The 570,090-nt window shown below is 38.9% G+C and overlaps 6 protein-coding genes and 4 pseudogenes across 14 annotated transcripts; 3 read left to right on the top strand and 7 right to left on the bottom strand.

Moving 5' to 3' along the window:
- The first annotated feature begins 8,954 nt into the window (after positions 1–8,954).
- On the top strand, positions 8,955–39,022 carry CUNH10orf53 (chromosome unknown C10orf53 homolog). Its single transcript, XM_045841801.1, has 3 exons — positions 8,955–9,051; positions 38,184–38,303; positions 38,958–39,022. The coding sequence occupies exons 1-3, from the start codon at positions 8,955–8,957 to the stop codon at positions 39,020–39,022; spliced, it is 282 nt and encodes a 93-aa protein (XP_045697757.1).
- A 34,769-nt stretch (positions 39,023–73,791) lies between these two features.
- On the top strand, positions 73,792–81,887 carry LOC123821127 (annotated as a pseudogene).
- Positions 81,888–98,296: 16,409 nt separating this feature from the next.
- On the bottom strand, positions 98,297–121,819 carry OGDHL (oxoglutarate dehydrogenase L). The gene is given in 24 exon segments (XM_045842161.1): positions 98,297–98,421; positions 98,861–98,941; positions 98,944–99,011; positions 99,154–99,325; positions 100,678–100,750; positions 100,845–100,970; positions 101,081–101,149; positions 102,656–102,834; positions 103,807–103,934; positions 105,014–105,164; positions 106,167–106,295; positions 106,834–106,936; positions 107,516–107,668; positions 107,969–108,148; positions 108,976–109,104; positions 109,234–109,413; positions 111,856–111,946; positions 113,664–113,810; positions 114,651–114,802; positions 114,951–115,039; positions 115,042–115,065; positions 115,469–115,571; positions 119,451–119,621; positions 121,616–121,819. Coding segments are annotated over 24 exon segments (3,027 nt in total).
- A 42,361-nt stretch (positions 121,820–164,180) lies between these two features.
- On the bottom strand, positions 164,181–167,775 carry LOC123821062 (annotated as a pseudogene).
- A 22,431-nt stretch (positions 167,776–190,206) lies between these two features.
- Positions 190,207–406,486, bottom strand: PARG (poly(ADP-ribose) glycohydrolase). Of its 6 annotated transcripts, XM_045841861.1 has the most exons (20): positions 406,015–406,449; positions 400,199–400,265; positions 398,461–399,438; positions 397,384–397,567; positions 390,243–390,365; positions 390,041–390,124; positions 387,499–387,573; positions 302,506–302,598; positions 297,682–297,839; positions 284,671–284,750; positions 281,270–281,330; positions 276,002–276,077; positions 261,795–261,942; positions 236,214–236,292; positions 230,230–230,338; positions 218,214–218,319; positions 196,370–196,498; positions 195,427–195,589; positions 193,180–193,190; positions 190,220–191,595 (listed from the first exon to the last, which is right to left on the bottom strand). In XM_045841861.1, the coding sequence occupies exons 1-18, from the start codon at positions 406,232–406,234 to the stop codon at positions 195,435–195,437; spliced, it is 2,925 nt and encodes a 974-aa protein (XP_045697817.1). In that variant the 5' UTR covers positions 406,235–406,449; the 3' UTR covers positions 190,220–191,595; positions 193,180–193,190; positions 195,427–195,434. The 6 variants fall into 6 exon arrangements, with proteins under 6 accessions (XP_045697816.1, XP_045697817.1, XP_045697819.1 ...); XM_045841860.1 differs by having other exon boundaries at positions 190,207–193,190; XM_045841863.1 differs by lacking the exons at positions 190,220–191,595; positions 193,180–193,190 and having other exon boundaries at positions 194,437–195,589; positions 406,015–406,162; positions 406,295–406,429.
- Positions 255,470–258,884, bottom strand: LOC123821093 (annotated as a pseudogene).
- Positions 381,852–382,449, bottom strand: LOC123820864 (annotated as a pseudogene).
- Positions 406,487–406,562: 76 nt separating the features above from the next.
- LOC123820863 (mitochondrial import inner membrane translocase subunit Tim23) lies at positions 406,563–436,460 on the top strand. The gene is made up of 7 exons (XM_045841870.1): positions 406,563–406,804; positions 409,148–409,206; positions 422,427–422,520; positions 422,724–422,808; positions 425,383–425,441; positions 427,676–427,786; positions 435,973–436,460. The coding sequence occupies exons 1-7, from the start codon at positions 406,699–406,701 to the stop codon at positions 436,086–436,088; spliced, it is 630 nt and encodes a 209-aa protein (XP_045697826.1). The 5' UTR covers positions 406,563–406,698; the 3' UTR covers positions 436,089–436,460.
- Positions 436,461–437,203: 743 nt separating this feature from the next.
- Positions 437,204–458,611, bottom strand: NCOA4 (nuclear receptor coactivator 4). 4 transcript variants are annotated; one of them, XM_045841866.1, is made up of 10 exons: positions 458,478–458,611; positions 445,895–446,046; positions 443,693–443,833; positions 443,422–443,510; positions 443,012–443,120; positions 442,367–442,456; positions 441,676–441,819; positions 439,632–440,642; positions 439,079–439,219; positions 437,204–438,717 (listed from the first exon to the last, which is right to left on the bottom strand). In XM_045841866.1, exons 2-10 carry the CDS (start codon positions 446,030–446,032, stop codon positions 438,712–438,714), a joined length of 1,869 nt encoding a protein of 622 aa, XP_045697822.1. In that variant the 5' UTR covers positions 446,033–446,046; positions 458,478–458,611; the 3' UTR covers positions 437,204–438,711. The 4 variants fall into 4 exon arrangements, with proteins under 4 accessions (XP_045697822.1, XP_045697823.1, XP_045697821.1 ...); XM_045841867.1 differs by lacking the exon at positions 458,478–458,611 and adding an exon at positions 452,336–452,479; XM_045841865.1 differs by lacking the exon at positions 458,478–458,611 and adding an exon at positions 452,098–452,251.
- A 6,309-nt stretch (positions 458,612–464,920) lies between these two features.
- On the bottom strand, positions 464,921–469,814 carry MSMB (microseminoprotein beta). The gene is made up of 3 exons (XM_045841871.1): positions 469,712–469,814; positions 468,542–468,647; positions 464,921–465,120 (listed from the first exon to the last, which is right to left on the bottom strand). Exons 1-3 carry the CDS (start codon positions 469,746–469,748, stop codon positions 464,991–464,993), a joined length of 273 nt encoding a protein of 90 aa, XP_045697827.1. The 5' UTR covers positions 469,749–469,814; the 3' UTR covers positions 464,921–464,990.
- Positions 469,815–570,090: the final 100,276 nt, after the last annotated feature.

Raw genomic sequence — 570,090 nt, 5'->3', positions numbered from 1 at the left:
TTTGGTGCCCTGCAACTTCTGGCTTTTCCCAAAACTGAAATCACCTTTGAAAGGGAAGAGATTTTAGACCATTGATGAGATTCAGGAAAATATGATGGAGCAGCTGGTGGAAATTCCAAAAAGGATTTTGTTAGAGTGTTTTGAACAGTGGAAGAGATACTAGGAGAACTGTGTGAGGTCCCAACATGCTTGATTTCAAGGGGACTGAGGTGTCATTGTCCTATGTACAATGTTTCTTATATCTTTTTCAATATATGTCTCTATTTTTCATATTCCATGGTTGGATACTTTCTGGACAGGTCAAATCATTCTTGGCCCTGAAATGAGCAGATGTAGATAACAGAGAAGAGTATGAACAGGCCACATACAAAATAATGCCATCCACTCCTTGTTGTCTCTGAAGATCCTGTGGGGTGGATGTTGGAACATTCAGGTAAAATTCAGGAAAGAGTCCCTCTCAGCTTCATAGAAACAACCAGAAATTTCTAAATTACTCCTAAGCAGTTTTCCTTGAGGGAGGGGTGAGAATCAGTGCCTTGGATTTCCTTTATAAATTTATCCAATTTCACTGATTTTGTTTCTCTAAGTTGTCCTTCTAAAGAAACCTCTTGAGTCTGCAGGATGAAGAATATGTCACCTTTGGGAAAAGCTGGCCTCACATCATGTAAGAGAACATTTCTAAAAACTCTGTCCTTCCATGTTTCCTAAGCACCAGCTCTCTTCTTTTCTTCCCCTATTGCTTCTTCATCTTCTTGTGGGATTCCACTTTCTATTTCTGTACCTTAGCTGGTCTCTAATTTCATATATTAAAGGAGCAGAAAAATGACAGGTTGAGCTGCTGCAGATGGATCCACTCTACCTATAAAAGACATACACACAGAGAGAGCATTTTTTGTAATTTTATTTAAATTGTTGTTGCAGTATAATTTTCTATCTTTTAATTTCATCCCAACCCACCCAACCAACCCTCCCCTCCTCCCTCCCATTTCCACCCACCCCTAGTTTTTACCCATGTGTCCTTGTACTCGTTCCTGTAAACCCTTCTCCTTTTCCCTGAAATTCCCCAGAAATTCCCTCTCCTCTCCCCTCTGAACTCTGTCAGTCTGTTCTTTATTTAAGTGTCTTTGGTTATATTTTGCTTGTTTCTTTGTTTTGTTGTTTAGGTTCCTGTCAAAGGTGAGATCATATGGTATTTGACTTTCACTGCCTGGCTTATTTCACTTAGCATAATACTTTCCAGTTCTATTCATGCTGTTGCAAAGGGTAGGAGATCCTTCTTTCTTTCTGCTGTGTAATATTTCATTGTGTAAATGTACCATAGTTTTTTGATCCATTCATTTACTGATGGCCATCTAGGTTGCTTCCAACACTTGGTTATGGTAAATTGTGCTGCTATAAACACTGGGGTGCATAGGTTCTTTTGGAGTGCTGTTTCAGGGTTCTTAGGATATAACCCCAGCAGTGGAATTGCTGGGTCAAAAGGCAGATGCATTTTTAGTTTTCTGAGAAAATTCCATGCTTTTTTCCATAGTGGTTGTACCAGTCTATAATCCCACCAACAGTGTACTAGGGTCCCTTTTCACCACAACCTCTCCAGCACTTGTTGTTTGTTGCTTTATGATGGCCATTCTGACCAGTGTGAAGTGGTATTTCATTGTGGTTTTAATTTGCATCTCTCTGATTGCTAGTGATATTGAGCATCTTTTCACGTGTTTCTGTATTCTCTGTATGTCCTCCTTGGAGAAGGGTCTGTTCAAGTCCTTTGCCCATTTTTTAATTGGGTTGCTTGTCTTCTTAGAGTGGAGTTGTGTAAGTTCTTTTATATTTTGAAGATTAAACCCTTGTCTGAGGTATCATTGGCAAATATGTTTTCCCATACAGTTGGTTCTCTTTTGATTTTAATACTGTTTTCTTTAGCTGTGCAGAAGCTTTTTATGTTGATGAGATCCCATTTGTTTATTCTTTCCTTTATGTCCCTTGCTCTGGGGGATGTATCAGTAAAAATGTTGCTGCATGAAATATCTGAGATTTTCCTGCCTATGTTTTCCTCTAGCACTTTATTGGTGACATGGCTTATATTTAAGTCTTTTATCCACCTTGAATTTATTTTTGTGTATGGTGTAAGTTGGTGCTCGAGTTTTATTTTTTTGCATGTAGCTGTCCAGTTTTCCCAACACCATTTGTTGAAGAGACTGTTTTTACTTCATTTTATGTTGCTGCCCCCTTTGTCAAATATTAATTGACCATAGAGACTTGATTTATTTGTAGGCTCTCTGTTCTGTTCCATTGGTCCATGTGCCTGTTTTTATGCCAGTACCAGGCTGTTTTCATTACAGTGGCCTTGTAATACAGTTTGGTATTAGGAATTGTGATCCCTCCTACTTTGCTCTTCTTTCTCAAAATTGCAGCAGATATTTGGGGTCGTTTATGGTTCCATATAAATTTTTGAAGTGTTTGTTCTATGTCTGTGAAATATGCCATTGGTACTTTAATACGTATTGTATTTAACTGTAAATTGCTTTGGGTAGTGTGGACATTTTGGTGATGTTAATTCTTCCAATACATGAACATGGTATATATTTCCATTTGTTTGTGTCCTCCTTAATTTCCGTCTTCAGTGTTGTGTAGTTTTCTTTACACAGGTCTTTTACTTCCTTGGTTAGATTTATTCCTAGGTATTTTATTTATTTATTTATTTATTTATTTTGCTATGTCAGATGGGATTTTTTTTCCTGATTTCTGTTTCTGCTGTTTCATTGTTGGTATACAAAAATGCCTTTGATTTCTGGATATTGACTTTGTATCCCACTGTTTTGCCAAATTCATTTATTAGGTCAAGCAGTTTTTTAGCAGAGTCTATAGGATTTTCTAGGTACATTATCATGTCATCTGCAAACAGTGACAGTTTTGTTTCCTCCTTTCCAATTTGGATGCCTTTTATTTCCTTTCCTTGTCTGATCGCTGTGGCTAAAACTTCCAATACTATATTGAAGAGAAGTGGTGAAAGTGGACAGCCTTGTCTTGTTCCTGATCTTAGTGGAAAAGATTTTAGTTTTTGCCCATTTAGTATGATGTTGGCTGTAGGTCTCTCATATATGTTCTTTATTATGTTGAGGAATGCTCCCTCTATTCCCACTTTGCTGAGTGTTTTTATCAAAAATGGGTGCTGTACCTTATCAAATGATTTTTCTGCATCTATTGATATGATCATGTGATTTTTGTCTTTGCTTTTGTTTATGTGATGTATTACATTTACTGATTTCCGAATATTGAACCATCCTTGCATCCCTGGGATGAATCCCACTTGGTCATGGTGTATGATCTTTTTAATGTATTGTTGGATGCAGTTTGCCAGTATTTTGTTGAAGATTTTAGCGGCAATGTTCATCAGTGATATTGGCCTGAAGTTTCCTTTCTTTGTTGTGTCTTTATCTGGTTTTGGGATTAGGATGATGCTGGCTTCATAAAAAGAGTTTGGGAGTCTTCCATCATTCTGGATTTTTTGGAATAGTCTGTGAAGGATAGGGATTAGCTCTTCCTTAAATGCTTTGTAGAATTCTCCTGTGAAACCATCTGGACCTGGACTTTTGTGTGTCGGGAGTTTTTTGATTACTACTTCAATTTCATTTGCTGTTATTGGTCTGTTCAGGCTTTCTGCTTCTTTTTTATTGAGTTTTGGGAGATTATAGTTTTCTAGAAATTTGTCCATTTTACCTAGGTTTTCAAACTTCTTGGCATACAGTTCTTCATAGTAATTCTTACAATCCTTTGTATTTCTGTGGTATCTGTTGTAATCTCTCCTCTTTCATTTTTTATTGTGTTTATTTGGATCCTTTCTCTTTTTTTCTTGAGAAGCCTGCTTAAAGGCTTGTCGATTTTATTTATCTTTTCAAAGAACCAGATCCTGGAGTCATTGACCCTTAGAATTGTGCTTTTAGTCCCTATGTCATTTAATTCTGCTCTGATCTTGGTTATTTCCTTCCTTCTGCTTGCTCTGGGCTGTCTTTGTTGTTTTTCCTTGAGTTCTTGTAGACATAGAGTTAGGTTGTTTATTTGAAATGTTTCTATCTTTTCTAGGTAGGCCTGTATCACTATGAACTTCCTTCTCAGGACTGCCTTGGCTGTGTCCCATAAATTTTGGGTTGTTGTGAGTTCATTTTCATTTGTTTCCAGAAACTTTTTTATTTCTTCCCTTATTTCATTCTTGACCCATTCATTGTTTAATAGCATGCTATTCAATCTCCATTATTGTTAGTGTTTGGGTTTTTTTTCCTTCAGGTTGGTTTCTAGTTTCAGTCCCTTGAGGTCAGAGAAAAATGCTTGGTATAATTTCAATATTCTTAAATTTGTTGAAGCTTGCTTTATGTCCTATCATGTGGTCTATCTTTGAAAATGTTCCATGTGCATTTGAAAAGAATGTGTATTTTGCTTCTTTGGGATGAAGAGTTTTATATAAATCAGTTAAGTCCATTTCCTCTAGGGCACTGTTAAATGCCACAATATTTTTGTTGATATTTTGTTTGGAAGATCTGTCCATTTTTGACAGTGAGGTGTTAAAATCCCCTAGTATAATTGAGTTGCTGTCAATATCCTTCTTAAGGTCCTTTAAGATTTTCTTTATGTATTTGGGTGCTCCTATGTTGGGTGCATATATATTTACAATGTTTATGTCTTCTTGGTGGATTCTTCCCTTGAGTATTATGAAGTGACCTTCTGGTTCTCTTCTTCTGGCCCTTTTTTGGAAGTCTATTTTGTCTGATATGAGTATTGCTGCCCTGGCTTTTTTTTTTACTGTCCATTTGCTTGGAAAAATTGTTTCCAGCCCTTCACTTTTAGTCTGTGTAGATCTTTTGTCTTCAGGTGGGTCTCTTGTAAGCAACGTATGTGTGGGTCATGCTTTCTTACTCATTCAGCTATTCCATGTCTTTTGATTGGAGCATTTAATCCATTTACGTTTAAGGTTATTACTGATAGGTACTTATGCATTGCCATTTTCGTACTTGTGTTTCTCTCTCTCTCTCTCTCTCTCTCTCTTCCTTCTTTTCCTTAAAGCAGGTCCTTTAGCATCTCTTGCAGCACTGGTTTGGTGGAGATGTATTCTTTTAGACTTCTTTTGTCTGTGAAGCTTCTTATTTGACCTTCTGAGAACATTCTTTTAAACCTATAGCTAAATTCAAGAAAAAATTCTCACACTCCAGAAAAAAAAAAATGATGTCCAAAACAGAGTAGTGAAGAGGAGCTAAAGGTATATCCAACTTGACTAGTGGCTGACACTCCTGAAAGTTAAAAAAGACATGATTGCAGTCCATAATAGGTGGAAAAGGCAGCTAAATATCTCACACAAAACCAGAACCTCATAGAGGTGTCCCAACCCTGTAAAAAGGACTAGAAAACTTCTTCCCATCAACCCAGGGGAACATTAAGAGACCAAGTAATTCATTGGGAGCTGTAGATAATGGGGGCAGGGGGAGACATCAGTGGGAAATTAAATTATACAGTTGTATCATATGTGGATGTGGAATGTGAATGAATACCACTTAATATAAAGCAGGAACTCCAAGACAATAATTTTTTTAATTGCCTAGGTCAATAAGACCCAAAGGGTCTCAGAAGAAGCAAATGTAAAACCACTTTCCACAACCCCAACCATAGACACACCAGACACCCCAGAGGGAAAATACTCCATTAAAGATGAAATCACAGTAAAAAAATTAAAATGGCATAAGAAATGGCTCACAGGAGGAAAAGTAGCACTACCAAAAAGGAGAATTAACATCATAAACACTGGAGAGAATAGATGACTAAAAAAAGCTATAAAATAGATATGCTTAACATTAAAAATAAATAAAAATACAGAGAAGATACCTGTAGGAGTTAAGAAAGGAAAGGTTAGAGAAAATGGTGGGAGGGAGCACTATTCCAGTGGAGAATGGCTAAGAATAGTCCACATTCAGAAGAAATATGTCTTTCTAAAACTCATGACTCAAAGAAGAAAAAATAATAAAAATTAAAATTTAGAGCAAAATGGTAACAAAGATACCACATATCAAAACCTCTGGGATACAACTAAAGTAAGGCCTTTAGGGAAATTTATAGCTTACGATACTTACATCAGGAAAAAAGACTGAAAACTGATGAGCTAACTGTAACTTAATTTTTTTTAAAAAAAAGAAAAGAACCAAACAGTAAACTCAAAGAAAGCAGAAGGAACAGCAAACTCAAATAAGATAACAAAGATAAAAATCAGACAATAATGCATAACTGAAACAAATATTCCAAAAATTTATACAGAATCCAAAAAGAATCTTAAGAGCCTCAGAGATCTTGAGAGAAAAAAAGGACAAAGTTGCCAAAAACATGCTACCTGATATCACACTATACTATAAGGCCATAGTAATCAAAACAGCATGGAATTGACACTTCTCCAAGGAGGACATTCAGAGGGCCCAGTGACATATGAAAGGATGCTCAGCATCACTAGCCATCAGAGAGATGCAAATTAAAACCACAATGAGATACCACTTCAGACAAGTCAGAATGGCCATCATAAACAAATCAACAAACAAGGGCTGGTGAGGTTGTGGAGAAAAGGGAACCCTAGTACACTGTGGGTGGGAATACAGACTGGTGCAGCCACTGTGGAAAACAGTATGAATTTTCCTCAGAAAACTAAAAGTGAAACTGCTGTTTGGCCCGGCAATACGACTGCTGGGATTATACCCTAAGAACCCTGAAACACCATTCCATAGAACCTATGCACCCCAATGTTCATAGCCACACAATTTACAATACCCAAGTGCTGGAAGCAACCTAAAGGCCCATTAGTAAATAAATGGATCAAAAAAACAATGTACATTTACACAATGAAATATTACACAGCAGAAAGAAAGAAGGATCTCCTATCCTTGCAACAGCATGGAGGGAACTGGAGAGCATTAAGCTAAGTGAAATAAACCAGGCAGTGAAAGACAAATACCATATGATCTCACCTTTAAGTAGAACCTAATCAACAAAACAAACAAGCAAGCAAAATATAACCAAAGGCAGTGAAATTAAGAACAAATGGACAGTAACCAGAGGGGAGATGGGAGGGAATAATGAGGTGAAAAGCATGAAGGGTTTTCAGGAACAGCTATAAATGACAGATGGACAAACCAAGGTGGGGTGGAATCAGTGGAGGGAAGTGGAGATGTCTGGGGTGGGCTGGAGAGGTGGGGGGAAAGGGCAGACAACTGTACTTGCACAACAATAAAATTTAAAAACATGTAAAAAATATAAATTCCATGTTCCAAAAAATAAATACATAAAAATAATAAGAATAAAATTTTTAAAAGACTAACAAAATTAACAAGTCTCTAGTAAAACAAATGTTAAAAAACCAAAGTCAGAAATAAATATTATGAATAAAATGTTGACATAAGTACAATAAAGTAGACATTTAAAATAAGAGAATATCAACTGCCATATGCCAATAAATTTGAAAACTTAGATTAAAAAAAACTCTTAGAAAAGTGTAATTTGCCAAAACTGATGCAAAAATAAAATTTCCAAATATTCCTATAAATATCAAATAAATTAAAGAAGTAGTTAAAAACCTTCCCACTCAGTGAAAAAGAGTGTGGGGAGAAACATAAAATTTTATAGACATGTTCTACCAAACATTCAAAGAAGTTATCATTTTAATTGTATATAAAATTAATAAGGGGGGTATTCCCTCTTCTTCTATAGTCTCTAGTTTATTCTAGGAAGCTAGTATAACTTAATGTCCAAACCAGAGTAGGATACACAATAAAGAAAAACCATATGCCTATTTCACTTATGCATATTTATTCAGAAATCCTAAGCAAAATATTAGCAAAATCTAACAGTATATAAAAAAAGATAATACACCAATGACTAAGTCATTAGGTTTATCCAAGAATGCAAAGTATTTTAATATTAGAAGATACTTAAGGTTATTTACTCATCAATAGCTTAAAGAATAAAAATAATAGTATCATTCTAATTTATTATACAAAGTGGTACAGAAGATTTAAAAAGGCACCAAAATAAAATTCTAGAGTTGAAAACTAAACTGAAATAAATAATCTGATGGCTTTAACAGCCAGTAATACATAGCTGCTGGAGAAATTAGTAAACTGGATTACAGTTAAAAATAAATGAATACTCATTTATGTACATACATACAACCCCAAAAGAAGCATGAAAGGAAAATCACAGAAGAGAGGAGACATAAAGAATACATTGAGAAGGTCTAACATACATTTAACTAGAGCCCTTGAAAAGTGAGAAAATGGAACTGAAACAATATGTGACAAGATAATGGCCCCAATTGTTCTGAAACCAAATGAAGGGCTTAAATTCAGTTTCAAAATCTCAACAAATCCCAGGCAAGATAAAAAGAAATCTATACATAGGCATCTAAAAGCATTTCCAATCCATGCTATACTCCTGATTTGCCTGGGAAGGCTACGTGACCTGTCTGCACCTCAGTTTTGTTGATACACAATCATAACAAAATACAACCTATTTTATAGAGATGGTAAAATGATTAAATGAGATAACATGTGGAAAGTGCTTAATATGTTGCCTGATATGTACTTTTCTGTAATTGGCTGTAAATATTGGCTACTGTCATTTATCAACACTTTCCATACCAGGTTGAAATCCTGTTTACCTGGTTGTTAAGGTCGCTAAAGCAAGTTGTCTCCAACCACCACGACACCCTTTTGCACCCCAGCAGTGGGTGCACATTAGGAGATTCAGACATCTAGAAAGAGAAATTCCTCACCCTCTCCCATTACACCAGGCGCTGGGCTGGGAGTGGGGTGGAGGATCTTCAAGCTCCACCCTCACCCTCCCTGACCACGCCCAGTCACACCCACTCCTAAGGGCCTGAAGAGCAGTTGCCTAGCAGTGTGTGTTGCGCTGTAGCCCAGGCAGGTGGCCCAGCCATGCCCAAGAATGCGGTGGTCATCTTGCGCTATGGCCCATACAGCGCAGTTGGCCTGTCTGTGGAGCACCGCACGTTCCGCCTGGAGGGCCTGCAAGGTGGGCAGCCAAGCGCCAGAGGGCCACCAACACCAACCTGCGTGTGCCCAGGTATACCCTAGCTTCTGAGCATCTGTACAGGGTGTGCCTTCTGTCTAGATCTCCTTCCTTCCTCAGGCCCAGACCACATGCCACCTCTTTTGGAAAGTCTTCTCTAAGCCCTCAGCACCCTGGGATGATTGAGCATCTTCTTCTAGCTTCCCCTGTTTCAATATAGGAGTGGGAACAAAGCAAACATGTGAGCCCACTGGGTGCTGGAAAGTTTATGCAAGTCATCTGGATAGAAAGGATTACACACTCTGCTTTACACAGTGGGAAACTGAGGATCAGGAATAGTAAGTGAATTTTCAAGGTCATATTGCTGGCTGGAAAGTGGTGGGGTGTCTGTCCCCTGATCATTAATTCATGCAACATCCTTTTTTTGAGCAGCTAATATGTGTCAAACACTCCCCCAGTTACCTGGGACATACTAGTGAACAAAGATGTATGTACTTGAAGTGACTTTCTCATTGTTGACTACTAATTGACAGTATTGCTAAGACTCTGATAGAGAAACATAGTCATAGTGAGTCCCACGACTGGCCATAATTGGAGGGGAAGGGGAAAGATCTGGAAAGGTTTCTTATATTTGAGTTCAACTTTTAAAGAGTAAGCAGTAACTAACCAGGTAAAGAGAAGAAAGAGCATTCTAACTGAAGGGACTGATATCTGCAAAGGCAGCAAGCATGAATGAATGACGTGTTTGTTGAACTGATGGGAAGATGAGATTGGAGAGGTAGACAGGAACCAGATCCTGTAGGGCCATACGAAAGTTTTGCTGTTGTTTTTTTAAGATTCTTATTTATTTATTTTTACAGAAGAGAAGGGAGGGAGAAAGAAGGAGAGAAACTTCAATGTGTGGTTGCCTCTCAAGGACCCCTTACTGGGGACCTGGCTTACAACTCAGATGTGTGCCCTGACTGGGAATTGAACCAGTGACCCTTTGGTTCCCAGGCCTGTGCTCAATCCACTGAACCACATCAGCCAGAGAAGCCATATAAAAGTTTTAAGCAGGGGTATAAAACTGTGGCTGCTGTGAGAATAGATTAGAAGTGGTCAAGAATGGAAGCATGGAGACAAGTCAGGGAGCTATTGTAGTGGTCCATGGGAAAGATAATAGTAGCTTGTACCAGGACAGCCATAAAAGGGTGGTAGATGAAAGTAAAATAATGGTACTCTCACCCTGACTGGTGTGGCTCAATGGACTGAGCACCAGCCTGCAAACCAAAGGGTCCCCAGTTTGGTTCCCAGTCAGGGCATGTGCCTGGGTTGCAGTCCAGGTCCCCAGCATGGGGCATGCGAGAGGCAACCACACATTTATGTTTTTCTCCCTCTCTTTTTCCCTCCCTTACTGTATCTCTAAAAATAAGAAAATAAAATATTTTTTAAATGGTACTTCCTAAAAAAATATAGAGTGGAGGCAAGGGTCAAGAGGCTGCTCTCTGCATCCAGTCAGCTCTGGCTTGATCCAAATGTTGATGGATGAAAGTGCTCTGCACTAAAATTGAGAACACCAAAGGTGTTCAATTGGAGGAACATGCTCCATTCTGGACATTACTAAACTTCAAGTGCTTTCAGTTATGCAGGTGGAGGTTCTTAGCTCTATTGTTCTGGAGTTCAGAGAAAAAAATTTGTCCTGGAGGTAGGAAGGTATGAGTCATTGACTTGGGGAGAACGTATAGAATAAGAAGAGAGCCTGAGACTGAGTCTTCATGAACTTCATTATCTGACCCAAACCCAGAATTTTCCAGGCAAAATGCCTTAGGAGTGCAGAAGACACAAAATCAACAATCAGGGAAGCCTTCCCAGAGGAGATATTTTAGTTCTATTTAGTTTAGAGTGTGGGGATGATTTTCAATCATCAGAAAAATCTGCTTTCTCTGAGAGAAGAATTGATTGAGAAATTTCTGTTGTAAATAGCTCAGTATTATTTGGTAATGCTTAAAATGTTTTGTAGTCTTGGCTAAAGACACTAAATAACTGAATTTTTACTTCTTCACCATCTGATGAACTAGGCCTATCCACAAAACCTTGATCTCATAACCCATTTTTAGTAAAACGGTGAGACTAAGCAACTGCAGCATTTTCTTTAAAAATATAGTAGATCTAGCTTCCAGTCAAGGTGGTGGTGTAGGTAAACACAGTACTCAGAAACTTCCACAACTACATCAAAATTACAACTAACTACAGAAGAACCATTATTTAGAACTACCTGAAATATAGATGAACAGAAGTCCTATAACTAAGGTATAAAGAATAAACCACATCAAAACTGGTAAGAGAGACAGAGATGCAGAACAGGCTGGTCCCACACATATATGTGACGGTTAAAAATCATGAGGACTATCTCAGATGCCGAGGTCCTCCCATGGATCCAGCCCCACACCAGAACCCCTAGCCCAGGGTTCCAATGCCAGGAAGAGACATCCCAAAAACTTCTGGCTGTAAGAACCAGCTGGGATTGTAGCTCAGTGAGATAGAGGGCATCTGGAGTCCCAACCTCTTAAAGGGTCTGCACATGGACCTACTCAGTCTCCATTGCTCTGAGTTCCAGCACTGGGGCAGCAGCTTGAAAGGCACCAGGGACATAAGGGAGAAACTGAATTGTCTAGCTTCAGGTCGAAGACTGGGGTGGCAGCTTTCTCCCAAACATAAGTGCTAGCAGAGGCCATCGTTCTTTTGCTAAATATTCCACTCACAAAACTGTCAGGCAGTGCTATATTTGAGTCTCCAACAATCTGGCTAACACTGTACACCCCACCATGGTGATTTCCTGAGACCCTGCCCTACCCAACTTGTGGCCCAACTAAGACCTTTCCAGGGGCTTTCCATACAAACAACCTGTCTTGGCTCATGCTGCTGACTTTCCTAAAAGCTCTCAAACAAGCAACACCTGACCTCTGTGTACCCTGTACTTCTTGATAAGTGGCCTCAGGCCCAGCACTAACAGCAGTTGGCCATGGTTCACAGCTTGGCCTGTCCTGCACAAGTAGCAGCCATCTGCAGGTTGCTTTGTAGCTCATGCTGGGTCGACCCAGACAGAACACAGGTGGCAACTGATCTTGGCCTACATCTCCCAGAAGGTCCCAGAGCCTGTGCACCTGATGAGCAGCTTTGGACTATGTCAAAGTACCACCCAACCACCTCAATGAACAACACACTCCAGGGTACACTCAAGGTACCTGAGTGCTGGTAAAGTGAGTTCTGTTTGATGGGGTAGATCCTGCACTGCTAATTCTCCGCACTGGTTACAGCCAGTTCTCACAGGCCTGGTGGTAAATCTATCCCACTGACATGCCAACAGCAATCAAGGCTCAACTACAATAGCAGAGTATACATAGCCCACGTTGGGGGCTCACCTGGAGCACCCAGATCAGGTGACTGGATAAGCTGCATGATACCTACCACATAAGGCCACTCTTCCAAGCCTAGGAGACATAGCAGCTCAATTTAATACAGACAAACAAACACAGGGATGCTGCCAAAATGAGCAGGCAAAAAAAATGTCCCAAATGAAAGAACAGAACAAAACTCCAGAAAAAGAACTAAACAAAACAGAGGCAAGCAATCTACCAGATGCAGAGTTCAAAACACTGGTTATAAGGATGCTCACCTTAGGGAAAGAATAGAAGGACTTAGTGAGAACTTTAACAAAAGAAACTAGAAAACAAGGAACAAACAACATCCAAAGTGTGTAGAAGGAAGGAAATAATAAAGAACAGAGTGTAAATTAAAGAGTCTTAAAAATACAATAGAAAAAAAATCAATGAAACCAAGAGCTGGTTCTTTTAAAAAAAATAAAGAAATTGAGAACCTTTAGCCAGATTTGTCAAGAAAAAATAGAAAGGGCCAAAATAAATAAAATCAGAAATGAAAGAGGATAAGTGAAAACTGACCCACAGAAATACAAAAGATTATGAGGAAATGCTATGAATGATTGTATTCCAACAAATTGGACAGCCTGGAAAAAATGGATAATTTTCTAGAAACACACCAACTTCCAAGACTGAATTAAGAAGAAAAAGAAAATCTGAAGAGACTGATAAATACTAGCAAAATTAAATCAGTAAGTAATCAGAAAAGTCCCAACAAACGAAAGTCCTGGACCAGATAGCTTCAATGGCAAATTTTACAAAAGCACTCTAAAAAATTGAAGAGGAGGGAAAGCACCCAAACTCATTTTACAAGGTCAGCATTACACTGATACCAAAACCATACAAAGACACTACAAAAAAAAGAAAAAGAAAACTATAGGCCATTATCCCTTATGAACACAGAGGTAGAAATCCTCAACAAAATATTAGCAAACTAAATTCAGCAAAACATTAAAAAGATCACACATTATGATCAAGTAGGATTTATTTCTGGGATGCAAGATTGGTTCCATATTTATGAATCAAGTAACACAAACAAAATGAAGACTAAAAACCATATGATCATATCAATAGATGCAGGGAAAGCATTTGACAAAATCCAATATCAATTTATGCTAAAAAAAACTCTTATCAAAATCAGAATACAGGGAACATTCCTCAACATAGTAAAGGCCATATATACAAACCTACAGCTAACATCATACTCAACAGTGAAATTTTGAAAGATTTCCGTTAAGACCGGGAACAAGACAAAGGTGGTAAAAGACCAAACTATAAGACATTGAAGTAAGAAGTTAAAGAAGATACAAATACATGGAAGAATATATTATGCTCATGAATAGGAAGAATAAACATTGTTAAAATGTCCGTACTACCCAAAGCAATCTACAGATTCAATCCTTATCAAAATACCAGTGGTACTTTTTTACAGAACTAGAACAAGTCATGAATATGGAACTACAAAAGACCTAGAACAGATAAAGCAATGTCAAGATAAAAGAACAAAATTGGAGGTGTAACACTACCTGATATCTAACTATACTATGAAGCTATAGTAATCAAAGCAGCATAATACTGGGGCACCGACAAATAGATCAACAGAACAAAATAGAAAGCCCAGAAATAAACTCACATCTATCTGGCACACTATTCTATGACAAAAGCAACAAAAATGTACAACAGGATAAGACAGTCTCTTTATTAAATGATGTTGGGGAAACTGGACAGATGTATGCCAAAAAGGAACTAAAGTACTTTCTTACACCATATACCAAAATAAACTCAAAAGGGATTAAAGACTTAAATGTAAGTTCTGGAACCATAAATCTCCTAGAAGAAAACAAGGGCAATAACACTTTGACATGTTTTTAGCAATATTTTTTGAATATTTTTCATCAGGCAAGGAAAACAAAAGAAAAAATAAACAAATGGGAGTACATCAAACTAAAAAGCTTTTGTATAGCAAAAGAAATCCAAGTGATACATCTGATAAAAAGCTAATCTCTAAAATATATAAGGAAGTCATGACTTCACACACACATGTACAAAAAAAATTTAAAAATGGGAAGAGTATCTGAATAGGCATTTCTCCAAAGAGGACATGCAGATGGCCAATAGACATAAGAAAAGATATTTAACATGACTAATCATAGAGAACTTCAAATTAAAACCACAATAATATATCATCTTACACCTGTCAGAATGGCTATTGTCACTAATCAACAAACTGCTAGTGTTAGTGAGATTGTAAACTGGTGCAGCTACTATGCGGGTTCCTCAAAAAATTGAAAGTAGAACTACTATATTACCCAGGAATTCCACTTGAGTACTTATCCAAAGAAATACAAAGCACTAATTCTAAAAGATACTTGCACCTGTATGTTCATTGCAGCATTATAAACAATAACCAAGATATGGAGACAACCTAAGTGTCTATCATAAGGCAAATTAATAAAGATGTAGTACATATATTCAATGGAATATTACTCAACTATAAAAAGAATGAAATCTTGACATTTGTGACAGCATGGGTAAACATAGAGGATATTGTGCTAGGTGAAATAAGTCAGATAAAGAAAGACAAGTACCATATTATTTTACATATGGAATCTAAAAAATAAAATAAACAAACAAAACAGAAATGATCTCTAAGATACAGAAAATAAATTGATAGTTGCCAGATAGGAGGTGGTTTAGGGGGATGGGTGAAAAGGGTGAAGATTAAGAAGTACAAACTGGCAATTATAAAAATAGTCACAGGGATGTAAAGCACAACATAGGGAATATAGTTAATCATATTATAAGAACTATACATGGTGCCAGGTAGGTACTAGACTTATCTGGGAGATCATGTTGTAAGTTATATAATTGTCTAACCTCTATACTATAATACTAATAATAATAATACTAATATAAAATAATATTTAATGTAAACTTTAATTGAAAAATAAAATTTTAAAAAATATATTCTTATGAATATCCAGTTTTTTTTCAGTACCCTTTGTTAAAGAGACTGTTCTTTATCCATTGAATTGTCCTGGCACTCATGTCAAAAATCAATTGGTCATAGATGTGATGGTTTATTTCTGGACTGTCAATTCTATTCCATTGGTCTATATGTTTATCCTATGATGGTTCCACATTCTTTTGATTATGTATCTTTTAGTAAGTTTTGAAATGAGGAAGTGTAAGTTCTCCAACTTTGTTCTTTCTTCTGGTCCCTTGTAATTCCATGTAATTCTTAGGAATTTTTCCATTGCTTAAAAATACAGCATTGGAATTCTGAGAGAAATTTCATTAAATCTATATAATGCTTTGAGAAGTACAGTTGACCCTCGAACAATGCAAGGGTTAGTGGTACTGATGCACCACACTGTCAAAAATGCAAGTATAAATTTTTAATCCTACAAAATTTAGTCATCCCTCAGTATCTGTGAGGGGTTTTTCCCAGAACACACCCCAACCCTGGCATGAATACCAAAATTGCAGATGTTCACATTTCTTATAAAATGTCATGGAATAATGCATACAGACTGCCCTCCACATCTTCCAACTTCCAACCACATATAGAAAATACTCATTTTGATCCTCAGTTGGTTGAATCAGGAGATGCTATAGAGGGCTGACAATATTTATTGAAAAAAACAACAATGTACAAGTGGGTCCCTGCACTTCACCTTGTGTTGTTTAAGGATCAAATGTATAGTCCCTTAACAATGTTGTCTTTCAATCCATGCACATGGGCTATCTTTTCATTTATTTAGGTCTTTAACTTTTTTAGCAATTTTCATAGTCTTCAGTGTACAAGATTTGCAATTTGTTAAGTCTTTTACTAAGTGTTTTGTTTTTAGATGCTACTGTAATTGAACTCATTTTCTCAATTACCTTTTCAGATTGTTTATTGTTAGCATATAGAAATACAACCGACTTGTGTGTTCATTTTGTATCCTTAAACTTTGCTGTTTTGTTTATTAGCTCAAACAGTGTTCTGTAGACTATAAGATTTGTAAAACCTTTCCATCTGCAAATAGAGTAATTTTACTTCTTTCTTTCCATTTTAGATGCCTTTTATTTATTTTTTTTTGCCCAATTTCTCTAGCTAGAGCTAATACTGTGTTGAGTAGAAGTGGCAAAAGCAGGCCACTTTTTCCTGCTTTTTTCCTGAAAATCTTGTCTTCTTCCAGATTTTAGGTTAAAAACTTTTGGCCGTTCTCCATTGAATGTGATGTCAGCTGTGATGTTTCATATGTGGTCTTTATCATAGTGAGAAAGTTTTCTACTATTCTCAGTTTGTTAAGTGTTTTTATTATGAAAACATATAGTTTTCAAGTGCTTTTTCTGAGTCAACTGAGATAAATATGGGGTTTTGTATCCTTCATTCTATTAATGAAGTATATAATATTTATTGATTTTCTATGTTGAACCAACCTTGCACCACTTGGTTATTATGGTGCATATACTTTTATTATGCTACTGAATTCAATCCTCTAGTTTTCTGTTGGGGATTTTGCATCAATATTCATGAAGAATATTGGTCAGTAGTTTTCTTATAATGCCATTGTCTGGCTTTTTTAAAAGTATATTTTATTGATTATGCTATTACAGTTTTCCCAATTTTTTTCTCCACTTTACCCCCCTCCTCACCCCTGTACACCTTCCACCCTCCAGTATTCCCCCTGCCCCTGCTTAGTTCATGTCCAGGGCTTGTACATATAAGCTCTTTGGTTTCTCTGTTTCCTATACTCTTCTTAACCTACCCTTTCTATTTTATGCCTACCAATTATGCTTCTTATTCCTTATAACTTTCCTCCCCTTCTTCCCTTCCCCTTCCACACTAAAAACCCTCCATTCGATCTCCATTTCTCTGGTTCTGTTCCTATTCTAGTTGTTTTTTGGGTTCATATTTGTTTTTGTTTTAGGTTCAGTTGTTGATAGCTGTGAATTTGTTGTCATTTTACTGTTCATAGTTTTTTATCTTTTTCTTTTCCTTAGATAAGTCCCTTTAACACTTCATATAATAAGGGCTTGGTGATGATGAACTCCTTTAACTTGACCTTTTCTGGGAAGTACTTTACTTGCCCTTCGATTCTAAATGATAGCTTTGCTGGATAGAGTAATCTTGGATGTAGGTCCTTGTCTTTCATGACTTGGAATACTTCTTTACAGCCCCTTTTTTTCCTGCAGGGTTTCTTTTGAGAAATTATCTGAGAGTCTTATAGGAACTACTTTGTAGGTAACTCTCTTGTTTCCTCTTGCTGCTTTTAAAATTCTCTCTTTATCTTTATTCTTGATTAACTTAATGATGATGCCTTGGTGTGTTCCTCCTTGAATCCAATTTCTTTGAGACTCTCTGGGCTTCTTGGATTTCCTGGAAGCCTATTTCCTTTGCCAGATTGGGAAAGTTTTTCTTCATTATTTTTTCAAATAAGTTTTTAATTTATTGCTCTTCCTCTTCTTCTGGCACCCCTATGATTCAGATATTAGAGTATTTAAAGTTGTTCCATAGGTTCCTAGGCCTCTCCTCATTTTTTTGAATTCTTGTTTCTTCATTCTGTTCTGGCTGAATGTTTCTTTCTTTTGTTCCAAATCATTGATTTGAGCCCCAATTTTCTTCCCTTCACTGTTGGTTCTCTGAATATTTTGCTTTATTTCACTTTGGGTAGCCTTCATTTCTTCCTTCATTTTGTGACCAACTCAATCCTGATTACCAGTGTTTTGAACTCTGCGTCACATAGGTTGTCTATCTCTTCATCACTTATCTATTTTTCTGGAGTTTTGATCTGTTCTTTCATTTGGGCCATATTTTTTTTTTGGTCTCAGTGCACCTGTTTTATTGTAAGGGGGCAGAGACTTAGGTATTTTCCAGGGTGGGGCAACTCTCTTTGCTGCCCTGTGGCACGGCCTATGCCGTGGCCGTGTGGCACGGGAGGGGTCAGAGAGGGAACAATGCTGCTGGCTCGCTCTTCTCTAGCCCCACTTTCCAAGTAACTCTCCTGTGAGATTGGGAGTTTCTCCCATCATTGCACCCCCCCCACCCTGCAGTATTTTACGGCTAGTTTTGATTCTTTACTTTCCCATTCATCCAGCCCTGCCTCGCCCTTGCATTCTGCAACCTTGCCACCCACCATCTCTGCTCAGCTGTCTATCTCCTGTCTCCCATCTCTACCTCTCCTACTGGTCTGGGTGAATGATTTTTTAACTCCTTTGTTGTTGGAATTCCCTGCAGTTTGATTTTTTAGCATTTTTTGGTTGTCTATTGTTTTTAAATTGGTTGTTATCCTTCTTTTGGTTGTGTGAGGAATTGAAGCATTTCTACCTACACCCCCATCTTGGCTGAAACCCATTGTCTGGCTTTGAGATCAGCATAATGCTGGCCTCATAGAATGAGTTTGAAAATGTTCCCCTCTCTTCAATTTCTGGAAGAGTTTCAGAAAGGTTGGCATTAATTCTTCTTTAAGTGTTTGGTAGAATTCACAAGTAAAGCCATCTGGTCCTGGGCTTTTCTTTGTTGGAAGGTTTGAATCCCCTTACTAGTTATTGGTCTGTTCAGATTTTTTATTTCTTCTTAACTGTGTTTTGGTAGTTCTGTGTTTCTAAGAATGTGTCCATTTTATATAGGTTAGCCAATTTGTTGATGTATAGGAGTTAATACCATTCTCTTACAATCCTTTTTATATATGTATTTTTAAATACTATCTATTTCTGTAAAGTTAGTTGTAATGTACCCTTTTTCATTTATTATTTTAGTAATTTTAAACCTTCTCTCTTTTCTCCTTAGGCAATATAGCTTAAGGTTTGTCAATCTGTTGATCCTTTTAAAGAACGAACTTTTGGTTTTGTTGGTTTTTTTCCCCATTTTTCTATTTTCTATTATTTTGTATTCGGGTCTAAGTTTTATTGTTTTGTTCCCTCTGTTAGTTTTGGGTTTGGTTTTCTCTTGTTTTTATAGTTCCTTAGCTGTTCAATAAGATCATTGATTTGAGACCCTTTTTAGTATAGGCCTTTACAGCTATAAATTTCCCTCAGAGCACTTTTACTGCACCCTGTATTTTAATATGTTGTGTTTTAATTTTCATTTTCTCAAGATATTTTCCAATTTCCCTTATGATTTCTTCTTTGACTCATTGGTTGCTTAAGAGTGTGTTAATTTCTAAACATTTGTAATTTTTCCAGATTTCCTTCTGCTATTGCTATACAGTTGCACTTTTTTATGAAAAGTGATAGTCTGTACATATTATTTTAAAATTTATTTAGACTTGTTTTGTCATGTAAAATATGACCATTTCTATAAAATGTATCATAAGCACTTGAGTAGAATATATACTCTGCTTTTGGTGGAATGTTCTATTTATGTATGTTAGGTCTAGTTGGTTTAAAATGCTATTTAAGTCTATTATTATTATTATTATTATTATTATTATTACATTTTTAGGAGGGGGAGAAAGGGAGAGAAACATCAATGTGAGAGAGAGACATTGATTAGTTGCCTCTCATACATTCCCAGACTGGGACTGAACCCACAATCTAGGCATGTACCCTGATGGTAATCAAACTAGTGACCTTCTGCTTTGCAGAATGACATCTAACCAACAGAGCAAAGCTGGTTGTGGCAAGTCCTCCATTTTATTTTTATTGCTTGTATTTTTTTATTGTTGTTCAAGTACAGTAGTCTGCATTTCCTTCCCACTACTTCCCTCTGTCCTACCCATCCCCGCCTCCCACCCTCTATCCTGCCCCCTTTGGGCTTCGTCTATGTTTCCTCTATACATGTTCCTTGATGACCCTTTCCCTATTTTCCCCCGTTATCCCTCTCCTCTAGTTATTGTCAGTTTATTCTTTATTTCAATGTATCTGGTTATATTTTGCTTGTTTGTTTGTTTTGTTGATTAGGTTCCACTTATAGGCAGATCATATGGTATTTGTCTTTCACTACCTGGCTTATTTCACTTAGCATAATGCTGTCCAATTCCATCCATGCTGTTGCAAGGACTGGAGCTCCTTCTTTATTTCTGCTGTGTAGTATAGTATTTCATTGTGTAAATGTACCATAGTTTTTGATCTACTCATTTACTGATGGGCACCTAAGTTGCTCTATTTTCTTATTGATAGTCTGTCTAGAGGTTGTACCCATTATTGAAAATAATGTATCAAAGTCTCCAGCTATTATTATAAAACTATTTACTCTTCAATCCTGCCAGTTTTTGCTTTATATATTTTAGGGTTCTGACAGTTGTATACAGATATATAATTGTTAATATCCTTCATAGAGCACAGCTTTTATTAATATATAATACCCTTTTTTGATTCTTGTAAACTTTTGACCTAAAATCTAATTTTTCTGAAATAATATAGACAATCTGTCTCTATTTTGACTGTTATTTGCATAAAATATTTTTCCATTCTTTCAATTTAAACTATTTAGTGTCTTCATATCTACAGTGAGTCTTTGGTAGACAGTATATAAATAAATTCTGCTTTTTAATTCATTATGTCAATCTCTGCCTGTAATTAAAGAGGATAATCTATTTACTACTAAGTAATTACTACTAAGGAGATACCAACTTCTGCCATTTAGCTATATGTTATCTGTATTTCATATCTCATTTTGTTCCTCAATTTCTCCATTACTGTCTTTTAAAATAATTTAGTTAATTTTTTGTAATTACTATTTTTTATTTCCTTCTCCTTTCCTTTTCAGTATATTTCTATTTTTTAATTTATTTTATTTTATTTTTTACATTTTCTTATTATTATTTAAGTACAGTTGCCTGGTTTACCCCCCACCATTTCTCCCACTCCAACAATCCCCACATCTCATCCTCCATCTTTCCCCCTTTGGCTTTCTCCATGTGTCCTTTATACATGTTCCCAAAAACCTCTTCCCCTTTTCCCACCTATATCTCTTTCCTCCTCCCCTCTGGTTACTGTCAGTTTGTTCTTAATTTCACTGTCTCTGGTTATATTTTGTTTGCTTGTTTTGTTGATTAGGTTCCAATTATGGGTGAGATCATATGGTATTTGTGCCTCACCACCTGGCTTATTTTACTTACCGTAATGCTCTCCAGTTCCATCCATGCTGTAGCAAAGGGTAGGAGCTCCTTCTTTCTTTCCTTCTGCTGCATAGTATTCCATCATGTAAATGTACCATAGTTTTTTGACCCACTCATTTACTGAGGGGCACTTAGGTTGCTTCCAGCACTTGGCTATTGTAAATTGTGCTGCTATAAACATTGGGGTGCCTTGGTTCTTTTGGATTGGTGTATCAGGGTTCTTAGGATACAATCCCAGCAGTGGAAATGCTGGGTCAAAAGGCAGTTCCATTTTTAGTTTTATGAGGAAATTCTATACTGTTTTCCACAGTGGCTGCACCAGTATGCATTCCCACCAATTGTGCACTAGGGTTCCCTTTTCTCCACATCCTCTCCAACACTTGTTTGTTGCTTTGCTTATGGTGACCATTCTGACCAGTGTGAAGTGGTATCTCATTGTATTTTTAATTTGCGTCTCTATGATGGCTAGTAATGCTGAGCATCTTTTCATGTGTCTTTGGGCCCTTTGTATGTCCTCCTTGAAGAAGTGTCTGTTCAAGTCTTTTGACCATTTCTTAATTGGGTTGTTTGTCTTCTTGGAGTGGAGTTGTGTGAGTTCTTTATACATTTTGGAGATCAAATCCTTGTCCGAGTTGTCATTGGCAAATATGTTTTCCCATATATTTGGTTCTCTTTTCATTTTAATGCTATTTTCTTTAGTCACACAGAAGCTTTATAATTTAATGAAGTCCAATTTGTTTATTCCTTCCTTTGTGTCCCTTGCTCTAGGGGATATGTCAGTGAAAATATTGCTGTATGGAATATCTGAGATTTTCCTCCCTATGTTTTCCTTCAGGACTTTTATGGTGTCACAACTATATTTAAGTCTTTTCTCTACCTTGAATTTATTTTTCTGTAGAGTGAGTTGGTGATCAAGTTTCTTTTTTTTTTCTTTTTGCATGTAGCTGTCCAGCTCTCCCAACACCATTTGTTGAAGAGGCTATTTTTACTCCATTTTATGCTGCTGCCCCCTTTGTCAAGTATTAACTGACCATACAGACTTGAGTTTATTTCTGGGCTCTCTGTTCTGTCCCACTGGTCTATGTGTCTGTTCCTATGCCAGTACCAGGCTGTTTTGATTACAGTGGCCTTGTAGTACAGTTTGGCATCAGGTATTGTGATCCTTCCTACTTTGTTCTTCTTTCTCAAAATTGCAGCAGCTATTCAGGGTTGTTTATGGTTCCATACACATTTTTGAAATGTTCGTTCTATATCTGTGAAATATGTCATTGGTACTCTAATAGGGATTGCATTGAATCTATAACTTGCTTAGGGTAGTATGGACATTTTGATGATGTTAATTCTCCAATCCATGAACATGATATATGCTTCCATTTGTTTGTGCCTTCCTTAATTTCTTTCTTCAGTGTTGTGTAGTTTTCTGAGTACAGGTCTTTTACCTACTTGGTTAGGTTTATTCCTAGGTACTTTATTTTTCTTGTTGCTATATCAAATGGGATTTTTTCCTGGTATCTGTTTCTGATATTTTTCTGTGGTTACTTGGGAATAGCAATAAACAATCTAAACTTACAGAAACCTACTTTAAATAATACCAAGTTAGTTTGCATTTGTATACAAAAATCTGTTCTTATACATATTCATCCTTGTCTCTTCAATATGTTATCACTATCTTCATTGTGTGCCCACTAACACAGATTCATAATTATTATATTATTCTTTTGCCTTTTACATACATAGGGAAAAAAGGGGGTTTATAAATCAAAAGTGCAAAAGTGGTTGATTTTATGTTTGTCACTGTAGGTTTATCACTGTCACTGTACCTTTATCAATGTCCTTCAGTTCTTTTTATGGCTTCACAATTCTCTCTAGTGCCCTTTCATTTTAGCTTGAATGACTTCTTTAGCCTTTCTTGTAAGGCAGGACTATTAGCAACAAATTATATCAGCTTTTATTTATCTGGAAATGTCTTATTTTCCCTTCACTCTTGAAGGATAGTTTTGACAATCTTAGAATTCTTTGACAGTTTTGATGGTTAGTTTTTTTTCTGTCACCTCTTGGCTAGGCTATAGTGCCCAGTTGTTGGATCAAACACAAGTCTAGATGTTGCTATGAAGGTATTTTTAGGTGTGCTTAGCATTTACAGTCAGTAGAGTACATAAAACAGATTACCTTCCATGTGAGTGGGACTTTAATAAGTCAAGTCCCACTCACATGGCCTTAATAGAAGGTCTTAGTAGAAAAAAACTAAGGATACCCAAAGAAGAAGGAATTTTACTTAAGACAGCAACATAAACCTCCTACTTGTGTATCTAGCCTGCCTGACCTATGGATATCATAATTGAATTCTGCAACATTAACTTCACCTACATGGCCATTGTTTCAGACTTCAGATTCAACAGCCCTCACAAATATATGAGCCAAGTCCTCAAAATAAATATCTCCATTCCCTCATAACCCCTCTCTTCCCTCTTTCTCTTATATAACCTATTGATTCTATTTCTCTGGAAAACTCTAATCAGTACAAGTTTGTTTTTGCAGTACTTTAAATATGTCATTACACTGCCTTCTGGCCTTCATAGTTTCTGATGAGAAATCATTTGGCTGTTAATCTTATTGAGGAGCCCTTGTACACGACAAATCATTTTTTTCTCCTTTCAAGATTCTTTCTTGGTCTTTGTCTGTTGACAATTTGACTATAATATGTCTCAGTGTGGATTTCTTTGAATTGATCTTTTTTTGGGCTTAGTTTAGCTTCTTGAATATGTATTTTTACATCTTTCACCAAATTTTGGGAGTTTTCAACCATTACTCCTTCAAATACTCTTTCTTCCCCTTCCTCTTTTTTCCTTCTGAGATTCCCATTGCATATATGGTGGTACATTCACTTTTAAAAAATTCTTTGTTCTTCATGTTCTTTAGACTCAATAATTTTAATTGTCCTGTTCTCAAGTTTATTGATTCTTTCTTTTTTTGTAATTTTAAGCTAAAAGTTATATTTTAAATAAAAATTTATAGTAACAGATGTTTACAAAATCATCACTCAGGAATACATCTTAAAATAATGTTACACGCTTTATTTACTTAGAAGAAGTTACAGACATAGACAAAACAAATAAATAGCTGTCATTTATAAATGCAAATTTCTTTCTTTGAGCAAAAGAAAGCTCATGTAGATGTCAAACTGAAAACCAGTGAGACACAATGATGCAGTGACAGCTCATCACCTCCCTGAATGAGGAAGCTTGGAACTCAGTCCCCTGGCCTGGGAATTGTTCTGCTTCTCCTCTCTGTGTTTCTCTGAGCACCAAGGGAATACTGGGTGATTTCTAAAGTCCTACGTGTCATGGTCCTTTCATTTCAGAGAACAGTACATAAGTATCACTGTATCATTTTCCTTTATCATAAAGCTCAACAGAAAATAAGGTCCTCCAAAATTTTACTACAAAGGGTACTATGATTTTTATTGCAACTCTCACTATTTTTGGAAAGTTTCCATCTCAGAAATTTCTGATTTGGTTCACTTGGCAATTCCTGCCTTGGAAACATCCTCCATGCACACTAGTATATAGGAAGAAACAAGTAGTCTTTTTTGTGAAACCATTATCTATGCTCCTGCTTTTACCATATAAGACTGGGCGGTGTCTATGCTCAGGCCCAGATCATTTGTAATTACAGAGTGCCCAGCTGATTGATTTACTGTTTCTTTCTTACATTTCACTGTTTACCATATAAGTTGTATTTTAGTATGTTCCTACAGAATTTCTTCAATCCATGTTGCTCTAAGTTTGATCAATACTTTGAGGTTTTACTTAACAGCTCTTCAGATATGTTGCTGGTATGTGAGGCTCAGATTGCAGAGACAACAGGAAGCTACATCTGCTGGTGGACAAGCTGCCTTTCAGCACATTATAAGATGTCTGACTTCTCCCTCTATTAATGTTGCACTTCACCTTAAAAGAGTCAACTGCTTAGTTTGCTCACACTCTCAAGTAAAATATTTAGTTTCTTTGTCAATATTAAACATGATTTTCTTTACAACAAAGACATGCTAAGGACAAATACCACAAAACCATGCACTTAAACAAATGATGAAAAAAAAAACAGTTGATTTATCTCCAAATACCAATTCTAAAATCAAGGTCTTCAAGCCTTTCACAATGCACACAGATCTCTAAATTTTAGGATACATTATTCCACATCATTATTTTTATAGTTTGACAAAAACTAAAATGCATTCTCTTAAATGACAGCATATCAATACCATTGAAATTTATTACTGTGTCAACCGATGGTATTGGTGAAAATTCAACACCAAGAGGAATCCCTGGTTTGGGTGTGGTGAAAAAGAAAACTTTATTTAGTCCAAAACGGCTCAATTGTGATACAGTATGGCTGTGAAGACAGCACAGCTGTGAGGTGGCCCTAAGGTGAGGCTCCTCTGGACTAGGCAGCGCTGCTCTGGTTTTTCTGCTCTGCTCTGCTCCATGTTGGCCTGCTCTGCCCTGTGCTGGTCTGCTTTGCTTTGCTCTGGAAAGCCCATCTTAATAGGTATCTTCTTTCTGAGGGTCCACAACTTGCAATGTTTAACTTTCTCCATAATTATTTGAAAATTCATACCATTGATAAAACTTGCTAATTTTGAAACCTTACCATCTGCAACAACATGGATGAATCTAGAGGGTATTATGCTAGATGAAATAAGTGAGACAAAAACAAAGTTACCTTTTTCTTTATTCAGCATTCATTTGTTTGTCACTTTTTACTATTCTCCAAAATTCTGAGAAAGTTGGTTCTGACAATTTTGGTGTTTATTTGGGTTTTTGGGTTGTTAGTTAGTTTGTTTGTTTGTTTGTTTGTTTTATGTTTCTGTGGGTGAACAGGAGTTTGGATCTGCCAGCTCCACTGTTTTGCTGACACTTTTTAGTTGTTTCTTACTACTGCTATAATCAACATGATTGTATAGCATTCAATTAGATCACTTACATACCAAGAATTACATTAAAGCAGAATGTATAAATGAACATTTTGTTATAATATACAATTTACAAGTATTAAAGGGGAAAGACTTCCCATTTAGTTTTACACAAATCCTGTTGGCTCTGCTGGCCACCTCTTCCTGGTCAACTGTCTTCTGCTTACATTCTTGGCATTGTTGGCAGAGACATGTCATGAGCAGAGACTAAACACAAGGCTCTGAAGTCCAATCGATCTAGTTTTAAATATTGGTGTCCATCCTGTAATAGCTGTGTGACCAAAGTCAAGATTAAGTTATTTTACCTTTCTGAGTCTCTATTTACTTATGGTAAAATGGGACAAAATCCCTACTTCACTAACATAAAATTCCAATGAGAAAATGCATGTAGAATTATGAACACCATACCTGCACACAGTAAGTGCCCAGTGAGCATTGGTTCTTATAGTTCTAGGGGAGGAGAGTCACTAGAAAGGGGAAATGAGAGTAGTTTGAGACATGTGGGCGGGCAGAAAGCAATTGGTTCTACCTGGAGGAAGGTGTGCAACGAGAGAGTCAGACCATTTTACTTTTGGCAAAAGGGATCCAGAAAATTTTCTTGAGCTAAAGAATGATGAGATCAAGGATATGCTTTAAGGGGCCAATTCTGAAGAAAGAGTTTTTGGGAAGAGAAGTGGGAGGAAATAAATTACTAAGAAATATTAAGAGGTTAGAAATTAGGTTTTGATGCACTTCCCGTCAAGATGGCAGCATAGGTAAACACAGCTCACTTCCTCTCATGACCACATCAAAATTACAACTAAACTATAGAACAACCATCACTCAGAACTTTCAGAAATTTAGCTGAATGGAAGCAACTACAGAATAAAAGAAGAAACCACATCAAGATTGGTAAGAGGGGTGGAAACACTGAACAGGCTGATCCCACACCCACATGTAGCAGATAAAAATCAGCAGGGCTATCTCAAGAGTGAAGGGTCCCAGCCCCACACAAGGCCCCTCAGCCCAGGGTTCCAGTGCCAGTAAGATGAGTCTCCATAACTTCTGGCTTTAGAAACCAACAGGGATTGAGGCTGTGGAAGACAGAAACTGCTGGAATCCTAGGCAGTTCCTCTTAAAGGACCCACACACAGACTTCCTCAGACTTACTCCTTCTGATGGGGCAGCAAATTGAAAGGCATCAGAGATATTTGGGGAGGAAATGAATTTTCCAGCTCCAGGGTGAGAGCTGGGGGATAGCTTTCTCCCAGGCAGAAGTGCTGGCAGAGGCCATTGTTCCTTTTCTAAGCCCTCCTTCTACAAAGCCAGCAAGCGGATGCCATTTCTGAGCCTCCAACAACCTGCTTCACACTGTTTGCCCCACTTTGGAATTATCTGCCCCTGCCCCACCCAACTTTCAGGCATACCCAAGCTGTTTCCTTTGGCTTTTCCATATGAATGGCTTGTCTTGGCCCATGCTTCAGATTTTCCTAAATTCTCTCAAACAAACAGCATGTGGTTTCAGCAAGCTCTGTCCCTCCCACTAAGTTGCCCCAGGCCCAACACTAGCAGCATCCAGGCTTTGTTCACAGCTTGGCCTCTCCCAGGCAACTCCAAGCACAGCACAAGTAGCAGCCATCTGCCAATTACTTTGTAACTAGTGCTATGTGACCCAAGACAGAACACAAACAGTGGCTGACTTTGGACAGGCCACCAGCTATCAAGGCTCAACTATAAGAGGAGTGTGTACTCAGCCCACATGAAGGGCTACCCAGCCCTTCGAGTACCCAGCTTGGGTAATAGGGGAGGCTATGCCACTGGACCCTATAAGACATCTATTACATTAGGCCACTCTACCAAGCCTGGGTGACATAGTAGCTCTACCACATACATAAAAACAAATACAAAGAAGATGCCGAAGTGAGGAGACAAAGAAACATAGCAAGTGAAAAAAAAAAACAACAGAACAAGACTCCAGAAAAAGAGCTAAACAAAATGTAGATAAACAATCTATCAGAGGTAGAATTCAAAACACTGGTTATAAGGATGCTCAGGGACCTTAGTGAAGGTCATGACAGCATAAAAAAGATTGAGTCAAAAACAAAGGATACACTAATTGAAATAAGTAACAATTTATAGGAATCAACAATAGAATGGATGAAGCCAAGAATCAAATCAACAATTTGGAATATTAAGAAGCAAAAAACATCCAATCAGAACAGCAAAAAGAAAAAAATTTTAAAAAATGAGGATAGTGTAAGAAAAATCTGGGATAACTTCAGGTGTTATCTCATCTGCATCATGGGGATGCCAGGAGGAGAAGAGAAAGAGCAAGAAATCAGAAACCTACATGAAAAACTAATGAAAAAAACTTCCCTAACTTGGTGAAGGAAATAGACATAAAATCCAGGAACCACAGAGAATCCCAAACAAGATGGATGCAAAGAGGCTCACTCCAAGACACATCATAATTAAAATGCCAAAGCTTAAATACAAAGGATCTTAAAAGCAGCAATTAGGAGTGGCTTAGGAACCTATGGGACAAATTAAAACATTTCAATATCCAAATCATAGGGGTGCCAGAAGGAGAACAAGAGCAAGACATTGAAAAATTATTTGAAAACATAATGAAGAAGAACTCCTCCAATCTGTTAGAGGAAATAGACTTCCAGGAAGTCCAGGAAGCTCAGAGTCCCAAAGAAATTGGACCTGAGGAGGAACACACCAAGGCATATCATAATTACATTACCCAAGATTAAAGATAAGGAGAGAATCTTAAAAGCAGCAAGAGAAAAGGAGACAGTTACCTACAAAGGAGTGCCCATTAGACTATCAGCTGTTTTCTCAAAAGAAATCTTGCAGGTGAGAAGGGGCTGCAAAGAAGTATTCCAAGTCATGAAAGGCAAGGACCGACACACAAGATTATTCTATCCAGCAAAGCTATCATTTAGAATGGAAGGGCAGATAAAGTGCTTCCCAGATAAGGTCAAGTTAAAGGAGTTCATCATCACCAAGCCCTTATTATTTGAAATGTTAAAGGGACTTATCTAAGAAAAAGAAGAAAATCAAAATATGAACAGTAAAATGACAATAAACTCATAACTATCAACAACCTAGCCTAAAAAAAAAAAAAACAACTAAGCAAACAACTAGATCAGGAACAGAATCACAGAAATGGAGATCACATGGAGGGTTATCAGTGGGGGTCGGGGGAGAACTGGGGAAAAGGTACAGAGAATAAGAAGCATAAATGGTAGGTACAAAATAGACAGGAGGATGTTAAGAATAGTATGGGAAATGGAGAAGCCAAAGAACTTATATGTATGACAAATGGACATAAACTAAGGTAGGGGAATGCTGGTGGGAGGGTGGATGTAGGACAGAAGGGGAAAAGGGGGAGAATATATGGGAAAACTGTAAGAGCATAATCAATAAAATATATTTAAAAAAGAAAAAACAATGCAGCAGAAAGAAAGGAGGAGATCCTACCCTTTGCAACAGCATGGATGGAACTGGAAAGCATTATGTTAAGTGAAATAAGCCAGGTGGTGAAAGGCAAATACCACATAATCTCACCTTTAACAGGAACCTAATCAACAAAACAGACAAACAAAGAAGCAAAATATAACCAAAGACACTGAAATTGAGAACAGGCTGACAGTGACCAGAGGGGAGAGGGAAGGGAACTTTGGAGGATGGGGGGAATGGTTTGAAGGAACTAGTATAAAGGACACATGGACAATAACAGGGGAAGGTGGGGAGGGCTGGGGGAATGGGCTGGGATAGGGGTAAAGGGCAGAAAACTGTACTTGAATAACAATTAAAATAAAGAAAGAAGAAATAAAAGAATAAAAATAAATAAATAAAATAAATGCAACTGATTTCTGAATATTAATTTTGTATCCTTCTTTACTGAATTTATCAGTTCTAGTAGTTATTTGGTGTTCTTAAGGTTCTCTGTATACTGTACTATGTCATCTGTAAATAGTTTTATTTCTTCCTTTCCAATTTGGATGCCTTTTATTTCTTCCTCTTGTCTGATTGCTGTGGATAAAACTTCCAGTACTATCTTGAATAAGAGTGATGAAAGCAAACATTCCTGTCTTTTTCCTGATCCTAAGGGAACTGATTTTAGATTTTTCCCTTTGAGTATAATGTTAGCTGTGAGTTTGTCATATGTGGCCTTTATTATGTTGAGTTATGTTCCCTCTATTCCCACTTTGCTAAGAGTTTTTATCATAAATGCATGCTGGATTTAACCAAATACTATTTCTGCATCTATTGATATGATGATGTGGTTTTTACCATTTCTTTTGTTTATGTGGTATATCATGTTAATTGATTTGCACATATTGTACAAACCTTGCATCCCAAGAAAAATCCCACTTGATGGTAGCGCATGATCTTCTTAATATATTGCTGTATTTAGTTTGCTAATATTTTGTTGAGGATTTTTTCAACTATGTTTATCACGAATGTTGGCTTATAATGTTCTTTCTTTGTAGTACTTTTGTGTGGTTTTGGAATTAGGATAATGCTGTCCTTGTAAAATGAGTTTGGGAGTCTTTCTCCTCTTGAATTTTTTTAAATAGTTTGAGAAGGATAGGTGTTAGTTCTTGGAGTGTTTGATAAAAATTCACCTGTGAAGCTATCCAGGCCAAGACTTTGTTTGCTGGCAGTTTTTTGATTACCACTTTGATTTCATCCATTACAATCAAGCTGCTTAGATTTTCTGATTCCTCTTGATTCAGTATTGGAAGATTTTATGTTTGTTGTAATTTGTCCATTTGATCCAGGTTGTCCATTTGTTAGCATATAATTGTTTATAATATTTTCTTACAACCCTTGTATTTCTTTGATATCAGTTGTTACTTCTCCTTTTTAATTTCTGATTTTATTTACCTGGTTCCTCTCTTTTTTTCTTGATGAGTGTGGTTAAATGTTTGTTGGTCTTATTTATGTTTTCAAAGAACCAGATCTTGGTTGCATTGAATTTTTGTATTTTTTAGACTTTATTTTTGCTCTGATCTTAGTTATTCCCTTTCTCCTATTCACTTTGGGATTTGTGTGTTTTTCTTTTTCTATTTCCTTGAGATTAGATTCACTTGAGATTTTCTAGTTTCTTGGGATAGGCCTATAATGCTATGAATTTCCCTATGAGGGTTGCTTTCACTGTGTCCTTGTCCTATAGATTTGGGGTTGTTGTGTTCTCAATTTCATTTGTTTCAAGGTATCTTTTGATTTCTTCCTTGATCTCATTGGTAACTCATTCATTGTTTAGCAACATGTTACATAGCATCCATGTGTTTGTGTGTTTTTCAGTTTTTTTCTTGTAATTGATTTCTAGTTTCTTACCATTATGGTCAAAGAAGATGCTTGATATGTCAATCCTCTCAAATTTACTGTGACATTTTTTGTGTCCTAACATGTGGTCTATCCTAAAAAATGTTCCATGTGCATTTGAAAAGAATGTATATTCTGCTGCTTTGGGATAAAATGCTCTGAAGATATAAATTAAATCCATTTGATTTGTTATGTCATTTAAGGTTATTGTTTCCTTGTTGATTTCATGCCTGGAATATCTCTCCATTGATCTCATTCTTAACTGTTTTGTTCTCTGCTGTGTTCCAGTGTCTGGAACTGTGCCTGGTATATCTTAGGGACCAATAAATATTTATTAAAATGGACCTACATGGGGCCAAATGCCAGAACCTCAGGAGGTGAGACTGCAGAGAAGGAAGAAAAATAGAACCAGGTAGACAGCAGGACATTGGCAATGGTCCCTCAGAGGGGTGCATAGATAAGAGAGAATCTGAAGGAACAGGCAGCAAATGAAATGAGAATTTCAATAAGAAAATAGGCACCAAACCATTAAGTAAGAGCTATCTCTAGAAAAAGATGAATTTATTGTTGATAAAGGACCTAGTAAAAAAGTATTCTCAAAGGCTTATGATGGGAGGGTAAACTGGCACAGTAACTTTGGAGGGCAACTTGTCAGTGTCTTAAAATTTAATTATATGTTGTAGAATCCAGCTATGCCATTTCTCAATTGTACACATACACACACACACACACAAACTTGGACATGTACATGGAGGGTCTCCCTCCACATTTCTTGGTGACACTGAAAAACTAGAAACAACCAGAAAAAGAAAATGGTTGAGTAAATTACAGTACCTCTGTCACATGAAATGCAATGCAGCAGCACTATGTATATTGATAGGGCTGGATTATCATGACATGGTGTTAAGAAAATAAAGTATGTTCCTGAATTTTATGTGCACTGTGATCCCACTTACAGTGAAAATGACAAAGGGAAAGGAGGAGGAAGAATTATGGGTGATTTAAAATTTTTTGTTCATTTCTATAATTTTTAAGAATTTTTTATAAGTGGAAACTAATCAACAAAACAAACAAGCAAGCAAAATATAACCAGAGATATTGAAATAAAGAACAAACTGACAGTAACCAGAGGGGCCAGGGGGCTTCTCTGGCCACATTATCTTGTGGGAAATAAGGGGAGCAGTCATCAAGGAATATGTATAAAGGACACATAGACAAAGCCAAAGGCAGGTAGAATCAAGGGTGGGAGGCAGAGATGGGCCGTGAGGGGGGGAGTGGTGGAGGGAATATGGAGATAACTGTGCTTAAACAACAATAAAAATTTTAATTAAAAATATCATGGGCCTACATTGCATTTATTATCTGATAAAATTTTAGAGTAAAATTATTTTAAATGAATAAAGGAAATGGGTCAGAGCATCCATCTCCTGAGGTATAAGGGAGAACTGGGTGAGTCCTCTACTGTGCTGATGGTTCTTCACCTCTGAGCACACAGGTTCAGGAAAAGGTAGGCTGAAGGCTGCTAGTGCAGGAGGTAAAGGAGTGGGTAGAGGAAGCAAAGAGCATAGGCAGCTCCTCCCATCGTAGGGGAGGAGAGGAGTATTTTGAGATCAAGGGGAGAATTTTTATGGTTGAAGGAGTCTTGAGTAATCAGTAGGTGGCTGATTTTTAAAGTTAGGTTTGTATATTCCTGAATAATAATTCATATTATACTGGCAGCCAACATTTACTGAGGGTTTGTGACAAATGCCTGAGTGTTAAAAGAAGCAAAGCAGGGAACATATGCTCTACCCTCTCTGTTCCACACTCCCATACCACTGTAGACCAAACACTATCATCACACCAAGCAGAGAGTGGTGCATTTTCAGATACATCTCATCTTTAAAAACCTGCGTCTAAATTCTGTGGGTTTTTTTTCAGTCATAGCTCTTTATCATTTCCTGAAGCCATGCTGGTTTTGGAAATATGTTTAATCTTTCCTGAATTTACTATGCCTCAAGCAATCTGAACATTTTTGTTCTTTCTTCATTACCCATGAATTATAGTTGTCCAGCAAAAATGTCTCTACTATGGCTTCAATACTGATTAAACTAAACTAACTAATGCTTAACAAAATGTTCTGAATAATTCCCCTGGCCATGTTGCTCCTGGCCTGCTGTAACTTAAGTCTGCCAAATGACCCACAAAAGGGAATTAGAAGGAATGGAAACTGACCCATAAGAATAAAATCTGCCTTATTTTGTTAGGATGCTCTGTTCGACAGCCTCTCATATCTAGCTGTGCATTAGCTACACACATTAATGGTCACCGCCTTGCATCTGTGCAAAGCAGAAAAGGAGATGCTTGCCTGTCTGTCTGCTTTGACTTCCTAACCAGCAGCATTTAAGTCATTCACAGATGGTGCACAATTCTCCTAGCACTGAGAAGAGGGAGGCTTTCCTATGTCTCTTCAGTTTACCCAAATCCCACTTGAAAAATGAGGTGCCACTTCAAAGAAGCAGGCATTCTGTGGGTGGCCTTATAGCTTCTGGTTGATTTATGCTGGAGTTTAGCCACTGCCTTTGCAAAGACTTTGCTGTATAGAGTATATTTATCTGACCTTTCTTTGAAGAGACAATCCTATGGCAGCTCATAGGAACAAATGGGTCCTCCATGTAGAGAAGTTGGCATTTGGATGAGCTGCAGGAATTCTGATGTTCCTTCCAATTTGGTCCCTTAACCCTGTACTGGCCACCCTACTGCTGGGCTCAACACATCCTCAGCTGATGAGAAGGAATGGGCATCCTGAGGGTGACATACAATCTAGAATTTGAGGTGGCTTATCACTTTAATAAGAATCAGACTTAGGCCACTCAGGGTCTGAAAGTGTCATTGGAGGTGCCCAATGATGTTATGAGCTTGTTTATTTAATGAGCTTTATTAACACCAGGTACCTAGAGAGGTAAGGGAGTGTGTTGTGGTTGATGAGGGAGACAGATACACTTAAAAGCCCCAAGAGCCCCTGTTTTGCAAAGGCAAAGTGAGGAGTTATTTGTTCCCCTAAGAGGATTTCATCTTTTTGGATTTCAATGGCTCAGGCAGACCCCCATTATTTGGCACCCCTACTTCCATAGGGCGAGTTGACTATTTGATGGATCTAACCTAGTTTTTTAGGTATACCTTGCTATGAAAGAGTTCTGCTATTCTCATAAAACAAATCCCAAACTCACATGCTGCATGAGGCTTTGTTATATGGGGCCCTGAAGGAAAGGGTCAGGGCAGCTACAGGGCACACACCTTCCCACACAGAGCCCTGCCTCACTTACACTGCATTCACTGTGACCAGCCCCAGACAGTACCTGCACCCTCCTCTCCAGAAATCCCAGGCCTCACCACCTAGCTCCCAGAGATGGGGTTATAAAGGGAGAGTGGAGAAGCTGTTTAGGTCATGATTTTTTCCCTATTATATTAAACTACATTTCCCAGGAACATCTTCAGACAAGGATATCCAAGATCATGGAGGCTGAATTGCCTCCTCTCTACCCACCTGGAGCTTTTCCCCTTCTAGCTACACCTCCCCTCCCTTGAGAGGGTGCTGTTTGGGGATTAAATGGTTCCTGGATATCTCTGCCTGTAGAGATTTATGCTTCCTAGGTGAACCATTGGCCCCCCAAACTGGGTGGTCTGCTTCATTTAAACAAGTCATCTGTCCATGCCCAGTACTTTCCTCCAGAGATATCTAAGAACAAGACATTTAAATGGGATACAATAACATAAATTTGTCAAAGGAAAAGATGTGGGTATTTTGTAGAGATTGGCATTAGCTGACGTAAGTAAAGTCAATTAGGGCCACCACTGGGTGCCCAAGGAGTGCTATCTTGTTAATGGAGATCCTCGCTGAGTTACTTTCTGAAGTTCCTTTCCAGAAGTGAAGTTAAAATCATGCAATTAAAATGTTCACAGTTGGGGTTTGATGCTCTTGAACTGATTGAAAGATGAAGTGGACATGCCAACATTTTGGAAAAGCAATTGTCTCTGTAATTAAATGCAATTAATGAATAACTGTTTGCTTTTTTCCACATAGGACTGATTGAAATGCCAAAAATTAAAAAAAAAATGTCCCCATCTGATTTCTCTTTCCATCCTAACCAAAAAGTTTACCAATACATGAAAACTGCCAAGGGAGGTGATTTATTACATCAACTCTACAACCAATATTAGAGGTTAGAACACATCAAGAAAATTGGAGAGAAAGAAGTTGGAAAAAATAGAGCTCCAGACTGCTCAATGCACATAATTTCTCCTGAGCCCATATACTCTTCATTTTTTCCAGTAGAAAATAAACCTAACAATTTTTCTGTACCTGATGTCTAAGAGAGGAGCCATGGAATGTGATAAACAAAATGCAGTTTCCAAATGTGAGAATAAAAGTTGAGCTCACTCTAAGAAGACAAGCAACCCAATTTAAAAATGGGCAAAGGACTTCAACAGACACTTCTCCAAGGAGTACATATAGAGGGTCCAGGGACATATGAAAAGATGCTCAGTATCACCAGCTATCAGAGAGATGCAAATTAAAACTACAATGAGATACCACTTCACACCAGTCAGAATGGCCATCAGAAACAAAGCAGCAAACAACAAGGGTTGGAGAAGTTGTGGAGAAAGAGAACCCTAGTGCACTGTTGGTGGGATTGCAGACTAGTCCAGACACTGTGGAAAATAGTATGGAATTTCCTCAGAAAACTAAAAATGCATCTGCATTTTGACCCAGCAATTCCACTGCTAGAAATATATCTTAAGAACCCTGAAACATCAGTCCAAAAGAACATATGCACCCCAATGTTCATAGCAGCACAATTTATAATAGCCAAGTGCTGGGAGCAACCTAGGTGCCCATCAGTAAATGAATGGATCAAAAAACTATGGTACATTTACACAATGAAATTCTATGCAGCAGAAAGAAAGAAGGAGCTCCTTCCTTTTGCAACAGCATGGATGGAACTGGAAAGCATTATGCTAAGTGAAATAAGCCAGGCAGTGAAAGACAAATATCATATGATCTCACCTTTAACAGGAACCTAATCAACAAAACAAACAAATAAGCAAAATATAACCAAAGACACTGAAATTGAGAACAGGTTGACAGTGACCAGAGGGGAGGTCAGAGGGAATAATGGGGGGAGAGTTTTCAGGGACAAGTATAAAGGACACATGGACAAAACCAAGGGGGTTGGTAGAAGCAAGGGAGGGAGGTGGGTTTGGCTGGGGTGGGGTTGGAGAAGTGGGGGGTAAATACAGACAACTGTAATTGAACAAAAATAAAATAAATTTTTTAAAAATGAATTCATTATCTTTCTTAAAAACATTTTTTCTAATTATTATAGAAAAGTCTGGGAAATGATGAAAGAATAAAGAAGAAGAACTTTCTCATAATTTCACCACAGAGAGATAATCACTGAGCATTTTCTTTTTTCTATTACACAAACATATTTTAAATAATATTGAATATATATTTATCTGTAGTCTGATTTTTGCTTATTATGATTTTTCTTACTATTAAAAATTCATAAATGCTTTTTGAAATATTCAAATAAAATCTCATCATATGGACTTACTACTATTTACTTGATCATCCTCTTGTTATTGGGCATATAAGTTATTCACAGTATTTTTCTATTATAAAACTACAGAATGAAATATTGTAAAAAAAACCTGCCTATATTTTGGATTTTTTTCCTTAGGAAGCTTTCTAAAAGTGCAATTTCCTGGGCCAGATATTAGAATCATTTTTAATTCTAATTTTTTGAGGCTTCTAAGAGTATTTTCATGTACTGTCAAATTGCCCTTCAGAAAGGTGACCAATTTATATTTTCATCAGCAGGGTAAGAAGTTACCCCATTTCACAAATTCCCTACAATATTGAATATTGTCTCTACAAGAAAAACTTAAAACTCTTCTCAAAGAAAGCTCACATTTTCACAGATCATATGAGTCTAGAACAAATTTAAACCAATCTTGAAATTCTAGGTCTCTGGTTATGCTTCCCAGCAAGAGTAAGGGCACATTGAGGCCAGCACCAGGTCAGTGCCCACCAGGGCAGTTGAATTACTGTCATGAGCAACTGGAGAGCAGTACAGCTGCTGTCATCCATAAAAACATCTGCATATCATATTAATATAGAGCCTTTAAAAGTTATAGCAGGAAGACTCTATATAAGTTGCTATAACTTTTAAAGCCATACAAACAAGAGTGCTAAAGTATGAACTTAAAAATAGGTGTGTAAATATTTTTAATCTGTATTACTTGGAAAATAAAATAACCACATAAAATAAAATTTAAAAAATATATAGAGTCTGCTCCACTGTCACTCATATCCCTTTCTATCTTTTCCAGCTGTGCTGGCTGAAGATGGACATGAGGTCATTCTAGAGAAGATCGAAGACTGGAATGTGGTAGAGCTCAAGGTGAATGAAGAAGTTATCTTCCACTGCAACATCAAAGACTTGGAATTTGGTAGAGCCTTCCTATCTGGATTTTGCTTTCTCTCAAGTGTCTTCAGTTTCTAGTTGAAGGGGTCAGTCATTGTGTCATGCCCAGATTCAAATTGGGTCTCTTTCTGAGTCAAAGTCCTGTGCTTTACAACATGTGAGTGGGCATATCCTAAAACACACACAGTAAAGAACTTAATGCTCTAGGCTTCTTCCCAAAACACTAAGAACAGAAAAGGGACAAAAAGAAAATGAAGTTTGAGTTCTAGATTTCAAATGATATGACAGGAACTTAGGGATAATAGGTTTTCGGTGGTTTTGCATTTTAATGTGTTTTATTATTGGCTGCCTTCAAAACAGTTTTTGTTTCATTTGATTACTCCATCTAGCTTCATAAGACAGAGTTGGCATTCCAGTAGTATATGGTGCCATCTGCAACATTCTAAGGATTTCTTTGCCCTGGTGAGTTGCTGGCCTAGCAGGCTGGCACCAGGCATGCCTCACTCTGCTCAGAAGTAAAGCTTTTGCAATCCACTAATACTCTATTAAAGGCTAGTTAACCATTAACATGCTTGTGCACTTTGAAAACACTCTCCCAAGTGGAAGCTACATGTGTGTCTTATTTGGTATTACATTCTATGTAAAGCTGGCCACAAGAAAAATTTTTTTATTTCCCTAGGAGGTGATGGTAAACTAGACCCTCTGTGCCAACAGGCCAGAGTAGCTGTGCTAAATGCCTACTGATCTCTTCGTTGGAACAGGCATCTCAAGTCAAAAGAACAGCAACTGCCTCCGTGGTTCAGTGATACAAACAAAGCAGGCTGCACAGTCAGAACAAGGCAACACCAGTCTGTCCTTCAGCTTACACAGGATAGGATTTCTCACCCAAGAGCAAGGAAATGGGACCTGCAGAAACAATGCAACCTCATCATTTGCAGTTGCTTTCCATCTAAATCCATAGAGAGAGCCCTCCAATATCAGGTACATGTTGAGCTGAAGGAAATAATAAAGTGCAACCTAATAACAAAGCTCCATCTCTTATTAATAACACATAGTTGCCAGAAGCATCTGAGATTCCATTTTATTGTTAGAAAAGAGATATGAACAGGTAAAATTGAAGATGAGCAGGAAGGGATGGGTGGAAGGGAAAATAGTGGCCTTTGAAAAACTGAACCAAAGTTAATGTTAGTATTTGGAAATTTGGCTAATCTACAGATTTATTTCTTGTTCCCAATGGAATACTATTTAAAATACTAATAGACAATTACCTGAAATCAAATTATCAGGTATCCTTTTTGAAAACAAGAAAATTATCTGCCTTATTTTGCATTGGCCAGTTCAACAAGCTGTTCTGAAAGGGGCCCAAAAGAGGCCAGGGCAGAAGGGTAAAGTGTCTCTCCTGTCCCTCTGAAGGCAATAACACGGAGTTAAAGAAGGGTTTTAGTTATGGTCAGTGTAAAACCCAGCCATGTCAAAATGATGCTCTTTTTACTTTCAGGTCTATGTACCACACTGCAGCATATATTCTTAGCTCTACAGTAAAAAGAGAGGAGAAATGCAGATATTAATGTAATGACATTAAATGTGAGGTTGTGGTAAGAAAGCATCACACTTTTGAGAAGAAAGATGCATGGAAGACTCTGGGCTAGTGTTAAAAGAAGGGCTTTCAGAGCTCCACAAGGTGGCTGCTGGCTCTGAGCTTGTGCCCCTCAGGGGAGTGACAACTCTAATTCCTGTGGCTTTCTAGAACCTGGGGAACTATCCTTTCCATTGTTGCAGGCAGCCTCAGACCCCCTGCCCCCTCTCCAAAGTTGAAACGCATCTAGAACTTGATGAAAACACTTGTACAAGTTCTTTCTCACACTTGTACATAGTATCAAATAGGGATATAATTTTCATTTTCAACACAAACTTCACATCGGATTTCACTGAGAGATGATGAATCACATAGGACAGTTGGGAACCTGAGGCTAAAAAAAACCTTCTCCCTGGTGTCTGGGAGAAGGTTTTCACACATCTTGAGCAACCCTAGAATTAATCTTTTATTCTCAAAGGCCAGTAAGTTATCAATGTAGCCTTCTATCTTTGTTTTCATATAAACATTTTACTACAAGTAAATGCATGTTTATTACAGTAAGTTGAAAAAATAAGGTAAGAATAAAGTACAAATTTGATAATATTTTGCTATATTTCAATTTTGGTTTTTCTATTTACTATATGTTTAAATATATATAAAGAGATAAACATGTAGAAGTTGATATCACCAATTTGGGATCATGTTGTATATACCCAATTATCTTTTTTTTAACTTAAAATTTTTATGTTGAGCTTCTTACTGTGACTGTCTAAGAATTCTATCTTATATCAGGAAATTTGTTCCTGTTTTAACAGTGATTTCTACTTTTACTGCCAAAACTTTTTCTGCTGAGAGATGAAATTGCAAGCTTTCCCATCTGCACTTGGTACTGTAACTTCAGCTCCAAAGACAGTGAACCCTCCTTAGACTCTGGGACATGAATGTTGAACTGGCAAAAACACTCCCCATGGCAGCAGCTCTGCCCTCCTTCTGCACAGACCCCCTCGGCCTGTATTTGTGCTCTCAGAGCAGCTTCCCACTTCCACCAGGGCCTACTCTTCTTCCCTCCATGAACAGAGCAGGACAGATGAGATTGTACATGGATTCTAAGAAAGACCAGAGTGCATAATGCTTCTGGCGGATGCTGTATTCAGGACATGGTGTTCCAGTTTAAATCAAAGTTAAACAGTGTATGAATATAAACATTTTTAATTATATTTTATTGATTATGCTATTACAGTTGTCCCATTTCCCCTCTTCTCTCCGCTCCACCCTGTACCCCCTCTCCCACCCATGTTTCCCCTCTTTAGTTCATGTCCATGTGTCATACTTATGAGTTCTTTAGCTTCTACATTTCCTGTACTATTCTTGCCCTCCCCCTATCTATTTTCAACCTACATTCTATGCTACTTATTCTCTATACCTTTTCCCCCTCTCTCCTCCTCCCACCCCCCCTGCTGCTAACCCTCCATGTTCCCTCCATTTCTGTGGTTCTGTTCCTGTTCTACTTGTTTACTTAGTTTCTTTTGGTTTTGCTTTAGGTGTGGTTGTTAATAATTGTGAGTTTGCTGACCTTTTACTATACATGTCTTTTCTATATCTTCTTTTCTTAGATAAGTCCCTTTAGCATTTCATAAAATAAGGGCTTGGTGATCACGAACTCCTTTAACTTGACCTTATCTGAAAAGCACTTTATCTGCCCTTCCATTCTAAATGAGAGCTTTGCTGGATAGAACAATCTGGGATGTAGGTCCTTGTCTTTCATGACTTGGAATATTTCTTTCTAGCCCCTTCTTGCCTGTAAGGTCTCTTTGGAGAAATCAGCTGACAGTCTGATGGGAACTCCTTTGTAGGTTACTGTCCCCTTATCTCTTGCTGCTTCTAGGATTCTCTCCTTCGTTTTTACCTTGGCTAATGTAATTATGATGTGCCTTGGTGTGTTTCTTCTTGGGTCCAACTTCTTTGGGGCTCTCTGAGCTTCCTGGATTTCCTGGAAGTCTATTTCCTTTGCCAGAATGGGGAAGTTCTCCTTTATTATTTGTTCAAATACGTGCTCAATTTGTTGTTTTTCCCCTTCCCATTCTGGTACCCCTATAATTTGGATGCTGGAACATTTAAAGGTGTCCTGGATGCTCTTAAGCTTTTCCTCGATTTTTTGAATTCTTATTTCATCATGCTTTCCTGCTTGGTTGATTCTATCTTCCTTCTGGTCCACTGTATTGTTTTGAGACTCAGATTTCTTCCTTTCACTATTGGCTCTCCTCTGTGTATCTTCCTGCATCTCTTTTATGGTAACCTGCATCCTTTCATCTAAATTGCACCCAAAATCAACCAGTTCTGTGAGCTTCCTGATCACCAGTGTTTTGAACTGCGCATCTGATAGATTGGCTATTTCTTGGTCGCTCAAAAGGATGAGTTCTGGGGCACTGATTTGTTCTTCTATTTGAGCCATCTCTCTCTCTCTCTCTCTCTTTTTTTGTCTGGTCACTCCTGTTATGGTGGGGGGCAGAGCCTTAGGTGTTCACCGGGGCTGGGCACCCCAGATGCTAGATTGTGACGTTATATGTGGAGGCAGGGGCGGGAGCGGGGACGGGAGGGAACAATGGTGGTAGTTCCGTTCTCCTGGGCTCAGACCCTTCTCTGGGATCCTGGGCTGCGAACTCGGCCCTAGTCCACAATTGCTGCCTCACTGGGTCCGCCAGCCGCAGCTTGCGTACTCAGGGATCACCGCTGCGTTCTTGAGCCCCAGATGGCTGTTGCGCCAATTTCGCGCCAGATTTTCCCCGACCTCCGCGTGCCGCCAACCCGCACCAGCCCCGCGCCCGCCTGGCTCGTCTTCTCCTACCAGTCTGGATGTACGGGTCTACTTCAACTTCTTGGCTGTCCGACTTCCATTCAGATAAATCCTCTATCAGTTCTGAGTGTTATTCTATCTGTAAATTATTGTTGTTCTAATCTTGGTTGTGCGGGGAGGTACGGTGCGTCCACCTATTCCTCCATCTTGCCGGAAGTCCCTGAATATAAATCTTTATTACTTGAAAAAGTTACAGGGTTACCTCAGGGTGGTGGCTTAGAGAGGTGGGTGGGGTGGGTAAAGGGAGGAGGCCTGCAGGACTCTCATTTCTTCCATACTGTATGTGTTTTCAGTAGTGGAATTAATTTTTACTTGCATGGAGGTGGTATTTTTCAAATAAACATTTAAAATAAAATCAATTAAGCCAAAAATAAAACTGGAATTTGACTTTGAGGTCATCTGTCTATATGACTTAACCCTTCTCTGTCATAGAGTAGGAAGAGCTTTCTCCTTGAAAATGCAAAATATATCCAGAGACATTGAAATAAAGACAGAGTGATAGTAACCAGAGAGGAGTGGGGAGGGGATAATGGGAAAAAAGGAAAGGGTCATCAAGGAACATGGATAAAAGACACATGGACAAAACCAAAGAGGGTAGGATAGAGGGTAGCAGGTGTGAGTGGGTGGGGCAGGGGAGGGGTGGGGGGAAATGGAAACAACTGTTCTTAGAACAACTGTTCTCTATAACAACTGTTCTTGTATATACGCTGTTCTTGTAACACAACTGTTATAAGGACAACTGTTCTTATAACAATTGTTCTTTGACAACAAGTTAAAAAAAAGAAATTTGTAAATAAGGTAATAATTTCTGAGTCTAAAGAAATGTACCACTTCTAGTCAAGAGGGTGGTGTAGGCAGACATGGCTCACCTTCTCACACAACCACATCAAAATTACAACTGAGATATAGAACAACCACCATTCAGCACCATCAGAAACTAAGGTGAATGGAAGTCTGACAACTACGGAATTAAAGAAACCACATCCATACAGACTGGTAGGAGAGGCACAGATGTGGAATGGGCTGGTTCCACACCTGCATGTGATGGATAAATATTTGGGATGGATATCTCAGGAGCAAGAAGTCCCAGCCACACACCAGTCCCCTCAGGCCAGGGTTTCAGTGCCAGGAAGATAAGTCTCCATGACTTCTGGCTGCAAAACCAGCAGGGAATGAGTCAGTGGAAGAAATTTCTGGAGCCCCAAGCAGTTCCTCTTAAAGAACCCTCATATAGACTTGTCTACTCAGACTCACTCCTTCTGAGCTCCAGCACCAGAGTAGCAGCTTGAAAGGCACCAGTAACATACTGGGAGAAACCAAAGTGTTTGGCATCAAGGCAACCAGAGGCCATTGACTCTTTTCTAAACCCTCCCCCACAGAGCAAAAGAGCCAGCAAGCTGATGCCATATCTAAGTTTCCATCAACCTGGCTACTACTGTTTGACCTGCCCTGGAGATCCCAGAGACTGTACCCCACCCAACTTAACAATGACACAAACTGCATTTTCATATGAATGGCTGGTCTTGGCTCATAGAGCACAACTTCCTAAATCCTATCAAAAAAGTAACAGCTGGCCTCAGGAAGCCTCAGGCCCAGAACTAGCAGCACCAGCCCACATTCACAATTTGTCTTTGCTTGGAAATCTCCAAGCCCAGCCCAAGTAGCAGCCATCTCAGATTGCTTTATAGCTCAGGCAGGATAGCTCTGGGAAAAACACAGATGGGGGCTGACCTTGGCCTGCACCACCCAGGAAATGCCAGGGCCAGCGCACCCAGTGGACAGCTACAGACCACATCCTAGCACCACCACCTTGACCATGGAGGGTAGAGGTTGTTGGTAAGTGGTCACAGCCAATTCTTGCAGCTAACTGGCCTAGATAGATCTCTCCCATTGATCAGTCAACAGCACTGAAGTCTCAACTATAAGAGGAGGGTATACTCAGCCCACACGAAGGTCATACCTCAAGTACCCAGCTTGGGTGATAGGAGAGGCTGTGCCACTAGACCCTACAGGACACCTACTATATTAGGCCACACTACCAAGACACAGAGTCAAAGCAGCTCTACCTAATACATAGAAACAAACACAGGGAGGCTACTAAAATGAAGAGACAAAGAACATGGCCCAAATGAAGGAATAGATCAAAACTCCAGAAAAAGAACTAAACAAAATGGAGCTCAGCAATCTATTAGATGCAGAGTTCAAAACACTGTTTATAAGGATGGTCGAGGAACTTAGTGAGGACCACAGCAGCATAAAAAAGACCCAGTTAGAAATGAAGGATACACTAATTGAAATAAAGAACAATTTACCAGGAAACAACAGTAGAGTGGATGAAGCTGAGAATCAAATCAATAATTTGGAACATAAGGAAGCAAAAAATGACCAATCAGAACAACAACAAGAAAAGAGAATACAAAAAACTGAGGCTAGTATAAGCAGCCTCTGGGACAACTTTAAGAGGTCCATCCAATAGTTGCGTCATAGGAGTGCCAGAAGGAGAAGAGAAAGAGCAAGAATTTGGAAGTCTATTTGAAAAAAAAAATGAAAGAAAACATGCTGATTTGATGAAGGAAAGAGATATGCAAATTCGGGAAGCACAGACAGTCCCAAACAAAATGGATGAAAAGAGGCCCACTCCATGACATATCATAATTAAAATGGCAAAGGTTAAAAATAAAGAGAGAATCTTAAAAGCAGCAAGAGAAAAGAAGTTAATTACCTACATGGGAGTGCCCATAAGACTGTCAGCTTATTCCTCAAAAGAAACTTTGCAGGCTAGAAGGAATTGGAAAGAAATATTGAAAGTCATGAAAAGCAGGGACCTACAGCCAAGATTGCTCTACCCAGCACAGCTATCATTCAGAGTCAAAGGACAGATAAAGAGCTTCCCAGACAAGAAAAAACTAAAGGAGTTTATCATCACCAAAGCATTTTATATGAAATGTTAAAGGGACTTATTTGACAAAAAGAATATAAAAAATATGAACAATAAAATGATGAAAATACTTATCTATCAACAATTGAGTCTAAAAAAAAAAAAAGAAAACCTAACCAAATAAGAACAGAGACAGAATCATGGATATAGAGAGCATTTTTAAAAAAACATATTTTATTGATTATGCTATTACAGTCATCCCATTTCCTCCCTTTATTCCCCTCCACCCTGCACACCCCCTCCCACCTGCATTCACCTCCTTTAGTTCATGTCCATGGGTTGTACATATAAGTTTTTTGGCCTCTACATTTCCTATACTATTCTTATCACCCCCCGTCTATTTTCTACCTACCATTTATGCTACTTACTCTCTGTACCTTTTCCCCCTCTGTCCCCTTCTCTCTCCCCCACTGATAACCCTCCATGTAATCTCCATTTCTGTGTTTCCATTCCTGTTCTAGTTGTTTGCTTACTTTGTTTTGTTTTGTTTTGTTTTTAGGTTCAGTTATTAATAGCTGTAAGTTGTTGTCATTTTACTGTTCACATTTTTATCTTCTTTTTCTTGTATAAGTCCCTTTAACATTTCATATAATAAGGACTGGGTGATGATGAACTCCTATAACTTGACCTTATCTGGGAAGTACTTTATATGCCCTTCTATTATAAATGATAGCTTTGCTGGATAGAGTCATCTTGGATATAGGTCCTTGCCTTTCATGACTTGGAATACTTCTTTCTAGCCCCTGCTTGCCTACAAGATTTCTCTTGAGAAATCAGCTCACAGTCTTATGGGAATGCCTTTATAGGTAATTGTCTCCTTTTCTCTTCCTGCTTTTAAGATTCTCTCCTTATCTTTAATCTTGGGTAATGTAATTATGATGTGTCTTGGTGTGTTCTTCCTTGAGTCCAATTTCTTTGGGACTCTGAGCTTCCTGGACTTCCTAAAAGTTTATTTCCTTTTCCAGATTGGGGAAGTTCTCCCTCATTATGTTTCCAAATAAGTTTTCAATTTCTTGGTCTTCCTCTTCTCTTTCTGGTACCCCAAGACTTGGGTGTTGGAACATTTAAAGATGTCCTGGAGGTTCCTAAGCCTCCCCTCAGTTTTTTGAAGTTTCATTGTTGTCTCTTCATTCTTTTCTGGTTGAATGTTTCTTTCTTCTTTCTGCTCCAAATTGTTGATTTGAGTCCTGGTTTTCTCCCCATCACTGTTGGTTTCCTGTAGACTTTTCTTTATTTCACATAATGTGACCTTCATTGCTGCCTGGGTCCTTTTTATGATGTTGAAGTACCCACTGAGTTCCTGGAGTATCATGATAACCAGTGTTTTGAACTGTGTATCTGATAGGTTGCTATCTCTTTGTTGCTTAGTTGTATTTTTTCTGGAGCTTTGAACTGTTATTTCATTTGGGTCATATTTTTGTCTCACTGTGCCTGTTACATAGTAAGGGGAAGAGCCTTAGGTGTTCATCAGGGCAGGGCAACCCACTTTGCTGCACTGTGATGCTATGTGTGGGCAAGGGGTCTGAGAAGGAACAGTGCTGCTTGTTCTACTCTCTGCTGGCTTTCAGTCAGTTCCCCAGCTACCCACAATCAAATTGAACCCTTCTGGTGCTGATTCCCATGTGGGTGGGTTTGTGTACATTCTAGGACCCTGTGGGTCTCTCCAACGAACTCTCCTGTGAGGCTGTGAGTTTCTCTTGCTGCCACCTCAACCCGCACAGGTGTTTTCAGCCAGAGGCTTTGAGGTTTTATTTCCTGGTTCTGGAACCTTGGAGTCTGTCTCGCTCCCTTGTTGTTCCTCCCAGTTTACCTGCACGCAAATATGGGACTGCCCAGTCTGCAAGCCATCACCTTGCCCGGTCGACCAGCAACTGCCTAGTCTCACCCCCTCCTCCATATGCTGCCTTGCTGGGACTCCTCTCTACCTGGCTGCATGTGTCTGTTTTTCCTACTGGTCTGGTTGAATGTTTCTTCTTTAACTCCTCAGTTGTCAGACTTCCATACAGTTCGATTTTGTCAGTTCTGGTTGTTTTCTGTTTTTAAATTTGTTGTTGTCCTTCTTTCGGTTGTGCAAGGAGGCACAGTGTGTCTACCTACACCTCCACCTTGGCTGAAAGTCCCAGAGAACATTTCTGATGGTTGCCAAATGGGAGGGGGATGTGGGGGAATGATTGAAGAGGTGAGGGCATTAAGAAGTACAAATAGGTAGTTACAGAATAGCCATGGGGATGTAAAGTACAGTATAGGAAATGGAGTCACCAAGGAGCATACGCATTACCCATGGACATGAACAATGATGAAGGGATTGCCCGAAGGAGTCGGGGGTGCTAGCTGGAGGGAGATAAAGGGAGGAAAATCAAGACAACTGTAATAGCATAATCAATAAAATATAATTTTAAAAAACTAAAAAGAAAGAAGAAAGGAAGGGAGAGAAAAGAAATGTGCCCTCAACCTTCCTCTCTACCTCCCTCTGTCTTATGTATTATTGCACAAGTCTTCCTGCAGAGAAAGAGAAAATACAGCTTGCTCTCAATTGAAGACAAAAGATAGACATTCAAATACCTTTTAACCCTCTTAAAAATGCCACTTAATTAAATCAAATTTTAACTTTTATAAGATGCCAATTTTATTGTTATTGGAACATGTAAAGCCCATGTCTTTTTAGAATAACTCATTAGTTTTAAAATGAAATTTTCAACCCCTAAGTTTTTTTTTTCATCTAGTTTTTAAATTTTTAAACAATGGAAATTTTTAGGGGCCTTTCTGGGCTTGCTGCCTGAGGCCTCACTGGCTATACCTGCTCTCTTGGTGGGTTCACCTTAAAAACATTAAAAAACAATATTTGTGACAAGCCCATATATATATATGAAAACTATATTTAAAAATCAGTTTACAGTGTAAGCTGTTGGAACATTTGAATACTGGGGGAATGGAGAGGACCTCAAAGGATACTACATACCCTTGGAAGCAAAAGCTACACCCATGGACGCATATCCCAAGAAAAATAATACTGGGAATTTGTACTCAGATGCACCTGCATGAGACAATCAGCCCTAGCTTGTGGGTTTTGTGGACACCATGAGGGAGAACAGCTCAGGTACATCTGACAACAGATATATACCCTGTGGTGCCAAGCTTCCAGGAAAAACACAAAGTTGTCCAAATCCAGATGCAAGACAAGAAAATGTTAGCCCAGGTTGCTGGCATAGGCATGAAAAAATTTTCTTCCCAAATGGCATGAACATTTCATGGAAAAGAGTCTATTTTTGGTTATTTGGATAGCAGTGTAATCAGGTGTTCCAGTTTAGTTGTGAGTTGAGCTCTGACTAAGGAAAAGGGACCTGATTCTCTTCTCTGTGGGCCAGAAGTCCTTTCCTCATCCCTGAGGTCACAGACTCAGGAAAGGGCAGGCTGAATGGTACTATACTGATGAAAGGAAAGAGCATAATGACACTGGTGTGAGGGGGACACCAGGGGAGTAGGATGGGATGGCCTTGCAAAGCAGGTATCCAGCTGCTGCTGTGCAGGAAGAGGCAGGACTGGTAATATTAGTCTTCTGAATTTTTCCAGAAAAGCTAGATATCTGGATTTTTATTTGAAACTTTTGATTTTATAATGCTGGCTCAAATTTTTGAAAAATACAATGTCAACCACAAAACAAAAAGCAAAACAAAAACACCACATCTGGCCCATTAGCCAATCATCTGTTCCTGTTTGCCCAGGATCACTCTTGCTTACTCCATTGGTCAGGATGTGATTATCCCCATAAATGACAAAGCCATCCTTTCATGAGGCCCGTAGCCCTCTTGTCTACAGTGCTGATGTGTATTGGCTACTCTTTGTCCTAGTGAAACCACTTGACCCAACCATTTAGTTATGCAAATAATAAGCAAAAACTATTTGCAGACTTGTGACATGAAGACTTTTGAGAACCCAAGCCGTAACCAGGCTTACTGTTCTGTGACAAAATATGAGGGGGCCTAGCTCTAGACAGAGCTGTGTCCCCAAGATCACGCCTCCTGATAGGAATGGTCCTTCTCTAAGTGAGGCTTTGGACTGCCTTTACCCACACAGTTATAGACCTTTTCAAAAATGTATGTTCCTGTTTGAGTGGCTCTTCAGAAGAGGCCAAGCTAAGACCCAGAAGACTAAAGAAGAATGGTAAGCCCCAATGCCCTCTTCACACAGGAGTAACAAGATGGGAGAAGCTGAGGAAAGTCTGTGTTACTGACGTCCCCAATATATGACATTTAAGACCAAAAATGTCTAACTCTGAGGAATGCTCTGATGTTGCAGTTTCTTGTAGATAGATTCTGGGACCCATTCACATGCTCTTATTTAATGAGTCTGAGATGGGATTCAGGAATCTGCATTTCAATATGTGCTTCAGTTTATTCCAATCATGTAGGCCATGTCACTCAGAGAAAAGTGGTGTTGGGGTGTTAGGGCAAGACCACATTGCTAGAGGGAGAGGTGGGGATTTCCCTGTGAAGGTGATGGAGGTATTCTCCCTCAGTCATCCTGGGCAGGACTAGGAAGATTAATTCTAGATAAGTGAGATAGAATGTTTCTCCCCTCTGGACCCCATGTTCTTGGGTCTGGATTCCAAAGAGCCTAGGAGGGTTTGGAAACCCTCTTAGGATACCAGAGATCTCCAAAGCATGGAGGTTGGGGGTTAGGCGGGAAAGTGTTCTGTGGCTGGTATCCAATGAGTGTGACCAGCGATCCCAGAGGTTCCAGCAAGCTCTTGATATCTAAACTGTGATGTGGAGACATAAGGGACTTTTCTTTAAGGTATACATCTACTCCTGAGCTGGAGGGAACAACAAGGGGGAAGGCAAAATACCCATAAGGTGAGCACAGCAGCAGCAGAGGCCTTAGAAGACAATGACCCTGGAACCTGCTGGAGGTGACTCCAGGAAATGTAGACAAAAACTTCCCAGAGGCCCAGAGCAGTGTGGAAGACCATAGAGGAACACCTACCCCCATACTCCTGTCCATAGAAGGGGGCACATAGAAGGGTATGGACTTGTCCTTAACTGTGCAGGAGGACATATCTGAACAAACTTGGACTTTTGTTGCTAATCTTTCATATGTACCCATGAACCCAGAACAGTCAGGTAGCATTTGGGTTATATATGTGAAAATTATTTTCCTTTCTATAAATATCTATAAAAATGTACTCTTAACAATAGTAGGTCTTTTACTTTGGATAAAAATCAATATTCCTCACTTAGAAGAATAGCCCAACTGCCAAAGCAGTGATTCTCAAGAGCAGAAGATGGCTGAGAAGGAGGACACAACTCCCCAAGGATGGATCTGATTTTGGCCTTGTTTGACAAGCAGACACCTTCTGTGTAGACTAAGGAGATGTACTCCTCCTCCCCAGAGGGTGAGCCTGCAGCTAAGTGAACTGATGTGAGCATATTTTGAATGAGGAAAACCAAGCTGAGGATTATAGCTATAATTTTTTTATGAAGTGCTTCTATATACCTTAACTTATTTTAAACTTAAGAGTATATTTATGATCTACTGTAACTACTGTGCTACAAGTTGGTCCCCACATTTATTATGGTTTTACATTTCTTTTAAGTCCTACCACTGACCTAGACCTTATTCCACACACAAAACCTAGTTACCCCAAATTTTCACTGTCCTCAACATAAGTTACACCTTTCTTTTTTCTGCCTTTCTCATGCTGCTTTCTCATCCTGGGATTTCTGTGCTGTGTCCTCTGGCTGACAAAATCTTACTTAGCCTTCGTTTCCCCAGCCACTTATCAGGCCCTCTTCACAGTGGTTGAAACTAGTTAGAAATGGGAAGTTGTAATTGTCAATGTTATGCATCAGCTTGACTGAGACATGTGCTACTCAGATGTTTGCTTAAACATTATATTGGGTGTGTCTATGAGGGTGTTTGTGGAAGCGACTAACACTTGAATCTGTAAACTAAGGGAATCAAGATTGCTCTCTCCAGTGTGGCTGAGCCTCACGCAACTGGTCCAGGGCTGCAAGAGAACAAAAGGCAGGGTGAGGGAGAATTTGCTCTCTCTGTCTGACTCTTTTTGAGCTGGGACCGTGGTCATCCCTGCACTCACACTGGAACTTACACCATTGATCAATTCTCCTGGTTCTCAGGCCTTCACATCTGGACCAAAAACAACACCACTGGCTGTCCTGAGTCTCCAGCTTGTAGACGGCAGATTGTGGGACTTCTTATCCTCCATAATCATATAAGCCAATTTTTAATAATAAAGTTATATATATGTATATAATCACACAAATATAATAAATATGTAATATATGTATGTGTACATAAATATAAATGCACATATATTTGTAATATTTGTGTATTTAGTGTGTGTATATATCTATATATAGATAAATAAATAAATAAATTTATTGTAAGGAACTGGCTCCTGTTATTATGCAAACTAAGAAGTCCCACAATCCACCATCACAAGCTGGAGAGAGATATATATGTGGTCTGTCCAAAAGGTATCCAGCCATGTACTATAAAAATAGAGACATTTATTGAAGAATATACAGGATATGAGAAACCTTGCACATAGGACAATGATGCCTCAGTCCCCTTCAAAGTAGGCACCTTGGGACCTCACAGTTTTACCAATTGCCATTAGCTGCCCCATTGTATTTTCCTGAATCTCATCAATGGTTTGAAATCTTTTTTAGTTTGGGGAAAATCCAGAAGTCACAGGGCACCCAATTTTGGTTGCGGCAGGGCTGAGTCACCTGGATGATTTAATGTTTCACCAAAAAACTCTCTGTATGAGATGTGATGCATGAGTAGGTGCATTGTCATGATGAAGCTGCCAGTCACCAGCTGCCCATACCTGGGGACTTCTGAATCATCTGAATAGTTTATGCAGAGGGATGTTCAAGCTCCACACAAATTTTGATGCAGATTTGTTGCTCTATTCACTCAGTCATTTTGAATGCAATGGCCACACAGTACAAATACTCAATAACATCTACTGCTCCCACTGACTAGTACAGTGAAGTCATTATTGTTCACACATGCACATTCTATTCCACTCTCCTTGGCTGCCAATTACATTGATGTTATACAAACTGTTTTTGGTATGTTAACAATGACTGGACTTTTTCCAGACAGACTGCATATGTCCTGTTATTCTGCTTCTCTGGAGAACCCTGACTAACACAAAAATCTAGACTGTGTGCTCTTCAGTCACCAGCAACCCTGACTCCATTTACCTTACTGGCCCATCGTCTTAGCATGGAGCTTCCTGGTCCATATGACTACTAAGTTACAGCCATCAGGTTTGTGTTGCAAGCAGCCATAAAGAGGAAGAGGCAAAAAGGTGAGGGGGTCCCATTTTCTTTAAGAAGATTTTTAAGAAACCCCACATGATCCTCCATTTACATGGCTAAATATAGCTACAACAAGGATTGGGAAATGAAGATGTTTGGTCAAGTAGCCATGTACAGTAAAACACCTTATTTCTAAAAATCATGGGAAGAGTAACTAATGGGAGGTGATTAGAAGCCTTAGACACAGGCTAGCAAAAAGTAGCTGCTCACAGGATGTCTGATAGATGTGTGTACTAAACGGGACTCAGTCATCACCAAAGGCTTATGGTGGCTGGTATTGTGACATGCTGAATGTTGTAGATCTGGAAACATTTCTAGGCAGTTCAAAGTCCCTGTCATTGTACCTCCTTCTCTCCAAGATACTACAGGGAGGCTTGTGATGAAATATCAAGTTCCCTTAATTAATCCATAAATGTAAAGTTAGCCCAAGTAAACTGTTGCTAATTTTTTTAAAAGAAGAAAAACTGATGATAAAGTTTATGTTGAAATATAAATGAACAATAGTAGTAAAAAATAATAGAAATCAGCAATCAACAGGTATGTAGGGTATGATAAAGGGCTTTTCATATCCATGGGGAAGAGTCCTTCCTCTAAAAACACCATTAGACAACTGGATTGCCATCTGGAAGAAAGCTGGATTTCTAGTTAGAAATTCCAGACGGATCAAATATTTAAACATAGTAAATAAAATCACAAACTTGAAATCTTTTTTAAATTTGGAGTGGAAAAGGCCTTTCTAAGTATGACTCACAACTCAAAGACATAGTAGAACAAATGGATATATTCAACTCCATAGGAATAAAAATGATTTTGTGTTTTAAAAACTGTAAATAACATCAAAAGTTAAAATACATTTAAGGAAAAGTATTTTCAACTCATGTCTTTAATCTATACAGAGCTCCCAAATCAATAAGAAAAGAACTAACAACCCAACAGAAAAAAGGCAAAGGACATGAAGAGACAATTTACAAAAAAGGAAATATAAATGATCCTTTAACATAGGAACAGGTGTTTAACCTCACTCATAATAAAATCAATGCAAATTGAAACTGAGATACTAAATCAAATAATGAGATAGCATTCTATGTTGGTAAGGATGTGGGGAATGGCATTCATGCATGGCTGGTGGCAATATAAATTGATAACATGTCTGCAGAGCAATTTGGCAATATTTGTTAAATATTGAAAGCATATATCTTTTGACTCAATAAATTCTTATCATAAAGATTTATATCAACACATATAAATTTATTTATGTACAAAAATTCTGTACTGAATGGCTTTTATTAAAAGATTGTAAAGTGCCCCATATATACTAACAGAGGATTGGTTAAATAAACTCCAGTTCATTTGTGCAATGGAGTCCTGTAAAAAGACAGAGATCTTTGGAGTGCTATTCTGAAACTATCGCCAAGATATATAGCTTAGTAAAAACAAACAAACAAACAAACAAACAAGCAAACAAACAAACACATGGTACAGAAAAGTGTATATACTATGTTACAATTTGTCAAAAAAAAGGAGAAAGCACATATGTATATAAATTGAATAAAATACATAAAAACAGGAAGTAGCTACCCCTAGATAGGGAGTCCCAGGTGAACAGCAGGACAGTGGTAAGAAGACCTTTTCACTATGCAACCTTTTTATCTTTTAAAGAGCATAGCAGGGGGTCATTGAAGACATAAAAAAAAAACAAAAACAGGAATTAACTGAAAGACTGTATCAAAGAGAAATTCCAGTATGTGGAGAAAGATACAAACGTCAGATCCCTCAAGAAAAGGTACTGGCTGAAGTTTGATCCTTACCTCATACCATATACAAAAACTAATTCCAAAATGGATGAAAGGACTTCCAACCAAGATGGAGGTGTAGGTAGACACACTGTGCCTCCTCGCACAACCAAAAGGACAACAATGAATTTAAAAACAAAAACCAACCAGAACTGACAGAAAATCAAACTGTTTGGAAGTCTGACAGCCAAGGAGTTAAAGAAGAAACATTTGTCCAGACCAGTAGGAGGGGCAGAGACCAGCAGCCAGGAGGAGAGGACTAGCAGCAAGGCAGTGGCTGGAGGACCAGGGCAGGCAAAGCTGCACCTGACAGGCAAGGCAGCAGATTGGGGACTGGGTGGTCCCACATTCATGTGCAGATAAACTGGGAGGAACTGCTGGGGAATGAGACAGACTGCACAACCCAGAGTTTCAGTGCAGGGAAATAAAGCCTCAAACCTCTCATTGAAAACACCTGTGGGGGTTGAGGTGGCAGCAAGAGAAACTCACAGCCTCACAGGAGAGTTCGTTGGAGAGACCCACAGGGTCCTAGAATGTACACAAACCCACCCACATGGGTATCAGCACCAGAAGGGTTCAATTTGATTGTGGGTAGCAGAGGAAGTGACTAAATTTAGCAGAGAGTTGAGCAAGTGGCACTGTTTCCTCGTATACCGAGTCACAATGCAGCAAAGTGGGTTGCCCTGCCCTGGTGAACACCTAAAACTCCGTCCCTTACTATATAACAGGTGCGTAGACACAAAAAAAATAATGGCCCAAATGAGAGAACAGATCAAAGCTCCACAAATAATACAACTAAGGGATGAAGAGATAGCCAACCTATCAGATGCACAGTTCAAAACCCTGGTAATCAGAATGCTCACAGAATTGGTTGAAAATGGTTGCAAATTAGATGAAAAAATGAAGTCTATGCTAAGTGAAATCAAGGAAAATATACAGGGAAATAAAAGTGACAGGAAGGAAACCAGGACTCAAATCAACAATTTGGAGCAGAAAGAAAAAAGAAACATTCAACCAGAAAAGAATGAAGAGACAACAATGAAACTTCAAAAAACTGAGGGGAGGCTTAGGAACCTCCAGGACATCTTTAAATGTTCCAACATCCAAGTCTTGGGGCACCAGAAAGAGAAGAGGAAGACCAAGAAATTGAAAACTTATTTGGAAACATAATGAGGGAGAACCTACCCAATCTGGAAAAGGAAATAGACTTTTAGGAAGTCCAGGAAGCTCAGAGTCCCAAAGAAATTGGACTCAAGGAAGAACACACCAAAACACATCATAATTACATTACCCAAGATTAAAAATAAGGAGAGAATCTTAAAAGCAGCAAGAGAAAAGGAGACAATTACCTATAAAGGCATTCCCATAAGACTGTGAGCTGATTTCTCAAGAGAAATCTTTTAGGCAAGCAGGGGCTAGAAAGAAGTATTCCAAGTCATGAAAGGCAAGGACCTACATGCAAGATGACTCTCCAGCAAAGCTATCATTTATAATAGAAGGGCATATAAAGTACTTCCCAGATAAGGTCAAGTTATAGGAGTTCATCATCACCCAGTCCTTATTATATGAAATGTTAAAGGGACTTATACAAGAAAAAGAAGATAAAAATGTGAACAGTAAAATGACAACAAACTCATTTATTAACAATCACACCTAAAACAAAAACTAAACTAAGCAAACAACTAGAACAGGAATGGAAACACAGAAATGGAGATTACATGGAGGGTTATCAGTGGGGGAGATGGAGGGGGAAAGAGAAGGGAAAGGTATAGAGAATAAGTAGCATAGATTGTAGGTAGAAAATAGATGGAGGGTGGGGTAAGAATAGTATAGGAAATGTAGAAGCCAAAGAACTTATATGTACAACCCATGGACATGAACTAAAGGAGGTGAATGCAGGTGAGGGGGGAGTGCAGGGCAGAGGGGTATAAAGGGGAGAAATGGGACAACTGTAATAGCATAACCAATAAAATGTATTTTAAAAAATGATGAAAGACCTATATGTAAGAGCCCAAACTATCAATATTTTAGAAGAAAACATAGGGGTAAATCTTCATGGACCTGGATATGGTAATGGTTTCTTAGATTTGACATCAGAACTATTGGGTTGCTTGTGCGACTAAAGAAAAAAATATAGGAAAAAGATGGCAGTGAGATGGGTGAGAGTGGAGCTCACTTCTCCCTGCACCCAGCTGGAACATCTAATCAATCTTCTGAGGAACAGAGTGAACAGCCAATGGAATCTCAACGTATATGAAATTTGGAGGCCAAAAACTGTACAGAACATTGAAAAAAGATGGTAAGGAGATTGAATTGGGACAGTAAGGTCCCTGGGGACAAGGGACCAAGTCTTCTATGGCCCCCAGCCCAGGGCCTGCTGCAAATTCCTTGGAGGAGACTCAGATCACCAGCTCCCTCCCCCACCAGATCAGGGAAGGCAGTGTGGCACCAGGAGGGACCTGGATGTTTGAAGTCACTGGGGGGAATAAAGACCAAGTAGGAGACACACAGAGGCCATGTTCGCCTGCTGGGACTGTGGACACCACCTAGGTCATTACCAGACAAATTGGGAAGCCAAGGAACTCCTGGAGAGGGGAGACAAGTAGGGCTGTGTCAGACCCTAACCCAGATACTCTCCAGTTGGGTTAGAAGGTTGGGCTGTGTGAAAAGCCAGGTGCTTGTTAAGAACTGTGGGCTTCAACAAGAGGATTTTAGTCAAAAAAAGGCTCTTGGCCACTGTTTAAGGATCTCTCATGCACCTCAGCTGGCTTGTGCTGTTCGACCAGCAGCTGATTTGCATCACTTGCCCAGAGGCTGAAGGGCACCACTTGCTCAGTGGCAGGCTCTGGCTTCCATCAGCTCTTAAAGAACAAGGAGGGGGCCTGCAAAGACCAAGGCACAACTGGTGGGTAAAAGGTGCTGGCCTGGCTCAGATAGACAGTAGGGTCCCAGCAGCTCATGGAGGACCTGGCCTGGAGTCTGGGCAATTGTGAATATTGCGGCCCAGACTTGGTCTCCATCCTTGCAAAACAGAAATGGAAAAAAAGCAAAGCTCAGCCCCCTCTGCCTGTGGCATTCAGGAAGACCAGCAGAATTCGCTTGGGTTTAAAGTCACAGGAGGGTTTTTTTTCCCCCCTGTTTTTTTCCTTCTGCCAAGTGAGGCAATAAGACCTGGAGCAATAAAAGGTCCAGAGACAGATCCAAAGAGGGAGCACAAGGCTAACCTCAACAACTGAGAAACAGACAAATTTCACTTTGCTATCCTACAGAGCTTGCATTTTATTGTTTATTTGTATTATTATTACTTTTTCATAGTTTTTACTTCTTCTATGTTAAAGGTATGTTTTTATTTCTCTTCTTTGTGTTTAGTTTCCCCCATTTTATTTCTTTGTTTGATTGCATTGTTTGACTCGTTTTCCTTATTCTCTCTTTCATATTGTATTTTAATCTTCCTTCTTTCACTTCACTCATGTTCCATTAACACATGACTCTTGATTGTGTACTTTCTATTCTTGCTATCCAAATCATATATTTCTTGTCATATTATTGTTGTTCCAGTACTATTGCAAATAATTGTTGTTCCATACAATTGCAAATACTACACAGCAACCCTCCCTGATCTTAACCCACTTTGCTTTATTCTTGAGCACTATTATTGTTGTGGTTAACTCTACTCTTTCACCCACTATGCCTACTTTCTATCCTTTACTCTCACTATATCTCATCACCTAACCTTATGCAAGCACTCTAGTTTCTAGATTCAGCTCACAATCCTCCTCTCCTCTAACAAAGGTCTTATCTCTTTTTCACCTTTTATAAAAATTGGGTAATTGGGTGAATTATCACAGTTAATACTATACTTATCCAAAGAATCTCCTACCTCTTCTCTACTTCCTGGTACTTTAATTCCCATAGAATACTCTCCCACTGTCTTAATCCATTTTGCCTACCACCTGCCACTGATCACATACAAGATTAGGTGGGAGCTATGAACATCAGTATACCCACTGGTAAAGAGAACCCACCAACAAAGGAAACACCAAAAGCTAAAAACCCAAGTACAACAACAGAGCCCACACAAACAGAAGAAAGGGCAAACCTACACCGTCCAGACAAGGAGATCAAAGAGACCACACCATTGAACCCCACATAATTTCTACCATATAAATTCACCATGCAAAGACAGCTAGCAAAGCAAAACATCAGGAAGCACAGAAACAAACAAAAAGAGTCACCTAAAGTGGGGGGACAAAAAAAGAACCTGCCATCAAAAGGAATGGAAGACTCCCCACTAAAAGAGCTAAATGAAATGGAGGCAAGCAAACTATCAGATATAGAATTCAAAATAATGGTTATAAGGATGCTGAAGGAACTCTCAGACAACTACAAGGAACTGAATGAGAACTACAACAGTATGAAAAAGGAATTGAAACTATAAACCATAACCAGGAAGAAATGAACAATAAAATTTTGGAAATAAAAACACACTAGAAGGAATTACAAGCAGGTTAGGTGAAGCAGAGGACTGGATTAGTGAGCTGGAGGACAAGGTGGAAAGAAACAGCTAGAGCAGCTACATGAAAAAAGACAGCTTAAGAGAACTCCAAGATAATGTGAAAGGCAACAACATTCAAATCATAGGAATTCCAGAAGGAGAAGAAATGGAACAAGGGTTAGAAACACTGTTTGCAAAAATAAACACAGAAAACTTTCCAAACCTGGTGAGCAAAAAAACCATGCAAGTTCAGGAAGCACAGAGAGTCCCAATCAAGATGAATCCAAAGAAGCCAACCCCAAGAAATATAATTAAAACACCAACTTTTGAAGACAAAGAGAGAATCTTAAAAGCAACAAGGGAGAAACAAGAAGTAACATATAAAGGGGCTATGATAAGGCTAGCAGCTGATTTTTCAATGGAAACACTCCAACACAGGAGAGAATGGCAAGAGATATTCAAAGTAATGAAAAACAAAGGTCTGAAACCAAGATTACGCTACCCAGTGAGGCTCTCAATTAAAATGCAAGGTGAAATAAGGAGTTTCCCAGACAAAAGAATGCTGAAAGAATACATTTCCACCAAACCAGAACTACAGGATATGCTAAAGGGATTACTATAAGAAGAGAAAGGAAAAGAGTGAGAGGGAGAGGAACACAGGTACAAAGGGGGGAAATGAATAAATATTCATCAATAATAATCTTAAATGTTAATGGATTAAATTCTCCAATCAAAAGACACAGAGTAGCTGAATGGATAAGAAAACATGACCCATACATATGCTACCTACAAGAGAACCACCTCAGAACAAAAGACCTACACAAATTGAAAGTGAAGGGTTGGAAAAAAAATATTCCAAGTAAATGGACATGGAAAAAAAGCCAAGGTAGCAATACTGTTATCAGACAAAACAGATTTCAAAACAGGGACCATAAAAAAAGCCAGAAAGGCACTTCATAATGCTCAAGGGAAAAATCCATCAAGAAAACATAAACATGACAAACATATATGTACCCAACATAGGAATACCCAAATACATAAAGAAAATCTTAGAGAACTTCAAGAAAGTTGTAGACAGCAACACTATTACACTAGCGTATTTTATCACCCCACTGTCAAAAATGGACAGATCTTCCAAACAAAATATCAACAAAGATATTGTAGTATTGAACAATGCCCTAGGCCAAATGGATTTAACTGATATATATAGAGAAACTTTCATCCCATAGAAGCCAAAAACACATTCTTTTCAAATGCACATGGAACATTTTCAAAGATAGACCACATAATAGGACACAAAACAAGCCTCAACATAATTCAAGGAAATTGAAATTATATCAAGCATTTTCTCCAACCATAAGGGACTGAAACTAGAAACCAACCGAAAGGAAAAAAACTCAAAACACTCAAATTCATGGAGATTGAATAACATGCTATTAAACAATGAATGGGTCAAGAATGAGATCAAGGAAGGAATCAAAAAGTTTCTGGAAACAAACAAAAATGAACTCACAACAACCCAAATCTTATGAGACACAGTGAAGGCAGTCCTGAGAGGGAAGTTCATAGCAATACAAGCCTACCTAAAAAGAATAGAAACATTTCAAATAAACAACCTAACCCTACACCTACAAGAACTCAAAGCACAAAAACATAGACATCCCAGAGCAAGTAGAAGGAAATAAATAACCCAGATCAGAGCAGAATTAAACAACATAGAGACTAAAAGCAGAATTCTAGGGATCAATAAAGCCAGGAACTGGTTCTTTGAAAAGATAAACAAATTGACAAGCCTTTAAGCAGACTCGTCAGGAAAAAAGAGAGGACTCAAAATAACACAGTTAGAAATGAAAGAGGAAAGATTATAACTCATACCACAGAAATACAAAGGATTGCAAAAAAATTACTATGAAGAACTATATGTCAAGAAATTTGAAAACCTAGGTGAAATGGTCAAATTACTAGAAAAATAGAATCTTCCAAAACTGAATGAAGAAGCAGAAAGCCTGAACAGATCAATAACAGCAGATGAAATTGAATCAGTAATCAAAAAACTCTTGATACACAAAAGCCCTGGACTGGATGGTTTCACAGCAGAATTCTATAAAGCATTTAAGAAAGAGATAATTCCTATCATTCACAGATTATTCCAAAAAATCCAAGAAGATGGAAGACTCCCAAACTCTTTATGAAGCCAGCATAATCCTAATCCTAAAACCAGATAAAGACACAACAAACAAGGAAAACTTCAGGCCAATATTGCTAATGAACATAGATGCTAAAATCCTCAACAAAATATTGGCAAACCTCATCCAGCAATACATTAAAAAGATCATACACCATGACCAAGTGGGATTCATCACAGGGATGCAAGGATGGTACAACATTACAAAATCAATAAATGTAATATATCACATAAACAAAATGAAAGACAAAAATCACATGATCATAGCAATAGATGGGGAAAAAGCATTTGATAAGTTACAGCACCCATTTATAATAAAAACACTCAGCAAAGTGGGAATAGAGGGAGCATTCCCCAACATAATAAGGCCATATATATATGAGAGACCGACAGCCAACATCATACTCAATGGGCAGAAACTAAAAAATTTCCCATTAAGATCAGGAACAAGACAAGGATGTCCACTTTCACCACTTCTATTCAACACAGTATTGGAAGTCATAGCCACAGCAATCAGTAAAATTAAAAAAAAAAAAGGTATCCAAATGGAAAAGGAGGAAGTAAAACTGTCATTGTTTGCAGGTGACATAATAGTGTGCATAAAAAATCCTATAGATTCCACCAAAAACTACTCAACCTAATAAGTGAATTTGGCAAAACAGTGTGATACATGGTCAATATTCAGAAATCAAAGGCATTTTTGTACACCAACAATAAAATATCAGAAACAGAAATCAGTATAAAAATCCCATTCAATACAAGAAGAAGAAAAATAAAGTACCTAGGAATAAACCTAACCAAGGAGGTAAGAGACCTGTACTCAGAAAACTACACACCACTGAAGAAAGAAATTAGGGAAGACACAAACAAATGGAAGCATACCATGCTCATGGATTGGAAGAATTAACATCGTCAAAATGTCCATATTACCCAAAGCAATTTATAGATTCAACTCAATCACTACTAAAGTACCAATGACATAATTCACAGATATAGAAAAAAATTTCAAAAATTTATATGGAAACCATAAATGAGCCTGAATAGCTGCAGCAATTTTGAGGAAGACAAAGTAGGAGGGATCACAATACCTGATATCAAACTATATTACAAGGCCACTGTAATCAAAACAGCCTGGTACTGGCTTAAAAACAAACACATGGACCAATGGTACAGAATACAGAGCCCAGAAATAAACCCAAGTCTCTATTGTCAATTAATATTTGACAAAGGGGGATGAAACATAAAATGGAGTAACAATAGCCTCTTGAGCAAATGGTTTTGGGCAATCTGGACAGCTACATGCAAACAAATGAAACTCAATCACCAACTTACACCATATGCAAAAATAAATTCAAGGTGGATAAAATGCTTAAATATAAGTTATGACACCATAAAAGTCCTTTAGGAGAACATAGGCAGGAAAATCTCAGATATTCCACACAGCAATATTTTCACCAATATTTCCCCTAGAGCAAGGGACATAAAGGAAAGAATAAACGAATGGGATCTCAGCAAAATAAAAAGCTCTGCATAGCTAAAGAAAACAGCATTAAAACAAAAAGAAAACCAACTATATGGGAAAACATATCTGTCAATGATACCTCACACAAGGGTTTGATCTACAAAATATATAAAGAACTCATATAACTCAACATCAGAAAATCAAACATCCAATTAAAAAATGGGCAAAGGACTTGGACAGACACTTCTCGAAGGAATACATAGAGATCACCCGTAGACATCACTAGCCATCAAAGAGATGCAAATTGAAACCAAAATGAGAAATCACCTCTCACCAGTCAGAATGGCCATCATTAATAAATCAACAAACAAGTACTGGTGAGAATGTGGAGAAAAGGGAGCCCTAATTCACTGCTGGTGGGAATGCAGCTGGTGCAGCCCCTGTGGAAAAGAGTGTGGAATTTCCTCAAGTAACCAAAAATGGAACTGCCTTTGGGCCCAGTGATTCCAGTGCTGGGAATATACTCTAAGAATCCCAAAACACCAATTCGAAAGAACTTATGTCCCCCTAGGTTCATAGCAGTACTTTTTATAATTACCAAGTGCTGGAAACAGCCTAAATGCCCATCATGAAATGAGTGAATCAAAAAACTGTGGTACATTTACATAATGGAATACTACACAGCAGAAGGAAAGAACTCCTATCATTTATGACATCATGGATAAAACTAGAGAATATTATGCTAAATGAAATAAGCCAGTTGGTGAAAGACAAATACCATATACTCTCTCCTATAAGAGGAACCTAATGAACAAAATAAACTAATGAGCAAAATAGAACCAGAAGCATGGAAACAAGAACAGACCAACAGCAACCAGAGGGGAGGTTGGTGGGGAAAAAGTGTGGAAAGAACAGGAAGGGACTAGTCAAACATCATGTATGAATGACCCATGGGCATGGACAAGAGGGTGAGGAATGACTGTGGGAGCAGGGGATGGGCTGGGCAGAGGAGGGCGATTGGGGGAAAAATTGGAACAACTGTAATAGAATAACAATAAAATGTTTTAAAAATAAAATGTTCTGGTCATTTAAATACTCATTAAGGATTCAATCATTGAAGCAATGAGTTAAATGAGTTAAATGTGCTGAATACCATAATTTATGATGAAAAATATCTGGAATAACTTGTTGGCTACTGTACTTTCTGAAGCAAGCAATGGAACAGCACCAAAACCAGGCATCAAATAGCACATGCCTTCTTACAAACTGTTCTGAAAGAGACATTTATTTTCCCTTGTTTTGAAAAATGCTTTCAAAACATCTAATATCATCTCTGGTTTTCTGTAGAAATGAAAGAGTAAATCAGCCACTGAGAGCAGCTGGGTGGATGGGTGGGTGGGCAGGTGGTGGGGTGGGGGGCACTGGCCCACCTCTCAAACAGGAGCTGAGGCAGCTCCCTGCAGCTCCCAGGATACGTGCTCCAGGCTGGACCTTGAATCACCCACTCAGTCCTGCAGAAGCTGACTCTTGTAGCTGAACTCATCTTCCCCTTAGGGTATCTACAAATAAACACACTCACGCAGAGGCAGCCTTTCAGAAAGAAAGATTTATGGAAACTTTGCTAGAAGAGAAGAGAGGGCTTCTATTACATACTCCACAGCAAAGGCTTTGAAAGTCCTCCTCACATTGTCTTTTTCCCAAGTCTCTTCTCTGTCTCATCTGGCCTAGCATAATCCTTCCTCCGCCTCCTCATTCCCCCAGAAGCTCAGCCTCCTCCCCTGCTCCCCTTGCAAAAGTAAACTCCTATTTTCTCAGGTAGCAAACTTATCCCCCTTGTCTCGATTCCAGGCAAAAATGGACCACAGTCTTCAAGGCTTCACTGTGTTATCTATTTTGAACAAGGTCATATTATGTCACACTCTTCATGTATGTTGAATTTTCTACAATGTGTGAGCTAACAAACCTCAATAGTTAGATTTTTTAAGTGGTTTTATCTGATAAGGCATTAAATTTCCAAAATATATAAAGAACTTATACTATTCTACACCAACAAGACAAACAACTAAAAATGGGCAAAGGACCAGTATAGATATTTCTCCAAAGAGGACATACAGCTGGCCAACAAACATGTAAAACAAATGCTCAATGTTATTAATCGTCACAGAAATACAAATTAAAACCACAATTAACATCTCATACCTGTCGGAATGGCTATCATCAATAAATTAACAAAGGAGTGCTATGAAAATGTGGAGAAAAGGGAGCCCTCATGCACCGTTGGTGGGAATGCAGACTGGTACAGCCACTGTGGCAAGCGGTATGGAGTTTCCTCAAAAATTAAAAATAGGACAGTCTTTTGACCCAGCAAACTCACTTCTGGGAATATATCCAAAAAACACATGACACAACAACTCAAAAGAATATATGCATCCCTGTGTTGATAGCAGCATTACTTACAATAGCCAAGATCTGGAAGCAGCCCCAGTGCCCATCAGTAGATGAGTGGATCAAAAAAAGCTGTGGTACATTTACACAATGGAATACTAGGCAGCTATAAAGGAAGGAAGGTAGGCAGGAAGGAAGGGAGGAAGGAAGGAAGGAAGGAAGGAAGGAAGGAAGGAAGGAAGGAAGGAAGGAAGGAAGGAAGGAAGGAAGGAAGGAAGGAAGGAAGGAAGGAAGGGAGGGAGGGAGGGAGGGAGGAAGGGAGGAAGGAAGGGAGGGAGGAAGGAAGAGAGGAGGGAAGGAAGAAAATCCTACCTTTTGAGACAGCATGGATGGACCTGAGGATTATTATCCTAAGTGAAATAAGCCAGTCAGAGAAAGACAAATACCATATGATCTCACTTATAAGTAGAATCTAATGAACAAAATAACATGAAGTACAAAATAGAAACAGAGGCATGGATACATGGAACAGACTGACAGCTTTCAGAGGGGAGGTGTTTGAGGGACCAAATGAAAAAAGATAAAGGGATTAAGCGATACACACACACACACACACACAGAAAACAGTGTGGTGATAGCCAGAGGGATTGGGGGTGAGGGAGGTAGAGGTGGGCAAAGGGTGGGAAAATGGGTACAGAAAGAGACTTTGCTCGGGGTGATGGGCACACAATGCACTATGCAGATGATGTTTGCTGAGTTGTTCACTTGAAAACTTAATGGTTTTGTGAACCAATGTCACTCCAATAAATTCAATTTAAAAATTAATTAACTAATTAAAAACAAAAGAAAAAATTGCTTTTAAAATTTATTTTTATTTAAGTATAGTTGTATACAATTTTACATTAGTTATATTAGTTTCAGGTGTGCAAGAGTGATTCAACATTTTTATACCTTACAATATGATCACTGCACTTATTCTAGTAATCATCTGTCACTGTGCAAAGTTACCACAATATTGACTATATTCCCCTTCTCCTTACACCATGGGTAGCAAACACAAGGCCCACAGGCCAAATCCAGCCCTCCACCTTGTTTTATCTGGTCTGGCACCTTGTTTCTACCTGGAGGCACTGCCAAGCTCTCACTTAACTGTTAAGGAGTAGTTACATTTATACAGTCCTAAAATTACATTCAGCCCTTTGAAAGCAACCACAAGGATGATGTGGCTCCCCATGAAAATGAGTTTGACACCCCTGCCTTACACCCATGGTTCTACCCCTCCCTTCAGGTAATCATCACTTTGGTCTCTGTTTCTGAGTTTGTTTTGGTTTTGTTTGTTTCTGAGAGTGAAGCAACTTGCCCTTGGCCAAAGGCAGCTGGGGAATAGTCAGACTCAAACCCAGTCTGCTTTCCAACCCAAATTAAGTGAAGAACCAGTGAGGACAAGTCTTGTGTTGACAGGTAAGGGCTGTGGAGGTGGCCAAGAACACTCAGATGCACTTCATTAGACATAGGGAAGGTGTCAGAACATGTTAGGACTTTTGACAAAAGGCCAGAAATATATGCTGTAGAGGTTTTCCTGAGAAAAATTATTGTAACCATGACATATTTGGGAAAATTGCCCCAGTTTCCAATCTGTTGTTCAGTTGTCACCATGGTTGTACTGTTTTCCAGACAGCTTACTTGCTCGAAACATGAGTTATGCCTATCCCAGTATGCACAGTCACAGTGTGGATGAAGGTTTTGACGTTCAAAGCACATGTTTCAACAGGCTGTAAGATCCCAGCTAACATGCACCCTTTCCTGTACAAGACAACATTGCACACACATATGTATGAGAAAATGCTTTAAAGGTTGTTCAAGCAGAAGCATGTGTCATTTCATGGACAGGCCATAACAAGAGAGGGGGGAAAGGGGGAGGGAGGGGGAAGGAAAGGAGAAAGAAAAGATAGAGGTTTTCTTTGTCAGCAATGCAATATGCAGTTCAAGGTGGAGATTTGGAGCCAGGGTATAAATGCTAAGCACCCTGTCCCGACTACAACCTATATGTCTGAAAAATTATTCAACCTCCCAATTCTCAGATATCTCATCTATAAAGTGGGGATAGTAATAAGACCTTACTCACGGCACTGTTATTTTCATCAGACATGGGGCCTGGCCCTGAGTGGGTATGCCTAGGGCCAGCTTGTAGTGGATGAGTTCTTGACTTTCATAGCAAAGATTTGACAAAACAAGTCCAGGTGACTATGGTGGTACATTTATTTTTTTTAATTTATTTTATTTTTTATTGAATTTATTGGGGTGACATTGGTCAACAAAACTACATAGGTAACAGGTGTACAATTCTATAATACATCATCTGTATTTTGTATTGTGTGTTCACCACCCAAAGTCAAGTATCCTTCCATCACCATTTATCCCCTCCTGTGTCCTCTTCTACCTCCCCTAACACCTCTTTCACCTCTAATAATCACCATACTGTTGTCTGTGTTTATGAGGGTTTTTTAAAGTATACTTTATTGATTATGCTATTACAGTTGTCCCAAATTTTTCTCGCATTTATCCCCCCTCCACTTTGCATTCTCCACCCTCTGGCACTCCTCCTCCCTTTAGTTCATGTCCATGGGCTGTACATAGAACTTCTTTGGCTTCTCTATTTCCTATACTATTCTTAACCTCCCCCCACCCCCCGGTCTATTTTACACCTACCAATTATGATTCTTATTCCCTGTATCTTTTCCTCCCCATTCTCCCTCTAATGCCCCTCCACTGATAACACTCCATGTGATCCGCATTTCTGTGATTCTGTTCCTGTTCTATGTTTGTTCAATTCGTTTTTGTTTTTGTTTCCTTTTTTAGGTTAAGTTGTTGATAGTTATGAGTTTGTTGTCATTTTACTGTTCATAGATTTTTATCTTTTTCTATTTCTTAGATAAGTCCCTTTAACATTTCATATAATAAGGGCTTGGTGGTGATGAACTCCTTTAACTTGACCTTTTCTGGGAAGCACCTTCCATTCTAAATGATAGCTTTGCTGGATAGAGTCATCTTGGATGTAAGTTCTTGCCTTTCGTGACTTGGAATACTTCTTTCCAGCCCCTTCTTGCCAGCAGGATTTCTTTTGAGAAATGAGCTGAGAGTTTTATGGGAATTCCTTTTAGGTAACTCTCTCCTTTCCTCTTGCTGCTTTTAAGATTCTATCCTTATCTTTAACCTTGGGTAACTTAATGATGATGTGCCTTGGTGTGTCCCTCCCTGGGTCCAATTTCTTTGAAACTCTCTGGGCTTCCCAGACTTCCTGGAAGTCTATTTCCTTTGCCAAATTGGGGAAGTTTTCTTCATTATTTTTTCAAATAAGTTTTTAATTTCTTGCTCTTCCCCTTCTTCTGGCACCCCTATGATTCAGATATTAGAGCACTTAAAGTTGTCCAGGAGGTTCCTAAGCCTCTCCTCATTTTTTTGAATTCTTGTTTCTTCATTCTATTCCAGCTGGATGTTTATTTCTTCCTTTTGTTCCAAATCATTGATTTGAGTTCTGGTTTACTTCTCTTCTGTTAGTTGGTTTCCTTTCCTTCACAACTGTTGGTTCCCTGTATATTTTGCTTTATTCCACTTTGGATAGCCTTCATTTATTTCTTCATTTTGTGACCAAGCTCAATCCTAATTACCAGTGTTTTGAATTCCTCATCACTTATCTATTTTTCTGGAGTTTTGATCTGTTCTTTCATTTGGGCCATATTTTTTTAAAGATTTTATTTATCCATTTTTAGAGAGGGAAGGGAGGGGGAAAGAGAGAGAGAGACATCAATGTATCGTTGCTGGGGGTCATGGCCTGCAACCCAGGCATGTGCCCTGGCTGGGAATAGAACCTGCGACACTTTGGTTCACAGCCTGAGCTTAATCCACTGAGCTACGCTAGCCAAGTGGGCCATATTTCTTTGTCTCAGTGAACCTGTTATGTTTTAAGGGGGCAGAGCCTTAGGTATTCACCATGGCAGGGCAACCCTCTTTGCCTCCCAGTAGCCCTGTCTGTGGGGGTGGGGTCAGAGAGGGAACAATGCTACTTGCTCCTGCACTCTAGTTCCAATAATCTCTCTTGTGAGACTTGGAGTTTCTCCCACTTTTTCAACCCCCAAGGTATTTTATTGCTAGAGGTTTTGAGTATTTAGTTTCTTGGTCAGCCATCCCTGCCTTGCCCTCATGGTCCACTGCCTTGCTGTGGGTCATCTCAGCCCAGCTGCCTGTCTCTGCCCCTGCTACCAGATGGCTGAAAGTTTCTTTAACTTCTTGGTTGTCAGAGATCCATGCAGTTTTATTTTCTGGCAGTTCTGGTTGTTTATTTTTTTTTTAATTGGTTGTTATCCTTCTTTTGGTTGTGCAAGGAGGCAAAGCATTTCTACCTATGCCTCTGTCTTGGCTGGAACTTCCTGATGGTATATTTATTAAAGATACGACACTAAAACAAAGAAAGGCTTAGCATAGAAGAAGCAACAGGAGAGCCTAGGCTGGGCTGCCTTAGCTCACTGGGAAGTGAGAGAAAGGGGGTCCTTGGGGACAGGTTCAGGTGATTAGCCTGGGGTAAGCTGCCACTGCCCATTGATCCCCTGATTGCAAGTCTCAGGGACCCTTAGAGTTTAGGAGGTGCTCACCTGTGGGGAGGAAGTAAAGGAAGAGGGGGAGAAGGGGATGATGTAGGCTGCTCTCCAGGGAGAGAGTGCTGTGCACTGGGTCATTTGTCATGAGGCTTTTATGTATCTCTTGCAGGCAAGAGTCTTATGGGAGGTCTCAGGGGGAGGGTTTCAGCGGAATAGTCTTTAGTTTTCCAGATGTGCTCTTTCAGGGTTGTGGTCTTCACTGATTGGTCAGTGCCAGGGCAGGGGGTCTTTAGCTATTGCAGTTGGTCCTGGTGGCACCACCTGGTTTTCTGTTTTTCTGGGCTTGGAACTGAAATGCAACTGAGGCCTAGATATTGTCTCTAGGGAGGTGACCTTCTGTATCTGGCTGTAAATTGTTCTACCATTGTATTCAAGTATCTGTCTCATTCCTCTTGCCAAAGAATTTTCCTAGCTTCTTACTATCGTGTCTCATTATGAGAATAAAAATTAAGCAATACAATAAGTGGAGCCCAGATCCTGGCACACTGTTAAGCCATCAATAGTTGGTGATTGTTATGCTTTATTATTACCCGGAGTGTCTTCATTTTTGCTAAAGGACATATATTACATTTACCATCCAGGAAAATGTAAAGTTTGGTTTTCATGCTCCTTTACAATAAGCAGCAGCATGTGTTTTCTTTGGCCTTACCTTGAGTCCAGCAGTTCTGAGAAGGAAATGACCACAGGGTACTTCCATTTTGACTTCAGCTGAAAGAAGAGGTGACAAATAGCTCGGGGAGTCAGATAATTTGCAACACAGCTCAACTCTGGCCTCTAATTGTTGAGAACCCCCTCTTGTTATGAGAGTTTCCTTGGATAGTCAAAGAAAAAAATAGCTCACATTGTCTCCTCTCATTCCCCATGTATGGAGAAAACCCAATTATCCCCAATTGAATTCATATTGAACAATCTGCTCAGACACTGAATGATGACCATGAACTGAGTACTGTGCCAGGCACTGTCCCTGCACTGTGTCACTTACTTCTCAGTCAACCTGGTAAAGAAGCCCTTGCATCCAGAGGCAGTGTGGTTCAATGGCTCAGGAGAAGGACTCCAACCAACAGGATGTGAATCCCAGTTATGTGACCTTATAAAAGTTACTCAACCATTCTAAGCCTCGGCATTTTAATCAGTAGCATGAAAGTAATATATATCTCATGGGATGTGGTAAGGATTTGGAGGTCTTGAAGAGACCAAGAACAGTGACTGATACATAGTAAGTACTTGAAAGTACTTGATAAATATTATTAGTGTTCTCACAACTACTTAGTGGCAGAGCATATAGAATGGGCATATATAGTTTGTGTTTTTTTGCCCAACATGTATATTCCCATATTTTGAAAACAATACCCCAATTTTATTTTGGAGTTCTTTCTCCATGCATTCCATACAGTGTTGGATAGGCTGTAAATTAAATTATTCCAGAAAATATGAATGGCTCAAGAAATGCCAGATATCCTTTCCGGGAATTTGACTCTTAAAGATACTGACAAGCCCTGGCCAATGTGGCTCAGTTGGTTGGAGTGTCATACCATACACCAAAAGTTTAGGGGTTCAATTCCCTGTCAGGGCACATACTTAGCTTGTGGGTTCAATTCCTGGTCAGGGTGTGTACAAGAGGCAATCAAGCAATGTTTCTCTTTTGCATTAATCTCCTTTTTCTCTGTTCCTTCCTCTCTCTCTAAAATCAATAAACATATTTTTAAAATTTTTAATTAAAAAGAAGATAGTGACAAAATTACTGAACCTGATTTGAAATCTAGGAATTAGATCCAGGAACAGCATGAACCAGGCTCTCCATTAGTTTCCACTGCCCAGATCCCCACACCTATTTTGGTCACATCCCTCCACACTATGAGACCCCTCCCAGGCTCCCTATGTGCATATTCCAGAGGTCATTCTGTGGCTTTCAATGAAAGAACTCTAAGACATCCTTCAAGAAATCTTTCTACTTCTGAATAGCCCTTTGATCCAAATACCTAACAATGACAGAAAAAAAAATTTAAAAGAGGAGCACTCTAAGATATAGTCAGCTCAAAAAAGGAAAAAAAAAGATAAATATGTTTGGATCCAGAAACCAGATAGCAACACAACATGTTAGATGGCACAGAAAGCACAAGCCTGCTAAACACTGTAGCCCCAAACAGGCACTATTCCTGGGGACCTGGCTTTTTTACAGGTAAGAGGACTAAAAATTTTCCATGTGATGTGGAGAAAGGGCTCCAGTTCTCTGATTTGAGTCAGGTGTTGGGATTTGAATGCCCTGGTAGGGAAATAAGACTAAAATAAACTCTAACCCACTGCCTGAAGCACCAGTTCACTTAAAGTTCTGGATCACAAAAGAATTAAGGCTGCCTGCTGGCTTCTTGTCTGAGCTTAGGATTTCTCTATTACCAAATAATAGGATCTGTAAAACTCCATTATAATGCTTAGTCCTATGTGGAAATAGATGTGGCTTACAGAAAGACAACTGTAAAATGAGAAACTGATGGACAAGGCAGGAAAGAGGAGAGAAAAAAAAAACAAAATAAAACAAACAAAATCCCTAAAATATCCTACTCAAAACAAGCCAGCAAATTAATATTGCAAAAAATAAGGGAGATCCCAGAAAAGAAAAAAACTGAAGGAGTTTGTCATTACCAAACCAGTATTACATGACATATTAGAGGGACTTCTCTATGAAGAAGAAAAATAAAATATATGAATAATAAAATTGCAATAACTATGTATCTATCAAAAATCACTTTAAATGTCAATGGATTAACTATTCCAATCAAAAGATATAGAGTGCTAAATAATAAAACAAGAGTCATACATATGCTTCCTATGAGACTCCACTTTAAATTTAAAGACACACAAAATAAAAGTAAAGGAATGGAAAAATGTATTTCATGCATTAAATAAAAATAAAAAAAATGCTGAGGTAGCAATACTTACAGCACATAAAATAGACTTTAAAACAGAAGTTATAACAGGGTACAAAGAAAGACATTTCATACAATAGCCAAGGTATGGAAACAGCTTAATAAGTCAATTGACAATTAGAAAAAAAAAGCTGCGAGAACTTGGAAGATGGTGGCAAGATAGGTGGGAGCAGAGTCCACTTTCCCCTGTGCACAGGTGGAACACCTAGCTGATCTTCTGAGGAACAGAGTGAACAGCCAATGGTATCCTAGCATATATGAAGATTGGTGGCCAAAACTGTAGAGGACATTGAAAAATCAAATGGTAAGGAGATTGCTTTGGGACATTAAGGTCCCTGGGACCAGCACGGGGACCAGGGTGGCCTCAGCCCCAGGCCCAGCACCGCTGGGTGTGCCACAGAATTCTTGGGAGAGAGCCAGGTCAATGGCTCCCTCCCTTGCCAAAGAGAGGTTTGAGCAGCACCAGGATGGACCTGGATTCTTGAAATTGTTGGGGAAATATATATGAAGTAGCAAACACACAGAAGCGATGTGTGCCCACTGAGACTATCAAGGACAGCTGAGAAGAGTTGGGCCAAGATGGAGCCTAACCCAGATAGTCTCCTGTCTGGTTGGAGAGTTGGGCTGTGTGAGAGGCCAGGCATTTGTATGGAGTGGCAGGGTTGAATATGAGGAATTTTTTTCAAAAAGGAAAAAAAAAAGAGGTATTTGGTGGCTGTTCAGGGAATCCTCCCTCAGCAGCCACCCCCACTGCTTCCCGGCTGTGCACCCGAAGCCTCTGCTGCCAGGACCACGCCTGTGCCCCTATCCTACCCCCAGCCACAGGGGCAGAGGGCACCCAACTGTGTCCCTGACCCTAGTGGTGCACCACTGACCCAGCAGCCCCATATCCCCATGGCTGCCCCCAAAGCAACGGAGGCCTGTACCTGCCCATCACCGCCACACTGTGACTGCACTCCCACTGCACCAGCAGAGGCTGAGCACTTATGCCTGCAGCTCTGGGAATGGAGCATGCCCAACCCCAAAGCCCAGAGGCACTGCGTGCCCAACCCTACTGCCCCTGCTGCAGCAGCAGAGGAGGTGTGAGCCTGGGTTCACAGCTGCACAGCGTGCCCCCACCCAATGGCGCAACTGGTGGTAAGAGAAAGGTGGAGATACCCCCTGAAGAGGAAAGCAGCAGGGCTCAATGAGTCAGCAGTCCCCAAAAAGACAACTCAGTGGGGGAGCCAAAATACTCTGAAGAGACTTAGGGAGTCCGTAGCATCTAGGACAGCAAATAGAGAGAAGGTGATATGTGAGTTGCCCCTAATTGGTGCACCTCAAAAATTGCACAACTGGTGGACAACTGGGTGCAGAAGGGCACTTGGGGCCTGGCAGTGAACTGAGGAACTGGGTTGGAGGCTGGGTAACTGCAAAGAGTGTGGCTCACACCTGGCCCCATCCCCAAAAAAATACAAGAAGGGAGAAAAGCAAAACCAATCTCCCCTCAGCCTGCTTCAGCCAGGAAGACCAGCAGAACTGGCTTGGCCAGTTTAAAGACAGCAGGAGGCTTTTTTCCTTCCTTCCTGCCTTCCTTCCTTCCTTCCTTCCTTCCTTCCTTCCTTCCTCCCTTCCTCCCTTCCTCCCTCCCTTCCTTCCTTTTTAATTCCCACAAGTGAGACAATAAAACCTGGAGCTGTAAAAGGACCAGAGTTGGACCCATAGAGGGGTCATCCCAACAACTGAGACAATGACACAAATTTCACTTTGCTATTCCAGAGAACTTGCAAGTTATTGTATATTTGTATTATTATTATCTTTCATTATTTTTACATCTTTTATTTTATTAGTATTTTTTTATTTCTCTTCTTTCTGTTTAGTCTTCTCTCCTTGGTTTGTTAAATTGCATTGTTTGACTGGTTTCCCTTGTCCTCTCTTTCATGGTGTACTTTTAATTTTCCTTCTTTCACTTCATTTGAGTTCCTAGAGCACACTACTCTAGGTCCAGTACTTCCTATTCCTGTTATTCAGGTCACATAGATTCTGTCATATGATTGTTGCTCCATTACTATTCTATATAACTGCAGTTCCATACAGTTGTAAATACTACACAGCACCCCTCCCAGACCTTAGCTCACTTGACTGTTTCTGGAACTTTATTAGTGTTGTGGTTAACTCTATTCTCTCACATACTCCATCTATTTTCTATACTTTACTCTCACTTTACCTCATAATCTCACCTCCCACAAGCTCACTGCTTTCTAGATCCAACTTACAACCCTCCCCTTGCCCCACTAACAAGAGTCTTATCTTTTTTCCACTCTTTCTAAAAAGTGGATAGTTGAGTAAAATATCAGTTAACACTATACATATCCAAAGAATTTCCTATCCCTTGTCTACAGATTGGTACTTTAAACACCATAGAATACACTCCCTCTGTTTTAATCAATTTTGCCTTCCCCCTCCAACTGATCACAAAAAAAACAGTAGGTGGGAGCTGTGAACACCAGGATACCTGCTGGAAGAGGAAACCCACCAACAAAGGGACCACCAACAGATAACAACTGAAGAAGGTGAAGAAGGGAGTGGAAGCCACACTAACCTCCACCTAGGACTGATCAGGAAATACAACTAAATGGTGGAGAAATTACCCAGAACAAATAACTGAACAAGAGTGAGAGAGAAGCCTCAAAACCTCATACAGACAAAAGATCCAACTTCAACACAACCTATCCACACATGCACAACAGACTATGAGACATGGTGGATGGAGGGACCCTCAGTTAACCAGCTTGAGGGAAGGATCCACCAAAGAAAGATCCAACAACAATCAAAACCCAAAGACATACAGAGTGCCAACATAAATGACAGCCCAAGACCAGTGAGCTCAGGAGATAAAGGAAACTACACCACTGAATCTCACAGGTCTTCTACCATAGAAGTTCACACCATAAACCAAGGGAGTCAGACAGAACAATTTAAGAAGCAGAGGCTAATAAAAAGAGTCTCGAAAACAATGGGAAGAAAAAGAAATAATCCACAAATGAAAGGAAATGAAATGAAGCCTCAGAAAGAATGCTAAATGAAATAGGGCAAAGTCAACTATCACATATTGAGTTCAAAGCAATGGTTATCAGGAAGCTCAGTGAGCTCACAGAGAATTACCAAAAACTACAGGAAAACAACAATGAACTCACTGCAAACTAATCAACATGAAAAAGGAAATAGAAACTGTCAACAAGGACCAAGAGGAAATGAAGAATACAATTTCTGAATTGAAAGACACAGTAAATGGAATCAAAAGTAGGCTTGATGAAGCAGAGGATCAAACCAGCAAGCTGGAGGACATGGTAGGAAAAAATACACAAAAAGAGCAAAAAAGAAAAAGAGGCTCAAAGAATGCAGGAAATGCAAGACAACATGAAACGGGATAATATCCATATAATAGGGACACCAGAAGGAGAAGAAGATCACAGGATACAAAACATGTTTGAAGGTAATGATGGAAAACTTCCCTAATTTGATGAGAGAAAAAGTCACACAGATCCAAGAAACACAGAGAGTCCCAATCAAGAGGAACCAAAAGAGGCCCACTTCACAACACATCATAATTAAAATGGCAAAATTTCAAGACAAGGAGAGAATCTTGAACATAGCAAGGGAGGAACAGGAAGTATCATACAAGGGAGCTCTGATAAGACTAGCAGCTGACTTCTCAGTGGAAATATTCCAGGCCAGAAGGGACTGGCAAGCAATATTCCAAGTAATGAAAAGAAAAAAAAAGACCTGCAACCAAGACTACTCTACCCAGCAAGGCTCTCAATTAAAATGGAAGGCCAAATAAGGAGTTTCCCAACAAAAGAAGACTCAAAGAATATAATTCCTCCAAACCAGCTCTGAATGAGGTGATAAAGGGTCTGCATTAACAACAGGAAAAAAAAAAACGAGAGAAAGAGGAACACAAGTACAAAAAACTGACAATGAATAAGTATCTATCAAAAAACCCCCTAAATGTTAATGGATTAAATGCTCCAATCAAAAGACATAGAATAGCTGAATGGATAAGAAAGCATGACCCACACATATGTTGCCTACAAGAGACCCACCTCAGACAAAAGACCTAAACAAACTGAGAGTGAAGGGCTGGAAACAAAAATTCCAAGCAAACAGACAGGAAAAAAAAAGCCAAGGTAGCAATAGTCATATCAGACAAAATAGACTTCAAAAAACAAGCCATAAAAAGAGACCCAGAAGGTCACTTCATAATACTCAAGGGAAGAATCCATCAAGAAGACAAACATTACAAACACATATGCACCCAACACAGGAGTACCCAAATACATAAGGAAAATCTTGGGTGACTTCAAGAAAGTTATTAACAGCAACACAATTATAGTAGGGGATTTCAACACCCCACTGTCAAAAATGGACAGATCATCCTAACAAAATATCGACAAAGATATTGTGGCATTGAACAATGCCCTAGACCAAATGGATTTAACTGATATATATAGAGAAACTTTCATCCCATAGAGGCCAAAAACACATTCTTTTCAAATGCACATGGAACATTTTCAAAGATAGACCACATAATAGGACACAAAACAAGCCTCAATAAAATTCTAGGAAATTGAAATCATATCAAGCATTTTCTCTGACCACAAGGGACTGAAGCTAGAAACCAACCTCAAGGAAAAAAATCCCAAACACTCAAACTCATGGAGATTGAATAACATGCTATTAAACAATGAATGGGTCAAGAATGAGATTAAGGAAAAAATCAAAAAGTTTCTGGAAACAAACAAAAATGAACTCACAACAAGCCAAAACTTATGGGACACAGTGAAGGCAGTCATGAGAGGGAAGTTCATAGTGACACAGGTTACCTGAAAAGGTAGAAACATTTCAAGGAAACAACCTAACCCTTCATGTACAAGAACTGGAGGACCAACAACAAAGACACCCCAGAGAAAATAGAAGGAAGGATAAAACCGAGATAAGAGAAGAATTAAACAACATAGAGACTAAAAGCAGAATTCTAAGGCTCCTGGCCTTATTGATGTAAGGATCAATAAGGCCAGGATCTGGTTCTTTGAAAAGGTAAACAAAATTGACAAGCCTTTAAGCAGACTCATCAAGAAAAAAGAGAGGACTCAAATAAACACCATCAGAAATGAAAGAGGAGAGATTAGAACAGATACCACAGAAATACAAAGGATTGCAGGAAATTACTATGAAGAACTATATGTCAAGAAATTTGAAAACCTAGGTGAAATGGACAAATTTCTAGAAAAATAGAATCTTCCAAAACTTAATGAAGAAGCAGCAGAAAGCCTGAACAGACCAATAACAGAAAATGAAATTGAAGCAGTAATCAAAAAGTTCCTGACACACAAAAGCCCTGGACCAGATGGTCTCACAGGAGAATTCTACAAAGCATTTCAGGATGAGCTAACCCCTATCCTTCACAGATTATTCCAAAAAAAATCCAAGAAGATGGAAGACTCCCAAATTCTTTTTATGAAGCCAGCATAATCCTAATCCTTAAACCACACAAAGACACAACAAACAAAGAAAACTTTAGGCCAATATTGCTAATGAACATAGATGCTAAAATCCTGAACAAAATATTGGCAAACCACATCCAGCAATACATTAAAAAGATCATACATCTTGATCAATTTGCATTCATCACAGGGATGCAAGGATGGTACAATATTCACAAATCAATAAATGTAATACATCACATAAACAAAATGAAAGACAAAAATCACACGATCATATCAATAGATGCGAGGAAAGCATTTGATAAGGCACAGCATCCACTTATGATAAAAACACTCAGCAAAGTGAGAATAGAGGGAGCATTCCTCAACATAATAAAGGCCATATACAAGAGACCTACAGCCAACATCATACTCAATGGGCAAAAATTAAAACGTTCCCACTAAGATCAAGAACAAGACAAGGATGTTCACTTGCCCCACTCCTATTCAACATAGTGTTGAAAGTCCTAGCCACAGCAATCAGACAATAAATGAAAATAAACATCATTCCAATTGGAAAGGAGGAACTCAAACTGTCATTGTTTGCAGATGATATGATAGTGTACATAAAAAATCCTATAGACTCCCCCCAAAACTACTCAACCTAATAAGTGAATTTGGCAAAACAGTGTGATACAAAGTCAATATTCAGAAATCAAATGCATTTTTGTGCACCAACAATGAAATATCAGAAACAGAAATCAGGAAAAAATCCATTTAATACAGCAACAAGAAAAATAAAGTACCTAGAAAAAAATGTAACCAAAGACCCAAAAGACCTGTATTCAGAAAACTACACAACACTGAAGAAATTAAGGAACACACAAACAAATGGAAGCATGTACCTTCATGCATTGGAAGGATTAACATAATCAGAATATCCATACTACCCAAAGCAATTTATAGATTCAATGCAATCCCTATTAAAATATGAATACATAATTCACAGATCGGAACAAATATTTGAAAAATTTATATGGAACCATATATGACCCCGAATAGCTGCAGCAATTTTGAAAAGTAAGAACAAAGTAGGAAGGATCACAATACTTGATGTCAAAATGTATTAGAAGGCCACTGTTATCCAAACAGCCTGGTACTGGCATAAAAACAGACACATAGATCAATGAAACAGAATAGAGAGCCCAGAAATAAACCCATGTTTCTATGGTCAATTGATATTTGACAAAGGGGAAAGAAGCATAAAAGGGAGTAAAAATAGCCTCTTCAACAAATGTTTTTGGGAGATCTGGGCAGCTACATGCAAAGACATGAAACTTGATCACCAACTTATGCCATATGCAAAAATAAATTCAAGGTGGATAAAAGACTTAAATATAAGTCATGACACCATAAAAGTCCTAGAGGAAAACATCAGCAGGGAAATCTCAGACATTCCACACAGCAACATCTTCACTGATATGTCCTCTAAAGCAAGAGGCATAAAGGAAAGAATAAACAAATGGAACTTCATTAAATTCTAAAGCTGCTGTGTGGCTAAAGAAAACAGCATTAAAATGAAAAGAGAACCAACCATATGGGAAAACATATTTGGCAATGATACCTCAGACAAGGTTTGGTCTCCAAAATATATCAAGAACTCTCACTACTCCACTCCAAGAAGACAAACAACCCAATTAAGAAATGGGCAAGACTAGAATAGACACTTCTCCAAGGAGGACATACAGAGATCCCAAAGACACATGTAAAGATGGTCAGCATCACTAGCTATCAGAGAGATGCAAATTAAAACCACAATGACTTACCACTTTACAGAATGGCCATCATAAACAATTTCAACAAGTGTTGGAGAGGATGTGGAGAAAAGGGAACCCTGATGCACTATTGGTAGAAATGCAGACTGGTCCAGCTACTGTGGAAAACAGTATGGAATTTCCTCAGAAAACTAAAAATGGAACTGTCTTTTGACCCAACAATTCCACTGCTGGTATTATATCCTAAGAAACCTGAAACACCAATCCAAAGGAACTTATGCACCCCAATATTCATAGCAGCACAGTTTACAATAGCCAAGTGCTGGAAGCAATCTAAGTGCCCCTTGGTAAATAAGTGGATCAAAAAACTATGATACATTTACACAATGGAATATTATGCAGCAGGAAGAAAGAAGGAGCTCCTACCTTTTCGACAGCATGGATGGAACTGGAGAACATCATGCTAAGTGAAATAAGCCAGGAGGTAAGAGACAAATACCATATGATCTCACCTTTAAGTGGAACATAATCAACAAAACAAACAATCAAGCAAAATATAACCAGAGACATTGAAATTAAGAACAATCTGACAGTAACCAGAGGGGAGTTGGGAGGGGATAATTGGGGGAAGTGTTTTAAGGAACTATAAAAGACACATGGACAAAACCAAAGGGGTTGGTGGCAAGGGAGGCAGGTGCATTTGGCTGGGGTGGTGGCGTGGTTCCAGGAAAGTGCAGTTAACTGTAATTGTACAAGAATGAAATAATTAATTTTAAAAAATATGTATTTAGTAAAATCTGTTTAAAAAAGCTGTCTACATATATACAATGGAATATTACTTGGCCATGAAAAAAGAATGAATCTTACCATTTGCAACAACATGGATGAACCTAAAAGGTATTATGCTAAATGAAATAATTCAGACAGAGAAATACAAATACCATATGATTTCACTCATAAATCTAAAAAACAAAATAAGTGAATAATCCATATAGAAACAAACTGATAGAAAGCAGAGAACAAACTGATGGTTGCCAAATGGAAGAGAAGTTGAAAGGATAGATTAAAAAGATAAAGGGATTAAGAACTACAATTTGGCAGTTATAAAATAGTCACAGGGACATAAAGTACAGCACAGGGAATAGAGTCAATATGGTAATAACTATGTGGTAGGTTGGTACTAAACTTATATGGGGGTCTCACTTTATCAGTTATAGAAATGTCTAACCACCATGCTATACACCAAAAACTAATATAATATTGAATGTCAACTATAACTGAAAAATAAAATATAAAAAACTTAAAAAAAATTATTTATCTTTCTTTCCAGCTTGAATCAGGCATAATCGCTGTTGCTAAGGGTGGTGAGAGGAAGAAGGGCCATTGTGCCATAATTGAGGTAGTGACTAGAGAATACACCATCAACATTCACAAACACATCCATGGAGTGGGATTCAAGAAGTGTGACCCTCTGGCATTCAAAGAGGTCCAGAAATTTGCCATGAAGGAAATGGGAACTCCAGATGTGCCCATTGACTCCAAGGTCAACAAAGCTATCTGGGCCAAAGGAATAAGTAATGGCCTATACCATATCTGGGTGTGGTTGTCCAGAAAACATAATGAAGATAAGAATTCACCAAACAAGTTCTATACATTCATCACCTATGTACCAGTCATCACTTTAAAAAATGTATAAACAGTTAATGTGGATGAGAACAAACTGCTAACTTTCAGTTATAGAACTACCTAAAAAAGAGTTTAAGGGTGCATGCAAATACTGAAAAATGATAGCCTAGAACATAAATAATTAAAACATGAATTTGGGGCAAGATGGAGATGTAGGTAGACACACTGTGCCTCCTCACACAACCAAAATAAAGACAACAAAGATTTACAAACAAACAAACAAAAAAACACCCCAGTACTGACAGAAAATTGAACTGTATGGCAGTCCAACAACCAAGGAGTTAAAGTAGACACATTTATCCAGATTGGTAGGAGGGGCAGAATTGAGCAGCCAGGTGGAGAGGGGTCAAGGCAACAAAAGCTACAGCTTGCAGACCTGGGGTACGCAAGGCAGCAGCAGGTGGACCCAGCAAGGCAGCAGACTGTGGAGAGGCACTGGAGCACAAGGTGGATGGCGGACCAAGCGGTCCCACATTTGTACACAGATAAACTAGGTGAAACTGGGGAGAAAGATCTCGCAACCCAGGATTCTAGCATAGGGAAATAAAGCCTCAAAACACCAATTGAAAACACCTGTGGGGGTTGACCTGCCAGGAGCAACTCCCAGCCTGAAAGGAGAGTTCATTGGAGAGACCCACAGGGTCCTAGAATGTACACAAACCCACTTACATGGGAATCAGCAACAGAAGGGCCCAATTTGCTTGGGGGAAGCAGCGGAAGGGACTGAAATCTGGCAGAGAGTGGAGCAAGAAGCACTGCTCCCTCTCAGACCCCTGCCTCACGTACAACATCACAGCACAGCCACTGGGTTGACCTGCCTGGGAGAACACCTAAGACTCTGCCCCTCACTATGTAACAGGCATGTCAAAATAAAAAAAAAAATGGCCCAAATGAAACAACAGATCAAAGCTCCAGAAAAAATACAACTAAGTGATGAATAGATAGCCACCCTATCAGATGCACAGTTCAAAAGCACTGGTGATCAGGATGCTCACAGAATTGATTGAATTTAGTCACAAATTAGATGAAAAAATGAAGGCTATGCTGAGTGAAATAAAGGAAAATGTACAGGGAACCAATAGTGATGGGAAGAAAACTGGGACTCAAATCAATGGAGTGGGCCACAAGGAAGAAAGAAACAACCAAACAGAAAAGAATGAAGAAACAAGAATTCAAAAAATGAAGAGAGGCTTAGGAACCTCCAGGACATCTTTAAACATTCCAACATCTGAGTTATAGGGGTACCAGAAGGAGAAGAAGAAGAGCAACAAGTGGGAAAGTTATTTGAACAAATACTAAAGGAGAACTTCCCCAATCTGGTAAAGGAAATAAACTTCCAGGCAGTCCAGGGAGCTCAGAGAGTCCCAAAAAAGTTGGACCCAAGGAGGAACAACCAAGGCACTTCATAATTACATTACCCAAGATTAAAATGAAGTAGAGAATCCTAGAAGCAGCAAGAGATAAGGAGACAATTACCTACAAAGGAGTTCCATCAGACTGTCAGCTGATTTCTCAAAAGAGACCTTACAGGCAAGAAGGGCTGGAAAGAAGTATTCCAAGTCATGAAAGGCAAGGACCTACATCCAAGATTTCTCTATCCAGAAAAGCTTTCATTTAGAATAGAAGGGCAGATAAAGTGCTTCTCAGATAAGGTCAAGTTAAAGGAGTTCATCACCTCCAAGTCCTTATCATATAAAATGTTAAAGGGACTTATCTAAGAAAAAGAAGATAAAAAACATGTATGGTAAAATGACAGCAAATTCACAATTATTAACAACCACACCTAAAACAAAAACAAAAACAAACTAAGCAAACAACTAGAACAGGAACAGAACCACAGAAATGGAGATCATTTGGAGGGTTATCAACAGGAGAGTGGGAGGAGGAGAGAGGGGGAAAAGGTACAGAGAATAAGTAGCATAGACAGTAGGTAGAAAATAGACAGAGGGAGGGTAAAAATAGTATGAGAAATGTAGAAGCTAAAGAACTTATGACACATAGACATGAACTAAAGGGGGGGAATGTGGGTGGGAGAGGGTGTGCAGGGTGGAGGGGAATAAAGGGGAGGAAATGGGACAACTGTAATAGCATAATCAATAAAATATATTTTAAAAAATACTTGGGCTGTATACCAGCTTCTTTCTGTAGTAAGTTTAAGTGTTTTTTTTCCAAAAAAATGCAAAACAAAACCTGCACATAAATGTTTATTGAAACTTTATTTATTTGCTGAAACTTAGAAGCAACTAAGACGTCCTTCAAGGGTGAATGGGTAAGTAAATTTTGGCATATCGAGACAATAGACTATTATTCAGCATTAAAAAGAAATGAACTATCAAGCCATGAAAAAACATGAGGAACTGTAAATGCATATTACAAAGTGAAAGAAGCCAATATGAAAACACTATATACTGTGTGACTCCAACTACATGAAATCTAGAAAAGGCAAAACTACAGAGGCAGCAAAAAAAATCAGTGATAGCTAGGGATTATGGCAGAGGATGGTGGAGAGGGAAAAACAGGCAGAGCATGAAGAATTTTTAGAGTACTAAAAATATTCTGTATGCTACCATAATCATGGACCATGTCATTATACATTTGTCCAAACCCACAGAATGTACCATACCAAAAGTGAACTCTAAGGTAAACTATGGACTTTGGGTGATTATGTGCATCATATAAATTGCATTTATCAATTGGAACAAATGTAGGTTTATCAACTGGAATAAATGTACCACTCTGGTGGGGGAATCTTGATAAAGAGGCTATGCATGTGTGGGAGAAGGTTAAGTATGGGAAATCTCTGTACTTTCTCTGCAATTTTGCTGTGAACCTAAACTGCTCTTTTAAAAAATACTTAATTTAAAACAAACTTCACTGGGCAGAATAAATTTTAGATAGAAACTAGTTGAGAACATTAATGCATTGGAAGATAATACTGAGGAATTCACCCATTACACAGGACACAGTTAAAAATAAGATATAACTAAAAGATATATTTGAAAAAGAAGTTATAAGACTGAAGGCTACTTTTAGATGTTCTAACAATTATCTAATAGTGGTTAGAGAGCAGAGAATGAAGAAAATAGCAGAGTACATATTTAAAGATATATAAAATACCTGAGACATTTCCAGAATTAAAGAAAGGGTTCTCAGAGGGCACTATTAGTACCAGTCAGCATTAAGAAAGACAAATCTATGCCTAAATAAGTTGTAACAAAACTGCAGAACATTAAGGGCAAAAAGCTTCCAGAGAGAAAACAAAAATTGCTAATAGAACAATTAGACTGATGGCAGACATTCCATCAGTAACAATGAGAGCCAAAGACAATGGAGTAATATCATCTAAAAGGCTGAGAGTAATGAACTCAATTTAGAATTTTATGCCAGATAAACTATCATTTATAAATGGTAATAAAAGAGTGTCATACATACAAAGACTAAGGATTTAGTACCTATAGACTTTCACTAAAGTATTAAAGGTCTGTTTTAAGGGTATGAGGATTTGTTTTACTCAGGTGTGGTTGAGACACAAAAACATGCAAATAAATGTCAAGAAAGAAGTTTTTATACTCTAGATCCCTGGAAATGGGAGGCATAGAACACCACATAAGAGGCCAGATAGGGAAATACCAGAGTCAGTCAGAAGACATAGAGAGTAGCGAAAACATGGGCAAGAGACTTTATTGTGGTTTCTTTAAGAAAGAATGGGCAAGACAGATGAATAGGCTTAGGACTAGCTACTTTGAATAATATTGGTGGGCTCTGAGGCAGAGGAGTTGTCCTTAGTTTTCTGGTACCTGGTGCTTGGGTGATTAGGACAGGTGGATAGTAGTCTGGAGCAGAATACTCCAATGAAGGATACAGTGTATGCATGGATTCTAAAATGGTTGGTTTGCATATTAAAGTCATGTTCTAGGGAGAGTCACTTCGTACCTCTAGAAACTGGCTAGCTCTGTGAGAGGCAGTCCTTCCAGGGTAATCAAGAACCCAGATGTCAAAACATCAGAAAATACAGAAAGTAAGACTTCCAGCCAAGATGAAGTTCTAGATAGACATACCATGCCTCCTCGCACAACCAAAAGAAGGACAACAACAACTTTAGAAACAAAAAACAACCAGAACTGACAGAAAATTGAACTGTAAGGAAGTCAGACAATGAAGGAGTTAAAGAAGAAATATTCATCCAGACCAGTAGGAGGGGCGGAGATGGGAAGCCAGGTGAAGAAGACTTGCAGCAAGGCAGCGGCTGGAGGACCCGGGGAAGGCAAGGCAGCAGCTTGCAGACTGGGCAGTCTCACATTCACATTACAGATAAACCAAGATGAACAACTGGGGAGCAACACAAGCTGTGCAACCCAGGGTTGCAGTACAGGAAAACAGAGACTCAAAGCCTCTGACTGAAAACTCCTATGGGGTTGAGGTGGCAGCAGGAGAAACCCCCAGCCTCACAGGAGAGTCTATTAGAGGTACCCACAGGGCCCTCCTAGAATGTACACAGACCAACCCACCCAGGAATCAGCACCAGAAGGGCCCAATTTGATTATGGGTAGCTGGGGAAGTGACTGAAAGCTGGCAGAGAGCAGAGCAAGTGGCACTTTTTCCTCTTAGACCCATCTCCCACACACAGCATCACAGTGCTTCAAAGTGGGTTGCCCTGCCCTGGTGAACACCTAAGGCTCTGCCCCTTACTACATGACAAGCGCACCAAGACAAAAAAAAAAAAAGGACCCAATTGAAAGAACAGATCAAAGCTCCAGAAAAAATACAACTAAGAGACATAGAGATAGCCAACCTTCAGATGCAGAGTTCAAACCACTGGTAATCAGGATGCTCATAGAAATAGTTGAGTATAGTCACAAAATAGAGTAAAAAGTGAAGGCTATGCAAAGTGAAATAAAGGAAAATATACAGGGAACCAACACTGTCGGGAAGGAAACCAGAACTCAAATCAATGGTCTGGAGCAGAAGGAAGAAAGAAACATTCAATCAGAACAGAATGAAGAAACAAGAATTCAAAAAAAAATGAGGAGAGGCCTAGGAATCTCCAGAACATCTTTAAACATTCCAATATGTGAATCATAGGGGTGCCACAGGAGAAGAGGAAGAGGAAGAAATTGAGAACTTATTTGAAAACATAATGAAGGAGAACTTCCCCAATCTAGAAAAGGAAATACATTTTTAGAAAGTCCAGGAAGCTCAGAAAGTCCCAAAGAAGTTGGACCCAAGGAGGAACACACCAAGGCATATCATAATTACATTACCCAAGATTAAAGAGAGAATATTAAAAGCAGCAAGAGAAAAGGAGGCAGTTACCTACAAAGGAGTTCCCATAAGACTGACAGCTGACTTCTCAAAAGAAACCTTGCAGGCAAGAAGGGCTGGAAAGAAGTAATCCAAGTCATGAAAGGCAAGGACCTATCCCAAGATTACTCTATCCAGCAAAGCTATCATTCAGAATGGAAAGGCAGATAAAGTGCTTCCCAGCTAAGGTCAGGTTAAAGGAGTTCATCATCACCCAGCCCTTATTATATGAAATGTTAAAGGGACTTATCTAAGAAAATGAAGATAAAAAATATGAACAGTAAAATGACATCAAATTCACAGCTATTAACCACCAAACCTAAACAAACAAACAAAAAAACTAAGCAAACAACTAGACAGGAAGAGCACAGAAATGGAGATCACATGGAGGGTTATTGGAGGGGAGAGGGAAGGAGAGAGGGGAAAAAGGTACAGAGAGTAAGTAGCATAAATGGTAGGTAGAAAATAGACAGGGGGAGGTTAAGAATAGTATAGGAAATATAGAAGCCAAAGAACTTACATGTATGACCCATGGACATGAACTAAAGAGGGGAATGAGGATGGAAGGGGGTGTGCAGAGCAGAGGGGAATAAAGAGTGAAAAATGGGACAACTGTAATAGCATAATCAATCAAATATATTTTTTTAAAATTAAAAAATATAAAAAGTAAAAAATATGATTAATACAAGGTTGTATTTAGCCCAGGGTAAAATGAACCCAGAGGAAAGTTATAGGGTACAAAATACAACACTGAATATAAGGATGGATACATCATTAAATTTAACTAATAAAAATGATAATATAGTTTGTTAAAATAATGTAATTTCTGTGTTTAACAATATTGTTTTTAGATAAAAAGACCAAAATGGTAGTTATTCAATGGATAGTTAATTTTTTTAAAGTTCCTTCGTTGATGAGGTTACAAATACTAAATAACTCAAGTTTGTTTTGTTTATATAAAAGCATACCCTGAAGAATGCATAATAAAATGAATAAATACATCTATGGCTTCTAAACAAGAGGAAGATGAATTGGATTTTAAAAGTGTTTAATGTTTGTTCAACAAAAGATAGGATAAGAAGACAGAAAGGTAAGCTATAATTTAGAAAAGGATATTTATAACTGTCAAGATTGGATTCCATAATTTATAAACTCCTAAAACTCAATAGCAAAACAACAGAGTTTCAATTGTATTGGTTAAGTTTTGTTTTAAAAATATATAAAACATTATTGTAAGACATTAGTATTTAATCAAGGTAAGTGGTTGATGGGCACACTGGTGTTTGTACTCATATTCTTTATTTTTCTGTGTATTTTAAATATTCATAATTTTTAAGAATGACAAACAACCATAAACATTATAGCAGGATCAAATATACACCCATTTGATCCCCAAGTCTTTACTTTAACCACCATACAAGAAAGCAAGAAAGCTGAGACCAGAAGGTGGGGTTAGTGGAGGAAAGGAGCTACATTACAGGGCTCTGCCAAGCAGCAGAGATTTTTGCATCCCTGCTGGATAAAGTCCTTTTCTTCTGCTGTTCTGAAGAAGTTGAAGATTCCACATGGGTGGCAGATGTAGTTCTCCAGCTGGCCTTGCTCTGAAAAATCCAGTCTCTTTTAGTGTGGTTTCCCACTGAGCCTTCCCATAGGGTATTTAGCAACAGGGAACCACTGGCTGCTCCATATGGTTCACAGAGGATGCAAGGGACACTGCTATCATTTTTGCTGCAGGCTCCCCATTTCCACTGACTCTTTAGGACTACTCACTCCCCAGCATTTCAGGACCTTTGGGATAGGGATTTCAATATAAGACAATCCAGTTCAGCAGTTAACTGGAGAAAAATAGGTAAACTTGAGTACCTTTCAGACCATGGAATGTTTAAGATGCCACATCCCACACATTTTCCAGAGAAGCTTTAAAGATACAAACTTTATATAAGTTGTCCCTGAAATAATAACTTCGGGGTCCCAGGTAAGGCAGAAACTCCAATTTAAAGCCAAAAAGCATGTCAATACAACCAGTTTTCAAACCATAGTTGCCCAGCTTTCATTGATTACAAAGAATTTACCTCTTGGAGAGATCTCAAGGGCATTCTGCTGAATGAAAAAAAGCCAATCTTGAAAGGTGCCATACTGTGTGATTCCATTTATATAACTTTCTTAAAATGACAGAATTATAGATATGTAAAAGAGGTTAATGGTTGCCAGGGATTGCTAGGAGATTAATGGTGGTGGAGGGGGTGGAAATTGTACTATAAATTAATAGCATGAAAGAGATCTTTGTGATGGTAGAATAGCTCTGTATCTTGAAGGCAGTGGTAGTTACGTAAGTCTACACCTGTGATAAAATAGCATAAAACTATACACACATATTATACCAAGGTCAATTTCCTGGATTTAATATTGTAATAAAGTTATGTACAATGTAACCACTGCAGGAACTGGGTGAAGTATACACAAGATCTCTACTATCTTTACAAATCTACAACTAATTTTAAAAAGAACTTACTTGTATGTAAATGGTTAAATCTAAAGACAAAGAGTCAGCAATCTATGAACCATAGGCCAAATCAGGCTTACCAACTATTTCTATATGAAGAATCTATGTACACAGGTAGGCATATCTCTAGGATAGGAAGAAAGAAATGGAGGCATTTAACTTTTTAATAGATACTGCAAATTGTCCTAAGGAACAGTTTCTGGTAATGTGAAGAATTTATATAAGATTAACTTGTCTGCAGATATTTACAAATGCTGGACAAAATGTAAAAAGTACACTGGAGATCAACAAAAAGCGGGCAGAAATTGATGGGGTATGACTCTTATAAGAACAGAAGTATATAAGTGAGAGATACATTCAAACAACTTTTCCTCTGAGGACACTCCCTTAGAAAACAATGGAGAATAGAGCCCAAGTAGACAGTATTTTATAGAGCTGAGGAGTCAGAAAGGTAAAAAGCAGAGATTTTAACAACTGCCAGATGTTGGGGAATTGGGAGTTTAAGTTCTGCAATTTAGAGAAATGTGGTAAACCCACTGTGGCTTGTGTAACTCAATGGAGTGAGCATCTGTCTGCAAACTGGAAGGGGGCAGGTTTGCCTTCTAGTCAGGGCACATGCCTGGGTTGTGAGCCAGGTCCCCAGTAGGGGCACATGAAAGGCAACAACACAGTAATGTATCTCTCTCTGTCTGTCTCCATTTTTCTCCAATATTTGTTATTTTCTTTTTTTATTTTTTGATAGTAGTCATTCTAAGGATTGTTGGGTAGGATGTTACTTCCAATAAAATTTTATGCTACAAAATTCAACAACTTGGCATAATGGACAAATTCTTCAACAAACTCTGTATTACTTTACTAGAGCTGCTGTAACAAAGTACGGAATACTACAAACTAGGTAGCTTAATCAATAGAAATTTTTTTTTCTCACAATTCTGGAAGCTACAGTTCAAGACCAAGGTGTCGACGGGGTTGGTTTCACAAGCCTGTAGATGACCATCTTATCTTTGTGTCTTTATATGGTCATTCCTTTGTGCATGTCTATACCCTAATCTTACCTCTTTTTATGTGGACATCGGTCATACAGGACCCATCCTAATGTCTTCATTTTGACTTAATTACCTGTTTAAAAGTCCTACCTCTGAACTCAGTCACATTACATAGAACTGAAGGTTAGCCCTGGATGAGTAGCTCAGTTGGTTGGAGCACTGTCTCATACACCAAAAGGTTGTGGGTTTGATCCCTGTTCAGGGCACATTCATACTTAGGCCAGGGTGTGTACATGAGGCAACCAATCAATGTTTCTTTCTTGCACTGATGTCTCTCTCTCTCTCTCCCCCCCCACCTCAAATTAATAAACATATCCTCAGGTGAGGACTAAAAATAAAAGTTTGCTCTGCCTTTCCCACTTTCTAAAAAAAAAAAGAACTGAGACTGAGACAAAAGGACTTCAACATTAGAATGTGGGGGGACAGTATTCAGCTCATAACAGATACAAACTATCAAAGCTCACTCAAGAGAAAGTAATATGACTAACCCTGAATTTATTACAGAAGTTGAATTCACAGTTGAAAATCTTTCAATTAAGAAAACTCCAAACCCAGGTATCTTCACTGGTTAACTCTACCAAACATTTAAAGAAGAATTAATACTCTTTGCGACAGCATGGATGGAACTGGAGAGCATTATGCTAAGTGAAATAAGCCAGGCAGTGAAAGAGAAATACCATATAATCTCACCTATAAGTGAAACCTAATCCACAAAACAAACAAGCAAGCAAAATATAACCAGACATAGAAATAAAGAGCAAACTGACAGTAACCAGAGAGGAGGGTGGGAAGGAATAATAGGGGAAGGGTCAGCAAGGAACATGTATAAAGGACACATGAACAAAGCCAAAGGTGGTGGGTTTGAGGGTGGAAGGCAGGGATGGATGGGGTGGGGAGGCATGGTGGGGTGGAAATGGAGACAACTGTACTTGAACAACAATAAACAAATAAATAAATAAAATAAAAATGATACATTGTATTTTGCCATGTATAATGTGCACACTTTTGCCCAAAGTTTTTAGGGAAAAATAAGGATGCGCATTATAGATGGGTAGTATTTGAAATACCTTGTATCTGTTCTTGTATTTTGTAATTATTTGTTACATAAAATTTCTTGTACCACAATATGTTCAAAAATAAATATGAAAATTCCTTTATAATACAAAAAAACAAGTATCTAAATATAAATAAAAGTGAATTAAAAAATTAAAAAGAAAAATAAAGAATACCACGTCTAGTCAAATTCTTCATAAAATAAAAGATGAAGAAATACTTCTTAAGTGATATCAAAACCTGACAAAGACATTATAAGGAAAAAACTACAGAACAATATCCCTCACACACAAATGCAAAAATCTTAACAGAAATTTTAACAAATCAAGTCCATCAATATATAAATTGATAACACATCATGACCAAGTTGGTTTATCCCAGGAATACAGAGTTGTTTTAGTATTCAAAAGTCAAGCAATATTATCTACCATATTAATAAAATAAGAAAGAAAAACTATGATCATATTAATAGAGGGAGCAAATATTGTGGAAATCCTATTAAAAACCCTATTAAAAACTCTCAAAAAATCGGAATAGAAAAACATTTGCTCAACTCAACAAATAGTGCCCAGAAAAAAACTTTGGTTGACATTATGTTTAATGAAGAAAGACTAAATGCTTTCTCCCTAAGAACAGAAACAAGACAACTTCTTACAACATCTATTCAACATATTATAGCAGGTTCTAGCCAGTATGATAATGCAAGAAGAATAAAATGTATAAGTAGTATAAAAGAAAGTATAAAATTATTTGGAGATATGAGTGTTTTATAGAAAATTCAAAGGGATCTATTCTTTAAGAGTCATTAGAACTAGTAAACCTGGTCACATGATATAAAAATAAATCACATTCTGCCCTGGCTGGGTAGCTCACTTAGTTGAAGTATCAACCCATACACCAAAAGGTTGTGGATTTGATCCCCAGTCAGAACACATACGTAGGTTGTGGTTTTGATTCCCAGTCAAGGGGCACATAAGCAATTGACTGATGTTTCTGTCTTACATTGATGTTGGTCTCTCTAAAATGTTAAATATATATATATATACTCAGGTGAGGATTAAAAATAAATAAATAAGTAAATAATATTCCAATATATCTAATGAAAAATAGAAATTAAAAATTTAAAAATAAATCAGACAAGAAAAAGAAATAAAGGCATCCAAATTGGAAAGGAGGAAGTAAAACTGTCATTGTTTGCAGATGACATGATAGTGTACATAGAAAATCCTACAGACTCCACCAAAAAACTATTCAACCTAATAAATGAATTTGGCAAAACAGCGGGACACAAAGTCAATATCCAGGAATCAAAGGCATTTTTGTATACCAGCAATGAAATATCAGGATCAGAAATCAGGATAGAAATCCCATTTGATATAGCAACAAGAAAAATAAAATACCTAGGAATAAATCCAATCAAGGAGGTAAGAGATCTGTATTCAGAAAACTATGCAACACTGAAGAAAGAAATTAAGAAAAACACAAAATAATGGAAGCATGTACCATGCTCATGGATTGGAAGAATTAACATAATCAAAATGTCCATACTACCCAAAGCAATTTATAGATTCAATGCAATACCTATTAAAGTATCAATGACATATTTCACAGATATAGAACAAACATTTCAAAAATTTATATGGAACCACAAATGACTAGCTGCAGCAATTTTGAGGAAGAAGATGAAGGAAGAAGGGATCACAATACCTGATATCAAACTGTATTACAAGGCCACTGTCATCAAAACAGCCTAGTGCACATAAAAACTGACACATAGACCAATGGAGCAGAGTAGAGAGCCCAGAAATAAACCCAAGTCTCTATGGTCAATTGATATTTGACAAAGGGGAAAGAAGCATAAAAGGGAGTAAAAATAGCCTCTTCAACAAATGTTTTTGGGAGATCTGGGCAGCTACATGCAAAGACATGAAACTTGATCACCAACTTACACTATACACAAAAGTAAATTCAAGATGGATAAAAGACGTAAATATAAGTCGTGACATCATAAAAGTCCTAGAGGAAAACATCAGCAGGAAAATCTCAGACACTCCACACAGCAACATCTTCACTGATATGTCCCCTAAAGCAAGAGGCATGAAGGAAAGAATAAACAAATGGAACTTCATTAAATTCTAAAGCTGCTGTGTGGCTAAAGAAAACAGCATTAAAATGAAAAGAGAACCAACCCTATGGGAAAACATATTTGGCAGTGATACCTCAGACAAGGGTTTGATCAAAATATGCACAGAACTCACATGACTCCACTCCAGGAAGACAAAGAACCCAATTAAGAAATGGTCAAAAGACTTGAACAGACACTTCTCCAAGGAGGACAACAGAGATCCCAGAGACACATGAAAAGATGGTCAGCATCACTAGCTATCAGAGAGATGCAAATTAAAACCACAATGAGAGACCACCTCACACCGGTCACAATTGGCATCATAAACAACTCAACAAACAAGTGTTGGAGAGGATGTGGAGAAAAGGGAACCCTAGTGCACAATTGGTGGGAATGCAGACTGGTGCAGCCACTGTGGAAAACAGTATAGAATTTCCTCAGAAAACTAAAAATGGAACTGCCTTTTGACCAGCAATTCCACTGCTGGGATTGTACCCTAAGAATCCTGACACACCAATCCAAAAGAACCTAGGCACCCCAATGTTTATAGCAGCACAATTTACAATAGCCAAGTACTGGAAGCAACCTAAGTGCCCCTCAGTAAATGAGTGGATCAAAAAACTATGGTACATTTACACAATGGAATTCTACACAGAAGAGAGAAAGAAGGAGCCCCTACCCTTTACGACAGCACAGATGGAACTGGAGAGCAATATGCTAAGTGAAATAAGCCAGGTGGTGAGGGACAAATACCATATGATCTCACTTTTAAGTGGAACATAATCAACAAAACAAACAAGGAAGCAAAATATAACCAGAGACATTGAAATTAAGAACAATCCAGCAATAGCCAAAGGGGAGGGGGGAAGGGTCAGTGGGGAGAAGGGTTTTCAGGAACTACTATAAAGGACACATGGACAAAACCAAGGGGGAGGGTGGAAGCAAGGGAGGGAGGTGGGTTTGGCTGGGGTTGGGGTGTGGTGGGGACAAAATGCAGATAACTGTAACTGAACAACAATAAAGTAATTTTAAAAATAAGTAAAATAATAAAAATTTTAAAATAGCATTTATAATGGCTAAAAAAGTACAGATCAATTTAACTAATTATGTGTTATAATTACACCTCCTAAAAACTATAAAATATTGTGCAGTGTAATTTAAAAGATATAAGTCAATGGAGATACAGAACATATTCAAGGATTGGAAAGTATTTCTCATGAAATTGATATATAGATTCAACACAATCCCAATAAAATCCCAGCAGGCCTTTATTGTGGTTTTTATAATAAATCTTGAAATTAGGTAGTGTACATCCTTTAAATTATTCCCTTTCAAAGTTGTTTTGAATCTAAATATTTACCTATAAATTTTAGAATCAAATTGTCAATTTCTACAAAACAGTTCAATATAGTTTGGATAGGGATTGTGTAGAATATAAATCAATATGTGGAGAAGTGATTCTTAACATTAAGCTTTCTAATCTATGAACAGAGTATAATGCTCTATTTTTTAGATATTATTTATCTCAGTAATATTTTATATATTCAGTGTATAGGTCTTATATGTCTTTTCATATTTTTGATGCTATATAATTTACTATGCATACAAAAGGTGCCAAGTTAATTCAATGAATTGAGAACAGTTCTTTTTTAACAAATGGAATGGAATCAATTTGGTATCATATAGAAAATACTAGGTTTTCACCCTCACCTCATACCACATACAAAATAACTAAAAATGTGTTTAACAGTCATAACCTCAAGAGTTAGAACTACAAACTAACACAGAGAAGACAATATAGGAGAAAGTTTTTGTGACATCAGGTTAAGCAACAATATTTTTACTTAGGATACAAAAACTGCAAACTTATAAGAATAAAAGTCTTTTAATCTTGAACAACAATAAAAATAAAACAACAAAAAATAAAAGTATTTTTAATTGCAAAATAAATAAATAAAATAATTAAATTCTTTAAAAATTTTTAAAAATCATTTAATCTTAGAAAAAATTAAAATACAAGCCACAAACTGACAATATTTACAAAACATATATCTGTTGAAAGATTTGTACCCAGATTATATAAGGAGCTCTTACAACTCAGTAACAACTTATTTTTAATTAAACTTCTGTATTTGACTTAATTGTACATTTACATGCAGTTGTAAGAAGTATATCTTTGTAGCCTTTATCCCATTTCCCCCAATGAAAACATCTTGCAAAACTATAGAACAATGTCACAATCAGGATACTGACATGATACAGTCAAAACACAAAACATTTCCATCACTATAAGAATTCCTCATCTTTTCTCCTCTTGGGACTCTTGTTAAGATGCATGGCAGGAGCTACAGGATCTATATGTACTCCGTGTCTCTTTAAAAAATTTTTAAAATACATCTTTGTCCTTTGTCTTATTTTCTTAGGAGAATTCCTAAGCCTCGTGTCCAAATTTATTATTTTAGATTTTAGCTATGTCCACTCTGCTATTCAGCCCTTTTTTGAGGGTTTTTTTTTTGCAATATTTCAGTATTTCTAAATATGATTTTTTAACTTTGTTATTGTTTCATAGTAGCAATATTCTCCTTGCCCTCTTAAAGTTTTTAGTTTCAAGTCTTTGTTCCATGAGCTCCATTTTACTTCGGTGTTAGTTCTGATTATGAGTTTGCAGCTCTCTTTTCATGCAATTGGTTTTCCTCAATTTAGTGACTTTGGCAGTTGGCCTCCCCCAGCGTGTCTACAGCCATCCTCCATAAGAGTGAGGAAAAGGCAGTGTGTGCTATGGACAGGATGTGCCCCACCACCCAACTGCTGAGCATGAGGGTGCCCATACAGCACAGGCACCTGTGTCCCACATACTGCTGCAACCCAATACAGTGAGAGCCCAGACTGCTGGATCTCAACAAGGCCAGTGGTACATGATATGGGAAAAGCTTATTTCCTAAGGGAAGCAGTGTGGTCTAGGGACAGAGGTCACTTCCATTTGGCAAATGACCCTAGACAAATAACTTCATGTGAACCTTGATTTCCTCATCTAAAAAATAAGTATATTCCCAGCATGCAAAGCTACAGTGAACGTTAAATAGTATTTAGTAATACATGCAATATGCTTAGCAATAGACCCACACACAATGGACACACTATAAAGGCAGCTGTAATTATTTTTACTTTATGTCACTGGGAACACTCCTGTAGTGTGACCCAGAGTGAACTCTAAAAAGCTGTATTTGAGACTGATGGAACTTGTTTTCTCCAACTTTAGGCTGATTTTTTTCTTTAGGTTGTCCCACCCCAACCCCATAGTCAGTATTTCTGGTCTGCTCCATGGAAAGCTCACATCTCCCATATTCTCCTGTAAGACTCTTCTTTCTTCAGACATTACCCCCTCCAGGGCACCTTCCCATACTCCCACACAACCTTCTGCACTTACCTCCAACACAACTCGTAACTCAGTGAATGAAACTATTTATGTGTCTCCCTAGCTGGACAACTGAACTCAAAGAGATAGAGCACAGACCCATGCCTCTTTCTCCCCAGGCCCCAGCATCTAACATGGAGGAAGTGCTCTGAGAAGGCAATAAATGAACAAATGATTTGCAGAAAGCAAAACATCCCTCCTGTGCCATAGCGTCCCCAACATCTTTTCAGGGAAGCAAAACCAACAAAAGGCTGAAGAGTGGAGATACCAACAGATTTGCAAACACTGCCTGGTGCTCAAAAGAAAACATGTTTAATGGAGGCAGATATCTTATCCCCTACATGTTTAGTTTTTTCTTTTTCCCATTTCATACCCTCTCTAAACCATCTGCCTTTTCCCCCACAACAGGAAATGAAAACAGAAAATCTCCCTTATGTATTTTTTATTTCTCTGTCATCTGGTTTTCTAGTTTGGTGCACATGAGCTGTGGCTATATTTCACACTCATTATGACATATCCCATAAAATAGAGCATACATAAATCACCTGGCATGGTTTTGTTTCACCTGGTTGTTATTGCTGAAATCTCTATTTCTAAGACCATAAAAGGTAACATTCCTTGAATCTACAGATGAACAAGGACAGGGTGAGTGGCAGCCAGATGTGCCAGGAGGAGAGAGACCAAAGACACAGACTTCTGTGTAGCTGTCTGCAGAGACATAGATGGGAAAAGTCACACAAAAATTCCAGAAAAACCAGGACAGGTAGGAAAACACTCCAGAACTACATCCCATCTATCACCTCCTTTGGCTTTCTCAGTCCTAACAGATTCTGAAATAAACACAAAGGCCCAAGGTGACATAACACGAAAGCCAGTGGTGCCTACTCTAGGACCTCAATTGCTAAGTGAGTATGTTTTACCCTGGGGCCTTTGACAGATGTCTCTGGTGCACAAGCATTGGCCCTCCTCTCACCAGCCCTCTATAGCCCCAGCCAATTCCATGGAAGACCCAGGCAAGCCCTGCCCAGCTCTAAAATGTCTTGCCCTGAAAGGCCTGGAGATTGAAGGCAGTATCCAAAAACTTCTTCAGAGACACCAAGTGTGTGTTCCTGTTTCCTGTGGCTGGTGCAGCTGCTGGGTCACAGCCAACATACCTATGGGAAGAGAGACAAGATAAAGGGAGGGCTCGGCCTGGCCTAGCCACAACCCTAGGACTGCATCAAGTCTAATCCTTATCTTTGCCCTGCTGTAGAGAAGAGCCTGAGGTACCGTGAGGCAAGGTAATTGGTCTAAGATCAGAGGTAGGAGATTTGAGACATGCAGGAGGTTCTCTAGTTCCAGCTATAGAACAAAAGCAAAGGTTTTTCTCTGAAAGTGGTACTCAGAGGGGTCCCTGATGGGGAAGCTGTCACAGAGCCAGTAGATACTATGGTTCCCAATGTGGCCCAGAAAAGGGCAGTGGCCATTCCAGATTACACCACAAACTGGGCAGGCAAAGCCAGGACAGGGCCTCGAGCCCACGTCGCCCCTCAGGCCTCACACCGGAGAAGAGAAGTGGAAGTGGCTGGCATCCCCCAGAACCCAGCCTCGTATCATATGGGCCGTGCCCAGCTCACGATGGTCATGAAGCATGGACTGATGTAGTCATAGTAGCCCATGTTCTTGTGCTCCTCCGGCACCACACCAGCTCTGCACCTGGGTACTTCTCCACCTCTCGCTTGATCAGGTCAAAGGGAAACAGAGATCTGGGGCAGAGAGAGGAAAGGGCAGCACAGCCTGTGAGGGAAGGCAGCAACACAGTTTCCTCACAGGCCCCAGATTTGACCCTGCCAGGCATAATGCCCAGAGCTGGGGGCTGGCTATTTGACCTTGTCCATTACTCTGAGCAGGCATACCAGCTCCAGGTGCATGATGGCCACTTGCTCCTCCAGGCCCTGGCTGCTCCACTTCTTCATCAGGTCATAGTGCACTTTTCCCATGCAGAAGATGAGCCACTGTACCTGCTCAGGAGCCTGAGCTGAGGCTCCATCCTCAGGAATCACCTGCTGGAAGCTGGTCCCTGGAAGACCAACAGGGTATGGTAGAAGCATCAGCTCTAGAGGGGATGGAGTAGCTTTGGAACCAGGCCCACATCCCTGGGACCTATGGGCTCTCCCTGGCCACTAAGACTAGTCCCAGGTTTAGATATGAGGCTGCAATGGGTACCTCTTGAGCCAAACAATGGAAAAGAGGACAGATGAAGACTGAGGTATCATAGGGAAAGAAGAGGAGACAGGGGCTGGAGCCAAGGGCAAAGCACTGGGAGCATCAATGTTCAAGGTGATGGGGATGATGATGGGAACATCCCCTGGCAGGGACAGAGGAGTTGATGTCATGTCTCTGAGAGCTCATTATCTGGACCAGAGCTGTTCCCCATCTAGCCCTGGCCATGTGCTGTGTGCATTCTACCCAGAATGCACCCAGTCACCAAGCTTCAAGGTGAACAGCTGTCTCCAGAGATCACTACACGTTCCCCCTCCCTCAGTCCCACAATCAAACCCCTATCTCTTAAGTTCTGTCCATTTTTCCTTCCTGAGCTCACATCATACGCCAGGCACAAGGCCAGCATGCTGCAAAAACCTCTGAGAAAGCTACTATAGGGTCCCTGCATTTCAGATGAGGACAGTGAGCAGAGAGGGTAACAGGTTGCCAGGCCCCACCAGAGAAAAGCCAGCACCAGGTGTCCAGCCCCAATGCCAGAGCTCTGAAATGCTAGCCCACTGATCTGCCCACACCAGAAGGACACCTAAACACACACAGGTAATAAAACACCTGTCTATGTTGCTTAGACCTTCCTGGACAGACTTGCCTCTCCTCTTACTACCCAGGACTGTTTTCTAGGACAGCCCTACTCTGCCAAGCCTCAGGGCCCCACTCCTGCCACTCCCTGTTCCTCAGCTGGCTCACATCTCAATTCTAATACCTGGTCCTTAAGGTGTTTTATTTGACTGACCACCAGGGAAATGAGGCTGAGAGCTCCTAGAGGGAGGCACTCTGGCCCCAGGGACAGTAAAGTCTGTTTGGCTCATGAGTGAAAAAAAATGTGTGAATGAATACATGATATTCAGTTTCCTACAAACGAGGCAGACCTCTTGCAGGCCTCCCACTTCTAAGCTCCCCCAGCATAGCCAGACCATCTCTGCCTGGGCCAGTGCACTCCTCTGGCCCTGTGCTCAGCCCAAGTGACCCAACCTGGCCTCATCCGGCTGGCTGCCTTGCCAACCTCCCCATCCAACCACTGGTGGGGACCAAGTGGGAGCTGCTACAGAGCCACAGGCAGAGGTGAGAATGGAAGAGTTCTGGGAGCAGAGGCCATACCATGGGTCACCAGGCCTCACATCCACTGCCTCCCCAACATGCCCAGGCACATACCAGACACCATTTAGTCAAAGCTGGACTTCGCCTCTGGGTACCTCAGCAAGGATTTGGATGTGAAGATGATCAGCTGGAAGGGAAACGTGCCCAGCTGCCAGCTGCCCACTGAATCAGGGTATTTGGTCCTTGCACTACTATGGTAACAGCTAGTACAGGGAGCTCACCGGCTTACGGAAGGGCAGTAGGACCTGCCTGCGTAGTACATGGAAGTAGCTGGCTGGCGTGGAGCAATTGACCACGATCCAGTTGCAGTCATGGAGCTGCCTCACCTTGAAGTCCTCAGAGAATGCCTATGAGGACATGGTGTGGCTGAAGGTGGCCCACCTGTGGCACCCAGGCCCTGGCTTTACCTGACACAGGATGTGGGTCAAGGTCCTAGGGGAGGGCAGGCAGCACTCACAGGATAGGCATCTGAGTCATTGCTCATCTGCAGGAATCTCTAGGGCCTCACTAAAGAGTGCTCTGGTCCCTAAAAGCAAATACCACATGGTTCAGGTGGGCTAAAGGGAAGTGGGGTATCGCATAGGACAGATACCTGGCCTACAGGGACCCTGGGCTAGGAAAAAGTGTGATGTCTTTTTAGAGAAGCTGCCTTCACTCTGAAGCCTAGGCCATAGGCAAGAACCAGGAATGTGGGAGGAGAGCAGGAAAGGTGTCCTCAAGGGGGTTTGACCAGAGCCAATACATGTAAAGATGTGGGATGGGAGGAAAAGGCAAAAAGGCCCAGCAGAGGCTTTTTCTCCAGAAGGTTCTGACCTTCAGCAGCTGCTGTTCACTGAGTACCTGTGTGCCCAGGCACAGGTCTATGACCCCATACACATCCTTGAAGCAGTCTTGAAAGGAGCCCAGAGATGTAGACACTCATTTCCTCACTTTATAGATAAAGAAGGTGAGGAGCAAAGAGATTAAGAAATAGCAAGGTCAGTCAGCCAGAAAGAACAGACTGATGCCCAGAACTGCCTCCTCCTCCCACCCTGCTAACCTCCAAATTTGCTCACTGTGCAGCAAGGGTGACCTATCCCACTGCCACCTGACCTTCCCTTACTGGGGACTCACCAAGGACCCAGTGCCACAGGCATCAACCCAGCCACCCTAGCCCTCCCCTCCCAGCCTGGCTCAGGGTCCACCAGTGAAAAGCCTTTAATAGTTCCTGACCTTGGACAGGTCACACCCCTTTCCTCCTCAGGTATGAAATGGGAACAGGACTAACCCAGTCCTGTTGTTAGGATTCTACATGTTTTTACAAGGCATGTAAAGTGCCCAGCACACAAGTCCTGGCTCTAGACAGCTATGTGGTGATGACAGTAGTGAGAGGTCCCTTACTAGGTGACTGGCCCAAGTTGAATGGGCCCTCAGGGACATCCACTGCAGCTCAACCACCCATGGTGGGGAAAGCCCTGGCCACATGGCTGAGCCCACCCTGATCAGAGCTGCCCCTGCAGCTGGAACAGCCCTGCCCACCTGGTCAGGCTACATGAGCACTGGGATGGCATCTCACAGCACTCTGCTTCTCCCCTGCCCTCCCCTGTTGTCCTGAATATCTCCCCTCTTCCCTCAGGAGGGGACCAGAAGATAAGCTTACTGCCCAGATCAGGTTCAAATCCAAGCTCCTAGCTGAATAACCTTGGACAAGCCAGTCATATCTTTGTGTTTCAGTTTCAACTAGAAAATGGAAACAGGACTGACTTCATTAAGTTGTTGTAAGGACTGGAGGAGTTAATACATAGAAAGGGTTTTAAACACACCCTGGCACAAAGTAACCTCTCAGACATCTCTGCTACTTCTGCTAGGAATGAATAGTATCATCATCATCCTCAGCAGCAGCAACACAGACCTGTGTAGGCCCCACCCTAAGCAGATCCATGTGTTCCAGGGGCCCAGGAGGTGCACATGCTCCAACCCTGCATGTGGCCAAGGGTCTACCCACCCTCTCCCAGGCCAGGTAGAGTCCCAGGCCTGAGCCACCAGTCCTCACCATGCCCTCCACGCCGTGGGGCAGCAGCAGCACAATGCCATTGTGTTGAACCCACTTAGCCTGGCCAGTGCTGATGAACTGGTCAATGATGCACTGGGCCGTGTTGTGAAAGTCACCAAACTGAGCCTCCCAGAGGACAAGGGCATTGGGGCTGGCCATGGCATAGTCCAGCTCAAAGCCTAAACAGAAGAAACTGAAAAAGAGCCTGCCACACACTGTCACCAAATACCAGTGAATCTAGTCAAACCAGCCCTTCCTCATACACCCTCCCTACCCTACCATCCTTCCCAACAGGCCAGGAGGAGCCTGGGGACTCCTTGGGGCCCAAAAGCCAGGATCTCCCTTTCTGGGAACTTACAATATGCCAGAGAAGCCACCCTCAGCCCTAACTGCATGTATGGCCAGTTTTAGCCTCATCTAGACCAGAAGCCAAGTTCAAAGATACCCTGGGGAGGCAGCAGGGGCCTTCTACCAAAAGGATCTCCCAAAATATGTACAGGACTGCTGAGAGGAAGGGGCAAGAACAGGTCTCTGGGATGGGGGTGGGGTGCCCTGCCTCTAGAATGAGGCAGGGAGGGAGGATGCAGGCCAATTAAAGCTCAAGTCAAGGGAGAGAGAATGAAGGGTACACAGTCTGGGGAGCCCTGCACCTGGGGAGGGGACCTTGACACAGAGCTGCTGGGTGCAGTGCAGGGGAGTGAGACAATGGTCAGAGAAGTAGCCTAGTCCAGTCCAGGCTCAGGGCCAGTTGCTGGCTATGTCCACATTGGACTCTATTTGGTTTCCTGGGCCCACTGTGGCTGATACCCAGAAACAGGGCTTTGGTATCCAAAGAGCCCCCTCCCATGCAAGCAGAACCCTCCAACTTGTTTCTCTGAGGGACCACACAGGACAGGGCTTCATCTCTCATGTGGCCTCAGGAAGAAAAAGCCCAACCATCATCCCTTTGGGCTGTTCCAGGACCCAGGTCCACCCCAGGGGTCTCTGACTCTTTCAGCCTCTCCCAGACCCTGACCCTGCCTGGCCCTCTCCAAGTCCCAGGCCAAGTCCATTGTCAAAATGACAAAGATAGGACACATTAGGATGCAAGTCCCTCTTTGGTTTCAAGGCATCCCAGGGCCTACCTGACCTGCCTGCAGAGTCTGACCCACCCAAGACTCCATACTCCAAGAGGGAGCTGTTGCACACAGTGTACAGGGCCTGATCAGGCCAAAGGTGGTTCATGGGGACACATGTTCTCTGGTCAATTTCCTGGTCATGGAGAATGTGATGCCGATGGCTGGAGAGAAACAAACCAGGAAGGGATGGGGGCAGGTGGACTAGCACTTGTTCACCCACAGCAGGTGGGCTAGGCAGCAGGAAGCAGGAGAGACTTCATCACTGCACCAGAAAACCATGACTGAGTTCCTCAGGATGGGGACAAGAAGGCCCTGGAAAGCCAGAGCAAACTGTTCTCTCCTCCAGGCAGCCTCCCTCCCAGCAGTGCCCGCACACCACACAGACATGAGAGTCTCAGTGTCTCACCTCACAAAGGCGGAGACTGAGACCTTGAGAGGCCATACCCCTGGAGTACTTCCCACCCCTGCTCATCCTGCTACCACCTCCACCATCTTGCCTGTTCTGCCAGGTTCACAGGAGGAAGGAACTACACAATAAGGGGAACCACCTGGATGAACCCCACACTCAATGAGACTGACATGCAGCTCACAGTGCAAGGGAGAAACCCTTGTGCCCCTGGCTGGATAGGGGCCAGCAGTGATGAGCAACTGAGACACAAGGAAAACAGCTTGTCAAATCTTGAATGCCTCAGCAATATGACTTACTAACAGGGCAGTAATCAAATCAGGACCCATAAACATCTGGAGCCCCAAAGAGTAAACATGATGGGGAGAACTTATAAGTGTAAAGTCCTTTACCTGAACTAAAAAAAAATCAATGAAAACAAGCAAATAGGGGAGGCTGGCTTGAAAGAACTTCTCACACATACATGCACACACATGAACCACAGATGATCACAAGGCTTGATATCAAGCAACTGCTTGATCCAAGCAGTCAGTGCTGCACGCTTGACCCATTGGGATCAGAGAGGTGGTCCAGTGTCCCTCTGATGACTTGGCCCAAGGGCATAGGCTGAGGGATGCTGATGGGGTTACCTGTAATCACCTCAGCCAGATAAGGGCCCTCCTTGGGCTCCTCAGGAAAGGTCTAGGAAGAGGAGAAAGGGCTAGCTCTACTCCAGAGCTCCTGGGATGACTCTGGGACACCCCAAGCATAGCTGATCCCTCAGCTTCCCCATGGGCTCAATGGTGACAATGCATATGTGCATGGGGCCTGGGACCCAGAGACCCCTACCCTCACCTGAATGTGCCTCTCTCCACATCCTGTCCACTGAGCCGCACATGGATGCCTTCCTTGAGCAAGGAGCCAAAGGCCATGTACTCTGCCAGAGCCCAGTCTACCATCCATTTCTTGGTCATGTCCGTATGGCCCCACAAGATTCGAGAAAGGCCTATGGGAGAGAAGGGCCAGCCTGAGGTACCCAAATTCTTGGCTACCCTACCAAGGACAACCATATGCCCAGAGAGCAGGGTCAGGTGTGCATGAACTCAGTGTATATCCCTCCCTCTGAGCAGAGCCCTGGCAAGTCATCTCTCCTCCAGCACTGCTACTCCAGCCTATACAATGATCTGGTCTGAGCCCACAATCCCCACTGGCCTTACTCCCTGTGAGAAGGAGCAGTTACCACATGCATGCACTAAGTTCGGTACATTCCTCACAACCCTATGGAGTGTACTGTCCTGTTTAGATGAGGAGACTGAGCCTTAGTAGAAGGAAATAATTTACTCACAATCACATAGCTATTAAGATGCTTGAATTGGAGCCCAGGCATCTGGGCCATGCTGGGCTCCCATCAGCCCTACACTCACACAGACCCCATGATGTGTGCACAAAGCAGGAGCCTTAAGATATATGGGCCCCCATGCATACTGTAGAATTGCCTCAGGACACCCACAAGCCAGTCAGAAGGGATATAGGTGCCCCGCTGCAACTGTGGGGGCCCTCCAGGGTGCCTAAGCAGAAGCCACCACCAAGATTTGCAGCTAGTGATCACCTACTAGCACAGACTCACCCAGGAACAGCAGGGTCACCTCTGTCATCCATCCAGGCTGCTGGCAAGCCAACCATTCCTGCCCCCATATTCCAGGCCCACCACCCTTCCATGAGGAGCTCTTGCTCCCTTGCTTTCCTTTTGTCTGAGCAGGGAGGCAACATAAGCCTGGTCCTCAGAGCCCAACTAGCAGGGAGGCATCCACACAAACCTGCTCTGACAGGAGCTACTATCAAGGGCAACTCACAGGGCACAAACAAGGCTCCAAGAGTTCAGCCAACCCACCAATACCCAATTGGGGATGCAGGCCAGGCCTCCCTGACCCCTGATGCCACCTCTCTTAGGGCATAATGTCAGGTCTAGGGCAAGTGGCCCATGCTGGAGCCTGCATGGCAACCTCACCCAAGTGGATTTTAAAGTCCTCCAGGGGCACAGAGCTCACCACGTTGCCAATGTGGGTAAGCACGTCCTCAGGAATGCCAGTAGTTGAGCATGTCATGCTTTTAGGCTCCCCATCCACCTTGAAGAAGTCTGAGAAGGCAGAAAGTCTGTGCATTTTTGGGTGGTGGTGAGGCCTCAGATATCCTGTCAGCCTGTCTCCACAGCCCTCCTCTCCCTTGACCCTATGTGGCACTTGAAGTCAAATGAGCCTATCCTCAGGACCATGAGAACTGACAGTCACAGCTCCAGCTCCTACACCTACTTAATGTCTTCCTTTGGGACTTTGCGAGAGCCACTCCCTGAGCCAGGGTCACAGCCATCTAGCTTTATTTCTGGGAGACCCTTTGAGCAACCCCCTTCTCCCAGGGAAGCCTTCTGAGCATCCCTCCCCACCCCCGGCTCTCTTCCTTTTGTTGTCCACTGGCCCTGGCTCAGCCCTTTCTTTCCAGATAGCAGCTCATCACAAGTATTTTGAGGGTGACACTAGACCAACTTTTAGGAATCAGCCTCACATAGCCTCAGAGGTCTCAGGGACAGAACTGTAGCCTCTGGCATAGCTGCTCCAGTCCTGGGCCCAGTGCACCCAAGGTCCAGGGAAATCACTTTCAGCCACACAACTCTCACTCACTGGGCCAGGGGGAATCCAGTCAGTGCTTTATATGCAGGATCTTTTTATCTCTGGACCTGCCATATGCCTCTTCACAGAGACGGGCATATTTGGCGATTTCTTCCTAAAATAAGGGTAAAGGCATGGATGGAGGCAACAAAACTCTCAGCAGCCAGAGGCTGGGTCAACCTGGACTCATAAGTCTGGTCCCCCTCACCACATTGTAGAGCTCTCTGTCTGATGGCCTGCAGGGACCTTGTGGCCAGAGGCCAAAGTCTCAGAGTTCAGGGAGATCCCATTCAGCAAGGGACTTGGAAACTCAGGAAAGATTGATATTGCTTGCTCTCAGAGCTCTATTAAGGAAGGAGAACCTACATATCCACATATAACTAAGGGGACAAATCTGATCTCAGGGCCAACTCCTATAGGAAGCCTTCCCAAATTCCTGCCTGAGGCTAGGCTTCCCCATTGCAGCATTTGCTGCAGCCCATCAAACTGCATATGTCTTTGTTCCTCTGTCCCCCTTGATAATTAAAGGCTGTTGATAATTGAATGGTCATATTGACTATTTCTTTAAATCACCAGTTCCTAGCACTGGGCTGGTAATATCAGCAACTACCCCAGGGTCATGGCTCTGTAGAGGCTTATCCCAGGTGTTCATGAGGCCCACCCATCCACCTAACCACCCCCCCCACACACACACCTCAAACTCCTGCAGGGTCACTGTGTCCTCAGCAATGAGCTTGTCTGCATACTTCTTCAGCACAGGCACCTGTCTGTGGATCTGCTTGTACATGAGTGGCTGCATGAACATGGGCTCATCCATCTCATTGTGGCCATGCCGGCAGTAACAGACCTTCAGGGACATCAGGGGAGGGGGCTCAGTCCCTGTCCCCAAGCAATGCAGGCATAGTCACTGCATAACCGGGCACATCTGGCAGGGCATACCCTTCAAAGAATCTGAAAGCCCTTGCCACCACCTCTCACTGAATGTCCCACCCTCAAGCCTTTGAACATTTTGTTCTTGGTAGCACTAAACCTTCTGTATCCCAGAACTCCCAGCCCCAACTGTCACAGGTGCTGCAAACCTGGGGCACTCAGCACAGCCAGGACAGGCTGCACACCCCCTGCCCTGGCCTCAGCCCCTGAGACCCACCAGGTCCACAACAACATCTTTATTGAAGGTGTTCCTCCACTGGGCTGCCACACTGCACACGTATATCACAGCCTTGGGGTCATCTGCATTCACATGGAAGATGGGCACATTGACCACACGGGCCACATCAGTGGGGTATGGTGAGGAACGCGCCATTTGGGGGTCTGTGGTGAAGCCAATCTGCAGAAGCAGGAAGAACTAAAAGTGCCTGGTTATTTAGAGCTAGACTGTTGGTCAAGGAGCTGGAGAGGTCTTTGCCTCAAGGTCCATCAGGTGTGCCCAGGAGGTATATGGGACATGAAGGGATAATGGGTGAGTGGTCCCAAAATCAGACTCAGCAGCAGGTCCCATGGGGATGGCAGCAACACCCGGGGAAGTGTACCTGCTCTTTTTTCTGCAATCACATTTTACAGTGGTAGGGAGGAATGCAGAACTGGGTAAACCCCAGTCTCACCAGTTACTAACTGTACAATCTTGGACAAGGCATTTAAATTCCCAAAGCCTCAGTTTTCTCACTATTGAAAGATTTCATTAAATTCCTATTTCACAGGGTTATTCTGTGAAAATTTGATGACTTAATGCAAATGAGGCAGTTAACTCAGGGCTCCATAAGCTCAGAAGAACTTTTATTAACCACAGGTGCCTGAAATGCAAATGCCTGTGAAAGTTGTGTTCTAAGACTGACTAATTTACATGAAGCTAAAGGCAGCATCTAGCCACATGTCCAGCCACTGTACTTGTTTCACCTGTACTCCTTTGTCCTTCTACTTTTCATCATGATGACTGATAGGTAGGTAGACAGACAGATAGATGTATATATCTCCCAATTTCACAGACCAGGAAACTGAGGCAGGAGAGAATAGGCATCCTACCTGAGGTCACACACAGGGACATGGCAGAGCAGTGGGATTAGAACCAGGATGGTCTCACTCTTCCCCTCAAAGTGCTGCCTGGATTTAGGGATGGGCAACACCGGCAAGGCCTGTTATGCAGCCAGGCCCATTCACCTGGTTGTTGACAACAACATGCACGGTGCCATTGGTGGTATAAGAGGGTATGTCACTCAGGTGAAAGGTCTCATAGACCATATCCTAACCAGCGAAGGCAGCATCCCCATGAACCAGGATGAATATGACCTACAGAGCAGAGTGTGAGCCAGGAGGAGGCCCCCTGCCCCAGCCTACGTACCCCAGCCCTGTCCCCTATACTGCAGAGAGCCAGGGCCCACCCCTTAGAGCCCACCCCTCAGGGTCAGGTGAGCCTACCTTCTTGCCCTGGGTATCCCCACGGTAGAACTGCTCTGCCTTAGTTTTCCCCTGTACCACAGGGTCCACAGCTTCCAGGTGAGAGGGGTTGGCAACAAGTGACAGCATAATGTTCCTGTTTGTGACCCGGTTGATCCTTTCATGGTACATGCCAAGGTGATATTTGACATTTCCAGAGCCCTGGGGTTGAGGTGGACTGTGATGAACCTGGCCCTCCCACCTCAGACAGAGAGACAGATGGCCAGAGACATGGAAGTGCACAGTGTGGCTAAAACAGCCTTTGGATTCTACTCCCAGGAAAGGCTTGTGCTGTCCCTGATGCACACCCTCTTCCAGCCACCTCCCACCCCTGCACAGTGCCTCTCCTTGCCTTTCAGGTTGGCCTGAAAAAGGCTGAGGCCAGACAAGCCACAACCTCATCAGGGCCTCTCTGCATTTCAACTACCATCCTCTTTTCATAAATGACTGAAGAGTGGGAAGGGGGTAAAGCATCAGTCAGAAGTGGCCAGACAGCCAGGAGCAATGAAAGCGGAGAAATGAAGGATGGCTCCTAAGTGGTGTGGAAAGCACTGGCCAAGCCTCTGGGCAAACACTAGAGCTGAGCCCCTCCTAACTCCTTATAGCATGTAACAGATGAAGCCACAATACCAGAGGAAAACATGACATATTTTATAATCCTAGAATAGGGAAAGCCTTTCTAAACAATGTGAAAAACTCAGAAGCCATAAAAGATAAGACAGCTAAAATCTAATAAATTTGTCATGGGGGAAGCAAATCCATGCACAGTGTTAGCAGAAAAATAAAGCTGAAAAATTATTTACAAGACAAATGCAGGCAAAGGGCTAACCCCCTCAATATATAAAGCACTTTAACGAATCAGTAAGAGATAGCCCAAAACCCCATAGAAAAATGTGCAAAAGCCATGAAGAGGAAGTTACAGAAAAAGAAATATGCGTGGCTTAAAAACATGAGAAAATATAAAAACTCATAACAAAGAAACATGTTAAAATTTAATTATCTGTGCCCCAATCGTATTGGCAAAAATAACTAGGGCACATATTGGAAAGATTCAACAGAGTAAAGGAAGACTGGGGCACTCCCACACACAATGGTGGACTCGCTGTCTGCAAGCCCTCTTAGCTCCAGCCCCAGCATCTCTCAGACACTACCTAACAATATGATCACACACATGTGCAAAGACAATCATTCCAGCAACCTAATGCCCATGTAGAGGAGATGGCATAAGTCAATGGGACACTAGAAGCTCAGGGAGTTCCCTGTGCTGCTGTGAAAACAACCACTTGTTAAGTGAAAACAGCAAGGTGTAGGAGCTACTCCCCTGGTCTTTTACAAATGAGGCCATACCAGACAAATATGTGTGTTTGTATCTGCATGTGACATTTATGTAAGTACATACTTTAACACAACAAACACTGGCCACAGTGGAGTCTCTGAGAGCAGGAAAGGGGGCTCACCAGGGAGACATATTCTCATTGTATAAGCTTTGAAAAAAAAAGCTCATATTTTGTAGTTAAAAAAAAAAACAGAAAATACTTTCTTAAAGTATTCTTTGACCAGGATTTACCCACATCATCTCTGATTCTTCACAACCATCTGAGACAGGTGCTGCTATCCCCACTACACAGAATAAGAAGCTGAGGCTCAGAGAGATAACGGTGCCAGAGCTAAACGAACAGGACAGTGAGAAGATTCTGGGCTGGGAAGAAGCAGATGCGGGTTCCAGTCCTGCCCTGGCTTAATGTGCTGGGACATTAGAACAGTCATATAATGTGATTCACTTTAACAACCAAGTACCTGTACTGGGTGCTCGAGCTTTGGGGATGAGATCCCTGCCCTTATTCTGCTCTCAGCCTGGAGTGGAAAACTCACACACACACACACACACACACACACACACACACACACACACACACACACACACATGCATATGTGTGCACAGGCTGGATAAGGCTAGAACAGAGATGGTGTGAGGGCAAAGGTGGCGCAGTGGAGGAAGTGACAGACTCACTGCCTGGAGGACTATCAGAGCCACCCAAAGAGGAGGCAGGCAGTACTGTACAAGAGGCAGAAAGCAGAGGAAAGAGGAGGGCTGTCAGGACTGAGACCCAGCATGGCAATGGCATGGGCTGTGAAGCATGCACAACATGCATGCACGTCAGAAACAGGGAATGAGAAGAAAAATGTTTCCTCTGCTCATCAATGGGCACAGGTAACTGTCCTGATCTCCCAAGGCTGTCCTGGACAAACAATGATTAAGGCCATCTGAATTGATGGATAAGACTAGGTAGAAAGGCATAGCCCAAGCCAAAGTGAATGCCTCAGGACTTCCGTGCACCTATCTGGGCCCATTTCCATAGCTGGAAATAGGGAGACTAGCTCAGCTTATCCAAGGGTTCTTCTAGCTATCAGACACCAGAGTACTTGCTCTAAAAATGGTTTAGCAGCCTCATACAAATATCCCCAGCCTCTTTCCCACTCTTCCGTGTGTCTGTCCATCTCAAAGTCTGTCCAAGCCTGAAAACTCCTGACCCAGTTCCTCCCCAGTCCACCTCCCAAATACCCAACTCTCCAGGGGCTCTGAAACCTGGGCTTGGCACCTACCTCATCTGCTGCCTCCAGCTTGGGGTCAAACTGGCAGAAGATCTGCTCCAGGTCCTTGCGGATGACATTAGCCAGCACATTCAGCCTGCCCCTGGAGCCAGAGGGGGCTGGGCTCTCACCTGGCACAGAGGACACCTTCCCTGACAGGGCCCAGCACCAGTGTGCTCCCTGCCCACCTCAGACCCATTAGAATCATCACAGAGTATGGGGACCCCACCCCCAAATAGAGCCCGAGGGAGGCCCAACCCGTTCAACCTGACTCAGTCTACAAGGTATGTGAGTGATCCTGGCTGGCCCGTTCCCCCAGATACCCCTCCCTACACACCTCTGACTCAGGAGCCCTCATGAGCAGGGAACCACCAGCCTCATGGTGGAGTGCCCACCCTCCCCACCCAGTACTTTGGCCCCAATCTGCTATTGCATCACTGTGGTTCACACATGACCCCCAGCCTAGCTCAGCAGTGTCTTGGAGCAGTAGAGGGAAGAAGGAACTAGACTGACCTAAGATCAGGAGTTACCAGAGGAACAGAGGTCTGAGAGGTGGGGGTACAGGTAAGGAGCCAGGGATTAGGGATTCTCCAGTCCAACCTGAAATTCCCATCTGGGGGCAGTTAATTAGGGGTGGACACCAGCCAATCGAGACACAATGCATGACTTAAAAATCATCTCCCAAAGCCCCCTAACAGATGCTAGCCCCAAACACACACACAGCTCAGTCCAACCTCCAGAGTCACATGGCTCTGTGACAGAAGGGCTTCTCTCTTGTTCTATGGGGTCACAGGAGCCATGGGGCCATGGGAAAAGCCCTTCAACCTCAAAGACCCCTTTGTGACTATGGAGGCCTGGACCAGAACATCTCTCAGCTCCCAGAGCCATCCTCAGGCCAAGAGCCTGGCCAGCACCACCATATAGTCCCAGGGCTGACCCTAACCACCCAGTGCCACCCTCTTCCACAAGTCCACTGAAGCCACAGGGCCCATGCTACCTGAGACCATGGGGCCAGCTCTGCCTGACCTTCTGACCAGACACTGAGAATTCAAGATCCCTCAGAGCAGGAAGCCTGTGATGGGCAAACTCTCAGCTCCCATCAGAACAGCTCACAGGATGGAGACCCTCTCACCCTGCATCTGGACACCTGGACATCCCTCATGCTGATGCAGTCTGGGGCTGGCCCAACCATGAGCAACTGGAAATGGTCATAGGAAACACAGGGGCTTTATTCCCAGACTGTTCAGCATGTTCTTTCACAGCCCATTCAGCATGAACCCTGGCCACCTTTACTTGTCCCCAGGCCATATTCCTCATTAGACCACAGGCACCAGCTCAGAAGTAATTGCCCAGTTGCCAAGTCAGGCTTCCACGTCTTTTATCAAGGACACAGGGAAACATGTAGTCAGCTTGCAGCAGGGGAAGAAACCTCCAGAGAAACTCCTCCAGGGTATGCCAGTCAGGGGCCACCTGCCCAAGCTCTACCTGCACTTTCCTAGAACAGACCCTTTCACATCTCCTTGTCCACAGGAACCTCAAGAAATGCAATATAACCCTTTTCTGAAATAGTTACCCTCCTGGGGACAGTGGTAACAGGGTGAGAGAGAAACCAAGTCTAAGAGAGCCTGGTTAGTTCCTAGCACTTTAGCCAAGTGCTTGGCTCTTTCAGTGATAAACAGGGACTCTGAGAACTTTCTAGGTCATTCTGTTCTCATGTCCCACTAAAACCCCTGCTCTGATTTTCATCCCCTCCCTTCCACCTCAGTCTACTGGGCCTGGAGGAGAATGAATAAGGCTGTGGAAGGGAGGGAGGGGCCCACCTGTGTGGCATCCCCAAGATGACATTCTCAATCCCCATCTCACTCGATTTGTCAATGATGGTCTTGAGGGCAGGAATCATGACCTCACAGCCCTCCAGGCCAAACCGCTTCTCTGAGGACCACTTCCTGGCCAGGAAGTCTTCAAACCTGTTTGAGGAGAGGAGGGAAAGAATGGAGAGGCTGCGGCTCATGGGGTTATTCATGATGGTTTGGAGCAGGGTACTCAGAACAAAGGAAGTTGCAAAATCACCTGCCTCCACATACTCCAGGACCTGCCACAGACACCACAATGCCCCTACCAGCAAGGAGCACAAGTCTGAGGGAAGCTGTGGTCCTCCCAGCTTAACCAAAAACCTCTGCCTACACCCATTCCCAGCTACCATCCTCTCTCCCCCTTCCAGTCAAACTGCTCTAATGAGCCACCTCCCTGCTCCCAGCCCACTGCCTTCTGTGCACATATGCACGGCAACCTGCCTCTCTCACCATAAACCAAAGACCTCCTCTCAGCTAAAGTCAAATTCCAGCCCAACCTCACTGCTCAGGGATCTACTCTGTATCCAGCAGCTGAGCCAGGTGCTCCTCCAGACCCCTGCACCCCTGGGCAGACCCAGCTTCAGAGAAGTTAGTAGGCAAAGCCACGTGGTTCCCCACCACGAGGGCCCTGCCTGTACTCACTGCACACAGAGACATCTTTCTGAGCAAACATTACCAAAGCCACTTTCTGTCACTTTGGCCCTTCTTGGTATACCTCTGCTGCCATATTCTCTGGAGCTCAATCCCTGCACACATACCCAGCTCAGCCTGAACACCTGGCCCCAGTGCTCCTCCTAAGGGCCTCTTCCAAGCCAGGGGGTGAGGCATATCCAGTCCTGCCTTCCCTTGCAAGGCTTCCTCTTAGTTTATTAGCCAGGGCCTGGGACACCTTGTACAGCTGGGAGCAGGCCCTCCAGCCACTCAGACCATCTGGGGTACTGCTGAGGGCCTGACCTCATGGAGCGCACCAGCCGGGCCAGCAGGGTCCATTTATCCTCACTGGAGAACTGCATCACGCGAGGGGTCTCAATCTTCTGCCGAATCCACTGGCACTGTTCCACATCGTTGATGAACATGAACTCCAGGCCAATGTGCTGGCAGTATTGCTCTGGGAGAACAGGGGTATACTCCACAAGAGCCAGGAAGAGGGACAAATGACCAGGCATCTGAAACAGATAAGGCAGCACCCTCCTTCCTTCCAGCAGGTTCCAGAGAGCTCCAGCAGGTGTGCCCAACACACTTGCCTTTGCTCACCTCTAGGTGCCAAATAATCTCCCACAGAGAGAGGGTGTTTTCAGAGCCTCCAATGAAGGTGGTTGTAGGCAACTGGAACTCCTTATCCAGTCAGCCTCCCACAGGTCACAGAAGGCTGAGGAGGCACACATGGCAAAGCCCAGGAGGCAGAGGATGAAAGAGAGATCAGGCCCAGGTGGAGCCCAGCAGGTTCTCCAGACCTCCCCCCATTACACCCAGCACCCTCCCACCAGGTCCAGCCTAAGCTCAGGGAACCTCTGTCTGCAGGAAACATGAAGTGAGAGTCAGAGCCCAGCTTGCTGCCATGAGGGTGAGGCTAAACAAGTCTCAAGCTTGCTGAGCATGGTGCACCAGCTAGGGAATACAGGGAGACATCCGTCACAGGGACACTGTGCAGTAGATGGACAAGGGTCAGAAAAAAGCCTCCTGGGCTGCTTGCTGGGACCCAGGACACAGAGGCACTGGGAACAGGCACCAGCTGGTTCTGGTGTAATCAGGGCAAGAGTACCAACTCCCACCCAATTTATCAATGGTTGTGATTAAGTCTGAGGGCACAAAGGAGTCCAGGTCTGCATCCAGAATTCCCAGGGGGTCCAGCTGGGGCACATGGTGGCCCCAGATCTGGAAGAAGAAAATGTCAGGGCAGAGATAGGGTCAGGTCAGCTGGACAGATCCTCACCAAGAGCAAGGTTCTGAGCCCCAGCCACTCACTTCCCACTTCAGAATTTTAAATTTCCACATGTCTTCAGGATCCAACCACTGCACAGGTGCTATAAGGCTCCACCACAGCCACTGAGGTGAAAGGAACTCAATGCTGTTTAAAAGTACAACAAAAAGAAACTGACAGTAATGAGAGAAGAGGTGGGAGGGAATAATGGTGGGGGGAAAGGGGAAGGTTTTTAGGGACATGTATAAAGGACACATGGACAAAACCAAGAGGGGTGGGATCAGGGGTGGGAGGTAGGGATGGCTGGGGTTGGGGGGAGTAGAAAGGGGAAATGGAGACAACTGTGCTTGGACAACAATAAAAAAAAGTACAACATCCAGCTTTCAAAAACAAGAAAGGATGCATATACAAAAGTGGTCATCCAGTAATATTAGGAGTTGCAAAATTCTAGAAACTTCCCAAATGTCCATCAACAGGAGACTGTCACATGAATATGGGAAAGCCACACAGGGGAATACTAGAGAGCTGCTAAAAGGACTGAAGAAAATCCCTATCAGCTGCTATGAGGGGATCTCCACAAACAAACCATAGAAAAGCGTGTGTAGTAAACTATTATTATCTATGAAAGGGAAGCTACAGTAAATATATGCATTTGCATATATTTATATTATAAAAATAAATGTCTGTATCAGAAGAATAAATTATAAAATAATAAAACTATAAAATATAAAAATTATTATCTATGGGGAAGTGATGAAATAGGGTAGAGTAGCAAGGCTAGAAGCTAGACTTTTAAGGATATCTTGCTTTGAAGAGGTTTGATTTTGGAAACTTGTGAATATTTTATATCACCATAAAACAAAACAAAGTTTTAAAATCGAAAGTAAAACAAAATAAATGAATTAATGCATCCATTTTGAGGTATAGCTCATAGAAAAGAACTATTCCCATTGACTAATAGAATATCCTCTAAAGACAAGGAGAACTGCAGGGGAAGGTTCATAAATTCATTTCTATTACCAATCAGTAGTGTGGTGTTAGAATTATATTCTAAGACTGTTGTGTGGGGGCTGTAAGAAAATAAAGTAAGTCACTGTATTGCTGTCTTGAAGAGACTCTATTTTTGACATCTTTAAAGAAATGGTGACATAAGATTGATGAGATCAAGGATAAACCCTAAGTCCCACACTTAACACATATAGAGCATCACTACAAACCCAGAAAGTATGTTATCTTTTTTTATAAAAAAAAAAACAACAACAACATACTTCCTGGCTGTAACCACTGACAGTGTACAGAAGTCATGGTCAAAGCCATAGCAGAGAGCACTCCCACCCTTGCTGGGGAGGCAGGTCCCAGGGCTGAGCAGCTCCGAGCCCCTTGTCACGATGGACAGCAAAGGGACACTCAAGCACGGCCAGGGCTGACAGTAGGAGATATTTTGAGCTATGATAAAGATAACATCTATAACAGATGGCAACTCATGAAGTATGTTAAATTCATGCATTCATATAATACTAAAAAAATACAAAATATCTTCTTTGGCCATCTTTGAAAGATGCTATTGAACTACCTCAAAATTTTGAAAATTTATCAATAAAAGGAAAAATCAAGCATTAATCCTGTCTTTCTATAGAAATTGTGCCTCAGGAGTAAATGGAGTTGACAAAGGGCAGTTTCTCTTGATAGTTCAGGTAATAAGCAAAGAAAGATTGAATTAGAATATCAGCATTTTTACCACCCTTAACAAATTTTAATGTATTCAGGAAGTAATTATCATAGCTGCTAACTGATAAAAGTACCATCACCATCAGGAAGCTGATTTTGAAACAAAAAAATCAGATCTACCTTTGATAAAGCTTCTAGATCTAACTACCAATTTACAGTTACATGGGACAAAGGGACAGATGAAGTAACACCATGGGGATGCAATCAGCAAAATCCAGACTCAGGAAAATTCTACAGGACAAACAGCTTGGTTTCTTCCAAAAACCAAAAGAACAAACAAACAAAAAAAAATAAACAAAAGAAAAGAAAAAAGGCATGGTACAGAAACAGGCAAACATCAATACCAACTGAATATTGGTGACATTAAGAATTACTGTTATTATTTTTAGGTGTGATAATGCTATAATGGTATATTTTTAAGAGCCTTTATCTCTAGAAATACATGCTGAAATGTTCAGTTAATGGAATATGATATCTAGGATTTGCTTCAAAATAATCAGTGGCCACTGGGTAGCACTTGAGGTGGGTAATAGATGAATCAAGACTGGCCCTGTGGCCCTGGCCTGGTAGCTCAGTTCATTAGAGCATTAACTCTGATCTGCCAAGGTTGTGGGTTTGATCCCTGGTCAGGGCACATATAGCCATTAAATGAATAAATACAAGAAATAACCAATGAATGCATAAACAAGTGGAACAACAAACCAATGTTTCTCTCTCTGTCTCTCTCTCCTTCCCTCCCTCCCTCTTTCACTCTAAAAACCAATACAAAATTATTTTTTAACTGGCCCTGTGTTGTGTGGGGTTCACTGCACATTTCTTCTGCTTTTTATGTTTGAAAATGCCCTTAATAATAATGTGGGGTTTTTTTTTCAGTAATGTGTATAGATAAGTCAAATCAGAATTCTGCCTCCTAGTTGCCTGGTGGGTAGAGGGTACTGACCATGAGGCATAACCTTGGGCAGACACAGAGTGACTTGATGAATCCAGAGACTACTCTGGTTTATGTACGGCTCAGTCTTGGCTAAGGAACAAAGGCCAACTGAAGAGCTGGAAACTGCTTAGAAGATAAGGTTCTTAGGAACACCCTGAATATTGCTTTCTGTGTAATATAGTTTTATGTTCCTTTCCCTTTGTTTTCTAGATCGATGGTTAAGGCCATTTTCTGCTTCTTTCATCCAGATAAGAAAAACATAATTACAAATACTGCTATTTGCTCCCAGGTAGCCCACAATCCATGCATCATAAGGCAATAAGGGAACCTGTCCTGCTTACCTTTCCCCTTCTGTACACAGGGAGTGCAGCCACCATCCCACACAGAGGGCTCCATTCAGAGGCAAGGCACTATTCCCATTCACAAAGGCCTCCCCACACCCCAGCAGCAGCTTGATGCTCCCTCCCATGGAGTATCTGCCAAGAGTCCCAGGATGTCTTTGTGCTTCCTTCTGCCTGTCTATAAGACAACTTTCTTTTCAAATACCTTCTGCCACTGATTCCCAGAGAAATCCCAAACAATAACACTTGTTTTGAAGTGAACATCCAGGGCTGCCCTCCAATTAGTACTGTTTGGTCAAGACCAAGACTATGGAACATCATCAGGACTCTTCAGCAGGGCCAGGGCCCAACCTGGGGACCCACTGGTGAGAGCCTAAGTCTCCAGAACAGAGCAGCCAGTAGTGGGAAAGCCATTATTCCTGAACTATTCATTCATTCCATGAACACTAGCACCTGCTTTATACCACTCCCTGTCCTCTTGCATGCTCAATCAAGAGAAGAAAACAGACATTAACAAGGATCAATCTACTCAACCGTCAGTCAATATTTACTGATATTGTTTTCTATTAAGTCCTCATCTAGGTACTTGGAGCATAGTGGTGTTTGAGACACATAACCTTCTTTCAGAAAGACCACAAACAAATCAGTATGCACAAAAAAGGCCAGGGGGTGGTAAGTGACAGGGTAATGTGACAGAGTAGCAAGAGGAGAGCCACCTGACAGAGAGAGGGCTTAGAGAAGGGTTCTCTGAAGAGAAAACTTTGGAGTTGAGCATGTTTCTTTCCTGTCAGCACCCTGAACACCTCCCAGTGTGTGCCCTACCAGCCACTTACCTGTTATGCCCGGATCAGGGACTGCACAGCCAGGTGGTCCTCCACCAACTTGCTGGTCTTGGTCCAGCTTGAGACTGATGCCCTTCTCTCAGGGACAACAGAGCAGGGCTGTGGCTGAGGTGGACCACAAGATGCTTCCTCACTGGCTTTCTGGAAGAAGCTGTCCCAGGACTGGGCAGGGTTACAAGCAAGAAAACAGCCAGGTCTGAGCCTGGAAGGAGTTGAGGGTGGCCCTGGTTTGGGCTCTGAGGAATGTTGGGTGTTCCTTCACCACCATAGTTCTCAGAGCCTTCCATGCCAGGAGCATGCCAAGAAGACCCCTCAAAACCAGTCTCCCACCAGGAGCCAAGATCTCTCCAGGACCTAGGAAGGTAGTGGGGAGGGTGGCTATAATTTGTGACCCAGGGACTTCAGGTGTGAAAGGGGTGCTCCTACCCCTAGAGGAAATATGCTCTCACACATAGTGTGTGAGAGGAGGCCTTTGCAGAGAGCAACTGGGCAGGCAGGCCCTCAACATTTTCAATGCATCTTTCTTTGAACTAATAATTCCACTGTTCATAATTTATTCTGTAGATGTAGTTGTGCCCAACTACAGGTGTGCCCAGATGTATGTACATGGACGATCTTTCCCTACAGGATTATTCATAAAAATGACAACGTAAAAGCAATCTAAGTGGTGATCAATAGGAAACTGGTTAAATAAATAATGATTCATTTAGATTCTAGAAGATTATGCTATCTTTACAAAAAAATAAGGTGCATTTATTATTGTGGATGTGGATTATCACCATGATATGTTGTAAACACAGCAAAAGAGGCTGTATGATTTGCTACTATTTGTGTAGAAATGAAAAGCAGATGTGCATGTGGACAAGCATGTCCATGTTCTAGCACAACAAATTCTCAACCTTTTTCACCTCTTGGCACACATAAACTAATTACTAAAATTCTATGCACACCAAAAAGTAGGTATAATTTTGATTCATTCACATCAGATGGCTATTGTTCTGTTGGTTGTTGTCATTTTTTATCTGACAATCTATGGAAAAAGAGGTCAGTACCCTGACTAAATAGGTATTTCATGTTTTAAAGATTCTTGTGACACCCAGTTGAAAAATCATTGTTCTAGCAGAACATATAAAAAGGCTTTCCAAATCTCACACAGTACTGATGGGACAACAAGATAGTATGAGCCCTGTGGAAAGCAATTTGGCAAAACCCATCAATATCATGTGTACAGATAATCTTTGACCCAACAGTTCCACTTTGGGATATTTCTTCTACAGATAGCTGCACACATTCAAGATGAGGAATATACAAGATTATGCACTGTGGCACTGATCATGATATCCAGAGGATGGAAATGAGCCAGATGTCTGTCCATGGGGATGTGGGTGGCACATCCACACAATGGAATATTACAAAGCTGGAAAAAAGAACAATGAGCCTCTTGATATACTGACCTGGAAAGAGCTTGGAGATGTATGTTAAGTGAAAAAAGCCTGGAGCAAAACAGTGTATGCTACATGTTACTTTGTATAAAGAAGAAATCTAAAATTATGTATGCAGTAAGTGTGCCTGAAGCAATTTTCTGAAAGGACACAGAAACAGCTGAGAATAAATTAGAATAAATTGAGACAGACTGGTGGGAGTTGAGCAGACAGATGGATTGAGAAGGATCCTTTTTACTGTCTAACCTCATACTTCTTGTTTTTGGATCATGTGAGTGTGAGTAAAGAGGAGGGAGAGCAGCTTCACTTTTTACTTTCACCCTGTCATCTGATTTTTATTTTTTACCATCAGCAGGTATTTATTTTGTCAGCTCAATGCATACCTAAACACTTATGCACCTGACTACATAATAAGGTGCCACTTGGAGAAAGCACAGAATGACAAAAGGGCAGGGACTGGTCTTAGACCAGTTGTGACTAAGCACAGCATTGCCAATACTTCTCAGGCCAGCCCACTGCCCACTAGCTGATTCAGCAACAGGAGAGCAACAGACTTTCCTGATCCAACATGAGGACAAGGCTCTTTCACACACAGGGATGATGGATTGAAAGAAAAAGAAACTGGCCCAAGATCACACAACTGACAAATTACTTCTCCCCTTTCCTACCCCAGGAGCTTCCCTCCCACACAGTGGGCAGGATGGGGGTGCCAACCTTGTGGACACTTTGGGGATTTTCCAACCAGGCAAAATACATCACCTCCATGTAACTGGAGATACCTCCAACTCTGATGCTTGGAAAGGTGGCCCCGGGCCCAGACGACCTGTTGCACCAGCTGAACATCTGGATGTCATGTGAGGCCAGAAGCCTTGAGGCCTGTGCTCCCAACCGGGATGGTAGCAACTTCAGCTGATTCATTCTGGACAGAAGGAGAGGCGTAAACCAAAGGACCAGGATAAAAGGAGGCTCTGGCAGCTACTCCTTCACTCATCTGCTTATTTGTCAGTCATACTAGGCAGGTGGCAGAGGAGAAGTTGACAGTCTGCCAGCCCTCCTGGGTTCACTGCCTAGTGGGAGATCCCAGCAAAATAAACTCCACCAACAGCTCTCAGTTTCCTTGAGCTCCAGTCCAGCTGTGCCCCACCCATGCCAGCCTGTGTGCCGGCCCTGCCATCCCCCTAGAACCTGGTGCAAAGACACATATGACCCAGGCCCTGGAAGCACCCAGCCCAGGTCCTAGACACCGTCAGAGGGTTATATGGCATGTGCATGCAGAACCCCCAATAAGGAGTAGGCTCCTTAGCTAGCCAGTCTGGAATTTGAGCAGGGGATTCCTCCGTGGGCTGGATGTGCCATGCTTGGTCAAGAAAAAGGGGTCTGGCTGAGCTGCACTATTTCAAAAGGCCCATGGCACACCTGGGTCTCTGGTCATTATGATCAAAAGTGACTAGCGAATTCTTTTAACTAAAATTCTGACCCACAGCACCTTCCCAGGCCAAAAGACCAATGACATGGGCCTGAACTGTCACACTTCACAGCAGGGAGGACTTAAGACTCAGAGAAGGGAAGGGCACTAGGAACCAATACAGGGTAGACTAGAGGGCAGGCCCCATGCCCATCTCTTGGCTGGAACCACTCTTTGGCTCCCATACCCTTCCCAGAGCTTACTCTCAGCACCAATGCCTCTCAAAACAGCTAACAGCTCAGGGGGTACAGACAGGCTGGAAACCCACCCAGGTTGGAAGGAACAAGAACCTGGAGCTCATCTCAACCCCAGTACGTCAGCTGCCCCTTTCCAGGGAAAATTCCCGAGTAAACAGTGGAAATTCTTCCACCCTCCAGAGGAGAGCAGTTCTAAGCACCTCCTCCAATCCTCAAGAGCCTCCAGGGATGCCTATCAAGGCAAGCTGAGCATTGACAGGGCCCACTGAGGCTCCTGCTGCCCATACCTTGCCACCTCATCCTACACAGGACCTCTGTTTCCCCACCTCCACAACTGTGAGCACAGCCCTTCCTCTGCCCCAGCCCAGCATTGCCAGGACATAGAACAGCTCCCCCTGAATACTTGCTAATGCTCTTCTGCCCAAAGAATCCCAGCCTGTGAGTGAGGTCCAGTACCATAGCCACTCCACCAGAGACAATGCCAGCAGGAGGGGCCTGGTTCCCTTTGTACAACTCAGTCCCAGAAAATGTGCCTTCTGGGGTGTAACTGGCTCCCAGGTCCTGCCTGGGCATGGCCCTGTGCCAAGAGATCTTCAGCCTGGTGTGCTCAACCAACAGGGCATCTCTCCTACTTCATCAGCTCAATCAAGTCACCAGAACCATCTGTCCTTGTACAAGGGGTCAGGCCCCAAGGCAGAATAGGGTACAGTCCTCCCAGGCTATCCTCCATCTCTCCCTCCAAAGTCACATGAGCCAAAGAGAAGGGGGGATGATCTCCTCAAGCAAAGGAAAGTGGGCTCCTCAGGCAACCAGCAGCAAGTCTAAATAGGAAAATTAAAAAGCAAAACTACATTCCAGTGCAGAAAGGAAGGAGATGGGGTCAGCTGGAACCTGAGCCCCAAGTGCCCCAAAGTTCTTTCCCACATGCTGGCCCTTGAAGCTTCCAACCACATGGCCAGCCCCACCAGCTGGTGATGTCGGGCCCTACAGTGAAAGCCACTAGGGGCTGGCTCTCCCTGGAGCAGTACCTCTCCAAGTGCTGAGTGGGGGCTTGAGACAAGAGGACCCAGCCCCTGCTCTACTTCTGACCACCTCTGAAGCGTGAGCAAATACAGGGTCACCCTGGCCCAGATAGCCACTGGCCTAGGAGCTACTGGCCTGGGTTATCAGAAGAATCTAAACAACACACAAAGCTCTACCATCTGAAACCAGACAGCAAGACCATCCATCATGGGGATAAAAATAACAGCACACAATGAGCACTGATTCTGGGGCAGACACTGTTCATTTAACGCTCTCAACAATCTCTTGAGATAGGCACTAGGATTAGCCCCACTATATAAACAGGAAAACTGAAGCACAGAGAGACTAAGCTGGTGAGTGATAGGGCTCTTTGTGGCTCCAGAGTCTGTGCCCCCCTCACTGAGGAGTCAAGACACAAACCCAGATTTTGTTTGAACGATGCATTTTCCAACAGCTGCAGCCAGAGCTGCTCTCTCTGCCAGCACTGACCCCTACCCCCACAGGGGAATGGGAAAGTTCAAGAGGACAGTGACAAAGTCTGGGTGTACCCAGCCTGGCTTGGTGCAGGAACATAGTGTTTTACAAACAATAAACTGTCTGGGCAAGACACTGCTGTGGCCTTTACCCAGCCTGGCAGGAGGGCAGTCAGACAGTCACCCCTGCCCCATCCCTGCAGGGCTTGAGGACCCAGGAGCCCTGGAGGGCTGGAGACAAAGCCAACCTCAGTACCTAGAGCCAGAGCCCCTGCCAGCCCTGCCAGGGCCAACCTACACAGCAAAGGTAGTAGCAGAGTCAGGCACCCTGCCCATCCCCTACCCAGCCCAGCTCCCAGAACATTACCAGGCAGGTTGCTCTGGGGAGCTCTTGGGGTGGAAGGGGTCTCTTCTCTAGGGAAAAGGTCAGTAATATCCCCACCCCTATCTTTAGAAAAATCACAACTGCAGACATCCCAATCACTAATCCTCCCCCAAACATGGCCTGGACTGCACTGTCCTGGTGAGGACTGTTCTTTAATCCACCCACTGTAGAAATCAGTTCAGAGATCCCAAGACAGGAAGGGCCCTCCTCAAGACCTTGAAGCTGGGCAGCAGCAGAGCCTGGACTCACATTCTAATTGAGTGAGCTTTACTCAGGCATAAACTCCAACTCTAGTTTTTTGAGCCCAAGAGAAAGCCCCAGAAGCAGACTCCAAGGTGGGAAGCAGGATAGGAAGGGTCTGCTTTTGTACTTAGCAGAGGTGAAGGGCCTGAGCTAAAGCCCAGAGAGGGGCAAAGTACAAAAGTAGATGGGGCCTGTTCCAAGGTATGTGTGTGAAGGAGCTGCGAGGGTGGTCAGGAGGGAGGGGTATCAGAGTGGGGCACTTGGGGACCTGTTAATACCCATTGCACCTTGTTAGGATCTCTTGAGTAAACCTATCCCACCTCCTCCCACATCTCTCTGGAGGTGGTTGAAACACTTCCCAGGCTGGCTGTGACGTCAGGCCAGTCTTGCCTCTCTCAGGGCCTCAGTTTCCCCATTTTCAAGAGTAGACAGTGATTAAATCCCGTCTGTAAGGGCTCTGCCCTCATGAAGTCCTGTGACTTTGAAGCCGACTGCGTGTCCGGTCAGGCACAAAACTAGGGGCCCTCCCAATTCAGCATGCTTCTCTGCTGCTCAGCCCCTTGAATGAGCAAAGAGCAGCAAGCCCTACCCTAGACCACAAAAGGTAGTGTGGGCACTCTGTAGTCTTTCGAGCTGGTGATCTAATGCAGAAACACCGTTAGCGCATCACTCCTTCATGCAAAATCACTGCATTCACAGGGTCACACCTGCGTGGAGGACTGCAGGTCCTAAAGGAGGTCACGGTGAGCCAAGGACGCAGCCAATGTCGCACTCATCCCCTCTTCCCCGCCCACCCCCCTCCCCGCCCCACCACACATTCCCTTCCATACATGGGCCCCGGGCTCAAGACTACAGGTAGCAGCACGCCAGAACCTGGGAAAAGGAGCACATGAGCCTCCCCCAAGACGCTGGGAAAAGATGGGACAGAAGGATTCGGAAGAGAGGAGCCACAGTGCTCACCCGGCCAGCGGGGTTCTGCGCAGCAGAGTGGTCGGGTGGATACAGGTCAAGAATGTGAGTGCAGGGGTGAGCGGAGAACTTTGCCAATTACCTGGGTCTAGTGACGCAGCTGCAGCTGTGCAGTGGGTCAGCAAGCGCAGGCCCTGGAGACTCCCAGACACCCTTATGTCTCGTGGATGCTACGCCCCTCCCCTCCACCACCACCCCCCTGGCGCTGTCCGTGGTGCTGACGGCCCAGGCCCTAAGCCTCTCAGGCCCGGAAGAGAGATCCCGCAAAGCACAGGGCAGGGAGACCCCAAACCATGCTGACTACTGAGCCCTGAAAACATATCGTCCTTTTCCAAACACTAAGAAGCACGTGAAAGAAAACAAGCAGACGTTTGTGTGTAAGGGAGAATAGTTTATGTTTTATCTTCTGTAAATGTGACGCTATTAAAAGTCCCACTGTCTTGAGGCTATCTTGAAGAAAAGATGAGATAATGCATATAGTTTTTTATCACAAAGCTAATATACATTTTACCCATCCATTGTCCCAGTGATGGAAACATAGGATGCCTTAATTTTCCTGTTGACACAAACAATACTACAATCAACACCTTCTTACACTTTCCTCATAAATATATGTGGAAGTTTCTCTGCAACATATAATCAGGAGCTGGATTGCTAGGTCATCAGTGTGTGTTTATAGTACTTAACTTGGCTCAGCAGTGTCACACTGCTGCTCGAGTCTACATTCCCATAAACAGTACAAGAGGATATTTCAGTTCTCATAACCCAGCCAGGGTTGACAGTGTTCAGCTTTCTAATATTTGCCAGAATAACAGATGCAATGTTGTGCTATTTTTTAAATCTACATTTATCTGATTATCAATGATTTGCATCTCACATTCTTTTTAGTCTTGGGGCTTTCTTTTTGTATTTCTCTTGGGGTTTTGTTCACATTTAGATGCAGGAGTTCCTCATGTAGGAACATATATGTCTGTGATTCAAACCACCATCAACCCTCCATGGATTATTGTAACAGCCCACTAACTGGCCTCATTGCTTCCAGATTTACATCCCTAAATTTTAATCTCAACACAGAAAGCAAAATTTCCTTGTAAAACACTGATTCAAATCATGTTGCCTCTCAAATGACTTCCATTTCATCCAAAGTAAAAGCCAAAATCTTTATATTTGCTTCTAAGGCCTTTTATATCACCTCAAATACTTCAGGCATGCAACCATGTTTAATGAAGAAAATTAGGGAACCAAAAAAATGTAATGTAATACTCCACATGTAAATTAAAAACACATGCCCACAAAGCTACAGTATACCTTTCACAAGAAAACATTCAAATATATATCAAACACACTAATATGGTTGCCTACGGTGGGAAAAGGTTGGGGGATGCAGAGGTAATTAATTAATTACCCATCCCAATACTGATAGGGTGCCATGAACAGAGAAATACTCTACCCCCTGCACCTAAAGTCTCCCACTAAGTGTTGTATATTTGAAGATATCTTAAAGTCCATATGACCAAGAACCATACTCATTTAATTTACAATTATATCCCCAGCACTTTTCATAGTATCCAACTCATAGTATGTTTTCAGTAAATATTTGTTGAATGAATAATTGAATGAGTAAATGGATACCTAACTTGGATCCCAAAGGATAAATACAAATAAGAGTTTGTCTGATGCAGAAGCATGGGGTTCATTGGGAGTTCTTTGACTAAAAGCACACAAGAAAATTTCCTGGTCTGCTTAAGCCAAAAAGTTCATAGGAAGGTTGTCTATAGCACAACTTACAAAATCAGAGAAAAACTGAAGAATTACTCTTAGGAAGCAGGGCTGAGCCAGAAATGGACTATCTCTTAAAGATTCTTATGATGTTCAAAATTCAAGTTTCAGGAATAAAGAGAACCTAAATGATCTGGCTTTGGGTGAAGTTGCGGAGAAAAGGCCTGAAGCCACACATCTGAAACACATGAATTCAGAAGCAAGGCAGATGGTCCATGGATGCTAGTACCACGAGAAATAGGAATGAATGCTGGGGAGGAAAAATCAACATATGTGCACTGACAACCTCCAGAAGAAAAGCACCATACAAAAAGGCAGAGTTGTATAAAAGGCTAGGGAATGGAAACTGCCTGGATGTGTACAGGGGACAGGCATTCTAGTCCAGGTGGGACCCAGTTTTGTATACCATGTCAAGGGGTTTGGACTCTATTTAGTAGAAAAGGACACCAGCAATATTTTAATCTCTGAAGAACATGATCAGGTTTGCATTTTAGAAAGCTTTCTCAGGCAACTGGAGGGAGGACAGAGTGTTAAAAGGTGAGAGTAAAAATATATCCAGATGATAGGCAATAAAACATTGGCAGTAGAGATAGAGAAAGGGAGACAGATCTGTGAAACATTTAGGAATATTAGCACTATAGGGTTTAGCAGTTGACCAGGCAGAGTGGTGAAGCAATGATAACTCACAGATTTCTGGTTTTAGTGACTTTAGTGGACAGTGGAACCACTCAGTGAGCTGGGAAAAGGGAGGAGATTCACATTGGGCAAACTGACAGAGAAGTTTACTAGTTAAAGGCCTGAATGAGCCACTTAAGAAAGACAAAGAGTATGGAACAGCAAGCAGGAACAAAGTCCTAGCAAATTAAAAGATTCCAGAGACTTCTGTTTTCCCACAGTGGTCTTCAGAGTCATGAGAGGAAACACAGGGTCATGGATGGGGAGAGAGCCACACAGAATGGAGGGAAGCTGAGTCACTGAAGGGCAGGGTAGAACAACAGAGGACAAAGCCCATACTGTGGGAGCCTGCAGGGCTGTCAGGCTTTACAGCCTAATTGATGCTCTGCTAATTACACTGATTAAAGCAAACACTTCAGGTAACCAAGGCTCCTGTGAGGATGGCTTCCAGAAGACTGAGATGAGCCATGACTGTGAAGATCTACAAACAATCTTCAGAAGCAGAATCTTTCTTTTCTTCCATGTGGATGTCAGATCACGCAAGTGTATATTTATTCTGGTTGTACAGAATTTAAAATATATAGAATATAGAGAAAAAGGTGAAAAATTCCCCTTCCATCTACCCCAACTTCACCTGTATCCCCCTCTAGAGATAGATAACTACTAGACATCTTGGTGACATTTTCACAAAACTGTCTATGTATTTTCCAATATCCACTTCACAAAGATACACTTATAAAGACATTAAGTGGGGACTTCCCAGCCTCACAGGAGAGATCCTTGGAGAGACCCACAGGGTCCTAGAATGTACACAAATCTACACACCTGGAAATCAGTACCAGATGGTCCCACTTTGCTTGTGGGTAGTGGAGGAAGTGACTAAAAGCTGGCAGAGAGCTGAGTAAGCAGCATTGTTCCCTATCAGACCCCTCCCCCTCATACAGTACCATAGCACAGCAAAGTGGATTACCCCACCCTAGCAAATACCTAAGGCTGTACCCCTTACTATGTAACAGACTCAAGGAGGCAAAAAATGACCCAAATGAAAGAATAGATCAAAGCTCCAGGAAAAATACAACTAAGCAATGAAGAGATAGCCAACCTATCAGATGCAGAGTTAAAAACACTGGTAATCAGGATGCTCACAGAAATGATTGAGTATGGTCACAAATTAGAGGAAAGAATGAAGGCCATGAAAAGTGAAGTAAAGGAAAATGTACAGGGAACCAACATTGAAGGGAAGGAAACTGGGACTTAAATCGACCATTTGGAGCAGAAGGAAGAAGTATACATTCAACCAGAATAGAATGAAGAAACAAGAATTCAAAAAAAAAAAAACCCTAAGAAGAGGCTTAGGAACCTCTGGAAAAACTTTAAGCTTTCCAACATCTGAATCATAGAGGTGCCAGAAGGAGAAGAGGAAGAGCAAAATATTGAAAACTTATTTGAAAACATAATGAAGGAGAACTTCCCTAATCTGACAAAGGAAACAGACTTCCAGGATGTCCCAGAAACTCAGAGAGTCCCACAGAAGTTGGACTCAAGGAGGAACACACCAAGGCACATCATAATTACATTACCCAAGATTAAAATGAAGGAGAGAATCCTAGAAGCAGCAAGAGATAAGGAGACAATTACCTACAAAGGAGTTCCCATAAGACTCTTAGCTGATTTCTCAGAAGAGACCTTAGGGCAAGAAGGGCTGGAAAGAAGAATTCAAAGTCGTGAAAGGCAGAGACCTACATCCAAGATTACTCTATCCAGCAAAGCTATCATTTAGAATGGAAGGGCAGACAAAGTCTTTCCCAGATAAGGTCAAGTTACAGGAGTTCATCATCATCAAGCCTTTATTATATGAAATGTTAAAGGGACTAATCTGAGAAAAAGAAGATCAAAAGTATGAACAGTAAAATGACAACAAACTCACAACTATCAACAACTGAACCTAAAAAAAAAAAGGACAAAAACAAACTAAGCAAAAAACTAGAACCTATTCCTATAGCAAAAAACTAGAAGCTATTCCTATAGATTCACAGAAATAGAGATCACATAGAGGGTTATTAGCAGGGAAGGGAAAGGGGAAGAATGGGGGAAAAGGTACAGGGAATAAGAAGCATAAATGATAGGTACAAAATAGACAGGGGGAGGTTAAGAATAGTATGGGAAATGGAGAAGCCAACAAACTTATATATATGTGACCCATGGACATGAACTAAGGTGGAAGAATGATGGTAGGAGGGGGATACAGGGTGGAGGGGAATACAGGGTAGAAAAATGGAACATCTATAATAGCATCATCAATAAAATATATTTTAAAAAACATTAAATGTACCCACAAGAATATAGTTCCATGATTTGCTTCTTTTTTTCCCTTTGTCTTAAAGATCTTTACCTTAATCTCAATACGTGTAGGACTATTTTATTCTGCTTAATGTGTATACTGTATTCACTTTATGTGTATAATAATTATATTTACCTTCACTTCCATTGAATGGACATTTACATTATTTTTTACATTTATATGAGAAAAAAAGTCTTCCTATACACAAATCCTTTAGCATATGTGCACCTATTTTGGTAACATTGATTCTTAATAGTTTAACACTGGGTTAAAGGATATGAATGTTTTATAAGTTGTCTTCAGTGAGACTGTAACAATTTATGCTTCCCTGTTAACATGTAAGAGTTCCTAGTTCCTTACATCCTTGCCAAGATTTGTTATTATCAGTCTTTTTAACTTGTGTCAGTCTGATAGATTAAAACAAGCCTTTAATTAATTTGTTTGCGCAAAACTGGTAAGTGAAGTTGAGAATCTTATTTGTTGATTCTTTTGTATTCCTTTTCAGTGAATTTCCTATTTGTGTTCTCTGCCCATATTTCTATTGAGCTGTTTACTTTTTTCTTATTGATTATATAAACTCTGTATACATTCTGGAAAAAATGATGTGTATATTATAAATGTTGAAAATATTTATTTCTCCATTTCTGTCACTTGTGTCTTTTAACTTTATTTATGGATAATTTATCCATATGGTAATTTATGTTCTTCCTGGGCTAAATTGTGTCCTCTTCAAATTCATGTGCTGAGGTTTTAACACCATACATCATAACATAACCACATTTAGAAATAAGGTCTTTAAAGAGGTAACTAAGTTAAAATAAGGTATATGGGGTGGGCCCTAGTCCAAAATGACTGGAATACCTATAAGAAGAGAACAATTGAACACAAACACACATACCTAGAGGGCAGACTGTATGGAAGCATGGAGAAAAGACAGCCACCTACAGCCAAGGAGAGAGGCCTCAGAAGAGGCCCTGGTGACACTCTGATCTTAGACTTCGGGCCTCGAGACCTGTGAAGAAATAAATGTCTTCTGCTTAAGCCTTCAGGCCTACAGTGCTTTGTTATGACACCTGGCAAATGAACACAGTGCTATTTTTGGAGGCTTCCTTACTTGATTTGAGGATGACTCAGGACTCCAGTGTCTTCCCTCAATTGCAGCTTCCCTTGGGCTCCTATCCTCATGCACTGTAGAGATGGCCCCATTTTACCTTCTCAGATAGCTCCAGACTTAAATCTGCTTAGTTTACAGGAACATTCCTTTTGTTCTTTTCCTCTTCATTATCACTGTATTATTATTTTTAAGAGAGATATCAAAGGAACAGGTCATCCCCCAGAGGAAAATACTTAAAGTTTTGGACAGATTATATCTTCACTTTTTAAAATGAATATTTGACTGGTCAAGAGCACACTTTGTCCCAGGATCACTTTCAAAATTACAAACAAATTATAGAACAATCAGACTGGAGAACTATCGGAAGACTAGTGGAACACAAGTCCTATAACTAAAGATATAAAGAAGCCACATCAAGATGGTAGGAGGGTTAGGGTTAGTGAAGAGTTTCAGCCTTACACTGGTCTTCCCAGCCTAAGGCACCAGTGCCTGGAAGAGGAGCCCCCACAACATCAGTCTGTGAAAATCAGTGGGGATTCTGTCAGTCTAGGTAAGATGAAAGGCTGCTGGAAGGCTAGGCATCCTCTTAAAGGCTCCACAGAGACTCACTTGTTCATGGCCACTAACTTGGGTTCTAATGGAGGAACGGTGGCTTGAGAGGTGCCAGAGACATACGTTGTGTGGCTTCAGGTCAATGGCTAGAGTAAATAGGAACCATTGTCCCTCTTCTAGTACGACACACGGTGAGCACCATGTTTCCTGTATTAAGCCCCACCTACCCCTGCAAGGCCAAGTCTGAATTTGCATTGGCCTGATGAACTTCATTCTTTCCATCCTGATGACTTTTTAGGAACCTATCCTACCCAACTCCTGCACTTCCAGAAGCTATCTCTACAGCAATGAGCTGCCTGGACCAGTGATTCAGTATTTCTTTAAAAAAACTCTCAAAGTTCTGTAGGCTCCAAGAGGGAAGCTGCTGGTTTCCATGTGCCCTGTGCCTTTTGCTGAATGAAACCAGGTTCAGCACTGGCACCAAATTTGAACCTGTATTAACCTGGTAAACACCACTCACACCATCCTGGTGACTGCCTGAGAACCTGCCTCACTCAACTTGCATACCAACTGGGGCTGTTTTAGCAGCTGAGCATACTAGGCAGCCAGCGAGCAGCTGCAGGCCTCAGGGTGCCTTGTGAATTTTGTTAAGCTGCCCCAGGCCTTTTACTGGTGGAAGTTGGCCTAGGTTCACAGCATGGCCTCTCCCACCTGCTTCCTGATCTAGCACAGGGAGCTACCAGCTATGGATTGCTTTGTAGCTCCTATCAGCTAACTCTGGGATGGTATGTACCAGAGTCCCACCCAAGAGGCCTCAAAGCCAACCCAACTGTTTGTTTGTTGGCATTAAACCACAACAGAGCACCATTCAGCTAGCCCCACAAGTGGGCATTCAAATGGTGGTCTTGGCAGGGACCAGATCCTGCGGGACAAATCACACACTGTAAGGTTAGCCCTCACACAGAAGCTCCTATGCTTTGGTCATGGAAATCCTCACAGCTACTTAGCCTGAGGTTCAGTCCAACCCACTGAGATACAATGGCAATACAAATTCAACTAAAACAGGACACACCCAACCACACAAGAAAAATTCCTGAGTCCCACAGGTACCTACTATATTAGGCCATCCTGCCAAGAGCAGGGGACATAACAAATCTACCTAATATGTAGACATAAACACAGAGAGGCAGCCAAAATGAGAAGACAAAGAAACATGTCCTAAATGAAAGAACAGGAGATAACTCCAGAAAAAGATTTATTTGAGAGGGAAGCAAGCACTTTACCAGATACAGAGTTAAAAACACTGGTTATAAGGATGCTCAAGGAATTTAGTGAGAACTTCAACAAAGAGATAGCAAGCATAGAAAAGGACATAGAAATAATTTTAAAAAGTCAGAATGAAGAACACAAAAATTGAAATAAAAATACACTAAAATAAATAAAACAGAAGATTAGATGAAGCACAGGATCAAATCAGTGATTTGGAAGATAAGGTAGCAAAAAACAACCAACTGCAGCAGCAAAAAAGAAAAAAATACAATAGTGAGGAAAGTTTAAAGGGACTTTGGTACAATACCAAATGTAATAATATTTGCGTTATAGGAGAACCAGAAGGAGAGAGAGAGCAAAAGATGGACAATATATTTGAGAAATAATGACTGAAAACTTTCCTAACCTCGAAAAGAAAATAAACACAAAGTTCAAGAAGGACAGAGAGTCACAAACAGATGATTCCAAAACAAATCATAAGTAAAAATGCCAAAGGTTAAAGACAAAGAGTGAATTTTAAAAACAGCAAGAAAAAATAGTTACCTACTAGGGAGCTCCCATGAAACTGTCTGCTGATTTCTCAACAGAAACTTTTCAGAACAGTAAGGATTGCCATTAAATATTCAAAGTAATGAAAAGGAAGAACATACAACCAAAATTATTAACTCAACAAGGCTAACACTTAAAGTTGAAGAAGAGATAAAGAGATTCTCAGACAAGAAAAACTGAAGGAGTTCATCACCACCGGGTCAGTCTTATAAGAAATATTTAAAGGACATCTTTAAGAAAAAGAAGGGGAAAAGGAACATAAACATGAATAATAAAGTGGCAATAACTATGTAACTGTAAAAAATCACTTTAACGTCAATGAATTAAATGCTCCAATCAAATGATACATGGTTTCTAAATAATAAGAAATCAAGACCTATACATATGCTGTCTACAAAAATCCCACCTCCAGTAAAAAGTTATGCATAAACTGAAAGGAATGCAAAAAGATATTTCATGGAAATGGAATACCTATTTTTCCTTTTATCCAAAGGAAAAAATATTTCCATTTAAAAATATCTCTTTTAAAAGCTTATGTAGCAATACTTATATCAGACAAAATAAGTTTTAAAACAAAGGCTGTAATAAGAAACAAAAAAGACATCTCGTAATCACAAAGGGTGAAGCCAATGAGAGGATACAACCCTTGCAAACACTTATATACCAAACATGGGAAAACCTAAATATATATATAAAGCAAGTACTGACAGAAACAACAAGGACACAGTGGTCTTAAATGGCACACTAAAAAAAATGGCTTTAATTGACATTTTAAGAGCAGTTCACCTCACAGCAGCAGAATATACATTCTTTTCTAGGGCACATTTAGACACCAAATGCCTTTTGATTGGAACACTTAATCCATTTATATTTAAAGTAATTATTGATGAGTATGTACTTACATGTACTTTATTCATATTTCTGTATTTTTTCCTTCTTCCTCCTTTTAGAGTCCCTTTAACATATGTTGTATGATAGATATCATGTTACACCCCAAAATAAGTCTCAAATAACTTGAAAGATTGAAATTATATCAAGCAGCTATTGGGGGTCATTTATGGTTCCATATAAATTTTTGAAATATTTGTTCTACATCTGTGAAATATGTCACTGGTACTTTAATAGGGATTGCACTGAACCTATAAATTGCTTTGGGAAGTATGGACATTTTGATGATGTTAATTCTTCTGATCCATGAACACAGTATATGTTTCTATTTGTTTGTGTCTTCCTTAATTTCTGTCTTCAGTGTTGTGTAGTTTTCTAAGTACAGTTCTTTACTTCCTTGGTTAGGTTTATTCCTAGGTACTTTATTTTTCCTGTTGCTATATCAAATGGGAATTTTTTCCTAATTTCCATTTCTGATATTTCATTATTAGTGTACAAAAATGCCTTTGATTTCACAATATTGACTTTGTATCCCACTCTTTTTGCCAAATTCAGTTATTAGGTTAAGCAGTTTTTTGGAGGAGTCTATAGGATTTTCTATGTACACTATCATGTCATCTGCAAACAATGACAGTTTGGATTCCTCCTTTCCAATTTGGATGCCTTTTATTTTATTTTCTTGTCTGATTGCTATGGCTAGGACTTCCAATACTATGTTTAATAGAAGTGGTGAAATTGAAAACCTTGTCTTGTTCCTGATCTTAGTGGAAAAGTTTTAACTTTTGCCCATTGAGTATGATGTTGGCTGTAGATCTCTCATATATGGCCTTTATTATGTTGAGGAATGCTCCCTCTATTCTCACTTTGCTTAGTGTTTGTATCATAAATGGGTGCCGTACCTTATCAAATGCTTTCCCCACATCTATTACAACGACCATGTGATTTTTGTCTTTCATTTTCTTTATGTGATGTATTACATTTATTGATTTGTGAATATTGTACCATCCTTGCATCCCTGTGATGAATCCCACTTGGTCATGGTATATGATCTTTTTAATGTATTGCTGGATGTGGTTTGCCAATATTTTGTTGAGGATTTTAGCATCTATGTTCATTAGCAATATTGGCCTGAAGTTTTGTTTGTTGTGACTTTATCTGGTTTTGGGATTAGGATTATGCTGGCTTCATAAAGAGTTTGGGAGTTCTCCATCTTCTTGGATTTGCTTTTGGAATAGTCTGTGAATGATAGGAGTTATCTCTTTCTAAATGCTTTATAGAATTATCCTGTGAAACCATCCAGTCCAGGGCTTTTGTGTATCAGGAGTTTTTTGATTACTGCTTCAATTTCACTGCTGTTATTGGTCTTTTCAGGCTTTCTGCTTCTTCATTCAGTTTTGGAAGATTCTATTTTTCTAGTAATTTGACCATTTCACCTAGGTTTTCAATTCTTGGCATATAGTTCTTCATAGTAATTTTTTGCAATCCTTTGTATTTCTGTGGTATGAGTTATAATCTTTCCTTTTTCACTTCTAACTGTGTTATTTTGAGTCCTCTCTTTTTTCTTGACGAGTCTGCTTAAAGGCTTGCCAATTTGTTTATCTTTTCAAAGAACCAGTTCCTGGCTTTATTGATCCTTAGAATTCTGCTTTTAGCCTCTATGTTGTTTAATTTGGCTCTGTTCTGGGTTTTTCACTTCCTTCTACTTGCTCTGGGATGTCTATGCTTTTGTCCTTCAAGTTCTTGTAGGTGTAGGGTTAGGTTGTTTATTTGAAATGTTTCTATTCTTTTTAGGTAGGCTTGTATTGCTATGAACTTCCCTCTCAGGACTGCCTTCACTGTGTCTCATAAGATTTGGGTTGTTGTGAGTTCATTTTTGTTTGTTTCCAGAAACTTTTTGATTCCTTCCTTGATCTCATTCTTGACCCATTCATTGTTTAATAGCATGTTATTCAATCTCCATGAATTTGAGTGTTTTGAGTTTTTTTCCTTTCGGTTGGTTTCTAGTTTCAGTCCCCTTTGGTTAGAGAAAAATGCTTGATATAATTTCAATTTCCTTGAATTATGCTGAGGCTTGTTTTGTGTCCTATTATGTGGTCTATCTTTGAAAATGTTCCATGTGCATTTGAAAAGAATGTGTATTTGGCTTCTATGGGATGAAAATTTCTCTATATATAGCAGTTAAATCCATTTGGCCTAGGACATTGTTCAATACTACAATATCTTTGTTGATATTTTGTTTGGGAGATCTGTCCATTTTTGACAGTGGGGTGATAAAATACCCTAGTGTAATAGTGTTGCTGTCAATATCTTTCTTGAAGTCCTCCAAGATTTTCCTTACATATTTGGGTATTCCTATGTTGGGTGCATATATGTTTGTAATGTTTATGTCTTCTTGATGGATTCTTCCCTTGAGTATTATGAAGTGACCTTCTGGGTCTCTCTTTATGGCCCCCTTTTTGAAGTGTATTTTGTCTGACATGACTATTGCTTCTGATTTTTTTCCTGTCCATTTGCTTCAAATAGTTGTTTCCAGACCTTCAATTTCAGTCTGTGTCATCTTTTGTTCTGAGGTGGGTCTCTTGTAGGCAGCATATATATGGGTCATGATTTCTTATCTATTCAGCTACTTATGTCTTTTGATTGGAGCATTTAATCCATTTACTTTTAAGTTTTTTTTTTGATAGGTACTTATTCATTGCCATTTTTTCATAACTGTGTTTCTATCTATCTGACTCTTTTCCTTCCGTTCTCAAAGGAGTCTCTTTAGCATCTCTTGCAGAGCTGGTTTGGTGGAGGTGTATTCTTTTAGACTTCTTTTGTTTGGGAAGCTCCTTATTGGGCCTTCCATTTTAACTGAGAGCCTTGCTCGATAAAGTAGTCTTGGTTACAGGTCTCTGGTTTTCATTACTTGGAATATTTGTTGCCATTTTTTTCTGCCTTGGAGCATTTCCATTGAGAAGTTAACTGATAGCCTTACCAGGGCTGCCTTGTATGTTACTTCCTGTTTCTCCCTTGGTGCCTTTAAAATTCTCTTTGTCTTGGAATTTTGCCATTTTAATTATGATGTATCTTTAAGTGGGCCTCTTCGGGTTCCTCTTGAGTGGGACTCTCTGTGTTTCCTAGATTTGTGTGACCTTTTTCTCTCATCAAATTAGGGAAGTTTTCCATCATTACCTTCAAACATGTTTTCTATCCTGTGATCTTCTTCTCCTTTTGGTATCCCTATTATATGAATATTATTCCATTTCATGTTGTCTTGCAGCTCCCTTACCACCTGTTCATTCTTTCTGAGTCTCATTCACTGTTCTTGCTCTTTCTAGGTGTTTACTTATTTATTTTTTTTACCTTGTCCTCCAGCTCACTGATTCAAATCTCTGGTTCATCCAGCCTGCTTGTAATTCCTTCTAATGTGTTTTTTATTTCTGAGATTTTATTGTTCATTTCTTCCTGGCTTTTGTTTATTGTTTCTATTTCCTTTTTTATGCTGATATAGTTCTCATTCAGTTCCTTATAGTTGTCTGTGAGTTTATTGAGCATCTTTATAAGCATTTTTTTTAATTCTATATCTGATAGTTTGGTTACCTTCATTTTGTTTAGCTCTCCTAGTAGGGAGTCTTCCATTCCTTTTGATTGCATGTTCTTTTTTTTTGTCTCCCCATTTCAGGTGACTCTTTTTGTTTGTTTCTGTGCTTCCTGATATTTCTCTTTGCTAGCTGACTTTGTAGAGTGAACTTCTATAGCAGGAATTCTATGGGGTTCAGTGGTGTGGTCTCTTTGATCTCCTTGTCCGGACAGTGTAGGTTTGCCCTTTCTTCTGTTTGTATAGGCTCTCTTATTGTACTTGGGTTTTTAGCCTTTGGTGGTTCCTTTGTAACTGGTTTTTCTCCTCTAACAGGTATACTCATGTTCACAGATCCCACCTATTCTTGTATGTGATCAGTTTCAGGGGGTAGGCAAAATGGATTAAGGCAGCCTGAGAGTATTTTATGGGTTTATAGTACCAGGAAGTAGAGAAGAGATAGGAGATTCTTTGGATAAGTATATCATTAACTCTGATATTTCACCCAACTAGCCACTTTTTGCAAAAGGTGAAAGAGAGATAAGACTCTTGTTAGAGGGAAGGATTATTGTGACCTGAATCCAGACAACAGAGCACTTTTTCAAGCTTAGATGATGAGATACAGTGAGATTAAAGGATAAAAGTAGGCATAGTGTGAGAGAGAATAGAGTTAACCACAACTCATGTGGATTCCGAGCAGGGGTGTCCACAGTGTTGTCGATTCAATGGACAAACTCACACGAACTGCAGAAGGCCTGTGGGGAAAAAGGGATGGCACAGCCACTCTCTGAGTGGGAGATCACCCCAACTCTTGCCTCAAAGGAGGTTTTCATTCATTATGCTCAGGTTTGCTTTAGGTGATTACTTTTTACAGATAACAAAGGAAAGAATGTTGCTGATTACTTCTTACAGATTAATAAAGACAAAATGTTGCAAATGCAAGGGAATGATAAGAGTGACTGGTCTGGTTACACTCAGTCCTTGGGAGAATTAGCATAGACTTTAGGAAGTTACTTTAAAGATATACAGTAAATATTTGCTGCTTCAATTCAGGGTGAGGGAGTTTGAGCAAAAGCAAGCCTCAAAGCAGGCTAGGTATAATGCAGGTCTGGTTTCCCATGGGAAAGCTTATCTGTGGGTCTGGTTCCTGTGTGCCATCTTGCACCTGCCATTTTTCTGATAGGGCTGGGCTACATTTGCCACTGCCAAGTGAATCAGTTCCCTATACACAACAATAATAATGCTCAGAGTTAAAGTGAAGTGGGCCTAAATCATGGAGGGTTGCTACATAGTATGTACAATTGTATGGAAGAACAATTATTTATAATAGTACTGGAACAACAATAATACAAAAAATATATAATTTGGACAACTAGAATAGAAAGTACCCAATCAAGAGTTGTGTGTTATTGGAACACAGGTGAAGTGAAAGAAGGAAAATTAAAATACAATACAGAGAGAATAAGGAAAACCAGTCAAACAATGCAATTCAATAGAGAAATAAAACAAGGAAAACTAAACATAAAGAAGAGAAAATTTAAAAATACTAATAAAATAAAAGTGGTAAAAATAATGAAAAAATAATAATACACATAAACAAAATACCATTTCTATGGGATAGCAAAGTGACATTTGTCTCAGTTTCTCAGTTTTGGGGGTTAGCTTTGTGCTACCCCTTTCAATGTGTCTCTGTCCCCTTCCTACCTCCAGTTCTTATTGTCTCACTTGGGGGGAAGAAAAAAAGAGAAAAGAAAAAGAGAGGAACCAAAAAGAAAATAATAATAATAAGCCTCTTGCTGACTTTAAACCTGTTCAGTGAGTTCTGCTGGTCCTCTTAGATACCACAGGATGAGGGGGACTGGGCTTCGCTTTTTTCCCTTCTTATGGTTTTGAGAGGATGGGAACCAGGTCTGGGTGGCAGTATTCACAGTTTCCTGGCCTCCAGCCCAGGTCCTCCATGAGCTGCCAGGCTCAAATCAACCATTCTGCTGCTCACAGCATGAGTCGGTCTCAGGTGCAATGTTTCACTCAGCCACTCAGCCTCTGGGTACACAGTGCGAGACAAACAGGGTGCACTATTCCACTTAGCCACTCAGTGTCTGGGTGTGCACATCTCAAATCACCCTTGAGGCAAGCCAGCCACTGCTGCAGAGTTCCTTACAAAGCAGCTGCCCACTGTTCTTAAGCACATGGCTTTGCACACAGCCCAAATTTCCAACCAGTCCACAGACTTTCTGAGTCAGGGTCCAACACAGCTGAACTCCTCCCTTCTCCAGGTGTCGCCCAGCACCATCTTTTCTCGGGTGCCGGGGTCCACAGTTCCAGCAGATGTGCATCACCCCTGTGTGTCTCCCACTTTGTCTCTATTCCCCCCAGTGACTTAGAGCCTCCAGGTCTCTCCTGGTGCTGGGTTGCCATCCCAGATCTGGTAGGGGAGGGAGCTGGTGATCTAACTCTCCTCCCTGTTTCCCATGGCAGGTGTTGGGCCAGGGGCCACAGCAGCCCTGGTCCCCAAACAGATCCCAGGGACCTTACCATTTTAGCACAATCTCATCACTGTCTGTTTTTCAATGTCCTCCAAACTTCAGCCTCCAAATTTCAGTCCTCCAATTTTCAGCCTCCAAACTTCACATAAGCTGGGATTCCACTGGTTATTCATTCTGTTTGTCAGAGGATTGGTTATGTGTTCCAGCTGGGCACAGGGAGAACTGGGCCCTGCTCCCATCTACCTCACCACCATCTTGTCCATCTCCCAGTACTATGTTGAATAGTGCAGACAGCTATACTTGAACAATAATAAAGTAATTTAAAAGAAAAGAAAAAAGAAAACTAAAAACAAAGAACATTAAATCAAGAATCTTTTCTGTTTACAATGGTATGGAACTAGAATTCGAAAACAAGAAAAAAATGAAAAACATGTAAATACATAGGCTACAAAACATGGTACTAAGCAATGAAGGTGTTAACAATGAGATAAAGGAAGAAATGAAAAGATACACTGAGACAAATGAAAATGAAAACACAATGACCCAAATCTATGGGACACAATGAAAGTAGTTGTTAAGAGGGAAATTCATACCAAAACAGGCCTAACTCAAGAAGATACAAAAAACTTCAAATAAATAATCTAACTTAATAAAATAAATAATCTAAATAATAATCGAACTAGAAAAAGAAAAACACACAAAGCCTAAAGTGAGTAGGAGAAAGGAAATAATAAAGATCAGAGCAGAAATAAATAAAATAGTGTCTAAAAACACACTAAAGATCAATGACAATCAGAACTGGTTCTTTGAAAAAAAATGGACAATACTGATAAACCTTTAACCAGACATCATCAAGAAAAAAAGATAGAGGAACCAAATAAATTAAGTCAGGAATGAAAGAGAAGTAACAAGTCACACCACAGAAATAACAAAGGATTATAGAAAAATAATACAAACACTTATATGCCAGAAAATTGGAAAATCTTGGAGAATGAATAAAATCTAGGAAATATACAATCTTCCAATACTGAATTAAGAAGAAACAGAAAATCTGAACACATCAATTACTACCAACTATAGTGAATCAGCAATCAAAAAACTCCAACAGGTCAATTTTAACAAATATTCAAAAAAGAATTAACACCTATCCTTTTTAAACTGTTCCAAAAAATTCAAGAGAAGGAATGGTTCCCAAGCTTATTTTATTAGGCCAACATTACCCTGATTCCAAAACCAGACAAAGATACTACAAAAAAATAAAATAAAATTATAAGCCAATATCTCTGATGGACATAGATAAAAATCCTCAACAAGAAATTATAACACGGACTTCCGGCAAGATGGAGGAATAGGTGGACGCACCATACCTCCTCGCACAACCAAGATTAGAACAACAATAAATTACGGTCAGCATAACACACAGAACTGGTAGAGGATCTATCTGAATGGAGTTGGACAGCCAAGAAGTAGAAGTAGACCCGTATATCCAGACTGGTAGGAAACGACGAGCCAAGCAGGCACGGGGCTGGCGCGGGTCTGCGGCGCACGGAGGTTGGGGAAAGTTTGGCGTGGAATCGGCGCGACAGCCATCCAGGGCGCAAGAACGCAGCGGGGATCCCTGAGTACACAAGCTGCAGCTGGCGGACCCGATGGGGCAGCGATTGTGGACCAGGGCAGAGCTTGCAGCCCAGGAGCCCAGGGAAGGGTCTGGGCCCAGGAGAACTGAACTGCCTCCATTGATTCCCTCCCGTCCCCGCTCCCACCCCCGCCCCCACATATAATGTAACAATCTAGCGACTGGGGCGCCCAGCCCCAGTGAACACCTAAGGCTCCGTCCCCCACCGTAACAAGAGTGACCAGACCAGGAAAAAAAAAATAGGAGAGACAGGGAAAGACATAAGACATGTGTACAACAGAACAGATCAGTCCCCCAGGACTCATCCTTTTGAGCGACCAAGAAATAGCCAATCTATCAGATGCACAGTTCAAAACGCTGGTGATCAGAAAGCTCACAGAATTGGTTGATTTTGGGCGCAATTTAGATGAAAGGATGCAGGTTACCATAAAAGAGATGCAGGAAGATACACGGAGGAGAGCCAATAGAGACAGGAAGGAATCTGAGTCTCAAAACAATACAGTGGACCAGAAGGAAGATAGAATCAACCAAGCAGGAAAGCATGATGAAATAAGAATTCAAAAAATCGAGGAGAGCCTTGGGAGCATCCAGGACACCTTTAAATGTTCCAACATTCGAATTATAGGGGTACCAGAAGGGGAGGAGCAATAAGTGGAAAAAGTTATTTGAACAAATAATAAAGGAGAACTTCCCCAATCTGGCAAAGGAAACAGTCTTCCAAGAAATCCAAGAAGCTCAGAGAGCCCCAAAGAAGTTGGACCCAAGAAGAAACACACCAAGGCACATCATAATTACATTAGCCAAGGTAAAAACGAAGGAGAGAATCCTAGAAGCAGCAAGAGATAAGGGGGACAGTAACCTACAAAGGAGTTCCCATCAGACTGTCAGCTGATTTCTCCAAAGAGACCTTACAGGCAAGAAGGGGGCTGGAAAGAAATATTCCAAGTCATGAAAGACAAGGACCTACATCCCAGATTGCTCTATCCAGCAAAGCTCTCATTTAGAATGGAAGGGAAGATAAAGTGCTTTTCAGATAAGGTCAAATTAAAGGAGTTCATCATCACCAAGCCCTTATTTTATGAAATGCTAAAGAGACTTATCTAAGAAAAGAAGATAAAGAAAAGACATGTGTAGTAAAAGGACAGCAAACTCACAATTATTAACAACCACACCTAAAGCAAAAACAAAAGAAACTAAGTAAACAACTAGAACAGGAACAGAACCACAGAAATGGAGGGCACATGGAGGGCTAGCAGCAGGGGGTGGGAGGAGGGGAGGGGGGGAAAGGTATAGAGAATAAGTAGCATAGAATGTAGGTTGAAAATAGATAGGGGGAGGGCAAGAATAGTACGGGAAAGGTAGAAGCTAAAGAACTCATAAGTATGACACATGGACGTGAACTAAAGGGGGGAAACGGAAGTGGGGAAATGGGACAAATGTAATAGCATAATCAATAAAATATATTAAAAAAAGAAATTATAACACTGAATTCAGCAATATACTAGGAAGATTATGTACCACAAGCATACCATACAAATGGTACATACCATTTATGTACCATAAATCCTGCGATTTATTCCTGGCATGAAATTTTGGTTCAATATCTGCAAATCAATTAATATCATATACCACATAAACAAAATAGACTAAAAAATCATAAAATAATATCAATAGAGGCAGAAAATTTTTTTTGACAAATCCAGCATCCATTTATGGTAAAAAACACTCTTAGCAAACTGAGAATAGAAGGAACACAGTTCAACATAGTACAGGCCATATATGACAAATCCAGAGTCAACCTCATATTCAACAGGGAAAAACTAAAAACATTTCCCTTGGATTAAGGACAGGACAAAAAAGTTTGCTTTTACCACTTTTATTCAACATAGTATTGGAAGTCTTAGTCACAACAATTAGACAAGAAAAAGAAAAAAAAGTCATACAAATGTAAAGAAAGAAGCAAAACTGTCATTATTTTCAGATGACATGATATTATATAGAAAGAACCCAAAATATTTTACCAACAAACTATTTGAACTGATAAATGAACTCAGTATAGTAGCAGGATACAAAATTAATATTCAGAATTTCATTTTTATATACCAATAATGAAATATCATAAAGAAAAATTGAGAAAACAATCCCATTTAAAATGTATTCTAAAAATATATATATATATGGGTATAAATTTAACCAAGAGGGTTAAAAGACCAGTATTGGGAAAAATGAAAGACACTGTAGAAAGGAATTAAAGAAGATACAAATAAGTGGAAGCATATATCATGTTTGTGTGTAGGAAGAATTAGCACAGTTTAAATGCCCATTCTACCCAAAGCAAACAATAGATTCAATGCAGCCCCTGCCAAAATACCAATGAATTTTTCACAAAATTAGAACAAATAATTCTAAAATTTATACAGAACCACAAGACTCCAAGTAGTCACCACAATCTTGAGAAAATAGAACAGAATTGGAGGTATTATGCTACCTAACATCAAACTATACTACAAAGCTATAACAATTAAAACAGCATGGCACTGTCATAAAAATAGGCACATAGATCAATGGAACACAGTAGAGACTCCCAAAATAACCCCTCATTTATATAGTCAATTGATTTAAGACAAAGGAGGCAAGAATATACAATGGGGTAAAAACTGTCTACTCAATAAATGGTGCTTGAGGAGAGCATGATGACAGTGAAGTAGAAGGATTTATCTCACACCATTTCCAGAACCAAACTGAAAATAAAAATAAACAGGGGAACAGAGAGACTTCCAGTTAGGAGAGAGGCAAGGGAAAAAAGACTTGCCTCCTTGCACAACCACATCAAAATTATAAATAAACAATAGAAAAACCATCACTAAGAACCATCAGAAATCATGTTGAATGGATGTCCAAGAACTATAGAATGACAGAAACCACATCCATCCAGACTGGTAGGAAGGGCAGATACATGAAATAGGCTGGTCCCACATGCACATGTGGTAGATAAAGATTTGGGAGGGATATGTCGGGAGCAAGGAATCCCAGTCCCATACCAGATCCCCCCAACCCAAGGTTCCATTGCAAGGAAAATAAGTCCCCATAACTTCTGGTGGTGAAAACCAGTGGGGATTGAATCAGTGGAAGAAACTTGTGGAGTCCCAAGCAGTTCCTCGTCAAGAACTCCCACATGACTTCCTTACAGTCACTTCCTCTGAGTGCCAAAACCAGGGCCTTGAAAGGCATGAATGACTTACATGGAGGAACTGAAGTATCTGGCATTAAGGCAAGAGCTGGGGTACAACTTTCTCCCAGGCAGAAAGGCAGGCAGAGGCCACAGTCCCTTTTTCTGAACACTCCACCCACAGAACCACAGAGCCAGCAGGCAGAGGCCATAACTGAGACTCTATAAACCTGGCTAACAATGTTGACCCCACCCTGGAGATCCCCAGAGGCTCTGCCCCACCCAACTTAAGGTCTATCCAAGCTGTTAACAGTGCCTTTTCCCTATGAATTGCTGGTGTTGGTTCATGCTTCACAACTTCCTAAATCCTTTCAAATAAGCAACAGCCAGCCTCAGTGAGCTCCCAGCCCCTATACCTCTTGCTAGGTGGTCCCAAGACCAGCACTAGCAGTAGCCAGCCTAGGTTTGCAGTTTGGCTTCAACTGGGAACCTCCAAGCCAAGTACAAGTAACAGCCATCTCAGATTGCTTATACCCCATGGAGGATGGCCCCAGGCATAACACTGTTTTGGGCTGACCTTGGCCTGCATCACCTGGGAAGCACCAGAGCCTGCATACCTAGTGGACAGATACAGACTACATCAGAGAACCACCACCCTGCCTCTTCACACTAGATCCTCCACAGAGTGTGGAGGTTGGAAGTCAGTGGTCACAGCCAGTCCTTGCAGCTAATTGGCCTGGTTAAATCCCTCCCATTAATCCACAAACAGCAATAAAGGCTCAGCTACAAAAAGGAGAGTATACACAGCCCACACAAAGGGCTAAACTTGAGTACACTGCTTGGGTAACATGGGAGGCTGTGCCATTGGAAACTACAAGACACCTACTAGAGTAGGCCATGCTACCAAGACACGGAGTCATAACAGCTCTACCTAATAGACGGAAACAAACACAGGGAGGCAGCCAAAATGAGGAGAAAAAGATACATGGCTCAAATGAAAAAAAAAAAAAACAGATAAAAACTCCAGAAAAATAATTAAACAAAATGGATGTAAGCAACTTATCATATTCAGAGTTGAAAACACTGGTTATAAGGATGCTCAAAGAACTTAGTGGGGACCTCAACAGCCAAAAAAAAATTCAGTCAGAAATGAAGGATATACTAATTGAAATAAAGAACAATTTAAAGGGAAACAACAGTAGAGTGGATGAAGCTGAGAATCAAATGAATGATTTGGAACATAAGGAAACAAAAAACAACCAATTAGAACAACAAAAAGAATAAAAAAAAGTAAGCAGCCTCTGGGACAACTTCAAGAGGTCCAACAATTGCAGCATAGGGGAGCAGAAGGAGAAGAAAAAGTATGAAACTGGACATCTATTTGAAAAAAAAATAATGAAAGAAAACATCCTTAATATGGAAAAGGAAATAGACATACAAGTACAGGAAACAGAGAACCCCAAACAAGATGGATGCAAAAAGGTTCACTCCAAGACATATCATAATTAAAATGCCACAGGTTAAAAATAAGGAGAGAATCTTCAAAGCAGCAAGAAAAAAGAAGTTAGTTACCTACAGGGGAGTTCCCATAAGATTGTCAGCTGATTTCTCAAAAGAAATGTTTCAGGCTAGAAGGGATTGGAAAGAAATAATCAAAGTCATGAAAAGCAGGTACCTGCATCCAAGATTGCTCTACCCATCAAAGCTATCATTTAGAATTGAAGGACAGATAAAGAGCTTCCCAAACAAGAAGGAAATTAAAGGAGTTCATTATCACCAAACCATTATTATATGAAATGTTAAAGGGACTTATTTAAGGAAAAGAAGAAGATCACAACTATGAACAATAAAATGGCAATAAGTTCATATCTATCAACAATGGAATCTAAAAAACAAACTAGGCAAACAAGAAGAACAGAGAGAATCACAGACACAGAGTGGTTTGTTTGATGGTTGTCAGATAGGAGGGTGGTATAGCGTACTGAGTGAAGAGATGAGGGAATTAAAAAGTATAAACAGGTAGTTACAGAATACCCATGGGGATGTAAAGTACAGAATATGAAATAGAGTACCCTAAGAACTTATATGCATGACCCATAAACATGAACAATGGTGTGGGGATTGCCTGAGGGAATGGAGGGTGCTGGGTGGAGGGGGGCAAAAGGGGAGCAATCAGGACAACTGTAATAGTGTAATCAATCAAATATAATTCAAGACAAAAATAATGGCCTTAAATGTAAATAAGTTAAGTGCTCCAATTAAAAGACATGAGGTATCTGAATGGATAAGAATCACAATCCATATATATGCTGCCTACAAGAGACCCACATCAGAACAAAAGATTTACAATGGTTGAAAGTGAAGGGATGGAAATAAATATTCCATGCAAATGTAGATTTTTTTTTAAAGCTGGTGTATCAATACTATATCTGAGAAAATAGACTTCAAAACAATGCTATAAAAAAAGACAAAGAAGGTCATTACATAACTAAAGAGATCAATTCAACAATTAAGTTATACACCTTATCAACATATATGTGCCCAATATAGGATCCCCTAAGCATATAAAGAAAATCTTGGTGTACTTTAAGGAAGACATTGACAGCAATACAGTCATTTTGGGGAATTTTAACACCACACTGTCATCATTGGATAGAAATTCCAGATGAAAAATCAATAAGAAAAGAGGAACCTTAAGTGACATGTTAGAACAAATGGATTTAATTGATATTTACAAAACATTTCATCCCCAAGCATCAGAAAACACATTCCTCTCAATTGCACACAGATCATTCTAAAAAATAGATCACATGGTAGGACACAAAATAAATCTTAACAAATTCAAGAGAATTGAAATCATATCAAGCATTTTCTTAGATCACAACAGTATGAAACTAGAAATCAACCTTAGTAAAAAAAGCCCACAAAATTATTCAAATACATGGAGGCTAAATAGCATGTTATTAAATATTGAATGACTCATCAGTGAGATCAAGGAGGAAATCAAAAAGTGCCTGGAATCAAATGGAAATGAACACACAACAACCCCAAACCTATATACTGTGGATGCGAACCTGGAAGGGAAATTCATAGAATTATAGGTATACTTCAAGAATATAGAAAAGTCTCAAATAAATAATCTAACCCTGAAACTAGCCCTGAACTAGAGAAACAACAACAAACAAAATCCAAAGGGAGTAGAAGGAAATAATCAAGATCAGAGCAGAAATACTAACCAGATGAGAGAGAGAGAGAGAGAGAGAGAGAGAGAGAGAGAGAGAGAGAGAGAGAGAAGATCCCAATTAATAAAATCAGAAATAAAAGAGGGGAAATAATAACACCATAGAAATACAAATGGCTGTAAGAAAACACTATAGACAACTATATGCCAAGAATATGGACAAGGTGGGTGAAATGAATAAATTTCTAGAACCATACAATCTCCCAAAACTGAATTAGGAAGAAGCAGAGCACCCGAATAAATAACAACCAATCACATTTAAGCAGTAATGAAAAAACTCCCAGCAAACAAAAGTCTGCACCAGAGGGTTTCATAGGCATATTTTACCAATCATTCAAAGAACTAATACCTATCCTTCTCAAACTATTCCAAAAATTCAATAAGATGGAAGGCTTCCAAGCTCTTTTTACAAGGTCAGTATTATCCTAATTCCAAAACCAGTTAAAGACAATAAAGAAAGAAAACTGTAGGCCAATATCCATGATGAACATTGATGCTAAAATCCTCAACAAAATACCAGCAAACTGGATCCAGCAATACATTAAAAAGATCATATACCATGGTGAAGTGGGATTTATCCTGGGGATGCAAGGTTGGTACAATATTCACAAATAAATAAATGTGATACATTGCAAAAACAAAAAGAAAGGTAAAATCACACAATCATATCAATAGATACAGAAAAAGCATTTGATGAATTCCAGGACCTATGTATTTTTTAAAATATATTTTATTGGATTTATTTTAAGAGAAGATGGCGGCGAGGTAGGTGGAAGCAGAGTCCACTTTCCCTAGCACATGGGTGAAACACCTAGCCAATCTTCTGAGGAACAGAGCAAACAGCCAATGGTATTCCAGAATATATGAAGATTGGAGACCAAAAATTATAGAGGACATTGAAAAATCAGATGGTAAGTAGAGTGCTTAAGGACAATAAGGTCCCTGGGACCAGCGCAGGGCAAGGGTGGCTGCAGCCTGAGCCATGGTGCCTACTGGGTCTGCTGCAAGATTCTTGGGAGAGAGCCAGGCTGGGCTGTGTGAGAGGCCAGGTGCTTGTTTGGACAGGGAAGCTTGAATAGGAGGAATTTTTCAAAAAGAAAAATAGAAAAAAGAGGCACTCCACAGCTGTTTGGGGAATTCTCCACATCAGCCACCCTCCTCCTGCAGCCCTACACCCACAGTCCCCAGTTGGTATGCACCAGACCTGTGGCCAAAGGCAGCCTGTCTGCACCCACTGCAGAAGCACCAGGGATGATGCACATCTGGTCCAGCCTGGCGGGTCCCACACTCACTCACACCCGAAGCACCAGGGACATTGCGCACCCAGTCAGAGGTCCATAGCTGCCTGTCCACATTCATGCCCTAGACACCAGGGACAGAGCACCTCTCACCTGGCTCCTGTACCAAGAGCCCTGCAGGGCCAACTGGCTCTCTAGGAGGGAGATGCAAAAGCCCCTCAGAGGGGAGCTACAGTCCCCAGAATAATTTGACTCAGTGGGGGGCTGAACTACCCTGAAGGGGCACTGAGAGTCCCTAGCATCGAGGACAGTAAAGAGCAAGAAGGTGGTGTGTGAGTTGCCCCTAACTGGTATACCTCAAGGACAGTGCAACTGGTGGACTAAAGGCCTAGGTTGGACACAGAAGGGCACTGAGGAACTCGGCTGAAGGCTGGACAACAGTGAAGAGTGTGGCTTAGGAAGAGAGAAAAGCAAAACCAATCCCTCCTTAGCCTGATGCAGCCAGGAAGACCAGCAAAACTGGCCTGACTGATTTAAAGTCAGCAGAAAGCTTTTTTTTTTTTTAAATTCCTTCTTCCTTTCTGTCCTTCTTTCTTTTTTTATTCCTTTTTCCTTCCTTATTTTTAATTTTTTTAATTTTAATTTTTAAATTCCTTCTTCCTTTCTTTCCTTCTATCTTTTTTTATTCTTTCTCCCTTTCTTCCTTCCTTTTTTTCCCCTTCTTTTCCCACAGGTGAGACAATGGAGCGGAGAAAAGACCAGAGTTAGACCGAAACAGGGGAGCTTAGGAGATTAAGAAGACTGAACCACTGAATCTCACAGGTATCCTACCACAGAAGTTCACACCATAAACCCAGGGAGTCAAAACAGATAAATTTAAGAAGCAGAGGCTAACAAGAAGACTCTCACAAACAATGGGAAGACAAAGAAACAATCCACAAATGGAAGAAAAGGAGGAAGCCTCAGAGAGAATGCTAAATAAAACAGAGGCAAGTCAACTATCATATATTGAATTCAAATCAATGGCTATCAGGAAGCTTAATGAGTTCACAGTTAATTACCAGAAGCTACAGGGAAACTACAATGAACTCACTGCACACAATAGCAACATGAAAAAGGAAATAGAAACTATCAACAAGGGCCAAGAGGAAATGAAGAATACAATTTCTGAACTGAAGAACACAGTAGAAGGAATCAAAAGCAGGCTCGATGAAGCAGAGGATAGGATCAGTGAGATGGAGGACAAGGTAGAAAAAAACACCCAGAAAGAGCAAGAAAAGGAAAAGAGGCTCAGAAAGAATGAACAGGGATTAAGGGAAATGAAGGACAACATGAAATGTAATAATATCTGTATAATAGGGATACCAGAAAAAGAAGGAGAAGAGCAAGGGATAGAAAATGTGTTTGAAAAAGTAATGATGGAAAACTTCCCTAATTTGATGAGAGAAAAAGTCACACAAACACAGAGAGTCCCAATCAAGAGGAATCCAAAGAGGCCCACTTCAAGACACATCATAATTAAAATGGCAAAATGTCAAGACAAAAAAAGAATCTTAAAGGCAGCAAGGGAGAAACAGGAAGTAACACACAAGGGAGCCCTGATAAGGTTAGCAGCTGACTTCTTAATGGAAATGCTCTAAGCCAGAAAGGAACGGCAAGAAATACTCTAAGTAATGAGAACCACAGGCCTACAACCAAGGCTACTGTACCCAGCAAGGCTCACAATCAATATAGAAGGCCAAATGAGGTGCTTCCCAGACAAAAGAAGTCTAAAAGAATACACCTCCACCAAACCAGCTCTGCAAGAGATGCTAAAGGGCTGGTTTAAGGAAAGGAAGGAAAGAGGGGGGGGAGGGGAACACAGCTAGGAGAAAAATGACAATGAATAAATACCTATTAATAATAACCTTAAGCATAAATGGATTAAATGATCCAATCAAAAGTGACAGAATAGCTGAATGAATAAGAACTCATGATCCACACATATGCTGCCTACAAGAGATGAACCCCAGGACAAAAGACCTACACACACTGAAAGTGAAGGGCTGGAAACAAATTTTCGAAGCAAACGGACAAGAAAAAAAAGCCAGGGTACCAATACTCATATCAGACAAAATAGACTTCAAAAAAAAAAGGCCATAAAAAGAGACCCAGAAGGTCACTTCATAATACTCCAGGGAATAATCCACCAAGAAGACATAAACATTGTAAATATATATCTACCCAACATACGTGAACCCAAATACACAAAGAAAATCTTGGAGGATTTCAAAAAAGATACTGACAGCAACACAATTATAATAGGGGATTTTAACACCCCACTGTCAAAAAATGTCCAGATCTTCCAAAAAAAAATCAACAAATTTATTGTGGCATTGAACAATGCCCTAGATGAAATGGACTAAACTGATATTTATAGAGCCTTTCATCTCAAAGAAGTGAAATACGTATTCTTTTCAAATGCACAAGGAACATTTTCAAAGATAGACCACATGATAGGACACAAAACAAGCCTCAACAAATTCAGACAATTGAAATCATACCAAGCATTTTCTCCGACCACAAGGGACTGATATTAGAAACCAACCCCAAGGGCAAAAAAACCAAAACACTCAAAATCATGGAGATTGAATAGCATGCTATTAAACAATGAATGGATTAAGAATGAGATTAAGGAAGAAAGCAAAAAGTTTCTGGAAACAAATGAAAATGAACTCACAACAACCCAAAACAGTGGGACACAGTGAAGGCAGTCCTGAGAGGGAAGTTCATAGCCATACAAACTTACCTAAATAAGATAGAAACATTTCAAATAGGCAACCTAATCCTATGCTTACAAGGACTTGAGGAACTACAACAAAGACAAACCAGAGCAAGTAGAAGGAAGGAAATAACACAGATCAGAGAAGAATTAAACAACATAGAGACTAAAAAAACAATTCTAAGGGTCAATAAAGCCAGGAGCTGGTTCTTTAAAAAGGTAAACAAAATTGACAAGCCTTTAAGCAGACTCATCAAGAAAAAAAGAGAGAGGATACAAATAAACACAATTAGAAATGAAAGGGGAGAGATTACAACAGATACCACAGAAATACAAAGGACTGTAAAAAGTAATCTGAAGAACTGTGTGCCAAGAAATTTGAAAACCTAGGTGAAATGGACACATTTCTAGAAAAATATAATATTCCAAAATACAATGAAAAAGAAGCAGAAAGCCTGAACAGACCAATAAGAGCAGACAAAATTGAAACAGTAATCAAAAAACTCATGACACACAAAAGCACTGGATCAGAGGGTTTCATAGGAGAACTCTACAAAGCATTTAAGAAGAGCTAACCCTTATCCTTCATAGAGTATTCCAAAGAATCCAAAATGATGGAAGACTCCAAAACTCTTTTTATGCAGCCAACATCATCCTAGTCCCAAAACCAGATAAGGACACAACAAAGAAAGAAAACTTCGCCAATATTGCTGATGAATATCATAGATGGTAAAATCCTCAACAAAATATTGGCAAACTGCATCCAACAATACATTAAAAAGATCATACACCATGAACAAGTAGGTTTCATCTCAGGGATGCAAGGATGGTACAATATTTGCAAATCAATAAGGGTAATACATGACATAAACAAATAAAAGACAAAAATCACATGATCATAGCAATAGATGCAGAAAAAGCATTTGATAAGGTAAAAACACTCAGCACTCATTTATGATAAAAACACTCAGCAAAGTGGGAATAGAGGGAGCCTTCCTCAAAATAATAAAGGCCATATATGAGAGATCTACAGCCAACATCATACTCAATGGAAAAATACTACAATTTTTCCCACTAGGATCAGGAACAAGACAAGGTTGTCCACTTTCACCCTTCCATTCAACATAGTATTGGAAGTTTTAGTCACAATGATCAGACAACAAAAGGAAATAAAAGGCATCCAAATTGGAAAGGAGAAACCCAAACTGTCATTGTTTGCAGATGACATGATAGTGTACATAGAAAATCCTATAGACTCCGCCAAAACACTGCTTGACTTAATAAATGAATTTGGCAAAACAGTGGGATACCAAGTCAATATTGTGAAATCAAAGGCATTTTTTCTATACCAACAATGAAATAGCAGAAGCACAAATCAAGAAAAAAATCCCATTTGATATAGCAACAAGAAAAATAAAGTACCTAGGAATAAACCAAACCAAGGAAGGAAAAGACCTGTACTCAGAAAACTATACAACACTGAAGAAAGAAATCAAGAAAGATGTGAACAAATGGAAACATATACCGTGTTCATGGATTGGAAGAATTAACATCATCAGAATGTCCATACTACCCAAAGCAATTTACAGATTCAATGCAATACCTATTAAAGTACCAATGGCATATTTCACAGATATAGAACAAATACTTCAAAAATTTACATGGAACCATAAACAACCCGGAATAGCTGCTAGAATTTTTAGAAAGAAGAGCAAAGTAGGAAGGATCACAATACCTGATACCAAACTGTATTGCAAGGCCACTGTAATCAAAACAGCCTGGAACTGGCATAAAAACAGGCACATGGACCAATGGAACGGAACAGAGAGCCCAGAAATAAACCCAAGTCTCTATGTCAATTAATTTTCAACAAAGGGGACAGCAGTTAAAATGGAGTAAAAATAGCCTCTTCAATAAATGGTGTTGGGAGATCTGGACAGCTACATGCAAAAAAAAAAAATGAAACTTTAGTACCAGCTTACACCATACACATAAATAAATTTGAGGTGGATAAAAGATTTAAATATAAGTCATAACACCATTAAAGTCCCAGAGGAGAACATAGGCAGGAAAATCTCAGATATTTCAGGCAACAATATTTTCACTGATATGTCCCCTAAGCAAGGGACATAAAGGAAAGAATAAACAAATGGGATGTCATTAAAATAAAAAGCATCTGCACAGCTAAAAAAAAAAAACAGTATTAAAATGAAAAGAGAACCAACTGTATGGGAAAACACATTTGCTAGTGATAGCTCAGAGAAGAATTTAATCTTCAAAATATATGAATAACACACACAACTCCACTCCAGGAAGACAAACAACCCAATTAAAAAATAGGCAAAGGACTTGAACAGACACTTCTCCAGGGAGGACATACAGAGGGTCCAGAGACACATGAAAGATGCTCGGTATCACTAGCTATCAGAGAGATGCAGATGAAAACCACAATGAGATACCACTTCACACCAGTCAGAATGGCCATCAGAAACAAAGCAACAAGTGTTGGAGAGGTTGTGGAGAAAAGGAGACCCTAGTGCATTGTTGGTGGGATTGCAGACTGGTACAACAACTATGGAAAACATATGGAATTTTCTCAGAAAACTAAAAATGGATCTCCCTTTTGATCCAGCAATTCCACTACTAGGATTATATCCTAAGAACCCTGAAACACCAATCCAAAAGGACCCACGCACCCCAATGTTCATAGCAGCACAATTTGCAATAGCTAAGTGTTGGAATCAACCTAGGTGCCCATAAGTAAATGAATGGATCAAAAAACTATGGTATATTTACACAATGGGATTCTGCACATTAGAAAGAAAAGAGGAGCTTCTACCCTTTGCAACAGCATGGATGGAACTGGAAAGCATTATGCTAAGAGAAATAAGCCAGGTGGTGAAAGACAAAGACCATATGATCTCACCTTTAACAGGAAACTAGTCAACAAAACAAACAAACAAGCAAAATATAACCAAAGACACTGAAATTGAGAACAGGCTGACAGTGACCAGAGAGGAGAGGGGAGGTAATTTCAGGGGAAAAGGGTGACAGTTTGGTGGAACAAGTGTAAAGGACACATGGACAATAACAAGGGAGGGTTAGAAATGAAAGGGAAGTGAGGAGGGTGGGAGGGGGTGGGCTGGGATAGGGGGAAAAGGCAGAAAACTATACTTGAACAACAGTTAAAATAAAATTTAAAAAATTAAAAAATAAAATTTATTTTATTGATTATGCTATTAAAGTTGTCCCAAATTTTTTCTGTTTGTACCCCTCCACCCGATACTTCATTCTCTCCAGCAATTACCCCCATTAGTTCATGTCTATGGGTCATGCATATAAATTTTTTGGCTACTCCGTTTCCTATACTCTTCTTAACATCCCTTTATTTTGTACCTACCAATTTATACTTCTTAATCCCTGCACCTTTGCCCCCATTCTCTTCCTTCCCCCTCCCAGTAGATAACCCTCCAAATGATCTCCATATCTATGATTCTGTCCCTGTTCTACTTGTTTGCTTAGTTTGTTTTTTAGATTCAATTGTTGGTAGTTGTGAATTTATTGCTATTTTAATATTCATAATTTTATCTTCTTTTTCTTATATAATTCCCTTTAAAATTTCATACAATAATGGCTTAGGGATGATGAACTTCTTTAGCTTTCTTTGTCTGGGGAGCACTTTATCTGCCCTTACATTCTAAATGATAGCTTTGCTGGATATAGTAATCTAGGCTATAGGTCCTTGCTTTTCATCACTTTGAATACTTCTTGACAGTCCTTTCTAGCCTACAAAGTTTCTTTTGAGAAATCTGCTGATAGTCATAAGGGAACTCCTTTGTAGGTAATTCTATGATTTTCTCTTGCTTCTTTTAAGATGCTCTCTTTATCTTTAACCTTTGGCATTTTAATTATGGTGTGTCTTGGTGTGGTCCTCTTTGCATCTATCTTGTTTGGGGTTCTCTGTGCTTCCTGGACTTGTATGTCTATTTCCTTCACCAAATTAGGGAAGTTTTTCAAATAAGTACTCATTTTTTTGCTCTTCCTCTTCTACTTCTGACATCCCTGTGATTTGGGTGTTGGTATGTCTGGAGATGTATGAGAGATTCCTTAGCCTATCCTCACTTTTTACATTTTTTTCTTCTTGCTGGTCTGATTGAATGCTTTTTTCTTCCTTATGTTCTAAATTGTTGATTTGATTCTCAGCTTCAAATCCTTCAGTGTTGGTTCTCTGTAGATTTTTCTTTATTTAACTTAATGTAACTTTCATTTCTACCTGGGTCTTTTTTATGCTGTTGAAATACCCAATGAGTTCCTTGCACATCCTGATAACCAGTGTTTTCAACTCTGTATCTAGTAGGTTGCTTATCTCTACTTTGTTTAGTTCTTCTTCTGGAGTTCTGTTCTGTCCTTTCATTTGGGGCATATTTCTTTGTCTCCTAGTTTTGTCAGCCCCCTTGGGTTTTTTCTGTGTATTAAGTATAGCTGCTTTTATTCCCTTTCTTTGTAGCATGGCCTATCACAGAAAAGTGCACCTGTTTGGATGAATGTGCCTTCTTTAAATCCTTGGTTGTCAGACTTTACAGCTTGACTTTCTGATGAATCTGGGTGATATACTGTAATTTTTGCTGTAGTTGTATGAAGAGGCAAAGTGTGTTTACCTATGTCTCCATCTTCACTGGGCCAGGATCCTTGTATGATAAAAACTCTAAGCAAAGTGGTAATAGAGGGAGCATTCCTCAACATAATAAAGGCCATACACCTACAGCCAACGTCATACTCAACGGTCAAAAATTAAAAGGATTTCCTCTAATACAAGGAACAAGACAGGGATATCTGCTTTCACCATTCTTGTTCAACATAGTACTAGAAGTCCTAGCCACAGTTATCAGACAAGAAGAAATAAAAGGCATTCACATTGGAAAGGAAGAAGTAAAACCATCACTATTTGCAGACCACATGGTATTATACATAGAAAACCCTATAGGCTCCACCAAAAATCTACTAGACCTAATTAACAAATTCGGCAAAGTAGCAGGATACAAAATCCTCAGAAATCGATGGCATTTCTATGCACCAATAATGAACTATCAGAAAGACAAACCAAGAAAACAATCCCATTTACTAATGCAACAAAAACAAATGAGGTACCTAGGAATAAATTTAACCAATGAGGTAAAAACTTTTATTTGGAAAACTATAAAACACTGAAGAAAGAAACTGAAGAAGACACAAATAAATGAAAGCATATACCAAGTTCATGGATTGAAAGCATTAACATAATTACAAAGTGCACACTACCCAAAACAATCTATAAATTCAATGCAATTCCTATTAAAATATAAAACATATTTCACAGAACTAGAACAATGATGCAGACCTGGCTCGTGGGGTCAGCCACATTGTGGATGTGACACGAGACATTCACATGGACTACTGAGTCCGGTGGAGGAAAAGGGACAGCATGGCTTTTTCTCTCAAGGGGAGCCAAAAGCCACAGCCTCCACCATGACAGGCTTTTATTTCTTTTCTTTGCATATTACATGATGGTCCTCATTTACTATTCACAGGTTGGCTTTAAATGGTTACCTTTTACAGAAAACAAAGGGGACTAATCACATCACAGAAGAAGGGTATTTGCAAATGAAGAGGCAAAAGAGGTTGAACCAGTTACACTCATCCTTGGAAGGTTTAGCATGGATTTTAGGAGGTTATTTTGCAGTAAATGTCCTCAGTTCAGGGCGAGGGAGTTTTTTAGCATGAGCAAGACTCAAAGCGGCCTAGGTACACTGCAGGCCTGATTCCCCACTGGAAAACCTATCTGTGGGCATGGGTCCTGTGCATCTCCGAGTGGGAGCTGGGCCCACGCCTTACAGAACGGTCTCCTACATTCCCCCTGTGTTTTTAGTTAGGATTGCTATGGATTCCACAAAGCTTGCTACTTGATGGTCTCTCACATGACTCTGGGAAAATAATTTGCAAATACATCAAAGTACACAGAGCATTATTATAATCAGTAAGCAACCAGTGGTTCCAAAGACCCACATTCTCAGATTAAGCCCATCAATCATTGTCAGGCAGCAATAATCAAATAGATAACATTCAAAGAATTCTGAGGCCGTTTTGAGTCAGGGTCAAATAGCTAAAGGGCCATAAAATTTGGGGGAAACAAACTCATTTCAGGCTTGGACCCTTGTCATTTAAATTGAGGGTATTAGCAAAGCAGGTTTCATAGGATTGTATGCTTTCTCTCTTAGGCCTGATTGCCCTGGGAGAACCTATCCATAGGCGTGGGTCCTGTGCATCTCCGAGTGGGAGCTGGGCCCACACCATGCAGAAAGATCTCTTACAGAACAATTATTTCAAAAATTTATATAGAACCAAAAAAGACCCTGAATAGCTTCAGCAATCTTGACAAAAAAGAACAAATTTGGAGGGATCATAATACGTGATATCAAACTATATTCCAAGGACACTGTAATCAAAACAGTCATATACTGGCATAAGAACAGACACATAGATCAGTGGAACAGAATAGAGAGCCCAGAAATAAACCCACATCTTTATGGTCATCTAATATTTGACAAAGGAGGCAAGAGCATACAATGGAGTAAATGATGTTGGGAGAAATGGACTAGTACTTCCAAAAACATGAAACTAGACCACCAACTTATATCATACACTAGAATAAGCTCAAAATGTATAAAAGAACTAAATATAAGATGCAATACTATGAAAATCCTAGAGAAAAACATAAGTGGTAAAATTGCAGATATCTCACATAGCAATATTTTGTCAATATATCTCCTAAGGCACTGAAAACAGGAGAAAATTAACAAATGGGACTACATCAGATTAAAAAGGCTTCTTCACAGCTAAAGAAACCATCATCAAAATGAAAATAGAACCCACTGTATGAGAGAGCATATCTGCCAATGATACATTGGACAAGAGTTTAATCTCCAAAATATATAAATACCTCATATGACAAACAATACAATTAAAAAATGAGCAAAGGCTGAAACACTTCTCCAAGGAGACATACAGATGGCCAATAGACATGAAAAAATTGCTCAATATCACTACCCATCAGAGGGATGCAAATTAAAACCACAATGAGATATCACTTCACACCTGCCAACAGGGCTATCATTAATAAAGCCACAAACAAGTGCTGGCAAAAATGTGGAGAAAAGGGAACCCTAGTGCACTGTTGGTGGGAATGCAGACTGGTACAGCCACTGGGGAAAACAGTATGGAATTTCCTCACAAAATTAAGTGGAACTGCCTTTGGGTCCAGTGATTGCACTTTGGGGAATAGATCCAAAGAATCCCAAAACACCAAATCAAAAGAATATATGCACCCCTATGTTCATAGCAGTGTTATTTACAATAGCCAAGATTTGGAAACCACCTAAGAACCCATCAGTAGGTGAGTAGGTTAAAAAATTGTGGTACATTTACACAATGGAATACTATGAAGCAGTAAAAAAAATTAGGAATTGTTACCTTTTGTGACAGCGTGGATGGAACTGGAGACTATTATGCTAAGTGAAATAAGCCAGTCAATGAAAGACAAATACCATATGATCTCATTATAACTGGAATATAATGAACAAAATAAATGGACAAGCAAAATAGAAACAGAGGCACAAAAACTTGGAACAGACTGACTGGTATAAGAGGGGAGGATGGAGGTAAGGACTGGTTGAAAGAAATGAGGATTAGCAGAGTACATATATGCATGACCCTCAGATATGAACATAAGTGTGTGAATTGACTGTGTGAATTGGAACTTTGCTGGGAATAGGCAAGCAAAGGGAAAAAATTGGGACAACTGTAATAGCATAAACAATAAAAAAGACGTGAAAATAAGTGGTGCTTGAAAACTGGACAGACACATACAAAAAAAATAAAATAAAACTAGGCCACCTTCTTTCACCATATACAAGAATAAACTCAAAACTGAGTAAATATTTAAATATAAGACCTGAAACCATAAAACTCCTAGAAGAAAACATAGGCAGTAAACTCTCTTACAATGTTTTTAGTAATTTTTTTTTCTGATCTTTCTCCTCTAGCAAGAAACAAAAGAAAGAATAAACAAACTACCTCAAACTAAAAAGCTTTTGTACAGCAAAGGAAACCATCAACAAAATGAAAAGACAACCCATTAAATGGGAGAAGATATTTGTCAATATTCATTGAATAATGTGTTAATATCCAAAATTCATAAAGAACTCATACAACTCAACACACACACACACACCACCACCACCACCACCACCACCACCACCACCACCACCACCAAACAACCCACTTTAAAAATGAGCTAAAGACCTGAACAGAAGTTTCTCCACAGAGGATATACAGAGGCAATAGACATATGAAAATATGCTCACCCTGACTGGCATGGCTCAGTGGATTGAGTGCCAGCCTGCAAACCAAAAAGTCACTGGTTCGATTCCCAGTCAGGGTATATGCCTGGATTGCAGGCCAGGTCCCCATCTGGGGGCATGTGAGAGGCAATCAATCAGTGTATTGCTCGAAATTGATGTTTCTCTCCCTCTCTTTCCCCCTCCCTTCCACTCTGCCTAAAAGTTAATAAATAAAATCTTTTTTAAAAAGTTGCTTAATGTCACTAATCAATAGAGAAATGCAAAATAAAACAATAATGAGATGTCACCTCACACATAGGAGAACAGTTGTCATCAATCAACAATGTGTGTTTCTGAGGATTTAGAGTATCCCTTGTGCATTGTTGGTGGGATTACATAGTGGTATACCTACTACAGAAAAATATATGGAAGTTCCTCAAAAAATTAAAAATAGAACTAACTGCCTTATGAACCAGCAATTCCTCTTCTGGGTATTTATCTGAAGAAATTCAAAACAGAAATTCAAAAAGATATAAGCACCCCTATGTTCATTGTAGTGTTATTTCCAGTAGCCAAGATATTGAAGCAAGTGTCTATCAATAGATGGTGAGCAAAAGAATATGTGGTACATATATACCATGTAATATTACTCAGCTGTAAAAAAGAATAAAATATTAACCATTTGCAACACAATGGATGAATCTAGAGGGTATTGTGCTAAGTGAAATAAGTCAGACAGAAAACTACAAATACCATATGATTTCAATTATATGTGAAATCCAAAGAACATAAACAAACAAAACGGATTCATAGACACAGAAAACAAACTGATGGTTACAAACAGAACAAACAGATAGGAGGGGGTGAGGGGCTTGGCTGAATAAAGTGAAGGGATTAAGAAATATAAATTTGTAGTAAAAAATAGTCATGGATATATAAGGTATAGCATAGAGAATATAGCCAATAATATTGTAATAACTATTTATGTATGGTGGCAGGTTGGCACTAGGTTTGTCAGGGATCACTTTATAAATTTTACAAATGTCTAACCACTATGCTCTATACCTGAAACTAATAAAAGGGAACCCTGCCTCTTCAACCTGACTCTTTCTATGCACCAGTCTGTCTTCTCACATGATTCCCACCCTCCTCTAGAAAGGGTATAACACAGGAGGTTCAGTTCCTGTAGACTTCTCCAGATAATCCTCTGCCCTAGAAGAGTCCACCCTCAAACTTCTCCAAAGTCTCTCCTTCTGGTGCTTGGTGGGTAGTGATCTATAGCTGAAAGATTTATTTATCAGAATCACTCTATGACTAGTCAATCTCAAGATATGTTCAAATTATTCTTAATCATCTAAGCACACCACTATTTTAAAAGCAAACATTAAAATCAGTAATATGGAGAGCAGATATTTTGAGAATTAAGTTCTTATTTTGAGATGATTGTATATTTACTTGCAAGTAGTAAGAAATAATACTGAGATCCTGTGTCCCCGGTACCAAGTTTCCCCAGTGGTAACATCTTGTAAAGCTCTAGTACAATATCACAACCAGAATATTGACATTGAAACAGTCAAGATACTGAACATTTCCATCACTACCAGAATCCCTCATGTTCTTTTGTAGCCACATTTGGTGTCTCTTAAAAAAAACAACAACTCAGCTGTTCTTACAGTTATGAAGTCATATCTCATTATGGCTTGAATTAACATTTCCCATTAGATAGCTAATGAGCATCTTTCTATGTGCTTGTTTGCCATCTGTATATCTTCTTCAATAAAATGTTCCATCTCTGTTAGCCTCCGTTTTTATTTTTTATTGTTGTTCAAATACAGTTGTACTTATTTCCCCCCACCACTCTCCCTGCCCCAGCCATCCTCACTTCCCACCTTTGATCCCACCTCTGATCCCATCCTCCTTTGGTTTTGTCCATATGTCCTTTATAGATGTTCCTGAAAATGCCTCCCCCTTTACCTCCTTTATCCCTTCCCACCTCCCCCTCTGTTTACTGTTAGTTTGTTCATAATTTCAATGCCTCTGGTTATATATTGCTTGCTTGTTTTTTTGTTGATTAGGTTCCACTTATAGGTGAGATCATATGGTGTTTGTCTTTCACTGCCTGGCTTACTTCACTTAGCATAATGTCCTCCAGTTCCATCCATGCTGTCACAAAGGGTAGGAGCTCCTTCTTTATTTCTGCTGCATAGTATTCCATCATGTAAATGTACCATAGTTTTTTGATCCATTCATTTACAGATGGACACTTAGGTTGCTTCCAACACTTGGCTATTGTAAATTGTGCTACTATGAACATTGTGGTGCATAGGTCCTTTTGGATTGGTGTATCAGGGTTCTTAGGGTATAATCCCAGCAGTGGAATTTTTTGTTAGCCCCTTTTTAATTTGGATTATTTTTATTCCCTGGAGTTTTGAGAGTTCCTTATATATTCTAGATACTAGTGCTTGGTCAGATACATGTTTTGCAAATATTTTCTCCCAGCCTCTGGCTTGTCTTTGCATCCTTTTAACAGGGTCTTTCTCTGAACAAACGTTTTTAATTCTAATGAAGTCCAATTGATCGTTTTCATTTTATGGCTCAAACTTTTGGTTTCCAGTCTAAGAACTCCTTGCATAACCCTAGATCCTGAAGATTTTTCCCTCTATGTGTTCTAAAAGGTTTCTAGTTATACTTTGTTTTAGGTACAAAGCCTTTATTATTGCTATTATATACAAGCCTAGATGGTCTCTTCTGAAAAGTACAACCTTTTCTTATATTTAGGGAAAGTTATAAAACCTCTTTTTTTATTAGAGTATAATTGTTCCAATAAATCATTTTTTCCAGTGAACACTAGTACAATAAACAGTCTAGTCTCCGAGCTTTATTAGTTGGCTGTCACCATCGCACTAGTAGACAATCTCCATTTTCCACAGAATAAAACTCTAATGAATGTTGGTCATCTTCTAGTTCAATCTCTCTGCCTGGCATTTTGGGACTTTCATAAGACAACAGAAGGTCTGACAGAGGAACTTTGAGAAGACGTGACAGCAGTAACTTTACCTTTTGAATTGTCATGGAATCTGGCAGTTGTTTCTCTAGGACATTCTGATGAAGATGGTGAGGATATTTTATCTTCAGTGTTAGCTGGTTTTTAAGCAAACACAGTGGTTGTGTTTTGAGTTCCTCATCTTCAGGTGCACCGTATTTGAGGCAGAGTGCCTGGTTTCTGGGATGGGCTGCCAGGAACTCCTCATTTGGCTTGTTTTGCCAGCATCCTAGTCCCACCTGCCTCTTCCCATTCATTTCCGAATCCTTTTCTGTATTCTAGCTCTGCTCCAAGCCTGTCCTTGGGAAGAATCTGACATTTGTTCAGAGTTGGCAGCTGACCGATCTTGGCGATAATGAAGTGGTAGGCAGCCTGAACACTGCTTCCCTCAGACAGGGTGTTTCTTCAGCAGGACAAAGAGCTTGGACTCTGTAACTTATCCAGCTCACTGAAAGATGGCCCATGTTATCCAATTGTTATTGACTACAAGGTTTTGCAAGGAAGGAAACATTAACGTTTTGCATCAAATCCCAGAATCTGGGAAATGTAGAGAAATCCCAGTGTTGGAAAGAATTAGTTGTTCTAATCTGGGCAGATACACTATTAGAAACAGCTGATTTTAATCAATTACGTGATTATTGAAATGGTCTAATAATGTGACCATCTGTAGAATGTCAGCCAGCTTTACTGAAATGGAAATATTGTTAGGCTCCAGGTAGAGCTCCTCTAGGACCTGCCACCCCAAGGCACACCAGAGCACCTCAACCTACGTTACTCCTGTTCAGCAGAGGACTAAAACCGTTTCAGTGCAGGAAATGTTCCAGTTGGAGATGGTGAGCCAGGGGGAAACCTCAGTTTATTGTCTCTGAGATTAAGGACGTCCAGGTGTCTGAGCTGATCAGCAGTGTCTACAACTTCATCCCATGCTGACAAAAGGTTTATTGACAAATCTACTTCTCTAACATTAGGACATGCTTTGGCAATGCCCCTTTATCATGGGCACAACTTACTGCACAGTTCCTCAAAGAAATTTCTTGCAATGAGCTCAGCTGGCTTTGTTGTTTTATAATAGAGTAAAAACCAATAGTTTCCACAGGTCTATTTGCAATTTTTTAAAATATATTTTATTGATTATGCTATTACAGTTGTCCCATTTTCCCCCTTCACTCCCCTCAACCCTGCACACCCCCTCCCACCCACATTCCCCCGCTTTAGTTCATGTCCATGTGTCATAAGTTCTTTCCCTTCTACATTTCTCACACCATTCCTGCCCTCCCCCTGTCTATTTTCTACCTATTGTCCATGCTACTTATTCTCTATATCTTTTCCCCCTCTCTCCTCCTCCCACTTCCCTGTTGCTAACCCTCCATGTGATCTCCATTTCTGTGGTTCTGTTCCTGTTCTATTTGTTTGCTTAGTTTGCTTTTGTTTTAGTATGATTGTTACTAACTGTGAGTTTGATGTCTTTTTTTACTGTTCATATTTTTTATCTTCTTTTTCTTAGATAAGTCCCTTTAACATTTCATATAATAAGGGCTTGGTGATGATGAACTCCTTTAACTTGGCCTTATCTGAGAAGCACTTTATCTGTCCTTCCATTCTAAATTAAAGATTTGCTGGATAGAGCAATCTTGGTTGTAGGTCCTTGCCTTTCATGACTTGGAATACTTCTTTGCAGCCCTTCTTGCCTATAAGGTCTCTTTTGAGAAATCAGCTGACAGTCTGATGGGAACTCCTTTGTAGGTAACTGGCCCCTTATCTCTTGCTGCTTCTAGAATTCTCTTTCATTTTTATCTTGGATAATGTAATTATGATATGTCTTAGTATGTTCCTCCTTGAGTCCAACCTCTTTGGGACTCTCTGAGCTTCCTGGACTTCCTGGAAGTCTATTTCCCTTGTCACATTGGGAAAGTTCTCCTTTATTATTTGTTCAAATAACTTTTCCACTTGTTGTGTTTCCTCTTCCCCTTTTGGTACCCCTATAATTCAGATATTGGAACGTTTAAAGGTGTCCTGGAGGTTCCTAAGCCTCTCCTCAATTTTTTTTTAATCTTGTTTCTGCATTCTTTTCTGTTTTGTTGTTCCTTTCCTCCTTCTGGTCCCTTCCATTGATTTGAAACCCAGTTTTCTTTCCATCACTATTGGTTCCATGTGCATTCTTCTTCACTTACTGTAGTCTGCATTTGTTCATCTAACTTATGACCAAAGCCCACCAATTCTGTGAGCATCCTGATCACCAGTGCTTCGAACTGTGCATCTGATAGGTTGGCTATTATTTCTCAGTGGCTTAAAAAAATTGGCTCCGGGGCTTTTAACTCTGAGCCATTTTTTTTATTTTATTTTTTTCCTTTGTTCTGGTCATGCCTGTTACGTATGAAGGGCAGAGCCTTAGGTGTTCACCAGGGTGGGGCACCTCAGTCTCTGGGTTGTGATGTTGTATGTGGGGGCAGGGTCCAAGAGGGAATAATGGCACCTGCTCCGCTCTCACCAGGACTCCAGTCACCCTTGCCGCTTCCTACAAGCAAATTGGGCCCCTCTGGTGCTGGCTCCAGGGTGGGTGGGCTTGTGCACTCTCTCAGACTCTGTGGGTTTCTCCAAGGAGCCTCCTGTGAGGCTGAGAGAATCTCCCGGCCTCAACTCCCACAGGTGTTTTCAATCGGTGCCTTCAGGCTTTGTTTCCTGGTGCTGGGTCCCTAGGTTGCATGGTCTGTCACGCTGCCAGTTTTTGCTTAGTTTGTCTGTGTGCGAATGTGCGGCTGCAGACAGCCAGCTGCCTTGCACACCTCACTGGGTCTGTTCGTTGCCTCCTACCCCCAGGGTCTGCCACCGGTCCATCAGCTGCCCCTGCGCTTCTAGGGTCCACCAGCTGCGGTCTGTGGCCTGTGCGTGTGTGTCTGCCAGCCACCGATTTTTCCTGCCGGTACCCCTCAACTCCTCTCTGTAGGCCTCTGATTCTGGCCCTCCTTACCGGACTGGATGTATGTTATTCAGACTTCCACTCAGTTCATTTCTCTCTGTTCTGGTTGTTTTTGTTTGTTTGTTTGTTTGTTTGTTTGTAAATTCTTGTTGTCCTTAGTTTTGGTTGCGCGAGGAGGTACAGTGTGACCACTTATGCCTCCATCTTGGAATTCCTCTCTATTAGCAATTTTAACAAGTCATTCTTTCCATCTTCCTCTGGTCCATCTTTTAACACATAGCGGTTCTTAGCTGCAGTAAAATTTTACTTTGTTTGGATAAATAAAGGATCTTCCTGTTGGGTGGCTGCATTTAAAATACACAGTCACTTCATGGCTTCTGTCGTACTTACCTCTCTTAAGACTGTCCCATTCTACTCCTGATCAGATCCTGCCACAGGAGGAACAGTGCCATAGAAATGCCTTTTGCACATTCACCATTAACTTCAGCTCTTCAACCCGTGACATCTGATGTCAAAGTGTCATCCATTATAATAGATCCAGAATCCAAAATATGAGATCTAGGTTGCAGGTTCAATCCTAAGTCTGGGTGGGTAAAAGAGGTAACCGATTCATGTTTCTCTCCCACATCGATGTTTCTCTTTTTCCCTTCCTCTCTCTCTCTCGTCAGTGGATGGATTCAAGGAAACAGATGGTTGTGCCAAAAGTAGGGAGAGCACAATTCTGCAAGATCCAAGCAATGTTCCTCAGAAAACCAAAGGCTGCTTCTAGGAAGCCTGTATAGAGCCTAAGTGAGGTGTTCTTTCCCTGAGGTCCATGAGCTCTCGAACTATCTTCTAACTGAAGATTTTCACTAATTTCAAACTGAAATTTAGCATTTTCCTCTGTTTCCTTGCATCGGCACTGGTCCACATGTGAGAATCCTAACCTAAGCAGAGCAAATATTTTGGGAAATGACATTATCACTTGAAAAGGGTATCCATCTCTTTCTTTCCCAAGACCAACCCTTGAACACGCTCTAGTTTTACATTTTATATTTAAGCCCATAATTCATTTTGAGTTAATTTTTGTAAAAGGGGTGAGACTCAGCTTTAGGTTTGGAGTTGTTGTTGTTGTTATTATTATTATTCCCTATGGATGCCCAACTGCTCCAGCACCATCTTTCCAATTCCACTTCATTGCTTTTTTCAGTGAATTGCTTCTATACTTTTTGTTGAAACTCATTTGGGCATATTTGTGGGGCTCCATCTCTGGGCTAAGCATTATTGAGATATAATTCACACCATAGAATTCACTCATTAGAATGTATATTCAATGATTTTTTGTATATTCCTAGAATTGTGCAACTATTACCACAATTAATTTTAGAATACTTCATGACCCCCCAAAATAAAACAAAAAACAAAACAAAATAAAACAATAAAATAAAATAAAACCATCTTAATAAAACAAGTTTTTCTGAGACCTATGGCATATTAAAAACTGTCTGTGGGTGCCCCAAAGTGGACAGCATAATCCTGTGGAGTATCAGAAGTCTGGTCACAGGTCTGGAGTGGTCAGTTCCTTCAGAAGTTCCCAGAGATGCTTTGAAAAGCTCCCTGCAGTCACGACTGTCTCTCAAAAGCCTTACCTGCCCCCAGCATTGGGCCTAAACACAATCTCCAGAGATAAGGTAAGATTTCTAACCTGAAGATGGAACCCTGCTAACAAGCCTCTGCTTCACATCTCTACCTTCAGCAGGACCTTCATACGTTACCGCAGGCCAGGTGGGGTAGGCATGGAGCCTGCAGTAATGTGAACTTCTGTTTACAGAACAGGATCCAGATGCAAGTTCAGCCCCCAACCCTCTGCAGCTTCCTCCCAGAGCAAGCCACCAGGGGATATTCTAGGAAGATCTAATCCAGGCTCCTGATGTGGAGAAATGCAGTCTGCACTGTGAGAAAGCTCTCTCTCTCTCTCTCAAGATGGGCCTCAGTTTCCCATAAAATGGAGATAGGCAGCCTGATATTCCATACACTATGTGAGCACTTGGGTATGGGGTTCCTTCCAGGCAGGACCAGACAGCCTGACTCCCAGCCTAGTCCTCTTGGGGACTAAGAATGAGGACAGATGTATTAAGGAGGGCTTCCTGCACAAAAAGGAAAGGATGTTGGACTGAAGGGGAGTATTATAGGCAAAAGCCTGGAAGGCAAGCAAGTGAGGAGGGCTCTCTGTGGCCAGTTATGGAGTGCTCCAGGGCAGGGTTTGGAGTTAAAATGGAGACATCAGCCAGGCCCAGTGAAAGACCTTAGACTTTCTACCTGAACTATGAGCTCTCAAAGGTCTGTGGAGCCTCTTCAAAGTTTAAACTTAGGAGACATGTTATAGTTTTATTTTAGTAAAAGCATTCTGGAAGGTAGAAGACTGGTAGAAGAAGTAGAAGACTGATAGAAAACAAGGCAGAGGCAGAGGGGTGCCCCCCAATCCAGGAAAACAGCCAATAAGGTCTGTGTGACTTGCAATTATTACCAGTAGGACCTGGGAGTGGAGACTCATGGTAGAAAGTTACAGAGGTGAGGTCCAATGGGATGGGTGTAGTTTGGCAGTATGGTTCAATGAGGGAAGAAGGGTCAAAGGTGCATTCAAGCCTCCTAGAAGCATACCCAAGACCCTTCATGCTTATCAGGGAGATGGCTCTTAGAAAGTCCTGCCTCATGAAGAATAATCTTCGTGACCAAGAAAATTGTGTTTCCTCATTTCCTTTGGAGAACTAATATAAGCTCAGTGGGGAAAGGGACCCAAGCTAGTCCTGCTTGCATGGTGGTTTCAGAATAAATAGGTCAGAAAGTTCAGTAGAGACCTCAACCCTGATATGAAGAGAAAGGAAAACCAAAAGAATAAAACAAAAAGAAAGAACACTGAAGTGGTTAACAAATCAGACAGGAGGTAGGCACATTTAACTGAGTTGCTTTTTAGAGTCAAGACTTTTTAAAATTGCAATGTCAATGCATGCTAATTATAGAAAAGCTTAAAAGCACAAAAAATTATGAGGAAAAATATTCATCTCCTTCCACTCAAATTCAACCACTTAATTAAGTTTATCATTTATCATTTTCCTTCCTATCTTTCTTTCTTATATAGTTGTCAAAACTTTGACACACTTGTGGTTATTCATTAGTCCTCTTTTATCAGACATTTTGCTTTCCTCCATTTTAGTTAACTGTAGTCAACCATGGTTTGAAAATATTACATAGAAAATTCCAAAAATAAACAATTCATAAGTTTTAAATTGCATGTCATTCTGAGGAGGGTAATGAAATCTCAGGCCATCCTGATCCATCCTGCCTGGGAAAAAATATTTACAGTCATGCCTTATTTTATTGTGCTTCTCTTTATTGTATTTTTCAGACATTGTCTTTTTTAAAAAATTGAGAGTGTGTGGCAACTCTGCATTGAGAAAGAATATCAGTGTCATTTTTCCATCAGGCTCAGATGATAGTTAGCATTTTTTAGCAATAAAGTATTGTTAAATTAAGTACATTTTTTAGACATATGCTATTACACACTTAATAGACTATAGTATAGTGTAAACATGATTTTTACATGCACTGGAAAGTCAAAATTCTTATCTTACTTTATTGTGATATTTGCTTTATTAAGTTGGTCTCAAATCCAACCTGCAATGTCTCTGAGGTTTGCCTGTATATGTATGTGATATACCCAATGAGGAGCTTATATCTAGTATGTTTTTTTAAAATTTACAACTCAATAATAAGAAGGCAAAAATTCAATTTTAAAATGGGCAAAATATTTGAAGAAACATTTCTCCAAAGAAGATATATGAATATCTAGTAAACACATAAAAAGATGTTCAAATTAATAATGAATTGCAAATAAAAAACCACAGTGAGATACCACTTTACACACACTAGAATGGCTATAATTTTTTAAAAAGTCAATAACAAGTATTGGTTAGGATGTGGAGAAATTGAAATCCTCATATACTGCATATGGAATTGTAAAATGGTGCAGCTCCTTGGAAAAAGTTCCTCAAAATGTTAAACATAGAGTTACCATATGACCCTGCAATTCCTTTCTTAGAAAAATTCTCCAGGAGAAAAAAACATACATATTTTTGTACAAGGGATTGGATGTGAATATACACAGGAGTATTACTTACAAGAGCCCAAAATAGTGAAAACAACCCAAATGTCCATCAAACCTGGTAACAGATAAACAAAATGTGGTATATATCCATACAAAAGAATATTATTCAGCCATCAAAGGGAAATAATTTCTATCATGCTGCAACATGGATAAACCTCAAAAACATGATACACAGTAAAAGAAGCAAGACACAAAGATCACATATCGTATGATTTGATTTATATGAAATGTTTAGAAAAGGCACACATCTACAGACAGAACTAGAGGTGAGAGTAGGGAGTAAGTGGTCCTGAAGTTTCTTTTGGGGTGATGGGAATATTGTAAAATTAGATTGTAGTGATGGTTGCACACCTCTGTAAATATACTAAAAATCATTGTAGTGACATGACCTCTGGCCTGCAGTGATCATGGAATTCTGCGGATGGCTTGTCGAAACACGAGAAAAACATACACAGAGACAACCAGGTCCTGTGGGGAAATAGGGACGGAATGGCCACTCTCTCTAGTGGAGAGCACCTTGAGCCCCCATCTCAGTAGGTTTTTATTAAGAATACAGTCTGGCAGAAAAGATCAAAAGGAATAGGTAACTTTCAAAGGTGATCACAGAACTCCTGCTGGGATTCTGGGCAAAGTTTGGGGTTTTATCACTACAGGACCTAAAAGGCTAGTCTTGTTTCCTGCTTGTGCCTTCAAACTCTAATTCAATAGCATCCTCCAGCAAGCAGATCTCACAGGATCTTGCATATTCTATGTCCCAGGCCTGATTACCCCAGGGGTCCACCGACTCTGGTCTGGGCAGCACCACCCCTGTTATTTCTGCAGGCCTGAGTCAACAGAGGAGAAAAAGGCAGCCAGGAGACTTGGAATTCTTACAACTAAGAACAAGGACTCAGGCTTTGACAAAGCCAAGGGGGCAGGGGTTGATGTTCATCACCCCTTCATTTCCACAGCCCCGAGTCTCTTCCCTGAGTCCTCCTAGTGATCATGCCTGTCTTAGGCGATTCCCTCCATGGGAAATCTTACCCATCATTGGCTAACTGATCAAGCATAGGAGGCCAGGCACAGAACAGGCAGCGTTCATGCCAGGGAAATAAGTTTTGTCTCCTTAGTGGCTCCTGGTTTGGAGGTCTCTCACTCAGCCTAAGTCATGGGGGGTTACAGCTTCCTGAGACCAGGCAGGGCAGACTCCAACATTGTAGTATACACTTAAAACAGGTGAATATCATGTTATGTAAATTATACCTCAATAAAACTGTTTTATTTTAAAAATTCTTTCATTCCACCTTTTTTCTCTTCCTTCCTTCTTTCATATCTTTCTCTTCTTTTCCTCCCTTCCCTTCCCTTCCCTTCCTATCTTTTTCTTTTTCCTTTACTCTTTTGCCCAACTCTTAAGCACAGGTGAGCAAGTAAAACATAAATGTTTAGCAAGCATTCATGCTGCCAATATTCAGGTCAAAAAATTGAATATTTCTAGCTCTCTAGATGGCTCTCTCATACATACAGTACCTCTTCTCAACCACAAACCTCTCCTTCACCTCTTAATACCAACTATCCTAGCTTTAATGGTAACCATTTTCTCACATTTCTTTATAATTTTAACACTAAATATGCATCCCTAAATACTTTGTATTAGTTTTGCTTGTTTTGAAATTTATATAAATATTCATATATTATGTGTACTTTTGTGTCTAGTTTCTTTCACTTAAGATAATGTTTGTGAGAACAGAGTCTAGAAACAGAGTCACAAAACTTCATTGATTTTTGATAAAGTTGCCAAGGTAATTCAGTATAGAAATAAAAGCCTTTTCAACAAATGATCAAAATACATAACCATCTATATACCCCCCAAAAAAGAACCTTAACTGCCACGCCCTCTTCCAACCATGTTTTTTGACAAGGTCTGAACATGGAAAGAGGGCATTCAAGGAATCCATCTTCCTGGAAGAGAGTGTGGTATACAAAGGGGGCGGTAATTTTTCTGGGGATTGCTTTTAATAATTTCCTTACTAATATTAATCATGGTCTTACTTTGTACCCTGATTCCCATAAGAACAGGACATGAGAAGAAAGAGGCTCGAAAAGAGTCAATGATTGATTTTGAGGGAAATTCTGAAGGGACAACTAGTTCTCCCTAGACTATTGAATCATGCCCAGATTGTTTTAAATAAAGTGTTTATAAACCTGAGTAAGAAATTATCCCTGATTGTTCCCATAAAAGAATTCATAAATCAGTTACAATAGGTTGAATTATTGGCGGACTTTCCCATGCCTGTTCCTTACCCATAGATACAAAGAGTCTTTCTAGAAAACAAGAAAAAACTATATAGACCCTTACCTACAGCCCAGGGATACCCCTGGGTAGCATATTAGATTATTGGCAAATTATGGTGTCCCCCAAAAGGAGCTAATGGTCTCCACAGGGTTCCAGATCTCCCATTGCCTTATACAGGAGCATATAATGAGGGTGACATTAGAATGGTCAATAAGGATGAAGTCCAAGTGCCTTATAATAGTCTAAATTTCATGGAAAGGCTAGCTTGAAGCAGACCTCTCTGGTGTTTATTAACTAAGGAATAAAAAGGGTTTATTGTAGCTGAATTTCCTGTTTATCTCTCCTTACCTGTTTGTTTTGGAGATTAAAAGGTGGTGGGATTGTTAGATATCTGTATCTCAGGTTTATTGATTTGCATAATTCCTATGAAGTTGTATAAAATAATTTCTTGACCAAAGAATAAAATCCCCTCTAATGAAATAGCCCCTGAGTGTCTAAAAGTTGTTGGAGTAACAGCCCCGCCTTTACCTTGAATAGGAATATATATCAAATAGAATTAGACAGGCAAAGAAATAAGAAAAGCTGGTTAACTATTATAAATTAAGCAAGTAGAAACAGTTACCAGGGAGTCAGAGTCCATGGTACATAGAGAACTATTTTAGACAGAAAAGGTAAATAGGTAAGTTAGACATCACAAAGGCCTTATAATAAATTTCCTATAACCTCTATTCAATTTAGCGTATCCTTTTGCCCCATGACAAATTCTGAGAATTTTAATAAATAATAAGACATTCAAACTCTTTACGTACAGCTATTTCTAATTGTTTGATTTATGGCTCTCCTGGTTAAAATAATTTTTGTTTAATATAATTGAATATCTGGGAATTTTTGTATTTTTCCTGGTTACCTTTGTATTAATTTTATTCTGCTTTACCTAATCGCAAATGTCAATTACTGCTAAAAATGAAAGTATAAAAACCTGCTTGTACTTGCAATAAACGGAACAGAGCATCACTGTCCTCTGAGGCGTGTTGTCGTCTGTCTCCCATTGCTGACGCCTTACCCACCTTTCAGGAAACCCTGGACCTAGCTGCGGCTGGACCGCGGCACTTAACCCTTATAAAAAAATTAACTAGATCCCATTTACTACAGCAACAAGAAAAATAAAGTACTTAAGAATAAACCTAACTAAGGAGGTAAAAGACCTGTACTCAGAAAACTACACAACACTGAAGAATGATATTAAGGAAGACACCAATAAATGGAAACATATACCATGTTCATGGATTGGAAGAATTAACATCATCCAAATGTCCATACTACCCAAAGCAATTTATAGATTCAATATAATCCCTATTAAAATACCAATGACATATTTCACAGGTATAGAACAAACATTTCAAATATTGATATGGAACCATAAGTGACCCCAAATAGCCTCAGCAATTTTGAGAAAGAACAAAGTAGGAGGGATCAAAATACCTGATATGAAACTATATTACAAGGTCACTGTAATTAAAACAGTCTGGTACTGGCATAAGAACAGACACATAGATCAATGGAACAGAATAGAAAGCCCAGAAATAAACACATGTCTCCATTGTCAATTAACATTCAACAAAGGGGGCAGAAGCATAAAATGGAGTAAAAATAGCTTCTTCAACAAATGGTATTGGGAGATCTGGACAGCCACATGCAAAAAAATGAAACCCAAGCACCAACTTATACCATAAACAAAATACACAAGATGAATAAAAGGCATAAATATAGGTCACAACACCATAAAAGTCCTAGAGGAGATCAGAGGCAGGAAATTTTCAGATATTCCAAGTAGCAATATTTTCACAGATATGTCCCCTACAGCAAGGGACTTACAAGAAAGAATAAACAAATAGGACTACCTCAAATTGAAAAGCTTCTGCACAGCTAAAGAAAACATCAGCAAAATGGAAAGGGAACCAATTGTATGGAAAAATATATTTGCAAATGATACCTTGGACAAGGGTTTGATCTCCAAAATATATAAAGAACTCACAGGATTTCACTCCAGGAACACAAACAACCCAATTAAAAAATGGGCAAAGGACTTGAACAGACACTTCTCCAAGGAGGACATACAGAGGGCCCAGACACATATGAAAGGATGCTCAGCATCACTAGCCATCAAAGAGATACAAATTAAAACCGCAATGAGATACCACTTCACATTGGTCAGAATGGCCATCATAAACAAATCAACAAACAAGTGCTGGCAGGTTTGTGGAGAAAAGGGAACCCTAGTACACTGCTGGTGGGAATGCAGACTGGTATAGCTACTGTGGAAAACAGTATGGAGTTTCCCCCCAAAACTAAAGGAACTACCTAAAGGGACTACCTAAAACTAAAGGGAATGCGGCAATTCCACTGCTGGGATGATACCCTAAAAATCCCGAGTCACCGATTCAAAAGAACCTAGGTACCCTAATGTTCATAACAGCACAATTAACAATAGCCAAGTGCTAGAAACAGCCTAAGTGCCTGTCTGTAAATGAGTGGATCAAAAAACTGTGGTACATTTACACAATGGAATACTATTCAGCAGAAAGAAAGAAGGAACTCCTGTGCCTCGGGACAGCATGGATGGAACTGGAGAGCATTATGCTAAGTAAAATAAGCCAGGTGTTGAAAGACAAATACCAAATGGTCTCACCTATAAGTGGAATCTAATCAACAAAACAAACGAGGGAGCAAAACAGAACCAAAGATATGGAAATAAAGAAGAAAGTGACAGCAACCAGAGGGGGGGAAAGAAGGAAGGGAGATGGGTAAAGGTCATCAAGGAACATGTATAAAGGACCAATGGACAAAGACAACAGAGGTGGGGGGAGGACTGAATGTGGGAGATGGGGGTGGGTAGAGTGGGGGAGAGTAATGGGGAAAAATGGGGACAACTGTAACTGAAAAACAATAAAAAAAGGAAAAAAATAAAAATTAACTAGAAATGGATTATATAGACCTTAGTGTAAAACCTAAAACTCCAAAAGTTTAGATAAAAAAGCAACAGGAGAAAGAATCTTTGTGAGCTTTGGTAAGGCAAAATTTTTCTAGATAGGACACAAATAGCACAAACCATTACAATTTTTTTGATAAATGAATAAATGAACCATAGACTAGAAGAAAATATTTGAACAATATATAACTGATAAGTGATTTATATCCAGAATAAATAAAAAATTAAAACCACAATGAGATATCACCTCACACCTGTCAGAATGGCCATCGTTAATAAATCAACAAACAAATGCTGGAGAGGTTATAAAGAAAAGGGAACCCTAGTGCATTACTGGTGGGAATGCAGACTGGTGCAGGCACTGTGGAAAACAATAAGGAATTTCCTAAAAATACTAATAATCTAACTGCCTTTTGACCCAGTGATTCTGCTGCTGGGAGTATACCCTAAGAATCCCGAATCACCGATTCAAAAGAACTTAGGCACCTCTATGTTCATAGGAGCACTATTTACTATAGCGAAGTGCTGGAAACAGCCTAAGTGCCCATTAGTAAATGAGGGGATCAAAAACCTGTGGTACATTTACACAGCAGAATACTACGCACCAGAAAGAAAGAACTCCTACCTTTTGCAACAGCATGAATGGAACTAGAATATTATGCTAAGTGAAATAAGCCAGGAGGTGAAAAATAAACTATGTGATCTTGCTTATAAGGGGAAGCTAATGAACAAAATAAACTAATGAACAAAATCATCATGGAAACACAGAACAGACAGTGACTAGAGGGGAGGGATAATGGTAGAAAGGGAAGAGGCTAGTGAAAGAACATGTATGAATGACCCATGGACATGGACAACAGTGTGGGAAATAACTGTGGGAGAGGGGGTGGGATGGGTGGAGTAGGGCAAAGGGGGGAAAGCAAGAATTCTCAAAATTTAATAATAATTCCAACTAATATGTCTAAATTTAAGAAATGTGACAATACCATGTGTTAGGGAGTATGCAGAGCAAATGCCACTCATGTACATTCCTGGTGGGAGGAGAAAGTAGTACAAACACTTTGGAAAACAGTTTGGCAGTTTATTATAAAGCTGGACATACATTTATAGAACCCAGTGATCTCATTCCCAAGATAATTGAAAACATATATCCATACAAAGTTCAAATATTTATAAGAGTTTTATTCATAATCATGAAAAAGTGGAACTAACCCAGTATCTATAAACTGGTAAATGAATAAACAAATATGGTATACCTCTATACCATGGACTACTACTCATCAATAAAAAGGAATGAGTTGATGATACTCATGTGACAACATGGATGAATCTCAAAAAACATATACCAAATGAATGGAGTAGTATAAAAAAGGCTATAAACTAGCCCTGGCTGGAGTAGCTCAGTGGATTGAGCACAGGCTGCGAACCAAAAGTGTCGCAGGTTCGATTCCCAGTCAGTGTACATGCCTGGGTTGCAGGCCATGACCCCCAGCAACTGCACATTGATGTTTCTCTCTCTCTCTCTTTCTCCCTCCCTTCCCTCTCTAAAAATAAATAAATAAAAATTTTTTAAAAAGGCTATAAACTGAAGGATTCCATCACACTATGAAAAAGGCAAAACTACAGGAACAAATCAGATCAGTGTTTGCCAGGGCCTGAAGTAAGGTTATGGGATTGACTTTAAGGGGCAAGGGAGAACTTTTGGGGTCATTAAAATATTCAGTATCTTGACTATGGTGGCAGTTACATGATTGTTTACATTTGTCAGATCATACCACTGTACACCTTCTTTTGTGGTGAATTTAAACATCAATAAATTTGACTTTAAATAATATTCATTCCTGTTGTTTTGTGTAGATATCATTCCTAAATTATTTCTCTGGATTACGTCACTGTACTTATTTTATTATTAATGTGTATTGAAGTGTTTATCACTGTGGGATTACAAATAATTCTGATAACTTTTACATATCTCATGGTACATGTGCATGCAATTCTGTTAAATACTTAGGAGTAAAATTGCTGGGTTATGAAGTATGACTACAATTCAACTTTAATAGACAATGTCAGACTTATTTTATGAACTGATTGTAACAATTTATACTCTCACCAGCAGTGAATGAAAGTATCACTTGTTCCACACCTTTGCCAACATTTGTTATTGTTAGTCTTTTTCCTTTTAAATAGCCAACATAAGGAATGTGTAATGGTATCTCATTGTGGTTTTGATTTGCATTTCCCTGATAACTAATGATATTGAGCACCTTTTCTTAAGCTTATTGACAACTTTTATTTCCCCTTTTGTGAACTGCCTATTGGGAGTGTCTTGTTCATTTTTTTCCCTGGAGTTTGTCAGTCTTTTTCTTACTGAATTGTAATAGTCCTTTATATTCTCTCTTTGTTGACTATGTGTGCAGCAAACATCTACTCAGGAGCTTACTCTATCATCTGTAATTGGTGTCTTTTGATGAAAATAATGTAGTCCAACTTATCATTCTTTTCCTTTTTGCTTGGTGTTTTGAGCCTTGTTTAAGAAGTTTTCTAACGTAAGGTCAAAATGATATTCTCCTTTATTAAATTCTAAATGTTTCATTATTTTGATGTTAACATTTATACTTACAATCCACCTTAAACTGACTTTTCTGTATAATGTGAAGGGTTAAGATTAGTTTTCATCCATACGGCTAGTCAATTATACAAACAACATTATTTGAAAAGCCATTTTCCCCCTCTGCTCATAAACCAAGTATCCATGGGCATATTAGCCTGAGTTATTTAAAGACAGATTGGGTGGATATAAAGTTGTTACTATTTGCTTACTTTCATTAAGATGGCCTGCTTTTTTGTGACCTAGGTGAACCCTGAGTTTATTTTTAAATACTGCTCCACTGATACCTTGCTTTGTATGTTTCTTTTGGAAAGTCTGATGTCAGTCTAATTATCTTGCTTTTATAAGTTGTTTAGTCTTTCTGGACCCAGAAGCTCTGAAAATATTTCATCTTTAAAGTCTCATACTTTTACTGATTTGTCTTAGAGTTGAACACTGTAAGTCAATTTTATATGTGGTACCCAGTGGGCCTTGCAATCAAGTAGATTCAAGCATTAATTTAGCTTAGGAAAGTTTTCTTGGATTACAATTTAAAATAGTTGTTCTATTGTTCTGTTTTTCTTCCTCAGGGTTCCTAATATCTGTATGTTGGCTCTTCTTTGTCTATCTTCTATTTAAACCATTTTCTCTTTGGTTCTTTTTTATTTTTAGTCTCACTTTTAATTTTTTTGGTTATGTTCCTGCTTTTCTTCAATATTCTTTATAAAGTTTTAATTTGACTCTATTCCTCCCTTAGCACTTCTGAAATCTAGACTTCATTTCTGATTGGCCCCTTCCCTGAACCAATAAACCCTTATTTCATTTCTTTTTTTGTTTTTCATTTTTCTTAGGTTTTGAATTTCTGACCCAATGTATTTTTCAAATCTTTATGTTCTTATTTTAGGTTAATACAGACTGGAATGTTGTGTTACAGTTTTCTCCTGTTTTGTGGTTTTAGGGAGGTTTTCATCAACTGAAATATTCTGATTCTCATTGCACCTTTGTATAGATGAAAGCTGATTATGCTTATGCATTCAATGACCAGGACTGGTGGTGATGGTGGCATTTTACAAGATTCCTACCTCCCCAACCCCTCCCTCTTCTATCAGTGTAGCTAACTGAATTTTCCTTCATAGATGGTTTAAGGGAAGGGTATATGTGTGAGAATTTCATGCATTTTATGACACTTTGGCTATTTTGTCTTCCAAGATTCTATATTTCCCTCTCTTGTTGTTTTCTTTTTACCATGCAGAATTCAAGTCATTGTTCTCCCTTTTCTAACATTTTTTGTGAGGATGTTCAAATCTATGGAAAAGTTTACATAATTTTCTAGCCACCACTCATATTTATGAGTTGACATTTTATAATTCTTGCTTATGACATTGGTGAAACTATCTTTCTAATAATCAATTAATATACTTTATTTTTTATATATTTGAAAATAAATTATCCACATCTGTACCTTTTGCCTTACTTTGTTATGTATATTATTAAATACAGCTCAATATTTCTTTACAATTTTAATGTAACATATACTTAAAATGAAATGCACTAACATTTAGTTTACATTTACTAAATGTTAATAATTGCATACATCTGTGTAACACAAACTTCTATCAAGGTATAGAATATCACCATGACCCTAGACAGTTTCCTTATGCCTCTTCCTAGTAAATCCTCTATCCCATACTCATAGAGACAACATTGTTGTGATTTTTCCACCAGGGATTAGTTTTACCTGTTCTAGAATTCCATATAAATGGAACCATATGATATGCAGTCTTTTGTGTAGGCTTATTTCTCTCAGTGTAATGTTTTTGAGATTGATCCGTTATTTTTATTTTATCAGTAATTTATTTCTTTTTACTTCTAACTAGGGTTCTATTGTATGAATACAGCACAGATTCTCTGGTTCATGAACTTTGGGGTTGTTTCTAGCTTGAGGCTATTAGAAAATAGTTTCTGTGAATGTTCTTATGCAGGTATTTTTGCATATATTTGCTCTCTTTTCTATTAGGTAAATATGAGGTGTAGAATTGAGCTCTACATACATTTTAGAATCAGCTTAACGTATTCAGAGTATTTGTATATCAGCCAGATATACCAATTTTATATATCACCAATTTTATACTCAGTTATTTTGGGTTTTAGGTGATTTTTTCTAATCTTTCCAGTTATTCCCACTTCTTTATTGACCCAGCTTTTATTAATGCAAATTATATTAAAGTTATAGGCACTTGCTCTCTTAGGGTAACCCTATCTTCCCCATTTGCTTACCACTTGCTATTCCTAGCTTTAATTTTAACTCATCTAGGGAGAGGTAATAGGAAGGTGGGATGTTTCAAGAACAAAAAAAGCAACAAAAGTGTGCTACATTTGGAATACAGTTTTTTTTTTTTTAGCATTTATTCCACTTTACTGCTAGAAGCAATGTCAGTAAACTCTAAAAATCCAGTATATGAAGCAAATGCTTATTGAATTTAGGCTGTTTTTTTAAAAAGGAAACAGTATGAGCCCTGGCTGGCATAGCTCAGTGGATTGAGCGCGGGCTGGGAACCAAAGTGTCCCAGGTTCGATTTCCAGCCAGGGTACATGCCTGGGTTGTAGGCCATAACCCTTAGCAACCGCACATTGATATTTCTCTCTCTCTCTATCTCCCTCCCTTCTCTCTCTAAAAATAAATAAAATCTTAAAAAAAAAACGGTATGGAATTTCCTCAGAAAACTAAAAATGGAACTGTCTTTTGACCCAGCAATTCCACTGCTGGGATTATATCTAAGAATGCTGAAACACTGATCCATAAGAATCTATGCACCCCAATGTTTATAGCAGCACAATTTACAATACCTAAGTGCTGGAAGCAACTTAAGGGCCCATCAGTAAATGAGTGGATCAAAAAACTATGGTACATTTATACAGTGGAATACTATGCAGCAGAGAAAAAGGAGCTCCTACCCTTTGAGATAGCATAGATGGAACTGGAGAGCATTGTGCTAAATGAAATAAGACAGGCAGTGAAAGATAAATTCCATATGATCTCACCTTTAAGTGGAACCTAATCAACAAAACAAACAAGCAAGCCAAACATAATCAGAGACAATGAAATTAAGAACAATCTAACAGTAACCAGAGGGAAGGTTGAGGGGGATAATGAAGGGGAGGGGGGAATGGTGTTCAGGAACAACTATAAAGGACACATGGACAAAACCAAAGGGGGTTGGAAGCAGGGAAGTGGGGATGGCTGTGGTGGGGGCATAGTGGTAGCTGGTAAATGCAGACAAATGTACTTCAACACAAATAATTTTTTTAAAAAAGAAAATTTTCATCTAAAAAAATAAAATAAAAACAAAAACTAAAAATGGAAGAGCTGATATTTTCATAGATAAAGGTGTAGAGTGTTATATTTCAATAGATTAATGGAAAAGGATCATGACCTTCATCATCATTAAAAGGCCCAAAATACAGGTGTTCAATCATAGAACTTTAACACTGTGCACTTAAGTCGTAACAATGGCTCCTTATTGTTCTTAGAAACTAAAATCTTCAATGCAGCTCAAAGCCATGCAAATGGCTCCCAAGTCAATTCATATTATTTGCTTTTTTAAAAGAGGTTTTATTTTTTAGAAAATATAACATTTCCAAAAAGTTAAGCAGATAGGACACAGTTAGTTCCCTCTTCTCCAGAGTTTCCACTGTTCTTGACATCTTGCATTAGTTTGGTGTATTTGTAACTGATAAGCCAATTTTGACATATTGTTATTAAAGTCTTTATGTTACTTTTTGTGTTGTACAGTTTTACAGGTTTGACAAATGCATAATGTCATGTACCCACCATTACATTATTATAAGGTATAGTCTTAACACCCTAACAAACCTGTGCTCCAACTTTTCACCTCTCCCTCCTCCAAACTCCTGGCACCCACTGATTTTTTCACTGTCTTTGTAGTCATACAGTTGGAATCATATAGTTGGAGTCACATAGTTGGAAAAGCAGAGACTTTTCACCTAGCAATGTATTTTTCTCACTGCAAAACATTCTAGTACGTAGAATTTTTGTCCCTGAATACTATTTCAATATATGGATGTACCACAGGTTATCTATTCACCTAGTGAAGGATATCTTCGCTGCTTCCAGTACAGGCAATAACCATTCATGTGCAGGATTTTCTCTTGACATGTTTTCAAATCATTTTGGGAAATATCTAAGAATACAATTACTGAATCATATGGCAAGATTATGTTTATCATTGTAAAAATCTGCTAAACTGTCTTCCAAAGTGGATATACCATTTTGCATTCTCACCAGCAGTGAATGAGAGTTCCTGTATATCCATATCCTCACTGGCATTTGATATTGTCAGTGTAAATTTTAGCCATTCTAATATAGGTATTGTAGTATCTCACATTTGTTTATTTTCAAATTTATTTTTAAAAATTTCAATTACAGTTGACATACATTATTATATTAGTTTCAGGTGTACAACATAGTGATTAGACATATATATAACTTATAAAGTGATCACCCTGATAAGTCCAGTACCCATTTGATACCACACATCTCACTGCCATTTTAATTTGCAATTCCCTAATGATTTACAACATGGAGCATATTTTTATTTTATTTTATTAAGTTTATTGGGATAACATTCAACCCAGTGGGCTTTGGTGCCTGCCCAAAGTCCCCCATTTGGTTGTGCTGTTTGTGGAGCTAATATAGGTGGTGCTCTGTTATGGATTGAAGCCAGCCATGATTCAGTGTTGGTTCTGGGAACTCTTGGGAGGGCCTCTAGTACTGACCAAGTTCAGTTGCTCTCTGTGACTTCCTTGGGGCTACCTGGTAGGAGCTACAAAATGATGCACAGTTGGTAGCTTCCTGTGCTGGACCAGGAGGCATGTGGGAGATGCCAAGCTGTAAACTGAGCCACCAGTATGGAACCTGGATCCACTTAGCAAAAGGCACAGGGCACCAGGAGTGTGCTTGCCCACTTGCTGGTTTGCTATAAGGCTCAGCCACTGTAAGAGCCTTGGGTGGTTGGTACATGAGTTAGGTGAGGTGGGGTCACTGAGCACCTCCAGGGTAAGGTGAGTGGTGTTCACCAGGTTAATGGAGTTTTAGATTTGACTGCAGTGCTGAGCCTGGGGCAAAATGCACAGTGCACACTGAGGCCAGCCACTGCCTGGGGCCTATAGAACTTTTGAGTTTTTAAGGACTGGAGCCCATGTCAAGTTTAGCTGCCTGCCAAAAAAAAAAAAAACAAAAAAAAAACCCACCAAAAAACAAAAGAGCCTCTGGTGGTACACAAACTGGGTGGTGCAAAGTCTCAGGGAGTCATTAAAGTAGGGCATGTGGTATTCACTATGCTAATGCAGTTAAGACCTGGCAGTGTAGGGGTAGGGATCAACATAGGAAAGATGGCACTTGCCTGCTGACTGTGTGGGAAGAGTAAATACAGGGAATATGGCACCTGTTCCTGCCAACTTTGCCCTGAAGCCACACAACTCAGTTAATTCTTGTTTATCTTTGGCTCCTTCTGAGAACTGTCCCTCTGTCAGAGACGAGGGTGAGTGCCTGGGAGCTCGTCTATATGCATAGCCTTTAAGAGAATGCCTGAGTTTCCAGCAATCCTCCAACTCACCTGGATGGACAGAATCCATGCTGATCTTCACAGCCAGACATTGTGGGGGCTCCTCTTCCCAGCAGTGGTGCTATAGGCTGAGGAGACTGGTATAAGGCTGGGACCCCTTGTTCCTTTGTTCCTCAGAGGAGAGACCTCTGCAGCTGAGATATCCCTTCTGATTCTCCACTGCAACATGTGGGTGTGCGGCCAGCCCATTTTATGTATCTGCACACCCTACCAGTCTCAACATGGCTTCTTTTTGTCCTTGGTTATAGGACTTCCATTAAGCTAGTTTTCACATGGTTCTTCAGGTGGATTGATCTATAATTTAGTTGTATTTTTGATGTGGTCATGGAATGAGGCAAGCACATCGTTCACCACAATGTCTGTCCTCTTGACTGGAATACCTGCTTTCTCTTGATTAATGTTTGTAAGGTGTATATTTTATTCTATCCTTTCACTTCCAACATACCTAATCATTGTATTTGAAATGAGTTTCTTACAAACAGCATATAGTTCATATAGTTGGGTTGTTTTTTATTCACTCTGCCAATCCCTATTTAGTATCATTATAGTTAATGTAACTGTGATACATGAGTATATAAGTGTGCCATTACTTTTAATTTTCTGATTGTTCTCTATGTTTAAAAATGTTCTGTTGTCTTTTGCCTACCTGTGGGTTAATTAAGCATTTTTTAAAATTCTGGACTTCCAGCCAGGAAGGTGTAGGTAGATACACTTTGCCTCCTCTCACAACCAGAAGAAGGACAACAACAAATTTAAAAACAAAAAATAACAGGAACTGCCAGAAAATTGAATTGTATGGAAGTCCAACAACCAAGGAGTTAAAGAAGAAACTTTCATTCAGACTGGTAGGAGGGGCAGAGATGGGCAGCTGGGGAAGAGAGGACTTGCAGCAAGGCAGTGGCTGGGGAACCAGGGTGGGTGAAGTGACAGCTGGAGGACTGGGCAGTCTCATAAGACTCTGCAACGCAGGATGCCATTACGGCAAAAGAAATCATCAAAACCTCTGGCTGTAAGAATCTGTGCATGTTGAGGCAATGGGAAAAACTCCCAGTCTCACAAGAGAGTGTGTTGTAGAGACCCACAGGGTTCTAGAATGTACATAAACCCACACACCCAGGAATCAGCACCAGAAGGGCCCAATTTACTTGTGGGTAGTGGACGAAGTGACTGAAAGCCTGCTGAGAACTTAGCAAATGACATTGTTCCCTCTCTGACCCCTCCCACACATAGCACCACAACCCAGCAATGTGGGTTGCTCCGCCCTGGTGAATACCTAACACACTATCCCTTACTAAGTAACAGGAGTGCCAAGACAAATGTGGCCCAAATGAAAGAACAGACAAAAACTCCAAAAATAGAACTAAGAGACCAAGAGATAGCCAGCCTATCAGATGCAGAGTTCAAAACAATGGTAATCAGGATGCTCACAGAAGTGGATGAGTACGGTCACAAAATAGAGGAAAAAGTGAAGGCTATGCAAAGTGAAATAAAGGAAAATGCACAGGGAACCAACAGTGAAGGGAAGGAAATGGGGACTCGAATCAATGATTTGGGCTAGAAAGAAGAAGGATTTTCAACCAGAATAGAATGAAGAAACAAGAATTCAAAACATTGAGGAGAGGCTTAGGAACCTCCGGGACAACTTTAAACATTCCAACATTCGAATCATGGGGTGCCAGAAGGAGAACAGGAAGAGCAAGATATTGAAAACTTATTTGAAAACATAATGAAGGAGAACTTCCCAATCTAGCAAAGAAAAAAGACTTCCAGGAAGTCCAGGAAGTTCAGAAAGTCCCAAAGAAGCTGGACCCAAGGAAGCACACAAGGCACATTATAATTACATTACCCAAGATAAGGAGAGAATCTTAAAAGCCACAAGAGGAAAGGAGACAGTTACCTACAAAGGAGTTCCCATAAGACTGTCAGCTGATTTCTTAAAAAAGACCTTGCAGGCAAGAAGGGGCTGCAATGAAGTATTCCAAGGCATGAAAGGCAAGGACCTACATCCAAGATTGCTTTACCCAGCAAAGCTTTGATTTAGAATGGAAGGGCAAATAAAGTGCTTCCCAGACAAGGTCAAGTTAAAGGAGTTCATCATCACCAAGCCCTTATACAAAATGTTAAAGGGACTTAATCTAAGAAAAAGAAGATGATCAAAACTATGAACAATGGAACCTAAAAAACAAACAACAACAACAACAACAAAACAGAAACAAAATGAAGCAAAGAACTAGAACAGGAACAGAATTACAGAATTAGAGATCACATGGACAGTTATCAGTGGGGAGGATGGGGGAAAATGTACAGGGGAAAAGAAGCCTAAGTGGTAGGTACAAAACAGACAGGGGGAGGTTAAGAATAACATAGGAAATGGAGAAGCCAAAGAACTTATATGTACAACTCATGGACAAGAACTAAGAAGGGGGAAACTCTGGTGGGAGGGTGGTGCAGAGTGAAAGGGAATAAAGGGGAGAAAAAAATGGGACAACTGTAACAGCACAAGCAGTAAAAAATACTTAAAAATAAACATTTTTTAAAATTCTATTTTGATTTGTCTGAAGTGTTGTTTTTTATTTTTAGTATGTATTTCTATATAGAGTCTTTAGATTGGCTGTTCCAGGTATTACATGATAAATTTATAATTTACCACAGTCCACTAATGCTGACATTTTACCAGTTTTTGTGAAGTACAGAAACCTTACTTTTCTTTATATTCTTATACCCTTCCTTTTATAACGGTCTTATTCCCTCTACATATATTGAAAACCACAAAAAAGTTATAATTTTTGCTTCAACAAACACAATTTAGAAAATTCATGAAGTGTATTGTATTTACCCATATTTTTATTATAGCTATTCTTCCTTCCTGATGTTCCAAGATTCCTTCTTTTATCACTTCCTTTCTGTTTCAAGAATGTTCTGTAGTCATTCTTTTTGGACAGGTCTACTACAAATAAATTATCTTAGTTTTCCTTCATCTGAGAATATCTTGATTTCCCCTTCATTGCTGAATCACATTTTCACTGGATAGAATTCTGTATTGAGTCTTTTGCTTTCAGCACTTGAATGTGGTATGCTACTTCCTCTGGCCTCCATTGTTCCTGATGAGAAATCCATTGTTTGAATTGTGCTTGTCTTATAGGTGTTGTGTCATCTCTCACTGCTTTAAATACTTTTGCTTTTCAGAAGGTTTACTAGGATGCATTTTGGTGTGGATTTTTGGGGTTTACTCTATTTGGAATTCAATTAGCTTACTGAATTAAGTAGGTTTCTGTCTTTTGCCAGATTTGGGAAATGTTTAGAAATTATTTCTTAAATTATTTTTTCAGTCCCCACTTTCTTTCTCTTCCCTTTGCAATGATGTTAGATTATTTCTTATAGTCTCAAATGTCCCTGAAGCTCTATTTATTATTCCAGTCTGTTTTCTCTCTGTTGTCTTAGATTGACTAATTTGTATTGTTCTACCTTCAAGTCCACTGATTCTCTTCTTTACTCTCCCTATTTCTGCAGTTGAGCTGTTCTTGCTTAGTTCTAAAATTTCCATTTGTTTTTTCTCATATCTCTATTTCTTTGAGGAGATTTTCTATTTCCTTGACTTCCTTTTCATTTATTTCAAAAGGGATATTTTTATGATAGCTGCTTTATAATTAGTCAGATAATTCTATGTGCCATCTTAGTGTTGCTGTCTGTTGTCTTTTGTTAGTCAAGATCTTTCTGGTTCTTGATATGTGACCTTTCATTGCAAGCAGAACATTTTGGATATTGTGTTGTAAGACTGGATTTCATTATATCTGGGGCTTTAGCAGGCCTCCTCTAATACCACTGCACTTAGGGAGCCTCATTATAGCCGGGTGGAGATAGAAGTTCAGGTTTTCCTATCTGCCTTGGTTGACATACAGGGTAGAGGAGCTCCTTGTTACTTCTGGGTAGTTCAGGCCCCACCATAGGCAATGCTGATATAATCCTGGCTAGGAAGAGGAGCACTCTGTTACTCCTCCCCATGTGCTCTTCACTGACAATTCAGAATGGTAGTTAGAAGTGTTTAAGTGGCCTGTGTTCTGCTGAGCAGTGGTGCAAGTTCTGACTCAGGTTTCCTCTGACACTGCCTAATGGGAAGAGGGAGAACATATACTAGGAAGAGGGAGTGGAGCCTCATTAGCCCCAGGTGGAGGAAGAAGTTGTGTTCCCATGTGTCCTCTACTCACACTGCATTGGGGGGGGGGGGGGGAACAAACAAACCTCTTTACCATATAACTGATTGGGATACTTGTTATAACTGGAGAGGGTGGGAGTCTAGGCTCCACACATTGTCCTTGGTGATGAAGCCTGTTTTCTTCCTGTGGTTTTGGCTAGAGGGGGTTATTAAATAAAAGTTCTGTCTTGTTAGGCTGCCCCTTTCCTGATTCTTTGGCTAGAAAGGATTTTCTGGGATCTTTATCTGAACTCAAAATTTCTGTGTTGCTACTTTCTCCAATAATCGGTATAGGATATATGAAAAAATAAGGAAATCCAGGAAATTCACCTCTGTATTGTTCCTCGGTTCTCCAGACTCTCCCAGCTAGTGTACCTTCATCTCTTCCACCCACATTTCACAGTTTTATGTTTGTTTTATACATCATGTTCAGGATTTTTCGCTATACTTACCAGGAAGAATAGGGAAAAGAAATTTGGAATCAAAAGTCCTTTCTCTATTATTTTAATGTGTTTGTGATGACATTGCAGTAATGTCTTTTAGAGACATTGGTTTACAGATTAAATATAATGTCTGAGATAAACTTAATTTGGGGTCAGTAATGAGTAGGAATACAGAGCAAGTGAGATTAGCTATGAATTGATAGTTGTTGAAGATGGGTGATACATGCATGCAGGTTCATAACTCTATTTTATTTTTGTATATGTCTGAAATTCTCCTTAAATGAAACAACACTTCCTGACCATCCACTCTAAGTCATATCACTGGCTCTTGTCTGTGCTCTCTGGTACAATATAAACTTGATTAACAAGGATCCAGTTTGTCTTGGTTGAAATTAGAGCTCCAAAGCTTAAGAGTGAGTGGTACATAGTTGGCATTCAAATCACCATGTTTCTTCAGATATGTTTGTAAGATGCCACAGATTTTAAATACGTTTACTTTATGTACCACTTTTAAAACATTACTGCACATTACATTATGATATACCATCAACTTTTAGAAGTATTTGGATTTTAGATATCACAATGTGAAAAACAGATTTTGTAATTAGTGAACTATGGTATCTATGGAATAAATGAATACTCTGAAATATTGTACTTCATACATACTCAATAGCAGATTAGGGTATATGTTTTCGGCTATTACCAATTCTACCATGACTATATTTTTTCCCAAATGCTGAATTTTTATGTCTAAATTTATAGGTTACTGTTAACAAACCTTAACAGAAAATGCAACATTCTGACATGATGGTCTTCAGCTTCTCACAACCAAAGACGCCTTTTACTATTCAATCCTCAAGGCCCCCGTATTTTGAAATACTCTGATATCAAGTAAAATTTATTTGTTAAACTGTCTTCACTTTTTGTTGGTCAAATGTGTAATATTCAGACTGACACAATATAATTTCAGCAAAAATAGAAGAAACTTGACCTTTTACCTACCCTGTATGGATGCACCTATGGGTAAAAGTATCATTTTCCATTAATAAATCTACTTTTTAGCCTCCAGTGCTACTTTTTAAGAATCAAGATGGCCAGAGCTCAAAACGGCAGGTGCTGAATGCCAGCTCCTATATTAAGGCAAGGGCATTCAGGTAGCCCTTTTTAACACTATAAGTTAGGCCATTTGTTTACACACTCTCCAAAAGAGGTAGATGTGTAAGAGTTCAACTCTATGGTGAACTGACAAGACACAGGGGTCTATTCAGGTTGCTAAATTGATAGTGTAAATGAATTTTTTTTTGATTGGATTGGAACAGTATAGTAAAAAAAAAAACACCAAAAAACCCTCCAAAAACTACTTGTAAGAGTTTAGATCACTTATCCTCTCTCTCAGTTTAGATCTCAGTTTAGGTCTGAATGCAGAAGACAAGTCATTTGTCTTTGTACCCCTGAGCAAGGAATTCAGTGATTGCCCAGAGAAGGCACTCATAAGCATCTATAAACATGTCAGTGGATGGAAGGACAGTGTCCTCAGAACCTTTAAGACATCTTCTCTGACCCTGATTTAAGCTCTCCTGACAGAAGATGAAAATTAGGAAACATGACCTCAGGACCCTAGGTAAGGAAGGAAAACTAATTCAATCAGAATTCTCTTGACCTTTGGAATGTTCCTCATGCCAATTACCCTCTCTACTTCCTTAATACCTGATGTGGAATAACAAATCTATGTGTAAAAACTTTCACCAAATGCCTAAGACACACTCTAAATTTTTTAAATGAGAGCATGCACATGAAATCTCAAAAGTGGCATTTGAGAAAAAAGAGGTGGTCACAAGGGGAACAGAATTTGTTTTCTTCCTAGGAAAATCACAAAAATACTAGCACAGAACTCTCCTTATCCCCAAGTTGAAGGCCATCATGACATGTTAACCTTACATTTAAAATAAACAAGAAAAGATAAAACCATTATTAGATGAACACATGCAGTGATTGTTGTCTTGTTTGGGAAATCTTCCACTCAAAAGGCTCTGTAGATCTGTGTGGGATCTGGTGAAGGGACACTAAGGGCACTCCTGTATTAGCACAGAAAAGAGCAGTGGGTCAATGGATTGTAGCAATGTGTTCTAATACGTACCACTTTGTTCTAATACATATCTATCCCAGCCCCCAAAAGACAGGATTAAATATTCTGAGCTCGTGTTCTAGCAATGGCTGTCTTTTCCTTCCCTACAAGGCAAAGGATTGGGGCCAATCCACAGAGTTGAGAGAAAGTACAGGACTGCTAAATCTTTATTTTTAAAGCACACATCAGTTTTCAGGTCTTCCTTACACCAGGAAAAAAAAAAAGCCATGAATGTGCAGCTACACAGAAGACAGAAAAAAACTAGTGAGCATCTTATACAACCACTTCTCTTCAACTCAATGAATTCTTTGCTCTATCATATTCTTGGAGGGGGTGGCGTTTCATCAATATTTGGTTTCTACAGCAATATATATTGGTTAAGTATGTGTATAGCAATCATGGAGCCTGGTTTGATCTCCTTATCTACCTCTCTCTTAAATACTGATTTGGGTCTGCCTGCTCTTAATTTCACTTAACCAGCAAGAAAACAGATAGCCCTGATCTGCACTGCTCAGTTGGTTAAGCATCATCCCACAAAGGCAAAGGTCACTGGTTTGATTTCCAGTCAGGGCACATGTCTAGGTTGTAGGCCAGGTCCCTGGCTGGGGTGTGTGCAAGAGGCAACTGATCAATGTTTCTCTCACACATTGATGTTTCTCTCCCTCTTTCTCCATCCCTTCCTTCTCCCTAAAAATAATAAATAAAATCTTAAAGAAAAAAGATAATTCTCTCAGAGATAATTTAGTGTACCTCACTGATAACTAGTCATTCATGATAAAGAATAAGTTTTACTAGGAACTTTGTAGATAACAGAGTATCAGAGCCTTTGCTCTAATAGATCCCTTACAGGCATGACAGAGCAAGACTCTTCATAATGAACTCCTGAAAGGTGTGATGGTATTCCCTAAACTCTGGGCATCTGTTAACTTACTGGAAAAATGAGCTAAAATATGTAAAAAGCAACTTAGCACAATACCTAATATACAGTAGGTGTTCCATATATGTTTCCTGATCAACTATAAGAGTTGATATTTACTGAGCACCAATCATGTACCAGACCCCTATGACTGTTACTTTACATATATATAGCATTTCCCAATAGGTACTAAAAGCCCATTTTTCTTGGATGAGTTAAGTGGCTCAAGAATTCAGTTTATTTAGAAAAAGTTAAAATATTAGCTAGGGAGGTGGCTAGCATTTTAACCTAGCTTGTCTGATTTAAAATCTCATGTCCTTTCCACTATTCCACATTGTTTCCTTAAACTGTTATTGTACATTTGAGTAAGCTAGATAGAAAGTAAAAACCAAGAAGCTGTAGTAAAACTTAAGAATTCTAAACTAAAAATATCCTTTCATACCTTAACAGATTAAAGAAGGGAGGGCAAACAACGTGAAATAAACCAATAAACCCCAAATGAAAGAGAATAAAAAGTGCTGTTAAATATCTTAGAATAGATAAATGTTAATTAGATGTCTGATTTTCTTCTCTTTTCCCAGAAGACCTTTAAGAACAAAGTAATTATGTTCTTCCCACCTTCCTCTCTCCTAAAAAAGAAAAAAAGGACATTAGTTCTGTTATATACCATCTGATCCAATCCCCTAGGCAGGTTTTATTCTGGTAACCCCTCAATAGCAAGAGAAGTAGTCAGTTAGCTGGCTCAGTTCAGCTCTAAGAGCTGTAGATTCTGTGTTCTGGAATATTAGGCTGGGTGGTCTTCTTACTTAGATGTAACAACTTGGCTACCATATGAACCATCCTGTACTTTTCTTCACACAGTGTTTTAAAAAACTGTTCACTTAGTCTTGGGGCTAGATGAGACAGAAAAAAATATGGAGACAGAATAAAGAAATAAAATATAACTATGAATTTTACCAAAACACAGAATGAGTTGGAAAGGAAGAGATGACTTTAGTAAGAGCAGAAATAGAGCCCCAGACACCTTGGACTTAGGAAGATGAATAAAAATCTTAGTTACTATGGTAAAATAACTTCATTAAGTGGCTACCATAGGTGCCAAATTCCATTAACCTTTCAATCTATACAAGTAAAAAAGTTACAGACATTGGCCAAGCCCCCATTTTCTGGGGCCAAGTGGAATAGGGAATACAGATTCCCTAGCCAATACTGGCCAAGCCAATACTGATGCTGTTGACAGGATAGTAAAAAGCTAGGAAAATTACTGGGCAAGTAGAATAGGGAAACTGAGATAAAAAATTTTTGTATTTATTTATTTTTAGAGAGGGGAGGGGGGGAGAGAGAGATAGAGAGAGAGAGAGAGAGAGAGAGAGAAACATCAATGTGCGGTTGCTGGGGGTTATGGCCTGCAACCTAGGCATGTACCCTGGCTGGGAATTGAACCTGCGACACTTTGGTTCGCAGCCTACGCTCTACTCACTGAGCTACGCCAGCCAGGGCTCTGAGATAAAAAATTAAACAAGGCCAAACAATTTGAATAACTTATACCAGCTGGTGAATTGCAAGACCTTACCTCCCCTAACCAAGGACATTGGGAGCAAATGGTTTATACCTCTCTTCCCTAACAAGACAATAAATATCTTAAATCACCCTCGTCTGGGAAAATAGAGAACAATATGGTTTAGGATTACTTTAGAAATAGAAATAAGTCATTCTGTGATTAAACTCTATTCTCCATTAATACAGAATTGGTACTGTCTTTCACTTTAACCTTCGAAAGATATTATTTGTTTGTTGCCAGTTTTAAATGGACACAACTGTAAATAAAAGATTTTAAATAGAGACTAATAAAGCTTAAACATAATCATTTCCACAACTCCAGTTTTATTTAGATTTTACATGGTTGCACACAGACACACTTAAAGAAGATATATTATATATAAAATATAGATAATATGGGAGTTTCTGACAAATGGCTGTTAATGAAAATTTATTAGCTATATAACCTTTGAATATCAGAGAAACTTCACTATATACAAATCAGAACTAAGTTCCAAGTTCTTAAACTTTGGTTGTATGAATATGCCTCAATCACCAAGAAACAAACAATAATACTAATTTAAAAAGAAAAAAAATCCCAAGAAACAAAAAGTCCTTCAGCTTTCTTGAATCTATTATTTTTAAACACCATTTGGGGAAGTTCTCTTTTATTCTACCTTTTCTTCCATCTTGGTCAGTTTCTGAAACCATTATCAATAAAACCTGATCAGAGGAAACAGGATGGACAAACCATAATAGATGAAGGTGATGTCTCAAAAGAACTATTTCTGGAAATTATTCTTTCTTGACTACAAAACTGTCTTAACCAAGGAGATGTATATTGTGTAACATGCATAAAAAACCCCAAGTCTTAAATTTCAAAAATCAAAAACTCAAACTATATCATAACAAAAGTTGGGGATGAAAGGTTCACAGAGATATCTTCAGCAAACCCAGAGAGGTTCTTGGTTTCCAGCTTCTTCCATATACCACTGGTCTCTGCTGGCTGCAGAGGCAGTTTGTATCACACACAGGTATCATAAAGAGACCTGATGGGATGAGAACAACTTTTCATGAGATTTCCCAAGAAATCTGATGGGCAAAGAAAGAACAATCAAAGAATGAAGACTGAAATAGAAAAAATGGGAAAAAACTGAGAGGACTTAGATGTACAAACTGACAATGGTATGTGCGTGGAAGGGACTGCATTCTTGCATAGAAGTATGGATTATATACACATTTATATTCAGTCAGTTCATATATTACACCTGACAACTCTAACAGGATGTTTCTGCTAGGAGGTGGAAAGAAGGAAGTTCTATTTACTCTGCTCCTCAGGCCCCGGTCCTTTGTCCTGGCTGGTTGGTAGTCTCTGCACAGGACTCAACAGCATGATATATGAATGGGTAAAGCTTCATATCTGGTCCAGGGGTGGAACAGTTTCTACATTCTTCGTTGTAATATCGTAGCAAGAGCTTATATACTTCTCCTGGAGAGTAAAAGGCCAGAACAATTTGTACATTAAGGTATGCAGATGGATAAAATTACTAAAGAACACTCAGCTTTATCTTTAAGTAATATATGCTTAAAGTTGACTATTGAAAATAGAGTATCAATACCTTAAAGAAACTACTTATTAGCTCATGATTACAACAGCTATACAGGATGGGGCAAAAGTAGGTTTACAGCTGTGAGTACATGAAACAGAATTTATTCTTGTATTATTATTTATTATTACATTATTATTTATTAATTATTGATTTCTTTTCCATATGAACAACTGTAAACCTACTTTTGTCCACCCTGTATAGTGCATTATCAAGCCTTGTTTTGGTAGTTAATGGTGACTCTAATTCTACATTAAGCTCCTGTGGTAGCAAGGCCTATCATGTCCAGCTGAAATATACTAGATGAGCATGCTGGCATATCTGATAAATAGGACTTAGAATAAGGCCTCTTAGGTTTGAACTTACCTTCCTATACCTTACTTCTTTTAGTTTTTAGTTTAGTACACACACAAACATAAAAATGAACACTAACTCCACTTTCTTAGCCTTATTTTAATAAGCTCATAAACTCTTTCAAGATTGTGGATGACACTTTGTCAGAAAAAATGATTCTACAAATGTTGCCTCTCTAAGACTTTGTCCTCCCAACCCTCAAAATCACACTTCATGTTTTCTTATTTACTGTGATCCATGCAGATTTAGCAAGCGTTCCTCCTGCTAAATCTATCTAGACACCAGTGTCAAAACTATCTCCTACTTACCAACAGTCAGCTTCCTTTCAGTAAGAAAAGTATGCATGCTGTAAATGTCTTTCATCAACTCTGAGTCCCCAAAGGTGAAATAAACCACATCTCGCTCAGCTACAGCAGCTGCCAGTATCTGTATTAAGGCTGTAGAAAAGACAAAAACATAGCTCTATGATGACACTTCCCATCAAAACACCTTTAGTTCTTTCAACCAGCTAGATTATAGCTGCTATGACAAAGGTTTATCCTGCATTAAAGATTTATAAACCTAATATACACATTATTAGAAATGGTAAATAGAGGATGGGTATAAATCATCTAACTGTGACTTTTCAGACATGCTGCTGAGATTATCATTAAGCCACAGAATTCTTACTCAAATGCCTTTGTGGGAAAACAAAGCAAGATACATTTGATACAGCACAGTTAAGGCACTATGGTGGTATTTCTTCTTTCTTATATTAATCTGGAACTAAAATTTTTGTGTTTGTTTGCCTAATTGTTTTTGTCTCATTACATAGTCACTGGTCTTTTGTGTAATATGAATCTCTGAGATTTTCCCTGACCAATCCATTTAGAAGGCTGTAATATCCTTATTAATCCTGTAGCAAGCATTCTCATCCCTTCTGCACTCCCACCTCTACCAATCATGGCAGCATGGAGTGAATGTTACTGAAAACATGGGAGTTACTGTAAGTTACTGTAATTCTGGCACGACGGAATGGGAAAATCATTCCGAACCACTGTACCCAGGAATTAAAGTTACAAATCAATGAGACTCAAGTATGTTTCCAAAAATTAAGTTTCTTTATAATCTTCTCAATAGACAAAATTTATTTTCAATACTAACCACAAAACTGAACACAGGTATAATAAATGCCCCTTTACTTAATAAATCTTTTTCCTTAATAAAAAGAGAAGTGGAAATAAAGTAAAACATGGTAGGTTTTGTATAGTATTAATTTTTGAGAGCATGTTAATATTCTACATATACAGAAAATAAAATTAAAACAATAAGAATGGAAATGTGGAGGAACCTATACCTGAAAGCAAACTAAAACAAATGAACCTAATTTTATTTCAAAAGAATAACATAACTACACAGAGGGAGAGAAAGAAAAAGATGAAAGAAAGAACTAATGTAACTTATTAACACAATATTTGACTAATATACCCTCAGTCTGGGGCATGAAGGAAAGATTTACAAACTCCTCACTCTTTTTAGGTTTGCTTACTAATTATACAGGCAAATCAATTCTGAAAGTACTTGTAAATATATTTCAAGATTGAGCAAGTGAGTAAATGTTGATATTATTGAAAGCTGGGGTTCTCTCTAGTGGAAAAAGACAAAATATTCTGGGAGGAGACAAATTGAAATGGAAGGCACTGGTATGTGGTCTGACATCTAAAATATGCACATTGTGTGTGTGTGTGTGTGTGTGTGTGTGTGTGTGAGAGAGAGAGAGAGAGAGAGAGAGAGAGAGAGAGAGAGAGAATCTCTTAGCTTTGTGTGCTAAGAAAGCCCAAAGATATCTCAGTAGCAGCAAGCATACCTAAGTGCTCAGATCTTGGTATCTAATACCATTTCCCCTAAAAGGAGCTGGATTCCTCAGGTACATGCCTGATTTACATGGTTGGGACAGAATAGGTCCAAGAAGAGCCCAAAATATTTTGTGATGCCAGAAGGAAAAGAAATGTTAAAAAAATGATCGGAGAAAAAATTCATGGGAGCTTGGCACGTGGAAAAATCTCCCCCGAGCTAAATCTGGACAAGCTAAGAACCAAAATATTAAGTACAGTAATATATGAATTGCTGAGTCCACACTGATAATACATAATAAATAAATAGACAAGAGGAAGAAGGGTACTTGCTCACAGGAGAAAGTCAAAGACTAACCAGTAAGTGTGGAGAGACTACTAGAATGAGATAATCTTCTTTTTGCAATAATCATGGCAAAGACTGAATCTGATAAAAATCATTAAAGGATGCTAAATCTAAGGTATTTTGTCTTAAAGTATCTTCCCACAGACTGCTTATGAGCTACAGAAAAAGAAAAAGAAAAAAAACTCAAAATCTATACAGTGGATAAATCAGACAGCATCTTCACTGGGTGATCAAAATTAACATCACCACTGGGGTCAGATGGTTATCAAATGTCACTATTACCCATGTAGTGCTCTGACTGAGAATGCATAACCTCAACCTAATTATGAGGAAAAAGCAAACAAATTAAAAAACACTATATTTTTAAAAGACATCAATGTCATAAAAAACAAAGAAAAGCCATGGAAATACTCCAGATTCAAAAGAAGTCTAAAGGACATGACAATTAAATGCAATTCCTAACTCTAGACCCTATACTGGAGGGCAAAAGGCTGTAGTTTTATTAGCTACCTGACAAAACTGGAACATAGATGATGGAGTAGATAAAAATATTCTATCAATATATAATTAAGAATTTAATAACTATAATGTGCTTTTTGAAATTTTAAAAGATTTATTTATTTTTAGAGAAAGAGGAAGAGAAGGAGAAAGGAAGAGAAACAATGATGTGAGAGAAATGTTGATTGGCTGCCTCCTGCCAGCCCCCAACTGGGGTCATGGCCCGAACGTGATCCATCCATGTGCTCCTACCACAAATTGAACTGGCAACTTTTCAGTTTGCATTACGATGCACAACCCACCAAGCAATGAGGGTCAGAGCAATTATAATGTGTTTCATATAGAAAACATTTTATTCTGACTTCCAGCAAAGATGGAGGCATAGGTAGACATACTGTGCCTCCTCGCACAACCAAAAGAAGGACAACAACAATTTAAAAACAAAAAACAACCAGAACTGACAGAAAATCAAACTGTATGAAAGTCTAACAACCAAGAAGTTAAAGAAGACACATTCATCTGGACTGGTTGGAGGGGCAGAGAGGGCTCTCGGCAACGCAACAGTGGGTAGACTCGGCGGGACTCAGTGAGGCAGCGGATTGTGGACAGGGGCGCAGCAAGGTGGCTGGTGGACCAGATGGCCCCACATTTGCAGGCAGATAAACCAGGTGAAACTGGGTAGCAGGAGAGACCACGCAACCCAGGGCTACAGCGTGAGGAAATAAAGCCTCAAACCACTGATGGAAAACAAGTGTGGGGATTTATGTGCCAGGAGAAACTCCCAGCCTCACAGGAGAGTTCGCTGGAGAGACCCACAGGGTCCTAGAATGTACACAAACCCACCCACACGGGTATCAGCACCAGAAGGACCCAATTTGCTTGTGGAAAGTGGGGGAAGTGACTGAAATCCAGCAGAGAGCAGAGCAAGTGCCATTGTTCCCTCTCGGACACCTGCCCCACATACAGTGTCACAATGCAGTGACGTGGGTTACCCAGACCTAGTAAACATCTAAGGCTCCACTCCTCACTATGTAACAGGCATGTCAAGACAAAAAAAATGGCCCAAATGAAAGAACAGATCAAAGCTCCAGAAAAAATACAACTAAGCAATGAAGAGGTAGCCAACCTACCAGATGCACAGTTCAAAACACTGGTAATCAGGATGCTCACAGAATTGGTTGAATTTCGTCGCAAATTAGATGAAAACATGAAGGCTATGCTAAGTGAAATAAAAGAAAATGTACAGGGAACCAATAGTGATGGGAAGGAAACTGGGACTCAAATCAATGGAGTGGACCAGAAGGAAGAAAGAAACAACCAAACAGAAAAGAATGCAGAAACAAGAATTCAAAATATTGAGGAGAGGCTTAGGAACCTCCAGGACAACTTTAAACGTTTCAACATCTGAATTATAGGGGTACCAGAAGGAGAAGAGGAAGAGGAAGAGCAACAAGTGGAAAAGTTATATGAACAAACACTAAAGGAGAACTTCCCCAATCTGGCAAAGGAAATAGACTTCCAGGAAGTCCAGGAAGCTCAGAGAGTTCCAAAGAAGTTGGACCCAGAGAGGAACACACCAAGGCACATCATAATTACATTACCCAAGATTAAAAGTAAGGAGAGAATCCTAGAAGCAGCAAGAGAAAAGGAGGCAGTTACCTACAAAGGAGTTCCCATCAGACTGTCAGCTGATTTCTCAAAAGAGACCTTGCAGGCAAGAAGAGGCTGCAAAGAAGTATTCCAAGTCATGAAAGGCAAGGACCTACATCCAAGATTACTCTATCCAGCAAAGCTTTCATTTAGAATGGAAGGGCAGATAAAGTGCTTCCCAGATAAGGTCAAGTTAAAGGAGTTCATCATCACCGAGCCCTTATTATATGAAATGTTAAAGGGACTTCTCTAAGAAAAAGAAGATAAAAAACATGTACAGTAAAATGACAGCAAACATAATTATTAACAACCACACCTAAAACAAAAACAAAAACAAACTAAGCAAACAACTAAGCAAACTAAGCAAAGGGACAGAACCACAGAAATGGAGATCACATGGAGGGTTAGCAACAGGAGAAAGGGAGGAGGAAAGAGGGGGAAAAGGTACAGAGAATAAGTAGCATAGATGGTAGGTAGAAAACAGACAGGGGGAGGGTAAGGACAGTATGGGAAATGTAGAAGCCAAACTTAGATGTATGACACATGGACATGAACTAAAAGGGGGGAATGTGGGTGGGAGGAGGTGTAAGGGGTGGAGAGGAGTGAAGGGGAGGAAAATGGGACAACTGTAATAACATAATCAATAAAATATATTAAAAAACCAAAAATTTTATTCATAGGAAGTGCACTGAAATACTTAGGAAATGGGGCATAATGTAACAAGTTCAAATGGTTCAGAAAAAAATTGTATCCATATGTACATACAAGGTCTGTCCAGAAGGTATCCAGCCATGTAATATAAAACACAGAGACATTTATTGAAGAAAGTACAAGATAGAAGAAACATTGTACATTGGACAATGACGCCTCAGTCCCCTTCAAAGTAGGCACCTTGGGACCTCACATAGTTCTCCTAATCGCCATCAGCTGCCTGTTGTATTTTCCTGAGTCTCATCGACAGTGTGAAATCTCTTCTCTTTCAAAGGCGATTTTAGTTTTGGGAAAAGCCAAAAGTCTCAGGGCAGCAATCTGGGCTGTAGTGGGGCTGAGTCACCTGGGTGATTTGATGTTTCACCAAAAACTTCTGCACCAGATGTGATGCATGAGCAGGTGTGTTGTCATGAAGCTGTCAATCACCTGCTGCTCATAGCTAAGACCTTCTGAATGATTTAAATAGTTTCCATGGGGGAATGTTTCAGCTTTACACAAAATTTGACACAAATTTGTTGCTTTAGTCACTCAGTCATTTTGAATGTGACGGCCAGAGTACACATGATCACTCAATGGCATCTACCCCATTGACTAGGACAGTGAAGTCATCATTGTTCTTACATGTGCATTCCAGTCCACTTTCCTTGGCTGCCAGGTTCACACCATTCTCGTTATATTAAAAATGGCTGGACTTTTTCTGGGCAGACCTTGTAGATACACACACATATATGTATGTATATACATACACAGAAAGAGGTATTAGTTTTACTTTTTGTAACTTTTACAAATTTGAAGTTATTTTCAAATAAAGAGTTTTAAAAGTTATGTAGGACGGAAACATTTTTTTTTAAGTTGAACTATAGTAAATTTGATATAGTTGAGTATTCCCAGATTTAAGAAAGAATATATGATACTATACTACATGTGAGATTTTAAAATACCAAAGTATTTCCTAATTTCCAAACTAATATTTATAGGGTATCCACAACATGACTGGGCCTCATTAATCTCAGAGTACAGAAAGTAATTAATCTCAAAATAGAGATGTTTTAATTAAAACTGCTCATCCAACCTGGGTATACATTAAAGCTTCAATACACTCAATTTCAAAAGCTTCCAACTAACCTAAACTACATATAAAACTGGAAACTAATCACTTGTCATCTTCCTCTACTAAGAGGTATCATTTCTTATCTTCATTTGAATGAAAATTTGGCTTTAAGTATTTCCTATTTAAAAAGAGACAGAGACCCAAAGAATGTTCTTTTAATCCTATTTCTTCCTTATATACAGGAATATTATGTAAGTGGTCTTTTGCCATTAAAGAAAATGAAATATGATAAAACATTAAAAATTTATCTCCCTAAAAAACTTGTTTTTAAAATGCTTCACAGGCCAGGAGCATTTGAGAGCTTGTTCCCCAGCATATGTTATTAGTTTGGCTCAGATAAATTCTTATAAAAATTAAAAAAAAAATGCTTCACAGGCCACTTTGTCCCTGTGAATAGTCTCATAGAGATAAGCTTGACAGAGTTACCAAAAATAGGCCAGATCCTAATAAGAGACACCAATTCATATTACGTTCTTGATTTCACATCTACTTCTGTTTGGACAGAAATGATAACATAAGCATGTGTTAGACAAGTTAGGACTGGAGATAAGAGACCCAGTTCAGTCTTCACTCTTTACTACCTACCTAGCTTTGTGACTTCAGGCAAGTCACTTAACTGTCTTTCCAGCATTTTCCCCAGCTGTACAATAAAGGAGTCCAAACAGACCCCTAAAGAGTCATTCTGAGTATAAAATTCCATAATCTCTGCTATAAATTTTCTTTCATTGGATATTAGACTATAAACTCACAAATAGTTTTCAGAAATTACTCTTGATGTCAGACACATCAGTAATCACTAATAAAAGATTTAAAACAGAATTGTCTTTAGACTTACTGTCTACAACATCCCCAAGACCTCTGTAAATCTAGAGAATTGTGTTTTATGAATTAAGTGAACCTTCTTGCATCACAAATCTAATAGGATGTGTGGACTGACTCCAAGTATGATATAAAAGCATCAAATTCTAACTTCAATCACAAGTAGGTGCCAAAATAATCACTTAAATCAACCTGCACAGAGCTTGGTTTTAATTTTCTTTTTGGCATCAAAGTAAGCTATGAAAGAAGTTCAAATAAATATGAATAACATCAAAAAACAATTCACGGTGTCCTTTTGCAACAGATGAACCAAACAAAACACTGAGTAAAATGATGGATACTCACACCACAAGTGCAGTTTGAGGTCACGAGGGGTCATTTTAGTAACAACTGCTAATACTGACCTCTTTTCTAGCAGCTCCATAAGCACAAATTCAAGATTTACAATGATTTTATCAATTTATATATCTACCCAAAGTTCACAAAGGTGCCCTTTTCTCCACATCTTCACCAGCACTTATCTTATGTCCTCTAAATAATAGCCATTCTAACAGGTGTGAGATAATAATCTCATTGTGATTCTGATTTGCCTTTCTCTGATGATTAGTGATGCTGAGCACCTTTTCATGTACCTGTTGGCCATTTGTATGTCTTATCTGGAAAAATATCTAATTAGGTCCTTTGTTCATTTTTTAAAAAATTATTTTATTGTTATTCAAGTATAGTTGTCTACAATCACCTCCCCCTCCAACCTAGTACGGAATTTGCTTAAAAAATTTAAAAATGTACCATGTGACACAGCAATCCTACTTCTGAGTGTATACCTAAAGAAATGAATTAAGTATCTTAAAGAGATATTTGCACCTCCCATGTCCATTGCAGCATTATTCACAATAGCCAAGGTAGGAAACAACCTACAAGCTTTTCGATAGATGAATAGATAAAGAAATGTGCATGTGTGTTGCCTTGGGTTGGAGGAGGTTGTGGGAGTGAGTGGGTAGCTGGGTAAGGAGATGATGTCTAAAGAATATGAAGTTTCTTTTGGGGTGATTAAAATGTTCTATAATTGTGATGATGTTGGCACATATCTGAATATGCTAAAAATCATTGAATTGTATACCTTATATGGTTGAATTGTTTGGTATATAAACTACACCTCAGGAAAGCTGTTAAAAATAAATGAGACCTTTATTAAAAACAAACAAAAAGATTTACAACGATTAAGTCACTTAATTGTTACAAAAAACTGAGAAGGGAAACATTAGTATTGTTTCCATTTTTTGAAAAAGAGAATATAGCCACTAAAGGTTAAGTAATTTGTTTAAGGTCATAGAGCCAAAAAGGAGTGGAGCTGGGAGTCGAATCCTGACAGTCCGAAACACTTACTCCTTACCCGCTATGTTGTGAAGTTGCCATGCCAAGTCATTCTGCTCAACTCCAAGCAAATTTACCATGTGCCAATCAGAATATCCCAAATTCCTTATTTACATTATTCAAATGCAAGCTGGCAAGCAAGCTAAAATAACATAGATTTGAAAGTACTCCTGATATCCTTCTTTATTACCCCATGCTGTTTTGTGAGTTCACATGCCCCAATTACCTTGAAAGCTCTAGCACTGCAACCAGCCCAAAAAGCTTTTAGCTGACTTCCAGGTCAACTCTCATTCTCTAATTGGTCTTATCCTCTGGCTACTGTTTTTAATTTTGACACCATCTGCCTGCAGCCTATGTCCCTTCCCCAACCCTAAAGTAGATATTACTAAAGGCTCAGTCTATAGTCCTTTCATCTGCTTTAACCACTCTCTTTCTACAAGAATTCAACCACCATCTCTAGAATGCCAACTCCCAAATCTAGGTCCAGATCCAGAGTTTGGCCAATAAAGTAATAGCAAGAGCACAGACACTGGACTCTCCGGCATCAATCCTGGTTTGAATTCTAACACTGCCACTTGATATCCTGTGACCCTAGGCTAGTTACTTCTTTATGTCTCAGTTATCTCACCTCTAAAGAGAAAAATGAAACCTACTTAATAGGCTGTTATGAGCTAATGTAAAGAAAGCACTTAGTATAATTCCTGAAACAGAATGTATTCAACATGTTCAATAGTAATAATAAAAACATATATTGGTTTTTGATGAAGACAGGCCAAGTTTAAATTCAAGTTCTGACACTAGCTGTCTCTCTTTGAACAGGTTTATTAGCCTCTCTACAAACCTTGGTCTCATCATCCTAAAAATGAGGCTAACAAACTTCAGGGTAATTATGCAAACTAAAGAAGAGAATGCAGCATTTCTTAAACCTGGCTGATCATCAGCAACTCCCAGAGTTAAAAAATATTCAAAAGGCATTTCCCAGATTCTCTGACTCAGTGGCATCTCCAAGGTACTGATAACACCTATTTCACTCACTAGTCACTTTGAACACACTATCATACAAGACCCCATTCTAGGCACTGGGCCCATAGAAGAGAATAATGCAGAAATGTTAAGGAATGAATATCTACTCCAGTGTGTAGGAGCAAGGCTATGAGAGAAATGATATGAAAGAGTATGATATGTTTTGAAAAAAGAAAGCCAAGAGAAGAGGAACCTGTGGTAGTCAAACTGGGTGACCTGGCACATAACTCTATTTTTCTACTTTCCATTTTTGGTCAGTAGTCACCCTTTCCCCACTTACACAACCAGACCCCCCTCAAACCCCAAAGATATAGGCAGGCCAGTCATAGCATGGTAGAAAATGATTTATCAGCACTGTCTATGTTCCAATCTTTTCCAGAACATTAGTTTTTCTGGAGTTTAGGTATCTTGAGTCCAAAATAGCAAAATAACTAGTAAAGACACAATTTAGGTTTGATGTAAATGAGACATTAGTTATGAAAGACTATTTCTATAATCTCAGAAAACTTTTTGTTTAATGTAAATATACAAATAAAAATCAAATGCATATGGTCTTAGTCTTGTTAGGGGATGGGTCTGATGTTTAATGACTCCCTGGTTACAAAGACTTAGTCCAATGGAGGGGAAAGTGATCTAAATTGGTCAAATCAGGTTATTTCCATGGGATTATTAATCTAAGGAGATCTCTTTTACCCTAGGGATTCAACTGCAATATTGTAAGCCTGGAATTATTTGGTTGTGGCTTGTGCAATGCAGAAATAATCAATGGAAATAGAAAATAAGGCCATCATCTTGAAAGAAGTAGACAGGGCAGCAACACAACACAAAAGGAAGCATTTAATCTCAGGATCCAGTTATCCTTGAGACCAACCCTACTCTGCCTTTCTTGGTCACATTAGCCAATAATACCCTCTTGTGGCTAAGTGATAAGGTAGATTATTGTGTCCTGTAACTCAAAGAATCCAAACACAGAAATTGTTTGCAGGGTTGGGGAGTGGGGTGGGTAAGAGAGGAAGAGGAATCTTTGTGGAATAGTTAACAGTGAAATCTTAAAGGAACAGAAGGAATAAGCCAGATAAAGATAGTTTAAAAATATGCAAAACTGGGGAGACCCATGATGGTGGTGGAGTAAGTAGAAGCAACCGTAAACTCCTCCCAGGACCAATCTGGAATTACAACTACATTATAGAGAAATTACTCTGAATAATCAACTGAACACCGGCTAGAGAGAAGCCCTATAATCAAGGAAAGACAGCAGAAACCACTTTACCACAACAAGACTATAGGGAGTGTGGAAGAGGTATGAGAGGGTTGGCTGGGCACCATGGGTGGCAGCTAAAGTTAGAGGGATGTTTCAGCAGCTGTGGGGTTCCCATGAGAAGTGTGGGGTCTAAATCCCAAGCTTGGCACTGTAGCCTATAGCACCAGAACCAGAAAAGAACTCAGGTAACAACATCCAGCTGTGTAAAGCAGCAGTTTCTGCCTGCCAGGGAGAGAAGGCTAGAGGTGCACAGAGCCTCTAAAAGAGTCAATACACAAAATACATTTGCAGCCACTTACCCTGGGTCCCGGCCCAGGAAGGGCAGAGTGGACTAGATATGCTTGAGGAAGGTCTGGGGTTGGTGGTCCTGGGGAAAGCACTGAAGGAAGAGTCACTGGTATCCTGTGCTGAGTCATTCCCCACACTGCAGAAGCCACCTTTCTTGGACAGAGAATTTGCCTCTAAGTGCCATCAGACTGAGAGGAAGCAATAGCCCTGCAGAAATTACTCTAACCTACCTTGTAGAGCTTAAGATTTATTGTTGATTACAGCTTGATTAGTTTAACAACTGATCAGTGTAATGGCTGATTAGTTTAACAGTTAAGACAGAAAATTTAAAGCAACAAAAATGGGAAGATAAAGAAACAGACACCAAATGAAAGAACATGAGAATGCTCCAGAAGAAGAGGTAGATGAAATAAATGGAGGCAGCAATTTATCAGATAGTTTAGAGTAATTTTTATAAGGATACTCAACAGCATGGAAAAAGACAGAGAAACCATAAAAAAGGAAAGGTCAGAAATAAAGAATGCAATGTCTGAAATAATACTGTGGAGGGAATAAACAGTAGGTTAGATGAAGCAGAGGATTGCATCACTGATTTGGAAGACAAAGTAGAAAAAAAAACTACCCAGGCAGAGCAGCAAAAAGAAGAGAATTTAAGAAAATGAGAATAGCTTAGGAAACATCTTGGACAACATGAGGTATACAAAAATCTACATCTTGGAAATACCAGATGGAGGAGAGAGTGAACAAGGGCTCAAGAACCAATTTAAAGAAATAATGACCGAAGATTTCCCTAATCTGGTGAAGGAAAAAGACATACATGTCCAAAACGCTCAGAGAATAGCAAACAAGTTGGACTCAAAGAGGACTATAATGAGAGACATTATAATTAAAATGACAAGCCTTAAAGACTTAGGAAAAGGTTTAATTTTTTAGGAAAAAATCCTAAAAGTTCAAAGAGAAAAGTAAGTATATCTACAAGGGAGCACCAATTAGACTGTCATCTGATTACTCAACAGAAATATTTCAGGCCAGAAGGGAGTGGTGTGAAATATTCAAGGTGATGAAAGGTAGAGACTTACATCCAAGACTACTTTAAATGACAACAAGGCTATCATTTAAAACAGGAGAAATAAGGAGCTACCCAGACAAGAAAAAACTAACGGAGTTGGTTAACACCAAACCACTGCTACAAGAGCTATTAAAGGCTTGCTTTAAGAAGAAAAAACACACAAAAAAGTCTAACAATAAAATGGCACTACATATGTACCTATCAATAATCACTTTCAATGTAAATGGAATAAATGCCCCAAACAAAAGACAAAGGGTAGTTGGATGGATAAGAAAACAAGGCCCATATATATGCTGACTTCAAAAGACCTATCTCAGATCAAAAGACACATAGACTAAAAGGATGGAAAAAGGTATTTCATGTAAATGGAAAAGAAATAAAAGCTGGAGTAGTACTTATATCTGACAAAATAGACTTGAAAACCAAGGCCATAATAAGAGACAGCAAAGAACACTACATAATGATAAAGGAAATAATCCAACAAGAGGATATAACCCTAGTAAACATTTATTCACCTAACATAGGAGCACCTAAATATGTAAAGCAAATCTTGATGGACATGAAGGGATAGACAGACAATAAATACAGTCATAGTTGGGAGTTTTTAACATCCCTCTGACTTCAATGGGTAGATCTTCCAGGCAGAAAATCAACCAGGAGACAGTGACCTTAAATGACACACTAGATCAAATGGACTTAATTGATATCTTCACAACATATCATCACAAAGCAGCAGAATATACGTACTTTTCAAGTGCACATGGAATGTTTTCTAGGATAGGCCACGTTAGGAGACAAACAATTCTCAATAAATTTAAGAAGACAGAAATCATAAAAAGCATCTTCTCTAACCACAATGCTATGAAATAGAAATCAATCACAAGAACACTTAAAAACATGGAAACAAAATAACATGTTATTAAACAATGAGTGGGTGAATAATAAGGTCAAGGAAGAAATCAAAAGATACCTTGAAACAAATGAAATTGAAGACACAACAATCCAAAATCTGTAGGACACTGGGAAAGCAATCCTAAGAGGGAAATTCATAAAATTACAGGCTTATCTCAAAAAACAAGTAAAAGCTAAAATACACAGTCTAACCTTGCACTTAAAAAAACTTGATAAGGAACAACAAACAAAGCCCAAAGAGAATGATGGAAGGAAATAATAAAGACCCGAGTGGAAATAAACAAAACAGAGTCTTAAAAGGTGATACAAAAGATCGAAGAATTCAGGAGCGCTTCTTTAAAAAGAAAAACAAGATAGACAAACTTTCAACCAGACTCATCAAGAAAAAAACAGAAAGGACCCAAATAAATGAAATCATAAATGAAAGAGGAGAAATAATAACTGACAGCAAGAAAATACAAAGGATTGTTGAGAAAATATTATGAACTATATGGCAACAAATGGGACAACCTGGATGAAATGGATACATTTCTAAAAACAAGCTATCTTCCAAAACCAAATCATGAAAAATCAGAGAATCTGAATAGGCAGATTACACCTAATGAAATTGAAGCAGTAATCAAAAAACTCCCCCCAAAACAAAAGCCCCGGACCAGTGACTTCACAGATGATATTTACCAAACATTCTAAGAAGAAATGTCACCTCTCCTTCTCAAACTATTTAATAAAATTCAAGAGGAGGGAGGGCTCCCAAACTCATTTTACAAAGCTAGTATTATCCTACTTCCAAAACCTGTTAAAAACACTACAAAAAAAATTATAGGCCTAATGAACATAGGTGGTAAAATCTTCAACAAACCATTAGCAACCTCAATACAGCAGTGCATCAAAAAGATCATACACCATCGTCAAGTGGGATTTATTCTGGGAATGCAAGGTTGGTACAACATTCGCAAATCAATAAATGTGATTCACCACACAAACACAATAAAAGATAAAAATCACATGATCATATCAATAGATGCAGATAAAGTATTTGATAAAATTCAGCACCCATTGATGATAAAAACTCTCAACAAACTGGGAATACAGAGAACATACCTAACACAATAAAGGCCACATTAAACAAATCCACTGCCAGCATCATATTCAATGGGCAAAAAGTACAAGCATTAACCCTTAAGATTGGGAACAAGACAGGGATGTCTGCTTTTACCTCTCCTATTCAACATAGTACTGGAAGTTCTAGCCACAACAATCGGATAAGATGAAATAAAAGGCATCCAAACTGGAGAGGAGGAAGTAAAACTGTCCTTATTTGCAGATGACATGATACTGTACATAGAAAACCCCAAAGGTTCTACCAAGAAGCTACTAGAACTGATAAATGAATTCAGCAATCAGTAGCATATTTATGTCAATAATGAATTAACACAAAAGGAAATTAAGAAAACAATCCCATTCACAATTGCTTCAAAAAGAATAAAATACTTAAGAATAAACTTAACCAATGATGTAAAATACCTGTCCTCAGAAAAGTATAAGACACTGAAGAAAGAACCTGAAGAAGATACAAATAAGAAGAAACACATACCGTGCTCATGGATGGAAAGAATTGACATCATTAAAATGTCATACTACCCAAAGCAATCTATATATTCAACACAATTCCTATCAAGATTCCAAGGACATATTTCACAGAACTAGAACAAATACTTCAAAAATTTATATGGACCCACAAAAGGCCCCACCCAGCAATAGCAATCCTGAGAAAGAAGAACAAAGTTGGAGTAATCACACTACCTAATATAAAACTATAGTATAAAGCCACAGTAATAAAAAACAGTATGGTACTGGCATAAAAACAGATACATAGATCAATGGAACAGAACAGAGAGTCCAGAAATAAACTCAGACCTTTATAGTCAATTAATATTCAACTGAGGAAGCAAGCACATATAATGGGCTAAAGATAACTTATTCAATAAATAGTATTGGGAAAATGGGACAGATACATGCAGAAAAATGAAACTACACCACCTTCTTACACCACAAACAAGAATAAATTCAAGAAGGATCAAAGACTTAAATGTTGGACCTGAAACCATAAAAATCCTAGAAGAAAACATAGGCAAGCAAAATCTTGGATATTACTCGTAGCAATATTTTATTGGATATATTTCCACAGGCAAGGGAAACAAAAGAAAAAATAAACAAATGGGACTACATCAAATTAAAGTTTTTGCACAGCAAAGAAAATCATCACCTAAATAAAAAGACATCCCACAGAATGGGAGAACAAATTTGCCAATACATCTGATAAGGATTAATATCCAAAATTTATGAAGTATTTACAAAACTCAACATCTAAAAAATGAATGACCCAATAAAAAATGGGCAATGGACCTGAATAGACACTTCTCTAAAGAGGATATACAGATGTCCAATAGGCATATAAAAGATTCTCAACATCACTGATCATCAGAGGAATGCAAGTTAAAACCACAATTAGATACCATTTCACACCTGGCAGAGCTGCTATCATCAATTAATCAACAAAGGACAAGTGCTGGTGAGGATGTGGAAAAAGGGGGATCCTTTTACACTGCTGATGGGAATGCAGACAGGTGCAGTGACTATGAAAATCTGTATGGAGATACCTCAAAAAATTAAAAATGTATCTGCCTTTTGACCCAGCAATCCCACTTCTGGCAATATTTCTGAAGGAATCCAAAACACTAATTTGAAAGAACACAAGTACCCCTATGTTCACTGCAGTGTTATCTACAATCACCAAGATATGGAAGTAGCCCTAATGTCCATCAATAGATGAGTGGATAAAACTACTATGGGACATTTACACAATGAAATACTACTTGGCTATAGAAAAGAAGAAAATTTTACCCTCTGTGACAGTATAAATGGACCTGAAGAACATTATGCTAAGTAAAATAAGTCAGTCAGAGAAAGACAAATATCATATGATTTTACTCATATGTGGAATCTAATGAACAAACTGAAGTAACAAGGAAAACGGGGTTAGACTAATAGATGGAGAACAGGTTGACAGCTAGTGTGGGGGCTGTTTAGAGGATGGAGGGATTGAGCAAAAAGGAAGAAGGACTCATGGACATGGAGTACAATGTGGTGATTGCCGGGGGAGATGGATTAAAGGGAGTAAATGGTAATGGAAGAAATACAACAAAGTTAAAAAAAGAATATGCAAAACTAGATTAACAAAAGGTATTCAGAGGTTGTTGAATAATTTTGTTAAGTAGAAATTAATTCAGTATATTCTATTTGCAAGTCATTTTTGTATACTGAAGGTCAACATCTAGACACCTTTTAATTATGGTAAACTAGCAAAGGCATAATCTCTCACAAACCAGGTAACACAATATGGAGATATGTAAAAAATAAACACTGAAGGAAACGCAAAAAAGAAATGAACAAAAACACAATAAAACAAAAAGAACTTTAGAGCACCATTCTGTCTTTCTTGGTGCACTCAATGTCTCCCCAAAGCAAGCACAAAAAAATTAGATCAATAAAGTGTCTAATGGTATAAAATGTAATAGAATAAGTTCTATACCATTCAAAGACATCTTTCAACTGCCAATATGATATTTATAATAATGGATTGTTAGGCCACAAAGAACAGTTCAAAACTCTCCAAAAAGTAGAAATAATATTGTCTGTACTCTTTGATTACAATGCAATAAAATTAGAAATGAGAGATAAAAGAAACATTTTTTAAAAGAAAAACCCAACTATTTAGAAATGGTTTTAAATTACCTCCTAAAAATCTCATGTGTGCCTAGTAGTACACTTAGGGCAGGAGCACACTTCATAGTATTTACTAGGTGAGATGAGTAAAGCTTAAAAAAAACTGCATTGCTTCAACCTTAACAATGAAAAACGGTCAAGTGATCTACAGCATCATAATTTTTCCTGAGTCTACTGGGGAGTTGCATTTACAAGGTAACAAAAAGTATGACAAGCCTCTTTAAGAAGAGATGAATCACAGGAACTATCTTTGAAAGAGCACAGAAGAAAGAGATGGCCACAATATAAATGGGTAAGAATAAATCAGTTAAAACTAATAAAATGTTAAAAGCCAAACGTGGGCTAAGGAGTCTCTTTGGAATATCTAGGAGCCTCAGAAATAGGAAAGTTCAAGTCACTCAAAAGCTTTTCCACGTGCCTCTGCAGGGTACTCAGAAAGATGGGGACTCAGCCAGGAGGACAGAGAGTGCCTCTTTGGTGGCAATGGTGTACATGAGGTGACTGGCTGCTGCTGGAGGATAGGCACCAAGCCCCTCCCTCTTCCCCATGTTCCTTCTTTCCTACCCTCTGTCTCCGAGGGCCATTGGTTGCCTGGGACAAAGAGTCATTAATAACTGTCTGTTGAATAAATATATGAAAAATATTCTCTTAATAGTTATAAGCATAATAGACAATGAAAGCAGTTCAAAATTAAATTGTTATAAATTGCAATGCTCATGTACAATTAGGCAACACACATTAAAAATATTTTTGCCTTACTTCTAATAAGAGAAATACAAGTTTTAGGATTTACATATTGCCACGTTTTCCCTTTTTGATTTTTCTTTTTACTATTCTTCTTTCTTTCTCTTATAAGGTAGGATAGCACCTAATGGTTCAGAAGAGTCTTTCATGAAAGTTTTAGTACGACATAGGGACAGATAAGGATGGCCAGTAGAGAAATTGTTAATACTGGCCCTGTGTTTATCTGCTCTCGAAGGGTTTTAGTCTCCCAGCTTGGTGTCATCTGTTGATACTTTGAATTGGACCAGAGTCTCTAATTCTTCTTTATGTACCTACTCTAGCTCCCTAATTCTGGTTCATTAGCAAACATATCTTTCTTGGTGCTCCCTCCTCTTGGAGATTAATCTAGTATTTACCTTGTTCATGTCTGTGATGTTGACTAATGAGAAGGGGGTCTCATAAAAGAGGAACATATACTATCCCGATGGCTGACTTTTTAAAATTGAGATATAATTGACCTATAACATTATATTAGTTTAAGGTATACAATATGATTTGATATTTGTATATAGTGAGAAACAGATGACCATCACAGTAAGTCTAGTTAATATTCACCTCCATACACAGGTAAAGAAATTTACTTTCTTGTGATGAGAACTTGCAAGATCTACTCTTTTAGCAACTTTCAAACATACAATACAGTATTATTAACCACAGTTGTCATATTGTACATTGTATTCCCAAGATTTATTCATTTTATAAGTAGAAGTTAGTACCTTTTGACCCACTTCACAGTTTCACCCTCGCCCCCCACTTCTGGCAACCACCAATCCATTCTTTGTATCTGTGAGTGGTTTTTTGTTTTGTTTTTAGATTCCACATATAAGTAAGATCATATGGTATCTATCTTTCTGTCTCACTTAGGATGATGCCCTTAAGATCCATCTATGTTGTCAGAAAAATTTTTGATAAAATTTCTTCCTACAAAAACCAATGTACAGAGTGGGGCAAAAGTAGGCTTACAGTTGTTCATATGGAAAATAATACAATAATAAATAATAATAGAAAGATAAGCTCTGTGTTCTGCATACTCACAACTATAAACCTACTCTTGCCCCACCCTATATGGTCACAACAGAAAAATACAGATTAAAAGGAAAATGAACATTTATATCACTCACCTAGACAACCACAGTTAGTCTTTACATATAAACAGATGAACACAGAGAACCCCAAATTTATGTATGATACTTTATGTTCATTTATTATAAAAAATAATTTATATTATGTATACTATGTATTTCCCCCCAATTTGGCAGATTCCAAAAGAATCCTTCCATGTCAGCAGTTATGTTTCTGAAATAATTAATAATGGCTGTACAATATTTCATAGATATGTAGATAAACCCTAACTTCTTTCTTTTCAAAATCAGTTTTAGTAAACAATCCCTTACTCAAAAACACTATGACTACTTCTAATTTTTTTGAAATGATTATTCAAGCAAATAAAAGAGTGGGTATGGTCAAAAAGTCACTCCAAAGTTTAAATCTAAATCTCGATAACTGAGAAAAGGAATTACAATATGAAAATCTTTGACAACTATACTTGATAGTCACCAGCAAAAACAATCTGCCATCTGAAAGCCTTTATTTTGTAAAGAAAAAATGAGAGATAGACATTTATAAAGCTTCATAAATTGTCCACCAAAAATTACCAAAGCTTATAGCAGATGTAGTTTCTGGACTGATAGTATGAATATACTCATTCATTTCACTTAAAGATCTTTGTAAACATATCACAAAACTGAAAACACGTAAAAATTAACTCCATATGACAACAGCCCAACAGACTGAAATAAATGAAAAAAACAGAAAAATACCTGCAACATGTGACAGTTAATTAAAATTCCTTCTTTTTTTTAGTATGTAAGAAAAATTTATTAGTGATATGTTCTCATGGAAGATAATGGGCCTAGCCCAGGTGTGTTGAGAAAGGCAAAGGTACTTGGTCTCTTTGTCCTGAGGCCTTATATAATTTGTGGGGTGGGATGAGGAAATTACTTATCAATTTGGTGAGAGAAGGTGGGGAATACTCCTCCAAGGGAGGGCATGACCTCCTGACCTCCTAAGCACAACTGTGGGTGGAGGTCTGTTAACTCAGATTTTTATCTTGCTCCAGCACAACCTCTTGTTATCCTGTTAAAAACAGATATATGAGCTTTTCCTGCAAGTTCTATGAACCTCCCCTCAGCCCCCTCCTTCTCCTAAACTTCTACCTAACATTTCCCCTGGCAAGCATTAGGAACCCAAATATTTGAAGATTTGGGGGTGACAACAGCTCTGACTACCTCCTGCTGTAAAGGGATGTTGAGACTTGTTGGGGTTCCCTCTCCTTGTTAACTATCAATTGGAAGAGGTGGAGGGAAATGAATAATTAATATTTCTTAATATACAAATGAAAAATCAAAATAACTCCCTAAGAGCTAAATGGCAGAAGACATGAAAACACAATTTGCAAAATAAATAAAAATGAGCAGACAAACATGAAATGTGTTGAACCTCAGAGAAATTAAAAAGACTGAAATCCCAGGTTGGTGAGTCTGCCCATGCAGGAAAACAATGTAATTCAGAAGGACAATTTGCAATAAGTATCAAAATATATATCTTTTGAGTCATTAATCTTACTTCTAGGAACTAACCCTAATGAAACAATTATATAAACAAGCATATATAATTATATACTGCAGTATTGCTTATCATGTAAGATAAAGAAAACAAATCAACTGTCTATGAATGGAGAATCAGTGAAATAAATTATGGTATACAGATACATACAACAGAATAGCATGTAGCTATTTTAAAAAATGTCAATAGTAAACCTACATTCATTTGTGTTGAAAGTCATCCATGACACTGTGAGGCTCTCAAAATGAGGGAGTTAGAGTATAGAATATATGATATGATCTTCTTAATGTCAAATAGTTACATAGATTGTTACACAGAAATATCTGAAAGGATGGTCACCAAAAAGTTAACAGTGGACTTCATCGATTTTTCACATATATCAGAATAGTTTTCTAGATTTAAAATACAATAATAAACATGTGTCATTGTTATAAAAATAGAGACTCATAAATTATGACAGACTCAACTGTTTTATTCCCAACAACATGAATTTTATTTATATCTAGTTTGACTATCAAGGCCAGCTGGCTATTTAATGTCTGCTTTGTTACTTTGGTAAACGCAGCATAAGAAAAAATCTGTCTGGTCTGAGTCCTGGGTTCCTGGCAGAAGCTTCAGAAACCCTGGGAATTTCCTGAGTGATACTGTCTTTGTCATGTTATTGAGGTGAGTCCTAATGGGCCCCTAGACAGCTTCAGCATTGGAATTTTTAGCCATTGAACTCCAGGGAGTAAAAGGAGGTCTGAAAATGATGTGGCCAATGTTCCAATCAGTGATGCCTGTGTATGAAGTCCCCCAAAAAACTTTAGACACCAAAGGTCAGTGGAGCTTCCCGGTTGGTGAACACAATGATATTCTGGGAGAGTAACTGCCCTGACATCACAGGGAGAGGATACGGAAGTTTTGTTTCTCTCTCAGATCTCACCTGATATGTATCATTTATAATAAAATTGTAATAGCACCTTCCTGAGTTCTGTGAGTCACTCTAGCAAATTATTACACCTGAAGAGAATTGTGGGAACCTCCCAACTTGTAGCCAGTTGGTCAGAGTTATGTGTGGCCTGGAGAACACCCTCCCCCACCTCAGACTTCTGGCTAGTCTGAAGTAGGGCTGGTCTTGTGGAGGACTTTGCACTTAACCTGTGAAGTCTACTCTCACTCCAGGTACTCAGTGTGAGGATTACACTTGTACTGCAATATGCCCAGTTGGTGCCAGACCAGTTGGGCTGACACAGAACAGTAACCATTCTAAGTAATAATACAATTTTCTGTTAACTATACTTTTGAGGGTAGAGGAGATGTCACAATCTAGTAAATGGCCAACAGCTCTATTGATCAGGTTTTATGGTTTTTATCCCACAAACAACAAAATACAAGAAATGTTTATCCTTCTTGGGTACCCAAATGCCTCCTTAGCTGTGCCATTCATACAGCTCTAACAAGCATTACTCCCATACACTGTGTTCCTCTAGAAAAGCACTTATTAGCATGTGCTGCATTTGTCCATCTCTCTGTCATTTACTAAACTGAATTCCAAAGCAGGAACCACATGTTATTCACCTTGTATTCTCAGAGCCAACCATACTGTCTGGTCTTGAGCTTGGTTTTGAGGCCAGCAACCTCAGTGTCTATCTTCCTGTCTGTCTGGGTGACAGTCTGATCTTGCTGGGCCAAGAACACAGCATATGTCTTATCATTTTGGTGAATGAATGACTGAGTCAACAATATAGTTCTGTACACAAAAAAATCACTTCCATAAAGGAACTTATTTCTGTGGGTGCTTTGGTTTGAAACTTCCTAGCCATTTTAAATTTTTCTCTCTATTTAAGTAAATACTGTGGTAGATCAGAGAAATAAGTAACTTCTTAAGGGAAGGGAAATAATAAATAAAAATAAGAATTCCTTTAACACAATAAAATAAAAGAGGGTGGTGTCAAATATTCTTCTCTACTCTTAGACCTTTGTGGTCTCTTACTATGATAGAACTTTAGAAATCCAGTTTGAAGGTCTAACTTTTCTTTCTAGTCCGAAAGCTATTATTCTTTTGACAACTTAACCACCTACCTTTTAATCTAGCATCACCTCCAAAGGCACCACAGCCCCAGTTTCCTGTGGCTACTGCAGAAAGATTCTCTGAAGGAACTCCAGGACGGAGAAATCCACAGTAGGCCTGAAGGATGAAAGAAATTTCAAAGCATATGAGTTATCAGACACTAGTAGTCTTTCTGACTACACGTAATTGGATCTTTCTCCATTAACAAACTTATGTTACCCCTCTCTCTTTTTTGTCCTTAGGGGTCAAAATAGAAGGAAAAACAGAGAATTGTGCATTATACAGAGAGTAAGAAATGATCAATTCTAATATTTATTTGCTTTGATGCTGGACGAATCAAAGCCTTTAAACCAATACAGGTCTCAGTTCCTTTTTTATTTTATTCAAAGACATATAAATAGAAATATCAGAGATATTCCAAAAACTGATAATATTACAATTACAAACTACTAGGAACTAACTAAAGGAAGGAGAGACACTTCAGACACTTTTATTTGAAGGCTTAAAAAAGATTTTATTTATTTATTTTTAGAGAGAGGAGAAGGAAAGGAGAAAGAGAAGGAGAGAAACATCAATGTATGAGAAAAACATCGATTAGCTGCCTCTTGCACACACCCCAAACAGGGACCTGGCCTGCAATCTAGGCATGTGCCCTGATCAGGAATTGAACTGGCAAGCTTTTGCTTTGCAGCATGACATCCAACTAACTGACAGTCTGGGCTATTTGAAGGCTTTTATTCACCATTCTTTTCATTAAGGTAAATAGTCATTACAATTATACTTCCTCAGCCTTCTTTCTCTGAATTATTGGAAATAGATTAATTAACTGTGAACAGCTTTATTTTTAAAATTACTGATTTCTGAGACAGAGAGAGAGATTGATTTATTGTTCCACCTATCCATGCATTCACTGGTCGATTCCTGTATGTACCCTGACCAGGGTAGAACCCATGACCTTGGCAAATTGGAACAACACTCCAACCAATTGAGCTACCCAGCCAGGGCTATGAATAGCTTTTAAAAGTGCTTCCTACCACTAAAATGCTTAACAATGAACAAGCAACTAATTACAAAAGGGATTCCTATACCTAACTGCAAAATAACCTTAAGATCCATTCCAGCTCCAAGATTTTCTAGTTTCACAGCTCTGTTTTAAACTAGAATATTTAAAAATATTTCTCAGTAACCTGAGAAAACGACAATATATCCTGAGAATGCTGGTTATGTACTAATTACATGAAGAGTTCATTTTATATAAGAGAAGACTGCAGTTTAAGGTTCCAGAGTTTCTGATTTTCACTTCTTTTGCTGTGAGCCTAGTTGGTCTTTCTGCTTCCTAAAGGTTGTTACTTTTCTAAAATTATCAGACTATAAAAGAAAAATAAAATATCTAGGACTAAACCTAACCAAGGATGTAAAAGACCTGTATGCAGAAAACTACACAACACTGAAGAAAAAAATCAAGGAAGACACAAACAAATGGAAATATATACCATGTTCATGGATCGGAAGAATTAACATCATCAAAATGTCCCTACTACCCAAAGCAATTTACAGATTCAATGCAATACCTATTAAAGTACCAATGGCATATTTCACAGACATAGAACAAATACTTCAAAAATTTATATGGAACCATAAACAACCCCGAATAGCTGCTGCAATTTTGAGAAAGAACAACAAAGAAGGAAGGATCACAATACCTGATACCAAAATGTATTACAAGGCCACTGTAATCAAAACAGCCTGGTACTGGCATAAAAACAGGTACATGGACCACTGGAACAGAACACAGAGCCCCAAAATAAACCCAAGTCTCTACAGTCAATTAATATTTGACAAAGGGGGCAGTAACATAAAATGGAGTAAAAATAGCCTCTTCAACAAATGGTGCTGGAAGAACTGGACAGCTACATGCAAAAAAATGAAACTTGAGCACTAACTTACACCATACGCAAAAATAAATTCAAGGTGGATAAAAGATTTAAATATAAACTGTGACACCATTAAAGTCCTAGAGGAGAACATAGGCAGGAAAATCTCAGATATTTCACGCAGCAACGTTTTTACTGACATGTCCCCTAGAGCAAGGGACATAAAAGTAAGAATAAACAAATGGCATCTCATAAAATAAAAAGCTTCTGCACAGCTAAAGAAAACAGTATTAAAATCAAAAGAGAACCAACCATATGGGAAAACATATTTGCCAGTGATCCCTCAGACAAGGGTTGAATCTCCAAAATGTATAAAGAACTTACATGACTCCACTCTAAGAAGACAAGCAACCCAATTAAAAACTTGGCAAGGGACTTGAACAGACACTTCTCCAAGAAGGACATACAGAGGATCCAGAGACACATGAAAAGATGCTCAGTACCACTAGCTAGCAGAGAGATGCAAATGAAAACCACAATGAGGTACCACTTCACACCAGTCAGAATGGCCATCATAAACAAAGCAGCAAACAAGTATTGGAGAGGTTGTTGAGAAAAGGGAACTCTAGTGCACTGTTGGTGGGATTGCAGACTGGTACAACCACTATAAAAAACAGTATGGAATTTTCTCAGAAAACTAGAAATGCATCTGCCTTTTGACCCAGCAATTCCACTGCTGGGATTATACCCTAAGAATCCTGAAACACTAATCCAAAAGAACCATGCACCCCAATGTTCATAGCAGCACAATTTACAATATCCAAGTGCTGGAAGCAACCTAGGTGCCCATCAGTAAATGAGTAGATCAAAAAACTATGGTATATTTACACAATGGAATTCTATGCAGCAGAGAAAAAGAAGGAGCTCCTACCCTTTGTGACAGCATGGATGGAACTGGAAAGCATTATGCTAAGTGAAATAAGCCAGGTGGTGAAAGACAAATACCGTATGATCTCACCTTTAACGGGAACCTAAACAACAAACAAACAAACAAACAAGCAAAATATAATAGAGAACAGCCTGACAGTGACCAGAAAGGAGAGGGGAAGGAATTTCAGGGGAAAAGGGGAAGAGTATACAGGAACAGGTATAAAGGATACATGGACAAAAAGTAGGGGGGGTGGTAATGGGAGCACGGTGTGGAGGGATGGGTGGGTGGGCTGGGATGGGAATAAAGGACAGAAAACTATAGTTGAACAACAATTAAAATAAAATTAAAAGAAAAAGAAAAAAAATTAGTCACATGACATTCACCAATGACAGAGCTACTTATTTTTTTATTACTGTTTTTACTAATAAACAACTTTGAACAGGGAAATAAGAACTCACTGATACCTCAGAACAGTAAATGGAAGTTATCTATGAATACTCATATGTCAGAATGAGTTTTCATTGAAAGGGAAGATGAGAGAGAGAATAAAGTTAAATTTACAGTCCCAAAAGTTTCAAAAGAGAGCCTTAAGAAATAAGAGGCAGGAGGAAAATACTGGTATCTAGAGTTAAAAACTAGTACCCAACCAGGAAGTGGTGAAGATAGAGATGTAGGAAAAAAACAAAGAAAACAGTTATAAAAACCTACAGGCCCAGAAATGGGTCCAAGAAATAGATGGTACTGGGGGAAATGCTTGTCACAAACATTTACACACAGACATGCATGAACACATGCATACTTAAGTACAAACTCAATCTCCAACATAATTTCAGTAGACTCAGGTAGATATAATTAAACTATGCCTTTCACTATACTGTAAATACATTATATTGTTTACTAGATTAATATTCAGTAATTTAATAAATATGGATTGTTGGCTTCCAGCCAAGATGGATGCACACGTAGATATACTTTGCTTCCTTGCACAACCAAAAGAAGGAAAACAGGAAATTTAAAAACAAAAAACAACCAGAGCTGCCAGAAAATTGAACTATATAGAAGTCCAACAACCAAGGACTTAAAGAAGAAACATTTGTCCAGACAGGTAGGAGGGGTGGAGACAGCAGATGGGCAAATAGGAATCACACTACATGGTGGCTGGCTGGAGGATGGGGAAAGGGAGTGGCTGGCAGAGTGGGTGATCCCATATATGTCTGTGGATAAGCCGGGAGGAGCAACTGGGGAATGAGACAGACCATGCAACCCAGGGTTCCAGTGCGGAAAAATAGAGCCTCAAAACCTCTGACTGAAAAAGCCTGTGGGGGTTGAGATGGCAGGAGAAACTCCCAGCCTCAAAGGAGAGTTTCTTGGAGAGACCCACAGAGTCCTAGAATGTACACAAGCTCAACCACCTGGGAATCAGCACTAGAAGGGCCCAATTTGCTAGAGGGTAGGGGAGGAAGTGACTGAAAGCTTGCCAAGAGCTGAGCAAGCAGCATTGTTCCCTCTCCAACCCCTCCCCAACATACAGTACCACAAAGCAGCGACAGGGGTTGCCCTACCCAGGCCAATATCTAAGGCCCCTTACTACGTTACAGGCACTCCGAGACAAAAAAATATGGCCCAAATGAAAGAACTGATCAAAAGTTCAAAAACAGAACTAAGTGACCAAGAGATAGCCAATCTATCAGTTGCACAGTTCAATACGCTGGTAATCAGGATGTTCACAGAAATGGTTGATGATGGTTGCAAAGTAGAGGAAAAAGTAAAGGCTATGAAAAATGAAGTAAAGGAAAATGTACAGGGAACCAACAATGAAGGGAAGGTACCTGGGACTCAAATCAATGGTTTGGACCAGTAGGAAGAAATAAACACTCAACCAAAACGGAATGAAGAAATGAGAATTCAAAAATATTGAGGAAAGTTTAGGAACCTTCGGGACAACTTTAAACATTCCAACATTCAAATCATAGGGGTGCCAGAAGGAGAAGAGGAAGACCAAGAAATTGAAAACTTATTTGAAAACACAATGAAGGAGAACTTCCCTAATCTGTCAAAGGAAACAGATTTCCAGGTAGCTCAAAGAGTACCAAAAAAGTTAGACCCAAGGAAGCACACTCCAAGGCACATCATAATTATATTACCCAAGAGTAAAGATAAGGAGAGGATCTTCAAAGCAGCAAGAGAAAAGGAGGCAGTTACTGACAAAGGAGTTTTGGTAAGACTGTCAGCTGATTTCTCAAAAGAAACCTTATAGGCAAGAAGGGCTGGAAAGAAGTATTCAAAGTCATGACAGGCAAAGGACCTACATCCAAGATTATTCTATCCAGCAAAGCTACCATTTGGAAGGGAAGGGCAGATAAAATGCTTCCCAGATAAGGTCAAGTTAAAGGGAACTTGACCTCATCATCACCCAGCCCTTATTATATGAAATGTTAAAGCGACTTCTCTAAGAAAAATAAGAAGATCAAAAATACGAACAGTAAAATGACAACAAACTCACAACTATTAACAATCAAACCTAAAAACAAAACAAAAACAAAAGCAAACTAAGCAATTAAGCAGAATAGGAACAGAATCACAGAAATGGAGATCACATGGAGGGTTATCAGCAGCATGGAGGCAGGAGTAGCATAGGGGAAAGGTATAGGGAATAAGAAGCATAAATAGTATGTACAAAATAGACATGGGGGATTAAGAATAATATGGGAAATAGAGAAGCTAAAGAACTTATAGGCATGACCCATGACATGAACTAAGGTGGAGGAATGATGGTGGGGGGCGGGGGTACAGGGCGGAGGGGAATAAAGGGGAGAAAAAAATGGGACTTTAAAGCATGTTAAAATATATATTAAAAATGATTTAATAAGTATTGTTCCTAGAGAGTTGCTTATTTCTATAAAGTCAATCACACAATTGTTATATAAAGTCAAACCACAATTGCTTAACATATAATAATACACAGTTGGTACTGATATTGATTTTCTGAGGTTTTGGAATATTGTGTAAAGGAGACTGTTCTGTGTGGTATGGACCCAGAAAGGACCCATGCCCATGGATAGGTTCTCTTGTGGAGAATCAGGCCTGCATTGTACCTAGACTGCTATGAGACTTGCTTTTGCTAAAACTCCCTCACCCTGAATTGAGGCAGCAAGTGCCTACTGTAACTTCCTAAAGTCTGTGCTAAACCTCCCTAGTACGGAGTGTAACCGACAGTGTAACCGGTTCAACCACTTTTCCCTTGGCACTTGCATATATCCTTCTTCTGCGATGTGATTAGCGGCATCCTCTCCTTTGTTTTCTGTAAAAGGTAACCATCTAAAGCGAACCTATGCATAGTAAATGAGGACCATCATGTAATGTGTGCAGAAAAGAAATAAAGGCCAGTCAAGGCAGGGCTGAGGCTTTTTCTCCTCTTGAGAGAAAAGCCAGGTTGTCCCTATTCCTCCACAGGATTCAGTAGTCCACGTGAATTTCTCGTATCTCATCCACAATGTGGTGGACCCCAAAAGCCGGGGTCTGCATCATTATGATTTCTTAAAAGCAAAGATAACATAAAAAGACCCTTAAGAATCTTGGGAACATAGTCAATAATATTCTATTAAGTTTGCAAAGTGATACATGATTACTAATATTAGTGGGCTGATCACATGGTAAGGTATTAAAGTATAATACAACTAATATAGTGTATATTAACTATACTTAAATTTAAAAAATTAATTTTAAAATGAGTCTTTTGGAAGAGACTAAAATAATATTAATTAGGAGTCTTCACATGATCTTGAGATTCAGATTAACAATTTTGTAAATTTCTTTTGTTACTTGATTAAATAGCAATTGTATAAAGATGTTTATTACTATAGAATGTACATGTATCATAGAGAAAAACTTGGGACCACCTAATTGTTCAAAACCAGTAGTTAAGTCACAGTATATCCAACCGATTTTATGGCCATTAAACATTATTATGAAGATTATTAGAAAGTATGAAAAATATTTATAATATGCAATTAAATTTATTAGGTAAAATACAAAATTATAGGTAATTTTTTAACACATATACATGAAGCTAAATATTCCCTACAGAAATGAAAACAACTATTTGGATGACTTTTTTGTCTTTAAAATAATTAGAATTTTGGAAAATTCATTTTGCTTTTTAAAAATAATCACCTGAGGATATGTTTATTGGTTTTAGAGAAAGGAAAGGGAAGAGAGAGACAGTGAGAGATCTAGAAACATCAATCAGATGCCTTTTGTACGTACCATGACCAGGAATCAAACCTGTAACGTAGGAATGTGTCCTGACTTGGAATCATACCTGGAACCCTTGGTATATGGGACAACACTCCAACCAACTGATCTATCCTGCCAGGGCAATTGATTTTGCTTTTTTAAAAATGCAATGTAAGATGAAAAAATTATGCAGACCTTAGTTTCCTTCCTCACATGTGAAATCAAAGATGGCTTATATTATGTCTTTGGTTAGTCTGATTCTATATATTGAAAGACTTAAAGGAAAGCTCACTAAACTTATATGCTTTGAACTAATATTCCTGAAAAGTAAAGTAACACATACTTTAAGATTATAAATGATGAGATGTTGAACTTCTTAAAAAAGCAGCAAGTACTGATTGGTTTTGTTAATCAACATCTGGTTTAATAACAAGTCCCTTCCAAATTTGGTGATGGGTAATAAATAAATAAATAAATAAATAAATAAATAAATAAATAAATTTTATAAAGGTAAATGGTAGTGACTTCCTGCTGGGGTGGTCTCTTTACTTTGTTAAATTTCTGACCGAGAAACCTCCACAAAATATATTCATTACTTAATCTTACCTGAATGAGTATAACCATGGCTAAAAGCAACTTTTCACAGATGATTTCTTTCTTGCCTTGCTGAGGTATTTGCCACTTTTGCAAGCTGGAGTCATAAATCTTTCCAATCTCGAAGATAATTCTCCTCTAGAATGTCACCCTGCTGATCTCTCTGAGGATTAAATGCTGCTTCACAATATCAGTTAGATAAAACGAGACTGACTCTTCTTTTAAAAACCATTCTACTTGCAAGTCATGATGTCTGTCAAATAGGACAGGTGGAGCCTAGATGCAGCAGACTGTTTCCAGAAGTAATAAAGCACTTTGTGGGATTGCCCTTTCAATTATTGCCTGGCGAGCAATGGCTAAAAATAGCAGATAGGACCCCAGAGTTCAAAGATCCACACTGAATTTTGGTGGTGAAAACTGGTCTTAGGCTCATTGTTTTATTTAAAAAAAATGAAGTTTTTCTATTCATGTCTACTTTCTCTCTGGCATGTAAAAAAAAGGTAGAATTGTGCAAGTCATCCCTAAAGTGATTTAATATAGACTTCTGCTTTAGACCTAAATTGACAAAACATTTCATATTCTCCACAAGTTGTGCTGTCAGTTTCTGGAAAACTCCCCATTGCTTGTAATAAAATTCACAACTAACTCTTTTAATAGAACCATAACTAATAAATGGCAAAATGCTTTAATTTAGAAAGCCCAAAGTTATTTGGACTAGTTTTCTAATTAAGTTATCAATGACATTTAACAAAACCATTTACTCCTTTGTTCTTTTTCAATGAACAAATTCTAAAACTACGTAATATTGGCCCTGGCTGGGTAGCTCAGTTGGTTAGAGCATTGTCCCCATATGCTAAGGTTTTGGGTTCAATCCCTGGTCAGGGCACATACAAGAAGCAATCAATGAATGCATAAATAAGTGGGAAAATACACTGATGTCTCTCTCTCTCTCACTCAAATCAATACATTTTTTAAAAATTTAAAAAAGAAAGCTAAGCCCTTGCTAAAAGAGCAAATGTTTATGAATATAGCAGTGAATAAAAAAAATATACATTTATCAAGTGACTTTCCATGTGCCAAGCTCTAAACTAAGTGCTTTCATTGAGTAGCTCATGTGTTGATGGCCTACTACTTTGCACCTGTGGTATTTCCAATTTAATTTTATTAAATTCCCATTGTGGGGGATGGGGAGGGAGAATCCTCAAATTTTCTCAATGCACTGAGCTATACCATCCAAGACCAAAAAGTAATTTGAAGGAAGGGAACCTGGCTTTCTTACAGCCCACCTGTGTGACCTGGGACAACTTAGTCAACTTCCTGAGGCTCAGTTTGGAGATAGGAACAATGGCTACATCTCTCTGGGTGATTGGGATTAAATCAGCTATAGCATTTTAAGTGCTAAGTACAGTGCCTAGCATACAGTAAGCAATCACTTAACATTAATGATTACTTTTATTACTTGAATAATTTTTTAAAGTTTCTATATGTATTTACCTGAATCTTTTATGAAATTTAATTAGACTTAATTGCATATTGACATAAATAATGGCAGGTTGAAAACAAATAGAGAACTGCATTATTATACATTTAAAACCAATCCATCTGCTTCATGTAGTTTCATCTGTTTCACACTTCAATTAACACTTGGATTTATTGGGCTTTATCTAGCATTTGCTGAATATTTAAGAAATATTCATAAATTTATAACATTTTGAGTGATTGGAGATAATGCATGTATATCTAAAAAGTTTATCTGAAAAACTGTATTAGTAATATGTAAGAAGCTAATGAATCATTCACTAACTCATTTAACAAATATTTTTGAGAAGTTCCTATAAATAAGGTAGTTTGCTGGGCACTGACAGACAAATAATGAAATAAAACTTTTTCTGTTAGGTTATTTTAAAACTTATTTTTCTTTAGTATAAAGTAGGCCTCATAAATTCTCTATATTCTATGAATAAATGTGTTTCAATGTTGGTAACACAACTAACAACCTATTCACATATACCAAAGCTTCACATTTTTAAAATTTCTGGTGTCTTTGAGGATGAGTAAACTGAAGGTTAGTGCTATACAAGTAAATTTAGAGAACATCAATTGGCAAAAGGGAATTAAAAAAGACAAGAGTTATGTATGCCTAGGGTTGTCTTTTAAAAAGATCATATTTGTTGATAATTTCTAAAAGTGAATGATCTAGGGTATTTATGGGAATAGAGACTTTATCCATTAAAAAAGAAACATTTAAATCTGTGTTAACATATGATTATACTATACTTCCTTTTCATATATTTGTCTACAATCTACCGACTGCTTACATAAATGACTTCTAGTATCAATGTACCATGTGACAAATTCACATCTACATGTTTAGTAAATAACATGTGATAAAAATCTAAATATAAAATTTTTTATTCTATTTGATATACTTTTCAAAACAAACATTATGTGCTTGGACACAAATGCTTTAAGGAAAGTGTTTGGAACAGTGAAACAGGCTTGCATTTAAAACGTAGCCAATATAATAAAAGGCATCCTTCAGGCATGCCCTGGCTGGTGTGACTTAGTGGACTGAGCACCAGCCTGTGAACCAAAGAGTCACTGGTTTGATTCCCAGTCAGGGCACATGCCTGTGTTGCAGGCTGGGTCCCCAGGTGGGGGCATGTGAGAGGCAACCACACATTGATGTTCCTCTCCCTCTTTCTCCCTTCCCCTCTGTCTAAAGACAAATAAATTAAATCCTTAAAAAAAAAAAAAAGATATCCTTCAGGCAAATATCTGAATTTCAGAGTCAGGTACGAGAGAAATTACAACTGCTGCTATAACAAAGAACGGTCTTTCTGGATTGTAAAATTACTTTTTAAAAAGATAAATAAACAATATCTATTATTTTAAGTTCAATTTTGGAAAACAATACATTTATTCTTCATACTTTTTATTAGATTCCTTTGAGGATGTTAAACATTAAAACAATGTAATAGCCCTGGCTGTTGTGGCTCAGTTGGTTGGGCATCACTCCACAAACTGAAATGCCTCAGGTTCATTTCCTGGTTACATGCCTAGGGCACATGCCTAGTTTGCTGGTTCGGTTCCCAGTCAGGGCTCATAGGAAAGGCAGCCAATCGATGTTTCTCTCTCACGTCATTGTTTATCTGCCTTTCTTTCTCCCTCCTTTCCCCCCTTCTCTAAAATCAATAAGCATGTGTCAGGTGAGGTTTAAAAAAAAAACCTAATAAATTATATATAAAAAACACATCCAACAATAAATTAGATTCTCAAGTAGATTAGGATATAAGATTAAGTAGGATATAGAATATAAGGATATAAATGTAATTATTACATTCATAATATCTACTACATTGTTAGTGTAGTAAAAGCCTTTTGAGATCATTTGTTTGGTTATTTTACTAACAATATGAAACGCAAGGCAGTTCACCTAGGATAAGCAGAGCACAACAGAGTGAGACTGTTCCTACAGTAAGACCCAGAAAGAAGATGTGAAGATGCTATACTGAATGCCAGACATGCCAATCCAAAACCACTCCCAATTCCCTTGCAATGATACACCCAGTCTGCTGTTATTACCAAAAGTCTGTGTAGGTACTGGCACATCTGTAACCATGCAAAACCACAAACCTCATTATTTTAATAAGCAATCTCATAACTAAATCCTACTTGTAGGAGTTAAACAATAGTTTTCAGAGGAACTGCAGAAAAAGCCAACTGTTTTGGTAAGACCCTAAATCTGGAAAATAGTATCAGCAATCTACTGTATGACAGCTTATTTATTATGGTTAACAGTGGTGAAAATGTGAACTAACAATAGGAATGGCTCATTTTTACATTTCTGTAATGCAATTAAAAATAAGAAAATAATTATAATAGACAGACAGCATTAAGCATCACAGAAAATCACAGATTCTATAATAAACATGTCAAATTACCAAATCAATAAACAATTCACATGATTCTTCCCTACAATCGAACAATTTTAACTTGACTTTTATGGTTTATCTGTTTTAATCCTGACTACAATGTGTATACACCTTGTAGAGAAAAACATCATTGGGTATGCCTAAAAAAATTTTCAAGGCTCACTGATTTCTATATAGTTTTACAATGATAATGTCCCAAAGCAGCTAAAATTACTTGATGAGATAAATGCACATGTGGAGCTTAATGTCAAGCAACAGTCTATCTGGCATCAGTAATCAAACAATTACGAAATGGAAAGTACATTTTGTACAAGCTGACAGATCCATTAAATCAGGAGAGTTGTGGGCAGACGTACTGACACTGCAAGAATGACCAGAAAACATTAATTTCAGCATTAATAAAATGACAGTAAATAGATGAGAGCTGCCAGATGAACTAAGAAATAAGGTTACTGGCCTTATTAAGCTCACGTCTGATTTTTTCAGGCACAAACTGGTCGAGGTAGCGTCTGAAGTGAAGGGCATCAATGGCAACAATTTCAGTGCTGCGCCGCTGCCAGCTGTCCCTGGGGCACAGAAGAGGAGGGAAAGATAAGGAATGGGAAAGGCATTCACAAAGTAAAACCCTCACATGTTACTGAGACTTTAGTAGGGTTAAAATATTAAAAATAAACCCACAGATATAGGTCTCAGAAAAACAGGAAGGCAGAAAACACTATCTTATTTTAGATCCAAGGCATACATATTGTCAACTGCCAGGCAAACAAAATAAAAAATTATGGAGAGACAACAAATGACATACTGTAAAGGGGTACATCATTTACAGTGAGTTTCAGAGGTTAAAGGATTAGGGGGCAAACAAAAGGAACTTAGGTCTTTGTTTTCCTCTAATACTAAAGACATGGCATTTGTATTTTGACCAGAGATCATTCCCTCTTTGTTTTGAAAGATTTGTTCTCAGGTCACTGGGTATGTAACATCACCATATAGTTACCCAAGAAATAATTCCAAGAAGTCAAGTGTTACAAAAATGTGTAATGACTCAGACAACATTTCTACCTACTGTGCTCAACTGTTGACTGTGAAATTATTTTCAAAAAGAAAGACAGTAAAGCAAACACAACACAAAGCACACAAAAAAACACACTGACTATGGAAACAGAAAGGACTGGGTGAGATGATGATTTTGAAAATGTGAAATTCCAAATACTTCATTTCTTATAAACTTGCATATATTGATATGCCAAGCAACTTTCCACCCTGAAAAATAGCAATAAAAACCTTCAGGTTACTCTGTAAATAATTAATCATGAATTAAAAATCCACGTAGATAACCGCTAAAAACATATATTTTATTGATTATGCTATTACAGTTGTCCCATTTTCCCCCTTCACTCTCCTCCACCCTGCACACCCTCTCCCACCCACATCCCCCTGCTTTAGTTCATGTCCATGTGTCATACTGATAAGTTCTTTAGCTTCTACATTTCCCATACTATTCTTGCCCTCCCCCTGTCTATTTTCTACCTACCATCTATGCTACTTATTCTCTGTACTTTCCCCCCACCCTCCTCCTCCCACTCCCCTGTTGCCAACCCTCCATTGTGGAGGAATCCTGATATCTGATATCAAACTAGAGCACAAGGCCACAGTAAGTAAAACAGCATGGTACTGGCGTGCTTGCCCTTCAAATATGATATCCATTTCTGTGGTTCTGTTCCTGTTTTAGTTGTTTGCTTAGTCTGTTTTTGTTTTAGGTGTGGTTGTTAATAATCATGAGCTTGCTGTCATTAAAAACATATATTTTAATGAAAACAAAGGAAAAGAGAACAGGGGCTGGTCTGAGATATTACAAAGAGTAAGTTTGTAGGGCTACATGAGCAATAGCTGATTCTTTCTGCCACAACAGCTCTATTTTTTTGAACTGCTTAATCCTGTCACTTTTTTACCCAGCCCCGTAACGCTTATGCCCTTTGGTAATTGTCAATCTTTTCTCTAAATATGATTTGGTTCCAATTTTGTTTGTCAGTTTATTTGCTTGTTAGATTCCACAAATAAGTGAGATCATATGGTATTTATTTTCCCCTGATGGGCTTATCTCATTTAGCATAATACTCTCCAGGTCCATCCATGGTTTTGCAAAAGGTAAGATTTCCTTCTTTTTTACAGCCAAGTAGTACTCCATTATGTAAATGTACCACAGCTTTTTTATCTACTCATCTACTGATGGGCACCTGTGCTGCTTCCACATCTTGGCTATTGTAAATAATGCTGCAATAAACATAAGGGTATATACATTCTTTTGAATTAGTGTTCAGGCTTCTTCAGATATAGTCCCAGAAGTGAAATGACTGAGTCATAAGGCAGCAGTTCCATTTTTAATTTTTGTGGTAACTCCATACTGTTTTCCACAGTGGCTGCACCAATCAGCATTCCCACCAACAGTACACAAAGGTTCCCTTACTCCACATCTTTGCCAACACTTCTTCTTTGGTTTATTGATGATCGCCATTCTGACAGGTGTGAGGTGATATCTCCTTGTGGTTTTAATTTGCATTTCTCTGGTGACTAGTGGTGTTGAGCATGTGCCAACATCACTGATGATGATGGCCTTTGGCCATCTGAATGTTCTCTTTGGAGAAGAGTCTATTCAGGTCCTTTGTTCATACTTCAATTGGATTGTTTGGTTTTTTGGTGTAGAGTTGTATGAGTTCTTTATAAATTTAGGGTATTAACCCCTTATCAGATATATTGATGAATATGTTCTCCCATTCAGTGGGTTGTCCTTTCAACTTGTTGATGTTTCCTTTGCTGTACAATACTTTTTAGTTTGATGCAGCCCTGTTTGTTAATTTTTTCTTTTGCTTCCCTTGTCCAAGGAGATATATTAGAAAATACTGCTGTGAGCAATGTCTGAGCTTTTGCTGCCTATATTTTCAGCTAAGATTGTTATGATTTCAAATCTGACATTTAAGTCTTTAATCATTTTAAGTTTATTCTTGTGTATGGTCTAAGAAGATGTTCTAGTTTCATATTTTACACATACCTATCCAATTTTTCCAACACCATTTATTGAATAGGCTATCTTGACACAATTGCATGTTTTTGCCTCCTTAGTCAAATATTAATTGATCATATAGGCATAAGTTTATTTCTGGGCTCTCTAATCTGTTCCACTGATCTATGTGTCTGTTTTTATGCCAGTACTATGTTGTTTTACTTACTACGGCCTTGTACTATAGTTTGACATCAGGTATCAGGATTCCTCCAACTTTGTTTTTCTTTCTCAAGATTGATGAGGCTGTTCAGGGTCTTCTTTGGTTCCACATACAGTTTTAGAATATTTGTTCTAGTTCTGTTAAATATGCTATTGGTATCTTGAATAGGAATTGTGCTGAATCTATAGATTGCCTTGAGTAGTATGGGCATTTTAATAATGTCAATTCTTCCCATCTATGAACACAGTATATACTTCCACTTATTTGTATCTTCTTCAATTTCTTTCTTCAGAGTCTTATAATTTTCCAAGTACAGGTCTTTTACCTCCATTGTTAAATTTATTCCTAGGTATTTTATTCTTTTTGAAACAATTGTGAATGGGATAGTTATCTTAGTTTCCCTTTCTGATAGTTCACTGTTGGCATATAAAAATGCAGTGGATTTCGGGATATTAATTTTGTAACCTGCTACTTTGCTGAATTCATTTATCAATTCTAGTTGTTTCTTGGTGGACTCTTTGGGGTTCTCTATGTACAGTATCATGTCATCTGCAAATAAATGCATTTTACTTCTTCTTTTCCAATTTGGATGCCTTTTATTTCTTTTCCTTGTCTGATTGCTGTGGCTAGGACTTACAGTACTATGCTACATAAGAGTGGTGAAAGCAGACATCCCTATCTTGTTCCCAATCTTAAGGGAAATGCTTGTAGTTTTTGCTCATTGAGTGTGATTCAGGCAGTGAGTTTGTCATACACAGTCTTTATTATGTTGAGGTATGTTCCTTCTATTCTCAGTTCTCTGGCAGTTTTTATCATCAATGGGTGCTGCATTTGATCAAATGTTTTTCTGCATTTATTGATGTGACCATGTGGTTTTTATCTTTCATTTTGTCTATGTGGTGTGTCACATTTATTGACTTTTGGACATTGTGCCAACCTTGCATCCTCAGAATAAATCCCACTTGATCATGGTGTATGATCTATTTAATGTATTCCTGAAGTCGGTTTGCCAATATTTTGTTGAGGATTTTAGCATCCCTATGTTCATCAGGATGTTGGCCTATAATTTTCTTTCTTTGCAGTGCTTGTGTGCATTTTTGGAGTTAGGATAAAGCTGGCCTTGTAAAATGAGTTTGAAGTCTTCTCTTAAATATTTTGGAATAGTTTGAGGACAAGTGTTAATTCTTTGAATATTTGGTAAAATTCACCTGAAGCCATCTGGTCTAGGACTTTTGTTGATTCGAGGTGGTTTTTTTGTTTTGTTTTTTTTTTGAGTACTGCTGAGTTTCACTATTGTAATCTATCTATTGAGATTCTCTGATTCTTTCTGACTTAGTTTTAGAAGACTGTATATTTCTAGAAATTTTTACACTTCATCCAGATTGTCCAATTATTGGCATGTAGGTGTTCATGATATTTTTTTAGAATCTTTTGTATTTCTTTGGTGCCAACTGTTACTTCTTCTCTTTTCTTTCTGATATTTGGAAGGTCCTCTCTCTTTTTTTTATTTGGTCCTCTCTCTTTTTTTCTCAATGAGTCTGGTTAAAGGTTTGGCAATCTTGTTTATCTTTTCAAAGTACCAGTTCTTGAATTCACTGATCTTTGTATCATCTTTTTAGACTCTATTTCTTCTCTGACCTTCCTTATTTCCTTTCTTCTTCTCATTTTGAGCTTTGTTTGTTGTTCTTTTCCAAGTTCCTTTAAGTGTAAAGTTAGATTGTTTGAAATTTTTCTTATTTCTTGATGTAGGCCTGTAATGCTATCAATTTCCCTCTTAGGACTGTTTTTGCAGTGCCCCATAGATTGTGGTGTTGTGTTCTTATTTTGATTTCTTCCTTGATCTCATTGTTGTTCCATTCACTGTTTAGTAACATGTTATTTTACCTTGATGTCTTTGTTTTTCAGTTTCTCTTATGATTTATTTCTAGTTTCATACCATTATGATCAGAGAAGATGCTTGATATGATTTATTTCAATCTTCTTAAATTTACTGAGACTTTTTTTGTGTCCTAACATGTGTCCAATCCTAGAAGGTATTTCATGTGCACTTGAAAAGAATGTATATTCTGCTGCTTTGGGATGAAATGCTCTGAAGATATCAATTAAATCCATCTAATCTAGTGTGTTATTTAAGGCCTGTTTCCTTGCTGATTTCCTGTCTGAGGTGTTAAATCATCTACTATGAGTGTATTACTATCAATCTCTCACTATATGTCCATGAAGATTTGCTTTACATATATAGGCATTCCTATGTTGGGTGCATAAATGTTTATAAGGGTTGTATCTGCTTGTTGGAGTGCTCCTCTTATCATTATGTAGTGTCCTTTGTCTCTTATTAAAGTCTATTTTTTCAGATATTACATATTGTTACCTGAACTTTTTTTTACCTTTCCATTTGCATGAAATATCTCTTTCCATTTCCTTACTTTTAGTCTGTGTGTACCTTTTGCTCTGAGGTTGGTCTCTTGTAGACAGTATATATATGGGTCTGGTTTCCTTACTTATTCTGCTACCCTATGTGTTTTGATTAAATCATTTGAACCCACAATGGCTTTTCCATTAGAAGCCTTCACTTTCCATTCCCATAAAAATTTACTTGTGTTAGATCAATTTAGTGGGGAAGCAAGAATATGTAAAAATATATTTCAATAAAAAACAGAAGACAGCATCAGCAAAGCTCATTGTAATTTCTCCTGTCAGTTGAAACATGACATTAAGCAAACTATCTGAACAGAGGTTTCTTCAACTTACCTAATCTCCCAGAAGAGTTAAAGATAACTAATTATGGCATTTAAGGGCTTTAAGCTATAACTATAATCTAATCTAAGTTTGGCATTTACTGAAATGATAATACTGTTGTAACTACTAATGAACCTGTAATAAATTTTAAAAGAAATTTAAATTTCCCCTGGCTGGCGTAGCTCAGTGGATTGAGTGGGGGCTAGGAACCAAAGTGTCCCAGGTTCGATTCCCAGCTAGGGTACATTCCTGGGTTGCAGGCCATAAACCCCAGCAACCGCACATTGATTTCTCTCTCTCTCTCTCTCTCTCTCTCTCTCTCCCCCTCCCCCTCCCTTCCCTCCCTAAAAATAAATAAATAAAATCTTAAAAAAAAAAAAAAGAAATTTAAATTTCTAAAATAAAAATAGATGGGAGACAGAATGCACAAGGCCACATTCCCTGGCTTTTGGCTATGCAATAGTACAATCAGAAGTGAACTCGCCTTTTACTCCCATCTTCATGGCTTCGGGCCCAACGGTATGTTTCAGCATAGCCTGTGTATTCACTGTACTGTTCAGTACCTGAAACAAATAATCTGCCAATATTATTTTTCAGAAATATTTTCTTAAAAGCTACTCCTTCTAAAAAAAAAAGAAGAAGAAAAACCATTGGTGTTCATGACTTGCATTTCCTATAAAGAAAAAAAATGTGTCTCCAGAAGCCACCACAATGTTTATCATACAGTGACTTAAATGTCTCAATCAACATAGAAAACAAAATATGCTTTAAAATTAATTTCCTTCTTTTATGAGGAGTGCATAAAGACTGTGTTTTACAGAAGTCCACTGTTTTCAATGTCAGTGATCTGATAATATTAAGTTTGTATTGTTGAGAAATTAAATTTTACATAAAGATATTCCTTGCTGCAAGTGTCATTAAAATTAAACCTAGGATTTCCCTATCAATAGGCAAGACATTTCAAAAAAACTTTATAAAACTAGGATATTATGGCATGAGAAGAAAGGGAAGGGAAAAAGGCATAATTAATATTAACCTGATGAGAACATGCATCAACCTTACCACATCCACATAACATAGATTTTTAACTCATTGTACTTGAACATATCAGGAGAAAGGGTGTCAAACTGTTCCACTATTTAACTAAATAAACCCATTCCAATCCTGTGGTCAACTCAGTAATCACTTGACTTTTGAAAAATTAAGTAAAAATGAAGAGCTGTAAACTCTGAGCAAAATAATATGTTTGCATATAAAAAAGAAAAAAGTGGAATTAGACAACTCTGATAACTAAGATTAATGATTTATTTTAGTACAATTGCCCTAATTTTGCAAGGACACTGACTCATTTTGGCAGCTGAACTACTACTTGTTAACAAATGATTACTCCTGTAATAAAGGTCCAATATTAATATATATTTATCACAAAGACAATATTCAGGAAAAACATGAATATGCAGTGTTTGAGAAAATACAAAAATATAAAATAGAGAAATATTTAATAAAAAATAAAAAGAACACAAAATCACATCATGACATGCTAATTATGAACGGTCATCTCTTTATCCAAAACTAAATTAATTTCATTTTGGGAGTTGTGGTAAGTTCTTACATGCTTACTTAAACAACTCTGAATCGTTTTTAAAAATTCTTGCTGAAGGATACATTTATTGATTTTAGAGAGGTAGGGAGAGAGGAAGAAAGACAGAGAGAGAGAGAGAGAGAGAGAGAGACATTAATGTGAGAGAGAAATATCAACTGGTTGCCTCCTGTACATGCCCTCACCAGGGATGAAACTTGCAACCTAGATATATACACTGACCAGGAATCAACCCTGAAAACTTTTGGTGTATAGGATAATACTCCAACTAACTAGACCACCTGACCAGAGCACAACTCTGAATCTTTTATACACAAAGAATAATAAATGTAGTGATCAAGATTACAAATGGCCTGTACATATAGAAAACAGAGGACCATATTAAATGTCACCATGAAGATGAAATCAGCAAAATTCAGACAATGACAAACTCTATGAATATACAGTATGGAATGCTTATAAAAAAAAAAGACTAAGGAACTGCCAGGGGGTGGAAATGGGAGGGAGGTGAGGAGGGATGGCTGGGTTGGCTGGGATGGGAGTAATGGACAGAAAATTGTACTTGAACAATGATTAAAATAAAATTTAAAAAATACAAAATAAAAAATAAAAAAGTAAGGGAAGAAAAAGAGGGAAAAACCTATAAATTAAAAGAAACAAACATGAAAACAATAATCATAAGAAAGTGGGCATAGTTATATTAATATTGGATAAAACTGACTTCAACTAAAAGAGTATTGTGAAAGATAAAGTGGAACAGCTAATGATAAAAGTGTTAATTCATCAGAAGGACATAAGAAATATGCTTTATTTTGGTTTAACATTTGAAAAATCAATGAATGTAATTCATCATATTAACGGGTTAAAAAATCACACATAATCACGTCAGAAGTTGGAGAAAAAATAAAATTGAACACCCATAGATTATTAAAACTCAGCAAAACTGAGAATAAAGAAAAACTTCCTCAATATGACTAAGGATCATTAAATAAAACCTTACAACTAACTTCATATTCAATGGTGAAAATATTTCATCTAAGGACCTCTGGTCAAGAGAGAAGTGTAGGTAGACACTTCACACCTCCTCGCACAACCAAGAAAGAATTACAACTAGATCTTTAAACAAATAGCATCCAAAACCATTAGAAAATCGAGCTTTATGGAAGTCTGACAGCCAAGGATTTAAAGAAGCCACATTCATCCAGATTCATAGGAGGGATGGAGTTTCAGAGATGGGCAGAGAGGTGTGGAGACATGGAGTGGCAAGGGAAGGCAGTAGTAGAATGGACGATCGATCCTACATTCACGTATGTTGGATAAAAATCGGGAGAGATACCTTGGGAGCAAACAATCCCAACATCAGGTAAGACTCCACAGCTCAGGTTTCCAGCACCAGGAACATAAATCCCCATAACTTCTGGCTGTAATAACCAGTAGGGTTTGGGACAGTAGAAGAAACTGCCTGATTTTCAGGAGACACAGCTTAAAAGGCCTCCATGGACTTAGAACATATGCAAACCAACTCACTCTGGGATTCACTCCCAGAGCAAAAGATGGAAGGGTGCCAGTTGCATACAGGAGTGGGTGAAATCACTGGAAAATGGGCAAGGACAGGACAAACCTCCTGAAGCTATGGCAGTGGCACTGTCCCATCTAAGAGCCTCTCTCCCACAGAGAGCCATAAAGCAGTGAAGTGGGTTAGCTCCACCCTACACAATTTATAGGTGCCTTTTCTATAATAGTCCATGCTACCAATACAGGGAGTCAAAGCAGCTCCACCTAATACACAGAAACAAACACAGGGAGGATGCCAAATTGGGGAGACATAGAAATATGGCCCAAATGAAACAACAGAAAAAGAAAAACAGAAAAGGAACCAAACAAAATGGAGATAACCAACTTATCAGATGCAGCATTCAAAACACTGGTGAGCAAGATGCTCAAGGAACTCACTGAGTATGTCAATAGCATAAAAGAAGAAATGAAGGTTATCTTATGTGAAATAAAGAAAAATCTACAGGGAACCAAAGTGAAGGGCAAGAAACTGGGATTCAAATTAACAATTTGGAATATAAGGACAAAATAAGCATTCGGCCAGAAAGTAAAACGAAAAAAGAATTTTTAAAAAATGAAGGGAGTATAAAAACCCTTTGGGACATCTCCAAACGTACAAATATCTGAAATCATAGGGATGCCAGAGTGAGAAGAGGAAAAGCAAGAAACTGAAAACTTAACTTCAAAAAATAATAAAAGAAAACTTCCCTAATTTGGCAAAGGAAATAGATACACAAGTCCAGGAAGCACAGACAATCCCAAACAAGTTGGACCCAAAGAGGACCACACTAAGCATCATTACTAAAATGCCAAAAGTTACAGATAAAGAGAGAATCTTAAAAGAAGCAAGAGAAAAACAGAGAGTTACCCACAAAGGAGTTCCCATAGATTATCAGCTGATTTCTCAAAAGAAACTGCAGGTTAGAAGGGCCTGGCAAGAAGTATTCAAAGTGATGAAAAACAAGGGCCTACAACTTAGATTACTGCTCTATCCAGCAAAGCTATCATTTAGAATGAAAGGGCAGATAAAGTGCTTCCCAAAGAAGGTCAAGTTAAAGGAATTCATCATCACCAAGCAATTATTACATGTAATGTTAAAGAGGCTTATTTAACAAAAAGAAGACCAAAACTGTGAACACTAAAATGGCAACAAATTTGTACAATTATCAACAACTGAATCTAAAAAAACAACTAAGCAAATAAGCAGAATAGGAACAGACTCATAGATATGGAGACCATTTGGAGAGTTATCATCTGGGAAGCAGAAGGGAGAAAATGGGGGCAAAGGTGCATGGATTAAGAAGCATAATTGGTGGGTACAAAATAGACAGGGTAATGATAAGAATAGTCTAGGAAATGGAGAAGCCAAAGAATTTATATGCACGACCCATGGACATGAAATAAAGGGGAGATTGCTGGAGGGAAGGGGCATACTGGGCAAAAGAAAGCAAAGGGAGGGAAACTGGGAAAACTGTAATAAGATAATCAATAAAATATATTAAAAAAACATTCCACAGTAAGATGTCTTAAAAAACAAAATTTGACTGAGTAAATTTTAAGGACCTTATTGGCTTTACTCAGAGATTCATGATTCAGGAAGGATCCAATCTCGGAGATAAAAAAGAGCTCTAAAGACCTGTAAATAACAAAAGACTTTTATAGGAAAAAGAAAGTAGGACAAGGAAGTTATAAAAGCAAGCAGCAGGTTGTTTCAGGCAAGGTCACCTTCTTTACAGAAAGGCAGGGGTCCATCAGGCAGATCATCTCACTAGTGATGACACAGTAAATTCCAGAAGGACTAGTTTAAGATTCTACTCCTGGGGGAGGCAAAAAAATGTAACTAAGGCTTGGCTTTGTGATGTGAGTTTAGCACAGTGACTCTATTTTGGGCTTTTTGTCTCAATTTTGACAAATCAAGGCATGGATTACAACTCTCACCACTTCCATTCAATACTATAGTGAAGGGGCTAGCCATTGCAATAAGGCAAGAAAATAAATAAAACTAAAAAGAATGTAAAAACATATGACTCTTGCTATTTGCAGATGTCATGACTGTTTATGTACCGGAAAAGAGGATAGGTGGGGGAAAGAGAGGGGAAGGGAAAAAACAAAACCGCTCAAATAAATTTAGTAAGATCAAAGGTATATCTATATACCAGCAGCAAACTGAGAAAATAAAACATTTTAAAAATCTATTAATCTTGCAGAGGTCATGGTCAAAAAAATTATAGTGTAGGTCGCATGTATCCAAGAGATAAATTCATTACTAGTATGTGTGGAAATGTGAAAAAGAATTAAAAACACTATAAACTTACATTTATTATATTTATTTCCTCGGGTAAGGGAAGCAAAAGAAAAAATTAACAAACAGGGCTGCATCAAACTAAAAAATATTGTACAGCAAAGGAAACATCAACAAGTTGAAAGGACAACCCACTGAATGGGAGAACATATTCATCAATATATCTGATAAGGGGTTAATACCCTAAATTTATAAAGAACTCATACAACTCTACACCAAAAAACAAACAATCCAATTGAAGTATGAACAAAGGACCTGAATAGACTCTTCTCCAAAGAGAACATTCAGATGGCCAAAGGCCATCATCATCAGTGATGTTGGCACATGCTCAACACCACTAGTCACCAGAGAAATGCAAATTAAAACCACAAGGAGATATCACCTCACACCTGTCAGAATGGCGATCATCAATAAACCAAAGAAGAAGTGTTGGCAAAGATGTGGAGTAAGGGAACCTTTGTGTACTGTTGGTGGGAATGCTGATTGGTGCAGCCACTGTGGAAAACAGTATGGAGTTACCACAAAAATTAAAAAATGGAACTGCTGCCTTATGACTCAGTCATTTCACTTCTGGGACTATATCTGAAGAAGCCTGAACACTAATTCAAAAGAATGTATATACCCTTATGTTTATTGCAGCATTATTTACAATAGCCAAGATGTGGAAGCAGCACAGGTGCCCATCAGTAGATGAGTAGATAAAAAAGCTGTGGTACATTTACATAATGGAGTACTACTTGGCTGTAAAAAAAGAACGAAATCTCACCCTTTGCAAAACCATGGATGGATTGGACCTGGATATGAGAAGTGAAATAAGCCAGTTAGAGGAAGTCAATTACCAGATTGTCTCACTCATATGTGGAATATAATTTATAAAATGAAATATCAAGCAAAATAGAGACAGATCCATCGAGAGCAGGCTGATGGCTGGTGGGGTATCATAAGGTTGGGGGGCTCTTCGGGGGGTGAAGTGATTGAGAAATAAAAGAAAAATATCTTGACATAAAGGACAGTTTGGTGATTGCAAAGGGGAAAGGGAGGGTGCAGGAAGGTAATGAGGGTATGTGTGTATAAAAGGTGATGGATGAAAACTTGACTTGGGGTAGTGAACACACAATATAGTGTACAGATGATATGTATTAGATTTGTGCACTTGAAACCGGTACAAATTTGTTAACCAGTGTCACACCAATAAATTCTCTAAAAGGGTCTATTAAAAATAGCATCCAAACCCATAAAAACTTAGTAAATATAACAAAAGGTGTAGAAGACATCATTGTAAAAAAGCAAAAAAGATCCAAATAAATTGAAAGATGAATATCTATGCTTAGGGGTTTTATAATGTCAATTTCCTCTGCTCTGTTGATACTCTGAGAAGACTTTTTAAAAATAGTAACTTCAAAAGTGATTCTAAAATTCATATGGAGGGCCTGGCAGGGCAGTTCAGTTGATTGGAGCATTGTCCTGATTGCTAAGGCTGCAAGGTGGATTCCCAGCCAGGTCACACAGAATCGACACTCATTAGTGAATGCATTAGCAAGTGCAACAGAAAATCTACATTTCTTTCTCTTTTTCTCACCCTCTACCCTCCTTTAGTCTCTCTTTAGAAATCAGTAAATGCAAATTTAAAATTTATATTGAGATGCAAATAACCTGGAATAGCCAAGACATTCCTGAACAAAAAAGAACTAAATTACAGAATTCTAATTTACAGTTGATCCTTGAACAATGTAGGAATTAGGGCACCAAATTCTGAAGAGTCAAAAATCTGTGTATAACTTTTGACTCCCCAAAACTTAAGTTGTCTCCGGTAGATAACAAAATCTACATATGCTCAAGTTCCCTCTATAAAATGGTGTTGATCAATGCATACAGTTGTACCTCCACATGCTCCAACTCCTGAAACAGAGGGAAAACAGTACAAGTATTACTTGAAAAAAAAAAAAAAACACAACCCTGTATATAAGTGGAGCTGTGCAATTCAAATCCATGTTGTTCAAGGGTCAACTGTACTTGGTTGTCACCTAAGGAAAGACCAATAGGTCAATGGAATGATATAGAATTAGTAGGTAAATCCACACTTGTACATTCAATTGGCTTTTCACCAAAAAGTGCTAAAACAATCTATTGGGAAAAGAATAGTCATTTCAACAAATGTTGCTGAAACAAGTAGGTAGTCATAATAAAAACAGTAATAATAATAATAATAATTCAACTGCTATCTCATATTATGAATAAAAATTATCTTTAGATAAATCACAAACATAATCCTAAAACCTAAAACTATAAGACCTCTAAAAGAAGACCTCTTTATAACACTAGGGTAGGTAAAGATTTCTTAGACAGGATCAAGGCAAAGGTAACCTCATTAAATTTTTAAAACCTAGATTATATTAATATTAAAACATCTTTTAGAAAACTCTTAGGCAAGAAGGGAAGAAACATATTCAGAAAACAAAGATCTGACAAAGATTTGTGTTCAGAATTTTTGAAGAACACTTAAAGTCAGTAAAAACAACCCAATTTTGAAAAATGAAAAAAAGATCTGAACATAAACTTCACAGAAAATAAAAAACTGGCTAACGCCTACATGAAATACTGTTCAACATCACTAGTTATCAGAGAAATGTACATTGTAACCACAGTGAAATACCACTACATATGCAACAAAATGGCTAAAAAAACGAAGGCCACATTAAATGTTGACAAAGATGTAGAACAAGTGGAGTTCCAATATTTCTGGTAGAACACTAAATGCACAAAAATTATGGAACATGGTTTGGTAATTTTTTATAAAATGAAACATACATCCCTTTAACTTAAAAACTCCACTAATAGGTATGTACCCAACAGAAATTGAAAATTCATGTCCACGAAAACTACATACAAGAATGTTCATAGCAGCTTTATAATCTCATATTGGTCAGGATTCAGCCAGAGGAAGAAAACCAGTAGGAGATACTTATTAAAATATTTATTACAAAGAAGTGGCTTAAGCAATTGTTGGGACTGACTAGTCAAGTAAGTGCTAAGGACAGGCTAGAACTCGCAACATAGTTGCAACTGGTGTTCACAGAAGAAATTTATTTTTCAGAGTACTCCAGTACTGCTATTAAACCTTTCAAATGACTGAATTAGAACCACCAGATTATCTAGAATAATCTCCATTATTTAAAGTCAATTGATTATGTTCTATAATTACATTTATAAAATATCTTTACAATGCATAGATTAGTGTTTCACTGAAATTGGGGGCAATAGCCAAGCTGACATATAAAAAACACCATGATAAGCCTAAAAGTAGAAACAATCAAAATGTCTATCAACAGGAAATTTGCAAGTGCCATAATAATACAAATATTATTTAGTAATAAAAAGGAACAAATAATTCATAAACCCAAAAACATAGGTGAATCTCTCATGTATTATGCTGAGCAAAAGAAGTGAGGCAGAGAAATGAACACACTACACAAATTTATTTACATGAAATTCTAAAAAAGACTAATTTATGATGGGGAAAAAAAAGTTTTGCACCCCAATGTTCATAGCAGTGTTATTTACAATAGCCAAGTGCTGGAAACAGCCTAAGTGCCCATCAGTAAATGAGTGGATCAAAAAACTGGAATACTATGCAGCAGAAAGAAAGAAGGAGCTCCTAACCTTCACAACAGCATGGATGGAATTGGAGAGTATTATGCTAAGTGAAACAAGCCAGTTGGTGAAAGACAAATACTGTATGATCTGACCTATAAGTGGAAACTAATCAATAAAACAAATGAACAAAATAGAACCAGAAACATGGAAATGAAGAATAAACTGACTGATCAGAGGGGAGGGGAAAGGGTGACGATGGGGTAAAGAAGCAGAAGGGGTAAATCAAAAAACACAATTAGAGGACTCATGGGCATAGACAATGGAGTGGAACTGATGTGGGGGTTTGGGGCAGGAGAGGAACAGGGATAAAGGTAGAACAACTGTAACTGAACAACAATAAAAAAAATAAAAATAAAATTCATAACCAAAAAGAAAAGTTTAGCTTGTTTCTGAGGCTGGCCTGTAGAATGACCAGAAAAGGGACCAGGAGAATTTTCTGAGTTAATGGACATATTGTTTCATATCTTCATAGGAATGTGGAATTATGAGGGTATATTACTTTGCCAAAACTCAACAAATTAGACACTTGCCTTGTGTTTTTTGGTGTGTATATATTTTATCTCAAAAGGAAGGAAGGAAGAAAACGAAGAGAGAGAGGGAAGAAGGGAGGGAGGGAGGAAAGAAAGGAGCAAACTATAAAAAAAATTAAACTCCATTTAAAAGTTTGTTTTTTGCAGTGACATGACTTAGAAAAAGCTCAAATAAACAATCTAATTTTAAAAGGAATTTGAAAAAGAACAAAGCCTAAAGTAAGAGAAAGAATGGAAATAATACATTTCAGAGCAGAAATAAAGGAAACAGAATCTAAAAAAAATTGAAACAAAAGATCAATGAATCAAAGAGCTGGTTCTCTGAAAGGTAAACAAGATTGCTAAACCTTTAATCAGACTCATAAAGAAAAAGAATGAGAACCCAACTAGACAAAATCAGAAATTAAAGAGAAGTAACAACTGACACCAAAGAAATACAAAGTATTCTAGGAAAATATTGTGAACAGTTAACTATATGCCGACAAACTGGACAAGTTTGACAAAAATGCAGAGTTCAAAACACTGGTAATCAGGATGCTCACAGAAATGGCTGAGTATGGTCACAAAAAAAAAAAAAAGAAAAAAGAAAAAGAAAAAAGGAAAAAGTGAAAAGAGGAAAAGGGAAATAAAGAACAAGGTACAGGGAACCAACAGTAAGGAGAAGGAAACTGGGACTCAAATCAACAACTTGGACCAGGAGAAGGAAAGAAATACTCAACCAGAACAGAATGAAGAAACAAGAATTCAAAAAAATGAAGAGAGGCTTAGGAACCTCCGGACAACTTTAAATGTTCCAACATCTGAATCATAGGGGTGCCAGAAGGAGAACAGGAAGAGCAAAAAGTTTAAAACTTACTTGAAAAAATAATGGAGAACTTCCCCAATCTGGCAAAGGAAATAGACTTCCAAGAAGTCCAGGAACCTCAAAGACTCCCAAAGAAGTTGGACCCAAAGAAGCATACACCAAGGCACATCATAATTATATTACCCAAGATGAAAGAGAAGGAGAGGATCTTCAAAGCAGCAAGAGAAAAGGAGAAAGTTACCTACAAAGGAGTTCCCATTAGACTATAAGCTGATTTCTCAAAAGAAACCTTACAGGCAAGAGGGGCTGGAAAGAAGTAATCCAAGTCATGAAAGGCAAGGACCTATAACCAAGATTACTCTAACCAGCAAAAATATCATTTAGAGTGGAGGGCAAATAAAGTGCTCCCCAGATAAGGTCAAGTTAAAGGAATTCATCATCACCAAGCCCTTATATGAAATGTTCAAGTGACTTCTCTAAGAAAAAGAAGATCAAAACTATGAACAGTAAAATGACAATAAACTCACAACTATCAACAATTGAACCTAAAAAAAAGAAAAAAGAAAAAAACACACTACGCAAACAACTAGAACAGGAACAGAATCACAGAAAGGGAGATCACCTGGAGGGTTATCAGCAGGGAAAGGGAGGGGCAAAAATGGGGGAAAAGATACAATAAGAAGCATAAACGGTAGCTACAAAATAGACAGGGGAGGTTAAGAATAGTATGGAAAATGGAGAAGCCAAAGAACTTTTATGTATGACCCACAGACATGAACTAAGGTGAGGGAATGTTGGTGGGTTGGAGGATACAGGGCAGAGGTGAATAAAGGGGGAAAAATGGGGAAACTTTAATAGCATAATCAATAAAATATATTAAAAAAAGAATCAACCAGTGAGACACAAATAAATGGAAGCATACACTGTGTTCATGGATTGGAAGAATGAACATCATCAAAATGTCCATGCTACCCAAAGCAATTTATAGATTCAACACAATCCTTATTAAAATACCAATGACATATTTCACAGATATAGAACATTTCAAAAAATCATATGGAACCATAAACAACCCCAAATAACCATAGTAATTTTGAGAAAGAAGAAAGTAGGAGGGATCACCATACCTGACATCAAACTATATTACAAAGCCATTGTAACCAAAACAGTCTGGTAGTAGCATAACAACAGACACATAGATCAATGGAACAAAATAGAGAGCCCAGAAATAAACTCAAGTCTCTACGGCCAATTAATATTCAAAAAAGGAGGCAGAAGTATAAAATGGAGCAAAAACAGCCTCTTCAACAAATGGTGCTGAGATCTGGACAGCTACATGCAAAAAAAATGAAACTCCACCACCAACCTACACCATACTCAAAAATAAACTCAAGGTGGATAAAAGACTTAAATGTAAATCACGACACCATAAAAGTCCTAGAGGACAACATAGGCAGGAAAATTGCACATATTCCACACAGCAGTATTTTCACCAATATGTCCCATAGAGCAAAGGACATAAAGGAAAGAATAAACAAATGGGACTTCATCAAAATCAAGAGCTTCTGCATGACTAAAGAAAACATCAGACTTCAGGCAAGATAGAGGCATAGGTGGATGCACCGTACCACCACGCACAACCAAGATTAGAACAACAACAATTTAGAGGCAGAATAACACCCAGAACTGACAGAGAATTTATCTGAATGGAAGTCGGACAGCCAAGAAGTTGAAGTAGACCTGTTCATCCAGACCGGTAAGAGGGGCGGAGAGGAGCAGCCGGGCGCAGGTTGCAGCAGGGGTCTCGGTGAGGAGAGCAGAGAGAGCTGAATGCATAAGGCAACTGGGGGCACATAAGGCATCTGGGGCACGCAAGATCGCAGTGGGTGGACCTGAGTACGCAAGCGGCAGCTGGCAGACCCAGTGAGGTGGCGATTGTGGACCAGGGCAGAGCGCACAACCCAGGATCCCAGAGAAGGGGCTGAAGTCCCAGGAGAACGGAGCTACCGCCATTGTCCCCCCGCCCCTGCCCCCACATACAACGTCACAATCTAGCGACTGGGGTGCCCAGCCCTGGTGAACACCTAAGGCTCCGCTCCTCCATAACACTCCATAACAGGAGTGACCAGACCAGAGAGAGATGGCTCAAATAGAAGAACAAATCAGTGCTCCAGAACTCATCCTTTTGAGCGACCAAGAAATAGCTAACCTATCAGATGCACAGTTCAAAACACTGGTGATCAGGAAGCTCACAGAATTGGTTGAATTTGGGCATAAGTTACATGAAAAAATGCAGGTTACCATAAGAAAAATGAAGGAAAATGCACATAGAACCAATAGTGATGGGAAGGAAACTGGGACTCAAAACAATAGAGTGGACCAGAAGGAAGAAAAAACAACCAAACAGGAAAGAATGGAGAAATAAGAATTTAAAAAAAATGAAGAGAAGCTTAGGAACCTCCAGGACATCTTTAAACGTTCCAACATCCGAATTATAGGGGTACCAGAAGGGGAAGAGGAAAAGCAACAGATTGAACACGTATTTGAACAAATAATAAAGGAGAACGTCCCCATTCTGGCAAAGGAAATAGACTTCCAGGAAATCCAGGAAGCTCAGAGAGCCCCAAAGAAGTTGGACCCAAGAAGAAACACACCAAGGCACATCATAATTACATTAGCCAAGGTAAAAATGAAGGAGAGAATCCTAGAAGCAGAAAGAGATAAGGGGACAGTAACCTACAAAGGAGTTTCCATCAGACTGTCAGCTGATTTCTCCAGAGAGACCTTACAGGCAAGAAGGGGCTGGAAAGAAGTATTCCAAGTTATGAAAGACAAGGACCTATATCCCAGATTACTCTATCCAGCAAAGCTTTTATTTAGAATGGAAGGACAGATAAAGTTCTTCTCAGATGAGGTCAAGTTAAAGGAGTTCATCATCACTAAGCCCTTATTTTATGAAATGTTAAAGGGATTTATCTAAGAAAAGAAGATTTAAAAAAAAACATGTATAGTAAAAGGACAGCAAATGCACAATTATTAACAACCACACCTAAAGCAAAACCAAAAGAAACTAAGCAAACAACTAGAACAGGAATGGAACCACAGAAATGGAGATCACATGGAGGGTTAGCAACAGGGAAGTGGGAGGAGGAGAGAGGGGAAAAGGTACAGAGAATAAGTAGCATAGATGGTATGTAGAAAATAGACAGGGGGAGGGCAAGAATAGTATAGGAAATGTAGAAGCTAAAGAACTTATTAGTATGACACATGGACATGACTAAAGGGGGGGATGTGGGTGGGAGAGGGTGTACAGGGTGGAGGAGAGTGAAGGGGGAAATGGGACAACTGTAATAGCATAATCGATAAAATATATTTAAAAAAAGAAAACATCAGCAAACTAAAAAGGAAACCAACTGTATGGAAAAACATATTTGCCAATGATACCTTGGACAAGGGTTTGATCTCCAAAATATATGAAGAACTCACACAATTCCATTGCAGTAAGACAAACCACCCAATTAAAAACTGGGCAAAGGACCTGAACAGACACTTGTGCAAGGAGGACATATAGAAGGCCCAGAGACATATGAAAGGATGCTCAACATCACTAGCCATCAGAGAAATGCAAATTAAAACCACAATGAGATATACCACTGTACACCAGTCAGAATGGCCATCATAAACAAATCAACAAACAACAAGTACTGGCAGGTGTGTGGAGAAAAGGGAACCCTAGTGCACTGTTGGTGGAAATGCAGACTGGTGTAACCACAATGGAAAATAATATGGAATTTCCTCAGAAAACTAAAAATGGAACTGCCTTTTGACCCAGCAATTCCACTGCTGGGATTATATCCTAAGAACTCTGAAACACCAATCCAGAAGAACCTGTGCACCCAATGTTCATAGTAGCACAATTTACAATATCCAAGTGCTGGAAGCAACGTAAGTGCCCATCAGTAAATTAGTGGATTAAAAAGCTATGGTATGCCCTGGCTGGCATAGCTCAGTGGATTGAGCGCGGGCTGTGATTGAGCGTGGGCTGTGAACCAAAGCATTGCAGGTTTGATTCCCAGTCAGGGCACATGCCTGGGTTGCAGGCCACGGCCCCCAGCAAATGCACATTGATGTGTGTGTGTCTCTCTCTCGCCCCCCCTTCCCTCTCTAAAAATAAATAAATAAAATCTTTAAAAAAAAAGAGATTACTATAAAAAAAAAGCTATGGTATATTTACACAACAGAATACTACACAGCAGGCAGAAAGAAAGAGCTCCTATCCTTTGTGACAGCATGGATGGACCTGGAGAACATTATGCTAAATGAAATAAGCCAGGTGGTAAAAGACAAATACCATATGATCTCACCTACAAATGAAACCTAATCAACAAAACAAATAAGCATGCAACATAACCAGAGACATTGAAATAAATAACAAACTGACAATAACTTGAGGGGAAGAGAGAGAGGGATAATGGGTAATAATAGGGGAAGGGTCATCAAGGAACATACATAAAGGATACATGGACAAAGCCAAAGTGGGTAGGATTGAGGGTGGGAGGTGGGGATGTGTAGGCCATGGTAGGGGCAGTGATAAGGGGGAAATGGAAACAACTGTATTTGAGTAACAATATAAAAAAATTTTAAACAAGTCTTTAAAAAATGACACATGGACAAAGCCAAAGGTGTTTAGGATTGAGGATGGGAGATGGGGATGGGTTAGCCTGTGGGGAGTGATGAAGGGAAAATGGAGACAACTGTACTTGAACAATAATGAAAAAAGGGTAACAAAAAAAGTAAACCAGTGAATACATCAATAAGTGATATAACAAATCAATGTTTCTCCCTCCCAAATTCAATAAATAAAATCTTTAAAATATATAAAATACTTGGATATTAATCTGAGAATATATAAAAGTATACAGTTAAAGTATAAAATATTATCAAGAGGAATCAAAAACTTATACAGGGTGATAACTCATCCATGTGCCAAAGAATAAATGTGATTAAAATGTCAGTTCTCTCCAAACTGATCTATGGATTCAAAGCACTCTTAAGTAAAATTTCAGCAAGCTTTTTGTAGCTATTGATGATCTGTTTGTAAAATTCACCAAAAATGTCTGAAGAAGCACAAAGTTGGAAGGCTCACACTGACTTATTTTGGAATTATTATGAAACTACAGTAATAAAAACAAAAAAGAACAAATTAATAAACTAAACTTCAAAATTGGAAACTTCTGATCTTGAAAAGTCACTATTAAGATAATGAAAAGACATGCCACATATCTGATAAAGGACATGTATCCAAAATATATATGGCATTTTCAAAACTCAAGAATAAAAAAACCCACCAAACAACCCAATTAAAACATGGGAAAAAATGATTTCATATGTGTAGTTGTAGGTTAAAGCTTACCTAATTTTACTCTTTATAATATACAGTTTATTGTATGTTAATTATATCTCAATAAAGCAGTATACAAATATAATTTAACTTTCCCAGCAGACTGTCAGTTTCTCGAGACTAGAGATTATAAATTATTAACATTTGAGTCTATAATAGCATCCTATAACTCAAGACTATAGAAGTAGATGAGTAAGTACTTGCCATAGAAACAATTAATGAGCAAAGCAGAAAAAATATTGTATAAATTAAGGTTAAAATAGTAAGTCCAGAAATACTTAATCAAAAGTTCTATATAAGCGACACACATAAAAACTCCACATTTACAAAGAGTGTGGCAGGGTAAAAAGAACACCACACTGAGATTAGGAGATATGAGGAACCCAAATGAATCCTTAACCAAATCTCATTAGACTTCATTTTGTCACCAGGCTTGTTAATAATTCTTATCTTGTTCACCTAACATAATTGCTTAGAAAACCAAATAAGATGAACTTAAAATCCTTCTAAACCATAGAGGAGTTAGTATTGGTATCTTTATACTTAATTTTATTAGGGGATAGAGAAATCAAAGATATATGATTCCAAGTACGTGGCGTTTAAAAGCAACCTGGTCTACTGGCCTGACTGGGAACACATACAGCCAGGAACAGTTGCATTCTTTTCTATTTTCTGCCCTGCAGTGGCCATGCCTCATTTTTTTCTGTTTATCTAAAAAGCAACAACAAGAACAACAGAATGCATTTACTCTGATCCCTTACCTATGAAAACAAATACCTGTTCTGTCCTTTGAAAAGTAGTTGAAAAATATAAATAATAATTATATTTCTATTTCAACTTAGAATCTCTTCAGTCTGGTTTCCTAACAAGGTCAGACAAACAAGGTTAGATTTATTTCCTTCAGTTATGGGAAATTTAAAAATCACATATGTTTCTGCTCTAAACAAATTAAATTATGGGTTTTCTAAGTAAACATCTTTTGAAATTATGTCAGCTATTCTGAAAAGAGACCCTTGTTTTAAATTCCAATTTACTGATAAACCATGATGAAATACAAAGGTAAACAGTGACAACAGCAAACAAGAGTCACAAGACTGAATAACCTTTATGATAGTTCTCTCTACTTTCACTTAAGGAAAAACTAGAAGGAACACACATCTTTTCAAGAGTTCATGACAGCTTTATGAGTTTTCAGATTTAGCAGTAAAAAACATTCTTATTTTCTTTTACTAGTAAAGTCTGTGATGAACATAGGAAAAAAACATTTGGAGATTAAAAATATTCTGCTTAACAATGGGTTGTGCCCTTGTGAAGAAAGTTTCTATGAAAGCCACCTACCTTTTTATTAGTATCATTCATTGAGTGGTAATTACATAGCAGATAAAAGAATTTTGCCTTTCATTGCCATGATTAATAAAAATTAAGAAAAGCCAAATTCCAAATGATTTTGGATCTTTCGCAATGAGTGGGTGTCATTTAGTTAGCAATAGGCTGTTTTGTAGTAATGGGCATTCTAGTGTTGTTATTCTATAAAAAGTACCAGTATAAGCAATGGTGTCCACTTTTGTCCTTTCTATCGGTTCTGCTGACTGTCATAAATGATGTAATGGCTGTGATTCTGGGATGACTTGATTCATTAGAATCAAGGTTTTATGTTTTATAGGTTTTATGTTAAATGTACTAACATTCTGCTCAGTAATTTCACATCTGGACAGCTTTATATGTTTACTACACAGAAACAACAAAACAATTTCCCAGAACCACAGTAACACTCTTTGGCATTGAAGGTATTTGCTGCTGAGTATTGTAAAGGAACACAAGACAGAGAGAAAAGGTAAAAAGAAAAGGAAAGATTGGAGTTTTAATTCCTTCCCTCTATCTATACTGACTGAAAGGTTTTAATTTACAGTTGCCCCAGAGATCATAGAAAATAAGAGGGATAACACTATCTGGATAAAAGTATTTGCCTGTTTGCATGACCTATTTCATATTCATTACAAGTTTGATACCAACCAGATGCCCCACAATGATGATAAATTTAATTTATTTCCAATTTCTCAAACTCTTCTATAGATTCGGGAACACAGTCACAGCCAGTGAACCTAGATGAATCACTGAAGGAATGGAACTGATCAGGCAGTGCACAGTTGAGTCTCCTAAGAAGGGAGATGGCAGAAATCCAACATCAAATAGATGATGAAATGGCCATTTCCATTAAGGGAACATCACATCACAGATATTAATTAGGAGGCTCTATAATAGAGTCAAGAGGATGTGGGGGAAAATGCTGAGTTAAAAGTCACCCCGGATGTCCTTAGCCTGAAGCAATTAGAGACATGAAGTTGAGTCATGGCTCTGCAATTTTCCAATCATTTCGCAATGCCTGCAGGTACGTTAGAGACCAGACATACCATAACTCCAGTGTTGGAGTTTTTTAGATTGGGAAGAACTATCTTTAAAAAAAGAAAAAATAATTCTACTGTTTTCCTCTTATGGATAAGTTACATCCTTTGTTTATAGCAACATTAATGGCAGATGACAAGAGACTTACTACCTTCCTAGTACAAGAGAAATGAAGGCAATGAAACAAATTAGCTTTGAGGGTTTTTTTTTAACCTATCTTTATTAACTCATTCTTTTTTTAACACACACACACACACACACACACACACACACACACACATCCCTTGCCGTGCGTGGTAAGCCTAACCCAATCTAGTGAGGTATGGATCTGGTATGTAATGTGAGTCCCAAACCCTAGAATTAGAGGTCTGGAACAGGAATCCTTGGTTACACATATATAGACAACCCTCACCTAATCTTGGCTTCTGCTTTGTGCCTTTCACCTAGCCCAGCCTCTCTTAACCTCTGCACCAACCACTTATTCCTGTTCAGACCAATCTGCAATCTTTCAGCAGACACCCAGTTAAATTCTAGTCTTCCACAAAACAATGAAGATGGAAGGGTTCCAAGAAGGCACTATGGCAGGAAACCCAGCTCTAATTGGCAAAAATGAGGTAGTTCAATAGGCTATACACTCCAAATAGTTGTTCTCCCTGATGATAAAAACAACAAAAAGTATTCCTGCTGTGCAGACCTGGAGCTGCTGCCCACTTATCCCTGAGATAGCTCATGTACCTGAGAACACAGTGCAGGAACAAGGGCCTTAGATTAAAATACACAAAAATACAAAACCAGAATATTTATATTATGAAAAAAAGTTAAAATGCATAAGATATGTCATTTGCGCACAGCTAGTACAGTTGGCATCCTAGAGAAAGTGGGGCCCAAAGTGTAGTTACCAAAGGGACGAAATAAAATTGTATTGGAAATGGGGTGGTAATGAGATTAGGCACAGCAGGTCTGCAGCTGTTCCACAACCATCCCTTTTGCCTATAGTCACAACCCATTGCTTGGGGCAATTCTCAGCACCCTATCCCAAGAATGGGGTATATGGAAAAACCCTTCCGTATCCTTGACAGATTCCCTCTCACAGAATGTAGTCATTTGTGGGCTGGGTTCATCAATCTGGTCTCACAGTAATCTTTTCATTCTGGTGGGAGAAATATCATTACATATCCTTCTTTAAAAAGAAAGCAACTTCCCTATCTAGGTCACTTTCAAATGCTAGAGACTCAAATAAATCATGTAGGGAAGGATTTTCCCCAAAGCCCTCACATGCATTTGGATAGAATGTGGTTGGAGTTCCCTTCCCTCCCCCATCCCCCCAACCAAGAAGGAAGAGGGGTTGAGGCTGTAGAACCCAGACTGAGATACATGGCAGTGTCAGCTACCCCCTTACCCACCCTGTCTTCACTTTCTCCATTCTGCCAATTGATGCCTGCTCCTTGAAACTTCTTGATCACAAAAGGATAGCCTCCCACCCACTGTAGCTCAATTCTGGGCATCTGGGAGCAGGACAGGGCTATGGATCTCTTCTTCATTCCAAAAGTGGGCTGGCTTTCCCTGTGAGCTAGGGGCCTGCTAGGCCTTCATATGGCTGATGCTCTGGCAGAAGTGGCACTTCTTGGGCTGGGGTGCAGCCTGCATTCCTTGGCATGATGGTCTAGACCTTCACAGTTGTAGCACCTGTCTCCTTTTAATCTGCACTTCTACATGTTCTTCCCTTTTGGCCACCTCTCACTTCTAATACAGAACACCCCACCAGGGCCAGTGACTCAAATAGATTCCAGGCTCTTGGTGGACTTGTTAAAGGTGAACTCCACTGCCTCACCCTCCTTCAGGCTCTGGAAGCCCTCCATTTGCAGCTTACTCTGGTACACAAAGCCATTTACCAGTGGGGTCAAGCGCAACCCTAGCACAGGCAGTCATGGATAGGAAGCCGAACCCCATTCGCATGTTGAACCACTTACAGATGCCGGCACCGTGTAGCAGCTGTTGCTCCTCACACCACTGGGGCCAAGTCCTTGGTGCCTTGTTGTAGCCACCTGCAAACTGCTGGTTTGACTTGGAGCCCTTGGTAGTCAGCTAAGCCCAAGGTTTCCGGCCCCAGGTTGGGTGGCTGTTGGCCCCAGAGAAGTCCAGAGGCAAAGTGGCAACACTGAGTTTAAACACCCAGCATTCTACCAACTTTTTTTTTTCAATGATGTACAGTTGTCCTTTGAACAACATGGGGGTTAGAGGAGGAACTCTCCCTCAAAATCAAAAATCCACATATAACTTTTTAATTCCCCAAAACTTAACTACTACTAGCCTACTGCTGACTGAAAGGCTTATTGATAACAGTTGATTAACATATATATTGTATGTTATATGTATTACGTACTGTATTCTTTTCTTTTCTTTAGAGAGGGGAATGGAGGGAGAGAAACATCGATGTGGGAGAGGAACATTGATTGACTGCCTTTCTAACACTCCCCAACCAGGGACCAAACCCTCAGCTTGGGCATGGGCCCTGACCGGGAATGGAATCTGTGACCTTTTGGTTTGTGGATGAGGCCCAACCAAGTCACACTGGCCAGGGCTATAATGTATTCTTAAAATAAAGTAAGCTAGAGAAAAAAAATGTTATTAAGAAAATCATAAGGAAGAGAAAATACATTTACAGTACTGTACTGTATTTATTGATAAGTTTATGTCATGTTTACAGAATGAATCAAGTGTCTGCCAGTGCCTATGTCATACTGTTATTACATCATACAAAACACTGTGGATGTTATATGTATTACTAACACAAGACATCAAAAAACAAAAAGATAACAAAAAGATAATATGAAAAGAACATAATAATTTATGTATTGATAACAAAGAAGCAGCAATATGATTACTTTATGGTAGTCAAGCATAACTGATACAATTGCATCATGGTAGTAAGGAAATCTCCAAAAAATTTTCAAACCTATATTGTTCAAGGATCAAATGTATAATTCATCTTAAAAACTGATGGACTATTTTTTTCTGAGCCTTCAGTTCAAATCTAGCTTATTTACTAAATTTTAAACTTTTTCTAAAGTATTATTTGATACACCCAAATGCTGAGACAGTCACATTCCATACCTTCACAGCTCTCTGAAACAAGGGTTTGCTGTTCTGATATGTTAAGGCAAAAAAATAACAACTGTTAATTGTCTGAGCTTATTTAGGAAATTAAGAATGGAACCTTGGCAAAGGATTTCTTCTGGATAGAGGTTGTGAGCCAGATTGTAATAAAATGTAAAGGTAATAATATCCTTTCATTCTCATTATTGTCTCAGCTCACATATTGGTTTAGCTATATTTATTTGTTGTTCATTATGTATGCAGATACAAAGAATGCAGTTGGAAGGTATAAGTGGAGAAGAGAGTACCAGGAATTACAGAAAAAAAAGTTAAACTGTCATAAATCCAGTGCTGAGCAAATAAAAACTTTGAATATTGGTCTTATGCTGTTTTAGACAGCTCTGAAGGTATGGAATATGACTATCTCCAGCTTTTGGGTCATAATGGAATACTACTCAGTTGTAAAAAGAAGAAAATTTTACCCTTTGCGACAGCATGGATGGACCTAAAGAACACCATCCTAAGTGAAATAAGCCAGTCAGAGAAAGACAAATACCATATGATTTCACTCATATGTGGAATCTAATGAATATACTGAACTAACAAGCAAAACAGGGACAGACTAATGATAGCAGGATGACAGCTATGGCAGGGGGAGGGGGAAGTTGAGAGGATAGAGGGATCAATCAAAAAGGAAAAAGTACTCATGGACAAAGACAACAGAGTGGTGATTACGAGGTGGAGAGAGGTATAAGGGGGCTAAATGGTAATGGAAAAATACAATAAAAAATCATGCTAAAAAACACAGGATATCTAAATGATGTGGAATAACTTGAAAGCCTTTTTACCAACAAGTACTTAAAAAAGATAAGAATGTATCAGCAAAAATGATGGAGTAAATTCTCTCCTCCATGAAAGCAATAAGAAGACTGGTAAAAATCGTGAGAATCAACTTTTTCTGAACTGTGGGAGTTAATCAAAGGCTTGAAGCAGTCCGAGGAGTGTTTATTAAAAGAAAATTGGCCACATCTTGGTAAAAAGAGTGAGTTTTGTGGTGTTTTTAACTTGCCCTATTTCTATTCCACTCTTCCAGACTCTGTGGTAGCTCTGAAGACCAACAGCCTATAATCAATGAAAATAGCAGCCTGGTAGCCACCAGAGGTGATAGAAGAGGGCTAAAGCTCCTTCAAAGCCCCATTCTCAGAGAACTGTCATTATATAACCTGTCTGGTGCTTTCCTGGAAGACTTACTCACAACACAATATTTGATCTGAATTGGAGCTTGCCCAGTAGGAAAAGCCTAATCTCCAGTGATGTTTGTTGAAAACAATTATAAACAATTGTTTAATACTGTAGCTGCTGAGGCAGTAAATAATAGTTGGAGCAAAGAACAGGCTAACAAAAAGTTTCAAAGAAAAAGCTGAGGAATAAGATGCCCATAATGGGCTTTGAAAGATTTAAGTATTCCCAGAAATACAGAAGGCCACACATCTGCCCATAAATATCCACATGCTTAAAAAATGAGAAGGTCCTCTATGTCTAACCTTGGGATTCTATGCATGCAGGAAGTGAATGTCAAGTACAAGCAGAAAGTATCAACTGCCTGGTGGACTGGTGGATGAAACCAACAGCACAAAGAGCCCTTCAGCAAGGACTGAGAAACTTATTGGTTCTAGGCACTTAAGAAAACATTAGTCCAATCATTAGCTGACCACAAATCTAACCAAGCAGAGATTTCAATGGCCACACACACACACACACACACACACAAATACAGACCTTTGGTTTTTACCAAACTAAGTAAGGGCATGTCCTTCCCAGATATATTCCCTCTCTGATTTCTACTGCCAACACAGTCCTCTGCTAGACAGAAAGAGCCCAGAGCTTATGTGAGGAATCTGGGACATTTTCCCTAAGGCTTTGTGTCTACTTCACTCCTTTAACCCTCCTCCTGCTGCTGCCTCTGCACAGGCTCCTTCTCCTCTCTGCCATGCCATTGAATGTCAGGTTGACCTGCCATGTTCTGCTGTCATTTCCCAGAAATGGATGCCATCATATTTCCTGTATTCTCACAGAGGAAAAGGACCCTCTCCATTCCGACATCAAAATAAGTCCTGCAGGACAAAAGCTTAGTGTTACTTCCTATTTCTCTTTGACTTCCTACCTGTGCCTAAGGCATCTGAGAATTTACTTAACTGAACTTTTCTTCAGGATGGTACTTAGGTTCTTCCATACTAATATGCACTGCCATGCTAAAAAATTCTTCTGTTCTTTGTTTTAAGATAAAATTCATAGTGTATACAGCATATTTGAAAGTTGCTGAGAGAGTAGATCTTAAAAAATCATCAAAAAAAATTTTGTAACTACGTTTGGTAATGAATGTTGCTAGCCTTATTGTGATGATCATTTTCACAATATATACACATACCAAATCATTATGCTATACACCTGAAAAAAATATAATGACTAATGTAAATGTTATCTGTCAATTATACCTCAATAAGAAGACCAGATACCAAAACGAACAAACAGAAAGAATACAGACTTTACAAAATCAGTTTGGAAAAGTAAATAAAGAAATACTACCAAATAACAACAAAAACACACTCTGGGAAAAGAGAAAAATATGATTTCAAGAGTTACCACATTATTTAAAATGTCCAGTTTTCAACAGAAAATTGAGACATGCAAAGAAATAAAAAAGTAGGGCCCATACTCAGAAAAAAAAATTAGTCAATATAGTAACTGTCTCCAAGGACCCCATCTGTTGGACTTAACTAAATAAAGGCTTAAAATCAACTATTTAAATATGTTCAAAGAATAATAAAGGAAAATATGTCTACAGAACTAAATGGAAGTATGAGAATAATGCCTCACAAATAGAGACTCTCAACAAAAAAGAATGAAATTATCATAAATAAATAAATAAATAAACAAACAGAAAATTTTGGAGGCAAAATGTATAATAACTGAACTAAAATTTCACTGCAAAAGCAGATCAGAGCAGGCAGAAGGAAGAATTGGTAAACTTTAGGTAATCCAGTCTGAGGAACAGAAAAAATAAAGAACAGCAACAACAAATAAATGAGCAGAGCTTCAGAGACCAATGGGAAACCATCAAAGGTACCAACATATGCATAATGGGAGTTCCACAAGGAGAGGAGAGAAAGGAACAGAAAGAATATTTGAAGAAATAATGGCCAAAGATTTATCTAATTTATCTAAACTTTCATGAAGCTCAATGAATTCCAAACAGGATAGTCAAATACATCCATACCTAAACACATCATAATCAAGCTACTAAAAGACAAAGACAAAGGGAATCTTGAAAGCAAAACATAAAACAAAATTTAGATACTCTTCTGAAGGTGGCCTACAAATGAATCTGAGGCAAAGAATGTGGTATTAAGATGAGACCTTAGAATCTTAGTTCTCTCATGTATCTCTTTGGAGGCGAATCATTGAATATACGTTTGATATAACTCATAGGGAATGTTTTTTCTCCCATTGTCATCTTTGGGACTAACAATCAACCAAAATTCTCCAACTCAGTTGGAATGTTTAGTCTCCTACACTAATTTCAAAGCAGCAACAGATTGAAAAAGGAAATAACAAATCCTCTTTTGCAGAAAGAAAAAGGTATTGAATGATGAGTACTTATGGTTTTTATGTGAGAATGTTCTTTTAGGTACTTGACTAAAAGGCTTACCTTACCTAAGGTGACTGATTAAGAGTTTCTTAAGAGCTATGACTTAATCATTAATTTTGGTAGCTCATTCAACAAGAAAATACTCAGACATGGTGCTACCTCAATCCAAAAAAAAGAAAAAAAACCTTGAAGAAAAAAACAAATCTCAATAACAGACTTCAAGTATAAATTTGACTGTATTTCCCTCTCTTTTTTTTTTTATTAATTAAAATCAAGGAGAGATACTAAGATAATCACACCTAGAATTAGAGATTAGGGTAAGCATAAAGCTACTGATTTCTTTTTTTTTAAGCTCACTATTGTACTGACTCTCTCCAAACACTGTAACTGTGGTTTTTGCATTTGTTATACTATACTAAAGTATAACAAATCACTTTAGAAATAAATGGAAGAAAAATAATAGAATACACATTCAAAGTCCTATCATTTTCTTCTTTTTAAGTGTATTATATCAGAAAAATTCAAACTGAAGGATTTTGAATAGTTTTTACCCTTGTTCCTCAGATAATGATGTCTAGGAAAAAAATGATGGGGATAAAATGTCTTACTCAAGATTAAAAAAATAAAGTTAGAGTTGACCTTGGAAAACACAAATTTGAACTGCATAGTGCCACTTATATACAGATTTTTTTCCATAAATAACCTGTACTATCTTTGATCCCCATTTGGGAGTCTGCAGATGCAGAGGGCCAACTGTATCTATTGATCTACACTATTTTTATAAGCGATTTTGGTATATGTGTGGGGTCCTAGAACCAATACCAAGGGACAACTTAAGTTTTAGGAAAGTAAAAATTATACATGAATTTTTGATTGCATGGAATGGAGGGTGAGGTTGGTGTTCAAGGGTCAACTATATAACGATTTCGAAAAACCAAGTATACATTAGTGAATACCAGTATTGGGACTAATACCCGTAGCAGAAAAGCTTATTTGGGTGGCCTCTAGTCTTCATGATAGATATTCATAGATGGGGAAACTACCACATTGTCCAGATTTCCCAAAACTAACCTGTGATGATAAGACATTCATTGTGATCCAGCACCTCAGTAAAGAGCCGTGAAACAATCAACTCAGGGTTGATTAAAAAGCGAATTTCTTCTTGTACAAGTCCTGCACTGGTTACACCACCTCCAACAAAACGGTTTGCAAAATCCACCTATTTGAAAAAATGTGGCATGTTAAATGATGATCTGGAATACCTACATATATGATAAAGAAGTATATTACTTTTAAGCTCCAATCTTGCTTTCCTTTCCCATATAAATCAATCCCCAAATTAGTAATCTTCTCAGGGAGAATAGACTATGGTTGACTACTCTTTCCATTTCATTGCAGTTAACATCTCTGCATATTTCTTTGGATCCCAAAACCTTACAAGAAGCCTGGAAAAAGGAGCTTTTAGGCAAAAGACTCAGTGTAAAAATTACATCAACCTTTGTTTATAAACCTTTTCTGTGCTCCAAGGGCCACAGATAAAGGAAGGTTTTATTGAGAAAGGTTTTATCAAGATCATTTCCCCACCATTCACTACTCAATTTCCATTTATGTATTTCATAGACTTTAATGTAACTGTACCTTTCTTATATAATATGGCAATCAAACACTTATTCTTAAAGAACTGTAAAGTTTAGTGATTGACCTTTTCTGCATAACCTTTTCTTCTGTGGAAGAATAAAGAGATAAAAATTTTGTCCTTCTAAATTCAATTGCAAACTCCAAACTATGTAAACATTATAAACTACATTTTTAAAATATACCTAAAGAAAAAAATGAAGACAAAGTCTAGTTTAACACTAAAGAGTCAACTAAATTAATATTTCCAATTTAGTTTAAAACTATACATAAGCTTTCTATGGAGTACTAAGATAGGATCCCCAAGCTTCAATTAATAATGATGAGTTACACAATCCTCAAGAGAAAGCACACTCAACTTGCCATCATTATTTATTTGTCTTAAACTTACTAAACACTCCACAGTGTCCAACACTATGCTAGGAATTATGGGGAAATAGGTAAGAAATAGTTTCCATCTTTGCCTTAGATTGTTCTGTTTGAGGAGTTATATTACACACACACACATAACTGTGTACATACATAGTCAAACATGCAAAAACAGAATTTAGTAAGTAATGTAAGAAAGGCTTATTACTGTGTAGGAAAACCACTCCTGTATCTTTCCTTTATTGTCACTACCAAACTCACTCTTCTGACACCAAAATGTGTGGATTTTCTCACACTAAGCCATTCTGCAATACCGTTTAGGTGTCCTGTAATTCAATTCACTTCTGACACTACTACCTACTTAGAGTTAGCATTGCATTCCAAAACCAAGGGTTCAGTCCCACAAGACTGCCAGACGTCAGATGGAAATTGCAAGTCCCAACTTCTAGCTGACTGGTTCATAGGGGTTCCCATGACCCCCTCCTGGAATTAGATGATTTGCAAAAGTAGCTCACAAAACAAGGGGCAACACTTACTTACACGTACTCATTTATCAAAAAGGATATAATAAATGATACAGATGAACAACAGACAAAGGGATACACAGGGCAAAATATGAGGGAAGGGGCACAGAGCTTCCAGAAGTCACCATCCCTATTTACCAACCCAGAAGCTTTCCGAACCCCTTATTTTTGGGATTTTTATAAAAGCTAGAGCATGTAGGCATGATTGATCATTAACTCAGTCTCCAGTCCCTCTCCCTTTCCCAGAGGATAGAGGTTGGGTAGAATGTTCCAAATTTCAAAGCATGGCTTTGACTTTCTGGTGACCAGCCCCCCTCCTAAAGCTATCCAGGAGTCCACCAAGAATTACCTCTCATTAGAATAAAAAACATGCCCATAACCCAGAAAATTCCAAGGAATTTAGAAACTCTGGAATGAAAATCAAAGACCAATGAGAACAAAAGATGCTCCTAGTGCTCTTCTCACTTACATAACAACCTGGATTTTAAGAAGGAGCTCTATGCCAAAAGCTGGGGCAGAGACCAACATAGAGTTTTGTATTATTTTACATATGTATGTATGTATTTAATCCTCACCCAAGGATTTTTTCATTTGCTTTTTTACAGAGAGGGAGGAAGGGAAAGAGAGAAATGATGATGCAAGAGAAGCACTGATAGGTTGCCTTTGTTTGCACCCAGACTGGGGATCCATGCAGGGACCAGGGACAATAAACATCTAAACCAGGGGTCACACATTTCTCTGCCCAGACTGGGGATAAACCTACAATCTAGGTATGTGCCCAGACAGGGAGTTAAACCCACAAACCCTTTGGTTACAGGATGATACTATAATCACTGAGCCACACTGGCAAGGTCATTTTGTTCAGACTATTTTTCAAATATAAGATTTCTTGAGGAGGAAGATGGCGGCGAGGTAGGAGGGTGCAGATTCCACTCTCCCCTACATGGGGGAAAAACCTAGCTGATCTATGGAGGAACAGAGTAAACAGCCAAAAGTACACCAGCATATATGAAAATGGGAGACCAAAAATTATAGTGGACATTGAAAAACCAGACAATAAGGACAGTGATTCAGGAAACTAAGGTCCAAGGGACCAGCATGGGGACCAAGGTGGCTGCAGCCCCAGGCCCTGTGCCTGCCAGATCTGCCACAGGGTTCTTGGGAAAGAGCTGGGACAATGGCTACCAGCCCCACCAAACAAGGTTCAAGCAGCACCAGGAGAGGCCTGGCTGCTTGAAGTCTCAGACAGGGGAAAAGGACTAACTGGCAAACACACAGGGGCTGTGAGCACCCATGGAGTCTGTAGACTCTGGTGGAGTAGAGTTGCGAGTCACGCCATGATGGGCCCTGACCCCGACAGTCCCCGGTCTGGCTGGAAAATTAGGTTGTGCAAGAAGCCAGGACTCTGTATGGGGTGGCAGGCTTGAGTAGGAGGAATTTATCGAAAAGAAAAAGTGAAAACAGAAACACTGTTTGGGGAATTCTCCTGTGCCCCGGCCTCCTCACCACCCAGCTGGACAGCACTTCTGAGGGGGTGCGGGAGGCCTGCGCACCCCCATAGCACTGGGAAGGGTGCATGTCCAAACCCATGGGGCTGGAGGCAGCCTGACCTAGCATGTGCACCCACAACCTGGGAAGAGTACACTATGAGGAAGGCCTGCATTCCACACCCAAGGCCCACGGAGAGGCACCAGGATAGTTCTGGGAAGAGTGTACTTTTTTATTTTTTATAATTCTCTATCTCTCAATTCCTTTTTCCTCTCTCTCCTTCTTTCTTGTTTTATTCCTTTTTCCTTTCTTTCACATTTTATCTCTTCTACCTTCCTTCTTCTGCTTTTTTTTAATTAGCCACAAGTGAGACAAAAAACATGTAACTATGAAAAGACCAGAGTAGGACCCAAAGAGGGACCATTTCAACAGCTGAGACAGTGAGACAAATTTCACTTTGCTATTACAGAAAACTTGTAAGTTATTGCATATCTGTATTATCATTTTTTTCATTATTCTTATACCTTTTATTTTAATAGCATTTTTGTATTTCTCTTCTGTTTAGTCTCCTTTGCTTGGCTGGTACTGAATCATTTCACAGGTTTCTCCTGTTCTCTCTTTCATAGTGTATTGCTAATTTTCTGTCCTTCACTTCACTTGTGTTCCATTAGCACACTACTCAAGGTCCTATACTCCCTATTTTTCTTATAGAGATCACATAGATTCTGTCATACGATTGTTGCTCTAATAGTATTGTAAATAATAGCTGTTCCACACAATTATAAATATTACACAACATCCCTCTCAAATCTTAGCCCACTTCAGTTTCCTGAACTCTATTACTATAGTGATTAACTCTATTCTCTCACACACTACACCTATTTACTACCCTTTACTCTCAATTACCTCAGAATCTGACCTCCCATAACCTCGCTGCCTTCTAATTCCAACTCACAACCCTTCCCTCCCCAACAAGAGTCTTATCTTCTTTCCATCTTTTCTAAAAAGTGGATAGTTGGATGGAATATCATGGTTAACACTATACATAGCCAAAGGATCTCCTATCTCTTCTCTACCGGCTACTACTAAAAATATCATAGAATACTCTCTTGCTGTCTTAAACCATGTTGCCTTCCCCCTCCAACTTATCACAAAAAAAGAGTAGGTGGAAGCTGTGAACACCAGGATGCCCACTTTAAGAGGAAACCCAACAAAAAAGGAACCAGCAACAGATAACAACAGAAGAAGGTGAAGGAGGGAGTGGAAGCCACACTAACCTCAATCCAGGACCTATCTGGAAATGCAACTAAATAGTAGAGAAATGATCCAAAACAAACAACTGAACAAGAGCAAGAGAGAATCCTCACAACCTTGTACACAACGAAGAACCAACTTCAAACAACCTGTCCTCACCAGCAAGACAATACAAGAGGTGGTGGACAGAGTGACCCTCAGTTAACCAGCTGGTGGGAAGGATCCACCAAAGAAAGACACAAAAGCAATCAAAACCCAACAACAAACAAATAGCCAACATAAATGACAGCTGAAGACCAGTGAGCTCTGGAGATCAAGGAGACTATGACTGAATCTCACGGGTATTCTACCACAGAAGTTCACACCAGAAACCAAGGGAGCCAGAACAGATGAATTTAAGAAGCAGAGGATAACAAGAGGAGTCTCACAAATAATGGGAAAACAAACAAACATTCCCCAAAAGAAAGGAAAGGAAGAAGCATCAGAAAGAATACTAAATGAAATAAAGGAAACTCAACTATCAGATATTAGTTCAAAGAAATAATTATTAGGAAGCTCAATAAGCTCACAGTGAATTCCAGAAACTATAGGGAAACTACAATGAACTCACTGCAAAATATATCAATATGAAAAAAGAAATAGAAACTATCAACAAGGGCCAAGAGGAAATGAATACAATTTCTGAAATGAAGAACACAGTAGAAAGACTCAAAAGCAGCCTCGATGAAGCAGAGGATAGGATCAGTGAGATGGAGGACAAGGTAGAAAAAAATACCCATGAAGAGCAAGAAAAGGAAAAGAGGCTCAGAAACAATAAACAGGGATTAAGAGAAATTCAAAACAACATGAAATGTAATAGTATCTGTATAATAGGGATACCAGAAGGAGAAGAAGAGCAAGGGATAGAAAACATGTTTGACAAAGTAATGATGGAAAACTTCCCTAATTTGATGAGAGAAAAAGTCACACAAATCCAGGAAACACAAAAAGTCCCAATCAAGAGAAACCCCAAAGAGGCCCCCTTCAAGACACATCATAATTAAAATGGCAAAATGTCAAGACAAAAAAAGAATCTTAAAGGCAGCAAGGGAGAAACAGGAAGTAACACACAAGGGAGCCCTGATAAGGTTAGCAGCTGACTTCTTAATGGAAATGCTCTAAGCTAGAAGGGAACGGCAAGAAATATTCTAAGTAATGAGAACCACAGGCCTACAACCAAGGCTACTGTACCCAACAAGGCTCACAATCAATATAGAAGGCCAAATGAAGTGCTTCCCAGACAAAAGAAGTCTAAAAGAATACACCTCCACCAAACCAGCTCTGCAAGAGATACTAAAGGCCCTGTTTTAAAGAAAGGAAGGAAGAGAGAGAGAGAGACAGGGGAACACAGGTAGGAGAAAAATGGCAATGAATAAATACCTATTAATAATAACCTTAAACATAAATGGATTAAATGATCCAATCAAAAGTGACAGAATAGCTGAATGAATAAGAACGCATGATCTACACATATGCTGCCTATAAGAGATGAACCCCAGGACAAAAGACCTACACACACTGAAAGTGAAGGGCTGGAAACAAATTTTCGAAGCAAACGGACAAGAAAAAAAAAGCCAGGGTAGCAATACTCATATCAGACAAAATAGACTTCAAAAAAAGGGCCATAGAGGACTTCTGGCCAAGATGTAGGTGAAGGTAAACACACTATGTCTCCTTGCACAACAAAAATAAGGACAACAAAACTTTACAAACCAAAAAAAAAAAAAAGCAACCAAAAGTGAAAGAAAATTAAAGTAAATGGAAGTCTGACAACCAAGAAGTTAAAATAGGCACATTCATCCAGACCGGTAGGAAGGGTGGAGTCGGACAGCTGGGAGGAGAGGGGTAACGCAAAAAAAAGTTGTGGCTTGGGGAACCTGGGCATCCAAGAGTGCAGCTGGCAGACCCAGGTGTGCAAGACAGCAGCAAGTCAGCAGCAAGTGGAAAAGTTATTTGAAGAAATAATAAAGGAGAACACCCCCAAACTGGCAAAGGAAATAGACTTCCAGGAAGTCCAGGAAGCTCAGAGAGTTCCAAAGAAGTTGGACCCAGAGAGGAACACACCAAGGCACATCATAATTACATTACCCAAGATTAAAAGTAAGGAGAGAATTTCTCTAGAAGCAGCAAGAGAAAAGGAGGCAGTTACCTACAAAGGAGTTCCCATTAGACTGTCAGCTGATTTCTCAAAAGAGACCTTACAGGCAAGAAGGGGCTGGAAAGAAGTATTCCAAGTCATGAAAGGCAAGGACCTACATCTAAGATTGCTCTATCCAGCAAAGCTTTCATTTAGAATGGAAGGGCAGATAAAGTGCTTCTCAGATAAGGTCAAGTTAAAGGAGTTCATCATCACCGAGCCCTTATTATATGAAATGTTAAAGGGACTTATAAAAGAAAAAGAAGATAAAAAACATTTACAATAAAATGACAGCAAACTCACAATTATTAACAACCACACCTAAAACAAAAACAAAAACAATCTAAGCAAACAACTAGAAGAGCAACAGAACCACAGAAATGGAGATCACATGGAGGGTTAACAACAGGGTAGTGGGAAGCGGAGACAGGAGGAAAAGGTACAGAGAATGTGTAGCATAGATGGTAGGTAGAAAATGAACAGGGGGAGGGCAAGAATAGTATGGGAAATGTAGAAGCTGAAGAACTTATGACACATGGACATGAACTAAAGCGGGGGAATGTGGGTAGGAGCAGATGTGCAGGGTGGAGGGGGATGAAGGGGGGAATAGAACAACTGTAATAGCATAATCAATAAAATATACATTTTTTAAAAAAGGGCCATAAAGAGAGACCCAGAAGGTCACTTCATAATACCCAGGGAAGAATCCACCAAGAAGACATAAACATTGTAAATATATATGCTCCCAACACAGGAGCACCCAAATACATAAAGAAAACCTTAGAGGACTTCAAGAAAGATATTGACAGCAACACAATTGTAATAGGGGATTTTAACACCCCACTGTCAAAAATGGACAGATCTTCCAAACAAAATATCAACAGAGATATTGTGGCACTGAACAATGCCCTAGATGAAATGGAATTAAGTGGTATATATACAGCCCTCCAAATATATACACATTCTTTTCAAATGCACATGGAACATTTTCAAAGATAAACCACATAACAGGACACAAAACAAGCCTCAACAAATTCAGACAATTGAAATCATACCAAGCATTTTCTCCGACCACAAGGGACTGACATTAGAAACCAACCCTAAGGGAAAAAACCCAAAACACTCAAAATCATGGAGATGAAATAGCCTGCTATTAAACAATAAATGGGTCAAGAATGAAATTAGGGAAGATATCAAAAAGTTTCTGGAAACAAATGAAAATGAACTCACAACAACCCAAAACTTATGGGACACGGCAAAGGCAGTCCTAAGAGGGAAGTTCATAGTGATACAGGCCTACCTAAAAAAGATAGAAACATTTCAAATAAACAACCTAACCCCAAGTCTACAGAACTCAAGGAACAACAACAAAGACAGCCCAGAGCAAGTAGAAGGAAGGAAATAACCAAGATCAAAGCAGAATTAACCAGCATAGAGACTAAAAGCAGAATTCTAAGGATCAATAAAGCCAGGAGCTGGTTCTTTGAAAAGATAAACAAATTGACAAGCCTTTAAGCAGACTCATCAAGAAAAAAGAGAGGACTCAAAATAACACAGTTAGAAATGAAAGAGGAAAGATTATAACTCATACCACAGAAATACAAAGGATTGCAGGAAATTACTATGAAGAACTGTATGCCAAGAAATTTCAAAACCTATATAAAATGGACAAATTTCTAGAAAAATATAATCTTCCAAAACTCAATGAAGAGGAAGCAGAAAGCCTGAACAGACCAGTAACAGCTGATGAAATTGAAGTAGTAATCAAAAAACTCCCGACACACAAAAGCCCTGAACCAGATGGTTTCACAGGAGAATTCTATAAAGCATTTAAGGAAGAGCTAACTCCTATCCTTCACAGACTATTCCAAAATATCCAAAATCATGGAAGATTCCCAAACTCTTTTTTTGAAGCCAGCATCATCCTAATCCCAAAACCATATAAAGACAAAACAAAGAAAGAAAACTTCAGGCTAATATTGCTGATGAACGCAGACACTAAAATCCTAAACAAAATATTGGCAAACTGCATCCAACAATACATTAAAAAGATCATACACCATGACCAAGTAGGATTCATCCCAGGGATGCAAGGATAGTACAATATTTGCAAATTAATAAATGTAATACATCACAAAAACAAAAGCAAAGACAAAAATCACAGGATCATACCAATAGATGCAGAAAAAGCATTTGATAAGGTACACCAACCATTTATGATAAAAACTCTCAGCAAAGTGGGAATAAAGGGAGCATTCCTCAACATAATAAAGGCCATATATGAGAGATCTGCACCCAATATCATACTCAATGGGCAAAAACTAAAATCTTTTCCACTAAGATTAGGAACAAGACAAGGTTGTCCCCTTTCACCACTTCTATTCAATATAGTATTGGAAGTTTTAGGCACAGTGATCAGACAAGAAAAGGAAATAAAAGGCATCCAAATTGGAAAGGAGGAACCAAAACTGTCATTGTTTGGGGACGGCATGATAGTGTACTTAGAAAATCCTATAGACTTTGCCAAAAAACTGCTTGGCCTAATAAATGAATTTGGCAAAACAGCAGGATACAAAGTCAATATCCAGAAATCAAAGGCATTTCTGTGTTTCAACAATGAAACAGCAGAAGCAAAAATCAAGAAAGAAAATCACATTTGATATAGCAAAAAGAAAAATAAAATACATAGGAATAAACCTAACCAGGGAAATAAAAGACTTGTATTCAGAAAACAATATTAACACTGAAGAAAGAAATCAAGGAAGAAACAAATGGAAACATATACCATATTCATGGATGTGAAGAATTAACATCATCACAATGTCCACACTACCCAAAGCAATTTATAGATTCAATGCAATATCTATTAAAGTGCCAATGGCATATTTCACAGACATAGAACAAACACTTCAAAAATTTATATGGAACCATAAACGACCCCAAATCGCTGCTGCAATTCTGAGAAAGAAGAGCAAAGTAGAAGAGATTATAATACCTGATACCAAACTGTATTACAAGGCCACTGTAATCAAAACAGCCTGGTACTGGCATAAATACAGGCACATGGACCAATGGAACAGAACAGAGAGCCCCAAAATAAACCCACATCTCTACAGTCCATTAATATTCGGCAAAGAGGCAGCAACATAAAATGGAGTAAAAATAGCCTCTTCAACAAATGGTGCTGGAAGAACTGGACAGCTATGGACAGCTACATGTAAAAAAATGAAACTTGAGTACCAACTTACACCATACACAAAAATAAATTCAAGGTAGAGAAATGATTTAAATATAAACCATGACACCATTAAAGTGCTAGAGGAGAACACAGGCAGGAAAAGCTCAGATATTTGATGCAGCAACATTTTTACTGTTATGTCCCCTAGAGCAAAGGACATAAAGGAAAGAATAAACAAATGGGACCTCATCAAAATAAAAAGCTTCTGCACAGCTAAAGAAAACAGTATTAAAATAAAAAGAGAACCAACTGTATGGAAAAATATATTTGCCAATGATCCCTCAGACAAGGGTTGAATCTCCAAAATATATAAAGAATTTACATGACTCCACTCTAAGAAGACAAGCAAAGCAATCAAAAAGTGAGCAAAGGACTTGGACAGACACTTCTCCAAAGAGGACATACAGAGGATCCAGAGACACATGAAAAGATGCTCAATATCGCTAGCTAGCAGAGAGATGCAAATGAAAACCACAATGAGGTACCACTTCACACCAGTCAGAATGGCCATCATAAACAAAGCAGCAAACAAGTGTTGGAGAGGTGGAGAAAAGGGGACCGTACTGCACTGTTGGTGGGAGTGCAGACTGGTACAACCACTGTGGAAAACAGTATGGAATTTTCTCAAAAAACTAAAAATGAATCTGCCTTTTGACTCAGTAATTCTACTGCTAGGATTATATCTTAAGAACCCTGAAAGAACCGATGAATCCAAATCCCTTTAAGAATCCAAAAGAACCTATGTACCCCAATGTTCATAGCAGCACAATTTACAATACCCAAGTGCTGGAAGCAACCTAGGTGCCCATCAGTAAATGAATGGATCAAAAAACTATGGTATATTTACCCAATGGAATTCTATGCAGCAGAGAGAAAGAAGGAGCTCCTACCCTTTGTGACAGCATGGATGGAACTGGAAAGCATTATGCTAAGTGAAATAAGCCAGGTGGTGAGAGACAAACACCATAGTATCTCACCTTTAACAGGAACATAAACAACAAATGAACAAACAAACAAGCAAAATATAACCAAAGACACTGAAATAGAGAACAGGCTGACAGTGACCAGAGGGGAGAGGGTAGGGAATTTCAGGGGAAAAGGAGAAGGGTTTACAGGAGCAAGTATAAAGTACACATGGATAAAAACTGGCTGGGAGGGGGGGCGGAGTTGGGGTGGAAATGGGAAGGAGGTAGGGAGGGCTGGGGGGTGTGGGCTGGGATGGGAGTAAAAGACATAAAACTACTTGAACAATAATTAAAATTAAAGAAAAAGATTTCTTAAAATTTGTGTTCTCTAAAGTAATTATGATTGTAAATGACAATCTGAAGTCTATTTTATGAAAAGAGTAGAAGAAGAATATGAATCTTTTGATATGGAAAAGTTTGAGAAAAGACAGAAATTAACAGAAGGCAAAGTATTCTTTCACTATAAAAGAACTTAGAAAATAGTGAAAATTACAACTAGACAAGTTCTTGAAATGAGTTACCATAGAGAATTATATATATTTGGGTTTACTAAATCAATGCTAAAAAACAGAGTAACTCTTTAGCTTTCATAGAAAAATAACTTTGGTTAAAGCTAGACCACTAGTCTATAGATTAAAATTAGTTACCTACTACATAATGAGGTCTTTATGGACTGGATGATTTATGGCTTAAACTTGATCAGTTTTAAGCCATAACAAATATATAACAAACTAAACAAATACTGAGTACTGGGCTGGGGACCACGGGATACAAAGATGAGTAAAACATGGTTCCTGGCCTGACAGCATTTACAGTGTAGATGGGACTCAGGCACATAAGCAGAATGATAGAATAACTATTAAAGAACTTATTAGTATTTCTCTGATACTGCCCAAGTGATACAATTAAAAAAAATTAGAGCATGGGAAGTATAGGGTGCTTTGCAAGAGGACATGCCATTCAATCTGGATTTTTCTGGCATTCAGGCTGAGGGAATAGCTGCACAAGAACATAGAAAAACGAAATGTAAATGAGGAGAGTGGTAAGCAGATTCCTCATGTCTGGTAGCAATGTACAGTATGGGGAGAGTCAGAGATTTTAATGAGCTCATCTTGGGTCTAGAAAGCTTTTACTTAATTTTGAAGGTTCTGGGAAAGATTAAAAAAAAGTAACAACAAAAGACTTTTGTTTTAGGAAGATAATTCAGGCTACAGTTTAAAAAATAAACTGGAAAAGTATAAAAATAAAAGCAGAGACTGATGAGGTGACTACTGATTAGTTTATACAAACACAGTTAGGTCCTCAAATAGGTTGACTAGAGAGAAAGTAAAGGAGAGAACCTAAAAAAGATACAAAATAGACAGCATTCAAAAATTGACATACTGGCTAAGTATAATGGTATTATAAATAAAAATAAGAAATAAAGAAGGTTTGAGATTAGCTAAACTTAATTTTTACTGCAACATGGTAAATAGTCAAAATACAAATATAAGCTTTATCCAACTTATGTACTACTTGGCAACAATAAATGAAATACATTTAATGTCCATGTGTTCATGTTACTGTTCATTTTTTTAAAAAGGCCAACATTTATTACTTGAAAAGCATGCCTAGAAATAAATACATTAAACTCAATATACCTCTGAAAGCAGGAGGAGTCCTTTAGAAAATCAAAGTTTCTACTACTTAAAAAGTTGTTAATAAAAAGCTATTACAGGTGAGTAACTAGTTCCACTACATGAAAACAGCATGTGAATGCTTCTTTATTTTTACCCAGTCATTTTCCAACTCACTTTAAAGCTAAACTTGTTCAGATTACTCAGTTTCTGAATTACAACTTGATGAAAAGAGAGAAATGATAATACTCCTTAGAGGTTCTATTGCTGTTACCATTCAGCATAATATAATTTATATGCTACACAAGAAGCTTTGTGGCACTGCAATCCAGTATTCCCTAATCTCCTATGGATACATGACATAAATAAAGAGAACAATTAATAGAAGCCTTTATGGTATTCTTTTAATCTTCTGAAGTTTCATATTTCATCTATAATATATTCCAGAAAAGTATGGAGAATATCAACCTTGAATGTTGTAAAATAGTTCCTGTTGAACTGTATTGTAACAAAAGCCAGCATTCCTGCAGTGCTAACTAGCAGTACCTTTGTTGATTTTGAGTGTATTAAGACTCCCTCAGTTAACCTAAGACTTTTATGTAGGAAAGAAAGTCATCAAGATGAAAATGTGGAGAAAAACTGATAATCATTTTAGACAAATTTTAACCATATTTCAAAATAACTGTTTTAAATAGAAGAAAAGGTACTGATTAAATACAAATTTAAGACAATTTTTAAGTACAAGACAAATATTAATTCAGTTATCCTAAGTATTTTTGTTCATTATCTCAATAATCACTACTAAGAGAGATTATTTAAAACAAAACATGGCTTGCTTCTTTGAAGATTTCAATGACAAATATATCTAATTAAAGGCAATGCAAAAAAAGAATCTGTATCATTAGGCACTTACAGCATCCTATAACTAGCTAAATCCAAATTAGTCCAGTCATTTTACAACATTGTTGTTCAAACAAATCAGTCTATTCTCAGGCAACTGCTTTATGTAGGTTCTGACTCATTACAGAGTAGGGCAAACATTGGTTTACAGTTGTGAGTACGTGAAACACAGAGTTTATTCTTGTATAATTATTTATTAATTATTATATTATTTGCCATTTGAACAACTGTAAACTTACTTTTGCTCCACCCTGTACATATATCAAATAAGGATTGTAGAAAAGAAGTATCAGCTATTCCCAGTATAAATGGAGTGATCTACAAGATTCCTGAAGATAAACTGATATTACAATGCTCTTATAAATGGGATAAGGACATAAGAACACAAATCACTAACATTTTCTCTGGTAAGTGATTTGAAAAAGAAATCACTCTGAAGCAAAAGCAAAACATGTGTTCAGGTTAGGTGTTACATCAATTTAGAGCTTGTTAACTCCTTTTTCCAAAAATATTTTTCAAGTAAAGGCAGTAACACAGATTAATAGCAAAGACTGAGAGATGGAAAAAATATCTGCTCTACAACAGGGAAAAGACAGCAAGCATAGTTGGTTCACATGGCTAAAATGATTATATATGGGAGAAAGGAGTTTCTTATCAATCAGTTTTAGAGGTCTGCCTCCTTGACCTAAACAAGGTTGGTGGCAGAAAAACATCTCAAGCTGGTCATGATGTAGGGCAGAGCAAGAACCTTTAAAGAAAAAGAACAAAACTGTCTGGTGACAGCTTGTCAAGACCATACTCTGGGAACTTCATTCACTGTCAATCTACAATCTATGTCTGAACCAAGAGACCTGGTGTTGTCCAAATCTTGGGATTTTCTGTCAAAGGCTTTTTTAAAAAGTGGCTCATGTAAGAAATAGAGACTGTACATTGGCAAGTAACAATATTACCACAGCTGTCAAGATGATCTGTTTGGTGTTTTTCTCCCTTCTGCTATCATGCTTCTTTGTATTAAATTAGCTTAGGAAATAATTAAACAGCTTTGGAATTCCCTTTACTATCATAAACTTGATAAAAGTCCCAAACATACACACGCTGCTGAGATTCACCTACCTGTAGCATGCCTTGACCATTTCCTTCTATGGTACCTTCATAAGTGACATGCAATCGAGTCAGGAATTTTTCACACCTACAATTTTTAAAAAATACTCTTATTTATTTTTTAATGACAGATATTTCACTGCAAAAAAAAAATGAAAGTATAAAAGCTATAAAAAATTGAAACCACTCCAAATCTCAAAAGCAGGAAACAGATGCCTACTGTGGACATTCTTGGTATAGAGTCTCCCAAAACATTTTCTAATTCAAATATATAAATATACTTTGAAAAGTATTTATTTATTTATTTATTTATTTATTTATTTTTAGAGAGGGGAAGGGAAGGAGAGAAACACTGATGTCAAGGACAAACATCAATCGGTTGCCTTTCACACATGCCCCAACTGGGGACCGAACCCATAACCCAGGCATGTGCCCTGACCGGGATTCCACCCAGCAATCTTTTGCTTTGCAGGATGATGCCCAACCAATTGAGCCATACCAGTCAGGGCTAAATATACATTTTTAAATTAAAATGAGATAATAGACTGTTTCCCCTACAAAATATGAAAGTTTCTCTTAAGAGTTGAACACTTCTCAATATTTTTTAAATTAAGATCTATAAAATTTTATTATTACCTTGGCATTGACAACCTAAGAAAAAATATAGAAAAATCTGGTAATAAATCATACATGATTCTCACATGGGCTCTATTTTCACTAGTTCGATAACTGTGTGTGTGGAAGAGGGGATGTCTTAATGAAAACACATACCACAGAAATTCTGACCTGTAATATTTTTATATTAATAAAATTGACAGATGAATTTGGCACCTGTTAGTAACAATTATTTTCTTTGAAAATTATTTTCTATTTTCTGCAGTTTTTCATAAACCATGGTCACTAAAGTGTTTATGAAATTCAGGACACGTTGCCCTTTGGCATATTCAATATTTTAAGCTGAAGAGGTTTGAGAAAACTGCAGAAGCAAGGTTACCCAAACCTCCCTTCTTCCCTGAAACAGGCCATAAAACTCTCAAGTGAGAGATACCTTCCTTATGCTCAGATAAAAGGAGTATTCTTATCCTCAAAGACAAAGGGATCCCAAGAAGAATCCTAACAAATACGAAAAGGCCATGCTGTCTCCCCCAGTTTACTATAATTACCTCACATTCCTTAACCCATTCACGACTGTCTATTCTTCATCAAACCTAGCCTAAAAGTACAGACATCCATTTCTTTGGGCTTTATTTCCATATGAAGTCTCCCACGTCATATAAAACTTACATAAAATAAATTTGTATGCGTTTCTCCTGTTAATCTTTCTTGGTTAGTTTAACTTTCAGACTCAGACAGAGGCCTTAAGAGGTTCAGGAAAAACTTTTTCTTCCTCACAGTGTTTATGTAGCTTACATTTTATTAAAAAACTAATTGCATTTTACTAGTAGCATTTGTTTATGACATTTTTTCCTTAGGGGATTCCTCCCCAACCCCAATTATTGAAAAAGAAATAAAGTAAAATTATAAAAGATGCAGTCCAAACTCCCTAAATTATATAAGGAAGAGGGATTATATATTTTTAGAAACAGTTTAGCTAAGGAAGTGATAGAGATATGATCAGATCACTTGGTAGACTAAGGAGGCACTGTAAGAGGAGGTTGTCCAGGGCAATGAATGGTAAACAGTCTAGGATAGGATTGGTTGATAAACTGAATGCCTCCAAGGCACAGGGAATTACAGTCAGAATATTTAAAATAAAGAGAGCAGAGACTGGCTCTTGGGCTCTTCTTCCTTCAGGGTTCCTGGATGATCGTGCTGCAGCTGCCTGTGTTTCCCAAAGAACGGTATTTTGGATGGTAAAGAACTCCAGGCACAGCTTAAGATTGGGCTGGCCTGGCAGAGGGTGGCAGTGTTATTCTTCTTTGGGTGTTCTAGAGGGGTTAAGCTCTGAAGCAGAAGCCTGCCATTCTTCCAAAATTGTGTTGCTTTGGTATCTTATGTTATTTAATTTGTAAACTAATCTTACAGAACTAAGATCATTAAAAACTAACAGGGAAAATGATAGAGGAACTCAAGAGTTAAAGATTTTAGCCTTAATTGATATGCTAAATGCATGACTAATGCATGTGGACATCCTGTTATTCCAAAATTGTGTAGCTTTTGAATAAAGACTCCTTTCCTTTATCACCAAACCTCTGCTGCCAAATTTTGCCTAAAGAGTAGCAGTGGGCAGCAGGACCCCACTTGCTATTCGGTAACAGAAGCACTATTTACTTACTGTTTTTGCTTTTTTCCTGGTTGCAATTGAGTCCAAATACATTTCAGGCTAAGCTCAGTCCAACAGAACTGAAAGCCTTAAACTCAGAAGGTAATTCAGCATAGGTACTCTTGTAAGAGTTTAATCTGTATTAACTCATTTAATCCTCACAATAACCTTGTCACTAACTTCTTTTACAGATGGGTAAACAAAGTTCAGAAAGCAGATAAGTAACCTGCCTAAGGCTAGTAAATGAGGCAATAAAGATTTAAACCCAGGTGACCTAAGCCAATGGTCCAAGCTCTTAACCATTATGCTACACTTTTCAAAAAATTACTTTGCAAACCTCTCATAGAAAATAGTACCACAAGTTTGATTTGTTAAAGTTCTTTTTTGGGGTACAGGGTCCCACTTTCCTAGTCATTTATTCCAAGGAAGACCTGTGAGGATATTACTGAAAAGATTAAAAAGCATAATCCAGAAATCTCTGGTTTGTCAGTCAGGACTTCAAAACAGAAATCTCAACTGTTGTCAACGATTCTCCATAACTAAAGTTGTCAACTTAGAGTATATTTCTCAATAAAATTATGAAATTGCTAGAAACTGGTATTTGTTTTAAGCATCTTCCAACTCCCTGATAGGTATCCCCTTCTGGCCTCTGTAAATCCCCATTCCATTGTCCCAGGAATCAAAAACGTAGCCTATTATGGCTCTCAGTGAATAATTAAGCCTGGCTAACGTATGTACTGATAATCACAGGGTTAACTACATCAAGTCAGAAACTTATAAATCAGGAAAGCCTCTAACTTCCTGGTACCCATGTAGCCCCTTACTCTTAGAAACACCAACAATCCTCATCTCTTCTTCATCCTTCCTCTTTAATTGAGTGCATGTTTCTGGTTCTGTGTTGTCTGGGAGATGGATATTAATTATACTCTCCAACTCACTTATGAAACAGCTAAAACAAAACAGAGACCAAAGAAATTTTTTCAAAGTTAGAAAGGATACCAAGTTAAATTCTATCTATCAAAGTCAAGGGGAGTATCTAGATCTTACTCAGGGTCAGTTATCTCACCGATACAACAGCCTTGCAGATCACTGCGTTTTGACTTATCCCTTTACTCCCAGATGGTAATGTGGCATTTTCACATTAGTGCCAAATGAATGTCAAATACAGAGCAGAAATACTGAGCTGAATTAAAAAACAAGACCACTGAATGACCTATAAAATCTACAACAAAATGATGTGAAAAAAAAATCTGTATTCCTATTAGAGACTAATTGAAGAACTAAGAAAACAATCTGGTCTGGAGCGATAACATAGCAGATTGTTACTTTTAGTTCTAGGAACCATATTTTAAGAGGGACCAATGGTCTGGAGTATGTAAACAGCAGAGATAAAGCATTTAGGATTCATATTGTATGTGAAATAGAAGAATGAGTAGGTTTTGTATGTTGCTTGTGTGCACTGTTAGAGGTAGGATGAGTCAAGAAAGCATTAAGATACATGAAGAAAGGCTAAATGTCAAAGAAAATTAAATGTATTTATTGTAGGTCTAGAAGGAAGAACCAGGAGTGGAGGGGAGCATTACTGGAAAGAGACTTTTTAAAAATTAACTTTTAGAAAGAGAGAGAGAAACAGTGATCTGTTGTTCCACTTATTTATGCCTTTGCTGTCTGATTCTTGCATGTGCCCTGACCGGGAATTAAACCTGCAACCTTGGCATATGGGAACAACATTCTAACTAACTGAGCTACCCAGCCAGGTAGAAAGACAGACTTTTTAAGTGAATGAAAGTATTAGAAAATAAATAACACAAGCAGCCAACTGAAGTGCAATAATGAATTTGCCACCATCGAACTGCCTAGTCTCCATCTCTCACTGGTGTTAAAGAACTGATAATATTTTTAGTAGGTAGCTAGACCAGATGACTTCCGTGGGTCCCCTTCATCTCTAACCTGCCATGACTCCAAAATGTTGCACCTGCTCTCTTCCTTTCACATGTTGCACATGTCATCTTCCAATTACACAATTGGCTCAATTGTGTTATTTTTTTCTTTAGGTGTTTAGTCTTTTACCACCTCAGTCAGTAAGCCTCCTAAAGTAAGTTTGTTTTTCTTTCCCCTCACAAACGTACATTTTGATGAATGAAAACACCATGGGAAAGCCACATAGGCAGATGTGCCTCCTTAAGTTAACTCCCTTAAGAGTGAGTCTCTTTCATCACTAATTCCAAAAAGAACAATTACAAATTAGAGTAAAAATTAGACAGTGAAAATGAGATGCACTGGTTAACATGAATGCACACCCAAAATATGCATTTAGCATGTCTAATCATGTCTTTACATGCATTGAAAAAGTTGATCCATTCTTATTTAAGAGCTTTGGGGATTTGCACTAGGTTAGGAAATGTGTTAACTATTCCAGGACACTAAAAAATTTACAAATCTGATGAACTCAGATTGGTTATTGTTCTCCTTAGTATTTGCAGATAAATAATAAGAACAAAACACAGTAAATTAGCAACATCCACAAAATCTGCCAACAGTACACATGGACAGCAAAACCTCAAAATTCTTATCCATCGGACGAAATTCTAGGTAATTACTGTTTACATTTTAGTTTAATAAAAGAACTTTTCCCAATCTTGGTCCCCAGGTAAAGATGTCTTAAAATACAAACACTAACCAAAAAAGGAAGACAAGAAGGAATATTGAATATTGCTATTCCATTTAATTAATGTCTTCACACACAAAATTCCTTAATTCTAAATAAGACTTTCAGAAGACAAAACTAAGACAAAAGAGTAGAAAAAGTCAAAGTGTTGCAGACTTTGATTCAAAAGGTATAACCTTTTTAACAATGACAGCTATCAATAGATCACTTATGAGAATAAACTTCCTATCATAAAGGCTTTTTAAGAGGTCGGGAAAACATCTTTCCAGGGACTGTAAAATAAAATCCTCTCATGGTAAAAAGATTCCTTCTAATTCTAAGATTCCAGGATTATTTTTATCATTATTACCTTTCCCATTCTGGAAAATCTTCAAGACTCTGTCTTGTAAATGTCACCAACCCCGTAGGTTCTACAAAAGCAATAAAAGAAAAAAACACTCAAAATAAGTTTAGATTTTGAAAGATTATACATATATGCAGTAAAGGAATGGGTCTAACAATAGCTATAAAACAATCAGGAAGTGCCAAGCTTAGTATTGGAATACAACAGAAGATTGATTTAAAATAATTTCCATATAGTAGAACTCTTTCTATAAAATAGTTAAGTCCTCACTAAAACAAAAAATTACACAAACAACAGTACAACAGTAGGAGACCTTGAGCACTGGTACTTTTTAGTGACATTTTCTAATCTGCAAACATTTAAAAAAAATAATTGGGGGAAAAAGATGCATAATGAGTGTAGCTTACACAATAAAGACAGAATGGAATTTTAACCTATAGATTCCTCCCAAAAAAAACTGTAACCCGACCTAAAAACTGGTGAATGTATACACATTTATGTGTGTTATAATGAAATAAAATGTCTAGAATTAAAAAGAGAAAATTGTTGGCATGCCGTTGGAGTTAACACAGCCAAATCCAAGGCTTAGACAATATGCAATTGTTCTATTTATAAGGTGCCTTAGCCAGAAGGAGAGATTACTGTACTCTAAATGGTTAGAGAAGAAAGATAACATAGTTCTTAAGTAGCAATAGATGTAAGAATATCAAACAGTAAATTTTAGAGGATAAGATCCCTTTTTGTTAGGTTTATTTTTTAACTAGAAGCAAAAGCAACAAATAAATCAGCTGGCCAAAAGTAATTTGCTTGATTCAAATCAAAGGATAAACTAAAAAGGCCAGGCCATTTTGTTTCTTTTTTCTTTCTTTCTTCTTTTTTTTTAAAGCTCTTAAGCAAAGAGAAATATGTCAGGAACTATTAGTGATAATGATGGAGAGTCCCAATAAAAGCTTAGCAACATTTCATTCCTTTGGATGATTCTACATTTGTTTGCTTTCAGTCACAGGCAGCAGTAACTCAAAGTTCGTACAGAATATTTACACTAAAAGACAGTATTTTGTTAACATGGGTTATAAAATATTCTTTAGATATCTAACTTTCTTTAAGACAAATAGACAACATATTTAAAATTCACAACTAAGAAGTCAAACAGTTCAAACACTAGAGAAATAATTCTATTAATAGGAAACTAATGTTAGTATCATCATTCAGTAACTTAGCAGAGAAGAATATAAATATCCTTCATATACACTAGGAGAGATCAAAAGAAATTCATAAATGAATACTGCTGGCAAAGCAAAAGAAAAGATAAACATGGTTCTTCAGATATAATTAATAACAAAAATACCATGAGAGTGTGCCTATTACCTTTCTTCTATAATTACATACCTTTCATGCCAGATTAGGTTATTTTGGTTAATTACATATCTTCATTAATAAATCAAAATGTATACTGCATATGAATCATTAATTTTAAAACACTCCATCTATAAGATATTTTATTTAAAACTACATTGAAAATCACTTAATTTAGAAAGTTTTAAAATCTTTCAGTCTCAATGTTTGACAACACTCAAAAGTTGGTCCTGATGGAATTATAGTTTATCAATTCTAAAAAGCACACTTTTTCATGTATTAAATGTCTGAAAATGGAAGATATACATGATTTGACTACAAGGACAGAAAAGTAAACTCTGAATTACTTAGGTATAATAATGAAATTCATTCAATTTAGTGTAGCAAAAAATATACTTATTTTTCTAACAAATTATTACAATTCTTATTTGGTTTTATGTATCATAAGCCTGAATGTGCCTTCATTTTCCTTAATATTTCATTAAGCACAAAGCACAAAACTAAAAATTGATAAGCTAAGTAATAACCCTTTATCAAAGAAACATGTAATTTTTTGCTTAAATTCCCAAATCCTAACAATTGATTTCTTTAAAAAAGTCTGAACCATGTCCAATAGCAATACATTCCAAGGATAAAAATGTGAAGTAAGTATATTGTGATGTGGGATTACTTACTAAAGGAAAGATGAGCAAGAGAAAGAAAAAAAGGACCTTAAAATGATTCGATGATGTGTTTTAAGATAATCCCACAACCTGGATGACCAAAACTGAAAAGAACTCATTTTGCTTGACCAGAGCTGACCTGCTCTATTTATTGAGCAAAAGCAAATTTTTGAGATGTTCTAGTTTTCTTAATAACCGACTTGCAAGAAAGGCTACCCATTGATAATAGCTACATTATTAAGCATATAACTTCTCATTTAATGTTTACAAATAGCCTATGAGATAATTATCATTCTTTTATTTTATAAATGAAGAAACTGAGGCTTAGAGATGTTAAACCTCTAACTTGTCTGTAGCCACTCAGCTCTAGGATAAGAGTAACAATACCAATCTACAATCAACCGGTAACTAGGAGCACTGGTTAGATGTTTACCACCACTGCCTCGAGTGCTACAATTAGCCTCTGGGAAAACAACATAGTCAAGTTCAATAGAAGAAGACAAGTGAACACTAAGTACAACATACCTTTAACTGGAACATAATCAACAACAAAAAAATGCAAACAAAATATAACCAGAGTCATTGAAATTAAGAACAATTTAACCATAACCAGAGGGGAGTGTGGAGGGGACAGTGGGGAGAAGGATTTTCAGGAACTACTATAAAAGGCACGTGGACAAAACCAAGGGGAAGGGTGAAACCCAGGGAGGGAGGGAGGCTTGGCTGGGGTCTGGGGGAGGGGTGGGCAGAAAATGCAGACAACTGTAATTGAACAACAATAAAGTAATTTAAAAAAAATTGATTTTAGAGAGACAGAGAGGTAGAGAAACACTGACTTACTGTTCCATTTATTTGTGCATTCACTGGTTGATTGTTGTATGTACCCCTGACCAAGGATCAAACCGACAACTTTGGCGTATTGGGACAATAATCTAACCATCTGAGCTACTTGGCCAGGGCCAAGTACAACACTGTTTTATAAGAACTCTACAAAAGGTTTAAAGGGAACACAAAAGAGAGGAATCGGTAGAAAGACAATGAATTAGTTGACTTCTACAAATAAAGTAATTGTAATAGTCAATGCTACTTTAAAGCACGCCAAAAATTTATTTCCTGGTTTAATATACTTTCTTTTGAAAATATTAATTTATTGCTTTTATTCATGAAAACACATTATAGTATGTTATACTGATCTAATTTCAGAATATATAAAACCCTCTACACACTCATAATGCACATGTATATATATATATACATGTGCATAAACTCTAGATTGTAATATTGAATTATTTGGTTTGGGTGGGAAGGTGTATTTTGAACACAAAATGTTCTTGATCTGAACTGTCCCCATCAGTGGTAAAAATTATAGTAAGAATGAAAGAAATTTACTTTTCTCTGTGACTCTTCTAAAGTAGCAGAAGAGCGTTTTAAGCTTCTCTGGTTTTCTTGAGGAACGTCCTTCAAACAACCTGAAAGAGATCAAAAATAAAGATTCACAAAGAACTAAATCTGTATTACTACTACTGAGTAATAAAAAAAAGTAATTCTTCCACAAGGCAAATCTATAATGATAAAGAAATGGAAAACTATTGGGATTTAAATGGCATCCTGAGAGAACTGAAACCAACTAGAACCAGGCTTCCTAGAAGTTGTTCAAGTCAGATGGCACTCTCTAACAACTATGTTGCTCCAGTCTACCTTCCTCCAGGGAGAAGGCACCAACCATCCGGTCCCCCAAAGTCAATTAAGCCAGTGAGTTAATGCTCGATTATTTTTCCAATGGCAAATAATATTTATAATTCACATATTACTGGGGAGTTAAATGATTAAAAAGTGTTTGAAAAAAATCCACATGATTGTTTGTATTGAGGAAGCAGTGGGGGAAGTAACAACAAGTAGAATAACAAGTGGGTATAACAAGATGTTGAAGGGCTGACTAATCCTTGGTAATTAAACAAATACATTTTGTGCATGGTAACCAAAACAGTGCCTATGCTATGTCATCTAGTTTCCATCAACCAGGACTTGTACTACTTAATTTAGTTGTCTTTGAAATGATTTGGCATTGTTACTGGTAACACATTATGCAATTTATCCTGAGGAAAGAAAAGCAGGGCTTTAGAAGTATATGACCTGAGTAAGTAGTTCACTAAAGATTTCAAACACAAAAGCATGCTTTTAGGCACCACACCTACTTTTCCAAAAGCATTTAAAAATTACAGAGAAATTCTGGATCTATAAATGACAAAGTATTATTCATCTGCTTCTAGTTATATATCCTGGCTTTAAAACCACGAACACTTTAAGTAAAAGTTCACTTCAGTAAATGCCAAAATGGGTAAAATTTTTCATGATTAGAAAAGCAAGTTTATTAACTACGGTAGAGAGGAAAAAGTTATTCCATGAGAAAATCCTATTGAGCAAGTAAAATGAATTAGCAAAAGGGAAGGAAATGCAGATTTCAAATGACCTTGTTTTTCAGTGATCTGAAATTCTATATTCAGGGTCAGTTTCTGAGGAAAAAAATTATATGAATACTTAGTTCCTGAAAAGAATATTAATGTCAGAAAGCATTTTAACCAAGTCACAAATCAAATTTTTAAAAGATTAGTGCCTGTGTAACAAGTTTACTCATCTAAGAAAAATTATTTTAAATGTTTATTATAAATACTTAAAAATTCAGCTGCCTGCCAAAAGAACGGATCTTTGAGAGTATGGTTTTCAGCTTAGTTTCTTCTGTAATATTGACTAGAAGGGCTTATTTAAATCAAAATGATAGTCAAAATGAAGAAGCCACTTGGCAGTTGAATTAAACATCCTGTATGAAATAAGTATGATTTACTAAATAAATATCTTGGGATCCATTGCCAAATCCCTTTCTAGGTTTACTGTTTAGTAGAGGGAAACAGTATTAATATAAAGGCAGCCACCACCTTTTCTTAGAGATGAATTGATATACTTATACAATTCAATTAAGGGGGAAAAGTTTCTCTTCCACAGAATTGTTGCATTGTGAGAAGAAAATGGCTGCTGACCTTAAGAAATATTCCCCCCAATATAAAAAGTATCCCTCAGTTCTACATGTGGTCAGCTGTGTAAAAATCACCCAAAAGTATATATACTTCATAACCATGAGTACAAATTAACCTCGGGAGCCTCTTGGGACTATAGGTTTATTACTATCCAAGCAATATGATTTTCCTGGAGGATTATGTGGCCATTATCACCACCAACTACAAATACGCACCATTGTTTATTTTGCAGGTACAAACCTTAGAGGTACAAATCAAGCAGAATCTCAATGTATTCTGTTTATCCATTGTGCATAAGTTTCAAAGCCTAATTTCAAATCACTATGGAACCAAATATGCTTTCCTGGCTTCCTGATGGAGCAGGGAAGTGTGTGGGGGTGGAGGTATAGAGTAAAGGGGGAGGTGGAGAGAAAGTCTGGGAAGATGAAGCACATTTAAAACTCTTATGCCAATTCTCAGACTTTCCTGATGAAAAATTTTATAGTACTATGTATAGCCACCTGAATTATGCTGGTATGAAAGTAAGTGGAAAATAACATAAAAATACAGGCAAGCAGCATGAGTTAAAGTCACTACAACAGTGATGTATATATTATCCAAGGGACAGCTTTTGGGAGAGAAAAGGAAGGCAAAAGAGCGAGGATGAAACTAGAAAAAGGAGACAGAAAAATAGAGCAGGAAAGATAAAGGGGAAAAGAAAGACAGAAATGGGACTGGAGACAAAGGAAGGTTCTGAAAAACAGAAACTCACACAGAAAGACACAGAGAGAAACACAGAAAGAGAGACAGACTCATGAGACAATTAGACTTCTGATAATAATCAAGCACTATCCATTTCTTTAACTTCTCAAAACCTTGTGTTGTTTTTTTTTTTAATTTAGGTTTTCAGGTTCTGGGTATGTATATTTGAAGGAGTATTTTGAGTCAGCAGGTGTGCATGTAAACATGAACATAAACTAGGCCATAATAACCCCTCTGCATGGAGGCAAGACATTTTGGCCTTTAACTGAATAATTACAGATTATTAAAGAAAGCAAACAGAAAAAGCTAGTCAGGCAACCTTATGTTTGTTTTAAACAAAACTTTTTATTTTCAAGGGAATATGTCATTTAAAGTCGATATTAACTGGTATTTTTCTTTCCATACACATAAAGAGAAACATAATAATATCATTCCCTGAATGACATGTTGATAACATTACCAGAATTAGATTCTAGACACACACCCACCCCCCATGGGATTTCAAGTTAAGAATTAATCCCATTAGTATACAGTAAATCAAACCCAAAGCACTATAACCTACATGTTAAAATGGAAGCAAATGATAATCTCAAACCCAGCCAGAAAGTCATTCTCGGCTTTTCTGTGAAGTACTCTGCCATATGGCCCCAGCAGCATTTTCAATCCAAGGAAGAGGCAGATGTAAGAGCCTCCTGGGCTGACCACTGCCGTAGCCCACAATTAATCTCTGACCATTGGTTTCTAAGCAATCTTAGAAGCATCAATGCTAATCACATTAGAAAGCTTTATATGAATATTTAGGCCCTGAAAGGCAAGCAGGGGAAAAGGTCAAGGGTATTTAACATAACTAAGCAGAGCTGGAAGAACACAACAATAAATTTAAAAAGGAAGACTTATTTAATTTATTGACGTCAGCTTCCCAACACATATTCTGAACCATTTTTCTTATTCAATCAAGTAGCCAGTCATACCTCTTTTGAGCCTAAATACCCACATGTGAGCACGCACACACACATAGCTCCCAATTGCCAGAAACAATAATCATAAATAGCAACTATGCAAAAGAGAAAATACAACATGTTCTATAATCAGCTTACCAAATTGCTCACCAAATTAGGTACTTGGTATTTCATAAGCCACATAGAAAAGGGAATTTTTGGTTGTTTCCCATTTCTGGAGGGTACCCAGAGCATTTTGTTCTTGAGAGGACGCAAGACATAATGAAAGAGCACAGAGTTTAAACAGAAGACAATATTCAAGTCTCAGTTCTGCTGACAAGTTATTTACTCAAACTGAACTGTTAGTATAGAAGCTTCCCCACACTTAGAAACGTCCAGAATCAAAGTGAGCTGTCAATAGACTGTATATCAATGATCATGTATATAATCCTCGTTCCTGTTGTTTGCTAGTTTAGTTTTATTAAAAACACACACTATCTCAATGAGAGGCAAGTGCACATATCCTGCTGTTGGAGAGTCCCTAAAACAACTGTATATACCGCAGGTTTTACCTGCTTTAATTCATTTTCAGTTCTGGTGATCTCCGCCCCCCATCCCCCGCTAAAAAAAATCTGTCAGCCAGGAAGATAAGAGTAGGCCTATATACAGACCTACTGAAACTCTATTTGGTGAAAATACTACTGGGATACTTTGAGTTTAAACCTCTCACGGTCACTTTGGACTGATGAATGGCTGTGGTTCATTTTACAGATCAACAATTATTTCTAAGGAGAGTTCTAATCTCTGACTAGGTATGAGGTAGAAGTATTAATGTGGTTCATTGAAAGGAGGCTGTATAGCAGAATCATTAAGGGATACAGCTTCTAGAGGCTGCTGCGTATACCCTCCTGAATTTGAATCCCAATTACACAAATTAACTTGGTGAAGTACACTGCCCTCTAAGCCTTCGTCTCCTCATCTGAAAAAATGAGAAAAATGCCTTACTTATAAGATTAATACAAGGATTAAATTAAAAATATAGTGATTGGTAAATCACAAGTACTTAGTAAATATTAGATATTATAAAGAGATACTCTCATGCAAAAGAAATTTCAGATAATGCTGAGAAAGCAGAGGTACTTGTGCTGGATAAGGCATTACGTAATAGCCAGCAAAAAAACAAGTCATTTACATAAGATGCTCACATTGTTCTGATCCACATTCCCTTCATGAAGAAAGGTGGCTCAGCCTATTTTCCCACCAAGCCTAACATGCTGACACTCAGAACCAACCAGCTCAGTCTTTAGGATAAATGGCCATGTAAAATCAAAAAGATAATGATGCTGTTTCCAAGAAGTCCCAGTGTTCCTGTCAGAAGTTTAGCTGAAAAATAAACATGCTTTAACATTAAAACATGTTTTGAAATTAATATATATTCTGGTAATTGGTGGCAGAAAATGGAAAGTCATCAAAGCCAAACTTCCCAGGACTTCTTGACTTTATCTGTCAGCCATCCCAAACCTGTGGTCCACCTTATTGTTGAGAGAAAAAGGCGGTCAGGTGTGCAGGTGCCCAGCCCTCAGAGGGTCCTTGTGTTTCTTTTCCATGCTTAATGGGAAAGTCAGGATAAAAGGGAGGTAATGATAGTATGTCCTTGGGGCCATAATCAGGAAGGAATAAACTATCTATTCCAGTTGTTCGAGAAAGGCTCAAAAATATCTGTGGATTCCACTCTCAAAATCAAATTAAAAAAACTGTCTAATCTTTTTAAGTAACTGTCTTCCGCTCCATTTCTGATGATTGACTTGTTCTCCTCTTAAATAACTATTTTTCTTCTGATATAAAAGTAATAAATGCTCATTATAAACAGTTTGAAAAATATAGAAAAGGATTAGTAACATTTTAAATCTCATCACCTAGTGGTAATCATAATTTTGACTAATTTTCTTGCCAATCCACTTCTGTGCTCATACACCTATATGCAGAGATGTGAATACAGAAGTATATTAATAGATACAAATATTTTAACATATCGAGGTTGTATTCTATTTACAATTTTTTATTCCTTGCTAAAACCTACAACTGCTGATTCTAATCACGTTTAACCTTTCACTCCATTTCTTTTGCTTTTTCTTGTTTTACTGACGAGGAATGTATATTTATAGTTATCCACAAGAGAACCTTAAGCTTTTTAGAGAAGGAGGCTATAAACACTTAATCAAAATGTAGGACTAAAGTTATCTGTGAAGAGTTTTAAATACTGAATTCTTTTTTTTTTAAGATTTTATTTATTTAGCTTTAGAGAGGGAAGGGAGGGAGATAGAGAGAGAGAGAAACATCAATGTGCGGTTGCTGGGAGTTACGGCCTGCAACCCAGGCATGTACCCTGGCTGAGAATCAAACCTGCGACACTTTGGTTTGCAGCCCACTCGCTATCAATCCACCGAGCTACGCCAGCCAGGGCTTAAATACTGAATTCTTAATAAGTGAAACTCAATGTCTGGAATTTGTTTTAAAATAGTCAACGGAAAAAAAAGTGGTATTGGATAGGTGAAAAAAAGTAAAAAACAATACTGCTAGGTAAAAAACAATATTGAAGCTAGGTGATTAAAATATGGGCTCATTATAATGTTCTCTTTATTTTTGGTATGTTTAAAAATAGCCATAATACAGTTTTTAAAAATAACTTTTTAAAAAAAAGGCTTTCTGATACAACCTTAATTTAGTAAGCAAACACATAACTCATCAAAAAAAACCCCACCAAATTTAAAAAGTCAAAAATTAAGTCAAAAAATCAATCTTCTGAGAAAGCTTATAACTAAGACAGCAAAGGATTTTCTTAAGGAACATAAGACGCATTCACTAGCTGATTACTCATTCCACATAAACAAATTGTAAGTAGCAACTGAAACACTCATTTTAAAGCATTATTAACTAGAGCAACTTCTTTCCAAAATAAAAAAAAAAAAAAAAAAAAACCTAGAAACACTGGCATTATCTTCAGAATTCTGGATAGAATTTTTAAAATTTAGAGCATCTCTACAGATCTTAGCGATGATCAAACATTTATTCCAAATAAACAAAAAAAGCTACTTACTGTCTGCAGAATTATTATTAATATAAGAATTCTCTTTGTGGAAATAATTATACTTCTATAAAATGAAATTTCCACTTCTTACATACAAATTTTAACCATTCCCTTTTCTGTACTAAAAAAGAAAACCTACAAGAGATACAAAGCCCATAACTACTACTGAGTGAATCTAATTATATAGTAAATACTTAATTTTTTCAAATAGGCAAAAAAATTTGATTTCATAAGCAGATTCTATACACAACTGCAATAGCAGATACTAATGCTCTTTGTTTTCTCTCTGTCCTTCCCTAAAAACCAGAGACATAAAAGATAAAAACTGTTAATTACCTATAGCTTAAAAATAAAACACCTCCTAATTCATAAGAATAAGATACAGTTTGAAAAGTAAAAGACTGAGGACGAGTTACAGTCCTAGAACTCGGCCACTAACCAGTCATTTGATATCTCAAATGTTTCATCTTCAAATTTATTTTCATTCACTCCACAAGAATTTATTGAAGGCCTACAATACATGAAAGAATGAAAACAACAACAAAGGGGATAGATGAGATCCCTGCCCCACTGAAAGGATTAAACAGACAATGATAACAAAATAAGTAGGCAGTACAGTAAGAAAAGTAGAGAAAACAGCCCTGGCTGGTATGGTTCAATGCACTGAGCTCTGGCCCACAAACCAAAGGGTTGCTGGTTTGGTTCCCAGTCAGGGCACATGCCTGGGTTCCACAACTGAAACACTCCAGGTCCCTGGATGGGGGGTGGGGGGGGTGTGCGAGAAGCAACTGACTGATGTATCAATAACAAAAGGGATGGATAAAATAAGATAAATGTATCTCTGACACATCAATGTTTCTCTCCCTTTCTTTCTCCCTCCCTTCCCCTCTCTCTAAAACTCAATAAATAAAATCTTAAAAAAATAAGTCTCTACAGCTCCACCACTACCACATTATCCCAGCTAGCATCCTTTCCTAGTGCACTGCAATAGTCTCCCCAACTAGTTAAGCTTATTGTATTCTGACCTCTCTCCAATGGGTTCACATATTGTAGTCAAAACAACCTTGATTCATTTACTCTCCAGTCTCTCCTTCCGCCCTGTCCCTCCCCCCATATTAGTCCCTGGGCCTGTGGCATCCTTCTCACCACAGTGCCTTTATACCATTCATATTGTTGCCTCTCCCCAGAATGCAATCACCTGTCCTCCTTGGTAAAAACTCTTACTGACTCTTTCATACTTAGTTCAAAAGTTATTTTCCCCAGGGAAGTTTCATCTATTAAATTATATCCTCTACTAATATAGTGTTTTGATGCTGTGCACCTGTCCTTTATATCACCAGAGGTACACACAGGCTGTCATAGAAACCCAGAGGAGTAGGAAATCTATCCTGGCAGGATCAGAGAGCTATTAGGAACAGTGATGTGTGAACTAAGGCTTGAAGGATGGGTCAAAGCCATGTGGGGAACAGAAAGGCAGAGAAGTCATAAATTAGCTTGTCCCTTCCCTTGTAATCCCAAGGCACTTAACGCACTGTGGAGAATATTATAATTGTTCACTGTATATTTGAATAAACTAAATGACTAAATGGTATGTATTCTCTTAAAACAAACTTAGCTAATGTACCAATTTGGGAAAAAAGGTTAAAAACATGCCCCTGACAACTGGACTTACACAACCAAAGAAGATATGACATAAAATGGATACCATCTTGTTGAAATTTTAAAAATATTCTTACACAGCTGACATTATTTTTCATTGTTGCCCCATTCCTCCTTGGTGTTGATAATGGAGAGTAACTGTATGTAACAACAGACATTTTCATTTATATTTTAATGTCTGATAGCCTTAAAAATATAGTCCAAGAATTATTAGTTTAAAAGTATTCTTACAATTAAATTATCTCCTATACTTTCATTTGCCAAACACATAAATAAAACAAAATGTAATAAGTTGCACTAAACTGTCTGTGGCTTAGTTTTAATAAAAATTTATATTAAGTACTAACCAGCTGAATCCTAATCCTAGAATTTTTTTTTTTAAGATTTATTTTTAGAGAGGGAAGGGAGGGGAGAGAGAGAGAGAGAGAGAGAGAGAGAGAGAGAGAGAGAGAGAGAGAGAAACATCAATGTGCAGTTGCTGGGGGTCATGGCCTGTAACCCAGGCATGTACCCTGACTGGGAATCGAACCTGCGACACTTTGGTTCGCAGCCCGTGCTCAATCCACTGAGCTACGCCAGCCAGGGCTCTAATCCTAGAATTTTTAACATCTTAAGAGAGAGAGACACTTTCTAAATTTCAAGAAGGTAAAAGCAATGCCTTTGGGGCTAACATTCCATGTCACTGTGAATCCATTTTAGTGAACATTGCCTTGTGGAGTTGTCAGAAATTCTGCCCACATAAAAGTGATATTAGAAACAATGATATTCGAGTAGCACAAACACACTTATTGCCCAGGCCTTAGTTCTAAATGCCATACCATTCTCCAATAAAAGAAACCAGGAATTCTTGGAAAAATGATTGATTCCAGAGTACAGCCACGGAAAATATAAGATGAGCCTGGAACATCCTGTGATGCCAGAAAGTAAGAAATGCTCAAAATAAAGATTGGGGCTTGGTGAAAGAACACAGAGGTCAACATGAACGAGCCCTAATAGCCAAAGCTAAAATAATTTGAGGAGTAAAATAAGTGACAATGCTAAATTCTAACTCATAAATATCCTTAAGTCCATTCTGATATTAATATTAAAAAATATAGGAGAGACTTCCGGCCAAGATGGAGGCATAAGTAGACACACTGTGCCTCCTCACGCAACCAAAACAAGGACAACAACAAATTTAAAAACAAAAAACAACCAGAACTGACAGGAAATCGAACTGTATGGAAGTCCTACAACAAAGGAGTTAAAGAAACATGCATCCGGACTGGTAGGAGGGGCAGAGACAGGCAGCTGGGCAGAGAAGACTTGCACCTAGGTGGCAGCTGGCAGACCAGGGCGGACAAGCAGCAGCTGGTGGACCCTGCCAGGCAGTGGATTACAGACTGAGTGGTCCCTCGTTCACATGCAGATAAACCAGGAGGAACAACTGGGGAAAGAGACTGACCACGCAATCCAGAGTTCCAGTGCGGGGAAACAAAGCCTCAAACCTATGATGAAAATACCTGTGGGGGTTGAGGCGGCAGCGGGAGAAACTCCCAGCCTCACAGGAGAGTTCACTGGAGAAACCCACAGGGTCCTAGAACTTACACAAGCCCAACCACCAGGGAATCAGCACCAGAAGGGCCCAATTTGGTTGTGGGTAGTGGGGAAGTAACTGAAAACCAGCAGAGGGTGGAACAAGCAGCATTGTTCCCTCTTGAACCCCTCCCCTACATTTAGTGTCACAATGCAGCAACATGGGTTGCCTTGCCCTGGTGAACACCTACGGCTCTGCCCCTTACTACATAACAGGCATCCTGAGACCAAAAAAAAAAAAAAAAAAAAAAAAAGGCCCAAATGAAAGAACAGATAAAAGCTCCAGGAAAAAAATACAACTAAGCGATGAGGAGATAGCCAACCTATCAGATGCACAGTTCAAAACATTGGTAATCAAGAGGCTCACAGAATTGGCTGAATGTGGTCGCAAATTAGATGAAAAAATGAAGGTTATGCTAAGTGAAAAAGAGGAATATGTACAGGGGACCAACAGTGACGGGAAGGAAACTGGGACTCAAATCAATGGTGTAGACCAGAAGGAAGAAACATACATTTAACCAGAACAGAATGAAGAAACAAGAATTCAAAAAAATGAGGATAGGCTTAGAAACCTCCAGGACATCTTTAAACATTCCAACATCCAAATCATAGGGGTGCCAGGAGAAGAGGAAGACCAAGAAATTGAAAACTTATTTGAAAACACAATGAAGGAGAGCTTCCCTAATCTGGCAAAGGAAATCAACTTCCAGGCAACTTCCAGGAAGTCCAGAAAGCTCAAAGAGTCCCAAAGAAGTTGGACACAAGGAGGAACACACCAAGACATATCATAATTACATCACCCAAGATGAAAGAGGAGAGAATCTTAAAAACAGCAAGAAAAAGGAGACAGTTACCTACAAAAGAGTTCCCATTAGACTATCAGTTGATTTCTCAAAAGAGACCTTGCAGGCAAGAAGGGGCTGGAAAGAAGTATTCCAAGTCATGAAAGGCAAGGACCTACATCCAAGATTACTCTATCCAGCAAAGCTATCATTCAGAATGGAAAGGCAGATAAAGTGCTACCCAGATAAGGTCAGGTTAAAGGAGTTCATCATCACCCAGCCCTTATTATATGAAATGTTAAAGGGACTTATATAAGGAAAAGAAGATAAAAAATATGAACTGTAAAATGACAACAAACTCACAGTTATTAACAACTGAACCTAAAACAAAAACAAACTAAGCAAACAACTAGAACAGGAACAAAATCACAGAAATGGAGATCACATGGAGGGTTATCAGTGGGGGAGTGGGTGGGGTAAGAGGGGTAAAAGGTACAGAGAATAAGTAGGATAAATGGTAGGTAGAAGATAGACAGAGGGAGGTTGAGAATAGTATGGGAAATATAGAAGCCAAAGAACTTATATATATGACCCATGGACATGAACTAAAGGGAGGGAATGCAGGTGGGAGGGGGTATGCGGGGCAGCAGGGAATAAAGCGGGGGGAATAGGACAACTGTAATAGCATAATCAATAAAATATATGTTTAAAAATAAGCTTTTTATCACATTTCACACACACACACAAATATATAGGAGAGAAGGGGAAGGGATAGGTCTTCCTTATAATTCCAATTAATAAATGCAGGAAGATGGAATTAAAAATCACAATAGGCAAACACTACAGTAATAACTGTTGCAGACAAGATCCACCAGTGGGTGCTAAAATTAGTGGGGGAAATGTGAGGCAAAATGTTTGCATAGTACCAACATATCTCCTCCAAGATATTTATTAACCCAAAAGGAAAAGTCAGTAACCATAAAGTGGAAAACCAAGCAGACACCACCTTAGCCAGATGATCACCAGTAGTAGGATACGTCAACATCATGAACCCACTGAGAATGCACTGAGAAGGACACAACATCAGTTCTGTGGTATTTCTGCCAAAATGTATTATCTTTACTCCATTTGTACAAAAATGTCAGCCAAACCTAAACAGAGGGGCATTCTACAAAATAACTGAATAGTAGTCTTCAAAAGTGTCAAAGTCATAAAAGAAAAAGAAAAACTAAGAAACAGAGTGAAGGAGAAAAGAAAACTAAATACAATGTGCAAACTGGGAGGGTCCTGGAACAGAAAAATATATTAGAAAAGCTGCTGTAATTCAAATAAGGTCTGTAGTTAATAATATTATAATAATACTGGTTCTACCTGGTTCTGATAATTTTACTATGGTTAACATAGTAATATTAACATTAGGTGAAGCAGGGTTAGTTGTGTACAGGAATTCTGAGTACTACCTTTGCAACTTTTTACATATCTAAAATGAATTGAAAAAAAACGTTTTTAAGACCATTAAAAAGGTAAACTAAAATAAATGGCATTAATGCACCATTCAACTTTGAAGACAAAAACAGAACAGCACACAAAAGCGTGAATGTGCTCCTCAATGGTATCTCCTCCTCTGAACTTGCCCACACAGCCTCACCCTCAGAGGCAAGAGATGGGGATTGGAGGGAGGTAGTGGAGGAAGACACAGCATACTGGGAAAGAGGAGCATATATTGTAACAATTTCCTGAAGGCAGCCCCTGATATGAGGGAAGAAAACTTACATTCTATCTACAGATGCCAAAAGATAATTCTCAGGTAAAAAGGAAAAAAATAGAGATTTTCCCAGGAAGGAGGGTTGTGTCATTGGGAGTAAGGAGTGGGAGAAAGAAAAAAAATGTAATATTCATTTGCAAAGAAGATTTCACATTGTTTATGTAGATGATGGAGAGAGTAATCACTTTGGAAAATGGTTGGAATTTAAAACTTTATCAACACCTTCACAGCGTAATATTGTATGCAAATAATATAAATATTTTTGTCTTCCATTTAAAAATAATACATTGACAAATTAGTCATGTCTATAAAAAGTCAAAGTCAACTTTCATTTTTGCTTTTCATCTTAACAGAAATGTTTTTCAAGTCTCCTAAGATAGTCAGACTCATGATTTTAAACTCAGACTTCATAAAGAGGAGGACCTGCACTTCAGCTCTAACATTTTTTCAGCGTACAAAGAATATAATGTACAATAAATGTTCTTGTGAATAATCACACTGAAGAGGAATAAAGAATTCAGGAAACTCAAGACGGGAAGACATTCTGACAGGGTAGAAAGAATACGGACCATGGAGTAAGACAGACCTGAGATTAAACCTCAGCTCTGCATTTTACTGGCTCCTATATCCTAATCAAGTTCTATAAACTTATCTTGCCTGCAAAATGGCAAGAATACTATTCAACTAACTGTATTATAAAAAATAAATTAGGTGAGTACACATAAAATGTTTAGCCTATGGCAAATTACTCTATAAATATTATTAGTTCTTTCCTTCCTTTTCCATTTCATTGTTAAAGAGATGTTTTCAGAAAACATACCGATTGAAGTTAATGTCTGGGTAACTAGAATATTCAGATTTCATCTTAGCATTTCGACGTGGAAATGTGCAGAAGAAGGCATTAGCTAAAAGACTGGCAATCTGCTCCTGTGACATTGTGATGGAATGATTCATTTTCTGCTTCAGGAGTGGTATTGGCTGACAGAAGAAAGAAAAAAATACAGACAAGGAATGCAATAATTAGTTCAGCAATTTCAAAAGCAGAGGCACCAAATGACATTTATTAAATTAAAGTAAAAATAACATCAGGCTTCTCTTGAACTCTTAAATCAGCAATACTGTTAGAAAAATGTACTGCTTTGATTAACTGCAGATTTCTTATCAATAATAATGATAGTGAAGAGAACACAAAACATTACTTACTAGTGAAAAACCAGATTGCTTTAGCAAGTAAGAAATAAAAACACATTACCCATGTAATAAAACTTAAAGCAAAGGGTGAATGAGAATAATACAATGTTAAATTTAACTATTATCGCATATAAAAATTTTGTTCTCACTTATATTAAAGATTGTTAGAATAATTTTTCTTTTAGTCCTAAATAAAATAGTCTAAGGAAAATAACTCAATAAGTCTTTTCCTTCTAATTCTGAATCACACTTCACATTGACAATTTTTCTATGAAACTCAATCTAATTTTATGACAGCAATTAATAGAATACACACACACACACACATATATATGCAGACTTACGTATAAATTTTAAAGCAAGCATTTCCTACCTAAGCATTCCAATTCAAGGAAGAAGCAGGGCATTTTATCTTCAAAAATTTGATGTCTGAAATTCCTTCTAGTTGTACCAAACCCAAACTTATTGACCTTTTAGTTTCAGTATAATCCACAGGACCTGATTATTGTATCCAGTGGGTTTTATTCTATTCTAAATGTTTAAATATGTTTAAAGACACAATGGTAAAACCAAAGACCAACTGCCAACATCTCTTTTACACATCAGTTGTTAAATTCAAAATGTTTAGAGGATGCTTTTCCTTTTCTCTTTCAATAAGAGCCAAAATTAAGTATCCTGGATACCTAGATTAATCACAAACCACTAAAGAACTGTTCTGATCATATCTCAGGAACCAACACCAGAAATGACACTGAGGAAAGGCAGGCAAGAGAAATCAAAACTGCAATACTATAAGAATGAACTTTTCTCCAAGTAACAAAAAATACACATAATTGTTAGAATAAGAGTTGGCTAGAAAAAGAGATGGTTAAACTTGCAGTTCAACTATTTCTCTTGGAAAAATACAAAGATAAACAGACAAGGGAAGCATAAAGAATTTATGTTCACTTTGGTATTCAAATTCTCTCATTTTAGGCCTTAGAAATCAGTATTTCAAAGAAAGAGGAAGTTTGTCACATTGCTCTCCATTTCCCACTTTATACATTTATTTACAATCCAGCAATAAGTTTAGAAAAGGTAACAATGTGTCAATGGCTTAAAGCAAACTTGTACTTGGTTTTAGTAAGAAATGAGATTTTAACTACAATATACTAAGTTACCCACAGTATGATATTAAAAATTAATGGTCATATTTTAAGCTTAAGACACTTTAAACACAAACTTTTCTTGTCTCCCTAATAACCAAATAGGGTAATTTTAAATAGAATAAATGATTTCTGTTCTCTTGGTGAGGAAGAAATGCCTGAAAGCTCATTTGGGAAAAATCTGAGGATGGAAATCTTACCATCAAGCACTCAGCTAAAAAAAATAAGCTAATTAATATAAAAAAAGACCTTTCCGAAAGTACATGTCCAAAATTTGTTTCTTTTAATCTTCTTTTTTTTTAAATTTTATTTTAATCATTGTTCAAGTACAGTTTTCTCCCTTTTACTCCCAATCCAGCCCACCCTCCCAACCCTCCCCACTTCCCTCCCATTACCACCCTCCCCCTAGTTTTTGTCCATGTGTCCTTTAAATTTGTTCCCGTAAACCCTTCCCATTGTCCCCTGAAATTCCCTCTTCTCTCCCCTGTGGTCACTGTCAGCCTGTTCTCTATTTCAGTGTCTTTGGTTATATTTTGCTTGTTTCTTTGTTTTGTTGTTTAGGTTCCTGTTAAAGGTGAGATCATATGGTATTTCTTTCATTGCCTGGCTTGTTTCGTTTAGCATAATGCTTTCCAGCTCCATCCAAGCTAATCTTCTTTTTATAAATAGAATATTCACCATTCAGATTTGGTCTAGAGAATGTTAATGTGATAATTAAATAACAATATATGTAATTTAACTTGTCAAAATATATTTTGATACCAAATTAAAATGTTACCTCTGCAGCAGAATTTACCTTTCAGTAGACAGCACAGATTTAAAATGTTCTCCCCAGTAATACACTAATGGTAGAATAAAGCTATCTTAAATCAGGACAAAACGTTGGGGAGCCACGAGTCTAATTTTGGTTCTGCCAAGTGACTTGTTATAGCTTACAAATTTACAAGCTTTTGAGTAAATATATCATTAAATAAAATATGAAAACATTCTCTCCTAAGGATGAGGGGAAGAGAAGATTAAGTGATTCATGCATGTCTAAAGGTAATACACTGTCAATCATGAACTACACATTGAATTCAAAAGCATTTAATTATGTGGAATCTAAAGAACAATATAAATGAACAAATAAAATAGAAACAGACTCATAGATACAGAGAACAGACTGCTGGTTGTCAGAGAGGAGGGGCCTTGGGGGCTGGATGAAAAAGGTAAAGGGAATAAAAAGTACAAATTGATAATTACAAAATAATCATGGGGATATAAAATAAAGCATAGGCAATATAGTCAATAATACTATGATAACTATGTAAGGTGCCAGGTGTCTACTAGAAATATTAGGGGGAAACACTTTGTAAAGTATAATATATGATTGTCTAATCACCATGCTATACACCTGAAACTAATACAAAATAATATTGAACATAAGTTTAAAAATAAAAAATCATTTAATTAAGCACTATTAAATTTGGGGACACAAAGAGGAGCTCCCTTGAGGAAGAACATAATCAAAGGAGATAGATATATAAAGACATAAATTACAAATAATGTGCTAAATATGATTTGAGTGCTACAGGAGGGATTAGCTTTGGCTGGGAGAGGTAGGGGCTTTGCAGAGGAAGTGAAAGTTAGAGCCTAAGAGGCAGAGAGAGCTTTTACTAGGTGAGGCAAAAAGCAAGGAGGGAAAGGAAAAAAGAATAAACACAAAACATAAGCAAACAAATACAGGCATAACTTGTTTTATTGCACTTTGCAGATACCTTGTTTTTTACAAATTGAAGATTTGTGGCAACCCTGCATCCAGCAAGTCTATTAGTAACATTTTTCCAATAGGCTCAGATTATGGTTAACATTTTTTAGCAATAAAGTATTTTATAATTAAGGTATGTACATTGTGTTTTTAGACATACTGCTGTTGCTGTTGCACATTTAATAGACTACAGTATAGTGTAAACATAATTTTTATATGCACTAGGAATCCAAAAAATTCATGTGCCTTGCTTTATTGAAATATTTGCTTTACTGCAGTGGTCTGGAGTGAACTGTGTATTATCTTCAAGGTATGCCTGAAACTTCCAACATAAATAACCAGGTGAGTTTTAAAATATATTTATCTGGCCCAATGAAAAAAACTTATTTTAGACACAGTGCATTAATGCGGTAAAATTAAAGTTACATAAAATTAGAAATACCACAGTGAAATGCTAACAAGTAGAGCACACTGGAAAAACATTCAATGGTTCTCATGTAAAGGTGGCAGAATGGCCCACAGGGTTCTGGACATGGTTTTTGGTTGTCCCGAGGACTATGTTTGTGGTCTCTGGGATACCCTAATGACAGACCAAAGTATGAGAGACCATCCCACACATGCAGAAACTACTCCACCCAAAATGCCCCCAGAGCCTCTGTGGAGAGAAACAATGTTAAGTAGGACCCTGGCTAGCATCCATGTAGCCAAGGGGGCTGGCCCTAGAAATAAAAGACACAGGCAAATTCAAACCACTGTTGAGAGAAATATAGGAAGAAAATCATGAAGAACAAACCATTGTGGCGGTTTAAAAATGTGTATGCAACTTCCTCCTTCTTTTAAGAATTAGAGTTTAATTCCCACCTCCTTGAGTGTGGGTTAGATTTGAGCAACTAATTTCTAATGAATAGAAAAAGTAGCACTGATGATGCTGGATGCCTTTAAAAACTAGATAAAAAAAAATACAATAGCACTCATTGCTGTCTCCCTTGAGCACCTTATTCTGGAGAAGTCAGCAACCAGGTCATGAGGACCCTCAGCCAGCCTATGTAAAGGCAGGCCCATAAGGCACTCAAGTTTGAAGTAATTTGTTATACAGTAATAAGCAATTTTAAAACTCCAGACAAAATGGAGTATTACCAGATTCTTTCTTCTATTTTTAAAAATTAAGAAAATACCATGAGTTCATTTATTATATAATATACTACTTTGGGGAGTAGAGGAGGAAGGAGTAGGTATTATTAAGCCATTTGGAAGATAATCCATTAGTATGTTTTTGAAATAATCACTACTGTATTTTTTAGAAGTTTAAACAAAAAGAAAAAGAAGTCTGAGTAAGCAAACTTTAACAGTGTAAACTGAAGCTCAGAAATTGAATGCTGTATTTTTAATGTCCTTTTCTAGCATTCCTTTATCCTCTAACCTTTTCTAGCAAAATCATCATATTTTTTGGCAAAAACTTTTCCCCCTCCCTCTCTCTCTTCTGCTTCCTTGACCTGGACCATTAAGAGTTTAACTGTGAGTCAGAAGAAAGCTACCAGGGAAGAAGGTTATTTCCACTAACCTGGGTGCAAATATTTGGCAGACAGAGTGCAATTTTCACCATATCAGGCAAAATGGACTGATATAAATGTTGGGCTTCTGCTTCTTCGAGTACCTGAGAACCAATAAAATTTGTTGTCAGTGATGTTGGCTATGAACTTAAATTACATACCTGCTTTTTATAGGATTTCATAATAATGCGTATTATCAGTACTAACAGGGGCATTAAGACGAACTTACAAATTTATTTCCAAAGGTATGCATTCACCTTTAATGTCCTCTGAAAACTAATTAAGTATGCCAAATATCATATACCTCTCATATAAGCATTCACAATTAAATAAAACACAAATAAAGAATAGTACACTCTGCCCTTGGTTATATCAACTAAAAACTGCTTGACCATCAAGAACTCTCTCAGAAGCCTTCAAGGACCCATCTGACTTCAATAGTCTAGAATTTAAAGAAATCGCCATAAAAGCAACACTCATTATTTCAGACTATATTATTGGATAGTAAACAGTGAAGTTTCTGATAACATTAGAATTTTCCTTTTCCAGGACATAATTTCCATGTCATGATTTAAAGCACAACAAAGTTGACATTCATGGCCCATTTTTGTCTTTTATAATTTCCCATCTCTACTAGGTTTCAGAAATTACTTTAGGCCTTTTAATCTAATTTCACTCTAAACATCAGAGTACTTCTTTAAAAGTACTAAAAATTACACCACCCTTAACTAGGGGATACAGTCAAGATTAAAGTAAATCATTTATCTACTTGAAATCACACTTGAACTAGAAGAGGTCATATTTATAATCCAGTCTAATACTGTCATAATTGCAGAGAAGAGACAACTGAGGCAAAGGAGGTTACCTAATCATCCTAGATTGTGAACATCAATTAAGCAACTAATCAGATGTAGAACCCATGTCCTCACCTCTGTTCCACAGCTCTCCCTACTTCCTTATGGGACCAGTATTTGGAATTGATAACGTAAAGACTCTTCACAAATATCTATAGATTTCCTCTGCTATCAGAATATAGATATTTAAAAATATCTATAGATTTCCTTTGCTACAAGCTGAAATAGAAAAATAGCTATTCGCCTACCTGCAGCTGGACTGGGTTTGTAAGTAAACAGAAAAAGTAACAAAGACAATTTATATTCACTCTGGTTTTACAGGGAGTTCTCAACACTAAGAACTGTCTTTTACACCAAAGCTCTAAAATTTAACCTATGCTTATCACAATGAGAAAATTTTTAGTCAAAATGAACAGAAATATATTTGCAATTCAGGGATATACAGGTATATCTATTAATGACAGATATACAGAAAACTAAGCAAGTGAACAAACAACAGAAGACAATTATTAATTCTGGGGAAAACAAAAAGTTGTAGAAGAGCAGAAAAGCAATCACATCTAGATACAGTGTTTTTACCATCCTACTAAGAAAACAGAATACTTAATTGAAATAAGTATAACTATACTGGGAAAATGGGAAAACAGAAATAAGGCTTTGCTACTGGTGATGGGGGAAGTGAATGGTAGCTAAATCCTAATCTTCTATATTGGGAAATTTACATATTAAAACAAAATAGCTCAAGAATCCAAAGTGGTTAAATAGCTGTCTCTTCCATATAAACCTTTAAAGCCTCTTCAACTCTAATAAAAACAAAAGCTAAATTTAAAAAAATAATACACTCATAGAAGGCATTCTACTATTTTAGAGACACACAAGACAATCTTAAAATTTTTCCTTTTCTGAGTACCTTTGGTAAGTTAAAACCATAATTTCTAAATCATAATTTGAAGCATAAAAATGACATGGCCCCTGTTTTTCTTTTATAATTTCCCACCTCTACTTGCTTTCTGTACCTGAAAATACGTAATATATATTAATGCATTTGATTAAAATATTCAAACTCTTCTTACTTATAACTTATCTTTTTGCAAAACAATTAGTCTGAAATAAGTATACATTCATAGGAAGTTGCAAAAATAGTATACACAGAGGTCCAATTTACCCATCACCCTGTTTCCCTTAATGGTTACATTTTACATAACTATAGTACAATATTGAAACCAGGAAATTAATACTGGACCAGTTTATGTGTATAATTTTATGGTATTTTATCCCATGTACATTCCTATAACCACCACCAAAATCAATATAATCAATAAAGAACTGCTCCAGTACAACAAACATCTCCCTCATGCTGCCCATTTACAGTCACAAACTCCTTCCTCTAACCATACCTAAACCTAGCAACCAGTACTCGTTTTCCATCTGTAAAATTTTGTCATGTTATATAAATGAAATCAGAGTATATGACAAGTATGTCCTTTAAAGACTGACCTTTTTCACCAAGTATAATGCCTTTCAGATCTATTTTTTAATTCAATCTTTATTGTATTTTTTCCATTACCATTTAGTCCCCTTATATTCCTCTTTCCCCATGCAATTAGCACACTGCTATCCAGGTCCATGAGTCCTTTCTCCTGTTTGCTCAATTCTCTACCCCCTACCATAATCCCACTCCACCTCCCAGCTGTCATTCTGCTCTCCATCTATGAGGTTGTCCCAATTTTCCTTGTTAGTTCAGTTTGTTCATTACAGTTCACATATGAGTGAAATCACATGGTGTTTGTCTTTCTCTGACTGGCTTATTTCACTTAGCATAATGTCGTCTGGGTCCATCCATGCTGTTGCAAAGGGTAAAATTCTCGGCAAAGTGGATTAGGCCACAATAAAGGCCATATACGACAAACCCACTGCCAGCATCAGACTCAACAGGCAAAAAGTACAAGCATTCCCCTTAAGATTGTGAATAAGCAGGGATGTGTACTTTTACCCCTCTTATTCAAAAAAGTATCAAATTCCTAGCCACTGCAATCAGACAAGACGTCTGATGACAGGCATTCAAATTGGAAAGGAAGAAGTAAAGCTGTCTTTATTTTGCAGATGAAAAGATATTGTAATAGAGAACTCCAAAGATTTCACCAAGAAACTACAAGGACTGATAAATGAATTCACCAAAGTGGCAGGATACAAAATTGATATCCAAAACTCATTTGCATTTTTATACTCAATAATGAACAGAAAGGAATATTAAGATACAATCCCATTCACAACTGCTTCAACAAGAATAAAATACATAGGAATAAACCTAACCCAAGGATGTAAAAGACCTGTACATGAAAAATTATAAGACACTGAAAAAAGGAACTGAAGAAGACACAAGTGGAAGCACATACCACGTTCCACATTCATGGATAGAAAGAACTGACATCATTAAAATGCCCATACTACCCAAAGCAATCTATAGATTCAATGCAATTCCTATCAAGATTCCAATCACGTATTTTACAGAACTAAAACAAATATTTCAAAAATTTATTCAAAACCAGAAAAGGCCCCACACAGCAACAACAATCCTGAGAATCACGCTACCGAATATCAAAACTTTGATTACAAAGCCATAGTAATCAAAACAGCATCAAACAGCTGGCATCAAACAGCATGGTACTGGCATAAAAACAGATACATAGATCAATGGAACAGAATCAAGAGCCCAGAAATAAACCCATACCTTTATAGTCACTTACTATTCAACAGAGGAAGCAAGCAAACATAATTGGCTAAAGTTAGTTCATTCAATAAACGGTGTTGGGAGAATTGGGCAGATATGCGTAGAAAAATGAAGCTAATCCATCTTCTTACACCATACACAATAATTAATTCAAAATGGATCAAAGACTTAAATATTGGACTCAAAACCATAAAAATCCTAGAAGAAAACACACACAGTAAAATCTTGGACATTGCTCATAGCAATACTTTATTGGATATATCTCCCTAGGCAAAGGAAACAAAAGAAAAAATAAACAAATGGGAGTACATCAAAGTAAAAAGTTTTTGTACAGCAAAGGAAATTGTCAACAAAATAAAAAGACAATCCACAGAATGGGAGAACATATTCGCCAATACATCTGATAAGGGGTTAATATCCAAAATTGATAAAGTACTTACAACACTCAACACCAAAAATACAAACAACCCAATTAAACAATAGCCAACGGACCTAAAGAGACACTTCTCCAAAGAGGACATACAGATGGCCAATAGGCATATGAAAAGATGCTCAATGTTACTAATCATCAGAGAAATGCATATTAAAACCACAATGAGATATCATTTCACACCCGTCACAATGGCTATCATCAAAATAAAATAAATCATCACAGTTGGTTGAGCACGGGCTGCAAACCAAAGTGTTGCAGGTTCAATTCCCAGTTAGGGTACATGCCTGGGTTGCAGGCCATGACCCCCAGCAACTGCAGACTGATGTTTCTCTCTCTCTTCCTCCCTCCATTCCCTCTCTAAAAAATAAATAAAATCTTTAAAAAAATAAATAAATCATCAAAATAAACCATCAAAAAAATAAATCAACAAATAAGTGCTGGCAAGGATGTGAAGAAAGGGGAACCCTTTTGCACTGTTGGTGAGAATGCAACCACCCTGGAAAGCAGTATGGAGATACCTCAACAAATTAAAAATGGATTTGCCTTTTGATCCAGCTACCTCACTTCTGGGAATATATCCAAAGGTACAACACTGAATCAAAAGAACATAAGTAGCCCTATGTTCACTGCAGTATTACTTACAATCACCAAGATATGGAAGCAGCTCAAGTATCCATTAGTAGATGAGTGGATAAAACAACCATGGGACATTTACACAATGGAATACTACTTGGCCATAAAGAAGAAACTCTTCAGATCTATTTAGATACACACAAGTATAAATGGTTAATTTCTCCTTATTGCTAAGTATGCTTAGTATGCCATGGTATGAATAATGCAATTTGTTTATCTATTCACTTACTGATGATATACTAGTTGTTTCCAGTTTTCAGCTATTACAAATAAAGCTGCCTAGACATCATTATGTCTGGAATGATTTTTTGTAATCAGTATATAATGTGTTTTAATATACTCTGTAAATCTGTCTTTTATTTTTTTTCTTGTTTTCTTTTTTTTTAATTTTATTTTAATCATTGTTCAAGTACAGGTAAATCTGTCTTTTAATTGGTGAATTTAGATCATATATTGGGTTGGCCAAAAAGTTTGTTTGGTTTATTCTGTAAGATGGCTCTAGTGGTGCTTAGTTGTATTTAACTTCATTTGAAACAATTCTGTTAGATTGTATTATGACAGCTGTCATATCAGTGTTCTTTTTCTAAAAAACTTATGAAAATTGGTGAATTTTTGTATAGCCATTTTAATAATGAGGGAGGAAGAAGATACACAACATTTTTAGCATATTATGCTTTATTATTTTAAGCAAGGTAAAAATGCAACTGAAATGCAAGAAAGGATGTGTCAAATGTGGTTTGAAAAGTTTTGTGCTGGAGATTTCTCTGGAGGATGCCTCATGGTTGGGTAGACAAGTTGAAATTGATAGCTATCAAATCCAGAGAGTAATTGAGAACAATATATACCACATGGGAGATAACTGACATATTCACAATATCTAAATCAATAAAGTTATTGGTGAAAATAAAAAGTATTTTATTTTAGGGAAAAAGTAAATGGATTTTTTGGCCAACCCAATACATGTAATCATTTATATATAGGGGCATATTCATTTTTAAATCTATTTCTTTTACTTGTTACCTTTTTCCTTCCTTCCTGTGAGTTACTTGAATATATTTTAGAATTCCATTTTTATTTATCTAAAGAATTTGAGTACATGTCTTTGAATCAATATTTTTATTGGTTGTTCTCAGCATTACATTATATATAACATAACAATTTACTGGTGTCAACATCTTTACCAACTCTAGTAAAGTATAGAAATTTTTACTTTTTTAAGTCCCTTTACCCTCCCTTGCTTATAATTGCCTTCAATTGCCTTCCCTATAAAAATTCAGAAGCATATTAAATAGCTATAATTTTTGAAAACAGTAAAACAAAACATCAAATACAACTTGGATTATTCAAGAAAAAATGTCTATTATATTTACTTTTTTTTTTACTTTTTGTGCTTTTCTTCCTTTCTGATGTTCCAGGATTCCATGTTTTATTATTTCCTTTCTGTTTCAAGAAATCTCTTTATTTAAGGAGAGTTCTAATGACAAATTCCTTTCCTTTTCCTTCATCTGAGAATGCCATGAAGAATGTTTGTTTCACTGGATATAAAAATCTAGGCTGGCAGTTCTCTTTCTGGCTTCATGTTTTCTAATGAGTAATCCACTCTTATTGCTTTTCCCTATAAGCAATGTCATTTCTCTCTTGATACTTACACTTATTTGCCTTTAGTTTTAAGAAGTTTGGGTATGACCTATCTTAACATGGATTTCTTTGTGTTTATCCTGTTGATTTGCTCAACTTCTCGAAGCTGTAGGTTTATGTCTTTCATCAAATTTGGGAAATTTTCAGTTATTATTTCTATTTTTCAGCAACTATTTTTCTTTGAGTAATTTTTTCAGCTTTGCCCTCTTTCTCCTCTCCTTTTAGCATTAAATGACATCAATGTTAGGTGTTTTGTTATACTTCCATTTGTCCCTAAACTGTTCTCTTTTTATAGTCTAGTTTCTTTCTACTGTTCAGATTGAGTAATTCCATTGTTCTTTTTTAAGCTCACTGATGCTTTCCTCTGCCATCTCATTTCCCCATTGAGCCTTTCAAAAGTTTCAGTTATTCTATTTTTCAGTTCTAAAATTTCTATTTGGCTCTTCTTTATAACTTCTATTTCTCTGTGGGGACAATTTTTTCATTTGGTTCAAGCAGGTCTGTAATTGCTCATTCAAACCTTTTTGTAATGGCTGTTTTCAAATCTTAGAGAATGCTAATATCTGTGTTTTCTCAGGGTGGGTGTCTGTTGATGGTCTTTTCTTATTTCAGTAGAGATTTTCCTGGTTCTTGGTGATGAGTGATTTTTGACTGAATACTGAACATTTTAGGTATTATGTCATGAGATGCTGGATCTTATTTAAATCTTGTTTATGCCCTGGCCTGGTGTAGCTCAGTGGATTTGGACCTGCGAACCAAAGGGTCACTGGTTCAATTTCCAGTCAGGGCACATGCCTGAGTTGTGGGCCAGGTCCCCAACAGTGGGTGCACAAGAAGCAACCACACGTTGATTTTTCTCTTTCTTTCTCTTTCCTTTCCCCTCTCTCTAAAAATTAATAAAGTCTTTTAAAAAGTATTGTTTTAGTAGACCTTCTGTGACAGGGGAAGGGATAGCTACCTTTCTACTGCCTGCTGAGAATGGAAACTTGGGTTCTGTATTTGGTCTTTATTGATTCCCAAAGCATGGAAGGAGACAATCATCTTGATACCACTGGGTGTGGGGTTACAATTCAGGCACCCACTAAACTTCTGCTGATACCACCCTGATGTTGTATCTTTTCTAGGGCCCCATAGATGCCAGCTAGTCAGTATTCTCTGCATCTTTCAGAACCTTATGTTTCTATAGTGTCCAGTATATTGGCTGTATTTTGGAAGGTGGATAGAAGAAAGTGTCTACCTGAACATTTATTTTTAACCCAAAGACAACTTCAGCCTAAAACAGGCTGAAAGTTTTTTCTCCTTTGTCCACCTGTCTTTGTCTCTTAAAAATTGACAAGTCACTGCCATGATTTACTGACTTCACAAGCTATAAAGTATAACTTATTTATCTGAAAGAGAATTATTATTTTTTAAAGATTTTATTTACTTATTTTTAGAGAGGGAAGGGAAGGGAAAGAGAGAGAGAGAAACATCAATGTGCGGTTGCTGGGGGCCGTGGCCTGCAACCCAGGCATGTACCCTGACTGGGAATCGAACCTGGGATGCTTTGGTTCGCAGCCCGAGCTCAATCCACTGAGATATGCCAGCTAGGACGTCAAGAATTATTGCACTGGACTTCTTCAAAACTGTCAACACTTAAAATCTGTCTAATGCTGCTTTGGAAACACAAGTAAGAACATAAAAAAAGTCATTTAAGAACATAACCAACCCAATTACTATTTGAAATGAAATGCACAATTTTACAAAATTAGGATTATCTTACCCCATCTTACATATTATTAATATTTTGTGCAAATCTTACAAATTATTATTTCATATCTATCACTCTATAAAATGCAAACCAAGATATAAGTAGTAAAAGGTTTTTAAAATATAAATCTTTCAACTTCAAGAGTAGCAAAAACTGCCCTGGCTGGTGTGGCTCAGAGGATTGAGTGCCTGACTGCGAACTGGAGGGTTGTTGGTTCAATTCCCAGTCACGGCACATGCCTGGGTTATGGGCTGGGTCCCCCGTAGGGAGTTTGTGAAAGGCAACCACAGGTTGATGTTTCCCTCCCTCTCTTTCGCTCTCCCTTCCCCTCTACCTAAAAATAAATAAAGTCTTTTAAAAAGAGTAGCAAAAATCTTAAATAACATTTATAACATATTATATATTATAATATATTGTTTAGTTTTAATGATGATGATGATTATAAATAAATATAAGCATTTATGCTATGGTAAAAAACTCCCCACAAAACTTTATTAAATTCTTCTACAAGTAGCGCCCTGCCCTCTACTGGATCGTCCGCACAAGTATATGTATTAATAGTAAATATTTCAGCATATGTGTGCATAAATTATTTATTTACTAGTCTCACGAGTCAATTATGGACATGTGTAATTCAGAATTGATACAATGAGTTTCAAAATTATAATGCAATTTTGCCCATCTCCTTTCTGTAGACTATGGACTTGTTTGTCAATTCAGTGGGCTAGTAAACAAATATTTTAGTATTTATCAATGTCAGACACTGTGCCAGAAATAAAGATAGAATAAACTGTAATAGACATAATCACTGACCTACTCCCAAGACCAATCTAGAATTACAATTAAATTGTAGAGAAATCATCTATAATAACCAACTGAACAATAGCTGGGAAGCCTTATAACCACGGACAGAAGAAACCACTTCACCTCAATGTGACTGGTACAAAGTACAGAGGAGACGCAAAAGGGCTGGCTGGACTCCCATGGGTGGCAGCTGAAGTGCTTGGTGGGAAATTTCAGCAGCCAAGGGGTTTTTCCCTTAAGAAGTGCGAGGTCTAAACTTCAAGCTGAGTTCCACATACTGTAGCACCAGAGCTGGAAAGAAACCTAGAAAACATCCAGCTGTGAAAAGCAGCAAGGTTTCTATCTCCCAAAGAGAGATGGCTGGAGACATAGAGAGCCTCTTAAAGGGCCAACACAAAATTTCATTTGCAGCCGCTTACCCTGGGCTCCAGCAAAGGGAGTACAGAGTAGACTTGAGATGCTTAAGGAGAGTCTCAGGGTGGTAGCTTTAGGGAGAGAACTGCAGGAGCAGTCACCAGGATCATTGTGCTGAGTCATCCCCCATACTGCATGAGCCATCTCTCTCTGGCAGAGCAAGAATTCCTCTCCAAGTAGCATCAGACTCAGAGGAAGCAATATTATCATCTACAGAAATTACTCTGCTCCCACCGTGTGGTGCTTAAGCCTGACTAATAATTACAGATTGACTAAACTGAAGGAGACAATTGACTAAATTGATTAACTGAAGGAGAGAGCCAAAGACTGTAAATTGCTGGTAGTCTCGAACAGGCTGCCTAGGGCCAGACTGGGACACCATCTGATATCACCAGGAGCTGATCCAGAAAGAGAAGACATTAGTAAACACTGGATTATATGGAGAAAAATTCCACGAGGTCTTCTTCATGATTTGCGATATTTTCTCTCCTGCAAAGCTTTTAACATTCATTTCTTGTTCTTTGAGTTTGTGCCTAATAGGTCATTAGTCTGTATATTATAGTTTACTTCAAATCTCGTATTTTGCTCCTCTCTTATCTTACTGCATTTTACCTTCTTTTTTCCATTTTAAATTTTATTTTCTCTCTTGCTACGACTTCTTTCCATTCCTACTTTTACTATATCTCCCCGCTCCAGCTTCTCAAAACCATTTTTCTTGTCATTAGTCATCTCACATTCTTCTTTCTGTTATATTCTCTCTCCACTTTTATTAGTCTTTGCTTGTGGATATGGTGGTTGTTGTTGCATTTCTTCAATTTTATTTCTATATCCTCACTATTTTTGTATTTCAAACCTCAAATTTTACCATTCCCCTCTCCTACTCCATTTTGCCTTCCTCTTGTCCTTTCTTATTTTATTTCAATATCCCCCTTTCTTATCTTGATTTTCAATGATTACCCTTAGTATTCCTTCTCCCTCTATCCTCCCAAATCTCTTCTCTTTGCTCTAGACATCTCTTAAGCTTTTTTCTTTCTTTTTCCCCCCTTAATCCCATCCCACCTATATTAATCTTTGCTCATTTGTTGTTGATAGTGCTGTGGTGACTCTTTTTCTCAAATCTGGTTCCTATATTTTTTTCATTCTCACTGTATTGTTTTAAATTACTGTTCAAAACTAATACTATATTCTTCCCTTCTCTTACTCCATTCTGCCCTCTTCCCTCCCATTTTTATTTACACTGTAAATTTTATTCTTTCTTTCTTTCTTCCCCTGGTCTCTATTCCTTACTATTATTATTGCTCTTCTACCCTCTCAAAATAATTTTTCTTTCAGTTACTCATCTCATATTTGTTTTTCCTTTCATAAGCCCCTTAATCTCTTTACACCTTTTAAAATATTGGTTCATTTGCTGTTGATACTGTGTTTCTGAGTGGGGTTACTGTTGTGGTTGTGGGTTTGTTTCCTGGACTATTTGGTTTTGTTCTGGCAGCACCTTTACACAGCACACTAGACATGATAGGTAGAGTTACTCTCAGTCAGCCATTCAGAGAGAAGGACCCACCAACGACCAGCCCAACAACAACCAAAAGCCAATTACAACTAGAGGGCCCCCATAAACACCAAAAAGGATATCCCAAAGCATCAAGCTCAGGAGACTCTACCACTGAGTCCCACAGGTCTCCAACCACAAGAATATACCACAAAAATGGAGCCAAAGCTGATCAATCTAATGCACAGAAACAAACAAGCAGAGTCACCTAAAATAGAGAGACAAAGAAACAAACCCCAACTGAAAGGAAAGGCGGAATCTCCCAAAACAGTGCTAAATGAAATACAGGCAAGCAAACTATGCGTCACTGAATTCAAAATAATGGTTATAAGGATGCTCAATGAAGTTAGTGAGAACTACAAAGAACTCCAGAGAAGCTACAAGGAACTTACTGAAACCATACCAGCATGAAAAACAACACAGAAACTATCAATAAGAGCCAGGAGGAAATGAAGAATACAATTTCTGAATTGAAGAACACAGTGGAAGGAATTAAACCAGGCTGGATGAAACAGAGAATCAAATCAGCAAGCTGGAGGGTAAGTTAAAAAAAAAAACACCTCCCAGACAGAGCAACAATATGAAAAAAAAGACTCAAAGAAGGAAGGGAGTTAGAGGACCTGCAGGACAACATGAAATGTAATAATACCTATATACTAGGGATACCAGAAGAAGAAGAATATCAAGGGATAGAAAACCTGTTTGAAAAAGTGATGACAAAAAACTTCCTTATCTTGATGAGAGAAAAAGTCACACAAGTCTAGAAAGCAGAGAGGGTCCCATCAAGATGAACCTAAAGAGGCCCACTGCAAGACACACTATAATTAAAATGGCAAAATTTAAAGACAAAGAGAGAATCTTGAAGGCAGCAAGAAAGAAACTGCTAAATAACATACAAGGGAGCTCTGATAAATATCCACTGATTACTCAACAGAAACACTACAAGCCAAAAGCAAATGGCAAGAAATATTCCAACTAATGAAAAGCAAAGGCCTGCAACCAAGACTACTGTGCCCAAAAGGCTCTAATTTAAAATGGAAGGTGAAATAAGAACTTTCCCTGACAAAAAAAAAAAAAGGTTAAAGAATACATCTCCACCAAACCAGGTTGCAAGAGATGCTAAAGGGGCCCTTTAAGAAGATAAAGAAAAAGAGACAGAGGGATAGGACCACAGGTACAAATGGGAAAAATGTCAGTGAATAACTACCAATTAACTATAACCTTAAATATAAATGTATTAAATGCTCTAAACAAAAGACACAAGGTAGCTGTTGTGGTAAGAAAACATGACCTGCATATATCCTGTCTATAAGAGATCCACCTCAGAACAAAAAATCTAAAGACTGAAAGTGAAGGGATAGAAAAAAATATTCCAAGCAAACAGACATTAAAAAAAAGCTGGGGTAGTAATACTTATATCAGACTAAACAGATTTCAGAACAAAGGAGAAAGAGACAAGGAAGGACACTGAATAATACTTAAATCCATCAAGAAGATATAACACTTGTAAACATATATGCATACAACATCAGAACACCAAAATATATAAGGAAAATCTAGGAGGATTTCAAGAAAGATATAAATAGGAACACTCATAGCAGGGGATTTTAACCCTTCATTGTCAGCAATGGACAGATCTCCCAAGCAAAGAATCAACAAGGATACTGTGACAATGAACAATACTCTAGGTTAAATGGACTTAATTGATATATAGGGAACCTTTCACCTCATTCTTCTCAATGGACATGGAACATTTTCAAAGATAGACTGTTGTGGAAAATCTACCCACACTCAGGGAGATAACGAAGCATGAAGCACAAACTTTATTACGCGTGCGGGCGCAAGCGGGGGTTAATTCCCAAATCCTGAGCCAAAAAAGCTGGGTTAGGAGTCTCTCTTATATACCAGTTACACAGGCAGAAAGGGAGGGGGAACCAGCTGCTGAAAGCAAGCATTTAGAAGCAGGAGCAAGGTCAGTGGCCTTGAGATAACCAGCCGTTGCCTTGGTGATGACTGGTCAGCTTCTATAGTCCTGTGTGAAATTTTGCAAGTGTTACAGTTACAGAGGAACTTTTGGAGTTTTTCTTTTCCTTCCACATTCACCCCTTTGATGCTATAAGGTGTTTTATCCCTTTTAGCATCATTAATACATGGTATAAGGCTGAGGTCTTTGGGAGGGTTACAACTGCTGATAATGGTGTTGGTACCACTGGAGGGCTAGCACTGTTGTGGCTGCCCTGTGAGTCACTGTAGCCCTAGGTGTTGGACTAAGGTCCGGAGGATGCAGGGTCCTATATGCCTGACACCTCCGGGTCTGGTACTTTATGGTCCTGGATGTTACTCCAGTCTGGTATACCTTCCCTCCCCAAGTGCAGAGGGATTGCTGTGACTGAACGCAACCAGATGGCACGTTAGTGGAGGAGCTGAAAGCTGACTCTGGGAGATAGTAAGAGACCACTCTACCACTGAGCATAATCCTATGCCTGGGTGTATTACATTTGCAAGCTGGGGGGGAGACAGGGGCCACATTTGTTAAGCAAAGCATACAATAAATCCAAGTACAGAGATCAAACAGAGACAAACTATTTTAAGGGTGACCGCTTTGCAGGGATTCCATTCTTCAGGGGCCACAGTTACTAGTCCAGTTGTTAATGCTCCTGCGAGGGTGCCAATTAAAGTCAGGTACCCTGTGGAACAACGGTTTATTTCTTGGTGTTTTTTTCACTGGTTGGCATCCTCCAGTGTCTTAGCGTGGGTTTTTTGGCACAGGCCTACTTGTCAGGTTTTCAGGATCTGCTGCTGTCTTGGCCCGGCTGTAGTAGATTCAAGGGGTGACTCCTGCAGCAGTAAGTTTGTCCAGGGCAGTCCAGTTTTCTGGTCTGCATACTCTGCGACTTTCCTGCCCTCAACCATATAGCTGCTTCCATCCATGTAGTGGGTAACATCAACATCAGGTTGGGCCAGGGGATGGTCCTGGAGGTCTGGCCAGCTGGCGTGGACCTCTTTAGTTACTTTAAGACAGTCATGGTCCAGCTCTTTAAGTTCTGCCGGTAAGTAGGTGGCTGGATTGACTTGTTTTATGGTTTTAACATGCACCCTCAGGTTTCCTTGGAGGATGCCCTGGCATTGAGTCAGCCTGGGGTTCAACAGCCACTTATGCCCCTTCCCAGCAAGGAGGCTGTTCACTGCATGTGGTATGTGAAGACTGACTTTTTGGCCTAGAGTTAACTTGTCTGCCTTTTGCAAGAGGGTTACGGCAGCAGCAACTGCCCTTAGACGAGGTGGTCAGCCGGTGGCGTCATAGTCTAACTGCTTAGACAGGTGAGCCACTGGGTGTTGCCATGGTCCGACAGGCTGGGTCAGGACCCAAGGGCTACCTTGTTTCTCTTGTGGGTATACAGATTAAAAGGCTGTCCCGGCTTTGACAGTCCAAGGGCAGGAACTTTACTGAGGCACCCCTTAATATTTTGGAAGGCTTTCTCCTAATGTCTGGACCCTTTAAACCTGGTAGTTGGGCCGAGATCCACAGCTGCAGGGTGCAGGCTGGCTTTTCCTCAGGAGAACCAGCATTTTTCTTAGAAATTAGACAAGGTTCTGAAGGGTGCTGGCAACTCTGCCATTTTTTGTCCGCGCCCCTGATCACACCGTGAGTACTTCCGGCAAGCCTGGTTGCTGAGCTCTGCACCTGGCGACATTGCCAGAGCCCCAAGGGAGCTTGCAGGCTCCTGGGGCAGGCAAACCCAATGGAGCAACGTGAAGGGCCATGACAGAAGACTGCGCAGACAGCTGTAGGGGGCACTTCAGCAGCGTGTGCGTTCCCTCCCGGCACCATTCCTGGAATGGGGTCACCAGGAGGAGGTCGTCCATGTACTGCAGAAACGTTAGGTCCGTCCCCCCTTAGCGAGGGGTCTCCTGCTAGGGCTTTCCCAAATAGGGTTGGGGAGTTCTTAAACCCCTGGGGCAGTTTTGTCCAGGTTAACTGTGTTTTGACCACTGTGTGCAGATTTTTTTTCATTCAAAGGCAAAAATGGGTTGGCTGGAAGGTGCCACAGGAATGCAGGAGAAGGCATCCTTCAGATCAAGGCAGGTAAACCACGTTGCTGTTGGGGGAAGCTGGCTTAGGAACGTGTATGGGTTCGGGACCACCGGGCGGCAGCTGTCAGCTGCTTTGTAGACAGCCCACAGATCCTGGACAGGCCGGTACCCACTCCCGTCTGGCTGCTATCATGGGTCTGGCCAGGTGTGGCCCCAAGTTATGGAGCCAATCTTCTTCAAGCTCCTACTCGGGGGACCTGCCTCCCAGTCACATCCTGAGCAGGGGAGTCTTTCTTTATCTCCCTGGCCCAGAGCATGGCCAAAGCCATCTAGCATATCCAAGTGACCAGCCGAAAGCTATAGGTATGCTAAATGACTACGCCATAGGTTAACTGTAAAGCTGGTGCTGTACAAAAGAGCCCCGCATTTTTGCTGTATGTCCCTCCCCAACTTACACCTGTGGGGAAAGGGGTAAAGACATCTTAAAATTTCCTGGACAGTTTGAGTTATGGACCCCGTCCCAAATGTCCATTTGGGGTCCCCCCTCTTGGCTGTACCTTGTAACAATTTTTTATTTTAGATATATACCCACTTTAAATTCTTTTAAAGGACAATGGACGAAGGTCTCATCTTCTTGTTAACTGCTTCCGGCTGGAAATGGACATTGTTCTACCTACCCGTGGGTTTGGGGTGCCCTGAAAGGGGGTGCAGCATGGAGGGAGCCCTTCCTGTAAGGGGAAGGACCTTACAGAATCCTGGTTAGTTGGCTGTTACCAGGAAGTCACAGACTCGGTGTCCAAAGGCTGGCATTACTGGACCGTTGGCATCCTGGTTATATTCTGGAGGTGACAGATTTGGAAAGTGTTGGAAGGCACAATTAAATTATAACTATTAAATGACAAAGGCAGGGGCTTAGGTATGGCTTATCTGGAGGAAGGTGTACAAGGCATGCTACATTTATCCAAAGCTTTTGTGGTTTATTATACTTTACTCAGGCTGAAGGGAATATATTATGATTTCACTCCTTTCAGATACCCAAACTTTTCCTGTTCAAGCCATTAAGACAGAAAAGGAAAAATCAGTTTTAAAGTGAAGCCCACTTAGTTTAGCCAAACCATTGAGCTCCAGGGGGCAATGATGAAAAATGGGCTCCTTAAGTGAGGCCTATATTGCAACCAACCACTCAGGTAATGAAGTTATAGGCATACGTCCTATGAAAACAGAAGAACACACAGGTTAATTTACACAATAGTCCCCAAACCAGTCTCTGTGCCTGTGAGACTGTTTTTTGGGAAGGCATTTAGTTGCAAGGTCTTTTCTGCAATGACATTTAACAATGGCAATTTGACAGGTTCTTTATACCTGTAAATTGTACATTTTTGATGATATTACAAAACCAGTTTTAACCTTCAAATGAAAACAAACTTTTAAGACAGTTAGCTGCGTTATTCTGATGTTTAATACTGAGCACAGTGACTTTCCTTGAACCATAATTTTTCTCCTTAAGATCACCCTCACTGTTATTAAAGGGACTACTTTGAGTTCTGTTTTTTTTATTTTGACTGTCTGTTTGCATAAACACATCAAGAGCAGCCTGGATTACTTATGATCTTTAATTCTGCTTTGCTGGAACTTACACAGGGAACCTTTAGATTGACTTCTCAGTCCGCCCCTCAGGGCACAGAAGCAGAGCCACACATCCGCCATCTGGCTTCGCCTGTACCAGTTGTTTTACTCAGATTCTTGAGGTTTTCATTGTGCCCACAGGTTTCTTTTTGGTCATCTTTCATGAAAGCAACCCTCATTCCTTCCCTAGAAAGACTGCCATGAACTGCACAACCAACCAAAGTACCAGGCTTTTTCCATGGGCTTACGCTAGCTTTACAAGTCAATCCCAGTTTCTCAGGGCTTTCTGGTGATGACCAGAACCCATACATGCCTCCTTCAGGCGTGGCATTCTAGTCAAAGTCTTGGTTAACAAAACCACTATTAACTACTGGTTTTATTGGTCTTATGCAAAGAAACCTTATGTTTTCACTTACTCCTTCAGAATGTCAAATTCTGGAGGGATCAGGTAGGAAGAAAAATACAAAGCCTGAAGGAAAATTTTTTCCCTTCTGATATCCACCGGGCTTCTTAAAACCTTTACTTCTACAGACTTTAGCAACATTTACAAATTTTTTTATTTTTTTCATACATTTTCTGATATCCACTAAGTGTATTTCCATGCCTTGTATCTTTTATTATTAACTAATACCACATAATTTTTTAAAAAACTTTTATTTTTCTATTTATTTTTACAGTTTCTCACAGACCTTCTTCATATATATATATATATATATATATATATATATATATACATAAAATTTATTTACTTTTTTACAGAATGTGAAGTTTTAACCTTCCCTGGAATCCTTAATTTTCTTTTCAGATCAGATACAGAGCAAAATCCAAGACACAGAGTTCCAGAACAGTACACAGGTAGGGGCATTCTCTTGCACAGAGACATGCTCCTTCAGGGCCGGTTTTTTGGCAGAGACATGCTGCTTTGCCTCTGGCTGAAGCACTCATCAGCCCCAAATGACCCTTCCTGGGTCCCGAGTGGCAAAGGCATCCTCCCCAACCGGTTACAGGCAACCTTAAACAGATTTTAAATACAGAGGGTTTTTGATCAGAAACAACACTGCTCTTTTCCCACAAAACCAGAAAACAAATAGTTGAGGTTTCCTTTACTCCAGGTTTAAAACTTTACATTCTTTATACGTAATTTTACTCATTCAGATTTAACCATTATTCTTTTAATCCTGGTTCCTTTCCCACTTTGGGAAGGACAGCCGAAAGTCCCTGGCACTGCAGGTACCTTTCACTAAAATTCCCTAAATTTGCAGGGACATTCTGCAGTTTTCTGAAGCTCAGACCCTGCAAACACCCTATAGGTCAGATGTTTTCCCTTAAACCTCAGTTCATGTCCTTCAGAGCCATTCTTATCAGAATCAGTTACACAGAGAACCAGATGGATGCAGTCTGGAGAGAGAGCCCTTAGCCTGGCACCTTGCCCAGTTCCAAGATGGAGAGGCTCTCACGTGACCCATCATCTAAGATGACGACAACCATGCACCTCCACCCTGGGGGGGGGGGGGCACTCACATGGCTCCTCCTCCATTTTACTCAAAATGGTGGTGTACCCACTTACATGCTAGTACTGTGGCAGAAACCACCCCCAACCCATGATGAATTCTCCCAAATGATGCAGACAAACAAAGGAAAAGGGGATCTTTTACACGACTGCCGCAGGTGAGGGCCCAATCAGACTCCGTAAGCCTGGCCGGCCCGTGGAGTTACGGATACATTCACACACAGTCACACAGTTCTCCCCCAAGAAGGAGTCTGATGGTCTGGGTCTTGGCCCAGACTCCTGAATTTTCCGGTTGGGGGGTGATCAACACCCCCCTCCCCCCCAGTTCTCGGGTCCAGTCCCCAGGGCTTACTGATTCCTGATTGGTGCCTCTGACAGTTCGTGGTTCGACTCTCCCCTCCGCCCGGGTGTTAGAGTGGTTGGGCACGCGGCACGGGGAGTCTCTGCCCCGGGAAGCCTGGAATCACCAGGGCACGTGCTCCTCCCCTGTGGCAGGGCTCCCCCGCCAACTCCCCTGGTGGCCTTCACCGTAGGCAAAATACCTGCTCGCGTGAGGGATTTCCCGGCCAATGCACCAAAATGTTGTGGAAAATCCACCCACACTCGGGGAGATAACGAAGCACGAAGCACAAACTTTATTATGCGCGGGCTCAAGCTGGGGTTAATTCCCAAATCCTGAGCTGAAAAAGCTGGGTTTGGAGTCCTTTTTATATACCAGTTACACAGGCAGAAAGGGAGGGGGAACCAGCTGCTGAAAGCAAGCATTCAGAAGCAGAAGCAAGGTCAGTGGCCTTGAGATAACCAGCCATTGCCTTGGTGATGACTGGTCAGCTTCTATAGTCCTGTGTGAAATTTTGCACAGGAAGTGTTACAGTTACAGAGGAACTTTTGGAGTTTTTCTTTTCTTGCCACAAAACCACATGGGACACAAAACAAACCTCAGCAAATTTAAGAAAAGTGAAATCCTATAGAGCATTTTCTTGGACCACAAGGGCTTAGAAGTAGAAACCAACATCAAGGGGAAAAAAAAAAAAAACACTCGAATTCATAGAGACTGAGTAACATGCTATTAAATAATGAATGGGTTCATAATGAGATCAAGGAAGAAATCAAAAGCTTTCTGGAAACAAATGAAAATGAACACAGAACAGCTCAAAACCTATTGGAAACAGTGAAGGAAGTGCTAAGAGGGAAGTTCATAGTGATACAAGCCTACCTAAAAAAGACAGAAACATTTCAAATAAACAACCTAATTCTACATCTGAAAGAACTAGAAGAGTAACAATAATCAAAGCCCAGAGTAGAAGGAAGGAAATAATCAAGATCAGTGCAGAATTAAATGAAACAGGACTAAAAGCACAATTCTAAGGATCAGTAAATCCAGGAGATGGTTCTTTGAAAAGATATAGCAAAATCGACGAGCCTTTAACCAGACTCACCAAGAAATAAGAGAGCAGACCCAAATAAATAAAATCAGAAACAAACAGAGATAACAGCTGATACCGCAGAAATACAAAGGATTGTAAGAAATTACTATGAACAACTAAAGGTCAAGAAAGTTGGCAACCTGGGTAAAATGGACAAATTTGTAGAAACATATCATCTTCCAAAACTGAATCAAGAAGAAGAAGAAAGTCTGAATACTGATAACAACTAGTGAAACTGAAGCAAAAAAAACAAAAAAAAAACTCCTGGCACACAAAATCCCTGAACCAGACAGCTTCACAGGCGAAGTTTACCAAATATTTAGGGAGGGGCTAACTCCTATTCTCAAACTATTCCAAAAAATTCAAGACAAGGGAAGACTCTCAAACTCTTTTTATGAAGCCAGTATTATCCAAATTCCAAAAATGGGTTCCACTACAAAGACAGAACACTGTAGGCCAGTATCTCTGAAGAACATAGATGCTAATATCCTCAACTAAATATTGGCAAATCTTAACCAGTAATACATTAAAAAGAATTATATAATTATCAAGTGTAATTCATCTCAGGGATGCTATTTTATGATATAAAATTCATAAATCAATAAATGTAATAAACCACATAAGCAAAATGAAAGACAAAAATCACATTAATAGATACTGAAAAGCATTTGATAAAGTACAACATCCATTTATGATAAAAATATGCAGCAAAGTAGGAATAGAAGGAACATACCTCAACATAATAAAGCCCATATGTGAGAAACCTACAGCCAACATCATACTCAATGGACAAAACCTAAAAGCTTTTCCCCTAAGATCAAGCACAAGACAAAGATGTCTGCTTTCAAGCTTTCAATACTTTTATTCAACATAGTAGTGGAAGGTCTAGCCACAGCAATCAGACAAGTAAAAGAAATAAAAGGCATCCAATTTGGAAAGGTGAACTAAGTGTCATTATTCCCAGAAGACATGATGTGTACATAAAAATCCCTATAGGCACCACCAAAAAAACTACTCAACCTAATAATTTCTGAGTATTGACTTTGCATCAAGCTAAAATTTGGCAAAATACTGTGACACAAAGTCAATATTCAGAAACTGAAGGCATTTTTGTAAACCAACAATGAAATATCAGGAGCAGAAACTACAAACAAAAATCCCATTTACTACAGATACTTTATTTCTAAAGTATCCACTTAACCAAGGAGGTGAAATACCTATACTCAGAAAACTACAAAACACTTAAGAAAGAAAATAAGGAAGATTCAAATAAATGGAAGCATATACTGTGCTCATGGATTGGAAGAATTAACATCATTAAAATGTCCATACCACCCAAAGCAATTGATAGATTCAACACAATGCCTATTAAAATATTAATGACATATTTCAGAGTTAGAAAAATACTTCAAAAATTTATTTGGAAGCAAAAAGGACCCTGAATACTCTCAGCAACCTTGAGAGACAAGAACAAAGTAGGAGTGGCCACAGTATCTGTTATCAAACTATAATACAAGGCTACTGTAATCAAAACATTCTGGTAAGGGCCTAAGAACAGACATGTAGATCAACAGAACAGAATAGAGAGCCCAGAAATAAACCCATGTCTCTATGGTCTATTAATATTTGACAAAGGGGGCAGGAGCATACAATGGAGTAAAAATAGCCTCTTCAACAACTGGTGTTTGGAGAACTGGAACAGCACATGTCAAAAAATAAAACTAGACCACCAACTTACACCGTACACCAGAATAAACAAAATGGAAAAAAGACAAACATAAGCAGTTATACCGTAACAATCCTAGAGGAAAACATAGTCAGTACAATTTCAGATAACCCACTCAGCAATATTTTCATCAATATGTCCTCTCAGGCAAGGAAAATAAAGAGTGAACAAATGGGATACCACATCAAATTAAAAAGCTTCTGTGTGGCTAAAGAAAACATTATCACCCTGGCTAGTGTAGCTCAGTGGATTGAGCATGGGTTGCGAACCCAAGTGTCGCACGTTCGATTCCCAGTCAGGGTACATGCTTGGGTTGCAGGCCATGACCCCTAGCAACCGCACATTGATGTTTCTCTCTCTATCTCTCTCTATCTCCCTCCCTTCCTGCTCTAAAAATAAATAAAATTTAAAAAATTAAAAAAAGAAAACATTATCAAAATGAAAAGGGTATCAACCACATGGAAAATATATTTGCCAATGATTCCTCAGACAAGGGTTTGATCCCCAAAATATATAAAGTACTCATATGACTTAACACCAGGCAGACAAAAAGTCCAATTAAAAAATGGGAAAGTACCTGAACAGATACTTCTCCAAAGAGAACATACAGAAGACCCACAGGCATATGAAAGTATACTCAACACCACTAGACATCAGAGAGATGGAAATTAAAACCACAATGAGAAACCACTTCACTTCACATTGGTCAGAGTGAACATCATTAACAAACCAACAAACAAGTGCTGATGAGGATGTGGAGAATAGAGAACCCAAGTGCACTGTTGATGGGAATGCAAACTGATGCAACCAGTGTGGAAAACAGTATGGAATTTCCTTAAAAAAAACTGAAAATGGAACTGCCTTCAGGCCCAGTGATTCCACTGCTGGGAATATACTCTAAGAATCCCAAAACACCAATACAAAAGAATTTCAAACTCTTATTGCATTTATTTCTGCTCTGATCCTTATTATTTCCTTCCTTCTACTCACTTTGGTGTTTCTTTGTCATTCTCTTTCAAGTTCCTTATTTAAGTGTGAAGTTTGATTGTTTGAGCTTTTTTTTCTTTTCTGAAATAGACCTGTAATGCTATGAATTTCCCTCTTCAGATTGCTTTCCCAATGTCCCACAAATTTTTGTATACTGAGTCCTCATTTTCATTTGTTTCAAGGTATCTTGATTTCTCCCTTGATTTTGTAGACCTATTCATTGTTTAATAGCATGTTATTTAACTTCCATGTCTTTGCATGTTTTTCAGTGTTCTTCTTGTGATTTTTAGTTTCATAGTGTTATGGGCAGAAAAGATGCTTGATATGATTTTAATCTCAAAATTATTGAGACTTGTTTTGTGTCCTAACATGTGGTCTATCCTAGAAAACATTCCAAGGGCACTTGAAAAGTATGTATATTCTTCTGTTTTGGGGTGATATGTTGTGAAGATATCAATTAAGTCCATTTCATCTAGTGTATCAGTTAAGACTACTGTCCCTTGTTGATTTTCTGCCTGGAAAAGATATCCTTTGAAATCAATGGTGTGTTACAATCCCTGACTATGACTATTTCTGTTGATCCCTCCCTTTATGTCCATCAAGATTTGCTTTACATATTTAGGAACTCCTATGTGGGGTGGGTAAATATTTAGTAGGGTTATATCCTCTTGTTGGGTTATTCCCTTTATCATTATGTAGTGTTCTTTGTCTCTTACTATAGCCTTGTTTTGAAACTTTGTCAGATGTAACTACAGCTACTCCAGCTTTCTTCTCTTTTACATTTGCATGAAATATCTTTTTCCATCCCTTTACTTTTAGTCTGTGTGTATCTTTCCATCTGAGATGGGTCTCCTGAAGGCAGCGTAAGTACGGGTCTTGTTTTCTTATCTAGTCAGCTATCCTCTGTCTTTTGGTTGGTGTATTTAAGCCATTTACATTTAAGGTGATTATTGATAGAAATATGTAGTGCCATTTTGTTAAGACTGTTATCTTCTGTTTTCTTTTTCTTCTATTTTTTTTTCTTCGTCTTCTTAAAGCAAGCTCTTTAACAGCTATTGCAGCACTGGCTTGGTGTTTACAAACTCCTTTAGCTAGCTCTTGTCTGGGAAACCTCTTATTTCCTTCTATTTTAAATGATACCCTTGCTGGGTAAAGCACTCTTGGTTGTAGGTGCTTGTTTTTCATTACCTTGAGTATTTCACACTACTGCCTTCTGGCCTGAAATGTTTTTGTTGAGAAATCAGATGACAATCTAATTGGTGCTCCCTTGTAAGTAACTACCTGCCTTTCTCCTGTGGCTTTTAGGTTTCTCTACTTGTCTTTAAAATTTGCCATTTTAATTATTATGTGTCTCAGTGTAGTCCTCTTTGGGTCCAACTTGTTTGGGACTCTCTGAGCTTCCTGGACTTGTGTGTTTTTTTCCTTCACTAGTTTAGGGAAGTCTTCAGTCATTATTTCTTAAACAGGTTCTTAAGTCCTTGCTGGCTTCTCTTCTGCTTCTGGTATTCCCATGATGCAGATGTTGCTACGCTTCATATTGTCCAAGATGTTTCTTAAGTTCTCATTTTTTAATTTTTTTTTCATTTTCCTGCTCTGCCTAGGCATTTTTTTTCTACTTTGTCTACCAACTAACTGATGTGATTCTCTGCTTCATCTAACCTACTGTGTATTCCTGCCAGGGTATTATTTATTTTAGATATTTGCATTCTTTATTTCTGACTGGTCTTTTTTAGTGGTTTCTATGTCTTTTCTCAAGCTTGAGAATCCTTATACTCATTACTTCAAACTCTATATGATAAATTGCTTGCTTCCATTTATTTCATCTAGTTCTTCTTCCGGAGAATTCTCTCGTTCTCTCATTTGGCATCTGTTTCTTTGTTTTGCCATTTTGGCTGCTTCTTTGTATTCTTCACCTTAGTTGCTAAACTAATCAGCATTATATCGATCAGTTTGTTCAAGTAATCAACCTGTAATTACCAGCTAGGATTAAGCTCCACGGGGTAGGGCTGAGTAATTCCTTTGGGCATGGCTATTGCTTCCCCTCACGCTGTGGCAACTTGGAGAGGAATGCTCTGACTGAGGAAGGTGGCTCCTGCACCATGAGGAATGAGTCACCACGGGATACTGGAGGCTGTTCCTTCAGTTCTCTCCTATGAGCTACCATCCCCAGACTCTCCACAAATGTGTTTAGTCCACTCCACCCTCCCTCTGCCAGAGCCCAGCAAGCATAATTTTGTGCACTGGTCCTTTAAGAGGCTCTGCATTCTCCAGCCGTCTCTTCCTGGCAGACAGAAACCCTGTTGTTTTTCATAGCTGGATGTTAACTGGGTTCCTTTTCAGCTCTGGTGCTGTAGGCAGGGGAGCCCAGCTTGGGATTTAGACCCCACTCTTCTCAGAGGAACACCCAGCCACAGAACTATCCCTCTGGATCCTTAGCTGCCACCCATGGGAGCCCAGTCAGCCCTCTTGTATCACTATACTCCCTACTAGTCACTATGTAGTGAAGTGGTTCTTCTGTCTGTCCCTATTTATAAGGCTTCTCTCCAGCTAATGTTTAGTTGGTTATTTAGGATCATTTCTCTACAATGTAGCTGTAATTCCATATTGTAATTCCATAAGTCCTGGGAGGAGGTTAGTGTAGCTTCTACTTACTCCTCCACCACCTCCTCCTTGTACATACATCTTTATGCTTGAATGTCTCTACAATGAAAATGCTTTATCAAAAAGCATGCGTTTTGTTCGTCTTATCAAGATACAGGACATTATCATTATCCTAAAGTTCCCTCATGCCCCTTCCCAGGCAACTCCTGATTGAATACCATTGTTTTAAATGTTTCTACCATGAGTTAGTTTTGCCCCTTGTAAAACTTCATATATTTGAAACACAGGACATGTACTATATTACGTAAAACTTCCCCAACCCCACACACGATATTTTTTAGATGCATCTAGGTTGTATTTGTGGTTTTGTTCTCTTTTATTTTTTATTTTATTGCTGAATATACCACAATTTACTTTCTCATTCTCTACCTAGCCCCCCCCCCCAACTTCCCTCCACTTCACCACATTGTTTCTGTGTCCTTGGGCTATGTATATATGCATGTATGTTCTTTGACTAATCTCTTCCAGTCCTCCCAACCCCTACCCATCTGAGATGTGTCATTCTGTTCAATGTATACATGTCTCTGGTTTTATATTGTTCATCACTTCATTTTGTTCATTAGACAAAACAAGTTTTAAAGAAAACAAATAAAAGTAGACATGACAAAAGAGACATCAATAAATTTGGTGAAGAACATTATAAAATCAAGATAAAATTAAATTTTAATTTTTTAAAGATATTAGTAATGCTGGAACTAGGCCTAACACTGGATAAAACTTTAAATGACAGTACAAGTAACTGTAACTTTGCAACTGTAATTTTAGAAATTTGTTTTCCAAGAGCATGAAAGTAACCTTGGTTCCCTACATAGCCAATTTTTATTTAATATAAATTTATATTTATATTTATATTCTAGAGGAATTCTAAAAGTCCATGCATTCTAGAGGAAGACTAAAGGGCAGCAGCCAAAATGATTACACTTCCACTTGAGTCACAAAGCACTGATTTGATGGGCTTTTCTTAGAATAGACACAAACTTAAGATCAAGAACCAAACCTCTAGTGGGAAGTCGTGTTTAATTTGGTGGACCTTGAGGTCGTCTCTGGCCAAATTAGCATCAGCCAGTCATGAAGAAAGTGATTCTCCCCCGGATGTAATTTCCTAAGGCCACAGTCTAGAAGAAGGCTCACAGTTAAACAATTCACATTCCTTGAAAAAACAGAATAGGCATCAGTAGTGTCCAATGAAGGAGACAGTGACCAGGAGTACCCTAGACACTTTCTGAAATTTCTGTGTCTAGCACGGTTTGTTGAAAAGGTTTTCTTTCCCTCAGTGAATGGTTTTGGCACCTTGAAACAGTCATCCTTTGATAGATGATTGGATAAAGAAGATGTGGTACATATAAACAATGGAATACTACTCAGCATTAAAATGAAATACTGCCATTTCCAACAACTGGATGAATCTTGAGAATATCATGTTAGATGAAATAAGACAGAAAAAGTTAACAACCATATGATTTCACTCATGCGGGATATAAAAGTGAAAGCAACAAATGAGTAAACAAGAAAAACAAACAAAAACTCATAGATACAGATAATAGCATGGTGGTTATCAGAAGGAAGAAGGTAGGGGGTAGTAAAGGGTAAGGAGGATCAAATATATGGCGACAGAAGAAAATTTGACTTTGGGGTGGTGGGAACACAATGCAATATACAGATCAAGTATCATAGAAATGTATGCTTGAAACCTATATATTCTTATTAACCAATGTCACCCCAATGAATTAAAAAAAACAACAAATGATTGTATAATTGTGGGTCTATTTCTAGTTATTTTATTGATTAATTTGACTCTTATGCCACTACGAAACTATATTAGCTTCCATGGGCTGCTAATAAAGTTAATAAAAATAACCTAGCACCACAAACTGGGTAGCTTAACACAACAAAAAATTATTCTCTCACAGTTTTGGAGGCCAGAAGTCTGAAGTCAAGGTGTTGGCAGAATCATGCTCCCTCTGATAGCTTAAGAGAAGACTTCTTTCTTGCCCCTTCGTAACCTGTGACTACCAGCAATCCTTTGGGTTCCTTGGCTTTTGGAAGCTTTCAACAAACAGTAGCTACTATTATGAAGATGATGTATTATTTTACCCTCTGCCTTAATATTTAACTACAGTTAAGCCATTAATTATGCATCAAAACTTAGTTTACATCTCCGAGGCCTTCCCTGATTTTCCTAATTATTCCTTCCTCTGTCATAGGCATGCACCTGGACTGCTGTAGCACTTATCATGGTTTATTATAATTGTTTTTCTACTTGCCTTCTCTAGTCTATGAAACACTGCAAGAGCAGGGATTGCATTTTTATGTATCTTGCGTTCTAGTACCAAGCAGAGTATTTAATACTCACTATTACTTGCTGAATAAAGTTAATAAAAACAAAACACATTACATTTTATCCTGAGCATCCCTGTAAAGTAAAATGCATAAGGATATCTGGAGAAACTAAAGATCAAAAAAGGTAAAGCAATTTCTCATATTCAAACCTAGTGGTATACATTAGGATAAGATGCCAGGGTTTTTCTTCCCTAGTTCACAAGAATGAATATTTTAGAATATGGAATACTTAGCACTGGCCAAGAAACTGGAAAACTACAGCTAGAGGCCCAGATCTGCATTGACTCTCTGTATTAACACAGAGAACTCCCTGAATTCTTTATTTCTTCATCCATAAAGATATCCTATCTTTATTTAACTTATGGAGTTATGAAGGCTCAGATATAACTGTGTTTTATGAATTCTAAAGCTCCATATATAAACACAAAGTACTATCATCTAATGTACCAGTAATTTACAACCTTTCTGGAGCCTCCTCCTTCTTTCATCACCCCCACATCAATTACCTGCCAAGTCCTATTGATTGCCCCAGCAGAACCTTACATACTCATTAGCTCTTTTTAATCACTATCAAATTACCTTGCCACAGCTCCTTACCAATCTCACCAAGATTACTACAATAATCTAGCTGCTGCCTTGCTGTTAGTCCACCTTCAGTTTCTGCCCCAGTATACCCTGGGGTGTCCTTTCTGCACTTGAAAGATTTCAATGGCTTTTCATTACCTTTTTAATACAGTACAAACTCTGTGAACTAATAAAGCTATCTTGTTCTAAATGTTTGTCTACTCTTTTAAGTACACACACACACACACACACACACACACACACACACACAACCTTCTGAGCATTTTACATACTAGACAACTCAGCAATTTATTCTTTTCTAGCACCATACCTGTGTTTCCATAGAAACAGCTTGCACTATGCCTGGAATATCTTTCCTAGTCAGCTCTAAAACTTACCTAACCTTTTAATGTCTTGCTCAAGCAACATGTTGCTTCAGAGGCTATCCAAATTGACATACCAGCCAGAAGGTAACTCTCTGTTGGAATTTATCTGTTACTTCTTTTCACAAGACACTTGAGACTTCTTGCTTTAAACTGTGGTGCTTGTAGGAGAGGGAGGGTAGAGGTGGAAGAGGTATAAGGGGGATAATAAATGGTAATGGAAAAAAATACAATGAAAAACTAATCACAAAAAAAAGAATTTCAACTTCGCATTGTTGTTATTTACAGATATGTCTTCTAGTGCTTACTAGAAGCTCCACTGAGATGAAATTTATGTTAATTTACTATATCTACAACAGTGATGCTCATTGGTGACATTCTCAGTAACAATATTTGCTAAATTGACAATTTCTATCACAGTTAGGTAATTTTACAAAGCTCCTATTCTTTCTCCTCTCTACTGCCTATCAGAATCTCTATAGGCCTAGAACAAATACTAGGATTTGTTTGTTTTAAAGATTTTATTTATTCATTTTTTTAAAGAGAGGGGAGGGAGGGAGAAAGAAAGAGAGACAAACATCAATGTGTGAGAGAAACATTTACTGGTTGCCTCTTACACACCCTCAACTGGGAACCTGGCCTGCAACCCAGGCATGTGCCTTGACTGGGAACTGAACCAGTGACATTTTGGTTCATAGGCCGATGCTCAGTCCACTGAGCCACATCAGCCAGGGCGTTTGTTTTCTAAAGAAAAGTAAGTTAAACTGCATATTGACTGAGCTTTCTATAAAATATATTAAGCTTACTAGAGCTACTTCTAGAGCTTTCCAAGTCTAACTGACAGGTTCATATTTCAAAAACTAAAAAGAAATAGCATAAGTTAGAAGTATTAAGATCTTTCAGATCCATCTATTCTTCGGGCATGTTTTCAGACTAAAAAATTAAACATTAGACAGAAAAAACAATTATAGTACTAGCTTATGTAAGGGTAAAAAATCAACTGGAGAAGGTCAATGTTTCTAACATTTATCTGTTTACGACTCAGGCTGACACTTTGAAGAAACGTGACAGCTTACAAGAAAACAAACTCACTCATTCACTGTAATCTCTGAAGACTCATGCAAGTTTGACAGGGCAACCAAAGAATGATCTCTCATGTGTATCACCCATGACTTTAATAAAAATGTTCTCCACATTTTAATATAGGCCAGTTGGTTTTTGGGAAATAGCTAGACTAAAATTTTCATATTTAAAAGGCATATTTCCCAAATTATTGAACTAATTTGTGGACCTAAATAAAATTGTCCAAAAATTGTATCTTATGACATCAAAAATGGTACAAAACAAATGTGGTTCAGAGGGGAAGGTGATACGAAAGGCTAAGTCCTAAAAGGTCAGCAGTTATGACACAGGAAAAAAGACTGTGCTGAGAAGCCTTCCTGCCTCTTCATCCTCTTTTGGCTTGGTTTGATTTTCATCTTCAAATAGCTATTAAGAGATTTCCTATGAATTTTCAAAGTCCCATGACTCAATCTGAGAAGAAATGATAAAAATCACAGCTCATTATAAGCATCTGAAATAATTTTAAGGAAAACACAAAAGAGCCTTTAAAGCAGGGGTGTCAAACTCATTTTCATCGGGGGCCACATTAGCCTTGCAGTTGCCTTCAAAGGGCCGAATGTAATTTTAGGACTGTATGAATGTAACTACTCCTTAACTAGGGGCAATGAGCTGGTGCTGCCGCCTGGTAGAAAAAAGGTGCCGGGCCAGATAAAACAAGATGCAAGGCCGGATTCAGCCCGCAGGCCTTGTGTGTGCCACCTGTGCTTTAAAGTATTTGTCCTGTAACTCACACTGGAAATAATCTTTGTCATTATATTATTCGATAGTTGTTTAATATGTGATAAATCTGGCTCCTATAGATACTTCCCTATCACTGGTTGCCAGTGAAGGAGGAAAAACAAAAACCAGAAAAATAAGCCCTGGCTGGTGTGACTCAGTGGACTGAGTGCCAGCCTGAAAATCAAAAGGTTGTAGGTTCGATTTCCAGTCAGGGCACAAGTCTGGGTTGTAGGCTTAGTCTCCGGTTGGAGCATGCGTGAGAGTCAAATAATTGATGCTTCTCTCTCACATCAATGTTTCTTTCCCTTTCTTCCTCTTTCCCTTTCCCTCTCTCTAATAAATAAATATTTTTTTAAAAAAGAGGTATGTGATAGAATTTCCTTTTATTAGAAATTTCCTATCTCATAGCCAAGAACTTATTAGTCAGTAGAAGAGGAGAGAGGAATGAAATGAAAAAACCTTTCTGCTAATCCTCACCACAACTCCATATCCAATCTCTCCTAATCACTGTTTTGTTTCCAGTGACATAACTCTACATTAGTTTCTCACTTCATTCAGAAAACAAGCCATCAGTGCCTTAAATTTTACAGACTTTTGTAGATAGGAGTACATGTACTCCTAAATCCAAATAATTAACAACTAATACCAGAACACAAGCAATTCAGGAAGAATTCTTGAAAGAAAATATGCATCTAATCAAACACAGCCACACCATTTCCTGCACAAATTTCATTAGAATATACATAAAGAACAGAATTGTGTAGTTTTATGAAACATAAAGGCAAAAAAGCATGAAGGAAGCTCCTCTCTGAACAGCATTTATTGATAATCATTATCTTTTTCATGCTAATAGTAAAATTCACAAATTATTCTTACCTTAGAAAGTACAAAACATAATAATACACCCTCATTATCCGCTGTCGCCAAAGAAGAATATACTTCTCAATACCGTTATGGTACATGATTATCTTTAGGTAATAATCCCACACTAGCATAAGATACTCTGACAGGTCTTTCTCATCTCTTTCTATTACTGTATGACCACATGGACATACCATCAATTACTTTAGCATACAGCATCAAACCCCAATGCTATTACAATCAAGACAACAGGTATTTTCAATGTCATACAGTGACACTATTATTCATCTGTTATAGATAAGCAATCAAATTCAACATGACAAGATTTCAAAGAAATAAATAATGGTTTTGTAAGTTTTCTAGTCCTAGAAGCAAAATGGACTTAATTTGTCTAAGAAATGTAAATGAGCAAAAAGTTCAGGCTTTTAATATAGTTTATACTTTCAAATCAATAAGAGTATTTTTGAACTATAAGAAATACTTCAAATTACTTATTTTTACTTTTAAGTGATTTTTAAGATTGTTCAATGATACCTTCTCCCATTCACACCACTAGGAAAATGATTTGCCATACAAATCAAGTAATGTACACACATACATTATAGTTCTTAATTCTTAATTTAATTCTTAAATTATTCAGTATGAATTAATAATCAATATTACAGTCGGAAGTTGACTTTCGTTAATAAGGTGGAAACAATCAGAAAGGAGAAAACAAAACTGTCATTGTTTGCAGATGACATGATAGTGTACACAGAAATCCTATAGACTCCACCAAAACACTGCTCGACTTAATAAATGAATTTGGCAAAACAGTGGGATACCAAGTCAATATTGTGAAATCAAAGGCATTTTTGTACACCAACATTGAAGCAGCAGAAGCAGAAAGCAAGAAAAAAAATCCCATTTGAAATAGCAAAAAGAAAAATAAAATACCTAGGAATAAACCTAACCAGGGAGGTAAAAGACCTGTATTCAGAAAACTATACAACACTGAAGAAAGAAATCAAGGAAGACACAAACAAATGGAAAAATATACCATGTTCATGGATCAGAAGAATTAACATCATCAAAATGTCCATACTACCCAAAGCAATTTACAGATTCAATACAATACCTATTAAAGTACCAATGGCATATTTCACAGACATAGACCAAACACTTCAAAAATTTATATGGAACCATGAATGACCCCCGAATAAATGCTGCAATTTTGAGAAAGAAGAGCAAAGTAGGAGGAATCACAATACCTGATATCAAACTGCATTATAAGGCCACTATAATCAAAACAGCCTGGAACTGGCATAAAAACAGGCACATGGACCAATGGAACAGAACAGAGAGCCCAGAAATAAACTCAAGTTTCTACGGTCAATTAATACTTGACAAAGAGGGCAGCAACATAAAATGGAGTAAAAGTAGCCTCTTCAACAAATTGTGTTGGGAGAATTGGACAGCTATGTGCAAAAACAAAATGAAACTTGAGCACCAACTTACACCATATACAAAAATAAATTCAACGTAGAGAAAAGATTTAAATGTAACTCTCTCCATTAAAGTGCTAGAGGAGAACATAGGCAGGAAAAGCTCAGATATTTCAGGCAGCAACATTTTACTGACATGTCCCCTAGAGCAAGGGACATAAAGGAAAGAATAAACAAATAGGATCTCATCAAAATAAAAAGCTTCTGCACAGCTAAAGGAAACAGTATTAAAATAAAAAGAGAACCAACTCGATGGGAAAATATATTTGCCAATGATACCTCAGACAAGGGTTTAATCTCCAAAATGCATAAAGAACTTACATGACTCCACTCTAAGAAGATAAGCAACCCAATTAAAAAATGGGCAAAGGACTTGAAGAGACACTTCTCCAAGAAGGACATACAGAGGATCCAGAGACACATGAAAAGATGCTCAGTACCACTAGCTATCAGAGAGATGCAAATTAAAACCACAATGAGATACCACTTCACACCAGTCAGAATGGCCATCATAAACAAAGCAACAAACAACAAGTGTTGGAAAGGTTGTGGAGAAAAAGGAACCCTAGTGCACTGTTGATGGGACTGCAGACTGGTACAACTACTATGGAAAACAGTATGGAATTTTCTCAAAAAACTAAAAATGCATCTGCCTTTTGACCTAGTAATTCCACTGCTAGGATTATATCTTAAGAACCCTGAAACACCAATCCAAAAGAACCTATGCACCCCAATGTTCATAGCAGCACAATTTACAATAGCTGAGTGTTGGAAGCAACCTAGGTGCCCATCAGTAAATGAATGGATCAAAAAACTATGGTACATTTAAATAATGGAATTCTATGCAGCAGAAAGGAAGAAGCAGCTCCTACCCTTTGCGACAGCATGGATGAAAATGGAAAGCATTATGCTAAGTGAAAGAGGCCAGGTGGTGAAAGACGAATACCATATAATCTCACCTTTAGCAGGATCCTAAACAACAAATAAATAAACAAACAAACAAGCAAAATATAACCAAAGACATTGAAATAGAGAACAAGCTGACAGTGAGTGACCAGAGGGGAGAGGGGAGGGAATTTCAGGGGAAAAGGGGAAGGGTTTACAGGAACAAGTATAAAGGACACATGGACAAAAACTGGGAGGGGGGGCGGTGGAAATGGGAGGAAGTTGGGGAGGGCTGAGGGGATTGACCGGGATGGGAGTAAAAGACAGAAAACTGTACCTGAACAACAATTAAATAAAAATGTTTAAAAAAGAAAAAGAAAAAACAACTTAGAAAAAAATAAGGTGGAAACAAAAGTAATTTTCCCAAAAGGTTTGAGGGCACTCCCTGGTGGCAGATCTCTTTGGAGAAAAAATAAATAAAAATGCATTAGTAATTAAAAGAAACACTATTACAGTGAAAATAACTTTGTAAAAAATTGACCAAGTTCTACTCTGCAACTCAATTATTTCAGGTAACAGCCAATCTAGAAAAAATTTCAAAATGTGACCAAAGAAGGTTGATATATCTGTCAAGTCCCCCATGAGGAAATCTGACCAGCAGCAGCTTCTTGATAGCAAAAATAGCAAGATGTCAAAAACAGAAGGAACATCAGAGATGATCCAGCACAGCGCATGACAAAACTGCTGCACTGTCCAAGATGGTAACCACCAGCCAAATGTGTTGACTGAGCATCTGAAATGTGGCTAGTGTGACTAAGCAACTGATTTTCCAATTTTATTTTACTTTCTTTCAATGTAAATAGCCATATATGGCTACTGGCTCCTGTATGGACAATACTGATTTAGTTCTACTTGCCATTCTACTCCATTCCAGCAAAAGTCACCACAGCATTCCAAAGAAGATCCAAAGGTTCCCAGATATATGTATGACTAGATGGTACAAATACATAAGGTTAAATCTTCTGGGAGGGGACTTTTAAATGCATCTACTTTTATTCAATTATATTGGGCTAGTTTTGGAAACTGCAATTCATTTTAAAATGGTCAAATGTTTTCCCTAAATTAACTTTGACTTTATAGCCTGTATAAAATGAAGGCATGTTACTGACAGCTGATACAGCATTTATCTACATCAGAAAAAAAAAAAAAACATATTAAGAGCTCAAGCTCAAGCCCTAGCCTGGTGTGGCTCAGTTGGTTCAAGCATCATCCCATAGTCCCCATAACAGAAAGGTTGTTGGTTTGATTTCCAGTCAGGGTATATAATGAGGTTGTGCATTTGATCCCTGGTCCAGGTACATGCGATCCCCAGTCCAGGTAAGGAAAGCAACAAATAATGCTTCTCTCTCCTAACAATGTTTCTCTATCTCTCATTCTCGCTCTCTATAAGCAATAAAAAAACAAAACAAACAAACAAAAAAAGTTCTCGTGTGAGGGTTTAAAAAACAAAGGAAGTCAGGCTCAATTTATCATCTGGTTCATTAATTCTTTTTTTATAAAGAGATAATAAAAAGGTAAAAAGGTAAATGGGTCCCTGAACTGTGGATTAGCTGAGCTCAGGAATCTAAGAAAGAAACCAGCCCAGCAGGTCCAGCCTCTATACTTAAGAATGGTATGTTGCTATTTAGTTCAAGCACATATTGAGTACCCACTTTCCCCAGGATCTCATAGTGAGCACTGTGAGGAAAAAACACAAAGGCAAACAATGCAAGATCTATGTCCTCTAGAAACACTATTTTTAAAGGTAAAAATGCCATGTAAAGAGTCATGAGGATTATGTGTACCTGCCTTATCTTTTATCTTTGCTGCCGATCTGAAATGGTCAACTATCACCACACAAATAAGAGACTGTGGGTGAAGGAAAAATGGAGACAACTGTACTTGAACAACAATTAAAAAAAGAGAAAGACTGTGGCTTAAGACCCACATGTCCATGTCCTGATCTACTCTTTTTAAATACCTTAAAGTTAGTTTTAGAAACAATTAAGAAGTATCAACCACAGATGTCCGAAGAAGTTCAGCCTCATAAAGAATGTAGAGATTTTATAGACAGATCATGCATTCTGGCAAGTGCATGGAGGCATTTACAAGTATTGCTGTGAGCACAGAGAGTTTTCAGTAGAGGCTGGAAGGACACAAAAAAGTTATGGAAAAGATGAAGACTGAATTGAACTCGGAAAAATGAATTAAGGGCAAGCAAATAGCATGTCAAAGAAACACAAGCAATTCAGATTCATTAGAATATCAAGTTTTCAGCAGGAAAGTGGCAAGAAGTGATACTTGAGAAGTGGGCAGAAGCAAAGCCATGGAATACCACAAATATCGTCTAATAGAGCTGAAAATACATGAGGTGTCACATAATGTTTGAAGATATATGCTTTACACAGCTTGCTGTAAGTGAACAGCTTGAAGGATGTGTTTGAAAGGAGCAACACTGAACAGTATACAATCTGAGTCATGATGACGGCATGAATTAGAAAAGTGTAACAGAAGTACAGGTAAGATTTGAGAAGTATTTAGGAAATTATTGTGTCTTTATATAAGAAGCAGTCAGAGAAAAAGAGCTGGAGATAAAAGATTTAGACATGTCGCGACTTATATTTAAGTATTTTATCCACCTTGAGTTTATTTTTGTGCATGATGTAAGTTGGTGGTCGAGTTTATTTTTTTGCATGTAGCTCTCCAGATCTCCTAATACCATTTGTTAAAGAGGCAAGTTTCACTCCATTTTATGCTCCTGGTCCCTTTGTCAAATATTAATTGATCATAGAGACTTGGGTTTATTTCTGGGCTCTCTATTCTGTTCCATTGATCTATTTGTTCTTATGCCAGTACCAGACTGTTTTGATTACAGTAGCCTTATAATATAGTTTCTTGTCAGGTATGGTGATCCCTCCTACTTTGTTCTTCTTTCTCAAACTTGCTGTGGCTAACAGCATAGAATTTCCTCAGAAAACTAAAAATGGAACTGCCTTTGACCCAGCAATTCCACTACTAGGATTATATCCTAAGAATCTCGAAACACCAATTCAAAAGAACCTACACACCCCAATGTTCATAGCAGCACAGTTTACAACAGCCAAGTGTTGGAAGCAACATAAGTGCCCATCAGTAAATGAGTGGATCAAAAAATTATGGTATACTTACACAATGGAATACTATGCAGCAGAAAGAAGGAGCTCCTACTCTTAGCTACAGCACCAATGGATCTGGAGAACATTATGATAAGTGAAATAAGCCAGATGGTGAAAGACAAATATCATATGATCTCACCCATAAGTAGAACCTAATCAACAAAACAAACAAGCAAGCAAAATATAACCAGAGACACTGAAATAAAGAACAAACTGACAGTAATCAGAGGGAAAGGAGGAGAGGGATAATGGTGGGAAACAGTGGAAGGGTTGTCAAGGAACATGTATAAAGGATACATGGAGGAGTTCCGGCCAAGATGGAGGTGTGGGTAGAAACCATTCGCTTCTTTGCACACAACCAATCTCAAATCAATAAACAACCAAAAGAGCCAGAAAATCAAACTGCATGAAACTCCGACAACCAAGGAATTAAAGAAAAAATCAACCAGAACAACCAGACCAGTAAGGCAGCGGACAGCACAGGCAACCCAGAAAAACTGTGGAAACACGTCAGCCTTGGTGGCAGGGCTGGGTGCTGAGCTCCATGGCTACAAGGGAGGGGCTGACTTAAAGGGAAAATTGAGACCCAGAACTGACTGTGGGCTACGACTGGAGTTGCTGCAGTGGGAGATACACCCAGGCTCACACAAGAGTTCACTGAAAAGTGTACCAGAGACCAGCAGGCAAGCTGCACCATTCCCTCTCTGGCCCCTCCCAGACAGGCAGCGCCACAGCACAGCAGAGAGGGTTGCCCTGCCTGGGTGGATACCTAAGGCCCCAGCCCCTTACAACCTATAGGCTGTACCAGGACAAAGAAATATGGCCCAAATGAAAGAACACAGCAAAGTCTCAAAAAGAGAATTAAGTCCTGAGGAGATCACCAACCTATCCAATGGAGAATTTAAAGCCCTAATAATCAAAATGCTCACAGATCTGATTGACCTTGGTCGAAAAATGAAAACACAAGTAAAGGATACCCAAAGTGAAATAAGCAAAATATTCAGGGAACCAACAGTGACAGGAAGGAAACCAGGACTCAAAGCAATGATGTGGAACAAAAGAAAGAAATAAACATCCATCCAGAAGAAAGAAACAAGAATCCAAAAAAAAAAAATGAGGAGAGACTTAGGAACCTCTAGGACAACTAGAAACATACCAATATCTGAATTATAGGGGTGCCAGAAGGAGAACAACAGCAAGAAAACAAAAATTTATTTGAACAAATAATGAAGGAAAACTTCCCCAATCTGGCAAAGGAAATAGATTCCAGGAAGTCCAGGAAGCTCAGAGTCCCAAAGAAGTTGGACCCAAAGAGGAACACACCAAGGCACATCATCATTAAGTTACCCAAGATTAAAGATAAGGAGAGAATCCTAAAAGAAGTCAGATAAAAGGAGACAGTTAGTACAAAGGAGTTCCCATTAGACTATCAGCTGATTTCTCAAAAGAAACCTTGCAGGCTAGAAGAGGCTGGAAAGAAGTATTTGGAATTGTGAAAGGCAAGGACCTACATCCTAGATGACTGTATCTAGCAAAGCTATCATTTAGGATGGAAGGGCAGATAAAGTGCTTCCCAGATAAGGCCAAGTTAAAGGAGTTCATCATCACCAAGCTCTTATTATATGAAATGTTAAAGGGACTTATCTAAGAAAAAGAAGATCAAAACTATGAATAGTAAAATGACAAAAAACTCACAACTATCAACAAATGAACCCAAAAGAAAAGAAAGACAACATAAACAAAAACTAAGCAAACAACCAGAACAGGAACAGAATCAGAGAAATGGACATCAAAGGGAGGGATTTCAGTGGGGAGGGGGAAGGGAGGAATAGGGAGGAAAAGGTACAGTGAAGAAGAAGCATAATTAGTAGGCATAAAATAGACGGGGAGAGATAAAAAATGGTATAGGTATAGGAAACAGAGTGTTACAGGGTGCAGCCAAGAGGGGGGGGGACCCCAAATGGACATTTGAAATGGGGTCCAGAACTTAAGGTGTCCAGGAGATTTTAAGATGTCTCCATCCTCCCACCCCGGGTGTGGGTTGGGGGAAGGGACAAATGGAGCAAGGCCATTGAGATCTGTTTTGCATAGCAACAGCCTTGCAGCTACCCTCTGGCGTGGTCATTTAACATATCTATAGCCTTTGGCTGGTCGCTTAGATATGTTAAATAGCTGTGATCATCTCTGAGCCAGGGGAAGGGAAGTAACTTCCCCACCAACACGTGACTGGGGGCAGATCCCCCCCCAGGCTACAGCGCCTGCGTGGGAGCTCGGAAAAGATTGGCTCCAGGACATGGGGCCACACCTGCCCAGACTCATGATAGCAGCCCAGTAAAGCTGGAAGGATACGAGTTCCGGCATGTGAAGCCGAGTGTGGGAGGAGCCGGAAATGAGGCTGCAGAGGAAGATTGGCCGTGGGGATTTAAAACCCAGACTTGGCGGCCATTAGAGAGAGAACTATGCGTCTTTAACAGAGTGAGGACGCTCCCTTCCTGCAGCCATAGGAGAGAGAACCACGCGGCTTTGGACAGAGTGAGGACTCTCCCTTCCCGCAGCCATGGAAAAGAGAACCACACGGCTTTGACGGAGTGGAGACTCCTGCAGCCCTGAGGAGGAAAACCGTGCTGCTTTAGGAGAAAGAGAACCACGTGGCTTTGGCAGAGTGGGGACTCTCCCCTTCCCGCAGCCCTAAGAGAGAGAACCACGAGGCCTGGACAGAGTGGGGACCCCCACAGCTTTAGAAGGGGAACCACCACCTGGTTTTAGCAGAGATCCCGGTGACTCAGCCGAGGGTGCCGGGAACCCAGGGAGGTCTCCCAGTCGAGATGGAGGACTAACTAAGGACCAGAGGACTGTCTGAGCCATGGACTTCTATTTCCTTTCCTGAGATACGGTACTCTGGACTGGGCAAAGGGAGAAGGAAGGAAGGACTGTGACTGTGTTTGTGGGTGTTTTAAGGGACTTTGGGATTTTTGATAAAGACATTAGGTCACTACTTTAAGTTTGTATAGCATTAAATAAACATTTCCTTTCCTTTTCACGAATCTCTGGCATTGAGAGACGTCTTTCCTCTGGCGGCGGACATAACAGACCCGGGGCCTTCTTTCAATAATAGTGTATTGTCCCAGGCCCCCCTTGTTCTGTTCTGTAACAAGAGGACTCAAAGAACTTATATGTACAACCCATGGACATGAAATAAGGTAGGGGGGAATGTTGGAGGTTTGGGGGGTAGGGTGGAGGGAGTATAAAGGGGGAAAAATGGAAAAATTATAATAGCATAACCAATAAAAAATACTTAAAAAATAAAGGATACATGGACAAAGCCAAAGGGGATAGGATCAAGGATAGGAGGCAGGGATAGGTGAGGTGGGGGTAGTGATGGGGCGGGGAATGGAGACAACTATACTTGAACAACAATTTACAAAAAAGATTTGGATGTGCCCAGCATTAATTGGTCGACCTCTTGACACTATGTTAAGTGATAGGACATAACAAAGAAGAAATCAGAACCTCTTTCATGAAAGAGCATAAGAGATAGACAAATAAAAAGTATTAATCAGACTTTGGGGGAAGAAGATAAGGCCAGAAAACATATGGTAACATATGTATCCTAAATATAACTCTGTTTTAGACATGCTGAGTTTGAGGAATGGAATAAGACTAGCTTTTCTTTTGAGACAGCAAGAGAGAGATGAAGACTATTGAAAACTTAAGATAAAGGAACTGAAAGAATTTACCTTTTTGGAGGGTCTCAAATCTCTCAGTGAGGTATAAAATAGAAGCAGACGGATAGTACAGTATGGACAAATATTAGAGAACAATCAAAAGGTTCAGAACCAAAGAATAATCAATCAATCAATCAATCAATAATAATGACAAAAATAACCAAAGGCCAAATTAAAATTCAATAATATGAACTCTCAGTAAAGCCCATCAGTAAAGTTTATGACTTATTTCCTGCCTTCTTCCCTCCTTTCTTCCTTTGACAAGTATAATGTACTTGGTATTAAAGAGCAGAGGAAGCAAGTAGCTGGATGCTATCAGAGTTGGAAACTATCAGATACCAAATGTCAGGAGGAAATAGATGAAAAAGTACACTACATGCACCAGGTTGGACAGTTAGATTTAGGAAGGCAGAAAAGAACGAACAGATTTTAACTGTTTTTGCAAAGTGTATTCTACAGAACACTAGCTACAAGGGAAATCATAAGCTGTTACACACAAAGAGGTTCTGTTTACAAACAAGTGTGGGAAAAATGTTTAGTTAACCAAAACTACTCAAGTTTCTTTACTGTAAGACTCCTCAGAATTACCCAGTAGTCAGATATAACATACAACATAATAAACTGATGATTCACTCAACCCTCTATTTACAAATATTTGAGCAACACAACCTGAAAGACAGTGGCTCAGAAAAAAAGGAATAGAAGAAGTAGCCTTAAAAACAGAAGGTGGGGAAAGAATAGAGAACAGAAAACTAGGAGGCTATTTAAAAAATTTGGAAGTCATAATCTTAGAGAAGGCACTGGCCCAGCAAATAGCCAGGTCCAATTTGTGATCATAAGTTGTCATACTGATCATATGATTAATACAGTAGAGGGTCCCACATACAGACTGGAGTAAGATTAGCACATAGTTCATCAACATGAATGCCAAGCAAAGTATCCCACGCAGCAATATTTTCACCAATACATCCTCTAGGGCAAGGGATATAAGGAAAAAATAAACAAATGGGACTACATCAAACTAAAAAGCTTCTGCACAGCTAAAGAAAACATCCACAAAATGGAAAAGGAACCAACTGTATGGGAAAACATATTTACCAATGATACCTCAGACAAGAGTTTGATCACCAAAATAAATTAAGAACTCACACAACTCCAAAACAGGAAGACAAGAATCCAATTTAAAAATAGTAAAGGACCTGAACAGACACTTCTCCAAGGAGGACATACAGACAGCCCATGGACACAGGAAAGGATGCTCAACATCACTAGCCATTAGAGAGATGAAAATTAAAACCATAATAAGAAACCACTTCACACAGGTCCGAATGGCCATCATTAACAAATCAACAAACAAGGGCTGGAGAGGTTGTGGAGTAAAGTGAACCCTAGTACACTGTTGGTACAGACTGGTACAGCCACTGGGGAAAACGGTATGGAATTTCCCCAGAAAAACTAAAGATGGAACTACCTTTCAATCCAGCAATCTCACTGCTTGAGATAACGCCCAAGAATCCTGAATCACCAATTCAAAAGAACCTATGCACCCCAATGTTCATAGCAGCACAATTTACAATAGCCAAGTGCTAGAAGCAACCTAAGTGACCATCAGTAAATGAGTGGATCAAAAAACTATGGTACATTTAAATAATGGAATACTACGCAGCAGAAAGAAAGGAGGAGCTCCTACCCTTCACAACTGCATGGATGGAACTGGAAGGTAGTATGCTAAGTGAAATAAGCTAGGTGGTAAAAGACAACTACTATATGATCCCACCTATAAGTGGAACCTAATAAAAAAAAACAAACAAATCAGCAAAACAGAACCAGAGAAATGGAAATAAAGAACAAACTGAATGAACCAGAGGGGAAGGGAGAGGACAATGGAAGAAAGAAGGGGAAGGGGAAACTCAAGGAGCACTCATAGAAGACTCATGGGCACAGACAATGGGTGGGGGGAATGGACTGTGGAAGTGGCAGGGGACAGGGTAGGGGAGAGCAAAGGGGAAAAAGGCAGGATATCTGTAACTGAACAATAAACAAGTTAATTAATTAATTAATTAATCAATAAAATTCATGAGGAAAAAAAAAACATTGCCCAAGTTGGTTGATGTCAGGGACTAAAAGGAAAAGAGGTGTCAGCGAGTGGCAGATAAGAATAGGAAAAGGTGAGATCATATGGTATTTGTCTTTCACCACCTGGCTGGGGAGGGGTAGGGGGGGAAGGAAGAAAACTGTACTTGAACAACAATAAAAAAAATGTTACAAAAAAAAAAAGAATAGGAAAAGGAATATAACCAGATGGCAAAGGATTCAAAGGAACAAAGGCTGCTGGATGTCGGCAGGTGCCCTCCCTAAATCAGTGCTTTTAAATGATGCCAGATCTAAGACCATTGGCCACTAAAGCCTCCTTTTTCTAGAGAATCTAAGCTCTTCTTTCTACCTATTAAGTCAAATCTTTGAACTACTGGGCCTCTCTAACTTTAGTCAATTAGTTTCTATGATGATTCTGCCCCTTTCCCTATCCATTCCCAGCTGACCTAATGTTTGGACAGTATGGTTGATTCAGTTCCTATCCAGGTGCTAAATCAAAGGCTGTCTCTGATGGCATGCACCACAGTGCACTAATAAAAGCTGAGACCCACATCTGTAGATCTGTAGAGACCCAAAGCTGCAGATCTGTGTCAGCCCAGATCTACAAGCATCATCCTAAGTTTTCACAGATCTAGAACAGGGTTAAATAATTCAACACTAAACAGGAATCAGCAGTAGAGGCTGAGGAGAAAATCAACATTGAACAGAAATCAGCAGTAGAGGCTGAGGAGTTGTGCAAATTAAATGGTAAGACATACTGCTTACACTGTACTTGGTACATAGTAAACCTCCCAGTAATAAGCACCACCATAGTCTCTACCACAGACAATCAAATAGGATGTTCCAGCAAACACTAAAGAGTTTATCTACAAGGGTAGAATAGCTCTGGGAGGAAATAGAGCTAAGCCCCTAAGAAGTCTATAAGTGAATTGAAGCTGAAATCACCTGCAACTTAAGCAGTAGGCCAGGAAGAAAGAAAAGTTTATAGAGTCAGAAGTAAACTATGGGGATATAGACTGTGTAAGGCTGCTCAATCCAGTGAACTATGACAATGAGTACTTTTAACATCCACCCCAAGTGAAAGATGCCCTTGTGCTATAGACTGAATGACTGTGTCCCTACCCCCAAATCCGTATGTTGAAACCTAGTCCCTAAGAGGAGGGTATGAAGAGGTGAGTCCTTTGGGAGGTTATTAGGTCATGAGCATAAAGTCCTCATGACTGGAACTAGTGCCCTTCTAAAAGAGACCACAGCCTAATTTGCCAAGACCTTGATCTTGGACTCTGCCAGCCTCCAGAACTGTAAGAAATAAATTTCTGTTGTTTATCCACCATCCAGTCTATCATATTCTGTTACAGCAGCCTGAATGGATTAAAACACCTTGTGTATCTATGAACTGGGCTTCCCAGGACTGAGGCAAATTAGATCAATTCCATCACTGGGAGTTCATTCGAAAATATTCCATATTTCACTATGCTGGAAATCGTTCTTGTTGCAGCAAATGTCTTTTTACAGTGCTTTTCATGTATCAAAGAGCATCTGAAGCAACAAGGTACTATACCACTTGGCTTATTAAAAACTTCTTTAACACTATAAAGAATAATTGTTTAAAGAGCTTTTAGAATCTGACTGTCTTGTGCAGTTAGTCATTACCATGGCTAAGAACTTTCCATGACTAGTACCAACAGTAAAATATGGAGAAGACTTTTGGCTCAGTCCTCAGTAGATTCAGCTACCATGATGCTAATGGTGTACTCTCTGCATCGAGAGAACAATGGACCTGGTTAGTCTTTATGACCATGTTTAATGTATTGTTTATATAGGCTACACTCTAAGACAGTATATAAATTTGAAAGACAGATTTATATTGTTTTTATTCCTCTTATTATTTTTTAAAGATTATTCATTTATTTTTAGAAAAGAAGGGAAGGAGAGAGGGAGAGAAACTTCAATGTGTGGTTGCCTCTTATAGACCCTCTACTGGGGTCCTGGCCTGCAACCCAGGCATGTGTCTTGATTGGGAATCAAACCAGCGACCTTTTGGTTCTCAGGCCAGTGCTAATCCACTGAGCCACCCCAGCCAGAGCTATTATTTTTATTTTTAAATAATATTTACTACAAAAATCCTTCTAGTGTTAAATGGGATGATACATGTAGATGAAAGTGTCTGTAGCTTCTCCAAAAGGAATATAGACTTTATTTTTAATGAGTAGGAGCATAAGAAAAGTACATGTAAATTAATTTGGCAGGAATTATAAATCAAGGTATCATGTCCGATTGTGTAAACCCCTACCCACCTCAGTTGAGAGAAATATACACATATCAACACTCCTCTAACAGAGTAGGTTTCTAGGTAAACAATGCCACAGCAATATTTAAAAGTAATGCTTTCCATAGCAATCTGAACCAAATGAATAAGGTTGGAGTTAAAGGACATTAATATACCAGCCTAATTTCATTATTAGAATATAGGGAAATTTTACTAAATGGATTTCCACTTTGGGATATCTGTAATTTCCATCCTCCTTCTCCTCCACACACATAAATACAACTCAGAGAGCTCTAAAATTATTACAGTTACTATAATAGAGTTACTATATTTTAGCTTTTTATCACATAATAAAGATACAAATCAAAACGTGACTATTTCTTCTAGCCTTTACTCTATATATGTGAAATGACTCGGTAACCTATTTTAATACAAGCTTATTTTTTTCCCTGAGTTTCTACTGATCTTTTTGTCAATAAGGATAATTATTTAATTTTTCTAAATACAACTTTGTTATCGCCCAAACCAAATAACAATTCTAATTTCATCAATGATCTAGTACATGGGAGCTCTACTAAGATTGGTCATCCATAGTAACTTAGCAAGTTTATAAAGCAAGGTGCCTAGTTCCAATTGGAGCAATTAAGACCTATCAGATATGCACTATTTACAATAAATCATGAACATGAGACTCCTTGACACAATCTTCAATTCAAAAGCATATAATAACCAAACTCTGTGTGTGGGGGACGGGAGGGATTCATATATCTTATATGAATCTAACATTTAATATTTTAGTGACTCTAATAAGCTCTCTTTTGGCTCCTGCAGTTCTCATGAATTAAATTAAGTCAAGCTGTAAAGCAATGCAGACCTTACTGATTAGAGACTGTGAGTCACCAAAGGAAAAAACTCCGAAAAGGTTAACTTTCCACAGACCTCCAAATGAGAGGTTCAAAAGCTAGAGAGATAAAGACATTAGCTGTAGTCTTATGAAACATCCAAGGCTGCTAGGCTGCTTTCATTTCATTAGAAATTTGCTACAGGATCTTTATGACAAATTTAACAAGGACACTTTAAATTTTTTAAGCCTTGAAGAAATATCCAGAAAATAGATTAGCTATGAAGAAATTTAATTTGTAACTGGAAGCTAAGGTGTAATATGTTTATATACATTCAGAAACTTACTTCTTCATTACAAAAAACCCCAAAAGGCTATTGTGGAAGACCACAATCTTTACTGGTTATTAGTTAAAGAAATTTGTTCTGATGTGAATCAGTGGTTACAATAACCTGTTACCTTATATCAGCTCTTCCCAAACTCTTCAAAAAAAACCACTTAGCCCTGGCTGGCGTAGCTCAGTGGATTGAGCGAGGGCTGTGAACCAAAGTGTCACAGGTTCGATTCCGTCAGGGTACATGTCTAGGTTGCAGGCCATGACCCCCAGCAACCTCACACTGATGTGTGTCTCTCTCTCTATCTCCCTCCCTTCCCTCTCTAAAAAAATTAATAAACAAAATATTAAAAAAAAAACCACTTATGTTTCATGAAATGTTTACAGATATTCTGGCAGCAGAGGTATGAAGGGGAGGAGGGGAATAGAGACAGGAAAAAGAAATGATCCTCTAATATTTTTGTTCTAAAAATTTTAATATACAAAACATCTTAGTATTTTTATAGTTATTGGATAAGCTGTCCATAACATTATGCCCCATCCCAAAGGCCAGAGGTCCACAGACACCCTTTACATGTAAAAGTACTGATAGTCAAGTGATGCTTAAACATACAACTATTATGTTATGTGCTATTTAATGATAAGTGATTTATGCTACTATTTTTGTCTAATAATTTCAACATACTATATTTTAACTTCTTATCACATAATAAAGATATGAATCAAAACCTGACTATTTCTTCTAGCCTTTACTCTATATATGTGAAATGACTAGGTAATCTATTTTAATACAAGCTTTTTTTCCCGAGTTTCTACTGATTTTCTGTCAATAAGGATAATTTTTTAATTTCTCATGGTCACAGGAGTTCAAAAGTGTTATTTTAGTTAAACACAGGTATAACAATATATACCTCAACCTGGGAGACAATAAATTCCGAGGTACCTGTTTTTGAAATTCAAAACTACACATAAAGAACTCTAAAGGAGAGACTTCTGGCCAAGATGGAGGCATAGGTAGACATACTGTGCCTCCTCACACAACCAAAAGAAGGACAACAAAAACCTTAAAAACAAAAAACAACCAGAACTGACAGAAAATCAAAATGTATAGAAGCCCAACAACCAAGGAGTTAAAGAAGAAATATTCATCCAGACCAGTAGGGGGAGTGAAGACGGGCAGCCAGGTGGAAAGGACTCGCAATTAGGCAGCTACTGGAGGACCTGGCGAGGTGGTGGTTTGTAGACTGGGTGGTCCTACATTCGTATGCAGATAAACCAGGAGGAGCAACTGGGAAGTGAGACAGACCACACAACCGAGGGTTCCAGGAAATAGAGCCTCAAACCTCTGACTGAAAACACCTGTGGGGGTTGAGGTAGCAGTGGGAGAAACTCCCAGACTCACAGGAGAGTTCACTGCAGAGACCCCGAGGGTCCTAGAATATACATAATGGCAGAGAGCAGAGAGCAAGCAGCACTGTTCCCTCTCAGACCCCTCTCCCACATACAGCATCACAACACAGCAACATAGGCTGCCCTGCCCTGGTGAACACCTAAGCCTCTGCCCCTAGTAAAACTCGCACCGAGACCACCCCCCCCAAAAAAAAAAAATTGGCCCAAGTGAAAAAACAGATCAAAGCTCTGGAAAAAATACAACTAAATGACAAAGAGAGAGCCAACCTATCAGATGCACAGTTCAAAACACTGGTTATCAGGATGCTCCAGGAACTTACTGGGTACTTCAACAGCATAAAAAAGACCCAGGCAGCAATGAAGGTTGCATTATGTGAAATAAAGAAAAATCTACAGGGAACCAACAGTGACAGGGTGGAAACCAGGACTCAAACCAAGGGTGTGGAGCACAGAAAGAAGAAAGAAACATTTAACCAGAACAGAATGAAGAAACAAGAATTCAAAAAAAATGAGGAGAGGCTAAGGAACCTCGAAGACACCTTTAAATGTTCCAACATCCAAATCATAGGGATGCCAGAAGGAGAAGAGGAAGACCAAGTAATTGAAAACTTATTTGAAAACATAATGAAAGAGAACTTCCCCAACCTGGAAAAGGAAATAGACTTTCAGTAAGTCCATGAAGCTCAGACAGTCCCAAAGAAGTTGGACCCAAAGAGGAACACACCAAGGCACATCATCATCAAGTTAACCAAGATTAAAGATAAGAATCCTAAAAGAAGCCAGAGAAAAGGAGACAGCACAAAGGAGTTCCCATTAGACTGCCAGCTGATTTCTCAAAAGAAAACTTGCAGGCTAGAAGGGGCTGGAAAGAAGTATTTGAAATCGTGAAAGGCAAGAACCTACACCCAAGATGACTGTATCCAGCAAAGCTATCATTTAGCATGGGAGGGCAGATAAAGTGCTTCCCAGATAAGGCCAAGTTAAAGGATTTCATCATCACCAAGATCTTACTATATGAAATGTTAAAGGGACTTATCTAAGAAAAAGATCAAAACTATGAATAGTAAAATGACAAAAAACTCACAACTATCAACAACTAAACCTAAAACAAAAACAAACCAAGCAAACAACTAGAACAGAAAGAGAATCACAGAAATGGAGATCACATGGAGGGATATCAGTGGGGGAGTAGGGGCAGGGAGAGAGAAGGAAAAGGTACAGAGAATAAGTAGCATAAATGGTAGGTAGAAAATAGACAAGGGGTGGTTAAGAATAGTATAGGTAATGGAGAAGCCAAAGAACTTATACGTATTACCCATGGACATAAACTAAAGTGGGGGAGAATGCAGGTGGGAGGGGTGTGAAGGACAGAGGGGAATAAAGGGGGTAGGAATGGGACAACTATTGATTATGTAAGAGCATAATCAATAAAATATTTTTTAAAAAAATAATTCTAGCCCTGGCTGGCGTAGCTCAGTGGATTGAGTGCGGGCTGGGAACCAAAGTGTCCCAGGTTCAATTCCCAGCCAGGGTACATGCCTGGGTTGCAGGCCATAACCCCCAGCAACCGCACATTGATGTTTCTCTCTCTCTCTCTCTCTACCCCCTCCCTTCCCTCTCTAAAAATAAATAAATAAAATCTTAAAAAAAAAAATTCTAAAGGAAAAGTTGACTTAGGCATAATTTGACGCACTTAGTTTTTTCATTCATCAAAACTCAGTATGATCCTCATTTACCTTTTGAAATTTACTAGCACATAGACAAAAATGCAAATTCATTACAGATAGATTTATACACCCTCATTTACAGCAAAAGAAGTTTTAAATAGCCTTTCTCTGCTAGGTCATAGGACAACATATACTTGATATTTTAATACCTATAGCAAAGGCAAAAGATGCACAATTTCTAAGTTGTAATAAAGAATTTTTTGTGTATGTGTGACTTGAGGTATAGATTTCATGCTATACTCACCAAAAAAAATTGTGGTTTTCAAAGAGAAATATATTAATAGTCTAACAATGGAAACAAAACCATTCTACTTTAAACCATAAATTTTTCCATTTTTTATTTTTAAATGCCCTCTCATTCTTGCATTCCTTGCTCTCATTCTTGTGACAGCCACAGATTAATTTTAAAAAGCAAAACCAAAAACACCCTCATTTTGTTATTTATGGCAGCCTTATGGATAAATCAACAGAAATGAGGAAAAAAGAGGCCTATTCATTCCTATCTTTTCTTTTGAGACATAAAACTAAACATGGAAAGAAAAATAAAAGTCACTAAAACCTTAAGTTTCCTTTGAACAGCTAACTATAGCAATCAATTTTAGAATTTAAGGCTCTCTATATTTAATAAGTTAACATTTACATTTATTATGAAATATATATCCAAAAAGTACATAAAATCTATATGCATGATCTAAAGAAAATTATAAAGCAAACACCCATTTTTAAACTACCATCCAAGTCCAGAAATAAAAGCCAAGATTAGAGAAACAGAAGTAACCTCTCTTAAACATAACTCCCACACCCATCTTTAATCATTGTGGCTTCTATTCTATGTAAGTTTCACAAGTTAATTCACTAGGAATGAAAATAGTGCCACAGGTGGTATAAGATGGAAGTATTTAAAATACCCCTAAAATATATTAATAGAGAACTTTTCTAATATATGGGACATTTTGTTAAACTTCCCTGTGGAAAATGCCAGCAATAAGTATATCGATCCATTCAGAATACAAAGTACTGAAGTGCATGAATTTAATTTTGTGGAAAACCACACAGGAGAGCCATAAAACTCAGATTATTTGTTCCTAGCACTTCCAACAGCTGGCAGTGAAAACCAATATTAGCACTCAAGATGTGAAAAACACTAAATAATAGCCATTTCGACTCAGAAGCACCTAAATATTTAACTATAAATTACAAAATAACAGATTGATCTCTGTGATATTTGCTGGGCGCTGACAACATAAAAAAGCTTAGGGAATACTCTTCACTTCCATTACAAATAATGATGCTCACACTGCAGGATTACCAGGATTCCAGGTCTCTTGCTTCTTGCACTAGATGCTAGGGTACAGGTAGTAACTATAACATGGAATCACAATAAATGACTGTTGATATTAATGATTCCTATTTTAGGTAGTTCAGGTTACAAAGTCTATTACTCACGAAATTAGCCAAAGCAAGGTTTTAAAGAGATAAATATTAACAGCCCCCACATAAACTTAATTGTAAAATATTAACATTGATGTCTAATTTGAACTTCATTTTTTTTTCCCTTAAAAAAATGAAGCCACTCAGAGCTCAATGTGACACTTAAGTAGAGAATTTACAAATATACCCTGACTGGTGTGGCTCAGTGGGTTGGGCATCATTCTGCAAACCAAAAAGTCTCTGACTGGATTCCCGGTTTGGACATATGCCTGGATTGCTGGCCAAGACCCTGCCTGGGGGTGTGCAAGAGGCAACCATCAATGATTCTGTCACACATTTATGTTTCTCTTCTCCCCTCCTTCCCCTCTCTCTAAAAATAAACAAATAAAATCTTTTTAAAAAAGCATTCTCAAATACTGTTAATAAGCAACATTTAAGAATCCCTTTAAAAGTACTCTGACTGCAAAATGTGGGCATAGGTAATGCAAAACAAATATAATTCATTTGTAATTTAAAATCTAGCCAAACAATTGTCTACCTTGCACTAAAAGATATTTTTCCTCCAACCCCTCCCACATACATGACTAATACTTCTCACTAAGCACTGCAACCTGGGCAATGTTATTCCTATGGGGTATGAAATGGTAAAGTTCTATATAATACCTTTGGAGATTTAATAGACAGAAAAACAAACAACTGTATTACACATGATAGGTCTTTTGTTAAGCATACTGATAATGAGAGAATGAAAAATCACAGAGAAGAAAATCCTTGCCCTGGCTGGTGTGGCTCAGTGGATTGAGTGCCGGCCTGAGAACCAAAGGGTCCCAGGTTTGATTCCCAGTTAGATCACATGCCCAGGTTGTGGGCCAAGTCCAGGCCCCCAATAGGGGGCACTCAAGAGGTAACCACACATTGATGTTTCTCTCCCTCTCTTCCTCCTTCCCTTCTCTTCTCTCTAAAAATAAATAAATAATATCTTTTTTAAAAAAGAAAAAAATCCTTGAACCTCTAGGTATTCATTCACAAATAGATTTCCTTAAATCTCTAATACTGGAATGATTGAGCAAATGATGTATTCACTCGATGGAATACTATGCAACCATTAAGGCTAAAAATGAAACTAAATAACACAGACTTTATAAAATACCATAAAATATTTTTAATGTTCTTTTGTATTTGGAGATAACTACAAAATACTATATACATAGGCAAAACTTTAAGGAAATACTAACAAATGAATAAAGTGCAGCTGTGGAGACTCCTCCAACTGTCTGAATGTTTACAAAATAAATAAAAATCAGGTCAAAAATGCAATGACTCTACTCTCTAAAAACCTGTAAAACTATCATCAGCACCTTGGTAATCACATCATATTTATGACCTACACTAACACACCAAAACTGCTATATATTACCCTTAAAATAATGCTTCTAGACAAGACCACCAGATTAAAGGGGAAACAAGGTCCTGTTAGAGAATTCTGATTAAAAAGAAGAGGAAGCATGACTACTTTGCCTCACAGTGAGGTGACAGAGGTATTTTAACCCATGGTACATTTTACTACCATCACAAAGTATCAGCTTTAACATTACTTCTTAATAAAATTAACAACTATGTCCACTTTAATCCTGGAAAACTACAAAATGCAAACAGACCACCTATATTTTATAATTTAAGTAACAAAAGAGTATATCAGTTTGGTCAACTTTTCATTGTATCATAAATTACATTTCTTTGTGAGAGATACCTTGATTCAAGGATATTCTGATACAGGCATAGGCTGTTACTTACTTTAGGTCTACCTTTAAACATAGCATGGGTCAAAGGCTTGAAAAAGTACCCTGAAATCACTGTTCCTATCTCAAGATGTAGAATTAGTTTTGATTCTATTAACGTGATTATAAAAATTGCTCTTCACAGCTAACTTTCTGTAGAAATTAACTAGCTGACCCTAAAATTCACATGAAAATGCAAAACATCACAAGCTGCCAAAATAAACTAGAAAAAGAACAAAATTAGAGGATTCGCACTTTCCAATTTAAGTTACTATAAAGCTATAGTAAATAAGACTCTGTTAAAGATACACACATGATCATTAACATGAAATGGAAAGGACAGAAATAAACACTCATGTTTATGGACAACGGGCTTTTGAAAAGGTGCCAAGACAATTTAATAGAGATAGAATAATCTTCTCAACAAATAGTGCTGGAACAACCAGCGATCCATATGCAAAATAATGAAGTGAAACCTACCTCACAAATATATATGTAAATTAATACAAAATGACCAGTCACATGAAAAACAATAAAATTAGACACCTAATTTATACCATATAAAAAAATAACTCAACATGGGTCATGGACTTTAGAGTAAAAGTTAAACCCATAAATTCTTAGAAGAAAACAGAAGTAAATCTTTACAACCTTGGATTATGTTTTTAGACCTGACACTAGAAATAGAAACAAAAGGAAAAAAAGCAGATAAATTAGACTTTGTCAACATTGAAAAATTTGTGCTTCAAAGGCCACCACCAAAAAAATGAAAAGACAACCCACAAAATGGGGGAAAATATCTGGAAATCATATATCTGATAAGAAACATGCATCCAGAATATATAAAGAATACTTACAACTCAATAAAAAGACACATAACCCAATGTTAAAAAAAGTATCTGAATATTTCTTGAAAGAACATACACAAACAACCGATAAGCACATGAAAAGATGTTCAACATCATTTCTCATTGGAATTGCAACTCAAACTACAATGATACTACTTCACACCACCTAGAATGGTTCAAATCAAAAGGGCATACAATAATGAGTGAGGGTGGGAGAAACTGGAACCCTTGCGTATTGCTGGTAGGACTGCACCTACATTGGAAAAGTTTGGCAATTCCATAAAATGTTCAACAGAGTTACTACATAACCCAGTAATTCCTAACTATATATATATATATATATATATATATATATATATATATATATATATATATATATATATACCAAGAGAACTGAAAACATATGCCCACATAAAAAACTGCATATGAAAGTCCACAGCATAGTGATGTCAGAGAAAGAGTGTCATGAGAGATCAGTTTGGTCTCTCTCTTTGAAGTTTCAACAATTTGAATAGCTATAATTCAACAAAGAATTCCCTATTCAATGTACAGGCATGTCTGAAAAGATCCACTCATTAAAGGATGGGAAAGGTGGGGAAGGGGGAACAAATGCGGGAGGTAAGAAAGGAAAAGAACAGAGATGAGCCATGGACACAGCTCTGCAGCTGGGAGCTAAAGGTAGGACTCAGCCCAGAGAGAGGAGGAACCAGTTGTGGCTGGTATTCCCTCCAGCTGGAACAAACAAAGACAGTTGGTGGGCATTCCTGCAAGAGAGAACAGTATGAACTACATCTGAGTCCAGAGACTTCGGCAAGGACACGGCAGTGAGGTGCTGCCCCAGGTGTTGGGCAGTGGGCATTCCAGAAAGAGAAACAAAACCTCAGAGCCTGCTACTCTGCCCCATAGACTCCCAGAGCTTGCTTCCCTTTGCCCTTAGTGTGTGGTGGCCCAGCACATTAACTGGAAACCCCTGAACTAGTACTCGAGAATCACTTTATTCCCTGAACAAAAAGGGTGCACACTGAGATCTGTCAGGGGTTGAAGAGCAAGGGGAACACTGCAGAGGTCCAAAGTTGGGTAAAACAAAGAGGGCAGCCAGGTTCCCCCAGCCAACCCAACCCTCACGCATGGCAGCTACACTAACACATAGCCAGAGGTGTGGTGGAAGATGAGTACTGGGATTTCACAGAGCTCAAAACTTGTGATTCAGTGTCACCTACTAGAAAATAATAGAAAGACCTTCTTATATTACTCTGCTAGAGAAGTGCCACTCATACAAAGATGCCTAGACATAAAGGAATCTGTCAAATACCATGAATTACCAAGATAGTGAGGCAGCTCAGAAAGAAAATGGAAAAAAAAAATCTCCAGAAAGCAAACTTAAACACACAGAAATCTGTGATATAAATGAGAGAGAATTCAAGATCGCAGTTCTGACAATACCTAATGAGATGTGAGAATATACAGACAGGCATTTTAACACACTCAGAAAACAAAATAATAAACATGCCCTGGCTGGTGTGGCTCAGTGGATTGAGCACCAGCCTGTGAACCAATGGGTCACTGGTTTGAGTCCCAGTCAGAGCATACGCCTGGGTTGCAGTCTGGGTCCACAGTAGGGGGGGCACATGAGAGACAATCACTTTGATTTTTCCTACTCTTTCTCCCTTCTTTCCCTTCTCTCTAAAAATAAATAAATAAAATCTTTTTAAAAAATAATAAACACAAGAGATCGAAACTTTAAAAAAGAACCAAACAGAAATTCTGGAGATGAAGAAATCAATAAAAGAGATCGAGTCAACAAACAAGCACAGGAAATACAGTGGACTGGATGCAGGAAAGAATTAGTAACATCAAAGATAGAAATCTAGAAATGACATAGAGAAAAGAAGAAAGAGATTTGAGCATAAAAAAATGAAAGAAATCTGAGATCTGATTCCATAAAAAAGAGCAATATATGAATTATAGGCATGCCAGAAGAGAGAGAGAGAAGGGAACGGAGATTCCGTTAAACAAATAGTTGACGAGAACTCCCCAAACCTAGAGGAAGAACTAGATCCTCAAATCTAAGAAGGAACACCTGGATACCTCAATCCAAAGGGGCCTTCTCCAAGGCACATTGTTTTAAAATAGTTAAAAATTAATGACAGACATCTCAAGGCAGTCAAGGAAAAGAAGAAATTAACCCCAAAAAGAAAGCCAATTACATTATCATCAAACTTCTCAGAAGAAACTCTACAAGTCAGAAAAGAGTGAAACCAAATATTCAAACTACTGAAAGAGAAATTACCAGCCAAGAATAATATATCCAGCAAAGTTATCCTTTAAATATGAAAAAGAAATAAAGAGTTTTCCAAACATACAAAAGCTGAGGGATTTATCACCACAAGCCCTCCATTTCAGGAAATACTCAAGGGGGTCAGTCTCTCTGAAACAAAGAACAAAAGGTCACAAAACTGTGATTAAGATCACCAAAAAATTTACAGCATAAACAGAGATAATTTGTGACAACAAAAACATAAAAGAGGAGGGAATAAAGGTCTGAATTTGCAAAGGAGGATGGATATCAGATGTATTCAGAAAAAAATGACTACTGTATATATATAAAACTTCCATTTTCATAAATTTTATCTGCAAGAGTGCCAGGACAATCCATATGTTGGGTCACAAAACTAGTCTCAAAAGAAAATAAAGATTGAAATTATATCAAGCACACACTCTAGGCACATTGCCTTGAAATTAGAAACCAACTGCAAAAAGAAAGTAAAGAAACCCACAAATATGGAGACATTAAACTACATACCATTAACCCTGGTTGGGTGGCTCAGTTAGTTGCAGCATTATCCCATACACTAAAAGGTTATGGGTTCAACTCCCAGTCAGGACACAAATACAAATTGCAGGTTCTATCCTCAATCTGGGTGTGTATGGGAGGCAACCAATTGCTATTTCTCTTTCACATAAATGTCTCTATCTCTCCTCCACCCTCTCTAAAATTAAAAAAAAAAAAAACAAATCCTCAAGTGAGGATTAATAAAAAACACTACAAAAAAGTGACTGGGTCAAAGAAGGAAAAAAAATGAGATCAAGAGCTACATAGAGACAAATGAAAATGGCAACATGACATATGAAAATTTCCATAAAGCAGTGTAAGCAGTAATTAAGAGGTAAATTGATATCATTACAGGTTTATCTCAAGAAATAAGAGAAATTGCAAGTAAACAACCTAACATTACACCTTAAAGAACTGGAAAAAGAAAAACAAAAGCAACTCAAAGTTAGCAAAAGAAAGGAAATAATTTAAAAAAGGGCAGAATTGAATGAAATAAAGAACAAAAAGACTATACAAAATATCAATACAACAAAGAACTGGTTCTTTGAAAAGATTACTAAAATTGACAAGCCCCTAGCTAGACTCACTAAGGAAAAAAGAGGAAAATCCACATAAACAAAATCCAAAATGAAATAAGTTACCACAGACATGAGAGATATAACAAGAATCATACTTGAATACTATGAAAGACTGTCACCAAATTCAATAGCCTAGAAGAAATGGGTAAGTTCTTCAACATGTAGAACCGTTGTAGAATCAATCATAATGAACTGAAAATCTAAATAGACAAATCAACAGTAAAGAAATTGAAACAACCATCAAAAGTCTCCCCCAAAATTAAAATCCAGGACAAGACAGCTTCACTGGTGAATTCTACCAAACATTCAAGGAAGATTTGATACCTACCCTTCTCAAACTCTACCAAAATATTGAAAGTTAGACAATACTTCCTAACACATTTTATGAGGCCAACATAATCCTGATTGCAAAATCTGCAAGAGTAGCATAAAAAAAGAAAACTATAGATCAACAATTCTGATGAATACAAATGCAAAAATCCTAAACAAAATACTAGCAAATCAAGTACAACAATACATTAAGAAAATAATACATCCCAATAAAGTGGGGTTCATTCCAGCATCACAAGGATGGTTCAACATATAAAAATCAATCAACGTAATATATACCACATTAACAAAATGATGAATGAAAATCATATGATCTAATCAATAAATGCAGGAAAAGCATTTGATAAGATACAATATCCATATATAATTAAAATATCATCAAAATAGATATAGGAGGAAAGTACCTCAACATAATAAAGGCCATATATGGCAAACCCTCAGCCAGTATCATACTCAATGGTGAAAAAACTGAAAGCTTTTTCTCTAAAATCAGTAACAAGAAAAGGACACCCACTATCACCACTCTTCTTCAACATAGTTCTGGAAGTTCTAGCTAGAGCAATCAGACAAGAGAAAGAAATAAAAGGCATACAAACTGGGTTGACAAAGAAGTAAAATTGTCACTTTTTGCAGATTAATGATTTTACATACAGACAGCCTAAAGACTCCATACATGTACACACACACACACACAACTATTTGAAACAATAAATAAATACAGTAACAATGCCAGATACAAAATCAATGTACCAAAACCCCAGCTTTCCTATATACTAACAATGAAACTTCAGAAAAAGAAATGAAAAAAAAAAAAACAAAACTATACCTTTTGCAAGTGCAACTAAAAGAGTAAAATAACTCGGAATAAATTTGACAAAACACATAATGGACATATATACTGAAAACTACAAATGATTAAAGAGATTGAAAAAGACACAATGAAATGGAAAGAAACTCTATGTTCATGGATTGGAAAAATCGATGGTTCAAATGGCCATATTACCCAAAGCAATACACAGATTTAATGCAATACCCACCAAAATCTCAATGGCATTTTTTAAAGAAATAGAACCAAAAAAAATCATCAGATTTGTATGGAACCACAAAAGACCCCATATAGCCAAAGCAATCCTGAGAAAAAAAAGAACAAAGCTGAAGGTACCACACCATCTGGCTTCAAATTATACAACAGAGCTACAATAATCAAAACAGCATAGTACTGACAGAAAAACAGACACATAGAACAATGGAACAGAACTGAGAGCCCAGAAATGAAACCACATACATATGGGCAAATAATTTTTGACAAAAGAGCCAAAACACACACAATAAAGAAAGCCTCATCAATAAATGGTGCTGGGAAAATTAGAAAGCCACATGCAACAAACTAGATTAGAGTTTGTCCCCATGTACAAAAATTAATCTGAATTGGATCAAAGACCTAACTATAAGATCTGAAACAATAAATTACATAGAAGAAAACAAGTACTAAAATTATGGCCCTTGGTCACAAAGAACATTTTATGAATTTGACCCCAAGGCAAGAGAATTAAAGGCAAAAATAAATGAACGGGACTATATCAAACTAAAAAGCTGCTGCCCTCAAAAGAAAAAAGGCAACCAATCAAATGGGAGATATCTGCAAACAGTCCCAACAAGAGGTTAATATCCATATATATAAAGAACTCATAAAACTCGACAGCAAGCAAACAAACAATCCAATTTAAAAGACGGGCAAAGGAGCCATGGGTGGTTGCTTAAAGTATCATCCCATAAACCCAAAAGTCACAGGTTCAATTTCCAGGCAGGGCACATGCCTAGGCTGCAGGTTAGGACACTGACTGGGGCACATACAAGAGGCAACTGATTGGTATTTCTGTCTCACATCGATGCTTCTTTCCCTCTCTTTCTCCCTCCTTTCCTCTCTAAATCAATAAACATGTCCTCCAGTGGGGATTTAAAAAAAGGGGAGGGGGCAGAGGACCTGAACAGACACCTCTCCTAAAAACACATACAAACAGCCAACAGGTGTATGAAAAGATGTTCAACTTCACCAGCTATTAGGGAAATGCAAATCAAAACTACAATGAGATACCACCTCACACCTATTAGAATGACTATTATCAACAAGACAAGTAATAGCAAGTGTTGGAGAGGTTGTGGAGAAGAGGGAACCTTTATTCACTACTGGTGAGAATGTATAGTGATACAGCCACTATGGAAAACAATATGGCAAAAAATTAAAGATAGTTACCATATGACCAAGCAACCCTCTCCCGGGTATCCTGGGTATCTACCCAAGAAATTCTAAAACATGTATTCACAAAGATACATGCAACCATATGTTCATTGCAGCACTGTTCACAGTGGCCAAGACATGGAGACAACCAAAGTGACCTTCAACAGAGGTTTGGATAAAGAGGATGTGATACATATACACAATGAAATACTTCTCAGCCACAATAAAAGACGAAATACTGCCATTTGCAACAACATGGATGAAACTTCAGAATGTTAATACTAAGCGAAATAAGTCAGAAAAAGCTAAGAACCATATAATTTCACACATATGTGGGATATAAAATTTAAACTCAGACAGACAACAGTATGGTGGTTACCAGAGGGAAGGGGATGGGGATAGCAAGGGGGTAAAGTAGGCCAGATACTTGGTGACAGAAGATGATTATGACTTTGGATGGACACACAATGTAATATATATATCATATATCACAGATATATATACTTGAAACCTACTGTATTTTTCCATGTATGATGTGCACTTTTTGCCCAAATTTTGAGGGGAAAATAAGGATGCACATTATACATGGGTATAATAATCATGTACAATGCACACCAAAACATGGGTGTGCATTATACACGGCAAAAGGTGTGTGATCCTATTAACCACTGTCACCTCAATAAATTTAATTTATAAAAAGGAAAGTTCATAGCAACAACAATGTTTTTAGCCAGTGGAAACAACCCAAATGTCCATTAACTGATGAATGGATAAACAACATAGTATATTCTTCACACAATGGAAAATACTCAGCAATAAAAAGGTCTGAAGACTCTAACAGAACATTTTGTCCACTCTAATATTTACAGTCATCTATGGACATGTCCAGTGCCCTACTTTCTGAGGACAGGACTGTCAATCAATTCTGTATCTTTCATAGTACAATACCTTACATATAAATGTGTTCAGTGCTCTTTAAGGGATAAACATAATTACAATAAAAAACACATAGCCCTGACCACCGTGGTTGGGTTGGTTGTGTGTGTAATCTTGCAGAGTGTAAGGTCACTGGTTCAATTCCTGATCAGGACACATGCCTGAGTTGCAAGCCTGGTCCCCAGTTAGGACACGTACAAGAGGCAACTGATCAATGATTCTCTCACACATTGATGTTTCTCTTCTTCTTCCTCCCTCCCTTCTCCTGTCTCTAAAAATAAATAAATAAAATCTTAAATAAATAAACAAATGAAACAAAACATAGTCCTTCATATATTCAACAAATGGCCACTGGTCACCTATTTTGTGCTGAAACTAACCTGAGCTCAAATCTAGATTCATATGTTTAATGCTGAACATGTACTTAATTGCATGTGCTACTCACACTTTACAAAAGGTCTTGAGGACTAAATTCAGTAATATATTGAGGTCTGTCTAGAGAAAGTCCAGCCACTGTTAATATAACAAGAACGGTTTGCATGACACTGATATAACCTGGTAACCAAGGAGAGTGGACTGGAATGCACATGCGTGAACAATGACTACTTCACTGTACTAGTCAGTGGGGGTGGTAGATGCCATTCCATGAGCATGTATACTGTGTGGCCATTGCATTCAAAATGACTGAGTGAGTAGAGCAACAAATCTCCATCAAATTTTGTGTTAAGATGTGTGAAACTATTCAGATGATTCAAAAGGCCACTGAATGAAACTATTCAGATGATTCACAAGGGCAACTGGTGAACGGCAGCTTCATCACAACAATGGACTTGCTCATGCATCACATCTTGTACAGAGTTTTTTGGTAGAACATCAAATCGACCAGGTGACTCAGCCCCCCAGGCAGCCCAGATTTGGCACCCTACAATTCCTGGCTTTTCCCAAAACTATAATCACCTTTGGAAGGGAAGAGATTTCAGACTATCAATGAGATTCAGGAAAATATGACAGGGCATCTGATGGCAACTGGGAGAACAGGGTGAGGTCCCAAGGTGCCTACTTTGAGGGGACTGAGGCGCCATTGCCCTGTATACAATGTTTCTTATATCTTGTATCTTCTTCAATAAACGTCTCTATTTTTCATATTACATGGCTGGATACCTTCTGGAAAGACCTCATATATTCCTTTTGATAAATGCATGTCCTCAATAAACAGCATGTCCTTTTTTTCATCATTTCCTCAAAAGTAACTGAACACATTTCCTTAGCTCTGTAAAAATCATAGAGGATACACCCAGGAGAAAAATAATATCAAATTTTTAAAGCAAAAAATAGCAATTATTATAATTTATATTATGAAGCCCACATTTTATTTTTATTAGTAAAATTACTTATTCAGAGTCTGAGAAGTAATATCATTAAAATACAGTATCCTGACTTCCGGGCGTCCCGTTACGGAGGTTTGGCGGGCCCGAACAAACTGAATATTGTTCAGTATGCAGCCAGAGTGTCTTCTCTGAGCTAACACATCTACTTCCCTTTTGCTCTGTATTTCCTTGAGTGTTGGGGAGCAGCCTGGCGATTTTGGTTTCTCTTTCACAAATGACATCCAGCAAGCACCTGGGGGCGGTAGAGGAGGCCTGTCCACTCCCCCAGTGAGGGTCTCTGGCTCTCCGTGGACCCTGCCTTCGGGCATGCCTCGAGGGGCGTCAGGAGAGCAGGGAGTTCTGACCCTATCATACACCTGCCAAGTGACTTTGGCCGAACCTCTTACGTTGCCCAGGCAGTTTCCTTGAACGTAGAGGTGGCAAGAACCTCCTCACAGCTGGTGGGAATTCTGTGGAATCGTCATTAAGAGAAATTCTCAAGCTAATCCTAATGTTCATATGGAAACTCAATGAACCCAGAATAACCAAGCAATCTTGGGAAAAAAATAAAACTAAAAATTTCAAAGACTCACTCAACCCAATTTGAAAACATAACAAAGCCTGGCATCATCACAAGAATTCACCTTACAAAAGAAAGTAATCTAAAATGAAATGCAGGGACTTCAGGCCAAGATGGAGGTATAGGTAGTCGCACTATGCCTTCTTCCACAACCAAAACTAAGGACAACAAGAATTTACAAACAAAAAAAAAACTAGAACTGAGAGAAATGAACTGAACGGAAGTCTACCATTCATTAAGACCGGTAAGGAGGGGCAGAGTCGGAGGCCTACAGAGAGGGGTCAAGGGGTCCGGGCAGGAAGAAGCAGTGGCTGGCAGACACGGGCTCGCAGGGCATAGACGGCAGTTGGCAGACCCCAGAAGTGTGGGGGCAGCTGACGGACCAGTGACAGACCCTGGGCGTGGGAGGCAACAGGCAGACCCAGTGAGGCGCACAAGGCAGCTGGCTGTCCGCAGCCACACATTTGCGCGCAGACAAACTAAGTGAAAACGGGCAGCGACACAGACCACGAAACCCAGGGACCCAGTGCTGGGAAACAAACCCTAAAGGCACCGACTGAAAACACCTGTGGGAGTTGAGGCCAGGAGATTCTCTCAGCCTCACAGGAGGCTCCTTGGGGAAACCCACAGAGTCCGAGAAAGTACACAAGCCCACCCTCCCGGGGGGCCAGCACCAGAAGGGCCCAATTGGCTAGTGGGAAGCAGCAAAAGGGGACTCAAGTCCTAGGGAGACCGGAGCAGGTGCCATTGTTCCCTCTCAGACCCTGCCCCCACATACAACGTCACAACCCAGCAACTGAGGTGCCCCGCCCTGGTGAACACCTAAGGCTCTGCCCCTCATAAGTAACAGGCTTGACCAGACCAAAGAAAAAAAAATTAAAATAAAATAAAAAAGATGGCTCAAACAGAATTAAAAGCCCCAGAGCCAGTTTTTTTAAGCGACCGAGAAATAGCCAACCTATTAGATGCACAGTTCGAAGCACTTGTGATCAGGATGCTCAACAGAATTGGTGGACTTTGGTCATAAATTAGATGAACAAATGCAGGCTACGATAAAAGAAATGAAGAAAAATGCACAGGGAACCAATACTGATGGAAAGAAAACTGGATTTCAAATCAATGGAAGGGACCAGAAGGGAGAAAGGAACAACCAAACAGAAAAGAATGAAGAAACAAGAATTCAAAAAAATGAGAGGCTTAGGAACCTTAAACTTTCCAACATCCGAATTATAGGGGTACCAGAAGGGGAAGAGGAAAAACAACAAATGGAAAAGTTATCTGAACAAATAATAAAGGAGAACTTCCCCAATCTGGCAAGAGAAATAGACTTCCAGGAAGTCCAAGATGATCAGAGAATCCCAAAGAGTTGGACCCAAGGAGGAACACACCAAGGCACATCATAATTACATTACTCAAGGTAAAAATGAAAGATAGAATTCTAGAAGCAGCAAGAGATAAGGGGACAGTCACCTACAAAGGAGTTCCCATCAGACTATCAGCTGATTTCTCAAAAGAGATCTTGCAGGCAAGAAGGGGCTGGAAAGAAGTATTCCAAGTCATGAAGGGCAAGGACATACATCCAAGATTACTCTATCCAGCAAAGCTTTCATTTAGAATGGAAGGGCAGATGAAGTGCTTCTCAAATAAGGCCAAGTTAAAGGAGTTCATTATTACCAAGCCCTTATTATATGAAATGTTAAAGGGACTTATCTAAGAAAAAGAAGATAAAAAATATGAACAGTTAAAAAAAGACATCAAACTCACAGTTAGTAACAACCATACCTAAAACAAAAGCAAACTAAGCAAACAAATAGAACAGGAACAGAACCACAGAAATAGAGATCACATGGAGGGGTAGCAACAGGGAAGTGGGAGGAGGAGAGAGGGGGAAAAGATACAGAGAATAAGTAGCATAGACAATAGGTAGAAAATAGACAGGGGGAGGGCAAGAATAGTGTGGGAAATGTAGAAACTAAAGAACTTATGACACATGGACATGAACTAAAGGGGGAGGAATGTGGGTGGGAGGGAGTGGGCAGGGTGGAGTGGAGTGAAGGGGGAAAATGGGACAACTGTAATAGCATAATCAATAAAATATACTTTAAAAAAGAGTACAAAAAAATAGTATCCCACACTGATACAATGACTAAAAAAACTTAACTTTATCCTAACCAAACTCTGCTTTGTAAAGAAGCTTGAATATTATAGGTATGTTTTCCTATGCAACAAAGTTAACAAACATGTTAAGCTCTTACCCTGCAAAAGACAGTATACAGTGTGCTTTATGTATTAGCACACTTTTCAAGTAAATATACTGAGGAAGTCATGCTCATGTGGGACTCTCACACACTACTGAAAGGAGAACTAAAAATTAGCACAACCTTCTAAGAAGGTAACTTGGCAGTATGTGTCAAAGACCGTACACCAACACATCTTTTGATGCAATAATTATATTCCTAGGCATTTATTGAGGAAATAATCAACCATACAGAAGATTCAGGCACCAAGACATTCATTGTAAAACAATGACATTTTATAAAACCCACATTCAATCTGCATAGGTGGATAGAATTCCATTTTTAAAAAATGTTAAAATGTGATTGTTTCTCGATAGCAAAATCACAGGCAATCTTTACTGCCTTACTGTTTTTGTATTGTCCAAGTTTTCTGCAATTTAGATATGCTAATGATAACATTTTTTTTTAAGTGGCCAGTTTTTAGAGGTAAAAAGTAACATCTTACTTGATTATCACTCTACAGTTTTAAAAATAATATTAGATACATTAGTTAGCTGGATCCTTAAAATATGCCATTAAGGTGGATAAAGTGATTATTTTGTAGATGTAACAAATGAGGAAACTAAATGGGGGTCACATGGCTTGTCCAAAGCTACGCAGAATTGAAACTAAGAATCCATGATTTTCATTTCTAATTGTGTATAATCTTTTCTCCAGTAGGGGCTCTCAAAGTGTGATCCCTGAGCCAGCAGCAGCAACAGCATCTATAGAACCCATCAGAAATGCAGAAATGCAGTCTCAAACAGCTGGGAATTCACTGCAGTTCTCCTCATAGGAAGGGATCAGGTTGCCAAGTGCAGGTCAGAGGAACAGAGAGATAAATAAAGTAAGTGTAAGCATTCCTGCCTGAGTGATCAGTACATTTTGCAGTTAAGCCCAGTCACTGAGGTGGAGAGAAAGGATAGAGATGCAACCATGGTTGTCTTGTGGTGATCACTGCCTGGTAGGAAAATAAAGCAGGGTGTGTGTTGGGGAAGGGGCGGGGTAACCTGGACACTTACTCCCACCCTCCCAGATAAAGCAGCAGGCCCCAGAAGAGCCTGTAGCCCTGAGTGTCTGACAACAAAGTACATTTACTGTAGCTCTGAGAACTGGAGAGGCAGAAGCATTTTTCCCCCGAGCAGCAGAGGGAGAACACTGCAGTTAATCCCTGTGACAGGGTGGGGATACATAGGTGAGACAGCTGAGGTCTGGCAGTCACCATTACTGGGAGGAAAACAATGCCACAAATGCACCAGCTGGCCTCCCCCAGATCACCCAGCCAGTGGGGCCACCAGGGACACCTCTGGCAGTGCAGTACTGCTGGCATCTTCTGGTTGCAGAGAATAGTGCTAGAATTTCACAACCTCTGACTACATCGCCCACCACACTGCCCCACAAGGTTTGTGCACTAAGACCAAGGAGACCTAGTCAGAAAGGAGACGCCCATCTGCCCAGCAAATACAAGGCATTTTCTACCACGCAGAAAGAGATCTGAGAAATCTGAACAGTGCAAATTAAAAAAAAAAAAAAAAACCTTCAGTGCCACCTAGTGGAAAACAGTAAGAAAGACTTCTTAGCAACCTACTGAATAGAAAAGTACTACTCTTAAAAAAAAACAAAAACCCATTTCATTCCCATAGATGCCTAGGCAGAGAAATAACACATCAAATACCATGAATAACCAAGATAATAAGGCAGCTCAGAAAAATTTAAATCCCCAGAAAATAAATTTAAAGACATGGAAATATGTGATTTAAATGACAAAACTCCTCTTTTCTGAAAAAACTAAACAAGACACAAGAAAAACATATAGGCAGTTAGGACTTCCAGCCAAGATGGAGGCGTAGCTAAACACACTGTGCCTCCTCGTACAACCAAAAGAAGGACAACAACAAATTTAAAAACAAAAAACAACCAAAACTGACAGAAAATCGAACTGCATGGAAGTCCGACAACCAAGGAGTTAAAGAAGAAACATTCATCCAGACCAGTAGGAGGGACGGAGCTGAGCAGCCAGGCAGAGAGGACTCAGGGGAAAGGCAATGGTTGGAGGATGAGGGCAGGCAAGGTGGCTGACAGAGCAGGAGGTACTACATTTGCATGCAGATAAACCAGGAGCAAGACAGACAGTGCAACCCAGGGTCCCAGTGTGAGGAAATAAAGCCTCAAAATCTCTGATTGAAAAACCTGTGAGGGTTGAGGCGGTGGTGGGAGAAACTCCCAGCCTCACAGGAGAATTCGTCGGAGAGACCTATAGGGTCTTAGAATGTACAGAAACCCACCCACCAGGAAATCAACAACAGAAGGGCCCAATTTTCTTGTGAGTAGTGGGGGAAGTGACTGAAACCTGGCAGAGAGCTGAACAAGCAGCACTGTTCCCTCTGAGAACCTCCCTGATATATAGTCCCATTACACAGTGACGTGGGTTGCCCCGCACTGGTGAATACCTAAGGCCCCACCCCTCCCAACCTAACAGGCAGGCCAAGACAAAAAAGCAGCCCAAATGAAAGAACAGATCAAAGCCCCAGAAAAAATACAACTAAGTGACGAAGAGACAGCCAACCTATCAGATGCAGAGTTCAAAAGACTGACAATCAGGAGAGTCACAGAAATGGTTGAGTATAGTCACAAAATAGAGGGAAAAGTGAAGGCTATGCAGAGTGAAATAAAGGAAAATGCACAGGGAACCAACAGTGACGGGAAGGAAACCAGGACTCAAATCAACGGTTTGGACCAAAAGGAAGAAATAAACATTCAACCACAACAGAATGAAGAAACAAGAATTCAAAAAAAAATGAGGAGAGACTTAGAAACCTCCAGGACATCTTTAAATGTTCCAACATCTGAATCATAGTGGTGCCAGAGGAGAAGAGGAAGAGTAAGAAATTGTAAACTTATTTGAAAACATAATGGAAAACTTCCCAATGTGGCAAAGGAAAGAGACTTCCAGGAAGTCCAGGAAACTCAAAAAGTCCCAAACAAATTGAACCCAAACACACCAAGGAAAAACACACCAAGGCACACCATAATTACATTACCAAAGATTAAAGATAAAGAGAGAATCCTAAAAGCAGCAAGAGAAAAATAGACAGTTACGTACAAAGGAGTTCCCATAAGACTATCAGCTGATTTCTCAAAAGAAACCTTTCAGGAAAGAAGGGGCTGGAAAGAAGTATTCCAAGTCATGAAAGGCAAGGACTTACATCCAAGATTACTCTATCCAGCAAAGCTATCATTTAGAATGGAAGGGCAGACAAAGTGCTTCCCAGATAACATCAAGTTAAAGGAGTTCATCATCGCCAAGCCATTATTATACAAAATGTTAAAGGGACTTATCTAAGAAATAGAAGATCAAAAACAATGAACAGTAAAATGACAATAAACTCATAACTATCAACAACTGAACCTAAAAATAACAAAAACAAACTAAGGAAACAACTAGAACAGGAACAGAATCACAGAAATGGAGATCACATGGAGAGTTATCAGCAGAGGGGTGATAGGGGGAGAAAGAGGGGGAAAGGTACAGGGAATAAGTAGCATAAACATTAGGTAGAAAATAAACAAGGGAAGGTTAAGAATAATATAGGAAATGTAGAAGCCAAAGAACTTACATGTATGACCCATGGACATGAACTAAGGGTGGGGGGAATGCTAGTGGGAGGCACGGTGCAGGGCAGAGGGGAATAAAGAGGGGAAAATGAGACAACTGCAACAGCATATCAATAAAACATACTAAAAAAATAAATAATGAAAAATCTTTAAAAAAAACTATGGTACATTTACACAATGGAATACTACACAGCAGAATGAAAGAAGGAGCTGTTACCCTTTGGGACAGCACCAATGGATCTGGAGAACATTATGATAGGTCAAACAAGCTAAGTGGTTAAAGAGAATTACCATATGATCTCACCTATAAGTGGAACCTAGTCAATAAAACAAACAAACAAGCAAAATACAACCAGAGACATTGAAACAAAGAACAATCTGACAGTAATCAGAGAGAAGGAGGGAGAGGGATAATAGGGAATAAAGGGGGAAGGATCATCAAGGAACATGTATGAAGGGCACATGGACAAAGCTAAAGGGGGTGAGTTCGAGGGTGGGAGGTGGGAATGGGTGAGGTGGTGGGCGTGTGGTGGGGTGAAAAGGGAGACAAATGTACTTGAACAACAATAAAAAAATATATATATAAATAAAAAAGAGAAAAAGTTCCCCCCAAAATAAAAACAAATATAGGCACTTAATGGACTCAGAAATCAAATCAACAAACAAAAGGAGTATTTTACTGAAGAGATTGAAACTTTTCAAATGAACCAAAGAAAACTCTAGAGATGAAGAACTCAATAAAAGAAATGAAGAATGAACTAGCAAGCACAGGAAACAGAGCTGACCAGAGAGGGGAATTAGTAATACCAAAGATACAAACCTAGAAATAATGTAGATGGATAGAGAGGCCTGAGAGTAAAAAACAAAAAAGAAAAAATGAAAGAATTCCACCAGAACTTCTGATTTCATCAGAAAGTGCAATATAACAATAATGGGTGTTCCAGAAGGAGAAAAGAGAGAGAAGGAAACAGAAAGCCTATTCAAAAAAAAAAAAAAAACAAAAACAAAAAACAAACAAACAAAAGAAACAGTTTAAGAGAACTTTCCAAACCTACTGAAAGAGCTGGATCCCAGAATCCAAGAAACAAACAGAATATCTATTTATTTCAATCCAAAAGGCTTTCTCCAAGGCACATTACATTAAAACTGTCAAAAATTAATGACAAAGAAAGAAGTCTCAAGGCAGCCAGGGGGGAAAGAAAGACTATAACACATAAGGAAATCCCATTAGATTATTAGTGGATTTTTCAGCAGAAAATCTACAAACTAGGAAAGAGTAGAATCCAATGTTCAAACTATTGAAAACAGAGAAATAACAAGCCAAGAATAATATATCCACTAAAACTATCCTTTAGCTATGAAGGATAAAGATATTTTTTCCACATCTACAGAGGCTAAGGAAATCTAGCACCACAAGACCTCCCTCCATTAGAGGAAATACTGAAGGGGGAAATTGCACCTTAAACAAAAAGGCAAAAGTATACAAAACTATACGTAAAATAAGTAATGAACACAGAGAAGCAGGAAATTGCAACTTTTTTACAGAATAGGGTATTACAAACTTAAATATAACAAAGATTAAAGGAGGTAAAAACATTAAAAAGAGAGAGAAGACAATAGCTAATGCAATTTGAAAATGAACACAGCATAAATGGATAATTTATGACAACAAAAACATAAAAGAAGAGGAAGTGAAGGTCTGAATTCACAAAGGGTAATGGAGGTAAGATGAATTCAGAAGAAAAGAAGACTACCATATATACTAAACTTTGTTTTGCATAAACCTAATAATGGTAACCACACACCAAAGATCCAGAACTGAGACAATAAAATTAAAAAAAGAAAAAACAGAGGGGGAAACATCATAGAATACCACCAAACCAAAATAACAGGCAGAAACACAAGGAAAAAGAAACAAGGGAGACACAGAGCTACCAAAAAACAAAAAATAAAATGGCTATAGGCAATCCTCAGACATCAATAATTATCCTCACCGTCAATGGACTGAACTCATCAATAAGAAGGCACAGAGTAGCAGATTGAGTCAAAAAACAAAACCTAACCATATGCTGCCTTCAGGAGACAAATTTCAGCTGCAAAGACAAATGCAGACCCAAAGTAAAAGGGTAGAAAATAATTCTCCAAACTAATAGACATGTAGCCACACTTATATCTGACAAAAACAGATTTCAAGATAAAAACAGTAATGCAAGACAAAGATGGACATTTTATAATGATAAAAAGGCCAAAACATCAAAAATAGGTAACACTTCTCAATATATATGTACCCAATGGGGGTGCATTGGAATATATAAAGCAACCCCTAACAGAAGTAAAGGGCGAAACTGACAAAAACACAATCATAGCTGGGGACTTTAATACTGAATTGACAGCTCCAGATACATCATCCAAACAGAAATCAATAAAGAAATACTGATCTTAAATGACACATTAAGATCAGATAAACATAACTGGCGTTTACAGAGCTTTTCATCCCATAACACCAGATTATACAGTCTTCTCTAGAGCACATGGAACATTCACAAGCACAGACCATTACTGAATTGTAATGGGGGGCACTTCCCCCCAGGAAATGAAGAGGGGTGGAACAGAGCCAAAGACAGCACAAATGTGTGACACCTTGGCAGCAGGGACCATCAGCACAAGATACATAAAAACAAGGCATGCAGGCTGGAGCCAAAAACCAGAAAGGTGATTGGATGGGAAGAACATACCCTTCCATTGGTTCAATCACATGGGGGATTCTGGGAAAGCCTTTAAAAAGAGAACAAGCAGGAACATTGTTCTCTTGGATTCTCCCCTCCTTCCCCAAGGCCAGGGGGCTGTGAGTTCCTGGGCCCCAGACAAGAGGACTGGGTGGCCTTGGAACATTCCCAGGTCTCCTCTCTAAGCACTGGGTGATCGTGGAATGCAGTGAGCCTGGGTAACAAGGGAGGGGAGGAAGCTCAGGCGGGCAGGCTTGGTGAGGTTTTGGCCAGCAGACTCAGGGTAGCTAGGGCTGGCAAGCTCCATGCCCTTCCCCCAGTCAGGAAGCTGCTGCAGTTGCCACCTGCCCAGGGCTCACTCCTCCAGGGGACTGGTGTGGGCATCAAGAAATTTACTGTCTATATTGAGGAGATCCAAGATGGTGAAAAAGTAAGTGGAAGCTACACTAACCACCTCCCAGGATCAATCTGGAATTACAACTAAATTGTAGCGAAATCATCTTAAACAGCCAACTCAATACTAGCTGGAAAGAAGCCTTACAACCACAGACAGACAGAAGAAAACACTTTAGCACAACATGACTAGTACAGAGTGCAGAAGAGACCTGAGAGGGCTGGCTGGGCTCTGATGGGTGGCAGCTGAAGTGCCGGAGGAATTTTTCAGCAACTGGGGGATTCCCCATAAGAAGTGTGAGGTTGAAATGCCAAGCTGGGCTCTCCAGACTATAGCACCAGAGTCAGAAAGGAACCAAGAACATCGAGCTGTGAAAAGCAGCAGGGGTCCTGTTGGCCAGGGAGAGACAGCTAGAGACACAGGGACCCTTCTACACAGCCAAAGGACAAAATTGTGTTTACAACCACTTTCCCTGGGTGCCAGCAAAGGGAGGGCAGAGTGGACTAAAGACACTTGAGAAGAGTCTGGGATTGGTGGCTCTGGCGGGGAGAACTGAGGGAACAGCTGCCAGGATCCATGTACTGAGTCATTCCCCATACTGCCCGGGCCATCCTTCTAAGGTAGAGCACTCCTCTTTGAATGGCATCACCTAAGGGGAAGCAATAGCCCTGCCCACAAGAATTACTTTGCCCCGCCTTTCAGTACTTAGGCCTGAGCACTGATTACAGATTGGTTAGATTAAATGATTAGATTAGTGGCTGATTAATTCAATATATCAGTTGGAAAATACAAAGCAGGCAAAATGGGAAGACAAGAACTAGACACCAAATGAAAGGACAAGAGAATTTTCCAAAAGAACTAAATGAAATGGAAGTAAGCAAATTATCAGATAGAGAATTTAGAGTATAATTGTAAGGATACTCAACAGCATGAAAAAAGACACAGAGACCATAAAAAAGGATCAGTCAGAAACAAAGAATGCAATATCTGAGATACATAATACACTGAAAGGAAAACTAACAATGGGTTAGGTGAAGCAGAGGATCAAATCAGTGTTTTGAAAGATGAAGTAGAAAAAACATGATTAGGCAGAGCAGAAAATATAAAAAAGAATTAAAAAATGAGGACAGCATATGAAACATCTTGGACAACATGAAGTATAACAACATCCACATCATGGGAACACCAGAAGGAGAAGAGAGTGAGCAAGGGGTTGAGAATCTAGTTGAAGAAATAATGACCGAAAACTTCCCTAATCTGGTGAAGGAAAAAGTCACACAAGTCCAGGACGCTCAGTAACTCCCAAAAATGTTGTGCCCAAAAAGGCCTATACCAAGATATATCACAATTAAAATGACAAAGCTTAAAGATAAGGAGAACCCTAAGAGCTAAAAGAGAAAAGCAGGTAGTTAACTACAAGGGAGTAACAATTAGACTGTCATCTGATTACTCACCAGAAACATTACAGAACAGAAGGGAGTGGCGTGAAATATTTAAGATGATGAAAAGCACGGACCTACAACCAAGGCTACTTTACCCAGCAAGGCTATCATTTAAAATCGAATGAGGAATAAGGAGCTTCCCAGACAAGAAAAATCTAAAAGAGTTTGTTAACACCAAACCAACACTGCAACGAATGTTAAAGAGCTTGCTGTAAGAAGAAAAAAAAAGAAAGGAAAATAAACCAGAGGAAAACAGTCTAACAATAAAGTGGTACTACATATGTATTCAACATTTGTCAATAATCATCTTAAATATATAAAGAAACAGTGAACCAGGACAACCAGACCGCTAAGAACCCGCAGTGAGGAAGCAGGCTGGCTGAGAGAAACCCCGGTGAGGCAGCAGACCATGTGCGTGGGGTTGGACATGGCAAGGTGGGAGGCCACTTGGGCAGGGCTGGCTGAAGGGGAAACAGACTCAGAGCTCACTGTGAACTACTGCAGTTCCCATGGTGGGAAAAACTCTCAGTCTCACACAAGTTCGTTGGAAAATGGGGACAGAGCCAAGAAGGCAACCTGCATTGTTCCCTCTCTGGCCCCTCCCCCACAGGCAGTGCCACAGCACAGCAAAGAGGGTTGCCCTGCCTGGGTGAATACCTAAGGCCTCACCCCCTTACTATTTATCAGCTGCACCAAGACAAAGAAATGTGGCCCAAATGAAAGAACACAGCAAAGCTTCAGAAAGAGAGCTAAGCCATGAGGAGATTGCCAACCTATATAATGCAGAATTTAAAGCCCTAGTAATCAAAATGCTCACAGATCTGATTGAGCTTGGTGGAAAAATGAAAAAACAACTGAAGGATACCCAAAGTGAAATAAGCAAAATATTCAGAGAACCAACAGTGACAGGAAGGAAACCAGGACTCAAAGCAAGATTTGGAACAAAAGGCAGAAATAAACATCCAACCAGAACAGAATGAAGAAATAAGAATTCAAAAAAACATGAACAGAGGCTGAGGAGTCTCTGGGACAACCTGAAACGTTCCAATATCCAAATTATAAAGGTGCCAGAAGGAGAAGAACAACAGCAAGAAATTGAAAACTTACTTGAACAAATAATGAAGGAAAATTTCCCCAATCTGGAAAAGGAAATAGACTTCCAGGAAGCCCAAAGAGTCCCAAAGCAGTGGGACCTAAAGAGGAAAACACCAAGACACATCATCATAAATTACTCAAGATTAAAGATAAGGAGAGAATCCTAAAAGAAGTCAGAGAAAAGGAGACGGTTACTTACAAAGGTATTCCATTAGACTATAAACTGATTTCTCAAAAGAAAACTTGCAGGCAAGAAGGGGCTAGAAAAAAGTATTTGAAGTCATCAAAGGAAGATCTACATTCAGAATTACTCTGTCTAGCAAAGCTATCATTTAGAATGGAAGGGCAGATAAAGTGCTTCCCTGATAAGGTCAAGTTAAAGTTCATCGTCACCAAGACATTATTATATGAAATGTTAAAGGGACTTATCAAAGAAAAAGAAGATAAAAAATATGAACAGTAGAATGACAATAAACTCACAATTATCAACAAATGAACTTAAAAGAAAAGACAAACAATGAAAACCAAAACTAAGCAAACAACTAGAATAGGAACAGAATCAGAGAAAGAGACATCACATGGAGAGAAACATAAAATCTTCCACAAATCAATCAGGAAAAATCAGAGAATCTGAAAAGATAGATTACATCTAATGAAATTGAAGCAGTAATCAAAAAACCCCCAACAAACAAAAGTCCTGGACCAGATGGCTCAACGGGTGACCTTTATCAAAACGAGAAGAAATGAACACCTCTGCTTCTCAAACTATTTCATAATATTCAAGAGGAGGGAAGGCTCTCAAACTCATTTTATGAGGTCAGCATTATCCTAAATCAAAAACCAGATAAAGACACTACAAAGAAAGAAAATTATAGGCCAACATCACTGATGCACATAGATGCCAAAATCCTCAACAAAATATTAGCTAACCAAATACAGCAATGCATCAAAAAAATCATACACCATGATCAAGTGGGATTTATTCCAGAAATTCAAGGATGGTACAGTATTCACAAATCAATAAATGTGATTCACCACATTAACAAAATGAAGGATAAAAATCACAGGATTATATCAATGAATTCAGATCAGAAAAAGCTTTTGATAAAATCCAGACCTATATATGATAAAAACTCTCAGCAAACTGGGAATAGAGGGAACCTACCTAAACGTCATGAAGGCCATATATGTCAAACCCACTGCCAGCATTATACACAATGGGCAAAAACTACAAGCGAGTTCCCCTTAAGATTGGGAACAAGAAAGGGATGTTCACTTTCACCTCTCTTATTTGACATAGCAATGGAAGTCCTACCCACAATGATCAGGCAAGTAGAAGAAATAAAAGGCATCCAAACTGGGAAAGAAGTAAAACTGTCTTTATTTGCAGATGACATGATACTGTACATAAAGAACCCCAAAGATTCCACCAAGAAGCTACTAGAACTGATAAATGAATTCAGCAAAGTAGCAGGATATAAAATTAATATCCAGAAATCCACTCCATTTTTAGAGGTTAATAATAAACAGAAAGGAAAATTGAGAAAACACTCCCATTCAAAATTGCTTAAAAAAGAAAAAAATACCTAGGAATAAACCAAACCAAGGATGTTAAAGACCTGTACTTGGAAAATTATAAGACATTGAAGAAAGAAATTAAAGTAGATGCAAATAATGTATTTTTTTGGACTACAAGATGCACTACCCCACACCCCTGCCAATTTGGGAGGAAAAATGGTTGTTAATGCTGCTGCTGAGTTCTGTTTACATTTACATCAGTGAAATATTATGTTATTTATGTTATTAAATATTTTTGTTTCAAATTTTTTTTTCCTATTTTCCTCCTCTAAAACCTAGGTGCGTCTTATGGTCTGAAAAATATGGGTGAGTAGAAGCATATGCCTTCATGGATTAGATGAATTAACATCATTAAAATGTCCATACTACCCAAAGCAATCTATAGATTCAACACAATTCCTATTAAGATTCCAATCACATACTTCACAGAACTAAAACAAACATTTCAAAAATTTATGTGAAAATACAAAAGGCCCGACACAGCAACAGCAATACTGAGAAAGAAGAACAAAGTTGGAGAAATCACTGTACCTAATATCAAACTATACTACAAGGACATAGTAATCACAACAGCCTGGTATTGGCATAAAAACAGACACACAGATCTTTGGAGCAGAACAGAAAGCCCAGAAATAGACCTATTAACTTTACAGTCAATTAATATTCCACAGAGGAATCAGGTACATACAATGGGCTAAAGTTAGTTTATTCAGTAAATAGTGTTGGGAAAACTGGACAGACACATACAGAAAAATGAAACTAGACCACCTTCTTATACCACACACAATAATTAATTCAAAATGGATCAAAGACTTAAATATTAAAACCCAAAACCATAAAAATCCTAGAAAGAAACATAGGCAGCAAAATCTTGAACACTGCTCTTACAAATTTTTTATCGAATAGATCTACCTAGACAAGGGAAACAAAAGCAAAAAATAAAAAAAAAAAAAGAAATACCTGGGAGCACATTGAAGGAAAAAAGTTTTGCACAGCAAAGGATATCATTAACAAAACAAAAAGACAACCTGCAGAATGGTACAACATATTCTCCAATACATATGATAAAGGGTTAATATCTAAAATTGATAAAGTACTTACAACATTCAACACCTAAAAAAATAACTATGCAATTAAAAAATGGGCAAAGGACCTGAATGGACACTTCTCCAAAGAGGACACATAGATGGTCAACAGACATATGAAAAGATGCTTCATGTCACTAATCATCAGAGAAATGCAAATAAAAACCACAATGAGGTATCATTTCCACCTGTCAGAGTGGCTTCATCAATAAATCAAAAAACAAAGGCTGGCGAGGATGTGAGAAAGGGGAACTCTTTTGCACTGCTGGTAGGAATGCAGATTGGTGCAGCCACTGTGGAAAGCAGTATGGAGATACCTTGAAAAATTAAAAGTGGATCTACCTTTTTACCTAGCAATCTCACCTCTGGGAATATATCCAAAGGAAACCAAAACACTAATTTGAAAGAACTTAAGCACCCCTAATGTTCATTGCAGCGTTATTTACAACCACCAAGATATGGAAGCAGCCCAAGTGTCCATCAATAGATGAGTGGATAAAACCACAATGGGACATTTACACAATGGATTTCTATTCAGCCATAAAAAAGAAGAAAATTTTACCCTTTGCAACAGTATGGATGGACTGGGAGAACATCATGATAAGTGAAATAAGCCAGACAGAGAAAGACACATACCATATGATTTCACTCACATTTGGAATCTAATGAACAGACTGAACTAACAAGCAAAACAGAAACAGACTCATAGATAAAGAACAGAGGACAGCTAGTGGGAGTAGTGGGTGGGGGTGGAGGGATTGAGCAAAAAGGAAAAAGGAAAAAGGACTCATGATTATGGACAGCAGTGTGGTGACTGCTGGGGAAAGAGGGGTAGGGTATAAGGGGACTAAATGGTAATGGGAAAAAATATAATAAAGATTATGTATTTAAAAAAAAAGAATTTAGATTGTGCCCTGGCCAGTATGGCTCAGCTGGTGGGAGTGTCATCTGTAGGCCACCAAGGTTGCAGGTTCAATTTCTGGTCAGAGCACCTACCCAGGTTGCATGTTCCATCCCCAGTCTGGGTGAGTACAACCAATTGAGAAGGCAACCAATTGATGTTTCTCTCTCACACTGATGTTTCTCTCTCTCTCCCTCTCTCTCTCTAATGAAAAAATGTACTTGAAGATTAAAAAAAAAAGGAAATCTACTATTTATATCTTTAAGTAAGTAAAAATTCCATTTTCCTTTCTACCAGAATCTGTCTCCAGAGTTATTGCCTATGGGAAGCAGGCAGTTACAGGAACACAGAACTAGCCTCAACAAAATTAAGAAGGCTGAAATCATACCAAGCACATTCTCTGACCACAATGCTTTTTTTTCTAATCCTCAATAGAGGATAAGTTTATTGATTTTCAGAGAAAGAGAAGGGAGAGAAACACTGATTTGAGAGAGAAACATCAATTGGTTGCCTCCCATACATACCCCAACCAGGGATCAAACCTATAACCTAGGTACATGCCCTGACCAAGGATCAAACCTGCAACATTTTGGTGAGTGAAATGATGTTCCAACCAACTTAACTACCAGGTCAGGGTACAATGCTTTGACACTGGAAATCAACTGCAAAAGAAAATAGGGAAAAACCACAAATACATGGAGATTAAACAACATGTAATTAAAAAATGAATAGGTCAAAGAAAAAAAACAAAGGAGTGATGACAAGATACTTAGACACAACTGAGAATGACAATAAGACTATCAAAACTTTTTGGATGCAGTGAAAGCAGCAGTAAGAGGGAAGTTTATATCATTACAGGCCTATCTCAAGAAACACAAAATATCCCAAATAAACAACATAATATTATATCTTAAAGAAGTAGGAAAAAAAAGAACAAATGCAATGCAAAGCCAGCATAAGAAAGAAAATAAAAACTAGAGCAGAATTAAATGAAATCGAGAACAAAGAGATTATACAAAAAATTAATACCAAAAGAACCCCTGGTTCTTTGAAAACATTAATAAAATTGACAGCCCTCTGGCTAGACACACTATGGAAAAAAGAGAAAAGAACCAAAAAAATTCCAAATGAAAGACATGTTAGGAAGAACACTTACAAAAATCTTACCCTGATCCTAAAAGAACACTTACAAAAACACTTACCCTGATCCTAAAAGACTAACATGAAACATATTATGTTACCAAATTAAATAACCTAGAAGAAGCAGACATGTTCTTTGAAATACAGGGTCTGACACAAATAACATCCCTTTTTTATTACAAAATCATAAGGCATGTAATTCCATAATATAACATCACACTCAAGCACACCATATGACATTTTAAGTCAAGTGTTCAAATTAAAACTATAAATTACACCCATATTATTACCCTACTAACCACACTCAAGCAGACCTTACTTCTGCCAGACCTTGTATATAACCTTCCTACACTAAACTACGAAGAACTGGTAAATTTAAATATAATAATCAACAGTAAGGAAATTAAAGAAACTGGCAAAAACCTCCCCCCCCAAAAAGTCCAGGATCAGATGGCTTTACTGGTAAATTCTATCAAACATCTGAGGAAGATTTAATACCTTGTCTTCTCAAATTCTTCCAAAAAACTCAGAAGAAGCAATAATTCCTAAGGTATTTTATGAGGCCAAATTACCCTGATACCAAAACCCATCAAGAATAACACAAAAAAGAACACTACAGAACAATATCTCTGATGAATACAAATGCAAAAATCTTAAACAAAACACTAGCAAATCCAATAGAATCACACATTAAAGAGATAAAAAGAGCACGATAAAGTCAAGTTCATTTCAGGGGTAAAAGCATAGATAGTTCAACATACACAAATTGAATAATATAATACACCACATTAACAAAATAAAGGATAAAGATGATATGATCACATCGATAGATGCAGAAAAGCATTTGGCAAGATACAACATTCATTTATGATTAAAACATTCATCAAAATATGTATAGAAGGAAGTACCTCAACATATAAAGGCCATATATGACAAACCCTCAGCTAATATCATATTCAATAATGAAAAATGGAAAGTTTTTCCTCTAAATTTAGGAACAAGACAAGAATGTCCATTCTTATCACTGTTACTCAACATAGTACTTCAAGTACTATTAGAAAAGTAAATAAATACAGTAATGCTGCAGGATACAAATTCAATATACAAAAATCCATTGTGTTCCTATGCTAACAATAAAATTCTAGGAAAAACAAAATGAAGAAAAATTTATTTTACAATTACAACAAAAAAAATAAAATACCTAGGAATAAACTTAACAATGGATGTGAAGAACTTATACCCTGAAAACTACAAGACATTATTTTAAAAAATTGAAAAAGGCACAAAGAAATGAAAAGATATTCCATGTTCATGAATTGGAAGAATCAACATAGTTAAAATGCATATATTACCCAAGGTAATATACATGTTTAATATAATCTTCATCAAAATCCCAATGGTATTTTGTTTGTTTGTTTACTTATTCATTTATTTATTTTAAACAAAAGTCCAGTTTATTTCTTGCATTTGAAGTAATCCTCAATGACATCCTTTGCTTGAGACTCTTTGCCATAGTCCTTAACTACTACACAACCGCAACCAACCACTTCACCAGATTTTCCCTCTGTTGATTTTACAAAGGCCCACTAATTCCCCTAGTTCAGGGGTGTCAAACTCAAACCTGATTTTCGCCTGAGGCCACATTAGTCTCACAGTTGCCTTCAAAGGGCTGAATGTAATTTCAACTCTGTAACAGTTAAGTAGTAGTTACATTTATACAGTCCTAAAATTATTTTGGCCCTTTGAAGGCAACCAGGAGGCTGATATGGCCCCTGGTGAAAATGAGTTTGACACCCCTGCCCTTGTTTCTTATTGTCATCAACCTTAATTAGCTTCATTTGGTGTTCAGCACAAAGGGCTCCATCACCTTGACATACATAGGCTCATCGCAGTTGGATGCAAGCACACAAAGGTGGGCTTGGTACCTAAGGCTTTGGCAGCTTCAAGAATTCCATGCACTAGGCCACTGTGGATGAGTGTGGTCTTCAGCAACTCTTGTAAAGGAGTATTAACATTCATTACACCTCCAGCAGCAATGCCTTCCTCTGCCATGTAAGTAGGTTATGTGAAGAGCTGAATCTTGAACACACCCAAGCCTCGCCTCTCATGCAATTCCATGGCTGCAGGCAAAGAGCCCCAGTGGCATTTTTTAAAGCAATAGATCAAAACATCATCAGATCTATTTGAAACCACACAACACCCTGAATAGTCCAAGCAATCCTGAAGGGAAAAAAAAAAAAACCACAAGCTAGAAGTATCATACTTCTTAACTGCAAATTACACTACAAAGTGACAAAAAGCAAAACAGCATGGTATTGGCAGAAATACAGAAACAGATATCAAAGGAACACAACTAAGAGGCTACAAATAAACCTACATGTACGTGGGAAAATACTTTTTGACAAAAAAGCCAAAGCATAAAATGGAGAAAAGAAAGCTTCTTCAACAAATGATGCTGGGAAAATTGGAAAGACACATATGAAAAAATAAAACAAGGCTACTATTTGTCACTATACACAAAAATTATGAATCAAAGACCTAAATATGAGTCCTGAAACAATAAATTAGATAGAAGAAAACACAGGTACCCAACTTATGGGCCTTCCACTCAAGAGAGAATTTTACTAATTTAACCTCAAAAGCAAGGGAAGCAAAAGCAAATGAATGAGGCCACATCAAACTAAAAAGCTTCTGCACAGCAAAAGAAACTCTCAGCAAAACAAAAAGGCAAACAACCAAAAGAGAACAGACACTTGCAAACAATACCTTCAATTGGGGTTAATGTCTGAAATATATAAAAACTTATACAAGTCAACAACATAACAACCAATCCCATTAAAAAATGGACATACGGATGGATGGCCAACAGGTATATGAAAAAATGTTCAAAGCTTAACTACCTATTATGGAAATGCAAATCAAAACTACAATGAGATACCACCTCACACCTGTTAGAAGGGCTATTATGGATAAGACAAGTAATAACAAATGCTGGAGAACCCTCATTCACTGCTGGTAGGAATGTAAACTGGTACAGTTGCAGCTATGGAAAACAGTATGGGGGTTCCTCAAAAAATTAAGAATAGAGTTAACATATGTCCCAGCAACCCCCTTCTGGGTACCTTCCCAGAATATTTAAAAATATTGCCCTGGCTGGTATAGCTCAGTGGATTGAGTACAGGCTGCGAACCAAAGGGTCACTGGTTCAATTCCCAGTCAGGGCACATGCCTGGGTTGCAGGCCAGGTCCCCAGTGGGGGACATGCAAGAAGCAACCACACATTGATATTTCTCTCCCTCTCTTTCTCCTTCCCTCCCCCCCTCTCTAAAAATGAATAAATAAAATCTTTTAACTAAAAAAATATATATTTACTCATAAAGATTTATCTTCCCCTATATTCACTGCAGCAAAGATTTATATTCCCCTATTATTCACGGTTCATTGCCATTGAACCACTAGTTCTTTTCATGGCCAAGACATGAAAAGTGTCCTTTGATAGAGGATTGGATAAAGATGTGGTACATACATACAATGAAATACTACTTAGCTATAAGAAAGGATAAAATACTGCCATTAGCGACAACATGGATGGATCTTGAGAATATCATGCTAAGTGAAATAAGGCAGAAAAAGTCAAGAACCATATGATTTCACTTCTATGTGGTATATAAAACTGAAAGCAACAAATGAACAAACAAAACTCATAGAGACAATCATATGGTAGGTGTTGAGGGAATCAGAGGGAAGGGTGTTGAGGGGGAGGTAATAAAGGGTAAAGAAGCATCAAACGTGGTGATAGAAAATTTGACACACAATGCGATATACAGATGATGTATTATAGAATTGCACACTTGAACCCTATATAATTTTATTAATCAATCTCACACCAATAAATTTTCAAAAAAAGAAAGAAATGCAGTCTCAGGTCCTACCCCAGACCTCCAAAATCAGAAAACTCAAGATGGTGGTGATCAGCAGCATGTTTTGAATGTCCTCCACAGGATTTACATACATGATAAATCCAAAAGCCACAGTTGTGTATCATACTACCTCACAAATACATTGTAAGATAATCAAAACATTTCCAGGAAAAAGGGGGTAGTGATGTTATTTATACTACCATCAAGGGCATTTTCACATGTTCAGTCTCTTCCAAATTAACAGAAAGTAACTATAAAGATTCACAAGAATCTTAATGTCTGATTCCTGGCAGTGTAATTAACTAATCACTTTCTTCTGAATTATCACAGCAGTCCACAGGACACATAAATCAGGTACAATAATGTCAGAGGGAATGAACTGATGAGAAGACTAGAATGTTACTAGCTAAAAATGCTCAGAGAGGAAGAGTATGTTATACTTAGGTGTGCCTTGTAGCATGGGAAGGGAGTGGAGGCATAACAAATTTTGTTAACTTGCACCATTACTTTTAGATAATATTCTCCTGACTTGGTAACCCTGAAAACCAGTATGACTACCTGATCTCCTGTGAAATCCAGCTCATAACTACTTATGAAGCACTCAGTACTTATAATGCATTGTACAGGTATTAGAGGAAACATAAAGCTAAGAAAGACAGCCTATGACCCATAAAACTTTTAAGGTACTACAAGATGCCAATATTGCATCAAGAATAAATCAAGGCAAAGAGCGGGAGTGCCACAAGATATATTTAAAATTTTGTCTTGGAAATTCCAAGAAAGGTGACATCTCATTTTGGAGGGAAGAGACAGGAAAATGTGAGTCTGGGAGATAGAATTTCAATAGAGAAAAGTGGAGGAAGAGGACGTATCAGCCTCTTACTGCAAAGAAAATATGGCAGCAAGTAGGAGGGGAAGCTGTATGCAGAGGGACAACATACTGTAATTGCAGGCAATAGTAGAAAGAACATGGATTGGGTTTTAGTGCCCCACCAGGGACAATCTATGTCACTCTGGCCAAGAAAGTTCATCTCTAAATCACAAACACTTATTTACAATAGGAATAATAATAATCATCTTATTCTATCTTACAGAGTTATTTATCTGAAAAACATCTGGAGAAGGAACAGCACCATTATGAAAAATATAGAACATGTTCAAATTTCAATAATTAGTCTCTATTAGATAAATCAAAATATGTAATATTGAAAATATTTTAATTCAAATTGTTCCCATTTCAAAAACTGTTTACAGTTTCTATTATTAGTAAAATAAAACCTACATAATGTGAACAAAAAATGTGAGAAAAAATAATAAAAAATTTAAAAATATATTGTATATAAAGTATTTTTCTTTCGGAGGCTGCTAACTTAGCAAAAGCATACTGGCAGTTTCTTAAAAAACTGAAAACATACTTATCAAATAATTCAACAATCACACTCTTAGGCATTTTTATCAGAGAAATAAAAATTTATGTTCAGGCCCTGGCTTGTGTGGCTTAGTAGTTTGAGCACCAGCCTGCAAACCAAAGTGTCACCAGTTCAATTCCCAGTTAGGGCACATGCCTGGATTATGGGCTAGGTCTCCAGTAGGGGGTATACAAGAGGCAATCACGCATTGATGTTTCTCTCCCTCTCTCCTTCCATTACCCTCTCTCTAAAAATAAATAAATAAATAAATAAATAATCTTTTTAAAAAGCCAACTGCAGAAGAACACACACATATCTTAAAAAAATTATTCATACAAAAACCTGCATGATAGTATGTGCACAGCAGATTTGTTGTAACAACCAAAAACTGGAAACAATCCTAACGTCCTGAAATGTGACTATGGTTAAACAAATACATCTATATCATGAAGTACTACTCAGCAATAAAAAGTAACAAAGTAATGGTGTATTTAAGGGAATTATGCTGAGTGAGAAGAGGCAAGGTAAAATCTAAATAAGCTTCTATGTCAATTTCCTGATTTTGATATTATATTATTCTTATTTAAGCAATCAACATCAGGGAAAGTGGAATGAAGCATGCATACAACCTCCTTGTACATTTTTTCATAATTTCTTGTGAATCTATCATTATTTCAAACTAAAGTCTTAAAAAAAGTACTGCCATTTTTTCAAAAAGAATGATGCCCCTTTCTCCAACAGAACTATGAAAGTAGTATTTTTACCCATTGCCAATGGCATATTAACTTGCTAGTCTGCAGAGAATGATTTTATAGCATAAATCCATGGCCACAAAATGTTGTGCCCTTTGACCTAGTCATATAATTTCTGGATATGACATAAAAAAACAGTATCAAACTTGGAAAAACATAGCTTCAGTCAATAACAGACCACATATACAACTGTGGTCCCATAAGATTATAATGGAGCCAAAAATTTCTTATCACCTAATGACATCATAGTGTAACACACTACTCACGTGTTTGTGTTGAAGTGTAAACAAACCTAGTGCACTGCCATTCATATGAAAGTATAGCACATAAATTATGCACAGTATATAATATTTGGTAATAAACAACTACAGTACTGGATTATGTATTTATTATACTATGTTTTTTTATCATTATTCTAGAGTGTACTCTACTTATAAAAAAATGTGCTGTAAACACAGCCAGTAGCCTCATACATCTCGTGTTTACCACATCTCTTGATCACTTGTGCTTGTTTTATATAGTCACATGCTGCACAGGCTTGTAACCTAGGAGCAACAGGCTACACCATATAGCCTAGGTGTGCAGTAGGCTATATCATCCAGGTTTGTGTAAGTGCAAAACATCAATGATATTCACACAAAGATGAAATCACCTAATGATGCATTTCTTACAACGTATCCCCACTGTTAAGTGGCACATGACTATACACGTCTGTGTTTATGTGTATAAACTAGATACAACATAGATGTCTGAGAATATGGAATCATCAAATCCTCAAAAACTAGTCATAAAATATGCAGCCATTAATAATGTTGATAATGGTATAACAATATAACAAAAAAGGAGAATAAAGCAAATTTCAAAATTAGTTCCTAAAACATGCCTATTATAACAGGAAATACTTTTCACAAAAATAAAAGATGATAATTGTGTTGGTGTGACAGAATTATGGGTATTTTTCTTAAACTTTTTATAGTTGTCATATTATTTTCATAGTTAAAGAAGTAAGCATACTTTTACCTTATCCCAGAAATCAACCAAAGCTGTAAAATCCCACTTCTTAGAATATGCCACATTGTATTTCAGAATAGCATCCTATGAAAAAAGCATAAACAAAATCCTCATGATAGTCAAGTAAATTATCTATGAATAGCCTGTCTGCTTTATGAAGTACTTGTAGTAAATTTTTTAATGATGGACAAACTTCCTCCTACTGTTAACTGCTCCACATCACTAGCTATGAACATATATAATGCATACTAATTTATTATTCACTTAAGAAATATGAGATTAGATAGGTCAAGTAGTAGGGGGAAAACATCATAATTATTCCAAAGCATGCATTCTAAACAGAGGTGATGCAATCCTCGTAGACATAAATTGGATATTGGGGGTTAAAAAAATTAAATATGATTTCTGGCCACTGAAAGGGTCACACTACATATACAGACATACATTATACTTATAGTATTAAAATTTCAAGGGAAGAGTAAATTAGGGAAAAAATGTCTAAAAAGGATCCCTAGTAGAGAGGGCAGTAATAAAAAAATCACTGAGAGACACTGCCCTAAAGCATAAAACAGTATTTTCTCCTTTATTATCAGCTATTTTTATAAGCTACATATTAATGGTTATCTTCCTCCAGCAGTTCACATAAGCTACATACTATTTATGTGGAATGAAAAGTCAGAATACTATGCCATCTACTAAAATTACTGTCTGAATAGGCAGTACTTTCCACCTGGTTGCCAATTATTAAAAACAGACAACAGTTCCCCAAATGGAGTCATTTATGCTGAGCCCTCCCAGAAACAGAATCTTAAATCAGTCAATCAGGAATCACCTGGTTGGCATTAGTGTGATCATCTGCCTGATAGACCCTTGTCATTCCCTAAAGGAAAGTGACCTTGCAACAGCCAATCCACTTTTTGCTAATATAACTTCCTTGTTCCTATTCCCTTATTCCTTATAAATGTCTTTGTTTTATATAGCTTCTTGGAGTTCCTTTCTATCTGTTGGATGGGATGCTGCCCAAATTCATGAATTGTTGAATAAAGCCAGTAAGATCTTTAAAATTTACTCAGTTGAATATTGTTTTTTTAACACCAGAGTGGGTTACACTTCAGATAATCTATTAGTTATGCAGAAAAAACTATTATTTACAATTATATCTTATTTCATCCTTTTAAATGTCTCTTTTGATTATATTTTATAATGTGCATACATTAGTAAAGTAATAAATATGTAGAACTTATCAGCTGTTAATACTCATAGTACACACCCCAAAATTTTTTTACTGAAGGCATATGTAAATCTGAAAAACACTATGTTAGATTATTACTATAAATTTCCAAATTCCTTTATCATTAAAGAAGTTTTAAAAAATTAACACTCTGCCAAAGAGCCTCCTGAAAAACACTTCATGTCATATAAATAATCACAAAGCATCTATCCAGATTAAAAAATGAGCCAATAGAATGCATATTATTTACTTGGAACCAGGGAATATTCAAGTTCCTAAATGTATACTATAAGTATAAAGAATTTATCTTTAGTTTTATGTTTGTACATATATAATTAACATTATACTAAAAGTGAGTAAACTCTGGCAGACCCTGAGCAGACCCTAAGAAGTTCTTTCATTTAAAAGTATTACATTACAAGATCGAAAAACACTGTACCTAAAGAATAAAATTTTCAAAATACATTATGGAATAACATTATCAATGTATTTTCATGTTAAGAAAAAAAACAGGAGCTAAGAAAGATATAGAAAGTTTAAGAATAACTTGTAAGAATAAATGCAAAAACAGTATAAAATCTGAGAAACTATACACAACAAATTAAGTCTCTAAAAGACAATGAAACCCATTTCCACAGAAGTATAGAAATATCTGTTACTGTGTGTAGTTATAAAAACTTAAAAGTTTACATAGTGCTGAAAATAAACATATACTTACCCATATTTTAGTTATTAGAAAAACAACCTAATGACTAGACAGACTGTCCTTAGTCTTAAATAAAATATTTTAAAAAATCAGAAAATAAATTACTGCCAAAATATTAGATTAATAAATTATTAAACTGCTGGAAGCTATATCAAAAGCAATAAAAAACAGAATGTTTAATGTATAATTTAATCATTAGGAAACTCAGCTTTCCTTTGGGCAAATATTACTGATGTCATAACTCTTTCCTCATTTACTTTTGAAGACATTTCAGACACATGATAATTCTAAAACAAAAATAAAAGAAAAGCTTGAATGGAAGGAAACTGGATGGGGAATCAAGAATCAGAGGTCTAATTTCTGATTGTCCAAATTATTCTGTGTGGCTACACGCAAGTCATCTACAATTCTTAATACTTCTACTTATTTCTTAGTGATGGAATGGAAACCAAGAATGTCTCTAAACAGGGCTCCTCAGGAAGCAAAAACATTGCAAATAAACAATGCTGTCAACTGAGTCCATTAAAGATTAAAAAAAAGTCTTTGAGGGAGGAGGCACAGGGACCATCTCCAAGAGCTACACGTAAGAGGCAAGAATAGCAAAAAGAACGTACCTTCAGATTTTGGGGTCGTGTGAATTTGTTGAGAAGTGCAGTCTGAATGAGCTCCCACCTGCTTCCTGCAGTTCGTTCACCATTCTTTGAGAAAAAGGAAACACAAATGAGCAAACTAAGTTTTTCTGCATCATAGAAACAGGAGTCAAACAAGAATGTACTAAACTATCAGAGACTAAAAGACAATCAGTTTTGTTTTTACCTCATCTTCCACAGGGTACAAGTTTTGTTGTGAACAAGGCATCTTTACATGCTTGTTGTCCCACAAATCTTTAAAATGTGTTGGAAAAGGTTTAGGAACTTCTCCTGCTCGCAAAAGATCTACCTGAAACAGAAATTAACAAGAACTGTAAATGTATAAAAACTAGGTGTATCATTTACAAAAGAATGAAGCAGCCGAAGCAAACACTATAAAAAAGAGACCAGCTCCTTTGCATTCCCAGAAATCGTATTCAGCTGTTTCCACTCCTTACCTCCATTTAATCAGTTTCCTAGTCACCATGTCCTGGGCATTCTATCTTCATCCAATCTCGGCCCCTGATCCTCATTATTCCTTGCCTGAATTTCTGCCAACGGTCTTCTATTTATTTCTCTAACTACAACTGTACCTAACATTCATCCCCCGTAAACACCCCATGCTCACTTGGGACTGATATTATCTTTCTCAAGTATTTCCAGGCTTCTAATCTTAAAATGGCTCCCCTCTGCTTATACTCTGATTCCAAATGATGTTCCCTGCTCTTAACATCCTCTCTTACCCAAACACCATCTGGTTCAACATCTATTCTGACCTCTATCACTCAGCCCAATTTTCATTTCCTCTAGGAAGCCTTCAAAAAAATTTTAAAGGTAGGTAGTTTACTCCCCCTTGTTTTATTAGAGCATTATCATACTAGGGAACACTCTTTTCCCCTTCCCCAGTTAGACTCTAAACTTCTTGAGAATAATAACCATATTAACTTTCTATTCTGAATATGTACTACAGAGCATGGCATGTGTGTTTTTGTATGTATAGCATATACATATATGTAAACATACACATTTATATATATACATATGTTATTTATAATAAACATTTAATAAATATTTGAGGAAGGAGATATTTTAAAACACAAAGTTTTACATTTTGCCTGTTCTGAACATTTCATATAAATGGACTAATACAATATGTGGCCTTTTGTGTCTAACCTCTTTCACTTACCATAATGTTTTCAAGGTTCACCCATGTTGTGGCATGAATGAGTACTTCACTGAAGATAATCAAATAATCACAAAAATTAATATAAAATTTCAACTGTAATATGCTATAAATGAGAGGCTTGTGGTATTAAAAAAATCTATTCTAACCCTGGCTGGTGTAGCTCAGTTGGTTGAAGCATATTCTCTTACACCAAAAGGTCACAGGTTCTATTCTTGGTCAGGGCATATACTAAGGTTGCAGGTTCAATCCTCAGTCAGGGTATATACAAGAAGGTAATTGACCAATGTTTCTTTTTCACATTGATGTTCCTCTCTCTCTCCCCCGCCCCCTTCCTCTCTCCCACTTCCCTCTCTCTCTTCCTTTCTTTCTCTTTCTCTTAAAACAATGGGAAAAAACCTCAGGTGAGAAATAAAAAATAATAAACCTATTCTAGACAATTTTAGCTTAACTTACGTGTGTAGAGAAGCCTTCCTTGAGGAAGTGGCAATTGAGCTGAACTCCCAAGTACAAAAAGAAGTTAACCAGTGACTTCTGACAAAGATGGAGGCGTAAGTAGACACACTGTGCCTCCTCGCACAACCAAAAGGAGGACAACAACAAATTTAAAAACAAAAAACAACCAGAACTGACAAAAAATTAACTGTTTGGAAGTCTGACAACCAAGGAGTTAAAGAAGAAACATTTATCCAGACCAGTAGGAGGGGCAGAGACGGGCATCCAGGAGGAGAGGACTGTGGGCAAGACAGCGGTTGGTGCACCAAGCGAGGCAGTGGCTTACAGACTGGGCAGTCCCACATTCACATGAAGATAAACCCTGAGGAACAACTCAGGAGTGAGACAGACCTCACAACACAGGGTTCCAGCACTGGGAAATAAAGCCTCAAAGCCTCTCACTGAAAATACCTGTGGGGGTGCAGGCGGCAGGGGGAGAAACTCCCAGCCTCACAGGAGAGTTCGTTGGAGAGACCCACAGGGTCCTAAAACTTACACAAACCCATTTACCAGAAATCAGCACCAGAAGGGTCCAGGTTGCAAGTAGATAGTGGGGGAAATGACTGAAAACCAGCAGGGAGAGAAGCAAGCAGCACTGTTCCCTCTCAGACCCCTCCCCCACATACAGCATCACAACCCAGCAAGGTGGGTTGCCTCACCCTGGTGAACACCTAAGGCTCTGCCCCTTACTACATGACAGGAATGCTGGGACCAAAAAAAAAAAAAGGACCCAATTAAAGAACAGTTCAAAGCTCCAGAAAAAAATACAATTAAGCAATGAAGAGATAGGCAACCTATCAGATGCAGAGTTCAAAACACTGGTTATTAGGAGGCTCCAGGAATTCACTGGGTACTTCAATAGCACAAAAAAGAGCCAGGCAGCAATGAAAGCTGCATTATGTAAAATAAAGAAAAATCTACAGGGAACCAACAGTGATAGGAAGGAAATCAGGACTCAAATCAATAGTTTGGAACAGAAGGAAGAAAGAAACATTCAACCAGAACAGAATGAAGAAACAAGAATTCAAAAAAACAAGGAGAGGCTAAGGAACCTCCAGGACATCTTTAAATGTTCCAACATCCAAATCATAGGGATGCCAGAAGGAGAAGAGGAAGACCAAGAAATTGAAAACTTCTTTGAACAAATAATGAAGGAGAACTTCCCCTATCTGCCAAAGAAAACAGACTTTTAGGAAGTCCAAGAAGCCCAGAGAGTCCCAAAGAAGTTGGACCCAAGGAAGCACACTCCAAGGCACATCATAATTACATTACCCAAGATTAAAATGAAGGAGAGAATTCTAGAAGCAGCAAGAGATAAGGGGACAGTCACCTACAAAGGAGTTCCCATCAGACTATCAGCTGATTTCTCAAAAGAGACCTTACAGGCAAGAAGGGGCTGGAAAGAAGTATTTGAAGTCATGAAAGGCAAGGACCTACAACCAAGATTACTCTATCCAGCGAAGCTATCATTTAGAATAGAAAGGCAGGTGAAGTACTTCCCATAAAAGGTCAAGTTAAAGGAGTTCATCATCACCAAGCCCTTATTACCTGTAATGTTAAAGGGACTTATCTAAGAAAAAAAAATAAAAAATATGAACAGTAAAATGATATCAAATTCACAGCTATTAACAACCCAACCTAAAAAAAAGAAAAAAGAAAAAAACTAAGCAAACAACTAGAATAGGAACAGAACCACAGAAATGAAGATCACATGGAGGGTTATCAGTGGGGGAGTGGGAGCGGTAGAGAGGGGGAAAAGGTACATAGAATAAGTAGCATGAATCATAGGTAGAAAATAGACAATGGGAGGCTAAGAATAGTATAGGAAATGTAGAAGCCAAAGAACTTCTATGTACGAACCATGGACATGAACTAAAGGAGGAGAATGCAGGTGGAAGGGGATGTGCAGGGCAGAGGGGAATAAAGGGGGGAAAATGGGACAACTGTAATAGCATAATCAATAAAATATATTAAAAATAAATAAATAAACAAATAAATAAATAAATAAAAAGAAGTTAATCAGGAAAAGAAGATTGTTCCTCAAAAAGGAAACAGTTTATTTAAGAAACAAACCATAAATAGCAGCTGCATAAAAAGTCTGCAACTCAAGAGAAATAAATCTGTAAGGCAACCTATACATGTGACCATTAAAACCCTAACAGTGGATCAACACCCAGAGAGAGGGTAAGAAAAGAAGACCTATGAATTAACCTTGAGGAAAGGCCTCATAAGAAGAGCTAAAGGAACATGGGAAGTAACTATTGGGTGAGGAAGAAAACTAGGATTATATGATGTCACTGAAGCCAAAGCATGAGAATACTCCAAGGAGGAAAGAATAAGTCAAGAGTCAAAAGTGGCTAAGACATCAATTATGCTGAAAATATTTTTACCTCCAAATGGAGGTCCTAAGGGTGATTTTGTAAAGATGTTCCATGTAATTGGAGGTGACAGAAAAGGTACCAGTCCAGCTTTCACATAGGAGAACACATAGATAAGAATATACTTTGTGTATGTATGTGTGTACATGTGTGTGCTTATGTCTGCATGGATGTATGTGTGTATGTGTGTTCATCCATGTATTATAGATAATCAAGCACTAAGTGTCATGCCCATGAAGTTTCAGATTGCCTTACATTTCTAATGCTAAATATCAGCTTTATTTTATTACTTCCAATTCTGTAACTATTAATATCTGGCATCTTAGAAATGTAATTAAGGATTATTTATTTAATAACTATTCATTATGCATATATTATATTACCATATTCAGAAAAAAAATCTAGAAGAGAATATACCAAATAGTTCAACTCTTGGAATAGGACTACAAAAGACAGGTTTTCTGAGTTACACATTTTCATATAACAGTTGCTTTTTTATGATGATCTTGCACTACTCTTGCAATAAAATAAAAATAATTTTTAAGATTTTTAAAATTCATGGGTCATTGGATATCTAACAAATACACAGTAATTACAGAGATTAAATAATGATGACATAGGATGCTTTGAGTTTTCTTTATGGACAGTGTAAGAAAAAAGGAAAAGTCAAAATATCATTACCTCCCCAATCAATCTTTTTTCCAAATCTTAACCATCAACATATTGTCAGTGATCCAGCCATTTCTTAATTAGACAATTATCAATGCCCCCTTTTCCCTTACCGCCCAATCTTTAAGAATTTACCATGTCCTGTCAATTTGACCTCAAAATAATGCAGCCATGTATTTTCTCTTTTTTATCTTAACAATTATTACCCTATCTCAGTGATTTTCAAATGTTTTAAAATAGCAGATCTCATTTTTCTTTAAGAAATCTAACATGAAATCATTAAACTCAAATAAAAACTTTTTATAAATATAACTTTTTCAATAAATTTTTCCTTATGCTAACATCAATAAATGAGAATGACTATTTTAAGAAATGCAAAATTTGAAATTGGGGGTTAGGGATGACAACTAAAGCTACTATTTAATTTACTTTTATATCTCTTACACATTATTAAGAAAATACTGCCCTGGCTGGCATAGCTTAGTGGATTGAGCGCAGGCTGTGAACCAGGCATCGCAGGTTCGATTCCCAGTCAGGGCACATGCCTGGGTTGCAGGCCATGGCCCCCAGCAACCGCACATTGATGTTTCTCTCTCTCTCTTTCTCTCTACCTTCCCTCTTTAAAAAATAAATAAATAAAATCTTTAAAAAAAAAAAAAAGAAAATACTACTCACATACTTAAATAGTTGCAAATGGTAATTTTTTAAACTGTTATTTTTATGTTTAAGGAAACTCTTCAGTTAAACAGCAGTGGCAAGAGAATCTTGATTCTATTGCATGAACAAAGATGAATTCTCTTCATAAATCTGCTTGTTAAAATACGGTATTAAGCATTTTCAAATCCGAACTAGCACACAATTTCAAATTGTTTGTTAGTTCTTTTACTATAGGTTTCTTGTAGTTAAAAATATAATTTAAGCCCTGGCTGGTGTAGCTCAGTGGATTGAGCGTGGGCTGCAAACCAAAGTGTCACAGGTTCGATTCCCAGTCAGGGTACGTGCCTGGGTTGCAGGCCATGACCCCCAGCAACCGCACAGTGATGTTTCTCTCTCTCTCTCTCCCCATCCCTTCCTTCTCTAAAAATAAATAAATAAAATCTTTATAAATATATATATGTAATTTAGAAAAGAAATGAGTCAAATTTCAAAAGAACCCCACAACCACTTCCATGAAGCACAATTTGATAATTACTACCTCCTTCCTTTTCATCTCTTATTACCTTTCCTTGTTTCCAATGCATCTCACTTCGATTTTTTTATTTTTTTACATACAGCTATTTGATTAATCTTACTACAACACAACTACTATCTGCACAGGCATTTTAATGATTTCTATTACCTATACAGTCAATTCCAGTTCCTGGTACCTGGAGCCCTCCATGATGTGAACCCAATACACTTTTCAAAGTCTTCTCCACCATTTCCCAGTCAAATTCTAAGCTCCAGCAAACCAATTGTTTTCCATTACTAAAACAAATATTTTTCAACTGCACAACCTTTACTTACCAGTATAAAGGTACGTACATGTTTAGAACTGTCTTGTCTTAAAGTCCACCTCAGAAATTTTCACTTTTCTTTTTGAGCTCAGCTCAAACCCCACCACCCTGCTAAATGTTGCTTCATCTCTAACTACACTAAAGAATTCTGTATTTTGAAATATGTAATCACATCTAGACTAAGTTGTACCATAAAAGGGTTTTTTTTTATAAGTAGCTCCTATAAAATCTAATAACAGAGACTGACTAATAAATGAGATGACTATTTAAAACTGTCCAAAGAGTGATAAAAATCTAAAACTGGATTATGGTGATGGTTGTCTAACTCAGTAAATTCAGTAAATACTACTGAATTGATCACTTAAAATGGGTAAATTTTACATACCTCGATAAAAATGTGTTTAAAAAAAAGAACTCACAGAAAGTATAAAAAAGGTTCCTAGGGGCAAGCAACAAATGGGAAGTTACTGTTTAGTAGGTGTCAAGTTTATGTGTGAGATGATGAAAAGGTTCTGAAAATGGGTAGTGGTATCGATTGTATAATATGGTGAACATGCTTAATGCCAATGAAACATAATATCTTTTAATGGTTAAGATGGTAAATTTTCTATTATGTATTTAACCACAGTTTTAAAAAATAAGGTTGGTTTTATACATGTTGAGTTTGAGATACCTGTGGAACAGGGATGGAGATGTCTGGAAGAATCTAAAGCTCAAAAAAGAGGGGAAAACTAGAGAATGATTTAAAGATACTGAACCACAACTTTGAATTTTAGGAACTAACCCAGTACCTAATATGTGCCTAATAATGGGTACTTAATAAATGTTGTCAGTTAATTTGTTTTTAAAAAGAATCCAATGAATCTTCTTAAAAATACAAAAAAAATTTCAATTTCCTCATTAGTTGACAATGACTCATCTTATGGATTTGTTAGGTATCATACTAAGCTATCGTTATATTTCTACATTCTATGGATTTCCCACTACTTTATATGCAGAAAAGAAAACCACTTTCTATACCTTTGTCTGTTTTTCACATTAATAAGTAACAAAAGAAACCAAGACATTATTAATCTTCTCTCTTTATAGGTGAAAGATAATACCTACCCGAATAGTTACTGTGTGATTGGCAGATGGTCTCAAGAGTGGCAGCTGGATTCCACAGGTAGGCATTGTTCTCATCTCCTGGATAGGAGTTCCAAGCCATTTCTTATCTGGAGAAAGGTGAGGTGGAATGTATTTTGGGATCCTTCTGTCTGTCCGTTGATGTCTGATTTCACATTGTTCTTTTCTAAGGTCAAAACAAATGTATTCAGTCATGAAGTACTTATTGTTTAAATTCACTTGGATACACAGTATAAAACTTACCCAGACTGTCATTATTTAAAATGGGCCAAACTTGTTCTTTTTCCTTGTTAATTAAAAAAAAAAGACAAACAAAAATCCTTATAAAGCTTATAGTAAAACCCAAAACCTCGTTTTCAATAGTCTGTGGTAGGAATTTCCAAACACATGTAAACCACCTTCTGAATAAAGGACCACATAAGAATATGGACACTGACAAATAAGTCACGGTTTATTGTATCAGTTACTTCTCAGGATTCTGGACAGTAATCTTTAATGAAGTAAACTTTGAGAGAGAAAAAAATCACAGAAAACAGAGACTGAGCTTTAAGATTCTATATGAAATAACTGCAAAAATGTAATTTGAAATTTTTTTTTGTAATTATACAGACTGGGATTTAAACCTCAGTGTTACTGCCCACAAATTACATAATTTCAGTGAATTCTCTAACCCCAGTTTCAGTTTTCTCATTTATGAAGTGAGTACAATACCACCTGCCTGCCTGTCAGAGCATTAGAGAAAATGCAGTAAACAATGGCCTAGGAAAATGGCTAAAAAACAGTAGCTACTATCAATCAAATACTTTTATGTCCTGATAATTCACATAAATTTCAGAAGGAAGTTCATGGAACTAAAACGCTGATTAATAATATTTATTTACTTCTTATTTTTGTTTCTGGCCTTTAGAATTTAAAGTTTTGAGTCTAAGTATAAATTTAGCATAAGGAGATAACAAAAAACACAACTGTTATTTAGCTTCAGTGTAAACCATATTTTTGCTAAACCCTCCTTATAAAATGCATTGCACTACTGGACATACTCTAGATTGAAAAAATTACCTTTTGTCCTCAGCTTTGGGCATTCTCATGAAATGATCCGTGATTTTAGAACCCTTTTTCCCATGTTGCTTGGAATTTCTGCATTCCACATTCAAGGCAGAAGTACTTTCAGGTAGTTTGGTATTTAAATCATTCATTCCAGCACTACTATCCCCTTCAAAATGGAAATGTAATCGAATTTCACCTCCCTTGACAGAGGACCCTTTCCTCAGTTCAGTGTCAGCTTCTTTTGCTTGGAACCTTGAAGGTTTATTTGCTGTCTGTGAAGAACTGCCATCTTCTTGTTCATCAAATCCTGGACTTGCTTCTTCATCTGCTTCTGAGTCCTGACAACTGTTTTTGGAATTATCCACATCCATTGGTGACTCGAGTTCACTTTCCTTCTCAAATGGAGAATTTCCTAGGCTACTTTCTTGTCTACTCAATTTGTTGGCATTTTTTAGTCCAGTACTGACATCCTCTGAGCCAATGTCTGACAAGGGACTCTCTGGCACCACATCGATCTCTTCCTGCTGACAACCTACACAGTCTTTCACAAGATGGCAAGACTTTCTACACTTCTGGAGACTTCTGTTTTCTCTGGCCTGTTCATCTTCTGCAGTCTGGTTTGCATTTGCAACCTTTACAGGTGTAAAAAATTGGTTATCTCTACTTTCCTCACTATATGTGTCATTCTGATCATCATTTTGAGGTGACTGGTCAATGTTAGCATTACTGAACTGTTCAGATACCAGAGTTACTGTTGGAGGTTCACCTTCCAAACACCGCTCTGTATGTTTTCCTTCATTTTGCCACTTACACATAGCTGCTGTTTGATGCTGGTTCAAATATTGTGCACTTTTTTCAACTGGTGATTTATCAATACTTAGCTGGGAAACATTTTCTAATTTTTCCATGTTATATTGATAACAGTTATCTTTTTGTACAAAATTCATCATGGATTCTACTCTTGTATTGTTGTTTTCTTTACTATGCAGACTATAAGAAAATAGAAAGAACTAATGACACAATAGAACTGATATTTTAATAGAAAAAAACTTATGCAAGAAAGCCACTTACCCAACCACATTCCTATAACATCACAGCAATACTTAAATTACTTGTGATTATTTGAGCATATAGCATTCTCATTCATGACTCCATGTCTTTGCACATGCCTTTAATGCCCTTTCCCCAACTATGTGCCTGCCAGAAGTGTTAAACTTCACTCACTCACTATGCAGTCTTTCCTGCAAAGGTAAAGTGGATTATTTATTCTATAATGCTAACCACCACTGTACCTTGTTTATACCTCTACTATTGCATTTATCACACTCAGCAGGCCCTCAAATAACACCATTTCATTCAATGTCTTTTTGTTATAATGTTGATAAGGTGTGATAGAAACTTACCTCTTGTTTGTATCAATTAGCCTTCAGCAAAATTGGTTTCATTATATGTCATTTCAGGAAACCTACTGACAATGTTAAGTGAGGACTTACTGTAATCATGCATTTCTGTATCTGTCACCACCACTACATGTATTTTAAAGACAAAATTATTTCTCCTTCATCTCTGTATCTCAAATATATAGGCCAGTCCCTGGTATATAGGAGACTCTAAAAATTATTATTTATAAATTGAAAGAATAAACATAGATTCAAAAAACTGACAAAGCAAGGAGAGAAAATAGCATGAAGCAAGATAAAACATCCATCTATCATGTTATTCATTTCTCTATATATGTATGTTTCTATACCTTTCTGATTCAGCTGTCTTGATTCCTTTATTGTCCATCCAACTGTAAATAGTCTTCTGTTTGAACACTGTTAAAAAACACACACACACACACCCAAAACATTAATGTATATGCATACATGCTTTCAAAGAGAAAATACTTCTGGCAGCATATATACATGTAAGGCCTTATGCTAAGTTCTGTGGGTTAAAAAGATTGATCACTCCCTTTGCACTCAAGCAATGGGAGATAATACAGCAACATAAATACATTTCATCATAGAGTAAAAAGCAACCATTCTCTAAAAGAGTTGGTATGGCCTAAAGGATGAGAGCATGGGCTCTAGAATCAGACCACCTGGATTCAAATTCTGGCTCCCCAACTAGATTTCTATGTGACTTTGTGAAGGGTCTCACATTCCTTATTTGTAAACATGCAAATTAATAGTATCTCTCCTAGGATTACAAAAAAGTGTTAAAATTCACACTCAGAGCTGTAATTCCATAAATCAAATCTAGGAAGCTCCCATGTAGCCTGAAGGGCAAATCTGAAGGGGCAAGAAACAGTTCATTGGTAGAAATCAGCAAGAAAGCTATTGATCTAGGTCAGTGGTTCTCAAACTATCTAAATCATCAGGAGGCTGCTAATAAATGGATCCCAGGGACACACTCAGACCTACAGAATCAGAATCTATATGTGTAATGATGGAGGTGTGAGGGGAGCTAGAATTTATATTTTTTTCAAAGTGATTTTGATGATCAACTAGGTTGGAGAACTATTGGCCAACAACCAGAACTATTCAAACAGGAAAAGTTGAAAAGTGAGTCATTATAGACTACACAATCGTAGGAGAAGTTAAAGGTAACACTAAGTTTTAAACTTAAGAGACTCAAAAGATCATGACAGCACTAAATGTGAAATATAAGAAAACTGGGTTTAGGGGGAAAATATGATTAGGTCAATTCTGAACTATTAACTTTGAGATGCCAATGAGATAACTACATAGAAATGAGCAGCAGAGAGATGCTCTATGCTGAGCATCTCTCTCAGCAGAGAGAGATGCAACAAAAACAAATGCAAGCCACAATTTCTAAAGCATTAGAAATACTTTCAAAAGTATTTTGCTTTCAAAATTTAACGTATTTCATGAGGGTTAAATGTATATAATATTTTAGTAAGAAAAAACAAAAAAATCTTCAACAGTCTCAACTACTGTCTAAATTACAGTGTAAGAATCTAGGCATCTTCAATCATAGACTCATTCTAATCTACCTAAGTCCCCTCAAACACAATAACATGAGCAAAACTGATGCTGTTCCAAATAAATAAACAGCTTACTTATCCCTGTAATTGAGTGCCACATAATTTGTACCTCCCACAAAATACTAACATTCCAACTATTAAAAATCAATTCAGCATTTTAAAATAGCTCCTTTCAAAAAATTATATGTATACATATCCATATATATATATTTGATGTTTCTTGTTAAAGACCACTACTTTAGTGATTTAATTAACTTAGTACTTTTACAGCAAATCAGTCTTCAGAAAAAAATTAGTTTCAGTCAGAAGGTAGTAAAAAATGAATCATTTCATTCTGAGACTTTCCTACAGTTCCACCTTCTCTATTTAATTTCATTATGTCAAATGCAGCAGATATAGAAAATACTCAAATTAAAAACCAGCAGTGAGCAAGAAAAATTCCCTTTTTTGAGTCAGTGTATAATTTAAAACACCCTTTTCCATAAATATAAGGATTAAATGGTATGCAATGGCTAGGTTCCTATAATACATATGAATATGATGACAAGTCTATGGAACCTAGACTGCCTACACTGTTTCATTTAAAAACAAAAAACAAAACAAAACTATGAAGTGTTCTAGTGCAGTTGAAGGACAGGGCTCTCTCCTGAAACTGAGGGGAGCTAGAATAGGGGAGCACTGAGCCTGTGTTCCCTCACTTCAGGCTTCCTATTGTCATTCCTGAAACCTAAGAACAGGATGAAGAAGAACCAACAGGTGAAGAACTAATATTTCCTACTAATAAAACATTCCTCAGTCCTTCTGAGGAACCCAGAAAAAGGTCTGCCTACTTCTCTTTCCAATACCACTACTTCTGGCTTCTAAAGATTTTTTTTGCCACACATCACAGGATTGTTTCAGTTTTACCTAATTCCTGAAGTAAACATAAAATGATGCTTCCCAGGTTTCCTGGGAGCTCCTTCCTTTTAACTAGAAATAATCACAGCAAACAAAAAGGGAAGCAATGGGAGTTGATGAAAAAGATATAAGATCTGGAGTCAAACAATATTTTAGATTGCAAATTTTGCTAAGCCACTTAGAAGTAATTCATTTCTTTGAGCCTCTCTTTTCTCGCCTATAAAGTGTGATTAACAATACCTACTTCCAAATGAATGGATCAAAAAACTATGGTACACTTACACAATGGAATTCTATGCAGCAGAAAGAAAGAAGGAGCTCCTACCCTTTGCAACAGCTTGGATGGAGCTGGAAAGCATTATGCTAAAGTAAGCGAAACAAGCCAGGCAGTGAAAGACAAATACCATATGATCTCTCCTTTAACAGGAACCTAAACAACAAAACAAAGAAACAAGCAAAATATAACCAAAGACACTGAAATAGAGAACAGGCTGACAGTGACCACAGGGGAGAGAAGAGGGAATTTCAGGGAACAATGGGAAGGGTTTACGGGAACAAATTTAAAGGACACATGGACAAAAACTAGGGGGAGGGTGGTAATGGGAGGGAAGTGGGGAGGGTTGGGAGTGGGCTGGACTGGGAGTAAAAGGGAGAAAACTGTACTTGAACAATAATTAAAATTTTTTAAAAATACCTACTTCCAAGGCTTATGTAGATCAATGAGAGAAAATATTAAGTATTCAGTCTTACAGAGCAGAAACTCAACAAATGCATTATTCTCTTCCAACACCTACACACAACATCTTTTTCACTGAAATCAGTAGTTACCCAACTTCATTATGACTTCACACCATTTACACATAATCTCATCAGTAACATCATTCAGTAGCATATTTCAATATTCAATAAGCAAATCATTTAATTGCTACAGACACAGGCAAAAGGCACAACACCTGTAAAATTCATCTGCATATCATAGGAGCGAACATCCACAAAAAGTTTTTCTTCCAGCAGCAAGATAAGGTATGGGAAGGAAGGATGTGGTGAGAACAAAGAGCAATGGAGACAGTGGGAGAGTTTCTGAGATAAGAAAAGAGGTCTGAAGATGCTTTTGACAGCACTAAGGAATACGGGACAAGCCAGCTCCAGTCCCTCATTCACCAACCACTGACATACACTTGGATCATCTCTGGAGTGGGGAGAGAAACTCTAGGTAGTTATAACACGAAGAATAAGGGAGCTTCCACAACACAATTGAGCAAATCCTTCCCTGTCAGAATGCAAATCGCATGCTAGGTTCTGCCTATATGTAGATATCCAAATTTCAATCAATATAAGAAATGTGCTTAAAAGATAATACAAAATTTAAGATACTGAAAAAAAATCTACTTTCTTATTCTACCTACTCCTACTAGAAAAACTATACATAAAAATTTTATATTCAAAGTTCCTGAAAAAAATTCCAAAATTTGAAGCAGTAGTTTTTTATATATTTAGACTTTGAACATTTTGTTAACTGGTGCCCTGTGCCAGGTATACTGAAAACATTTACAAACATAGTACAGCCAAAGTATTAATTTGGTTCCTCTTCTGCAGAAAATCAGAAGTTCCAACCAGCTAGGATTAACTGCCCCCTACCACTGCAACTAACTTCTCCTTTATCTGCAAATAAAGTTAATGGAACCACAAATTAGCTCATCATATAAGTCAGACAATACCTGGAAGTCACCCTCAGTTTCACTTTCTCTCCACTTTCCTTCACCAAGTACTCTGAAATCTATATCCAAAATCTTAAACTCCTCCTTTCCTCTTCATCTTCAAAATAGCACCAACATTAAAAGAACAGGTACATCATTTATCAGACAACAGCACTTATTTCTTGCAACTGGTCTCTGTGTCTACAGTCTTCACTTTCTCTGCGTTTTACAAACTACAAATGACAGCATAAGAATGCATCATACACAGTAAGGGTATTATTTCATGAAACATTTGTTATAAATACAGCATATTTACTTAATTACATATATTTCTTACTCTATGTACAAAGCAAAATTTAAAGTATTAGTTAGAAAAGACTGCCTAAGCAATCTTTTCTAAAATACTAACCAAATATCCCCCTTTGTAAAAGATTTTTAGTGGCTCCCCATTAGCCATAGAACAAAGCCCAAATGCCCTGAGATGGCACTCGAGTTTGTCTTGAGTTAGTTCTTGCTCCCCTTCCCAGTGTCCGACATTAATGTCATTCTGCACTCCAGTCCTACACCTTTTACACATGCTATTGAGTGCTCATATTTATTCTCTCTTGGATTTATACAGCAAACTCTGCTCATCCTCTAATACTTAGTTTAGATCTGCACCCCATTGCCTCAATCCTGAGAGAAATAAGTGTACACAATTTACCAGAGGGCTGCCTGACCTCCTTTTTGAAATGCTGTATTCCTTGCATGACATAACAAAAGCCAGGCTTTCCTCCTATCTCTCCAGCTGCTTCTCTTCAGTCTACTCTTAAATGGTAGTGCTCTTTAGGAGCAGAAACTTTAGGTTTCTGTCCTAGGTCACTTTTATGTTCTCTACATTCTACTTCCATAGCATCAATTACGTTTATGCCAAAAATCCCAAACCTTCATTTACAGCACAGATATACTTCTTAGGAGTACAAACCCACATAACCCACTTTCTACTAAATGGAACCACTTCTCCCCTTCCCTGTTGCCCTCAGCTAAGTGTAAACCATCTTTATTTCCCACTTAGAGTAACTTTTAACGACTCTTGGGCCTGCGCTTCTTTCAATCCATTCTTTATTTTTCACACTCCAGGCACAGGGACCTTTATCCCCACCCCTAAAAAAGATTATATATACATATGTTCAAGTCACTCCCTTACTAAAAGCCCTTTAATTGCTTCTCATTGCCCTTAGGTATAAAGTGCAAAACCTACAAGTCCCAGTGTGATCTGATCTTTGCCTATCTCTTTCAGTCTCATATCTCACTACTACACTTTGACAGTATGCATCAGCTGCACTTTGGGAATACTTCCTTGCTTCCTCTTCATCTAGCTCCCTCATCATTCTTCAGTACTCAGATTAAACATCTCTTCTTCTGGGAGAGTACCTTTGGTATTGGATTGAATTTAAGTACTCCTACCATCTATCAAAACATCCATTAACCTTTATCATGTTGACTTTTGTAACTGTCTATCTCCCTTGATAAATTTTAGGGTGTTAAGGCAGAGGCCAACTGATTCCTGTTCAACTCTGCACACCCGAGTCAAGTACAGTGCCAGGTAAGTCTAACAGCTCTGGAGTCAGGGAACCAGAATCTGAATTGAGGGAAGATGTACCTTCCTTTCAATACATAGGCTGAAGCTTCACATACTCAATTAGACTTCCTTTAACGACTACGAGAGTTTCTCAAACCCTAGTAAAACAAAACGGTGGAGTCTTCTGCCCTTTTCTGCCCTGTGACTGCTCCTCAGGGTTTCTCACACCACCAATCCCAACAGGGAAAATGTAGCCCCATTGCCCCTACAGTGGCCTTGGTGGCTCTCAAAGGGGCCCTCAGAGTGGTGCACACTAGACCAGACGGAGTCTGGATCCTTGGAGTCCCTGGATCCTTACACAGAGACCAAAAAGAGGTTTGGGCCGAGGCGAAGGAAAAGATCTTTATTTCCCCACGTACCAAGCGAGGTGGAGCGGCCTCTGTGCGGTCCCGCCCACCCCGAGACGCAGCCAGACGAGGAGTGTGGGACCCTGAACTGCAGAGGAGTGTCCTTAGGGTCGAGGGTGCGCCTCTGCCTGCGGGGTAAGCTCCGGGCGTCCGAGGCGGCCTGCGGAGAAGTTGCAGAGGCACCCCAGCGGGGTCGCTTGGTGAAGGGCTCACAGCCGGGGCCCGCATTCATGCTGGGACCCGCACCGCACAGTCCCCGGGCTGGCCCGGGCGGAGAGCTTCATTCACTAACCCTGAGGGACGGACTGCACCTCCTTCTCGGTGCCTCCAGGCACCATTCCCTCTCTGCTGCTGCCTGCTTCTGCAGTTGCTGCTCCGCCGGCTTCCAGAGCCTGGCTCTACCCAATCGCCTGTCCTGTCTTCCCTCTTCCACAGGTGACCCGCCTTCCTTAGGATACACCGCCCTGGTACTGGCTACGCTCACTTTTCCTCTACCGGAAAACTGCCGTTAGGTGCATCCGGCTTCCGGGCAATACAAAGTCGCAAAGCGGAAGGGTGGGGCCTACCGGACACCGGCGCCGGAAGGTCAGCGTGTGAAGGAGTCTGTAGTAACGTGAGTCCAACTACCTGCTGCTCTCAAGGAGCAACAGCAGGACGTCCCCGGTCTGAGGTAGAAGCGCAGTTTGCTGCGAGACCATGGAGGGCGGCGGGGGAAGCGGCAACAAAACCACAGGGGGCTTGGCCGGCTTTTTCGGAGCGGGCGCACCTGGTTACTCGCACGCGGATTTGGCCGGCGTTCCGCGTAAGTATCGGGGGCATCGTGCGAACGTTTCTGATTATTGAAGACTGCGCCAGGCCTGCAGCGTGTCTTTTCATTTTTGTTGATGTTCACAGTCTACAGTATCAGCAGTGCGGTTAGTGTGTGTCGCTGCCGCTTTTTCAAGATTGAACGAGTTCTTGGAGCTATGGATCCCCGAGAACTCTTCGTGACTAACCTGAACTTAGGAAATGTTGTATCTTTTCTTGTTTTTATACTCGAACTTTGGGCCTTATTTTCCCTCCCATACATTTCCTTATGTGTTGGGCTGTGTGCTTAACCCTAAATTAAGAGGAGAGCCCAGCTCTGCAGGTAAATGTATTCCAAGTAGCGATCCTGTAGAAAACATTTTAGCAGAAAGCCACATATTCTCAACCACAAAGTAGCCGTCATGTCAAAACACTCAATAATAAGTGTAGGCGAGAAAGAAATACGAGCCGAGACAACTGTAGGAGCTGGGAAGTGAGCTGCACTTTAAATTTAAAGGTCACTTATATACATTAAGAAACAATTTTAGGAGAGGCATTATGCAAGAGGATGCAGAAGCACGAATATGCCCTTGCCCTCTTCTCAGTTCTCTGAATATGTATGCCAAGTTTTTCGGACTTCGTAGGAATTCGACTGGATGACTATAACTCGGATTTAAAAAGATAGTAGGAACTTGGTGGAGGATAAGCGCTTTATAATTTTTTTCTTTTTTGAGAATTCTTGTATTATTTCTCTAGGTCCTTAACGCTCAAGAACGAAAAAGCCCTTTCAAATTCCTTGTGTCAAAACATTCTAGAATAGTTTATACATAATAGGACTTAGGAGCTCTGCGTTTTGCAACACAGAGGGCACTGCCTTAACATGGTAAACATTGTTACATTAATTTAAGATTTGAAGGCAAAATAAGTGATGGAGGGGTGAAAGCCATTCATTGAACACCTACAATGAGTTGATGACTTTTATGGGTGTAGAGCCACAGCACTTAAATTATTTTAAAAACATGGCTGCTGCTTTCATGAAGTTTACATCCTATTGAAATGAGCCAAGCAACAAATAAAAACATTTCAGTTAATGATAAGTATGTGTAAAGGCAGTAAAACGGGATCATGAGATTTTGTTCAGAGCCGGAAGCCATTTTAGAATGGGTCAAGGAAAGACCATCTCAGGGGCTTTGACATTGAGGTGTGATCGGAATGCAATACAAATGCCTGTGAGGGGACAAATACACCAGTGAAAATGTTTAGTACCAATGTCCTGAGAAAAAAATAAACTTGGCATGTTAGAGGAACAACCATTAGGTGTGTGTGTGATTTGCAAGAGAGTTGGAGTGATAGGAGCTAATGAGATCGGAGGGGGCGAGGAATGGCAGCTAATGTGGTGTTTTGTAAACCATGGTAAGGAATTTGGATTTGACTGCAAGCGTAAATGGCTGCTATTCAGGCTGATTTCCTTTTCTTAAGAAATCACTTTAATTCCTAGGTAGTAAGTAAATATAGTTGGGTAGGAGATCCTTATTGTAGTTTAGGTGAGATTTTAATGGTTGGACTAGGATAGTAGCAATAAAGGTGGTGATAAGTAATAGTGCAAGATAGCTACTGAATGTAGAATTAATAGGACTTCCAGTTAATGAGAAGACTAGAGTTATGCATAATGCATAGATTTGTGAACAATCAACTGAGATACAATAGGATCCAAAGATTAATTTTAAAGTGTGAGAAAGTTGATTTTCCTTGATAGATTTTTTTAACTTCAATTAGTGGGGCTCAAATCTGGCCCTCTTAAGTTTCCATTTTCTATTTCCATGACCCCCATCCCTGTGGTGATGGCTCAAGAATTCTCTATCCTGCCATAGTAAATAAATTCTGTTCAGCAACTGTTAACACTAAGATCTGAAGAAACTGCCATGAGATATTTATACACAATACATAACACAAACACTGTGTTTCCCATGAAATTAATTGGTCTCTTGTCAGTCTTATTTTGCAGTTTGTTCAGTTAGCAAGCATTCTTGTAGCAAAGTAGAAAGAAATTAGCTTTATAGTTGACCTGGGCTCTGCTTCCTGATACTTTGTTCATTTGATACACGTTACTGCCTGTATCATCTTTCTGTGAGAACCTGAGTCACCATTGCAAGATGTAAGTTGAGACTGAAGACAGCAGAAGGAGGCTGCCCCAAAACTGCCAGACAAGAAGGATAAGCGTAAAGAAGTGGGAGAAAATTTCACATTCAGTGAGTCTATAAATCAAAATGGCAAAAAATGAAACAAAAGTAGAGTTAATGCTAAGTGAAATAACTTTAAAATTTTTTGTTGTGGCATGATACTTTGTTTTTTTCTCTAGTGACTGGTATGAATCCTCTCTCACCTTACTTAAATGTGGATCCACGGTATCTTGTGCAGGTAAGATTAAGACTAGTTTTTTTATGATTTGACTAGTTAGGTACTTACCATTAGAAAAAAAATTTTATGCCAGGTATTTATGCTACCCTAACCTGTGATACGTACTTTTGGAGGTATCAAGTCTTGAGTCCCTGTTCACCCTTTTTTTCTCACAAACCCTAGGGATTTGACTTGTAACTCTCCTGGACACTAGGTGATTAAATTTCTTTAAGTGTTGTGTTCACTGTTACTAAATATATTTGTACAACTATCACCACCTACTCTATCGCCCTTTCATTTAGTATAACTGAAACTACAGTAGCCCTATCCTTACCACAGTTTCCCTTTCCATGGATTTAGTTACCCATTGTGAACACACTGAAAATATGAAATGGAAAATTCCAGAAATAAACAATTCATAAATTTTAATAGGTATGCCCATTCTGAGTAGTGTAATGAAATCTCCCCCTCTATCCTGCCCAGGATGTCATTCATTTGTTCAGCCGATCCACACCGTATATACTACCCTCCCAACATAGCCTTCTCCATTATCAGAGGGAGAGAAAGAGAGACCCACCATGTTAACATAACTTATTTCAGTATATTGTTATAATTGTTCTATTATTAGTTACTGCTGTTAAACTCTTACCGTGCCTAATTTATAAATTAAACTATTATATGTGTATAGGAGAAAACATAAGCCATACAGAATTCAGTTTTGTTCATGGTTTCAGGCATCCACTAGCAATCTTGGAACATATCACCACAGATAAGGGAGGACTACTGTACCCATTACAAAATAGCTCCTCATTATGCCCTCCCTCCAACCCCTGATAACCTGTTGCTGATTTTGTATACTCTAAGTACCTCAAATAAATAGAATCATATATTTCTCTTTTCGTGACTGGCTTATTTTATTTAGCATAATGTCCTTAAGGTTCATCTGTATTGTGGCATGTGTCAAAATAAGGCTTCCTTTTAAAGGGCAATAACATTCCGTTGGATAATACTGCATTTTGCTTTTCCAGTCATCTGTCCATGGACACTTGGATTGTTTCCATGTTTTAACTATTGTAAATAATGCTGCTGTAAACATAGGTGTACAAATTAAATGCTTGTTTCAGACCCTCCTTTCAGTTTTTTTTGGTTATATAGCAGAAGTGGAATTGCTGGGTCACATGGTAATTCTGGTTAGTTTTTGTTTTTTTGAGGAATTGCCATATTTGTTCCACAGCAACTGTCCTATTTTGCCACCAACAGTACGCAAGGGCTCCAATTTCTCCACATCCTCATCGATATTTGTTATTTTCCAGGTTGTTGGTTTTTTTTTTTTAAATCATAGCTATTCTAATGGGTATGAGGTAGTAACTCATAGTTTTGATTTGCATTCCCTATTGATTAGTGATGTTAGCCATCTTTTTTAGCCCCTTTTTTTTTGCCATTTATATATATATTTGGAGAAATATCTATTCAAGTCTTTTGTCCATATTTGAATTGATTCCTTTTTGGTTGAGTTCTCTATATATTCTGAGTATTAACCCTTTATCAAATGCGTGATTTGAAAATATTTTCTTCTATTCTGTAGATTGCTGTTTTATTCCATTGTTACTGTCTTTTGATACACAAAATTTTAAAATGAATATGAAGGCCAATTTTTTTTTTTTTTTGGTTCCCTGTGCTTTTGGTGTCATAGCCCAGGTATCATTGCCAAATCCAATGTCGTGAAGCTTGTCCTCTATTTTCTTCTAAGAGTTCTATAGTTTTAAATCTTACATGTACCATATTTTGCTGTGTATAATGTGTACTTTTTGCCCACATTTTTGAGAGGAAAATAAGGATGTGCATTATATTTGGCTAGTACTAATTCCATATCTGTATAAATGTTTTTAATTCTTTTATATGCATCTGTGTTAAAAGTGTAACTCTAGAAAGCAATGACAACATCCATGTGCAAAATAATACCCTGGAATATGATAATGGGTTTTGTTTCAAATATAAATAAATAAATAATTTAATTAAAATATTAAATCAAAAGATTTTTTTCCTAAAAAATTGGACAAAAGAAGTGGGAGCACATTCAGTATACACAGCAAAATACAGTAATTCTTAGATATATTTTGAGTTAATTTTTGTATACAGTGTTACATAAGGATCCAGCTTCACTTTTTTATGTGGATATTGTTTTGTCTTTTCCTCATGAAATCATTTTGACACTCATTGGAAATCATTTGCCTATATATGTAAGGTTTTATTTCTGGGCTCTTACTCTGTTTCATTGGTCTATATGCCTGTCTGTATGCTAATACCACACTGTTTTGGTTACTATAAATTTGTAGTAAGTTTTGATACCAAACAGTTGTGAGTCCACCATATTGGTTTGTTTTCTTTTTGTTTGTTTTTCAGTGTTGTTTTGGCTGTTAGGGTTTCACTGAGATTCTGAATGAATTTTAGGATGAGTTTTCCTATTTCTACAAAACATTTATATTTTGATAGGCATGTCATTGAGTCTGTCAGTTGCTTTAGGTAGCATTGACAGTGTTAAGTCTTCCAGTCTATGAACATGAGATGTGTTTTATTTATGACTTTAATAAGTACTTTATATTTTATTTTATAATGAATAGAATTGTTTTCATAATTTTTTCTTCCAGTTGTTCATTGTTAGTAGGTAGAAATGCATCTGACTTTTCTGTGACTTTGTATCCTGCTTCTTTGCTGAATTCATTTACTAGTTCTAACAGGTTTCTTCATTTAGTCTTTAGGATTTTCTACATGTAAGATCATATCTGTGAAGAAAGAAAATACTACTTCCTTTCCAATTTGGATGCCTTTATTTTTCCTTGCCTGATTGCTCTGACTAAAACATCTAGTACTACTATGTTGAATGGAAGTAGCAAAAAATGGGCATCCTTGCCTTGTTACTGATTTAGAGGAAAACCTTTCAGTCTTTCACCTTTGAATATGATGTTCACTGTGGCTTTTCCCTATGTTTTTTATCCTATTGAGGTGGTTTCTTTCTCTTCCTAGTTTGTTGAGTGTTTTGATGACAAAAGTGTGTTGGATTTTGTCAAGTGCTTTTTCTGTATCAGTTGAGGTGGTTGTGTGTTTTTTTTCTTCATTCTTATTAATGTGGTATAATAACATTGATCAATATTTATGTGTTGGACCATCCTGCATTCCAGGAATAAATCCCACTTAGTTGTGGTATATAATTCTTATAACATGCTGCTGAATTTGGTTTCCTAGTATTTTGTTGAGAATTTTGCATCAGTGTTTATAAAAGGGATGTTGGTCTGTAGTTCTCTTGTAGTGTCTTGGTCTGACTTTGTTATCAGGGTAATGCTGGTCTCATACAAAGGGTTATGAAGTGTTCTAGGTATTTTCCTGCACTTCAGTGTTTTGGAAAAGTTTGAGAAAGATTGTTGCTCATTTTTAAATGTTTGGTAGAATTCGCCATTTGAGGCTGTCAGGTCCAGGACTTTGCTTTACTTTGTTAGACTTTTTTATTATTACTGATTCAATCGCCTTACTGGTTACAGATCTATTAGGATTTTCTATTTTTTGATGATTTTGTGTATCTCAGAAATTGTGTATTTCATCAAGGTCATCCCAGTACTTATGATGTTCTCACCTTCATTTCTGACTTTGGTAATTGGGGTCTCTTCTTTTTTTTCCTGGTCCATCTAGCTAAAGGTGTTTTAAAGAACCAACTTAGAGTTTCATCGATTTTCTATTTCTTATTCTCTATCTTATTTATCCCTGCACTGATGTTTTTTTAAAGATTTTATTTATTTATTTATTTATTTATTTATTTATTTTTAGAGAGAGAGGAAGGGAAGGAGAAAGAGAAGAAGAAAAATACCAGTGTGTGGTTGTCTCTCATGGGACCTGGCCCGCAACCCAGGCGTGTGCCCTGACTGGGAATTGAACCAGCTACCCTTTAGTTTGCAGCCTGCGCTCAGTCCGCTGAGCTACACCAGCCCACTCTTTATGATGTTCTTCATTAGCTAGCACTGGGTTTGTTTTTTTCTTTTTCTAGTTCTTTAAGTTGTAAAATTAGATGGTTGGTTTTAGATTTTTTTTTAACGGAAGCATTTATAACTATAAATTTTCCTCTTGAGTACCCTTTTTGAATGTTATGAGTTTTAGTATGTTGTGTTTCCTCTTTTCATTTACCTCTATAGTATTTCCTAATTTCCCTTTTTATTTCTTCTTTGTGCTGTTGACTAAAGGGTTAATTTTCACAAATTTGTAAATTTTTCTGTTTTACTTCTGTTATTGATTTCTAACTCACTCTGTTGTTGTTGAAGAAGATACTTTTTATTTTATCTTTTATATCTTTTGAGACAATTTGTGGCCTAATGTATGGTCTGTCTTGGAAAATGTACCACATGCATTTAGAAAAATGTATTGAGTATAGTGTATGTCTCTTAGATCTAGTAGATTTATCATGTTAAATCCTATATCTCCTTATCTTCTATCTGATTATAATGGATGCTATTACTGGGGGTGAACTGTTGACATCTCCAATTATTATTGTAGAACTTTCTGCCTACCTTTAATTCTGTCACGTTTTACTTAATATATTGTGATGATCCATTATTAGGTAAGTAAATGTTTATAATTGTTATATCTTCTTGCTGTATTAAACCTTTTGTTAATACAATGTGTACAACCTTGTCTCTTGGAACCTTTTTTTATTTAAAGTGTATATTTTCTGATATTATAATATCTATCCTACTCTCTTTCAGTTGTTATTTACATAGAATATCTTCCATTCTTTGACTTTGATCTTTTTGTGTCTTTGGATCTAAAGTAAATATCTTATAGACAGCACATAGTTGGATCTTTTTTTTTTTTTAATCCAGTGTGCCATTCCCTATCCCTTGGTTAGAGAGTTAATCCATTTACATTTTCTTTTTTTTTTTTTTTTAACCTTACTCGAGGACATTTTTTCATCACTTTTAGAGAGAAAGGAAGGGAAAGGAACATCGATGCAAAAGAGAAGCATTGACTGGTTGTCCTCCTGTAAGCACCCGGACCAGAAATCTTAGGTGCCTGGGAATCAGGGATCAACCTGTAACCGAGGTATGTGCCCTGACTGGGAATTGAACCCACAACCTTTTGGCTGTGGGACAACACTCCAACCAACTGTGCCACACTCCCCAGGGCTCCATTTTTAAAGGGATTGCTGGTAAAGAGAGACTTTTGTCATTTTGCTATTTTCAATATGCCTTTTTAAAAGATTTTTGTCCCTTCTCTGGCTGGTGTGGCTCAGTGGATCACTAGTTTGATTCCCAGTCTAAGGCACATGCCTGGGTTGCTGGCCACGTCCCTAGTAGGGGTGTGAGAGAGGCACCCACACATGATGTTTCTTTGCTTCTCTGTCTCCCTCCTTTTCCTCTCTCAATGAATGAATGAATGAATGAAATCTTTATTAAAAAACCTTTTTTTCCTCATTTCCTTTATTACTATCTTTAGTGTTTACTTGGTTTTTTTTTTTTGTAGTGAAATACTTGTTTTCTTTCTCATTCCTTTGTGTATATTCTATAGTTATATTTTTTGTGGTTACCATGGAGATTATATTTAACATCATAAAGTTACAACTAATTTGAATTTATACAAGCTTAACTTCACAAACATAAAAAAATGCTGCTTTGTTATAGTTCTGTCTCTGCCACCTTTTGATTGTTGTCACAGAATTGTGTCTTACTACATTGTGTGCCCAAAAACATACCTGATAATTCTTTAAAATGCTTTTTTCTCTAAAATTGTGTAGAAAACAAGATGTGGAGTTAAAAAACAAAGTCGTAATGATACTTTTATAATTGCCCTACATATTTACATTTACTGAGATTGTTCTCTCTCCATAAAGCTTTGAGTTACTGTCCAGTGTTCTTTCATTTGCAGTGTTCTTTCAGTTCTTGCAGGACTCCCTCGATCATATCTTTCAGGACAGGTCTAGTGGTCATGGACTCCCTCAGCTTTTGTTTACTTGGTAATGTCTTAATGTCTCTCTCAATGTTGAAGGACAGTTCTAATACATACAACATTCTTGGTTAGCTTTCTTTTTCCTCTTAGCACTTTAAATGTATATGCTCATAGCCTTGTGGCCCTTATCATTTCTCTTGAGAAATCTGCTGGTAACTTTATTGAGGATCCACTATAAGTGGTGAGTTGGTCATCTTACTACTTTCGGGATTCTCTTCTTGTCTTTGGTTTTAAAAGTTTGATTTTGATATGCCTCAGTGTGGGTCTCTGAAATTATCTTGATGTTCATTGAGCTCCTGGGATGTTCATATTTATCTCTCTTAGAGCTCCCTTAATACAATTGTTTTTAAAGTTTTTGCCTGGTAGATTTTCTACCAGGTTGCTTTCAGGGACATATCTCTTGATTTTTTTTCCCCTTTGAATGGGCCATGCTTTCCTATTTCTTCTGTATCCCTTGGATTTTTTTTTGTTGTTGTTGAAAACTAAGCACTCTGGAAATCAGATTCCTTTCCCCAAGTTTTGCCTTTTTTGTTGTTACTGCGTTGGGGTTGGATGGGGTGGGAATACATTTTTATTACAGGCTGTATCTGTTTCAAAGAACCAGCTTGAGGCATGAACTTAAGCCCTTCTCAGTTCTTTTGTAAGCCTGTACTTTTTTTTCTGGGCATATCACTTTTTAATTTTCACTGTATATGCAGTTCCTTTTGAATACCCTAGTTTTAATGTCTGGCTCCCAGAAGAAGAAAAAGCAAACTCAAAGGGGAAACAACCAAGGGACTAATTCTTCTTTAAATCCCCTGGAAGTCAGCGGCAGGTGGGGCATGTAATGAAAATGGCTGCCCTGTTTGTGCCTCCATGATCACAAGCAACAGTCAGTGGTCAGTGCACAAGTTAAAAGTTTGTTTTTAAAAACAACAAGTAATTAATTTAAATATCATTCCAGTAAAAATAGTGAGTGATTTGTTACAAAGCTATAAGAAACCATTAATAGTAAGTTAAACATAAATGAGGAGGTATAGCATGGGAATCTTTTTAAATGAAATCTAGAACCAAATCTTTACATATTAAAAAAAGTGTGTAATTACTGTAGTTTACTTTATTAGATGAGATTATTAACATTATTCAGAAGTCTGTAGATATAATAGTGGTCAGGTGAACACAAACATTTGAAATTAGGGTTATACATGTAAAGATTTACACATTGGCTTCAGCATTCTTTTTTTGCTTTGCTTTGGTTTGTTTGGTTGGTTGGTTGGCTTTTGTTTTATTAGGATACTGACCTAAACTGATCAAGAAAGTTCAGAAAGTTTTGTTGGAAATCTCAGGAACTGAATGTTGATTTATCATTTGAAATATCAATAATTTCCTGAAAAGAAACTATATGATCACCTCAAAAGATGCAGGAAAGCATTTGACAAAATTAAACATTCCTTTGTAGTTAAAAAACAAAACAAAACAGTAAACTAGGAATAGAAGGGGACGGTTTCCCTCCTTCACTCCCCTCCACCCTGCACACCCTCTCCTACCCACATTCCCTCCTTTTAGTTCATGTCCATGTGTCATACTTGTAAGTTCTTTAGCTACTACATTTCTTATACTTTTCTTACGCTCCCCATTTATTTTCTACCTACCATCTATGCTACTTATTCTCTGTACCTTTTCCCCCTCTCTCCTCCTCCCACTTCCATATTGCTAACCCTCCATGTGGTCTCCATTTCTGTGGTTCTGTTCCTGTTCTAGTTGTTTGCTTAGTTTTTCTTTTTCTCTTAGGTGTGGTTGTTAATAATTGTGACTTTGCTGTCATTTTATTGTACATGTTTTTTATCTTTTTCTTAGATAAGTCCCTTTAACATTTCATATAATAAGGGCTTGGTGATGATGAACTCCTTTAACTTGACTTTATCTGAGAAGCACTTTATCTGCCCTTCCATTCTAAATGAAAGCTTTGCTGGATAGAGCAATCTTGGTTGTAGGTCCTTGCCTTTCATGACTTGGAATACTTCTTTCCAGCCCTTTCTTGCCTGCAAGGTTTCTTTTGAGAAATCAGCTGACACTCTTATGGGAACTCCTTTGTAGGTAACTGTCTCCTTTTCTCTTGCTGCTTTTAAGGTCCTCTCCTTATCATTACTGTTGGGTAATGTAAGTATGATGTGCCTTGGAGTGTGCTTCCTTGGGTCCAACCTCTTTGGGACTCTCTGAGCTTCCTGGACTTCCTGGAAGTCGATTTCCTTTCCCAGATTAGGGAAGTTCTCCTGCACTGTATTTTCAAATAAGTTTTCAATTTCTTGCTCTTCCTGTTCTCTTTCTGGCACCCCTATGATTGGAATGTTTAAAGTTGTCCCTAAGGTTCCTAAACCTCTCCTCATTTTTTTGAATTCTTGTTTCTTCATTCTGTTCTGGTTGAATGTTTCTTTCTTCCTTCAGCTCCAAACCATTGCTTTAAGTCCCAGTTTCCTTCCCTTCCCTGTGCATTTTCCTTTATTTCACTTTTTATAGCCTTCATTTTTTCCTGTATTTTGCAACCATACGCAACCATTCCTGTGAGCATACTGATTACCAGTGTTTTGTACTCTGCATCTGATAGGTTAGCTGTCTCCTCCTCACTTAGTTCTATATTTGGAATTTTAATCCGTTCTTTCATTTGGGCCATATTTCTTTGTCCCAGTGCACATGTTATGTTGTAAGAGGTGGAACCTTATGTATTTGCCATGGTGGAGCAATCCACTTCACTGTGTTGTGGCACTGTACATGGAGGCGGGGTCCAAGAGGGAACAATGCAGCTTGCTCAGCTCACTGGGCTCTCTGCAGGCTTTCATTCACTTCCCCTGCTACCCATAAGCATTTCGGCCTTTCTGGTGGTAATTCCCAGGTGGATGGGTTTGTGTACATTCTAGGACCCTGTGGGTCTCTCCAGTATACTCTCCTGTTGGGCTGGGAGTTTATCCCACCACCTCAACCCCCACAGATATTTACATTCATGGGGTTTGAGGCTTTCTTTTCCCATGCTGGAACCCTGGGTGGCGCAGTCTGTCTGGCTCCCCAGTTGTTCCTCCCAGTTTATCTACACACGAATGTGGGACTGCAAGCTGCTGCCTCACCCACTCTGTCCTCCAGCCATCCTCCAGACACCCCACCGCCTTGCCTTGCCACTTGTCCCTTCCACCCAGCTGCCTGTCTCTGACCCTCCTACAAGTCTGGATGAAAGTTTCTTCTTTAACCCCTTGGTTATCAGACTTCCGTACAGTTCAGTTTTCTGGCAGTTCTGGGATTTTTTTTGTTTGTTTTTTTAATTTGTTTTTATCATTTTTTGGTTGTGTGAGGAGGCAAAGTATATCTTCCTACACCTCCATCTTGGCCAGCAGTATAGTTAGTAGGTGTTCACAAACATTCCAAAACAATTAAAGTTGGGACAATTAAAGCTAGTAATCATATTTTTATAGAAACCAAAAGCTTTAATTTCGTAGGGTTCCCTCTGAAGTTAATGTAATTTGACTAGGATCTCCTCCCTGAAAATCTTTGAAAATTTTTGTTATATGAAACAGTACATTTTTATTAACTTTATAAACCCCGATGACAAGTAACCACATTGTTTTCAAGTGATTTTGTATATGAATTGATGTATATTTGCTTTCAGTCTTCATAGTGTCTTTATTACAGTGACCCTAGCAAAGAGTAAATTGGTAAGACATACTCTTGTGCTTACTAATGCTCGTTACAACCATTTTTAAAAATTTTGTTTGTAATTAGTGACCCATTCTGGATTGGAAGGTAATTATTTACCTCATCAAGTCAAATATGGCATTTCTAGAAACCTCAAACCAGAAGCACCATTTAAAATTGTCATTAAGTTCAAAAGATAGGAAATACCCACAATTTACGAAACTATGTATATAATAAATATATGAGTGGCATGGCATCTATTCAAAGTTTGCTTATTATTGCCCAAAAAACCATTTCCATGTGATAATAGTAGAGGTGCTTGCTTATTTGCGCAATTTTTGCCTAAATGTATGCATAAGCCAGAGATAAAAAATCAGTACAGAGCTATACTCTTCCTAATCAGGAATGCATTTAGCAAACAAAGGTATTTTACAAAGGAACCTGTTAGAGAGTTGCCAAGTATATAAGTACTGTCCTTCTGGAATTTTTTCTAACCTTTTTGGACAGAAAGCTTGGCTAAAATTCATTGAATGTGTTCTTCATAAGAGTGTATTGTATTGTACAGTTAGTCATATTGTGTTCTTATGGTAGCATTTCTCAACCCAGGATTCTTGGTTAGCCTTCAAGAAGTTCATACCAAGTTTTGTGTATACATTAATTGGAAAGAGGGTCTACAGCTTTCTAAGATTATCAAAAGAATAATTAAGAAGGGAAACTTCTGGCCAAGATGGAGGCATAGGTAGACACTCCGTGCCTCCTGCACAGCCAAGATAGGGACAACAACAATTTTAGAAACAGAATAACAACCAAAATGACAGGAAATTGAACTGTATGGAGTTAAAATAGACACGTTCATCCAGACTGGTAGGAAGGGCAGAGTTGGACAGCTGGCCATAGAGGGGTCTCAGAACAAAGAGCATTGGGACCAGCGTTAAGGCATCCCGGGCGCTCAAGACCGCAGTGGGTGGACCCTGGGCACACAAGCAGCAGCACTGGCAGACCCCAGCCGAGGGGTAGCAACCGGCAGACCCAGCCAGGCAGCAATTGTGAAGCAAGGCTCTGCACGCAAGGTGGCTGGCTGACCAGGCGGTCCCAGGGTCCCATCTCGGGGAAATAGAGCCTCGGGGCACTGATTGAAAACACTTGTGGGGGTTGAGGCGCAGGCAGAGACTCTCAGCCTCACAAGAGGGGTCGTTGGAAAGACCCATGGGGTACACAAGCTCACCCATACGGGAACTAACACCAGAAAGGCCCAGTTTGCTTGGGGGAAACAGTGGAATGGACTGAAGTCCAATGGAGAGCGGAGCAAGTGCCATTGTTCCCTCTCGGACCCCGCCCCCACATACAGTGTCACAACCCAGTGGCTGGGTTGCCCCACCCTGGTGAACACCTAAGGCTCTCCCCCTCATATGTAACAGGCGTGACAAGACAAAAAAAAATGGCTCAAACAAAAGAACAAAGGAAAGTCCCAGAACAAATACTTTTAAGCGACCGAGGCATAGCCAACCTATCAGATACACAGTTCAAAACACTGGTGATCAGGATGCTCACAGAATTGGTTGAATTTGGTCACAAATTAGATGAAAAAATGAAGGCTACAATAAGTGAAATGAAGAAAAATGCAATAGCGATGGAAAGAAAACTGGGTCTCACATCAATGGAGTGGACCAGAAGGGAGACACAACATACAATCAGAAAAGAATGAAGAAATAAGAATTTAAAAAAATGAGAGGCTTAGGAACCTCCAGGACATCTTTAAATGTTCCAACATCCGAATCACAGGGGTACCAGGAGGACAAGAGGAAGAGCAAAAAGAGGAAAAGTTATTTGAACAAATAATAAAAGAGAACTTCCCCAATCTGGCAAAGAAAATACACTTCTAGGAAGTCCAGGAAGCTCAGAGAGTCCAAAAGAAGTTGGACCCAAGGAAGCACACTCCAAGGCACTTCATAATTACATTAGCCAAGATTAAAATGAAGGAGAATCCTAGAAGCAGCAAGAGATAAGGAGACAGTCACCTACAAAGGAGTTCCCATCAGACTGTCAGCTGATTTCTCAAGAGACCTTACAGGCAAGAAGAGGCTGGAAAGAAGTATTCCAAGTCATGAAAGGCAAGGACCTACAACCAAGATTGCTCTATCCAACAAAGCTTTCATTTAGAATGGAAGGGCAGATAAAGTGCTTCTCAGATAAGGTCAAGTTAAAGGAGTTCATCATCACCAAGCCCTTATTATATGAAATGTTAAAGGGACTTATCTAAGAAAAAGAAGATAAAAAACATGTACAGTAAAATGGCAGCAAACTCACAATTATTAACAACCACACCTGAAACAAAAACAATTTAAGCAAACAACTAGAACAGGAACAGAACCACAGAAATGGAGACCGCATGGAGGGTTAGCAACAGGGAAGTGGGAGGAGAGGCGGGGGAGGTATGGAGAATAAGTAGCATAGATGGTAGGTAGAAAATAGACGGGGGAGGGGGGCAAGAATTGTATGGGAAATGTAGAAGCTAAAGAACTTATGACACATGGACATGAACTAAAGGGGGAATGAGTGGGGGAAGTGAAGGATGAATAATGGGACAACTTTAGTGGCATAATCAATAAAATATATTAAAAATAAATAAAAGGTAATTTTGACCTTGCATAACTGATCCAAGGTATTGTGCTTTTATAGTTTCTGCTCATTTTTTTTAATGCACATGTAATCTTACACATTGTAAATGGTGCCTGATAAATAGTAGCTATTTTCTTCTTCCAGATTGTTATTATGTCAACTGTAACTTCTCATAGCTTTCAGTTTACCTTTCTCTAGGGCTGTTCTTCATAAACTCTGTGGCAGTGTTGCTTCAGATTTACCATTACTGCCCTGGCTGATGGTGTGGCTCCATGGGTTAAGTGGTGGCCTGTGAACCAAAGGGTTGCAGGTTTGATTTCCAGTCAGGAGTGCCTGGGTTGCAGGCTAGGTTCCCAGTAGGGGTCAAGTGAGAGGAGACCGCAAATTGATGTTTCTCTGCCTCTCTTTCTTCCTCCCTCCCCCTCTCTAAAAATAAATAAAATCACCCTGGTTGGTGTTGGTAGGTCAGTGGATTGAGTGCAGGCCTGTGAACCAAAGCATTGCCGGTTCAATTCCCAGTCAGGGCATATGCCTGGGTTGTGGTCCGTGTCCCTGGTAGAGGGTGCACGAGAAGCAACCACACATTGATGTTTCACTCCCCCTCTTTCTCCCTTCCTTCCCCTCCCTCTAAAAATAAATAAAATCTTGAAAAAAAATAAAATCTTGAAAAATATATTTATCATTACATAAGGCACTTTACGTTACAACCCATCAAACTTTCATTGAGAAGCAGTTTTGAAGAAGAACCCCTCCTAAGAACTAATTAGCATAACTGTAAATCTTGTATATTTCATTGCACTTTGATTTAAGTGTTGCTGGTGGTGTAGAAAGTTTTGTTTTTGACTACGCATATTTGAGTTTTAGTTAATACAAGGTTTTACTTTATGTGAAAAACTACTTTAACAAATTAAAAAACATTTGCAGGTATTCTCTCTTGAGGGGAACTCAGCATGGTTTTTATATTATCCCTTTAGGATACAGATGAGTTTATTTTACCAACTGGAGCTAATAAAACCCGGGGCAGATTTGAACTGGCCTTCTTTACTATTGGAGGATGTTGTATGACAGGTGAGTACAATAATTTTTTTTAAGTGTCCTTAATGCAGGTAGTCAGAGACTTAAAACAATTAAAATGTTGCTTTCACGTTTTTTAAAGAATCATTATTTACATTTTTCATTCTTTCCTACTTTATAAAAATGAAAAAGTCAGAAGTACACTTTTTAAATATAAAGATGTATTACTTGCATGAATTGTTACTATGATTTACTAGGGGCTGCATTTGGGGCAGTGAATGGTCTACGGCTAGGATTGAAAGAAACCCAGAACATGGCCTGGTCCAAACCAAGAAATGTACAGTAAGTCTCATGTAATCATCTGATGTAGTCATGCTTGAATATTAACCTCTGCTGTGTTGGATCGATGAGTACAATGTTGAGATTACAGATGTTTAGGGTATTGATATTCTATTTATTGATCAATTTTATTTTTCTTCAAGATAAAAGGAACTAAACAAATCACACTACTGAGGCTTAAGCTTTTAAAAGGAGTGATTTTTGAGTCAGTGTCCCTCAATCAGCTGATGCTACCCCAGCCTAACTTCAGCTACACGTGTTTTGTTTTATTACATATTTTATTTGGTAGGCCTATATAACTTGCTTTTCAAATTGTTGAATTAGCAGTACATTATTTGGATTGTTCAGGGGCATGCAGAACCATAGGACAAGGTAATGAAATAAAAGGCACTAGATATAAGTGATTGCTGGATCTGCATTATTTGACTTGAATGTAGCTTCACTTTCCATTTCTGAAATGGAAAGCTGCCAAAAATTTAAATGAAATTTCTAGAAACGTACAGATAGTTCCAAAGGAATAAGACAGTATTCTAGGAAAATTGATTTGCAGAGTAGAGGAAGTACAACTAAAAAGGTCAGAAAGTGTATATGTGTTATCTTCACCCTACTTAAGAAATATGACCAGTCCCTGTTTATATTTTCCTAATATATTGTTTAATTTTGCATGTTTTTATATTTTATATGAGTGGAATCACAGTATATATTTTTCAGTGGCTCTTGGTTTTGTATTAGGACACTTTAAATTCCATCTTCATTATTTGTTTAGCCAGCAGATGGCAGCAGGTATCTGCTAGAATTAGACCTTGGGAATCCTGAAGGCAAGTCAGTTTTTTCATAGTCCTATTACTCTGTGGATCATTGCCCTTGTTTAACTAGCCCAGATCCTTGAATGTTTTTATATTTATATTCTTAATATTTGTCCCTTACACCAATAATTTTTTCTTTTTGAATTATGGAGAATTTGGAACATATACAAAAATAGAATAGTACAGTGAACACCCGTGAACCATAACCTGTCCTCAACAACCGTCAACCAAGACTAATTATGTCCCATCTCTTTCTTGCCTTCCATATTGTTAATGAAACATATCCCCAGTGTTAAGCATCAGTTTGAAGGCAGGGCGTCTCCTAGAAAAGATAGCTTTTGTTTGTTTGTTTGTTTGTTTGTTTGTTTTAAGATTTTATTTCTTTTTAGGCAGAGGAAGGGAGGGAGAAAAACATCAGTTGCCTCTCACACACCCACACACCCCCAACTAGGGACCTGGCAGGCAGTCCAGGCATGTGCCCCATTCAGGAGTCCTGGGAACTGTGACTGTGATCAGTTTGCAAGACAATACCCAGCCCACTGAGCCACACCAATCAGAGTGTCACTCTTTTGTTTTGTAAAACAGTAATAGTAACTTTTTATAGGGAGATGAATTAGTTTGCATTTTTCAAAAATATTATACACCATTTTTTATATAATCATCCTTCTCTTCCTAAATAGGAATACAGCATTTAAAAATGGAAAGAAGGGAAGGTTTCAGGTTAGATGGATCTATGTAGCTTCAAAGTCTTGTTTTATTACTTACTATTTCGCCATCTTAGGTAAGGCTTAGGCTGTCTATATTTTATGCCTTTAAGGCTTAATAAGACAGATGATTCAAGTGAGAAGTAGGTAAAGGCCAAATAAATGGAGGTATGCCTAATTGTGTCCCAAAGAATTTTGCCAATTTGCAGTGCTGTTGATAAACAGTACAGTGGTGAAAATTCATAGTTTTAAAAACTTGTGACAAGTGTGAAAGCAGTATGTTAAACTTAAAATATAATAGTAAATACAATATTAGTAAATAATTAATTAGAAACAATATACTCTCCAAAACAATATTTTAGGAGTAATACAAATTTTTATTATTAAGCATTAAATTTTAAGTTCTTTGTCTGTTTGTTGCTGTAATCCTGTAATCTCCAGCAGTAGTCAGCTGTCCAGGCAGAATCATTACTGTGATGGTGTTACATTGCTGGAAGAGGAATGTCCCCTCTTCTTCTTCCAGTTGCCTCTGTCACTGTTCTGGTGGCAGGTGGCACTGGTACAAGGCAGAACTGAGTTTCCCTCACATGCATTCTGGTTTGCTTTTTCCTTTGAGTATTTTTAATTCTGCTTTATCTTCTATAATATTCCATGCTTTGATTTTATGTAATATTCTAAATATATCCTCCCCCCCCCCAAAAAAAAAAAAACAACTTCTAAGCTAGTTTGTTCATTATAATGGCATTTTTTATACAGATCAGTTTCTGTAAAATTCTTTATAAAATAAATTTCAGGCTGTCATTGAAAGCCTTTTTGTGTTTGTTATATATTTTATGAGAAATTTCCTCACTGGTTGCTCAAAAAGGTTGGAGGTTTTAACCTACCTTCATTTATATTTCTATAAAGTGAAAGTCATCCTTATTGAATTCTAAGGAGGTACTAAGTTTTTTAATGAAGAAAACTAGGAATTGAGTTTATAGTTTTTAAATAGCTGCAAGTATGTTTTTTTAAATTACTAGAGAAATAATTATTCTAAATAGAGATTCTTTGTCTTTCTGCCCTTGTAGAATTTTGAACATGGTGACCAGGCAAGGGGCACTTTGGGCTAATACTCTAGGTTCTTTGGGTAAGTAGAGATTTCACTTGATAATAAATTATTGATGCAAAGAACGAATATACACATAACATGAACAATTTGATCAACCAAAATTTTTAAAATCCTTGTATATTAAAAATTGTTTAAATCCACTCTTGTCGGCAGTATAGCTACTACTTAGAAAAGACCAGAAACTACATAAAATAAACCTAGGTGCTAATACTATCTTGTATATCATTTCTGAATGTTTTAAATCTTTTAAAACCCTAATAAAGTCACGTTTTAACAAAAATGAAATCCAGATAATTTAGGTCCGAGGCAAATGGTTCAGATCCTGTAGTTAAATATGATAGGTGAATCAAGCCCTCTTGCTCTGTTTTCTAAGGCTGGTTCAGCATTCTTTTTACCTGAGTAGATTTCCCAGACTTAATTGCCACAGTTGCATTAGGGGCTTTGTCAAGGTGATGAAAGCATTTGCAGTTTTATTTTGTTTTTTTGTTTGTTGGTTTGTTTGTTTTTAAGCATTTGCAGTTCTAGGCAGGGGGAAGTTTAATAATACTTAGACCCCAGCGCTTTCAATATGATTGACTCTTTACTCGTGACTTCAAATAAACCTACCTATTTGTGGCACTTATGCCCTAACTTCCACAGTTTTCTTCATAACTTAGTTGAAAGCCTGAAAAACTTTTAAATATGGCAGATTAAGTAAGGGAAAAATGTAGGCATCTATTGAAAGATAGAAAAGGCCTTTGTTGACACAGTAATATCCTAGTCTTGTTATAAATTTGAAAATACCCATTATTTTTTGGACTGTAAGACGCGCCCCCACCCCCCCCCCCACACACACATTTGGGAGGAAATGGGGTGCATCTTATAGTCTGAGTGTAGTTTTACATTTACATTTGTGAGATATTGTTATTTATGTTAATAAGTATTTTACCACATTTTTTTTGCTTCAAAAATTTTTTTCCTAATTTCCTCTAAAACCTAGATGCATCTTATGGTCCGAAAAATGCAGTAGTACATTTTCACACTATGAAGCACAGTTGAAGTACAGCTCGTATTTGGAATCCTAATAAATGGCAGCTTCCAAATGTTGCCTATTTCCTCATTGCCCCCATCCTCCACGCACAGCCACCCTCCTTTGCTCTGTTTGATTGTTTGTATACCTAGAGTAATCATCCATTGTGTTCTACCCGGAACTTTCTTAGTTTTAGCACTGAAGGTCCCATGTACCAGGAAACCCTCAGTCTTGGACACATTGGGATGGCCAGTCACACCATGTGTTCCCTTTGTAATATGATTTATCACAATGTCCTGCTCAAGTTCAATTTCAGTTAAAAATATTGAAACAGGAAGAAAATCCTCTATGAAACTCTAAAAACTCAGTATTTGTAAGGCTGATCTTGGTATAATGTTGAAGAATCAAATGTGGCAATTTTGATAACAGGTAAGGAAAAGGATTAATGCAGCAATTTTCAACCAGTATGCCACAAAAAATTTTAAAGCTTTGTAATACTTGACTATTTAGTCAAGAGCACTGACCTCTTTTCGCTTAGATTGTCGAATTTAAAAATGATAGCCAACAACACAACAGTAGCTGTCTGGTGTGAATGAATCAAAATTATACTTTTTTTTGGTCAGGTCAGTAAAAAGTATATTTTTTGGTGTGCTGCAGAATTTTAGTACTCGTTTATGTGTACCATGAGATGAAAAAGGTTGAAAATCACTAGATTAATGCATTCATGGATAATAGAAATCTTTAGAGGCATAGGGAGGTGGAAGATCTTGTTAAAACTAAATAGTAGTAGTTTCATAGTTTTTACACATTCAGCAACCAAACTTCACTTTTTTTAGCTATATTTTTTATAATAGAAATACATGTCGTTTTTGTTTCTAAATCCAAAGTATAATTATTATAAATAAAATACAAGTGAAAATTAAAAGTATTCTTCCTGGGACTCCTCAGTGGTACTTTTCATTAATAGCTACTATTAATATTTCTTCTGAATCTTTCCAAACATCATCTTTGCTTATTCAGAGTCATAATCATGTGCCTGCTTTACATATTAGTGAATATAGTTCATCCTCCTTTTTGATTTAAGTGAGTATATGTACTATTCCATTTTGATCACTCTTTATATATATATACCTTGGAATACTTGTATGATGATGTCTGTAGGATATATTTATCTAAATACAATTTCCACACTGACTTGCGATCGCTTTTTTATTACTACTGATCAGTTCTATTTCCCCTATAGCTTTGCTTTATAGTGCATTTGGTGTCATCATTGAGAAAACACGAGGTGCAGAAGATGACCTCAATACAGTAGCAGCTGGAACCATGACGGGCATGTTGTATAAATGTACAGGTAGGAAATAGTGAATAGAGAGCTGTCTCTTTGTACAGCTGAAGTGTACTTTTTATTCATAGTTTGCAAAAAAAAAACTTGATACTTTTTTTTTCCCCAGTATCACCTAGTGTTCTCAGAAACCCAGTGATTGTTTTGTGGTTTTTGTTTGTATGTTTGTTTTTTAGTTTTGGTAAAATACATATAACGTAAAATTGACCATCTACACCATATTTTAAGTATACAGTTCAGTAATGTTATATTTACACTGTTGTGCAACCTGTCTCCACAACTTCGTTTTGCAAACCTGAAACTCAACTCATTAAACAATTCCCCATTTCTCCCTTCAGCCCCTGGGAGCCACCATTTTGCTTTGTATCTGAGATTGACTACTTTAGGTACCTCCTGTAAGTAGAATCATGCAGTATTTATCCTTTTGTGACTGGCTTATTTCATTTAATACAGGGCCCTCAAGTTTCTTTTTTTTTTTTTTTTTAATGTGGTGTCACGATTCTTTCCTTTCTAAGGCCAAATAGTACTCTATCATACATATATGCCACATTTTGTTTATCCATTCATCTCTCAATGGACACTTGGGTTGCTTCCACCTTTGGCTGCTTTAAATAATACTGTTACAAATGAACATTGATAAACTAAATACCATTTAATTTTGAAAAATAAAGCCCTAAGAGTTGAACCAGAATGGTCTGGGTGAAGATCAAAACCAAATTCTCCTCTAAAATAGAATTAACATTTACTGAATTATGAGTATACTCTCAGTAATAAATAATTATTTGTTTCATTTAAAACACCATGAAGTGATAATCACACCCCAATTTTATAGATGAGCACAGTATTAAGATGACATTTTTCAAAATGTCATATAAGCAATGACAGCTCCAAATTTTTCATCACATTTTAGTTTTAAATAGTTTAATTAAACTGCATAAGTCCTGTTGTACTCCTGCCTCTGAAAAGCACTTTTATTTGCTTGATTGCTTTCTTATTAGACACTTGATTGACTGTGTCTAATAAGAAATACTAACAAATAATTCTGTTTTTTTTTTCCTGGGGGGGGGGTTTGGTAGGAATTCCTCTATCATATATGTTAGACATTTTTGCTTAATTTTTACTAGAAACAAAAAAAAGTCACATGATTATAGAATCCAAGTTTTCCTAATAACATAGAGTGAGAGGCTTTTCTATATTGAAAATAAATTACTTTTGAAATTTTATCCCTAACAGCTCACAAAACTTATTGCAACATTTATGGATATGTTGACACAACAAACAGAGCTTGCAGGTAGAATATGTCCATGAAATGTGTTGGCATCAAAAAGTCTTGTTAAAAACTTAAAAATACTTTTCACATTGAAAATCTGTAGAATCAGACAAAAGAATTTTAAGTTTTAATTGGCAGCACAAAGGTGACACTCAAACAGCAAGGATTAGTTGGCCCTTTTTTTTTTTTTTTCAGATTTTTTTTTTTTTTTATAAGAAACAAATTTGTGTGAAATAAATAGGCTGCCTCTTGCTCACCCCGTACTGGGAGCTCACTGACTTAACCAGGAATCAAACCAGCAACTTTTCACTCAGTGGGGCAACACTCAACCAACTGAGCCACAATGGTCAGAGCGGCCCAAACTATATTTTAAATGACAATCTAATTTTTAAAAAACATCAGATTTCACAAAATTCTGGAATTACAGCTTCTTTTGAATAAGTGGAATACACCAAGTTCCATTGCATGGTGTCAAATGACCGGAGCAGAGTGGGCAGCTGCTTCTACCCCAGTGGATGAGCACTGAAGCTCCATCTGGGTCTCCACCGTTCCCTATTTTCTTACTCCCTGTAAGCCATTATGGCATTTCCTGTGTTAAGGGCAGTTCTGAGTATAAGAATGCAAGTTACCATCTAAGACATTATGCATATTTAAAAGCTAGGAAAGGCTAAATATTGATACTATCAAAAGACATGGGATCCTTGCTTTCTGTGTCAAGAACTTCCTTGCAGTGATAGCTTGGGTTAGCTTCAACTTATAAATTATAAATTATATAAGAGAATGCCCTTGGTTCAGAAGAGAAAAGGATTATCCATTAACTCTGTCAGGTGATAAGCTGATTGCAGTTTCCATTAAGTTGTGAAACATAGAGGAAGTAAATAATCTGCTGAACCACAATCCAGCCATTACTTCATAGTTCCTGGCTCAGAACATCAAAGTCACTCTAAAATCAGAAGCAAATTGGAGTCTTGTTGATTTCTGGCTTGGGATAAACTTAAGAAGACAAAGCACAGAATTATGAATTTGACATGAATACAAAATGTAATTTCAACTTTCAGATATGGAAGAGTTCGGGCACTTAGCCTAGAGCCACCATAAACTGTTAAGGAAAGAATTTTACATTAGACCTGGCTGGTATGACTCAGTGTATTGAACACCAGCCTGTGAACTGAAAAGGTCACAGGTTCGATTTCCAGTCTGGGCACATGCCTGGGTTGCAGGCCAGGGCCCAGCCCCCGTGGGGGTTTGCAAGATGCAACCAAGTGGTGTTTCTCTCACACATCGGTGTTTTTCTTCTCCCTGTCTTTCTCCCTTCTCCTCTCTCTCTGAAAATAAATCTTTTTAAGAATTTTACATTTAGGGAATGGCTAATTCCTACTGACCTAAAATATTTCCAATCCCCAGTGTGCTCTTTAAAACCAGAAATTTTAAAAAAGGAAAGGGTTTAGAATGAAAGCATTATGATTTAATGTAGACACTTTAGTACAAAAGTATACTTTCCAGCTGCTCAGTAGAAAGAGAAATTATGAGGGAAAATACCACATGAGAAAATGTGTTGTCAGAACAAAAAGAGGCTAAAAGTTTTCTTTTTTTTTAAGTACTAGTTCTGATATGATTTTAGTTTAGGCCTAATGCTTACTTAATGAACTAGGTAAATATTCCCCAGAAGGCATGAGATGTCATTGTTAGATTTCCTGTAGCATATGAAAATCTGTTTAATAATGGCTAGTATTTTACCAGAACAAGAACGGTTATAGTTTTGTTATCATCCATAAATTTAGGAATGTTTAAGACACCTGGTCACTTACCTTCAGAAAATAAAGCCTCAAACCAAGACATGGGCTCCGCTTTCCACTCACAAAAAGTCCCTGATCTGTTAATCCTATTCCTTCCATAAGAAAGTCATCTTAATAAAAGCAAACTAAGTAAAAGTAAAAAGATATACAAATCTAAGTTATCAATTTAAGCAATTGTCATTGGTGTTATTGTTAATAGGCAGTATTTATCCATGAATGCAAGGCTTTCAAAATTAAATTCTGTATGTAAAAAGGAGCCTTTTGATGACTTCTTTATTGCTATTACTAGCATCAACATTCTTCCAGTAAATAAAAATACATATAACATATAAATTAGGCAGACAGCTGTCATAATATGTAAAACATATCAACAAATCACTTAAACTGACAACCCACTAAAAAATGAAGTAAGGATATGACAAAACACTTCAGGAAAAAAATACAAATGGTTGCTAAACAATAGAAGTTACTCAGTTTCATGGGCAACCAGGGAAAAGCAAAATAAGACATGAAGATAATATTTTTCACCAACTAGCTTAAGTAAGGTGATGGTAGATAACATTTAATATTGGCAAAAGATAAGCAAGTGCCTTGAAGGGCAATTTGGCATTCATTATTAATATTTGAAATATGTAAATTATTTGCTCAAGTAATCTCTAACATTCAGCCGTTTATTCTGAATCAGACTAAGGCATACATGCAAAACTGTACCAAGGCATTTGAGACTGGCTTCAAGGAGAAGGTGATATTTGAACAAACACCAACAGATGAGGGCACATGTGATATGGATCTGGAGGGGGTGATTTAGATAGATAAGGATAATAGCACAATCAAAAGCCCTGAAGTGGGAATTCAAAGGCATTAGGAATAGTAGTAGAATCTGGAGCCAAAAAAACTTGGAAGGAACTAAACCATGGAAAAGATAGAGCTTCATAGGCCACAGTAAAGAATTTGGCTTAACTGGGCATCAGTTAATCTTACCTCCTAAGTACTAGCATTTCTACTTATTTATAAGCCTTATATTGTGTATTGTAACTTCCAAAGAATTAAACTTTCACCCTTCTCCTGAGTACAAAGTTTATATCAGCAGTGTTCACTAAGGGTTGAAAAACCCTCTAGAACTTCTGTAAGATTCTCAAAGAGGGCCTGAGATACTTCCTATCACCCACAGAAAACCCCCCACCAAAAAGACTAAGGATCTGGTGAAAAATAGTTCTAAAATGACACAGTAATGTGGGAAGTCAAAAACAACAGATAGTATTTTAGTGTGTTTAGTCTTGCATGGAAGAACTGGGATTGCAAGGAAGAAATGGATGGGACTGTGGTGAGGGAAGCACAGCAAAGTTAGCCACCATGCTGTTCAAAGTCACACATTGCTTCCACTCTAACAAAGAAAAAACAAGCAGGAAACAGCCTTCTAGTGACCCAGTCACCTTCAATTTTTACCTTTCTGTCACCATCCCCTCATTTCATCCATTGTGAAGTTTACCACCTATTCCTTGAGGCCCTTATCACAAAACCTGAACTTCTCTAGCAGTATTTGTCATTGATCATTTTGACTTTAGGCTTCTTCCTCGATTCCATCTTAGCTGCTCACTATATCTGGCTTAATCTTTCTCAAGGAAGGTTGTAATTCTAATATTCCCTGTCCAAAAACCTTTGATGGCGACACATTGCCTTTCAACCTAAATTTAAACTTCTTTTTCACCCTAGTCTTCCATGCTCTGGTCCTAACCTATCTTTCCAAACATTTCTCCCATACCTTCCTTGTACATATCATATGACCAAATAGATAAATTTGAAATCCAGTCCATCCTTAAGGCCCAGCTCAACTTATTACTCCTTTCAAGATATTTGATTGTTCCTTTCTCTCTATGTGGTGAAAAAGACAATGGGCTTTGGAATCACACTGGTTTGCCCAGCAGTAAACATCTGTGTGAACAAGACAGTAACTTGTCTGAATTTCAGTTTCTTTGTTTATACAACAAAAGTGACCTCTCTTCTCTTCATTGACACATAAATGAGGAGGCCAGTTACTTCCTTTCTGCTGCAAGCACATTTGTACAATTTAAGACTTAACAGTTTTCATAGTAGGGAGTCAAAAGACAATCTCTACCATTGAAAATCAAGAAATAGCAAGATAATCATGTTCTTTAGAGTCATGAAGGTAAAGAACAAAGAATAGGGAACTGGGAATTAGGGTGAGGATGGGGAGCACACCAGACTGTTGTGCATCACAAAAATCTTTCAGTACTATCTTTGACAATTATGTCTTGGACTACTTTGATAAAAGTAAAAAAGTGAGTAATATTTATCAACATAATAAAACTTAAATTGGGCATTAGCCTGGGAGGAGGAGTGGGGAGATACTGTTTAACAGGTGCAGAGTTTCCGTTTTGGAAGATGAAGGTTCTCTGGAGATTGATGGTGATGATGGTAACTCAGTAGTGCCAATGTACTTAATGCTAATGATCTGCACACTTAAAATGTTAAATATCATGTTATGTGTATTTTACCATACTTTTCAAAAATAATAAATTTAACAAAAATTTAAGTTCAGTAGTCATCTCAGTGTGTAGGTTAGGCTGTTACTCTAAAGCAGGAGCCACCAGTTCCTGTTTGCCAGATGTCTGTTCCCTGTGTTTTACATTTTTTTAAGTTAACATTTTAAAACTTACGTAAATGTTTTATAATAACCTTTGATCTGTCAAAGCCTAAAATACTTATTTTCTGGCCATTTTAAGAAAAATTGCCAATTCCTGCTCTAAAGAATGTCAGATTGTGCAAGCTCTGCCACTAATCTACTCTCTGCCTCACAAAAGGTATTTAGATAATTTGGACCTCATTTCCCCAAGCTTAAAAGAGGTAATATTTTCCCTTTCAAGGAGTGTGTAAGGATCCAAAAGATAGAAAGTAAAACTGTGAAACACAGGTCTCGTGTTTGTTGTGCTTTGCGGAGACTGACCGTTGGCCTTATTTGATTATTCTGTGTGCAAAGCAAGCTGATTTGCTAATCAGCTTCCTGTGCTTAGTTGGGCAGAAGTTGTTGGTGTACAGAAAGCCTAAAGCCAAGGTCCTTAAATATTTAACAGATAACCAGGTAGAAAACTCTGAAATTAGTAGTAAGAGTTAAAAATAAAACTAAAACATGGTTGGTATGTGATAAAAAGCTATCCATGAGTCAGGATTAACGGTACTTAGTAAAACACTGCGTATTTTTTATGTCTTATTGGAAATAACTTTTTTCTAGTCTTCAAAGAAGTAACTTAATTGATTTGAACTGTTTCATTTTGGTCAAAGTATCTGAAAGCCTTATTGTTCCCCCGGGGTAGGGTGGGGGGTGCTTATTTGATTGCTGAAAACTATTATGAAAATCCTTCCAAAAGGGCCAACTGGCAGTAACAGTTTGGCTATTTCCAAACCAGTAGGTAGACTTCAGAGCCCTATGGTTCTTAATTTATTCAAGGTCCAGGGCAATAAGTCTAAATGTTTTGTCCCAGGAAATAGTATCTGCAATTTAGTGTTTTCAGTTACATGCCTTCCATCATTTTTCAAATAATAAACAGCAGTGAGGCCATCTTAACTTTTGATTTGGGTTGAATCAGAACAGATTAGAGTATTAAATTTTTATAATTTGTTTGCTTATTACACTCAAAAAGTTTAGATCTATTAACTGAGTCATAGTGATGTTGCTGCAGGTAGCTTAGCATTTATTCTGCACTTTGTAGTTTTTTTTTCCATTTTAAGAATTAGGTCTAATTATAGTTCATTATCTTTTTTATTGACCTGACAGGTCAGAAATACGAGGTAGGTCCTTACTAAACTGAACTAATTGTTTTAAATTATATTTCAGACACATCGAATACAGTTGCAAATTCAACTGTAATGTCTAGTCGTAACTAAAGCAAGATATACAGAGATCTGGACTTCAAGGAGACACCTCCTATTTAAATGTTTTTGATGTCTCCGATCCCCCACACACACACATATTTGACATCTATTTTAGAGATGATGTAAGCAGTTTCTGTATGGATCTGTTTGAGCGAGATAAGTAAGGCATTTCATAGTAGAAACCTAAGCAGGTTAGCTATCAGAACTCCAGACTTCAGAAGCTCTTGGAAGGAGTAGACCTTTAATCTGTTAGCTAGAGCCATCTGGCAGGATGTCATTGCAGAAATGATTGGCTTGAAGTAAACTGGGCAACATCACTGAATTTCACAGAATTTAATGTCTCCTACTTCTCATAAGGTAATTACTAGGCCACAGCTGCATTCCCTTTGCTTTCCTAAAACAACTTAAAACAAATACTCCATAGGTAAAATATAGGCTACCTGAAGTTTATGGTCCCCACCTGTTTGTGAAACTCATATTCTCTTAAAAGTTTGAGTAAATTTCTTAGTAGATGTGGGTACTTACTTCAGTTAATTGGTTGAGTTTTGTTTCTGCATTTTAAACAAAACATTTAGTTAATCCTTAAGTGTTTTTCAACTAGTGCAATGATGCCAAGAGCCTCACTGCTCAGTATTTGTAATAGAATATTGTCCGACACATCAGTGTTGGAATGAGGGACAGGGAAGTTGGTACTTCTTCTTCAGCACCTAACTCAAAGCTTTGTTATAATCATCTTACCACCTCTACTTCAGTCTTCCAAGTTAGTATTTTGACGCCTGTAGAGTCCAAAGGTTAATGCCATTTCCATAGAGGGTATGGCCTTGTTTATATATCACTTTAAGTCACTTGATAGTGCCAATGAAGTCTAAACTGTTTTGACTAGCAGGAAATTACTGATCTGGCTGGTAATGCAATGGTAATAAGCCTAAGATCTTTTATAAAAAGTATTAAGAACAAGTCTGATTGAAAAAAGCCAAACTGTTAATGCTGATAATTTTAGGTATAAATTGTGACATTAAAAGTGAAAAGATTTTATTAAAATACGAAATATAGCATGTATATTAAACAAGTCATTTAGGGACTTTGTCTCCTGATTGGTTTCTTTTAAAACTTTTACTCTCCTGTTTGGGACAGTATTTATAAACATAAATGGTTATGTCTCAATTCTATAATACTCTTGTTTAATCCATTGATGTTAGGACACTATGCAATACAAATATTATTTTTCTCTCTCTCAGGTGGTCTTCGAGGGGTAGCACGAGGTGGTCTAGCAGGACTAACACTTACTAGCCTCTATGCACTATATAATAACTGGGAGCACATGAAAGGCTCCTTGCTCCAACAGTCACTCTGAAGATTTTGCCAACCTGCAAATGGAGGACACTTTAGTCGTTATCCAGATCAATTTATGAGTTAGTGTAGAGTTCTCTTATACCTACAATTAGGTTGAAAAATTGTGCAGATACCAATTTGCTGTGATGAAGATTGTTGACCAGACTGGCTGTCCTTCCAGCCATTAATGAATTGAAGCCAAAACCCTTTGGTGGCTGAGTAGTAACATGGTTATCTCTGAAGATCTTGGACCTGTTCTCTTTCCTACCTGCTGAACGGAAACCTACTTACTCTCATCATTCAGTTTGTTCAATACCATATCACCACATTTGTTCATTCAATGATCAAAAACTGTAATGTTGTCCTGCGTTCCCAATAAAGGGTGAAAACAGAACTGAAGTCCACTCCAGTGTAAACATAATGGGTGTCTCTATTTAAAAACATCTTTCTGGGTTTAAAGTGAAATTTATTCTTCGCATTTTTTTCTACCCCAGCTAGGCTAAAAACATGTTTTCACATTTGTGTTGAAATGAAGGGTTACTGGTGGCAGTAATAGCTAGGGTAAGATTTTCCTCCTACAGAGTTGACTCTAAACCTCAAGATAGTTCAAACATACCACTGGAATAACTTGCCAGAATAATCTGCCTGGCAGTCATGCTTAAATCTGTGTGGATTAGCCCCCTTACTGGGGATAATTAGAAAAAAAAGATGAAATATACACAAGAGCTTTTAAGTTTTCAAGTGGGAAGGCCAAAGGAAATATGGGCAAGTTTCTTTTGTCCTCTAATAAAAAGTAAAATTGCACTGCAGGTTATACATACACATAATAAATGCTAAACAACTGGCAGTTATGATTGGAAAAAGTAGGGCCTTTTGGACACATCTAGTAAGGGATTTCACAGAAAAGCTCTGAATTTAGCAGATTAAAAGGAATCGATATGATGAGTTTGCAGGAAGAAACTGGGAATGGAAGTTAGTGGCAATGTACCTGTTCTTGCTAACTGAAGATTCATAAAATTCATTGGTATTTTATGGAATATAAAATTTATGTTATCAGCTGTACTACTAACCAAAGATTATCACATTTACATAACATGATAGAATATTTTGTTACAAGGTACTTATACAAAATACAACTGTTTGTTAATGCTTTTAATGGGGAGGTACAAAATGCATAATGTAAAAGACATATACTCATTAGCATAGTGATTAATGTAAAGTTAGGAATACACACTGTTAAACCTCAAAAACTACAAAGTGTTCTGCGACCTAAAATAATGGAAAGGCTAAGTTTTTACCCATCACCTTTATTAAAGTTCTAAATTATGTTGGGGGACGGGGAACTAAAAATAATGGTTTTTTTTCAGCTGTGGTTCAAGAATTCCAGTGAAGCTGTAGGGCAAATGACACTCGAACTGTTTAATTTCTCCAAAAGGGCTTTCTGGATGACTATCACAAACTGAAAGTATTTCCAATACCACATACCAAGGCAAGTTCAGTGGCTTAATAAATTTAAAGGCCTGATGGAAAGCAGTTAATACCATTTCTCTCCTACAGAGAAACTTTTTAAAGTATGAACATTACTTTGAGCATCTTGAGAAAATACCAGCTTTCATAAAGCTTCAATAAACAATAAACACCCCAAGGCACAAGTGTTCAAAACAGCCTGTTCTCTAAATGTCTCTGCATTTTGTTTTTAGAGGTAAAAGTACACTGTACTTGCAGTAAAAGGGCATTTAATTTAACCCCAGTTAAAAGCACCAGGTAGGTATTGAGCTCAACATCCATTTTACACAGGACGTACCAATAACCAACCCTTAGGATAATGAATAGTTCAAGTGCTACATTTCCAGCATGTCCTGTCTTTTGCTTTTTGATTAGTGGGTGTGGGGACTCTTGCCTGTGTTTCTTCAGAATATTTCTAGACATTCGGATTATCCAGGATGTTGTCTTGAAGCAATTCAGAGCCTTTCTAAAAGAGCTCACTGGATACAACATTTAGAGAAGGAAATAAGGACAAAATTTGCAGTAACTAAATTTCTTCCAAAAGAAAATACTGTAGAATCTGATGTGTCTTTTGTAATTGTCAAAAATTGCCAAGATGCTGATACCTATTTTGGTTAAAAAAATCACTATATTCTCAGTTAATTCTTTATATGAAATATTATATTAACTAGAAATTATTTCCACCACTAATGGAAGAAAACCCACAGCAAAGGAAGCATCTAAAAAGGGTAATCAAAAGGTTAAAGAAGTTCACTAGCTTCTTTGATGAACACCTTAACAGAACTATTTCTTTTTTAAAACTACAGTGTTTTTAATGTACTAGTAACAACCCAATATAAGGAGCCATGGAAGCTTATGAAAGAAATATCCACCAAAATGCTGCATTTCTAGTGTAAGAGTGAATTAATTCTTTGTAAGAAGGAACTGAATCACGTCAGCCATCAAAAAATAGCCTTTTTCTTTTACACAGTAACTCATAATTTGATGACTTATTTTTCTTCATTAGTTGAAAATTAGTCAAGAAAGGAACTAAGCTGATTGGTCACACCCAGAAACAATGATTTGGCAAGCTGCAGTCACTCGGCTTATGAAGTGTGAGAATTTGCAGGAAAGTTGCTTGACTCTAGTACTCCATTCCTTCACATCTGTAAAGAAAAGCCCACAGATAAAAAGTCACTCACTGTAGGATAAAAACATTTCTCCCCAACTTAAAGTGCTGGCTCATTCATTTTTGAGTAAGCTATTAGAATCCATACAGGCTCTAAAAAATGCCCCTGAAACAACTAACTATACCTTGAAAGGTCACATTCAGATATGTCCTAATTGTTTCATTAAGCAAATTCAGGTGAAATAACATGAAATTTTAGGATTTTTCTCTCCCACCCTTACCTAATATTCATTCCATTAAAATGACTGTGGTTAAATGGGCAACGTATGAATTTACATATGACAAAACATTTATAACCAGTAAAGTCTGTAATATTTATACTAGTGGCATGTACCCACCTGTAGAGGAGTTCGATACAACCACTTTTCTTTATCAACTTTAAGCTGCATACAGGCAAAGAGATCACAAACTGCTGGGAAGCCGTAACAGTCTGGGGGAAAGTTATGTTCCTCCTGTTGGGGTGAATTAAGCAATACTTCCTGCAAGAAGATGGAAAAGGTGAGCTGCTACAAATAATCTTCCCAATAATATAGTATCTATGAAGAATAATGTAAATCTTGGGCATTCTCTCTAATAAGAGCAGAGGTGACAATTGCTTCCCCTGCCCCTAAATCTCTTCCATAATTAGCAATAAAAATAGGCTGGGGTTTTATTGCACCCAACCCCGGCCCCACCGGATGGGGGCTGGAAACTGAGAAAGTGCACAAAAACTTCGACCTAAACAATAAATTCTCCATTCTGTTGCTAACATGGCACTAAAATTAATACTTAAGCCAATTACAATAGTTAACATGTTTTTAAGGATCTGGGCCATTTGCAAGGTTTGGGATTAAGAAAGTAAAAATCTATTAACTGTATTTCAAATGTTGCTATTTTGATGTCTGTGCTCACCTTGGCCTTCTTTCGAAGCAGCCACTTATGTTCTGAGGAAAACTGGCTGAGATTTCCTGTCTTCTTTGCTGGCAAGACCCAGTCAGCTGCATTAAAGGGGCACCAGGAAGAGGCCACAGGGCTGGTAAGCTTTTGTTTGCCAGCTTGGTCCTCAGTAGTAGGCACTTCCTTGAGGTATCCTTTGCATGAGGGTGTGATAAGCCATTCTGACAAGGGACTATTTCTTATCACTTTGATGGAATCAGCAATTCTAGAAGGAGCCATTGCTTTTGGTATCTTAGCTTGTTCTGTTGCCTCTTTTCTAGAAGGACAAAGCCACATACTTAGGGAATCTATACATTTCTCAGATTCAGATTTTGGTTCCACAGGCATACCATTTTTATCCTTTCCTTCTTTCTCCAGCAGCCATTTACAAAGAGCTTCCCTCTCACAATTTTCATCACACACACATTCTGCAAAGCTTGTACAGGGCTCATTGGCTTTGCAGACCTCCTCTACTTTATATGGCTCATGATGGTTCTGGACAAGCCAATCTTCAATAATCATGCTGGGAATAGGCAAGGGTTTCTTGGCCTCCGTGTGGTCATTCAAGCACTTCAGATTGCCCAGGTTTTCAATCTCCACGCCTCGGTGCTGGTTGCCCTGACAATTGGTACAGGAATCAGGCTTGACAAGCCAATCATTCACACTATAAGACTCTTGGAACACCTGAAACAAGAGCTTAAATCTCTCACTGGTTGCACAGCTGCCATTCCCAGGCTTCTCCAGCTTTTGGGGTTCCTGGGGAGTCGCCAGCCAATCAGAAAGATCCATCTCATCTTGATCAAGCAGCTCCAGATTCTCATCCTTTTCAGTATCAATGGAGTAAGAACTGGTGGTAGAATCACTGCTACCCTTTTGATAACTTGGTTTTTCAGGAACTTCTTGATGCTGACTCTTGTGGAGCCAGTTTTCCAAGTCCTTTAGGTTGCCCCAGACATTACTGAAGAAATTGCAGGCTCGGGCAGAAGTCTACACAAAAAGTACACAATATCAGTTCACCAGAACATGACTGCTTTGGGATTCATGACAAAAAGTGTTCTATTTGGCTATTCATCACATTGTCCAGTGTTTCTAAATTTAAGTATACAAAGCCAAGAGACAAGGGATTTCTGTTGCAATAATAAAATACATATTTTAGGTACATAAAAAGATAATTTTCTATTTAAAAAAACTGAAAAGTACAGGCAAACCAGGGGAAAGCATTTGTAGCAAGACAGAAAAGTTCTAACATAATATGCCTTTATGAATAAAAAAGATAAAAATAAGCAAAAGATACTAAGCAAATCATAAAACAGGCAAATAAACTTTCAATTTCCTTAATAAATTCAAAACAAAATTGTTAACTTTTTGTCAAATTTGGGAGGGGGTTACAAATGGCAACCCATGGTTGCCATTTGAGAAGTTTCTGTGAAGCAAGTACACTCAGTACTCTGCTGGTAGGAATAGAAATTGGTATCAGTTTCCAGGAAAGCCAAATTGGCATTATGTATCTAAAACTGCAATCTACTAATGTAATTTCTAGGAATTTAATCCTAAGGAACTAATAAAGAATGTACAGAAATATTAGCTCCTGAATATTTAGAGAAACTTTGTTTATATCCAGAAAAACTGGAGATTAAGTTACAACCAATCAATAATACACTACACTCTTAAAGATTTTATGGAAGAAATTATATGACAAGAGAAGTATATTCACCCTCTATTAGGGAAAAAAATCTAACCAAAAAAGGATGATTTTTTTAAAGTATATGTATGGACACAAAAATGAAGTACATAAATACAAAGCTAGAGTGACTATCTCTGAATGTTGGGATTATGGGTTGGTATTTCCTTATACAACTGTTTTCTAAACTTTCTATCCATGGTAAAGAGGTGTCATATTGTTACTAAAAATACGTATCTCCAGAACAGAACTAAAAACTAAACAAAAACATACTGTGTATTAGCAACTAACCCAATCTACTTCTACATCTACCTCAGAAACAATAAAGCAGCAACACACCTGATTATTCTCCAAGGTATGCTTTTGAGTGAGCCAGTCCTGCAGATTGGTGCTGGGTGTGTAAGAAGTCTGATGACCACTGGCAGGTTTGCTTCCAAGGAGCCATTCACTGAGAGGGACAGCTATGGTGCTAGATGCTGACTTCTGCTTAATCACATAACACTTTGCTACTTAACAAGGCAATGTCAAGTGCAGAAAAAAGTTCACCAGAAAAGCAGGAGACCCAAGCTCTCTAATCTTAGCTGGCCACTAACACTTCTTCACATATTATGACTTCCCTAAGCCTCCATTTTCACAATTGTAAAACAAGGAGTAGCTGAGCTCTGGGATTCTTCTCAACTCAAAATATCTAGAAACCAATATTCCAACTGCCTTTAGAAGTAAACCATCCCTATGAATTATAAAGGAAAGGATTCCCAAGAGAAAACCAATATAATCGGAGAGCTGATAACAATTTCTTATGAACTAATAGATAACAGTAAGTTTCTCTCTTACTCAACATCTATAAAACCTCCAAATTTCTGACATTCAGTCTCAAGGAAAGCATTTAACTGTAAAAACTAACTCATTTACTACTGGTGCCTGTTTACAAATATAGTACAGCAGGGGGAAAAAAAGTGATTTAGTCAAAATCCAAAAGAAATACTAGCCAAGTAATAACTCAATTATCAGAAACAAAAGTATATTTTACCTGCTCTGGCAATGGCATATTGCCTCTTTTCTCCATGAAGGGCCCAATATTTGATGAACTAGCATGAGCCATCAAATGCTCAGGAATTTGCTATAAAATAAAAACAAAATAATCGTGTTTATCATTGTTATACTTTTATACCAAAAAAGTGAAATTGTAATTCCTAAATTTCAAAACTATTAATTAAGCAAAGCATTACTCTTTCTATAAATATTCTTAATACTAAATGCAATGACCTACAAAGAAGTTATCAAATCAGAGAATTTTCTATCTACTGTGTAACTCTCATCACACAAGAAATTTTACCAGAATTGGTAGTATTACTAATTTTAACAAGACCCAAATGAGACGAAATTTGGTTCTTTATATTAAAGACCATTCAAACCATAAATTTTATAAGAAATATATCAAAGGTATTTAAAGAGTTATAAGATGAATTCTTGAGATTATCCATGAATCATACCACATTTCCAAGAACTACCAGCTGTAATGCTCTATCGACTTAATCAGAACATGAAATTCTGAAGTTCCCCAAATTCTCTAGAAAACCACTATTCATCTTAAAAACGTGTTTTGAAGACCATATGTGAGGCCACAGACCTGAGGAGCACATTCTATCAACCATCTGAGATCAACAATACTCACAATGGTCTTGAGGGACCCAAAAGTTGTGATGGCCTGGCGCAGAGCAGTTGTGTCTGCTTCAAAAAGTAGAACAGTTGAATCTTCAGGTTTCAGGGTCAAACTTCCCAGTCTGGAGAAAAAAAATAAATAAAACTTAGCTATTTTTAAGGAATATCTATTTCAACTTCATCCAAAACAAAAGCCAAATTGTGATTGGAAGTGACTGTACTTTGCTAAGACTCTCAACCAAAGGTAGATGACTTAACCATGTACCATGTACAATATTAAAACTAGGAAGCAAGATGATCTTATCACAGAAACAGCAAAGTCGAGTGAAATCCAACCCCTGCAATGAATCACGGAACTGACTTTATTTTTAATACACCAAAGTCAAAAAGCCAAAAAATCAAAACAAGCAAAAAAGTCTTTACCTCTCCAGGCACAGAGAGACTTGATTGGCTAGATCTTTGTTTTGGGTGCATTCCAGTTGACGAATAAGACAATTGAACTGGCCCAGTAACTATAAGAAAAATGAAACCATCTAGCCACATGATACTAAAAGTACCAAGTGTATCCATGTTAACAAACAGCACCTAAAATTAAACTTCTGTCTGATGTATATTAAGGTTACAATGCAGGAAAGACATTCCCTAGAAACCAGAAACCATACTCAAACCAACTATAGCCTTGCAGCCATCTTACCCAGTAGAGCTGTTGGGCCTGCTGCTGAAGTGTCTCCTCTTTAAGCTGATAGATGAGATCTACCTGTTCATACAACCATACCTCACGGCTTCGAAGGCATTCCAAGTGACGGCTTATGCAGCTGTGAATCTGAGCTTTGATCTAGGAAACACATATATATTAGCTTCACTAGTATTTATAAGGCCAAAGAATATATTTCCCACAGAACAGTGAAGTTCTTAAACTTTTGAGACTCACAAATCCTTTTGGCTATCTAATGACATCTGTAGAAAATCTCCTCCGAAAAATGCATATACTCAAAACTGTGCCTATAATTTCTGGGTTTAGTGTGCCAAAGGCCCAAGGACCCAGTTTAAGAATTCCAGTCATAAAGGCATACCCTATGCTCTAAAATCATCTTACCATACTTCTAAGAGGATCAGGTTTACTTTGAGTATCCTAAAGAGATCAAGAGAAAATACAAGGATATATCAGGTAATGCTGATCCCCCTCACTTTTTTACTTTATCTCTTTCTCACCCCACAAATGAGCAATCCATTTACAGTAGGTCACTTTAATAAAGAGATGTGTCACTGCATGTCAATAACCAGAGACCACTACGGTAGACAATTTAAGTAAAATTACAAACTAAATACCTGGAAGCATAAACAGCGATTCAAAGAGGGGTAAATATAAAACTCCTTCCCTGGCTGGCTGGCGTAGCTCTGTGGATTGAGCGCGGCCTGGGAACTAAAGTGTCCCAGGTTCGATTCCCAGCCAGGGTACATTCCTGGGTTGCAGGCCATAACCCCCAGCAACCGCACATTGATGTGTCTTTGTCTCTCTCTCCCTCTCTCCCTCTCTCCCTCTCTCCCTCTCCCTCTCCCTCCCTCCCTCTCTCCCTCTCTCTCTCTCTCTCTCTCTCTCTCCCTCTCTCTCTCTCTCTCTCTCCCCCCCCACTTCCCTCTCTAAAAATAAATAAATGAAATCTTTAAAACAAAAAAAGATGCTTAGTTTAAAAAAAAAAAAAAACTCCTAAGGAAAAAAAATCAACAGCTAAAAATTTCCCATGAGAACCTGCATTTAAAAAAAAAACTTCTATAACACATTTTTCTATATATATTGTATTTTTTGGACTATAAGACGCACTCCCCCCAAACTTGGGAGGAAGGGGGGTGCGTCTTATAGTCCAAATGTAGCCTTACATTTACAACGGTAAAATATTATATTATTTATGTTATTAAATATTTTACATTTTTTTGCTTCAAAATTTCTTTTCCTATTTTCCTCCTCTAAAACCTAGGTGCGTCTTATGGTCCAAAAAAAATGCAGTGATGTAGTTTTATTTCAAAGTCATGTAATACTACTTGGTCTACCCACTTACAGACAGAATACTATTAAGCCAACAGAACAAACATTGGACCAAACAGTCCATGTGGTTTTTTTCCATAAAATAAGAGATGCATTTTTCATTTTCACCAATAACTTTGATTTGGATATTTTGAGTATGTCGGCTGTCTCCTGCATGGTATAATGTAGACTGTTATCAATTAATGTCTCAATCTGATCACTATCAACTTCAACTGGTCTACCTGGCCATGAAGCATAGTCCAGCAAGAAATCTCCATCACAAAACTTCGCAAACCACTTTTGACATGTTCCATCAGTAACAGCACCTTCTCCATATACTGCAAACTCTTTTTTGTGTTTCAGTTGCATTTTTATCTTTCTTGAAATAATAAAGCATAATATGCTGAAAATGTTGCATATTTTCTTTCATCTTCAGTATTAAAATGGCTACATAAAAATCCACCAATTTTGATTTTTTTTTTTAAATGAAAAAAGCCACCAAGTGAAAAAGATGGTAGGGGACAGGATGCAGTGCCATCATTTATGCCAAGGATACAGATGAGCAGTACAAGTATACTGCTCATTCATTTTATTTTATTGATGGCAGTGCTTGGGACAGGGACCACCACACCAAAGAGCAATAAAAAATGCATACTGAACTAATTCTCTTAAGGTGGTACAAGGTTTTCCAGACTCTTGTAACATCTGCTTTATTTACCTTTAAAATCAAAGACATCAACATTTCAGGTAGACCATGTGAAACATGGGGTGAAACTTCGTGGTTGGCACTGAGAAGCCAAGTCCTTGGCCATGCTCTAACCATCCCTGTCCTAAGGGTCCAGACATGGCAAGAGAAAAGAGCACACATCATACCTCTCGCAAGTTATCTTTAATTTGCTGTTCAGCCCGGAGAACTCCACCAATAGCAAGCTCCAAGTCCCTCTGTGCATCGCAACACCTCAAAAGGGGTTCTCTCTTATTGGAGCCATTCTGGTCCTGTGAGATACTCATTCTGCTCACCGTTCCTTTAAAAGAAAACAAAAAAAATAACAATCCAAATTGCACCATAATTCCAACGCAAAACCACCTTTCAATCATCTCCTAAATGATCACTCCAACCAGCTCCTATTTACTTAGATTACTTCCAACACAGGACCTGGCACATAATACACTCTTAATAAACAATGCCTCCTCTCCTGCCCACCACTATTGTGTTCCTGCCATAAAATCCTATGCATCTACTTTAGTGAAACTTTTACATTTGAACAGATATTTCCGAAAAAATATACCAATTTTTTTAATCAATAGTTGAAAGTTAAAAGAACATTAGAGTTCAAGTTTCTAGTTATAATACATAAAGTCACAAGGGGCATATGTTCTTGTTTCACAGATTTAGAGGTCAAGACTAAAATGTCTAGAAAGATCCATAATTACTTTGAAAAAAAGCTGCAAAAGAAAAAGCTTGATAAACAATTCAGAACACTGTTTAGATCTGGCATTTACCTAAATTTGTTGAGAGGACAGAATTTTTATTATCTCTTTTCTTTTTTATTTTTAAAATTTAGGAGCAACTTAGGGATGGTTTCATAGCTAGGAAGCTCTCAAGAACATAAATCTTCCCTGGTTGGTGTGGCTCAGTGGACTGAGCACCGTTGCAAACAGAAATGTTGCCAGTTCAATTCCCAGTCAGGGAAGGAACATGCCTGGGGTTGCCAGCCAGGTCCCCAGTTGGGGATGGATCAGAGGACGTCTATTGATGTTTCTCTCCCCTCTCCATTCTCCTCTCTCTAAAAAAATAAATAAATCTTTAAAGGGTGTGCTTCTACAAAGCCATTCGAAGAAAAACAAAATAAAGACTTTTGCATTGAATTTTGACATATAGAATGTACTTATATAAATTAGTGCAAGTTCTCTAATAAGCTTAGGTTTATAAGAGGTAAGAAATATAAGTGGAAAGAATAACACATAACGAATGATATGAGACATAGACAGAAGAGTGCCAGAAATGCAATGAAGCAAAGCTTGACAGAAGCCACTGGTGTCTATCCTGGAGAGATCTAGAATCAAAGATGTTTTTTTAAACACTTAAAGAAAGCAGTGATCACTGTAGCCCAGCATGGGTTCAATAAGCCCCAGGACACTGAAGTTATTTCCATCTTGGATAGTTTTTCTACATTGGCTAGTCAATGTAATGTTGTAGATATGATATATCTAGACAAAAATAAGACCTGTGACAAGACTATCTTTGTGCTAATATGCTATCTTTGTGGACAAAGTGAATATGGGCTAAGTAGAAACAATTAAATCATAAGGTAATTTTTGTACAAGGTACTGAAAGGATAATGGACTGAAGCCAGTCTGTAAAGATTTTAGAGGTATGTCCCTGTTTTCCCCAATTACTTAACTGTTTTCCCTAATGACTTGGATGAAAACATAGGAGGCAGACATTTAAGTTAGAGATAAGGGTGGGGGGGCTATGAAAGAAAGAGATCCCAAAAACAATTTCCACAAAGCTGTTAATCTTATAAAACAAAAGGTAAGTATTTTGAATTTGAATGGCGGTGGGGACAAGGTACAAGAGAATAAATATTTAAAAGGATGGAGATTTTTAACTGAAAGTGAGCCCTATATAAGGTAGCAGTGCCCTGGATCTGAGGGGAAAATAACCTACATGCTATTTGACTCAATTCATCAAATGTATAATGCTTGTCACAGAACTAATCTGGTCCATGTTTATTGGGCTATATTTGAAATTTCTTTCTGAGTAACATACTTTAGAAGAAAGATGCCTCAAAACCACGAAAAATTTCTCCAGAAGGAAAGCTGTTTACCCTTGATAAGAGAAGTCTCTTCTCAAATATTTGGAGATACAGCAAAGAATTAAGCATGTTCAGAATAACCCAAGTAGGGGAAAGAGGAGGATTAATAGGAGACACCTGAGGCAATATATGAAAGAACTTCCCAACAGTCTTGAAGGCAGTGACCTCAGAGAAGCCAGCTTTGAATTGAACAGCAGGCTGCCCAATGTAGTCCTTGAAATGGCTGACTGCTCCTCTGAAACAAAGGAAGAAACTTTGGCTTAAACTGCATCTTCAGGCCTAGCTTTAGGGCCAGGTGGCTAGCTAGAATCAGGAAAGGGACAACTGTGTGATTCTCACCCTCAAAACAGTGAGGGGAAGAAGCCCAATAGGCTTTCGTTTGATCACCTCAACAAAAGATTCACATTCAAGAACTATAGACTTCCTATATGAAACCGAAAGATTCAGCAAACTTTCTAACTTTCCCTTGTTATTTTGTTACCTTAGTCTGTTGCCCCATGATTTGACAGGAATTCCTGCAATATTTCCAACCCTTGAAATACCAGCTGTACCTATTTTGCCTCCTTATTTGTCATACTGTAAGCTGCCCTGTTTTAAGTATAGGTATTAGCATACATGTGGCACACACTGTAGGGATTCTGGAAAATGCCTGCATAACACAAGCGAAATACTAGCTCAGATTTAGAGAGCTGTAGTGTCCCACAGTACCACAAACTGCTGCATTATGCACTTAGGTTAGGTATATGCAAGGTATGTTCAGTGGTCTTTCAAATGCATTAGCCAATTGTCACCTGTGTCAAATTTCGTTCTCTTAGGTCCTCACCATTTATGTGAAACACCACAATGTCTGGCACAGTGCAAAATTTAATCAATAAAATTACGTTAACATGTTGTTTCATAACGTCAAAAATAAAAACAAACCCAGAGCTCTAGATCACATGGGAGACAAATTAAAATGCATATAGTGCTGACGGTATTATTAGATCCCTAAAGTTTCTTGATTCAATCACAAGCACCACACAACTCCCTAATAAGACTAGAATATGGCAATTTTAAAGTACACAAATTAGATTTTTCTTTTATCACTTGTTACAAAACTATTTTCCCCCACATACTTACCAAGTTTTCAAATTAAAATGGGTATTATTCTTCAAAACAGTCATCTTGTTAGAATAAGGTCTTTAGAGTCCATTTGTCAGCCACTAAGAAAACTTGTTTCTTTACCACCAGTCCCAGGGTGCCTGTCCCTTTGCTGCTCTTAGCTCTGCCCCTCCTCCTTATGGGGCAGTCAGCTTCCACAGCCCAGATCCCAAATGGGAGCTGTGTACTGCTTGTCATATTGTGAGGAAGACGACCTCGGAGCTGAAATCAAGAACCCCTCTACACGGGTGAATTCCAGTAAGAATTAGGTGAAGCGTGAGCTAGTTTTATGAAATGCCACCTCCAAAGAGAACGGTCTGAGGTACCTAGTTGACATAGCCATTTTCAATAATGCACCATTTGTCTCAGGTTCCAATGCCAGTGTAGCAAGCCTAATAATTAAGAGATAACTCTGGGAGACTTGACAAAACAGAATTCCAGCTGCATTTGCAATCCTGAGAACTAATGAACTTTATTTACCATATTTTGCCATGTATAATGTGCAATTTTTGCCCAAATTTTTGAGGGAAGATAAGGATGCACATTATACATGGGTAGTGCCTAAAATACTTTGTATCTGTTCTTGTTTTGTAATTGTTTGTTACACAAAGTTTCTAGTACCAGAACATGTTCAAAAATAAATCTTAAAATTTCTTTATAATACAAAAAAACAAGTATCTAAATACAAATAAATAACTGAATTTGAAAATTAAAATGAAAGATTTCTTTTCCTGAAAGTTTGGGCCAAAAACATGGATGCACATTATACACCAGAGTATACATTATACATGGCAAAATACGGCACCTTTTCTGGCCTCAATTTCCTCTGGGGTAAAAAATGGAGAAAATGATAGTAGGTACAAAGGGCTGCAGTGAAATTAAAGTGAGACATTATCTGCCTAAAAGCACTTAATCCAGCCCCTGCACACTGCATTTTTTAATACCACATTTATTGTTACTATGTTTACCTGAATTACAAGAATCAGGAACTTCCTTCCACCTTTGGACTACAGAAAACAGCACTGATGCTAGAAAAGGCCTGACTTATACATTTAGCCATTTATTAACTCAACAGTCTGAACTAAGTATGCACGCTTTTGCTTGTTTTCTAACCTGTAAAAAGACTAACCAAATCAGCTCTAATTCTAAAATTCAAATCAATGAAAAACTACTAAAAATGTCTTTTATATTCACCTTTATAATCCAAACTACTGTCCTTTCACCTTCCAAAGTGGATTACCTTAAATATATTTTTCAAAATGATGTTAAAAGATTAAGCAATTTCTTAAAACGTCCCTGCCTCTAGGATTCCTGTCCTAGGCTTTAGGGAGTAGGAAGAAGGTGGGAGAAACACACATACCTTTCAAACAAGTTTTCCAGGTTTTCCTGGAGCTTTCCTCAAAGAGGACTTTACAAACTATATATGTCATATTTGCGCAATGTTTTGCACAAATCTAGTTATCAAGTCTTAAAATCATAGAACCAGAATTAAGCAACTAACCACAAAAGGAGTGAAGTCATTATCATATGGTTTAACCATAAAATTTCCAGAGTTATGACCCACTAGCAACTGACATAAACCACGATTTGAGGTTGGAAAAACCAGTGCTATTTCCTTAGTATATACTGTAATTTTATAGATGAAGGCACACAAAGGCCCAGATAGTTTAAATTACCCATTGGAAGGGCCACAGCCATTCAAGGGAGATTTGGATCAAGTCCTAGATTCTCTCTCTCTGGCCAACTTGTTCTTCCTTTGATGTTTTACCACCCATAAATTATTTTTACTTACCAATACTAAAATTTAAAATTAGCATTCCAATTACCATTCAAACAGTCACATTTTGGGGTACTACTGTAATAACTTCCATTAAGATTCTCAGTCCATTTTCATAACCCTAAATAAATTATGACAATTTTTCAGAACCTTCTTCCTTAGATCATGCTAACAAAATAAAGTGCACCTTTGCATGTCAGAATAATCAAAACAGTGCCAAATACCAGTGCTAAGTATGAAGGACAGAACAAGAGCCCTGCCTTGATTCTGATCACCTATATCACTCAGTTCCATTTGTCTGCCTGAATGAAGACTCCGATGAGATCATCTCTATCTACAGCTTCCCACTCTGTCCCACTTCCCTCCTATCCTTCCTCTCCCCCTCCCCCCACAAAACGCCCACTTTCAACTTATTTTCCTGGCATCTGAATCATTGCTAAAAGCCCAAGCCCTCAAAACACAATCTACAAGATACCTATTGTTCTGTGGATTACTAAATTTGAAAAACTGCCAATTTGGTTATCTTTGATGAGGCAAAATTAAGTTTACAGTTGTGAATACCCGAAAATTTATTCTTATATTACTTATTAATTATTGTATTGTTCATTTGTATTACAAATGTAAACCTACTTCTTCCCACCATGTATCTAACCATATATACAAATTTTCAGGAAAAAAAATTGTAAAATAAAAGTTAATATTCCACATTCAATTTTACCATGAGCCATTTTTCACCTCAGAGGTTCCTTCACTTAAAAAAAATAAAGGTTTCTTTGTACCACAATCATTAACTCAAGGGTTACATATATCTTATCCTGGCCCCAGCCCACTTTAATCCTTTACTAAAACAAGTTGTTTCTGAAATTCAGGATCTAATTATCCCTAATTTTTTTAAAGATTTCATTTCTTTATTAACAGGGGAAGGGAGGGAGAAAGAGAGAGAGAAACATCAGTGTGCGGTTGCCTCTGGCGCTCCCCCCCAGGACATGGTCTGCAATCCAGGCATGCGCCAGGACCGGGAACTGAACCAGCGAGCACTCTATTCGGAGGCCCTCGATTCTGAGGCCGGCGCTCAATCCAGTGAACCACAAGAGCCAGGGCTAATTATCTGTAATTTTTTTTAAACCATGCAAATAATTAATGCTTTAAACAAAATAAGCTAATAAATTCACAGGAGCATATTTTAAGGTTAACACTTCAGAGGATTACTGCGCTCAGATTTGTCTATCTGTATAAAAGTAACTATGAGCAATCAATTCCAGCTAATCAACTTTCCGGAACAGTGGCTGAAAACTGACCACAAAATTGGTCTTTAACATCTAGTGCCAACTAAGGCTTACCTAGTTCAAAAGCAACAGTGACTCACGTAACTTTCACCTGTTCCCCAGCACTTTCTTAAGAGCCACAGTCTCTCTACGAAGCTTTCGGTCCTACGCTCTGTAGCAGCCACTCAGACGCTCGGCTTCCGAAATGGCGCGGTCACCGCTCAGCACGCATGCGCGCAGCTGCGTCCGCAGGACCCCGAAAGGCCAGCCAACCCCAATGGTTCTTGTATCTATCCTGAGCCGCCAAACGTACCTCAAAGGCCAGGTCTCCACAGCCTGAGCAGCCCCTGAAGCACAACGCTAGGGAAAGGTCTCCGTGCCGAGGATTACCCCCTAACGCCCCTCACGAGCCTGGCGGTGGCAACACGCAACCAGAAGTGCGCATGTCATCGTGGGGGCAAAGGGCCCGCCCACTCCGCTGGCCCTTCCGCCCCCTAGGCAGCGGGACGCTCCTACCCGCAGTATCCAGCAAGGCTCCGGAGTGGCTGCAACAATGCCCAAACTCGCAGCTAGGCGCCTCCATCCCCCGCCTACCCGCTCAGCTCAGTACGTGGCGAGTTCGCAGAGCCCCGGGATGCGTCTCCAGCATCTGTCCTGTCTACTTGCTCCAGCGTTTAGTGTGGGTCCACCAAACCCTCCGCGCCCAAATTGTCAAGACGTTTATGACTTAAGGATTTTTCTGCTAATCACTACAGAGAAATAACAAACGTGGGACAGTTAGAAGCTTACCGAAGTATTACTGGAATGTTCCTGGGTGATGGTTTGTGACTACCTGAGATTATCACCATTAGTCCAGCTGGGGTTCAGCCCTCAGCTTTTGTTTCGGGCTGTCAGACATACCACATCTTTGACACACCTCTGCCAGTAACCCCCGACCCCCTCCAACCCACCCCCTGGGTCTCTGTGCTTGGTTCCTTGTCTCTCTCATACACACACACTCCCACGCACGGCCTGAGTCCAGCGCTGTTTTAACACTCATGGGTACTTTTCATTAAACCAGGGGTGTCAAACTCATTTTCACTGGGGGCCACATCTGCCTCGCCCTTGCCTTCAAAGGGCCAAATGTAATTCCAACTCCTTAACAGTTAAGTAGTAGTTACATTATACAGTCCCTAAAATTATTTTGGCCCTTTGAAGGCAAGGGCGGGGGAGATGTGGCCACCAGTGAAAATGATTTTGACACCACTGCATTAAACAAAAGTTGACTGAGCATCTTCCAGATGCCAAGCACTATTCTAGGTGATGTGACTCCAGAAGTGAAATTGAGAGCCCTACTTGGAGAGGCAATAAAATACACAGTAATTAATAATAAGATGTCCCCATTTGGGTACAAAACCTGGCTCTGTCACTTAGATGCTGTGTAACCTTAGGCAAGTTACTTAACCAACCTGTGCCTCAGTTTCCCATCTGTAAAATGGAGACAGTAATAATGAAACAAACTCAATGAGATTTACATGAGTTAATATGTATAAAATTGTTAGAACAGTGCCTGGCACACATTAGTACTTTCTGTCTGATATTATCATGTTCATGGTACTCCAATCAGGCCAGAGACAAAATCTACACAGCAATGCCATTCCCTTTCAATTAATTTTTTAAACGGAAAGTACTTGCTTTTGTCTATGCACATGAAGCTATTTTTGTAAATAGTTAAGAGTAAAGCAAAACAACATAACCAAAAAAGGAAACACTAAAGACCATCATCCTCAATTAAGCATCCCTCAAATTTCAGATGAACAGAGTTAGTTTAGGAGCCTACTTTACCTGTGATGCACAGCTTCTTGACTCCCATTTCAGGCATTCAGTACCAAAAAAAATGAGACAACAATTTCTTAATTCAAAATACATTCATTAGGTAACATTTTGTGAAGATACAAAAAGAGAAAAGAAAAACTAGTCATACCTCTGAATGATGAAAAGTTAAAAATTTATGGGCCTTTGTACTTTTAGTCAATGGCTGGAAAGGAGGAACTTTTAGCTTATTAATATAAAATACAGCCCTGGCTGGTGTAGCTCAGTGGATTGAGCACAGGCTGCAACCCAAAGTATCACAGGTTCGATTCCCAGTCAGGGCACATGCCTGGGTTGCAGGCCACGGCCCCCAGCAACTGGACATTGATGTTTCTCTCTCTCTCTTTCTCCCTCCCTTCCCTTTAGATTAATTTTTATTAATCTAAAAAAGATTAATAAAAATTAAAAATCTTAAAAAAATAACAGATATTGCAAGATTTAATATATATATATATATAAAATACAGTTGATACCAACAACTTTCATCTCTCTTTAGTGTGCCCCCATAAAATAGTCACAATGCTGACCATCACCTCATAACCAATGGGTCTCATGCCCTTTCTAAGATGACCAATGCTTCCACAGACTAAATGCTCCAGCTCTCCCTCACTTGAATTTCCACTGTTACACAATTACTGACAGTCGGTGTTTACTCTTTCAGCTTAAGCCAGCTTTAGCTGTTACTACAATATAATAATGTGATGTGCTTTTTTAAATTTTATATTAGCATAAAAGGACTGGGAAAAAATCTATTAGAATGCTGCCTTCAGGCTATTTTGCAGGCACATCTTTACCCCCTTAAGCTGCATTATTTGTCCTTACATCTTTGTAAAATGTTTAGGTGCTAAAGGAGAGATTCATAAAGCATATTACTCTTCTGCTTCAAGATTTCTACAGCTCATTTCCTAGTAGATCAACTCATCTAGAGAGAGCACAAACTTTAACTCTTCAATGGCTTCCCACTTAAAAGATAAAGTCCAAATATCTTATAAGGCAATAAAATTCTCTATATTCTGGCTTCAGCCTGACTCTCCTGCAGTTCCCCCTGAGCAGCCCCCACACCAAAAAAGATCCACCAGACAACTTGTTCCATGCAGAGTCCATGCTGGCTCACCCTGTCCAGCTTGGCTCTCCCACTCTCTGCCAGCAATGCTAGTTCCTTCCTATCCACTTTTCTGACTATGCTTAAGTCACAGTCATTACTAAACCCTTCCTGACCAAGCACCCCATTCCTCAAAAGTTTTGACCAATAGAGTTAGCTGATGCTTCTTCTGGGCCCACTGTAATCTGTACAGGTTTCCAGCATGACACCTTTAACATGTTAGTTACCCTTATTGATACATGCCTGCCTCCTTAGCCTGAGAGCTCTCCAGGAGAAGAGACTGTGTCTTACTTGGCTTTGTACATCCTAATGCTGAACAGATGGCCTGGTATCAGCATCTTGGCATTACCAATACCCTCCACATCCTGTGTGCACTATTGAATTGATGGAAAAAGAATGCTGTCCCTGGAATTGTGCAATGTCGTGGCCCTAAACTGAACAGAGGCTTAATACATGTTTAATAAATGGATGGGTGGATGAATAAATGATAAATGCTTAAATTCAGACCAGTCACAATAAGTATAGTATAGTTCTGCTTTAAACAGTCAACTCTGTGTCCCACTAAGGCACGGGTGGCAAGCACAAGGCCCAAGGGCCAAATGTGTCCCTCCACCTTGTTTCTACCCGGCAGGAGTGCTGAGCTCTCGCTAAACTGTTAAGGAGTAGTTACATTTACACAGTCCTAAAATTACATTCGGCCCTGTGAAGACAACCACAAGGCGGACGAGGCCTCTGGTGAAAATGAGTTTGACACTTCTACATGAGGAAAGCCTTCATTAGTTCAGGAAGTTTTTTCAGAAGTGGAAGTGTTTCTAACTATTGCTTTTAGTTTTCTTTCAGACAAGATAAAACTGGCAAGGGTACTGCCACTGAAACCATGATCCCAGGATAGACGCTAAGATAAAGTGTCTTTTCTGATGCCAGACCCATCAAAGCTTAGCTAAACAGATCCACAAGCACCAGCAGGTTTGTCAGTTAAAGGGGAAACATTACTGTATTTACATCCATCTCTGGATTTTTTTTTCCTCAGATGTTGCAGTGCCACAGAGATTCCAGCTGACATCACAGAAGTTTGGTAGGCTTTTAGAACTGGGGTTGTGCCCTAACTTCAATTTGAAACTTCTCATGTTATTTATCTATCATCGCAGTAATAATACCACTTTATTCATGATTTTACACAGTAAGCATCTTGTGGTTTTTCCCCACATAAGTAAACATGTGATAAAATAATTTCCTTCCTCTAAAGCTTGGGGGACTACCAACGATCCAAAAATAAAACTCAATGTAAATCCAAGATTACGTTCTCATGAAATCTATAATCATCCAAGTATTAAAAGACTTAACTTCTCATCTATGACCATATAGACAAGCAAAAAGTTTAACCTGCCCTTGCTGGTGGCTCAGCGGATTAATCACCAGCCTGTGAACCAAAGGGTTGCTGGTTCTATTTCCAGTCAGCCCACATGCCTGGGTTGCAGGGCCAGGTCCCTGGTAAGGGCACTGAGACGCAACCACACACTGATGTTTCTCTCCCACTCTTTCTCCCTCCCTTCCACTCTCTCTAAAAATAAGTAAAATCTTAAAAAAAAAGTTTAACCTAACTTGTCAGTTATTCACTCCTTCAATGAACCAAACTGCCACATTTAGTTATTATGATTTTATGTATTCATTCAACAAATATTTATTGAGTGCCTAAGCTGACATATACTGTGACAGTCCCTGAGGACATAATGGTGAACTTGCCATCTAGAGCCACGATTTTCTATTGTTGTGCCTTAGCACACTGGTGTGCCGCAAGAATTTTTAAAATATGCAATACCTGACTATTTAGTCAGGGGCACTGACCTCTTTTCCCTTAGATTGTCAAATAAAAAAAATTTTTAAAAGACAACAGCCAACACAACAATAGCCATCCAGTGTGAATTAATCAAAATTATACTTATTTGTCAGATAAGCATAAAATATATTTTTTGGTGTGCCATAGAATTTTAGTAATTAGTTTATGTGTGCTATGAGATTGAAAAAGATTGAAAATCACTGATCTAGATAATCTGTCTTACTGATTCACCAAAAACTAAGCAGAAAATACTAATTACATGAAATAAGAGACTAAGATTTAAAACTCCATCAACAGCGGTAAGTGGCTCCGAATGTCTTCCAGTATGCTCACAGTTACTCTATGGGTAAATTATAAAACACTAGCCAATAGGTTCTCAAATGGGAGGAAGGATATGTGTCAAAATATCCTGTTCAATTTTATGAAGTCCCTACACAGGTTCCAGAGAGTATGGCACAGCTAAGCTCATTTAATAAAGTGGGGAGGGAGTGGGGAGACCTAAAATATCTCCTCCCCCTTTGAGAATCACATCTTCCTTTCCTTACACAACCCCCATGCTTTTCCACCTTTGAAATACCTGTTTGCCCAAAATTAATAATGTAAAGGTTTATTTAGACCCAACCTATCATAAAACTTTTGACCACTAAGATTATCCCTAGGGACCCAAAGAACAAAAAGTTCCATTGAAGAGGGGGAAGGAGAAATAAAATGGAAATGTTACTGTGATAGTCTTTACATATTTATCTCACTTAATTGTCTTAACAAACCTGCAAGCTAGCAAGCCTTGGAAAGTGCAAATCAAGTAACTTGCCTAAGCCATAAAGTATAGGCACCCACCCCCACCTCCACTGTAGCATCTGTTAAGTCTTCTCCAAAGGGTCTGATGTTTTTAAAATTGACAAATGTCACACTAGGATCGCGGGGCAGAAATGAGCCAACAAGGATTACCTAACCATCTTCACCCAACCATATTTCCAAATTACCAAGTGAATGGTGCAAACAGTTACACTACGGTGAATCTTACCTTGATTAGAAAACAATACAAAATGGTATGGTGAAAAAAGCTATTTGCGGTCACACAGACCCTAGCACTGACTTGTGATCTTCTTGATCACATCATCCCACCTTATAACACATGGCAAGTAAGGTTATTTGTATGATTACTGTTATCCTCTGAAGATTGTTGGGAGAATTACATGAGGCAGTAAGTAACGCTGTGTGAGCACACAGAGTTCCGGAAAAATACATTGTCTTCTTCACGTTCCCAACCAACAAGCTACAAATTCATATATTCTGGGCACTTTCTGGAAAACGGTCCCGACCTCGCTCCAAGATAAACGGCGATAGAGAGCAAAAACAAGCTGTCAGAGCCGCGGCGGGGGAAGGGCAGGAGTGAGGATGAGGGGACCCAGGGCCAAGAGTGTCGCTGGCCAGAGAGAAGAAGGCAGGCCAGCAGGACTTGGGGGTGCCGGAGGGGAGAGGGAACCGGAGGTGGGGAGGGCGGGCCAGAAGTGCCGAGGAAGAGGCCGGCCCCGCAGGCAAAGCAGGCCCAAGCCCGTCAGGACAGTGGTCATGGGGCCCCAGACCATCATGGTGCCCCCAGACCAGCGTGAGGCGTGAATGGCGAAGGAGGTGCGCCAGTCTTCCAGCCACTCAGATTCTTACCCGCTACCACCGCAATGCCGGGCAATCCAAGAAGACCTTGGCCGGAGAGACTCCACCAGACCCAAGCTACAAGCCTAAAAGCAGAGTTCTCGCGATAGCACAACCTTCCTTTCACGTCTCACGCTGCACTACTGACAGTGTCGCGAGACCTCTGCCAGAGGGCGCTGGCGTCAGCCCAAAGGCCTTGTCTGCCCTCTAGAGGGCGCAGAGAGCAGGCGCACATTCTTTCCTGTGTTTTAGGTCACTGTCCTTTGGCCCTTCTGAAAAAGCAGATTAAATAAAACATTTTTTTGAAGGCAAACTTTGTACCTAGGAGTATACTGAGTGATCCTGTCACATCAACTGTCCTCACAAAATAGATATTATTGTGCCTTAACGTGCAGATGTAATAAATCTCAGAAGACAGAAAAGGACAAATACTGTGTGATTCCACCTATATGAGGTTCGTAGAGTAAATTTATAAAGTAAAAGGGCATTTGCCACAGGCTTAGGAAAGGTGAATTATTGTTTAATGAGGACAAATTTCAGTTTGGGATGGTAGGAAGTTCTGGATATGGAGAGTGGTGATGTTTGCACAACAATATTGTAACACTGTGCAGCCAGAGGGGAGCCCCAAATAAGGATTTGGAATGGGGTCCAGAACTCAAGGTGTCCAGGAAATATTAGAAAGATATATAGGATGTCCTCACCCCTTCTCCCCACAGGTATGAGTTGGGGGAAGGGACACATGGCACAGGAACATGCAGAGCTGTTTTATACAGCAACAGCTTTGCAGCTACCCTCTGGAATGGTCATTTAACATATCTATAACCTTTAACTGGTTTCATAGATATGTTAAATGGCTGTGGCCATGCTTTGAGCCAGGGGGATGGAAGTGACTTCCACCCAAGACTTAACTGAGGGGCAGCTCCCCCTGGTTACAATGCCTGCATGAGAGCTTGGAGATGATTGGCTCCATGCCATGGGACCACACCTCCTCAGACTCACAATGGCAGCTCAGTAAACTTGGAATAATACAGGAATGCTGGCAGGTGTAACTGATTGTAGGAGGAGTCAGAAATGGCGATATGGAGGAAGATTGGGACAGAGACTTAAAACCAGGCTTGGCAGCAATTGAGAGAGAACCACGTGGTTTTGGCAGAGTAGGGATCCCCGCAGCTTTGCTGGGAGAGAACCACTCAGCTTTGGCTGGGGGTGGGGGGACCCTGAAGCCTTTGGTGAGAGTGAGGACCATGCAGCTTTGGGGTCCTCCCTTTGGCCATGTGGCTTAGGAAGCAGGAGAGACTTTGCCTGGAAGAAAAGGGGTGAAAGTGTTACAGGGTACAGCCAAGAGAGGGGCCCCAAATAAGGATTTGGAATGGGGTCCAGCACTCAAGGTGTCTAAGAAATATTAGAAAGACATATAAGATGTCCTCACATCCTTCCCCCCTCAGGTGTGAGTTGGGAGAAGGAACAAATGGAGCAGGGCCACTGAGAGCTGTTTTGCATAGCAACAGCTTTGCTAACCTCTGGCATGGTCATTTAACATATCTATAACCTTTAACTGGTTGCATAGATATGTTAAATAGCTGTGGCCAGGTTCTGAGCTAGGGGGTTGGAAGTAACTTCCCTGCAAGATGAAACTGGGAGGCAACTCCCCCTAGTTATAGCACTTGCCTGAGAGCTTGAAGATATTGGCTCCATGCTATGGGGCCACGCCTGCTCAGACTCACAACGGCAACCCAGTAAAGCTAGAAGAATATGAGAGTGCTGACAAGTGTAGTCAATTGTGGAAGGAGTCAGAAATGGGGCTGCAGAGGAAGATTGGCACAGGGATTTAAACCCAGATGCAGCAGCCATTGGAGGAGGGACCATAGCCAGTGGAGAGAGAGAACCACTCGGTCTTTAGCAGAGTGGGGACTCCCACAGCCCTGTGAGAGAGAATCACCATGCAGCTTTAGCAGAGAACTGCCACTTGGCTTTGGCAGAGTGGTGACCCCCTTCCTTGCAACCATTACAGAGAGAGGACCACAGCCCTGTGAGAGAAAACCACAAGGCTTTGCCAGAGTGGGGACTCGCTCAGCCGTTGTGCAGAGAGGACCATGCAGCTGTGACAGTATACAGAGCCATGAGGCTGTGGCAATAGAAAGGAGAGCCACGTGGCTTTACTAGAGTGGGGACCCCCACAGCTTTAGAAGGGGGAAATCACTACCCGGCTTTAGCAGAGATCCTGATGACACAGCTGATGGTGCCAGGAACCGAGGGAGACCTACTAGCTGAGCACAGATTACTGGGAAAAGCCAGGGGCTGCCTGAGCCATGGACTTCTATTGCTTTTCCTGAGATACGGTACCCCAGACTGGGCAAAGGGGGGAAGGAAGATCTGTGTGTGGGGGGTGGTGTTTTAAGGGACTTTGGGATTTTGATGAAGACATTAGGTCACCACTTTAAGTCTGTATAACATTAAATAAACATTTCCTATCCTTTTCAGGAATCTCTGGCATTGAGAGATGTCTTTCCTATAAGGCAGCAGACATAATGAACTTGGGGAGGTTCCTTTCAGTAATAGTATATGTCCCCCCCAATCTGTTCTGTAACAAAAGAACTCTTACTGGTGGGCCATGAGAAGGTGCCACATTGTTACAGAACACACAAGGGGGGCCTGGGACAATATACTATTATTGAAAGAAGGCCCTGGGTCCGTTATGTCCGCCGCCCTAGGAAAAACGTCTCTCAATGCCAGAGATTTGTGAAAAGGAAAGGAAATGTTTATTTAATGCTATACAGACTTCAAGTAGTGACCTAATGTCTTCATCAATAATCCCAAAGTCCCTTAAAACACCCACAAACACAGTCACAGTCCTTCCTTCCTTCCCCCTTTGCCCAGTCCAGAGTACCGTATCTCAGGAAAGGAAAACGAAGTCCATGGCTCAGACACATGGCTCAGAACACATTCCTCTGGTTCTTAGTTAGTCCTCCATCTTGACTGGGAGACCTCCCTGGGTTCCCGGCACCCTCGGCTGAGTCGCCGGGGTCTCTGCTAAAACCAGGTGGTGGTTCCCCCTTCTAAAGCTGTGCATGGCTCTCCTTCTCAGGGCTGTGGGAAGGGGAGAGTCCCCACTCCGTCAAAGCCGCGTGGTTCTCTCTCCTAATGGCCGCCAAGTCTGGGTTTTAAATCCCCGCGGCCAATCTTCCTCTGCAGCCTCATTTCCAACTCCTCCCACACTCGGCTTCACTTGCCAGAATTCATATCCTTCCAGCTTTACTGGGCTGCCATCATGAGTCTGGGCAGGTGTGGCCCCATGTCCTGGAGCCAGTCTTCTCCGAGCTCCCATGCAGGCGCTGTAGCTTGGGGGATCTGCCCCCAGTCACGTCTTGGTAGGGAAGTTACTTCCCTTCCCCTGGCTCAGAGATGATCACAGCTATTTAACATATCCATGCAACCAGCCAAAGGCTATAGATATGTTAAATGACCATGCCAGAGGGTAGCTGCAAGGCTGTTGCTATGCAAAACAGCTCTCAATGGCCTTGCTCCATTTGTCCCTTCCCCCAACCCACACCCTGGGTGGGGGGATGGAGACATCTTAAAATCTCCTGGACACCTTAAGTTCCAGACCCCATTTCAAATGCCCATTTGGGGTCCCCCCTCTTGGCTGCACCCTGTAACAACATGACTTTGGATTAACTGGAGATCCAGACAGTGACATAGCTGATGGTGCCAGGAGCCTCAATCGCAGATTTCTTTTTTTCCTGAGATATGGTACCCCAGATTAGGGCAGAGAGAGAAGGAAGGACTGTGTGCATCTGTGGGTATCCTAAAAGACTTTAGTATTTTAAGGAAGACATTGGGTCACTACTTTAAGTCTGTATTGCTCTAAATAAATGTTTCCTTTCCTTTTCACAAATCTCTAGCATTGAGAGACGTCTTTCCTCTGGTGGCAGGCATAGTGAACCTGGGGGTTCCTTTCAGTAATAGTATATTATACCCCCCCGTTGGCCCTGTTCTGTAATAATATGAATGTACTTAATACCACTTAATTGCACACTTAACAATGGTTAAAATGTTAAATTTTATGTTATGTGTATTTTGCCATATTTTTTAAATTCAGTAAATATTTGCACCACATCACACCACAATTTTCTATACTTCACATTTCATCACTCTGTACCTCTCACAATCTGCCCAGTGTGACATCATCCACATTGGAATTTTTTGTTTATTTACATGTGACCAGGTGTTAAAACAGGAATCTTTCTGTCTCTGTTTTGACAGAGGTCCCCAATACTGAGTGCTAACTGAGCCCCAACTTTCCCAGAATGATGAAGGCCTTTACCAAAGAGATAATCATGATAGAGTTTTATGGATCCCACCTAAGAGTGACTCCTACAAGGGGTGAGACAATCTCAGCTGAAAGCAACAGGAAACGTAGATTCATACACAGAATTAAAGAAGGCATAGTCATAGTCTGTAAGTGAAAGGAGAGCTGTGGAAAAAAGAGCAGTAGTGAATATCAGAGAGGCCCACAAATGTCCCATGAGGAAGTAATCACCCTAAGCACTGCCACAAGACCAGGGAGTCCACACTGCATCATACTGGTAACTTGCCCATCCCCCATTCTCTTCAATTCAGGTGCAGATTCACTAACAGTGACCAAAGTTTTTTATTGTCTTAGAATTACCCCCCAAAACTAAGGGGCCTACCTAGGATTGCTCAACTAGTCCAGTAGCACATTTAAACAAATAGGGTTAGAGGTCAGAGAAGACGTAAAGCTCTTTAACCAATTGCCCACAAATTGATGGTTCAACAGAGGGCTATTGAGAGTTAATTTGCATAACAATAACAGCAGGATAGCTTCATACCCATATGAAAAATGGTTATTTTGAGTATCAACATCAGCCTAGCTAGAGAGCTGGGCATGATTTTGACCCAGGAATGACGGGGAGGCAGCTCCCTGGTTACAGTGCCTGCCCAAGAGCTTGGAGATGTTTCACTCATCACCATGAGGCCACTCCTGCCCAAACTAACTATGGCAGCCAAGAAAGGCATAAACTGTGGGAGTGCTGGCAGGAATAGCTGATCATTGAGGAGTTGGAAATGGGGTAATGGAGGAGGTTCCAGGCTGGGTTTTAAACTAAAAGTGGGCCTCCAGGCAAGAGAGACAATGCAGGACTATGGACAAGGACAATGTGAGACCATGTGGGAAGAAAAGGGGTGAACGGACTCCTGTTGGTGGGCCAGGAGGAGGTGCCATGTGGTTTTGGATTAAGAACTGGAGATTGAGGTGACACAGCTGATGGTGCTGGGGACTACAGGAGACCTACCCAGCTGAGCACGGATTGCTGGGAGGAACCGGGAGTCTGAGCTATGGACTTCTATTTATTTTTCCTGAGATATAGTACCTCTGACTGGCCTGTTTGGGAAAGGGGGGAAGGAAGAACTGTGTGTGTTTGTGGATGTTTTAAAGGGACTTTGGGATTTTAATGGTGACATTCTAAACCTGTATAATTTGAATAAATGGTTCCTTTCCTTTTTACTGAACTCTGGCATTGAGAGCCACAATTCCTAGCACCTGGAGGTGGGCAAGACAAATCTAGAATACAAAGACCCAGGGGGAAAGGGTTTGTTTTAGTAACACTACCTGTGTTCCCCAAATGAGTCCAATTCTGTAAGTTTCCCCCCACGAGTTCCTTTCATTAACTGCTTGCTCATTTGTGATCCGTCTCTCTGCCTCATTGCTGTATCCCCAGGCCTATAGCACTGCCTGGCCCAGGCACTTACTAAAGACCTACTGAGTGAACAAATGTTCTCTAACACAGAAGCAGATGATAATATTGTTACTGTTTTAAATCCCTAAAGGTTGGGGTCTTCTTTATGCAGCAGGAGACAACTGATATAGGAGCCCTACTCTTCAGCCATTCCCCCAAGCCAGAGGCCCTGGCTTTTCAATACCCCATCTGGCTACATGTGGTCTTGGAGCTACTTCTTCCAGGCTGTCCTGCCCTAAGATCTAACCTGAGGCAAACACAGAGGTATATGAGGGATGCAGCATGAAGGACACTTTTTGAAGAAGAGGAAGGAAGGATAAATATGAAAAACTCTAAGCAAAGACAGGATTTGATTTCATTTGAAGACACATTTATCTTTTGAACTGTTCACCAGATAAGTGGGACACCAGGGCAGCAGAGTGCAGATATATCAAAGCAACAGAAGCAGCAGTGCCTGAGTAGAGGATGTACAATGATTTATTGGAGTGTAGGAAGACTATAACTTTTATTCATATTTATTTTTTGTTCCTTCCATTAAATGTTTGCATGTTTTATAATGTGTTTTAAATCAATGCACACATAATTTAAAAATAACAATACACATGTTCAAGGGTTTGCTCAGTTTTTTAAAATTTTTATTTTTTTTATTTTTATTGATAGGTACGGTTACAAAACCATATAGACTATTAGAGGCCATATGAAAATGAGGTTTGGACTGGGAGGTCCTGGGACCCCTCTGGTTGGGAGCCCTGGGCCCACTAGAAGTACATTACAGCACCCATCCACCTACAAAACAAGACTTTCCTGGATTCTTCTGCTCCACCACTGTAAAACTGCAGGTCTCCTTGTTGAAAGTTTTCTGGCACTTGCTTGTGTCATAGCTTACGGGTGTAGCAACACTGTCATTGAGACAAGAGCAAGGCCTATTAGAAGGGATAAGATGCCCAGCCTGTGCCTGAAGCAGTCCACACTCCAGCTGTCTGGGATGCCCCTCACCAATTTACTGTCACTCCTTCGCTTGCAATCCCAAAGTGCTGCCCTCAGGAACCTGGATTTAAACACATAGACCACCCCTGACATTGCTCCTAAATTCCATCCTGCATTGCACAGGACAGAAGTAAATTCTGAGAGGTCCAGATGCAAGTCTGGGCTACTTTGGGGCCAGGCAGCTTGTTCTAGCCTGACTTTTCTTGTCATCCCTGCTCATAAAGTAGCCAGCAGTACTGCTGCTTGAATGTGGGAAAGGAAAAATTGTCCCATTCTAATGAATAACTATCAGATTATCAGCTGGCTAAGCCAACAGGAACAGAGTCACTGCAGGCCAGGATCATGGGGTCCAGGGAGAAGCTGATGAAAACTGGGGACCATCTCTCCAGGAAAGTCTACCCACACAATCAAGGGTACAAACAATGTTAGGGCTCATCACTTTCTCAGAACCCATCCCTAAATCTCAGATTTATATTGTCCCTGACCAAAGTGTATACAGAAACGGCCACCACCAGGGCCCTTTGTGAGAATATTTCTTTCCAAAGGGTGACCATGGACTTATTTTAACAAAAGAGGACATTTCAGTCTTCCTTTCAACAGATAATCTGGAAACCAAAGTGAGAACTAAAAATAGATTTCCCCAGGGGACCTGAGATGGAGGACCTTAGTAGTAGGGAGGCCACTGGGGACCTCGAGATCTAGAGAGTGCAATGGGTCAAAAAATTTATCCCAGAGAAAATTTAATCAAAAGCTGTGTTTTGCTATTTCAAAAGGAAAAAAAAAAATCATGAAACAAACTTGGTAAGCTGTGAGGCAATTACAAGGAATCAAGTTGGCTTTGAACAGTAGAGAGAAACATACACATTTCCTCTCTGTGGAGCAATGTGCCAAATGAGACAGGCACATGGAAGGAATGAGGGAACACTTTGAGTTCCAACTGGTGTTGATTACTATCCCAGGCTCAAGGGACACCAACTGGCATAGACAAGACATTAATATATATTGAGTTAATAAATTTATATGCAGAATCTCATTTAATTTACACATACACCTGATCACCCCTATTTTGCTGTGAGGAAACTGAGGCTCAGAGAGATTAGGAAATGTATCCATGATCACACAGCAGGTATACAAGGGAATGGAGATTCAGATTCCATTACTCTGACTCTAGCATCAAGGTTCTTCCCACTTCACTCTTTTCTGTACTAGGTTCATGGGACCCCTTAGAAGAGAGTTGTATTGACAGGGCTATAGTGATGCAGCATTGATGGGGGTGGAGGTTTCAAATCCAGATGGCATGGATGCTTTGGCCACTTTGGAAGGAGGTGTGCGGCAATGTACCCACAAGCAGGTGTGGAGGAATGGCTCACTAGCCCTTAAACTTCATAAATACACAGAGTCACATTGACACTAGACACAAAGACAATGTCAAATATCTGGAGCTACAAGATCAAGGTACAGCTGTGATATGCAGTGACCCAAATGAGATAAAACCTGGGGACCTGAGTGGGGCAGCCAGCCAGAAAACCTGATTTGATATCCCTTTTGTTCCATTAAGCACTTAGCATGGGGCATGCTCAGTTAAATGTATTTGAAACTTTTTGGACACTCAGATGTCTGATTTAAGTCTAGTGCTTGCTCCTCTGCTCACTGGTGGTGTCATAAGACTCTCTGAGGTACTTGTTACAATTCAGATTTCTTTGGCCCCTATAGCTTCTGATTCAATAGGTCCTGGGGTGGGCCCCAGGAATCTGTATTTTATCAGGTTTCCCAGATGAGTCTGTGATCAGGCAAGTTTGGGAAACACTACTTGATACCAGTTCTTCTTTCATCAAAGCCTCTTCTATTCCTCCAAAATACTATAGGGCAAGACTGAAGTGAACATGTCAAATGGATTTTCCAGGGGTGGTGGGGAATGGAGTAGCTGTATGGGTGTGGCTACTGAGGAAACAAAAATTAGGACCACACTGGAGGTACACTCAGTTCTGTTGGCCCAAGTGCTAGAGACCTTTGGCGTCCACAGAAAGCCAGCAGAAAACATTTGCACAATCTTTGGGCTGACACAAGTTACACTTAAACAGTAAAGAAACTAGGGTTTAGAGTATGAGGAAAACCACAGAATATCCTTTATACCCCACACCCATTCCCTCTGCCTGTGTTCAGACCCACTACTGTTCTTGCAAATCACCACAGGCCAAGGCTGAAGTAAAACCAGCTAAATTCTAGAATAGCTTCAGACCACTGGGTATCATTTCCTATCTTTAGCAACCCATCTGGATATAGGTATTAATAATAAATATATTTATCAAGTTTCAAAACAACTTAAAAGAAATAAGACTGAGGTGAAAGCAACTCAAATGTCTATCAACAGATGAATGCATAAATACAATGTGGTATATATGTATACAATGGAACATTCCTCAGCCTTAAAAAGGAAGGAAATTCTGAGACATGCTACAACTTCAATGATCTTTGAGGACATTCTACTGAAATAAGCCATTCACAAAAGGACAAATACTATACAATCCCATTTAGAGTTGTCAGATTCATAGGGACAAAGAGTACAATGGTAGTTGCCAGTGACTAAGGAGAAGAGGGAATGGAGAGTTATTTAATGGGTAGGGAGTTTCAGTTTGCGAAGATGAAAGAGTTCTGAAGATGAATGGTAGAGATGGTTGCACAAAAAAGTGAATGTACTTGCCCTGGCCAGTGTGGCTGAGTTGGTTGGAGCATAGACCAAAAGGTCATGGGTTCAATTCCTGGTCAGGGCATATACCTAGGTTACCAGTTTAGTGTGAACCAGAATCTCTCTCTCCCCCCTCCCTCTCTCCCTCTCTCTCTCAAAGCAACAAAAAAAATCCCTGGCTAGTGTACCTCAAGGGGTTGAGTGTGGGCTGCAAACCAAAGGGTCGCTGGTTCAAATTCCAAATCAGGGCACATGCCTCTGTTGCGGGCCAGGTCCCCCAGTGGGGGGTTCATGAGAGGCAACCACACATTGATGTTTCTCTCCCTCTCTTTCTCCTTCCTTTCACCTCTCTCTAAAAATAAATAAATAAAATCTTTTAAAAAAATAAATAAAAGCAATGAAAAAAATGCCCTCAGGTAAAGAAAATAAATAAATTGTGAATGTACTTAATGCCACTGAATTTTACACTTAAAATGGTTAAAATGATAAATTTTATAGTATGTATATTTTACAACAATTAAAAGAGAAATTGCACTGAAAACTAACCCCCCTTCAGGATGAGATTTTGAAAGAGGGAGCATTTGTACCTCAGAGAGCAACCCAACAGCAGCTGCACCCCTTCTTGGCACTGCTGGCTTGGTACTTACATTTTACAGCAGCTAATTCCATCTTGGTCACAATAATACTCCTCACAGTACTCAGTCTTCCACTTGGAGTTCAGTGGGTGAATGACCCCAGTGAGATCCTTACATTCTAAAATAATAAATGTGGCATCAAAAGTGGTATCCTCAAGTCATGCAACTGGAACAAGGCTTGTAGGACCTGGGGCCAGCCCCTGTCATCTGCACCCCTCCCAGAGAGGGAAAAATCTAATTGTTTTTAAGGGCATCTATGAAAAGTGCTTCTATGTTCTCCCGCAGCTGTTTCAGTACTGTCAAGTTCCTGCCACTGACCATTTTTTCTTACAGCAAGCTTAAATCCTTCCAGATTTTATTTCAGTACAGACATTATAAGAAAAAAAAAATAAGGCCTTCCTCTTTAATCAGATAACTATTATGATTCTAGGGATACTTGGGGCCAAGTTTTTTGTTTATTTTGTTTTGTTTTCTGATGGATTATTTCTGGATAAATGTCTCATTTTTGTACCTCTTTGCTTTGCTTCTCAACTCTAAACAAACATGTAAAACATTTTGGGTATTAAAAAAAAATCTATGCCTGAGTCTTACCCCACAACAGTAAAATCAGAATCTCTGGTCATGGGGGCCAGGCTGCCATACTTTAAAAAAACTCCCCCAAGTGATTCAAATATTCAGCCAAGGGTGACAACCACTGCTTTAATTCTTCGTGGTCTTGAGGAATTACTATCAGCACTACCTGAGGCTGGGTTGGACATGCAAATTTGCACTCTTACTCCAGGCCCACAAAATCAGAACCTTTAATTTAACAAGATTCTCAGAGGGTTTACCTGAACATTGAAGTTTGAGAAGTACTACTGTGGAATAATTGATGGTTCTTCGTCTGCACGTAGGGGGGCAATCAAGCAGCTTTTAAATACTCAGTTCCTACACCAGAGATTCTGATTTGTGGTCTTGGATGGCGCCTGAGCATTGGTAGTTTTCAAAAGCTCTCCAGGCACTTCTCATACACCTAGTGTTGAGAACTACTGTTTTATATAAATGGCAAATTGAAGCCTCTCATTTTATGCCATTTGATATCTGCCCTAACCCTCCTTCCCATGGAGATTTAAAGGCCTTGATCTGCCAACAGGTTATATCTACCAGCCTGCAGTAAAATAAACTTGAAAAGCCAGGACTTACCATTAAATAAATCACCTGGAGTGTTTGGATTAGGCATAATATAGCAGTGTGCATTGCATAAGGTCACCAAGTTCACCAAAATCACGAGGGTGCCCAAAAGAGCATTCTGTAATGTAAATAAGGGTCAGCCCCCAGCAACCGCACAGTGATGTTCCTCTCTCTCTCTCTCTCTCTCTCTCTCCCTCCCTTCTCTTTCTAAAAATAAATAAATAAAATCTAAAAACAATATTAAAAAAAAATAAGGGTCAGGAAGGAAAACAAATGAATTCAGAGGGCAGTCATTGACTGGGTGTCCTGTAGGATGACCCCTGCTAGGCTCTGGCAGGTGGTTTAAAGCTGGAGCCTCTACCATCAAGTAATCAAGCAAAGGAACAAGACCTACACAAGTTACTAAAATAAACTGAAAAAGGAGTTAAATGTGAGTCGAAGGTCAGAGACCAATAAAAATAATGATAGTGTGCTATTTTATTACAAAGGAGGTTCAGGGAAGCCCTGCAGATGGGTGAATTTTTAGTCTCTTTACAGAGTATATATAATTTAAAAGACAGAAATGAGGGAGTGGAAGAGAGCTTTGGGAAGATAATAAAATGTTAACACAAAGATTAAGAAAACACAATAGGAGACTTGATGGAGCTGAATTAGCTGGAGTTCTTAGACCATGAGGCTAAGAACTTCATTTTCCAGGTAATAAAGGCATTGTTGATGGCTGCGTGAACATATTAGTTCATCTAGCTGATACTGGCTCTGAAGGACAAAGAAAAGTATCAAGCTGCTTTTGTCATCATTTTGAGATGAACAAACTAAATAAACAAACAAACTTTATGTGGGCATTTTCAAGAACCTTGTAAAAAGGAGGTGGGGTGAGAGTGCTTATTCTGTAAGATGTCAAAAATTAATTACGAACTGATATTACTGAAGTAGTACATTACTGATATAAGAATAGAAAGAGAAGGGAACAGCATAGAAACCCCAGAAAGTATATTTATAAATACATATAAAAGTTTATTATAAGATAAACTTAGTCTTTGAAATATTTAGACAATGATTATTCAATAAATAATATTAAAACAAATGGGGGCTATTTTGAAAAGAAACAAAGTTAATTTTCTAATTTACTTTCCACAAATTAATTCTGAAAGAAAGGATTTGAAGGTTAAATTTTTACAATAAGATCATGAATTAACTGTATGGTGACAGATTCACCTGAAACCAATATAATATAGCATGTCAACTATAATTTAAAAACTTTAGTCCTAGCTGGTGTGGCTCAGTTATTTGGGCATCATCCCACAAACCAAAAGGTCTGGGGTTCAATTCCCAGTCAGGGCACACATGTCTAGGTTGTGGGTTTGGTCCCCAGTCAGGGTGTATACAAGAGGTGACTGATCAATATTTCTCTCTCACATTGGTGTTTCCCTCCCTTTCTTTCTCCCTCCTTTCCCCTTTCTCTGAAATCAATTTAAAAAAAAATTGAAGACCATAAACTAATCACAGAAAATATAAGTAAATATTTATCTTATTCTAAGTATAAAAAAGAAATTGTTTTGAATATGTAAATGTTATGTCCATAAGCAAAATTAAAAAACAGTTACCAAATTTAGAGAACAGCATTATCATATAAAAAATTTCTGTATATCAATGGAAAAAATCAAAATATCCTAGTAGAAAAATGGTAAGGAAAATAAAGTGGCATTTCTACTCACACACAAATACAAATGATGAATAAACATGTGGAAAAGTTCAACTTACTGATGAGACAAGAAATGCCAATATGTAAATAAAATAGAATCATAATGTGATGACAAAAATTATTATTTAATTTCTAATCTCCCATGGGAAATAGAGGTATATCTGGGAAGTGAATTGTATAAGAATAGTTTATGTTGGAATAATCTTTATGGAGCACAGTTTGATCATGTATACCCACATTCTTAAAACAGTTTACATTTGACTTCACCTTTTTCACTTTTAAGGCTTGATCATAAGAAGAATAGCACACAGAAGGAGATAGACTCCTCCTCAAGGATGCTCACCATAATAGGGAAATGGAAATAATAAAAATGTCCCAAAACAGGGCTGTTTGAGAACACGGTGATTCGGGGGGAAAAAAGAACTGGTAAGGTTAGGAGGTAAGAGAATATGAAATGACATAAATGATCACTATTATGACTAAGTAAAATAAGGTAGGTTACAAAAAGATTTGCACAGTGTTATTCCTATAATGTAAAAAAGATCTACATAGAGGGAAATGTTCAGAAAAAGATTAAAGTTTTTGTACCAAATTTTAACAAGTGATTTTTGAGCTGTGGATTTTTCTTTGGGCTTTCCCCCTTATTTTCTAAATTGTCTCCAATGAAATGCATTGGTTTTATAGCCAAAAGAAATAAATCAATTCCTACAAGAAATTCTCAATATACTTAGCTCACGTCAGAACTTGAAGATGCACTTGCTCTCTGTGTTTTATTCTTTTGCATAATATTCAGCTTAAGATGATCATGGGAACCTGAAACTTTTCGCAACATTAAATTAAATTTAAAAGCCAACATTATTGACAGAGTCTGTGCTCCCTTCATACAGGAAAAGGGCTTCTGGGGGTCGCTGGTGATCACAGGAATCTTGGAGGTCCTGTTTTATCTAGTCACAGAACAGAGGCATGAAAGGGCATAAGCCAGGGCTACAGCCCAGGGTGAGTGAAGGGTGCAGAATTCCCAGATCTTCTGCTGCTCTGAACTAGGCATTCTAATTGATGATTCAAGAATGAAGTCCAAACACGATGACAGGAGACTGCAAAGTATACAGTTTTGAGATTAACCACTTGCATATAACCTCTATGGGCTGGCTCTGTCTGTCTGTCTGTCTGTCTCTCAGTCTGTTTCCTTCCCTGTAATAACAAAGATTCTCCTGCTTGGGTGGGCATCAAAGTAACCCAGGCTTAATAACAAATACAATCTCAAGCTCATTGAAGAAGGGCAGGGCCAAGGCCCTTTCATCTTTACCAAGTCTCCCAGGTGAGAAGCACATGAAACATGATCAAAGCCAGTGCTGCTTTAATGTGGATATGAATCCCTGGGAAATCTTGTAAAATAAAATTCAGACTCTGCTTTGTTGGGACTCAAAGAGTCCAAATTTCTAGCAAGCTTCCAGGTGATGCTCATGCTGCTGGTCTGAGGACCAACCACCTCAGTAGAAAAGCTCTAAAGTTCTTTCCTTTTCCCATATTGTTTCTCCACGTCCCTTCCCTCCCTTTCCTTTCTTTGCAGCATTCAGTAAAGATAAGCACCTGGTATGTGCAGGAACAGCTACAGTGCAGCTGTGAGGCAGGTGTTTGTGTACTTTCAGGATGGTATGGTTTCATGCCAGGCTTAGAGTGAAGCAGTGCCTAGATATAGTGTCCATTTAGGTAAGCTGCTGCTCCTTGGGTCTTCCACACATGATCAAGAGTCAGGTATCTTTAAGGGTTCTAGGCAGGGCAAGGACATTGCCAGCTCTGCAACTTACAGTCTACTCTGAAGCTGGAGGAGAGACCTGAATGGAGTAGCAAGCTCCCATCCTACTGTTTTTTGTACTATTCCCAGCTTTGTCTGTCTGAGACAGTTTCTGAGGTGTGGCCTGAGGGAGGCTTTTCTACTCCTATTCATTGACCACTTCCTCCCTGTGCTCCACTGCACCCCCAGAGCTACCAGCTCCTCCCCTTTCTCTGACTTTAGCAAAAGACCAAGTATGAAATAAAGACAGAAAGAATAGATAAATTTTCATAGATTTTGATGCAAAATTTTCTCTTAATACAACATGATACACTAAAAAGAGCCTAGGGGGATGGTTCTAAAATTTTGCTGAATATTAAAATCACCTGGATAGCTTTTACCATTTTTTTCCCCCCCTCCCCGCCCCCGCCCCCGCAATTCCCAAGGACACACTGCAGACCAATTAATTCAGAGTGTTTGGTGCGGGAGTCAGATGTCAGTACTTGTCAAACATGCCCAGGTGATTCCACTGTGCAGCCTGGTTTAGGAGCCACTGGCCTAGAGAGAGGGACACCTGGGTTCCTGTTTCAGCTGCCCACAGGTTAGTGACTGCTTCTTCCAAACAGGAGGCTCATTTTCTCATCTGTAAAAGGATTCAGTGCTGTAGCTCTGAAATTATATTAATTCACAAATCACTCAAGAATTAGAGACACACATAAAGCCTAATTGAATCCCAAAATTACAGGAAGAAACAACTTTGATCTTAGAGAAATAGCACTAAATTCATTAAGAGTTTTCTGAAGCTCCCAGCCTCTCATTATACTCCACACACTGAACTGCAAGTAATCTATAAAAGATTCATAATTAGGCTCACATTTATCATTAAATTATATCCAGTAGAAACACATCACAGCACATTAAAATGAGGAATATACGATATATACTTTTTTCTTTTACTGGCCTTTATGTATGAAACAACCAGTTACTTACCATTTTAATGAGCTAGAGTCCTTATGAGCATGTACATCCAGGGAAAGTCACAGCAAACTTATATAGAAGAGGACTACCACCTATCTGGCATGATTAGGAAAGATAATGTGCCAAGGACACACCTGGTGTTTACTGAGGATTGACTGTCAACAGGAAACTGGTTTCAGATGATTTATGAGTTATTCAGAAATAGATCTCCACCCTAATTATATGTTTACTCTTGTCATTTCCAACCCTGATATGCATTTGTCCTCGACATGAAAGAGCAGAGAAGAGAACTCCCCTTTCCTGAGCCTCCCCCCTAAGTTGGGTGGATAGCTTGGCATGTGATATGCTATCTTATTTGATTTCACAGAGAAACAGAAGCTCAGGACACCAATCACACAGCCAGGACGTAAAGCTAGCCTTCAGAGAGACATTAGAATAGTTCAGTACATTAGCCCAGAAGGCCTAACAGGGCACTCCTTAGGTCTATTCTGAAAGAACAGACATACCCTCTGTGGAAAAAGAAAGCAGCACTCTGCAGCCCTGTTTCCTTTGACAAGCCACATGTGCTCAAACAACTTTCTGTACCTCTTCTTGAATCTTAAGTCTGTACTCTCTGCTGCACCAAGCAAGCCTTCTCTTTGTTCAACAATGATCTTCAAAAAACCCCTCTGCTTGCCCTCATTTTGCCCAAGATGACTTTGGGGATTGGCAACAAGCAGAACCTCCTGGTATATTTAAGAAGCTTACCATTTGCATGAGTCAGCCCAGGCTGCCATAACAAAATGCCTCAGAAGGGGCAGCTTAAACAAGAGAAAATCATTTTCTCAGAGTTCTGGAGTTCTGAAGTCTGAGATCAAGGTATTGGCAGGGTCAGTTTCTCCTGAGGTCTCTCTCCTTGATTTGCAGGTGGCACTTTATCCCTGTGCCTTTGTCACAGGTGGGCACAGGTAACCAGGTTCTTAGTGATCGGGACAAAGAATTGAACCGAACACCCAGAGTTCATAGAAGAGAACATGGGAACAGGCCAACTCCAAGCAGAGATTGACCTCATGGGCTGGAGGGACTTTATTCTTATAGGGTGGATCCTTTCTGGCTAGTTTTGGTGGGCTTTTACTGAGTATATACAAGTAGTTGCATTACTTTAAAGCTACTGTGCATGTGGTTTCCCATGATCCTCCCCGATTGGCCACCAGGGAAGAGGGTCCCACAATGCTAGGAAATTAACCCCCGTTTCTCCTGGGGTCCCCCTGTACTAGGTTCACCTTTCTCTAAGCCAGAGAATTATAGCTCTCCATGCTACAGATTGGTGAAAAAAAAAAAGAGTTATTTATTCAAGTTATACAGACTAAAAGTAATGACAATGTCTTTGTTAAAATCCCAAAGTCCCTTGAAACACCCACAAACACACACAGTCCTTCCTTCACCCCTTTGCCCAGTCTGGGGTACCGTATCTCAGGAGAAGAAATAGAAGTCTGTGGCTTGGGCAGCTCTCGGTTTTTCCTAGTAATTTGTGCTCAGCTGGCAGGCCTTCCTTAGTTCCCAGCACCATTGGTTGTGTTGCTAGGATCTCCAGCTAAAGCCTCATGGTGATTCTTCTCATGGCTGGGGCGGGGCGGGGCCGGGGTGATCCCCCTTTCTAGGAGAGCAACAGCAGCAACAGCAGCACCGAGAGGGCTAGCGCAGAGCTCACTGTGTCCTGGCCAGAGCAGGTGGCTGCAATGTTAGCTGAACCCGAGAGCAGTGAGAGCGCGGGCGCAGCTTGCGGAGGCCTGGCGGTGGCTGCGGCGGCCGGGCAGTGACCCGGTGCTCCCGAATCACTTACTGGTGGCCCCTTCTCTCGGCTGCAGCCGCAGAGCCGGCTGGAGCTCAGAGCCGGGCAGTAGAGGAGCCGCTGGCAGCTGCATCACAGATGGTGTCTGCACGCCTGCGGGAGTCCCCACTCTGCTAAAGCCGCATGGTTCTCTCTCCTCAGTGGCTGCGGTCCTCCTTGCACTGCCACAGCTGCATGGTTCTCTTCTCAATGGCTGAGGTCTTCCCCACTCTGCTAAAGCCACATGGTTCTCTCCTCAATGACCGCCAAGTCTGAGTTTTAAATCCTGCGCCAATCTTCTTCTGCAGCCCCATTTCCGACTCCTCCCACACTCGGCCTCACATGCCAGAACTCTCAAAGCCTTCCAGCTTTACCGGACCGCCATTGTGGGTCTGGGCAGGTGCGGGCCCCATGTCATGGAACCAATCATTTCCAAGTTCTCACTCAGGTACAGGCGTGGCAACCAGAGGGAGTTGCCTCCCAGGCTCCGTAACTAGGGAAAGTTACTTTCATTTCCCTGGCTTAGAGCTTGGCCAGAGCTATTTAACATATCTATGTAACCAGCCAAAAGCCATAGATATGTTAAAAGACCACGCCAGAGGGTAGCTGCAAGGCTGTTGCTATGGGAAACAGCTCTCAATGACCCTGCTCCATTTGTCCCTTCCCCTGGGGTGGGGGGTGAGGACATTCTATATATTTTTCTAATATTTCCTGGACACCTTGAGTTCTGAACCCCATTCCAAATCTCTATTTGGGGACCCTTTGGCTGCACCCTCCTACACCTTTATAAGATCTTCTCCTGTGTGTGTCTGTGTCCTATCTTCTTTTTTTTTTTTAATGAGGATACTAGCCATATTAGATTAGAGCCCAAACTAATAGCCTTATTTTAGCTTAATAACCTTTTTAAAGAACTTATGTCTAATACAGTCATATTCTGAGGTACTGGGGGTTAGTACCTCAACATATAAATTTGTGGGGAAAGAATTCCATCCATAAGACCATTTTATCCCAAAATGTTTTCCCCATGACTTGCTACAGTGCTGAAAATTCCATGCTGGGTTCCCTCTCCCCAGAGGTGATAGCTCAGTCCTCTTAAAGAGCCAGTTAGTTCTCAAAGCTCTTACAAGCTGGCCACAGTGATTTTATCCTGTGCCATCCTCTACCACTCCTAAAGCCAGTTTTGCCACCTATCAATACCATGTGAGTTAGCTCTCCTGCACCCTTAAAAAGCTGCCTCCCCACTCATAAGGGACACCACAGGTTCCTGCACACTTCTGCTTTCACCCACTTATGTTTAAACTGCCTATGGACTCTAAATCCTGGAAGTCAGGGGCACATTTGTTATGGTTGATGACCCCTCAGTTTCTTTTGAAATACCAAGTATGAATAACTTCTCACAGTGTAACTCCCAGCATACCTATGTAGTGGCTAGGTGTATGTGTTCTATCACCTTTGTTACAGACATGTTGCTTGAGTTCCACAATCATACACCCACAGCAGGACCCCTCAAAAAGGATTCATGGAAACTGGCATCACATAGACTCCCCTAGGAATGATAGTAGAGGATGTCACTCCAAGGACAAGGGTCTCTATGGTCCAGTATGCAGTGTCAGCCATGTGAGGGACAGAGACTATGAGCAGTAGGTCTTGTTGGAGCCATCAGCAGTGGGGTTTGGGGTAATTCATCTGGCCTTGTGGCCTCTAAGCCTGTGTCTCTGGCCTTCTACAAAGCCTATGGGCTGACTAACATCTTTATAAATTCCTCTCCTGCTCACACTGGAGCAGGTCCTGTTGTTCATAACTAAGAGCTCTGTGACCAAGACAGTGATATAACTTGTTCCTATTTGTGTCCTTCCCAATGACTGGTGCAGTGCCCAGGACAGTGCAGCCATGGAGAACAGAATCAAACCTGTACAAGAATTCCACACTGTAACTCAGCGACAGCTAAAAGGAGCTCATCTGCCACTCAACTAGGTGCTGGCAGGAAGGTTGTACCTGCCCCATCCCCAGGAGCAAGAACTTGGGCTTGTGATGGGCAAGGGATGCCGTGAGCAGTTTAGGGCACTGTCTATAGGGCCTGGGAAGAAAAACAAAGTGAGGGGCAGTTTCTGCATGAATTACAACCAGCTTTATCTCAACATGACTAATTTTGATCCTGTTTAAACTTTCGTCTGAACAGACTGAACAAGCATCTAAGTGCATGAACAAAATCACTGCTTGTTCTAATTTGTGACCCCCACCAGGTTGTATCAAGCACCCAAGAATCCCATATATAAATGTCAACCTAAAGAGGCCCCTTCATCACACTGGAGAGAGCAAGGGAAAGTGAACAACACCTGTGGAGAGGCTGCCCTGCAGCTGACTGTAACAGGAGTTTTCCCTGTGGAGTCACTAAGTGTACCTGCTCTACAGATGAGGAAAGTGAAGATCCCTCATTATCCCACAGTTCATAAAGAGTACCTGCATTAGAACTAAGATCTGCTGGCTTTCAACATTTACTCTCTCCTGTACCTCACTGTCTCTGTTAACCAGTCTCCTCTTTTAGGAAACACTACCTGAGGAGCTGGGGGGCTGCTGAATCAGCAAGGAGATTTAGTGCAGAGGTTAAGGCAGATGTAGATTCTAACCCAAGTTCTGCCCCCACATAGCTGTATGGCCTTAGGCAAGTTTCTTAACACCTCAGGCCCTTATTTTATCCATTTTTAAAATAGGGATGATGATCTCTCTCCCAAAGTGTTGACATAAAAAATAAATGAGAAATGTATCTAAAGCATTTAGCCCAATGCCAGATAAAGGGTGATGTAATGGCAGCACCTTCAAGCAATAGCAGTTTGTTGCCCTGGGAGTCATGGCCAAAGCCTCCTCTTCTCTAGGAAGTATTGACAATGCTCCACTCAGTTCTGTCTTTGTGGAGTGCCATCTGCCTTCACACTGGGGGTAGTTCCACAAGCAACAAGCATGAGGTCACACTTTAGCAACACACCCTTCCCATTGTGTGGTTTGGAGCTGGTGATTTTGGGAAAGAGGAAAGGTAAGAGCAGCTATCTTCTATAGGTGGGTGATCTTGGTGCATGTGGGTTTTTACTTGCTAATATTCTCTCAGAAGTAACTTCAATTTCACATTTTATGAGATATCTTATGACATTCTGTCATATTTGCTGAGCAACTCACCTTTTCTGATAATTTGTACACCTCACTTTCCTGTAGTTTGGTACTCTTCTGTAATTTCACAGGTGGGACTTTGAGAAAAGATGGGCAAAATATTGGCATATGCAGGAGTTTTGATGCATTTGCTTGATAAATATTTGTTGAGTGCCATTCAGTACCTTCTGATTGCACATCAAATCTTTCCTTTTAAATCCCAATCCAGGATTTTCTTATTTTCAGAAGCACAACTTTCTTTAAATTAACCTGGGGGGATTCAAATTTGCTAAATTGATAGGTACCTGGAATTAACATAGATTCCCACCTCCCATGGGAGACAAATGCTACAGGAAAAGAAACAAACTCCTGGGCCTTGATGTGTATCTATTCTTTTAGCCCAGTTAATTTTACAAATGAGCCTTTAAAATATTTCACTGTAACAAACTGTAATACCTGTCAAACAGCAAACATTGTAATCAGTAGTGTCTCAGAGGTGGAGGTGCCCTTGGAGAACTGTGTGCTCTGACTATGTGGACAAGGACTGAGACTGAGGGAATCTAGTGACTAGCTAGTAAATTGTAGAGTTCCATACATTGTCAGAAGGAAATGACTATGGTCTCAGGAAGCAGGGCAAATGACAGATGAAGAATGAGAATGGGTACACTTCAGGTGTTTCCCTCCATGCCTATTGTGAAGACTAGGCTTTTCTTTTTATTCTTTTTCTTTCTAAACTAAGCTTTTCTTGCTATAATTATAACAAAGAATGTTCAGGAGCTCCAGGTGGACACTATTGATCTAATTGTTAATCCCATGACATGAGCTGTCTTTGAAATGGGAAACACTGTTTTGCCAGCAGAAGTTCAGACCTGCTGATTAACTGACCAGGTGGCAATGGGAGAGAATATGCCATTCTCTCTCCCCACCTAAAACCTAATATGGTGCTGTAAAATGGCCTTTGGAAGCCAGGCTTTGAAATGGAGTCTTCATAATCAATGAACATCGCTCATGTTGATAATTTGTCACAGAGCCTATAAAGTCAGCCAGAATGGTGAAGGCACATTTCCTACTGTGCTTCAGGCACAGTGCTGTACTTCTAAGTCACTCTCTTGGAAAACTTTGGCTTCTGTGGTAAGAGGGTTTACCTCAACTGACTGCAGTTTGCCATACAAAGGAGGGTAGACTCTAACAGGATGTCAGCCAGACTGTGAGCTCCTCAGCACCCCACCTTCCACTGTGCCACCTTATGCCCATCTATGGGTGAACCCTACATGTTCCTGCCCCAGCTCTGCCCCCATAGAGCTGCTCAGCATTGACAGCTATAGAGCCCTGGGCTGAGGCTGCTGCAGGGTTGGGTTCCCAGGATCAGTGGGGCCCGCACTTACCAGTCTTCAAGTTGATTATTCATCTGTCATGCTCCAGTCCTCCTCCAGAGCTTTTCCAAGTGGTTATCAGTCTTTTAAACCTCCCACCCACCTGTGCTTCCCTCATATCCCAAAAATAACCTCACAGAGAACAGAGATGAGAACTGCCCTGCCTGTTCCCTACACATTAGACTGCACTTTCTCATATTCCTTCAACTCTCCCTCTGGGTTCCTTCCCTGTCCCAGTCATGACATTTGCTCCCCACTCACACACATATACACATATACCTTCCCAGGGACTTCCTCCAGCTTCCCTGGTGTCAAGTGGGCTTGCAAGGCAGATGGAAAATATCCAGTACATGTGAATTGTCAAGTTCCCAACCAGGGAAAGAGAAATCCAACCCCTTACCAGTTTTCATTGTAGGGTCTGACACTTGTGATATCCTGTGGCAGGACCAGGTTCTGCCATTGTCAAAATTTGGTCAACTGTATTAGAAAAATTAATTCTAATGAACATCTGCAAAAGGGTTTTGGGTTCAAGTGTTCAGTCCATAGGTGACCTGGCTTCTAGATTTAGGAACTCAGACTATGTCAGACTGTATAATAGAATTTTCACTCTCCAGAAACCAGAAAAATAGGGGCTAATGCTCTTATTTGGATTTATTTATGTTAAATGAATATTTCCATCTATTTCTATGCAGTAAGGCAAATCCAAGTCTATATGCCAAAAGATGTGGCAAAGGGTCTTTTACACAATCAGGGATCTTTTAAGGTAAACCCCCTACACTGGGCAAGGGTGACAATGAGATACAGATTCTGCAGTTCCAAGGGAAACTTACAGTGAGACTGTGAGGCCACTAGTAGAATGGCAAGAACTGTGGTGGGTATAGGTTTCCTCAGGTCATGAACACTGTAAATGCCATGAATCTTGTCCGCCCTGGGCAGGTGTCAAAAGAATGTTCTTGAAGCTAAGAAGCCAGGGACCTGGAAGCCTGTGGTAAATAATTCCCTGCCATCCTCCAAGTCAATGGGAAAGCTTATCTAGAGGAGCATGAAAACAACAGATAAAACCTGGAAACAAAGAGATGGAGGCAAAGCAAACACCTCTGGGATTAACACTGAGAAACCTAACCAGATTTTGTTCCAGAGAAAGGACACACCCTGGCCTCCCCAAGAAGGCCCAGATGGCTTGTTTATCAAGTGGATTAAATGCTATTTGGTCAAGGGTCATGTGTTTATAGCTTAGAGCAATTGTGCAAAGAACCCCAAAACCTCTGCTGCCCTGACCTTGATGTACCCTTTGTGAAGTTCTTAATTACCTTCTTTAGTAAATAAGGTGATGACATTAAGGCTTTGGCTGGTGACAGATGGTGTTTTTCCTCCTTTCTGTGGTTGTATTTGAAATGTTGAACAATTAGCATGACCCATCATCGACTCATCAGTACAATTGCCAGCAGTCTGTCTGGGGTCTCTGTTGTAACAGATGGTAACTCTTTTGTTTCTGTGTCTAGTGAAGTGTGGAGGGGCCATGATGTTCAGCATGGTGGTGAAGACACCCAGGAGTGTCAGGGCCATGGCTATTTATCCACCAGTATGTCTGAACTGATGCATACCAGCACCACCAGCCTTGAAGCATACTTGTCATAGAGCAGTTACAAAGAAAATGTGGTCACCATAATCAGAGAGAAGAGTCAGTCAGCAGCATTCACAGTCTTACTAGTAGCAGTGCCTTCTAGAAACACCTCAGGATTGAGGGCTAAGAGGCAGGAACAGAGAGAGCATTAGTGTTTTGTGGAAGGCAGCAGAAAGTACATTTAGAGACTGAATTATCTTTGCCAGCAATTTATTTAGCACAGGTTTGTTGTAGAATTATAATAAATTTATAAGCCAAGAGGATATAGGATAATATCTCTTAATAAGCCAAATAAAGAAATAATATACTCCAAAGCAATGACAAATTAATCATACTATTGTTCAGGCAAGGGGGGCCAGTAAAGGAATAAAGTCAGAATTTAATAAGAGGTGTACTATTTTGTACTTTGAGGCACTCATGAGGGTGGGCTACCAACCAAATGCTGATTTCCAGGTGCCTGTGCTCAAGTAAAAGTCCTCTATTACTAGGAAATAAAGATTCCAGTGTGGGTGAGCAGGCTGATTTCTTTCAAAGCTGCTATGCAGTTTGTCTCCACTGTCTAGGAAAAATGCTTTGCAGAGACAGAAGTGAATAAACCAAGGGTCTTCAGAGAGTTTTCAGTTAGCGAAGAGTTGCCTGACCATCCAAAAAACTGTGTTCCAGACTCTTGATTAAAATGGCAAAAAAATTCATACAACTGCAGTAGAGGAGGGAATCTCTGATATAAACTGAGCTCAACTCCACAAAAAAACAAAAGGAAGGAGGCTTTTTAAGTGCTGGGCTGTGCTAAAGAAAAAGTACTGAAGGACATTGGGGTGGGGAGACATTTGGTCAATCTGATTAGAACATCCCTGTTACTAACAGCTACTTATAGAAATTAGGCTCCAACCCTCCCACAGAGATTGGGAAACAGGGCTCTATCCTTCCTGATGATTCCATTCTCAAAGGATGGCTCCCAGGTCCTGGAGCAAGAAATTTTTAGGGGTTATAGAAGATATATCTCAAAGAAACAGAGAAAAGATGTACCATTGCAAATTTCGAAAGTAAACTAAGAAAAGGGAGGTTGGGGCCTAGAGTAATGTTTTGACTGGAACAAGCAGTAAATTCTTATGGCAGCATTGAGATTTCTCAGGGAGGAACTTAAGGGAGCTGGGGTCGTCACACTAAGTATGCAGCCTTGCACTGTTAGAAATTGTTACAGCCTACCACCCCGAATACACCCAATATCCTCTAATCTTGGAAGAAATTGTGCTAGTGTTTGTTCAGATCTCTTAGTGTGGGGGTTGGTAAACATTGTGCCAAAACACTGCAGTTCTCATATGCCAAGTAGAGTTTGAAGCTTAGTCAAGAAGAGGACTCAAAGGCAGCTGACTAAATTTTGATCAAGGAGAGAATCTTTTCACTAACAAGCCATAATAATCAAGACAACGTGATACTGGCCTAAGGACAAACTTCGTGATCAGTGAAATAGAATTGAAAGTTTAGAAATAAACCCTATATATGCAGTAAGTTGATTTTGACATCCAGCAAATACATATTGAGCTCTTTCTTTTCATTTTTAAAATTTTATTTATTTTTAGAAAGAGAGGAAGGCAGGAAAAAAAGAGAGAATCATTGATCTGAGAGAAAAACATTGATCAGTTGTCTCTTGCATGTACCCTGACCAGGGATGAAGCCCACACCCAGGCATGTACCCTGACCAGAAATTGAACCAGCAACCTTTTGTTTTGCAGGACAATGCTCAACCAACTGAGCCACACTGGTAAGGGCCATATTGAGCTCTTATCACAAACCCAGCATGGTGCTAAATTCTGGAATTATTGAGATACTTAATGTTGCTTCTTTTGAATAACTTTCCCTTTTTTGAGAAGAATATTTTGTGTTAAAGAATTTGATGGGAGGCTACTTCCAGCCAAGATGGAGACATAGGTAGATAAACTGTGCCTCCATGCACAACCAAAAGAAGGACAACAACAAATTTAAAACCAAAAAAACCCAACCAAAACTGCCAGAAAATCAAACTGTATGGAAGTTTGACAACCAAGGAGTTAAAGAAGAAAGATTCATCCAGACCAGTAGGAGGGGCAGAGATGAGCAGCCAGGGTGGAGAGGACTTGTGGCAAGGCAGCAGCTAGCAGACAGGGTAGTCCCACATTTGTGTGTGTATAAACTGGGAGGAACAACTGGGGAGCGAGACAGACCACACAACCCAGGGTTCCAGCTCAGGGAAATAAAGCCTCAAAACCTCTGACTGAAGAAATCTGTGGGAGTGATGGCATGGGAGAAATTCCCAGCTTCACAGGCGAGTTCATTGGAGAGACCCACAGGGTCCTAGAATGTATACAAAATCACCTACCCAGGAATCAGCACCAGAAAGGCCAAATTTCCTTGTGGGTAGTGGAGGAAGTGGCTGAGAGCCCACAGAGAGCTGAGGCTTTACTTTTCATTTTCTGTACCATCTGAATTTTTCTAATCTCATGTACTTTTTAAAAACCACAGTATGGGTTATTGGGAAATGGAATTTGGGACTAAATTATTTTTTTCATATATTTATACTTTTAAAAATGTTAATACACTATTTTTTAAAAATATAGTCAGAGGGCCTTCGATTTAAATGCTACCTTTCCTCTTTCCAACAAAGCTCCTCTATGCAGAACTTTCTGAAAAGAATACCAAGATCTAGGTTAGTGTTAGGACACTGGATGTGAGGGTGGGGTGAATAATTGTGTTGAGGCATAGCTCCCCACTGTCTTTTGCTATTGAGATGCCCAAAAGCATTTTAATTTCTTTAGGCTCCTTGTGAACTCCTGTAGATGGAAGACATGTCAGCTCTTTGCAAATACTGCAAAATCAGAGTTGTGGGTGGGGTGGGGATAATAATATTGGAAAACAAATGGGACTACTTTTAGACCGGTGTCCTGAACTGAATGTTTTGCACCTCCCAATATATGTTGAAGTCCTTACCCCCCATTATGACTAGATTTGGAGACAGTCCTTTATGGAAATAATTAAGGTTAAATGAGGTCATACAATTGGAAACTCCATAATGGGCTTAATATCCTATAGAAGAGATACCAGAGAGCTGTGCTTCACAAGCACAAACACAAAAAAGAGGTCATAAGAGCACACAGCAAGATGGTGACTGTCTACAAATGAAACCAATCCTGCTAGCACCTTGATCTTGAACTTTCTAGCCTACAGAACTGTGAGAAATAAGCTTCTGTTTTTTGAGCCACCAAATATATGGTGTTTTGTTATGGCAATCCAGGCAAATCAAGATAACAAGAGAAAAAATTCCAAATGCAGTAAGTCTGTTTTTAACTCCATTTATGTTGGAAATAATTAACAATGAAGTACAATTTGTGAGCCATTAAAATCTCCTACATGGTCATATTTTATGAATTCTCTTAATCATCTCTTAATTAATTATTAGTTCATAATGTTACCAGACAGGTGACTGGCCCTGAGTGGGTCTGTCTAGGGTCAGCTGTATTGTGTGGGTTCTTGACTTCATTAGGAAAGATCTCACAACACAAGTCCAGGTGACTATGAAGATATATTTCTTAAACCTGAGAACAATGAAACAAGAAAGGGCTTAGCATAGAAAAAACAGCAAGAGAGCCTAGGCTGGGCTGCCTTACCTCACTGGCAAGTCAGAGAAAAGGGGTCCTTAGGTATGGATTCAAAGGACAAGCTGCCAGATTCCCATTGCCTTAGAGTTTAGAAGATGAGTGTCTATGAAGAAAGAAGTTGGGGAAGGATAAGAGGAAGGAGATGGTGCTGGCTGCTCCCCAGCAGGGAGAGCAAGTGCACTGGGTTCTTTATCTTGAAGCATTTATCTCTTTCTTGCAGGGGAGGAACTTAGGGGAGGTCTCAGGGGAGGGTTTCAGGAGAGCAGTCATCAGTTCTCCAGGTATGCCCTTTCAGGGTCATGGTCTCCACTGATTGGTCAGTGACAGGGCAGGGTCCTTAGTCATTACAATTGGTTCTGGTATCACACACCTGGTTGTGCTGTTTTCCTGGGCCTGGAGCTCAAACACAACTGAGGCCTAGATGTTATATCTGGGGAGGTGACCTTTTGTATTTGTGTATAAATTGCTCTGCCATTGTGTTCCATTATCTGTCTCAGTTTCTCTTTCCCATTTGCCAAGGAACTTTCCTAGCTTCTTACTACCCTGTCTCAATAATTCCTAATAAACACTAACATTTTGATTTTTAAAAAGTGTTTGTCGTTTACATCAAATGGCAGAAAAATACAACAGAAGAAAAGTTGGCATTCATAAAAGACCAGAGTCAAGTTTAGTCTTACTTGATCCTTGTTTCAACTTGATTAGTTAGTAAATATGAACTTTCTGCTTAGCTTTCTGGACTTAAATATTCTCTATCAGTTGGGAAAGGTAATCCACAACATGATACTTAAATAAAAATATTTTCAGATAAAAGTGATATGCTTTATGAGATTCTTATTAATTCTTTCTTAAGATTGAATTTACTGTGTGTTTTGTTTTCAAAGAGCATAAAACACCATATTGATAGGGGGCTTAAGACTTGGAAAATTTTAGCTTAAGGTAAATAGCCATAAATCTAGCAAGTAATGTGTATGTTAAGCTTTTGTTTCAGAAACTACAGATAAAGCCCATCCTGGCACCTGAGAAAAAGCAGCTGACCTCCTGGGGCATTGACTAGAGATTACCTCCTGGAGACATCTGTATCGAGAAGAAGCAGGGACTACCCCTCCCCCTTGGAGACAACTGTTGAATTTCAAGGCTTTCGCTGACACTTTGTTTTGTCCTCCCCCAACCCCCATGTAAAATATCTGGCTGGGAAAGAAAGGGGAAGATGGTTTGTTAGGATATGAACCTGCCATCTTCTCAGATCGCCGGCCATCTGAATAAAGCGCCTATAAAAGATTCAATCACCATCATTGCTTATTGGATTTGGTAGTGACAGGCAGCCCAAATGCCGGTGTCTTTTCTGGTTACAATATTATAATCTGCATTTTACAGACAGGGAGATTGAGGGACAGTGTCCAAGGTCATATAGCTAGTCTGTGACGTAGTCAGTATTTAAATTCTCATAAACTAATCGAACTGGCCAAGTTCAAAGCCGCTCTATTGCTTCTTGGTGAGTTTGTAGATTACTCTTTACCTTTATCAGTTCTCTGCCATGGTCCTTGTCATTATAAAAAGCATTCATTCTCAGGATCTCTGCTTCCACACCTCCTGGGTGCAGCTCAAGTGCTGTCATTCCCCTCCTCCAAAATATTAGCTGACCTCAGTGACAGGGAAATGCAATCTGGTGCCCTCACCCTTCACCATTCTACCAATCCTTAAAAAGCAGTGTTGTATAAGGTAGACAACAAGCTAGAGAAGCATTTGTTGGATGAATGTGTGGGTGAAAAGTGAATAAACAATATTTGTATGACACAATTTTCTCTTTTATGTTTCTCAAAGAAATTTCTTTGGACTTGTTAGGTCTCAGGAATTTTTTATGTGAGCATAATTAGAGAGCTTATAACTTGTTTATTGAGTTGCATATCAAAATGGACAGATTGGTGAGGAAGGTATTATTTTATTATTTTTGTTTTTTTGAATTTTATAGGAATTTATTTGAGCCAAATTGACATGCTGGGAAGCAAGATCTCAAATGCTTTCAGGAAGGTATTATTTTGCTGAGAAGTAAATATGCTACAGAACAGACCTGGTCAGGTGCTGAACAATATAAAAGACCCCCTTTTTCTCCAGGGGTTCATCTCCCGTACTAGGTTCACTCTGCCTGCTGCCAGAGGAAAGATGTCTCTCAATGCCAGAGATTGGTGAAAAGAATGATTATTTATTTAAAAGTTATACAGACTAAAGTTCTTTAGAATAACCACAAACATACACAGTCCTTCCTTCTCCCTCTCCCAGTCTGGGGTACCATATTGCAGAAAAGAAGTAGAAGTGATTCAGGCTCCCAGCGCCATCCACGTGGCAAGAAGGGAGCACTTTCAAAGCCATGTGGTCTCAACAAGATGCCCAAGCCATGTGGTCCACAAAAGACACCAAATGGTTGCCACACCTGGGTTTTAAATCCCAGTGCCATTCTTCCTTTGCAGCCTCATTTCTGGCTCCTCCCACAATTGGCCATAGCTGCCAGCATTCCAGGCAGGTGTGGCCCTATGGTGTGGATGTCGGGATGGGCCGGGTAGGACAAGTGGGAATCTAGTTACAATGAGCATTTTGGACTACAAATATGGCCACCATTTGGACTACAAGTAATATGGCAACTGAACTCTGACCCAGAAGAGGTGACTGACATCAGACCAGGAGCCACCAATGCTAAGTTGCTTCTTTGTTCAGCAAGAACCAATCCTTGGCTCCCACTCGAAGTCAAGCCATATAAAACTCCCAGCCTTTCCCTTCTCCCGCGCGGTGTTTTCTTAGCCCCTTCTCCGGGCGGGGAAAACGTCTCCCGGGAGCACAAACTTCCAAAGTAAAGCTCACCTGCCTGTTTCCATGGCTAATTGGCTGTTTATTTCCTCGATGGGGTCTAAGAAAACCTTACAGTGGAGTCAATCATCTCCAAGTTCTTCCGGACCCCATTACAAATCCCTATTTGGGCCCCCCTCCCTTGGCTGCACCCTGTTACAAATAGTCTTGGAAAATAGTGTAACTTACCTAAGTTTAGATAGTTGGCATTTGGAAGTATAAAAAGAACAGATAGCATGCCTTACACACAATTGGGTGCAAATTGTAGGGGAACTCAGGAGTTAAAGCTGTTAGCCTTAGTGATAGTTGGTAGGTTTAAGTGATTAATGCATGTGGAAAGCTGTTATTCCAGGAACTGGAATGTATGACCTGTGTGACTACAGGAGGTTGACAAGCAATTTAACCTTTGTGCCCCAGGAGGTCTGCAAACAAAGGAAGTGGTATTTGAGCTATTGTGTTCCAGGGATGGAATGTCTATGACTCAGATAAAGATGTTGATCAACAGATAAAAAGGCAGTAGAAAAATTACCTCCAGACTACAACTCTTATCCCATTAACCTTTTTTTTCTACCCCAAGCCCTCTGCCTACACTTTCTTCTCCTTATAAAAAGGTCAGCTTGAGATAAAATGTTAAGATGGCCCAGGTTGGCATAGCTCAGTGGATTGAGTGCAGGCTGCAAACCAAAGGGTTGCAGGTTCAATTCCCAGTCAGGGCACATGCCTGGGTTGCGGGCCAGGTCCCCAGTGGGGTCCACGCGAGAGGCATCCATACATTGATGTTTCTCTCTCTTTCTACCTCCCTTCCCATCTCTAAAAATAAATGAGTAAAATCTTAATAAAATAAAATAAAATAAAATGTTAAGATGTCCCTGGCTATTGTGGCTCAGTGCTGACCTGTGAACAAAGGGTCACTGGTTCAATTCCCAGCAGGGCATATCCCTGGGTTGTGGGCCAGGTTCCCCAATGTGGGGTGTACGAGAGTCAACTACACATTGATGTTTCTCTCTGTCTCTTCTCCCTCCCTTCCCCTCTATCTAAAAATAATAAATAAAATATTATTTAAAACGTTAAGACAATTTTTTTCCTTTTTCAGTGTGTGGTTGCCTCTCTAGCACCCCCTACTGGGGACATGGGCCACTACCCAGGCATGTGCCCTGACTTGGAATCAAACTGGTGATCCTTTGCTTTGCAGTCCAGTGTTCAATCCACTGAGCCACACCAGCCAGGGCTGAAATGTCAAGATGGTTTTTGAAGGTACATAACTCACTGTCTTCTCAGGTCAATGACATCTAATTAAAATACTGATAAAGATTCAATCCTTCTCTCTACTTATTGGTTCTGGTAGCAATGGGTAGCATGAACACCACCTTTTCCAGTTCAAAATATTGGCTCAGACATATATAACCTTGCACATGTAACTTAATGATTTTGAGCCCATTTCTTCATTCACAAAATATTTGCATTTGTGACTATTCCACAGGGTTGTTGAGAAGGTTAAGGGAGTACTAGTAAAACTCCTACTCATTGCACTTCATAAACTTCACATGTCTTCCCTCCTAACTTTAAGTATCAAGGAAATTCTCTTAGGGATGTATCTAGCAGGTTCCACCAAAAGGAAGCTTGTGTAGGTCAACAACTGGGCCACTTAATGCCAAGTCCCTTTAACAAGAATCATCTATAAGTAGAATCTAATCAACAAAACAAGCAAGCAAAATATAACCAGAGACATTGAAATTAAGAACAAACTAACAGTTACCAGAGGGGAAGTGGGAGGGGATAATGGGGGGGGGGGGAGAGGGAAGGGTTTTCAGGAACATGTACAGAGGACACACAGACAAAACCAAAGTGGGGTAGGATCAAGGGTGGGAAGTGGGGATGGCTGGGGTGGTGGGGAAAAATGGAGACAACTGTACTTGAACAACAATTAAAAAAGCTAAAAAAAGAATGTAAAAGCAAACAGATGTGCATATTGAAAACAAGGATGTGCATCTTTATGTAGCAAAAATGCACAAAGGGCAGATGGAGGTAATAATCTCTTCCACAGTTTTATGCAAACTAAGGCATAATTTTTTAGAAAGAGAAGTTGGGAGATAATTTCAAGCTTGTGAAGCATTTGGCTAGCTTAAATAGAATTGAAATTAAATTTATACAGTCAGTGCTTCATGATTTCCTTTAAATTACTTTTTTGTTTTAGCTCTGTTGTCCAATTATACTCATTTTGTAGGTGGGCATTCTGAATGAACTTTTAGGTATGTAGTTAATTAGAGACTCAAATCCAGTTCTAAATTTTTCCAAAAGTAGATCTCCTCTCAAATCCCATCTTGCCTCTCATGTATTATATCCAAGTACATGGAGATCTCTTTCCCTCATACTGTTTAAAGTAATGCCCTAGATCTCACCACACAGAAATGAAGATGTCACAGACACCAGAATCACTAGAATCAAGCTCACATTCCTAAGGTCCAGGATAAACACTGAGAAACAATCCATAACTCTGAGATAAGTGAAAATATTGTTAGATTTATTATGTATTTATAAATGTGCTATATTTATTGTACAATAATTGTACCTAGGTTGATATGAAATTTGAGGACGTGGTCTCCTTTTCTTCCCAGTTAACCTCATACTGTCTGGTCAGCATATGCACCATTTTCCACACTGCAGGAAAAGGCCCTTCCCTTCCCCTTTGGGCCCACGCACTCTGTTCTACAAAGCTGAGATTCATGTCCCATCACAAGATCTAATCTGTGATGGCTTTCCAGTCATCTTTATCTTTATCTTCCTCCTACCTGCTACAATACCAGAAAATAAGAAATAAAAAGTAAAGAAGGATATTTCCTTATCTGTTTTGTCTTTAAGTCATAAGATTCATAAGTATTTAATAAGTATTTAATCTGTCCTACAATTAAAAGGAGGAGTAACTAAGGTAGATAAATAATAATAATATTTAAGATAGATAAATATGAAGTCCTATGTTTATTTACCCAAATCAACTGTACACTAATGGGATGATATTGAAAAATATTAGCCAATAATTTTAGTCAAGATGGTGACATAAGTAAACACAGCTTGCCTCCTCACAAAATCATATCAAAAATTACAACTAAACTATAAAACAACAACCATTCAGACTGTCAGAGTTAAAAACACTGGTTATAAGGATGCTCAGTAAACTTAGTGAGAACTTCAACAGCATAAAAAGAGGGTATAGAAATCATAAAAAAAGATCCAGTAAGAAATGAAGGATGCACAGACTGAAATGAACAATTTTCAAGGAATTTACAGTAGAGGGGATGAAGATGAGAATCAAATCAGTGATTTAGAATATAAGGAAGCAAAAACACCCAAACAGAACAACAAGAAGAAAAAATAATCCAAAAAAATGAGGGTAGTGTGAGGAGCCTCTCAGACAACTTCAAGTATACCAACATGTACATCATGGGGGTGCTGGATGGAGAAAAGAGAGAACTAGAAATTGGAAAAGTATTTGAAAAATAATAACAGAAAACTTCCCTAAGCTGGTGAAGAAGTAGACATACAAGTTAAGGAAGTACAGAGAATCCCAAACAAGACAAACCCAAAGAGGCCTACACCAAGACACATCATAATTAAAATGCCAAAAGTAAAAAGCAAGAGAGAATCTTCAAAGCAGCCAGAGAAAAGCTTACCTACAAGTTAGATACCTACATGGGAGGTAGGTAGATAAAACTGTCAATTGATTTCTAAAAAGAAACATTGCAGGCTAGTAGGGATTGGGAAGAAATATTCAAAGTGATAAAAAGTAAGGGTCTGTAACTAATATTACTCTAATCAGCAAAGCTATCATTTAGAATCAAAGGACAGGTAAAGAGCTTCCCAGACAGGAACAAAACTAAAGGAGTTCATCATCACCAAACTATTATTATATGAAATGTTAAAGGGTCTTCTTTAAGAAAAAGATAAAAAATACGAATAATAAAATGATAATAAATACATATCTATCAACAATTGAATCTAAAAAACAAAATTAGTGAACAAGCAGAACAGAAATAGAATCATAGATACAGAGAACATTTTGATGGTTGCCAGAAGGAAGAGGGGTTGGGGGAGATAGGTGAAAATGGTGAAGGGATTAAGAAGTACCAATTGGTAGTTACAGAATAGTCATGAGGATGTACGGTACAGCATAAGAAATAGAGTAGTCAAAGAATATATATGCATGACCTATGGGCTTAGACAACAGTGTGGGGATTGCCTGATGGTGGCTGGTGGGGTGGGGGGAGGTGGGGAGTAGGGATGGAGAAGGGCAATGGAGGAAAATTGGGACAAGTGTAACAGCATAAACAATAACACACAATTTAAATTTAAAAACAGCACTTAGAAAAATATTAGCCAATGAAGCTTGTCCTTTGCTTTTACCCTACTCTACTTTCAGTATCCCTCTTCTGAGAGTAGGATACTCCCTGCAATATATCAGCAAGAAGAGACTCAATGCTCAACTTTTAATTTTAGAATAGAATTTCACGGCTCATGACAGAGACAATAGCTGTAGAAGAAAAAGGCTTTTGGAGCATCAAGAAATCCAATTCTTAGCTTAAACACTCAGCAATAAAAAATACTTAGCATCTGCTAAGACTAGATTATTGTTGGGAACCGACCAACAGCTGACCTTTGACACAGTTGGGTCAGGTGAGACACATCTGCACAGCAGAGGCAACTGTGGTCGGATCTCCTGTCTATCTCCTGTATGCCTGTCCCTGCTAGCAATACGTGGTGGGATTTTTAGATACCTGTGTGTTATAACAAAAAATCTGCACAATGCCTCTGATTCTGCATGAAATGACTTGCTCACCACAGAATAGAGACCCCTAGCAACCCTAACGTTGCTTGCTTCCCCCACCTGGGGAGTTAAGGACAAAATTAAACTGTGGGCAGACCAACTGCCAGAACGCTGAAGGAAGCTGTTGCTAGGAATGTTTCTTAGGGAGTCACCACCTGAAAGCTTAAGATTTATTAGAGCCACTACCCCTCCCATACCCTGGACAGGAGTGTATAGAAACAAGGAGTTCTAGTTGAGAATAATAATCTCAATACGTGGAAACAAACACAAAACATGCCCCCCTTCAAGATGTATAAATCAAAAAATATAGGCAAAAAATCAGTGATCTGATTGAGATAAATTTAATTTTAATGGATAATAGTTGATTTCGATATACCTATAAATCACCTCTTGCACCCTTTTAATTTAGACCAATTCCTATAATTTTAATAGATACCTAGTTACTAACTGGCACCTGAAAGTTTGTGCCTGTATAGCTTTGTTGGCTAACTGATTAATGACCCTCTTGGTCAAAATAACCTTTGTTTAATATGGTTGATCTATGGGACTTCCTGTACTTTTCGGTTATTTCTTTGTTTAACATGATTGATCTGTAAAACCTTCTGTGTTTTTAGAAATTATTTCTGTGGTAACCATTTCTGTTTTAATAATCACACTATGCATTGAATGTTGTATAACCTCCCCTATAAAAATAAAGATGGATTTTTCTCAGTGAGTCAGTGGGGCCCAAAAAGCCTGGCTGTCCTCTGGCACCCCACCGGGTATCTTGCTTCAGTCTCTTCACCTTAGCCATGCATCCTTTGGGGACCCTAAGACTCCACCGAGGCTGGACCCTGGCAGGTCCCATTATTCAGGGTGTCAGCAGCCTGAGAAAGGTGCAGATTAATGTCCAAAGACCATCTCCAAAGTTCTAGAGCAAGCAGAAGAATTTTAACAGAGAGGAAAGAGAAGGGAGAGTTCTGAGGAACTGAGAGAGAAGTCTGTGATTCTTCAGTCACAAGTAATGCTTTTTTTTGCATTAGACTCCTGAGCACGAGCAGTTGGTTGCAGCTACCTTGAAGACATTCTTTTCTTCTGCAAAACAAACTCGTAAATTCTCCTCCAACCCTAAAGTTATTTCCTCCTATTTGACAAAGAGATACCACATCAGCAACTTATGGCTATATTCCTGAGAATAAAAGGAGTGGAGCAGAAAGGGTGGTATAGAGGACTTCCAGCCAAGATGGAGGTGTAGGTAAACATGCTTCACCTCATTGCACAATTATAAGGAGCACAACTAACCTCAAAACAAAAAATGAGAACTGCCAGAAAGTCAAACTGTATGGAAGTCCAACAACTAAGGGTTTAAAGAAGAAATACTCTTCCAGATGGGTAGTAGGGGTGGAGACGACATAGTGTGGCAGCAGCAACAGTAAGACAGCAGCAGCAGTGGCTGGCAGCATTGGTGGTCCCACATTCACATGTGGTGAATGAAAACTGAGAGGAAAACCTGGGAAGGGAGGGACCCCAGCCCCAGGTGAGGTTGCACAGCCCAGAGTTCCAGACCTGGTAAAACAAAGCCTCATAACTTCTGCCTGTAAAAACCAGTACGGGTTGGGTAATGGAAGAAACTGCTGGTCTCTCAGGAGAGTCCATTCAAAGGGCTCCCATAGGAGGACTTCTGGCCAAGATGAAGGTGTAGGTAGATATACTTTGCCTCTGTAATAGCATAAGCAATAAATAGACTTAAAATTGTTTTAAAAAGAATGGTTAAGATGTGAACAAAGGACTAAGGAAATTATTTAATTTTAAATTATTTAATTAATTTCATTTAATGATATAATTATATAACATAAAATAACCAAACATACTGGGGGCATTACAATCACAAGGGGTTGTGGCTCACTCAAATGAAGCCCTTGCACTTTACACTTCCCTTTTGGTCACCAAATGTGTGCATGTTTGAGGTGAAGGTGTTTCACTCACTAAGCAATCTCTGATTTTCCTGACACCAGCTAGGTGTCCTATAGTTTAACTCAATTCTGACACTCTCTACCTAGAGATAACATTAGAAACCACAGATTAAGGGGTCATTCTCTCAAAACTTCACCCCTACCCTCATAATTCAGATGCCAATTGTAAATCCAAGTTGTTACCTATGCTTCTAAAAGGTATAAATTGGTCTTCTGGCCAAGACAGAGGTGTAAGTAGATACACTTTGCTTCCTCATACAACCCATAGAAGGATAACAACCAATTTAAAAACAAAAATTAACCATAACTGCCAGAAAATCACTGTACGGAAGTCCAAAAATCAAGTAGTTAAAGAAGAAACATTCATCCAGACTGGTAGAAGGGCAGAGACTGGAAGTTGGGGCAGAGAAGATGAATGGCAGCATGATAGCTGGTGGGCTGCGTGGGCAAGGTGGACTGGACAGTTCCACATTCGTGTTTGGATAAGCTTGGAGGAACAACTGGAAAGCAAGACAGACAGACTGTACAACCCAGGGTTCCAGTGCAGGAAATTAAAGCCTCAAAACTTCTGGCTGTACAAATCTGTGAGGATTTGGCAGCACCAGGAGAAACACCTAGTCTCACAGAAGAGTCCATTGGAGGGGCCCATGGGATCCTAGAAAGTAAACAAGCCACCAACCTGGGAATCAGCACCAAGGCATCACCTGAAAGGACACAATTTGCTTATAGGAAGTGGGGGAAGTGACTGAAAACAGAGTGAGAGCCAAGCAAGTGGCATTGTTCCCTCTCTGAACCCTCCTGACATACAGCACCACAACACAGTGACATGTGTTGCTTCACCCTGGTGAATACCTAAGGCTCCTCCCCTTACTACATAACAGGCATGCCAAAACAAAAGAATGGCCCAAATGAAAGAACACGTCAAAACTCCAGAAATAGAACTAAGTAATTAGGAGATAGCCAACCTATCAAATGCAGAGTTCAAAACACTGTTAAGCAGGATGCTCACAGAAATGATTGAGTATGGTTGAAAAATGAAGGAAGAAGTGAAGGCTATGCCAAGTGAAATAAAGAAAAATATACAAGACCCTGGCTGGTGTGGCTCAATGGATTGAGTGCTGGCCGGCAAACCAAAAGGTCATTGATTTGATTACAAGTCAGGGCACATGCCTGGGTTGCAGGCCAGGTGTGAGAGAGGCAACTGATTGATGTATCTCTCACATGTTGGATGTTTTTCTCTTTCTACCTCCTTTCCGTCTTTCTAAAAATAAATAAAATCTTTTTAAAAAGGAAAAAAAGAAAAATATACAGGGAAGCAACAATAAAGGGAAATAAGCTGGGACTCAAAAAAATGATTTGGAACAAAAGGAAGAAATAAACATTCAACCAGAACAGAAAGAAGAAACAAGAATTCAAAAAAAATGAGGAGAGGCTTAGGAACTTCTGGGACAACTTTAAGCTCTCCAACATCCGAATCATAGGCGTACCAGAAGGAGAAGAGGAAGACCAAGAAATTGAAAGTTTATTTGAAAAAAGAGTGAAGGAGAACTTCTCCAATCTGGCAAAGGAAATAGACTTCCAGGAAGTATAGGAAGCTCAGAGAGTCCCAAAGAAACTGGACCCAAGGAGGAACACACCAAGGCACATCCTAATTAAATCACCCAGGATTAAAATGAAGGAGAGAATCTTAAAAGCAGCAAGAGAAAAGGAGATAGAGGAGAACCTACAAAGGAGTTCCCATAAGGCTGTCAGCTGATTTCTCAAAAGAAACCTTGCAGGCAAGAAGGGGCTGGAAAGAAGTATTTGAAGTCATGAAAGGCAAGGGCCTACATCCAAGATTACTCTGTCCAGCAAAACTATCACTTATAATGGAAGGGCAGAAAAATTGCTTCCCAGATAAGGTCAAGTTAAAGGAGTTCATCATCACCAAGCCCTTATACAAAATGTTAACGGGACTTATCTAAGAATAGAAGAAGGTCAAAACTACGAACAGTAAAATGACAAGAAACTCACAATGATCAACAACTGAACCTAAAAAAACAAATAGGAGAACAAACTAAGTAAACAACTGGAACAGAAACAGAATCATAGAAATGGAGATCACTTAGAGGGTTATCAGCATGGAGAGGGAGGAGAGAGAAGGGGAGAAAAAGGTACAGGCAATAAGCATAATTGGTAGGTACAAAATATACAGGGGGAGTTTAAAAATAGTATAGGAAATGGAGAATCCAAAGAACTTATATGTGTGACCCATGGACATGAACTAAGGGGTGGATCACAAGGGATGGGATGCAGGGCAGAGGGGATAAAGGGGAGAAAAACAATGAGACAACTATAACAGTGTAATAAAAAAAATATACAAAAAAATAAGCCCTGGCTGGCATAGCTCAGTGGATTGAGCGCAGGCTGCGAACCAAAGTATCACAGGTTCGATTCCCAGTCAGGGTATATGCCTGGGTTGCAGGCCATGACCCCCAGCAACTGCACATTGATGTTTCTCTCTCTCTATCTCCCTCCCTTCCCTGTCTAAAAATAAATAAATAAATAAATAAATAATACAAAAAATTTTTAAAAAGCAAAAAATATGTATAAATTGGAGGTTCCTACAACCTTCTTGTCTGGTTTGATTAATTTGCTAGACAGGGTCACAGACCTTAGGAAGACATTTTACTTATTAAATTACTGGTTTATTATAAAAAGGTATAATTCGGAAATAGCCAGATGGAAGAAATGCATAGGATCAGGTATGTGGGAAGGGGCAAGAAGTTTTCAGGCCCTCTCTGGGTGCCACTCTTGCAGCACCTCCTCAACTGTTCACCAACTCATAAGCTTTCAGGACTACAGCCTTTCAAAGTTTTGTGGAGGCTTCATTACATGGATGAAAAGAGCCATGAACTAAACTTGACAAGCCTAGGGGAGGCCAACATGGTAATCTTACAATCTCAGAGACCTAAAGTAACCACATAAAATGGTCTTGAGTTAAAAGTTCCTAACTAAAGGCAATTCATGGCATGTAGTCTTGTCCTAGGTTGGTATTTTTTCCTAACAAAGGTAAATCTTCACCTTAACTGAGTCAGTCTATTGTCTTTTTGTTTGTTTGTTTGTCTTTTGCATTTATGATAACATAGCTGATAACATACCTTTGGAATATCAAAGTAATTTTCTTTTTATCCCTGGACCTCTAAAAGCACAACCACCAGCAGCAGAGCAGAGACCACAATCCTCTCATTGTTATTATTGTCATGTTAATTGCTAATCGTAAACCCTCCTCTACTCACAAATCTAAAAGCAGTGTGTGTCTATTTGTTTTACTTTTTATCCAGTTCCAGAGATTTGCACACTGTTTTCTCCAGCCTCTTTAATCTATCACCAATGAATTTCATGTAGCTCCCTTATGCTTCCTTTGATTGTAATTTCTCTTGAGATTTTCTAAATCCACTGAGATTTTGCTTTTCAGCAACTTGTTGTCAGTTAGGCTCAGATAAAACTCATAAAAATTATTACAGGTTTTAGATGTTTCTTATGTTGACATTATATAGGCACAACTGACTGAATCATTGGCCATTGATGACTGATTCAATTTTCAGCCCTTGTCTCCTACCCTGAGGTTAAGTGGTAGGATTGACATTTCCAACCTTCTAATAACAGGGTTGGTTTTTCAAGCAATCAATCCTTATTTCTAGGGGCTTCTCAAAATCTATCTCATTAGTGTAAACTCTGGCTTGGTGCAAAAGGACTTATTATGAATAACAAAAGACAACTTTACTGTTCTTATCACTTAGGAAATTTCAAGTGCTTTAGGAACTCTGTACCAGAAATAGGGATAAAGACCATATATGTATATTCATTATTACAGATCACAATATTACAGTACCAAGAATGAGGAGCAAAAGAATTATATCTTGTTACTTTCCATACAACTTAATTTTGATTTCAAGTCCTTCTGTCACTGGGATTATTGCCAGTGGAAGTGGAGTTCTTTCACAAATCAAGAGAAAATCATTTTGCCAACCCACACACAGAAGATTGTGGTGTGGTAAAGTTTATTCAAGTGGAAGGCTGCCCCTATGTCCCATTTTTGTCCCTCCCACCATTAAAAGAGTTTAACTATGTCTTTAGCAAGCCCAAAACTAAGACCATTGTCAAGAGTTTCTGTGTCATGAAGCTTACTTAGTCCAGTCAAGCCAGTCTAGCTTGTGTTCCTGGATGCAATCTGTTGCTGTGCTGTGGTATCCAGGCCCCTGCCTGGAGCCTGGGGCCACATGGTTATGGAGAAAGAACATGCAAGTGTATGGAGCAAGCTCGGGTTCCTAGGTGAGGAAGAGGACTTCTTTGTTACCCTGGGGTTATACCCAGAAGCTATTTCAAACTCTCTTTTTTATTAATAATTAGCTAACTACTTATGGTAACAGGATGGATGATAGTGAATTCCTTCTCAGCTCTTTCGCAGAGTTTTCTCCTCTTCACCAGAGCATGTCAGTGTTATGAGGATTACAGAGCCAAGATTTTGGAGAAGTTCTTGCGTTTCTGGGGAGATATTAATTGTCTCTGGCCATGTGGTCTTTTTCAATATAGTGACTCAAAGAGAACCCTTTGGATAGGAGAGACCTGGGGCTTCTACATCCCTTTATGTATCCCTTAACAATTCTACTCTGGGGTCCTTTGATCTCCCCAGGAGACCTCTGGAAAGAGACTCGGTTTCCTAGCAACAAACATTCTCCTCAAATGCTTCCTATGGAAAGATAAACGATGTATAATGACCTGAGTGCTGTGAACTCAATGGGTAGGTCTTCCCTCCAGGTTCATACCCCTATGTGCTTCATCTTGTCTTATCTAACATGCTTCTTGTCACATTGTGGAATCTGGAAGATCAGTGTTCAACTCCTACCACATACTAGTAATGTACTCTTAGCAACTCACCTCTCTGAGCCTTGGCTTCCTTATTATGAAATGAAAAAGTTATACCCTCTTTCCTGAATTATTTTGATGATTAGAATGAGACTATGCATGTAAAGCAACTGGGTGTGAGGGTTTGGAAATTTTAAGCTATTGTTATTCTAACCTAGGCCTCTAGCTCACTTGTAATAGAAAGCCCAAACAGAAAGACCTGGCTATAATCTACTTTAGTACACTAGAAGTGTACTAACTATAGCAGACTCCAAATTTGCACATGTGCTCCCTAAACCCACCAGAACAATCTGCCTGGTAAGCGGATTTAATCTTTCTTTAAAACCTTCATCCAGATGGGAAACAGAGCAGCTGCAGGAGTGAAGGTAAACTTTAAACCTGCCAATGTCATTCTATTCTAATTCAAATAGCCTCTTCAAGATGACTCAGGCTTTTCCAGGGAAATATACAGTTGTTCATATTTCTTTGTTCCTCCCTTCCTCTGTCTAATTCCTAGAGTATAGAACAAAAAGAGGGGTGACAATCTCACAGGATCTGCTATCAATAGGAATAGGGTTCTTGGAACTGTCTTCAGTGTCTTTTCAGGTCTATGGTATGGAGTCATATCTGTCTGTTGGAGTTCCTGAGCCTCTTGTCAATTAGGTGTAGCTGGTGAATTAGTGAGCTGTTCTCTTGACTCATCCAGGGTGGTAGTCTTCCATGACTGAATTGGCTCCACTGTGCTCTTGTTGGTGCTGCAGCTTTCCTAAAGTTCTGGTTGTTATTCTCATTCAGCAAGGTTAATTTCACTCCCAACAAAGCAATTGGGTTCTGTGTTCCCACCTCTCCTGAGGGCATGGGACCTCAATATCACTAGCTTGTCACATACAGGCATGGTACCCAGCCAGTTCTCTCTGCCATTGTGGTGATCTCACCCTCATAGTTGCTATAAGACATCCCCAAGGCAGCAGCATTCTGACAAGACTTCAAGTGGACAAAGCCCCTTTACTTTTGGTCTTCTCCTTAATCTAACAAGTTGTATCCATTGGAAATGTTTTTGGTCCTAACTAACAGTGATATAAATCATAAACTTATCCACAGGGTCCAAGAGCAGATGGCATAAAAAATGGTTTGGTAACTCAGTGATATCATTTCTTGTCATCTAATCACCATAAGATGACTGCCTAGCCCTGAGCACACACATATTCAGGGAAGGAATAGGTGGGACCAAAAAAACACTAGCATCTCTCTTCTTGCACTGGCCCCTTTTATTTGAAGACAAAACATCTTTCTCAGAAGCTCTAGAGGAAACCTATACTGCGTCTAAATGGCTAAAATAAAATCACATGTTTACCTGTAGCTTCAGGGCAGATAGGAAAACAGAGGCTTTCTACCCTCTCCAAGATGAGCTTACCAGAGAGAAGGAAGTTGGGAGTGGATGGTGAGTAATCATCCAAAATGTCTTATATTAACTTTCCCCCTCTGGACTTTGGAGTAAAAAGGGGATATTGGGAACCATATGTTTTACCATTGCTTTCCTAAGGGAATGGACAATGGGGACAGAATGCTAGATATTATTTCCTTACTACATACATGTAAGAATTAAAGAAAATTATTTATAAAGTACTTAGCACTCAATAAACATTGGCCATCATTGGTTGAAATTATTATCCTTAACCCTGTTTTTTCCCTTTCTTTATTCCTCCATGTCAGAAGGGATAGGCTTTGTATTTCTTCTCTGCAGAAACTTCTGTTATATACCCTAAAGTTGTTTTTTTTCTTTTTACGGCTTAAAACACTTTTATACAAGGTCTGTTCAGAAAGTACCCTTCCATGTCATATGAAAGAATAGAGACATTAATTGAAAAAGATACAAGATACAAGAAACATTGTACATAGGACAATGATGCCTCCATCCCCTTCAAAGTCATGACCTTCTTGAGGAACGCTGGTTCACTGGTAGCAGTTTGAATCAAGTCATTAGCAACTGCAGCACGATGTTCCTTCTGCTCTCGTAGCAGAAACTGTGAAACAAATTTTTCCATGACACATTTCATGCCAGTATCCTGCATCAAAATCTTCGACACAATAGTTTCTGGAATCCCCAGATCAGGTTCTACTTCTAACACTGTCACCAATCTTTGTTAATTGCAGACCATATACCTCAACATTCTCAGGTGTTTTGTTTGTCCCAGTCCTTCCAGAACATGGATCACTTTCAACAGATTCTCAACCATATTTGAAGCATTTGTGCCACACTTTTGTTTGCATTGCATTATCCAAAAAAGCCTTCTGAATAATCCAAATAGATTCCATGGAGCAATGTTCAAACTTAACACAAAATTTGATGCAGATTTGTTGCTCTACTCACTCAGTCATTTTGAATGCAATGGCTACACAGTACACATACTCAATGCAACTACTGCCCCAGCTGAACAGTACAATGAAGTTATCATTTCACAAATGAGTACTCCAGTCTATTCTCCTTGGCTGCCAGGTAACATCGATGTCGTACAAATTGTTCTTGTTATATTAACAACGTCTGGACTTTTTCTGGGTGGACCTCGTATAGTGATTCATTCTAATCTCTAGAACAAGCTTTTATGTTAGGTACTGTTATTATCAATGTACAATGTACAATGAGAATGCTGAGGTATGAAAAGGTTAAATAATTTTCCCAAGATCACAGAGCTGAAAAGTGCCAGAGCTAGGATTCAAACCCTGGCAAGGCAAAATTCTTGATCAAATCAGGTTTGTTTTTAAATTGTACCTAAAGCTTAAGTAGTGTGAACATATGATTTCTCATACAAACTGGAATAATTTATAAAATAAAAGAGAACACTTTGTTTTACTTTATTGAGATAGAATTCACATACCATACAACTATTTAAAGTGTACAATTCAATAATTTTTAATATATTCACAGTTCAATTTTAGAACATTTTATCAACTCCAAAAGGACATCCTGTACCTTTAGCTATAATATTCCAGTCTACCATCCCCCTGGTTCTTGGCCCCCACTATTTTACTTTCTTTCTTGACATATATATATATTTGTTTATTTTGGAAACTTAATACAAATGGGATCATATAACATGATCTTTGGTGATTGGCACCTTTCACATAGCATAATGTTTCCAATATTCATCCATGTTCTATTAATGTATTGATACTTCATCCTTTCCATTGCTGAATAATATTCCATTGTATGGATACACTACATTTTGGTTCATTTATGAACATGGGGGTAGTTTATATCTTTTGAATGTTGTGAATAATGCTGCTATAAATAGTTATTTATAAGTATGTATTTTAGTACCTGTTTTGAGTTATCTTGACTATGTACTATTAAAAAAACAGAATTCAATAGAGAAAATTTGAAGATCTAATTGACTTTAGTAAATGATTTATGAATTGGGCAGCATCCCTTCTAGCAACTAAAAGGGAGCTCTGAGGGGTTGTACAAAAAAAGAAGGATTTTATAGACAGAAGAGTAGGACAAGGGAACTATTGACAAAAGAAAAGAAAGGATTATTTTTAAAACCAGGACATCTTGTTCTTGGAGAAGAATATTATGCAGATTCCTTCTCTTTTGGGGGTAAGGGAAGGAATGGAGAGATCCCATATGACAGATGACTTCTTTATGTTGACCAGAAAATTCCTGACCTGTTTAGTAATGTTGGGAACCGCCCTGACTGGTATCAGAGGCTGAAACCCCCGCCTAGGTTAAGGCTAAGGGAACGCCCTTGGAACTGTAAGCCAGCAAGGAGACAAAAGCTTATCTCCCTGGCAGGAATGCTGCTTCTGCTGCTTTATTCATAACTGAACCCCAAAAAGCTTGGTCGGTTAGCCAAAGACGGGTAAGATTCCCCACGGGGGAACGACCTAAGCCAGGCACGATCACTTTGGGAGGCCCCCCAAAAGAAGGACTTGGGGGGGCTGCAGCAAAAAGGGAGTGATGGACCCTCGCTCCTCGGCTTTGACAAAGTCTGAGTTCTCATCGTCTGGGAGAAAATCTCCTTATCTCTTGGTTACCTAGTTCCCTTGCTCCACCTAAGCCTGAAACAATGACAGGGTGGTACAGCTCGGTACTGAGAAGTGCGGATTTCCTGGGGTTGATCAGGCCTAAGAAAGAATATGTAAATTACTGTGAAACCTTCTTTGTTTAGAATGCTCTCAGTTGAATGAGAAGGGTCTTAGGAGGAAGTTAGTTTGTTCCTCAGTCTTACAGCTCTTTGACCCCAACTCAATAGACCGGCAGAGTTCTTTGTTTTCTATAGTTCCTTACTTCCCCTAATGAGTACTGTACTTTACCTGAATTATTATGCAAAATGAGCCCAATAAAAGCAGGTATGGACGGTAAATCAGCGCGCTCCCCACTAGGGCGGGTGGCCATTTCGTCCCTACTTCTCCCCAGAAACTAGTTTGTCTCTGTGCATGTTGTTATTTCTCATGTGTTTATCGTCGAGCCATCCACAGCGTTCCGTGGTCACTGCTGGCCGGTGACCCACGCGCAACATAGTAAGATTATCTTTCTGGCAGAGGTTGATTTCAATTAAGTTTGGTAGTCAATCATGGATTGGTATCATGGGTTTTAGCACAAGAGACACCATTTTGGGCCTGTGGGGTTTATTTTTTTTTCCTTTATGGTAACCAGAAGTGGAAGTTCTGGTTTAAATAGTAACTCTATGTTTAACTTTTATATTTTTAAGCATATTTATTGATTATGCTATTACAGTTTTCCCAAATTTTTCTCACCTTTATACCCATCCTGCCCTTCAGCATTCCCCCCACTTAGTTCATGTCCATGGGATATACATACAACTTCTTTGGCTTCTGTGTTTCCTATAATATTCTTAACCTCCCCCTGACTGTTTTATGGCTACCAATTTTGCTTCTTATTCCCCGTACCTTCCCCCCAAATTTTCCCCTCCCACTCACCACTGATAACCCTCCATGTAATCCCCATTTCTCTGGTTCTATTTTTGTTCTAGTTGTTTGCTTAGTTTTTGTTTTTGTTTTTTAGGTTTAATTATTGATAGCTATCTATGAGTTTGTTGTCATTTTACTATTCGTAATTTTTTATCTATTTCTTAGATAAGTTCTTTTAACATTTCATGTAATAAGGGCTAGGTGATGATGAACTCCTTTAACTTGACCTTATCTGGGAAGCACTTTATCTGCCCTTCCATTCTAATTGATAGCTTTGCTGGATAATGTAATCTTGGATGCAGATCTTTCCTTTCATAATTGGGAACTGATCAGCATGGCAATAGTAAATGTAGCCCAGTATTGCTCTGTAAAACTGATCAATGTGAGGCAGCACACAGGAGCCAGGTATACAGATTAGTTTCCCATGGGGAATCAGGCCTGCATTGTACCTAGGCTGCTATGAAACTTGCTTTTGCTAAAACTCTCTCACCTTGAGTTAAGGCTGCAGATGTTTAATGTATATCCCTCAAGTAACTCCCTAAAGTCTGTGCTAAGATGTTCCAAGGACAAAATGTAATCAAATCAATCATTTTTATCATTCCCTTGCATTTTCAACTTTCTCTCCTTTTTTGTTATCTATAAGAAGTAATCACTTAACTAAATCTAGAAATAATGAGAACCTTCTTGGTGTAATGCAACTGGAAACCAATAAAAGCCTGTCCAGGCAAGGGTCAGAACATTCTCCTCTTGAGAGAGTGGCTGTGCTGTCCCTTTTTCTCCATAGGACTCAGTAGTCCATGTGAATTTGTGTAGCACATCCACAACACACAGACTGCAGAGAGCTGGAGTCTGCATCATTTCATGACTTCAAATACTTCTTTCCAGCCCCTTCTTGCCTATAGGATTTCTTTTCAGAAATCAGTTGATAGTCTTATGGGAACTCCTCTGTAGGTAACTCTTTCTTTTCCTTTTGCTGTGTTTAAGATTCTCTCCTTATCTTTAATCTTGGGTAACAGTTTCGTTCCCTTCACTGTTGTGTCCCTGTATATTGTGTTTTATTTCAGTTTGGGTAGCCTTCATTTCTTCCTTCATTTTGTTACTCAGCTCAGTAAGTTTTGTGAGTATCCTGATTACCAGTGTTTTGAACTCTGCATAAGATAGGTTGGCTATTTCCTTGTAGTTTAGTTCTTTTTCTGGAGTTTAGATCCATTCTTTCATTTGGGCCATATTTCTCTGTCTCAGTGCACCTGTTAAGTTGTAAGGAGGCATAGCCTTTGGTATTCACTGGGGGAGGCAACCCTCTTTCCTGCATTGTGGTGCAGTATGTGGGGGAGGGATCAGACAGAGAACAATACCACTAGCTTGCTCTGCTCTAGCCCCACTTTCCAGCAAACTCTCCTTTGAGACTGGGAGTTTCTCCTGCCCTTGCAACCACCACAGTATTTTATAGCTAGTTTTTGAGTCTTCAGTTTTCTGTTCAGCCAGCCCGCCTCACCCACACAGTCCGCTACCTTGCCACATGTCCTCTCCTCTCAGCTGCCTGTCTCCTGTCTCTGCCCCTCTTACTGGTCTGGGTGAATGTTTCTTTAACTCCTTGGTTGTCAGAGTTCCATGCAGTTTTATTTTCTGGTACTTCTGGTTGTTTATTGTTTTTAAATTGGTTGTTATCCTTCATTAGGTTGTGTGAGGAAGCGAAGTATTTTTACCTACACCTCCATCTTGGCCAGAAGCCTCTATGTTTAACTTTCAAAGGAGCTGCCGTTAATTTCATATATCTCGTTATCCTTAGCAACACTTGCTGTTATCTGTGTTTTTGTGATTATAGCCACTTTAGTGGGTTATAATTGGTATATCACTGTGGTTTTGAACTATACTTCCTTAATGAGTAATGATGTTGATCATTTTTTCATGTGTGTATTGACCATTAAGAGGACACTTTTTAAAACTTCATTTTGATATACTTTTATATTTACAGAAAAGCTATAGAATAGTTCAAAGGAATTCTGCATAGTCTTGATCCAGGTTCACCAACTTTTAACCTTTTTCTCCCATTTGAGTTTTTATGTCCTCAGTCTCTGTCTCTGTCTTTTTATCTGTCTGTGTCTCTCTTTACACACACATGCATTTTTTGAGAAATCTAAGAGTCATTTGCATTTATCGTGCTCTTTTATCTTGAATACTTGTTTGGATATATTTGGATAAAAGTCCTGAGAACAAGACTTTTTCTCAAATATAACCTCAGTATATTTATCAAAATCATGAAACTTAAAAATTGATAAAATAATACTAATCCACAATCCATAGTCGAACTTTACCACTTATTCCAATATTCCATATTTGAGTCCAGGATCTGAGCTAGGGTCAAAGATTGTACTTGTTTGTCATCTTTCTTTAGTTGACTTTAATCTAAAATATCTCCTCAGCCTTTCTCCATCTTTCATGGCCTTAATGTTTTTAAAGAGTATGGGCCAGTTATTTTGCAAAGATGATGTAGGCATTCCTGGGGGTGCAGGGACCCAAGGATCCATGACCCACTGTGGGTTCTTGGCTTCATGTGGGAAAGAATTCATACTCAAACACAGCATAGAATTTAAAGTGAAAGTGACTCTATTAGAGAAGCAGTGAGATGGAGAGTAGGCTACTCCACAGGCAGAGCAACCCCACTTTAGTGCAATTTCCTTCCTTTACTGTGGCTCATTTAATTGGGGGCTAGGGAAATCAATAAGAGAGAGAAATATTCAGAATATTTTCAGGGAAGGGGTGTAGATTCATTAGAAGAGCTCAGTCGGCTATTTTGTGTTTTCACATGGGCTTTCCATTTCTGACCATGGCAACTCAGAATATGTTGTTTAGCACACTAGTATATTCCAGTGAGAGTATCATAAGACTTTGGGTTATTGTAAGGTGTAATTAGTCACCATGTAGGATGGAGCTGGTCTGTGCCAGCTTTAAGACATAAATCCAGTGGGGGCATGACCTTATTTTATTGTTGACTGTTCCTGTAGATATTATCAATTTTATTCATTTCAAAATACACAATACCTCAGAATAGGTTTGTTTGCTGTTTCCTTGTGATTAGGTTAAGTTGTGTATTTTTGGCAAACACTGCGCAAAAGGGGTCATTAAGGCATCATAGCAGGAGGTTCATTTTTGCCACATTATTATCAATTAGCTTTGATTACCTGATTCAGGTTTTATCACTTAGTCTCCATTTAAAACTGCTATTTTTTCCTCTGGTAAGTAATAAGCTATTTGGAGGGAATATGTTGAAATATTATTTTTGCCCAAAAAGAATGTCTAGCCTAAGAAAAAGTCCTGTTACAGTTTATTTATTTGATCCAAAATGACAATTGCTGAGAAGCAAAATAATTGACTGAGAAGACACTTTGGAGAATGCAGTTGTGCAGCTTATTTTATGCATTAGATTCAAAGGAAAAGACATAAGGAAGGTTACATGAAATTAATTGGTGGTAGATTAGAGGAGCAGGAGGAAGTAAATTGGGGAAATCTCTGAGACTGGATAAAAAGCAAAATAGAGAGACACATACTCCTTTTACACTGATGGGTACAGAATAGTTAATGTTTACAGGACATACAGATAGTATGCGGGCAACAAGATAATGTGGTCTTACATGCTCATGCTGGTGATTGTGCCTTCCACAGCTCTGGAAAAGAAAATAACTCTTACATTTTAAAGATATGTTATTGTAGATGCACAAAAACAATAGGCAATGTCAAAGGTAAAGACTGACCTTTGTCAAGGACACTACAGGCCTAGGCTATGACTACCCACCATGACTGGCTTTTAGTTACGAATTTTTAATTCAGACCACCCTGTGTTTGTAAGGCCCACCACACGGGCCTCCACTGAACTTGTCAGATTAAATATGTGGTCCCTTTTTAGTCCTCCTTCTGTCTTTCATTAAACTTCCTTTCACTAGTTACTGCATCTTATATCATTTTAAAAAATCTTTTTGGAGATTTAATTTACATACAATATAGCTTGCCTATTTTAAGTGTCTGGTTGGATGAGTTTTGACAAATGTGTAGAGCTCAGAAATGTCTGAACTTGTAAAGAATTTTTATAAGAACTTATTTGAGTCCAAACTGACAACATATGCCAGGGAGAAAAATCTCAAATGTTTTTGAAGATAACAATTTTGTAATTTCTTTTATCCATTTGAAATTCAAAAGGCAATATAAGGAAGGTTATATATCAGTGGGAGAAAGCAAGGCAAGAATTAAACTACAGGGTAGTTAACAATACTATGTGCTCTCTTGAAGGTGGTTAAGTTTCTGAAGGGTCTGAAAAAGGCATTTCAAATGTGTATTAACCTAGATGCACAGAAACACTGTACTTTCTCTTGCTTAAGGGAAAGATAAGCTTTTTATTCTAAAAGTTATATGCCTGAGGTGTGACTATCCATTATGACCTGCTCAGTCAGGAATTAATTTTTTTATTAAATATTTTATTGTTGTTCTATTACACTTGTCCCAATCCCCGCCCCCCTTTGCTCTTCTCTACTCACAATCAGGAATGCATGATCAGATCACCCTGTGATGTTGTTTTCAACAGAACCCCCTTTTCATCCACATGCCCACCACCATATAAAAATTTAGAATATTTCCAACACTCCAAAAAAATAAAGGTCAATAATGTGATTCCACAGGAGCATTTGAGATCTTGCTTCCTGGCATGTCATGAGTTTGGCTCAAATAAACTCATAAATATTAAAGTAATAATAATAATGTAGAACCACAAACATAAATGTCATGGGATAACCTCATCTTAAGGGACTTTGAATGTCTTTCTGAACCAGGCCTGATATGTTAGGGTGGTCATTGACATGGGCTATGAAAGAATTCACAAATAGAGAAAAATGAACAGAGGAAAGTTTTATTCACTTTCCAAGAGAGGAAAGGGGCCAGGCATGGAGAATCATGCCAGCCCTGAGGAGCTGAGGTTTTGAGCTTTTACTAGAGTATAAAGGGTTGGGGGAGGATTGTTGTTTTGTGGCCACTGGGCTTTTAGGGGCATTGCAACACAGGAGGTTTTGGTTGGTTTTGCATAAACTGCAGTTTGCTCCAATGTTATCTTTTGCCTGCAGTTGTGGGAGTTGTTAATCAGGTTCTGTTCTTGCTTTCCCAGTAATTTTCCATTCCTGGGGACTTGGGCTCAGAAGAGTAAAATGACAGTCATGTTTAACAAGGTCATAGTCCTGCTCGACATATGGTGCCATGATCACAGATAGTGCCAGCTTTGTCCTTTCAGTCCTCCCTCTGGTTTTAAAATTATTTTACTTTTAATGATCAAACTAGATTTTGGGAAGTATGGGTGAAGCTCTCATCTTATGGCTACTTCCTGCTATTTAATATATAGTGTTGTCCTTACACAAGGGTCTGGGTATGGGTCAATAAAGGGAAGAAAGTGTAATTAATAGCCTGAAAAGCAAGAGTGTTGGGTGGAGGCCATTTGTGGAGGGAATTTCCCAGAGCCGGCATGCTCCCTTGAAAGAGGGATATGAGATGTTTGAGGAGACATGCCCGAAAAGGTGAGAATGAAAAAAAGGGCTTTTATAGGTCCTAGTCAGGGAGTTAACTAGGAAAACCAGGACCAGATATTAACCTTAAAAAAACTGGCACTTAAATCCTCCCAAGGACCCCTTTATAGAGAACTTGTTGGCTTTGTCAACAATATTTTTAAAATAGTTTTGTATTTTTCCAGATTGATTAATGAAAAACCAGCAATCGTTGTTAAGCATAGCACAAGTCCCTCCCTGGTTAGCCATTAGAAATTCTAGGGCCCACCTGGTCTGTAGGACTACTCCTGCAGAGTGGTCTGATGGGGCAGTCACTGGCCTGCGGTAACTGAGAGTGCTGCAGATGCTCGAGATATGAGAAAAATACACACAGACTACCGAGTCCTGTGGAGGAATAGGAATGGAACGTCCACCCTCTCAAGGGGGGAGCGCCGTGCCTTCCCTCCTGAGCAGGCTTTTATTAAGAATACAGATACAGTTTATTGATTACTGTCTGGCAGGGAAGATCAAATGAGGAGGTAACTTTCAAAGAGCTGAAAGGGCTCATGCTGAGTTTGGGGTTTTATCACCTAAAAGCTACAGTACCTAAAAGGCTAGTTTTGTTTCCTGCCTGTGCCTTCACATTCTAATTCAAGAGCATCCTCAGCAAGCAGGTTTCATAGGATCTTGCATATTCTATGCCTCAGGTCTAATTACTCCGGGGGTCTGCTGACTCTGGTCTGGACTGAACCGCCCATTATTTCCACAGACCTGAGTCAGGCAGAGTAGACAAAGGCAGTTGGGAGATTTGGATTTCTCACAGCCAGAACAAGGACTCAGGCTTTGTCAAAGCCAAGGGGGCAGGGGTCAATCACCCCCTCATTTCCACAGCCCCCTAAGTCTCTTATTTGGGGGCCTCTCCATGTGATCATGCCTGTCTTAGATTCATCCTCCTCTGAGAAATGTTACCCATCTTTGGCTAACTGACCAAGCAATGGGGGCCAGGCAAAGAGCAGACAGTGCTCTCACCAGGGAGATAAGCTTGTCTCCTTAGTGTCACCTGGTTCGGAGGTCTCTCTCTCAGCCTTAGCAATTGGGGGGAGGGGTTGCAGCTTCCTGAAACCAGGCAAGGTGGACCCCAACAGCCTGAGGCCTTCCCTCAACCCCTATGATGGAGAGAGGAGAGAAAGACGAAGGGCTCAAAACCTTGGGAAAAGCAGAATAAGTGGCTCTGGTACCAATTAAGAAATTAATTAACCAAAGCTCAGCCAAGTCTATGGTGTGAAGTAGAGCCTGGTCCAATGCCTGGTCCAGGGCCCAACAGTCCAATGTGTGGAGGAGGCCAAGGAAGTCCATGAATATGGAGGAAGCCCCTCTAGGAGTACCTTCCTGTTGCAGAAGGGGGGTTTGATCTACTCCTTTAAGGAGAGGGCACTCCCTCTTCCAGTGTCCCATCTTCGTACAACAGGGGCATGGTTCTGGGCACTGCTGCTTTTTCTCAGGGCACTCTTTGCTCCAGTGACCCTCTTGTTTGCAGTTGAAGCAGGTTCTGGGCTCTGGTTCCACTGATAGTTGTCCTTGTTGCTGTGTTGTGGGCCTGAAGTAAGTCCCTCCCTGAAAAATCCCCTCAATTGTGGAGGCTGCCACTTGGAAAACCTCTTTTTGCTCCCAGGGTTGTTGTCAGTCCCACTCCCATTTCTTCTCTTGTTTACCCTCATCACAATTGTTAAAGACTTTGAAAGCCATATTGACTAACTCTCTCTGTGGGGTCTGAGGGCCCTTTTCTAGCTTTTGGAGTTTGTGCTGAATGTCAGGGGCTGACTGTGATATGAAGTGCATTGCTAGAATAGACAGACCCTCCCTAGAATCAGGGGCTAGATAAGTGCACAGATGAAAAGCCTTTAAGAGTCTAGAGAGGAAAAGAGCATGATTCTCATCTGGTCATTGAGTGACTTCCTTAACCCTTCCATAGTTAACAGGCTTACTTGTGGCCTGCTTCTTTCCTTCTGTGAGGCAGAAGAACATGTGATACCATTTATGATGGTTGGGGGAATTATCTTCGTAGTCCCAACTGAGATCCTGATCTCAGGGATGGCCATGATCCCAGGAACATAAGTATTAGGCTGCCTCCAACTTAGGTCATCCCCACACTTCCATTACTTGGCCCAAATATGGCTTCTCTCTCCCAAATTGTTACCTGTAGGAAAGATAATGTGATTATCTCTCCAGGAGAGGTCATGTGAGAGGGTGAGATATTCAAACTCCTTAGTAAATTTGCTGGATTTGCCAAAAAAACTGCCAAGTCTGACCTCAATTTCAGGGAGGCCTGATATTGAAAAGAGAGTCTGGACCCAAATAATGCCCTCTGATACAGCAACCTCATGGAGAGGGAGCTGGGTCACAGGTTTAGTGGGTTCCTGAAAGGCATGGTTGGAAAGGGGATGGCCAGCAGAAACCCAATCAGAAGGAGCAAATAGGGGAGAGATCTGAGGAACAGAAGTAGGGAAAAGAGATGGAGGGAGTGTTAAAGAGTTAGGTAAAAAGGCAGAAGGGAGATTTTGAGGAGGAGGAGGTGCAGAGAGGAGAAGATTGTCTGAATTTGAGAAGATGGAGGAGGAAGGGAAGTAGGTGTAAGTAAGAGCATGCAACAGGCAGCATGGAGGTCAGGATGAGAAAAGAGTTCAAAAAAGGCCTGGATATAAAGAACCTCAGGCCATTTCTCAAAACAGTAACAGTACAGGTCAGGTTAGAGGAAAGTATTATAATTAAGAGATCTATTTGTGGGACAGACCTCCTGATTGCCTAGTTTGTATTGAGGCCAGGTCATATTGCAATAGAAAATCAAGTGCTTGGGCTTGAGGTCAGTAAGTCCCAAAGCCTTCAGGTTAAAAGGGAAGGATATCAGTGGCAAGAATATGTTGAGTGGGGAGAAGGTTTGAGTAGGGTGTTCCTGACTCAAACAACATAGAAATCTGCCACTAGAGTCAAGCATCCCTGAGCCTGAGGGCAGACCGCAACCACAAAATCTTTCCACAAGTCAGGTGTCCCTGAGTCTGAGTGCAGACCAAGCCCAGCAAGGAGACAATTGAGAGGCACCCCTCATGTCTGAAACCCTGGAAAAGTGTTAGGTAGACCTGATGAAAGGATTTATGACAATGAGACAGGAGACTAAGCTATCACTTTCAAAAAAGAGAATGTTTTCATCCTGAGATTCAGAGAGACTTACTAATCACTGGCTGTGTAGGGGGTGAGGAGGAGGCTGTCTACAGAGTCCAGAGAGACATAAAATGTTAGAATACTCTCTCCAGTCCTCACAGAGACAGCATTAGAGGGGATGAGCTTCTGCTGCCCATTGCTTCCCTACTCAAAAGTCTCAGGAGGTGGAGGAGAAAGAGAAATAGAGAATGTCCCCATACAGGCCACAAAAAGTTAGGGTGGCTGTTGATGCAGGCTGTGAAAGAATTCACAAAGAGAGGAAAATGCAGAGAACAAAGTTTTATTCACTTCCTAAGAGTGGGAAGGGGCCAGGTGTGGAGAATCATGCCAGCCATGAGGAATTGGGGTTTTGAGCTTTTATTGGATTACAAAGGGTGGTGGTGGGGTTGCTGTTGTATGGCTGCTGGGCTGTTAGGAACATTATAACACAGGAGTTTACAGCTGGTTTTGCATAAGCTACAGTTTGCAGCAATGTTATCTTTTGCCTGCAGCCATGGGCAGTGGTTAGTCATGTTCTGTTCTTGCTTTTCCAGTAATTTTCCAGTCCTGGGGACATTTGCTCAGAAGTCATGTTTAACAAGGTCATAAGACTACTTGGCAAATGGTGCCACAGTAGCAAATGATGCCAGCTTTGTCTTTTCATGATCTTCAAAATTATTTTCTTGGGAGGAACTTAAAATGGAAACTACTATTGAGGTTCAAAGCAGAACAATAACTCTTTTTTAAGATGGCAGCTGCCTCCTCCCTGACTCAATGGATGGAAGGCCTCAAAGCAATGGGACTTACAAGGCATGACAACATATCTAGAAATGTTTTCAAAGTATCCCTCCACACACTGGACTCTTGCTTGTACCCATGAGGCAGGAAAATAAACAGGTAGGAAAATTCCCAGGAAAGTGGAATGGGGAAACTGAGACAAGATAATTAAACAAGGCCACACAATTTGAACTACTTACAGTCAGCTAGTGAATTGCAAGACCTTATCTTCCTTAACCAAGAACACTTAAGAGCAAATCCTTTATAACTCTCCTCCCTAACCAGAAACTACACAGTGTAAATTACCCTAGTCATGGAGGTAGAGAACAGAGACCAAAGTAATGCCATTGATACAAGCCAAACCCAAAGACAGATGAAGTCAAGAAAACAAATAACAAGAACCTGATTAAAGCCAGACAGAACAAAGATAGAAGTAAAACAGTCTAAAGAATAATCTCAAGCTGCTATATATACTCATTTTGATGCATCAGCATTTATATACATACCTGGAAATCTAATGAATATTCTGCTGAAACACTCCCCTAGGATTCTCATCCCCAGAAGAGAGATAAAATGGCTCAAGACACAGACCCTGTGGGGGCTTTCACTGGAGCATGCTCTTGCCCCTTCTCAGGCATGAACTTTTTACTTTCTTTCCCTTAAATTCTAAGGAACACCATGAGACTTGTAACCAGGAGAGCTATGGACAGTGACAGCTAGTCCTGTGCTTACCCTTTGATCCTGTCTCCAAAGCTCCCATTTTCTCTGACTTCTCAGTGAGCTAACAGCAGCCCTGCCTTGGTTTACTTCTTTTCTATGACATTTCTAGGGAGCCAAAGCAGAGCACTACTTAGGCTCTCTCCTGTTGCTTCTTCTACCCTAAATTCTTCCTTTGTTTCACTGTCCCCAGCTTTAATAAATGTACTCTCAATATCATTTGGACTCAATATCCAAAATTGCAGAGAAGTAAGTGGAAGTTATACAAACTTCTTCCTAGGACTAAACTGGAATCACAATTAAATTGTAGAGAAGTCATCCTGAATACCCAACTGAACACTAGCTGGAGAGAAGCCTTATAACCAACGACAGACAGAAGAAACCAATTCACAACAATGAGACGACTAGGGAGTGCAGAAGTGGTGAGAGAGGGGTGGCTGAGTTCCCACAGGCAGCCACTGAAGTTCTGGAGTGATATTTCAGTGGCTGGGTGCTCCCCCTGTGAAGGGTGTGGTCTAAATTCCAAGCCAGGCTCCCCAGCCTACTGCTGAAGCAGTGAAAAGCAGCAGGCTCCCCAGCCTACTGCTGAAGCTGTGAAAAGCAGCAGGGTTTCTGCCTGCCAGGGAGAGATGGATGTAGACTCAGAGAGCCTCTAAAAGTGCTAACACACGCCCTGGCTGGCGTAGCTCAGTGGATTGAGCACAGGCTGCAAACCAAAGTGTCGCAGGTTCGATTCCCAGTCAGGGTACATGCCTGGGTTGCAGGCCATGACCCCCAGCAACTGCACATTGATGTTTCTCTCTCTCTCTCTATCTCCCTTCCTTCTCTCTCTAAAAATAAATAAATAAAGTCTTAAAAATATATATTTAAAAGGGCTAACACACAAAATTTCATTTTCAGCCACTTACCCTCAGCTCCAGCAGAGGGAGAGCAGAGTGGACAAGAGATGCCTGAGGAGAGTCTGGGGCTGGTGGCTCTGGGGAGAGAACTGAAAGGAACAGCCACCAAGATCCCTGTGCTGAGTCATCCCCCATACTGCAGAAGCCATTTTTCTCAGGCAGATCATTTCTCTCCAAATGGCATAAGCTGGAGGGGAAGCAATAACCCTGCCTGCAGGAGCTATTCCGCCCCACCCTGTGAAGCTTAAGAGGGGCTGCTGAGTACAGCTTGAAGCTATGTTACTGATTAAGTTTAACAACAACGGGGGACTCTGAGAGCTCTGAGACTTTGGCTGACCCCTCAACAGGCTCAGCACTGGTAAAAGCTGGCCTTGGTGCACAGCCTGGTTCTTTCAACACACAAACAGGACCATCAGAGGGACCCAGAAGCTATGGGTCACAGATAGCTCCAAATAGGATGTACATGGCTAGTAACAGGCAGCATCTGACATAGGTCTGCATCAGAGTCTTTGCAGATTTGCATAATGCATAGAAACAAAAATAAGAGGCAGCCAAAACAGAAAGTGAAAGAAACAGGCCCCAAATGAAAGAAAAAGAGAATCCGTCAGAAGAACTAAATGAGAAGGAAGCAAGCAATGTATCCTATATAAAATTTAGAGTAATGATTTTAAGGATACTCAACTGCATGAAAAAAAAATAGAAACCATAAAAAAGGACCAGTCAGAAATAAAGGATGCAATATCTGAAATAAATAATACACTGGAAGGAAAAAACAGTAACTTAGTTAGATAAAGCAGAAGATCCATCAGTGATTTGGAAGACAAGGTAGAAAAAATCATCCAAGCAGAGCAGCAAAAAGAAAAAAAGAATTAAAAAGAATGAAGAGAGTTTAAGGAAACTTTGGGACAATGTGATGCATAACAACAACTGCATCATGAAAATACCAGAAGGAGAAGAGACTTAGCAAGGAATTGAAAACCAATGCGAACAACTAATGACCAAAAACTTCCCTAACCTGGTAATGGAAAAATACACATAAGCCAAAGAAGCGCAGAGAGTCCCAAACAAACTGGACCCAAAAATGCCTACACTGAGACACATCATAATTAAAATGGCAAAACTTAAAGACAAGGAGAGAATCGTAAAAACCACAAGAGAAAAACAGGTAGTGACCTACTAGGGAGCTCCAAATGGACTATCATCTGATTTCTCAAAAACAAAACAAAACAAAACAAAACAAAACGCCCCACAACAAAACAAAAAACCAAACATTTAGGCAGGTAGGGATTGGCATGAAATATTCAAATTGATGACAAACAAGGCCCTACAACCAAAGCTACTTTATCCAGCAAGACTATAATTGAAAAATGAAGGAAAGATAAAGAGATTTTGAGACAAGAAATGCAAATGGAGTTTTTTAATACCAAACCACTACTGCAGCAAATGTTAATGGGCTTGATTGAAGGAGGAGGAGAAGGAGGAGGAAGAGACAAGGAAGAGGAGAAGGAGAAGGAGAAGAAGAAATAGAAGGAGGAAAAGAAGGAGGAGGGGAAAGAGAAAAATAGTTTAAAATAAATTGGCAATAAATGTGTATCTATAAATAACCACCTTAAATGTAAATGGCTTAAATGCTACAACCAAAAGACAGAGAGTAACTAACTGGATAAGGAAACAAGACCCATATATATGCTGTTTCTGAAACACCCACCTCAGGTCAAAAGATATACACAGAATAAAAGTATGGAATAGAAAAAGATATTTCATGCAAATGGAAAGGGAAAAAAAAGCTGGGACAGCTGTACTTATACCTGAAAAGCTAGACTTTAAAACTAAGGCTATGTTAAGCAACCCAGAACACTACATAATAATAAAAGGAACAATTCAACAAGAAAATATAACCCTAGTAAACATTTATACATCCAACACAGGAGCACCAAAATATGTAAAGCAACTCTTGATAAACATAAAATGAGTGATCAACAGAAATACAGTGATAGTAGGGGATTTTAACACTCCATTGACTTCAGTGGATAGATCTTCCAGACAGAAAAAATCAACAAGATGACAGCAGTCTTAAACAACACACCCCAATGGGTTTAATTGATATCTTCTAGCAATTCACCCCCAAACAGCAGAACATACATACTTTTTAAGTGCACATGGAATGTTTTTAGGATAGACCATATGTTAGGACACAAAACAAGTCTCAATAAATTTAAGAAGATTGAAATCATGTCCATCATTTTCTCTGATCACAACACTATAAAAGTTGAAATCAATTCCAAGAACACTGAAAAATACACAAAGATATGGAAGCTAAATAACATATTATTAAACATTGAATGGATCAGCAATGAGATCAAGTAAGAAATCAAAAGATACCTTGAAACAAATAAAAATGAGAACAAACATTTCAAAATCTTGGGACACAGGGAAAGCAATCCTGAGAGGAAAATTCATAGCATTACAGGTCTATCTTAAAAAACAAGAAAAAGCTCAAATAAACAATCCAACTTTACACTTAGAGGAACTTGTAAAAGAACAACAAACAAAGCCTAAAGTGAGTACAAGGAAGGAAATAAACAGCTAAAGACACTACAGAAAAAGAAAATTATAAGCTAAAATCACTGGTGAATATAGATGCTAAAATCTTCAACAAATATTAACAAACCAAATACAGATACACATCAAAAAGATCATATACCATGATCAAGAGGGATTTATTCCAGGAATGCAAGTTGGTACAACATTTGAAAGTCAATAAATGTGATTCACCACATAAATAAAATGAAGTAGAAAAAACACATGATTATATCAAAAGATGCAGTAAAGGCAGATGATAAAATCCAGCACCCATTCATGGTAAAAACTCTCAGCAAAGTGGGAATAGAGGGAACATACCTAAACATAATAAAGGCCATATATGACAAAACCACTGTCAGCATCATACTCAATGGGCAAAAGGTACAAGCATTCCCATTAAGATTGGAAACAGACAGGGATGTCTGCTTTCACCTCTCTTATTCTACATAGTACAGGAAATCCTAGCCATAGTAATCAGCCAAGAAGAAGAAATAAAAGGCACACAAATTGGAATGAAAGAAGTAAAACTGTCGTTGTTTGCAGATGACATGATACTGAATACAGAGTACCCCAAAGAGGCCACAAGACACTACTAGAACTGATAAATAAATTTAGTGACATAGCAGGACACAAAATCAATATCCAGAAATCAGTTGCACTTTTATATGTCAATAATGAACCAGCAGAAAGGAAAATTAAGAAAGCAATCCCATTCACAATTGTTACAAAAAGGGTAAAATACTTAGGAATAAATCTAACCAAGGATTTAAAAGACCTGTATTTATAAAATTTTAAGACACTGAAGAAAAATATTGAAGAATATACAGATAAATGGATACACATACCATGTTCATGGATAAGAAGAGTTGACATCATTAAAGTGTCTGTGGTACCCAAAGTAATCTACAGATTCAAAGCAATTCCTATTGAGATTCCAATGATGTATTTCACAGAACTAGAACAAGTATTTCAAAAATTTATATGGAACAACATAAGGCCCTGCATAGAAAAAGTGAACCTGAAAAGAATAACAAAGTTGGAAGAATCACACTACCTAATATCAAACTATAGCATAAGGTCATAGTAATCAAAACAGCATGGTACTGGCCTAAAATGAACACATAGAGCAGTGGAACAGAATAGAGACCCAGAAATAAACTCACACCTTTATAGTCCATTAATATTTGACAGAGGAAGCAAGCACATACAATGGGTTAAAGAGAGTTTATTCAATAAATAGTATTGGAAAAATTGGACAGATACACACAGAAGAATGAAACTGACTCACCATCCTATACCACAAATAAATTAAAAATGGATTAAAGATTTAAGTACTAGACTCAAAACTATAAAAATCCTAGAAGAAAACATAGGCAGCAAAATCTCAGACATTGTTAGTAGCAAAATTTTATTGGATCTATCTTCCTCAGTCAAGGGAAACAAAAAAGAAAAAATAAACAAATGGGACTACATCAAACTAAAAAGTTATTGCATGACAAACAAGACCATCAACAAAATAAAAAGGCAATCCAGAGACTGGGAGAACACCTTCACCAATACATTTGTAAGGTGTTAATATCCAAAATTTATATATAAAGAACTTACAAAACTTAACACACACACACACACACACACACACACACACACACACACACACCCCAATTAAACAATGGGCAAAAGACCTGAGTAGACACTTCTCCAAAAAGACATACAGATGGCTGATAGACATATTAAAAGATGCTCAACATCACTAATCATCAAAGAAATGCAAATTAAAACCACAAGGAGATATCACCTTACAGCTATCAGAATGGCTAACATCAATAAATCAACAAACAACAAATGCTGGCAAGGATGTGGAGAAAAGGAAACCCTTTTGCACTATTGGTGGGAATGCAGACTGATGAAAAGCAGTATGGTAATGTTGGGAACTGCCCTGACTGGTATCAGAAGCTGTAACCCCCACCAAGGCTAAGGCTGAGGGAGTGGCCTTGGACCATAAGCCAGCAAGGAGACAAAAGCTTATCTCCCTGGCAGGAGCGCTGCTTCTGCTGCTTCATTCATAACTGAACCCCAAAGCTTGGTCGGTTAGCCAATGACGGGTAAGATTCCCCAAGGGGGAACGACCTCAGACAGGCATGACCACATGGGAGGCCCCCAAAAGAAGGACTTTGGGGGCTACGGCAAAAGGGGGTGATGGACTCTCACCCTTTGGCTTTGACAAAGCCCGAGTCCTCCTGCTCTGCAAGAAAATCTCTTAATCTCTTGGCTGCCTTACTTCCCTTGCTCCACCTAAGCCTGAAACAATGACAGGGTGGTGCTGACCTGTGCTGGAAAGGGCGGATTCCCCAGATGATCAAGCCTAAGAAAGAATATGTAAATTCCTGTGAAACCTTCTTTGTTTAGAATGCTCTCAATTGAATGAGAAGGGTCCAAGTAGTAAGTTAGTTTGTTCCTTAAAGTCTTACAGCTCTTTGACCCTGACTCAAAATAGACCCTCAGAGTTCCTTGTTACCTATCTTTGATCCTTACTTCCTCGAAATGAGTAATGTGCTTTACCTGAATTCTTATGCAAAACAAATCCAATAAAAGCCGGTTTTGACAGTAAATTGGTGCACTCCCCACTAAAGGTGGTGGCCATTCCATCCCTACTTCTCCACAGAAATTGGTCTGTCTCTGTGAATGTTTTTCTCGAGTTTCGATGAGCCATTCGCAGCGTTCTGTGATCACTGCTGGCCAGTGACCCACACTTCATGGTAATATCTCCAAAAATTAAAGTTTTGATCCAGCTATCCCACTTCTTGGAATAGATCCAAAGAAACCCAAAACAATAATTCAAAAGAATGTAGGCAACCCTATGTTCACTGTATGGTTATTTATAATCACCATCATATGGAAACAGTTCAAGTGTCCATTAGTAGATGACTGGATAAAACAACTATGGGATATTTACACAATGGAATAATACTGGGCCATAAAAAGGAGAATATTTTACCGTTTGATCAGTATGGATGGACCTGGAGACTGTACTGCTCCATACCACTACTGTCACCATGCCCTGTGGTACAGGGATGTTCAAAAACCTCTCATGTTCTTCCTGGGCCTCAAACGAAATAAGCACCGCTTTTCCCCCACCCCTACTTGAAAATCCTACCACTGATTGGGACATCTGTTATCTTCACTCTTTCTGTTACAGGGTGCAGCGAAGAGGGGGGACCCCAAATAGGCATTTGAAATGGGGTCCAGAACTTAAGGTGTCCAGGAGATTTTAAGATGTCTCCATCCCCAGCCCCCCCACCCCAGGGTGTGGGTTGGGGGAAGGGACAAATGGAGCAGGGCCATTGAGATCTGTTTTACATAGCAACAGCCTTGCAGCTACCCTCTGGCGTGGTCATTTAACATATCTATAGCCTTTGGCTGGTCGCTTAGATATGTTAAATAGCTGTGATCATCTCTGAGCCAGGGGAATGGAAGTAACTTCCCCACCAAGACGTGACTGGGGGCAGATCCTCCAAGCTACAGCGCCTGCGTGGGAGGACATGGGGCCACACCTGCCCAGACTCAAGATGGCAGCCCAGTAAACCTGGAAGGATACAGTTCTGGCATGTGAAGCCGAGTGTAGGAGGAGTCAGAAATGAGGCTGCAGAGGAAGATTGGCCGTGGGGATTTAAAACCCAGACTTGGCGGCCATTAGGAGAGAGAACCATGCTGCTTTGAGAGGGAGAACCATGCGCAGCCCTGAGAAAGAGAGCCATGCACTGCCCTGAGGAGAAGAACCATGCGGCTTTAGCAGAATGGGGAGGACCTCCGCCATTGAGAGGAGGAGAACCATGCTGCTTTAGGAGGGAGAGCCATGTGCAGCCCTGAGAAGAAGAGCTATGCACAGCCCTGAGGAGATGAACCATGCGCAGCCTTGAGGGAGAGAACCACACGGCTTTGGCAGAGTGGGGACTCTCCCCTTCCTGCAGCCCTGAGAGGGAGAACCACGAGGCCTGGACAGAGTGGGGACCCCCACAGCTTTAGAAGGGGAACCACCACCTGGTTTTAGCAGAGATCCAGGAGACTCAGCTGAGGGTGCCGGGAACCCACGGAGGTCTCCCAGTCGAGATGGAGGACTAACTAAGAACCAGAGGACTGCCTGAGCCATGGACTTCGTTTTCCTTTCCTGAGATACGGTACTCTGGACTGGGCAAAGGGGGAAGGAAGGAAGGACTGTGACTGTGTTTGTGGGTGTTTTAAGGGACTTTGGGATTATTGATGAAGACATTAGGTCACTACTTGAAGTCTGTATAGCATTAAATAAACATTTCCTTTCCTTTTCACGAATCTCTGGCATTGAGAGACGTATTTCCTCTGGTGGCGGACATAACGGACCCGGGGCCTTCTTTCAATAATAGTATATTGTCTCAGGCCCCCCTTGTCTGTTCTGTAACATTTCCTCTGCTGCCCACTTGGGGTTGGGTAATGGATAGGACACAAAGCTCCCTTACAGGCACCCACATCATTGACTCACTTTATTGCTCCCCTCTCCAGCTGTCTCTTTTTTGCAGACCTACAGGTTAATCTGCCCGGGTCCAGCCTCGGCGGAGTCTTAGGGTCCCCAAAGGATGCATGGCTAAGGTGAAGAGACTGAAGCAAGATACCCGGTGGGGTGCCAGAGGACAGCCAGGCTTTTTGGGCCCCACTGACTCACCGAGAAACATCCATCTTTATTTTTATAGGGGAGGTTATACAACATTCAATGCATAGTGTGATTATTAAAACAGAAATGGTTACCACAGAAATAATTTCTAAAAACACAGAAGGTTTTACAGATCAATCATGTTAAACAAAGAAATAACCGAAAAGTACAGGAAGTCCCATAGATCAACCATATTAAACAAAGGTTATTTTGACCAAGAGGGTCATTAATCAGTTAGCCAACAAAGCTATACAGGCACAAACTTTCAGGTGCCAGTTAGTAACTAGGTATCTATTAAAATTATAGGAATTGGTCTAAATTAAAAGGGTGCAAGGGGTGATTTATAGGTATATCGAAATCAACTATTATCCATTAAAATTAAATTTATCTCAATCAGATCACTGATTTTTTGCCTATATTTTTTGATTTATACATCTTGAAGGAGGGCATGTTTTGTGTTTGTTTCCACGTATTGAGATTATTATTCTCAACTAGAACTCCTTGTTTCTATACACTCCTGTCCAGGGTATGGGAGGGGTAGTGGCTCTAATAAATCTTAAGCTTTCAGGTGGTGACTCCCTAAGAAACATTCCTAGCAACAGCTTCCTTCAGCGTTCTGGCAGTTGGTCTGCCCACAGTTTAATTTTGTCCTTAACTCCCCAGGTGGGGGAAGCAAGCAACGTTAGGGTTGCTCGGGGTCTCTATTCTGTGGTGAGCAAGTCATTTCATGCAGAATCAGAGGCATCGTGCAGATTTTTTAAAATATATTTTATTGATTATGCTGTTACAGTTGTCCCATTTACCCCCTTCACTCCCCTCCACTCTGCACACCCTCTCCCACCCTCGTCCCCCCTCTTTAGTTCATGTCCATGTGTCATACTTATAAGTTCTTTAGCTTCTACATTTTTCATACTATTCTTTTTTTTTTTTAATATTTTATTTATTTATTTTTTAGAGAGGGAAGGGTGGGAGATAGAGAGAGAGAGAGAGAAACATCAATGTACAGTTGCTGGGAGTTATGGCCTGCAACCCAGGCTTGTACCCTGGCTGGGAATCGAACCTGGGACACTTTGGTTCCCAGCCCGCACTCAATCCACTGAGCTACGCCAGCCAGGGCAATTTTTCATACTATTCTTACCCTCCCCCTGTCTACTTTCTACCTACCATCTAGGCTATTTATTCTCTGTACCTTTTCCCCTTCTCTCTTCCTCCCACTCCCCTGTTGCTAACCCTCCATGTGATCTCCATTTCTGTGGTTCTGTTCCTGTTCTAGTTGTTTGCTTAGTTTCTTTTGGTTTTGCTTTAGGTGTGGTTGTTAATAATTGTGAGTTGGCTGTCATTTTACTATATGTGTTTTTTATCTTCTTTTTCTTAGATAAGTCCCTTTAACGTTTCATGTAATAAGGGCTTGGTGATGATGAACTCCTTTAACTTGACCTTATCTGAGAAGCAATTTTTCTGCCCTTCCATTCTAAATGAAAGCTTTGCTGAATAGAGTAATCTGGGATATAGGTCCTTCTCTTTCGTGACTTCAAATACTTCTTTCCAGCCCCTTCTTGCCTGTAAGGTCTCTTGAGAAATCAGCTGATAGTCTAATGAGAACTCCTTTGTAGGTTACTGTCCCCTTATCTCTTGCTGCTTCTAGGATTCTCTCCTTCGTTTTTACCTTGGCTAATGTAATTATGATGTGCCTTGGTGTGTTTCTTCTTGGGTCCAACTTCTTTGGGACTCTCTGAGCTTACTGGATTTCCTGGAAGTCTATTTCCTTTGCCAGAATGGGGAAATTCTCCTTTGTTATTTGTTCAAATACGTTTTCAATCTGTTGCTCTTCCTCTTCCCCTTCTGGTACCCCTATAATTCTGATGTTGGAACATTTAAAGATGTCCTTGAGGTTCCTAAGCTTCTCCTCATTTTTTTGAATTCTTATTTCTCCATTCTTTCCTCTTTGGTTGTTTTTCTTTCTTCTGGTCCACTCTATTGTTTTGAGTCCCAGTTTCCTTCCCATCACTATTGGTTCCCTATGCACTTTCCTTCATTTCTTTTATGGTAACCTGCATTTGTTCATCTAATTTATGACCAAAATCAACCAGTTCTGTGAGCTTCCTGATCACCAATGTTTTGAACTATGCATCTGATAGATTGGCTATCTCTTAGTCACTCAAAAGGATGAGTTCTGGGGCACTGATTTGTTCTTCTGTTTGAGTCATCTCTCTGTTGTTTTTTTTTTTTGGTGTGGTCGCTCCTGTTATGGTGAGGGGCGGAGCCTTAGGTGTTCACCAGAGCTGGGCACCCCAGTCGCTAGATTATGATGTTGTATGTGAGGGTGGGGTCGAGAGGGAACAATGGTGGTAGCTCTGTTCTCCATGGGACCTCAGTCCCTTCCCTGAGATCCTGGGTTGTGTGCTCTGCTCTGCTCCACAATCGCCGCCTCACTGGGTCTGCCGGCTGCCGCTTGCGTACTCAGGGTCCACATGCTGCAATCTTGTGCGCCCCAGATGCCTTACGTGCTCCCGGTTGCCTTATGAGCCCAATTCTCCCTGTTCTCCACTTCGGGCCGCCCCCCGCGCCTGGCTGTTTGACTCTGCCCCTCCTACCAGTCTGGACAAATGGGTCTATTTCAACTTCTTGGCTGTCTGACTTCCATTCAGATAAATTTTTTATCAGTTTTGGGTGTTATTCTGCCTCTAAATTGTTGTTGTTACAATCTTGGTTGTGCATGGAGGTACGGTGCTTCCACCTATGCCTCCATCTTGGCTGGAAGTTCAGATTTTTTGTTATAACACACAGGTATCTAAAAATCCCACCACCTATTGCTAGCAGGGACAGGCATACAGGAGGAGATAGACAGGAGATCTGATCACAGTTGCCTCTGCTGTGTAGATGCTTCTCACCCGACCCGACTGTGTCAAAGGTCAGCTGTTGGTCGGCTCCCAACAGGGAACTTTCCTTCCCATCCAACATTTGTCTCTTGAATATTGGGTCTTGAGCAGTGAGCACCCATATTTGGGTTTTTTGGTAACACTTGAGTCATAAAAAAAGATATCTTCCCAATTTTAGAAAGAGTTGTTTTTAATTAAGAATACAATTTCTTTTTTTTTTCACATCTCTTTTCTGGCAGCTGTGAGATGATCATATGGTTTTCTTCTTTAACGTTTTTTTTACTCCTTTCACCCATTTTACATACCTCTATCACCCCCTCCCCCTGACACCTTTGGCTACCATTAACCTGTTTACATTCTGTTTTTTGTTTTTATTTTAGATTCCACATATAAGTGAGACAATATAGTAATTGTCTTTCTCCAACATATTTCACTTAGCATAATATCTTAAGTTCCATCCACATTGTCACAAATGAGAATATTCCATTTCTTTTTATGGTTTAATGCTATATATACGAGGTCTGTCCAGAAGGTATCAAACCATGTAATATGAAAATGGAGACATTTATCAAAGAAGATACAAGATATAAGAAATATTGTACATAGGACAATGATGCTTCAGTCCCCTTCAAAGTAAGCACCTTGGGAGTTCACACAATTCTCCCAGTTGCCATCAGCTACATTGTATTTTCCTGAATCTCATCAATGATCTGAAATCTCTTCCCTTTCAAAGGTGATTTTAGTTTTAGGAAAAGCCAGAAGTCACAGGACATCAATCTGGGCTATAGGGGGGGTAAGTCACCTGGGTGATTTGTTTCACCAAAAAACTTTGCATAAGAAGTGATGTATGAGTGGGCATGTTGTCATGATGAAGCTGCCAATCACCAGTTGCCCATAGCTGCAGCCTTCTAAGTCATATTTGTAGTTTCCATGGAGGAATGTTCAAGCTGAACACAAAATTTAATGTAGGTTCATAGTTCTATTTGTTCAGTCATTTTGAAAGCGATGGTTACAGAGTACACATGCTCACTCAACAGTGTGCACCACACCCATTGACTAGTACAGTGAAGTTGTCATTGTTTACACATGCACATTTTGGTCTATTCTCTTTGGCTGCCAGGTTACATCGATGTCACACAAACCATACTTGCTATATTAACAATGGCTGTACTTTTTCTGGATAAATTTAATATATATTAATATATAATATATTATTTCCAAATTACATATATTATATATTATACATTCTATATCACATATGTTATATAATCATATATTATATGTATAAATACACATATTTTTAAATATACATATATTATATGTATATTTATATGTATAAATATACATATAATATAGAATGTAAACATTCTATATTATAGCATGAAGTATATTTATATATAAAATATAATTCATATAACTTATACTTTATAAAATATATGAGAAAATATTACATATAAATATATATTTTATATATACCATATATAAAATATCCAATACAGTATATATGATATAAATATAGTTAATATATTTATATAAAATTTTTAAATTAAATAAATTGTATAATTTATATATTTATATCATACCTAATATAAATGTATTTGAGTATACTTACAGATTATTTAAATACATGTATATATTTATATTTTTTAATTATTTATATATAAATATATATCACATTTTGATTATTCATTCATCCAGTGATGCACAATTAAGTTGTTTCCATATCTCTGTTATTATAAATAATGCTGCAATGAACATAAATGTGCATATATCTTTACAAGTTACTGTTTTCATTTTCTTAAGATAAAACCCAGAAATAGAATTGCTGGCTAATATAATAGTTTCATTTTAAGGTTTTTGAGTAAATTCCATATGATTTTCCAGAGTGGTTACTCCAGTTTACATTTTGACTAATAATACATAAATGTTTCCATTTCTTCATATGCTCATCAACACTTGTTATTTCTTGTCTTTTTTGATAATAGCCATTCTAACAGGCATGAGGTGATATCTCAACATGATTTTGTTTTGCATTTTTGTGATGATTAGTAACATTGAGCAACTTTTCAGGTATCTTTTGGATATCTGTACATCTTTGGAATTCAGATGCTGCGGCCATTATAAAATGAGGTTATTTGTTTTTTCTTTCCTTTTTTTCCTATTGAGTTGTATGAATTCTTTATATATTTTGGATATGAACTACTTATTAGATATAATTTGAAAATATTTTCATCCATTCCATAGGCTCTCTTTGTCAATGTAAGAAACATTCAAAACTGTAGAGAATTTTTTTGTGAGTTTATTTGAGTCAAACTGACCACAATTACTGGGAATCAAAACATCAATGAGTTGAGAAAATGCTCTGGAGAATGGTAGTTTAGCACCTTATTTTACACATTACAATCAAAAGAGGAGGAATGGGGGGTTTCATGTAATCCATTGGTGATAGATTAGGGAGGCAGGAGAAAGCAAAGTGGGGAAACATCTAGGATTGGATAAAAAGTAAAATGATAGATACTTCCTTTTTCACAAGTGAGTACAGGATAGTTAATACTCAACAATTAATATGATAACAATAACAATGATGGCATTTGTGGTCTCCCCCTGGTGTGGTGCCTATGTTTTCAGGGGACTGGAAAAAGGAAATCTGATATTCCAAAGGTATGTTATCATAGATGCAAAGAGAGGGATGCAACAGACAGGCTCAGTTAAGGTAAAGATTGATCTTTGTTAGGGAAAAATGCCAGCCTAAGACATGACTACCTGCCATAACCTGTTTTTGGTTAGAAACTTTTTTAATTTCGGACTATCCTGTGTTACTTTAGGTGTCTGAGTTTATGAGTCTGCCATGTAGGCCTCCCCTGAGCTTGTCAGGTTTAGGATGTGGCCCATATCTTCCACACTTTTTCATTTTGTTGATGGTTTCCTTTTCTGTGCTTTTAGTGTGATCTAGTCCCACTTGTTTATTTTTGCTTTTGTTGTCAAAATCAAAAACGTTATTGCCAAGATCAATATTAAAAAGCTTACCACTTATGTTTCTACTAGTTTTATGATTTCAGGTTTTACATTCAAGTGTTTAACCCATTTTGAATGAGTTTTTGTGTAAGGTAATGGCCTTTTTAGGATCTACATTGATCAGCGATATTGGCCTGTAGTTTTCTTTCTTTGTTGTTTTTATCTGGGTTTGGGATTAGGATGATGCTGGCTTCATAAAAAGAGTTTGTAAGAATTCCCTTTTCTTGGATTTTTTGGAATAGCCTGAGAAAGATAGGGGTTAGCTCTTCCTTAAATGTTTTGTAAAAGTCTCCTGTGAAACCATCCAGTAAAGGGCTTTTGTGTGCCAGTGAAACTAGAAAAGACACAGGAGTCTGGGATGCCTGTCACTACCAAACCCAATAAGCAGAGACAGGGATGAAATCTTTATGGGCGTTTTAGTCAGATGGGTTCATACCCTAACAGACCATCTTGTCTTTTCTTTCCAGGCCAAGGTTTTTATAGCAGGGAATAAACAAGGTGTGGTGAGGGGTTTTGGAATTCAGGGATAAGTTAATTGGATTGAAAAAACAACTTCAGCATTCTTGCCCTGGGCTGTGGTCTTAAACTGTGTCCCAGATGGTGGTCTTTAGCTTTGTCCTGGGTAATGGTCATCTCACCCTGGAGTACAATGGCTCAGATATCATCTTGAATTGCTTGCAGTCCTCCTGAGGAACAAAGGTAGAACTGCTTATGGTCTCCTGGAGTCAAGGTGAGTCATATCTTCAGTTCCTGGAACAAAAGCTTTTACATGCGTTGATTACTAAGCTTATTAGCTATTACTTAAACTAAAATTTTCCAACTCTGAAGTCCCCTATCACCAGGAGTTTTTTGATTACTGATTTGATTTCACCAGCTTATTGTTGTTCTGTTCAGGCTTTCTGCATCTTCTTGATTCAGTTTTGGAAGATTATATTTTTCTAGAAATTTGTTCTTTTCACCCAAGTTTTTACCTTTCTTGACATATAGTTGTTTGAAGTTGTATTTCTGTGGTATTAATTGTAATTTCTGCTCTTTCATTTCTGATTTTGCTTATTTGGGTCCTCTCCCTTTTTTTCTTGATGAGTCTAGTTAAAGTCATGTCAGTTTTGTTTATCTTTTCAAAGAATAAACTACTGGATTTATTGATCCTTTCAGTTGTTCTTTTAGTCTATGTTGTTCAGTTCTGCTCTGATCTTGGTTATTTCTTTCCTTCTACTCGCCCTGGGCTTTGTTTGTTGCTGTTTCTCCAGTTCTTATAGATGTAGGGTTAGGTTGTTTATTTGAAATGTTTCTATCTTTTTAGGTAGGCCTGTATCACTATGAACTTCCCTCTCAGGACTGCCTTTGCTTGGTTCCCTAAGTTTTGGACTGTTGTGAGTTCATTTTCATTTGTTTCTAGAAACATTTTGATTTCTCCCTTGATCTCATTATTAATCCATTCATTAGCTTGTCTTTTTGACATTTAAGATGTCAACTTACATTATTATTTTCCCTTATGTTACTGTATATAGTTCGCTAATTACTAATAAGGAACAAAACACATGAAATTGGACATTCAGCTTAATGAACTAGGGAGCATAAGCCTGCTTGATTAGCCAGGAAGCTAAAGCATTTACACACTCATTCACATGCCCTAGAGGACTGCTGCTGAGGAGACTTAATCCAAAGAGCACAGGAAATGTCCCCAGGAGCACTGTCTGCCCTCCAGTATTGGATTGTGGGGAACAGGGGAAGGTGCTTGACCATAGAAGCCTGTCAGTTTAACTAGTGGACCTATTAATAGCCCAGGAAAGTTTAGGAAGTTTATTAGTTATTTTGAAAAAACTCTTGGTTATGACCCCAGGGGAACAAAGTAGCTCTCTCTAACTCTGTGACCCACATTTGCTCCATTTATTGGTGCATACTCTCTCCCATTTATGATAGGGGACTCAGAGTTGGAAAATGTTAGTTTAAGGTAAATAGTTATAAGGCTAGTATGTAATGAGTATGTTAAAGTTTTTGTTTCAGAAACTACAGATAAGGCCCATCCTGGCTTCTGGGAAAACAGCTGACCTCCTGGGGCACTGTTAAAGATTACCACCTGGAGACAAGTGGAGGCATCCGGGCCATTGGGTTTCAGGGAGAGACAGATGACCATCCATCTCTGGAAACAGCTAACTGCCCAGGACAAGAATACTGCAGTATCTTTTACCTAATCCTCCCTGAATTTCAAAACCCCTCACTGCACCTTATTTATTCCTTGTTATAAGAAGTCTGGCCTGGAAAGAAAAGGGAAGACGGGTGCAAACCCACTGTCATCTCAGATGGCTGGCCATCTGAATAAAGCGCCTGTAAAGATTCAACTGCTGTCATTGCTTATTGGGTTTGGTAGTCACAGGCAGCCCAATCGCAGGTGTCTTTCTGGGTTTCACTATTAACATGCTCTGGGGTTATTAACCATTGCATTTACATAAGAAAGAGATGTATAACTTTGAAGGGAAAATGGTGAAGTAACATTATATGTAGAAAATGCCTTTATTTGCATAGAAATTCATGAGAAGCAATAGCGAAGAAACTATTATAAGCAATACAACAATTCAATAAGAATGGGATGGCATACTATCTCTAAAATTATATTCCTCAAAATAGCGATTATAACTCTGGCAAAAATTGTCAGTCGACTTTTTCAGAATCCACTTTTCCTGCACAACTGTCACAGGTGTGCACAGGTGTGCACAGGTAACCAGGTTCTTAGTGATCGAGGACAAAGAATTGAACCGAACACACAAAGTTTATAGCATAAAGAAAGAGGGGAGGTTTATTAAGTGATAGTACACACCACAGGACACGGGAGTGAGCCAGCTCTGAGCAGAGGAAAAAAAAAAGGGCACGTGGGCTGGGGGATTCTATTCTTATAGAGGCAGAAGCCCCCTGCTAGTCTTTGGCGGGCTTTTCCTGCGCAGGTACAAGGAGTTGGATTTCAAAGCTACTGCGCATGTGTGGTTTCCCATGACTTTCTTGATTGGCTACTGGAGAAGGGAGTCCCACAATGTTATTTCATTATAATGATATTATAATGAATCAGGGGTAGCGCGCAGGCGCATTCTATGATTCAGAGTTGTCCCAGAAAACAGGAACAACCCGTCTTAGGGGGTCTTTGTCATGTATAGGTGTTTTCTACCTCAGCCCTGCGGGGCCTTGGGAGCTTCCTTCCTGACTACCTCCTGCCTCAACTTCCCCCCTGAGAGACATGGTTCTCAAAAATCTTTTTGGGGTTGTTGAAGGATGAAGATCCGTCTTCCATAGCTGCTTCAGGCTTAGATTGGACAGTAGACCCTGCCTATTGAGAACCACGGAACTCTCGCCCTATTCTATCTAGGGGTTGAAGAGGAATTCCTGAGGCCACCGCAGATGCTGTATGTTGGTCAGCTTCAACATCGTTCTCAGGGATTGGTTGGAAACCTTGGAGCGTCATCAGTTTGACGTGGAACTGCTTAAGTCTAGAAGAAACAAATTTAACAAGTAGATTAAATAAGCAAGGTCCTAAAAGTAGTAAAACCAGCAGTGTTATTAAGGGCCCTAAGAAGGGTAATAACCATGTTAAGCCAGGGAACCAGGAGGTCAGGGCTTCCTTAATCCCTTGGCCCTGTTGATTATACTTATGTAGCCATTCTGCCTGTTCATAAATTTTCTTTATGTTAGTTTCGATCATTCCAGAGTTATTTACATAGGTGCAGCAGGTTTTATTGATAACAGCACATACCCCTCCTTGTTCTGCTAGAAGATAGTCAAGGGCAAGGCGGTTATCCATGACTACATTTGCCAATGAGTCTACTGATCTTGAGAGTCCAGCTAGAGTACCAGCAGTATCTTTGGAGATTTCTTCTATAATCTTAGTGAGTTCCCTTAGAGTGGCCTCATGATAGGCGAAGCCTCCCCAGGGGGCTGCAGCGGCTATAGTGGCAGCAGCTCCAGCCACTACTAGACCAAAAGCTCGTTTTTTTTCTGCTGAGAGATGGACTCCCAGGACCCATAGTTATATTTATAATGGTAAGGTCTTGGGGTGCCAAGGTCCCTAAGGTACAGTCACCCCCCATGTTTAGAGTTGCTGAGATGAGTATAAGCAATAGCTTCTTGAAGTTCTGAATGATCCGTTAGCCAGTTATTGGGAGTCCCACATAGCCAGACGAGCCCCGGGGGTGCTGCAATAACTGTGGCATTAGTGGAGTTATATTTGTTAAGGAGGGCATATGGCAAGGGGGGAAAGGCAGTCCTTAAAAGGGCCTAAGTTATTTCCTTGATCTTTCCCCCCTGCAGGAGGTGGTAGAAATTTTGCTAATACTCCTTGAAGAGATTGGTTTAATTTCCAAGTAACACATTTAGAAGTATCGTTTGTATCTGCATTGTGAGTTTTGTCAAAGCAACAATGGGTACTATTAGGAATACAGTTAGAATCATAATTCGGGTAGCATACTATATGTGACCAATTTAAAGGTTTGAAAATTTCTTCCTCAGAAAGACTCTCTAGAAAGCTGGAACTTGAAAGAGAAGCCAGGGCTTTAAATGGGTCAATGGCCCTTGTATGAGTATTATTATAACATGGGGTACATCCCATCGTACTGTTGCACTTAAGAGAGGTGCTGGAGTAGTTAAATGGCTTTAATTCTAGTGGGGTCATACGGAAACACAAAGGAGGATTTCTCTCCCATGTGACTCTTAAAGAAAAAGGGGAACGTGTGTAATTGGCAGAGGAATTCAAAGCACTGATTAAAGATTCATTAGCTATTGGGTAGGCTTTTATATGAGTATTATATCTGGAAGGAGTTTCCGGGTTAGGATGACATATCCAACATTGGGCCAGGTTTTCTCCTGCTGCTAAGGTTCGAGAAGCATTCACTAGAAAATTTTCATCCCATTCCGTTACACAGGGTGCAGGCGAGTAGAGAATGGTTAATAGAAACAACAAAGACATTTTCATTTTAGACAATCCACCCAGATACAATTCCACCCAGAAGGAAGTGAGCAAGCCTTTATATGAAGCAGAGGACCAGTACGAATAGGAAGTTTTCAAGAAGTGCAACTATCCAGAACAATGGTGATCTTAGTGCACTGTTATTGGTTATTACTTATCTTTTTTAGGGCTTCCTCCTTTTGAACAGGAACCTGAGGTCCTCCAGTGGCTCGCAGGTATAGTCTGGGCTTTGGGTCTCCAGCCGGTCCTGAGTCAGATTGGGATCCGTGGGGGGCTAGTTTTACCCTGGAAATATGAACCCAACTATCGACCCCCTAAGAGTTTCACAGCCATAGGGGTACTCAGGGCTACCTGGTAAGGCCCTTTCCATTTAGGGTTGAGTTGGTCTGCTGGTGATCCCTCCTTCCAGGTTTTAAGGAGTACCCAGTCTCCCGGAGATATGGCAGTTTGAAAATTCCCTTTTGGGGGCTGGTAAAACTTTATTTCCATATTCCTGTAAAGCTTTCTGCACTTGTCCCTAAGTTTATTATATACTTAATTGCTTGATGGGTTTCTGTATCAAATATTAGATCTAGAGTCAAAAAGGGCCGGGCGTACAACATTTCAAATGGACTGAGTTTAGTATTGGCCTTAGGGGAGCCCCCTAATTCTCATGAGGGCTATAGGCAGTAACTTAGCCCAGTTTTCAGAAGTCTCTTGACAAAGTTTTGCTAATGTCCTTTTTAAAGTTTGATTTGCTCGTTCTACCTTTCCAGAGGACTGTGGTCTCCAAGCAGAATGAAGATAATATTTTATGCCTAGAGCTTCAGAAACTGCTTGAGTGATTTTAGAAGTGAAGGATGGCCCATTATCACTTTGTAGGGACCGTGGAAGACCAAACCTAGGTATTATTTCCTTTAAGAGAGCCTTTACTACTTCTGTGGCCTTCTCTGTCCTTGTCGGAAAGGCCTCAATCCATCCAGTAAAGGTATCTACCAGGACTAGTAAGTATTTGTATCCTTTACAAGGAGGCATTTTGGTAAAATCAATCTGCCAGTCCTCTCCAGGATAAGTCCCTCTTCGCTGAATAGGTTCTATCAGCGGGGGCAGGGATGGCTTTTGCCCAGGGTTGTTATAGGCACAAAGAGTACAAGCCTGGCAAATATTCTTTATGGTAGTAGCTATTCCCCTACCTATGAATAATTTGTTAACCATTGTCATTGTAGCATCCCTCCCAATGTGGAAGGAGTCATGCAAAGCTTTTAAGAACTTCCACTGGGAGGCTTGAGGAAGGAAGAGCCTCTGGCCAATATATATCCAGGGTCCTTCATGGACACCTCCTTGCTCCAAAGCCCAAGATATTTCCTCAGATGTATAGTTGGGCTTGATATCTGAGACATTTACAGGGGGGGGGGAATAAAGCCATTTGTCTATCAGTCCCTAGCGCTGCTTTCTTTGCTTCTTGGTCTGCTCTCCTATTTCCCTGAGAGATATGGGACATATCCTTTTGGTGGCCTTTGCAATGCATAACTGCCACTTGCTTAGGGAGCCTAACTGCTTCCAATAAATTTAAAATTTCTGGTCCATGTTTAATAGGGGAATTCTTAGCGGTGAGGAGCCCTCTTTCTTTCCATATGGCAGCATGAGCATGCAGAACAAGGAAGGCATATTTGGAGTCTGTATATATATTGACCCTTCTTCCTTGTCCTAGAATGAGAGCTCGGGTGAGGGCTATAATTTCAGCCTTTTGGGCCGAGGTTGAGGGTGGAAGGGGTTGTGCCTCAATGGTGTTATATAAACTAACTACTGCATATCCTGCTTTTCGCTGCCCATTCTGTACAAAGCTGCTCCCATCAGTGAACCACTCATCATCAGGGTTTTCTAAGGGCTGGTCTAATAAGTCAGTCCTGCTCGATTGAGTAAGACTAATAACGTCTGAGCAGGAATGGATCAAATCTGGGGATGATTCTGTAGGCATTAAGGAGGCTGGATTTAGGGTGTTACAGGTCTTTATAGTTACTTCAGGATTGTCTAGAAGAAGGGCTTGATATTTGGTCAGTCTATTTCCTGTTAGCCAGAGGTGCCCTTTCATTTCTAACACCCCTTGTACCTGATGTGGAGTTAAGACTTCTAACTTCTGCCCGAGAGTTAGTTTACTAGCTTCCTCGGTTAGCATGGCTGTGGCTGCAACTGCTCTTAGACACGGAGGCCACCCAGCTGCTACAGTATCCAGTTTTTTTTGAGAAATATGCAACTGGTTGAGGCTCATTCCCTAGTCGTTGGACTAAGACCCCTAAAGCTATCCCTTGCTTCTCTGCTATGTATAGAGAGAAAGGCTTGTTTAAGTTGGGGATGCCTAAGGCTGGGGCTTCGACTAGAGCCTGCTTGATTTTATTAAAAGCCTGATCACATTCTTTTTTCCCCATATAATGGGTTCAGTGTCTGGCCCCTTAGTAGCTTCATACAGAGGTTTGGCGATTAGCCCAAAGTTGGGGATCCAAATCCTACAGAATCCTGCCATTCCTAAAAAGGAGCGAAGCTGCTGTTTAGTAGCAGGTGGAGTTAATTCAGTAATGGCTTTAATTCTCTCCTGTGATAATTGCCTACATCCAGGAGTCAAAATATACCCTAAGTAATTTACTTTTTGTTTGGTAATCTGAGCCTTTTTCTTTGATACCCGATATCCTCTTTCAGCTAGGAAATTCAGAGTCTGGATGGTATTTTGATCAGAAGCCTCCTTGGAGGGGCTGCAGATTAGTATATCATCTACGTATTGTAAAATGGCCCCTCCTTGTAGCTGTAAATCTCTAAGATCCTTTTCTAATACCCTAGCAAAGAGATGGGGACTGTCCCTAAACCCTTGTGGCAATACAGTCCAAGTATATTGCTGATGTATCATTGTCTTTGGATCAGTCCACTCAAAAGCAAATAAATACTGAGAGTCAGGATGCAAAGGGATGCAGAAGAAGGCATCTTTTAGATCTAATACTGAATACCACTGAGCATCATCTGGTATCTGCGAGAGCAAGGTGTAAGGGTTAGCTACTATTGGATGTAAAGGGACTACTGCTTCATTGACTAACCTTAGGTCCTGGACTAGCCTGTATTCTCCTGTAGGTTTCATCACTGGTAAGATGGGAGTGTTGCAAGGAGACTGACAAGGGACTATGAGCCCATGTTGTATAAATTTAGTTATGATGGGCTGTAACCCTCCAAAGCTTCTTGTTTAATAGGATACTGCTTCCTGTGAGGGTAATCTGACCTGGGTTTTAACTGGATTTTAACCGGTAATGCAGTCTTTGCTCTTCCAGGAACCCCTGACTCCCAAACTAGTGGGTTTACTGCATCCAGAACTGAACTTGGGATTTCTTCCTGATTTCGAACACTACTGATTATCATCACCTTACTTAACTCAAATGGCACTTCAGGGAACAACAAGATGGTTCCCATCCGAGCTAAAAGGTCCCGGCCTAACAGAGGAATAGGGCACTGAGGAACAATTAAAAAGGAGTGTTTGAATATTCGACTCTCAAATTGGCAAGTGATAGGGAATGTATAAAAAATATGCCTTAGGATTTCCTTCGACCCCCCATTACCTTAACTGATTTGGAGGAAAGAGGTCCAGAGTAAGAGTTAAGGACAGAGTAAGTGGCCCCTGTATCAACAAGAAAGTCGATTTTCTTACCTGCCACATCTAGAGTTACCCGGGGCTCCTCGGTAGAGATGGGAATATGAGTATTCCCTGGGGCCGACCTGTTCCCCGGGCACCTTCAGTCCTCAAGAGTAGCCATGGCCTTGGGAGATGACCCCTTTCCACTATGGGAACGGGGGGCAGTCTACCTTCCAGTGCCAGGGATCAGAACTGAAGTTCTTGCATAGAGGACAGGGCCTCGGAGGTGGCTGAGTGCAGTTCTTTGACCAGTGTCCAGGGCGTTTGCACTTATAACAGGTCTGATCCTTTTGCCCCTGATTCCTTTGAGGCCTCCCCGAGCTCCCCTGATGGGGCTGGTTTCCGCCAATGGCACTACTAAAGGCTAGTGCAAGGAGCTCTGCTTGCCTCTCCCTTTCCTTCTTTCCCTGTTTTCTTTCCTCCAAATCCCTATTGTTAAAGACTGAAAAGGCTGTATCCATGAGCTGATCTAAGGGGGGTCTGCGGGCCCATTTGTAATTTCTGAAGCTTCCTGCGAATATCAGGGGCAGATTGAATTATAAAATGCTGCCCTATCAAGATTCGACCCTCCGGGGATGAAGGGTCCAAGTTTGTATATTTTTGGAAGGCTTCTACTAGTCTGTTTCTGAAGAGAGCTGGGTTTTCTTCCTTGCCCTGAAAGATTTCCCTAACCTTTTCATAATTCACAGGTTTCTTGATGCAGTTTCTCATTCCTGCCAGTAAGCAATCTATCATTGCATCCCTACTCCGGATCCCTGCCTGAGTATTGTACTCCCAGTTAGGTTCCTGGTCCGGGACAGCTTGGGCAGCTGGCTGGTTAGTGCCAGGGTTCTGGGTATGCAGCTGATCTGCATACTTACGAGCCTCCTCCCAGATCCGCTGTTTCTCGTCTGGGGAACAGCAGGTGGTCAGAATTATGTACAAATCCCTCCACGACATACTAAATGCTAGAGTAAGAGTCTGGAAATTACTAGTGAAACGTGAAGGGTCCTCTGAAAAACTCCCTAGCCTGTCTTTACATTGTTGTAAATCAGTTATAGAGAATGGCACTTGTACCCTTATAGCACCTTCAGGGCCTGCTACCTCCCTCAAGGGTAGGAGTGCAGAGGTGGTAGGGAGATAAGAAGCGCCACTTCTAGTATGTCCTGCAGGGCTGGGTTTTTCCTCAGCTGGTGGCTTTAGGTTATCCATAGCATAAGGTGGTGGAGAGGTCGCTCCCTCTAAGGTAGGGGCAGAGACTTCAGAACTCTGGGGTTCCCTTAATCTCCCTTGAGAGACAGGTGGGGGAGCTAAGGAGGGTATCTTCTAATTGATCAACACTTGGGCCTGTAGGTTTTGTCAGGGTGGGGCTGGAGCAAAACGAGGGATCTCGGTACAGAGCCATAAACGCCTGCACGTAAGGAACTTCAGACCATTTGCCTTCCCTCCGGCAGAATAGATCTAGCTGTAGGATAGTATTATAATTTGTGCTCCCATTCTCAGGCCATATCTCTCCACCCCCTAATTTATACTGGGGCCAAACAGTGTTACAAAAGAAAACTAATCTCTTCTTTTTTTTAAGTTTTTGGGGTCAAATTTATCCCAGTTGCTAAGAATGCAACCCAATGGTGATTTGGAAGGGATGGAAGATGTAGTTCCCATCTCGACTGCGGTGATCCTAAGAGAGAAGAAACACAAAGATACTCCTTTGCAGACTAGAGGCGTCCCTCTCTTTGCTGCCCTTAGGAGATTCCTAGTGGGCCATGGGCGTCCCCTGGGATCCCACCGAACTACCAGACGTCTCTGGCGAAAGAGATTCTAGTGAGAAAAATACTCCCTTGCAATCAAGAGGCGTCCCCCCTTCTCTTGCCTCAGGAGCTTCCTAGTGGGCCACAGGGCGTCCCCTGGGATCCCACCGAACTACCAGACGTCTCTGGCGAAAGAAATCCTAGTGAGTGTCGGCCGACAGAAATCGAAAAGACTTGAGAGAATCACCACAGTCTACTTTTGTCTCTAACTATTGGGAAGGAACCAGTCCTGCATTCTTGAGCAATTGCCTATAATCCTGAAAATCCCAGACTCTACCCTTGTGGCCCTAGTACATTTCTATTTCTGTATTCTTCATCTACGGGGACCCTCATTTTCCTGTAAGCTTTAAGATCTGGGGGCAAAGGAAGTGCCTTACTAGAAAAATAATTTCTGGCCCTGTAAACCATTAAGAGGAGCACCAAGATGACCTTATTATAAAATGACTCCTTTCCAGATCACAAAGAAGACCCTTAAATATTCCATGTAACTTTCCAGAGCTTTAAGAAATTGTACCTGCGTCTGAAATCTCCCTGAAGGGACCTTAAGCGATGTCTAAATCACCACCCTTCATACTGGAGGCGTATCTCATGGAGGGACAATGAACTGAGAGGGGAAAATTAAAAATACCCTTATAGAAACAAGTAAACCACCTTAGAATTCCAAATTCAATTAATTAGGTAAAAGTGGCTCTATGCAGCCATTCTAATAACCAGCGACCAGCAGGTACCTGTTGTGCAGTTCTGAGCGATGTTGCTGCTTACAATGATAGTATACACGTGGCAAAGATGGGAGTGGCTCATTCCTGCAACTGTACTTAGCGCTAGCCTAACAATGACCCCAAGGTAGATATCTTAGTACAAAGACAGCAGGAACCCTTCATACATAAAAGGCAAGTGGGGTGTGAGTGAAGGTATAAAGATCAGAAGTCAGTTGGGGAGGAAAAGCATAAAAAGACTGTCCGTGGGCCTGATGAAAAGAATGCAAAAGGGAAGTCACAGTGCAGGTGAGGTGGTGACTGATATCCCGCTTGGAAGGTCCGACTATGCCTACTGGGGGAGTGGCCGCGGGGTGGGGCAGTGTTTTGTGCTTTCCACAGTGTGCCTGACCGTTGTGCGGACATTTTCTTGTACCTGGCGGGGGACTAAGGCTAACCCCCGCTCCGCATCCAAGTTATCCTATCACAGGAGTCTTCAGCGGCGGGCGCCCTTGTGGCTTTTAACTGCCCGACCTGTGCCCGCAAATTAGCGGCCGACCTTCCGTCACGGAACATCAGAGTCACCGAAACAGAATAGGTGATAACGGAAAAGGGCATCCCGGGTGTCAGAGCAGCAAAGGGGGGCTTACCACTCCGGTGTCTTCTCCTAAGCTGGCTCGCCAAAAACTGTCACAGGTGTGCACAGGTGTGCACAGGTAACCAGGTTCTTAGTGATCGAGGACAAAGAATTGAACCGAACACACAAAGTTTATAGCATAAAGAAAGAGGGGAGGTTTATTAAGTGATAGTACACACCACAGGACACGGGAGTGAGCCAGCTCTGAGCAGAGGAAAAAAAAGGGCACGTGGGCTGGGGGGATTCTATTCTTATAGAGGCAGAAGCCCCCTGCTAGTCTTTGGCGGGCTTTTTCCTGCGCAGGTACAAGGAGTTGGATTTCAAAGCTACTGCGCATGTGTGGTTTCCCATGACTTTCTTGATTGGCTACTGGAGAAGGGAGTCCCACAATGTTATTTCATTATAATGATATTATAATGAATCAGGGGTAGCGCGCAGGCGCATTCTATGATTCAGAGTTGTCCCAGAAAACAGGAACAACCCGTCTTAGGGGGTCTTTGTCATGTATAGGTGTTTTCTACCTCAGCCCTGCGGGGCCTTGGGAGCTTCCTTCCTGACTACCTCCTGCCTCACAACCACCACATGGTGCCTCCCTTGCACATGACCATGGGGATGGGGGAATACCCTGAAGAATCTTGAAAGTGGCAAGAGACAACTGATGAAGTGATTCATCTTACTGCAGGATAGTATTAATGTAATCGGAAAAGACACTGGCGTTCGGGCTGTCTATCACTACCAAATCCAATAAGCAATGATCGCAATTGAATCTTTTATGGGCGCTTTATTCAGATGGCTGGTGATCTGAGAAGATGGCAGGTTCATACTGTGGCAGGAAAAGAAAACCCCCATGAAAAAGCTTCTATGCTCTGTAGCTTCTTTGATAAGCAGTGCCTTTGTTTTAATGTGATGGGACAAGCTAAGTAAAGCTATTTTTAGGTAAGGAGCCTTTACCAAGGCAATGGCTGGTTATGTCAAGGCCACTGACCTTCGCTCCTGCTTCTGTATGCTTGCTTTCAGTGGCTGGGTCCCCCTCCCTTTCTGCCTGTGTAACTAGTATATAAAGAAAACTCCAGCCCAACCTCTTTGCTCAGAAAATTTGGGAATTTAACCCCCTCGGAGCCCGTGTGTAATAAAGTTTGTGCTTCATTATCTCTCTGCGTGTGAGTGATTTTCCGCAACAATACCCTAACAAACCATCTTCCCTTCTCTTTCCTGGCCAGATGTTTTATAATGGGGTGGGGGAGGACAAGCAAGGTGTGGTGAGGGCTTTGAGATTCAGAAGCTGCAACATTCCTGTCCTGGGCAGTTAGCTGTTCCCAGGAGAAGGTGGTCATCTGTCTCTCCCTCGAACACAAAGGCCCAGATGCCCCCAGTTATCCCCAGGCAGTAATATTCAGCAGTGCCCCAGGAAGTCAGCTGTTTTCCCAGAAGCCAGGACAGGGCTTATCTGTAGTTTCTGAAACAAAAGCTTTAACATACACATTACTTGCTAGACTTATAACTTTTTACCTTAAGCTAAAATTTTCCAAGTCTTGAGTCCCCTATCATTAAGATTAAAAGTTGAGACTTCTTGTTCAATATAGTTCAATATGTAAAGAGTTTAAATGACATCTCTCTTGTCCTCACAAAAAGGAAAAAGCTAAATGAACTAAAAATCAGCTGTTCTCATATTCTTCTTGAATTGAGGTCACAGGGCAAACTACTACCTTGAAAACTGGTGAGACAGAAAAAGTATTGAATAAATACATAGAATCACTTCTCACTGGGAGCATCGGCTTCATAGCAGGAGCCCTCAGGGGGAGCCAATCTGGGTAGGAACTCTTTATAATTGATAAATTGCTTACAGCTCAGTGTAAACCAGCCTGGGAGTTAAAAACTAAGAGGACCCAGGTTTAGGGAAGTTCCCACACTTCTTTTAAAGGAGTGGTTTTTTTTTATTTTTACTTTTTGATATGAGAGAGAGAGAATTTGTTGTTCCATTGGTTGTTTCTTGTAGGTGTCCTGACCCAGGACTGAACCTATAACCTTGGAGTATGGGGATAATCCTTTAATTAACAGTGCTACCCACCCAAGGCAAGTCTACATACTTTTATAAGAGTTTTACCTCCAGGAGCCTCACTGGGTTCCCACTGTGAAGAGTCTAGAAAATTCCCCTGTCCTTATGGCAGAGGGATAGGAAATATAACTGTTTTGAGATAAGGCCAGAACTCTTTGTTCTCCTTTAACAAGGTATGCCCTCAGGGAAAACTTTTACCAAAGCCTGACATAGAGGGAAAAGGTTCAATTCAGGCTCACTGAAAGACTGAAATCTGATCCTAGGATTATAGAATGCTTTCCCACCCTGAACCTTACTACCACATCAGCAGGGTTCCTGTATAATAACAGAGGGTGACAGCTGAAAGAACTTAACACCTCAGCTCCCTATTTAAGAAGTCTGAGAAAACCCAAAGACCACAAGAAAAGACAAATACTAAGACACTGGAGAAAATGTTAGTCTCTGACACCTATAGCTGCAGCAAGCAGTAAGCATAGCTTACTTACCTCCTAGCCAGATAAACATAAAATCTCACTCTAAAGGCTTATTCACTCTGGTTCCTTTTACTGATTTTTTGATGCCATGCTTTCAACAAAAAATTACAAGTCTGTTAAAGCAAAAAAACAGTCTGGAGAAACAAAGTAAGGGTCAGAACTGACACATATTTGGCAGAGATTTTGAAATTTTCAGATTGGTACCTGAAATAACAATGAGTAGCCCTGGCTGAGTTGGTTAGGGCATCTGCCTGTATGCCAGGATTGCAGGTTTGATCCCCAGCCACAGAACATATAAGAATTAACCAATGAATGCATAAATAAGAGGAACAAGAAGTCTATTTCTCTCTCAAATTAATAAAGAAAAAAACCTAAAAATTAAAATAACAATGATATGCTAAGGGCTCTAGTGGAAAATGCAAATGATATGCAAAGAATAGATAAATATTAGTAATATAAACAGATGAATAATGTAACCAAGGAAATGGAAATTCTTAAAAAGACTCTAAGGGAGATATTAGAAATCAAAAACACTAATGGAAATGAAGAACTCCTGTAATAGACTCATTATTACCCTGGACACAGAAAAAGAAAGAATATCTGCATTTGAGTTTCTAGAAACTTCAAAAGTGTAATGCAAAGAGAAAAAGTAAGAAAAAATGTAATGGAATTTTCAAGAATAGTGGGAAAAATACAAATGGAATAATATGCTTAGTCAGACTACTAGAAGAAAAAGAAAGAGAGAAATGAACAGAGGATATATTTGAAATAAAAATGGATAATTTACCAAAATTAATGGCACCCACCAAATCACAGGTCAGGGAATATCAGAAAACACCAAGTATTAAAGTACCAAAATATATATAGTTAGATATATTATATTCAACCTTCAGAAAATCAAAGACAAAAAGAAAACCTTGAAAAAAGCTGGGGGGGGCATCTAACTTATAGAGGAAATAAGAATTACATTGGAATTTTCTACAAGACAACAACAACAGAATGGAGAGAAATATTTAAAATGTTAAACAAAAAAAACCAACCTGGAATTCTGTATTTGGTAAAATTATCCTTCAAAACTTAAAAGTAAATGAAGACTTTCTAAAACAAACAAAAATTGAGAGAATTTGTCACCAGACCTGCCTTGTAAGAAATGTTAAAAGTTCTTTGAAGAGAAGGAAAATGATATATAGGTTAGAAACTTGGATCTACATAAGGAAAGAAGAATAGAATAAAATCCTATGATTTTCTTATTCTTTTTGGGGGTTTTAAAATTTTTCTTATTCTTAATTGATCTAACAGTGAGATAACAGTTTGCTCAAAATAATAATAGCAACCATGTGTTTTGTGATTGCATCTTATAGATAAGTGAAATAAATGGCACAATGTTCATTGGAATAGGAAGGAGATGTGGCAGTACTCTACTGTAAGGTACTTACATTCCCTATAATGCAGTACACTGTTGTTTGAAAATGGACATGGATTAGTTGTAAGTGTACATTGAAAACTCTGGGGTGAACACTAAAAGTTCATCTTGTGTGATACAAGATGACTATACAAAAACCCATCATCTTGCCCTGGGTGGTGTGTAGAAACACTCAATAAGAGAAGGAAGAAAGTAGAGCACTCCCAAAGTAACCAATTACAAGACTACTTCCCCATAGTGTTTTTTTCCTTCAAAAACCCTATATAGAACTACCCGGGTGGGAATTGGTCTCAGCTTGACTTCCCTTCTCTTGCTCCCAAGTGACCCCTCTTTCAATAAACCCCTTGTTTTGCTATTAGCTTGTTGTCTTCTTGTGGTTTCTCAAAGGCTCCAGTCTCATTGTAGACCTAGTCCCTGGTGGGGCAGGGGTGCATAAGAGGCAACCACACATTGATGTTTCTCTCCCTTTCTCCCTCCCTTCTTCTCTCTAAAAATAAATAAAATCTTTTTTAAAAACCTATCATCTCTATATAGTAGCAATGAGCAAACTGAAAATAAAATTGTAATAGCATCAAGAAGAATGAAATACTTAGGGGTAAATTTAACAAAATTATGTAAAATCGATACTCTAAAACTATAAAATATTATTGAGTGGTCAGGAAGATGGCAGTGAAGTAGGTGGGAGCTGGACCCACTTGCTCATGCACCCAACTGGGACACCTAGACAATCTTCCCAAGAACAGAGTTAACAGCCAACAGAATCCCAGCTGATATGAAGTTTGGAAGCCAAAGGTTGCAGAGGATGCTTAAAAACAGATGATAAGGAGATGTTGTAGGCAGACAGGAAGGTCCCCAGGTCTTGGTCCAGAGAGTGGGGCTGCTGTGGGAGCAATGGAGGAGAGCTGGGACAGTGATTGCAACTCACTAGCTCTCTCCTCTCCCAGAGCAGGGAAGACATAGACTCTCTCCAGGAGAGACCTAGGTGCTTAAAGTTGCTGGGAGGATAAAGAGGCAGTAAGAGACACACAGCAGGCAGCATACTTCAGCTGGGATGATGGTTGCAGGTTGGGGTGGCAGTCACCAGCTGGGATAGTACCAGAAAAATTGGAAGCCAGGTGACACCTGGAGCTGGGAGAAGAGATGGGCCATTGTAACAGGGTGCAGCTGGGGGTGACCAAAATGGGTATTTTTAAGGGGGTCCAGAACTCAGGGTGTCCAGGATATATATAGGATGTCCTTACCCCCTACCCCAAGTCTGAACTGGGGGATGGGACACTTGGAGTAGGGCCACTGAGAGCTGTTTTGCATAGCAACAGTTTTGCAACTAACCTCAGTCACGGTCATTTAACATAGCTATAACTTTTAACTGGTTTCATGGATATGTTGAATAGTTGTGGCTATGCTTTGAGCCAGGGAGGTGGGAGTGACTTTGACAAAGGATGTAAATGGGAGGCAAGTTCCCCTGGCTATAGCCCCTGCATGAGAGCTTGGAGTAGGAGGGGTCCACACAGCTTTTGGAAAGAGAGGGAAAACAGCACAGCTTTGGGGCTACCTTTGCCACACATCCTAGGAAACTGGAAAGCGAGATGTAGCAGTGATACAGAGCTCTCTTTCAGCAGTTTGAAGAATGCAGAAGAGACACTGCGGGAAGGAAAGGGGTAAAAGGACTCATGCTGGTGGACCATGAGAAGGTGCCATGCAGATTTAATTAAGAACAGGAGATCATGATGGTAACACAGCTGATGGTGCTGGGAGCTGAGGGAGACCTGCCAGCCAACCACGGATTACTGGGAAGAACCAGGGGCTACCAGAGCCATGGACTTTTATTTCTTTTCTTGAGATATGGTACCATGGAGTGGGCAGAGGGGGGAAGGAAGGACTGTGTGCATTTGTGGGTATTCTAAGAGATTTTAGAATCTTAATGGAGACATTAAGTCATTATTCTAATTCTGTATAACCCGTGAATAAATAATTCCTGTCCTCTTCACCAATCTCTGGCATTGATAGATGTAATTACCTGGTGGTGGACAAGGTGAACCTAGTACAGGGGTACCTCAGGAGAAGGGAGGGGTCCATTCGGTAATTGTATATTGTTCCCCCCTCCACGGGTCTGTTCTGTAACACCATAACTGGCCATGACCCAGAGAGACTCTGGGCTAGTCAGAGGGTTGGTCTGTGTGGAAAGCTAGTTGCTTGTTAGGAATGGCAGATGGCATCCAGGGGGACTTCTCTCAAATGAGGGTCTCAGCTGCTATCCAAGAACCTCACATGCATAGAGACCTGGTGTGCACAGAGGCCTCAAGTGCATAAGATCACTGCATGTGCAGTGCAGGGCCAATGAAGAGGGAGGAGTGAGGGCCTAATTTGCTCCCAGTCAGAGCACATCACAGATTGATCAAAGGCAGGCAGCAGGGGCTTGAAGAAGTAGCAGTGCCCAGAAAGACTTCTTTTAATAAGGGAACTAAGTTGCCCTGAAGGGACTTCAGCCAGGCCAAAAAGGGTGGGGGCAGCCATTTGCTCCTACTCAGCGCACCTCACTGACTGATTAAAAGATTTCAAACTGAGGTGGATTAGCAGCTTCCACCTGGAGCATATGGGTAGAGTAGATGGTGTGGGCCACACAGTGCTCTGAGGACATGGGCTGGAAACTGGGCACCTGTGATTATTATGGCCCAGACTGAGCACCCAACCTCATGCAACCACAGGAAAAGAAAAAACAGCCCAGCTCCCCTCTGCCCACAGTATCTGAGAAGACCTGCAAAACCCGCTTAGCAGGTTTAAAGTCAATAGAAAGCTTTCTTCCCCACCCTCCCAAGAGTAAGACAATAAGACCTGTAACTGTGAGAAAACCAGAGACAGATCCAGAAAGAAGTCAGAAGGTGAACACCAACGGTTGAGACAAATTTTGCTTTGCTAGCCTTTAGAACTTGCAATAACAATTGTTGTTGTTATTGACCTTGTTGTGAGTTAGCTGTAATTTTGTTCCTATTGGTCCAGTATGGTAGTTCCACTCTGGCTGACACTGAAGATATTGTAGGGGGATTCTTTTTGCTGGCATAGGTTTGGTGGTCTGATAATACTGTTTTGTTAACCAACACCTGTACAATAGCATACAAGACAAGGTGGGAGTTGTGAGTACCAGTAAACCCAATGGAAGAGAGGACCCACCAACAAAGGAGCTGCCAACAGGTAAAGCCCAAGTACAACAAGACAGCCCACACAAACAGAAGGGCAACCCTAGAGCATCCAGACAAGGGGATCAAAGAGACCATACCATTGAATCCCACAAAATTCCTACCACAGATCACCCTATGAAAACAGCTGGCAAAGCAAAGCATTGGGAATTGCAGAAACAAATGCAAAGCAAAGCATTGGGAATTGCAGAAACAAATACAAAGAGTCACCTAAAAAGGGGAAACAAAGAAAGAACCCACAATTAAAAGGACTGGAAGACTCCCTAGTAAAAGAGCTAAATGAAATGAGGCAACACACTATTAAACAGAGACTTCAAAAGAATGGTTATAAGGATACTCAAGAAACTCACTGACAACTACAAGGAACTGAGTGGGAGCTAAATAGTATGAAAAAAAGAAATAGAAACTATAAACAAGGACCAGGAGGAAATGAAGAATATCTGAAATAAAAAAAATATATACCAGAAGGAATCATGAGCAGGTTGGATGAATCAGAGGACCAAATTAGTGAGTTGGAAGACAAGATAGAAACAAATATCCAGGTAGGACAGCTGCACTAAAAAATATGAAGTTAGTATAAGGGACTATAAGACAATGTGAAATGCAACACCATTCAAATCATAGGAATCCCAGAAGGAGAAGAAAAGAAGCAAGGGAGAGAAACACTGAAAGAACAATGACAGAAAACTACCCTAACCTGGAGAGGGGGAAAGCCATGCAAATGCAGGAAACACAAGGTCCCAGTGAAGATGAACCCAAAGGGGACAACTGCAAGACATATCAAAATTTAAATGCCAATTTTTGAAGATAAAGAGAATCTCAAAGACAGCAAGGGAAAAACAGGAAGTAACATACAAAGAAGCTCCGTTAGGGCTAGCATCTTATTTCTCAACAGAAACATTACAAGTCAGAAGGGAATGGCAAGAAATATTCCAAGTAATGAAAAGCAAAGACCTGCTTTCACTACTCTACCCAGCATGGTTCTCAATTAAAATGTAAGGTGAAATAAGGAGTTTCCCAGACAAAAGAAGGCTGAAACAATATACCTCCATCAAGTGAGCATTGCAAGATATACTAAAGGGACTGCTTTAAGAAAAGGAAGAAAAAGAGTGAGAGAGAGGAACACAGGTACAAAGATGGTAAAATGGCAATGAGTAAGTACCTATCAATAATAATCTTAAATGTAAATAGATTAAATGCTCCAATCAGAAAACATAGGGTAGCTGAATGGATAAGAAAACATGACCTGCACATATGCTGCCAACAAGAGACCCATCTGAGGGCAAAAGACCTACACAGACTGCAAGTGAAAGGTTCCAAAAAATATTCCAAGCAAATGGGCAGGAAAAAAAGTCAGGGTAGCAACACTTATATCAGACAAAATAGACTTCAAAACAAAAACCATAAAACGACACACAGAAGGATACTTCATAATACTCAAGGGAAAAATCCATCAAGAACACATAAATATTGTAAACATATATGCACCCAACATAAGAGCACCCAAACACATAAGGAAAATCTTGGAGAACTGCAAGAAAGATATAGCCAGCAACACACTTATACAATGGGATTTTAACACCTCACTGTCAACAGTGAATAGATCTTCCAAACAAAATATCACCAAGGATACTGAGGATGTGAACAATGCACTAGATCAAATGGACTTAAATGATTACATATATATATATATATATAAACTATTATCCCAAAGAAGAAAAATACACATTGTTTTCAAATGCACATGGAACATTGTCAAAGATAGACCACATGATAGATACAAAAGAAGCCTCAAAAAGTTCAATGAAATTGAAATCATATCAAGTATTCTCTCTGACTACAAGGGACTGAAACTAGAAACCAACCTCAAGGAAAAAAACCCAAAACACTCAAACTCATGGAGATTGAATAGCATGCTATCAAAAAATGAATGGGTTAATAATGAGATCAAGGGAGAAATAAAGTTTCTAGAAACAAATGAAAATGAAGACACCACAGTATACAACCTATGGGATACAGTGAAGGTAGTCCTGAGAGGGAAATTCAGAGAAATACAGGTCTACCTAAATAAGATAGAAACATTTCAAATAAACAACCTAACCCTACATCTACAAGAACTTGAGGAACAACAACCAAGACAGCCCAGTGCAAGTAGAAGGATGGAAATAACCAAGATCAGAGCAGAATTGAACAACATAGAGTAAAAAGCACAATTGTAAGGATCAATAAATCCAGGAGCTTGTTTTTTTAAAAGATAAACAAAATCAACAAGCCTTTAAGTAGACTCAAGAAAAAAAGAAAGAGGACCCAAATAAACACAATCAGAAATTAAAGAGAAGAGATTAAAACTGATACCACATAACTTCTGGCCAAGATGAAGGCATAGGTAGACACACTGTGCATCCTCACACAACCAAAATAAGGACAACAACAAATTTAAAAACAAAACAAAACAAAAAACAACAAGAACTGACAGAAAATCAAACTGTATGGAAGTCTGACAACCAAGGAGTTAAAGAAGAAACATGCATCCAGATTGGTAGGGGGGCAGAGACTGGCAGCTAATTGGAGAGGACTCGAGGCAAGGCAGAGGATGGTAAACATGGTGAGGTGACAGCTGGCAGATAGGGCAGTCCCACATTCACATACAGATAAACTGGGAGGAATACCTGGGGAGCGAGACAGATCACACAACCCAGAGTTTCAGCATGGGGAAATAAAGCTGCAAAGCCTCTGACTGAAAACACCTGTAGGTATGGAAATGGCAGTGGGAGAAACTCCCAACCTAATAGAAGAGTTCATTGGAGAGACCCACAGGGTTTTAGAATGTACATAAACCCATCCACCTGGGAATTAGCACCAGAAGGTCTCAATTTGATTGTGGGTATCAGGGAAGTGACTGAAAACTGGCAGAGAATTGAACAAGCAGCACTGTTCCCTCTCAGACCCCTCCCCCACATATAGTGCCACAAAGCAGCAACCTAGGTTGCCCTGCCCTGGTGAATATCTAAGGCTCCAACACTTACTACAAGACAGGCCCACCAAGGCAAAGAAAATGGCCCAAATGAAAGAACAGATCAAAGCTCCAGAAAAAATACAACTAAGTGACAAAGAGATAGCCAACCTATCAGATGCACAGTTCAAAACATTGGTAATTAGTATGTTCACAGAATTGGTTGAATATGATCACAAATTAGATGAAAAAAATGAAGGTTATGCTAAGTGAAATCAAGGAAAATGTACAAGGAACCAACAGTGACAGGAAGGAAACTGGTACTCAAATCAACGGTGTGGTCCAGAAGAAAGAAACATCCATCCAGAAAAAAAATGAAGAAACAAGAATTCGAAAAAAAAAATGATGAGAGGCTTCAGAACCTCAGTGACAACTTTAAACATTCCAACATCTGAATCATAGGGGTACCAGAAGGAGAAGAGGAAGAGCAAGAAATGGAAAACTTATTTGAAAAAATAATGAAGGAGAACTTCCCAATCTGGCAAAGGAAATCAACTTCCAGTAAGTCCAGGAAGCTCAAAGAGTCCCAAACAAGTTGAACCCAAGGATGAACACACTAAGGCACATCATAATTACATTAGATAAGATTAAAGATAAGGAGAGAATCTTAAAAGCAGCAAGATAAAAGGAGACAGTTACCTACAAAGGAGTTCCCATCAGACTGTCAGCTGGTTTCTGAAAAGAAATCTTGCAGGCAAGAAGGGGCTGGAAAGAAGTATTCAAAGTCATGAAGGGCAAGGACATACATCCAAGATTACTCTATCCAGCAACTTATCATTAAGAATGGAAGGGCAGATAAAGTGCTTCCCACATAAGGACAAGTTAAAGGAGTTCATCATTACAAAGACCGTATTATATTAAATGTTAAAGGGACTTATCTAAGAAAAAGAAGATAAAAAATATGAACAGTAAAATGACAAGAAACTCACAGTTACTAACAACTGACCTAAAACAAAAATAAAAACAAACAGCAAACAACTAGAATAGGAACAGCATCACAGAAATGGAGACCACATGAAGAGTTATCAGTGGGAAAGGGAGAAGGGAGAATGGGGGGAGAGGTACAGGGAATAAGTAGAATAAATGGTAGGTAGAAAATAGACAGGGGGAGGTTAAGAATAGTATAGGAAATGTAGAAGCCAAAGAACTTATATGTATGACCCATGGATATGAACTGTAAAGGAGGGGAATGAGGGTGGGAGGGGATATGCAGGGTGGAGGGGAATAAAGGAGGGGGCAGGAAATAGGACAACTGTAATGGCATAATCAATAAAATATATTTTAAAAAACTGATACCATGGAAATACAAAGGATTGTAAGAAATTACTACAAACAGGTATATGCCAAGAATATGAAAACCTGGGTGAACTGGACAAATTTCTAGAAACATATAATCTTCCAAAACTGAATCAAGAAGAAGTAGAATGCCTGAACAGATGGATAACACCAAACTCTTTTTATGAAGCCAGCATCATCCTAATCCTAAAACCAGGTAAAGACACAATGAAGAAAGAAAACTACAGGCCAATATCGCTGATGAACATAGATCCTAAAATCCTCAACAAAATATTTGCAAACCACATGCAGCAATATATTAAAAAGATCATACATCATGATCAAGTGGTATTCATCTCAGGGATGCAAGGATGGGTACAATATTCCCAAATCAATAAACATATTACATTACATAAATAAAAGGAAAGACAAAAATCACATGATCTTATCAATAGATGCAGAAAAAGCATTTGATAAGGTACACCACCCATTTACAATAAAAACACTCAGCAAGGTGGAAGTAGAAGGGGCATATCTCAACATAATAAAGGTCATATAAGAAAAACCTACAGCCAACATCGTACTCAACAGGCAAAAACTGAAAGCTTTCCCACTAAGATCAGGAAGAAGACAAGGATGTCCACTTTCACCACTTCTATTAAACATAATATTGGAGTTCCTAGCTATAGTGATCAGAAAAAGAAAAAGAAATACAAGGCATCCAAACTGGAAAGGAGGAAGCAAAGCTGTCATTGTTTGCTGATGATATGAAAGTGTACATAGAAAACCCTATAGATTCCTCCGCAAAAACTGCTTGTCCTAATAAATAACTTTGGCAAAAAGCATGACAACAATAAAAATAAAATCTAAAAAAAAAGAAAACTATAAAATATAAATTGAAACAAATGAAAGAAGATGTAAATAAAGTGAAAGCCATGCTATGTTCATGGATAAGAAGACTTCATATTTTTAAGATGGCAATAATAAATTTATGTACAGAGGACCCAACAACCTTGAAACAGAAGAATAAATTGGAGGACTCACAAACAACATGTACTGGAGAGGGTGTGGATAAAAGGGAACCTGAGTGCACTGTTGGTGTGAATGCAGATTGTTGCAGTCCCTGTGGAGAACAGGATGGGATTTCCTCAAAAAACTAAAGATAGAAGTGCTTTTTGATCCAGTGATCCCACTGCTGGGATTATATCCTAATTCTGAAACACAAATTCAAAAGAACCTATGTACTTCAATGTTCATAGTAGTGTTATTTACATTAGCTAAGTGCTGGAAACAACCTAAGTGCCCATTAGTAAATGAGTGAACCAAAACAACTGATACATACACACAATGGAAAATAGTACACAGCAGAAAGAAAGAAGGAAGTCCTACCCTTCATAACAGCATGAATGGAACTGGAGAGTATTATGGTGAATGAAATAAGCCAGGCAGTGAAAGACAAATATTATATGATCTCTCTTATATTTGGAACCTAATGAACAAAACAAACAAAACAGAACCAGAGTCATGGAAAAAATGAACAAACTGATAGTGACCAGAGGGGAGGAGGGAGGGGGATAACAGGGGAAGAAGCAGAGGGGTCTAGTTAAGGAACATGTATATAGGACCCATGAACATGGACAACAGGGTGGGCATTAACTTTTGAGGAGCAGGGTCTGGAGTGGGAGAGAGCAATGGGTTAATATTGGGACAACTGTAATTGAACAACAATAAAAAATTATAAAACTAAGGTAAACAAGACAGAGTGCTGCTGGCATAAGGATAAATATAGAGTGAGAGTAATGAAATAGAATTGAGAGTCCAGAATAAACTTTTGTATTTATAGCCACTTGATTTTCCACAAGGGTGCCAAGACAATTCAGTAAGGAAATAATAGCCTTTTCAAAATGAGTACTGGGACAACTGGACAGCCACATGCAAAGGGAAAAAGTAGAAATGTATGTCACACTGTATACAAAAATTAATTTAAAATAGATCATAGACCTAAATATAAGAGCCAAAACTATAAAACTCTTAGAAGAATCCATAACAGTAAATATTTGTCACCTTGTGTTTGGCAAAGCCTCTTAGATATGACACTAAGCACAAGTAACAAAAGGAGAAGCCAAATTGGACTTCATCAAAGATGAAAATTTTGTGCTTTAAATAATTCCATCAAGAAAATAAAAAGACATCCTATAGAACAGGAGAAAATATTTGCAAGTTATATGTCAAGGGACTTGTACTCATATATGAAGAACTTGAACAACTGAGCAGTAAAAATTTAAATAATTCAATTAAAAATGAGCAAATAACTTGAACAGACATTTCAAAGAAGACATGAAAATGACCAATAAGCATATGAAAAGATGATCAACATCAGTAATCATTAGGGAAATGCAAATCAAATCCACAAAAAGATACCATTTCCTGCTAGGATGGCTAAAGCAGAGAATAACAATGGTTGTAAGAACTTGAAGAAATTAAGCCCTGGCTGGCATAGGTCAGTGCATTGAGCGCTGGCTGCAAACCAAAGTGTCACAGGTTCGATTCCCAGTCAGGGCACATGCCTGGGTTGCAGGCCATGACCCCCAGCAACTGCACATTGATGTTTCTCTCTCTCTCTCTCTCTCCCTCCCCTCCCTCTCTAAAAATAAATAAGTGAAATCTTAAAAAAAAAAAAAAGAACTTGAAGAAATTAGAAACCTGACACATTCATTAGTAGTAGAAATGTCAAATGGTACAGCCCCTCTGGGAAACATTTTAACAGTTCCTCAAAATGTTAAGTATAAAGTTAAATGATCCAGCAATTTCACTTCTAGATATATACCCAAAAGAACTGAAAACAGGTACTCATACAAATACTTCTACACAAATGTTCATTGCAGCACTATTCATAATAGTTCTACATACTGTCTATATAAGCATCTTTGCTGTGAACATTTTTGCGATAAGCCTTTTGTGTCACATATTTTTTTCTACATACTAATTGGCCATTAGGCAGTTTTGCTGTAAAAAAAATAAAATCATAAAAAAATAAGAGGACATTAAAAAGAATATAACAAAATTAAGATGACTTTATTGAGAAATACAAATATTTGAATACATTTAAAATATGTGTGACAACACTGTAAAAATAATTGACATTATTTTGTGGATTTTATCTAACTAAGCACTTGTCTTCATTCCATGGGAAATATGGGTTCTATGTTGCACCCTCAATGAGTGCCTTAAGGGCCTTTCTCCTCCTCTTGTAGATCTGTTTAAAAAATAAACCAGCTTTTGGGGCCAATTATCATCATCTGGAGGAAATGCTCACTATTTTAAGACCACCACACATCTTCTGTTCATTGTAATGAACATTATGAAGCCTAGCTAAGATTTATATATAATATAAAAATGGGAGTGACTGCAAGAAATTCATGAAAGGGGAAATGAAACTGTTACAGAACAGACCCAAGTGGGGTGTACGATATACTATTACCAAAAGAACCCCCACTTTTTCTATGGGGTCCCCCCTACACTAGGTTTGCTATGCCTGCCACCAGAGGAAAGACATCTCTCAACACCAGAGATTTGTTAAAAGGAAAGGAATTATTTATTTAAAAGCTATACAGACTTAGAGTAGTGACTTAATGTATTCATTAAAATACTAAAGTCCTTTAGAATACCCACAAACGCACATAGTCCTTCCTTCTCCCCTTTGCCCAGTCTGGGGTACCGTGTCTCAGGAAAAGAAGTAGAAGTTCATGATTTGGGCTCCCGGCACCATCAGCTGTGTTGCTGCCATGATCTCCAGTTAAACCAAAGCCATGTGGCACCTTCTCATGGCCGACCAGCAAGAGTCCTTTTGATAGGGGGCTTAAGACTTGGAAAATTTTAGCTTAAGGTAAATAGCCATAAATCTAGCAAGTAATGGGTATGTTAAGTTTTTGTTTCAGAAACTACAGATAAGGCCCATCTGGCACCTGAGAAAAAAGCGACTGACCTTCTGGGGTGCTGGCTAGAGATTACCGCCTGGAGACATCCTTACCAGGAGACTACCCCTCCCCCTTGGAATTTCAAGGCTTTCACCGACGCTTTGTCCTCCCCCAACCCCCTTATAAAAGATCTGGCCAGGAAAGAAAGGGAAAGATGGTTTGTTAGGGTATGAACCTGCCTTCTTCTCGGATTGCCAGCCATCTGAATAAAGCGCCTATAAAAGATTCAATCACTGTCATTGCTTATTGGATTTGGTAGTGACAGGCAGCCCGAACACCGGTGTCTTTTCTGGTTACACTTTCACCCGTTTACTTCCAGTCAAAGTCTCTCCTGCTGCCTAAGCCACAGGGCAAAAGGGAACACCCCAAAGCCATGTGGTCCTGAATCTCACCAAAGCCGAGGGGTCTCCACCCTGCCAAAGCCACGTAGTTCTCCCTGGTATGGCTGCCGTGTCTGGGTTTAAATCCCTGCATGAATCTTCCTCTGCAGCCTCATTTTTGACTCCTCCTACAATCAATTACACCTGCCAGCATTCCTGTATTCTTCCAGCTTCTCTGGGCTGGAATAATGAGTCTGGGCACATGTGGGCCCATGGCTTGGAGCCAATCTTCTCCAAGCTCTCACTCAGGTGCTATAACCAGGGGGAGTTGCCTCCCAGTTACATCTTGTGTGGAAGTCACTTCCATCCCCCTGGCTCAAAGCATGGCTACAGCTATTTAACATATCTATAAAACCAGTTAAAGGTTATAGATATGTTAAATGACCATGCCAGAGGTTAGCTGCAAAGCTGTTGCTATACAACACAGCTCTGAATGGCCCTGCTCCATGTGTCCTATTCCCCCAGCTCAGACTTGGGGGTGGGGGTGAGGACATCCTATATATATTTTTCTAATATTTCCTGGACACCTTGAGTTCTGGACCTATTACAAATCCCTATTTGGGCACCCCCCCACCTTGGCTGTACCCTGTTACAAAACCAAACTAACAACTTGTGTGAATACATTGGTCTGCTGAAGACGGTTCATTTCTAAATGAAGAAATGAAACCAACCAAACAAAAAACCTCCCTAATATAAGCCAGTTATTTTATCTTTTTTTAAACCTCATTTGAGGATATGTTTGCACTGATTTTTAGAGAGAGAGAAACACTAATGTGAGAGAGAAATATCAATCAGCTATCTCCCATATGCACCCTGACCAGGGATCAAACCCCACAACTCAGGCATGTGCCCCAAATGAGGATCAAACTCACAGCCCTATGGTGTAGGGAACAATGCTCCAACCAACCAAGCCACCCAGCCAGGACTATTTTACCTTTTCTATGATAGTTAGTTGATTCATCAATGGAGAAATAAAATTAACCAACCAACCAACCAACCAACCAAGCAGATGACAAACAAAACACCAAAATGTCAACCAGATATTTTCTTTCTTTCATGGCAAAATTGCCTTGTAGCTAGTTAGTTATGCTGTGAAAATGTTTGCAGTAAAAATGCTATGTGTGGCAAAAGTACTAGATACAATTCATAACAGCTAAAAAACAAAAACAACCCAATGTGCATCAGCATGGATAAAAAAGATGTGGCATGTCCATTAAATAAAATATAATTAGTCAATAAAAAGTATAATGTAGTATTCCAGAAGCCAATCACAAAAGGTCATGGATAATTCTATTTATGGAATATTTAGAGTAAATAAATTCATATAGACAGAAAGTAGATTAGTGGTTGCTAGGAGGAGGGAATAGGGGACTGAGGAGTAATAGCTAAAGGGTATGGGTTTATTATTTTTTTCTGAGATTGTTACAGAACAGAGCCAAGGGGGTATGATATACTATTACCAAAAGTATCCCCCACTAGATTTGCATTGTTTGCTGCCAGAGTAAAGAAGTTTCTCGATGCCGGAGATTGTGAAAAGGAAAGGAAATGTTTATTTGAAGCTATATAGACTTAAAGTAGTGATCTAATGTCTTCATTAAAATATCAAAGTCCTATTGTTACAGAGCAAACAAGGGGGGCCTGGGACGATATACTATTATTTAAAAGGCCCCCAGGTCCGTCATGTCCACCGCCAGAGGAAAGACGTCTCTCAATGCCAGTCTCTCAATGTCAGAGATTCGTGAAAAAGAAAGGAAACGTTTATTTAATGCTATACAAACTTAAAGTAGTGACCTAATGTCTTTATCAAAAATCCCAAAGTCCCTTAAAACACCCACAGACACAGTCCTTCCTTCTGTAACAGGAAAAGACACCGGCATTTGGGCTGCCTGTCACTACCAAATCCAATAAGCAATGACAGTGATTGAATCTTTTATAGGCGCTTTATTCAGATGGCCGGTGATCCGATGGCGGGTTCATACCCTAACAAACCATATCCCTCTCTATTTCCCAGCCAGATCTTTTATAAGGGGGTTGGGGGAGGGCAAACAAGGTGTCAGCAAAAGCCTTTGAAATTCAATAGTTGCCTCCAAGGGGGAAGGGTAGTCGCTTCCATCTTCCTGGTACAGAAGTCTCCAGATGAGATAATCCCCAGTCAGTGACCCAGGAGGTCAACTGCTGAATCCCAGGCTCCAGGATGGGTCTTATCTGTAGTTACTGAAACAAAAACTTAACATACACATTACTTGCTAGATTTATGACTATTTACCTTAAGCTAAATTTTCCCAAGTCTTAAACCCCTATCATTCCCCACCATTAGTATTAAACTATCTCATCTCTATGAGATCAGCTTTCTATGGAAGTATTCACTTTTTTGCCATGCCTGTTGCTGGACACTCGATCGTTCAGCGGGGGTTCCAGGAACACACGAAGCTGTGGACCTACATAAGGGAGCAAACTGTATACAACAACAAGCTATGATACTGAAGAAAATGATAAGGATAAAAACAATAAAAGCCTCTCGAAGACCAGATATGCTGGGCAGCCAGGAGGTCAGGCCAGACCAATTAATGCCAAAGAATCCCTCTCTTATATTGGACACCACATCATTTATTTGCTTTACTTTATGCTCTATAAGCTGTGAAGTATCAGTTAGGTTAAAACAGCAGAGTCCCTTAAATTCCTCACATCCATGATTATGTCTTAAAAGAAGGTAGTCTATAGCTGCATGATTTTCCAGTACTGCTTCTCTGACTTGTCCTAATTCTTGACTAATGGCACTAATAGCTTGAGAGGTGGCATTTAAGGCTTTCACCATAGTGCAGACTAACCTGCTTATTTCTATATTTAAATAAGTTGCCATGGTTGGCATCACAAATATAGTTAAAGACACGTATTCAGCAGGGCTAAAAGGTGCAAGTCATTGATACAATCAGGTGCAAGGGAGACATCCCACCATCGAACCCAGGTTAAGTGAGGCTTCTGAGGCATAAACACCGTCAGTCTTTCCAGAGAGCACGCTCCCCAGAGCTGTTTGCTGAAACATAAGAATAAACTGTTATTCCACATATCAGGAACCATCCTATTGGCAGCTTAACATTGGGCATAAGCATAAGGTACATCAGTGGTGGTGGTGCAATTCATCTTCACACCTGCTGAGAGCACAAGACAGTTTTTAGTGCAGTTGACAAAAATTACATATTCTCTAGCTGGGGTTACATTAGCAACCTTCAATGAAAACATTTCCCTGTCTTTTATATTTACCACTGGTCCCCAATTATAAATGTCAGAGTAGGCCATTTTCTTTTCAATATGCTCAAACATAGTGTAGTTTCTAAAGCTTTCCAAAGGGGCACAGATGCCTATAAGACATGAAGTGAAAGTTTGTTCTACACAAGTTCTTCCTGCAAGACAAAAGTCAGAAATATTCAGGACGTTTTTCTGCAAATATACCCAAATGTTTTCATCTCATTTGAATGGAATAAGTTGTCCATAACAATGGGTCAAACAGGAGGTAAGGTTTTTCAAAGATGACTTTCAGATCTTCTTCCTGTGCTTTCTTTATTCTGGTGTGATGAATCGAAGGTTTTATTCCTGCCAGCTTCACTGCAGTTGGGGTGGTGAGGAGTATATCCCAAGGTCCAGTCCACTTTTCTTCTAGTTGATTTTCTGAGGATCCTGTCCTCCAAATCTTGAGCAGCACCTTATCTCCTGATTTGAACGAATGCAGTGGACCTATGGGAGAGAAGTCCCTAATACAGGCAAAGTTATTCACCACAGCTAAGGTTTGATTTAAATATTGTACATATTTTTTTCTTACCTTCAGATTTTTATCTATATACGTATCTTTCACCCCAGTTGTGACCTGAAATGGCTATCTGTACACAATTTTATAGGGACTCAACTGAATCCCACTTCGAGGAGCCACCTTTATCCTGAGCAGGGCAATAAGTAAAGCTTGATCCCAATGAAGATGAGCTTCTTGACACTTTGGCTATATTTTTCTTCAAGGTGTGGTTCATTTTTTCTACTTTCCCGGAAGCCTGGGGTCTCCATGCTGTATGGAGTATCTACTTAATTCTTAGGATTTTACTAATCTTCTGTGTGATTTCTGAAACAAAAGCAGGTCCATTATTGCTCTGAATGCTGTCAGGGAGACCAAAGCGAAGGATTATTTCCTCTAATAACGCTTTTACTACTTCTGAAGATTTCTGTTCTAGTGGGATAGGCTTCTACCCATCCTGAAAAGGTGTCCACAAAGGTTAACAAGTATTTCCACCCTTGGAGCTTTGGCATCTGGGTAAAGCCTATTTGCCAGTCCTTGAATTGGCACTGTCCTTAATATTGCTTTCTTTTCTTTTTTTGGTGGGGTTCTGTTTTGGGGTTGTTCTTTTTGGCATACAACACATCTAGCAGTTATTTTTCTTATTGCTTTAGAAATTCCAGAACCTGTGAGCCACAGTTGACATAGGTGGTTGATGAGTCTTTTCCACAGTGCGTGGCCTCGTGCAAATGCTTTATGACTGGCTTTACTAAATGTTCAGGAAAACAGTATAGCTTCTTTCTTACTCTTTTCTATTGGCTATCAGGACCTTCTTCATTAAAACTCCATTCCTTAACTTTTTCTAAGTCTGCAGTCAAATATTCAGGGTCAAATTTTGTCAAGTCCAGAACAAGTACTAATGGCATTATAAATAATTTTTTAGCAGCCTTTTTGGTTGCCCGTTCAGCCAGATTGCTTTCTCTAGCCACTTCAGTTCCCTCTTTTTGATGCCCCGGGCAGTGCATGACTGCCACCTGTAAAGGTGCCTGGACAGCCTCTAATAACTTTAGAATTTTGGCTGCATGCTTAATTTCTTTTTATTGGAGGTTACCAGTTCTCTGTCTTCCCAGATGGAACCATGTGCATGCAAAATTAAAAGCTTACCTTGAGTTGATACACACATTTACTCTCTTTCCATGAGACAATTCCAGCACCCTTGTCAATGCAGCCAGTTCAGCCTTCTGGGCAGAGGTTCCTGGCAGCAAGGCCTTGGCCTCCACTATTCCTTGGAAGAGTCACAACTGCATATCCACCTTCTCTGCTTCCTTTGTCCATATAACTGCTTCCATCTGCACAGAGAGTCCAGTCTGCTTCTTCTACAGGATGGTTCTGTAAATCAATTCTGCTAGAATACACTTTATCAGTTATTTCAGCACAGTCATGTATTAGTGCAGCCGAGTCAGGGTCTGGGAGAACAAGTCAGGAATTACTTTACTTACAGTTTTGAGGGAGACATTGGGATTGTCAAGAAGAAAGGGCTTTGCACCTGCCCATTCTTTCTGCAGTCAGCCACATATTTCCCTTTTGCTCCAGCAGGTTCAACACTTGCTTCGACACATAACTGGCATAGGCTGCCCCAAGGCAAACTTTTCAGTTTCCTCCAAGAGCTCACAGGTGGTTGCCACTCTCAAGCAGGCTGGCCACCCCTGGACAGTGTGATTTAATATCCTTGACAATTATGCGATGGATTGCAAATGTCACTAAGCATTTGGATGAGGAATTCTAGGGCAACGCCCTGTTTCTCACACACATATCATTGAAAGGGCTCAAGTAGGCTTGAAAGCCCCAAGGCTGATGCTGAAGCCAGGTGAACTTTTAGAGACTTAAAAGCCTGTGTGTGCTCCTTTGTCCACTCTAAAGGGCTATATTCCGGTCCCTTCAGAGCCTCACACAGTGGATTAGCAGTGAGCCCAAAGCTTGAAATTCAAATGCAGCAGTCACTTGCCATCCTCAAGAATCTCCTTAACTGTTTCCTAGTGTTGGGAGGAGTCCTCTGTGGACTTTTGTTGCACGGCCTGCACTTACTCAGACTTTCTGTTCAGGGATGCCTTTCCCATTCCCTCAAGGAGGCATCTCTTATAATGCTCTAAGAGAGAAAGGCCATCCCCTTAAGGGTCCCAGTTGGGCTCAGTTATAGGTACTGCCCTAGGGAGGCCCAGAGCCCCATCTGGATTTTCTTGGCTTAACCTCTGAGCCTCTTCATTTGTCTTATCCAACACCAGCCTCTGCTCATCCCCCTTACTGAAGCAAAGAATTCAACAAGGCTCCTATGTGTGCCCAATTGAGATGATAAGTGGCAAAAAATTGGTGCGATCAAATCAGTCATTTTAGCAGGGTTATGTCCATAAGAAGGATTTGAGCTTTTCCAGTTTAACAGATCCAATGTACAAAACAGAGCATGTGTCAGATAACATCTAGCAGACTGGCCTTCTGGCCTTCCTCTCACTAAAAAAAAGTCTCCAAAAAGGATATTGCCCTGCCCCGGTAGGGGCTTTTCCTCCACCGAATCTGGTTTCTTGACCAATTCAAGATAGCGATGCCAGTTCAGGTGCACTTTTCCCATTTCACTCACAGGAGTGGATCCCCTGGGGCTGCAGGAACTCTGACCAGCCTGCAGTGGTCTTAATACCTAGATCTTCCTGGCCCCTCTCCTCTGACTTTCTTTCATATGTAAATTCTCTTTTCTCTGAACCATTAACTGACTTTTCTCTCTTTTTTTGCTTTTTAACTCTGCATGCATCTTTATCATGTAAACCCAAAAACTTCTAGGTAAGGCAATTTGTCCCACTTCCCCTAGAAAACTTCTGGGTAATTTGTCCCACTTCCCTGATTTTGACAAAACAACTTTAGTTACAGTATAATACAGTAATTTAAAGACCCATTCAGTGACCAGCACTCTCCTCCGTCTAAACTATACAGGACACAAACAGAACAGTACTGCAACAAAACAACATACACGTTCGATATACGATTATACGTCGATCAATTTACCAGAACCCACCCCAGTGGGCTGTTTTTCGGAACGGAAGGTCCCCCCGCCCCATATTACCAGACGGAACTCCACGGAGCTCCAAACAGACACCCTTTTGGACCAGAACAGATGCCCTTTCAGACCAGACAGAGCTCCAAACAGACATCCCTTTCGGGACCAGAACAGATGTCCTTGAGGACCAGACAGAGCTCCAAACAGACAGTACCCAAACAGAACAGATGACTTCAGTTGTGACCCGGGATTTCAACCTGAACCAGAAAGCGCAACGATTCAATCCAGTGTGATGCACGGCGAGAGGTGCTGGGAGCAAGGAGTGAGAATCCCCAAGTGAAATCACTTGGCAGCTGCTTGGGATTCTCGGACTCCAAGCCCCCAGGACCCCTCAGTCCAGGCAGCCAATGGGACTCCCCACCAAACACCCAAACTTACCGGAGAGTCCCAAAGTCCATCCTGGCGCGGAGTTGCCAAAATATGTAACCGGAAAAGATACCGGCATTCGGGCTGCCTGTCACTACCAAATCCAATAAGCAATGACAGTGATTGAATCTTTTCTAGGTGCTTTATTCAGATGGCCGGTGATCCAAGAAGATGGTGGGTTCATACCCTAACAAACTATCTTGCTCTTTCTTTCCCAGCCAGATCTTTTATAAGGGGGTTGGGGGAGGGCAAACAAGGTGTCAGCAAAAGCCTTTGAAATTCAACAGTTGCCTCCAAGGGGGAAAGGTAGTCGCTTGCTTCTTCCTGGTACAGAAGTCTCCAGATGAGGTAATCCCCAGTCAGTGACCCAGGAGGTCAACTGCTGAATCCCAGGCTCCAGGATGGGTCTTATCTGTAGTTACTGAAACAAAAACTTAACATACACATTACTTGCTAGATTTATGACTATTTACCTTAAGCTAAATTTTCCCAAGTCTTAAACCCCTATCAGTTACAAAGTTGAGTATAGTGCAATTGACAAGGAATTTCTTCCCTTTAAGATAACAACTGAAACTACAAATGAGAGTATATCAAAATTTATATAATCTCTAGAACATCTACTTTAATAATAACAATATGTGTATACAAATTGAACATACTACTTATCTCACAAAGCTTCCCATGTACTTTAAGCATATTAAATAGGTTGAATTAAAGAGGGGTAGCCAGATGGCAGAGGATTAGAAGTCACACTAACTTCCTCCCAGGACCAATCTGGAATTAAAACTAAATTGTGGAGAAATCACCTGGAACAGACAACTGAACAATAGCGAATGAGAAGCCTTATAACCTTGACCAGTCAGCTTCAGCACTAACTGACTGGTAGGGAGTGTGGTGGAGAGGTGAGAAGGCTGGCTGAGTGGCCAAAGGTGGCAGCTGAAGCATTGGAAGGATACTTAAGTGGGTGCTTGGATCTCCCTGAGAAGTGTGGGGTCTAAACCCTAAGTTGGGATCCCCAGCCCAGAGCACCAGAGCCCAAAAAGTACACAGATAACATCCAGTGGTGAAAGCAGCAGGGTTGCTCTCTGCCAGAGATGGGTGGCTGGAGACACAAAGAGCCATTTAAAGGGCCAACACATCAATTTTCATTTGCAGCCACTTACCCTGGGCTCTAGCTTAGTGGCAGGTGCAGAGTAGGCTAGACACTTGAGGAGAGACTGTGGTTGGAGGTTTTGGGAAGAGAACTGAGAGAATAGCCACCAGGATTCCAGTGATGAGTGATTCTCCATACTGCAGCAGCCATCTTGCTCACGCAGACCACTCCCCTGAGTGGCAGCAGTCTGAGGGGAAACAATAGCCTTAACATCAGGAGGGATTCTGCCCCTACCTGAAGTATTCAAGCCTGACTGCAGGGTGCAGAGTGACTAGATAAACAACTGAAGCACCCAGTCACAGATAATAAATCACTGGAAATCTGGAACAGACTGCCTAAGGTCAGATGAGAGTCACCATCTGACCTCACCAGAGGCAGATCCAGAAAGAAAAAACAGGGGTAAATACTAGATGCTACCTAGACAAAATCCACCATGGTCTTCCCCATGATTTGGGATGTTTTCTTTCCTGCATAGCTTTTTAGTATTCATTTCTTGTCCATAAAGATTGTGCATATAAGATTTTATACTATAGTTTACTTCAATTCACATATTTTGCCATTCTCTTCTCTTACCTCATTTTACCTTCTTCTTTCCTCTTATTATTTTCATTCTATATTTTGTTTTCAATCTTACTACAGCTTGTTTCCGTTCTGCACTATTACTATTTCTCCATGGTCCAGCCTCTCAAAAACCAATTTTCTTGTCAGTGGTCATCTCACATTCTTTTCCCTGATCTTAAAATACACATGTTCTGTCTCCACATTTAGCAATCTTTGCTTGTTGGTTGTGGATAAGGTAGTTGTTACATTTTTAAAAACTTTATATCTACATCTTCACTAATTTTGTATTTCAAATCTCAGATTTTACTGTTCCTTTCTCCTACTTCTTTTCATCTCAAATTTCAATTATGCCGTGTCTTAGCCTATTTTTTCTCTTTCATCCTGCCCTTTTATTTTCTTCTTTCTTTTTCTTCTTTTCTTTCTTCCTTCCTTCTTTCCTTTTTTCTTTTTATCTCAAATTTTAATTTTTCCCTCTTAGCCTGGTTTTTATTCCTCACTCTTAATATCCCCTCTCTTTCTATTATCACAAAAATACTTCGCTTTCCTCTAGACATCTTACAAGCTTTTCTTTCTTTTTTCCCTCTTATTCCCATCCCACCTATATTAGTTTCAGCTCATTTGCTGTTGATATTGCTGTGGTGGATCTTTCTCTCCAATTTGGTTCCTATTAATTTACTTTTTTTCTCCTTGTCCTTTCTCCCTCTCACTTTATTTTATTTTAATTTCTGTTTAAACCTAAAACAATAAGCTTATTTTCACTTAGTCCATTCTGCCTTCTTCATTCCCTTTTTTACCTAAGAGATAAATTTTACTTTCTCTCTTACATTGCTCCAGTTCCCAATGTTCTTACTGCTTCTCCCTTTACATTCTCAAAATCATTTTTCTTTCAGTAGTTCATCTCATATTCACTCTCCTTTCTTACAATAGTCTTAATCTCTTTACAACATTATTAATACTGGTCCATTTGCTGTTGATAGTGGTATTGTGGTTGGGAGTTATTTTTGAGGGTGTGGATTTGGTTCCCGGGCTTTGTGGTTTTATGGCAGGTGGAGATGTGGCAGGTGGAGTGACGCTCAGTCAAAAAGCTGGAGGCAAAAACCCAACAACAGTCAAAACTCAATTGCATCCATACAGCCAACATAAATGACTTAAAGAGCATCAAGCCAACAGCATCAAGCTCAGCATATCAAGAGGACTGAATGTCACAGATCTCCTACCATAGAAGTTCACACCAGAAAGACAGGGAGTAAGAACAGATCACTTTAAGAAGCAGAAGCAAATAAGAAGTGTCTCACAAATAATGGCGAGACAATGAAACAACTCCCAATCAAAAGGAAAGTACAAATCCTCAGAAAAAAATGCTAAATGAAATAGAGGCAAGTAAACTGTCAGATATTTTGTTCAAAACAATGGTTATAAGGTAGCTCAATCAGCTCAGTGAGAATTATAAAAATCTACAGGGAAATCTACAAGGAACTTACTAAGAACTACATTAGCATGAAAAAGGACATGGAAACTATGAAGAAGACCAGGAGGAAATGAAGAATACAATTTCTGAATTGAAGAACACAGTAGAAAGTCAAGGCTGGAGTGGCTTTCTGACAGTTCTGGCCTGTGAATCAAAGGATCACAGGTTTGATTCCCAGTGTAGGGCACATGCGTGGGTTGCAGGCCAGGTCCCCAGTAGGGCCAGGTCCCCAGTAGGAGGCCCCCAAGAGGTAACTACACATTGATATTTCTCTCCCTCTTTTTCTCCCTCCCTTCCCCTCTCTAAAAATAAATAAATAAAAAGAATTTTAAAAACAAAGAACACAGTAGAAGGAATCAACAGCAGGCTACATGAAGTAGAAAATCATATCCAAGAGCTAAGAGACAAGTAGAAAAAAATTCCCAGAAAGAGGAAGAAAGAAAAAAAAGACTCAAAAAGAATGAAAAGGGTTGGAAAGGAGGAAGCAAAACTGTAACTGTTTACAGATGATATGATAGTGTACAGAGAAAATCCTATAGACTCCACAAAATAACTACTAAACCTAACAAGTATATTTGACAAAATAGTGGGATACAAAGTCAATATACAGAAATCAAAGACATTTTTGTACATCAACAGTGAAAGATCAGAAACAGAAATCAGGAAAAAAATCCCATTTGATATAGCAACAAGAAAAATAAAGTACCTAAGAATAAACTTAACCAAGGATGTAAAAGACCTATACTCAGAAAACTACACAACACTGAAGAAAGAAATTAAGAAAGACACGAACAAATGGAATCATGTAGCATGCTCATGGATTGGAAGAATTATCATTAAAATGTCCATACTACCCAAAGAAAGTTATAGATTCAATGCAATCCCTATTAAAGTACCAATGACATATTTCATAAATATAGAACAAATATCTCAAAAATTTATATGGAACCATAAATGACCCCGAATAGCTGCAGTGATGTTGAGAAAGAAGAAAGTAGGAGGGATCACAATACCTGATATTAAACTATATTATAAGGCCACTGTTATCAAAACAGCCTGGCAATGGCATAAGAACAGACACATGGACCAGTGGGACAGAACAGAGAGCCCAGAAATAAACTCAAGTCTGTATGGTCAGTTAATACTTGACAAAGGGGGCAGCAGCATAAAATGGAGTAAAAATAGCCTCTTCAGGAAATGGTGTTGGGAGAGCTGGACAGCTACATGCAAAAAAATTAAACCCGATCACTAACATACACCATGCACAGAAATAAATTCAAGGTGGATAAAAGACTTAAATATAAGTCATGACACCATAAAAGTCCTAGAGGAGAATGTTGGCAGGGAAATCTCAGATATTCCATGCAATAACATTTTCACTGATGTGTCTACTAGAGCAAGACACATAAGGGGAAGAATACACAAATGGGACTTCATCAAAATAAAAGGCTTCTGCACAAGAAAGCATAAGCAAGATGTAAAAAGAATCAACCATATGGGAAAATATATTTGCAAATGATAGCTTGGATAAGTGTTTAACTTCCAAAATATAGAAAGAATTCACATGATTACACTCCAGGAAAACAAACAATCCAATTAAAAATTGGGTAAAGGGCCTGAACAGAGACTTCCCCAAGGAGGGCATACAGAGGGCCCAGACACATATGAAAGGATGCTCAACATCACTAGCGATCAGAGAAATGCAAATTAAAGAGAGATACAACTTCACACAGCAGTCTGTGTGGCTATCATAAACAAATCAATAAACAACTAGTTCTGGCAAAGTTGTGGAGAAAAGGTTGTGGATAAAAGTTTGTAGGAGCCCTGGCTAGTGTAGCTCAGTGAATTGAGCGTGGGCTGTGAACCAAAGTGTTGCTGGTTCAATTCCCAGTCAAGGCACATGCCTGGGCTGCAGACCACGTCTCCAATGGGGGCCATGTGAGAGGCAACCACACATTGATGTTTCTTTCCCTCTCTGTCTCCCTCCCTTCCCCTCTCTCTAAAAATAAATAAATCAATCTTTAAAAAAAAGTTCATGGGAATGCAGACTGATGCAGCCACTGTGGAAAACAACATGTAATTTCCTCAAAAAACTAAAAATGGAACTGTCTTCTGACCCAGCAATTCCACTGCTGGCATTATACCCTAAGGACCTTGACACACCAAATCAAAAGAACGTATGCACCCCAATGTTCATAGCAATGTTATTTAAATAGCAAAGTGGTAGAAACAACTAAGTGCCCATCAGTAAATGAGTGGATCAAATAACTTTGGTACATTTTCAAAATACAATACTACACTGAGGAAAGAAAAGAGGAACTCCTGCCCTTTGCAATAGCATGGATGGAACTAGAGAGTACTCTGCTAAGTAAAATTAGCCAAGCAGTGAAAGACAAGTGTCATATGATCTCACCTATAAGTGGAACCTAATCAACAAAACAAGTGAACAAAATAGAAAAAGAGATATGGAAATAAAGAAGAATCTGACAGTGATGGTAGGGTAAATGGAGGCAGTCTGGCTTCCTCGTCCAGGTGTCTGGGTACCTAAGGGGAGCAGCTTTCCCACAGCCTTGGAGGGGCCTGATAACCAGTGTTCTCATAGCCTTGAGACTGGGTCAGATAAACTGTTCCTGTAACAAAAAGTGGGCTCGTGTGCACAGAACTATGTTATGTTATGTAAGGTTTTGGCAGTTTTCTGGCTTTTTTCCCCTCTAGTAATTAAATAGGTAGGGATTCCCTGCTG

Source organism: Phyllostomus hastatus, unplaced genomic scaffold (genome assembly GCF_019186645.2).
Source record: "Phyllostomus hastatus isolate PE091 unplaced genomic scaffold, TTU_PhHast_1.1 phas_contig_38, whole genome shotgun sequence".
NCBI lineage: Eukaryota > Metazoa > Chordata > Mammalia > Chiroptera > Phyllostomidae > Phyllostomus > Phyllostomus hastatus.
Note: the sequence above shows the minus strand (reverse complement) of the source record. Positions and strands in the feature narration are given on the sequence as shown.

Excerpts from the sequence above, each read along its gene's own strand:
- PARG (XM_045841860.1), bottom strand. The coding sequence starts at position 406,234 with ATGAATGCGGGCCCCGGCTGTGAGCCCTTCACCAAGCGACCCCGCTGG. Across the intron at positions 284,751-297,681 it reads CCAGACATTAACTTCAATCG|GTTGTTTGAAGGACGTTCCT; the intron begins GTATGTTTTCTG and ends GATCTCTTTCAG. Across the intron at positions 276,078-281,269 it reads GATTTTCCAGAATGGGAAAG|GTGTGAAAAATTCCTGACTC; the intron begins GTAATAATGATA and ends TAAAAATTGTAG.
- MSMB (XM_045841871.1), bottom strand. The coding sequence starts at position 469,748 with ATGCCTAATCCAAACACTCCAGGTGATTTATTTAATG. Across the intron at positions 468,648-469,711 it reads TCCAGGTGATTTATTTAATG|AATGTAAGGATCTCACTGGG; the intron begins GTAAGTCCTGGC and ends TTATTATTTTAG. Across the intron at positions 465,121-468,541 it reads GGAATTAGCTGCTGTAAAAT|TGTTGCTACACCCGTAAGCT; the intron begins GTAAGTACCAAG and ends TCTCAATGACAG.
- NCOA4 (XM_045841866.1), bottom strand. The coding sequence starts at position 446,032 with ATGAGTATCTCACAGGACCAGAATGGCTCCAATAAGAGAGAACCCCTT. Across the intron at positions 443,121-443,421 it reads GTCTCTCTGTGCCTGGAGAG|ACTGGGAAGTTTGACCCTGA; the intron begins GTAAAGACTTTT and ends TTTTTTCTCCAG. Across the intron at positions 439,220-439,631 it reads TGCTTCGAAAGAAGGCCAAG|GAAGTATTGCTTAATTCACC; the intron begins GTGAGCACAGAC and ends ATCTTCTTGCAG.
- LOC123820863 (XM_045841870.1), top strand. The coding sequence starts at position 406,699 with ATGGAGGGCGGCGGGGGAAGCGGCAACAAAACCACAGGGGGCTTGGCC. Across the intron at positions 406,805-409,147 it reads GGATTTGGCCGGCGTTCCGC|TGACTGGTATGAATCCTCTC; the intron begins GTAAGTATCGGG and ends TTTTTTCTCTAG. Across the intron at positions 427,787-435,972 it reads CATGTTGTATAAATGTACAG|GTGGTCTTCGAGGGGTAGCA; the intron begins GTAGGAAATAGT and ends TCTCTCTCTCAG.
- CUNH10orf53 (XM_045841801.1), top strand. The coding sequence starts at position 8,955 with ATGCCCAAGAATGCGGTGGTCATCTTGCGCTATGGCCCATACAGCGCA. Across the intron at positions 9,052-38,183 it reads CCGCCTGGAGGGCCTGCAAG|CTGTGCTGGCTGAAGATGGA; the intron begins GTGGGCAGCCAA and ends TATCTTTTCCAG. Across the intron at positions 38,304-38,957 it reads CATCAAAGACTTGGAATTTG|GAGGTGATGGTAAACTAGAC; the intron begins GTAGAGCCTTCC and ends TTATTTCCCTAG.